This window comes from Cuculus canorus, chromosome 3 (genome assembly GCF_017976375.1).
Source record: "Cuculus canorus isolate bCucCan1 chromosome 3, bCucCan1.pri, whole genome shotgun sequence".
Lineage (NCBI taxonomy): Eukaryota > Metazoa > Chordata > Aves > Cuculiformes > Cuculidae > Cuculus > Cuculus canorus.
The window spans coordinates 66,632,693-67,193,529 of NC_071403.1; the positions used below are offsets into that span (position 1 = coordinate 66,632,693).

The window sequence follows — 560,837 nt, forward strand, 5'->3', positions numbered from 1 at the left end:
CCCATGCAGGCCCCAGCCCTGCGCCCCTTGGTACCTGACGGAGAGGCAGGAGATTGCCTCGGTGCCGCAGGGTCGCGTCAGCAGCGGCAGGAAGCTCTTCCCGTCCCACTTAGTGAGGTAGCATGGTGGTGGGCGGCGTTCCCGCTTGTGCGGCACCTGCACTGTGTAGAGGCGCAGCGCACTGGCGTCGTCCTCCACCGCTCCAAACCTGCGCTGGCAGAGCACAGGCTGCGCCGGAGCCTGCAGCCAGCACCTCAGCCCAACACCCAGCACCCTCCCCTGCTCACCGCCCTGCTCCCACACCTCAATCCAGACCCGGATCCATCACACCGGAAGGCTCCGTGCACTCCAGACCATGGTGAAGCTCAATCCCCAGCCACAGCGCTCACCGGCATGCCTGGTAGCGGTACGCCTTGTCAGGAATGCTGGGCAGGTTCTCGTTCCAGCGCAGCCCTGTCACTAGCTGGTCCCGCTGCCACACACAGCACTGGAAGTCACGTCCCGCCGTCACCACCTGCACATGGAGAGAGAGCGCCAGCGTCCAAGGGCAGCTCGGCCCGCAGGGCCATGGAACCACCTGGTGCTCACTTTGTTGTCAGGGCCCAGGGCGATGTCCTCGATCTCCCCGGCGTGGGCCTGGAACTCCAGTGTCTTCTTCATGCTGGGGAACTGGAGAGAATGGGGAGAAGTCAGGGAGAGTGATGGCATCATGAAGGGCACGGTGTCAGGAAAAGGGAACATTGTGATGGGAGATGGGGCAGCGTCGCAGAAGGAGAGGGGGGAACAGCATTGCTGATGTGGTACTGCCACAGCCTGGCCTTCCCTACTGGATGCACGCCGCCACCACCAACACGGCGACGCTCGGTGCAGCTGTTGCCATGCTCACCTCCCAGAGGCGCAGGAAGCCATCAGCACCACCGGTGACAAGCAGGGAGCCGTCAGCGTTAAATCGCACTGCCTTCTGCAGAGCATCGGGGCTGAAGTCAGTGCGCACGCTGTGCAGGCTCTCCACATTCACCTCACTCGCCTGGCTCTGTGTACCGGCCTGCCCCGCTGTGCTGGCGCCCTTCCGCTTCCGCAACCCCTTCTCCCCGCTGCCTGCAGCACAGGAAACAGAGCGCTGATGCAGCACCACGATGCCAAGCAGGCAGGAGATCCCACAGCCCTGCTGTGTCCTCTCAGGGTCCATGCTGTCCCCCCAGCTCCTGGGAGCATGGGGCTCACCATTGTGTCCGGCTGTGTTGCCACTGGTGTCAGGCGTCTGCAGGCTGAAGCGGAGGATGTGGCAGCTGGCATCTTGCCCCGCGGCAATGAAGTCGTCAGACAGAGCCATGGTCATAGTGGCGCGGGTCTCAGTGTCATGGGAGTGGAGCAGGGAGGCACTGAGACGTCCCCCAATCCGCTCCAGCTGCAGGAAGTGCTGCAGGACAGGTAACGGCCTGAGTACCCACTTGTGCTGCCACAGAGTCCCAACCAGGGACCACCCAGCCCCACAGTGGCCAGGCCCCCTCCATCCACAGCCTTGGCACACAGCTGCAGCCCCCAGAGCCCCTTCCTCCCCGACCCTCCATCTGTGGCTTAGGACCCCTCCACCCCCAGCCACCCAGCCCCTCATCCCCTGCCCCAGAGCAGCTAGGTCCTCCTTGGCCCTCAGACCCCCTGCACCCAGACCTGCAGCGCCTGGACCCCCAGCCCCCTCATCCACCACCCCACAGCAGCCGAGTCGCTCCTGATCCTGTCACCCTGGCCCTACAGCAGCCAACCCCCCCGCCCACCCCAATCCATGCCTGTAGTCTGGGCCATCCTGTACCCAGCTCTGCAGCCCCCGACCTCCAATTACAGGGCAGCTGGTCACCCCTTGGCCCACTTATTCACTGCCCAACAGCCCCCCTTTGGCCCCCAGCCCCCCTACATCCCCAGCCTCACAGCAGCCGGGCACCTCTTGGATCCTGGCACCTCCTGCAACCGGCCCTGCAGCCCCCGACCTCCCCGCACCCCTGTCCCCCCCCAGCCTTCTCTGCACCCCGAGCCCTCTCACTTCCCGCCCCGCAGCAGCCCGGTCCCCCTTGCCCCCAGTCCCCCGCACTCGGTCCTGCAGCCCCGGCTCCCCAAGCTTCTCGTCCCCTTCCCCGCAGCAGCCAGGACACCCGGCCCCCCCCGCACCATGCCGTTGCGGATGCCGGTCTTGGCGGCACCCCCGCCGCCGGCGGTGATGGCGATCGGGCGCTGCGGGTGCAGGCGGACGGTGTAGAGCGGGAACGGCGCCCTGTACAGCTCAGCCGGCCGCGGCGCCATGATTGCCTGCGTCACCACGCAGGGCAAGCCCCGCCCACCGTGCTGCGCCTGAGCCACGGACCACACCCACCTTTTTTAAAGGCACGCCCCTCTATAGAAGCCCCTCCATCTCAGCCACAGACCCGCTCGCTATCGGAGCCCCGCCCCTGGGCCCCAGGCCCCGCCCTGTTCTATAGACCCCGCGCACTGCTATCTAAGCCCCGCCCCAGCGCTTCCCGCCGCTTTCACAACCCCGCTCAATAGGCCCCGCCTATCGCGCTATGAGCCAGACTTCCGCACTCGGAGCCCCGCCCCCGCGCTCTAGGCCCCGCCCCATCCATCAGACGCTGTCCACCGCACTCGGAGGCCATGCCCCTTTCCCACAGGCCACGCCCCCGGTCCCTGCTGAGGGGGCGGTCGTTCACGCGTCCTGCGGTCCAAACCCATTTATTGGAGGACACCGAAGACAGAGATGATGAACTGCGGTGGGGGCCGCGCCCAGTCCGGGAGCAGCTTGTAAGGCACATGGCCGGAGGAGGGGGCACCGCGCTCGATCGCCCCCCTCCCCGCACAGTTGTGGTCCCAGAGATCCCCCGGGCGGCAGCAGCGACCCGAAAGATGGGGGGTGATGGAGAGCTGGGGGGCGCCTGGCCAACCCCCCACCAAGGGGGCCAGGACACCTCCCAGGGACCCAGATCCTCTCCCCCCAAGAGGGACCCAGACCCTTCTCAAATTCCCACCCCTGGCAGGAACCAAGATCCCTCAATCACAGGCATCCAGGATGCTCCTGTCCCAGGGACCCAGATCCCCCCCTAGCAGGGACCCTGCACCCCCACGAGGATGCAGATCTCCCTCCCCACCCCCCAGGAATCCAGCCCCCCCGGTGCTTTGGTGCTGCTGGGGGGCGCAGGGGCCAGACCCCCATTGCAATGGGGAGGGGGTTAGAAGGAGGTCTCCTGCAGGGCGTACACGGGGGGCCCCGCTGTGCGGATGTAGCCCTGGCCTTCCCCCTCCTGCTCCTCCTCCTGCCCGGGGCGGGGCAGGCCGTTGGGAATCCCCCCCTTGGGCTTCACCGCTGAGTCCGAGTGGTTGGTGTCCTGGGGGGACACGGGGGGGCACTGGGAACATGAGGAGACAGGAGTCGGGGGGGCAGAGGCGGTAATGGGGGCCAGGATTGGAGGAGGGGCAGCGGGATGGGGGGGGGCAGAGGGAGAACGAGAGGCACAGGGGGGCAGTTGGAACAAGGGGCAGGATTGGAGGGGCGACAGGAGTGGGGGGGAGCAAAAGGTGCAATGGTGGGCACGGGGGGGGCATTGGGAATGAGGGGAAGCAGGAACATAAGGGGGTAGGATTGAGGGGCGCAGGAGTGGGGGGAGAGTAGGAGCAATGGGCGGACAGGAGCATGGGGGGCAGAGAAATGTGGGGGCAGCAGGAGTCAGGGGAAAGAGGGAAGGAAGGGTGTGGGGGGCAGGGGGAGGGGGGGCAGTGGTGGTGGTGGGAATTGGGGGGGTAGAGGGGACAAAAGCGTAGGGGTGACAGAGGGAGCAAGGTGGGGCAGGCAGAGCATTGTGGGGGGAACAAGAAGAATGAGGGGGGCAGGAGCATGGGGTGGGGGCAGAGCTAATGTAGAGGGGGGGCAGCAGGAGCTGGGAGGGGTGACTGATGCTGCCCCCTGCCACTGGTCCCAGCCCCCTTACCTGGGGGGGGTCGCACCCCTCGGGGCAGAGACGCTGCCGGTACTTGTGGGGCAGGCAGCACAGCAGGCGGGGCAGCAGTGGGGAGATGGTGCGGGGGTCCACGGTGTGGGGCGGCGTGGGGCCTGGGGGACAGAAAAGGGGGGTGAGGAGATGGGGGTGGAGGTAACCCCATGTTTTCTCCGCACGCCATGGCACTGACCGGTGAGCAGGCTGACCAAGACCCCCACCAGGATGACGGTGGTGGAGTTGTGGGCGCTGTACCACATGTAGGAGAGGCTGTAGAAGCGCTGAAGCCCCCTGGGGGTCGAAGGGGGGCATCAGGGGGGGTATCGGGGGGGGGCGGGCACGACTGACCCTCTTCCCCCCTCCACAACACCCCCAGTTCCACAGCTCCAAGGGGCTGGAGAGGGAGCTCAAGAGGGTGGGGAGCACCAGAGGGCATCCCTGCACCCCCATTTTGCACCCCCATCCCACAGCCCCCCCCAGTGCCCACAGTCACCTCAGTCCCCACAGACTCCTCAGTGCCCCCAGCCCCCCACAGTACCCCCAGACTATAGCAGCCCCCATCCATCCTCTCACCTCAGGGGGGCAGCTGTGGGGGTCAGCAGAGGGGTGGCCAGCGCAGTGGTGAGGTTGCCCATGGGGGGCAGCAGGGTGGTGGCCAGCTCGGTGGTAAGGTTGCCCATGGCGGGCAGCACAGTGCTGTTGGATTGGAGGGGGGCCCCAGTCCCCCCCATGCCTTGCAGCAATCCCCCGATGCCCACCCAGAATGCCATGGCCAGCCCGGCCAGCAGTCCTGCCACCGCGCCCTGGGGAGACAGAGGTGAGAGAGACCCCCAGCACCGCCCCCCCCACAAGGCTTGGGAGTCCCCAGCCCACCCAACTGCCCAATCTGGTCTGGGGGCACCCAGCCACCCAGGCATTGCCCTTGTCTGGGTTCGGAGTGCTCCAGACCCCCAACACTGCCTGCCCCCTTGGATGCATGCCCTCCTTCCCCTGGCACTGCCCCCCTATTGCTAACAGCCCCCCATCCCACAGTGTGCCCAGTCACCCCAGATCCTCCCACACCCCAGGTTTAGGGGCACTCTGGCCCCCCCAGCACTGCTCCCCACCCCCATATGTGCCCTCTCTGGGATCTGTGCCCCCCCTCAGGTCAGTGCCCCCAGATGCCCCAACACTGTCCCCTACCTAGAGTCTACACCCCTCACCGTTCCCCACCCCGGCATTGACCCCACCAGCACTGACTCCCTGGCATTGCCCCCCCCCGAGGTCTGTGCCCCCCACCCCCAGGTCTGTACTCTCTCCAGGGTCTGTGCCCCCGGCTCCTGGGGTCCATGCCCTCCTCCATCACTGTTCCCCACTCTAGATCTGTGTACCCCTCAGATGTGCACCCCCCCCTGCCTCGGATATGCTCCCCCCCACTCCAGGGTCCATGCCCCCCGTCTCAACCACTGCCCCCACCCCTGTCAGTGCCCTCCCTGGGGTCTGTGCTCCCCTGCACCAGGGTCCTTCGCCCCCAGTCTGTGTCTCCCATCCCCGGCACTGGCCTCTTCCCTGGGTCTTTGCCCCCCATCCCCAACCACTGCCCCCCCAGTCTGTGCACTCCCCCTCACCGTGGAGTTGGCGCAGGGGAAGAACATGCCGAGACAGAAGAGCCCAAGCAGTGGCCCCCCCACCATCCCGAAGATGCTGATGGCAGCCTGGAGGAGAGCAATGGGGCGTGCTCAGCACCAGGATCCCCCCCCAAAGCATAAGGGGGGGCCCATACCCTCCCTTACCTGCAGCACTGGGCCCAGCATGGAGGAGATGTACGCCATGCCCAAGCAGAGCAGTCCGTAACACAGGGCTGCGGGGTGACGGGGGTGTGTGTCACAGGGGCATGGAGGACCCCTCTTGACCCCCCCATTCAACCAGCAGTGTGGGGAGAGCAGGGGAGTTCACAGAGGCTTAGGGGATTCCCCTGCCCCCCTATTCACCCAGAAGCGTGGGGGGATTACAGTGGCACTGCAGGTCCCCTGCCACCATCCTAAGATGCCGCCCCCCCCCCCCAACCCAGCAGCATGGGGAGAAGAGAGGGGAAAGGTGGGAGGGGTCATGGTGGTTCTGGGGGTCCCCTGATGCTAGTCATGCAGCATAGAGAGAAGGGGGGAGTGTCACAGTGGCTGGGGGGGGGTGACAGCGGCTCTGGGGGTGCCCTGTCCCCTCCCCATCCATCCTCTCCCCACTCACCCAGCAGCTTTGAGAGATGTGGGGTAGTCACGGTGGCTCTGGAGGTCTCCTGATGCCAGCCCCCCCCCCACCCCCAGCAGCATGGAGAAGGTGGTGGTGGGGGTCGTCACAGCAGCTCTGGGGGTCCCGTTCTCCCCCCATTGCCCCCTCTCCACTCACCCAGCAGCTTGGAGAGCATGGTGGCCCTTGACTCTGAGAGCCCAGGGCAGCGTGGCCGCACCAGGTCCTCCATGGTGACGGTGGCCAGCGAGTTGAAGGCAGAGGAGATGGTGCTGGGGAGTGGGCGGGGGGGCTCAGTTGAGACCCCCTCCAGCACCCCAAACCCTCCCCAGGACCCCCCCCCTCACCTGAGGGAGCCGCTGAAGAGGCAGGCGACGAAGAGCCCGGGTAGCCCAGGGAGGTCACGCAGCACGTCCATCACGAAGTGCAGCACCAGCTGTGGGGCAGGGGGGCAGCGTGTGGGTCTGGGTGGAGCAGGAGGGGACCCCATGGGTTTTTGGCATGCCAGCACCCACCTGGTCATAGGAGCTGGGGCGCTGGTTGGGCACCAGTGGGTGCTGCCGGTCGTACACAAACATGACGAGACCGGTGAGGCAGCTGAGGCAGAGCACGAGCTGCTGGCACGGGAACACAGCGTAGCAGGAGCTGGAGGGTCAATGGGATTTGGGGAGGGGGCTCAGCCCCACGGCGGGACTCCCTGCCCCACAGTTGGATCCCCAGCCCCACGGCGGGATCCCCAGCCCCACAAGCAGAAGCTGAGGCAAAGGAGGAGCTGCAGGCATCAAGAGGGTGTGAGGAGGGGGCTCTGGAGGGCCCAGCCCCACTGTGAGGCCCCCCAGAGCCACCACAGGACCCCTATCCCCACTGTGGGACCCCACCGCGGGACTCCCAGCCCCACGCACAGCTTGTCCCACTCACTCTGGGACCCCAGTACCATCACAGATCCCTGTCTCCATGGTGGGACCCCAAGCCCCACTCATAGCTTGGCCTCCTGTTCACTGCAGGACCCCCAGCCCCACTGCTACACCCCTGTCCCCACTACAAGACCCCTAGTCCCATGTCAGGACCCCAACCCCAGCTCAGCCTCGTGCTCACCGTGGGACCCCCAGTCACAGCACAGACCCCTGCCCCCACCACAGACCCGACAGCCCCACCGTGGGACCTTCACCCACCATGGGACTGCCTGCCCCACTGCTGACCCCCAGTCCCACCGCGGGACCCCTCCTGCACTCACAGCTTGGCCTCGCGCTCGCTGCGGGCGCTCAGGTAGCGCTGCACCTGCGCCTGGTTCACCCCGTACAGCGACAGCATCATGAAGATCCCCCCAACCGCCAGCGTCCAGAACGTGTGCCGCTGGAAAGGGTCGGGGTCCAGGCTGCCAAGGGGGGGCGGGATTGGGGTCACACATCAGCATCCCATGGCACATGGAAGGGGGCTGCACAGGGAGGGGGCAGCAAGGATGGACCCCTCACATGGTGCTGGGGCTCTTCTCCCCAGACCCAGGCTCTTCTCCCCCATCCAACATGTGCGACTGGAGAGGGGCCGGAATTGGGGTCACCAACTGGCACCCCGCAACACAAGAATGGGGTGGCATGGGAAGGGGGCAGCAAGAACGGCCCTCTGGCACCATTCCAGTGCTCCTCTCCCCTATCTCAGGCTCTTCTCGGCCTCCCAGCCTGCCCCAAAGTTGTGCCACTGGAAAGGGTCGGGGTCCAGGCTGCAGAGGGGGGGCCAGAACTGGGGACACACACCAACACTCCATGGCATGGGAATGGGACAGCAGGAATTGGGTGGCACAAACAGCCCCCTCACACTATTCCAAGGCTCCTCTCCCTGATCCCAGGCTCTCCCCATCCATCTCACCTTCCCCCAAGGTGTGCCACTCAAAGGGTTTGGGGTCCAGGCTGTGGAGAGGGGATGGGAACATGGGAACAAGGTCGCGTGGGAAGAGGGGTGGCAAGAATAGACCCCTCACACTGTTCTGGGGCTCATCTCCCCATCCTGGGCTCTTCCCAGCCTGCCCCAAGTTGTGCCACTGGAAAGGAGTGGGATCCGGGCTGTGGAGAGGCTGGGATCACAGCTCCGCACTGGCACCCACGGCATGGGAACAGAGTGGCACAAACAGCCCCCCTCACACCATTCCCGGGCTCCTGTCTCCCATCTTGGGCTCTTAGCAGCTGTCTATGCCATAAGGCGCGGGTGCTCAGCCCCGGGCAGGTGACAATACCCGGTGCGGCTGAGCCACTCACTCGATGCCAGAGATCTTGCCCTCACGCTCAGCCAGGTGCCAGACGTGAGCCATGCCACCCACGCGCCCGGCGCCCACCACGATGACAGCCAGCTGCCCCGCCAGCATCACCAGCGTCTGGAACACGTCGGTCCAGATGACAGCCTTCAGCCCGCCCTGCAGAGACACCGCACCGACACCGCGGCTAAGGCACAGCGTGGAATCAGTCTTAGAATGACGGAATCAGGGAACGGGTTGGGTTGAACGGGACCTTGAAGTCCATCCACTTCCAACCCATGGGCAAGGACACCGCAGCAGCACTGCAGCACAGCGCGGCCGCTACACCCTGCAGAGGCACAGGGCTTGCCACCATCACCACGGTGGAGGCACAGCACTGTCACTGCAGCCAGCTGAGGCACAGCACCGTCACCGTGGCCCAGCAGAGGCATAGCACCAGCACCACAGCCTGGAAGAGGCACAGCACCATCACTGTGGCCAGCCCAGCTGCAGCCCAGCTGGCAGGGACTCACCAGCGTGGTGTAGAGTGTGCAGACCAGTCCCATGGTGAGCACCGCACTCCAGAGGTCAAAGCCAGTCACTGGAAGTGACAGAGACCATGAAGGAACCAGGCAGTGGCAGCTGCCCCTGCACAGGATAGGGTCCAGCACCACAGCCCTGTGCTCGCCCCGTCGTACCTGCGTTTAGTGCCAGTGCTGGCGCGTACAGCACCACCCCCATGTAGATCACCTGCGGCGAGAGTGGTGCTGCAGTCGGCATGGACCCCGTCCCTATGTCCTCCAGACCCCTGTGATCTCCCCAGCACCCTGCAACCCCTCTGTGTCTCCTCTTCTACTCCCTGCATACCCCCAGCACCCTGTGTCACACCCAACCCCTCAGAGACCCCCTGCACCCACTCTCTACCTCTGTGATCCCCCCAGATCCTGTGCCCCCCCTGCATCTCTCTCAGCGCTCTGCATCCCCTCCATGTCCCCTTTTGTCCCTCGCATCCCCCTCCAGGCCCATGCATCCCTTCTTGCATCTCCCCTGTCCCTCTGTGTCCCCCCAGCATCCCATATCCCATCCATGTCCCGTGTCCCTACCAACCCTGCATCCTTACATCCCACGCCACACCCTCATGTACCCCCAGCCCCACCGTTCCACCCAGTCATGCATCCCCGGGTTCTCCCTAGCCTCCTGTATCTCTCCTTGCATCCCCTGTCCCCCACATGTCCCCCCAATGTCCCTCAAGTCCTTCCCACCCCCTGCATCCCTATGCCCCCACCACCCATCCCCCCTGCCTGCATGTCCCCCCTTGCATCACCCCTGTGTCCCCTCCCAGATCCCCCATGTTCCCCCTGAACCTCCCCCCGACACCTCCCTTGCCCCCCAAATACCCCCCAAATCTTGACCCCCTATGTCCCCCCTCACATCCCCATGTCTTCCCCCATTCCCACTCACCATCTGGAAGATGAAGGTGATGGTGCCGAAGATCCGCACTGTCTTGTTGAAGCGCAGCTCCAGGTACTGTAGGAGAGAGGGGTCAGGGCACCATCCTGCCCAGACGTGAGGTCCTGAGATGGGGGGGCGGGGGGTGTCCACATGTCTCCCATACAGCAGTGGAGCGGGACAGGGGATGAGGTGGGCTCTGGACAAACTGGGTGGGAGCCCCATCTGCAGGGCATGGCTGGCTAGGCACCAGGAAAGGGGCAGAGGGCAGCGAGGGACTGGGAGATGGAGCCCTGTTAGGTGCCACCAACTCAGTTGCAAGGCCCTGGGCTCCATCTGTGTCCCCCATGTCCCCCTCATGGCAGTGCAGTGGGGCAGGGGATGGAATGAACGCTGAATAAGATGGATGGGAGCCCCGTCCGTGGGACACAGCCAGCTGGGCACTGGGAAAAGGGCACAGGGTGGTGAGGGACTGGGAACCGGAGCCCTGCCAGGTGCCACGAGCTCTATCTGTGTCCCCTCTGTCCCCATGGAGCTGATGCAACTCACCTCATAGGTGCTGGTGATACGCAGACGGTAGAAGACGGGGATGAAGACGTGAGCGGGGATGAGCAGCCCCAGGAAGTAGGAGCAGCCGAGAAACCAGTACTCGGTGCCAAAGCGGTAGATCTCAGAGGGCACACCCAGGATGGCCACGGCCGACTGGAAGGTGGCCAGCAGGGAGAGGGCAACAGGCAAGCAGCCCATATTGCGGTTGGCCAGGAGGAACTCCTGTACAGTGCGCTGCCGGTTGCCACTCAGTGCGTAGAAGAGCCCGATGGCAGAGGAGAGCACCAGCAGTAGTGCAAAGATGCTGTAGTCGAGCACTGTGAACGTCATGGTCAGCGATTCCAGTGGCTGCTGTCCCGCCGCAGCCGCCGCTGCCCCGGCCGCACCTCGACGGCTTCATGGGCACACTCAGCACTGAGTCCTGGATGGCATTTCCTCCTGCGCCGAGCTGCAGGAGGAGAAATGGGTGTCAGCAGCAGGCAGGGAACACCAGGAGCTGTGCTGGACACGGCAGGGACCTTCGCTCTCTCTGCTTCAAGGACCTGGGAAGGGCCAGGAGGGATTAGGACCATCCCTTAACCCTTCTCCTCCCTCTGGGCTGGGCTCAGCACCGCGGTGGCCACTCCTGGCTCCTGCCAAGGAAAACCGGCGTTGCTTCCAAGAGCACCAAGGCCATGGGTGCAAAAACAAACGCACCCAGGGCTCCAGCAGAACCGGCCTCATGCAGCCAAACCCAACACAGCCGCCCCCAGTGCAGGACAGCCCCACCAAACCCGCAGGACCGGTGCAGCGCAGCCAAACCCAACACTGCCGCCCCCAGTGCAGGACAGCCCCACCAAACCCACGGCACTGGCCCAGCTCCAGCATAATCCAGCCCAGCCAAACTCAACACGGCTGCCCTCGGAGCAGGACAGCCCTGCTGAGCCTGCAGCACCGGCTCAGCTCCAGAATTGTCAGGCCCAGTCAAACCCAACACGGCCGCTCCCGGTGCAGGACAGCCCCACCAAGCCCACAGCACTGGTCCCACTAAAGCATCTCCTGGCCCAGCCAACTTCAACCCAACCCAATTACCTCAGCACCAATCCTGCTCTGTTATCACTCATCCCAGCCAAACCCAACAGGGCCATCCCCAGTGCAGGACAACCCCAGCCAGCCCATAGGCCTGCATCGCCTGGCCCAACCAAACCCAACCCAACCACCCTGACTCTTTGCAGCCCTGCCAAGCCCACAGCAGGGGTTCAGCTCCAGCATTGCCTGGCCCAGCCAACCCAACATGACCCGAAGGAGATCCTGCTTCTTCCCTTCCCAATGGCCACTCAACACATCCTTGACTGACAAAGAATCACAGAACCAGGGGATGGTTTGAGTTGGAAGGGACCTCAAAGCCTATCCAGTTCCAATCCCCTGCCATAGGCAGGGACACCTCCCACTGGATCAGGCTGATCAAAGCCCCATCCAATCTGCCCTTCAACACCTCCAGGGATGGGGCAACCATGGATTCTCTGGGCAACCTGGGCCAGGGCCTCCCCACCTTCACAGAAAAACATTTCTTCCTAAGATCTCATCTCAATCTGCCCTCTTGCAGTTGAAAACTGTTCCCCCTCGTCCTAGCACTGCACTCCCCGATAAAGAGCCACTTCCCAGCTTTCCTGGAGCCCCTTTCAGTACTGGAAGCCACTCTAAGGTCTCCCTGCAGCCTTCTCTTCTCCAGGCTGAACAACCCCAACTCTTTCAGCCTGTCCTCATACGCAAGGTGCTCCAGCCCTTGGATTGTCTCCATGGCCCTCAATTCCAAAATGGTTTTAATCTGTCACTTGAATTAAATTACTTATTGCCTCCTGCATTGCAAAATCGCCCCTTCTGGCAGAGGTTCCAAACCTCCAGCAGCTGCTGTGCTCACAGGCAGTGAGTATTAACCCTGTGTTCGCCACTTTCTGGGGAGACTCATCACTAACTGAATTGTTATTGGTCTTGGGACCTTTAACACCTCTGTTGCAGACAAGGATAGTGAGGGATTGAGGGCACCCTCAGCCGGTTTGGCGATGACACCAAGCTGCATGATGCCATCCAGAGGGAAGGGAAGCCATCCAGAGGGGACAGGGACCTGGACAGGCTGGAGAGGTGGGGCTGTGAGAACCTCATGGATTTCAACAAGGCCAAGGGCAAGATCCTGCACCTGGGTCATGGCAATCCCAAGTACAAATCCAAGCTGGAAGGAAAATGGATTTGGAGCAGCCCCAAGAAGAAGGACTTGGGGTGCTGGGGGATGACAAGCTCAACATGAGCCAAACCACACCCTGGGCTGTATCCAGAGCAGTAGGACCAGCAGGACGAGGGAGGGGATGGGGCCCCTCTGCTCTGTTCTGTTCTGGCCCAGCCAAACCCAATCCAACCCAACCGTACCAGCACTGCTGAGCCCGCAGCATCGCCCAGCGCCAGCACTGCCTGGTGCAGCCAAACCCAGCCCAACTGCCCCGGCACCACCAAGCCTGCAGCAGTGTGCCAGTTCCGGCATTGCCTGGCTCAGCAAACAGAACCAGACCCAACCGCCCTGGCATTGCATAGCCCTTCCAATCCTGGCAGAGCCACCCCAGGTGTGAGAGTCCAGCCAAGCGTGGCATATCCACCCCAGAGCCGGCACAGTGCCATCAGCACCAGGGCAGCCGATCACTCTGAAAGATCGGCCCCACCAGCAGGCCCCAGCCTCACAGGACACATGGACAGGGCTAGGACAGGCAGACAGATGCACAGACAGAGCCCTGGCCATGATGGCGAGGAAGTGCCAGAGCCCCAGTGCCTGAAGCAGAGGGCGGGCAGGATGAGCCCCACGGCGCACCCCACACAGCCAGGAATGGACAGACACGCAGAGATGGATGGACAGAAGAACAGAGAGGCACTGCTGGCCTGAGGGATCCAGACAGATGGAGCAGACACCAGAGTCACCACCGGCTCTGGCTCCCCCTGCTCTACTCACAGGCCCCACTGAGCCCCTGCCCCCCTCCTCAGCTCCAGCACTGGCAGGGGACATAGGCAGAGCCCCTCTCTGCTCTGCCTGCGGGCAGGGGCTGTGGGGAGCAGGGGGGCACTGGCAGAGCCCCCCTTTCTGCTCTGCTAGCTGGCAGGGGCTGTGGGGAGCAGGGGGACACTGGCAGAGCCCCCCTCTCTGCTCTGCTAGTGGGCAGAGGGCTGTGGGGAGCAGCGGGGGCAGTGCTGGGGGGGCAGGGTTGTGGGATGCAGAGGATCTCTGCATTGTGGTGCCGGGGGGCAGCATGGGGCACAGGGCTGCTGTGGCAGGGGGCTGGCACTGTGCCTGCCATGATCCCCGGTGGAATGCCACTGCAGGGCATTCTCAGGCGGATTAGGCCGGCCCCCCCTCGCCCCCCCCCGCTGCCGTGGGGCAGGGGGAGCGGGGGCGATGGTGCTGGCATGGCCCTCCAGCTGGGAAAGCGTGTGAGAGGGCAGCGGCATCCATCTGGCAGCTCCGACTCTGCCTGGGATACGGCACGCACGGCACCCGGGCAGGGTCCAAGGTCACCCCGACATGGAGACAAAACACAGGACGTTGGCTCCAAGGCCCAAGGCTTCCTGCAGGAGCCCCCAGGTCCCTGAGCTCCTCTGTGTCCCTGAGCCCTCCCTCAGTGCCCCTGAGCCTCCCCTGGCATCCCCGGACCAAGGCCCCTCTCCTTGTCCCTGTGTGACTCCCTTGAAGTCCCACTGAGGTCCCCATGTCCCCAGCCCCAGGGTCTGTGTGAACCCCCCGAGGTCCCACTCCCCCAGCCCCAGGGTCCCATGTCCCCAGCTCCCAGGGTCTGTGTGACACCGCTGAGGCACCAATTCCCACTCCCCAGGGTCTCGGTGTCCCCAGTCCCTGTCCTACGCTTCCCCATCTCCCAGTGTCCCCAGTGACCCCACCTGAGGCCCAGCCCTTCTGTCCCCGCTGTCCCATCTTACACTTCCTTGTCTCCTAGTGTCCTCGCTTGAGGCCACCCAGCCCTGGTGTCCCCGGTGTCCCCTGCACCGCCCCGCTCCCCTGCCGGTGTCGCCGGTGCTCCCAAACCCCGCTCCCCTCCCAGTGTCCCCAGTCCCTGCCCCGCTCCCCTCGCGGTGTCCCCGGTGTCCCCTGCCCTGTCCCGCCCCGCTCCCTTCCCGGTGCTCCCAGCCCGAGGGAGCCGCTCCCGGCTGTGACCTTGAGGCCCGTTCGGTGCCGGTTTGTCACTGACCGGCGGCGGCAACAGCGCGGAGCGCGGCACTCACGTGCGGTGCAGACAGCGCACCGGCGCGCACTGATGACGTCTGGCCGGGCAGCGCCGCCTTCACCTCCCCTTCCGCCCGGCCTCCGCGCGCTCCGATGGCGTCACTGGCGACAGCGTGCGGATGGCGCTGTCGATCCGACACGGTCACCGCGCCCCGAGGAGCGGCGGGAGGGACCGGGGGCAGCGAGGGGGTCGGGGTCCAGTCACCGGGACCCGAAGGAGGGAGTGGGGTCCGGTCACTGGGACCGGGACCTGAGGGGGGCAATAGGGTCCGATCACCGGTGCTAGGCGGGTCCGAGGGGGGTGCGGTGTCCGGTCACCGGGACCTGAGGAGCGGCGGGAGGGACGGGGGCGACGGGAGCAGGATGGGGCCCGGGCACCGCGCCCCGAGGGGAGGAATGGTATCGAGTCACCGGGACCGGGGGCTCCGAGGGGGAGAGTGGGATCCGGTCACCGGGACCCGAAGGAGGGAATGGGGTGCAAAGGGATCTGAACAGGCTGGACCGCTGGGCCGAGACCAATGGCATGAGGTTCAACAAGGCCAAATGCCGGGTCCTGCACTTGGGACACAACAACCCTATGCAGTGCTACAGACTGGGGGAAGAATGGCTGGAGAGCTGCACGGAAGAGAAGGACCTGGGGGTGCTGGTTGACAGCCGACTGAACATGAGCCAGCAGTGTGCCCAGGTGGCCAAGAAGGCCAATGGCATCTTGGCTTGTATCAGAAATGGGGTCACCAGCAGGTCCAGGGAGGTTATTCTCCCTCTGTACTCGGCACTGGTGAGACCGCACCTTGAGTACTGTGTTCAGTTCTGGACCCCTCACCACAAGAAGGATGTTGAGGCTCTGGAGTGTGTCCAGAGAAGAGCAACGAAGCTGGTGAAGGGGCTGGAGAACAAGTCTTACGAGGAGCGGCTGAGAGAGCTGGGGTTGTTTATCCTGGAGAAGAGGAGGCTGAGGGGAGACCTTATTACTCTCTACAACTACCTAAAAGGAGGTTGTGGAGAGGAGGGAGCTGGCCTCTTCTCCCAAGTGACAGGGGACAGGACAAGAGGGAATGGACTGAAGCTCCGTCAGGGGAGGTTCAGGTTGGATATCAGAAAAAAATTCTTCACAGAAAGAGTCATTGGGTACTGGCAGAGGCTGCCCAGGGAGTGGTCGAGTCGCCTTCCCTGGAGGTGTTTAAGGAACGGGTGGATGAAGTGCTGAGGGACATGGTTTAGGGAGTGTTAGGAATGGTTGGACTCGATGATCCAGTGGGTCCTTTCCAACTTTGTGATTCTGTGATTCTGTGGGTGTGGTTACCGGGACCGGGACCCGAGGGGGGTAATAGGGTCTGGTCACCAGGACTGGGGGGCTATGAGGGGGAAAATGGGATCCGGTCTCCGGGATCCTAGGAGTGGAATGGGGTCCGGTCACTGGGACCCAGAGGCAGCGAGGGAGAGAATGGGGTCCGGTCACTGCAATCCAAGGAGGAGAACGGGGTCCGGTCACCGGGACTGGGGGGCAATTAGGGAGCAGGGAATGGGGTCCAGTCACTGGGATCCAAGGGAGCCCGAGGGGGCAGCCTGGTCCCCAGCAGTGGGTCGGTAACGGTGTGGTTCGTCAGTGACTTTTGAACGAGGAGCTGGGAGCTCCATGGAATGAAGCCATTCCCTGACAGAGGTTTAGAGATGCCGCTCAGAACTGGGAGGTGGCCTTTGGGGTGACCCTAACAAGCCTCAGAGCACGTGCGTCGGGTACCAGGAATGGCCTGGCAGTTACTGTAATTCCATGTAAATCTCTGATTACAGGCTTGATGAGGAATGTACGGCTTTGTGTAGCTTTGTGTGTGTGAGCGCAGGAGTCCCTGTCCCTGGAGGGGTTCAACACCGTGTGGCCGTGGCACTTGGGGACATGCTTTGGTCAGCACGGTGAGGTTGGGCTGACAACGGTTGGACTGGATGAGCTTGGGGGGCTTTTCCAACCTCAGCGATTCCATGAGAAATAAAGGTCCTGAACCCCTTGTGTTGGGCTGGATCTGGGGAACCCCCAGCCCCCAGGCTTTTCCAACCCTGGATAAGACGTCCCTCCTGAGTGGTTGGCACGTTGTGCACTGGGGAAAGGGTCTGTGGTTTGGGCAACACCAGCGTCTCCGGCCCCGCATCCCCCTCTCCTGAGCCATTGTCCCCATTCCCACCAGGTTCCCATCCCCTGGGACATGGACATGGGCCCCAGCACCAGGTGGCACAAAACGGTATGGTACAGCACAGCAGTGGGTTTCACAGCTCAATACAGCACCAGGTGGCATGGCACAGCACCAAGTGGCAGAGCATGGCACCGGGTGGCACAGCACCAGGTAGTGCAGCACAGCACCAGATGACACGACACGGCACTGGGTGTCACACCATAGCACTGGGTGTCATGATACAGCAGTGGGTGGCACAGCACGGCAGTGGGTGGCACAGCACAGCATTTGTTGTCCCAGCATGGCACTGGGTGTCACAGCACAGCATGACACTAGGGTGGCATGGCATGGCAGTGGGTGTCACCACACAGCATGGGGTGTCCCAGCACAGGTGTCCCAGTAGTGTCATAGAATCATAGAATAGTTAGGGTTGGAAAGGACCTTAAAGATCATCTAGTCCCCACTCCTGCCATGGGTAGGACACCTCCGACTGGATCAGGTTGCTCCAAGGCCCATCCAACCTGGCCTTAAACACCTCCAGGGATGGGGCAGCCACAACATCCCTTGGCAATCTGTGCCAGTATCTCACCACTCTCATGGTGAAGAAATTCTTCCTTATATCAAGCCTAAATCTGCCCCTCTCCAGTTTATAGCAATTCCCCTTTGTCCTATCCCCACAAGCCTTTAAGAATAACCCCTCTCCAGCTTTCCTGGAGCCCCCTTCAGGTACTGGAAGGTCACTATAAGTTCTCCTTGGAGCCTACAGGCTGAACAACCCCAACTCTCTCAGCCTGTCCTCATATGGGAGGTTTTCCAGCCCTCAGATCATCTCTGTAGCTTCCTTTGGACCCACTCCAACAACTCTATATCCTTCTTATGTTGAAGATTCCAGAACTGGACGCAGTACTCCAGATGAGCTCTCACGGGAGAGGAACAGAGGGGCAGAATCCCCTCCCTCACCCTGCTGGCCACGCTGCTTTTGATGCAGCCCAGGATGTGTTTGGCTTTCTGGGCTGTGAGCACACATTGCCGGCTCATGTCAAGCTTCTCATTGACCGGCACCCCCAAGCCCTTCTCCTCAGGGCTGCTCTCACATCATCCTCCATCCTGTATTGGAACCGCGGATTGCCCTGACCCATGTGTAGGACCTTGCACTTGGCCTTGACGAACCTCATGAGATTCACGCAGCCCCGCTTCTCCAGCCTGTCTCCAGGTCGCTTTGGATGACATCCCGTCCTTCTGGTCTGGCAACTACACCCCTCAGCGTGGTGTCATCCGCAAATCGCTGAGGGTGCCCTCGATCTCCCTGTCTGTATTATTGATGAAGATATTGCCGGGTGTCCCCGCACGGGTGTCGCGGTGCCCGGCAGGGGGCGCTGCCGGAAGGGGCGGGGCTCGGAGGGGCCATGGGCGCCTTCATCGCCCTCCTCATCCTCACCCTGGGGCTGCCCGGGGCCGCCAGCGCCGCCGCCGTGAGGGCACCGGGGAGCTCGGGCGGGGGGTGCCCGGGGTTCTGAGGGTGTCTGGGTTAGGGGATGTCTGGCTTAGGGTTCGCTGGGGGTGCCCGGTTTGGGGATGCCCGGGTTTGGGTTCCCTGGGGGTCTGGGAGTGCCTGCGTTGGGGGTACATGGGTTGGGGCGCTCTGGGGGTGCTCAGATTAAAGTTCCCCGGGGGTATGGGGGTGTCTGGGTTGGGAGGTACCCAGGTGGGGCGCTCTGGGGGTCTGGGGATGCCTGGGTTGGGGTTGCCGAGGAGTTTGTGGTTGCCCGGGTTGAGGGGTGTCCAGGTTGGGGTTCTCTGGTGTCAAGGGGTCTGGGGGTGCCCAGGTTGGGATTCCTCAGGGGTCTTGGGGTGCCTGGGTTGGGGGGTGCCCAGCATCAGGGTTCTCCAGGGGTCTGGGGGTGCCCGGCTTGGGGGGTGCCCAGATTGGGGATTGCCCAGGTTGGGGTTCCCTGGGGGTCTGGAGGTGCCCGAGACACGAGTGCCAGGATTCTGGGGCTGCTTGGGTCAAGGATGCTGGTGGTCAGGGGGTGCAGGGTTCCAGGGGTCCCAGTGCCGCCCCTGTTCTCCCCCACCACAGGTTTGTGGGCACTGCCCGGGCCCCCCACAGAACAGCTCCATCGTGGCCCAGTTCTGCGCCTCGCGGGGCGACACTGAGAGCGAGGGGCGCTGCTGCCGGGAACGGGGCACCCACCCGGAGCATGTCCTGGGGTATGTGGGGGGTGCCAGGCACAAGGGGGGACACGGGGGACATAGGGTGGGGGGTGCCTGGCAGAGGGTGTGGGGGGACATAGGGGGTGACAGGCAGGTGCAGGGGAGGGGGACACACACAGGGGGGCACACAGGTTGGGGGTGCAGGAAATGCCAGGGGAGTGTGTGGGACATGGAGCGGCACACAGGATGGGGGTGCAGGGTTGCTAGGCAGAGGGGGTGACAGAGGAGGTGGGGGGGGAGTTGGGGGAACGCACAGGATGGGGGTGCAGAGCTCCCTCCCCTACTCTCCAACCACTGCCTCCCCTCCCAAGGCTGGACCTGAGCAACTGCTCCCTGCACACCCTTCCCCCAGGGCTGAATGAGGCTGCGGCTGCCATCGTCCTGTGAGTCCCCGTACACGCCCCCCTCCAAGTCCCTCCAAGTCCTCTTCTGTCTCCAACCTGAGGGGACACCATCCCTGGGACCCTAGCCTCCCCCCCTTCCCCAGCACTCCAATATCCCCACCCCCCCAACATCCCCTGTCCCCACAGTAACCCCTCCATCCTGGACCCTGCAGCCCCCTCACTGTCCCTATCCCCCCAGCACCCCCAACATCCCCTGGGCCCCCAAGCACCCTTCCTGTCCTGAACCCCTCCAGCACCCCGCCATCTCCAGACCCACAGCAACCCCACTGTCTCTGGACCCCCCAGCATCCCATCGTTCCCAGGCCAAACTGGAAGGTGTCCCTGCCCTTGGCATGGGGCTTTGAACTGGATGGGCTTTAAAGGTCCCCTGCCTCCCAAACCGTCCCTGTGACTTCTGCCTCACACTAGGGTACTAGGGGTACCCTGTCCCTTCCTGGGGTCCCTGCTGGGGTACAGCTGATGTGGCACGGAGAGGGGACCCTCGCCGCGTCCCACAGCCCTCGCCATCCCGGCACAGGGGACCCCCAGGGCTGGTGCTTTTCCAGTGCTGGGGGGTCCATGGCTCCTGGTGGGTGGTTTTAGGGACCTGACAGAGAACCCCCTGACGGACCTTCCTGACGGCTCCTTCAGGGGCTTCACCCGCCTGCAGCGCCTGTGAGTCCCGGGGTGGGGGCTGTGGGGGCAGCACGGTGCCAGGGTGGGGGCTGCGGGCTCCAATGTGGTGCCGGTGCTGAGTTCTGCTCCCCAGCACCATGCCACTGGATCTGGAACATCCTGGCAGGAGCAGCACCTGGGAGAACCGGCATGGGTGCAGGATCTGATGCTGTGCTGGGGTGGGGGCTCAGGGTCCAATGCAGTGCTGGGGAGGGGGCTGTGGGGTCCGGTGCAGTGCTGGAGAGGGTCTGCAGGGTCTGATGTGGTGCTGGTGCTAAGCTCTTCTCCGCAGTGCTCTGCCACTGGATCTGGACTGTCCAGGCGGGAGCAGCGCATGGGAAGTGGTGACAATACTCAAGAGCAGCCGACTCTGCCAGGGCCAACAGAACCCCTGCAACGGCTCCAGGGAGCTTGGTATGGCGGGAGCTCGGGGTTCGCTGGCACTGCGAGGGCTGGTGCTGTGCTGACTCCCAGCTCTACCCCCAGTCTGGCCATGCCCTGAGAATTCCGTCTGCGCGCCGGATGGCCCCGGCATGGTGCAGTGCCTCTGCCAGAGCCCCTTCCATGGGTACAAGTGCCTGCGTGAGGTGAGGATGGAGCCCCCTCTCCAAGCACCTCCAGGAGCAGCAGGGGCTGCAAGGGGAGCTCGGGGGGGTCGTGCCCCTCACTGCTGCTCCCTTGCAGGGTGCCTTCCCTACATTCCTCTTCTGTGGGGTCCTGGGAGCCGTCACCCTGTGCCTGGCCCTCCTGCTGTGGGGCACCCAGCGCCGCAAAGCCAAGACCCTCTGAGCAGGGACAGGGGGCAGCGCCTCTGCTGGGTGGGTGGGGGTCCTGGGTGCGTGGGTGCTCTGGGTGTCAGGGTCCCAGTGTGAGGGGGTCCCTGGGTGCTGGGTGCTCTGGGTGTGTGGGTGCTCGAGTATCGGGGTCCCAGCGTGAGGGGGTACCTGGGTGCTCTGGGAGCCAGTGCCCTGGGTGTGTGGGTGCTCTGGGTGTTGGGGTCCCAGCATGAGGGGGTCCCTGGGGGTGTGGGTGCTCTGGGTATCAGGGTCCCAGCGTGAGGGGGTACCTGGGTGCTCTGGGTGCCAGTGCCCTGGGTGTGTGGGTGCTCTGGGTGTTGGGGTCCCAGCATGAGGGGGTCCCTGGGTGTGTGGGTGCTCTGGGTATCAGGGTCCCAGCGTGAGGGGGTCCCTGGGTGCTGGGGGCTCAGTGTGTAAAGGGCTCAGGGCATGGGAGTCTCAGGGCGTGGGGGTCCCTGAGTGCAGGGATTTGTGCCTGCAGAGGTCCCTGAGTGCAGGGGCCCTGGGTATGGGGGGCCCTGGGTGCGGGGGGGCACCCTGGCCACAGAGGGTCTCTGGGTGCAGGGTTGATATGAAAAATGCTGGCAAATAAAACTCTCTTAAAACTCGTTTTGGAGTTTTGGAAAGCGAACATCCTTTATTAGGGCTGGGCAATGTGAAGGAGTGATCTCCATCCATCATGTGCAGCGAGACAAAGGCTGGTTACAGAAATTATTTCCCACTTACAGGCACATGGATAAATTCTCCCAGAAATCTTATGCATCTTCTTTACTTTTCAAGGTCTAATTTTAACGCTATGAATCATGGAATCATAGACTCATAGAATAGTTAAGGTTGGAAGGAACCTTAAAGATCATATAGTTCCAGCCTTCCAGCTCCCCTGCCATGGGCAGGGACACCTCCCACTGGATCAGACTACCCAAGGCCCATCCAACCTGGCCTTGAACACTTCCAGGGATGGGGCAGCCACAGCCTTCTTGGGCAACCTGTTCCAGAGCCTCAGCATCCTTATATCGAGCCTAAATCTGCCCCTCTCCAGTTTATACCCATTCCCCCTCATCCTGTCCCCACAAGCCTTTGTGAATAGCCCCTCTCCAGCTTTCCTGTAAGCCCCTTTCGGGTACTGGAAGGTCACTATAAGATCTCCCTGGAGCCTTCTCTTCTCCAGGCTGAACAACCCCAACTCTCTCAGCCTGTCCTCGTAGGGAAGGTGCTCCAGTCCTCTGATCATCCTTGTAGCCCCCTCTGCACCCATTCCAACAGCTCCATCTCCTTCCCATGTTAAGCATTCCAGAACTGGACACAATACTCCAGATAAAACTGCTGATTTGCAGCTGGCTCCAGCTCTCTGCTTGGCTTTGGCTTTAAGGTAGATGAAAACTCCAGACAGAGGTGATTGCAGAGACGCTTGTTCAGCACAGGTCATAGTTCACACAAAACATTATCATTTACAAAGAAAGAATAGTGTCTGGAAAACACCGTTTTAAGGAAAAGATGCTCTTAGAGAAAGAAAACATGCTCTCAGAGGGACATTCTGTCTAACTTTCAAAAACCACAACTGCTTAGGCAAAACTTAACTGTACTTTAGCTTAAATCAAACTATTCCACATTGAAATATTCCACATATTGTGTTGGTGTCCCTGGGTGGGAGCCAGCCCGCAGCCCCACCCCGTGTGCCTCCTGACTCCTTTCCGGGGCAGCGCGGCCGCTGCGGGGAGCCAATACCCGAGGAGGGGTACCTCGGTAGGGCGTAGGGCCGGGGCGGCACTAGGACCCGGCTGGGCGACCCAAGGGGCGGGGCCACCCAAGGAGCGGGGCCATGCAAATCAGATCGCTGTCGGCAGACCTGTCGGGGCGTGGTCTACTCAGAAAGAGGCGTGTCCATGCACATGAGACAGCGCCCGCGGCACCACGGGACACATCCGCCGCAAAACAACGGCGGCCACGAGCGCAAAGCGCTGCGGAGGCGCCCGGGCCGGCACAGCGCCGGGCGGATAGACTGCGTGCGAACGGAGGCGTGCGGCGTGGGCGCGGCTGCGGGTCGCCGTGTGTTCGAAGGGAGTGCGGCGGCGTGGGGCGGGGCGGGGCGGAGAAACAACTCATACTTACCTGGCAGGGGAGACACCATGATCAAGCAGGTGGTTTTCCCAGGGCGAGGCTCATCCTTTGCACTCCGGGTGTGCTGACCCCTGCGATTTCCCCAAATGCGGGAAACTCGACTGCATAATTTGTGGTAGTGGGGGACTGCGTTCGCGCTCTCCCCTGACTTTGTGGTGGAAAGATAGAGCTTGGAACAGCTGTTTATGAAGGTGGGGTTTATATTGGAAGTAGTAGCTCTTTGGGGCCTTGGTGTTTGGTTAATGCTCGCACCTGGGAGGTTTGGGTTTTCTGAGCTCCTCCGGTCACTCCGGGCCGCGCTTTACAGTTCCCGGCACGGGAGGAAAAGACGTCGGAAGGCCGGAAAAACCACAGCTGCGAAAGAACAACGGGATCCCGGGAACTATCCTGAGCGGAGACGAGAAACGGGAGAAGCTGGGCAGGAGCAGCGCTGCCAGCCGAGGGGCAAGGAGGGAGCGCTGGGCACTGCGTTTAGTTACTGCGAGCATCGCGATCCCAGAGGTGCTGGTACTCGATGGCTCCTACACACACCCCAACATCTGCCCAGAGGTGCAGGAACTCGGTCTGTCCTACACACACCCCAACATCTGCCCAGAGGTGCAGGCACCTCGGCACTGACTCGACTCGGGGCTGAGTGCGCGGGACAAGGCCCGGCTGTCACCTGGACACCCTCATCGTCACTGAGGATGTGGAAAGGAAATGTGCGATTTGGTGTCCCAGCAGCGTCGCGTGACCACACAGATCCCTGTGTCCCACCCGTAATGACAGCAGTAGCCGAGCAGGGTTTGCGTCTCAGGTTTGCATCCCTGGGCCCCGGGCGAGGTTCAACAAAGGCAAGGGCGAGGCCCTGCCCCGGGTGAGGGCAACTCGAGCACAAATCCAGCCCGGGTGGAGAATGGGTTGGGAGCAGCCCCAAGGAGAAGGACTTGGGGTGCTGGGGGATGACAAGCTCAACATGAGCTGGCAACGGTCATTTGCAGCGCAGAAACCAACCGTGTCCTGGGCTGCATCCAAAGCAGTGGGACCGGCAGGGCCAGGGAGGGGATTCTGTCCCTCTGCTCTGGTGAGATCCCAGCTGGAGCCCCGCATCCAGGTCTGGAGTCCTCAGCACAGGAAGGACATGGATCTGTTGGGTCCGTGGTGATAGGACAAGAGGGAATAGCTTTAAATTGGAAGGGGGAAGATTGGTCATTGGGAAACCTTCGCTATGTGGATGGTCCAGGCTGCCCAGAGCAGTGGTGGCTGCGCTATCCCTGGGTGTGTTGGGAGGCCAGGCTGGATGGGGCTTGGAGCAACCTGACCCGGTGGAAGGTGTCCCTGCCCATGGCAGCGGGTGGAACTGGATGGGCTTTGTGGTCCTCTCCCACCCAAACCATTCTATGATTCCATGCTGATCTCTCCCGCCTCACCCAGCTTGGAACACGCGGTGCCTTCTCTACACAAAACCCTTCATGGCCATCAGAGTTTCCCGTGACTTGAGCCGATAACCAGAACTCAGAGTACAAGCCGAGCAACCGCGAGTGCGCGCTCAGCCTCCCATCGAGGAAAAAAGTACTCTCCGGGGTCTTAAACGCCCTTACCAGCTGTTCTGCTTTTAAACGCAAAAGTCAGGGGAGAGCGCGAACGCAGTCCCCCACTACCACGTCTTTTCCTCCTGTGCCGGGAACTGTAAAGCGCGGCCCGGAGCGACCGGAGGAGCTCAGAAAACCCAAACCTCCCAGGTGCGAGCATTAACCAAACACCAAGGCCCCAAAGAGCTACTACTTCCAATATAAACCCCACCTTCATAAACAGCTGTTCCAAGCTCTATCTTTCCACCACAAAGTCAGGGGAGAGCGCGAACGCAGTCCCCCACTACCACAAATTATGCAGTCGAGTTTCCCGCATTTGGGGAAATCGCAGGGGTCAGCACACCCGGAGTGCAAAGGATGAGCCTCGCCCTGGGAAAACCACCTGCTTGATCATGGTGTCTCCCCTGCCAGGTAAGTATGAGTTGCTCTTCCGCCCCGCCCCGCCCCACGCCGCCGCACGCCCTTCGAACACACGGCGACCCGCAGCCGCGCCCATGCCGCACCGCCTCCGTTCCCACGCCGTCCTATTCGTCCGGTGCTGTGCCGGCCCGGGCGTCTCCGCAGCGCTTTGCCGCCCATGGCCGCCGTTGTTTTGCGGCGGATGTGTCCCGTGGTGCCGCGGGCGCTGTCTCATGTGCATGGACACGCCTCTTTCTGAGTAGACCACGCCCCGACAGGTCTGCCGACAGCGATCTGATTTGCATGGACCCGCCCCTCTCTCAAGGCCCCGCCCCCGCACTGTCCCTGTGTGGCAAAATAACCCCCGCCCGGAGCCCTTTCGGAGCTCGGGTGAGCGGGCGGCGCTCGAACCGTGGCTTCGATTTGGGCCCTTCACTCCGAGAAAGACCTCGAGGGGCTGAGGCAGGTCTGGATAAAGGGAACGGAGCTGGGGAAGGGGCTGGAGTCCAGGGGTTCTGGGAACAGCTGAGGTACTTGAGGCTGTTTAGCGTGGAGAAGAAGAGGCTGAGGGGAGACCTCATCGCTCTCTGCAGCTCCTGGAAAGGAGGTTGGAGCCAGGTGGGTGCCGGTGTCTTCTCCCAAGTAACAAGTGCTAGGATGAGAGGAAATGGCCTCAAGCTGCACCAGGGGAGGTTTAGATTGGATATTGGGAACAATTCCTTCACTGACAGAGTGGTTCATGCCTGGCAGAGTCTGCCCAGGGAGGTGGTGGAGCCCCCATTCCTGGAGGGGTTCTAAAGCCGAGCAGACAAGGTGCTCATGGATGGTTCAGGACAAGGATTGCTGGACTCAATGATCCCAAAGCTCTTTCCCAACCAAGCGATTCTATGATTCATCCAGCACAGGGAATGGCTTCTCCCAAGGTGCACATGCCCAGACTCTGGTGTTGGAGCTTTGTATCTCCTCATGTCGTGCCAATGCCTCTCATCGACCCCTACACCTGTGTTGGAGCAATCCCCAGTTTCAGTACAGGATGGAGGATGATGTGAGTGAGAGCAGCCCTGAGGAGAAGGACCAGGGGGTGCTGGGGGATGAGAAACTTGACATGAGCCAAAATGTGCGCTCGCAGCCCAGAAGGCCAAACCATGTCCTGGGCTGCACCAAAAGCAGCGTGGCCAGCAGGGTGAGGGACGGGATTCTGCCCTTCTGTTCCTCTCTTGTGTGACCTCTCCTGGACTGTTGTGTCCAGTTCTGGAACCTTCAACCTAGGAAGGAAATGGAACTGTTGGAATGGGTCCAGAGGAGGCTACAGAAAAGATGTGAGGACTGGAGAACCTCCCATAAGAGAACAGGCTGAGAGAGTTGGGCTTCTTCAGCCTAGAGAAGAGAAGGCTCCGAGGAGACCTTTATAGCGACCTTCCAGTACCTGAAGGGGCTACAAGAAAGCTGGGGAGGGACTGTTTAGAGGCTGGTAGTGATGGGATGAGGGGCAATGGGTATAAACTGGAGAGGGGCAGATTTAGGCTAGACATACGGAAAAATTTCTTCACCATGAGAGTGGTGAGGCCCTGGAACAGGTTGCCCAGGGAAGTGGTGTCTGCCCCATCCCTGCTGTTCAAGGCCTCGGACAGCTTGATCTAGTGGGAGGTGTCTCTGTCCATGGCAGGGGTTGGAACTGGATGAGCTTTAAGGTCTCTTTCCACCCAAACCATTCCATGATTCTATGATCTCTTGGAAAATCTCCATATGCCCCATCTCACCCCATACTTGCTGCGTTCAGCTGCACAGAAGAGAAGGACCTGGGGGTGCTGGTTGACAGCCGACTGAACATGAGCCAGCAGTGTGCCCAGGTGGCCAAGAAGGCCAATGGCATCTTGGCTTGTATCAGAAATGGGGTCACCAGCAGGTCCAGGGAGGTTATTCTCCCTCTGTACTCGGCACTGGTGAGACCGCACCTCGAATACTGTGTTCAGTTCTGGGCCCCTCACCACAAGAAGGATGTTGAGGCTCTGGAGCGTGTCCAGAGAAGAGCAACAAAGCTGGTGAGGGGGCTGGAGAACAAGTCTTATGAGGAGCGGCTGAGAGAGCTGGGGTTGTTTAGCCTTGAGAAGAGGAGGCTGAGGGGAGACCTTATTACTCTCTACAACTACCTGAAAGGAGGTTGTGGAGAGGAGGGAGCTGGCCTCTTCTCCCAAGTGACAGGGGACAGGACTAGAGGGAATGGCCTGAAGCTCCGTCAGGGGAGGTTCAGGTTGGATATCAGAAAAAAATTCTTCACAGTAAGAGTCATTGGGTACTGGAACAGGCTGCCCAGGGAGGTGGTCGAGTCGCCTTCCCTGGAGGTGTTTAAGGAACGGGTGGATGAAGTACTTAGGGACATGGTTTAGGGAGTGTTAGGAACGGTTGGACTCGATGATCCAATGGGTCCTTTCCAACCTTGTGTGATTCTGTGATTCTGTGATTCTGCCGGCTGGGCCCAGTGGTGCTGATGCCGTGCAGCACGTCCCCTCCCCGGGCTGATCCGCCCGCAATGGGCGAGCAGGGTTTCCAGCCTCCAAGCGCTCCTGCCTTCAATTCGAAGGACAGCGCTTCCCCACCCCTCGCGCTCCAGCCCCACTCACAGCAGCGGGCGGCCATGTGCGGCTGGGCGAGGATCCCGAGGTCAGGGCTCGGTAACAACCGGATGGGCGTTATGAAGTGGGTGCTCTTCCCTCCCAGTGCTGGGCCGCGGGCATCGCTCCTCCCCACATGTGCCCTGAACGAGAAACCGCGTGTGGTTGATGTTCCGGATCCCTATTCATTTCATATCCGGAGAATGTATCCCATATTCCTTCTTTCCCATGCCTGGTTCCAACGCATAGTTGGTCCTTTGAGGGGTGGTGACGGCCCCTCCCGCTGGGGCAGGGAGGAAGGTTTGACCCGTTCCTCGTCGTGAACTTTCGACCTTAAGGAGAGGCGCAGCCCAAGTGGGTTCGAACTGTTCCTTTTCTGCCCGCGCAGCGACGCGGCCTCCGCTCCCCGCTCTTACCCGACAGGACGCGCTGCTGTGTGTCACAGCCCCCGCTTAGAGAAACGGTGCAAGTGCTTATCCCTGTGCGGCATCCACCGATAGGGAGCGCCCGAACCTCAGGGCAACCGTTGTTGGCAGCAAAACCCCGAGCACCACAACCAACGCCCACGGTTACCCCACTCCACCCTCTGCCGGTTGTTCATCTATTTTAGGACAACGATTATCAGGGGAGAGCGCGAACGCAGTCCCCCACTACCACAAATTATGCAGTCGAGTTTCCCGCATTTGGGGAAATCGCAGGGGTCAGCACACCCGGAGTGCAAAGGATGAGCCTCGCCCTGGGAAAACCACCTGCTTGATCATGGTGTCTCCCCTGCCAGGTAAGTATGAGTTGTCTTTTTAGCCCGACACACGCAATCCCGCCTCACTCCCCTCGATCACACGGCGACTGCGCGCCCGCCCCATGCTCCCACGCTCCCGCTCCGATCCCGCCTGCCCCATGTTGTGCCGCCCCGCAGCGGCGCCCCCACAGCGCCTTTGCCGCCCGCGGACGCCGTTGTTTCGGGGGGATGTGTCCCGTGGCGCCGCGCGCACTGCTTCTTTTGCATGGGCCAGCCCACTCCCTTACCGGACTACTGCCCGCAAAGGCGTTATTTGCATGGCCACGCCTCATCACACGAGACCACGCCCCCGACCACCGAAAGGGCTCTGCCAGCAGCGGCGTTATTTGCATATCCCGCCCCCTCCCGCCAGGCCCCGCCGCCGCAGGCTCCATCCCTGGGGGTGCGGTCAGCGCCCCCTTGCGGCGCGGCGACTCTGTTCCCACGCCCCTGCTCTTGCGTGATTTGTCGCGACAGCGCTCGGGAATCGCCCTTCCATCCCGGGACTCGGCGCCGGGAGCCCCGGGCCAAGCTCGGGCACCGCAGAGAGCGGGCGGAGGTGCATGCGGGGCAGCCCCGCTGGAGCCGCGTGTCCGGGGCGGGTGACACTGAGTGGCACTGGGCACTGCAACCAACACTGATGGGGTTCCACAGGACCGAGTGCCAGGTCCCACACTTGGGACACGACAACCCTGTGCAGGGCTCCAGGCTGGGGGAAGCGGCGTCCCCAGGGCTCAGAGTGGGTCCAGTTGAACAGAACATTCCACGCCTTCACCCATGATCTGGACGCTGCTCTAAGTTCTCCCTGGTTCCTTCTCTTCTCCAGACTGAACAACCCCAACTCTCTGCCTTTGGCTGAAGACACCCTCACTCACCAACACACGGGACAAGAGCACCGTGCTGGCCTGGTCACTCTGCTTAACAGCCAAACAATGAGCATTTCTGTTCTTTGAGCATCTCCAAATGCCATTTGGATGACGTACGGCCAATGACATAGCCTTGCCATGCAGTTCACCTCTACTGGTATCAACGGGACACAAATCCAGAGCAAAGCAGTACATAAAGTTAATGGCTATAAACTGGAGAGATGCAGATTTAGACTAGACGTAAGGAGGAATTTCTTCACAATGAGGGTGGGGAGGCCCTGGCCCAGGTTGCCCAGGGAAGTGGTGGCTGCCCCATCCCTGGAGGTGTTCAAGGCCAGGGTGGATGGGGCTTGGAGCAGCCTGATCTGGTGGGAGGTGTCCCTGCCCAGGGCAGGGGGTTGGAACTGGATGGGCTTTATGGTCCCTTCCAACCCAAACTATTCTGTGGTACTGTGATTCTGATTCTGTAATTATGCTTCTATGAAATAAAGGTATTTGCTGTGTTTAGTGCTGCTCGCCGCCCTCTGCAGTGCTGGGAATATTTGTGTGAGCAGGTCCAGGTGCCGATAGACGTGGGATGCGATTCAAGGGTGCAAGCACCCACGCAGGCAGGCAGGTCCCCATCCTGCAGCCCAAGGCAGACAGCAGAGCTCAGCACCCACACATTGCCCCCACAACGTCCAGTGTTCAGGTATCCCTCTGCAGCGCGGCTGCAGTTTGCTGTTTGCCAGAGCAGCTGAAGAGGAGGAAAAGAGAAATTTGGCAGCAAATCCACTTCAGGGTTAAAGCAGGGAGAGACTTCAGATGTGAATTGCAAGCGGGTGGTCAAGCAGAGCACTGGATGGCTGAAAATGATGCCCTCAAAAGACCAGAGGAAAAAAAAAAAAGATATATAGATATTTCCTGAAAGTATAGCCCTGTTTGCAAGGGAGAAATGGACTCCAGCAGCTTGGAGAGCAGCAGTGAGAGGGATGGATGCCAACGATGCACGTAACTCTACCAGCGAGGAGCCCGTGGGTGCAGGTGCACCTCCTGAGTGCCTGGGACATTCAGCCTTGGCACCTGGGTTGGCTTTATACCAGGGGAAAGCTGCCAGGGACAGGCACTGCCCGCCCAGGGCAAGGGCATTCCCAGGCAGTTTGGACCAGTCCTGGTGGCAGCACAAAGTCTTTGCTTATATGAAATAAAAGGAGATATGAAAGAAAACAAGAGAAGGGGGTTGAAAGTGGGTGATGATGGGAAGGGCGGGGGAGGACAAGCTGAAATTTGGTGCGGCACACTTGGCCGAAAGAGGCATTTGGGGTCTGTCAGGGAAAGGAAAAGACCTCCAAGTCCTTTCTGGACCAGGCAGGCCTTTTAGCAGGGTGCAGTGGAGAAATCTGTCTCTCTAAAGGCTGCAGGGATCATTCACTGGATTTAGTTAAAGTCAGTCCTACTAGACTGGCTGGATCACTTTCTTTGAAAACAGCCGATCTTCTGGCTGGGGGAGGGGACCGGACATTCTCCAGCTGTGGTTAATGCCACCAGAGCCAGGGAGCTGGGCTGCTGGGGCAACTGGAGGAGACAAGAATGAATGGGAGACTTCAAGGGGCTGAAGAAGATGCCAAGGGAAAGGCCATGGGAAAGGTGCCAGGATAGAGGCAGCTCAAGGAGGAAAGTTCTTGGGGAGTCACACGTGGGACCTGCTGAGTTCAGCTAGGGAGAGGGGATAAACCAGCTAATCACACGCTGGGACCTAGGGTGGGATCACTGCACAGAAATCACTCATGGGCTGGAGTGCAAAATGCATTAGACACCAAGGAAAAGGATCTGAGCGTGTTTGTGAGGCCCTGACCTGTATGGTGACCAAGAAGGCTAACAGCATCCTGGCTTGGATCAGCCATGGGGTGGCCAGCAGGAGCAGGGAAGGAATCGTCCTCCTGGATTCAGCATTGGTGAGACCGCACCTTGAATCCTGGGTTCACTTTTGGACCCCTCATTCCAAGAAAGACATTAAGGGCTGGAGTGCGTCCAGAGAAGGGGAACAGAGCTGGGGAAGGGGCTGAAGCCCAGGGGTTCTGGGAACAGCTGAGGGTCCTGGGGCTGTTTAGTGTGGAGAAGAGGAGGCTGAGGGGAGACCTCATCGCTCTCTGCAGCTCCTGGAAAGGAGGTTGGAGCGAGGTGGGTGCTGGTCTCTTCTCTCAAGTACCAAGGGATGGGATGAGAAGAAATGGCCTTGAGTTGTGCCATGGGAGGTTTAGACTGGACATCAGGAAAAATTTATTTACTGAAAAAGTGTTTTCCCCCTTTTTTCAGAGACAGACGCACATGAAAATCCGCCCACTGCAGCACTCAAAATTATAGATGATGCTACAATGCAGCTTTATCCTGCAAATCCTCATTCCTGGAGCCCGGCATCCAGCCCTGGAGTCCTCAGCAGAGGAAGGACATGGATCTGGTGGAGCAAGTCTAGATGAGGCTGTGAAGATGATCTGAGGGCTGGAGCACCTCTTGTACAAGGACAGGCTGAGAGAGCTGGGGGTTGTCAAGCCTGGAGAGGAGAGGGCTGCAGGGAGACCTTCGAGCAGCCTCCCAATACTGAAAGGGGCTCCAGGAAAGCTGGGGAGGGGCTCTTGATCAGGGAGGGCAGGAGTGGGACAAGGGGGAATGGTTTTCAGCTTCAAGAGGGGAGGTTGAGATGAGATCTTGGGAAGAAATGTTTTGCTGTGAAGGTTGGTGAGGCCCTTGCCCAGGCTGCCCAGAGAAGTGGTGGCTGCCCCATCCCTGGAGGTGTTCAAGGCCAGGTTGGATGGGGCTTGGAGCAACCTGATCCAGTGGGAGGTGTCTCTGCCCATAGCAGGGAGTTGGAACTGTATGTACTTTAAGGCCCCTTCCCACTCAAACCAGTTTGTGATTCTATGAAAGGAGTTGAGATCAGCCCCCAAGTGTGACACCATTATTTGACTGTCAGGGTAACACAAAAGAGTGGGAAAAGAAAACCACAACAAGTTTCTGTAATGAATAGAAAGGACTTCAGTGGTTTGACAAATGGGGAGGCTGATGTGATTTTTCACAGCGTGGGAAGAGTTTAGCTGGGAAAAAAATAGAGAAAAATATTTAAGAAGTGAAAATTTCATTAATTTTGGACTTAACATTCTGTAGGAGCATCATAAAATTATTGCTTCCAACTTGTCCAATCGGATTTATTTTAATGGGATCCTAGTGCTGTGGAAGGAGAATGTGGAGGGACCAGTTAGGGCCTGATTCTGCCACATCAAGCAGCCCTTTCCCCCTTGCCTGTGGTGTAAACCCATAGTAAATAAGAGCAATCAGTGGTGATTCAGAGGTGGGTGTGTAATTCTATTCACATGCAGCGATGTGAAAATTGCAGAGACACGGTGAAAAAATGAAATTAACGTTTCAAAACAGCATTTTCTCATCTCACGCTGCTGATCACAGGCTCTCAAGCTGGGGAGAATGATTTTAACACACCACGCTTTGGTATTCCCTGTGTTTTGTTGACTTCCTTGCAGTTAGGTTCCTATGCTGTTCCTGCACATCTTCATTATCCAATTTATGGATGTTAAAGGTGGATAAATTGCCAGGGGGGCAAATGTGGATCTTCCACCAGTCAGAAGAGCATTGGGATCTAGAGGTATCCTCAGCTATGAGCAGACAGACTTTGCTGGGTTGTGGCATCCTAACAGGAAGCTTAAGTCCAGCAGCCAGTTTCTTGCACTGCTTTGAGCGACTACAGTTGCCTGATCACAGTCAAGATTTAATGCATCAGACCAAAGACCCATGTGTACATCAACATCTGCCTTCATTTCTTCTTTCGTGCTTTGCTGTGTCCCTTTATTCAAGTCTGGGAGTAAAACTCTGGGTGACCACTCCCCAAGAAGAACACTGGCACTAGCCCAGGTTGCCCAGAGAAGTCATGGATGCCCTGGAGGAGTTCAAGGCCAGGTTGGATGGAGGATTTAGCAACCTGATCCAGTGGAAGATGTCCCTTGCCCAAGGCAGGGCGTTGGAACTGGATGATCTTTAAGGTCCCTTCCAACCCAAACCATTCTATGATTCTATTCTATGAAGAACTCTGCACCTGCGCTTTTACAGTAGAACAGTTAAATCGTGTCTAGGATTTCGTAGGAAGTAAAATCGGGGAAAAAATGATGTCATGATTCTTAGCAGGTTCCTTCAGGCTGGTGTTTTCATCGTGGCCAGTGGTAACACTCGGGTTGACATTCACACAGCTGCACACGGACAACAGGGGAGAGCCAAGGACCCGAAAGAGGCCAAGCTCAGTTAAAACATAGAATCACAGAACTGTTTAGGTTGGAAAAAGACCTCGAAGATTATGAACTCCATTCCTTAACTTCACTGCCAACTCCACCACTAAAACATGTTCCTGAGCACCACATCCACATGGATTTTAAATCCCTCCAGGGATGGGGACTCCAACACTGCCCTGGGCAGCCTCTGCCAAGCTTCACCACTCTTTCCAAGAAGGAATCGTTCCCGATATCCAATCTAAACGTCCCCTGGTGCAACTTAAGGCCATTTCCTCTCATCCTACCCCTTGTTCCTTGGGAGCAGATCCTGACCCCTCCCTGGCTCCGACCTCCTTTCCAGGAGCTGCAGAGTGATGAGGTCCCCCCTCAGCCTCCTCTTCTCCAGAGTAAACAGCCCCAGATCCCTCAGCCGCTCCCAGAACACCTGGGCTCCAGCCCCTTCCCCAGCTCCGTTCCCCTTCTCTGCACACGCTCCAGCCCCAAGTGAGAGGAGTGAGGGGCCCAAATCTGAAGCCAGGACTTAAGGTGTGGCCTCACCAGCGCCGAGCCCATGGGGACAATCCCACCCCTACTCCTGCTGGCCACACCATTTTGGATACATGTTGAAAAACCCATGAGAGCTTTTCAGGATAAAACCCAGAGAAACCCTCATTTCCTCTAAACTCCAGCTTTTGAGCGAGACTGCAGGCAGGAGGGTGTAAGAGTTGCAAAAGCAGCACCAGACTGGGCGGCTCGGCTGAGAAAGAACAACTGGAGACTGGAATTGCATGTTTAGCATGGACCCATGGCTCATGCATGCTCTCACCTCCTGAGGTCTGATCTCAGAGGCTCCAGCTTGCAGATGCAGAGCACCCAACCCTGCCAGGAGGAGCCCTGCCTCAGTTTCCCCACTCGCATACCTCCTACAACTGGAGTTAGAAGCTCCCTGCAGCTCCCCCAGCCCCACAACCACCCCGGCGAGGGAACGGAAAGGAAGGGGAGGGAAGGAGAGGAGGGAAAGGAGGGCGGGCGGTGCCACTGCTGAATAATTCAGCGTTGGGGTGGGCTGGGGGCAGCGCAACGCGCCGCGGGGCGCAGCGAGGAGAGCGGCAGCGCGCACCGCTCCGCGCATCGCACCTGGGAGAGCGGCACCGCGCATCCCACCGCGCATCGGAGTGCAGCTGGGAGAGCAGCACCGCGCATCGCCCCGCGCACGGCTCCGCGCATCGGAGCGCAGCTGGGAGAGCAGCTGGGAGCGCGGCACCGCGCATCGCCCTGCGCAAGGCACCGCACCTCGGGGCGCAGTTAGGATCGCGGCACCGGGCACCCCGCATCGCATTGCACCGCGCATCGGAGAGCAGCCCCGCGCACAGCCCCGCGCATCGCTCCGCGCCTCGGGGCGCAGCTGGGAGAGCAGCACCGCGCATCGCACCGCACCGTGTCCCGCAGATCCCACCAGGTGCTGCCCCACGCATCGCACCGCGCTCCAAAGATCTGTACCGGGCACCGCACCCCGCATCGCACCGCACCTCAGATCATACCATAGACGCCACAGATTGTGCTGAGAACCGCACCGCACAGCACCGCACGTTACACCGCACAGCACCGCAGATCGCACCGGGCACCACAGATCGTACTGAGCATCGCACTGTCCTGCACACCGCACTGCTCACCCCGCTGCTCATCGCACCGTCCTGCACACCGCAGATCGTACCGGGCACCGCACCGCATCGCACCTGACTGCATCCCATGGCTCTGCTGCTGCATCTCCGCACCGTCTCCGGCCTCCGCGGCAAAGCTGACCGCATCGCCAAAGCAGCTTTTCGAGGTAGCGGGGAGGGTATTGCGGGGTGTGCGTGGGAGTTGTCCCAGCACAGGCTCCTGCCTCAGTTTCCCCACTGCAGGCATGCTCAGGTTGGGAGGAGGGGATGCAAACCTGCCAGCTTTAAGAGCTGCCCACTAGTCCCTGTCTGAGGTACGGGCACCACCACCAGAGGTGCTTCTCTGGGGTCCCTGCCCACCTGCACCCAGCACGGGACACTGCAGCCCGCCAGTGCATCCCCCATGGGCAGCCTGTGAGGAGGGGGATTCATCCAGGGGAAAGCAGGTGATGTCCTAGGATGACAATTCCCCCCCTGGGAGCAGGATCGTGCCCCAGCTGGGGGGAGCCGGGCTCCTGCTTTTGCCTAAAGGGCTCGGTCGTGAAGCTGTGCCACCGAGAAGGTGTCACTGGAAGGGCCAGAGAGGGAACTTGCCTTGTGCCGGGACCGGGCGTGTGCTTGGATTTCTTCTAAGGATGCCGCAGCTTTGTTTTTTTTCTGCTCGGATGCACACCAGCTCCAAAGCTTTCCAAGGAAAGCTGCAAAAGGAGCAAAAACTCTCTAGGGGTTCATACCCTCGGCAGCAGCCAAACCTTTCCCAAGCCCCTCAGGGCTTGAGGCAGGCTCAGTGTGAGCTCGCTGCGTGGTGCTGGATACGTTCTCCAGTGTGTCGGACCCACCGACGGGCAGAGGCGGGTGTGGGATGGTTTGACAGCGCCGGGAGTCAGGAACAGCTGTCCCTTCTCTCTGCAAACACACCGCGGGAGGGAGAGCAGGGGAGCAGGTATTTTCATCGCCTCCAAGCCAGGCCAGCCAGCGCTGCCTCAAACAGCCTTCCCTTTAATGACCCCACTGTCATTAAAAAGGCAGAATTACCCCCTTTTTCCCTTGTTCCTGCCTCCCAGCATCAGCTCAGGGGCAATTCAGTAACGTCGCTGGAAGCTGGGAATGGGTCATACTTCAGTCAGCTTGAAGCCTAGAGCAGGAATAAGGATTATCATGCTGTAAGGATACATAAACAGTACAATCTTTATGTGAGGTTGATCTTTATGACACACCATGGAATTCAACAGTTGTAGTAATAGTGAAGTAGGAATACTTAGGTGCTTTCAGCCTTTTCTTGATGTACTTGGTGGTACTTGTGAGGATTGGTTCACGATGGATTGCTCATTGCTTTGGATGAGCCAGGGGTGGGTCCTGCAGGTGCCTGGGCTTGACCCCATCCTGCACCGGTGGGTCCCAGTGCCAGGTTTCATCAAATGGCTCCTGACACCCATCTCTGAGGATGCACAGCACTGCGTTGCATTGCTTTCCTGCCTCTGCCGTGTTTAGGGCACGGCCATGGTGCTGTTGTACAAAGCACATCCTGGAGCTGGGAATGGAGTCTGCTCCTCACCAGGTCCCACACCGGAGGTGGCCGTGAAGTGTCCCAGCACTCTGTGTGCTCCGTACATTGGTGGGGAAGGGCTCCTCCAGTGTTTAGTGTCTCTGTGGCTCAGGCAGTGCTTTGCTGTCCCCTCGCTCCATAAGAATTTGGAAATGATGGGCAGCAGAATCATGCCATGGCAAGTTTAGCACTGCTGTGAAGCTGCATCATTTGTCCTGTTGGCTGCCTCATCTGCTCTGATCAACTCTTTACATCTCTAGCTGTATTTTTGCTGTTTGATTAAAATGATGGTGCACCATCCCTGCCCTGATCCCCATCCAGGCTGGCCAAGGTTTTTTCCCTCCAACCAGGGTCCATCCAAACTTCCCCAGGATGAGGCCCATCCTCACCCTTGCCCTGGGATGGATCCTCAGTGCCAGACCGAGGGGAACATCCCAGTGTGCATGGTTGGGTTTTGATTCCAAGGTCTCCAGAGAAGAGTTTCTTGCCTTTCTCCCCGACTAGAGGGAGCTTTAGACCCCGTGGAGTGAGGTGCCCTCCACCAGCCTGGCATCCCTCAGAGCACCTTGTAAGGTTTGCACAGGCAGTGTTGTGCTGATAGTATCCTGGTTTCCTGGAGCTACTGAGCATTGAGGAGATGGATGTTCTTAACTAGTCAAGCTGCCATCCAGCCTTCTCCGTCTTTTCACCCACCAGCAGCACAGCCTGGGGGTTTGGGCAGAAATCCCCAAGTGGGTGTTTGCTCATTCACCCAAAAGCATCTGTTATTGGACAAAAAGAAGGTAAAGAAGGGGTCCAGCTCCGGTGTGAGAGGCTGGCATGTGCATTTCTGCATGTGGGCAGCGCTCTGAAATGCTGTTCAACTTCAGCTCAAGTGAGAGATGAATACATCACAACCTTGATAAAAGTGTTTTTGAGAAAGGGCTGAGACTGACAGCCATGTGGGATGGCGATGGAATAACACTGCTCCTCTTCTCCCAGGGATCCCTGTATTTCTGGCAGCCCCTCTCTGCCATAGCTGCACTGTTTGCGTTTTGCAAGTAGGAGAAACTGAGGCATGGACAGGAGCTCCCAGTTCTGGAGCCATGGGAGCAGCCAGGGAGAGGTGCCAGGTTGTCCTGCTGGAAGTGTGTGTGGGGGGTGGTGGTGAGCTGGGCTCTACCCCAACAGGGTGGCCAAAATCCCATCCCATCCCTGAGTATCACATCAGGGACTCGTTTCCCACCATGGCATTGGATTTGATTCACCAAACTCCCACAGGATGCTTGTACGCTGGGAGGTTGTAGTGTGCTAGCTGACAAGGTCCCTCACCTTTATGACCCTCCCAGTTGTTCATAGGAGGTTTGGGGCTGGTTTTGAACTTCAGTAACTTGTAAGACATGCATCACTCCCCTGCAGGTGCCCTGTGCATGCTCTGGGCTGGCTGAAAGGGCTCCAATGCCCCAAATTAGGACAAGAGGGAATTGGCCTCAAGCTGCGCTAGGGGAGGTTCAGATTGGACATTAGAAAAAACTTCTGCACCTAAAATGTTCCTAGGCACTGGCAGAGGCTGCCCAGGGAGGTGGTGGAGTCCCCATCCCTGGAGGTGTTTAAAAGATGGATAGATGAGGTGCTCAGGGGTATGATTTAATATTGGACAGGTACAGTTGGACTTGATCTCAAAGGTCTTCTCCAACCTAGGGATTCTCTGATTCTGTGAAATCCATTGGTGTTACATCTCTCCAGCTCTGCAGGTGAAACTCAGCTAGGGGTGAATACAAGAATTTCTGCAAATACTTGCTATTCAGGCTGGCTGCAGGTGAAGAGCAGAAAAATGGTGAAACTTCTTCACCCTGTCTATTTTGGGGTGCCTGCTCCTGTCCCCCGGCAGGGTCTGAGCTTGTACAGAGTTGCTTGCCCATAGCAGAGCTGTTACTTTTAGACTGTCCGAATACATAGAATGATGGCATGGTTTGGTGGGAAGAGACCTCAAATCTCATCCAGTTCCAAATCCCCAATATGGGCAGGGACACCTCCCACTGGATGAGGTTGATCAAAGCCCCATCCAGCCTCCCCTTGCACATCTCCAGGGATGGGGCAGCCTCTCTGTGCAACCTGGGCTGGGGACTCCCCACTCTCACAGAAAAACATTTCTTCCTCAGATCTTGTCTCCATCTCCCTTCTTTCCGTTTCAAACCATTCCCTCTTGTCCTGTCCCTGCATTCCCTGATCAAGAGCCCCATCCCAGCTTTTCTGGAGCCCCTTTCAGTATTGGAGGCTGCTTTCTGGTCTCCCCACAGGCTTCTCTTCTCCAGGCTTAACAACCCCAACTCCCTCAGCCTGTCCTCATAGGTGAGGTACTCCAGCCCTCAGACCATTTCTGTGGCCCTATTTCCGGTGGCTCCGTCTCAGAAGAGGAGTGGTCCCATTCCAGTCCAAGTTCCCTGACCTTGGGTGAAGGGGACAGGGGCAGACTGCATCCCACTACAGCTTCCATCCCACCCCATGGAGAGCAACTAGATCCCGTTCCACTGGGGTGCAGCCAGTGTGCATGGGATGAGTGTGGGCAGCCGTCCTGTAGCCCAGGAGGCTCCTCGGTCTCCTCCACCCTCCCTGGAGTCACTTGGAATGAGACAAATACAGTCCTCTGCTTGTATCCCCGAGAAGCTCGTGCATGCATGGGTGACATCATTCATGGCAGGGAACCTGGAGTCTGGGTTGGGATACAGGATGCACCTTCTGGGTTTCCCTTACCCAGGCTGGATGCTGCAGACAGCAGAAAGTCTAACAAAATGATTTTCTGGCTCTTTTTGTGCAATTGCTACCTTAGACAAAGAGCCGTGTCATTGGGATAGCTCAGTCTTCAGTAAAATAAAGGAACAGTTGACCCCACAGCAGTAAGGGTCACCCTGGCATCCACTTACCCTGACCACAGGTTGTCTGTGCAGTACTGGCCCCAGACCAGACTCATGCACAGAGATGGTTTTAATTACCCAGGAGACAGTTTTCCTTTCTGGAAGGGAAAGCCTTAATGTGATTCAATGATTAAATATTAGCATTTTTATAAGTTCTCCTCTGCAGTGTTATGAAGTGGGTATTAACTAGGAATATTGACTCAGGGCCCTGTGGGTGGGTGAGGTTATTCTGCTGAGAGCAGTTGAAAGCACAGGGCGACTCTGAGCTGGGTCTTCTTGGGAAAACCTGGTTATTTCAATAACTAACACCTGGCTGCTCTGCCTGGGCTTTCCCTCCGCAGCAGAAACTCCCCCCCTTTTGTCCGGGCTCTCAGCTGGCGGAGGGCTTTTGAGGCTCACCTGCCTGTGCAGGCAGAGCATCCCGAGCTCCTCATCCTCCCCAGATCCTTGCCCTGATGTGTTGCCTGGCAGATCCAGGGGTGCCGGTGGTGGAGGGATACTGCCATCAGGGTGGGGGCACATGTAGCTACGTTCATGCGGTTGGACTCATAAGTGGAGAACTGCTGCTCTGTGCAGGACCTAGGGTGGTTCTCTTGGGGCAATCAGTCCTAAATCTCATTCGTTTGCCTCAGGCACACTTCTGGGGTTTCCTGCGCCCCAATACCCCAAAGCCTGAGAAGCCCCTGTTGAACCAATGTAAAGCCCCTACAGAAGCAGCCACAATCTCCATCCAGGAGCTTGCTCTGTGTCCTCTGTTCTGCGACAGATGGGACAAGACTCGAACACACCAGTTAAACTTCTGAATTAGCTCTTAAAGCAGGTTAATGTGGTGTTTGGTGCTGGTGCAGAGGAGCTGAGCTGGATTCACCCTCGTGTGTGGGCTGTGTCCCTCTGCGCACACCCACTGCACACCTCCCCCTCACCTGCAGTGCTCTTACACCTTCACAGCCACAATTCCCCATCCCAGGTGATGCTGCACCTGTGTTTCCCACTCTGTCTGCCCCTCACCTCACTGTAATCAATCTGTTTTTCCCCTCCAGGGCTCTCCTTCTACACCCGGGTGCTTGAAAACTGCGAGGACGAGGCCAAGTTTGATGAGGTAAGAGCAGATGTGTTTTCCTCCTAGTCTGTCTCCCACATCTGGTTTGCTTTGCTGTGACTCCCTGTCCAGATAAATATATCCTGTTCCCCAATTAAAGCATATCAGCATCTTCATTTTCCGCTCCAGGGTTTCTCATGGCAGGTACCAGCTGGATCCCTTGGCCATAGTCTGACTGGGGCTGAGGACATGGGGTATCCCTTAATGTGGGAACAGCTGTACAGCATTTCCTCGTTGGGGAATTAATTAAAAAAAATATAATAACCCACGTTGTTTGCGCTGAAACTTCAGGAAAAATTGCTTGTCACCACTGTGAATCTCCCTGGGCTTTTGGTTTGGAGGGAAAAACTCCTCCTTGTTTTAAATGTGCCTCAGTTGTTGATGCTCAGCCTGCCAGCATCCCCATCCGTATGCATCCCTGGCTCACACCGAGTAACCAGCCAATTCTGCTTTGGATGCTGACTGGATGCTGTATCGGCCTTCAGCGCTCAGCTTTGGGCTTGGAAAGGGAGAGAGAAGGAATCAAAACCTGAGTTCTGTGTGGTTCTAAAATATAGCCTCTTCTTAAGCAGTTACCAAGAAAATATTAGAGTTACAGACTCATGGAATGGTTTGAGTGGGAAGGGACCTCAAAGCCCATCCAGTTCCATCCCACTGCCATGGGCAGGAACTGGATAAGGTTGCTCCAAGCCCTATCCAACCTGACCTTGAACACCTCCAGGGATGGGGCAGCCACCACTTCTCTGGGCAACCTGGGCCAGAGCCTCACCACCCTCACAGGAAAATGTTTCTTCCCAAGATCTCATCTCAATCTCCCTTCTTTCATCTATTCTGAGCTGACTGAAATAAGATCACCCACACAAGCAGGGAACTCAGGTGCTGCTAAGAAGTTACATTCAGAATGGAAATATGCTTTCAAAAGAGAATGGATTTTTTCCTCTGATTGCCTGGTGTTTCTCATAGAAGACAACTTGTTCCCAGGGGCTGGAGAATAGAAGAGGCTATGGGGAATGTTAAAATCTTTAAATTGTTTATCACCTTCTAAAGCTTTTTCTGTCTTTAAAAAATAGGTTTTCATCCTGATTCCAGGCATGGGATGTGTCTGTGGGGTGATTTTTCCTGTGATGTTCCCAGCTGAAGCAACCCTGGCTCTTCCCTGCCCCTCTGTGTCCCTGGCACCAGTTAGTCCTTGCTCCAGGCTTTAGGGAAAGAATCATAGAATCATTAAGGGTGGATAAGCCCTCTAAGCTCATTCACTACAACCAACAGTCCAACCCCACTGTGTCGACTAAACCATGTCCCGAAGTGCCATGGCCACACAGTTTTAACCCCTCCAGGGGTGGGGACTCCACCACTGCCCTGGGCAGCCTCTGCCAGGGCTTCAGCACTCTTTCTGTGAAGGAATATTTCCTGATATCCAATCTATATCTCCCCTGGCACAACTTGAGGCCATTTCTTCTTGTCCTATTCCTTGTTATGGGAAGAAAAGACCAGCATCCACCTTGCTCCAACCTCCTTTCTGGGAGCTGCAGAGAGCGATGAGGTCTCCCCTCAGCCTCCTCTTCTCCAGACTAAACAGCCCCAGGGCCCTCAGTCACTCCTCATAAGACTTGTGCTCCAGAACCTTTGGTAGCCTTGTTCCTCTCCTCTGGACATCCTCCAGCAGCTCAATATCTTTCTTGTACTGAGAGGCCCAAGATGGAACATAGTATTTAAGGTGCAACCTCCCCAGCGCCGAATGTAAGGGCATGAAAGAGCTTGATCTCCAGTTCCTGTATAGTACCAGGGAGGATTAAGAGGCAGGAGAAGCTCATGGCATGGGCAGTATGGGATCTGCCACCAGTACCCCCAAAGCTGCATGGGACTGGTGAGGCATATTGAGAAGCTGGCTGGAAATTTGGCTCCAGCCATGTTCCTACTAAGCCGAGGCAGATGTGGGGAAGCGGCTGATGTTAATGGGATGCAGTGTTCTATAGATCTGCACACAGCAATTTGTTAGTCTAATAACTGATTTGAATAACAACCGCGGAGGTGTGCAGTGGTGGAGCTGCACTTAAAACTCTTTGTGATCTGAATAAGGACATCCTTCCCTGCTGGGGCTGAAGAGCTAGAGGCTCCACTTGCTGCCTCAGGATTGGTGGGATGCCAGACACTGGATGCTCCGAGTGCTTGGTGCTGCACAGCATCCCTGCCAAGCTCAGAGCATCCCAGCCAAGCTCTGAGCCTGCTGTGGTCCCAGGAAGCACGTGGGAGAGGATGGGCTCTGGAGCTTGCCAGGACAAGGACTATAGCGCTTAAAAGACAGCAGGTAAAGAGAGCCCTGAGCCACAGATGTATATTTGTGTGCATCATATTTTCTTCTAGTGCCTCTTGTTGCATCGGAGCCTCAGGCTGTCTCTGTTTCTCTGGTTAGACCATGTTTATTGCAGTTCCTGCTGTGAGAGCCTCTGGTTAAAGTCAGCCTGGTAGTGCCTACAGGGTGAATTGCAGCAAGGTGAGGCAAGTTGGTCAGGAGCAACCTTGCGTGCCTGGACCAGGCTTTGGGCTCTTCTTGTCTCCTTGTTCTGGGTGACAGGCGATGCAGCCAGGCTGTACCCAGCTCCCTGCTCTCCCTCCCATTGCAAATCCCTTGATTTTCCTCATTAACCACCTGGATGCAGCCAGAGAAGACTCCAGTGTGAATCAGAGATACAGGAGAGGTTTAAATTGGATATTAGGGAACATTTATTTACTGAAATAGTGGTGAAGCCCTGGCAGAGGCTGCCCAGGGCAGTGGTGAAGTGCCCATCCCTGAAGGGGCTCAAAAAATGTGTAGATGTGGCACTTTGGGACATGATTTAGTCATCACAGTGGGGTTGGGCTGATGGTTGGACTGAATGAACTTAGAGGTCTTTTCCAACCTTAATAATTCCCTGATTCTAAGGTCATGGGTGAACACAATGAAGAGTAGACATTAAGTGCAGCTCCTTGCAAAGGTCAGACTCTCCCAGCATGAGCCAGGTTTGAGAGGACAGATGGGTCACCTCCATGTACACCACATCTGGGGAGCACTTTAGGGTTGGGGGTGCATCGTAGCCCCTGGTGCTGCTATTTTCTAGCGGTTTGGTGGAAAGCATCTTGGGAAAGCAGGTGTAGGACTCACTGCAGGTACTGCAGCCCCTGCCAGTGAATAACTCCATGGCATGGTTTGTGTTTTCTTCCCAGCTGGCATGACCTGCCACACAGTATTGACCTTCAGCGCAGGTAGTCTGAATTGATGAGTGCAAACAGTGCCTCAGGGTCTGTTATAAATTAACCAAGAAAACTCCAGCTCCAAAACAAACCACCCTCGTTCATCACTTACATGAAGGGCAGCTCCCTGCGAGGGTGTTGAGGGGAGAAAAACCTGTCTGCAAAGAGTGGAAGCTGAGCAAATGCAGTGCAGCTCCTGGGTGACCTCCTGCTGGCTCAGTGCTGGTGGGAGCAGCAGGGATTATTACAATTGGGAGAAAAGGAAAGCTGGGGAGGGGCTCTTGATCAGGGAGTACAAGGATAGGACAAGGGAGAAGGGTTTGAAGCTGAAAGAGGGGAGATTGAGATGAGATTTTTAGGCAGAAATGTTTTCCTGGGAGGGTGATGAGACCCTGGTCCAGGCTGCCCAGAGAAGTGGTGGCTGTCCCATCCCTGGAAGTGTTCAAGGCCAGATTGGATGAGGCTTGGAGCAACCTGATCCAGTGCAAGGTGTCCCTGCCCGTGGCAGTGAGTTGGAACTGGATGGGCTTTGCTGTTCCTTCCAACACAAACCATTCCATGATTTTATGATTCCATGATTTGCCCTCGTTCATTGCCTATATGAAAGGGCAGCTTCCTGTGGAGGTGCAGAGGGAAGGAAAACCTGCTGCCAAGAGTGAAGGCTGAGTGAGTACAATGCAGCTCCTGGGTGATGTCCCATTAACTAGGTGACAATGGGAGTGGGACGAATTTGCAACAGGAGGATTCCTGTCCTGGCAGATCCTGCGCTAGGTGTTAAGTTTAGATTGGATTTTGGGAACAATGTCTTTGCTGTAAGAGTGGTGAAGCCCTGGCAGAGGCTGCCCAGGGCAGTGGTGGAGTGCCCATCCCTGGAGGGGTTCAAAAGCCATGTCACTGTGGCACTTGGGGACATGGTTTGGTTGGCACGGTGGGGCATGGTGGGGCTGGGCTGACGGTTGGACTGGATGAGCTTAGAGGGCTTGTCCAGCCTTAATGATTCTGTGATTTTACTGCTTTTAGCAAGGTGCCCAGCTCCAGTCTCCTTTCTGGAGGTTCATGGACTGGGATGGGGCATTGCTTTGCCTCTCTGTGTTGCAAAGGGAATGCTGGCTTCAGCAGCCCAAGGGCAATTCCCTCGGTTCAAGGAACAACAATTAAAAAGCAAAATTAAAGAGTTTAGGTAGCACCTTAGCTTGGTGGGCAAGCACAGGGAAAGGCTGGGGACCTGAAGACTGCAAATGCAAAGCAGAAATATGTGCAAATATTTCTTGTCAGAAGCTGTGGAAACCACTTATCTGAGAGTGTAATTAAATTTGTTGCTTAAATTCTGGGATGTCTTTTTTTCCTCTTTTTTTTTTTTTTTTTCCTGTTAAAAATATGTTCTGACTGAGCTACAAGGCATTATCTGTGTTCAATTTAGGAGCCTCTGAATGAAACACAAAAATCTCCGGACTAGGTTGTTTAAGAGGTCAGGCTGAGCGACTGTAAGAAACCTTCCCAGGCTTAAAAGATGATAATAAATATAAAAAAATACCAGTCTTAGAAGGGAAACTCTATCGCCCAGTTTCTTTGAGCTGTTTCTTTTCCGCTGCGGTGTCTGTTGATCAGAGAGATAAGCACAGAGACTTGTATTTTCGTTTTGCAGCTGAGCTGACTTGCCTCTGTTAGACCTGCAGCCACAAGGTGCTAAACGTGGTCTGGGTGCTCCAGATCCACCTCCTGCCTCTCCAAAATCCTCAGAATCATAGAATCATAGAAGTTTGGGTTGGAAGGGACATCAAAGCCCATCCAGTTCCACCCCTGTCATGGGCAGGGACACCTCCCACTGAATCAGGTTGCTCCAAGCCCAATCCAACCTGTCCTTGAACACCTCCAGGGATGGGGCAGCCATCACTTCTCTGGGAAACCTGGGCCAGGGCCTCCCCACCCTCCCAGGAAAACATTCCTTCTGAAGATCTCATCTCAATCTCCCCTCTTTCAGCTCAAAACTGATCTCCCTCATCCTGTCCCTGCACTCCCTGATCAAGAGTTCCTCCCCAGCTTTCCTGGAGCCCCTTTCAGTACTGGAGGCTGCTCGAAGGTCTCCTCAGAGCCTTCTCCAGGCTGAACAACTCCAACTCTCTCAGCTGGTCAAACAGCAGTCAGAGGAGCAGAGAGCAGCCTCGATGCGGGGTGGAGCAATGCCCACAAGGATTCACTAATGCACAGGACTTGTGGCTGGATGCCACAAGTCAGTTTGAGTGATGTTCCACACGGTGGGATAAAAACAGGAGGAGACTGAGTATGACTGGGCAGACTGATAGAACATGGATTATGGGCTGGGGAATGTGGTGCAGAAGTTTGTATATCGCCTGGAAGTCTGGGGGGTTCATTCGTTGTCCTGTTAGTGGTTTGAGGAAGGTGTTTTGAACAGCTTCCAGAGCAAGGTGCCCTCCTTCCATCTCAGGCATATAGTCATGGCTGGAAAGTCTGCCTAGAAAGGATAGAAAGAGTGACCCTCTCCCAAAGGTGGCCCAGGGCTCAGTTTGTATGTAGGATGTGCCAGAGTTTCTCCAGTGATGGTGAGCCCAGATGAACGGTTATGGATTTAGGCAGGTAACCTCTAAGCATCTAACTCAAGGTGGAGGAATCCCAGCCCTGATTTTTTTAAGCCACAAACTGTGAGCATCTGCATTCTGTCTTAAGTGATTAAGCCAAATGCAGAAGATCTGCAGCAGGAATGAGATGTGAGCCCCATTGTGAAGCCCAGTCCCAAGAAATCAGAGACTGCACTATGAAGGGTTGATTTCTGATGGTGGAAAATGGTACCCTGCCTTTAATTTCCTAGAATTTTGAGTAAAAAGCCAAATGTTTTAAGCAAATTGTGTTAGTGGCTCTAGACAGGTGGGTCCCTCTGGAACTGGAAATGTGCAGGGGTGCTCCCAGAACCATACGGAACGTTGCAGAGCACAGAGGATGGGAGCACGCTCCTCCACACTGTGCATCACTTGCTGGCTCCCTGGAGTCTGCTGCAGCATGAACATCCCTGGATGAGCTTCTTGGTGCGGAAAGCTGTGAGCAAGGCTGTTCAGCAGGGATCCCAGGACCCTTTACAGGCCATTGCACTTTCCAAATGACCTTATTTGGTACTGCTGGATGAGAAGCTCAACTTAGAGCCAGCAATGTGTGCTTTTAGCCCAGAAAGCCAACCGTGTCCTGGGCTGCATCCAAAGCAGTGGGACCAGCAGGGCCAGGGAGGGGATTCTGCCCCTCTGCTCCACTCTGGTAAGATCCCACCTGGAGCTTTCGTCTAGTTGTGGAGTCCTCAGCACAGGGAGGACATGGTTCTGTTGGAGCAAGTCCAGAGGAGGCCATGGAGATGATCCAAGGGCTGGTTGAGAGAGTTGGGATTGTTCAGCCTGGAGAATAGAAGGCTGTGGGGAGACCTTAGAGCAGCCTCCCAGTATTGAAAAGGGGCTCCAGGAAAGCTGGGGAGGGGCTCTTGATCAGGGAGTGCAGGGACAGGACGAGGGGAACAGTTTTCATCTGAAAGAGCGGAGATTGAGATGAGATCTTGGGAAGAAATGTTTTCCTGGGAGGGTGGGGAGGCCCTGGCCCAGGTTGCCCAGAGAAGTGGTGGCTGCTCCATTCCAGGAGGTGTTGAAGGCCAGGTTGGATGGGGCTTTGAGCAACCTGGTGCAGTGGGAGGTGTCTCTGCTCATGGCAGGGGGTTGGACCTGGATGGGCTTTGATGTCCTTTCCAACACAAACCATTCTGTGATAAGCAGAATGACATCACTGCCATGGGGCCATTTCTAATTTTCTTCTGTATTTCAGGATGATTTTCATTTGCTTCCTTGACTCGCTGCGGAAAACCTAAAAGGGGGAAATAATATCTTAAAACTGAGCGTTGGCATATTTCTGAAAAGTCACTGATTTCTTCCTGTGAAGTTGCTTGCTAAGCACTTTCCTTTAAAGACTTTGAATGTCATCCTGCTGCTCCTGCATGGGCTCAGCTCTGCTGCCTCCGCATCAGGGTGTCACATTCCCATCCCAAGATGCTCTGAGAGCAGCTTGGCAATGGGGGGTGGTCTGTTTTGGGAGGTCACCAGAGACCCTTGGTTTTGAAAACTGAAGGCAGCTCAGGTGGTTTAGATGGACAGACAAACTTCTTGGCTTGGGAAGCCAAAAACCCCCAAAGCCAAAAACCCCCAAATCAAAGTGAATTATATATATATATATATAAATACATACATGTATAGATTTATAAAAGTAAAATGTGTGTTTATATATATTAAAAATGTATATACTCATTTGTACAATGTGTATTAATATTCAGACTATATATATAAAATATTTGGTATGTTCTTCATGAGACCCTGTAAAACAGCCCTGCCTACATTTTTGCTGTGAAAAAGAGGTAGTTTGCCTTTTTCCATGGTTATCTCGGTTCCATACTCATCACCTCTGCAGCAGCTCCCTGAAAGAAGCCTGACATCTTCCTCCCATCCTTTCTCTGCAGACTTTCCGCTGGCCGGTGGCAAGCAGTATAGATGGGAATGAGATCCTGGAGATCCAGGTGTTTAACTACAGTAAAGTCTTCACCAACAGGTGAGAGTGTGGTCGGTCCTTCCCTCCCACTTACCCACCAGATCCTCTCCAATGGGAAGAAAGAGCTTTTGCTTGAGCTGGAGTCACATCCCTGTTCAATGTGCAGACTAGAGGGTGAGGAAGACGTTGGTGATGTCTCCTGGGAAGGGCAAGGAAGTTCAGACGCAATGTGTACAGCTCAGTGAGGGAGAATGCCAACCAGCACACAGATGGAGGTTGGTGCCCTGTCTTTGCCATGTTTTTCCCAAGGTGCTGCCATTTGGTTCAATACAATATTCATATTTTTAAGAGCAACTGAAATATTTTGGTTGATTATCAAAGTGGAAGTAGATGGAAGATTGGGGAAGAGTGGCTGGAAAGCAGCCCAGAGGAAAAGGACCTGGGGGTGCTGGTTGACAGCGACAGAACATGAGCCAGCAGTGGCCCAGGCGGCCAAGGCAGTCAGCGGCATCCTGGCTTGGATCAGCCATGGCGTGGCCAGCAGGAGTAGGAAAGGGATCGTCCCCTTGCACTCGGCACTGGGGAAACCACACCTCGAATCCTGGGTTCAGTTTTGGGCAGCGCACTCCAAGAAAGACCTTGAGGGGCTGGAGCACATCCAGAGAACGTGAATGAAGCTGGGGAAGGGTCTGGAGAACAAATCTTAATGAGGAGTGGCTGAAGGACCTGGTATTGTTTAGCCTGGAGAAGAGGAGGCTGAGGGGAGACCTTATTGCTTTCTGCAGCTCCCAGTGAGGAGACTAGAGCCAGCCTGAGGTGCTGCTTCTTGGTAGAGATTTTAGCACATGAGTGTCCTGTTTGTTTGGCTTGGGCACATCCGATGGTGCTGCCTTCACTCTCTCCTGGTTGACTGCTTTGCCAATCTTCACATGATTTAAAAATTTGATTTTAAGTTATTTTTCCATCCCAGTCACTGATGTAGTAGTCATGAGCTTAATAGCAAAATTGCACTGTAAATCGAAAATGATTTTCAGCTGATGTCCTATTTTTAGAGTTTCTCTGTTAACCCGCTGTAGTTAGTGCGCTGCACCGAGAGCAGGCAGCGTTAAACCAAACATCTTGCAAGAATGTGCTCCTTTCATAAAATGAATCATAGAATGGTTTGGGTTGGAAAGGACCTCAAAGCCCATGCAGTTCCACCCCCTGCCATGGGCAGGGACACCTCCAAAGGGATCAGGTTGCTCCAAGCCCCATCCAACCTGGCCTTCAACACCTCCAGGGATGGGGCAACCACCATTTCTCTGGGCAGCCTGGGCCCTTTCATCTTATCCCTGTCCCCCCCCAGAATGAAGAGCCCCTCCCCAGCTTTCCTGGAGCCCCTTTTCAATACTGGGAGGCTGCTCTAAGGTCTCCCCACAGCCTTCTCTTCTCCAGGCTGAACAATCCCAACTCTCTCAGCCTGTCCTCACATGGGAGGTGCTCCAGCCCCTTGGATCATCTCCATGGACTCCTCTGGACCCACTCCAACAGATCCATGTCCTTCCCATGCAGAGGACTCCAGAGCTGGACATAGGGCTCCAGGTGGGATCTTACCAGAGTGGAGCAGAGGGGCAGAATCCCCTCCCTGGCCCTGCTGGTCCCACTGCTTTGGATGCAGCCCAGGACACGGTTGGTTTCTGGGCTGTGAGCGCCCATTGCCGGCTCATGTTGAGTTTCTCATTCTCTGGTGCCTCAGGTCCCTTTCCTCAGGGCTGCTCTCAGTCTGTTCTCCACCCAGCCTGTAATTTAATACAATTACCAAACAAACCTATTCCAAAGAATGAAACCAAGCTTGGTTTGATAGGCTCTATCTCCTCGTAAAACTACCTTTAATGTCATTGATTATACTCTAGTTTTTAATTGCTTATTCATTGAATTCTGTACAAGCTTTCCTATTCCTTCCCTAGGACTGTTGCCAGGTTAGCTCAGGTCTCTTCATTCACCCCATATGAACTCTTTGCTGTGCTGGGATTTCTTTATTATTGCAGCTTCATTACAATTTGGTATCAGTGGATCAGAGGCTGCTGATTCTTTTGTGATGATCTCTCACAAATTACCCCTGGCCTGCAACAACCAACAGAAATATTTATTCAGCATGTTGGCCTGCTTTTCATCGTTACAGGCTGGAACAGGAGTCGCTGCTGTGCATTTACTTTGAAATCATAGAATCATTGAATCGCAAGTTTGGGTTGGAAGGGCCTATTAAATCCCATCTAGTCTAACCCCCTGCACTGAGTGGAGACATCTTCAATGGGATCAGGTTGCTCAGAGACCCATCCAACTTGGCCTTGAGTGTTTGAAGGGATGGGGCATCCACCGCTTCTCTGGGCGACCTGGGCCAGTGCCGCACTGCCTTTAGCAAAAAGAATTTCTTCCTTATATCCAGTCTGAATCTCCCTTCTTTCAGTTTAAAACCATTCCCCCTTGTCCTCTCTCTACAGGCCTTGCTAAAAAGTCTGTCCCCATCTTTCTTATCAGCCCCCTTTAAGTATTGAAATGTAGAGCTTGTCCTCCCCATCAGCTGGACCTCAGTTAGAGCCTTCTCTTGACCTGCTGTGGGATACAGTTGGATGAGCCCTGCTGCAGACCAGCATCTAATCATCTGCCTAGTGGAGTATCCAGCACCTCCCTGCAGAGGTTTTTGCAGTTAATTAGCTGTTCTGTGTATTTCTGCTAAATTAAAAAACCCTTCAGGTTAGAAACAAGTTTCCTCATGCTGGCATTTAGACAGTGGCAAAATGACCCCCCAAGCATGCCTGTGGCAGTATGTGTTCAACCTGCCTTCAGCAATTAAGAAACACAGCACAGTGCGCTTTCCTTGCTCCCTGTCTTTGGTTTGGGCCACAGGAGCAGCCCAGGCCAGCAGTCCAGCCCAGGAAAGGAGATGAGATCAGAGAATCACTTCGGTGAACACCAAAGACATCTCGCATGGCTTTGCCTTTACAGCAGTGGGAAGCAGGATCCTAGAAGGGGTTTCGCTACCTGGAGCCCTGCATTCAGCTCTGGAGTCCTCTGCACAGGAAGGACATGGAGCTGTTGGAGTGAGTCCAGAGCAGACCATGGAGATGATCGAACGTCCAGAGCACCTCCCGTGTGAGGACAGGCTGAGAGAGTAGGAGCTGCTCAGCCTGGAGAAGAGAAGGCTGCAGGGAGACCTTAGAGCAGCCTCCCAGTAGTGAAAGGGGCTCCGGGAAAGCTGGGAGAGGCCCTTGATCAGGGAGTGCAGGGAGAGGATAAGGAGGAATGTTTTTTTGGCTGAAAGAGGAGAGACTGAGATGAGATCTTGGGAAGAAATGTTTTCCTGTGAGGGTGGGGAGGCCCTGGCCCAAGTTGCCCAGAGAGGTGGTGGCTGCCCCATCCCTGGAGATGTTGAAGGCTGGGTTGGATGGGGCTTTGAGCAACCTGATCCCCATGGCAGGGGTTTGGAATTGGATGGGCTTTGAGGTCCCTTCCGACCTAAACCACTGTATGATGCTATGATTGATCTCCTGTCACCACAGTATGGGTATCCATGGGAAGATAGGGCTCAGTGCAGGTCCGCTTTGAGTAGACAGCTTCTGGAGGGACCTGTGTCTCCTGTAGATCCAACGCTGTATCTGCCCTGTGTTTGTCTCGGACACCTCAGGATATCTGCCTGGCATCAGGTATTCATGTTTAGGTGATGGAGCTGAGCCCTCGATAGATGGAGAGGAAGTTGGGGGAGCCAGGAACAGCAAAGTATGTCCTGCTCTAAGGCAATAGACTTTGGGCACAAGCAACTGAGAACTGGCTGTGGCTGAAGGACAGGCTGAAAAGGCTGATGTTCTCTGTAGAAGAAGACAACCAGGAGCCCAAAAAGATGCAATGGCACAGAGCCTTATTCCAGACCTATAAGCTGCCTGCTGATGGAGGAAGGAATATGTTTCAAGCCTGAGCATCTATAGCAGGTATCAACCTGCAGAATAGACTACTCCAAGACATAAATGTAAAGGGGCTATCCAAGGATTTCTGTTCAGACTCCCAGCACAAATGATAGAACAAGAGGAAATGGCCTCAAGTTGCACCAGGGGAGTTTTAGACTGGAAAGTAGGAAAAATTCCTTCACAGGAATGGATATTAAGCCCTAGCAGAGGCTGCCCAGGGCAATGGTGGAGTCCTCATCCCTGGAGTGGTTAAAAACCGTGTGGCTGTGGCACTTTGGGACTTGGTTTAGTAGGCATGGTGGAGTTGGGCTGGTGGTTGGACTGGATGAACCTAGAAGTCTTTTCCAACCTTAATGATTCTATGATTCTATGACTTCTCCTGCTTGCTAAGAAGTGTCTACACCAGCATGTAAGTGCCAAGGCACAGCCAGTGAACTTATAGAATAGAACTTGGCTCCATCCCACCCAGAGCAGCTGGTGCCTCACTCAAGGGAACCCAGGGAACTAGTGATATAAAAAAAAGTTAAAGCCCAGCTCCTCACAACTTGGTGCTGTAACATCCCATGCTTCTTGCACGGAAATCAGTTGGACGAGAACAGACAAACATAAAGGTTGGAGAGGAAGAAGAGGAGTGAGGAGAAGGAGAGAGCCCTGGCACTGAGGTTTGGAAAGGTGAGCTGTGGTTTCTGTGAATAATTCACATGCAGCTGATTAGCACTGTTTATCAAAGCCCCAGATAAAGGCAGGACACCTGATGCGGGTCCACCCTGAATAATGGAGGGGGCCAGTCTGGAGACATGACTGTGTGGCTCATTGAGTTGCTTTTGTTTCCTGCCTCAGTGGTCATCAGCATGCGGATAATTAGGTGATCAGAGAGTCCTTTCCTGGCCAGGCTGAGTGCCTCAGCCTCCTTAAGGCAGCTGGTTGTGTGCTGACTCCTTGGAGGGGCTGTGGGCTCTAACGGGTCTCAGATGACCCTCCCTGGAAGCCGTATCCTGGAGCTTTGCATGTCTGACTGTCCAAAGAGCATAGAAGTGGAGGGTGCTGGGGGATGAGAAGCTCAACATGAGCCGGCAACGTGTGCTTCCACCCTAGAAAGCCAAACTGTGTCCTGGGCTGCATCCAAAGCAGTGGGACCAGCAGGGCCAGGGAGGGGATTCTGCCTCTGTTCTGGTGAGATCCCACCTGAAGCCCTACATCCAGTTCTGGAGTCCTCAGCACAGGAAGGACATGGATCTGTTGGAGCGAGTTCAGAGGAGTCCATGGAGATGATCCAAGGGGCTGCAGCACCTCCCATGTGAGGACAGGCTGAGAGAGTTGGGGTTGTTCAGCCTGGAGAAGAGAAGGCTGCGGGGAGACCTTTGAGCAGTCTCCCAGTACTGAAAGGGACTCCAGGAAAGCTGGGGAGGGGCTCTTGATCAGGGAGTGCAGGGAGAGGGTGAGAGGACAAAGCTGCAAGAGGGGAGCTTGAGATGAGATCTTAGGGAGGAATATTTTACTGTGAAGGTGGTAAGACCCTGTCCCAGAGAAGTGGTGGCTGTTCCATTCCAGGGGGTGTTCAAGGCCAGGCTGGTGAGACTTTGAGCAGCCTGATCCCTTGGGAGGTGTCCCTGCCCATGGCAGGAGGGTTGGAACTGGATGGGCTTTGAGATCCCTTCCAAACTGAACCATTCCATGATTCTATGATAGTTCATGATGACAACCCAAATGGACTAGACCAGTGGTGTCACCAGTCAAGAAATCTGTCTGTAATCCCTTACCAGGCAGGAGATGCCCGGACTGGGAAGCTCTCCTCTCCAGCCATAACCCATCCAAAGCATGCCAGGGATGCCCTGTCCCAGTGCTGGTGGATGAGGGCCAGTGCCCTGTCCTGCCTGTTATTAATTTACTAGTGTAGATGCAGGCTGACAACGCTCCAGCAGGAGAAGCACTGATAATAAAGGGTCCTATGTACCCATCCTCCAGATGTTAGGTCCTTCATCTGATGCCACGTATCTCATCCTGGAAAGTCGATGGTGAAACCAAATAATTGCTGTGTGGTGGGATGACCTGAGTAAAAATACTAACTTCCTACTGGAAATCAGTTCATCTCAGTCCTTTCTCTTCTGGTTCTCTGGGGAGACCTACAAAATACCTTCAAGATGGGTGAAAATTCATAGCATATGGTCTCACAGTGAAGGGCCCTGGGAGAGGACATATGCAGGAGGTGGGTACGTGATGTGAAGTTCCAGATGTGAATTTGAGTGTTTCTGAGCAGGGGAAGACACAGTGGGACACGTATGAGTGATGTGGGGTGGAGAACTTTATGCACGGGAGAGGCAAAGATGCGAGAAGCAAGTGGAGGCAGCAGTCAGGGCAGCACATTGTGTTGGTGAGACATCACAAAGGATGGGGCTGTGTGGTCTTGAAGCTCCAGAGCATCATCTCTGAGGTGGGAGGTCTGGTCCCTGCTGCAGCTCCCATTCCTGACCTGCTGGGATAACCTGGACAATCCTCTTCTAGACCACACATTTTCCTTATGCATAAAACAACCACATCCCTTAAGGCTGAGGCAGGCTGAACGAGAACAAAGGCCTTTTGCTTTGAGGTCATTTGTTTTCCTCTATGTCACTGTTTTCCTCTCTGAGGCGAAGAAGCAGTAACTGGATCTGGCCAAAGACCAAAAGTCGGGTTACAAACCCGTTAGCTCCCTGCTGGCCTGATGGTGATGCAGGAGTGGAGGCACAGATAACATCCCCCTGCAGAAAACTGATACCCACAGGCAAGAGGCAGGAGCTGGCTCTCCTTACCAGACAAAGAGACAAAGAGACTAATATCAAAGGCTTTTAATGCAGCACTGTGCTCTCCAGGATGAAAATAGAGCTTTGTTTGGTCCTTTATACTTTGGCTTCTCCGACAATCAAGATCTTTTGTGTCAAGCTGCCTCCAGCCTGGAGAAACCAGGGGCTCACCATTTCATCTGCAGAAAATAATGGCTGCAGAATCACTGTAGAAAGAGTATAATGGAAAAAATATTAACTCTAGTGCAGTAGTTTTCCTTTCTTGTCTGGTGCCCCTCCCCACACAGAGCATCACTTACACTCTGGGCAGGTAAGACATTGCAAGAGCTGTGTTTTACAAGCCAGAAGATGTGAGGATTTCCTTGAGATGGGACTTGGACCTCAGCTGGACAAGCCTTTCTACTGCCCCACTTGCTTAAACATTGCAGAGGTCTGAGCTGCAGACCTTGGGGTGTTGTCAGCGATGCAGGAGATTCGGTTCTCCTCAGCTTCATAGAAGCATAGAATCATTGAGGTTGGAAAAGACCTCTAAGCTCGTGCAGTCCAACTGTCAACTCAACCCCACCATGCCTGCTAAATCTTGTCTCAAAGTGCCATAGCCACAAGGTTTCTGAACCTCTCCACGGGTGGGGACTCCACCACTGCACTGGGCAGACTCTGCCAGGGCTTCACCACTCTTTCAGTAAATCAGTTGTTCCCAATATCCAATCTAAACCTCCTCTGGTGCAACTTGAGGCCACTTCCTCTCATCTTAAACCTTGTTATTTGTTAGAAGAGACCAGCTCCAACCTCCTTTGAGGGACCTATAGAGGGTGATGAGGTCCTCCCCTCCCCTGATTTAATTTATAGTTCCTCATATGAAAGCCATGGGATTATTCCCCTCAGAAGACGGTGCTAGTCCAGCTTCTTTTCCGTGTGATGCAGAATGGGTATGGTGGGGATCAGCCAAGTGAACAGTCTCTCCCCTCATATACCCCTCCACAAAGTAGAGTGGGTGGCAAGTGCTCCAGAGCCTAGGGTTCAAATAATTCAGCTCATCTTCCCAGCCCTAAGGACTGGTGTTTGTAGGACACCTACAGCTGCCTGGTCCACAGCCAGATATATCATCTACCTGAAACCTTTCTCCTGCACAAAGTCCCTTGCAATGGGGTGGCTGCAGCAAGCTAGTCCGAAGTCTCATTAAGGTTTTATAACATCATCTTCTATGGAAGGTAAAAGACAGATGGACAGGGTGCTTGGTTATGACCTGAGAGGACTAATGTCACCAGGGGCAGGAACCTGGAAAGGTAGAAGTTTCCATACCATGTCAGAGATGCAAGCTAATCAGCCGAGATGTCTATGGAGGTATCACCTCAGCCTTTCTGCAAGTGATACCATGTTATACAACTTGTCCGGTTTTGCAGGCAAGGCTGGCACGTGAAAAAAGAGCTGCAATGCTGAGCCCCACGGAGGATGGAAGCCGCAGAGACAGAGAAGAGTCCAGGCTTCCCTGGGGGGCGGCTGCAAATCATCTTGGCTCACCAAGAGCCAGATTAAAGCGAGCAGGGGAGAAGGCAGCAGGGACAGCTGACTCAGCTCAAGTTGGACATGTCCAACAAGTAATGATGTGGCTTGTATAACGCAGGCTGTGCAGATGAAGAGGTTTTAGCCCTTGCTTTTGCTTGTTATTACCTCCTGAGGCAGACTGGATGTTTAGCTTCTAAGGGGAGTGATACTTTGCTGGCTTTCAAACTGCTTGTTTTATTTAACACTAGGAATTCAGGTCCTCAGCTTGGAGGTCTGAAGGGGTTTGTGTTTAGGTGCTTTTGAGAGGAGACCTTCCTTCTCTGGACAGATCCCCACTAAACTCGTTTTGCATCACCCAGAAAACACATTGCATTGAGAAGTCCTGCAGCAACAGGACAATTCCCACCACGCAGCTTTGCCAGCCTGTAACCCAGGCATTGGGTTTAGGTCCAATACTCAGCAGAAAAAGACCATAACCTCCCACAAGCATTTTCTCCCCAACATAGATCCATCTAAGGCATCTGGGACTGATTTATTTTGAGGGTGAGGTTTCACAGAGAAGTGGTGACTGCCCCATCCCTGGAGGTGTTCAAGGCCAGGTTGGATGGGGCTTGGAGCAACCTGATTCAGTGGGAGGTGTCCCTGCAAATGGCAGGGGATGGAACTGGATGGGCTTTGAGGTCACTTCCCACCCAAACCATCTATGATTCTGTGATTGATTCTACGATAGTTCATGATGACAACTCAAATGGACTAGACCAGTGTTGCCACCAGCCCAGAAATCTGTCTCTAGTCTCTGACTGTGAGAGGGTTTTGTTATTGTTTGGATAACCTGGTGAATTGTAGCCTACAACAGCAGTTCCAGCTCAGCACCTCCAGATATTAAAAGCTGCTTCAGCAAATTAACTCTTTTTTTTCAGCAAACTCTTGCAAAAATTCTCATTAAATATAAATGAATTTTCTTTTCACCCTGGAAGACAAGTGGAATAGAATAATGAATACTGTTCAGCACTGTCACATTGAAATATATCCTGTCAGATAAGTAAGTTGGAATGAGATTACAGATCTGGTTGCTAAAGTGGTAATTTGGGTATAGTTAGACTTTGGCACGGTATTTGACTTGGTGTCACGCAATATTTTGATTAAGAAATGAAAATTCCACAGAAATTTGACATGGCGGGTGCCAAAAGGTGTTACGCACATGAACAGTGCTCAGGAGTGACTGCAGACAGGGATTCATCACTGAGGATGCTGGCAGCCGGCAGAGCCCTGTGGGGACCAGACCTTGTCGTAGAATCATCTAATCACAAACTGGTTTGAGTTGGAAGGAACTATTAAAGCCCATCCAGTCCAACCCCTGCCATGGGCAGGGACACCTCCCACTGTATCAGGTTGCTCAAAGCCCCATCCAACCTGGCCTTGAACACCTCCAGGGATGGGGCAGCCACCACTTTTCTGGGCAACCTGGGCCAGGGCCACCCCACCCTCTGCGTGAATTATTTCTGCCTTATGTCTCATCTCAATCTCCCCTCTTTCATCTTAAAACCATTTCCCTCATCCTATTCCTGCACTCCCTAATAAAGAGCCCCTCCATAGCTTTCCTGGAACCCCCTCTGAGTATTATTTAATTCCTGGTTTTCTCTCAGACATTCTGGACTATGATGAACATTGAAAGTTTGTTTGGATAGGGAGCAGGCAGGGCTGTAGGGGATGGCTGTATAATCAGCATGGTTACTCTTTTTTTTTTGTTTGATATGAGATTGCAATCCTAATTTCACTTTCACAGTTTTGATTTGGGTCTGACTCAGTTTCTAGCGCCCCGTGCAGACTACACGAGGGCCTTTTTCTGTCCCAAACACCTAGCTAGGGTTGTCCATGGTCAGGCAGGGAAGCTTTCCCTTCCATAGCACCCTTGGGTCATCTTGCCCAGCCCCAGCCTGACCCCTGTTCCTGCATCCCTGTGATGAATTGGGGTTAGTGCATTTGCCTGGCCAAGCCTGGCAGGCAGTGTCCCAATGTGGATGGCTGAAGTACAGTGCCCAGGAAGCACTTAATTCACTGATTTAGATGGAGCCAACAGCTGCAAGTGATTCAGGAACAGAAGACTGGTTCTCCTTGAGGATTTAAGTGCGAGGTGGATCCTCGCTTGGGCAGCTGAACATTCATTCCTATCACCTGGGCTCTTGCAAGCCTGGTAGTGGGTTAAAAGCAGTGGCATTTCCCCACCATGGGGACCAAACCAAGACACAGATGCTCTGATTTGCCTCTGATTACTTCCTAAGATCTGGTGATGGATGGATGGATGGATGGATGGATGGATGGATGGATGGATGGATGGATGGAGATGCTGCCCCCCCCCACTGGCTGAGACTAGCAGCAAAAAGGGGCCAGAATGTCATTGGCTAGAGGATGCTCTTAGCAAAGCCAGATGCACACCTTGGCCTCAGAGCCCTTGCTTGGACAGAGTGGAAGCTTCAGTGCTGGTTATGCCTGATAGAGCTCAGCCTCACTCCAGCCACTGCCTCTCCTGAACGGCACCAGACACACAGGTGGCTTCACTGAAGAGTGGTACGGGGCAAAGAGCAAAGTGTGTTGTGGGATGTGCAGTCATCCCAGACTGCCCTGATGCAAGGCTCTGAGCAAGCCTTAAACACTGAACCAACCAGGCTGGGCTTGAAATGAGAGATGTTCCTACAGTCTGATAAAATTACGAGTGACCCAGAAAAACTCCCTCTCTTTCCATCAGCAGAAATGCCAGGGAGGCGAGCAGGGGCGCTTGATGAATTATGAAACACTTGGAAATGAAAGGCTGTGTAGACAAGCGCTGAATATTGCATTTCCTCTTGCTTGGCTCTTGCCTGCCAGAGGAAGTGAGTTGGGAGAGGTCCTGGGAAGGAGCACATTATCCCAAGCCTGGTGCAGAGCTGGGGAGAGCAGAAGCATGTAAGTCAGGCTGAAAGGATTGCAAAGACATGCTAAGAGAATGGTGAAAGGATCTACATCTCACCACCTCGAGCTGAACCTGAGCCAACAGTGAGCCCTGGCAGCCAAGGGTGTAAACCTTGTCCTGGGGTGCACCAGCACTGCATTCCCAGCCAGGCGAGGGAGGGGACTCTCCTGCTCTGCTCCATACTGGGGTGGCCCCACCATGAGTGCTGGGTGCAGTTTTGGGTGCCATAGGATAAAAAGGATCTAAAGCTTCTGGAGAACGTCCAGAGGAGGGCACAGAGCTGGGGAAGGGTTTAGAGGAGAAGCTGTATGAGGAGTGGCTGAAGTCACTGGATCTGCTCAGCCTGGAGGAGACGGAGGGGAAACCTCATCGTGGTCTGCAGCTTCCTCACATGGGGAATAGGAGGAAGAGGAGTTGATCTCTTCTCTTTGGTGACCAATGACAGGACCTGAGGGAATGGCAGGAGGACATGCCGGGGAGCAGGTTGCTCAGAGCCCCATCCAACCTGACCTTGAGTGTTTCTAGGGATGGGGCGTTGGCCACTTCTCTGGGAAACGTGGGCTGGTGCCTCACCACCCTGAGCATAAACAAATCCTTCCATCCAGTGCATTTCAGAGCGCGCTTCGAAGTATCAGTGGGTGGTTTGAGAGCTGGGAAAGACAAACCCCATCATCAGTTCTGCCACAGTCTGATCTCCTAATGCTGCTTTCACCTGGGGTCTCCAGGCTGCTGGTGTGGGCACAGCATCGAATGCTTGGGTCACACAGGGGCAAAGGCAGGAGAGGACCCCTCACTATCCCACTGTACAGCGTGGAGAGTTCTTGTCTCCCTCTCTGAAATCACATCACAATAAATCAGCATCGCAGGAAACAATGCCTTAAGGTTTGCAAGGAAGTTGTTTAATCATCAGCAGCTTTCTTGCCGGCCTCCGCCAGCACTGCAGGCATATTCCTGGTGTGCCATGTAATGTCTTCCCTGTCATCTGGGGTCGCAGCATGGGAGATGACGTGCAAGGCAAGAGGGGTAAGGCAGCTCCGTATTCACTGTTTCAGGTTTTTTTCCATGTCAGGAATCACTTGTTGATTCATAGTTGGATCTTCTCAGGCTGGGAAGGTCCCTCTGGTGCCACAGCAGCACACAAAGAACATAAACCCAAAGTTTCTTGACAAGCCATGAGCTGGCAAATAAGTAATGACTTCTATTAGAGCATGCCAGGCTTCTCTGCTCTCTGTGGTATTGGTTTGGACCTGTAATTTAACAAATGGGGCTGCTTCTAGTGCGTGCAGTGCTGCACTCCCTGGCTGTGAGCACAGCAGGCTGCAGCGAGAACTAAGAGCAAGTAGACACCATCAGCCTGCTCATCCTGAGGAAGTTTAGGAGGTCATCAGATCCTCAGGGGAGAAACAGCCATGGTGGTTGGGAGGTGTTAGACGTCCTCACCTCAGCACTCTCTTCTCCCAAGCAAAACCAACCACGTGAGCTCTGGTGACTTCGCCAGTGAAGCCCACTCAATTGAAATTGAACGGTGGTGGATACTCAAGGAGAGCTCCACTGACTTTTCTCTCCTTTGCTCCGTAGGCTCATTGGCACTTTCCGGATGGTCCTGCAAAAGGTGGTGGAGGAAGGGCAGGTAGAGGTGACGGACACTCTCATAGACGACAATAATTCAGCCATTCAGGTAGGTCACAAAGACTACGCAGCCACTGCTGCCTGGTTGTTGGTCCATATGTCTGTATTTCTGCTGACTCTCTGGAACATATAAGTCTGTGTTCTGCACCTGAATCCTCAAATCCTTAGTCTTTTCTTCATCCTGTTATTCTTGGTCTGAAGGAGAAAGGCAACTGGGACTGTCCTGAGGATGAACATCAAAGGCTGGACATCCTGCATGCTGTGAGAAGTTTAAGATGGGGCTAAAGCAGGAAGTGATCAGGTTTAACCTGCACACACACAGGGTGCAATTCATAGAATCATTAAGGTTGGAAAAGACCACTAAGCTCATCCAGTCCAACCATCAGTCCAACCCCACCGTGCCGACTAAACCATGTCACAAAAAGCCATGACCACACACTTTTGAATCCCTTCACGAATGGGGACTCCACCCCTGCCCTGGGCAGCCTCTGCCAGTGCTGGACAACCCTTTCCCTGAAGAAATTTTTCCTAATATCCAATCTAAATCTCCCCTGGCACAACCTGAGGCCATTTCCTTTCATCCTATCCCTTGTTCCTTGGGGGCAGAGCCCAACTGCTGCCTGGCTCCTTCCTCCTTTCCAGGAGCTGCGGACAGTGATGAGGTCTCCCCTCAGCCTCCTCTTCTGGTGCCTGCCCAGCTAGACACCCACAAGTTTATGGGGCTGGATGGGATCTACCCAAGAGTATTGAAGGAGCTGGCAGATGTCCTTTCCAAACCCCTTTCCATCATCTTCCAGCGGCCCTGGCTGTCTGGGGAAGTTCCACTGGACTGGAGGCTGGCTAGTGTTGTGCCCATTTACAAGAAAGGTTGCAGGGAGGATCTACAGGCCTGTCAGTCTCACCTCAGTGCCAGGGAAAGTCATGGAACAGGTAATCTTGAGTGCTATCATGAAGCACGTGCAAGAGAACCGGGTGATCAGGCCCAGTCAACATGGGTTTAGGAAAGGCAGATCTTGCCAAACTAACCTGATCTCCTTCTATGACAAAATGACTCGACTACTGGATGGGGGAAAGGCTGTGGATGTAGTCTTCTTGGACTTCTGCAAAGCCTTTGACACAGTTTCTCACAGCATTCTGCTTCAGAAACTGTCAGCCTCTGGCCTGGACAGGCGCACACTCTCCTGGGTCGAAAACTGGTTGGATGGTCGGGCCCAGAGAGTGGTGGTAAATGGAGTTAACTCCAGCTGGAGGCCAGTGACAAGTGGGGTTCCTCAGGGCTCAGTACTGGGTCCAGCTCTGTTCAATGTCTTTATCAATGACCTGGATGAAGGCATTGAGTGCACCCTCAGCAAGTTTGCAGATGACACTAAGCTGGGTGGAAGTGTGGATCTGCTGGAGGGTAGGGAGGCTCTGCAAAGGGATCTGAACAGGCTGGACCGCTGGGCCGAGACCAATGGCATGAGGTTTAACAAGGCCAAATGCCGGGTCCTGCACTTGGGGCACAACAACCCTATGCAGCGCTACAGACTGGGGGAAGGGTGGCTGGAGACCTGCACAGAGGAGAAGGACCTGGGGGTAATGGTTGACAGCCAACTGAACATGAGCCAGCAGTGTGCCCAGATGGCCAAGAAGGCTGATGGCATCTTGGCTTGTATCAGAAAAAGTGTGACCAGCAGGTCCAGGGAGGTTATTCTCTCTCTGTACTCGGCACTGGTGAGACCGCACCTTGAGTACTGTGTTCAGTTCTCTGGAGCGTGTCCAGAGAAGAGCAATGAAGCTGGTGAGGGGGCTGGAGAACAAGTCTTATGAGGAGTGGCTGAGAGGGCTGGGGTTGTTTAGCCTTGAGAAGAGGAGGCTGAGGGGAGACCTTATTACTCTCTACAAGTACCTAAAAGGAGGTTGTGGAGAGGAGGGAGCTGGCCTCTTCTCCCAAGTGACAGGGGACAGGACAAGGGGGAATGGCCTCAAGCTCTGCAACGGAGGTTCAGGCTGGATATCAGAAAAAAATTCTTCACGGAAAGAGTCATTGGGCACTGAACAGGCTGCCCAGGGAGGTGGTCGAGTCGCCTTCCCTGGAGGTGTTTAAGGACCAGGTGGATAAAGTGCTTAGGGACATGGTTTAAGGGATGTTAGGAATGGTTGGACTCGATGATCCATTGGGTCCTTTCCAAGCTGGTGATTTTATGATTCTCCAGACTGAACATCTGCAGGTCCGTCAGCCACTCCTAGAACCCCTGGGCTCCGGACCCTTCCCCAGCTCCATTGCCCTGCTTGTACCCAGCTCAGAAATAGCATGGAAATGTCCTGCTTCTGGAGTCCTGTGTCAGCTCAGAGCACGTTGTGGTCCTCAGATCCTCGCAGAGATGCTGAGTGGCTGCTTTGACCACAGTCCCATGCTGAGCTCGGTTCCCAGTGCTCTCCTGCACCTGAGCATTCCATGCTGGCTCTGCCCCAGCCATCAGTGCATCAGCTTCAATCCACACCAGTAGCACTGGCGTTTGAGATACCCTGAATTAACTATACTTGTCTCTAACCTCAGCACTGCTTTCATCTGACCCACGTAGCACATGAAGAACAACTCATGCAGCACCTTGCCTGAAGTCTTGCTCTTTATATGCCTCTGGGGAGAATCAGGATAAGAATACCACACAGTCTGGGTCTGCACCCCTCATCCAGAGCTCCCAGTGGTCAGGAAAAGCTCCCTGCCTGCAGAGCAGCTGCTGTGCAATGCGGTGCACTTCCATCTGGTTAATGCATCTCATGGGAGCTGTTTCCCATGGAGACCGAGTTTTATAACACACTTGGAAATGCAGCGACTTCTGATTTTCTTGGGTATCAAAGCTCTGGTGTTTTAATTAAAAGACAAAAACTCAGCTGTCCCTTTCCCCTATTCCGTATAAGCTGCTTCCTACACTCAGCATGAAGGAAAACTGCAGTTACTTGTAACCCTCTGTGCTAACAACAAGCAATTAGCACTGAAAAGATGAGTGGTTTCAGTAGCAGGAGGCAGGACGTGACTTCTCTTGCAGGGCTAGAGGGAATAAAACCAATAAAAGTACAATGAATATAGTCCTGAGGAGAGAGAGAAAATAAAGGAGATGCAGACCTTGGAGCCAACAGTAATATCAGGGCTGAAAAAAATAACTCCTGCTGTCCTCTTAGTTTGTCAGAGTGAGAAGCTGCCTGACTAAAGTCCATGGGATCCACCAAAGAAGGAAACTCCCATATTATTAAGACCCTTCAGTGTCACAAAGGGAGACAAGAAAATCAATGGATGAAAGAGGGGAGAGTGAGATGAGATCTTAGGGAGAAATTATTTTCTTGTGAGGGTGGTGAGGCCCTGGCACAGGTTGCCCAGAGAAGTGGTGGCTGCCCCATCCCTGGAGGTGCTCAAGGCCAGGTTGGATGAGGCTTGGAGCAACCTGATCCAGTGGGAGGTGTCCCTCGCCATGGCGGGGGACAGGAACTGGATGGGCTTTGAGGTCCCTTCTGACCCAACCATTCCATGATTCTGTGTGCCAACGTTGCAAATATCATCTCCAAAACTAGGAAAGAAAGCAATCTCCTTCTCTCCCCTCTCTGCGAACCTTGCCTCTCTCAGCTACTTGTGCTTTTAAAGGTGTTTCCTCTGCAAAGGCACCTGAGCAAATTCTGGCATCACATTTACTCCAGAAGGGCTCCAAGCACGGTAAAGATGCTGAACGTGATGTAACGCAGCTCCATTTCTGCAGGACGGTGGGATGTCCCAGGGGTCCCTCCTGCAGATGGTGCTCATCACGGTCCTACCTCACCTCCAAACCCATGCTGCCAACATGCTGGTCTGAAGCAGGGCCAGCTCCAGCCATCAGTCCCCATCTCTGGATGAAGTGATTGGTGCATCTTCACTACCTACATTTCTTGGAAGGCACTTTCCAGGCATAACTTCGTCTTCCTATAATCAAGCACAAAAGGAAGGGTTGAAAATCTCTGGAGGTGTTCAAGGCCAGGTTGGATGGGGCTTTGGGCAACCTGATTCAGTGGAGGGTGTCCATTCAGTGGAGGGGTTGGAACTGGGTGGGCTTTGAGGTCCCTTCCCACCTAAACCATTCCATGATTCTATGATTCTATGATTCTATGAAAACTGGTTTCCTTTTTCTGAGCTGACTGCAAAACATCGCTGGCAGCTTCCAGCCAGCCCTAAGAATGTTATTGCCTTGCAAAGAGACTAAAAGAGTCAACAGTTGTAAATCCCGGAGGGATATTACGATCATGTCATCTGGCCTCCTACAAGAGAGGTTCTGAGATGGCTCAGAATGCATTATTACCTCAAATGGTGAAAAAAAACCCAGGTAAAAATGATTTTAAGATGCCCAGTGACAGCGCAGTCCCAGCCTTCAGTGAATCATTCCATTCAATGATTTTCTTACTGTTAAATTGATAGTTTTGTTTCCAGTGTGAATTTCTCTTGGTTTTAGCTGCTAATTTCCATTCAAACAAGGGATAATTTTATTCAGCCTGAAACCAATATCTTGCAGTTTGTTACACACATAATTTTTCATTTCCTTGAAAGGATTTTTAAACCTTTAAATCTAGCTTAAAAATGAGATTTTTGAAGTCAAACAGTGTTGAGGTGGTTTGAAAATGTGAAAAATTAACATTTCAATGTGGATCTTTGTCTCTCCTCTGCATTTGCTTTTTTAAGCAATCTGAAACAGCCTGGTGAGATTGGCACAGTCTGGCAAGTCATTTGGATTAACTTCGATTTATATTTTGCCAAATGAAGAATAAAATCAGTTAAAACCTGCCACAAATAATAGTATCAGAATTACAGAATGGTTTGGGTTGGAAGGGATCTCAAAGCCCATCCAGTTCCAGCCCCCTGCCATGGGCAGGGACATCTCCCACTGGATCAGGTTGCTCCAAGCCCCATCCAACCTGGCCTTGAACAACTCCAGGGATGGGGCAGCCACCACTTCTCTGGGCAACCTGGGCCAGGGCCTCACTGCCCTCACAGGAAAATATTTTTCACTAAGACCTCATCTCTATCTCCCCTCTTTCAACTGAAAACCATTCCCTCTCATCCTATCCCTGCCCTCCCTGATCAACAGCCCCTCCCCAGCTTTCCTGGAGCCCCTTTCAGTACTGGAAGCTGCTCTAAGGTCTCCCCAGAGACCTCGTGTCTAGGAGGAGACACAGCACCCTGACCTGCTCCAACCATAGCTTGTCAACGGGATGGTGAAAGGTTGGAAAATACAAGATATGGCCTAGAAGGATTCTGTGTATTCAGCAAATGACAGCTAAGGGATGACTCAAACTCAGCTGGAAAGAGAGCTTTGCCTATAGGAAAGCTGGGGCTAAACAGCCCCAGTATCCATAGGGCTTGGCAGCCCAACACTTAGCAGCAGGGCACAATTCTTAGCAAGGTGATGCACCATTTAAAAAACCCACGAACGTGACGTGGCTTCTTCTGCTTGTGATGTCTTCAGCTGCTCAAATGGTTTGTCTGCTGTTCATGGCTTTTTGTGTATCTCATTTCTGATGTAGCTGGTCTGATATGTACCAGCAACTCCAACCGAATCAGGTCCTTGAGCAGGAGAGAGACTGCAGCACCATTCTTGACCTTAGTTGGACCAGCTCCTGAAGCCAAGGTCCTGCACACTAACTGTCTCATGCAGTAGGAAAGAAGAGACTTTGGGGTCAGTAAGGCTCAGATATCAATCCACATGATGCAACAGCTCTTCCTACCTTTCAGATTTTGCAGGATCTTCCTTTCTTTCTGTGCTGCCCCGCTGATTGTGTCTTCCTTGTGTATTTCAGACCAGCATCTCCATAGAGATCAGGTACCAGGCTTTGGATGGGACAGTGGGCACATGGAATGACAAGGAATTCCTGGAGACCCCCAGCGTCCACTCAGAAGGGGATGGCAGGTATCCCTTAGAGACCGACAGCCTCCTGTCTGGCCATCGGCAGGGTTTGGACACATCTCCAGGCAAATCCAACCAGCAGTCCATAGAGAGGAGCTTCAGAAGGTAATGTGGTGTTCAGCACTTCAAGATGTGTGATGGCATCAGGGATGGGAAGGGCTTGGTGTGTCATGAAAGGGCTGCATTGCCTCAGTGCTCCTCTAAGGTGCATCAAATCTCCTGACAGCCAGGAGACCCATTATCACAGCTTGAGGTAAGGATGGGCTGCAGGTGTCTAGTGCTAAGAGGTCCCTGGTGCTCCACTATGCCTGGCCAACATGAGCTGAGTCTTCCAGCAGGCACTGATGTTTGTAGCAAGTGGCAGATGCTGGCGAGCTAATGTGGTTAAGTACAGATTCAGAGAGGGCTGAGGGTCTGGCTGTTGATCACACCTCATATTGGATGGGATTAGAGCCATGTGTGGGGTGTAGAGCCACACATGGAGATGTGTGGGGTCTTGCATCTTGATGGAGCTTGTGGTGTCCCCAGGACTGAGCTGCTTTCAGGGCAGGAGGTGGAGGTGTGTCAAGGGGCAAGTGCAGCTGCAGCCGGGCACAGTAAGGGCATGTTGGCCACAAAACCAACTTCTGTGGTAGGAGGTGAGAGTTATGGTGCCTCTGAGCTGCGTCCATGTGCTGGGGGCTATCCTGAGTGTGCACATCCCATGGCAAGGTGGGTGGCCTAGCAGAGGCTGGAGGAGAAAGCAGGGATGCTGTGGAATTGGTGGAGGGAATAGGCTCTGGCACCTCCCTTGCAGCATTAACCCTCGAACAGACAAGCACTTAGCTTCTCACAGACATTGTCCATGCTACCTCCATGGTCTGTCAGGACCACGTTATCTCAACAGGCTTAAATGAAATCCTTGCCAAAGGCAGTGCCTGGGCAGAGGACCCCAGTTTGGATTGTCTGAGGGACCTGCACCCTATGATGGCATGTGGAAACACCTCCAGTTCCTCTAGGTGTTGTTACTGGCTTTCTGTTCATTCAAGGGTCCTTAGCATCCCCCTTGTGTCGTTCTAAGCTCATGGGACCCTGATGCTGGATGAAAATCAGCCCAGCGACTACATCCTTCTGTTTCTTGACACAAAGCTGCAAGCCCATCCTGGTGACAGGGATGGGTGGAGAGGTCTCAGGGCTGTGGAGCCCGCAGCTGGCTGTCCATTGGGATGACGTGTAAGCTGGGACCAGTTCTGCCATGAGCGGTAGCTTATGGAAGCTCAGGGCTCAGTCCTTGCTGGGAAGAACAGCCCCTTTACCATCTCATGTGCAGCTAGAAGGCCAAGGCTTGGATGGATGCTGAGGTGGCAGTGATGCTGCATCAGATTCAGCCCAGCCCATCATGGATGCTTTGAACCCTGTGCTCAAATCCACACCAATTTAGGAGAGCTTTCAAGTGTGGAACTACTTCTGTACAAAGGGTTCATGTGCTGTTAAGCCAGATTTCAATCCATTTTCTGGAGCCCTGTGTTCAGTTCTGGGGTCCCCAGCACAGGAAGGACGTGGATCTGTTGGAGCAAGTCCAGAGGAAGCCATGGAGATAATCCAAGGGCTGGAGCACCTCCCTACAAGGACAGGCTGAGAGAGCTGGGGTTGTTCAGCCCGGAAAAGAGAAGGCTGCGGGGAGATCTTAGAGCAGCCTCTCAGCACTGAAAGGAGCTTCAGGAAAGCTGGGGAGGGGCTCTTGATCAGGGAATGCAGGGATAGGATGAGGGGGAATGGTTTTCAGCTGAAAGAGGAGAGATTGAGGTGAGATCTTAGGAAAAAATATTTTGTTGTGTGGGTGAGGAGGCCCTGGCCCAGGTTGCCCAGAGAAGCTGTGGCTACCTCATCCCTGGAGGTGTTGAAGGCCAGATTGGATGGGGCTTGGAGCAATCTGATCCAGTGGGAGGTGTCCCTACCCATGTCAGGCGGTTGGAACTGGATGAGCTTTGAGGTCTCTTCCAACCCAAACCATTCTGTAATTCTGTGATTTTCAGGCACTTTTACATAGTTTATGTAGTTCTGTTGTCCACGGCAGTGACTTTGTTCATGTCTGCTGCAGTAGTTTTTGAACCTCTTTCAGTTGGGAAAGTGGAGACGTTAAAGTCCTGAACTTGCTAAAAGTCTTGTGGAAAGAGATAAACTGGTGGAGGAGACTTTGTAAGCGGGTTGGGCAGACAATGCAGGCAGCCCAGGCAGAGCTGGGTCCTCAGGTCACCCACCCCTCCCTGGGGTGAGCACAGCCCTTGTCCAAGCGCTACAGCCCCAAATGTGGACAGCCTGTGTTCTCAGATCCACATGGAAGCCTGGAGATGGGAATCCAAACATACCTGCGTGCTCCAGCAGCATTTGCTTTCTGTCTGAGTTTACCACTTTATTGTGCCCATATAGGGCAAAATTTCTTTTCCCTCATGATGCAGGGTTTGAGGGACGATATCTCCATTTGCTCACATCACTCCTAGGCAGTTAATTAACTGTGTGGATTGGGCTGAAACCAGTGAAATTTCAAGTAAAATTGAAAGCACATATTCGTTTCCCAGCTCAGTAGACCATGATGCTGCTGAGCAGGGAAGATACTGAAGGATTTAAAAGCGGGATGGCAGGGCAGTGTAGCAGGCACAGCCTGGCTCGCAGAGCCCTCCCATCACAGGGTCAGATCCCTGGAATCGTGTAATGGTTTGAGTGGAAAGGACCTCAAAGCCCATCCAGTTCCAACTCCCTGCCATGGGATCAGGTTGCTCCAAGCTCCATCCAACCTGGCCTTGAACATCTCCAACGATAGAACAGCCACTACTTCTCTGGGCAACCTGGGCCAGGGCCTCCCCACCCTCACAAGAAAACATTTCTTCCCAAGATCTCATCTCAATCTCCCCTCCTGCAGCTGAAAACCATTCCCCCTCATCCTGTCCCTGTATCCCCTGATCAAGCCCCTCCCCAGCTTTCCTGGTGCCTCTTTCAGTACTGGAGGCTGCTCTCAGGTGTCCCTACAGCCTTCTCTTCTCCAGGCTGAACAACCTCATCTCTCTCAGCCTGTCCTTGTATGGGAGGTGCTTCCCACTTTTCTGCAGGCCATTTTGAGCTCGAGAGGCTGTCAGGCTCGGCTGTGTCTTGCACTCACCTCTGCCAACTCCATGGAACGTGGTCATTAATGTCAACACCACTACTGTTAGATATATCAAGGAAGGAAAGGCATGATGTTTTCCATGTCACCGCCCTCACAGGATGGAAGAGGATGACATGTATTACCACAGTGAAGATGAACTTCTGGGAGAGGGGGACACCCTTAGCCAGGGATCCCTCAACACGAGGTAGGGAACCAGTCAGCACTAGCTGGTGCTGGTGCCAGTGGGGTGTGCAGTGCTGTGTTGCTTTTGCTTTGTCCCTATGGATTCCTATTTCTTGGCTGCAGGTGAACTGATGGGGAGAAACGATGGAGCAGCTGGAAAAGCATCCTTGGAAAGGATGCTCAGGATGGGTGCTGGGGTGGAGAAAGGGGCTTGGGGTGAGGTTGCAGCTGGGGTGCTGCCTCACATTTGAGGCCCCTTTCCTCCTCCAGGTCCCACCACATATCAATCACAGTTATACTGTGTCCACCACGTGGGGAAGAGCTCCTATCGATGTGCATGAGGATCTGATTCCTGTTTGCAGTGGCTTTTGTTGCAGTGCTGTGCTGTGAGTTGTTTCCCAGCGTGTGCCAGAAAGAGTTTGGGGAGGAACTCTGAAAAAGAGAAGTTCAGGTAAAACCCAGGGACCAAACCAATGAATCTGAGAGCAGCTCAGCCAAAGGACAGAGCATTTGGGAAGCAGGGAAGATGACTCAACTCATCCAGGAATGGAAGAAAGCACGTGAAGGTAGTTGTTCCTACACACAGCTTTTCCGGGGAGCTCATTTCTCATAGCAGCTCCTCATGCAGCCTGTCACTGAGTGCCTCAGGCTTCAGTAGCATCTTCAGAAGATCTTGACTCCCTGTTATGAGAATTTATGGCCACATCTATACTGGTAAACACCTCTGTCAAGTCTCATTAATTAAACAGTGCCAGGCCAAGCACTTGAAGTGCCCATAACCTTAATAAATCCTTACGACAGTCTTGGATATTTTTTGTCCTAAACCATTCCCAAGCAGAGTTAGGAGGTACAACAGCCATGGGCCAGTCCCAAAGGGCAGGATAGGCATTGCCCACCCAAACCCTTTCTTTAGATGGGAAGCATTAGCGTGGGTGCGTGCGTGTCAGTGCAGTGAGTGTGTCCGTGAATACTTCATTTTGTAGCATAGAGGTGCATGGCTATAGCACCGGCTGGATGAGCAGGATGCTCCAGAGGCACGTCTGCTGCTGCACGTGCCCTGGGCTGTAGATCTATCTGGGATGCCTGGGTGACTGGAGGTGGAGAGACAGTCCAAGTGCACTGACGAGGCTGCTTGATTCCTGGCAATCATAAAATCATGGAATGGTTAGGGCTCGAAGGGACCTCAAAGATTATCTAGTTCCAAACTTCTGCTAAAAGCTCGAATACTACTCTGGCCAAGCCCAGATGTGAGAGGCATCACTCCATGTGTTGGATGGGCATTGGTGTGCAATGCTTTCAACCTGCCCTGGGTAACACTGCCCAGTGTGGGGACTGAGAAGGGCTACACCAACCTGTGGACTTGCCCACACTGAGGAAGCCAGGTTCAAAGCCAAGACCAGCTCCTGCCTCGCCTTCGAGAGCTGGGTCAGGTTTGGGATGAGCTGCTCATCATTTTGGCACGAGCTGCTCATCATTTTGGCACAGGACAGCTAAAAATCAAATCTTTGCAAGGCAGCATTGAGATACGCTGTGTGTGCTGAGAGAAAGCCAGATCTGACTGGGAGGGAGTTCAGCTCCCATCCCGGGAGATGCTGAAGTATAGGCTGGATGCATGTCTGAGAAACAGCTTGAGGCAAGCTGATCCCCCTTTGGGAAGAAGTTGGACTTGAAATCTTCTTGGCAGCCCCTTTGCCTGTAATTCTGTGTGTCTTCACAGTCTGTTTCCATCCTCTGTGTCCCCCTGGGGGGATTTGAATCCAAATGAAGGCAGTGGAAAGATCTCTCAGGGGTTCCACAAGCTTTCTGTCAGTGTAGTCTCCATCACGAAGCTGTTTACCGCCTCCCCTGGCTCATTAGGGACATTATTTTGTTATTCAGCTGATTCCCTTTCCTAAGGAGATGCAGAAGAGAGGGAAACAAACAGACCTTGAAATGGGAAAAGCAGTAGCAACAAGCACTTCTCAGCTGCTTGCGTGCAGCTTAATAGATGCTGGTGAGATAAGCATTGAAAATTTGTGCCGGCAGTGGGAATTGTATCAGCTATTTGCAGCTGAGCTCAGTCCCTGTACTGTCAGGAGAAGAGACACACCTTGCAGGGAGATATCATATTTGCTCTTGAAACTCCTCCATGTCCAGAGCAGTGACTTCAATTTATAGGAAAAGTTTGCACAAGGTGAATTCTTGTATTTTCTGGGCAAAATCATAGAACCACAACGTGGTTTGGGTCAGAAGGGACCTTAAAGCCCACCCAGTTCCAACCCTCCTGCCATGGGCAGGGACACCTCCCACTGCATCTGGTTGCTCGTAGCAATGTTGGGTGAAGGAATGAGATGGGGAGACACGAGTCGGTGTGAGGTTAATAAATGGTCCAAGTGGAAGCATGGATCAGAGTTGGGCTCTGAGACAGTAAAAGGCAGAAAACCCTGTAAGTACAGGCATGGTTTGCTGTTTCAGTCAAAGAGGTGCCCAAATCCCTCAGGTCTGCTGGGCAGGGGTTGAGGAGTGGCCCCCTGAGCATCACTGCAGCTGGCTGCTGTGGAGCAGAGAGGTCAAGTGTGGTCCTTCTGCTGCCAGCATCCCTCCTTGCTCCCACCACCCCTTTGCCTGGACAAGCCAACACCAGGTCAGGGCATGGATCTGTCTGGCAAAAAGTAGTCAAGCAGTAAATAAATAACTTCTCTGGGGTTTTATTTGTTTTTCACGGCTGGATCACTTCCAGCTCACAGTGCGGCCACACGCTGACCACCAAAGGAGCTGGCTCCAAACCTGGCACCACCTTTGTTGTTGACCTATAGCCTGGAACTCGCTGAGCCTGGGCTCAGGCATTGCAGTTTTGCACAGAAGCTGAGACCTGCCTGCAGGCAGATGTCACTGTCTGGCCAGGGTCTCCTCCCTCCAGTGGCTTAGATGTAGGGAGGTCCTTATGCCCAAGGTCTGCACAGGCTGCCCAAGGAGGCATCAAGGGAAGGCTGGTGGGGGGTGTTTGGGATGTTACAGCACTGCAGTGTTATGCAGTGGTAGGAAAAGGATGCCAGATTTGTCCTCTCTTTGCCTTTCTGTGCTTTATCTCCCTTAGCAAAGCGAGATCTGCCCCAGTGCGTGCTGCGCAGGGACCACCCTGCCCTCAGCGGTAGGAAGAAAGCCTTCGGGGATGACCATTTGCTCCCTATGAAGTCCCAGCAGGATTCCTGGCAAAGCAGTGCAGATGCAAAGCTATTTTTACTGTTTTTCCTCCCTGACAAGGAAAAGTACCCAAGGGTCTGGAGCACTTCCCTGGTTCCCGCTAATTATTCAGGCAGAGAAAAACAGCACACCGGGAAACAAAGCTGCAGTCAATAGACCTGCAGGAAGAAGCTTGTTGGAGGCTGCTGCCTAGCTTGAAATATTAGCTCAGTATGATGGGTTGGGAGCAGCCCTGAGGAGAAGGGCTTGGGGTGCTGGGGCATGAGAAGCTCAAAATGAGCCGGCAATGGGTGTTCACAACGCAGAAAGTCAAACCGTGTCCTGGGCTGCATCCAAAGCAATGGGACCAGCAGGGCCAGGAAGGGGATTCTGCCCCTCTGGTGAGATCCCACCTGGAGCCCTGCATCCAGTTCTGGAGTCCTCAGCACAGGAGGGACATGGACCTGTTGGAGTGAGTCCAGAGGAGGCTGTGGAGATGATCTGAGGGCTGAAGCACCTTCTGTATAAGGACAGGTTGTGAGAGTTTGGGTTCAGCCTGGAGAACAGAAGGCTGCGGGGAGATCTTAGAGGACTGAAAGGGGCTCCAGGAAAGCTGGGGAGGGGCTCTTAATCAAGGAGTACGGGGGTAGGACTAGGGGAAACAGTTTTAAACTAAGGGAGGAGAGACTCAGACTGGATGTAAGGAAGAATTTCTGCAGGTGCCACCAGGAGTGGTGTGGATGGCAGAGGGAGGATCAGCCTAGTGCTTGGGGGCTGTAGATTCTCAGACATGCATGGAGTGGTTTTCTGTGTTGGCATGTTCCAAAATTCTACCTGTACTGAAGCAAATTGTTCTGCTTTTAACACACTGACACAATGGAAGAGTTCTCTATTTTCATATCACAGTGTTTTTTTGCCCTCTTTCTCTGTAAATGCTCCAGCCTTGGAGATGATGCAGAAGAAGAGCAACACTCTAGGTAAATACCCATCCCAGACCTGTTCAGATGCTGGCCCTGAAATTCTGCCTCTGCAGTGCTGAGACACGTTCAAAGCCTTGCTCTCCAGAGAGTGCTTCCTTCCCTCCAGGCTTAAATGTCAGAACTTGGAGGCCTAGATCTGTTAAGTCAAGATTTATGTGTTTCACTGGGGCTCACAGGCTAGGAACTTGCTTGCCCTATGCAGCATCCATAGGATGAAGCAAGCCAGGGCACAGGGGAGAGCATCTTCCCATCTGTTAAGTCATCAGTATGGTCCCTGGTGGGGCTTTGGCTCTTTATGTCTGGGATGGTTTATGTCAGCAGAGGGACTGTGGTATTTCTTAAGCTGAAAGAGGAGAGATTGAGATGAGATCTTGGGAAGAAATGCTGTGAGGGTGGGGAGGCCCTGGCCCAGGTTGCCTGGAGAAGTGGCGGCTCCTCCATCCCTGGAGGTGTTCAAGGCCAGATTGGATGGAGCTTGGAGCAACCTGATCCAGTGTCCCTACCCATGGCAGGGGGTTGGAACTGGATGGGCTTTGAGGTCCCTTCCCACCCAAACCATTCTATGATTCTATGATGTGATAGACCAGGAACTACCCCCAACAACCACCTGGATGCAGGTGGTTTTGTGGAGAAAAGGGACTTTATTTGTACAGACACAACTGTGTCACAGCCAGGGAATGACCCCTGGTCCATTTATTTAGCAATATAGGTTTATCCTGAGATCCCCAGTAAAGAGAGGTGGGCACTTCCAGAGATGGTTCACAGAGAGCTTAAACCATGCAGGACTGCTGAAATTTGGTTGGGATGGGGCTGTACATGTACTCCCGACCACCTTGAAACTGAGATCCCAGGAAGCATCACCTGATAGCCCTTGGCCTTGAAATATTCATGGGCAGGGCAGAGCTCTGCAGCTGAATGCAATCTGGTCATGGTGAATTATTGATCCTTTCTTTTCTTGTGAATGCTGAGCGGATCCAAGAGACTGGGCTCAACTCTCCGCCTGCCACTAATTAGCCCCGTGCAACACTCGCTCCAAAGCTGGGGTCAGTGCCAAGCGCTGGAGTTGAACTTGGTGATGGAAAGGATGGCAGGAAGCTGGGAGAGGCAAGACTCCCTTCTTCTGACTGGCTGGTCAGCTTGGACTGGTCAGTGGTGCAAACATGTTTGCTTGACACTACTGCTGCTCATGAAGTGGCTTTCCAGAACTTCTGTGTCTGTAGAGAGGTAGAAATTATGTAGCGCAGTGAGGTGCATGCCAGCACCATCCTGAGTGATCCTAGGAAGCTCAGGAGGGATCTTACTATGATCCCAGTCTTTGTGGGTTGTCCCAATAGTCAAAAGAAAGAGGATGTTCACCCATACAGGATCTAATTCAGCCTTTGAATAAGTCTGTCTCCATCCTTGGCTGTTGTGGAAGACTGGTGTAGACAGATTCATAACCTCTGTGTCCAAGTAGATAAGGAGAGTCCAAAATTGCTAAATCAAGTATGGCATCTGAGCACACATCCTAGGGATGTCACACACTGGATCGTCCTCTCCATCAGCATAACCAGGCAAGTCCATGGTCCTTTTCATCCTGAGCAAGGAAAAGTGAGATGGTGTCTCAAAGACTTTCAGCCTCTATAAATTTTCCCCCTCCTTTTTGCAACACTTCAATTGCTAGGAAAAAAATGCATCCTGAGGACTCTGAAAAGCAGGAAAGTTCAAACCAATGGTCTGGGTGCTGCAGTGAAGCCAAGGCAGAGCCTCCAGCAGCTTGAAATAGTTCCTGGAAGCTCCACCTGTGATCTGGATTGACCCCAAACTGTTCCAGCGCAGGACATCTGCCAGATCTGTCAGGAGCAGTGGATGATACCGGCTGCCTGGATGGCAATGGCTTTTGTGCCCTGTGCCAGAAGTACAGATCCTGTCAGAAGCTAGGTTTTCTCTGGGGACAGTGTGAGCGGAATACCCTAGGCTGGGTGTACACAGCTGGGGTTATGACCCTCAGAGCATCCTGTGGCAGGGATCTGTGGCTTGGACACCACCTCTTCTTGAAAGGGATGTCCCTGCACTCACCAGGCCCATGTTTCCCTTGCTGCTGCTGGGCTGCTTCAAGAAGCCTGACATTGCTATTATTTGTTTTCTCTCTCTTTCTCTTTGGTGCCTCACTCAGGATTAAGTTTAACGATGGATATCAGTCAGTAGCAAGGTACTAAAATATCATGACTGGTGGGATCTTGGCTTTGGTGGGGGGGTTGCTTTCATCCCAGTCACCTCACATCCCACAAATATGTGACTACTGTCCAGGCATAAATATACCTAGGATTTGGGATACAGGGCAACCTAGTTTACACTCCAAATCTTCCTTAATTCATATTAATTCGCAAATCTTAATCTGGAAGAGCAGGTTACGTGGGTCCAGACCAGGGTGAAGCCAATGCTTCATGCACCAGCATCACAGCACTGCATCTCTGCAAGTGTGGGACAGCAGCATATGAGCCCTGTGCTCCAGGAGCTTTCTGTGGGACCCAGCCACACCTAAAAACCTCCTCCATGTCATAGGAGAGGCAGGTCCTGTGGTCTCTCTACAGCCAAATCCCACAAAATATGACGATCACCCCATCTGTAGGGTTAGTGGACTCTAAAGGCACCATGAATAAGAATACATCTGTATAAATGGATTTATCTGGCATGGGCGAATCCAGGACAGTGATCCCAGCCCTGAACCCATCCCTGAAAGTCTGTCCTTCATTACTGCTGATCCATATTTGAGGGAATGTGGAGAGGATGCAGAAGGAACCTGCAGGAGAGTGCTGGCCTGCCTCTGGCAAGCAGGGCCTGGGTGGTTTCAGAGCTGTGGGACAGTATCTCCCCAGTACCTTGCCACCAGACAAGGCCAGAGTGGGACCTCGCATTGCACTGGGTTCACCTTCTCAGTATCAGTCCATGAGGATCCTTCTAGGGGCTGGTGGCAGCTGCCAGCCCTTTCCCCTGTCCTGGCTGACTCCTGTGGGCTGTGGGAGGGGTATTTCTGGTTGAAAGGTTTTGTTTCTTTCTCATGTTCATCCTCCTGGCTATGTTTCTTCCAAACAGTGAAGATCCTGAAGATCCCAGGTACTGGGCATGGTATCTCTGCTCTGATCAGACCCTTTGGGCATGGCGTGTGCATGCATGTGACATGCATGTTGGCATACCAATCCCTGCATGGCATCTGGACCCAGGGAAAGGTCCTGCCTCCTGCCCTCTTCTTTATGGGGAGCAGAACTTGCCTGTATTTACCCCATCCCCTCCTCCTGAAAGAGTAGGGCTTCTTTGTATTTGGTCTGTCCTCCCCTATGCCCAGCATGGACATATTTTCTTCTATTCAATGACCTTCCAAGGACCTTCAAGGATAATATTTTCCAGTCTGCCTAGCTACCTACCATGCATCCCAATGTAGTTCTCACCATCCACCGATCTGTCCATCTGTCCATCAGTTCATCTCAGTTCAATCCTATACATCCATCCATCTCATTGCATTTAATTCCATCATCCATCGCTGCAGTTCTCACCATCCATCCATCTCTCCATCCACCCACCCACCCATCCATCCCTCCATTGCAGTACTTGGGACTGGTGTTATTTAACACCTTTGTTGCTAACATGGGCAGTGATGACACCAAGCTATGTGGTGCAGTCAACACGCTGGAGGGAAAGGATGAATCCAGAGGGACCTGGGCAGGCTGAGCAGAGAATGGATTTGGAACAGCCCTGAGGAGAAGGGCTTGGGGTGGTGGGGGATGAGAAGCTCAACATGACCTGGCAATGGGCACTTGCAGCCCAGAAAGCCAAACCGTGTCCTGGGCTGCATCCAAAGCAGTGGAACCAGCAGGGCCAGGGAGGGGATTCTGCCCCTCTGCTCCGCTCTGGTGAGATCCCAGCTGGAGACCTGTATCCAGCTCTGGAGTCCTCAGCACAGGAAGGACATGGATCTGTTGAGGCGAGTCCAGAGGCTGGGGTTGTTCAGTCTGGAGAAGAGAAAGCTATGGGGACACCATAGAGCAGCCTCTAGTACTGAAAGGGGCTCCAGGAAAGCTGGGGAGGGGCTCTTGATCAAGGAATGCAGGGATAGGATGGGCGGAAATGGTTTTCAATTGCAAGAGGGGAGATTGAGGTGAGATCTTAGGAAGAAATGTTTTCGTGTGAGGGTGGGGAGGCACTGGCCCAGGTTGCCCAGAGAAGTGGTGGCTGCCCCATCCCTGGAGGTGTTCAAGGCCAGGTTGTATGGGGCTTAGAGCAATCTGATCCAGTGGGAGGTGTCCCTGCCCATGGCAGGGGCTTAGAGCTGGATGGGCTTTGAAGTCCCTTTCAGGCCAAACCACTTTTTGAATCTATGATTTATCCCAATGCTGTTCCGACCATCCATCCATCCATGCATATCACCAGCCAGCCCAGGCCTATGCTATTTACCCATACATCCTGAAGCAATGCTCTTTTCCTGACAGCTCTTCTATCTTTGTGCCCTCTCTCTTCTCCCTGCTCCTTCTAGCACCATCAGTACTGTTACTATCTCCGTACCAGTTCCCTGGGTGCCAGTGCCAGTGGGTTAGGAATTCCTGTTGCAGCAAGATCTCTGGCATGCTGGAGAACTGGGTTTGGTTGACTGCTTGGTGCATGTTGCTGATGGGGTTTTGAGGGGAGAAGGCGGGCAAGGGTCTGTCACTGCAGCAGGATGAACCATGTCCAAATGAATTGCTCTTTGTGATTACAGAGCTAAGGCTAAGGGGAAAGAGAAAAGACACCTCGTGTTACCATTCAGGTACCCTGAATCCCCTCATCCCTGCTTGTGCCCAGACTCACTTTCCAGCTATAGCCCTTCGCAGCAGCGGTATTGCATCCTTCTGTTGTGCAGGACCACATCCTTCTGTTGTTGGGCTGAGAGTGCTCGAGACCAAGTTGCTTGAAGGCATAAAATGATAATTCTCTGGTGGTGCCACTAATTTGTGGCCTTTTCAGTCATCCAGAGCTCAAACCGTGGCTGTCTGAAGTCAGAGACACACCTTTTATAGTGAGGGTTGGTGTGGAAGGGACAAGGGGCAAAGGAAGGGAGGGAGGAAGAGTCATCTAATGTTAGCTGCTCCACCAAGCCCTTGGAGAACAATCTCTGGGCCTCTCATGTAGTGCAGTCAGCTCGTTCACCCAGGTGACGATCCAAGTGCCCAGCATCAGCGGCACCATGTATTGCTGCATACAGGGGAGAGCAGAGAGTCCTGAGGGTTGGCAGGAAGATGAGCGAGGGGAGGGTTAGGTTGGACATCAGGAAAAGGTTCTTCACCCAAGAGGGTGTTGGAGCACTGGAAGGGCTCCCTGGGGAAGCAGTCACAGCACCAAACCTGAAAATATTCCAGAAGTGTTTGGTCAATGCCCTCAGACCCAGGGTGTGAATGTTGGGGTTGTCCTGTGCAGGGACAGGAGTTGGACTTGATGCTCCTTGTGGGTCTCTTCCAGCTCAGAATGTCCTATGATTCTATGAGTCGCAGGGAGACACTCACAGCAAGAGGGCAGCCACAGAGATGTTCCTGCATCCCTCATCCAGGCCACGTTTACACCATTGTCACAAACAGGGGAAGGATGCCAGCTCAGGCACTGCCTTGTCCCACTCACCTGAGGATGTTGCTCCCCATCCTGGCATGGGGGGGAACCAGATACTCTGAACTCCCCAGGCAGGTTCAATGGGTACTGGTGGGGAAGGAGAGTTTCCCAGCTTGACTGTGGCAAGGAAGGGTCTTGCACCACTGAGTTTCTTGGGAAGATGCAGCTGCAGGTCCCTGCAGTGATCCAAAGGGCTTGTGTGTTATTCAGATCCAGCCAAACCAGCCATGCTCTGGGTGAGGTGGTGATGAGCTGTGGCTTTCCAGGGAGCTCGGGCTGCACCCATGAGCTGCAGGAGAAAGGATGGAATGATTTAAATCCTCCCCTGGCCCTTGGCAGGGGCACTAGGGCAGCTTTTACAATGCAGATGAACCAGCTGAGCTGCTGGCATCGATGTTTGCTTGCTTCCCTGACAAGCTCAGCTGGCAAGGGAGTAATTTCTGCTCTCAGAGCAAGCATTGATGAAGGGAGAGAGCAGGACTACTTGCTTCAGAAGCAGCTTCTGAATGGGTTTCCTTGGCTCTTTTCCAGCCCAGGCTCTGGGCTGAACGGGAGGACCCTGCTCTTCCCAGATTCCGTCCAGCACTGGGCTCTGCCCTCTGTCTTCTGCTGGAGCTGGAGTCATGGAGGCCCCATCTCTGGTGGTGTTCAAGGCCAGGTTGGATGGGACTTTCGGCAACCTGATCCAGTGGAAAGGGTTCCTGCCCATGGCAGGGGAGTGAAGCTGGATGAGCTTTGAGGTCCCTTCCAACCCAAACCAATCCATGATTCTATGATTCTGAGCGCCACCTCTCTAAAACCCATCCAACAACACCTCGAACAACAATGCTTTTTTCTACATGGTTTTCCAGGAGCTCAGTGCACAGGGAGCCAGAGGTCCATGCTCTGAAGCCACCCTGCTGCCCCTTGTGCCCAGCACAGACCATGGGGTGAAGTGAAGTAACAAGCTGTGATTAAAAACCAGCCCTCCTAATTATGTTCTAGAGCTGGTTAATTGCTTTATCCTCCCCACTTTGCTGATGAGATTAGCCAGGGGAGAAGGGGTGAGAGGGGAGGGAAACGGGCAGGCAGGACCCAAAGGGAGAAATGTAGAAGCCATGAGAGAAGGAGAACAGGTTTGAAAAGCCAGAATGCAGAGGCAGAGCAGGAGTCTGCAAAGCGAAACAGGGAGGTGAGGAGTCAGTACTCCCTGCATGGTGTCAGGGCAGGAGGTTGCAGGATCTGTCAGGGATGAGGACCCCAGCTCCAGCCCATCTCTTCTAGCTGAGCGCTCTCTGGAGGGAGGATTTGAGGAAGAATAAGGAAGACCACTCCATTCCACCAAGAAGGAGAATCAGCCTTCGCTCCTGCCCTGGCAGCGTCCCCAATCCACATAACCTTCTCATGTTTGCATGCACAGCTGTAGCTGCTTTACTAGCCCCATACATGTATCCAGTGAATACCACCACCTCTGGCTCCTTGTGCTGGGAGTTACAGCTTTCCTAGCCTAGCAGAGGGTAACACAGAGACATTATCCACCTAAATTACAGATGTGGGCAGGACAGGGGTGTTTAGGGTGAGCCCTCGTGAGGAAGGTTGCCTGCGACCTGGTGATGGAGCACTTGTGAGGAGCAGGGAAGCTGCAAAAAGAGGAGCAGCCCCTTCTGTTTTGAAGCACTTGAAGTGCACTGAAGCTTGTTTGCCTTTTGTTCCCTTGATGCGTGGCCACCGGTTCCAGCAAAGGCAAAGAGAAGACGAAGGAGCACAAGTAGGTTTGCTTTCCCTGCTCCTTCTCCTCCTTCCTGTTTCCAGCTTTCCTAGCTTGTATTGTGGCTGATCTGATTCCTGGTGTGCTCTCCCTTTCTCTAAAGCTGAGTCTGTCAGGCCTGGAGAAGCTTGGGTCTCTTGGATGTGTGGCCTGGGGCCTTGGAGTATGCAGGGAATATTTATCTATAGCAAATGTAAAAGGCTTGGAGCAGTCCCTGGCAGCACTGAAAGGGAACTGTGAGGTCTTGAGAGAACCCTGGCTCCTGTCAGGTTTGGATGAGTCCTGGCTGGAGGGAGAGTTTCCCAGCTTGGGCATGGACAGCCTGGCCAGGGCTCAGGGCAGGAGGCCTGTGCCCACAGGTCCGGCTGCCATGTCATCCTCATAGACAAGTTTCTTCAGCTCCTGCCTTCCTTTCCTTCCCAGCTGCTTGTATTGATGCCAGACCAGGCAGTGTCTGAGCTTTCTCCCAACAGCAGTGTCCTCCAGCTCTCTGGCTTAGCTGAAATTAAAGCTCGAGTCTCCTGCTGTCCTGGGGATGCACTTCCCAATCAGTGAGGTATCTTCTGGCTTGTATTTATTGCACTGCAGCTTAAGGACCAACTTATGGCAATTTCTTACTGCTGGACCTTTGTAATTAGTGGGATAAAGTGAGGGGGCAGAGGTGAAGTGGAGAAAGGAGAGAAATGTCTTCAAGCAGCCAGCAAGGAGAGCACCACCTCAAGAAAAGACAGGAAGAGATCTCTGCATTGAGCAGCCTGGTCCTTGCCGGCTCCTCTCTCCAGTCTGGCTGTGCAGGAAAACAGGGAGGCAAACTGGATTTGAGGGCTGGGGCCTTCCCTGGGCTTGAGGTGTGCGTGGGATGACCCTGTGGGGTCTGTCCTGGGTACAGGTGGGAGAGTTGGGAGTCTTGCATAATTCCTGCAGAGAAATGAGCCATGGAAACCCTGTTCCCTGCTCCCAACTCTCCAGTAAAAAGCAATGATTAAAATGTCTTTTTCAGCCATAAATAATTAACCAGTAACCTGCAACCTTATCTTTAACTAGAAGCTGGCCAGGAAAGGGCCTGCTTCCACCTCCCTGCCTGGGTCTCAAAATCTGTCTGTCCCTCCATGTGCCCCTCCTGGAGAGTCACATGGGTGAGACCCTAAAGGGCAAAGCCAAGTAGACTCCAGAGCACAGGATGGATGTGGATCTGTTGGATCAAGTCCAGAGGAGGCCATGAAGATGATCTGAGGGCTGGAGCACCTTATGTACAAGGACAGACTCAGAGAGTTGGAGTTGTCCAACCTGGAGAAGGGAAGGTTGCTGGGAGACCTTAGAGCAGCCTCCAGTACTGAAAGGGGCTCCAGGAAACTGGGAAGGGGCTCTTGATCAGGGAGTGCAGGGGTAGGATGAGGAGGAATGGTTTTCTGCTGCAAGAGGGGAGATTGAGATGAGATATCAAGAAGAAAGATTTTGCTGTGAGGGTGGGGAGGCCCTGGCTCAGGTTTCCCAGAGAAGTGGTGGCTGCCCCATCCCTGGAGGTGTTCAAGGCCAGGTTGGATGGGGCTTTGAGCAACCTGATTCAGTGGGAGGTGTCCCTGCCTGTAGCAGGGGTGGAACTAGATATGCTTTGAGGTCTCTTCCAACCCAAACCACTTTTTGATTCTGTAAGTGTTTCTGAGAGCAAAAAAATAAATGCTTCACTCTACTCAGTTCTATATTAGTCACCAGAAAATCTGGGAGGAGCATGCTGTGGGAGGCTAGGGGGATGCTCTGGTATCTAACATGGGTTTAAGCTTGCTTGGAGGCTTTTCCCTATTTGGGGACAGAGGCAAGGTGTTCACTCCTCCACCTCTAAAATGGAGGACTCAAGTCTTGACCCTACTGTCAAACTATGTTGCAATGGGCCAGCAGCATGCAGTGTTTTGGAGGGGAGTGAGCAAGCAGCCGCATCCTCTCTGGCACCACATATTTTTAGGAAACCAGGCTAAACCCAGGCTTTGGCAAAGGGGGGGCTCTCGGTGCTGCTGCACGGCCTGTGTCAGCATCTCAGGTTCATGGGTCCTCATGTAATATTCATGTGGGGACGGTGTCAGCTCTCTACCAGCACCGGCTTCCCATCCGTGCCGTTGGATGCCTGGCAGGAGCTGCGAAGGGGTTGGCACGGCATTTGTTTAATGCTGCAAAGACCCTGCTGTGCCTGGACAGGAGGCTTGGCTGGGATCCCCATCCCTGTTTGGTCCTGACCTGGACGTGGGCACAGCTCTGCCTTTGGCACCAGGATGGCCTCTCCACCCTAGATGTGCCACTGGCCGCTGGTCTCGGCTGAGCTCTTCCAGCATCTCTTCCTTTGGCAAGCCAAGTCCTGGACGGACAGCAGGTGAAGGTAGTATACCCAGGGGATGGGAAGGGTGAGGTGTGTGGGATGTGTCAGTGCTCATCTGGCTTGGAAAAGCTGACAGATGGAGCTTAGGAAGGGGCTGGGGGACAAGATTGAGCCACTGGGCATCTGCCTTCAAAGCATCTCAAATGTCTCCTACTCGTACTTCACTTGCTTCTTCCTTTATCCTCAGTATGCACCAAGTATGCTGCCAGAATCCACCGAAATCCACCTTTTTTTCCCCTTTGTGACCTCCAGACTGCATTGTTTCCTAGATATTTGCCTACCTGGGACTCCAGTCCACTGCAGTGATACCAGTAAGGGTGTTGGGGAAGGGAGAAGGCAGTGCCAGGTGTTGTAGGGAGAGTAGCAGCAGGGAGATGTGGCCAGGGTGTGGGCATGGTTTTGTGACAGCTGAGAGACCTTGTGCCCTCTGGACTCTGCTCTCTGTACAAGCTACAGCTGAGGTTTGTCTAACAGGTATTCTAGAGGCTGTCAGGCTGTTTCCCGTTTCTGGGACCTCTTCTGCAATAAAACTACCTTTGGGGACACAGGAGAGGCTCCTGCAGCCAGTGTCCCCAGCACATTTACTGAGGCTCAGCTGGCAGCGAGGGGTCATTGGTCCAGGAGAGGAGGGGAGGTGACACCAGCTCCCACAGGCATCCCTGTGGAAGGAGCTGGGTTGGGCTGGTGCTGCTGGGATGGGTCTCAGTGCATGCTTCTCACAGCAGGTACTTAATCCCAGTCTTGTTCCACACAGCCCCAAACCAGCTTTATCATTTTACTGATAGAGGCATCAAGTGCTGTGCTAAACAGGACCTAACACATCCTCAGTGCCCATGCGAGGACCGTGTTATTCTGCCTCCTGGTAGAGGACCAGCCCTGCTGGGATCTTACCTGCAGAGTCCTCCTGGGTCCATCACCAGTTGCTCTTCTGCTTTTTGTTACTCAAGGAACCTTAGAGCAGACTCCCAGTACTGAAAGGGACTCCAGGAAAGCTGGGGAGGGGCTCTTGATCAGCGAGTGCAGGGATAGGATGAGAGGGAATGGTTTTCAGCTAAAAGAGGGGATATTGAGATGAGACCTTAGGAAGAAATGTTTCCTGTGAGGGTGGGGAGGCCCTGGCCCAGGTTGCCCAGAGAAGTGGTGGCTGCCCCATCCCTGGAGGTGTTGAAGGCCAGGTTGGATGGGGCTTGGAGCAAACTGATCCAGTGGGGGGTGTCCCTGCCCATGGGAAGGAGTTGGAACTGGATGGGCTTTGAGGTCCCTTCCTACCCAAACCGTTCCATGATTCTGTGATTCTATGAACCATCTGTGAGCAGATTGCCAGCTCTGAGGCTGCTGGGATTGTTTTTTCCCCTCCATTTTTAAGAAATTAATTGGAAAGAGGGGAGTGTGATGTCACCAGCCCTGGAGGTGCTTCGTCTTATGGAAGGGCCATGTCTCTTCTGAGTTTCCTGCAGCTGCTGGGAGGAAGCTCAGTGGAGGAGAGTGGTCTCAGAGCAAAGTCTCACAGTCTGAGCTGTTATGACAGCATTTCTCATAATAAAAATGAGTTTGCAAGGAGCTTGGAAGCATTGTTTTCCCTGAAGCACCTCAAGGCAGATGTTCCCTGGCAGGCTTACAGATAAGTAAACCTAGCCCTCATCTTTCCTCCCTTCTAGAAATTATTGAGAAGATGCCCTTTTGCTGAGGACCTGATGAATTAATCACAGCTACCAGAGCCTGTCCTAAGGCCTGAGCATTGCTTTAGTCCCAAGTAAACCTCAGCTATAAGTAGTTCCTGTATCTGATGCTGGCCTTCTGCCTCAACTGAATTCCTCCTCCCTTGGCGAATAAGTTATCCTCCTATTCTCCTTAATTTTCTTCTTGTATGCTCTGGCTCTGTCAGCAGCCTGCAAGCTTCCAGTTGTTTTTTAAGACTATGAATGCATCAGGCTGGCTGCAGTGCCAGGTATTCTTTGTGTTGCAGGTAAAAAAGGTGCAACTTCATCCTTTCGCCCCAGGCAGATGCAATCAAAGCTGACAGTGGAAGATCCCACTATTTCAATGCTGTTGTCTGGCTCATGGGCAGCACATCCCAATCCTGCTGCATCCAGGCCTGGTGCTGAGCCTTGGCTCCCCTGACCTGGCATCCAGCTTGGGGGAGAGGTTTAGCTTGGGTGGCGGGGTCCAGGCTGGAGGTGAGGTTCCCCCTTATATCCAAGTTGGCCCAAGGACGTGTCCATCAAACCCACAAGATTTCTGCAAAGAGCAACCCTTCCAGTGAAAGGGAATTTTCCAATTTAAAAAAATCCCCTTTGGCTTTACCACCTTCTGCTTTTGGGATGGTCACAGGCCATTGACGCCAAGTCTCTCCAGCTTTTTGCTCTTTAACATTAAAACAGGGTTATCGCACGGTCTGACTTGTGCTTCTTGCTGGTTTCAGCTTTACAGACACCATGGAGGCTTTCTCCTACTCAGGTTTTCAGCTCAATCCTCATGCTAAAATCCACATTACAGCCAGACTCCCAAACTTACATGGAATCATGGAATCATTAAGGTTGGAAAAGCCCTCCAAACTCATCCAGTCCAACTGTCAGCCCAACCCCACTGTGCTGACACCATGTCTACATGGCTTTTGAGCACCTCCAGGGATGGGGACTCCACCACCATTCTGCACAGCCTCTGCCAGGGCTGGACAACCCTTTCTCTGAAGGAATCTTTCCCAATATCCACTCTAGTTCTCTCCTGGTGCAACTTAAGGCCATTTTCTCTCATCCTGTCACTTGGGAGAAGAGACCAGCACCCGCATGACTCCAAACTCCTTTCCTAGAACTGTAGAGAGTGATGAGGTCTGCCGTCAGCCTCCTCTTCTCCAGGCTAAACAGCCCCATGTCCCTAAGCTGCTCCCAGAACCCCTGGGCTCAGACCTTTTCCAGCCCCATTTTCCTTCTCCAGACATGCTCCAGCCCCTCAATGTGTTTCTTGGACTGAGGGACCCAGGGTAACTCAGAACCTCCCACCCCTTTGCCAAGTCAGCATGTATTTTCCTCCAAAGAACAGGGAACTGTGTCCTGAAAATATCTGCAAGGCTTTTATTGTCTCTGACAATCTCTGCCTGTTTTCTAGCTCTGCATTTGAGAGCAATCCGGTGCAGGAACCCCATCACGTGCTGTATAATATATATTTATACCCATACATACAGGCTGTATTTGTATATATTTGCTGTACGCATATGTAGAAGACACCAAGTAGTGTAGGAGTCCAGGCTGTCAATGCCCTTGAGGTTGCATGGGCTACCTGCTGAGCAGGAACAACAATCCTAGCCCCACCAAAGCATATGGAGCTAGGAGTTATACATGAAACGATGGGTGTTTTGCAGAAATCAGCCAGCTAGCCATTTCCAACCCATTATTTCATCAGCCAATCCAGCTCAAACTGCCCTGGGTGAATTTGACCCCAGCTGGATTTGAGACATGGAGCTCGGACTGACCCAGTGCTGGTGTTTCTCATGCTGTAAGGGGAAAAATCACATTGCTGAGATGGACTGCTGGAAAGCTTTAGAAGCTGCACAACTTTCTTGTTGCTCTGGCCAAAGCGGTTATCAGGCTGAGAGAGTTGAGGTTGTTCAGCCTGGAGAAGAGAAGGCTGCAGGGAGACCTTATAGACCAGTTTCCCAAAACTGGAAGCGGCTATGGGAAAGCCAGGCTGGATGGGGCTTTGAGCACCATGCTCCAGTGGGAGGTGTCCCTGCTCATGGCAGGGGGTTGGAACTGGATGGGCTTTAAGGTTCCTTGCAACCCAAACCGTTCCATGAGTCTATGATTTTTTCACAACCAGATGGTGAGGGAAGTGGATGGATGTTTTAGTTAATGTTTTTAGGTTACTGGGGAGCAGTTGTGCAAGCAGGGCAGGAGAGATGAGCAGTTGGTGTGCAGTGAGGCCAGCAGCAGAGACGAGAGGCGTGGGTCAGGGGAAAGAGTTCATTGGCTCCTAACTCTGTGCTGCAGCCTTGTAATTTATCCCAAACTGAGGCATTCCCTGAGAAAAATAATGAGACCCAAGGCTCAAAGACAATATATTTCACTGTGATCTTGACTCTGCCCTGTGGCATGTTTGCAGCAGCCCCTGCTTAGTCTTTCAGCTGATATTTCTTCTCTTGCTTTTGAGCTGTGAAAGGCTGCTGTTCCACCCCCAAGTCTCAGAAAATAGCACTAAAAATACTAGAAATGGTCATTGTTTTTTTCTCCCTCTCTTCTTCCAGAGCTGGGAAAGGAGTTTTTTCAGCCATGAAGCTTGGCAAGGCACGTCCATCGAAGGATGACCATCGGAGACAAGGTACATTTTTCCTGGGAACAGGTTGTTCCCTGCTCCAGTGCTGCTTTTTGGTCATCCTCCATATCCCAGGAAAGCACAGTCAAGAGACTCCATGGAGTCACAGAACTATCTGAGTGTTGTGTCTCTTTCTGCTGGTGGGAACTGGGGTCTTGACCCTCCCTGTAACAATTCTTCTTCTTAGGAAATGAGCCCTTTCTCCTGGTTATTCTGACCTCTCTACCCCAAAGCTAGACAGTTGGTTGTCTTTGCAACTGCTCTTCTGGTAGGTAGAGCTTCAACACTTGCTCGAGTGCTCTTTCAACCCTTGAAGTCTGGGGGCTTTGTCATTTTAGTCTTCACAAAGCCACATAAAGGCATGTTGCCCAGGCGGAATAATGTGTCCTGGGAGACAATACCTCTTTTTTAATTCCTTTTTAGACCAGGTTGTCTGTGACCTGACCTGGTGACCATTGTTCTTTGTATTATCTGACGAGGTTGTTGGGACATATTGGTTACCTTTCTCTTTGCCTTTAATTATTCACTGAGTGGAAACAACAATAGACATTCTTTTGTCTCCTTTATGCAGATGAACCTGCTGTTTTGGAGGCAGAAGACCTGGACCGAAAAGCTCTGAGACAGGCAGGTGGACTGGAGCCAGACACCATCTCCTTGGCCTCTGTCACAGCTGTCACCACCAATGTCTCAAATAAGAGGTGAGGACCAGATAGGAGCTTGTGCAAGGCAAGAGCTGATGGACATCCCACAACCATATGTAACCTGAGATGGGGAATGTTGGAAATCACATTGCCCCGCGCAGCCTGTTTGGAAATACCTGACCTGCTACAAAGAGCAGCCATGATCTGTGGTGTTTCACAGTCCCCAGGGTTTGTATTTCTCAGGTTCAAATAGGGCAGGGACTTCAAGGGGTGACCCTGCAAGTGCTCTGTCCATTTGTGGTTTAACTGAGCGTTTCTTCTGCTGCTTCAAAGGTCCAAGCCTGACATCAAAATGGAGCCGAGTGCTGGGAGGCCAATGGATTACCAGGTAGGTGACAATGTTGTGCCCCCAACGTCAGCTCACAGGGATCACAACTGGGGGCAGAGGAAGCTGTTCTACAGGGAACAAGTTCATGAGTTTCAACGCACTGCAGTCACAAAGTGTGACTTCCCAAGAGCTGGCATTTAAATGGTTGAGCAATAAGCTCGAGATAAGTAATTAACTGGGTTTGCTCTCCATCATTTGAAGCCCAGAAGGCCCAAATTAATCTGTGATTTAAACAGGCTGTCTCCAACATATTTCTCTTACTTCCCAAGAGCTTTCAGTATGCTCTTTAGCCCTGGCCTGCAATAGGCTGCTCGAAGGGTTTCCTTGGATAGGCTGGTACATGGCTGCTGTTCATAGAATCATAGAATGCCTTGAGTTGGAAGGGACCCACAAGGATCATTGAGTCCAACTCTTGTCTCGTAGGATGACCGGAACAGTCACAGTATGTGAGTGAGGGCGTTGGACAAACGCTTCTGGAATATTGTTAGGCCTGGGGCTGTGACTGCTTCCCTGGGGAGCTGTTCCAGTGCTCCACCACCCTCTGGGGGAAGAACCTTTTCCTAATGTCCAATCTAACCCTCCCCTGGCATGTCTTCCTGCCATTCCCTCGGGTCCTGTCACTGGTGCCCAGAGAGAAGAGATCAGTGCCTGCTCCTCCTCCTCCTCTTGTGAGGAACCTGTAGACCATGTTGAGGTCTCCCCTATTTGCTCATGATCAACTTGCCTTCAACCAGGACCCCCAGATCCCTCTCTGCAGGGCTGCTCTCCAGCCTCTTGCTCCCCAGTCTGTCTGCCTGTTCAGGGTTGCCGTGTCCCAGGTGCAAAATCTAGCACTTGCCCTTGCTAAACTTCATGCAGTTGGTGATTGCCCAGCTCTCTAATTGTCCTGTTCACCAATGCTTTATTCTTTCCACTTCATCCGGAGTGAGAACCAGGCATTTAGCTCTGCAAGCCTCAGATGATCCATGTTGCTCCATTTTTTTTTACTAGTGGTCCCAGCACGATTCATAAATTGGCTCCTCTCTCATTTTGGCCAAATCACACTGATTCAGCAGCAATTTAGCTTTAAGTCCTCGCTTCTTAGCACAGCAACGCATTCCTGGGGGTATCTCAGAACAAAGCAAATAATGATTTTCGTTAGAGATTCATGGCAGAACATTTACAGCATCCACTGCAGACCAGACTGTGAGGCTTACAGGGAAAGAGTGTGCCTGGTTCAGCAACGGGGAACATAAAGAGGAGGGGAAGGTGCAAATTACAACTGAGAGACAGAAGGATCACGAGGTCCAATTATTTGGCCACTGCAGACAGGATCACAAGATCTGTGTTCATGTGGAATGGCTCATTTCCAGAGCCTCACAGGCTTTGCAGTGCTAGGCTGGTTCATGGACAAGGTGCACGCCTGGCTGACCTCTGAGTGTCCGCTGTTTGACAACTGGCTTTTGTGGACAATTAAGAGCAAAGGACTCAAATCTTCCAGATCTGATCCCCGGGGAACCTCAAGGCACTGCCTTGGTTTTTGACAGCAGAGGAGGTGAGACAGTGGAACAATGTGTTAGTGGAGGACAGTGCCCAGCAAAATCGCCTCCAGGAGCTGTTGTGGGTTGTAGAATCACAAACCAGTTTGGATGGGAAGGGACCTCAAAGACCATCCAGTTCCAACCCCTTGCCATAGGCAGCGACACCTTCTACTCGATCAAGTTGCTCAAAGTTCCATCCAGCCTGGCCTTGAACACCTCCAGGGATGGGGCAGCCATGTCTTCTCTGGAACAATTCCTTCACAGAAGGGGGCTGACAAGCCCTGGCAGAAGCTGCCCAGGGTAATGATGGAGTCCCTATCCCTGAAGGGATTTAAAAGATTTGTGGCAGTGGCACGAGGGGATCATGGTTCAGTAATGGGGTCGGCAGTGTGAGGTTTATGGTTGGACTCAATGATCTTAAAGGTCTTTTCCAACCTAAACAATTCTGTGATGCTGTGATCTGATGCTGCTCTCAGGAGGTGAAGGTGCACAAATCCCTCTCCCCAGGTCAGCATCACCATCATCGAGGCCCGGCAGCTGGTTGGGCTCAACATGGACCCTGTGGTCTGCGTGGAGGTTGGAGAGGAAAAGAAATACACGTCCATGAAGGAATCGACCAATTGCCCTTACTACAATGAGGTGAGTCTGTCCTCTGGTGATGCTCACAGCTACCTACTCCTTGGTGTCTACATTGCTGTCAGTCAATTAAATGTAATTTCTTGTCATTTGGGTTTTTACCTTTTTTTTTTCCTTCTGTCCTCTCTTGTTGGAATAAGATGAGATCTTTGCCCTCTGGTATTTTTCAAAATTAGAATTAAATGTAATTTCTTGTCATTTGGGTTTTTATCTTTTTTTCTCTTCTGTCCCCTCTTGTTGGAATAAGATGAGATCTCAAACTATGCAGAAGGAGAAATGAAGCCTCTGCCCTCTGGTATTTTTCAGAATTATAAAACAGCTCTCACTTGATCTCAGTTTTTCCGAGAAGTTTGTGCTTCCTTCTAGCTCCCCAGACTGCAGAGGCTGTAAGTGTTGGGGCTCACATGGATGCATCCCTGCTGTGATGTGAGCCGCACAATACTTCTCCAGGCAGTCACAGCTTCTCCAGCTGGAGCATCCACCATAATACTGTCTTTCAAAAGGAGCCCACCCCAGCCATCCTGCCTTCACAACTGCTCTTTTCCTTTCAGTACTTCGTCTTCGATTTCCACGTCTCCCCAGATGTCATGTTCGACAAGATCATCAAACTGTCTGTAAGTGAGCATGGTTGTGTTGTCCTTTTTGAGGGGCTTTGGAAGAAACCGGTCTGTTTTGTGTCTGCACTGGGGATGGATTTAAAGTTCTTGATGTGAGACCTACAACAGGAGCTGAGGTGTTCAGTCCTACGAGCCCCACCTCTTCTGCAGACCCCCAGTCCCTCTTTCTGTTGCTGACCTTCATTGCTGGGTCCACACAACTCCACTCCTGCAGTCACTATCTCCCTCCATGGATGAACTCTGGTATTTCAGAACTGGGCAGAACTAAACCTCTCCTGGGATGAGTTTAGGCTTGGTGAGAAGGAAGACCTTTCTGAGCTTGCCAGAGGGTCTCCTGGGATGCGAGACTGGCAGAGCTCTTGTGGAAACTGAGCACTGCAGATGCTGAGAGCAGAGCAGAAGCTGCAGCCCTCACCACAATGCAGAGGAAGGGAATGAGTAAGATCTGCACATTCAGTGACCAAAGCATGCTAATTAGGCGTATCCTTATCTATCTCATGCACCAACCAGCTGTACAATTTCTTCCACAAAGGAAGTCAGACCATAGATTTTGAGCAGCCTGAAGACCCTCCCATTGGGTGAATATCCCAGTATTTGTTGCTATAGTGGCTGGAAAACTGCATCTTATTTCGAAGATTTTTTTTTAATTAATATTATTCAATCCAAGTATTAACTTGCTTGCAAGAGCTGCCAACTCCACTGTCCCTTTTAGTGTCTTAGCATCAACCAGGGGAAATGCATCAACTCCTTTCCCATCTGACACCTCTGAAAAAAGGCTTGTGGCTTCCTGGGCATGGAAAAAATCTGACTTCTTTTCCCCTCTTGATTTCCAGGTGATCCACTCAAAAAACCTCTTGCGCAGTGGGACTTTGGTAGGCTCCTTCAAGATGGATGTTGGAACTGTTTATACCCAACCTGGTATGTAAATACTGTTGGGAACTTATCCTCTATGCCTACTTACTCTATGGAATAAATGTCCTTGCAAGGTAGCTGGGCAAGTGCTGGTTCCCTTGGATGATGCTTATCTAACTTAATGTTGGCATCTTAGACGTCAGGTTCCCTCTGCATTCAGGAAAGAGTGCTGTACCTCCAGGGAAGGTTGTAATGTCCCACCCTGAGATAAGGTATTCTGCCAGATGCCGTCTGGGTGTACTGGGCTGTATTCACAGCCTGCTGAGGCAAGGTGTCCACCTTCCAAGTAGCTGAAGTCCATGGGCTGGATCTTGCTCCCTGTGGCTGGCATTTAAACCAAGAAAGGAAGATGCCTGGAAAAGGGAGGTTGATTTGAGTTGCTGTGGTGCTGCTCACTGATGATAAGCAGAACAGCAATGCCCCTTTGAGGGCTCGGCGCTTGCAGTATGCGAGAGCTCAACATATGAACATCCCCTCCAGAAGCTTTTTCCTTGCTCCCGTGTCGCGCTTGTTGCAGCCCTCTGCCTCTATAAATAAGAGCTAAGATGTAAATGAAGATTCCAGAGTCTGCACTTCAGAGGTGGTCAGCAAATGATGAGGGAGGCCTTAAAGGAGCATATAGCCTGGGTCCCTGCTCTGCATAAGGTTGAAGTCTTTCTAACACCATCCAAAAGGCACCTGAGACCTTAAAGACCTGCAGTGATGGAGACTGCACCCTTCTCCCATAGCTTCTCTGCCTCCAATGTGAAATATGTCTCCCAAATGAATTTTTCAGGAGTTTCAGTCTGAGTTCCTCACACCTGAAGATGTCTCTCACATTTCCAGTCCTCGTGACAGTTGCTCTGTCTCAGTCTGATAAATGACTGTCTTGTCCTCTGGCTTCCAGAACACCAGTTCTACCACAAATGGGCCATCCTTTCTGACCCCGAGGACCTCACCGCTGGGCTGAAAGGTTACCTGAAGTGTGACATCGCTGTGGTAGGGAAAGGGGACAACATCAAGACTCCACACAAAGCTAATGAGACGGACGAGGATGATATTGAAGGGTAAGGATCTGCAGAGCCAGCTTCCCGCAGACATGCTCAGGAGTGCCTTTCGTGTCTCTTTGCCTTGAGTTGTAGAACAAGCAGAACATTTCTACTACATCAGCTACAAGGCTGACAGGTCTTCTGGTGTTCTTGCCTGCCTTGTGTAATGAAACCACAGGGACCAATAAGTTGCTTTTCAGAGAGAACACGTGGCAGATTGCTGTTCCAAATCTAAGCCAAATCAGTTACAAACCAGTCATCTCTATGAGGTCAGACCATCTGGTGGTTATGGAGCTCTCTCTACCATTACCTGCCTGATGTCAACCAACCTGATGTCCCTACTGTTTACCTAATGGTCCCGTTGGCCCTTGGATGGGGTGGGGTCTCATCACTCGCTGCCAGGGCAGAGCAGGGATGTCTGGATGAGGTTTCATGGGCTGCTTGGGTGGGCGAGGCTCTTTGACTCCCTAGAGTGTCTTAAAAGCAGTAGAAGAAAAATCAGGAGAGTTTAAAACTTAGTTCCAGCCCACAAACATTCCAGGCTGATTAGATAACTCCAAGTGCAACCACAAGCTTTCAAATCATAGAATGATAGAATCATAGAAGAGTTTGGGTTGGAAGGGACCTTAAGGCCCATCCAGTTCCACCCCCTGCCCTGGGCAGGGACACCTCCTACTAGATCAGGCTGCCCAAGGCCCCATCCAAACTGGCCTTGAACACCTCCAGGGATGGGACAGCTGCAACTTCTCTGGGCAACTGTTCCAGGGCCTCATCACTCTCATAGTGAAGAAATTCCTCCTTACGTCTAGTCTAAATCTGCCCCTCTCCAATCTACCTCTCAGCCTCTCACCATGTACTCTGAAACCCAGACCAGTAGCAAAATACCAGTGCAGCTCTCTTGACCTCGTGGACCCACCTGAACTCTTTCAGGTTATCATTCCATGATGTAGTGATGATATTATCCCAGTTTTTCATGGACAACTCCAGCTATTCATCTAGAAATTGTTTTGTTCACATCATTCCCCATGTCTCTCATTTCTTCCCCCAGAAAAGGAAAGCCAAAGATGCCAAGAAAACCAATTTGGTGGAGCTTCTCTTGTATCCTGATAAAGCAAAAAGGCCCTTCTAACATCCTGTTCATCTGGCTTGGTTTAGATGTCCAAGTTACCCTGAGTTTAGCTGTCCCCTGGACTCCACTAACAATAATAATGTGATCCCTTTAGTAGCATGAACTTTGTCCCTGCCTCAGAGGGCTCCTCTGTGATTTTGCTTATGAAACCACCACTCCCCACCCCAAAAGAGGACGAAGAGCAGAAACAGGGCAGCAGTACAATGTATGGCTGCAGAAATGGTTGTCTTTCCACCTCCACAGAGCCTGTGCTCAGAAACCGAGGCAGATTCTCTCTTTTGGTAAGGTTCTCTTGACAAACCTGCCAGCCCTAATGTTCCAACCCTTTCTGCTGATGCTGCAGGAACCTTCTCCTTCCGGATGGGGTCCCTCCGGAGAGGCAGTGGGCTCGTTTCTACATCAAGATCTACCGAGCAGAGGGGCTGCCCCGTATGAACACCAGCATCATGGCCAATGTGAAGAAGGCTCTCATTGGGGAGAACAAGGACTTGGTAGACCCCTACGTGCAGGTGGCTTTTGCAGGGCAGAAGGTGAGCAAAATGTGTGTGGTACCAGGGTGACCCTGGGAGGTAACATGAGCAGGAACAGCCATTGGGAGGGCAATGAAGCTTGGGAAGGGTCTGAAAAACAAGTCTTATGAGGAGTGACTGGGGGAATTGGGATTGTTTAGTCTGTAAAAGAGGAGGCTGAGGGGAGACCTCATTGCTCTCTACAGCCACCTGAAAGGAGGATGTAGTGAGGTGGATGTTGGTCTTTTCTCCCACGTTAACAAGGAGTGGCATGAGAGAAAATGACTTCAGGTTGTGCCAGAGGAGGTTTAGAGTGGATATTGTGAACAATTTCTTTCCCAAAAGAATGGTGAAGCCTTGGCAGAGGCTGCCCAAGGCAGTGGTGGAGTTCCAATCCCTGGAACGGTTAAAAACCATGTAGATGTGGCACTTCGGGACATGATTTAGTAGGCATGGTGGGCTTGGGCTGATGGTTGAACTGAATGAGCTTAGAGGTCCTTTTCCAACCTTAATGATTCCATGATTCTGTGATTGCATAGGTGGTCAGAGGTGGTTTCAGTTGTCCTGGCATGCAGATACTGAAATGCATGGCAAAGCCACCTTGTTTTGCCATCTGTCTCCTCTCTTGTGCAGACTGTAACACCCTGTTTGTAACACTCTGCAGTTGAAGAAAGGATCTTGTTACTTGGGAGAGTTGCAAGGCAGGATGCGTGTTTCAGTCATCATTAACAAGGGAGCAGTTCAGGCAGTGAGGGGAGGCTTGGGACCTTGAATCCTTGTCAAACATCTGTCTTCTCCTACTTGGCAGGGGAAGACATCCATACAGAAAAGCAGCTATGAACCTCTCTGGAATGAGCAAATAGTCTTCACAGAAATGTTCCCCCCATTGTGCAAGCGTATAAAGATCCAGATCCGAGACTCAGACAAAGTCAACGATGTGGCCATTGGTACCCATTTCATTGATTTGCGGAAGATCTCTAATGAAGGAGACAAAGGTAAAGCTGAGACAGGGTGCAAACTGAGTTGCCCTCTTCACAGTAGAGAAATATCCCTTTGATAAAGAGCTAGCAAAGTAGCCTAGGCTTCTTCCCTATCCCTGGAGGAAGCTGCTTGATCTAAAGACTTTGATTCTGAGGTCACTGGACATGTGTTCCTTGAAAACTAAGCCCCATCACAAGCTCCCAACCTGCCAATTGGAAGTAAAGATGCTTAGGAACAAAAAATTCATTGCCACGAGTGGATGAATATCTGCCAAGTTCCCCTGTTCACACACATGTGAACACACCAGCCTCCACAGGCAGGAGCAACGTGAAACCAAAGCTGGCCCTAGAAAGGGGATTAATGTGGTCTTCTTACTGGGTGACTCGCCACTAGGAGACTCGCCTCTGTTTTCGAGCTAGTGGACCACACATCCCCATCACCACCTTCACTCCAAAACTGTCTCTGTGTATGGTTGCAATCACGTATTTCCATGCACTCACACATGCCCCTTCAAGCCTGCAACACCAGTGCCAATCCATGAGTGAGCTCATGCCCTGAAGCAAAGACATGCCCTCCTCCTTGCACATCCCCTTCCGTATGTGCATCTCTGATCTACTGCAGGCTTCCTACCCACCTTTGGCCCTGCATGGGTGAATATGTATGGCTCCACTCGGAACTACACCCTGATGGATGAGCACCAAGAGCTGAACGAGGGTCTGGGTGAAGGTGTCTCCTTCCGGGCCAGGCTTTTGATGAGTCTTGCTGTAGAGATTTTGGACACCAGCAACCCAGAGATCAACAGCTCCACCGAGGTGCAAGTCGAGCAGGCCACATCAGTTGCTGATGTAAGTCACCCCTAACCTTACAGCTGCCAGTGGGGAGTCTTGGCTCTCAGACCTCTTGGTTGATTATCTTTGGTCTCACCAACCAAGGTTTTCATTTGGAATTAACCTAAATGTTCTGGATCCCCCAGCACAATGAGAGCAGATATTGCAAGGATTTCAGATTTGTGATCATTCAAATGCTCACTTCTCAGTAATGCTGAGCAGAGGGAATGTTTGAGGGAGGGAAGATCCTAAACTTGGAGTTGCTTCTCCAGTTGGGAGGTAGAAAAGGACAAAGAGAGCCATCTCCTAATGCTGGCTGTCTCACTCCTCTTCTGAAGATGTATTTCAGACAGAAGCTAAGAATGTAATCTGTTTCCCAACCAGTTCTGGCAGGGTGGAACTGGTCAGAGGAACTGAATGGCTGTTTTCTGACCAGAGGAGCCCCACAACTTTAGTCCTGATGTGTAGAGCCCTCAAGGTTGCTGCCTGTGTGTTGCATAAACAGACACATCCAGGCTTGTCCTGCTTGTAGATGCCCACGTATGTGAATCCGTATGAGCCAGAGATGTGAAGTAGGAATGGAGAAGTCTATTGGCAGCGCACCCTCTTCGTGAAGGCTATCCTTCAGAAGTGGCCTTACTTCCAGGGGAAATGAAGCCACCTGGAAATAAAGCCATTTGAGTTCTGGAAGAGTTTGAGGCAGATGATTTGGAGTGGTTTGAGTATTTCAATTTGCGAATAAACTCAGGCTCATATTCCTGAATGGCCCTTGCACGGACCTTCATGTGCACGGGGTGACTGATCTCAGCACATTTAAGTTAGGCTAAAATCTTTAATTAAACTCTCTGCAGTGAGCTTAGAGATGACTCAGGCTGCAGGGAGAGACCCCTTGTGGTGCCCTCAAAAGCCCAAGTAGTGGCACCTCACCTTCACAGAGCCCGTAAGGGTTCTAAGGGGTGCCAGGTGATGCACCCTTCTGCCCAAGGGTGTCTGCTTTCCTAGATGTCCCTCTGGCTGACCTCAACCCTGATCCCTGTGATTTCTCCTGCAGAACTGCACTGGGAAGATGGAGGAGTTCTTTCTCTTTGGAGCCTTCTTGGAAGCTACGATGATTGATAGGAAGATTGGTGACAAACCCATCAACTTCGAGGTCACAATAGGTTGGCTGGGTTTTGGGGAGGGTGGTTGTGAAGCGTGCTTGGCAGGGAATATGAGATATGAGGCTAAAATCAAGGTTCGTTCCCCGTTTTCCATGCTAACACATGCTAGAGCATGCATGGCTCTCAGTTTAGGGAGAAGGTGATTGCTTCTTTACCAACAAAAGCCACATTGGTCCCCAGATCATCTGTTTTGGCCATGCTGTGCTGTGGCCAGTGGAGCTGCTCCCTCTCTCATCCTGGCTTTGTGCCGCCTGAGCTGACCACCAAAGGGAGGATATGATTCCTACTGGCTCAGGAGGGGACACAAGGAGAGGACAGACACCCATGACTAATTAATGGTTCCTGGGCATGGTTTCAGAGTCGAACTTCACTGTCGCCCTTGGTTCTTGCAGAAAAAAAACCTCTCCCGAGCCTGAATTAAAGCCAAGAGTTTGAGCCTGACTAGATTTACAACCCTATGACTGTATTTCACCTTTTTTTCTTGAGGTAACTATGGGAACCAGATTGATGGCATGACCAAACCCATCCGACGGAGAAAGAAAGAGGGAGGGGATGGGGATGAGGAGGAATCTGAACTACTCCATAACTCAAGTGAGGATGAAGGCGATGAGGATGGAGAGCTAGTCTCCGTTTCTTCATCTCCACCCATGAAGCCCCTGGTCACAGATAGGTAAGCATGCCTGCCTGGCCACTGAAGTGCCCCTGTGCAGAGACGTGTCTCTCAACTCAGACATGGCCTGGTTCTCATGTGTGCTGGGAGTCTGAGCTCCCACCTAGAATCAGAGAGTCATGGAATATTCCAAGTTGGAAGGGACCCGCAAGGATCATCAAGAGCAGCTCCTGTCCCTGCACAGGACAACCCCAACATTCATGCCATGTGTCTGAGGATGTTGGCCAAATGCTTCTTGAGTGAAGACAGTGTCATCACAAAGCCATTCGTCCAAAACAGACCTGGGAGCAGCAGTGCCCTGTAAAGGCAGATCAGATACCATGTGTGTGTGCTGGATCCTGACAGCCAAATCCCATAACTCATTCCCTGCAGTCCTGAGCACTCCTGGGGATTCTTGAAGATCAATTAGGGCTGAATTCACTTCCCAGGCTACCTTACGAAGGACATCCTTCATCCATGTGATGAGACATGCACTTGAAACTCATGGCTGTCTTCTCCCAAGCAACAAGTGATAGGGTGAGAGGAAACAGCCTAGGGGGGGATTAGATTGAGTATTGGGAACAATTGTTGTAGGAGGGGATTAGATTGAGTATTGGGAACAATTCCTTCATAGAAAGAATCGTGAGGACCTGGCAAAGGCTGCCCAGGACAGTGGTGGAGTCACCACCCCTGGAGGTACTTAAAAAATGGGTAGACAAGGTGCTCAGGGACATGGTTTGGTAGTGAACAAGTACGGTTGGACTCAATGATCTCAAAGGTCTTTTCCAATCAAACAATTCTGTGATTCTCAATCACTTCTGTTGTCTCTGCTTCACTTTCTCCAGCCATAAATTAAGTCAAGATTTTATGAGTTGCTTTGTGTTGTGCAGGTAGCAGTTGCCCTAAATTACAGATGAAATCCTGGCAAATGTGATTCAGGTAGATGCTTTCCCACCCCAAGCAGCTGGATCCGAAAGCCTCAAACTGATTGGGATGTCTTGGGATGTCTGGTCTGGCCTTTAGCACAGCCTGGATTTGAATACAAAGGACTAAAGAAAGCTCTTTGGTATCTCATGAGATACCTTTAAAGTGGATTTTAACCACATTATACCAGTAGATGTTATTAGAATTAAGTGACCAACTTAATTCATTTGGGAGGTGAAACAAACCACCCTGAATTGAGGCTATTTGAGCTCCAGATCAACGTTTACCTGGGGTTCCCTGACTTGTTCGTGATCTCCTTGTCAAGGTGAAGCGGAATGGAGGTGAGAAGCAGGATGTGTTTTGAGACTGTCTTCTAGGCTCTGCCTCTCATGTGTTGACCCAGATGTCCTGGGGTTAATGAGGAGCTGAGGTGTCCAGCCATGGGGCTCTGCTGACATCTTCTGGCTGGAAGCATCCCAATGGCATCATTGCTTCTCTGGGAAAAGCGTGGGACAACGGCTGTTCCTGGCTGGGTGTGTTGCCACCACAGAACATCTCTTCTGCCGCCTCTTGCAGGAACTACTTCCACTTGCCATATTTTGAGAAGAAGCCCTGCATCTACATCAAGAGCTGGTGGCAGGACCAGCGCCGCAGATTGTATAATGCCAACATCATGGACAAGATTGCAGACAAGCTGGTCAGTACGTGCTGGGGAGGGAGTGGGACAGCTTGGGCGTGGGGCAGATGTGAGGAATATCCAGGCTCGCTGTGCAGCTCTGCATCTGGTCACAAAGCAGAGGCAGGCAGTGCAAGGAACTACTAGCAAACCTGTGCCAGAAAGGGAGAGGTTTCCTGGTGCTAAATGCTCTACAGTTTGGATATCCAAGTCCTCAGAGCTGATTGAATTTTCTGTGGGTCAGACACAGGTGTCCACACCAAAGGCAGGAGGAGTGACGAGAATTTGCCTGCCTGGGCTTGGGGATCCCATCAGTGCTGATCCATATCCAATGGCCAGGGGGCAAGAGGAGGTAGCCGGACTCTTTTCAGTGCTGCCCAGTGACAGGACAGGGGGCACCGGGCACCAGCTGGAGCACAGGAAGTTCCACCTGAACATAAGGAAAAACTTCTTTCCTGTGAGGGTCCTGGAATGCTGGAAAGGCTGCCCGGGCAGGGTACAGGGTCTCCTTCTCTGATGATATCCAAACTCACCTGGATGCGCTCCTGTGCAACTACTGGAGATGAATCTGCTTTAGTAGTGGGATTGGACTGAATGAGCTCCAGAGGGCCCTGCCAACCCCACTATTCTGTGATTCTCTGACTGCAGGGGTCTATGCCGCTTGTGTGGCATAGCCCCCTTAACAGTCTCAGCTAATTCCCAAGGAGCCTTTGTGACAGCTCCATTTCGGCAGGGTCGCAGCAGGATCTGCAGAGGGAAAGCCTGGCAGATCCAGCCACGGTGGCCAGTTAGTTTCATGAGGTGGTGTTGCCAATCCCATCACTCGGATCCCTGCAGCCAGACGTGTGCCAGACCTGCCCTGAGGCCAGCTGGTCTGGAGAAGCAGTGGATGTTTCTCGCTCAGTCCCCATAGGGCTGCTCTATGCAGGGTTCAACCTTGAGGGACCTTGTCCCACCATGGATCTCTGCCCAACCACCACCACTTCCCTCATCACCTCTGCAGGAGGAAGGGCTCAACGACGTGCAGGAAATGATCAAGACAGAGAAGCCACACCCGGAGCGCCGGCTCCGAGGGGTCCTGGAGGAGCTGAGCAGTGGGTGCTTGTGAGTAAAAGATGGGAAAAGGTGGCACACTGCAGGCTTTCTGCAGGCCTACGGGCAAGGTAGTGAGTGTAAGCCTACCTTGCCTTGTCCCTGATGGGGGAGCGTTTCATTGCCTTAGCACATCAGTGTTTCAGCTGCATTCTGGCTTGGAGCATGGGTGAGGTTGTTTACATCTACACCCCAAAGACTCCAAAGCAATGGTGAAAGCCTCACTCTTGTGGCCTCCACAAGCTGATACCTGATCACCACCACCTACTGTCCATGTGTGACACTCAGCACTGGGTGCAAACAGGCCACTTGGCTGTGATTGCATTGCAGATTTGGGGGAAAGGAGGGTATTGCCCTCCAGTGACATGCTCTGCCACTGGCAGAGATCTATCCATCCACAGTTCCTTGTGGAGAGCCTGTAGACTCCCGTGGGATTCATGCTACTGAACTTTTCCACCAGGCGCTTCGTGACATTAGCTGACAAGGACCAGCACCACTCTTCCCGCACGAGGCTGGACCGGGAGAGGCTCAAGTCCTGCATGCGGGAGCTGGTAAGCAGGATTCAGCCTGGCAGGCAGAAGGATTCATGAATGGGGGCTGGACCTTGCCAATGCAATGAAGAGCTTTGGTGCTGATTTCTAGTCTCTGTAGAATGAGGGTTTGTGGTTTGTTTCTGAAAAGAGGAGCTCAAGAGCACTTGGATCTAGCCTGAGTCCCAGGTGGCACTTGGGTCCCTGCTGCTGCCTCCCCTCCACTGCATCATACTTTGCCTTGGAAAGGAATCAGGAGCACAGAGGAGAGCACATTACTGCCAAACAGCTGAGGAAACTGGGAAGGAGTAATTTAGTGGAACTCTGCAGAGCACGTCTTCTCCAGGAGTAGATGGAATCTAGATGTTCAGGGCTAGTAGCCCAGCTCCTTCCAAGGGAGTTGGAGGTGCAGAAGAGATGTACAAACAGGGCTGGCTTATCCAGCTTCAATAGACAGCTACATCCTACAGAGCGATGAATTTAGCACATGAAGGCCTCCACGTCACTTTTTCTGACCTGTCAGGTGCTGAATTACAGCAGGGTGAGCAGAGAGGGAGGGACTATCCTTAACACCAGTCTTGAAGCCACTCCAAAATACCCTAAGCACAGGTGACACCTCTCTGTTCTGTGCATCTTCTCCTGGAACAGACACCTGCACTGTTAGATGCCTTCCCTGCATCATGCCAAGGTTAACAAGCAGATGTCCAAAGTGCCATTACCAGGATGCATGTGGTGGGGTTGAGGCGTCTGCCTCCTCACCACCCCTTCCCAAATGCCAGGGACCTGGCTGGTGCTGCTCTCATTTCTGTACTCCGTTCTGCTCTTGCTCATGTGCTGTCCTGGGTTCCCCTTTAACTGCAGGAGAGCATGGGACAGCAAGCCGCGACTCTGCGATCACAGGTGAAGAAGAACACCATGAAAGACAAGCTGAAGCTGGTGCAAAATTTCCTGCAGAAACTCCGGTTCTTAGCTGACGAGGTGAGTCCTTCTGCATGTAGAGACAGAGTTAGATGGGTCAGTGCATGACAGCAGCAGCCTAGGATGGATGGGGACCTCTGCAAACACTGTAGGTGGGAGAGGTCCCCAGTAGCATGTGTCTTGTACAAGGAGCCACTCCAAGTCTACACACTGCCCTGTGTCTCACAAACGAGCCCTTGCACTGCTGGGTTGGAACAAGTCAGTGCTAAAATGGATTTAAGAGCCCTTCCCAGCCAGTAACAGAGCCAAGTCCTCTTGCAGCTGAGCGGAAGGTGGTTTTGCCAGACTCAACGATGGTGTGGCCATGCAGTTCCCTGGGAGATCAGTCATCACAAGGTGACACGTGCCCACGCAGCATTAAAATCAGCACCAGGGAGCCAGTTCTGATCTTGGTGAGGTAAAGGGTTGGTAAAATAAGTGGCTTCAGAGGAGGCTGTGGGATAAAGCCTGTCCCCTTGAAGAACTCAAATTGTCTGATGTTTATCAGTACGCTGTGTTCTTGCTTCGTTCCAGCTTATGGGTAAGAGAAAATAATCCAATACATTACAGTTGCTCACACCATTAGCAAAGGGATCTGTGTCTGCCAAATATTTTTTCCTTTCTTTAGAAAAATTACACTTTCTCTCTGTTATTTTTGCACTTCCAGGGTGCGTCAGCTGTTGGGGGTTGCTGGCCCTTATGGGAGCTCTTGTTCTCATCTCCCATGGCAGGCTCCCAGCCTCAACCACATATCCCTTGTTACAGCAAGGCCTTCCTTAGCTCTGACTCACCACAGCCTTTAAAGTGTGACAGGGCATGTCGTAGAATCATAGAAATCGTAGAATCATGGAATTGTTGAGGTTGGAAAAGACCTGTAAGATCAAGTCCAACTGTCAGCCTAACTGCACCGTGCCAACTAAACTATGCCCCAAAGTGCCATGGCCACATGGTTTTTGAACCCCTCCAGGAATGAGGACTCCACCACTGCCCTGAGCGGCCTCTGCCAGGGCTTGACATCTGTTTCCATGAAGGAATTTTTCCTAGTATTCAGTCTAAACCTCCCCTGGCTCAACTTGAGGCCATTTCCTCTTGTCCTATCAATTGTTCCTTGGAAGCAGAGACCAGCATTCACCTGGCTCCAACCTCCTTTGCAGGAGCTGCAGAGAGCAATGAGGTCTCCCCTCAGCCTCCTCTCCTCCACACTAAACAGCCCCAGGGCCCTCAACTTCTCCCAGAACCCGTGGGCTCCAGACCCTTCCCCTTCTCTGTATGCACTCCAACCCTTCAAGGTCTTTCTTGGAGTGAAGGGCCGGACACTTAACCCAGGATTTGAGGTGCAGCCTCAGCAGTCCAAGGACACGAACTCTTCCCTTCTCCTGCTGGCCACACCGTGGCTGATCCAAGTCAGGATGCTGTTGGCCTTTGTGGCCACTTGGATGCACTTATGTTCATCTAGGGAACCTCTTCCATAGTAAGGAATGAAAGTTCAGCTCCTGCCCTACAGTCTCCGTGGCCTCTGAAAGAACAGAAGAGGAAACTCTTCAGTCTTCTAATCCAAAATTAATATTTATTTTTTTGAAGAGAGAACAAATGTAAATCCCAGTTTCTTTCTGGGCTTCATCCTGCTGAGCTTAGCTCTGAGCAGCTTTCCTTAAACAGACAAGCTTCCTCAATGGAAGGTTCAAAACCATTTCAGTGGCCCTAATGTGGCAATAGGTACATCTGTCTCCTGTGGCATCTCTTGAATTTGCCTTCAGAAATTGTCGGGCTCCACTGGTGCCTCAGTAGTCAGAAAGGGCTGAGACACTGAGAGGGCTCTGCACTGATGTTCACAGCCTCAGCACACTATTCCTGACGTCTTCATCTGGATGATGAGCAACAACAAGCGCATTGCCTATGCCCGCGTCCCTTCCAAGGATATCCTCTACTCCATTGTGGATGAGGAGATGGGCAAGGACTGCGCCAAAGTGAAGACCATCTTTCTCAAGGTGCTGGTCTGTCTTCCTTGGGGGAAGAGAGGGAGGTGAAGGAAGGACAGACCGGGAGGGGGAGGATGGGAGATAGAGTTGAGAGCACTGGGTATCCAGTTTTGCTGGGGCTTGAATACGAGGCAAAACAGACCCATACTCTGTTGGTGTAGGTGTAAGTTTGCTGCTAGGCTGTGGGAACAACTGATCTTGCCCAGTCTCCCAAGTCAGAAATGTTGAAAGGAGGGAGATGTTTGATCCAGCTGGCCACAAAAAGGAACGTTGGCTTAGAACAGAGGAAGCCAACAAGGTGGGAAGATAATGCATGAGACAGAGTAGTGTTAGGATCCCAGATGATGAGGGCTGAGTCCCTGGTTTTAAGGGGCAGCAGGTACAAGCGATGCACCAGAAGGAGCTGAATGCCGTCAGAGGTGGTCTAAGGCCTTTCCTATATCCATGTAAACTCTAATGTCCTTTGTGCCCAGTTACCTGGAAAGAGGGGATTTGGACCTGCTGGCTGGACAGTTCAGGCCAAGATGGAGATGTACTTGTGGCTGGGCCTCAACAAACAGCGCAAAGACTTCTTGGGTGGCCTGCCCTGTGGCTTTGAGGAGAAGAAGACTGCCAGAGGCCAAAACCTGCCATCCTTCCCACCCATCAGCCTCCTTTACACCAGTAAGAACTTCCTGCTTGCAGTGGCTCTCGGGACAGGACATGGAGAGTGCAGGAGGGAGCCTGGTTGAACACCACTGGAACCAATGGCTTCTAGTAGCTAAAGGAGAAATAATTCCAGTTGTCCCAGTCTGAGGTTTCCCACTTCTCCCATGGGGAGCTGGGATGTGGGCACTGTGCTCCCTCTTCCCTCCCCTGTTCATAGCTGCCATTCTGCACATGGCAAGCAAGATGTTGAGGAAGTCCCTATCTATTAAGGGCTCATGCTTTGAACCTATATCTATCGGTGCTGTCCCTGAGCAAAAGCATTGCCCCTGAGTCCTTGCTCTGCAGGCTGAGCCCCACAGCTGAGCTCCAGGGTTGTCTTATAAGCTGTCTCCTTTCCCTTTTCTCTTGCAGAGAAGCAGGTCTTCCAGCTGCGAGCCCACATGTACCAAGCCAGGAGTTTATTTGCAGCTGACAGCAGTGGCCTTTCAGACCCCTTTGCACGAGTCTTCTTCATCTCTCAGAGCCAATGCACTGAGGTAAACATCATCTCCTGACCTGGAGGGCTGGGCTGGGCTCTGGCGTTGCATGTCCCATCAGCTGTCCATCCTGCTCCCTTGCCACAGGGCTTGTGACTGCAAATGAATCCAGGATTAGGTTGATCATGGGGTCCTGGGATGGGAAAATAGTTGTGGCACTGGGGCTTAGGAGCCCCTTGCCCAGAAGCACCTTCGTGACATGTTCCCCCACCCCAGCACACAGCTATCCCACGTCCCTGTGCCTGTGATTCACCTGCCTGGTTAGAAGAAACTGGAGCATGTTGAAGACACAAAACCCACTTCAACCTCATCTCAGGTCTGTCATCTTTAGCAAGCCTGATGGACACTGGGAATAATTTGTGTCTGCTTGCCTGCTGTTGTTTTTTTGTCCTCAGAAGAGTCCTTGGGAGAGACCCAGTGTGTTGCTGGTCAGAAGAACCATGCAGCAAGCCCATTAGTGATGCCAGACCAACGCAGCTGAGACCAATGTCCAGTCTGCTGTCCTGGCACAGGGCCTTAGCCCCTCTCTGGAGCAGTTAAGTCTCTCTCCTGTTCTTCCAGGTTCTCAATGAGACCCTTTGCCCGACCTGGGACCAGCTGCTTGTCTTTGACAATGTGGAGCTGTATGGGGAAGCACATGAGATGCGGGATGACCCTCCCATAATTGTCATTGAAATCTACGACCAGGACACTGTGGTAAGATGAATTCTAGCAAAGGAAAGTGTTTATGATTAAGGTGCTGCAATGGCTCCTGAGTTGGAGGCCGGGCAGGTAGTGCAGTGGATATGAAAAGTAGCTTTTCTCCTGACCCATGGCATGAGTAGCCTCTGCTGCTCATTAGACCTCAGATTCAACTTAATGATATCTTATTTTTGGAGAGTGAAGCATGGGCTTTCATGAGGTTGGAGGCAAGGAGATGTTACCTGAATCTTTCACTATAGAAGAATTGCTCAGCCCTGGTCTCCTCACTGCCCCAGCCCTAGGCCACCTCCTTCACTTTATGTGAAGAAACCAGGAGTGAAAGCTGTCACTGAGCTTTGGTGTCCCAGGCCCACTGGGCTGGTACCGTCATGACCACAGTGGGGGGAGCCGCGGGGCTAATATGGGAAACCTCACACTAGGCCAGCAAACCCAAGAGTTCTCTTCACATTCCCAGGGCAAAGCTGACTTCATGGGGCGCACCTTTGCCAAACCGGTGGTGAAGATGTCTGATGAGCAGTACTGTCCCCCCCGCTTCCCCCCACAGCTGGAGTACTACCAGATCTACCGGGGCAACTCCACAGCAGGTGACCTGCTGGCTGCCTTCGAGCTGCTCCAGGTACCGGCTGGCCAAAGCCACCCCAGATCAAGGGAGGGAAAAGATGGGGTGGAGCGTTGCAACGGAGTGGGTTTTAACCCATGCTTATATATCGTAGGTGCTGCAAAGAGCAGGTAATTTATTCATCCTAGAGAAGCTAGAATGGTTTACCAGAGCTGCTAACCCAGTAAGAGGGCAGCTTCTGCCTGGTCATGCTGGTCAAGATGATGTGTCGTGCGTCCCAGGCATTCTGCCGGACAGGACACCCCACTGAAGTATAACGTTAGCCCAGACTCTGCCTTATCACTGTGATATGGGAGCTGCCAATGGGAGCCCTGATGTTCCTGGAAATTCCAGTTTGAAGGCCTTAGGGAAAAAAAGGGTGTGAATTCATAGCAGCTTCCCAAGAATATGGTGAAATTTTAGCTTTGTGATCTGTCAGGGCAGCAGAGTTAAACCCTCCTCCTTTCATGCCTCCTTTCTCATTCATTGACACTTGTATTTCCATGGATATGTCTCAGTGATCTGCTGATGTGCAGGGGCCATGAGATGTCCCAGCTGAAAAGAGAGAGGCCCCAGCAAATTCAGTGTGGTGCTGGTGGGTTGTGATGTGCAAGGACCAACCTGCAGCTGGCACCTCTAATGCAGCTGAGCACCAGGGCAGTGGTCCCAAGGCCTCACATCTGTGTGCGCTGGGAGCAGCCGGTTTGGCGAGGTGAACCCCCAACATGATCCCTCCGCCTCTGCATCCCCTTTTACTTCAAAGGAGACTTTGCTTTACACGCCTGTGCCTGCAATGTTCTCGGATGCCCTATGACAGTGGTGACATCAGGGCAGCCTTGCAGGCTGCTGCTGACCTTGGTGTCCCACAGATGCTTGTCCTGTCTCCTTTGCCTGCCAGGGCAGGTGCTTGTCCAAGCCCTACTTTTCCCTCAAGCTTTCCTTGTGGTGGGGTGGTTTCCATAGGGACTGGCTCACATGGGATTTTTGATCTCCCTCATGCCCTGGGTTGGAAACGGTACCTGAAACCTGCTCCTGGGCTGAGCTCTCGGACCATTTCTGCATCTCACCATTTCTGCATCTCTTCATGCCCCCCTCAGGCAAATGCAACTTCTTGCAGGAGGAAAAGGAACTGCCCTGGGCTGGGGTGTATTGGTGGGCTGAGAAGTCTGCTTTGCTGCTGGGTCTGTCCTGTGTGGAGGCACAGCACTGCCCAGCACCTCATGCTCACACGTATGCTTTTTCCCAAAGTACCCAGCACAGCAGAGTCAGCTGGACGCTCAGCAACCCTTGTTGGAGCACCCTCTGACACAACACAGACCTGACAAATGAGACCAGGCAGTGCCAATTATAGCTAAGAATGATAAAAAACTCCTTCCCAAGCAGGAACAGATCTTAATCCATGCTGCATCTCTTCCAGATTGGCCCTGGTGGCAAGTCAGACCTGCCCCCAATCGATGGCCCCACGGACATAGACCGGGGTCCCATCCTGCCGGTGCCACTGGGGATTCGGCCAGTGCTGAGTAAATACAGAGTGGAGGTAATTGCCCTGGAGCACCAAATTTTGATATTCAGCATTGTGTGGGGCAGGAGAGCCAGTGGGTGGTTGAAGGTTTGAGGCTCTGATGACCAGCACTAAGACCAAATATCTGCACTGCAAAGACTTGTCTGTAACGGCCACACAAGGAGGATATGGAACTGTTGGAATGGGTCCAGAGCACGCCACAGAGCACCACTGCTATGAGAACAGGCTGAGAGAGTTGAGGTTGTTCAGCCTGGAGAAGAGAAAGCTCTGGGAGGCCTTAGAGGAGCCTCCCAGTACTGAAAGGGACTTCAGGAAAGCGGGGCAAGGGCTCTTGATCAGGGAGTGCAGGGATAGGATGAGGGGGAACAGTTTGAAGCTGAAAGAGGGGAGATTGAGATGAGATATGGGGAATAAATGTTTTCCTGGGAGGGTGGGGAGGCCCTCACCCAGGTTGCCCAGAGAAGTGGTGGCTACCCTATCCCTGGAGGTTTTCAAGGCCTGATTGGATGAGCTTTGATCAACCTGATCCAGTGGGAGGTGTCCTTTCCCATGGTAGGGGTTGGAACTGGATAGGCTTTAAAGTCCCTTCCAATCCAAACCATTCCATGATTCTGTGATTCTATGAATACATCACCTGAAGCCACCACATAAGTCAGATGAACTGCATCCCAACAGTCTTGGCCACCAAGGGTGGGATGCCTCTCATGTATCTGTAGATATCTAAAGGCTGATGCGTCCAGTCAGCATCTCTCTCCCTTGGCTGTTTTGGTAGACAGTGGTGATCCAGGCAACACAGCCAATGACATTCAGCACACAATTCATCCATGGTTGTAGGTATCTCTGCTCAGGTGAAATGCTGCTGGTTCATCTCCAGGTCTCTAAAACAGTCCTGGCTCCTGCTTTTCCATGCCTTTGCAGCTGGTTAATTAAATTGTATTCCTCTGATGTGCGAGGTGAATACAGCCACAGGAAACCAGGAGGTGGAAAAATCTCAGTTTAGGGGAACTTTTGGCCATGGTGGCAGTCTGTTGCCCTAAGAAGGGAGAAACAGGTCTCCCCAGCAATACAGATATTGTTTTCACAGAGTGATTCCAGCTCTCAATTAAGAACCACTGTGGGTGGACAAAGCTGATCTGGTTCTGCTCTCTAGAATCCCATGGCAGAAGAAGGGAGTGTCGAGGGCAGCGGGTTGGATATCTCAGGCTGCTGCAGATCAAGCATGAGGTGAATTATGTGGGATGTCAGAGAGCGACTGTGCTGCAGCCCTAAGGCATGTGGAAGAGAAGATAACTTAGGGATCCACTACTACTTGGGTGATGACATTTGCAATAGGGTTCCTATCCTTGGGTGTTATGGAGAACCGACTCCTTTGACTCCAGCCAGGGGCAGTTCCCTCTCACATTCATGCTCTTCTGCTTCCTCCTCCTGCCCTAGATCTTGTTTTGGGGGCTGAGGGACCTGAAGAGAGTGAACCTGGCCCAGGTGGACCGGCCCCGTGTGGACATCGAGTGTGCTGGGAGGGGTGTCCAGTCAGCCCTCATCCAGAACTACAAGAAAAACCCCAACTTCAGCACTTTGGTCAAGTGGTTTGAGGTGGTGAGTGTTTCCTCTTGCCCCTGAAGCCAAGACTTTCTGGAGGCCAAACCATGGCCTTAGCCCCTTGCTTCAGTTTCCTGACAGCAATGGAGGATGTGAGCTCCACCCCAGTTGGTAATGGCCTTTCTCTGAAGCCTCCCAAGCCATGCTATGCTGGAGCTGCTCTAGACATCTTCCTCCAACACATTCCCTGCTTTAGTCCCTACTGGTCTTTCCAGCCACCAAAGAAGACCTCCCACAGCTCACACTCAACCTTTGATAGCCAGCACACCTTTGTTTCCCAGGATCTGCCGGAGAATGAGCTTCTCCACCCACCTCTCAACATCCGGGTGGTGGACTGCCGGGCTTTTGGGCGTTACACCCTGGTGGGGTCCCACGCTGTCAGCTCCCTCCGGAAGTTCATCTATCGCCCACCAGATAAGAAAGCCCAGCACTGGAATATGACAGGTACCAGGCTTGAGTCATCAGTGGGGCACTGTGCGTGGAGAAGAGGGAGATGATTAGAGGATTGTAAAGACTGTGGGATGGATATTGCCTACTTGTTGGTTCAGCAAGCGGCCTTCCTGGGTTTGAGTCAAGGAGATTAAAAGCCATATGGTGTGAGGCCATGGTTCCCTTTGATTTTTTGATCTGTGAATTTCACTGTGATAACTGTATTCCCTCTGATGCCTGTAAGACAAGAAAGGCTGGTTCACCTCTAACATCTCTGTGGCTACATGACTCTACACTCCCTTGATGTTCCTCAACACTGGGAGGTGAATTTGCCATGCTTAATGCCTGCTGCTGCTACTATTTGAGTAAAGACCAGAAACCCAGTTTAGGGCTGGGGGTGGCTGCCCTTTCAGTCCCAACCACCACCCACAGCAAAACCATCACAAACCCACTTTCCCTGCACCCAGCACAGCAGCCAGGAGCTTGGTGAGCCCTAGGAATCGCTCATCTCTTCCCAGTCCTTGGTGAAAGTAGAAGCACTCTTGGCTGGGCAGGAGGTCTGTGGGGGAACTGTCAAGGGCCATCTCTGATGGAGATGATTGCAGCCAGAGATCTGGACCTGTGGTTGTGTATATCCCAACTGATACTTTCAGAGTGATCCACCTCCCTGTGTCTTCTCCTCTGGAGGATGGTGCACGTGAAAAAAACAAATCTTTTTTTTTCATCATCTACTTTCTTTTGCTGTGGTTTTAATCATGCTGTAATGGCCTGTGCTCATTTCCACCTCACCTCATCTCTGAACAAGGTGGTGGCACATCACGCCTGCATGAATCCTGTAGGATGTTGCCTCAGCTCTTGGTTTCTCCTCTACACTATCCTTCTCTCTTGTTCTTTCTCTTTCTCTGTCCTCTGTCCAGCTAAACACCTCAACGGCTATCTGGCAATGGCCAATGGGGCCCATCGCTCTCGCCTCACAGGGGAGATCGTTGTCAACATGGAACCTGAGGTTCCCATCAAGAAGATGGAGACGATGGTGAAGCTGGAAGCTGTGAGTATCCGTACGTCAGCACCACTTTAGCATCTCTCTCCTCACTGAATTGTCAGTCTCTTAGGGATTGCACCCAAACAGAAGTCACATTGTCGTGCTGAATATGGGGTTGGGCTGATGTCTGAGATGAAGAGCCTATGAAAAGTCATCGTCTCTCCTACAAACTGGCCTCTGTCTGTCCTGGCTGAAATTAGCTGGTGCTTGCTCCCCAGGAAAGGACTGTTTTGGGTTGTGCAAATTAAGCAGCTTTATGTTTTCCTTCAAAACCCATCAGATGGGAATGAGCACCCATGAACACAACTCTGTCCTTGTCTGTGACTGTCACAGGCACAACTGACCCATCAGAAATATTCCATCTGCACAGCTGCAGTGATTCTGCTCTTTCAAAGCACTGCACCCTGCAAAGCCTTTGCAAGCAGACAGGGTTGCACGGATTTTCCTGCTACTTTTTGCTTCCTGCAGTAGTTTTGAGACATTCAGGTGGCTCCATCAGCTTTTTGAACTGCCCAGTCAGAAGCCCAGATGGGTGGTCAGCGCGGTGCTGCTGCACAACCACTGTACAACAAGCCTGAGCTGTACAGGACGCAGCAGCTGCTCATCATGTAGAGCTGATCTGTACACACAGAGTCAGTCTGAGGCAACCAAAGCTCTTTAGACCTATTGTGCTTGCCCTGAAAATGTAGCAGTGGATGCACTGCACAGGCAACCTATCCCAGAAGCATCAGGCTTTATTCACACGCTGAATGTGCCTGTGCCTGTTTTCTTGCCTAGGACAGGGATTTCAAATCCTCCTCATACCCTTCTGCCCCAGAGCTTCCTCCACAGCATGAAATGGATTTGTTTTCACAGGAGGCCCTTTGTAGCAACGTGCACATATGGTGACCCAGATGAGCAGCACGTGTGCATACATGTACCTCCTGGCTCCAGATATACATGGTCCCTCATGTGTGCACATTTAGAATCATGGAATGGTTTGGGTTGGAAGGGACCTCAAAGCCCATCCAGTTCCACCCCCCTGCCATCGGCAGGGACACCTCCCACTGGATCAGGTTGATCCAAGCCCCATCCAACCTGGCCTTGAACACCTCCAGGGAGTAGCCACCACTTCTCTGGGCTACCTGGGGCAGGGCCTCACTGCCCTCACAGGAAAACATTTCTTCCTAAGATCTCATCTCGGTCTCCCCTCTTGCAGCTTCAAACAGTTCTCCCTTGTCCCATCCCTGCATTCCTTGATCAAGAGCCCCTCCCCAGCTTTTCTGGAGCCCCTTTCAGTACTGGGAAGCTGCTCTAAGGTCTCCCCACAGCCTTCTCATCTGTAGGCTACGGAAAGGCTGCCCTATTTCCAGAAAGACTGTGGTACATACAGAGCCTCATAAGCACATGTGCGCACAAGCACACATTCCCACACCCTACAAGGTCCCTGGTGCATTCACATATGCACCCATATGTAGAGTTCTTCATATGTGTACAAGAAGCTGTACTGTGTACACCTGCTCACACAGCTTCTTGCAACAGGAGGTGTGTGCGTAGGTGTGCCTGGATGTCCCAGCAATTGCATGCTTCTTGAAGTCCACCACAGCACCTTGCAGACCTTTCTAGACAGACAGGAAGAGCTCTAGGAGACTGGAGATGTGTTATCCATGTTGAAAGACAAAACATCTTCCTGGAGCCAATCCCTTAGCAGAATGGTTCTCCCTTAGTAGAGTGCAAGAGAGATGTCTCCCACATAGAGATGGATTTGATGTGTCGTGGCAGACATCTCCCTTGTGGAGAGCTTTCCCAGCTAGGGCTCATCATTCAAGGCGTTCGGTTCCTTCATCCTTGAGAAGCTGTCTATGGCTTCTAATGCCTGTGTGTGCCAGTGTGTGTTTGTATGCGGCTGAGGCTGTGCTGCTAACCTGCTCTCCCTGTTCCCTTCCACCCTGGGCGGCAGAACTCGGATGCAGTGGTGAAGGTGGATGTGGTAAGTGATGGATGTGCTCTGCATCCCTGCTCCCAACCCTCCACTCCCTATCCAACCCTTCTGTGTGGCTTTCAATGGACCATGCATCCTCACCAACCCCAAGATAGGCAGAGACCAGCACCCCTTCATCCTGGAGCAGAGACAGAGCAGATTTATCTCGTCTATAGAAAAGGCACTGACCTGATCCTTGCAGACTGGGAAGCTCTTCTGGGGCAGCACTTCTCAGCCCAGCTGCCCCAGGAGGAGCAGGGCAGACAGCATGCGGCAGGAGAGATGCTGGTCATTCCCACCACAACCAGATACCATCTGGAAAGGGCTTTATTGCACCACTAAGTGGGCCCAGAGCACTTTGCCGGACAGAGAGGGGATTGCTGCCATGGGATATTCAGGTGCTGTAGCCTGGGATGATGGAAAAGAGGGGATGTTCTGGAGCTCTGACACCGCATCTCTCTGAAGCCTTGGGCACCTTCCTTTGCTGCTCTGTGTCTCCTTATCTGTGGTGCTAAATGGGGGACAGTGCTAATGAAACCACCCAGTTCTGCCATCTCAGGGGCTTCACCCACCACCTTTGCATTTCAAGAGATATTTCACTCCATCTGATCCCTGTTCTCCTCTGTCTTTGCTTCCCTTGTCCCTGCAGTCTGAGGAAGAAAAGGAGAAAAAGAAAAAGAAGAAGAAAGGAGGAGGAGGAGAGGAAGTTGAAGAGGAGGAGCCAGATGAAAGCATGCTTGACTGGTGGTCCAAGTATTTTGCTTCAATTGAGACTATGAAGGAGGTGGGTGCAAAGCAGCGGAGGCGTGTGTGTAGGGTGGGGAGAGAAAAATGTTGCCTGTCTGTGAAGCCTCACCTATTTCCAGCTATTCCCAAAGGCTGGAGGCTGGGCTGATTTCCTTGCTAACCTTGCTCGACTGTTGGCAAGGCTTTTTACCTGTCGGAGCTGAGCAAGTTTCCTCTTCCTTGAGTGCGCTCTGGGTGGGCTTTGTGACTGGTTTGTACTCAGACACAGGTATTGAGCAGCATCTGTGCTCAAGGCTGCACTGAGCAACTCCGATTCCTCCAGCACTGCCAGAACCTCGTTCGCGGCTCACACGGGAAGAGCAAGCCATGACCCTGAGTTAGGCATTTCCAGTGAGCACCGAGACCCACAAACACCTACTCTCTGTTTGCTTCCTTTCTCCCTCAGCAACTCCGGCAGCAGGAAGCAGCCGCGGCAGAAGCGGAGGAGAAGGAAGAAATGGAGATTGCGGAGGGTAAGCAGGTTGCGAATGGCAGAGGGAGTGTGGTAGAACCAGGACTTCTATGGGGCTTGGGCACCTCTTTCAGAGCCTGCCACTGCTCTTCTACCAAACCAAGTGTTGTGTATCCCTGTGCAGGATCAATGTTTGTGAGTGCAAGCCTGATGTGGCTGTGATGGGCCAGCACACTAATGCCAGGTGAATCCAGATCAGAGCCTGGTATTGTATGGTGTTTACGCTGAAGGAGAGGAGATTGAGATGAGATCTTAGGCAGAAATGTTTTCTTGTGAGGGTGGGGAGGCCCTGGCCCAGGTTGCCCAGAGAAGTGGTGGCTGCCCCATCCCTGGAGGTGTTCAAGGCCAGGTTGGATGGAGCTTGGAGCAATCTGATTCAGTGGGAGGTGTCTCTAGGGCAGGGGATTGGAACTGGATGGGCTTTGAGGTTCCTTCCAACCCAAACCATTCCATGATTCTATGACTTTAGCCGATAATTTGCAGCCTGGGAGCTCCTTGCAAGTCCCACCAGTGGGTCCTGGAGAATTTTCCCTGAGGACTTTCACCCATAGTCTCCATACATCCTGTGTCTCCATGAAAGCAGGTTATTGTCATGCCTGGGCAATCCAAAATCCATTAGCTGAGAAAAATACAGAGCCTGGCTTCTTTTGGAAGACGAGTCTTGATATCATGAGAAGGATGAGGCCAGATCTTGCTGAGCTTGGAGTCAGCTCTGATCAGCTGCTTCCTGGGCTTGCTGTCATGGCAGGCTTCTGAGGGTGTCTTGTGTTCCTTTTGTTTTTTCTGTCTTCTGACAAGGACCCATTTCTCTTTAGCACTCCCATTCCTTCCTCCTTTCCTCTTCCACATTAATTCTTCATTTGTCTGTCCCCATCTGCATTGCCCAGCAGTCATGAAAGCTGGCAGAGGCAGTGAGGGACAGAGGTTGTAGAGGGGTAGGAGTTTTCTTTGGGTGTGTCTTTCCAGGCAGCCTGTTCCCAGTGTAGCTGATGTCCCTGGCCAGTGGTTGCTCTGAGTGGAGACCCTAACAACTGTTGTTGCAGCTGATCATGGGCAACACTTCTTAAAGGGCAGCAGCCTGTGCTCTGGTGCTGAGCATCAAGCACTGTCCCCTCGCTGACACCTAGGCTGGGGTTCTATTCTTCAGGCTGGATACAGCAGGAAATGTCTCCAGCAGACGGAACAAAAGGAGGTGCTATGCCAGAATAAGGTCTCACAGCTGTTGAAGTTAGCCAGCACCTAGCACTCTATCCATGTTTTGTAGTCCTCCAAATGACTTCTGCTAAGGTCAGCTTGGGAAGTTCCTTGTGCAGAGATCTCTGGGCTCTTGGAGATGCTGTGACCAGCAGCAGCAGCTAGAGTCAAGGAAAGACTGGAGAGGGCTGGGATGGGAGTTGCAGGCAGTACTAGCTCTCAGCTTTCATGCTTCTTGTGTTTGAAGGACTTTGATCAAGTCCCCCCTCCCTGTCACCTCCACCCCTTCTCATCCTCATTTCCATCTCCTCCCTCCCTACTGCTTCCATTTGGACTCAGAAAACAAACTTGACTCTCCCATGAAAGGCTCCAGGGGTCTGGTGAAGAACAAGGAAAAGTCCAAGGCACCCAAAGATGATAAGAAAAAGAAGCAACAGTCTGCCCCAGAGCTTCCCGAGAAGAAGAACAAGCAGAAGATTGAAGAACTGAAGGTGTGTGTGTGTGTATTTGCAGGGGAGGAGGAGACCGTGCCTACTCAGTGGCAAGGCTGGAACTCTGTTGGGATGGCAGTCCCAGCCATCTGGAGCTCAGAGTGGGATGGATCAGCCCTGTATGACGGCTTGCCTATCTGAGGGGTATCTCACCCTAGGAGAGATGTCCCTTGGGACTGCCAGCTTCTTTCTGTAGTTTGAAGGAGTCTAAGGAAACAAGCTTTACAGAAAAGGGGTTGCCCTGTAACAGGATCATCCTTGGCCAGCTTGGGTGTGTCCTGGCTGGAGGAGAGAGATTTCCAGCCTGACTGTGGTTGACCCAACCAGGTCAGGACAAGGGCAAGGATGGGTTCTAGTACAATGGACTGGCCCATGGTGTTTGTTAAGAATGATGTAGTCTGTCCATAGTGAGTACAGGAAGGACGTGCATCTGTTGGAGCAAGTCCAGAGGAGGCCACTGAGATGATCCAAGGGCTGGAGCATCGCCCGTACAAGGACAGGCTGAAAGAGTTGAGGTCGTTCAGGCTGGAGAAGAGAAGGCTGCGGAGAGACCTTAGAGCAGCCTCCAAGTAAGGAAAGGGGCTGCAGGAAAGCTGGGGAGGGGCTCTAGATCAGGGAGTGCAGGGATAGGATGAGAGGTATGGTTTTAAGCTGCAAGAGGGGAAATTGAGATGAGATCTTGGAAAGAAATGTTTTGCTGTGAGTGTGGGGAGGCCCTGGCCCAGGTTGCCCAGAGAAGTGGTGGCTGCCCCATCCCTGGAGGTGTTCAAGGCCAGGCTGGATGCGGCTTGGAGCAACCTGATCCAGTGGGAGGTGTCTCTGCCCATGGCAGGGATTGAAACTGCATGGGCTTTGAGGTCACTTCCAACCCAACCCATTATAGTATTCTATGATCCTGAGCTTGGGAGTGGTTTGAACCTGCATCATGCACAGGAGGAGGATAGTCACCTCACCTGTTCGGCCAAGCTCTTCTCTTGTATCTTATCAGTTCAGGGAGATGCTTGTGGCATCAAGGTCCAATCCAATGACACTGGAGAACCTTTCTTTTGCTATAGACCTGGGCATTGGGAGCTGAGGTGTCCTTGTCTCTCACTTGACTCAGGTAGTCACCGTGGCTTTTCATCACATTATTATTTTTTTTTCTAATACCTGATTCCTCTCCTTTAACTTTCTGTCATCTCAGGTCTTCAACAAAGAGCTGGAAACGGAGTTCGATAACTTTGAGGACTGGCTGCACACCTTCAACCTGCTCCGTGGGAAGATTGGGGACAATGATGACAACGCAACAGAAGAAGAACGGGTAGTGGGGAGGTTCAAAGTGAGTTTGATTGCTGAGTTGGGTCAGGGCAGGGTCAGCTTGGGGAGCCCTTGCCAACTGGTTTTTCTGCTGAGGCTGGTTTATCAGGAAGGAGTTGCATGCGATCGGAACCAACATGGATTGACCCAGCTGCAGTGCTTTGCAGGGAGGGAAAGCCTGCAAGGAGAGCCCCAGAAATGAGATAGCTTCAAAGAGCACATCTGTAGAAGTGGTGATCTGCAGGAAAATAGATCCTTGATGGCTCTTACAAGGGAAGACCACCTCCTTTTTCTCCCCTGCTGTGGAAATAAGTCATGCCCTGGGTTGTCTCTGTGAACCATTTTTCACCAATACCAATCATCACCTGGACTCATGGCCATGTTGCAGTGTTGCCAGTCCCCAGGTGATGTAGGAGCACATCTGTTACCTGTAAGATTCTTGAACCTTTTTGAGGGTTCAGATGAAGCCTGTTGATGCAGTGGAGGGTTTTTCCAGATCTGGCCTGTCTGTGTAGCACATGGCTACAAACAAGAGTATTGATTGGGACCTCAGAAAGGGTGGTTTGGGATGGCTCTGCTTACCCTGAGCCTTTGGGCAGCAGTACTCTCATCAGGCTGTGCACTCCTTTGCACCAGGGCTCCATATGTGTCTACAAAGTGCCGCTCCCTGATGATATTGCCAAGGAGGCAGGATACGAGCCCAGCTTTGGCATGTTCCAGGGAATCCCCACCAATGACCCCATCAATGTGCTGGTCCGTGTCTATATTGTGCGGGTGAGTATAACTGTGGTGTAACAAGATGTGATCCTGCACTCTGTGGCACACCGAGGAGCTGGTCCCAAAGCTCCCAAAGGGATGTTGATTTGTAGTGCTTAGGGCATTGGGACCAAGAACACAGCACAATGGGTGAAGCAACTGATTGATGGGGACCTGAATATTGTCTCCATAGCTGTGTGCCCCAAGGACGGGCAGCAAGCCAGGTCCAAGCTCCTGCCAGATCCTTCCTGTAGGAAAGACCAGTGTGTCTATCCTAGTGCTTAGCTCAAGTAAATAACATGGATCAGCCCAGACTGCAAGGTGCTGGATCCTTATGGAGCCATGATACTTCAGTGATGCTTCCCTGCAGAGCAGAATGGGAGCTGGCCGGGGCTGGTAGACTGGGTTGAAGGGCATAGCACCTCCTTGAACGTGCACTGAGTGATTATTGAACTGTTCCAGGTAATACATGTTTCTTTGTACAGTGTGTGCTCTGGAAAAATCCTGATCTGCTTGAAGATGTCCCTGCTCACTGCATGGGGGTTGGACTGGATGATCTGTAAAGGTCCCTTCCAAGCCAAACCATTCTATGATTCTAATACAGTGAGTGTAGAGAAAAATAGGGGAAAGGAGAAGTCTTCCTGACAACTTGGTCAGGTTGTTACTCTGGGTCTTTCTTTAGAGGGACCTGTTTCTTCCCACTGATGAGAGAGATCGTAGAACCATAGAATGGTTTGGGCCAGAAGGGTCTTCAAAGCCCTTCTAGTTCCATTCCCTTACCACGGGCAGCGACACCTCCCACTGGAGCAGGTTGAAGGTTGAGATGCCAAAGGAGGCTGTAGTTATGTTTCTCTGAGGAAACACAGCCAACATCAACCTCTCCCCAAATCAGGACAGGTGTTGATACAAGGCAAAGCTTATCCCTAATTTGAGCCAAGCCACTCTGTTTAGGAGGATCAAAGAGCTTAGCCACATGTTGGTGGCTAGGCAGGGCCAGATGGTCTCAAGGGTGGAGGATAGGACAAGAGGGAGGAGAGACCTTATCATTCTTTACAAGTACTTGAAAGGAGATTGGAATGAGGCTGGTGCTGGTCTCTTCAACCAAAGAACAAGTGATAGGATGAGAGAAAATGGCCTCAAGTTGTGCCAGAGGAGGTTTAGATTGGATACTAGGAAAAATTCCTTCATGGAAACAGATGTCAAGCCCTGGCAGAGGCTGCTCAGAGTAGTGGCACAGTCTCCATCCCTGGAGGGATTAAAAGAACCTGTAAACGTGGCACTTCCAGACATGGTTTGGTTGGCATGGTGGTGTTGGACCGACAGTTGGACTGGATGAGCTTAGAGGACTTTTCCAGTCTCAGTTTCTATGGTTCTATCGCTGAATTATTCACTACCATAGATGGCACTGATGTATCTCACCTGTTCTCTATAGGCCACAGACCTTCACCCAGCTGACATCAATGGGAAAGCCGACCCTTACATTGCCATCAAGCTAGGGAAGACAGACATCAAAGATAAGGAGAACTACATCTCCAAGCAGCTGAACCCTGTCTTTGGAAAGTGAGTAGCCCCAGCCCTGTTACCTGTACGTGCCTGGAAGTTGTGAACTAAGCCTGAGCAAAGCTTTCCAACCCTCAGACCTGCACCCTAGCCATCCCATCACTACTGTTTGGGCTCAGAATATGGGACTCATCACACAGAACTTTCCTTGCAAGCAATGTAAGCGTCATCATTTCAGCCATCTGTCCTTTGCTGAGCAGTATAGTCAATATAGTGTTCAAAGGATGTCCATATCTGCTCAAGATTAAGTACCTGCTTTGGAAATCATTGGGAATCCAGCGAGAGTACGGTCTAGGTCTTCAGTGATGCACAAACTTGGTTTCAGATCTGTTGAGACATCCAGGTCGAGCAGTTACCCTGTGCCACCTCCTGTCTAGGACTACTGGATCTGAAACGACCATGCAGAGATTTACTGAAACTCCTGCCTTGAATGTCCTGCAGTATCCATGGCAGGGTGTTGGAACTGGATGATCTTTAAGGTCCCTTCCAACCCAAACCATCCCATGATTCTGTGATTATGTGGTAGATGCAAATTAAACGCTGTTCACAGACTGGAGAAGACCCCACTTCATCCCTGTGTCTGTCTTGTGCAGCAGCCAAACCCTTCAACAGCATTTCTTTTTCCTCTCACCTGCTTTTCCTCTCCTAGATCCTTTGACATTGAGGCCACTTTCCCCATGGAGTCCATGCTGACAGTGGCGGTGTACGATTGGGACTTAGTGGGGACCGACGACCTCATAGGAGAGACCAAGATTGACCTGGAGAACCGCTACTACAGCAAGCACCGAGCTACTTGTGGGGTGTCACAGACTTACTCCATGTATGAGCAAAGCTTTCCCTGCCCAGCCTTCCTCCTGGACCCATGCCTGTCTTATCTTCCACACCAAGCCTAGCTCTCCTGCAGGAATCTCCCTCATTTATTGTCTGCTAGTGGAGGAGTTTATGCTGTTCCCTCACTTTTAGGAGAGGTTTTTTGACCAGCACAGCAGCAAAATGGGCTGAAAGGAGCCCAGGAAGAAGAGAACGAGAAGCACTGGTGGAACTTCATTCCAGTACAGAAAGAGGCTCCAGGAAAGCTCAGGAGGGGTTCTTGATCAGGGAGTGCAGGAATAAGACGAGGGGGAACAGTTTTAAGCTGCAAGAGGGGACATTAATATGAGATCTTAGGAAGAAATATTTTGCTGAGGATGGGAAGGCCCTGGCCCAGGTAGCCCAGAGAAGTGGTGGCTGCCCCATCCCTGGAGGTGTTGAAAGACAGGTTGGATTGGGCTTTGATCAACCTGATCAAGTGGGAGGTTGATTCTATGACTGGATAGAGGGGTGAGGCCAGAGCTGAAGTAGCAGCAGGGCCAAAGGAACAATGTGGAGCATCAGGAGTTGAGTGGGATGTGCTGGGAATTTCGGGTCTGAGTCAACATAGAGCAAAGTGGCCAGGGTGGAAGGGTGTTGGCATAGTGTAGAGAGGGGGCACAGATGGTCCTCTTCCACTCTTACATTTCATGTTTGCTGCCTCAGCTCCTTTCCCTGTGAATCCCGGGCCCTTCATAGCAGTAGCATTTGATTTGCTGGCAGAGGGGAATGTTTTTTCCTGCAAATCTTGCTACTATGTCACTGACCTTCCCATCCTGTCCACAGACATGGTTATAACACCTGGCGTGACCCCATGAAGCCCTCCCAAATCCTGTCCAAGCTGTGCAAAGAGGGCAAGGTGGATGGGCCGCACTTTGGGCCAGGAGGAAGAGTGAAAGTTGCCAACAGGGTCTTCACTGGCCCCACGGAGATTGAAGATGAAAATGGTACCTGCCCCATGGGATGGAGGTTGTGGGAGGGCAGCAGGGGTCTGGGGTGGCCCCTCACCATCCAGGATTATAGGCAGGCGTAGTGGTCTCATCACCCTAAAGCAGCACTGTAGTCGCTCTTCATCCATCACCTTAAATGGACCTTCCAGTATGTGACCAGTTAGCGTCTTTCAGACCATCTAGGCCAACGGGTTGCTCTCAGAATTGATCATGGGCATCCATGGTATGGAGTGCAGGGACAGGAAGAGGGGGAATGGTTTTCAGCTGGAAGAGGGGAGATTGACATGAGACCTCAGGCAGAAATGTTTTCCTGTGAGGGTGGGGAGGTCTTGGCCCAGGTTGCCCAGAGCAGTGGTGGCTGCCCCATCCCTGGAGGTGTTCAAGGCCAGGTTGGATCCGGCTTGGATCAACCTGATCCAGTGGGAGGTGTCCCTGCCCATGGCAGGGGGTTGGAACTGGATGGGCTTTGGTGTCCCTTCCAACCCAAACCATTCCATGATTCTATGATTCTATGGCATAGCATCACCTAAACTGCCTTTGGAAACTTCCTCCTGGAAGCGTATGCCCAAGTTGCAATCAAGACAGCCCATCCTGGCCTTTCCATGTAACTGCATCCCTAAATAATGGTGATGTCCCAAAGCACTCACATATGCTCAAGAAAGATGAAGGTAGGCCAGGAAGGGTGCAGAAGAGGAGGAGAACATGGGCAATGGATATGGAGCTTGTTCAGCCTCAGAGAATTCAGACTGGCAGGATATCTGGACCTTCTGTATGTGACTGGGAGAGAGGAGAAAGAGAGGAGTTTGGAAGTGTTGGCTGAAGGACAAAGTGTATGCAAGGAAATGGAGAGGAGTAGCTAGTGGGCAGTTCTTTTCCCTTGGAGGAGGGGTAGAACAACAGAGTTGTTTGCTGTCCCAGCCCAGTTGTCCAAGCTCAGTCCTTCCTTTCCCCTCACAGGTCAGAAGAAGCAGACGGATGAACACCTAGCCCTGGCTGTGCTGCGCCACTGGGAAGACATCCCTCGGGCAGGCTGCAAGCTGGTCCCTGAGCATGTGGAGACACGTCCACTGCTGAACCCTGACAAGCCAGGCATCGAGCAGGTCCTCAAAGTCCCAGAGAAGAGGTGGAGGCAGCCTATGCTGCAGGACCTGCAGAGCCTCCAAGCAGGGAGTGGAGATGTCAGCTGGGCAGAGCAGCCATAACCCACCTTGTTGTGGGCAGGGGAGGCAACCTGCAAAGCACGGCACCTGGGCATCAACAGCCCTAACAGTTGCCTGCTGAACCTAGCAGATTAAATCTTCAGTGCCTCTCCTGCTCCGTCCTGCATCTGTTTCATACCCCCAAGTCCCTTGGTCCCCTGACTCCCCCATGCCTGTGCATCTCGGCACCGTACCATGCTCTGAGATGCTTCTGCAGGGGGTGGAAAAGGACTCATGACATGGGGAAACCCTGCCCTGCTCCACATCTGGCAGGGTTCAGTGCTGCAGACCCTGCCCCACATCTAGCATGGCCAGACCGATGTTGAAGGGCAAGAGAAGCTGGGGGGAAGAAAGTACTAGGTGGGTAAGGGACCAGGAGGGTACAAGGGAAACTGACTGCATGTTTTCAACCTTGCAGGGTCGTCTGGAGATGTGGGTGGACATGTTCCCCATGGACATGCCAGCGCCTGGCCCTGCCATTGATATTTCTCCCAGGAAACCAAAGAAGTAAGGAACCTCCCAGCCAACCAGTCCTAGGGCAAAGGACATGGATCTGTTAGAGCGAGTCCAGAGGAGGTCACAAAGATGATCCGAGGGCTGAAGCATCTCCCATCCAAGGACAAGCTGAGGGAGTTGGGATTGTTCATCCTGGAGAAAAGAAGGCTGCAGGGAGACCTTAAAGCAGCTTCCAGTACTAAAACAGGCTCCAGGAAAGATGAGGAGGGGCTCTTGAACAGAGAATGCAGCGACAGGATGAGGGGGAATGGTTTTCTGCTGCAAGAGTGAAGAATGAGATGAGATGAGATCTTAGGAAGAAGTGTTTTCCTGTGATGGTGGGGAGGCCCAGGTTGCCCAGAAAAGTGGTGGCTGCCCCATCCCTGGAGGTATTCAGGGCTTTAAGCAACCTGATCCAGTAGGAGGTGTCCCTGCCCATGGCAAGGGCGTGGAACTGGATGGGCTTTGAGGTCTCTTCCTGCCCAAACCATTCCATGATTCTACGAAGACTCAAGCCTGGGGATGGAGCTCTGCTTCTCCCCTCTCCTGCTGCTGCCCCAGAGGCCTGGGCTCCTCAACCATCCTGGCATTTCCAGATACACCAAGACTGGAAGCATCAAGAGATGTGTTCCCCTTCCAGAGTTCCTCCTGAAGGGTGTTATCTTGCCTATTCTGTCTAAAGAAGGAAATTAATCTGTTCCCAGCACAGGGCAGGGGAAAACCAGTGTGCCCAGTCCTGTCCTTCTCCAAGGCAGGGGCAGAGTTAGCCCAGGGCAAAGCATCCCCAGGTAGTTTAGAGGTTCCATGTGGGGTTCTGTTCCTGCCCCCAAAAAGGGGTGCTTATCAGAGATCACATGCAGAGAAGGGAGACAGAAAGCACTAGGAAAGTCTATCTGCTGTCGAGGAGACAGGATGATGGGTGATGGGTGTGGACATTTTGGAAGTCATGGCTGGAGCCCGAGGTGGGAAAGGCTATTGGGACAGAGTTAGTCAACCCAAGCAGGACAGAGCAGGCAACAGGCAGTGTGATAGATTTTCTTCCCTGCCCACCCTGCCTTCTCCCAGCCCATTTAGAAAGAAGACAGACATTTCTTCCCTTGACATCCCTCCTAGCCCAGCCTTACCCTGCTAGACTGTGCCCTTGGACCTCTTTTCCTACTTGCAAAGCTGGGATGCAGGGATAGCACTGGGGATCTTGGTGGGAGCCTTGCACTGTGTCCAACGAACAACCTTTTGGATGGAGAGAATGCCCCTTGATCCCAGTGGGGTCTGAACGGCAAGGCAGGCAGCTGCAAGATAGCTGAGGCCAAGGGCAAGGTCCAGACACCAGAATGGATGGGAAGAGCAGAGGGCTGTCTACAACACAGTCCAGGATCAACTGTGACCCATGAGCTGGAGCTGAGATGGTCCCATAGATGGACTGGCGAGAGGGTTTGAAGGTTGATAAGCTGTTTCAAACAAGGTTACTCCTGGCTATCATCCTAGGGAATTAATCCATCTCCCTGTCATTGCTGGGAGTATCAGGTGTCAGCTGTAGGTGCTGGAGTGGCACAGCATTGGACAAGCTCCTCCTCTCCCCTAGGAGAAGCCCCAGGGAGCTGGGGCTGGAGTCCCACAGCTGGGCTCAGCCAGAGGGAGGAGGTGGGCTAAGCAAGGTGTAAATCCACCTCCCGTCACGTGTAGGACTTGTAGGGATGCGCTGTGACCCCATGGCTGCGTTTCTCTGTGAGCCCCCTCCAGCCTTTCCATGATACAGCTGTATCCTGTGAGGGATCTGGCTTCTGCTCTTCCTCCACCTGCTCCCAACGGAGCTGCTTTCTCCATCACCAAAATTCCCAACCAAGTAGAATGTTTGGGAAACCCCAGGTTACTGCACACAAAAGGTGGTGCTGGGAATATCTTGGAGTTTCTGGACCTGCTGCAGTCCTAGGAAGGACTGTGGTGCCCAGCGGGCTGCCCTGGATGTGGGAGCAAGGTTCACTCCTGAAGGCAGCAACAAATGTCCTACCATTTCCAGGGTGGGACAGCCCTGGTGAGTAAGGGGAAAGCCAGGAAGAGACCTGGACTCTGTTTTGCAGGTCCCATTTTATCCCCCAATCTACAAAAGACCAAGCCTGAGCTGTCCCCCCCTTGCGCTTTTGGCTTGCAGAAGGTTAGGACAAGTGGAAATGACCTCAAGTTCACCAGGGGAGGTTTAGATCCGATGTTAGGAAATATTCCTTCATGGAAAGGGTTGCAAGCCCTGGCAGAGGCTTCTCAGGGTAGTGGTGGAGTCCCCATCCCTGGAGGGATTTAAAAGCCATGTGGATGTGGTGCTCAGAGACAAGGGATTCTATTATTCAAAGCAGAGGGAGGTGAAGCTCTCCTTGCTGCTCTGCTCACCCCACTGAGGCTGATCTGTGCTCATGTGGAGATCCCCCTCCTCTTGGTACCCTCATGATATCTCAGACGAGATCCCTGTGAGCAGTTCCCTGCCATCGCAGTTCCTGGTCCTGGTTCCTGGCAGCATTCCCACCTTCCCCATTCCCACCTTCCCTTTTTCCTCCCACTGTGCCTTACCTCCTCATCTCCCTTCCTCCTGCCAGATATGAGCTTAGAGTGATAGTGTGGAACACAGACGAGGTCATCCTGGAGGACGATGACTACTTCACTGGCGAGAAATCCAGTGACATTTTTGTCAGGGGGTAGGTACAGCACGGTGTGAAGTGCCACCTCCTTTGCTTCTTGCTGGGGTTCCCGGGGTGGGTTTGGAATGGGGCAGAGGGTACGACATCGGGTCAGATAGCACCAACACTGCTGTTGTTTTCTGTGCTGTGTTTCTTGCCTCTCCATCCCTCTCTCTTGGCTGCACAACCTGCTCTGTGTGCCTGGCCTGGCTGCCCAGCTTTGAGCTGCGGGTTATTATCTGGAACACCAATGAGGTGGTTTTAGAAGATGATGCTTTCCTGGTGGGAGAGAAGATGTCTGACATCTATGTCAGGGGGTAATGGCTGAAGCCTTGCTGCTTGGTCCCATCTGCTCCTCTTCCCTTTTTGACCTTGTCTTGGTGCCCCTGCTTGGTGTTTCAACCCTGCAACCTCCAATCCCAGCATCTGGAGCCAAGTTGTGGTTAGTTCCCATTTCTACCTAACTCTCACCCAGCAGGAGGGGAAAGCCTCTTCCAGAACTCACCCTTACAGAGATGAGGGGACCCACAGCCCCGTTCTTTACAGGACCTCAAACCAATGCAACCATGTTTCAGGCTGGTGGCTGACTATGCAGTGACTTCCCACCAGGCTGTTAAACTGCTCAGTGCTTCCTCTGTGGCCTCACCAGCTCAGCCCAGATCTCCTCTGCTTCCACTGGATCTCTTTTGGCATCTCGAGTCCTATCAGCCTGGTGGGTTTTCTGCAGTGGCTCTGAATCTGAAATGCTCCAGCCTTTCCCCATCTGCATGGTGGGGGGACACTTCACCCTTGCATTTTACGGGGCAGAGCAGGGCATCGGCACACTCGGAGTGGACAAACCTGCACTGAGCATGGAGTTGTGTCCCTGCTGGCTGCAGGCTCTCGGGACAAACACAAAAACCTGAGAGCACCCTGGGGAACAGAGATGCCCTGACCCATTGGAGAAGGGAGCTAGGGGGGCACTCACAGTCTCTAAAACAAGGCTGTGTCCTCTTGAGGCCTGGAGCATCCTCCCTGTCCCTGTTGCCCTGGGAATCCTGCTCGCTGGAGCTAGAAAACTGAGGGTATGAGTGCATGTAATGGCAAGGTGGACACATCCACCCTGTCTCCCAGGGTGGCAGGACTGGGACCCCACTGTCTCCAGTGATGTGGTGCCCATCTCAGCCGGGCATTTCAGTTCCCTTTGTTGGAGATCGGGTCAGCAGAGAGAACCTCATCCTCAAGCAGAGCCTGCAGCAGGCCATGAGCAGCTCTGGTGGACTTGGATAGATGTGCCTTGACATTGGGAGCTTCTGGAGACCAGCACAGACCCCACTGCTTCGGTGTGAAGACCTTCTGTTAGGGGAGGCCAAACTACCTCGTGGTGGAGTGAAAAGGTCTCTACAGAGACTACAGGTCTCTAGAATCTACAGGTCTCTCCCCCAGGCGTGTCTGCTTCACCAGTGTGGGATGGAGACATCCTTCCAGCATGCTCTGCTCCAGACTCCCTAGTGGTGCTCCTTGCTCTGGTCCACCTCTTCAACATCTCCCTGTCCACAGAAAGATGCCTTACAACCCGCTTGCATTTCTTGCTCTCCAACCCTTCTGTTTGCCCATGCCACCCCTTCGAGATGCTGCTGCTGTGATTTGAGGAACCCCAGCCTGTTGCTCACACCTTTTAAGTCCTCCAGTCTGTCATGGAGACATCCTGGCTGCATGCACAGGATGGTCCTGTGCCTTCCCCTCCCTCCTGTAACATATGCCACCCCTCTCACCCCTCTGGGCCCTGCAGGTGGCTGAAGGGTCAGCAGGAGGACAAGCAAGACACAGATGTCCATTACCACTCACTCACTGGTGAAGGCAACTTCAACTGGCGCTACATCTTCCCCTTTGACTACCTGATGGCAGAAGAGAAGATTGTCATCTCCAAGAAGGAGTCCATGTTCTCCTGGGATGAGACAGAGTACAAGATCCCAGCTCGCCTCACCCTGCAGGTCTGGGATGCTGACCACTTCTCGGCTGACGATTTCCTTGGTGAGTAGGGGGACCGTTGAGCTGGAGCAGCCAGGAGGGAGCCCAAGGCTGGAGAATTAGGGAGCAGTGTGGGATGAGGTGAAGCCTATACAGGAACAGAACCTGGAAGAGCAGTCCTGCTCCTCATGTCCACAACATCCTACAAACCCCTTTAGATGCTGCTGGTAAGAGCAGGTAGGATGAGAGCCCTTGTCTCAGCTGCTGCTGCTCCTGAGGCAAAGATGGGAGCTTTTTAGTTCCCACAGGGAGGTCAAAGTTGCCCTCCAAGAGAGGACATGCTGCCCTAGCCCACCTCCAGCCAAGGACTCAGCATTTTGAGGGTGCTAACATCTGTGCTCCCTTTTCTCCTGCCAGGGGCCATTGAGCTGGACCTGAACCGCTTCCCCCGGGGAGCCAAGACATCGAAACAGTGCAGCCTGGAGATGGTGACGAACGAGGCAGATCTGCCCATGATCTCCATCTTCAAGCAGAAGCGGGTGAAGGGCTGGTGGCCATTCGTGGCCAGAGATGAGAACGATGAGCTGGAGATCACTGTAAGGAAGGGGAAAAGGGAGAGATTTTGCATTCTGGGGACTGCACTCTTTGCAGACACTGTCCACCCCCTCCCACCCCCCACTTGCCTCTGTCCCCTCTGGTCCCCTCTGTCACCATGTCTTGAGGGGCTCAGGTGAGAAGCATTGCCTGGGTCTCAGCAACTCTCTCTTGTCAGGGGAAAGTTGAGGCTGAACTGCACCTTCTGACAGCAGAGGAGGCAGAGAAATCCCCTGCTGGGCTGGCTCGCAACGAGCCTGATCCGCTGGAGAAGCCCAAGTAAGTAGGAAACCCCACTCCTCAGCTGGCACTTGGGCTTCTGGGAGGAGCTATGGGGTGAACCCTGGGGAGGGAGCCAGGCATGGGGATCTGAGGAGGAGGGATTGCACTGGGGGATGCAGGAATGAGGCTTAAGGGCAGAGCCATCTCTACTGGTTTACCCCATTGGCTGCTATTCACTGCCCTGCTGCTTTTCCTTACTCCTCTACCTCTCTTCTTGGCCCCATCCCCTTTCCTTAGCCTCCCACCACCTCCTCCTTTCCTCTGGTCTTCACCACCAGATTCCAGCTCCGACTGGAATCCCCACACTCTCTCATGAACCTGCATTACTCCAGCTGGCACAGGGCATTCTGGCTCCTGTTGATCACCTTTCTGATCCTCCTGTTTCACTCTGCGAAGGCTCAGAAAATCCTGCCCCTCCGTTTTCCCACCATGGCCATTGTTGCCCTGCCAGCTGTGCATCACTTCTCCATGATGTTGGCATTAACTGTGGGTATTTGCTTCCCCTGCAGCCGCCCGGACACATCCTTCATCTGGTTCCTGAACCCACTCAAGTCCATCAAATACCTCATCTGCACACGCTACAAGTGGCTCATCATCAAAATCGTACTGGCCCTGCTGCTCCTCTTCATGGTCGCCCTTTTCCTCTACAGCATGCCAGGCTACATGGTCAAGAAGCTGCTGGGAGCATGAAGTGTGGGAGTCTCCTGCTCGTCCCCAGCCCCACATTGCAGCCATCCCCAGCCCCAAGCCCTTCTCCTCCCTGCAGCCTCTCAGCAGCTTCAGGGGACATCTCCTCCCTGCTGCTGGGCCTCCTCTTTTGCACTTCTCCTCTGTGGGTCCCATTCGTGGCTTTAATCTCAGAGAAATGGGGCTAGAGGATGGCATCGATCCCAAAGCTGTGCATCCTTCACCAGGGCTGGTGGAGGTGCCCAGCTGGCTACTGCAGGGCAACTAGGCTTGGGGGTCTCGGAGCCCTTTGCCTACTGGGGCCATGGCTGGTGCCCTCCTGGAGAGCTCAGCCCCCAGCCCCAGGGGAAGGGGAGGGAGAACTGGGAGAACTGGCTCCATCGCTGCAGCCATGGGAGCATTCCGGAAAGGTTCATGGGAGGGATATTCAGAAACAAGGATGAAGCACGAACCTGGAAAACCTGGGAAACCTCTCTCCCCCTGCCAGCACTCTCCCTGCTCCACTCATGGCTTTGAAAGTCACTGTCCCTGGTGAAGGAGACCTTCCCACCATGGAGACACCAGGCATCATGCCCAACAGCCACCCTGGTCCTGCAGAGCGCCCCCGGGGCTGTGCAAGGGGCTGCCCCTTCCTTGCTCTCCCCAGAGGCAGTCGTGGCCTCCAGCAGCTCAAACAGCTTCCTAAGGTTACCAGGCTGAAGATGGTGGTGGTTGGACATCCCCAGGGGCTCACAGGGAGCTGGGGTCTCTGACACAGTGTGAGGTCCCTGTGGCCTTCTTGATTCTCAGTTTAATTCACTTGGGTTGATAGGCATTGCGGCTGGAGTCTTCCTTGCCGTGTATATAAGGGAAGGGCTCTTTTCTCAGCTCCTTGCAACATTCAGCTGTTGAAAAGCCACCTCCCTCAGTGTGCGAGACCCTCATGGAATAAATGAGGAGATCTCGGGAAGGGTTTCAGGATCCTACTGGTTTAATCAGTTAATAAAAATTGGCTTTCACTTGCGGGTTCTCTGCTGAGTCCTTGCATTCCTGGGGTGCATGAGTAGAAGCCAGTGGACATCTCCTGGGCATCCCTTGCTCTCTGCAAGCCCTGCAGGATACCCACCTGCCTTGGCCTCTTCCACACATCAGGGTCCTGTGCCACTGGCTCTGTGCCAGATCCTGCCTCTCCGTGCGCTTTCCTTCTGTGCCCCAAGCAAAAGTCAATGAGAGGCCATCACATCTGGAAGGGATCCCCTGCACATTTGCAAGGGATGCGAAGAATAACAGGGGCTTCTACAGGTCGGTCAGCTGGAGGTGCTGGTGGATGAGAAGCTCAACAGGAGCTGACAACCTGGCTTACAGCCCAGAAAACCAAACCGTGCCCTGGGCTGCATCCAAAGCAGTGCGACCAGCAGGGCCAGGGATGGGATTCTGTCCCTCTGCTCTGCTCTGGTGAGACCTCAGCTGGAGCCATGTGTCCATTTCTGAAGTGCTTAGCACAGGAACGACATGGAGCTGTTGGAGCAAGTCCAAAGGAGGCCACGGAGATGATCTGAGGGCTGGAGCACATCCTGTACGAGGACAGGCTGAGAGAGTTGGGGTTATTCAGCCTGGCAAGGGGTTGGAACCGGATGGACTTTAAGGTCCCTTCCCACCAAAACCATTCCATGATTCTATTCTAATTCTATGGATTACTTAGTGCCACGTGCAGCGTTCCTGCAGCCCCAGGTCTTATCAGAACTTGGATGTGCTGTGCTGGATGCACCCCAGTGAGTCCAAAGGTGGGCAAATGTGCCACGTGGCTGGCTCCTGTGCCACGGGCACCTGGCACCACGGGCACCATTACAGGTGCCTTGGGAGGGGTGGTTGCCTTGCCAGGGGACTCTGGGGAGGGTGCAAGAGCACCCCGTTTTGTGAGAGTGAGCAGAAATATGTGTGACGAGCCGCCAAGCAGGACTGTACTCATCCCTGCAGCGTTGGAGCACCGTGCAGCGGCACGGGGGGATGGAGAGGACCATGGCTGGGTAAATACAGGAGGGCAATCCGCCGTGGTGCCAACAGCAGGTACAGCCCTCCCCCCCTCCACTGCAATTAAGTGATGAATTAGTGAACTCTTGAGTTAGCCCAGTCTGTACAAAGGGGATCAAGCCTTGGTTTGTTTGTTTTCTTTCCCAATAAGCTCATAAAGTTTGATTCAGAGTACATTGTACTGTAAAGCCGAGATCCAAACAGCCCGTGAGAGCAGCCTGCACCGCTGGCACGCGGTGAGCTCCTGAAACGCTATTGTTATTAACAATCCCTTAAGTATATTACACCTACCACAACAATCCTCTTAAAGGAAGCCGTCAAGATGGCTGATAAAGGACAGGCATCACTTAAATACACCTAGGCTTTAGCCCAGAGGGAAAGCTGTGGCACAGGGCATGGGAAGAGACCACGGGGTTCCAGGGTTCTGCTCAAGGCTTTGCTTCCGGCCAGTAGCCTCCTCCTCCGCTCCCAGGACAGCATCAGCCCTGGAGCTGCCCTCTCTGCCCTCACCTGGTGTCCCGTGTGGTGCTCTGAGGTTCCCCAGCCCAGCACCACAGCGGCTGCTCACTCATGTCCTGTAAACCTCCAGGTTCCTCAGGAGTCCATACTGGGACCAGTGCTGTTCAATATCTTCATCAATGACAAGGGCATTGCGATCGAGTGCAGACTCAGCAAGTTTGCAGATGACACCGAGCTGAGTGGTGCCCTTGACACTCCTGAGGTTCAGGATGGCATCCAGAGGGACCTGGAAAGGCTGGAGAACTGAGACCATGTGAACATCATGAAGTTCAACAAGGTCAGGTGCAAGGTCCTGCACCAGGGTTGGGGCAATCCCTGGTATCAGCACAGGCTGGGGGATGGAGAGTGGCCCCACAAAGTCTTAGGGTGCTGGGGGGTGAAAAACTGGACATAAGCCTGGCAGCCCAGAAAGCCAACTGTGTCCTGGGCTGCATCCAAAGCAGTGGGACCGGCAGGGCAAGAGAATTCTGTCCCTCTGCTTTGGAGAGACCCCACCTAGAGCCCTGCATCCAGTTCTGGAGTCATCAGCACAGGAAGGACATGGATTGGTTAGAGCAGGTCCAGAGGAGGCCACAAATATGATCCGAGACCTGGAGCACTTCCCATCCAAGGACAGGCTGAAAGAGTAGAGGTTGCTCAGCCTGGAGAAGAGAACGCTGTGGGGAGACCTTAAAGCCACCTCCCAGTACTGAAAGGGGCTCCAGGAAAGCTGAGGAGAGGCTCTTGATCAGGGAGTGCAGGGATAGGACGAGAGGGAATGGTTTTGAGCTGAAAGAGGGGAGAGGGAGATGAGATATAGAGCAGAAATATTTTATGCTGAGGGTGGGGAGGCACCAGCCCAGGTTGCCCAGAGAAGTGGTGGCTGCCCCATCCCTGGAAACACTCAAGGCTAGGTTGGATGAGGCTCTGAGCGACCCGATTTGGTTGGGCATGTCCCTGCTCACTGCAGTGATCGGACTAGATGGGCTTTAAAGGTCCATTTCTACACAAACTCCTCTATAAGATTCTAAAGGCAGGTTAAAGTTGGTCTGGCCAAAGTTGAGCTCCGTGAAAGTTTGGGGATCCTGTTTCAGTGCCCTCAGATCCAGTCCAGGTAGGTCTGCAGTGAGGCAGAGCCCATCTCCACAGCAATGTCTCTGGCTGGACAAAGATCCATGCCCCACGTGGTCCTGTCCTCCCTATCCAGCTTCCTTCCCTGTGGCCTCACCAAGCACCACAACCCCGGCCTGGCGCAGTGGATGAGCAAAATTAATCGCTCCAGGAACCTTCCCACCCATGTCATGGCAAGCACAGTTGCTCCCAGGAAGGCTGCAGCTCCAGCCTGGGCTCCACTGCCCAAACCTGCACCCCTGCGCTGGGCTGCCTGCACAAAAAAAAAAAAAAAAACCCAAACAAATTTCATTAAAAGGCTTGGAAAAATTTATTCTTTACTGAGCTTTAATAGTTTTTTTTTTGTTTGGTTTCAACACAATAAATATTTCAGTAATAGCATTTAACATATGGGAACTCACACACACTGCAGTACCTCAACTCCCAGCGACAGGGCTCCAGGGAAGTGATTGGGGTCCCTGGACCACGGCAGTGCCGGGACCACTGCTCACGGCCAGGCTGATTCATCTGATCTCTAGTTAGGGGCCACCCTGCGCGGAGGCACTGAGCTTGCTTGGCTCCAGTGGGGAGCCTGGCAGAGCCCCCCAGGCTCCAGGGGAGCCCAGTTCCCACTGCAGAGGCACGGAGCTTGCTCAGCTCCTGTGGGAAGCGCAGCAGAGCCCTCCGAGCTCCAGGGGAACATGGTTCCCACCGCAGAGGCACAGAGCTTGCTCAGCTCCGGTGGGGAGCGTGGCAGAGCCCTCTAAGCCCCAGGGGAGCCCGGTTCCCACTGCAGAGGCACCAAGCTTGCCTGGCTCTGGGGAGGAGCCTGGCAGAGCACCCCATGACCCAGAGAAGCCCAGCTCCTGCTGAGTGTGGCTCCTCAGGAAGGCGCAACAGGGAAGGGACAGAACCAAACCACAACAGCAGCACAAGCACAGCTCCCCCTGCATCGTTCCACAGCCCCCACGGCACCGGGCACCAGGAGCTCGGTGATATAAGACTGATCTGCAGAATTCAGTTAAAGCCTCCCTACTTGTTTCCAGAAGGACAAGGCAGCATCAACAAATCCTTCCCCACTCTGTACAGCCACACAGGCACAGGTCTTGGAAAACGCTCCACAGGGTTGCAGAGACACTCCCTGCCCTGCAGGAATACCAGTAGGAGCCCAGGGGGCCGGGTCTGTTTGCAAAACCACTCGGAGGCAAGTGTTGAGTCTGAAATGCCCTGGCTCACCCCATCTCTGTGGGCTGGGTTTGACGCTGCTGCCTTCCTTTGCCTCTGTGTGCAGGGTTATAGCTGGAAGAGACAGTGTTTCAGCACTCTCTCAGAAGACCAGAAGGGTGGGGAGGCCCTGGCCCAGGTTGCCTAGAGAAATCATGGCTGCCCCATCCCTGGGATTGTTCAAGGCCAGGTTGGATGGGGCTTGGAGTAACTGGTTCCCATGGGAGGTGTCCCTGCCCATGGCAAGGGGGTGGAACTGGGTGGGCTTTGAGGTCTCTTCCAACCCAAACCATTCCATGATTCTATGGCCAAATCGAGGACTCCCACCCTCCTCTTCCAGAGAGGCTGGTACCCACACAACATGAACCACTACCAAAACCAGGCTCCACCTCAGCTGAAAGCTTGAGGGATGGGAGCAGGTCAGCCTGAAACACTGCCTGGTAGGAGTCAGGCAGAAGATTCTGGTTAGTGAGGTCTAGAACCTGAAGCACCAGCACCAGCTCCTCCCAAGCAGCCATCACCGATACCACTGGCTGAAATGAACAGTGGCCAATTTCACCAGGAGCCCCTGCTCTGGGGGCAGTGATGCCCTGCTTCCTCAGAGCCCAGTCTAGAGACCTCGCAAGCCAGGTTTGACCAAGGATGGGCCAAAGGGTCTTCTACAAATCAACAGAGATCTTTCCCAGAAACAAAGAGGTCAGCGTAGCATCTCATTCTCATGTCCCACCAAGAGCAGCCTCCGCGTCCTCTTGGCCGCTGCTTTGGCAGTGCAGCGAGGTAGAATAGGTGGGTAAAAGCAGGAGGCCTCAAGTTTGGAACCCCACACAAGGACCGCAGGTCCACGATAGAACAGCAAAGAGTAAAGGAATGTTTGGCTGACCCAGCTCTGTCTCCACCACTGGCCATGGCACCGCAGCATGCCTGACCCACTGCTCTCACAGATTTTGGGGTGGGGTGTGGAAGGGGGAACACTGTTGGGCTGAAGGGTCGAGGGACAACTGGAAACGAGACTCAGCTTCAGCAAGGTTCCTGCAGTTTTTGGAAGGATACAGAAAGCCCACGCAGAGTTTTGCCATCAAACTGACCAGAGCTCTGCTACACAGGCTGTGTTTGCACAAGAATAAACTGTTCCCCTGGATCTGTATATGCAAAAACAGAGATCTGAGCTAATTTCCCAACAGTGTTGCTTCTCTAAAGACTTTCCAGATCTACCACAAGAAGGCACTGACGCTGTCAGGGGAGAAGAATTGAGGGATTCTGCTGGAACTGATCTGACCAAGATCAAAACAGCTCTCAGACTAGGAACTGCAGGTCCTCATTGCACCCGGGAAGTGACATCAGGCCACCTCTATTTAAGGAGCTTAAATATACATTTCCAGAGCCTTAGAAGCTCACAATATGCTGCTCCCCCGGCTCAGGCAAAGCCACCTGTATCAGATGGGTGATGTTTGTGAGATGGGAGCCTGTTGGGAGTCCTTGCAGTGACCAGTCACAGAAGAGTTCATTGTGGCACAGACACAGTGGGCAATGAACGAGTCAGAACCACAGCGTGCAGGCGCTTGGTGTTTGTAGCCTCACACAGTAGTGTTTGTACTTGTAAAACATTGCTTTTAGTGCAAAGGCTGCTTTTACCCAAATCCCAGGAGATCCCAAAACTTGTGCATCACCCTCACCTTCTGAATCCCTGCACGAAGCTCCTGGATCTGCACAGAGGGAGGAGCTGTGATAGAAATCACAAGACTGAGATGAAAATGGCTGCAAGCGAGGCTGCCTCTGCACCTCTGCTATGTGGGTCCTGTGCTGCCGCACTGGTGTACCCCAAGCTCCCACCAAAACCCACTTCAGAGCAAAGGCTGACCAGCCACCGTGCAGCGAGCACCAGGAAGAGCTGGTCACCTCTTCCCACAGCACAAGGACCTGTCTGGAGTCAGAGGCCACAGACCAGCATCCCAGTGGGTCTTGCAGGACCGCACCCCTCCCTGGAGAGGATTTTTCCTGGTAATACTCTGTATCGAGACAAAAGGTGCAAAATCGATTTAAGAAAGAGTAAGACAGTCCTGTTATCAACTCAGGAGGGCCGTCAGTAATTAGGAAAAGATGATTAACACTATCCCTGGAAGAAGAGACAACACAGATCAGCTCTCTCAGACAGGAGGAGTTGAAAAGCGAGCGCACATCCTGCATGGTCCTGTCCCACTCCAGGACCACATACCATGGCAAGGAGAGAGTGAAGCCAAGGCAACCAGCCACTACAGGAACACAAGTACCCTCGGATGCTGCTAGCAAGGAAGGAATACATTTATTCTTAAGACTTAAACCCATTATTATTAATAAACAGTTTGTTTCTCAGGATCTCACACCCCACCATGGCAAGACGGTTTGGTGTTTCTGTTCATTTTCATTACCCCCCTGGATCTAGTAGCAGAAACGAACACCCCTGAGTTAGGAACAGAGTTCTATGTGTGCTGAGGTCAGGTCAGCTCTCTCCTGGCTCTGCCACAAGCTGGCTGGCACAGCAACAGGTGAGGCTGTTTGCCAGCGCTGATTTAAGGAGATATATTTCTAGCTTCATGGTGCAGTAAATTAAGGCACCAAAAATCTAGGACTCTCCAAAGACAAAGCCTGTGCAGATAGGAAGTGGTTCCAGTTTTTAAGAGACGTTTCTCCTACAGCACAAGTATTGGCAGAATTTGAGAGAGGAAGCCCCGCTTCCATGTTAACTTCCCAAAGGGGTTTTTCAGGGTACATTAAGTGCTGCAAAGCATGGCAGCTCACAGACAACAGACATGCAGTGCATTACGGAGACAAAGCAACATCCCAAGATTTAATATCAGACACCTCACAGCATTAGCCCTGGCCCAGTAATGCAAGTGGGAGGACACTGGAAAAGGCGAGCTCCAGACTGGGATCTCCAGCCCTCAAGCTGGAAGTCCGAGGGAGCAGCTCGGTTATTCCCCAGTCCTGCAAACACAATGCTAGGAATTAAATCATCCGACCTCCACTTTTTGCAGTGCTGCTAGCGCAATTTTGCTATCTGAACACAGCCCATAAACTTTGCATCCCGTTTTAAGACTTCCTGTAATTCTTGCGTGAGAGTGACTTAAACTTATCTCCCTTCATAATTATATCTCATTAAATAGCAAAGAGTCAAAAATTCAAGCGCAGTTCAATTCATTTGTACACTTAGGGTTTTGTTTCTGTACAATGTCAGGAAATTATATATAGAGGTAAGCTGTTTTATTAAATAAACTCTGAATTTGCCCCCTTTCTGGACGAGGCAGTCTTCCCAGAGACATCGCAACCGTATGGACACACAGACGTTCAGCCGGGCCCTCCATGATGTCAGCCTGGCTGAATGCGCCAGCTCGTTCTTCGCAGGGCGTACCATGACTGAGCAACCCTGAAAGCGTGAGCTCGCCTCAGGATTTCAAGTCTCAGTCTGCATGACAAAGATTCCAATTTACAAAAGAAAAAGCATTAAATAGTTAGGGTTGGAAGGTTTCCTAAAGCAGGAGTCTTCACCTGCAAAAGGAAAATGCTGTGACCGAGCTTCTGCAAGCCACGTTGCCCAATAATCAGTGTATAAGCAACCTTGTTCCCACGATAGATTACATATGCACAATCGGCTGTGCTTGTTCGCTTCCGGATGCAGCCTTTCCAGAGCCTGGGTTTAAGCTACACTCTTCATTCAAGCACAAGTCTTCATTAAATAAAGTGAAAAGAAAATCAGCATTCAGTCTTCACCACCCCACTCTAACTCAATGGCAAAAACAAGTTTAAATGAAAAACTAGATTGATGCAAACCTGTCGTTCACAAATGGACAGTAAACAAATGTATCCCTGGATGAGACGTGCAGCCGCCAGGGACAATAGTTTAGAAAATCGAGTGATATTTGGAAAGGACACACCACACACACATGCCTGTGAGCTTTCTGAAAGTGCACACACAACTGACACAACACTTATTTCCAGAAGGATGAGGCAGCATCACCAACTCCTTCCCCTGTGTGCCCAAGCAAACTGAACAGCCACACAGACACAGGCCTTGGAAGATGCTCTGAAGGGTGACAGTGAAGCTCCCTGTGCTGCACAAATTCTTCTCTTCCAAGGAACCCTGCTGCCAGCCCCGGGAAGGTCAGAGGTGCCACCAACTGGCACTCTGCACAGGCAGGAACAGGTTGGGATGTGCTGCTCCCTTGTTCCATCTCCCACCTTCCATCTCCATCCCCTGCTGCTTCATCTTTCTGCAATAGCCATACCTTAAGAAACCGTCTTAAGCTGCCCTGGAGTCCATACCCTGCTTCACCCAACCTTCTTCCCCTCCACGCACGCCCACCACACTTGGAGAAGTGGTGGATTTGTGGCCGTTGATGGTCCGGTGGGAAAGGTGATGGGCAAAGCTGTGCTGCTGTGGAAGAAGAGGCTGTGGCAGTGTGCAAGGACCCCACAGAGCCCACCTGCAACAGCAAGTTTGTTCCAGTAGGATGAGAGGGGAGTTAGGCCAGTGTAAGCCACTTTCTGCTGCCAATCAGAGCCCAAACGTCACTCCCAGGTGGAAAACTCCCAGGTGGATATACAGGAACACAGTCAAGATGTGGTCCTAGGTACCCACGGCTCAAACAGGAGAGGTGGAAGCCGCCTTCCCACTTTTACAGGAAAGCGAGCCCTGATTTCTAAGCCCCCACAAGTAGAAATTACAGAAGTTTTGTGAGTTGTTCTCTTTTTTCCTCTTAGAAAAATAAACATGCAAGTATTTACCCAAATCGGTGAGTGCAGGACAGAACGTGGAACAACTGTCACCACCTGCTCCCCAAGTAGCAGCCCAAGCCAAGGGCTGTCCAGAAGGATTAGGGACAGATAGGAACACCTCCAACCACCAGGATGTTCCCCTGACCTTGCAGAAATCAGCTGTTACACTGGGTTTGGTGTCAGGTGAAGATGTTTTGCTCAGAAAAAGCCATCTGCGTCCCTAACCGGCTTCACCCGAGCGAGAGCTGGAGTTGGAGGTTTCACTGGGAACATTCAGCTGGTCTAATATACAGTAACAGTGACCTGAAAGGCGACCCTCCTCCTCCAGTGTCACCCAAAACTCAAAGCATGAGTGCATCAAACAGCAGTGGAGGCTGCCCCGTACCAGTTCTGCCCTGGCTGCACCGGATACCGTGCGTACTTTGCCCTGATGTCCGTCCAGAGGAAAGGTTTAGATCTGTGGTGATGGTTGAAGTATTTACAGGTATTTGCAGCAGTTATTTACAGTACTTCTGCAGACTGCAAGCCGATTTTCTCTTCCTCCACTCCTAGTCAATCTGGTGTGGGCTTTTTTAATGAGAAGGGCCGTATGTTGAAGTGCCTGCTCAGCTGGCTCACCTGTGGACACAGCAGACAACAGGACTGGGTTAGTGAGGCTCAGAGGGAGGAGGAGGAAATAGGGCAGAGCACCAGACCTGTGCAGCTGACAAAGCAGGTGCCACGTCCATGCACCTGCTTTCCCCACTACTGCCCACCCTAGATGCTCCCCAGACCTGGGCCACAGTCTCTGGCTTGGGCTGCAGGGCCAGCCAGGCTGCCCTGTTCCAGAGCCGAGCCAAGCCCTAGCCCTGCAAGCTGCAGCCTCGCTCCCTTCCCATATCTTCCCAAGCAGCCTGGCGTGTGTGGGAGCAGACACCTTCATTTCTGCCCTCCTGAGGGGTCAGAAACACCTGCCCTGAGCTCAGGCGTGCAGGATTTCACCCTGCGGTTCTGCTCCCTCTCTGCTCTTCCCAGCAATATTTCTATTATTTTGCTTAAGTTAATTTGTTTTTCTCAGACAATTATATGAAAAATTGCTCCTTGGATCCATTTGCAATTCCAGGTGGGATCGGGTACTTTGCACAGACCATGAAGACACACACAGGAGGGGTACAGAGAGGAGGGGAACCTGCCACCAGGGTTTGGATAATGTGGCTCCTTTGGAAGCAGCTTTCACCACCTCTTTTGAGGATGTGGGAAAACCACAGAGGACTGAGAGCTGGATGAGGAAACAAGTTTTCAGGCACAGTTCAAAGACTTGCAGACAGGATAAAACAGATGGTGTGGCACCAGCATCTGGTGACCACAACTTAACAGTTGCTGCAGAACCAAGAGCAAGGAGCGCTGCACCGCACCAGAGGCCAAGCTGGGCACAGAGGCAGGGCAGAAGGTTTATTCCTAATCATTACTTCCCAGTTCAGAGCAGTTTGGGATTATGTCCCAGCCTTAAAAGGCTCTTCAGCTCCAAGTTTCTTTTATCCTGCACAGCTGGCCCCTTGGGAAGCTGGAGGGGGGGAGTGAGAGGAACACAAACTCAGGGAAGCAGAGCCCTGAGCAGCTCACTGCAGGGGATGGGCGAGGAGGATTACACCATCCCATCAGTCCCCATCTCTGGCTGTGATTCCAAGACCAATTTTATTTAAGCTGCTAAGCTATTCAAATCCTTCTTGCACAGAAGCCTCATTACACTAATTGGAGAGGCAAGACAACCTGGCTGGCACTTCTTTGCTGTAATTACAGCTCAAACTTGACTCTGGAGGCTCTGCATTAGAGCTGGGGTTCCCAGGGGACAGGACTTCCCCAAGGAGGGTCTACAAATGTGGCAGAAGCCAGCTCTGCAGGGAATACCAGGGCCCTTGCCCTAGTTCCTCAGCAGCTTCCTGGGGCATTTCTAACAGGACTTGGTCTCCTCAGAGTTTGTTTTCTCTCTTAATGAAAATTCAGGGAGTCAGGCAGAGCTGGCTCAGAGCCAGGGAAGCAAATTGCCCCCTGTATCTCTTCACAGCCCTTGCAGCAGCGAAGAAGGCAAACCAGCTGCCGTGAAGCCATGTTCTCCAAGCAAGGATGTCCCCTCTCCATTCTGGCTCTCCCAGTGACTCCAGGGCATGGGAGTGAGGTCACAGACTGAAGTTGCCAGTCACAGTAACACCCACAGGAGTTTAACTCCCAGTTAAGCACTCCTGCTTTATGTGCAGACACCACATCCGCCGTTGCAAATATCTGTTGGATCCGCCCTTCCCACCGCCATGGGTGCGGATCACCCATGCTGGCTTACATCCCAGCTTCCCCCTATGCTGCAGCCACAGCCACGAGGAGTTAAACACAGCAGCATGGATGCAAGTACTTGTTTCAAACTCATCTCCAGTACGACAGCCTCCATCACATTGTGTGAAGTTCCCTTCAAACCCATGCGACAGTCACACATGCCGCTCCCCAGAAAGCCAGTTCAGGGTTCAAATGGTCACAGCATGACAGAGAGCCATTCTCACTGACATTTCCATTTTCAAGCGCAGTATTCTCTGTGGCAAAGAGCAGCAGCAGCACCCAAGCCAAGCCTATAGTCAGAGCAGGGCAACCAGACCCAGCCGAGTTCACCTACCACCACCACTCCGTAGTGGATGTGCGCCAGGGTGAGGAAGGTGGTTAACATGTAGAGGAGAAGCGTTTCACTGTTTGGCACGAACCCGAACATCACCACGAAAAGCACCACCGCTATGGGGAGCAGCATCCAGTTCAGAGGCTGGCAGCGTGTGCTGCTCATCTGACAGACGATCAGTTGGCACTGCGAGAGGAGAAAGCTGTCAGAGTTCGCACCCAGCATCAACTCTGCAAGCCCAAGCTGCCCACAGCACAGAGAAGGTGGTCACACAGATACCAGTCGTCTGTGCTGACAACAACCACCATGCAGTTTCCTTGAGTTTCTAACTCAGGATCATTCTTTGCATTAGAATTCCTGTGGGGCACACAGGGCAAAGACTCATGGGGCAGGAAGGGAAGGAATTGTCTCCCTGTATTTGGTGCTGGTGAGGCTGCACCTCGAAACCTGGGTTTAGTTCTGGGACCCTCACTCCACGACAGACTTTGAGGGGCTGGAACACATCCAGAGAAAGAGAACAGAGCTAGGGAAGGGTCTGGAGGCCAGGGGTTCTGGGAGTGACTGAGGGCCCTGGGGCTGTTTAGTGTAAAGAGGAAGCCAAGGGGTGTCTTCATTGCTCTGCAGCTCCTGGAAAGGAGGTTGGAGCCAGGTGGGGGTCGGGCTCTACTCCCAAGTAACAAGGGATGGGAAGAGAGGAAAGTGCCTCAAGTTGTGCCAGGGGAGGTTTAGACTGGATATTAGGAATAACTTCTTTACTGACAGAGTGGTGAAACCCTGGCAGAAGCCGCCTAGGGCAATGGTGGAGTCCTCATCCCCGGAGGGGTTCAAAAGCCATGCGGATACAGTGTTCAGGGAAGGGATCAGTGGTGGAGTTGGCAGTGTGAGGTTTATGGTAGGACTTGATGAGCTTAAAGGTCTTCTCTAGTCTAAATGATTCTGTGAAACAGGCCTCAAGGGCATCTTTGAAAGAAGGAGTTCCTTTGAGCTGACCTAGGCTACCAGCGTTCTCTGCAGATCAGCAGACAATCCTGCCACACAGCCCCAGCTGCTGCCCCCGGGGCACGGTTGCGCAGAGCTGCTCAATGAGGAGCACAAGTGCATTTGCTGGAGTTTCAAGCAAGCACAGATGCTGCAACGTGCAGCCAAATCAGATTTTGACAATTTTTTTTGTAGCACAAAATTCGCAGACCCCAAACCTTGTCTTCTATCCTGTTCTTTCAATCACAGCAAACCAGAAAAGCTGTTAAGTTGCATCTTTGCGTCTCCCTCCTCATATCTGAGCTGGTCTTTGAATTCTTGCCTCCCAAGCGTCCTGGCAGGCTTTGCACTTCCCAGGGAATAAACTGGAGCATAAAGCAAAGGGCACTTACAGAAATATTAGCAAAGGCTGTTCCAACCATGAAATAGAAGAGCCTGGGATGGACCTCCAGGATATCTGTTGGGGACACGAAGATCCATGTGGTGCAGAGCAGGAAGAGCAACACTGGGGATACCAGTGGCAGCATGATTTCATACGCAGAGTGGTGCTTTAAGGTTTTGTTCTTATAGGCCCTGAAATGCAAGCAAAGAAATGAAAATACATGGAACCACAGCTGAGAAACACCCAGACCCTCCCTTCAGCAGAGGGCTGCAAAACCCAACTGGCCACTCTGCCACGCAAACCTGCTGGTACTAGGGATAACCACAGACAGGTTCTCTGGGTTGTGACTAACAAGACAAGCGCAGAAAAGCTGAGGGTCTTTCTACCAGGGCCTGCTGAGCAGGCTGCCAGCCCATCCCTCCCAGTGCATCACACAAACTGGGACCTTCCGTTGTGCCAGATCCATTCTGCTGCACTGAAAACAGAGCTTATGAAGGAAATCAAGCTCTGTGAGGCTTTGGGTCTCTTGCAGAAGCACTAGTGCAAGGGGGGAGACTTGAGGACAGAGAAACTCACTTGTAGAAGTTGTAGAGGCTCATTGGCAGCGTCACAGTGACTGCGCAAGCTAGAAAAGAAAGAGCTGTGTTACTGTCCCATGATAGGGAGACCATCACGTGCAGCCCATGAAAGGACAGGGGCTTCTGTTCTGGTTTCAGTGGCCAGCAACAAAAATAGCTCCGAGGTGCACCGAAAATAGCTCGGCACGTTTAAAAGTAGGTGCAAAGACATTTCCATATTAAGAAGCCACATTAATGAGCAGAGTGTTCTGCTTTAAACAGTTACAAAGTTTAATTACAATATTGTCTTTAATGACATGAACCCTACAGGTGACATGGCTGTGCACAAGAGTTTTCATTTTCACAATAAAGCCAGTTTGCTGTTTCTCCCACTGCAAACAAGCAGTTTCAGTTCTCATTGTGCAAAAAAGCTCTTGTCATTTCACTTGACAAATGATAAAAAGGGCCCAAATAACACAGAAAAAAAATAGATCTCAATAGGGAACATCATTCACCGCGCTCAAACCTGTCAGTCTATCACAACTCCTTCCATGTTTACATAGCACCAGGCATTTTAATGGAGCTGTAAATATTCACACTTTTAATAACCCAGCTCCTACACAAATGCACAAATCCAGCCAATGCGCTGTTTTTCACACAGGAAAAGGGCATTGATTATTCATATATTAAGTCACACAGCTGCCAAAGGCAAGCTCAGAATATCCACTTGAGTAAGGAAAGGGCAAGCATTTGATTTAACATAACAATTCAAGACATCTTGCTTTTAAATTAAGTTGTTACAATTAACTTACATGCAGACTAAGAAAAATTAAACTGAGAGCTTCTGACTAAGCTGAACTTCACTAGGCAAGGAGAGCTCTGTCTTGCTGAGCTTCACCTGCAGTTCTCCCTGCTTCGCAGCAGCCAGTTCTGACCATGGGAGAGTGAGTCTCGACTTTTATCTCATTTTAGTTTTTAATTTCATTTTTAGACAGTGGATGGAGAGCAGGATCCCCAAACAGCACAGTGCTTTCCCCCAGCTCTGTGTCCGTGAGCTCCCTGCTGCAGCAGCTCCAGGCTCCTGTGCAGCATTTGGGCTCTGGGTCCAGACACCCACAGGTCCCGGGCACGAGAGAGACTCCTGTTCAACATTCTGGGGCTGGTGCTCGGCTCCAGCCGCCCGCCAGCACCCTGACGCACCTGGACACTGTGCACCAGCCCCAACCCTTGGCTGCTCCAGTCTGCCTGCTGTGCTGCTCCAGGCCAAGAATCACTTTGTCTCTCCACACAAACCCTTGGCAGCACTAGGGCTGATCCCCCAAGTAGCAGCGGGCACTCATACCCTCAGGATTGGGACAAATGTAGCCGAGGCACGAGTACAGTGCTCCACTTCCTTGCTCTTTTGGTCACCACAGACTGAGGCAGAGCCGTGTTAACCTCTCCAAACTAACTATTAAGAAGAAAACAATACTTTGAAACCCTGGGAAAGTGCAGGCTGCAAGAACACCCTCACCTTAATAACAGCCCACAGGAGCTTTCATTACAGCAAACAGAACAGTGTTATCATATAATTAAGACATTGGGTTTCATTACAAGGCGTTGTTTAAAAGACAGGCTTCAACATGGAGTTTCTTACCAATAATCATTGCAGTGAATAGGTCTCTATATAAGAAATTAAACAGGAAAGGTGCATACCAGGCCTCTACTCCCACAATGGCTGTCACTATGTAGACAATTGAAATCGTCTGGAAGAAAGCAGAGGAGAAGCAGGAATGAGACACTGGAGAGATGAGTCTGGCAGTGCCTGACCCAGCAGCACCCAATCTGGCAGCTTGACGCATGTGCCAGGCACCTTCAGGGAAGGTACTCTCTAAGCTATACCACATCCAGTTCTCCTCACCAGCAGGAAGGGGACAAACAATACACAAGCACCGCGTGTGACAAGGATAGGTCTAAGTGTAGGAGCTGGTAAGGACAAACCAGAAGCTGCTCATATAGCGGGAGCACAGATGCCCTCACACAGGTCCAACTCAGGATGCGTGAAGCACCAGAGAGGTTTGATACCCCACATTGCAGTGACCAACTCAGGGGCGCTTTCTATCCAACAGGCGAAACAATCCTAGGAAAAGATCTAACGAGGGATGTTCCAGTTTTAATAGCAGCCCAGAACCTGGGTGATAGATGCTGCAGGGCAGCTTAGCCCTCCACCGCCCCACCCTTCTGTACCATGCAGAGAGTGGAGAGCACTGAGGTTAAGCAACGCTTTTGGAGACAAGAGTCAGAGGAGACAAGCTATGGTGTCCTTTTAGTAGCAGAGATAATTACTGCAATTAACATGGCTGCACTAATTGCACTCTTCTTCCAGCTTGTTGCATTTCCAACCCAGCCTCTAGGGCAGAAGATAAAGGAGTGCTGGGTGCTGTGAGACCAGACAGGCCAGGAAAGGCAGCTGCCAGCAGTAAACTCTGTCATCCAGAGCTCATCATCCCAGCTCCTGGGAATGAGCTTCCTGCAAAGAAGTCCACAGAGATGGACAAGCTTACATGCTAAAGAGTCCAGCACTGCTGGTCTTGGCACTGACTGCCAGTCAGAGGGGCACCTCCCCAGGAACCTTTACTCCAGGCACAGTGATCAGCACGCTAATTAGCTGCTCTGCTACATGTTGGCACACACCCTGCTAGCGCCAGAAGGCACCCCAAACTCACAAACATCAATGTTCTCCCATTGCTGTAATACAGGGAACAAATCAATGCAACAATTTAGGTGGCCAAAACATGCACCTGAGGACACTAGAAATCAGGCAGAGGAAAAGCAACACAATATCCATCCTTCAAGCCTTGTTTCTTGTGGAGAGTCCATCTAGAAAAGCTACTTGAAACAACAAAAAAACTGCACCGCACAAACCACCTTGGATTTAAAGGGTTTGAGCAGTCAAACTCTAGTGCCATGTGAGCCCACCTCATTAAAGCAGTGATAGTGCAAAGTCATAGAATCACAGAATAGTTTTGGTTGGAAGAAACGTTAAAGCCCATCCAGTTCCAACCCCCTGCTATGGGCAGGGACACCTCCCACTGGATCAGGTTGCTCCAAGCCCCATCCAATCTGGCCTTCAACACCTCCAGGGATGAGGCAGCCTCCACTTCTCTGGGCAACCTGGGCCAGGGCCTCACCACCTTCACAGGAAAACATTTCTTCCCAAGATCTCATCTCAATCTCCCCTCTTTCAGCTTATAGCCATTCCCACTCATCCCATCCCATCCCTTCACTCCCTGATCAAGAGCCCCTCCCCAGCTTTCCTGGAGCCCCTTTCAGTACTGGGGAGCTGCTCTAAGGTCTCCCCAGAGCCTTCTCTTCTCCAGGCTGAACAACCCCAACTCCCTCAGCCTCCCCTTGGATGGGAGGTGCTCCACTCCTTGGAACACCTTTGTGACCTGCTCTGGACTCGCTCCAACACATCCATGTCCTTCCTGAGCTGTCAGCCAATTATAGCGCCAAGTCTTGGTAAGCCCTCCTCCACCACAATGCTGGATACTCCCACCTCCAGAGCGTGTTGCAGTGACCGATGTACAAAGCTCTGGACACATAGCAGAGCTGCATGCACCCCTTGGTGGGCACTACCGTGCCCCACACATGGCAGCAGGTTATTGAGCCACTGCTGAAGCCAAGCAGTGGCTGCAGCGGGTACTTACCACCTGGCTGATGTCATATCCCCAGGGCAGGAAGAGAATCCCTGTGTTATACTTCTCCCAGTGGGAAAGGATGAATGAAAACAAAACCACCCATAAGAGGAGGTAGAGAACAAAGACGCTGACGCCTGTGGAGCCCCGTCCAAAGGTGGAGTATACCGTCACGACAAAGTACACGCACGCCCAGCTGTCCAGGCCATGATCAAAGAGCTCTCCCAGAGGCGTGCTGGAGTTGGTCCGGCGAGCCTGCTTCCCATCAACACCATCTGAGAAGAGAAGGAGAAATAGGGAGTTTTGCAGGGCCAGTTTGTAGCTGACAAAGCGCGCATGGATGCTAACAGCACCTTCATCCTCTTATCTGGAACGTGCTTCCCACGCCCTGCTCCATTTGAGACTGAAAAATTGAACAGTCTGACAAGATTGTGTTTATTTAAAGCAGACCAAAGACAGAATTTCACAATTCGTCTAAAAGTCAGTCCCAGTGTCCTCCTTTCACATCAGCTGCTCTGGGATAATTTCCTTCTATCCAATTTGCAAAGCAGCTCCTAGAAGCTGCTCAAGCAGACCAAGCAGCAGTTGGATTGATGCGTGGCAGAAGCTCAGGATCAAAAATTCCTTAACAGGCTCAGAGATAAGACAACACAGCCGCAGCCTGAACAGACGACAGCCGCAACCCCACCCCCAATCCGCAAGATAAAGTCTTACCTAATGTATAGGCAACGAAGTTGAGGATACCCACAACAACCCACACTCCGTTTGGAACATGCTGGTGATCAGGAGCTGCAGAGATCAGAAAGACACAAGTCAGGACAGCTAGGTGGGATGTTCAACAGGTTCCTTTTGGCACAAGAGGCACAGTGACACGGACTGGCAGCTCACCAAGACAAAGGACCTAGAGAACTCAAACAGGGAAACTGAGACACTGGCTTTCAAGATATGATGGCAGAGCTGTCCCACAATAGTAAATGAAACTGGGTCACCTAAGACTCTGCTTTTCAGGATGTACTTGTCCCCTGTCCCCACTCTCCAAAGTCATGGGATCTAAGAACCGGTGATGGCAGAGAGCTACTGCAGCCCAAACACATGACATGGAAGCGTGTGCAGACCAGACTCTCTGGGTGGGTGCTGGTTTCTTCTCCTAAGGAACAAAATGGATGGGATAGAGAGGAAATGACCTCAAGTTGTGCCAGGGGAGGTTTAGATTGAACATCGGGAAACATTTCTGTATTGAAAGGGTTGTCAAGCCCTGTCAGAGGCTGCCCAGGTGGAGACTCCAGCCCTGGAAGGGTTCAAACACCATGTGGCCGTGGCACTTTGGGATATGGTTTAGTCGGCACAGTGAGGTCAGGCTGATGGTTGGACTAGATGAACTTAGAGGTCTTTTCCAACCTTAATAACTCTATGATTCAATGCTGGATCACAGGGCACTGAGTAGAGCCTCTTTGACCTGTGGAAACACCCTGCCTCTGCAGACACACGTGAGGATTCCCCTCCCAGTTTGCAGTCTGCGTCCTGCCCATTGAAACCTCGCTCCTCCTCACTGACCTCTCCACCTCCTCCAGTGCTGCTCTGGCAGGAAGCCAGCCGAGCTGTCTGCCACTTGGGCAGCCCAAAGGGGCATGCGAAAAAAGCATGGCAGAGGCACGGTGTCTTGGCCTCACAGGAGGGCATGTGGAGGTCTCCTCCAGGGAACGATGACTCCGTCAAATGTCACCTCCTGTTTCCATCATGGTGACTTGCCAGCAGCAAGTGGAAGGCATCACATCTACAAAAACATCCAATGAGGAGGAAAGACACAAGCTTTGGGAAGCCTCACCAGCAGAACAAAGAGTTCTCTTTCCAAGCAGGACATGCATTATGTATGTAAAAGGATCCCAAAGCATGAGCTTTGCCATCCCTTTGGCACAGCCCAAGTTTCTGGATGTTCGATGGCTTGGGGATTCTGACACTGAACTTCTACAGCTCCTGGACTGAAACATAATCTAAATCTTAGCTAACAGCCACTGATGCCACCCAAGCTTTGGAAAGCTACGCTTACTGATAACAGCACTCACAGGAAAACATTTCTTTCTAAGATCTTACCTTAATCTCCCTTCTTGCAGCTTCAAACCATTCCACTCACCCCATCCCTGCACTCCCTGATCAAGAGCCCCTTCCCAGCTTTCCTGGAGCCCCTTTCAGTACTGGGAGGCTGCTCTAAAGTCTCCCCAGAGCCTTCTCTTCTCCAGGCTGAACAACCCCAACTCAACCTGTCCTCATGCTCCAGCCCTCGGATCATCTCCGCAGCCTCCTCCCCACTCCAACAGATTCATGTCCTTCCTGTACTGAGGACTATAGAACTGGATGCAGATCCAGGTGAGGTCTCATGGGTACTGTTAAAAAGCTTAAAGCCGTGCGTATCCTTGCCTTGTGCAGAACGGTGAAAGTGAGAAAGAAGATTTTGCCTTTGTTAGTCTGAAGGCAGTGCTGGCATGTTTTCACATGAGGGCAATTAGCTGGGATGCAGGGAAGCAGAGTTTCCCACACTGGATTCTAAAATAAGGGCCCTGGGTTCTTGTCTGCTCTGTAGGCAGAGCCAGTTCCTATCCACAATTTCCTCACTGCCAGTCAGGCACACGTCTGCCTAGCAGCCAGAGGAAATATGTTGCATCTGGATAAGTCCTCATAAAGCCCAGTGAGTTCAGCCCCTCAACTCTGTCCCTGCCTCTGGGAATGCCCACACTAAGGGCCATTATCAAGGAGCACCCGAAGTCGTGGCAGAGGAGGTGACAGCTTTCATCACTCCGATGCTTCGCATCCAAACAGGAACGTGCAGCCTTACCAGAAGCATAAAAGTCAGGGTCGAAGTATGCCATGAGGAAGAAGTTGAAGACAAGCAGCAGGAAGCCAGAAAACGTTATCAAATTTGGAGCCAGCCAGGTAGGGAAGATCTATGGAAAAGCAGCAAAAGAACACAGGAACTCATTAAAACATGTAGGAAGGACCATGTGCTGCTCCTGGTCATGGTGGAGACAACACTGCTTAGTTGCATCCAGCATATCCTGAGGCAGCAGGAAGCTTCAGGCTGCGATTCAGTGTGCTCCAGGCAGGCTACGGGCTGGAAGACAGCCCCCTTTGCAATTAGTCGCACCACAAACAAAGCAGGGTTTCAGCTGGCAGTTTCACAGAGGTGACTGAAGTTTTGCTGTCCCACTTGAAGCAGGACATGGCCTCACCTTGACTATCGTGTTCCAGAAGGGGTGCATGACGTACAGAGACAGGGGGTTGCTGTCTACAGCGCTGTACTGTGAACGACAAAGGAAAACCAAAAAAAAAAAACCAAGAGTTAGCGTTCCAGTAATACTTGTGAAAAGCCAAAGATCCTGAATATTGAGCTTTCCATGAGGACACCTGCTATCAGAGCCTTGGCACTGCAGGAACACTTCAGTCAGGGATGGTGCTAAACGACCCAAAAAACACCCAGGAGCTCCCAGGTGCTCACCCAGACCCACCGAGGCAGCTCTCAGGTACATGTCTCACGCCCACAACCCCTCCCTCCCCTCTGAAAGGAGCAGCCACAGAACAGGAGAGGGCAGCAGGCCCACTGCAGCGGGTTTTGGAAGGCAGGAAGAAACATGAGGACACAGGACCTCTTTTGCAGCCAATGACTCCATTGCAACCTGCACCCCAGCACCACCAGGCTGGGAGCACTCTTTGCAAGCCACAGTGACAGTCCCACAGCCCTGAGCACTCACATGGTCGGATCAACCAATTGAGGACAGCTTGGTGCAGTTCTGCTCTAGCAATCCCATAGAGTCCTGCCCTGAGTTCTCAAAGCCATGCAGTCCTGGCCCACAAGATACGCAGGACCAGGGATCTTCTTGGTTCAGCATCCAAAGGTGCTGTGCAAAACGGCAAGAGGAGACATCCCCACCGACCACATGAGCTGGGGCTGCTCCTGTAGCCCTTGCTGCTCTCCAGGCCCCTCAGCTCTCACATCCCAGCACTCCTTTTGCCAAGCACTACAGGATGATAGCAAAGAGCCTCCCTGGGGGGGGTCTCCAAAACAGGAGACCATTCTCTGATGGACAGGATACCAACATGGAGCTAAAGGACACACCTCTGTGCTGACAGCTCTAAGTGACCCAGATACAAGGGGCTGACCCCAGACGTCATGCACAAGAGCTGGTGTACTTCCATCAAGGATCAAGCCCATCAAGATGGCAGCTATCACTGTCTCACCCAGCTCCAGTCACTTGGAAGAGACTATATCATTCCAGAAAGGCAGCAGATACTTGTAAGTAAGGCCTTCAAATCCCTCCCTTCTCCTGCAGATACTCCAAAACACCACACATCTGCAAGTATTGTGCACATCCCATCACAGCTTAAGGCACAGAGGATCATCTGGCACTAAAGAGAAGTGTAGAGGCATCAGCTTCCCTGTGTGGCCACGAGGGTAACCTGGGCTGGTTTGCAGGCACCAAAGGACATGGGGCTCCCAGTTGAGCTCCCAACACAGGAGATCGGGGTGGGGATCAGGACCAGCAAGGGAACAAAGCAATCATAGCAGAACAGGCAATAGATTCTACCAGCTGGAGCTAGGACTCGTGGCATTTGTCCTTTTCCATTTAGGGAAGAGCAGTTTGAAGCAGGTGCCCACTGACCTAGTGAAGGATCAACTTCTTGCCTGAGTCCAGCTCAGTGAGCTGGAGTCCGTGTTTCCAAAGTGGGAGGGATCAGTGGGTGAACACCTAGAGGCCTGTGGGTACCCCACACAGGAGGGGTCTCAGAGGGTTCCTCTCATGAAGGAGCTGAGATTTCTGCAGCGGCAGCAGCTGCTGCTGCCCTTAGGAAATGGGGTGGAGGAGCCCATGGCTTTTGAGGTGGCTGGGATGGATATGTGGTGACTGGGGGAAGAAATAAAATAAAATCAAAGCCATAGACACAGAACAGTTTCCAGTTAGCAAGTTAAAATTTGACATCATTTGGCTCCCAAAGCACCACGAGCTGTTATCTGCTCTCCAGCTCACAGCCCTTTCCTAGGCAAGATTGCCCTGGCTAAAGTCCTCTTCTCTAGGTAAGGATTTGATAAGATCCCCAAGAAACATTTATTTCACAGGCTACAAAACTCTTTGCCTTGCATGCTCAGCACTGAGCAGGACAGCTTCCAGCGCCCACCCAGCCTGGGTGATGAACCCATGGCTGCGACAACAGCTTCCCAGTATCAGTGTTCACTGCCATCCCACGCAAGTCTAATCCCAAGTTTACAAGTCGTGTTCTGGAAAGCAATCAAAGCCTTCAACCCTCCTGCAGCACAATGGTCGTAACCTATGCGCTCCTTGAGATAAGGGGAGTTAGGCTGGTAGGAGGAAAGCCATCAGGTCTAGGTCCTCACTCTCCCCATAGCCTTGAACCAGCCACAGTCTCTGCATCCATGGCTTGTTTTTCCCTTTGCATTCCTCTCCTTGGCTGGAAAGCCTGGAAGCAAAGGGGACAGTCTGTCCCTTTCAAAGCCTGGGGAAAAAAGCAGTGGGAAAGGAGAAAGCAAGACCCCACAAGACAGACGCTGTCGACAGGCTCGGAGCACACGGGCTGACAGCATCTGTTCTTCACTGGGTGAATCCCATTCCTTGGCAAGTGTTTCTGTGCCCATCTGCTCTTCCCCGCTCTCCCTGGTTACCCCCAGCACTGTATTGAGGTGAAGTTTAACCCGCAAGGGATTTCCACCCCAGCTTAATGCAATTTTGGAGGCCAGAATTCCAGACGCTTTACAAGATAATAGGATTTGAACCACCGGTTAGGGGAGGAGGAGAGCTGGTGACTGATTAAAGTTCATTATCCCCAAAACAGCCTTGAATGAGAAAAGAGGGACAATGCTTGGAGCAAGGCAGGAGAAAGGCTCTGGAGTTGCTGTGCTTGTATTTGTAAGATACCTCAGAGAAGTTCCCACAGACTCACATCCCAAGAAACCTTACCCTCTCGCCCCACATTTGGGGGGTGGGAATAACATCAATAAGCTGCTTTCCCCCATTGTCATACATATTCCCACCTTGCTTCCAGTGCTTGCAGACCTTGAATAACCCGTTTCTCAAGGGAAAGGGCAGCCATTTCGCAGAGGTTTGCAATGCAACCACCCTGGCTTCAACTGCTCTCCTGGAGGGACCCTGTAGACCACGGGAACAGAAATGGGCTGGCTTTGGTGCCAGGCTGCCTGCCGCTCTAAGGGGCAGTGCTTCCAGAAAGCCAAGACAAGGCTGCCTGCACAGCAGGCACACACCGGGATAGCACTGACCTGCCAGGCATCTTTAGCTCCAAAGCTCAAACATCCACCATAGTCAACCTCATCACAAATGGTTTTGTCATCCACTTTCCTTCCTACAGACATTTCACCTTTTTATCTTTCTGCACTAGTGAGAAGAAGTTCTTGATCCACATGGCACACAAGGTCTCTGCTCCATAGAGGACAACGAGCCAGCAGCACTGTTGGGGATGCTGGTGGTGGGCAAAGGAGGAGGGACAGGAATGCAGCACATGCATGGTCATCACCTCCACCAAGTGTGGGGCCTCTGCGTGGCCAGAGCTGGAAGTAAAGCAAGCTGGGGAAAGGCTTCACTTCCAGCTCACCCCTCCAGCTGCTCACCTTCCAGCTGTGGGAAGAAAGCAGGTCACACCATGCAGGGGATGGAAGTCCCTGAAGGAAGCCTTCAGCCAGACTCCTCATTCCTAACTCAGCCCTCCAGGGCCAGCATCTTTGGGGACTGACCAGGCTCAAGATATGTCACAACCTGTCTGTACTTGCCTGGAGCGAAGCTGGGGAAGGGGCCCAAGAGCACTGCGCTAAGCATGGAGCTCACGCTTCCCCAAAGCTCCACTCACACTCAGCCACTGCAGTCACTCTGGTGAAACTCTCAAGGCTACAAACCCTGTGGTGTTTCAGCTCCTCATGGAACAGCTCCAGCTCTGTCTTTCACCTACCTCATCCTCACTGCAAATCAGCAGCCCCTTTTCCATTTTCAAGCTGTACACGCTGGTCTAGTGACTCACACATGTGACTTATCCTTCTCCACATCTTTGTTCTGTTGCCAGTCAGGGCCCTGCCACCAGCTAGGACTCTGATTTCTCCCTCTTTTTCAGGGATAAAGGGTGAAAGGAAAAGTGTGACTGCACAGAAGGAATTTCCTATGCCTCAGAGCCACCTCCTCAAAGCAGACAAGTGTTTGTTATAGGCTCTGCTCCAAATCAGCACCATGCACGCGGACAATGTTTCTCCTTATGATTGCAGGAAGGAGCCAACCCAGCCCAGAGAGTTCCGTTGGGATTTGGTTTCGCACTTCTTAAGAAAAGAGCAGAGCCAACTTCATTGCAACCATCTCCTCAGAGATCCTGTCCATGACAAGATGGCCACGGAATCGCTCAGCCCCCTGCCTGCTTCAGCCAGTCACCCCACACCCCAACAGCCCACAGATTGTCTCAGCTATCACAGTGCCATTGCGGGTGCAGCAGTGAGCCGACTACCATCATGATGGGATTGAGAGACATGAATGGCTCACACAGCTTAAAAACAACATTAATCATGCAACCGGGATGTTTCTGGAAGATACAATTATGCATCTAAGGAGGAAAAAATACAGATTTATAGCCCAGATTCTACTAATAGCCTTCCTGTCCAGAAAAAACAATGCTGCTTTTAAGTAATCTGGTTACCAGGAGCCAGCTGCAAACCAAAGGCTGTCACACGGATGCCCTGGGCACCCCAGAGTCAGACACTGGAACAGATCCGAGGTGGGCTGGGCTATCCTGCTTGCAGACACTGGGACCAGGTCAACAATAGCCTGTGCTGTCAGCCACAAGCCTGTGTTCTACTGCTTGTAGCGGGAGCAGGGCAGAGAGAGCAGCAGCAGAGCTGCTCCAGCAAGCCCAGAAGGCTGTTTCCTACAAATCTCCTTAAGTATGAAGATGGCACAAGGCTAAGAACCCTCTCCCATCAGGCTCCAGATAAGCTGGGAGGCAACAAACCCAACAATCCCTGGCAAACATAACTGAGCAAGCAGAGCCGTGACAAAGCAAACAAGTCACGTTTCCACTGTGCCCACACTCTGCTGAGGCATCAGAAGCCACATTGTGCTTTCGTGGTACTTATTAACTCAAGCCCTGTTTATCTTTTCTAAGGTCATTTCTCAACCGGCGTAAGAATGGAACATACCGGCAGTGGGAAGCCCACAACTGTCCCGTGAGACAACACGTTTGGCTCCCATGGTGAGCAGCAGCAGAGAACAGTGGGAAGGATGCCCTGTCTGCCTGCTTCGCAGTTGGAGGGACTCCGAGCAGCCAGCAGATGTTGCCCAGCAGCACAAGCTTCAGCTCCAGCATTGCTTCCTACCTGCTTTTCACCACATGGGTTTCAGACATCTTGCAATTAAAGACACTTCAAAGCACAGCACGCAGGGTCCCAGCAAGCTCATAGCTCTTTCCCTCCAAGGGGAAACACCTTACGGACCAGCAGCCTCTTTCCTACTTCCCAGGCCCACAGAGTGTGCAAATTCCTTGGGAAAAATCAGATTCCTGCCCTGTCAGCACTCTCATTCAGCTCTTGCTGGCACTAGCCCGGAGCTTGTCCCTGCCTTCTGCAGACACGATGCGGGACCACTCCTCCAGCAAAGCTGAAGGTGATGACCACTGAGGAAAAGCTTGCTCTTCCCTGCAGTTCCTAGGGCAGAAGAGGTATTTGGGAGGTGGGGAGGGACTCTTTATCAGAGAGCACAGGGAGAGGACAAGGAGGAACAGTTTGAAGCTGAAAGAAGGGAGACTGAGATGAGATCTTCAGAAGGAATGTTTTCCTGTGAGGGTGGGGAGACCTTGGCCCAGGTTTCCCAGAGAAATCATGGCTGTCTCATCCCTGAAGGTGTTCAAGTCCAGGTCAGGTGGGGCTTCGAGCAACCTGATCCAGTGGAAGGTGTCCCTGCCCATGGCAGGGGTTGGAACTGGATGGGCTTGGATGTCCATTGCAACTCAAATGATTTCATGATTCTATGACCACAGTGCTGTGGCTGGGGAACATGCAGCAATGGCCCTGTGCCAGCAGGAGGAATTGGCCGTGGCAAGAGCAAATCTCATAGTAATAACAGCTCTACCTCAGAGCAGAAGTTCTGCAGAGGTATAAAACAAGCATGCCTGGATGCAAAGCATCAGCAAGCAGTCCCAGCAGAGCTGATACATAACTTATCCCAATCCCTCCTAACCCAGATCCAGTCCCTCCAAGGGCCAGACACTCTCCAGCTCATGAAGGGATCTGTCTGGGGTGACTCCAGGAGCTCACCTGGCAAAGATCCACTCGGATAGGGAGCCCACACACGAGTCAGTTCTTGGCTATCTGAGCTCCAGCCAGCACCAGGGTTACTCCACAGTGGGACAGAGCAGGCAGAGAGTCCCTCCACCGCACCTCTGAGTCCCTACCCCATCCCACCATCACATTGGTGGAGAGGAGAAATCCTTTCCCTGTGAATACATAACGCAGAGCAATACTTGATGTCGATGGCAGGCTACAGCGAGAAGCCTGCCAATTTCGGCTGCAGCCAGGAGCTCTTGCTGTTTGGGAGCATTAAATATCCATGAATATGGGTCACCACCACTTCTGCTACAGTTCAAGGTGATCAGCTGCAGAAAGGAAGCACAGATGGTAAGCAAAGGAGTGGGAAAGACAAACCCTCAGGGACTTGATGCAGGGATGCAGCGAGAGGAGAATCAGTCAGTGACAAACCTCCGGAGTGGGAATCAAGGGACTCCAGGGAGGAAGAAAGGGGAAAAGCAAAAATGTGCCAACAGGAAAACTGTTACAATAACACTGTGACAGCTGAAAGACTCTCCTACTGTTGCCAGATCTGGTTTGGACTTACAAAGAGAGGGCTGAAGCACCAGAGAGGGAGATCAGACTGGTTTTGGAAGCCTGCTCCTGGTACCCAAGGGGAAGAGAAGGGTCGGAAGTGAGCAGCAGCTGCCCTCCATCCCCACCCGTTCCCCATCACCATCTCAGGCACACTCCAGCTTCCACTCTGTGTTTTCCAGAGGGCATTCAGCCCCAGCAGACCATCCCAAAACCCATTTCTCGCTGCATCAGTGAGGTGAATCGGCCCCTCCAGGCTGGGCGGCCCCTCACAGAGGCCCTGAGCAACTAGTGAGGTGTGGATGCTTTCAAGACCCCAGCCCCACCCTCCTCTCTGGAGGGCAACAAGAACTGGGCTGAGTCCAGTACAGACCTGGGTATGATACCAACCAGGAGAATACACAAGTCAGTGTGAGAAAACAGAATTCTTTACGATCCCTAGAAAAAGAAATCGAGTTGAACTTTTAAGTAGACCTATCAAGGAAAAACACAAGCCTACGCACATACAGGATGCTTACAGATGGAGCAAGGCACTGCAGACAGGAGGGGGAAGACAACCTTCACATCTCAACAGAGCCTCCGTGGAAGGCACAAACAAAACATTCTTTCCAAAGCATGTAACACTGTTTCCTTATCCCTCATCCCGCTTCTCTGCAAAGAGGACATCCACAATTAACAACCCAAACTCTCTCAGCCTCTCCTCACATGCAAAGTGCTCCAGCCCTCAGATCATTTTCATGGCCTCCTCTGGACTCGCTCCAACACATACATGTTCTTCCTGTGCCGAGGACTCGAGAGCTGGACACAGCACTCCAGGTGGGATCTCATCAGAGCAGAGTAGAGGGGGAGAATCCCCTCCCTGGCCCTGCATGGTCACATTTCTTCTAATGTAGCCCAGGCTAACGTTGGCTTTCTGGACTGCAAGATCTTGCAGGTCTTCCAGACTTAATGACTCTAAGGCAGGTCAATTATACCAGCCTTAATAACGCAGCCATTTTCTGAGCCAGTTAGCGGCAAGTGATACTTCCATTTCCACAATGCTCTCCGGTTCTCTTCCAAACTGTCTCAACAGCCAAATACCTGCTGCTAACTAGCAGAGCATGACTTTAATGATGGAGTTCAATGCTGCCAGGATTCAATACCAATGAACACCACAGGACACTTCCAACTGCAATTAAAGCAACCCAGAATGAGATAACACGCAGCCTACATGAGTTTTAAGTGAATGCTTCGCACATCTTGCCACACCAAGCAAACACTCAAGGCAGAGCTGCGATTGGTTCTCCTCCACATGCCACCTCCTCGTCTCTCCAACAGGGAGGCTGCTCCAGCAGGAGGAAAGGGTCAAACAGTCAAAGGCAGCAGCACACTTATGAGTGTTTGTACCGAGTGTGCGGGCAAGGGTTTGGTAGCAGGGTAGCTGCAGGGGTGGCTGCTGGAAGCTTCCCCCATGTCCGATAGAGCCAATGCCAGCTGGCTCCAAGGTGGACCCGCTGCTGGCCAAGGCTGAGCCCATCAGCGACGGTGGTAGTGCCTCTGGGATAACATATCCCAGAAGTGGAGCAAACCTGTGCAATGGCAACTGCAGCCAGAGAGAGGAGAGGGACTACGTGAAAGCAACAGCCCCACAGAAACCAAGGCTGGTGGAGAAGGAGGGAGAGAAGGTGCTCCAGGCGCCAAAGCGCCTACGTGGAGGTGGAGCAGATATCCCTCTGCAGCCCAGGGAGGTCTAAAGTGGAGCAGATAATCCCCTACAGCCCATGGAGGACATCACACCAGAACAGCTGGATGCCTGAAGGAGGCTGTGACCCTGAAGGAAGCCCACACCTTAGCAGGCTCCTGGCAGAACCTGTGGAACCATGGAGAGAGGAGCCCACATTGGAGCACATTTGCTAGCAGGACTTGTGATCCTGGAGGACCCATGCTGGAGCGTTCCTATCTGCCGGCAGCAACTTTGGGATTGTTAAGCTTGAAGAGATGTAAACACACACAGACCAGGTCCCATGAGCGGAATGAGCTCATCGCTCGTCAAAACCTTACCGCACATATCAGAAATGTGTCTGGTAAGCAGGAGAAATCCCTTATCCCCATCTCATAGAATTGTTAAGGTTAGAAAAGCCCTCTCAGGCTCATCTAGTCCAACCCCCAGCCCAACCCCACCTACTAAACAATGTCCTGAAGCTCCACATCTACATATTTTGAATTCCTCCAGGAATGGAAACTCCACCACTGCCCTGGGCAGCCTCTGCCAGTGCTTCACCACTCTTTCAAGTAAAGAGATTTTTCCCAATACCCACTCTAAACCTGCCCTGGTGCAACTACAGGCCACTTCCTTTCCTGTCACTTGTTACTTGGGAGAGATCTCACTGCTCAGCACAGAGCAGATGTTTAGGAAAGGCTGTCAGCCAGGCCGTTTCCAGTTCACCGACAGGTGCTGCTACTGCCTCCTCCACCCACAGCAGCCAGGCAGCGTTCAGACCACAAGAGCTGCAAGAGACAAACTTAGCTGGGCAAGGGCTCAAATCCTGAATTTAACCACAGAGCATGAGAAGAAAGAAATAAAACACCTCTCACTTTTACAGCTGTTCATCTTAATTCAGGGAGTCTAGTACTCCTGGACGTCCTTACAGCATCCTCCACAACACAGCGCAGGCGAGCAGCAGCCTGGCAAGCTGTCATTCATTTAAAGGCAGGCACAGACACGCACAAGCTCAGAGCAATCAAATGAGCCCTGGGGAAGGAGTTAAGTGATTCAAGAACAGAGCTCAAGGCTTCCCTCCTCCACACCCTTCCTGCAGGAGAAGACAAGTAGAGAAGACTGGCTGCTCATCATCATGGCCTCAAGCCTCACATCCCCATCACTAGCATCAAGAAGTAGTTCCACTGGTCTGAACTGCCTCTTGCACACACTGGGCTGTCCGCTCAGCAGAGATCTCTCTGGGGCTCATATTTCCAGGGCAGTCTCCAAAAGCTGCCAGGGACAGCTTCCAGCCATCTGTTTCCTGCGGCACAGCATCTGCAGTCGTGTTCTCTGTGGCACTGGAGGTCTGAAGGCAAGAGGATTTCCTGAGGCTGGTTGAGGGCAAGGGCTCCCTCTTCTTCAGGGCAGAGAGGACATCAGCAATACTGCTTCATGTTGTTTGCTTTAGGGACATATAGAAACTGTTCCATCAAGAGCCAAAGCCTGAGACACGCACAGCTCGTGGATCTGCAGCACCTGGCATGACTGCTGCCAATGCTGGCTCGGGCTGGTGACAGCCCAGGAGGCCAGGGATTCCCACTTGGAAGAAGGCTGCAGAAAAGCAAGAAGAGCATCCAGAAGGATATACAATAAAACCAAATCCTTTAAGCTAGATGTCTGGCACATTTAGCACAGCAGATTGCCCAAGCCTATGTCTCGCCTGACAAACTCCACATGCTACTGCAAACCCTCAGGTATCCAGCCCAGGAGCCCACTGTCAGCCCAGGCATGTCCGAGCCCATGTCATGTGGCACAAATCCCTCAGCTGCAGGATAAACCCGGCCAGTTCATCACAGTGGGCAGCTCCCACTCAGTATCAGTGACAGGGCCACCTGCGTGTCCTTGCCTTTATCTAGCAGTACAGCATGAACATTCTTTCTGTACGACACTGGAAACGAGGAACAGAGTTGTTTTCCTGTAAGAAAATCCTATAACAGCTTGAACGATCAACATGAGGGGAATATTTTCTACATATGGGATCTGCCCAGCATGCTTTGCATGGGTCAGAGGCCCTTTTGATGCTATCCACCTGGGGTTCCTCCATCTAAAAGAGTGTAAGATTATCCAGGCTATCCTCTCCTTCCTCAATAACAGCATTTTAAATAGCACCTTATGGAGTTTGAGTGCCTTTTGTATTGGGATAAGAGACTAGCACCTCCCGGTGCAAAATCTCTGCTACATGTGAACCCACCACAGGGCCTGCGTGCCCTCAATCACACAGGTCAGTACAAGATGCCTTCTCCACCCTCTGGAACATGCAGTTCCTCCTTTCCCAAGGCAAGGCATGCCACCCCTCACTGCTGCAGTTGTCCCGCAGCAGCTGCTCTAGGCAGCTCTAAGATGCCTCAGGAGAAGAGCCAGGCTGGGACCTGCCGAGGTGTTCCCATGGGAGAACAGACCCAGGTTGCAGCAGATCACCGGGCAAACACACAGTGAAGCACAGGTCACTGCAGAGGGAACCTGGGATGAGCAGCAGATCAGGACACTTTCTAGCACCTGAGCACTGCCAACAGCTCCCAAGTCTCATCCCAGCAGACACCAAGATGACTTCATTTCACTGCCCATGCAGGTAAGAAGAGAAGGCGCCTCTTCCTCAGAGAATCACAGAATCTGTTAAGGTTGAAAAGACCTCTAAGATCATCAAGTCCAAGATAATCAAGAGTCTCTTTGCTGCTGCTGCTTGTTCCCTGCTCCCCATGGGCTGCCATCACTGGTGGCTCCTCTGAAGCAAGGAGACAGGAATAGAAGGATTTTAGGTTGCAGTGGTTTTGCTATGGAAGTCACTTCCCAAGTGCCAATTTACACCCTTCTTATGGAACTCAATCCTGATGCCTCTGGGGCAAGACACCCGCCTATCCCACTTTTGGGCCCAAATGCAACATGTGTCCCTGACTTCCTCCTGTGGGACAGCTCCATCCCACTGTAAGGAACAGCACTGCCTTGTCCTCCTTTGCTGGCGCTTCCCTTGAACCAGCACTCCCGAGGATAACACACATCCGTAAGGAAAGGCCAAGATGCAGCCAGCCTCATGACAAACATCCTTCTCCGCTTCCACCCAGCTCACAAGGTGAGGGAAACACACAAGCAGAGACCTCTTACACCCAACCAGAGTCCCATACACAGCACTCATCCCTGGAGCGCTTTCCCTGCTCCTACATGAACTGGATGAAAGAGCCAGACAGTGACTACGCATCCGGCTGTAAGACGTGCCCAGGAACAGCCATCTGTGACTCTGCACACCAGAAGACACCAGGACAGCACAGGACTCCACACAGCAGAGCTGAATAAAGCAGAATCACACACAGCTCAGGCAACACAAGGCAGGAAAGGCTACAGAAAACAGGGAGCTCATGACCAGAATACAGAAAGACAGTGACGAACCATCAAAACTATCTGTAACTGACAGGAGATATGAAGTTGCAGCACTCTGCCCTCGCTTGCAGTCAGTCTCCTGACTTCCCAAAACAAGCCACAAGAGTGATAGTGCTGCAGAAAGTGGCATGCAGCTCACAGACGCATGAGCAGAAGCAACACAAGTGCTGTATGCAATGCACAATGCCATCCTTCCCCTCTCTGCTGTGCAGGCGAGGCTCCAGCTTGCACACTGCATCCAGCTCTGGGCACCGCACTTGGGAGAGGCAGAGACAACTCGCACAAGGGAAAGTTGTTGGGGTTGCTATGTGAAATCAGGGCTTGGAGGAGAGAAAAGGGAAGGTCCCAAGTAGCAATGCCTGGCTGCGCCTGTCTTGGCAGAGGACATTCAATGCTTGACAACAGCAGGGCATCTGGTTTGCTTCTCCTCGGAAAGTGGACACATGCATCCTGCTCCACAGCCTCACAACAAAAGTTTTAATTCTTGCTATCAAGACCTCTGCCCTGCCAGAAGCATCGACCTTTGGCTCTAGGCTGAGAAGTCAGAGGCAGTGCTGGAGCAGGGGCACTCAGGATTTGTCCAGCTCTCTGACTGCCACATACAGCTTCTCAGAACCACAGAACCATTTAGGCTGAAAGACCTAAAGACTTCACTTCTTAAAAGACTTCAAGACCTTTAGGATCAACCTCAGAATGCTGCTGTCAGGCAGGGCTGTAATGCACTAGGTACAAAGGGTGTATTTGTTCCTCAGAGAAACCCATCCTTCCCATTTTAGCTTAACCAAAATCATCTTCAATGATACATATGCTACACCCAAATCCCACAGTCTCCCACCAAAGAAGTGTTGAAGGTACAATTAAAAACTCTCCAATAATGCTGCTCTTGCTATACAGCTTCCTCCAGCGGAGGAGCCCCTCAGCATCCCTCCGAGAGCAGACAGAAGACGGTTCCCTCTGCTCTCCTACCACCTGTGGCACCCAGCCAGCCCGCGACAGAAGGAGTGCACACCTACTTCTCCCCCAGCCAGGAGAAATGTTCACACTGCAAAGCTAAAACCATCTGGACTTCTGACTCGCCACTTCCCATATGTGCTCCTGGCAGCAACAGGAGAAGCTAAACAGTCAGGGCTGGGGAAAGCCATGGAGCATCTTGCACAAAGCTCTTCTCCTCCTGCCATATCGACTCCAGGAACACCAGCTCCTCTTCAAGAGCAGGGACATGTTCCTTTCCTTGGACACATGTTGCCTGCTCCGTATTTCCACAAATCTACTTGCTGTTCTCTCAATCTATCTCATGTGGGCTGGAGAGGTTCTGCCAGGCACAGCTCCAAAGCAGAGGCTGCAGAGCTGTCTGCAGGAAAAACTAGTGGGGTCTTCAACTATGCACATCCCATACTGCTCCTTCCTTGCTCTGCCCACCTGCGATGGCAGTTTAGGCTGTTGCAGAAGTTTTCTGGGCAAGAAGAGGTGCACCCAGAAGATCAAGTAGCTTTCCATCAGCAGTATAGTAGAGCAGTGCTGGATCTATAGTCATACCTTCAAGGCAAGGAAAGGGCAGAGCAGGACAAGCCTCAGCAAGCCCGGAATACGTGACCTGGTGTCAGAAACTTATGTCTGGATCAGATGCTATCTCAAGGCTAAAAGAGTAAAGGAAGAAAAGCTCCCTAAGCAAACAAGACACCTAGAACCATAGAATCACAGAATCATTAAGGCTGGTAAAGACCTCTAAGCTCATTCAGTCTAATCATCAGCTCAACCCCATCATACCTACTCAACCATATCCTGAAGCTCCACATTTACACATTTTTTGAACCCTTCCAGAAATGAAAGGGAACTCCACCACTGCCCTGGGCAGCCTCTGCCAGAGCTTCATCACTCTTTCCATGAAGGAATTGTTCCTAATGTCCAGTCTGAACCTCCTCAGCACAACTTGAGGCCATTTCCTCTCATCCCATCCCTTGTTCCTTGGGTGAACAGACCAGCACCTGCCTGGCTCCAACCTCGTTTCTGGGAGCTGCAGACAGCAATGTGGTTGCCCCTCAGCCTCCCCTTCTCTAGCCTCAACAGCAGCAGGGCCCTCAGCTGCTCCCAGAATCCCTGGACTCCAGTCCGTCATTGTCCTTCTTTGAGTGAGGGGCCCAAAACTGAACCCAGGATTCGAGGTGAGCCGCATCAGGAAGGGAGCACTGCAGAGACTTACTGGGGCTTCATGACCCGCCACAACAGGCTGGTGCATCAGCGCAGATTGCTATTGTTAACACCCTTTATTGCCGTCTCCAGCTCAGCTCTTTCACCCTCACACTGACAGCACTGCATAGCCCTGACAAGCTCCCAAAGACGAGCAGAAGTAATGCTCTTTGAGTGCTACATTTGAGCCCGCCAACTCTTATCAAAGTCCCTATTGACTCAATAAAACCACAATCTCTCACGCAAAGCTGTTTCTGGCACCAAGACCACACTCCTGCCCTTAGGGCATGCGCATTGTTATTGGCCTCTGCCTGTCAGTTTGGCCATGCCAGGCTGGAAGCAATGCCTCCACCGATGACCCGCTTACACATTTCAACCTTATGCCATCCAAATCAAGGCCAGTAAGCACAGCACCAGCATGTAACTGGTGACAGCAAGTGGTAGATGATGCCCATGCTCTGCTTTACGTGCTAGATGGGACTTTTCAGCTCTGGTCTGCGTTCACGGTCCTGTTCATCCATTTAACTGCAACGGCGTTTCCATCAGAGGCTTCTCCAGAAAGACCACAACCTGGTGTCCACCCCAATGGAGAAGATTGCTGCAGTTGTGGAGATCCCCTCATTACTGCACAGGCACTGGGAGGGAAGGCAGTACCTCCACAAAGCCCTTCAGGCACTCCTGGAGAGAGGTCTGACACAGGACAGCCTCCCTCTTCAACCAAATGCATTGCAGGAGCAAAATAAGTCACTTTGTGAGGCCTGAGTGCATTTTGCTTGCCTTTTGCCATCAGTCACCCAAACCCGCTATCTTCGACTGCCTTTATAAACGCAAAGTTTGCTGATGAATCCCCACATGATCTGCCTTTCATGGGACACCTCATGCAACCTGTCACATCAGTCCAACCCACTCTACCAAGTCCATTTATCTCCAGCTCATCAGCTCCTAGTGTGCCAAAGGAGAGTGTGAGCAAGCCCTGACCACTGCTGCCCTGTCAGACCACTCCAGGAGGACAGATCCACACAGGAGCCTCGAGTCTATTTATCTCCAGCTCATCAGCTCCCAGGGTGCAAAAGAAGAGTGAGCAAACCCTGACCATTGCTACCTCGACAGACCGCTCCAGGAGGGCACCAGACACACACCAGCCTCACCCAGGCTTACAGGACAGTATGTCGTCTGCTTTTCTCCCTGAACATATCACAGAATCCCAGTTGGAAGCGACCTCAAGGATCTCCTGTTCCAACCTTTCTTGGCAAAAGCACAGTCTAGCACTTCACACATTGTGAAGTGTCACCTGTTGGGGAATCCACCGCTTCCCTGGGGACATTATCCCAGTGGCTGATTGTTCTCATTTTGAACAGCCTTCCTCTTGTATCAAATCGGAATGTCCCCAGCAGTAACTTGTACCCACTACCCTCCCTCTTTTCCATGTGACTCCCTGTAAAAAGGGAGTCTCCACCTCCTTAGTACCCACCCTTTGGACCATGGTGACAAGGTCTGCCCTGAGCCTTCTTTTCTCAAGGCTGAACCAACCCAGCTCTGTCAGCCTTTTCTCATGTGGCCAGTTTCCTAGTCCTTGAATTATCCTGTGGCACTTCTCTGGACTTCCTCCAGCCTGGCCACATCTTTTTTGTACAGTGGGGACTAAAACAGACTTGTCCAAACTGTCCTGCACACTTAAATGACACCCCATGAACCATGAATGCAATGTGGCCCAACGTGATGGATTCTAGAACAAAAGCAAAAAAGAGAAGAAGGCAAGGTGAGCCCTCTGAACTTCACTCCTGGTATGGGAGAACTAAAAAACACGGCAAACATCCCCTCCATCCACATAAAAAGCCACAACCCAGCTGCCACAGCAAAGCCCATTCATACTTCAGGCAGCTTCCTTCAAAGGGTTCCAGTGCTTTGAACACAACACAAACCACCACGCTCTCGCACAAGGAGCTGGGGCTGACGTCTGGCACATTCCTGTGGGTCTGACTGTGCACAGAGCAGCCACAGGGCAGGAGCAACCTCATCCTGAGCTACACGTGATGGGAGTCTCCGGGCTGGGTGAGCTCCCACCAAGATGTGGACCTGCCCGCACCCACAGCTTCCTCCTCTGTGGCCCTGTCACAGCCGGAGTGGCCACACCACAACCCAGCCACTCTCTTGACCACCTACGTCACTGCCAGCCCAGGAAGGGGTGGGGGAACGGGCAAGTGGCCAGAGCACTGCTCCCAATCACACCCAGATATGCTCAGCAATGCCCCTCACTCCCAGGAACAGCCTAGGGGACACACACAAATACATTCAGTGTGGTTGCAACCCACAAAGTGATGCTGTGCTGCACTGCAGGATGTGAAGGTGTGTTCCCTGCCAGGAAACAGGCTGAGGGAGGCCACACTGCAGGCAGAGCTGCTGGACTTGATGTGGGGCACACAGCAGTTCCCCGATTCCATCTATCGAGGAGGGGAGCCCATGCCTCACATGGTTGCACCATCACTGCTTTGGTCCTCAATGCACCCAGCACCCCAATGCAGAGAGAAGAGAAGAGAAGGAGAAAGCATTTTATTACACTGCATTGTGCTGGCTCCATGGCCCTGCCCACACTGGGAGGAACTGGGAAGACTGGAGGGGGGCACTGCCCTGGCAACCTGGGGAACTGGGGGCTGTCCATGGGCCTGCCCACCCGGGAAACTGGAGGGAACCCTGGAGCAGAAAGGTAGCCGCAGTTCAGCCTGCCCAAGGAACTGGGGTGGGGGGTGTCCACGACCCTGCCCACCTGGAGAATCAAGGAGGGGGGTCCCACAGTTTGGCCCACGTGAGGAAAGATGCCTGAGAGGGGGGTGGGGGTGGGTGTCCCTTCAGGGAGCCAAGCACCTACTATGCTGCCCCAAAGCCCACCGCACTCCATGGGGTGTGGGACACATGCTTCATGCAGCCACCTTTCCACCCCTCCTCCCCCTCCATCGCTGCCCCCACCCCACAGCCCCCCTGCCACGGGGCCAGGACCTACAGCAGCCCCTGCCTCCTCACCACTGCACTCCCTGCCCCCTTCCAAACAGCCCCCCTGATACTCCCTTCACGGCACCGGCTCGCATTGCACCTCCACTTCCAAATGGATTCCCCTGCACCAGGCCCCACTGCACAGCCCCCAACTCCCAAAGAGCCGCCTCCAAATGGAGCCAGGACTCGACCCCCCACTCACAGCCCCCAACTCCCAAAGAGCCACCTCCAAATGGAGCCAGGACTCGACCCCCCACTCACAGCCCCCTCCTAGACGACCCCCTCATGGGGCCGGGCCCCACTGCTCACTCCCCTCAATCCCTTCCAAACAGCCCCCTCGAACCCTCCTCTCATGGAGCCGGACCCCACTGCAGCCCCCCACATCCCTTCCCAATGCTCCCCCCTAGAGCCAGGCACCGACCCTCCCCACCATGGCCCCTCCAGACGCCCGCTCCCTGCAGCACCAGGACCCACTGCAGCCCCTCCCTTCCAAACAGACCCTTCCGACCCCTGTTCCCCCTGGCACCGGGTCCCACTGCAGCTACCCTGCTTTCAAACAGCCCCTGCCCGGCCCCAAGCCTCTTGCCCCCCAATGGAGCCGGGACCCCACTGCAGCCCCCCCATCCCTTCTAAATGCCCCCTCCTCCTTCCAAATGCTCCCCCTCACGCAGCCGAGCCCCGACCGCCCCCCTCACGGCCCCTCCAGACACCCCCTCCCCTAGCACCGGTTCCCACTGCAGCATCCCCTTCTTCCCAACTGCCTCTCCGCCGCCCTCAATGGAGCCCAGCGCCCGCCATGGTCCTTCCTCACCCCCCACTCCTCGGCACCGCGTCCCACCTCAGCTCCCCCTCCGGTTCCAAACAGCCTCCCCGAACCCAAGCCCCTCGCCCCCCAGCACCAGGTCCCACTGCAGCCCCCTCCCCTTCCAAACTGCCCCTACGACACCCTCAATAGAGCCCAGTCCCCACCATGGTCCCTCCAGACGCCCCCTCCCCCGGCACCGGCACGCCCCCGCAAGCAGCCCCCTTTCCCTCAATGGCGCCGGCCTCCCCCTCACGCCCCCCCTCCTCCCTCACGACACTGCGCCGCTCCCCCAACCCCACTGCGACCCCCCCACCCCTCGCTGCCCCCCCGTACCTTGTACTTGCTGAACCCGGCCAGCTGCTCAGCGCTGACGTACTCCATGGCTGACCCAGTGCCGGTACCAGTGCCGCCGCTCCTCTCCACGCGCGCGCGCTCCCCCGCCCCTGGGCCCTCGCCGGCTACCGTAGCCCGCCCCGCCGCATCAGCCCACCGGGACGTCACCGCGCCCCGCCCGCCGCGCGGATCGGTGGGGAAGAGAGTGGTGGGCGCCCCCTGGCGGTGGGAGGAGCGCAGTACGCTGGGATGGGGGTTGTGATTAAAAGAGGGGGTTTTAGGTAAAAATAGAGGTGTGGAGGTCCTGCAGGCGAGTAGCCGGCTGTGGGGAGGTGGTCGGTTAAATAGGAGATCTTCGGGGCACAGGGAAGGAGCAGGGGCTGCTGGGGACATGAAGACACGGGAGAGTCACGCTGGAGCTCAGCAGGGTTGAAAGTCTCCAGCCTCAGGGACTCCATGGTTTATGGAGAAATATTGTTCTGTGAGGGTGGTGAGGCCCTGACCCAGGCTGCCCAGAGAAGTGGTGGCTGTCCCATTCAGGTGTTCAAGGCCAGGTTGGATGGGGCTTTGAGCAATTTGATCCAGTGGGAGGTGTCCCTGCCCATGGCAGGGGGTTGGAACTGGATGGGCTTTGAGGTCCCTAACAAACCATTCCATGATTCTACAATTCCATGTATCCTCTCCCCCATACCTCATCCCCCACTGCTGTTCAAGGGGCAATTCTTGGGTTTCAAGACTTTCTGCCCTAGAATCACAGAATCACCGAGGTAGGAAATGACCTTTAAGATCAACACTTAACCTCACACTGCCAAGCTCACCACTAAGCCATGTCTAAGCACCACATCTACATGATTTTTAAATCCCTCCAGGGATGGACACACAACTTTCTTCTGATGAGAACCGTTTCCCCTCGTCCTATCCCTGCACTCCCTGACCAAGAGCCCCTGCCCGGCTTTCCTGGAGCCCCTTTCAGTACTGGGAGGCTGCTCTAAGGTCTCCTCACAGCCTTCTCCAGACTGAACAACCCCAACTCTCTCAGACTGTCGGTTTATGGGAGGTGCTCCAGCCCTCAGGTCATCTTAAAGGTCTCCAACCTCCAACAGATCCATGTCCTTCCTGTGCTGAGGACTCCAGAGCTGGACACAGTAATGATGTTGAGACTGCTTCCTTGTTAATTGCCGATGGGGGAGGCTGTGGGTCTGCAGCCTTGACCTGAGGGCAGGCAAACAGCACTTTCCCCTCTGTTGTCCTGGGCTGCTGCTCCTTGCTTAGACTCCAGGCAGCTTCAAAAATGATTCCCTTTTGTTCTCCTGGCTTGTGCTTGGCCCGACTGCCTCTGTTTCTTAGAAGTCCGAGCCTTTTTTGGAGTGGGCTCAGGCAACTCCTGAAACTGAAACTGCTCCGCAGGCTGCTGCGCTATCAGGCAAAAAGCCTCACTTCTCTCTTCTCAGGGCAGGACTTCATCCTCCATGAAGCACAGAATTGTTGAGGTTGGAAAAGATCTTTAAGATCATGGATTTCAACCCTTGACCTCTGACTGCCAACCCCACTAAGCCTGTCCTTCAGCACCACATCCACGTGGCCTTTAAATCTCTCCAGGGATGGGAACTCCAACACTGCCCTGGGCAGCCTCTGCCAGTGCCTGACGGCTCTTTCCCTGAAGGAATATTTCCCAATATCCAATCTAAACCTCCCTTGGTTGCAACTTGAGGCTGGTCCCTCTCACCCTGTCATTTGAGATCAGAGCCCAACACCCACCTGGCTCCAACCTCCTTTCTGGGAGCTGCAGAGAGCGATGAGGTCTCCCCTCAGCCTTCTCCACGCTAAACAGCCCCAGGTCCCTCAGCTGCTTCCAGAACCCCTGAGCTCCAGACCCTTCCCCAGCTCTGTTCCCCTTCTCCAGATGCATTCCAGCCCCCCAGTGCCTTTCCTGAGGGGCCCAAAATTGAACCCAGGATTCGAGGTGTGGCCTCACCAGTACTGAGAGCACTTCTTATGAGGAGTGTCAGGGACACCCACACCCCCAGTCTGACTCTGGTAGCTGAACCCAGGTCCCCTCACACACACACAGGTTTCACCAGTAACTGGCACCTAGTCCTTGCAGCACACACTCCCACTGGCAAGGTTGCTTTTGTATCATTGTGTCTGTTTTGTCAGGTCTATGTCTTGGTATATTTTGGGTTTGGCCCTTACTTTCCCATCTGACCAACTCTCCAATCAGATAACATCACTGGAATAAACTTTCTCACCCTCTAACTCATCAGTTGGTGTGATTGACCAGGCCTGGTTGCCACCACTGCCTCCTTCATCATTGTCAGTCAGATTGGTTTAACTGGGTGTTCTGGTTCGAGGCTTCCTCCTCTTCTCGTTGTCCACTTAAGATGGTGAAGGTCCTTGACCAGATGCCCTGAAAGGAGCAGACACTCTCCTTCCACACACTCTTACACAGATCATCACCCAATTCCCACCTGCCTGTCTTTACAGCATGAGTGCTGAAGTGACACACAACTGTGGTTCACCTGAAAATGAAGGATACAGAGACCAGTCCAGCCCAGCTTGGTTAGTTTATTAGCAAAGTCTATAAAGGGCTACACTGAATTACCACTTTGGCCAACTCTCCAGGAGGGCACAGTCCTTGGTTTTCCAGCGGCATTGCAGGAGCTGCACAGCAGCGACCACCAACCACGTCCCTCGTGCAGTCCCAGCTGGCTACATCTTCTCCAGATCATCAGCCTGTTGCTACCTGCCTGTCTGGACAGCACAAACACTAATGTCACACACTGCCAACGGCTGCTGAGGAAGCTGCAACAATACGAAATTCTCCACAGTGGTCATGCAAAGGCTTTTGCTCAACAGCTAAGCAAATGGCAAATTGCTATTAGGGCTGAGAAGAAGTTCACCAGGTCCAGGCGCTTGCATAAGGATAGCTCACCTTAACATACAGAGTCATAGAATCGTCTGGCTGGAAAAGACCTTTGAGATCATTGAGTCCAACCATACCTGTCCGCTTCTAAACCACATCCCTAAGCACCTCATCCACCCCTCTTTTAAATCCCTCCAGGGATGGTGACTCTACCACTGCCCTGGGCAGCCTCTGCCAGTGCTTGACAACCCTTTCAGTGAAGGAATTTTTCCCAATATCTAATCTGAACCTCCCTGGCACAACTTGAGGCTATTTCCTCTCATCAATAAAGGAACAATCAACACAAAAAGCAAAACCCACAGCTTCCAGCCAACACTGAGCTGCTCTTAGATCCTGCAGCCCTTTCTTTAAGTACTTGTAGTACTTTAAGTACTGTAAGTGCAAGTACTTGCTACAAGAAAACGTGGTTTTGCCAGTTTTGTCACTTATTTTCTCATAGCGGCTGATAAAATTGGTACTTCTGATGGTGCTTTTGCTCTTCATCTGGCACTTGGTCCTGATCTTGGCCACGACTGCTCACTGCAGAGGTGTTTTTTGCACTGAGACAAAGTGAAGGTAAATGTTTATGACAAGAACGGAAGAGGATTCTGACTTTATCATGAAGCAAAGGAATTTCTGAGCTGTGGCAGGAGTAGCACGCTGTGTTCCACCCGACTTTGTGAACGGTTAGATACTGTTTTCTTCATGTGGGTTAAGGTTGTAGTCATTGTAACAATATTTTGTGAGTGGACTTGTACTATGTTCTTCTAAAATGCAAAGCAGTTGTGTTTCTTCCTTCATATCAACTTGGCCATACCTGGCTTCTCCAGTTCTTTAAGTGCTTCCTGCTTTGTCATTTCATGCCACAAAGCAGGGATCTCTCCTTTGCCATGAAATTTCCCATTGTACCTTTTTTCTAGCTCTGTCCTGAAATGAGACACAAACCATTTCCAGTACGCCTGTGTGGATGGATCTGCAGGAATGTTCCAAGTGGAATAAGGAGGTCCTGCTTCCCAGTATCTCTTGTAGGGGATCCACTTGTCTTCACCAATTCTGAAGAGACAGTCACTTGCAACACTGCTGGAACAAATATCAATGACCAGATTATCTGTTTTATACCACTTGTACCCTGTCAAGACTTGTGGACGATGGAAGACAAGCTGATGCTGCCCATCGTGTTTTGACATAGTGTTTGTGCAAACAGCCCCACAAAAGGGACACTGCTCCCAGCACCCTGCAAACTGCTCAGCCAGGATTGTGTGAGGCTGCGTTTCAAAAGAGCTCATATCAGCATCAGCAAACTTGCCCTTGAGCTGATTCTTCAGAGGAGCCAGTGCTTCTGTCATGGCATTATTTAGGAACTCTATGTCTGTTATCTCCTGATGCTCAATGCCCTTCAGGTCACTCCTGGGCAAGCTTAGCACCTCTTTAAGCGTGTTGCAAAATTCATCCAGCCAAAGAGAGATTTTATCATTTCTGTCTTTTCTGTCTTTGATGATGTTGGTTGATGTGAAAACAGCGGACTGGATGTTCTCATAGTAGTGAATAAGGGAGTCATCTAAAAACTTCTCCAATCTCCTGTTGCGATCTAAACAGTACATCTCCACGCGCATCTTAATGTAGTTCTGTAAAAAGCGTTCTGGAGAACTAAGGTACTCATTGAATTTCTCAAAGTTTTCCTCTTCTGCCAGGTATCTCAGTATGCAGACTTCCAGAGAGGATCTATTGCCAGTGAAATCAGGGATTTTAACCTTCATATCTTGAGCTATGGCAAGAGCCGTCCTCTCGTAGACTGCCTGGTGAAGAGCTGGGGCAATCTTGTCACACAGGAAACTAGCAAACGTGGTGATAGAAGTAGCTCCTTGGCAGGAAATCTGGAAGCATTTAAAGAAATCTTCTCTCTTGCTCTCCAGGTAGACAGCTGGATCGTTTGCTTTTCTGAATGCTGCCTGCATGGCTTTAAACCTCTCTGATGCCATTTTGCACAGAAACAGTGATAAATCTATTCTGTAATCTTTATTAAAACTATATTTTGCATTGCTAGGGACAGAGTTCATACCTTTCTCTACTTCATTTAGTATTTCATGAATAAAACTTCGACTGTAATCCCTTTTCTCTGTTTCCTTCTTGTCAATGTTTGCCTTCACACGCTCTATGATGTTGTCTGTAATGCAATGTATATTGTTCACATCAACATCATCAACACTCTTAGAGAAGAGGGCCCAACTTCTTTTCTTAGCGATATGTTTCTCCAAATTAACAGAAAATACTCTGCTCCTGGGAAATGTCCTGATCCGTGTATGTAAATTAGGCTCCTTAAAGCGGTCTAGAAGAACATCTTCTATTTCCACATCAATGTTAGCCTGTTCCAAAGGGGGAGCAGCAGAGGAGACTTCAGTGACCCAGTGTGCCCAGAGAGACATGAAGTGGGCTTTGAGTTCCCTTTCACTTAGGCTCTGGCCTTTTAGAGTGAGAGCCAACTGCCTACTCCTTTTCAAGAGCTTGTTTTCATATTCTGACTTCCTTTCATCCAGCTTACACTGGTTCTTCTTCAGTTCAATGAGATTCTGACACTTCTTTTCAGTTTCTTTAAGAAGAGATTCTTTTAGATCTTTCAGCTTCATTTCTGTGCTGTTTCGCCACTGGATCAGTATCTCACAGTCCTTGTCTTCACTGAAATACTTTTCCATGTCTTTCATAATGGCATCATTTGTCCCTTGCACTTGATTTTCAAGGTATTCTATAGTGACTCTCTGCAAGTCCCCATTCCGAACTTTATTCTCCACTTTCATTTGCAAGTCTAAAATGTGACTCCTCAGCTGCCAGGTCCACTGACTGAATGCAGTTTCCAGTTGCTTGTAGGCAGCAATCTCCACTGAATTCTTGAAGCTGAAAACGAAGTTTTCATTCAGCAAAGCATTCCAGAGGTCGCGAATGCGAGCATTCAAGCCCGAGAACCTCAAAATGCTGCCCTGTGACTTCTTGGCAGCTTGGAGGATTTTGCACTTTAATTCCTGGACATTCTGGCTGTAGGTGGGATTGGGTGGTGCCATTGGGGGGTTTCCTTCCCACAGGTGAGCAAAGTAATGAATGTGGGTGTTCACATCAAAGTGGATGACGTCACTGAAGCAGGAGACATCACAGAACTCCTGCTGGGCAGCCGTCACGGTCATGTCATCCAGTTTTTCCTGCAGACGTCTTTGTCCTTCCATGTTCTGTTCCTTGGCAGTTATTTCTCCCACATTTTGATGCACAAAGAGGCAGCTTGGAGAAAGCTTTACTTGCTTCATCCTCAAAAAAGCCTGCACAGCAATCTGAAGGACGTCTTGCATTTCTGAAGGATTCTCTCCAAAGATATTGATCAAAGTCATGTTGCCGATGCCAATGACAAAGGTGGCTAGCTCGTTGTCATGATTAAGGGACTGTTTATTGGCCAACTCCATGGCACGAAGTCCCTCTGTGTCAACAACCAGCATGTAATCAAAGTCCAAGTCTTGTTGCAGCTTCTCATCCACTTTAATTAGCTGCATGAAGGCACCCCGGGTGCACCGGCCTGCGCTGACATTAAACTGAAGACCAAACATGGCATTCAACAGGGTCGACTTCCCTGTGCTCTGGATGCCAAGCACTGAAAGAACAAATACTCGTTTATTCCCTAGCTTCTCAATTAATCTGTCAAAGATTGCTCCGACCCAGTGTAATGGCACATAAGAAGCATCGCCATCCATCAGCTCGAGGGGATACCCTGAAATCATCAGATCAGCTGCAATTTCAGGTAGTCTGACAAAACATTTATCTTCTGAATTCATTGATTGCAGAGCTTCGTAAATCTGCCCTACCTCTCTCAAAATATGCTCAAGGCCAATGGATGAATCATTGATTTCATTGGAGAGGGCATCTAACTCACTCAGCAGCAGAGGTTTCAGATTCTTTTTCTCATTGCTTTGCTTCATTGCCAGGATTTTAGACCACAGCTCGTGATATTTTCTCTTCAGTTCGTCAAGGCGATCGGAGGACAGGTCATCCATGAAGACCTTCATCCACTGCAGGAAGTATTTCTTGGTATCTGCTGGCTGTGACTGGAGAAAGGTAAGGACTGATTTCATCAGCTTATTGAGGGGGAATGCTTTCTCTAGTTGCTTTCTTCTTATTGCTACCTTCTCTGATTCAATTTGGCTCCGATGATGCTCTATGCTCTTGTTCCTCTTTTCCTGCAAGCGAGTGAGTTCTTTGTCCTTTTTGCACCACTTGTACCACAGTTTTCCTTGAAGAGGCAGTAGCTGGGATTTGATCTCAAACAATTTCTTTCTCTTTAGAAGCATCACCAGCGCTTTTGCCTTTTCTTTGGCTGTCACACATGCGTCTGTATCTTCATCAACTAAGAATCCATGCTTGTGAGCTCTGTCCAGGCAGGCATCCAGGCTGAAAAGCGTGTTAGACCCTTCCAGAAGATCTCTGATAGTTTTTGTCAGCTCACCCATTAATTCTGCTTCATTCTTGTTCTTGATACCTATTCTTATGTTTTGGCTCGATCGGCCAGCTGCAACATTCTCTTTTTCAGTGAAAAGACAAATCAAAGGCTTTTGTGACTGCCACAGGTCACGTAAAATCTTCATTCCTTTCTTGTCACTCTGATCAGACTCGGATATGAAAGCCACGTTCACAGCAGATATCTCGTGTAAGAACTGTAGTTGTGCCTCGTGATCCCTGGCATCTCCATGCAGGTTGCAGAAAGCAACACAGCAGTCAAAGCTGTCATCATCACTGCCACGGGGACAGTACCAGTAGATCTCCACAACTCCTTTCATCAGCAAACAGTCTTTGGTGCTGCCTTTGCAATGTCGGTGGAAAAAAGTGTCATGCTTTTGTTTGCTCAACAGAGCATTCAGGATCTGTGACTTGGAAGAGGAGGGAGAACGGCCAATTCGTATGAAGGACACGATGGGTGTCTCTGCCTGATAAATGAGTTTGTTTTTGTAACTGTTAATTCTTCCTGACTTCTCAGCCCCTTTCCAGCTCCTTTTGATTTGGCTGAGGGACCAGAGGGGGAATTCTATCTGTGAAGTGCATGGGTTTGGTACCAGGAGAGGTAGTGCAAATTGGCAGAAAGCAAGCTTTGTTGAAATGTACTGTCTCATGAAGTCATCAGCGCAATGAAAAATTGCCATCTGGAGGTCCATGGGGTGCACACGACTGTCCCTGGTGGCAGATTCAGGCGCTTCTTCCTCTAAATCAGTGAAAAAATCATCAAAGGAATCCAAGGCTTCGTGCTCTTGCTCTGTGGGTTTTGGCACGGAGCCGAGTCCTGGGTTGCTCTCATCCTTGCAAGTCAGGTACCTCACCCGATAATCCACAGTTAATAGCTTTTGCAAGAAGTAAAATGGTAGTTCACTGTCCTTGCTGGGCTGGCTGTCATGTAAAGACATGTGTATGATGTGGAAATCTTCTGTCCTCATTTTTCTTGGATAGTGATTTTCTAGTCCAAGGCGCTTAAGCAAGTGGAGGAACTCTTGGTTTGCATTGGCTTGATTCGCTGTGGATTCGCTGCATTCTGATTTGGATTCGGACTGGCTGGAAGGCTCTATCCTTTGAAAAGTGTCTTCCATGTCTTTGATTATACTGTGTTTCTTCATTTCATCACATGTCTCATCCAAGCGCCCACTGATGAAGGAACGCAAGTCGCTTTCCAGCGTCTCCCAGTCTTTGAATCCGCTGTGTTTTTTGAGGAGAGTTTTTATCTCTGCGGACCATAAGTTTTTCATTTGATCTTCCATGAAAACTAAACGCTCATTCTTCTTCTCAAAGGACATCTCCTTATGTTCAGGTGTTACTGTGAGACCTGTCAGCAGCAGAAAAGCTTGGGCTCTGTAATCATCTTGCTCCTTCAGATCCAGATAATCCTTATGTCCCATTTCAATTTCATTTATCATTAAGTTAATTTCTGGACACCCAAGGAGGTACTGAAATGTGTTCCTTTCCACCTGGTATCCCATGCTGGTTGTAATTAAGAGCACCAGCAGTTCTATATCTTTCTGTGCCCTTTCCTGGAGAAACTGAAGTAAGGAGTAAACAGCTAGGCTTGCAGTCAAGGTGGCTTTTATCTTTGCTTCATGAATGGCAGATGCAGAGGTTTCTGGTGCATAGGTGACTTCCTGGATGTGCTCCTTCATTTGCTGCAGTGTCTTGAGGAGATCTTTAAGCTCAGAAACACTGGGAGTTTCAGGAAGTGTGTCCTCGGTCTGAAAGATCCATTGCATAATGAAGGAAGACCTGGGGAAGTCCTTGACAGAATACACATGAGGCTCCAGGAGGCACCTCAACAGAGACTTGATATAGATGATGTTTTCTGGAGGTGTCTCCTTGAAAAACTGAGCAGTATTCACCAGGAACTCCTGCAGTGCTTTGTCTGACAGGCATACATTGATCCAGACACTATGGTTTTTGGTTTTTTCATTCAGGTTCTGTTTGAAATCTATCAGTGCAAGCAGTTTCCTTTCATCCACCGTCACCTCCCAGGACTTCACACACTCCATGAAAGCTCTGGCCTCTTCCACTGCACTCACCAGTTCCTCCCCAAACATGAAGCTAATGCTGTGATTCGTTAGCACCTCATACTCAGTCCTGAGGCAGCTGCTCATTTGATAGACGGACTTAAAGTCGCCGCTGTGATTGAACAGGATTATATCCCACACGGGGATCAGCTGAAAGCCTCGGTCAATAACACACCAGGTTGTGTTATTAGTTACAAGTCCTGATTTCCACTGAGGAAGAAAATCAGTCTCTGAGGGCCCCCCTGTGTTGGTCACGTAGACCTGAGCCTCTGTTTGGGCGCTCCTTTCATCTTTTCCCTGAAAAGAAGCCTGTGAGCTGGATTTTGAAAAATCCACTGTTGTGTTGATACCGAAGTGGCTGAAGCTGGCCCCGATGTAGCTGTTCAGAGCTTCAGATGTTTGCCGTTTCATCTCTTCCCGCTGCTCAGCTCTGAACCCTTCCATGGACGCTTTCCACCAGAATATCCCCCCAAAGTGGAGGGGACCCTGGTTTACATGGGACCCAAACCTGCGGAAGAAGCTCGCGCACCTGCTTTTCAGCATGTTGGGTCTGTCCGCTTCCTGAGTGATGCTCAAGACATGCTCGATGTCTTGCAGCTCCCGCAGAGCTGCATCTGAGAGGAGAAGCTGATGCTTTTGGAAGTAGCAGGAGGCCAGAGGGATGTACTGGTACTTGGTGGTGCAAATGTAGCTGTGCTCAAAGTGGGACTGGCAGGTATCTTCCGACTGCGTGGAGCTCCTGTAATCCACACCAGCTTCACCATGAAACCCCCAAAACCCAACTTTGGCAGAAACGCTGATGCTGAACCCCAGCTGCTCCATGGACTTGGTGAAAGTGGCTTCTGCTGCAGAGGAGAAGAACTCCTTCTTCTCAAGCAGCGACCCTTGCTCTGGACCAGCGAGTTTGAATCCATCAGGAATGCGGATGAGCTGATCTCGCTTTTCCAGTGCATCCGCAAGGCTGCTGGTTCTGTAAATGCCCTGCAGGGCCAGTCCCCCTGATGCCCGCCTTAGGACCTCCACATCAGAGACATTCTCACCCTTGCGCACTGACAACTCCTGCTGGTCCAACTGCTTCTGGATTTTCTCCAGCACATTCAACAATGACTTCTCTGGTGATAACCAGTACTCTTTGGGAATCTCTAAAGCTTGCCACAGAGCCTCCTCTTTCTTTCTTATAGCATCCTTGCTGTGGCTGTGGCTGGCATGCATTTCTTTCAGTTCCTTCAGAGCTAGCTTGGCCTCTTCTTGTCTCTGCTTTGCCATCTCCAAGCGCTCCTTCTGCTGCTCTTCAAAAGTTGCTTTTTTGTCCATTATTTCCAGGAGTTTTTGGAGTGCCTTTGCTTCCCAAGGCTGCCGTACGTGGCACTCCAGCTTAAGGTAGTCTTCATATTGCAGATGCTTCAGGGCTTCTACAGACTTGACTCCCAGTATTTCCGACAGTTTGAGGACCCAGTATCTATCATCCAGTCCTTCTTTCTCACATGCCTTGGCTAGTAGTTTTTTAGCATGAAACGCCTTGTCATCCTCTGGAACATCATCCTGTGAACCCATGGCTGTGGAAGAAGAAAACAGACTTTCTTTAAGGCACTTTGTAAGAGGCCCCAGACTCTCGTAAGAGGGTTCTCCAGCAGATGCAGGTAGAGGGGACTCTTCCTACCTGGCTGTTGGAGGTCAGCCTGGGCTGCTTCAAGACCCATGGGGTTTTGTCCTCAGACAAAATGCACCTGCTGCTTTCCCATTTGCAGGTTCAGCCCTGAAGCTAAGTATGTATCCCAGAGAAAGCACGCACACACGCATACGCACACATGTGGACTTTGCCACACAACCTGCCATGGACAAGGTGGTCCCTTCAACAGGGCTCATGTATACCAAACAGGACTCATAAATACACAGTTCTGCACTTCGGCTCACAACAACCCCAGGCAGCACTCCAGGCTTGGGGAGGAGTGGCTATAAAGCTGCCTGGTGGAAAAGAACCTGGGGTTGCTGGTCAACAGCAGCTGAATATCAGCCAGCAGTGGCCCAGGTGGCCAAGAAGGCTGCCAGCATCCTGGCATGGATCAGCCATGGTGTGGCCAGCAGGAGTAGGGAAGAGATCATCCCCCTGCACTCAGTGCTGATAAGGCTACACTTTGAATCCTGGGTTCAGTTTTGGGCCCCTCACTCCAAGACCTTGCGGGGCTGGAGCATGTCTGGAGAAGGGGAATGGAGCTGGGGAAGCATCTGGAGCCCAGGGGTTCTGGGAGTGGCCTGGCCTGAAGAAGAGGAGGCTGAGGGAGACCTCATTGCTCTCCACGGGTCCAAGAAAAGTGGTTGGAGCCAGGTGGATGTTGATCTCCTCAACCAAGTAATAAGTGAGAGGATGAGAGGAAATGGCCTCAAGTTGCACCAGGGGAGGTTTAGACTGGATGTTGGGAAAAATCTCTGTACTGAAAGAGTGGTGAAGCCCTGGCAGAGGCTGCCCAGGCCAGTGGTGGAGTCTCCATCCCTGGAGGGGTTAAAAAACTGTGTGGCTGTGGCATACAGTGGGGTTAGACTGATGGTTGGACTGGATGAGCTTGCAAGTCTTTTCCCACCTTAGTGATTCTATGATTCTGTAAGTACAGACAGTTGCAGGTGTTCTTGGATCCCTCAAGCACCAGCACAGTCCCTCTGTCTATCCAACCCCCCTGCCTGCATCCTGCACCCTCCATCCTGCACTGGTCTCCTCCCTGCTGGCTGGTCCAGCTTGCTGCTCACCAGCAGAAGCACACACACACACACTCACCTCATGGGCACCCTGCCCTCACAGGATGCCTCACCCCAAATACTCAGCACCAGGCACACAGGCTGTGACCCCACTCCAAATGCCAGCACAGAATCCCTTACTCATGCCCATTCCCTTCAGGAGGTGGTTCTCGGGACACACATCATTCCTACCCCAATGGATGGGAAAAATCCAAGGTGTTCCTCTCCAGAGCTGTTCTGGAGCTTCCTGTTGGCCATTTGTTAGTGACTGGAGAATTTGGGTCTGTGTTACTGTCTCTAGGACTTCCTGTCTAAACTGTTTGTGTCGTTTATTGTTTCCCCCTTCAATTCTTATCCCCAACCATTGGGAAGTCCTTGGTTGCTGACCTTGAGGGAGCTGACTCTCACTGTCCCTGTGCGTGTACATCTGTATTTTCCACACTGCCATGTAAACCTGACAGCTGTCTCAGTCTCAGTTCCATTGGATATTGAAGAGATTTATTCAGTGCAAAAAACCTTCCTGTGCGTTCAGTTCTCATCCCACAAACCACACAGGTATTGATCCATGGTGCTTGGGACGGGGCCCTTGAACCCTTCTAGGGCCTTTAGTGTCAGCTTTTCCTTTACAGACACCGAAGATTGAGACAATATTCTCAGTGGATGTGGGCTCTGATTCGTCTCACCTCACAGCAGATGTTCCTTTTGTTCACACTTGGCTTTCCAGATGACAAAGGCAGCCAAGGTCCCCAGCTCAGCTGTGGCAAGCCTGATAGACAAGGTTGGAAAGGTCCAAAATCCTAAAGGAAAAGATTGGATATCAGGAGATGCAACCCATCAATGTGGAGGATTCATTCCAGGGAGAAGCGGAGCCCATTATTTCTCCACCAGTGATGATAGCCCAGCCAGCAAAGATTCATCAGGGCCTTTTCTGGGGTGGTGACCAGACTGGGGTTTCGTCTGGGACCTAGACCCACCTACCCATTGTGTATGTGAGCCCAGGGATAGTTTGCAAAGTATATATCTCCAGCTTTCAGAGTGTCTTATGTACATGGCAAAAGGTGCCCAGAAGGTGCCTCAGGCCAGGACAGTAATGCCTGCACACCATAACAACATCACAGGGAGGAAGACCAAGCTGGGCCATGAATCATAGCATCATAGCATAGTTTGAGTGGGAATGGACTTTAAAACCCATCCAGTTCCAAACCCGTGCCATGAAGGAAGGAGGTGTAGGAGAAGGCCATGAAGATGATCCAAGGGCAGGGGCACCTCCCATCCAAGGGGAGGCTGAGAGAGTTGGAGTTGTTCAGTCTGGAGAAGAGAAGGCTGCAGGAAGACCTTAGAGCAGCCTCCCAGTACTGAAAGGGTCTCCAGGAAAGCTGGGGAGGGTCTCTTGATCAGCGAGTGCAGGGACAGGGCGAGGGGGAAATGGTTTTCGGCTGCAAGATGGGAGATTGAGATGAGAGCTTAGGAAGGAATGTTTTCCTGTGAGGGTGGAGAGGCCCTGGCCCAGGTTGCCCAGAGAAGTGGTGGCTGCCCCATCCCTGGAGATGATGAAGGCCAGGCTGGATGGGGCTTTGAGCAACCTGATCCAGTGGGGGGTGTTCTTGCCCATGTCAGGGGGTTGGAACTGGATGGGCTCTAAGGTCCCTCCCACCCAAAACATTCCATGATTCTATGATTAATCTACTTCCCACCAGTGGGCAATGTCCAGACATTCCCTGGGAGACAGAGTCTCAATATGTGTGACGGCTGCTCGGGAAGGTAAATGTTGCAGGCACCTATTCCTCCTCCTTCCCTTTGATAGCACAACACTGTGCCACAGTCCACTCAGGTCACTTTTCCCAGCTCTGTCCTCTTCTAGCTCCTTGCCCTTGGCCCATTACCAGCGCTCTGGCAGTCTCCGATTCCCACACCAGCACCATATGGCTGCGATAGAGAGCATTAACTCCAGCCCAGCTAGACCCTAAGCCAGCACCCAGGACACTTTGAAGTCGAGCATGGCTTCATCTTTCTTCACAAATAAGGAAAAAGCTCCATGCAATTGTGTTAGCACATGTGGAGAACCACTAAGCGCATCTATTATAGAATCATAGAATCACTTGTTTGGAAAACACCTTTGAGATCATCGAGTCCAACCGTATCTGTCCACTACTAAACCAGATCCCTGAGCACCTCATCTGCCCAGCTTTATAACACCTCCAGGGATGGTGACTCTACCTCTGCCCTGGGCAGACTCTGCCAGTGCCTAAGAACCCTTTCCATGCAGAATTTTTTCCTGTTACCATCACTGATGTTCTCCGAGTTATCCATTGCAGCTTCCTAGGCCATGGGAGCCCTCGCAGGGCTACATTCCCTCCTCACCTTTCACCCTCCATTCTCGCTTGGATGTGTCTCAGACAGGTTCTGGCACAGCCCTGTCCTCAGACCAGAGAACCAAATGGAATCAGGGTGCAGGAGTACACACAGCTCCACAGCTGCCCCAGCTCCCGGCCCCACTGGGCTTCATCCTGACCCTCCACAGACTGGGTCGTACCCTGGATCAGTCCTGGCCAGGGAAGTGGTTCCCAGCCCAGGCATGGGCTCCAGCAGGGAAGCCTCCCCACCTGACCCTGCTGCCAGCTCTCGAAACCAGGCTTTGCAGATCTGCAGGCACCAGTCTGCCCTTCAGTCCCCCTCCATCCTTCCTCCTGCAGGATCTGCTCCTGCTCTGAGCCCCCTTCCTCCTTCCCACCTTCCCGGCTCAACCCTTGCAGCACACGCCGGTGCCCCCAGCTTCATCAAACAGAAACCAAACCAAGGCTGCTTCCTCCAGTTCATGGTCAGAAAGGAGACCGTTTACCTGCTGCCCTAAAACCCCTTTTTTTCCTTCTCTGGCATTGCTCAAGTGATGGGAAAACACACAAAATAGGAAGCAGAAGACAAACAAGCTCCCTGCTCCGTGCTGACCCCCATCCAGCTCCCAGCCCTAGAGCTCCTCAGCAAGGTCCTACCTGGTGGTGCGCAGCAGCTCCAGGCTGGTGTCAGCCCAGCCCAAAACCTCTCTTTATAGAGTCCCCGTTGCTTGGGTGGGCTGCTGCTTTCTGATGATAGCGGAGGTCCTTCCTTTCTTGGAAATCAGGCCATTGTCTTGCAGCAGTGTGAAAGTGAAACTTAGGAGCTGCTGCCTGTGCTGGAGCTGAGCCAGGTAGCTCAGAAAGCAGCAACAGCGCCCCAGGCACCAGCTCCAGGCATCTAAATCACATTCTCCGCTCTGCACAGGGGTGCCTGGGATGGCCATCCAGCAAAAGTGAGTTTGGGAGCAGGGACACATTGTCATCACTGGGAAGGTATTTATTCAGGCTGGCCAGCTCTGCTCTGCATTCGTCCCTGACCATCCTGGGCACCGAGGCAAAGGATTTCCCCAGTACAGCAATTTGGGAACTCACCACCCCACACCAGCCCCTCTGCCCCATGGACAGACAGATGGACAGTGCTGTGCCTTGAGAGTCTCTTGGAGCAGGGCTGCACCTGGATTGCAGCAGGACCTGGGGACGCTGCAGGTTCAGTAGGGTTCCCCCCAGCTGGCCAGAGACGGTGGGACCCGTCGGGAGCTGGCAGCAGTGTGAGGGGCAGCCACTCTCAGTTTGTACCTGGTGGCCACCTCTGCTGACCAGCACCAGTCAGTTCTGGGCTTCCTTGGGGGGACCTTCCTTGGTGACCTTCTGGCTTCCTCTGGCAGATCACCTGCATCCAGTGCTCAGTTCCAGTCACTGCTTTGTCCTCCTTTGGCGTCACCTCTCCTCCCGCAGGCTCCGGGACACACACAGAGACATCATCTTCACTCTGGAGACACAGGGGATGGTGACTCCCTGGGGGGACCAGCCCATGCATCCCCCTAGCATCACAGAATCCCAGCATCATTTAGGTTGGAATAGACCTTTAAGATTATCCAGTGCACCCGTAAACCTCACACTGCCAACCCCACGACTGAACCCTGCCCCTAGGCACCACATCCACATGGATTTAAATCTCTCCACGGATGGGGACTCCACCATTGCCCTGGGCAGCCTCAGCCCACAGTCCCAGCCTAGGGAATGCTCACCGCCAGCGATGCTCAGCAACTCCTCAAGCTCCTGCTGCAGCCACAGCTGAAGTAGCTCCCTCAGCAGCTCCCGGCACCGGCTCCGTGGTGTCACCCCCATGCGCCGCAGGCTCCCCTCTGTCAGCCGCAGCAGGGCCCGGCCAGACACCGCGTGCTCCCAGGCCAGATCCGCCAGCTCCTCAGCTCCACTCCGCGCTGCCAGCCAGGTGCCCACCTCCGCCACTGTCCACTGCCCTGCGGGGCGCTGGTCCCACAAGGCCCTCTCCACCACCCACACCAGGAGGAGAGGGGTGAGCTGGGATGTCCCCGTGTCCCCCAGTCTGCAGTCTGCTCTACAGGGTCAGGCTGGCTCCTCCATGCCACAGCATCCCCTGCCCAGCCTAAAAGTGACCCTCAGTCCCACCTCCATGCTGATGCTGGTGGCTGCACCCACGTCCCCATCCTCCTCACATGGCGATTCCCATCCTCCATCCATGGGCATGCCCCATCCTTCTCCTATGGAGATTCCCACCCTCCACTCATTGGGGATCCCCATCCTCTACCCATGGAGATCTGTATCCTCTTCCCATCAGGTATCTCCCTCCTCCTCCTGTGGGATTCTCCATCCTCCACTCAACAGAGTCCCCCAAACCCAGGGGCCCAGCCACAGTTATCTCTGGGGTGTCTCCAGACCCAAGATCCTGCCCATGCACACTGCTGGACATCCCTCCGGTGGTGCCTCTGCCAATGGGCATCCCTCTGGCGGTGCTTCAGCTCCATCCTGCCCTGGGGTGTCCATGCAGGGCTGGGCAAGGGGGACAGCTCAGATTCCCTACAAACAGGGCTTCATCATCTTGGGGTCCTGCCACTTGCCCCCCGGCCAGCTGTCCATGCCCTGCCAACCAAATAAGCCCTGAGCCCCCTCCATCTCACGGTCCCTATCTGTGCCCTTCCAGAGGGGGCTGCTCGCCAGGGCCATGGTGAGCCCTGCTGCCCGTCCCACCATGTGGGCGTGCAGACTATGGCACATCCAGGAAATGGGATCAGCCCAGGCTCGCCTGTGAGCCCCTGGTGGGACGATGGCACTGCCCGGCTCCGCCAGCACAGCCCAGTGCCCTTTCCTGCCTGACCCCCTCCTCCGCCCCCATGCCAAACACCAGGAAAGCAAACGAATCATGGAATCAATTCACATTGGAAAAGACCTTTAAGATCATCAAGTCCAACCATAAACCTTTGCCCTGGCGCTGCCTCTGTGGGCACAGCCCTCCATACACCCTGCCAGCCTGGCTTTTCCCAGCTAACAGCCCCGCTGGGCTGTGAGGCACCCCTGTCGTTCTGGGGAGCTGAGGGTCAGACTCCGGCCAGGGTGCAGGAGAGCAGAGCCAGGCTCCATCCACAGCAAGACCCGGCGAGGGGCTCTGCAAAAGCTTCTCCATCCTCCCTCCCAGATTGCTGCAGCCAGCCCACTCAGTTCACCACAAGCACCTTTCCCCTACGGATGGGTGTGGGATGCACTGGAGCATTCTGCCGATAGCGAGGAGGTCCTTCCTTTCTTGGAAATCAGGCCATTGTCTTGCAGCAGTGTGAAAGAGAAACTTAGGGGCTGCTGCCTATGCTGGAGCTGAGCCAGGTAGCTCAGAAAGCAGCAACAGCGTCCCAGACACCCGCTCAAGGCCCCAAAATCACATCCTGCACTCTGCACAGGGGTGCTTGGGGTGGCCGTCCAGCACCAGTGAGGTGCCTGAGCCCAGGGTGAAGGGCAGCAGAGGCTGGGCAGCACATGGGGCTTGGGGCTGGAAACCTCCCTGTCCTGCTCCTCTTGCCTTCCAGATCATCAAGTCAGAGACTGGTTTGGGTGAGAAAGGAACATTAAGCCCATCCAGTCCAACCCCTGCAGTGGGCAGAGATATCATCAGCCAGATCCAGTTGCTCAAAGCCTCATCCAACTTGGCCTTGAGTGTTTCCAGGGGTGAGGCAGCCATGACTTCTCTGGGCAACCTGGGCCAGGGCCTCACCACCCTCTGCATAAACAATCTCTGCTTTATGTCATGTCTCAATCTCCCCTCATTTAGTTTAAAACTGTTCCCTCTTGTCCTTTCACTCCAGATCCCACTAAAAAGTCCTTCCCCATCTTTCTAATCAGCCCTCTTTAAGCACTGGGAGGCTGCTCTAAGGTCTCCCCAGAGCCTTCTCTTCTCCACGCTGAACAACTCCAGCTCTCTCAGCCTGTCCTAGTACAGGAGGTTCTCCAGCCCTTGGATCATCTCCGTGACCTCCTCTGGACCCTTTCCAACAGTTTCATATCCTTCTTATGTAGGGGATTCCAGAACCGGACACAGGGCTCCAGGTGAGGTCTCACCAGAGCAGAGCAGAGCAGAGGGGCAGAATCCCCTGCCTGGTCCTGCTGGTCTCATTGCTTTAGATGCAGCCCAGGACACAGTTGTTTTCTGGGCTGCGAGCGCCCGTTGCCGGCTCATGTTGAGCTTCTTATCCCCCAGCACCCCAAGCCCTTCTCCTCAGGGCTGCTCCCAATCGCAATCCATCCCCCAGCCTGTACTGATGTTGCGGATTGCCCCAACCCAGGTGCAGGACCTTGCACTTGGCCTTGTTGAACCTCATGAGGTTCACACACCCTCACGTCTCCAGACTGCCCAGGTCCCTACGGAGATCCTCCTGTCCCTCAGACCTGTCAAAAGCACCACTCAGCTTGGTGTTGTCTACAGACTTGCTGAGGGTACACATGATCCCACTATCCATGTCATTAATGAAGATATGGTGCCCTCCTGGACCTGCTGTTTGTGATCAGAAAAGGCCTTGTGGGGCATGTGATGGTTGGAGGATGCCTGGGACAAAGCGATTGTGAGATGATAGGGTTTTCAGTTCTAGGTGAGATGAAGAAGGGGATTAGCAAAACAGTCACATTAAACTTCCAGAGGGGACCAAAACTGGGCATGGGTATGGAGCCCAGGGGTTCTGGGAGCAGCCGAGGGACCTGGGGATGTTTAGCCTGGAGAAAAGGAGGCTGAAGGGGGACCCCATTGCTCTCTGCAGCTCCCAGAAAGGAGGTTGGAGCCAGGCAGATGTTTATCTCTTCTCCCAAGTAACAAATGATAGGATGAGAGGAAATGGCCTCAAGTTGCACCAGGGGAGGTTTAGATTGGATATTGGGAAATATTCCTTCAGGGAAAGGGTTGTCAAGCCCTGGCAGAGGCTGCCCAGGGCAGTGTTGGAGTCCCCATGACTCGAGGGTTTTAAAGGCCGTGTAGATGTGATGCTTAAGGACAGGCTTTAGTGGTGGGGTTGGCAGTCTGAGGTTAATGGTTGGACTCGATGATCTTAAAGATCTTTTCCAACCTCAACAATTCTGTGCTTCATGGAGGATGAAGTCCTGCCCTGAGAAGAGAGAAGTGAGGCGTTTTGCTTGATAGCGCAGCAGCCTGAAGAGCAGTTTCAGTTTCAGGAGTTGCCTGAGCCCACTCCAAGAAAGGCTCTGACTTCTAAGAAACAGAGGCAGTCGGGCCAAGCACAAGCCAGGAGAACAAAAGGGAATCATTTTTGAAGCTGCCTGGAGTCTAAGCAAGGAGCAGCAGCCCAGGACAACAGAGAGGAAAGTGCTGTTTGCCTGCCCTCAGGTCAAGGCTGCAGACCCACAGTCTCCCCCATCAGCAATTAACAAGGAAGCAGTCTCAACATCATTACTGTGTCCAGCTCTGGAGTCCTCAGCACAGGAAGGACATGGATCTGTTGGAGCGAGTCCAGAGGAGGCCACAGAGATGATCCGAAAGCTGGAGCACCTCCCATCCAAGGGCAGCCTGAAAGAGTTGGGGTTGTTCAGCCTGGAGAAGAGAAGGCTGCAGGGAGACCTTAGAGCAGCCTCACAGTACTGAAAGCAGCCTACAGGAAAGCCGGGGAGGGGCTCTTGGTTAGGGAGTGCAGGAATAGGATGAGGGGGGATGGTTTTCAGCTGCAAGAGGGAAGATTGAGATGAGATCTTAGGAAGAAATGTTTTCCTGTGACGGTAGAAGGCCCAGGTTGTCCAGAGAAGTGGTGGATACCCCAACCCTGGAGGTGTTCAAGGCTTTAAGCAACCTGATCCAGTGGGAGGTGTCCCTGCCCGTGGCAGGAGGTTGGAACCGGATGGGCTTCAAGGTCCCTTGGCATCCAAACCATTGTGATCCATGAGGGAGCTCCTACGCATGTGCATTGCCCTTTTTCCCTGGCCCAGGGGAGATGTCAGCCCCCTGTTATTGGGATGGAATTGCACAAGGGAGCCCTATCGGCACAGCACCCTGAAGCAGGAGGTGGATATAGGGGAGCTTGAGGCTGCAGCAAGGAGCAGGGAAATGAGCAGCCAGCAGGTTCTGCAGAGGGGAGGGAGATGCCCAGTGCCTTTTCCTGCCTCTGCGGGGAAGAGTGGAGGGCAGCCAGACCTACAGGAGATGCAAGGGATGGGGATAGCTGCTCATCATTCATTCTCAAGTCAGCAAGGTCCCTTGAACAAACCAGGGAAGTAGGAGACAGTCTCCAAAACCATTAGCCAGCATCCTCAAGAGCTTGCAGCCTGCACAGGGCAGCAGGGAAGGGGCCAGACGTGACTGGTTTTAATGGAAAAGTGCACAAAAAAAAGTGTGCAGATCTTGCAGCTCCTTAGTCTCGATTTGATCTTTTTGGCTGCTCCTTTAATCCTCCCTGGGGTGGGCAGAGCAGGGGTAGTTGGGGCTCATTTAGAGAATGGATGTCACCCAGAAGGCCACCATTGGCTGGTGTAGCCACAGGACAGCAGCACTGCTCTCCTGAAAGTTTGGGAGCAGGGACACATTGTCATCACTGGGAAGGTATTTATTCAGGCTGGCCAACTCTGCTCTGCATTCGTCCCGACCATCCTGGGCACCAAGGCAAAGGATTTCCCCAGTACAGCAATTTGGGAACTCACCACCCCACACCAGCCCCTCTGCCCCACGGACAGACAGACGGACAGTGCTGTGCCTTGAGAGTCTCTTGGAGCAGGGCTGCACCTGGATTGCAGCAGGACCTGGGGACGCTGCAGGTTCAGTAGGGTTCCCCCCAGCTGGCCAGAGACGGTGGGACCCGTCGGGAGCTGGCAGCAGTGTGAGGGGCAGCCACTCTCAGTTTGTACCTGGTGGCCACCTCTGCTGACCAGCACCAGTCAGTTCTGGGCTTCCTTGGGGGAACCTTCCTTGGTGACTTCTGGCTTCCTCTGGCAGATCACCTGCATTCAGTGCTCAGTTCCAGTCACTGCTTTGTCCTCCTTTGGCGTCACCTCTCCTCCCGCAGGCTCCGGGACACACACAGAGACATCATCTTCACTCTGGAGACACAGGGGATGGTGACTCCCTGGGGGGACCAGCCCATGCATCCCCCTAGCATCACAGAATCCCAGCATCATTTAGGTTGGAATAGACCTTTAAGATTATCCAGTGCACCCGTAAACCTCACACTGCCAACCCCACGACTGAACCCTGCCCCTAGGCACCACATCCACATGGATTTAAATCTCTCCACGGATGGGGACTCCACCATTGCCCTGGGCAGCCTCAGCCCACAGTCCCAGCCTAGGGAATGCTCACCGCCAGCGATGCTCAGCAACTCCTCAAGCTCCTGCTGCAGCCGCAGCTGCAGTAGCTCCCTCAGCAGCTCCCGGCGCCGGCTCCGTGGTGTCACCCCCATGCGCCGCAGGCTCCCCTCCGTCAGCCGCAGCAGGGCCCGGCCAGACACCGCGTGCTCCCAGGCCAGATCCGCCAGCTCCTCAGCTCCACTCCGCGCTGCCAGCCAGGTGCCCACCTCCGCCACTGTCCACTGCCCTGCGGGGCGCTGGTCCCACAAGGCCCTCTCCACCACCCACACCAGGAGGAGAGGGGTGAGCTGGGATGTCCCCGTGTCCCCCAGTCTGCAGTCTGCTCTACAGGGTCAGGCTGGCTCCTCCATGCCACAGCATCCCCTGCCCAGCCTAAAAGTGACCCTCAGTCCCACCTCCATGCTGATGCTGGTGGCTGCACCCACAGCGATTCCCATCCTCCATCCAAGGGCATGCCCCGTCCTCCTCCTATGGAGATCCCCACCCATTGGAGATCCCCATCCTCTACCCATGGAGATCTGTATCCTTTTCCCATCAGGTATCTCCCTCCTCCTGCTGTGGGGTTCTCCATCCTCCACTCAACAGAGTCCCCCAAACTCAGGGGCCCAGTCACAGTTATCCCTGGGGTGTCTCCAGCCCCGAGCTTCTGCCCACGCACACCTCAGCTGCTGGACATCCCTCCGGTGGTGCCTCTGCCAATGGGCATCCCTCTGGCGGTGCTTCAGCTCCATCCTGCCCTGGGGTGTCCATGCAGGGCTAGGCAAGGGGGACAGCTCAGATTCCCTACAAACAGGGCTTCATCATCTTGGGGTCCTGCCACTTGCCGCCCGGCCAGCTGTCCATGCCCTGCCAACCAAATAAGCCCTGAGCCCCCTCCATCCCACAGTCCCTATCTGTGCCCTTCCAGAGGGGGCTGCTCGCCAGGGCCATGGTGAGCCCCGCTGCCCGTCCCACCATGTGGGCGTGCAGACTATGGCACATCCAGGAAATGGGATCAGCCCAGGCTCGCCTGTGAGCCCCTGGTGGGACGATGGCACTGCCCGGCTCCGCCAGCACAGCCCAGCACCCTTTCCTGCCTGACCCCCTCCTCTGCCCCCATGCCAAACACCGGGAAAGCAAATGAATCATGGAATCAATTCACATTGGAAAAGACCTTTAAGATCATCAAGTCCAACCATAAACCTTTGCCCTGGCGCTGCCTCTGTGGGCACAGCCCTCCATACACCCTGCCAGCCTGGCTTTTCCCAGCTAACAGCCCCGCTGGGCTGTGAGGCACCCCTGTCGTTCTGGGGAGCTGAGGGTCAGACTCCGGCCAGGGTGCAGGAGAGCAGAGCCAGGCTCCATCCACAGCAAGACCCGGCGAGGGGCTCTGCAAAAGCTTCTCCATCCTCCCTCCCAGATTGCTGCAGCCAGCCCACCCAGTTCACCACAAGCACCTTTCCCCTCGGATGGGTGTGGGATGCACTGGAGCGGCTTCACCTCGATGGCGATGGTGGAAAAGTCCTGGTGGGAAGCTGGGATGAGGGAGGAGGCACAAGCAGAGCAGGCGGGAGGAGCAGAATAAGCTTGGAGAATGAGTCACATCCGAAGGGCGGCAGCCCTGCCCCGCCAAGCATGTAGGAACCTGCAGCAGCCCATGGCATTGCTCTGCCTCTGAGACCAATTTAACTCCCTGCATAACCAGGAAAGCAGTCCACCACAGAGCAGACGGGCCAGAACAGTCCAACAGGGCTGCAAGGGCTGCCCAGGACACCAGCCAACGCTTGGGCCACAGAAAAATTTCATGCTGTTACCAGCCCACCTCCCAGCACAGAGAAGCTGCTGGAGCACAACCAGCATTGCCCAAGTTCCAAACACGCCAGCACCAAGCGGGGCACAAGCCCCAGCTCCTGCAGCAAGCTCCATCCATGGTTTTTCCACCAGCACAGCCACAACAGCCACCTCTGACTTGCAGTGGGGTTCTTGTGCCCCCCACATCCATCCATTGAGAGACACCAAAGAGTCCGTGCCCACACAGCAAGCAGTAATGTGTTCTCATTGCGTGGTGCAACGTTATTGTTAAGGATTGTCTAACTTGACACATCCTGCAAAGCTGGATCACTCAGTCACCAGGTCAACACAGATGTGGGAACAGGCTCTGGCACACACAGGTGGGCAATGGGAAGCAGAACACATCCCTGGGTGTGTTTGAGCAGGAAATGGGTGTTCGCACAAAAAACAAGCAGACCCCTTGTCCCCTCTGCACCTGAAGCCATATCCCTGCAGGAGATTCGCAACTGGGAATAAACAAGACCCACGCACTGCCACACCCATCCTGTATCTTGGCTTTGCCTCTGCAATTGCAGAGTTGTACGGCAGCTGGTGGGCAGAAGTGGATTCTTGCAGGCTAGTTTAGAGGAATCTCTATTCCCTGGCCAGTAACAGCAGCCATTCCCCACATGACAAAACCAGAAACAAGCAAGGAAAATAACTCAGAGCATTAAAAAAAGTTCAAGAACAACCATCCCTTCTTTCCAAAATCAAGGAAGAATAATCACAAGCCTGCACACCTGAAGTTTATCAAGGACTTCATTCAGCGTAGGCATCCCCTGCCTCCACTTCTGAAGCTCAGTGTGTGATCAGAGTGCCACAGTGCAGCAGGAACAACCAACAATGTCTCCAAAGCCTGTATGATGCTGAGGATTCCTTCAGGCTCTGGAGCTGAAAGTGGATTCCGGGCCGATTCCAGAGCTGCCATGCCCCATTTCAGAAAGCAGAGCCCTGGTGACGCCCCAGACCACACAGCCACCACAGAATCCAGTCCCAGACGCCACGGAGATCAGCCCCGTGTTCTTCAGGGGAAAAGTGAGAAAGGAAATGACAGACTTTGTTTTTCTGTTTTATTGTGGCTCCCAGCAGGGACAGTCATTGTCAGCAGCAATTTGGGAGTTCCAATGCTGTTTGGACACCGTGCAGCAGAATTCCTTACCAGCCAGCTCAGCATAAACCCATTTCCAAGAACGGTTGTTCCTCCCTACACTTCAACTTGCATCTCAGCCCACCAACCTCCAGTGCTTTACATTCTCTTTGTCTCCAAACTTAACCCTCTGTACACATCTTTGGAATTGTTCTGCTCCAGGAGAAATCCTGCTTACTGAGGATAGAAGTCTGATCAGTTACAAACAGAGACCAAGGACCATATTAACTTTATTGTCCCCTGGCAGTGGAATATTTCTTGAGTGCATTCATTAATTAAAAATTAGCAGTTGACTAGCTAAAAGGTATTTACAAAGGCCACCAAAAATCCTTTCCAAGAAGGATCGTGTGTGTTTTTATTAGTGCATTGAAATGGCATTGCCAGGCACAGGACACAGGAACCTCCACTCCACAGCCCCATCTCTGTTACTGAGGGTAAAGCTCCACCAGCATCGCGTGTCCCTGGAGGGAGAGAGAGGGAATGGTCACAGGAAGGACTAATTCTTACAGACATGCACTCGCAACAGGAGATTCCCATCTGATTGTCTTAAAGTAAAAGGGGAGATGAAAATCCAGAGTGATTCACTAAGGGGATCTTGCAGACAAAGGGACTGACAGCTTCAGGTCAGCACGGATGTGCTCCAGGCTGGCCCAGGCAGCAGATTCCACCCTAACCAAGGCATCAGGCTGTCTTGAGTGCCAAACCTGGAATTCGGAGAAGATGGAACACCAGGCCCAGTACCTGAAGGCTGGAGAAGGTCAGGACCCCACAGAACTGCCAGCAGCCACTGCCACTGGAACCAAGCTCCCAACCACAACCACAAGAGCTGTGGGAAGAGCCTCACTCCCATTTTTCTTGTAAAGATCTTTCTTCCCGAGATTAGGAGGATGCTCACGAATCACAGTTTGGGATATCCTCGAGAGTTACCAAATGCAACCCTCAGAACATGGCAGAAATCCCTCCTTCCCTTCTGTACTGTATGGGCAGCGGTTGCCACTACCCAGGGATGATTCTGAGGGGCTGGAGAGTCTCACTGAACTGAGCCGTGACAAGGAGGTAGCCAGCTAAGCTGTCTTTACCAACACCTGTGCCACAGGACTTCTGAGATGCCCCTCTCCAGAGAGAGCAGCACAAGGATAAAGCATCATTACCTGCCCTCCTGCAGCACAGGCAGCAACCAGGCCATATTGTCCTCCCTCCTTCTTCAATCTATGGGCAGCAGTGATGACTAGGCGGCAGCCAGTGGCACCGAAAGGATGTCCCAGTGAGAGGGAGCCACCCCAGGTATTGAACTTCTCCAGAGGAGGGGCTCCAACCTGCAAGAAACACCCAGAGGGACATATGCAATCCTCTATCTGGAAGGAGCCTGGCCTCACAACAACACCCCAAACCCAGCTGGCCAGCCTGAACACTGTGAAGTGTTCTTTGGCACATACACTGGCCTGATGACAGCACAAAACTGCACCGAGGCTTTGCTGCTTCCCTTAGAGCCACACAGGGATCCCCTGTACTGTCCAAAAGCATGTGGAAGGACTGAGCCCCTCATGCTGTTTTTCAGAGAATCATGGAATGGGGTTTGGGTGGTAAGGGACCTCAAAGCCCATCCAGTTCCAATGCCTGTCACACACAGGGACACCTCCCACTGGATCAGGCTGCTCAAAGCCCCATCCAACCTGGCCTTGAACAGCCCCAGGGATGGGGCAGCCACCACTTCTCTGGGCAACCTGGGCCAGGGCCTCCCCACCCTCATGGGAAAACAGTTCTTCCCAGAAGCTCATCTCAATCTCCCCTCTGGAGCTGAAAATCATTTCCCCTTGTCCCATCCCTGCACTCCCTGATCAAGAGCCCCTCCCCAGCTTTCCTAGAGCTTCTTCCAGTACTGGAGGCTGCTCTAAGGTCTCCCCACAGCCTTCTCTTCTCCTGGCTGAACAACCCCAACTCCCTCAGACTGTCCTTGTACAGGAAGTGCTCCCACCCTTGGATCATCTTCGTGGCCTCTTATGGACTCACTCCAACAGATCCACCTCTTTCCTATGCTGAGGACTCCAGAGCTGAACACAGGGCTCCAGCTGAGGTCTCACCAAAACAGAATGGAGGGGGAGAATCCCCTCCCCCAACTTCACTCCCTCCTCTCCAACAATTACTGTTACGGCCCTAGATGTCCACCTCCTGCTGACAATGGGAATGCCATTGTTCCCATCACGCCAATGTTGGGATTTGCTAATCCTGAGTTCAAGGAACAGTGCTTCTCCTCACAGAACGCAAAAAAACCCCTGCTTTGCAGCACTAGCATGCACTGCTAAAATAAGGAATTAATTAGCCCTAAAGTTAAACTGAAGATAAAAGTGCTCCAACTGTGTCTTACCTTTGACTTTCTGCCCATGTAGTTTTGTGCAAACCAGTCCGAATCCATGGCTTTCAGGTTAGCCAGGATCTGTCCCTGAAGGGAAGGGGAGGGCAACATAGAGTCACTGAATCATAAAAGGTTGGAAAAGCCCTCTAAGCTCATCCACTCCAACTGTCAGCCCAACCCCACCGTGCCTGCTAAACCATATCCCCCAGTGCCACAGCCACATGGATTTTAAACCCCTCCAGGGATGGGAATTCCACTGCTGCCCTAGGCAGCCTCTGCCAAGGCTTCACCAGTCTTTCCATAAAGAAATATTCAATCTAAACCTCCCCTAGTGCAACTTGAAGCCATTTCTTCTCATCCTATCACTTGTTTCTTGGGAGACCAGCACGCACCTCTCCACAACTATCTAGGTTGTTTTCTCCAACATGAATGAGGAAACAGCAGGCTTCAAGGAAAGCCTACAGACAGTGCTAACAAACAGGAGACACGTTGAGCCATAAAAAGAACCACAGCCCTTTACAGGACCTGTCCTGTTAATCCATGCTAGCTCAGCCTCAACTAGAAAAAGATGTTGCTCAATTAACAGGCCACAGTAATCCACATCCCCAATTCAATTAGTGGATGACATGCGGAAGTGGTTTCAATACAAGGGTCTTGGGGAAGTAAGGAATTTTTTTTACCTATTATTTTCATACAATCATAGAATCGCTCGGTTGGAAAAGACCTTCAAGATCATTGAGTCCAACTGTACCAGTCCACTGCCAAACCAGATCCCTGAGCACCTCACCTGCCCGTCTGATTTCAAACACCTCCAGGGGCAGTCATTCAACCACCTCCCTGGGCAGCCTCTGGCAGTGTCTGAGAACCCTTTCAGTGAAGGAATTGTTCCTAATGTCTAATCTGAACCTGACCTGGCACAACGTGAGGCCATTTCCTCTTATCCTATCACCATCACTTGGGAGAAGAGACCAACACTCACCTTGCTACAACCTCCTTTCGGGCAGTTGTAGACAGTGATGAGGTCCCCCCTCAGCCTCCTCTTCTCTAAGCTAAACAACTCCAGGTTTTAGAAGAATCTGTATTTCCTAGCTGACTTCCAGCAACATAAGTCGCTCTTTGTATGGAGTGTGTCAATGTATAAATGCTATCTATTTAAAATATATACAGTGTTTATTTAGACATAAGTGAAGAATCACACCCAGTTATGTTTCGTGAAGTTCTGTAGAAGAGCTTTCACCCACAGGAAGGCAAACGCCTGCAGAATAGCATTTTACAGTCAGAGGACTTCCTAGTGCTGAGAGTACTTACAGCAAAAGCTTCATGGAATTCAAACACGTCGATATCAGCCATGGTCAGACCAGCCCTCTCCAGCACTTTGGGAGTAGCGTACGTCGGACTGAAGAAGAGGTAAGAAACAGAAGTCTTGCATGAATAGGCTTCCTCACATCATTGTTCCTTTTTTCCACAGTGACCCACACTACACTCCTCCTCCTCTCTAGGGCAGGTGGCTCAACTCTCTGCCTGCCCCACTCCAATGGAAACACCACCCCAAGTAACTATTGCTAGTGCCAATGCCAGTAAATCCGAATGGATATTCCTGCCGCAGCTACTTTCCCACTTTAACCACCTTCCCCTACTGAGTCACACCTTGCACACCGGCTCTTGCGAGAAAGCCTGCAGAGATGTAATACATCATGAGATACTTCCCAAAAACCAAACATGTCATGGCAAGTCAAGGCTGTCAGGGAATGCTCTCGATCACCAGCACCTACCCCAGCAGCAGCTGGTCCTTTGGATCCTGGGACACGTACACAAAGTCCCTGCACAGGAGAAATGCTGTTAGTGTCCAGAAGAGGAGCAGAAGGAAGGAGCAGACTTTGAAGGCCACAAACAGCAGTCTCTTTTTACCTTAGGTAAGCTTTTGGTTTGTATCCCATCGCCAGTGCCTTCTCCTCAGACATGAGTAGAATTGCCGAAGCACCATCTGTCTGAAACACGCAGAGAAACCCTATGAGGCCTCACCTTAAGAGCAAGCACAACCTGCGTATGCATTGAACCCGACCACCTCCTGCAAAGCAGCTGTAAAGAGAGGACTTGGACACAATGGAGCTTCCAGGACATCACCCTGTGGTACAGGACAAAGAACAAGTCTGCATAAAGATAGATGGACAGATGGATGGATGATCTCTGAATGATGCAAGCATATATACTGCTGAAGTGCTTCCTTACAGTCCAGACCCACAACTACCCTGGTTTCAAACAGGACACAGATACTTAAAACCTTGCCAGTCCTGAGGACAAGCTGGTTAGCCCAAACACTCACCTGTCCACTCAGCTCCATGACAAAACCAGAGTGTAATTCTTGGACGACACAAGCCACAGGCTCACCACATTGCCAAAACACCACAGCTTTGGCACATGACCACTCATTTTGCAGAAATCCCAGAATGGTCAGGGTTGGAAGGAACCTCTGGAGCTCATCCAGCAGTTGCCCAGGAGTGCATCCAGGTGGGTTTGAATATCTCTAGAGAAGTAGACTCCACACTGTCCTTGGGCAGCCTGGTCCAGTGCTTCATCACCCTTACAGGAAAGCGGGTACACAGAGCACACCAACAGCGTTTCAGCTGTTCCTAACACCAAGGCTGTGGCATCACAAGGCTTCTGAAAGTCCTGAAGAATGCTAAACAGCACTGGAGCCGAAAAGGCCTCAGAGGAGTTACTTGCTTCCTTTGAAGCACTCATCCCAAACTGTGCCTGCTTAAGCACACAAAACTCTGTCCAGGCTGCATGCAGGAACAAGACAGTCACCTGCGGGAGACTCCCAGTGGCAACTGCCTTGTACCACGTGTGAGGAACTGGGGCCCAGATACACCTCACCTCATTTACACAGCTACCTCAGACTTCAGCATCTAAAAAAGCTTCCTTCACAGTGCTATAGAGAGAAAAAGGAGCATATGCAAACGAGAGCATCGCAGATGCACAAGACAGTCTTTCCTTCCCCTCTGTGGAAGGCAGGGAAGCCTTAAAGTGACAAGTTTAGACTAAAACTACTGACTTCTGGACTTACAATGTGATCAACCGCACTCCAGGACAGAATTTCTAGGAGTGCCTCTGAATGATCAATGCCCTGTGCTTTTCTGCAGCTGCCTCTTGGAGAGCAAACAGGTAAGACAAACCAAAACTTCAATTCTTGATTTTAAAACTAAAGAGTCCAGTGCTAGGTTCACCAGACTATGCTACAGTTCAAAACTGCCCTTGAGAAATTCAAAAGCAGGCACTATCACAACAGAGACAACCCATTCCCACAGGTTATACCAGCTGGATTTATGTGCCTGTGGGAGAAAGAGAGTCAGCCAAACAGTTTTCCCCTCTGGCTCACACAGTGATGGGAAGGCGCATTACCAGGAAGGAGGAATTGGCAGCTGTGACAGTTCCGTAGGGCTTGACAAAAGCCGGCTTCAGCTTGCCCATCTGCTCCATTGAGGAAGGACGGATCCCGTTATCTTTGGTAACCGTGTCTTTGCCTATTGATGAAAAAAGCATATTTAAACTAAGAAAGTCAACAACATACATGAATTTGCACATCAGGAGTTCAGGGCAAAAAAAGAAATCAGAAAACTGTCCTTTTTATGACAAGTGGGTGGAGGGAAAAAGGGGAAAATCCATTCACAGCATCAGGATATTAACATGGCTAAAAAATAGCACTTAAAATAGAACCTACATACAAAATGAAGGGCTGCAGTTTATTTACTGTAAGAAAAAAACACCACACAGAAAAACCAGTTGATAAAACACGCACACTTCTACCTGGCACTTTGAAGGGTACCACATCAAGCAGTAAGCCTCCATCCTGCGCTTTCTTGGCCAGCGTGTGTGAGCGGAGGGCATACTCGTCTTGCTCCAAACGGGAGATGGCAAAGGCAGCAGCCAGACGATCGGCAGAGTGCCCCATGGTCTCGCTGGTAGAGAACTCCGCCACAGCTGGGAGCTGCAAAGCAGGAAAATGAAGTCAGCCCACACAAAGCTCTGTCCCTGGGCAGTTCCAGGAAGTTCAGGAGGTGGTCAAGCCCTGCACAGGCAAGCGCGATTCCCCTGTTGATGAAGCAGAGCAGTTAACAATAGAGCTCTGCAATTAACACACGGTAATCAAACCAGAAGTGACTTGGTCAAACATATCAGACAAAGCAACACTTGCAAGGATTCTAGAAAGAAATGGATAAAAATGAGGTCCAGACTGCTGCTTGCTTGAGGAGTCCGAGACAAAGAGCAGCTGCTTTGTGCATTTAATGAGGAATCCCCTACGAAAGGTGAACAGACTTTTAGGCTAAGGTGAAACAACACATCCTGGGACCTTAGGCTCCCTGCCAAATGCTTCCTCAGTCTCTTATTTGGACTTTGGATCTCATCTCTGCTGCACATATGCCATGCTTCTCTGCACTCAACGCTAAAGGCAGCCAGCAGCAGCACAGATGCACAGAGTTTTCTTGGGAAGAGCTGGGTGCCAGTAAAGGGCAGGGCTCTTCCTTCTTGTCTCCACCATGTTTGCATTCACCTCTCTTATGATCTCCAAGATGGAACAGTGACTCCCTCTCCAGCAAATGCCTGACTTTGACCAGCAGACTGCCAGTTCTCATCATGGGAGCTGAGCATGTTCAGCACCAGGCAGGATTTGCCCAGCAGCATAATCACAAGGCATATTTAAGATGCATTAATCAAGCAACAACTACGTTAATATACTGAGAATACCCATCTCTGATATTGTGTTCTTCTGTTATTTAAGAAACAAAACTTCTGACCCTTCAGATCCTTGCACAGGTTTTACATTGACCAGAAAAGCTTCTGGTTTATAGCTCCCAGCAGAGTTTGTCCAGGAGTTGTAGAAGGAGAGGAAGAATTTGAAATGAGTTAGGTTTGCAGAAAATGAACATGTAAGAAAACAAAGCAGAGTCAAAAATGCTATGAGACCCATTCGTCAACTGCAGTGTTAACTGAAAGCACAGGACAGAGATCTAATAAAGATTAGCCACGGGCAGACAGTCCTCTCATTTTAAATTATTTCCATTAAGGCTAAAAGTTCCGTGAGCCAACTTGGTTTACACCTCCTTATGTAACATTTTAGCTTAAATATCTAAATGCCCCCAAAAAATTACCTCAGGAGCAAAGTAGTCAGGGCGAATTTTGGAAATCAGGGAGAGTTTTTGGCCCAAGGTCTTGGCTCGGTTAAGAGTCAGCATAGTCTTCCTCATCTTCCTGCTGTGACGAATGGGAACATCAGACATGAGCTCCACGCCTCCTGCTACGACAACATCGCACTGCCCAGCCGCAATCATGCCCACACCTGCAGAAAAAGACAGAGCTTCATGTGAGAGCTGCAGGGAGAAGGGAACTGACCCCATTAGCACTTTGGATGAGACTACATTTTTCTTCTCCAGACTCTGCCTTTGCCCAAGTTATATAATGTGAAACGGAGGCCGAACAGGTTAAATAAACTTTTCTGAATCACATGCGTTTTGTAACTTTGCTTCCACTCCTTTTTGCCACACATAGCATCTGGGAAAATATCCCCTGCCATTCAGAACAGTAACTGGGTCTCAATTTTTTTCGTACTGTTTAAGCTACGAGATCAAAGTAGCGTGGAAAGCGGCAACTTCCTTATCAAGATAGGAGTCCTCAGCACAGGAAGGACATGGATCTGTTGGAGCAAGCGAGAGAGGGCCACAGAGAAGATCCCACGGCTGGAGCACCTCCTGTATGAGGACAGGCTGAGAGTTGGGGTTGTACAGCCTGGAGAAGGCTGCAGGGAGACCTAAAAGCAGCCTCCCACTACTGAAAGGAGCTCCAGGAGAACTTAGGGAAGGGCTCTTGACCAGGGAGGGCAGGGATAGGACGAGGGGCAACAATTTTATGCTGTACAAAGGGCAATTGAGATGAGATCTCAGGAAGAAATGCTTTCCCGGGAGGGTGGTGAGGCCCTGGTCCAGGCTGCCCAGAGAAGGGGTGGCTGCCCCATCCCTGGAGGTGTTCAAGGCCAGGTTGGATGGGGCTTTGATCAACCTGATCCAGTGGGAGATGTCCCTGCCAATGGCAGGGGGTTGAAACTGGATGGGCTTTGAGATCCCTTCCAGCCTAAACCATTCCATGATTCTATGATATGGCCTCTACCTCCTGAGCTAACAGGGACACTGAGCAGAGACTCTGGCTGAATGCAAAGGGTGTCACGCAGCTGGCAGGAGTACAGCAGACATTCCATTTGTATTACACTGGTTCAAAGAGTTGCCTTTCATTCCAGAATGCCTTCAGACACTTACTTGTGTTCACTTAGCAGTGAGAGGTAGATGAAGAGTGTCAGGGAGTTGCTAAACTCGGACTGAAACCCACAGCTGGTTCTGCCAGCCAACATACCTGTGGTCATAGCCTGGTTTGAAGAAATGCAAGCCATAGTGACTGTATGGGCTGGAGTCTTGTCAGAGAAACCCGCTCCCAAAGCGGCCTGCAAGGAACACAGAATGACTGTCAAATCCCACAGTGTTTGTTTCACTGGGTTGGAGCAACCTCCTGCCCAGCAACACACCTACGCTGGCACATCAAGTTCTTATTCCAGCAACTACTACAGCAGCTCTTCCTCTCCCCAGACTCTGGGAATGGAAGAAGCTGGAAGTTGCCTGGCTTTTCAATCACATTATGCAGACAATTGCTGCCCCCCATTAATAAAAGGGCAAACTAATCAGATTTCCCTATTTTGAACAAACATACAACCACCTGCCATCATCTTTGCTTCACCTTAATAACAAACGAGGAACATGAGAGGAATTATTTGGACCTTTCAGTACAAGGCACCATGATTTGTTTTACACAGAACAAAAAGTTCCTGCGGTTTCATAAAGCCGCATCTCATTTAGCCCTGCTAAGAGCACAGTCTCTCATCATGGGAGAATTGCTCACAGGACCTTCCCTATTTGAGACGTGGCCAAGTAGTTGAAAGTTCAACAGTTGTTCCCGAGTTAAAATTACAGCACAGCCTTGTGACTGGCAGGTGACCAAAGCAAGTATTTGCATACACATGGCTAAACTGCTGGTGGAATGGGAGAACTTCGTAAGCTCCCACATCTTTCCAGCCCAGGTTATGTCATGGTTTTGCTTGGATGCAGAGAACAACAGCTAAGGCTTCAGGTTACAGAAAATCACACGCTGCCTCTGTAACACTGCTTCAGTGGATCAGTTTATTTCTATGTATATGTGAATTGTGTTTTCTGACTGCCAGAAAAAGGGCAGGTGAGTTACTCCATTTCAGATCCTTTGCGAGCTGCAGCTGATTAGCCAGCCAAAATAAATGAATATCATAGTAAAGTGATCTATCACAGCATGTCCTAGTCCTCGCAAGCGCTTCAGACAAGCCAGCTTGTGAGTCTAAGTGGTATTAAGAACTAAGTGATCAGCAATTGTTAACAAAAGAATCAAGCAGAGGCTTTATAGCATTAAAATGCACTTGTTCAATGCAGATTTCAACAGGAAGCAGAGTCCCATACAGTTATTTGACAGACAATACGGCACAAGTAGTGCATTTACCCAAATCCCATTTAAATGAACCATAATACTGCAATTTCTTTTTTGTGTTTTTCATGCTCGTACAATCTGCAGAATTCAGACTCACAGGGGAAACACTGCACGTAACGTACCTCTCTGGCAACATTGCTGGTTTTCACCTCCTGGATAACAGTGCCATAAACGATGTAATCGACAACATCCCTCGGGACGCTGGTCCGGTTCAGCAGCCCCCTAAGAAGACCAAAACAAACAGAATTTGTACTGTGTAAACAATAAACTTGTCAAGAGTCCACGAACATCCTCTCTCCACCAGCTTGGCTGGAGAACAAGGCAACAACAGAACCACACGTCCCAACCCTAGTTCAGAACAAGTTTTGTACGCAGATGTACCTAACGAAAAGTGTGCTTGCCTACAGACTCCAAATAATCATGGTGACAACATCACTACAAATGATTACACAATTTAAAGAAACCAACAACTCCACACCCTTCCTACACCTCAAAGTGGCTGTATCATCCCCAATTCGGAGTATCCTGGCATGAAAATGAAAGGAAGAAGGCCTTAAGGGGTAACAAAGCCTCCTTTGGTGTAGGAACACAGAAACCAAGCAGAGCATTTTCAGTTTGTTAGAAAACACACTGCACAATTTGCCAGAACACCTTGACAAGCAAGGCAACATAACAAATGCCCCTGTCGGCAGCAATCAAGGCAAATTAAAATGGAATTGAAGGCACCTCAGTCAATAACTTATTGCCCACAGCAATTCAATGTGCACTATGTCCAGGACACAGTCCTCACACACAACTGACATGCTGCCCATCAACCAAATCCGCCTGTCTTGGCTAAACATGGCACTGGGATTTGCTATGACCATCCTCAACCTCATGGTCTTTCCCTGGGCTTTGGTATCTCCTTTTCTCCCAGGAAAAGCCTTCTCTTTTCTACAGCCCTTTGCCCTGTTTCTCAAAAAAACACCCCCCCTAATGACCTAGAGCTTTCTCAAACCCCTGAAGAATGGAAGGGACTGGCAACATGATGGGATTAGCTTCTTACTCTTGCTGCCACTTAAGTTTTCTCTGTGTTGCCCAGATTGTTTTTCCCATGAACTGTAAGCACACCTCAACAGTAGCTGTGATCTATAAAACTACAGCCAGAACTGGATTATTGGCATGGGAGTTTGAGGAGCCAATGGGAGGTGTCCCTGCCCATGGCAAGGGGTTGGAACTGGGTTGGAACTTGGGTTGGAACTTTAAGGTCCCTTCCCACCCAAACCATTCTATGATTCTACGAATTCAAATTAACTACAATTTGTCAAGCAGAACAGCACCATCTTTTTGTAACAATGCACCATCACGAGCCCATTCAAACCCTACTGTTCAAGCCACCCACCAAGGCAAAAGCAGTTGCTGAAAAATGAAGCCCCTGGATTGTATCACTCAGAGACAAAGCTGGAGCCCTGGCTTCCACACCAGCTGAAGCCATTGTCCCAACAATGGGACCCCAGTAGCTCAATAACGGTTCTGGGCCCCTCGAGCATCAGATTTACTTACTGCAGTGCTGCTCTTGCCAAGTCATGTGGCATAAGATCTGCATACCTGGAAGTTAAAGAACAGAGGCAGAAACTTAGGGGGGTCAGAAATGATATGAACATCTGCTTCACCACCACAAGTGCAGAGCATCAGCAAGGAACCGGTGAGGTACCAGATGCTCCACTGTATTCACAAGCAAACACCTCACACCCCAAGCTGCGCATAGGTCAGAATGCAATCACTGTACTAAAAACATTTCAAAGTAGCAATAACAGAGTAAAGAAATCCCCTATGCATCCAAACAATCAGGTCTGGCCTAAATTCAGCTGTGAATTTGGTGCTAGCAAGAGTCCACAGCAGATTCTCTGCCCTTGTTCTGTTAGTTTTGTGGAACTCACAGCTTTATCCACTATAGATTCACCAACAGAGGCATAGCATGAATCCTCTTTCTCCTTAGAACTCACAGACATAGGCAACACTCTTATTATTGAATTGTTAAGGTTGGAAAAGACTCCTAACATCATCCAGTCCAACCATCTTCAAATCATGCTTTTTCATAAGGTATGCGGGGATAACTCTAACAGTAAATTCATTGCCATTTCAGTACTTACAGACGCAAGATTAACTGCATTAAAAGAAACAAATAAAGAAAGATTCTGCTGTTAATGAAGTTCACACATATTTTCTGGTTACTTACGAGGTGCCAGACTGCAGAAATGGGATACGGACACCCTCTACCACAACGATATTCTTCACACCGCTTTTGGCTAAGGTCTTCTTACTCTTTGGCTGAACTGCTGAGAGAGAACTGATGATTAACAAGAATAGCAGCAAGCTCGGAGCGAGAGCCAGTTAAAACTACTGGAAAATTAGGGAAATCAGTCTCTTTTGGTGCACAAGTCAAAAGAGCAGGTAGGACAGCTGAGCTGTAAACCTGTCTGCATGATCAAGGTGTCCAAACACCTCAGGTTCAAGACAAAGCACGTCACGACACAGTGTCATTCAGCAGGCCACTGCCAGAGTGCTTCTGGATAAGAATTTTCTAACGTAATAAGGCTTGCAAATCCTAACGAGTACACACAGCAGCGTGGAGCAGTGCCTTGTACAAGCAGGAAAAGGATAAAGAAATGTAAAAGCAGATTAAGTCCAGGATGAAACCCCAGCTCTGTTCCAGGGTTATACAAGGCTCCCTGCGCAAAGCTGCGGAGATGACAGGGAGCTGGTGTCCAGGCCAGTTTCCAAAACTCCATCGGCTTAAAGCATTCCAGTCATCACTGCAATCCCTGCAGCAAATCCCAGGGCACTAGTTCCCCCCAGGCACTCCATAAGGGCCTCAGCTAAAACCCTATGTAACTGTGTGCTCAGTGGCTGCATCAAGACCTGAGCCTGTGCCTGGGCTCACTGCACTTCAAAGCTTCTCCCACCAGGAACAGCCCCTTCCTCTCTGGGGAAGTGATCTGGTTACGCCTGGACAGTTTACAGACCCCAAGCTCAGCCTCTCCATTCAGATTCCAGAAGAGCAATCCCCAAGGTGAGGCTGGGGCATGAGCTCAGGACTGGGCAGAGCCACTGCGTGTGAGGGGCGTGCAGAGGTTGAGGGAGCTCTGGAGTTGTATTGGCTTGCAGCTTCTGAGAAGGACTCAGACTAAGGCAGTCTGCACCAAGTTCCTGAAGTTTAAGCAGAACAAGACTGTGGGAAAGCAAGGCAGCTTCAAAAACAGTCTTAAACACCACCGACCCACTGAGATTCCTGGTGGTTTCACTTTACCTGCGGCTTGTAACTGTAAAGAGCAACTGAGCGATCGCACAACTGGAAAAGAAGAAAAAGAAATAGCGTCTATCAGACCTGAATCGTTAAAAGTATTTCCAGTTTCTTTAAGAACTGCTAAAAAAGTAAGATAATGTCACAGTAAGGCAACTGCACCTAAACAGCTAAAAGCTCTTTTTCAGTTTATTTTGTTTATAAAACCACAGTTCAAATTACATCTGATATGGGAAGGGACAAACTCAGCCCAAATGGAATCAGTTATTTTAAAACCAACATTGTCACCTTTTTTTAAATGACAATGGAACAGAGATTCAGATTCAAGCTTCCATTCCAAACCCAACATGTAAACCAGAACTTTATGACCTACCAATTCCAGCTTTTAATAAATGCAGAGATACTTACAGCCGCGGGCAGCCCATGCCGAGGAAGCAGGGAGGTTTCGGATAATGTGGGTCAGCATGGAACTCATTTTGTTATCTAGAGAGGACGAGAAAGATAGATATTAGTCCAATCTGTTCTTTTGGAGACAATTTTGAGGAAAGAAATCAGCCTGCTTCACACAGAGCCAAAAAAGCACAGAAAGAGAAGTCATTCCAAGGGCAGCAGTATGAAGAATCACCTCCAATTACACTTTTTGAACAGGATCTCACATGCAGAGAGCCGGGCTGCTGACTGTGGCCCACAAATGTTCCTGTAAACAAATACTCACCTCCCCTATGACCCAGCACTGTAGTACAGCAGTCTGTGTGCTTTTTGATTCCCCTCCCTCTTCCCTGCTGGAAAATTGTCTCAGCGCCCAACAGCATCGCTGCCAGCGTGACTCTCCTGACAGTCTCCTTGGCACAACTTCACATCACTACCACCCCTCCTTTTTACTGTTGGCGCTAACCTTAGTACCCTCCGTTGCACATCCCATCCCCAGATGCCAGCTGCTATCCCAAAACCTCCTCTGTAGCTTTCCCAAAGCTTGCTACAAAGCAGGGTTTCCCTACAAACACCCACCAGGAGTTTTTATTGCCCAAGGCAAACAGCTCTCCCGGCAGCTCCATCTCTTTGGCTGCTTCACAGCAACGCTCATGTGATCCTGCCATGCTGCCAGCATTCCAGTTAATAACCCCTCTCCCCAGCACATACACTTTCCCTGAGATGCTGTGGGAGCAGCCGAGGCTCAGACCCAGCCTGCCCGGTTACCACAGCTCGCTACTGCTTCTAAAACTTTGCCATATGTTGCTGGCCACCTCTTCCAGGTTTGCACCTCACGCCCTGCCTCCAAGGTGCCAGGCAGCACGCCTCATCCCCAGCCTACTCAGCTACACTGGCACCCCACAAACCAAACCCAGGCTCCTCACATCAATAGAGATCCAGAAATCACACAGACCTCCTCCTTCCCCGTGTCTCTTCCCCCTCTCTGTACCACCTCTCTACAAGGGTGTTCTTCCTTCCTTTCTGCAAACCCCCTCCACACACCCAACTGAAGCTTTTCCCCTCCCATTCCCTGCCCAAACCTGGTGAAGCAGATCTTCTCCAAGTCCCCAAACAGCCCCCACACCCTGCAAAGGCACAGTGCTCCCCTCCCCATGGACCCTCTGACCTCCTCCCCCACAACACATCCTGTCCTTCGTATTTCCAGAAGCCAGCTGCTGCCCCAATGAGTAACCCTACACAAACAATAATCACAGAATTGTTGAGGTCAGAAAATACCTTTAAGATCATTGAGTCCAACTGTAATCCTCACACTGCCCATCCCACCACTAAACCTTGACGCTAAGCACAACGTCCACATGGGTTTTGAACCCCTCCAGGGATGGGGACTCCACCACTACCCTGGGCAGCCTCTGCCAGGATTCAACTACTCAATTAAAAAATAGTTCCTGATATCCAATCTAAATCTTCCCAGCACAACTTGAGGCCATTTCCTCTCATCCCATCATTTGTTCCTTAGGAGAAGAGCCCAGCCTCTGCCTGGCTCCAACCTCCTTTCTGGAAAATGCAGAAAGCGATGAGGTTTCCCTCAGCCTCTTCTTGTCCAGACTAATCATCCCCAGGGCCCTCATCCGCTCCCAGAACCCCTGGGCTCCAGACCCTTCCCCAGCTCTGTTCCCCTTCTCTGGACACGCTCCAGCCTCTCAAGGTCTTTTTGGGGGCGAGGGACCCAAAACCGAACCCAGAATTCGAGATGTAGCCTCATTCACGCAACTTTTAAATCCTTCCTGGGATGGAGAACTTAACCATTGCCCTGGGCAGCCTCTGCCAGCGTCCGACAACCCTTTCTATAAAGGAATATTCCGTAATATCCAAGCTAAACCTCCCCTAGGACAACTCGAGGACATTTCCTCCCATTCTATCGCTTGATACCGACCTGGCCAACGCTCGTTCCACACCCTGCGCCACCGGGAACGCGCACACTGGGCCGCACGCAACCCCCAGACCCCCTAAAACCAAGCCATCCCCCACCAATTCGTGGAAAGATGGACGGACAGGCTGACCCCTCCTCACTTCACTTCACCTCGCCCCGCAGCGCCACCACCACCGCCCACAGCACCACCGCCACAGCGCCGCCGCTCAGGAAGGACCCCGCCTGCCAGGCTGCCTCACGCACCGCTACTCACGAAGGACCCCGCCTTCCGGGGTGCCCTATTCTCGCCTGAGAGAAAATAACCGCACTCTACAGCCCCTACCAGCGCTCTCCCGCTTCTTCCTGCCCCTCCATTCACCGGAATGGAACAAGAACTATTCGAGACCCAGAACAGTGCGAGAGATGCGAGAGTGGTTGGAGGCGGATCTGACAGGCAGAGCTGCGGCCAGACCCCAGCGGGGTGGGGCGGGGCGGAGGGGGGGGCGCGGGCAAAGCCCCGACGCGGGCTCTCCCCCATTCGACCTCGCGCGCAGCGAAGATGGCGGCGGCGGTGCGTGCGATCGGCAGCCTCGGGCGCTTCGCGGCCGCTGCCAAGTATGGCCCAGGCCGACAGCCGCCGCCTGCCGGTGAGACACAGCCCCCGTAGGGGCAAGGCAGCCACCTGGGAGGGAAGTCCGGGTGGGGCACCCCCCCGGGAGGGGCAGGAGGGGCTCGCGGGAGGGGCTCCTGGGAGGAGATCCCGGGAGGATGAGGGGGGCTCCGGGAGAGGGGGTCCGGGAACGATGATGGGGGAACCCGGGAGAGGCAGGAGGGAATCCCGGGCAGGGGAGGCTCCTAGGAGATGGTTTCCGGTGAAGGGGGATCCTGGGTGGAGGTCTGGGAGGAGAAGAGGCTCCCGAGAGGGGATCCCGGATAGAGGAGCTCTCCGTAAGGGCGAGAGGAGAGGGTTCCGTGTCGGGGCCTACACGTGAAGGGCGCTCTGGGAAGCTGTGGGAGCAGTTGTTATCGGGAAGGGTTTCTGAGAAGCAGAGAGGACTGTTCCCATCGGCCTATCTCTGTGTTTCTGTGTGTCCCATATGAGAGTATTGTCCCTGTGTGTTTGTGTCCTGTTGGTCCTATATGTCTTGTTCTCAAGTGTCCCATACGAGGGTGCTGTTCCTGCGTGTCCATGTGTCCTATGCGAGGGTCTTGTGCACGTGACAGTGGTGATCCTGCATATCTGTGTGCCCTGTGCAAGGTCCATCCACGTCTGGCAGTCCCACATATCTTGTCTCTGTGTGATTGTGTGAGGTCCCTGCTTGTCCATTTGTCCTGTGTGAGGGTCTTGTTTACATGACAGTATTGGACCTGTGTGTCTGTGTGGCCTAGGTGAGGTCCCTGCATGTCTGTGTGCCCTGTATGAGGTCCCTGTGTGTCTATTTGTCCCCTGTGAGGATATTGTCCCCATGGGTGCAGAAGGATCCCCTGTGTGTCTCTACAGACTCCTTCCTCCTCCCACCCCCGCAAAGGTTTACCCAGGGCAGAGGTGTTGGGGGCCCAAGAGGGGGTGTGTGGAGGTGTCCCCACAGGGAAAACACTCTGTGCTAGTTCCTGAAGCTGACTGGGTCCCCGTGTCCTCACATGGGGAATCACGCTTTATTCCGGGGGTCCATATGACCCTGTGAGAGCAGAGGAGGGTTTTCCATGCACGATCATCCTCAGCACGTGAGCTGATCCACAGGCAGGTCGCGTCCTTGTGCCCCTTCACGCCTGCTCGTGTGTGCATACCAATGGGTGTCCCTATGCCCTTGGATGTCTGGATTTTGGGCTGTGCCCCAGGCATGCAGGTGTGTTGGTGGGAGGGGATGTCCTCACGTCCTCTGTCAGTGGAGACAACACCCACAGGCGTACGTGCATCTCCAGGTGCCCACGGTCTGCCTTTACGTGGGCATTCAGATGTCTTCAGCCCTGGTCTAACGCTTCTTTGAGATCTGCTGACCTGGGCAGGGCTGTGGCACTCTCCTGCCTGTTCAAGTGCTGGGTTGTTTCTTCCTGATGGAGCTACCAAAGCAAGGAATCACATAGTACCCTGGGAATGCTGAAGGCTGTCAGAAACCTGTTCTTATCTCTGTGCTTTGGAGGACTTCAGAGTCTGGCATCGATATTGAGCCAAAAGCAAGCAGCGTTGTGTTTAATTCAACCTCACAACTGTCGTAGGTGTGGTGTTGGAGCAAGCTTGTGCAAGAGAAGGGTGCTGTGAGTGCAGAGCACTGCTGTCGATACCCCAGAACTGTGGCACCTCCGGTGGGTGCTCAGGCTCCTTGTTATAAGTGGCAAAATCCCTCATCACAAACAGTCCTGGAGCTGCTCCAAGGACGCTGTCACTTGCTGTGATTAATAGTGTTATTCTGATGTTACAACATGCTTGTTGAAGTGGATGCATTGCTGGGGCGGGCCAAAAAGCATGCAGGAGGCAGCGTAAATCCAAGAGCCAGCCCTGCCTGCTCAAGAGCTGCTTGCTGTGTGCTGTCAGGTTCCCAGCGGCCATGGGAAAGCTCAGTTTGTGAGGGTTTCCCAGTTCTCAGTTTGTGCAGTTGGATGGTCTGTGCCAGCAGCTTCCAGGTGAGGACTGAAAGCATTGGCAGTTGTCTTTCTGAGCTCAGCGCATTCGCTCTGCTGCTTGGCTTGGTCCGGGACCGCAGATGGGCTCTTCTGACCCATCCGTGGATGCTGTTGCCACTTCCCGTGGCAGTCTGTGTCCGGTGAGTGGCAGAGCAGGAAGGGAAAGTGCTGGGCAGGAAAGCCACAGGGGAAATGACACTGAAAATAGAAAGTGGGAAGAAACAGGTCCCAGTTAGACTGTGTGAAAGGAGAATTCTCCACTCTCCAAGTTCTTGGCAAAGTCCTGAGAGCAACGTTCTGAGATGTGGGCGTCCCTGCTCTAGAGGGTCTTTTAATTGGAGTGAGTGAAGTAATGAAAATGGAATCGATATTCAGGGCTTTTAATTCCAGCGTGAACATCAGTGGAATGACGGAAGCGTGTATCTAGCTGGCTGCTGCTGCTTCCTCCAGCATTTTGAAGGAGGGTTTTCCTGGCTCCAGTCCTGACCAGTTGCCATGGCACCGCTGAATGAACTGACGCCTTACACATGTGCTGTGGCTGCAACTGAGTAACGAGGCTTTTAGCTTAGACAGGGACAATGTTTTCCACATTTTTCTGGGCTCTAAAATGAAATGCTGCCAGGCTGAAGAGCCTCACTTCAATGTGAGGAGCTTTTGCTGGGATGATGGAACCTCTTACAAAAGTTTATGTTAAAATGGGGTGAGATTTGTTCACTAGTGCCCTTGACTTTATTTTTCCTACTTCATATCTTTTGTTTTGCTAGAGCTGAAAGGCAGAGAAATTCAAGGTCTAAGGTATTCATGGAAACACCGTGTTTGGGAACTGATGTGTAGGAGGAAAGTGTGTTAGATTGCAGCGAAAGTTAATTAATCTGTTCACTTTGTATTTTTAGCTGAGATCATTTTGCATGCAGTGTAGTTTTACAGCCTAGTGGGTGGTTTGATTTTGGCAGACGTTGGGGAGCGATGGATATTAGGAAGGAATTCTTCACTAAGAACGTGGTGAGGCCCTGGCCCAGGTTGCTCAGAGAAGTGCTGGCTGCCCCATCCCTGGGGCTGTTCAAGGCCGGGTTGGATGGGGCTTTGAGCAACCTGATGCAGTGGGAGATGTACTGGCCAGGGCAGAATGTTGGAACTGGATGGGCTTTGGGGTACCTCCCAACCCAAACCATTCTGTGATTCAATATTTCTGAGTAGTTTTGGAGTGGAAACAGCTTTACTCTTGGTTCATAAAATGGTGTTGTGGGCACATGACGTGCACAGACAGACAGAACCCCCTGCAGTGGGACTGACTGACTCTGAATTTCCATCCCTGCAGCCTCGCTTAATGTATACTGGGCCCAAGGAATGGAGCACAAAGGTCATTCCCTGCTGCCAGCACTGACGCGAAGTGGAAGATGGGCCAAAGTGCAGCAGAGCTTCAGCCCTGGGGCTGTGAGGAGGGAAGTGCCTGGGGCTGAGGTGCAGGCTGAGCTTCTGAGCTTATACTGGATTTTCTGCTTTCTTGCTGCTGGGAATGGGATTGTTTCATTCCCGAACACTTTATCAGCATTGAGCAGTAAGACCTGCCAGCTGCCTGGCTGTGTTCCAGTCGGTAGAGGTGCTTGTGTTGCCTAAGTAGTAATGCTTTTACTGCATTCCAGACTTAAAGCAGCTTTGGCAGGGACTCAGCCTGGATCAGTGTTAGAGGATCCTCCTGGTCAAGTTCAAGGTCGCGGGAATGGCTCTGAGCTTCATTCATGTAGTGAGATCATCAGGTCAAATAGAACTTCTCAGGCCTGGGATTTTTGAGTCTAAACAGCGGCATTTTGCTTTTGGGCAGGACTTGTTCATGATGTGATCTGAGTTTTCTGAGCATATTCAAACAAGACACGTTTGTCTGGCTGCTTCCTTGTGTAATTAGAGATTGATTGGGTATTGCATTAACAGATGGAAGTGAGAATAAATATTTTGTACGCTCTTTCTGGGGCTTCCTGTACATATGCCCAGAGATCTGTGAAGTAAGACTTGGGGTGGCACAAGAGTGTGTTTCTGCACAAATGTTCTAGGGCAGTTATGTTCAATTTGCAGGTAACTTAACTTGCGGGCTTGAAACTCTCCAAAGCACAGCCAGGGCTTGGTTTCAGGGCGTGAAGAAGCATTGAACTGTACATACTAAAAGCAGAACACCCTTGTGTGCTGCCTGCTTCATGCCTTTTCTGCTCTTTGGAAAGAAAGCTTTGATTATTCTTGTGCCCTCTGTTTGGCATTGCCCGTGTTGGAAACTCAGGGTGGAATCTGCAGTGTGAAGGTCGCTTCGGTAGCATGGAGTCTGCTGAACTCTGGCGGTGGCATGGGTCAATGTAAGAGAAGGAGCTGGCTCATAATTGGTTTTTTCCAAAACCCTGTACTTGGCCGCTCTGGGGAGGTGAGAGGATGCACAGATAAAGGAGAGCTAGTCTGAGAGTTCCTGTAACATCTGCAACTTCTTTTCTTTAGGTTATGCTTGCCGGAACATCTCCACCTCCACTGCTCTTCACAGTAAGTGGGAAGCTTTTCTATGCAAGTTCATTTTCTGTCGTAAATCCACTGAGCATAAGCTGATAACCCGTCTCTGTTTCCAGACAGAACCCACGTTAGCTATGATATCAAAGGAGATGTTGCTGTCATACGCTTCCACACACCCAATTCAAAGGTACTGGTTTAGCTGTCCATTAATACCTGTGGCATAGCCATGGAAATGGCAGTTGTACGGAGAAGGATTCAAAATTCTAGTGTTAGACCTTCCTGACCTGCAGCCTTTCAAAGTTGTGAGCAAAGTAGAAATAGGAAAGCGAGCATTTGGGCATTTAATGAGATATTGGAATGTACCTCATGGAAATACTTTGTGTGTACTCTGCTAACTTGTCTCTCACTGGCACAAGGTACTACTAAATCTTCCTGTGCTTGGGTAATCCCAAGCACAACTACAGATTGGGCAGAGAATGGATTTGGGACAGCCAAAGAAGGGCTGGGGGTGCTGGGAGATGAGAACCTCAACATGAGCTGGCAATGGGCACTCACAGCTTAAAGCCAAACCGTGTCCAGGGCTGCATCCAAAGTAGTGGAACCAGCAAGGCAAGGAAGAGGATTCTGCCCCTCTGCTCCGCTCTGGTGAGATCCCACCTGGAGCCCTACGTCCAGTTCTGGAGTCCTCAGCACAGGAAAGACATGGATCTGTTTGAGTGAGTCCAGAGTAGGCCATGGAGATAATCCAAGAGCTGGAACACCTCCTATACAAGGCCAGGCTGAGAGAATTGTGGTTGTTCAGCCTGGAGAAGAGAAGGCTCTGGGGAGACCTTAGAGCAGCCTTGCAGTATGGAAAGGGCTCCAGGAAAGCTGGAGGGCCTCTTGATCAGGGAGTGCGGGGACAGGATGAGAAGGAACAGTTTTCAGCTCTAGGAGGCGAGACTGAGATGAGATCTTAGAAAAATGTTTTCCTGGGAGGATGGTGATGCCCTAGCCTAGGTTGCCCAGAGAAGTGGTGGCTGCCCCATCGCTGGAGGTGTTTAAGGCCAGGCTGGATAGAGCTTTGAGCAACTTGATGCAGTGGGAGGTGTCCCTGCCCATTGCAGGGGCTTGGAACTGGATGGGGTTTAAGGTCCCTTCCAACTCGAACCATTTTATGATGCTGTGATTTAAGTTCTTGGTTTCAAGGTGGTTAAGGAGACTGTCTGTTACAGGAAAAAAACGCTTAGAAACTCATAAAAATCTTTGTTTGAGGTCACAAACCCACTGCTGGTGACGTTAAGGTGGAACTTCTTAACAGGTTACTTGATGACCTGCTGCAGGGCTTCATCTGGAGTTTTGTTTTTTTTTCTCTCTGTGTCAGGACACGGGATGAACTTCTATAGCAAATCAGGGCTCGATTTGAGTGTCCAGAGTGTTAGAATTGTGCAGAGCAATATTCTGGCTGTTGGGTGAATTCCTGCATGTTCCAGTCCTCTTTTCCCACAAGGCAAATCTTGAAAGGCTGTAGAGTTGCTGCTGCTGCTGCCTTGTAAATTCCACTCAGACCCACTTTGGCTTTTTGCTGCCAGTCTGTGCACGTTTTCTGGTGGTGTGATGATTGAGCCCACTATTTAATCAGAGGCTGAATTCTGCTGTCTCGTGGGCTCCCTGTTTACAGTGCTTATTTGCTGCTTTCAGGTGAACACTTTATCCAAACAACTGAACTCGGAGTTTAGCGAAGTAATGAATGAGGTATGGGCCAACGAAGCTGTGAAAAGTGCCGTCCTCATCTCTTCAAAGCCAGGCACCTTCATTGCTGGAGCAGATATTGAGTAAGTACACAGAAAGTCACGCTGATGGAGATTTCTCTGAAGCCCAGCATTCAGGTCTGTGTGCTATGAAGTCCTAGTTTCACTGATATCTCCCCAGGGGTGAGACAGGATGAAATCCATGTGCTCAGGATGCCCCAAGTTGCTCAAATGCTGTTAGGACCTTGATAAAGGGGAACGTGGCAGGTCATTAAACCCCATTTGGCTGTAACCCTTGGTCACTGCTTCCTGCATGCTGGGGTGAAGCCAAGGAAACCCTTCCTGGCTCCAGGGTGAGCATTGTCTTTCGGTCTGGGACACAATGACTGCAGATCATTTACATGCAGGACTTCGTTTCAGCTGGATTTGAGTGCCTAGCTGCCTGCCAGTGTGGCCCCTTTGTTAGGCAGGGCTTGTCGCTCTGCTGCAGGGAGCATCTAAGCAGCCTTCCAAGTGATCCGGCATGGGTAATGCTTGTGCGAGGACCCTGCGTGCTCTCACTGGTACCTGGAGTGCCATTGACTCCTCGTCCTGCCATCAGGCAGGACAGAACAGTTGTTTAAAGATAACAAAAGGCAGAAAAGCACTTAGGAGAAAAAGTGAATTACAAATGGGTCCTTCAAAACCTTATTACCTTTTTCGCTGGCTTTATTGAGAGACTGTGTAGTGGGGGAAAGGAGGCAGGACCTAGGTCTGGTAAGCAGAGCTGAAGGAAAGGCTGTATTTGAGGTGTCTGCTGGCCTCAATGCTATGAGCTTCCCAAATTGTGCCTGCCTGGCGAACGCTGCCAGCCTCCATGAGAGTAATTGGCACAAAGAGTCTCTAATTGGCCGAGTACAGCGTTGGAGCACTGGCCATCTGCTCCTCTGGAAAGCGATCCCGGGCTCTCCCCTCCACCCTTCTTGGCAAGGGCTGTGAGGCTTCCTATGACCCTTCCTCCTCTCTCATGAAGGCTTTCAGAGCTCTGACACAAGGAAAGTCATTCACTGCCTGCCGGCACAGCCCAGTGTCAGCATACCGTGGCTTAACCCACAGAGTTTAGTAGTCTTCCTGCGTTGCCTGTTAATTTAAGACTGGGGGACTAAATAGCTCGTGCCTGTCTGTTGAGTTTTGTGGGAAAAGAGGAACAAACTCGTTGAAGTCCTCTCATTTTACTGCTGTTTTCTCAGTGCTTTTCCAATTCTGATCATTCTTTTTGCCTTGCTGCAGCATGATTAATGCCTGCAAGACTTCTCAGGAAGTGACTCATCTCTCTCAGGAAGGACAGAAGATGCTAGAAAAACTTGAGCAGTCTCCAAAGCCCATCGTTGCTGCCATCAGTGGCTCCTGCCTGGGAGGAGGACTGGAGGTATCAAACAGTTCTGGGTCTGACAAGAAGCAGTGGGAACTGATAGTACCAGTTCTCTAAACAATCCAAATGATGTCTGCAGGATTCCTTGGTGTGAGAAGGATTTAAGGCCTGACATGGGTTCATTACATCCATTCAGATGAGTCTGTGTCAGGTTAATGGTTTGGTTGTGCTTCTTTAAGGCTCTGCCATGCTGATTTTCCTGCTTCTATTGAAAAAGCACTAATCAAATATGAATCTATGTGGGTCAGGCTAATATTCACATGAGAGCACCCCAAGGAAAAACGGCTGTTTCCAGCAGGCATTGGATCTGGATAAATGCTGCTGGCAGAGTCCAGGATGGAAATCACTGCTTTTCAGATGAACTGGGTCTCGTATCCCAGCAACTTCTGCTCTTTTGAGAGTTGTTGTGAGAGGGACAAGTGTGGGGAACCTGGCTGGGCTCCACCCTCTCCACGCTCGTGCTCTGCTTTATTGCTTGTCACTTCAGCGGCATGCAGTGTTTGCTTCCTAATCTTCATTTAGGATTCTGTAAACTCAAACACTGTGATAATTCATACAAGGATAGGCTGAGAGAATTGTGATTGTTCGGCCTGGAGAAGAGAAAGCTGTGGGGAAACCTTAGAGCAGCCTCCAGTACTGAAAGGGGCTCCAGGAGAGCTGGGGAGGGGCTCTTGATCAGAGAGTGCGGGAGTAGGACAAGGGAGAATAGTTTGAAGCTGAAATAGGGAAGATTGAAATCACGTATTAGGAAGAAGTGTTTTACTGTGAGGTCCTGGCCCAGGCTGCCCAGAGAAGTGGTGGCTGCCCCATCCTTGGAAGTATTCAAGGGCAGGCTGGATGGGGCTTTGAGCAACCTGATCCAGTGGGACGTGTCCCTGACCATGGCAGGGGTTGGAACTGGATGGGCTTTGAGGTCCCTTGACACCCAAACCATTCTGTGATTCTATGTTTCTATGAATTCCCAGAGCAAAGCTATTACTAAAACAGAGTATGTCTGTAGGAGTGAAGTCTCTTCAGTTGTGTACTGATTTCTCAGGCAGTTGCAGGTTTTTACAAGTACTGTGATGACAGATCTGGGCTTGGTCATCCAGCGATCAACCAGGTATCATGGCTGATCTGTAGATGGGACTGTGCTCTCAGGGTAGCAAAGGAATTTAGCCCTTCATGGTCTAGAGGAGATTTAAAAGTTGCTTGACTCAGTTTGGTGGTTCCATCTACAGGTCATATCGCTTGCTGTCCTCCTCTGTGTGTGTCCTCCTCTGTGTGTGTTCTCCACAGCTCCTCTTGCTGGAAGAAGCCATCAGTGAGCACAGAGGGAATTTGGAGCCAGCTGAGTTAGGGAATTGGAGTAGGGTTGAGAGGAAAGCCAAGGCAGCATGTAGAAGAGACCGCTGTGATGGATGTCCAGTTCTCTGTGGTCTTTCAGAGGGAGACCTTTAATTTTCTTTTCCTTTTTAAGCTTGCCATCGCCTGTCACTACAGAATAGCGACAAAGGACAGGAAAACGATCTTGGGAGTACCTGAAGTGTTACTGGGTCTCTTGCCTGGGGCTGGAGGCAGTCAGAGGCTGCCAAAACTAGTAAGTAGGAGAGAAACTTGGCTTGGTAGCCTGACCCTTCTGCTGCGTGGCCTGCTCCCATTCTCAAATCCCCTTTCTGCTCTTCCAGGTGGGACTTCCTACTGCCTTTGATATGATGCTGACCGGAAGGAGTATCCGTGCTGACAAAGCGAAGAAGATGGGTCTCGTTGACCAGCTGGTGGACCCACTAGGTCAGACACGATGCCTCCCACTTTCTGGATCCACTGCCTCTCAGTTAACCTCTCCACCAAACTGAAATGAGTGGAGAAGCCTTTGATGCAGCCCTCGGTCTTATTCGGGTAGAGCGTACAGGCTGCGAATTCCTTGCCAGGCTCTGCAGTGCCATCTCTATTTCCACCTTAGAAGCATGTGCACAAGGACCTTGAAATGTCAGGCTCCTGCTAAAGCTGAGTGAGTAGGGAAAGGTTAACGGAGAGGGCAGGCCTACAGGCGCTCTTGCACAAGCTAATTGTACAGATAAGAACCTGCATTCCTCATTTATCATGTCACAGGGATGGATTACAACCCATAATGAGAGGAGAAGAGATGACCAGTGCCTACATCTATGCAGCCTGCAGATGTTTATCTCTGTGACAAGATCTTGAGAAGCAGCCACCCCCCTTCCGGCTTAGGCACTTGGAATCGCCAACTGACTTTCAGTTGGGTACAGAAATTCCTTGCAAACTGCAGACCATGTTGCAATTCCAACTGCCGAGTGGGTCAGTGAGTAATTAGTGGGCTGCATCCAAAGTAGTGGGACCAGCAGGGCCAGGGAGGGGGTTCTGCCTCTCTGTTCTGCTCTGGCAAGATTCCGCCTGGAGCCCTGTGTCCAGCTCTAGAGTCCGCAGCACAGGAAAGACATGTATCTGTTGGAGCAAGTCCAGAGGAGGCCACAGAGATGATCCAAGGGCAGGAGAACCTCCCATATAAGGACAGGCTGAGAGAGTAGGGGTTGTTCAGCCTGGAGAAGAGAATGCTGCAGGGAGACCTTAGAGCAGCCTTTCAGTACTGAAAGGGGCTCCGGGAAAGCTGGGGAGGGGCTCTTGACCAGGGAGTGCAGGGACAGGATGAAGAGAATGGTTTAAAACTGAAAGAGGGGAGATTGAGATGAGATCTTAGAAATAAATGTTTTCCTGTGAGGGCGGTGAGGCCCTGGCCCAGGTTGCCCAGAGAAGTAGTGGCTGCCCCATCCCTGGAGGTGTTGAAGGCCAGGTTGGATGTGACTTTGAGCAACCTGATCCACTGGGAGGTGTCCCTTCCCATGGCAGGAGGTGGAGCTGGATGGGCTTTAAAGTCCTTTCCAGCCCAAACCATTCCATGATTCTATTATCCTTTACCTGCTTCTTGCTGGGTAACGTTCGTTCCAGCAGGCAGCAGTGTTTGGGGTCTGCCAAATACGTGCTCTTAGTTGTTTATGAGGAGATAGGTGAACGTGAAAGTTGAAGACCTCAGCTTTTGGTAGAGTGAGGAGTGACAGGAGGTGAAAGACAAGTGGGTTTCTGTTTTATTTTTAGTTTTTACCTGCTGTGTGGGGAAGCAGTCATCTGCTGTGGTATTTCCTTAGCTCTGAAGACCCGTGCAGCATCTGTGTGTGGTTGGAGCAGTTCGTAGCGAAGGTGAATAAGGCTGCTCAGCTGTGAGCCTGCAGAGCTGTAGCCTCCTGTAGTTTGTTCTTCTGGCTCAGAGGCAGCCCAAGGCTGCACATTTAGCCACAGGCTCCTTATGGTGGCCCTGTACAGAATTGCTGGGCATTGCTCTTTCAATAATGACTCGTAGTATTTTCCTCCAGCAGCTTTACACAGCTGCCTTATGTCTCCTCCAGTACTCATGATACAAGTCCTGTGCTTGCAAATTGTACAACCCACCCTCAGAGGCTGCTGAAACTCGTTTGGTGATGGCTTGCTTCATTGTTTGTGTGGCAGCATTAGTCTGGGGTAGGCATCACAATATGCTCTAGCTAAAGCAAGGGAGAGATTTCCTGCACCTGAAGGTAAAGGTTGAGATTTCATTGGACATCAGCTCAAGTATGGGTAGTTTTCAGGAGCTCAGTGCTTTGAAACTGTTGTCTGTGTATTTAATAGCAGCGTAGTTGTGCAGACTTACTATACCACACAAGGAGGGAGAGTTGCAGCAAGAGGGAGTGGAGGAAGCCCACTTAAGTCCTGTTGAGATACAGGGGTGCCTGCAGTTCTGCATAGTAAAAGGTTGAAGGATAGAGGGCACAGTCTACAAAAAAAAAATTGTCAGGTGCTGAAACAATGGTTCAGAGAGGTGCTGGGACCTCCGTCCTTGAAGGTGTTCAGAGTCTGGGAGGACACATCCCTGAGCAGCCTGATCTAATTGTCAGGCAAGTGTCCTTGCTAATGGCAAGGGGGTTGGAAGTGGATGATCTTTAAGGTCCCTTCCAACTCAAACCATTCTATAATTCCAGCGTTGGATTTCACTTTGAACTTGGCCCTGCTTTGAGCAGCAGGTCAGGCCAGGTGGTCTGCCATGTCCCATTCCAACCAAAACTATTCTGTGGCTTCATGAAAGCAGTGTTGATGGTGAAGTGGCACACTGCTCTCTGCTCCATTGGGAGTTGGCATTTCTGTGTAACGCCATGGATATTTGCCTGTTGAGCCTTTCCATCATTCACAATCAAGGAAAGTCAAATAGGCAGGAGGAAGAAAGTGGTAGTAAGTAATACAAAGAAACATGATGCTGCTGCCTCATCCTTGCTTCTCTGCATCACCATCCAGCAGCAAGGATTTCTGCTTCCTTCCTTCAAGGCTTCTCTGTTGTTCACAGGGCCAGGTGTGAAGACTCCAGAAGAACGGACGATTGAGTACTTGGAGGAGGTAGCAATCGGCTTTGCCAGGGGACTAGCCAACAGGACCGTGTCTGCCAAAAGATCAAAGGGGCTAGTTCAGAGTAAGTCTGTGGGCATCATAGCTTAATCCCAAGGGGCTAGAGTGAGTGTAATCAAGCTTTGCTTCTCAGGGATATGTTGCTGCTCCTTCTTAATTCCATATTCCAAATAGTTAATTTCACATTGTAATCGTCTCTTGAGATGAGTGAGTTTGTAGAGAAAACATTGATCTGCAGGTCTGACCTGGACACCTTTGTCACTGAAGGTGTTCAAGACTGGGTTGGATGGGCCTTTGGGCAACTTGATCCAGTGGGAGGTGTCCCTGCCCATGGCAAGGGATTGGAACTGGATGGGCTTTGAGGTCCCTTCCTATCCAAACCATTCCACGTGAGTGGAATGTGACTTCCAAGTGGCGTTGCCAGAGCTGCACGTGGTGGCTCCTGAAGTGCGTTCAAAGGGAGCCAGGCTTAATGGAATGAGCAGCAGCTGCTTCCATAGACTATCCGCCTTCAAAGTTCTGTACCAAGCTTGTGTAATCAAGTGGGAAGAGGCACTTGGGTCCGCTCTGCAGTAATCCTCCTTTGCAGCACCCTCATGCAGTCAAGCAGAGCTCAGAAATAGTGACATCTCTGCGAGTTCTACTCCACAGGGCTCAGTCTGTTGCCAGTTGTATTAGGGAGATTTCTTAGCCCCAAATGAGCCTTGTCTGTGGAATGAGCCATGGAAACCCTTCTGAGCAGACCACACTGCCTGTGGCTGAGTTTCAGGTGCGTGGTTTCTATTGCAGATACACAACATTCACATCTAAACCCTTAGTTTTCAGGTTAATCATTTAAAGGCTGATGGTGCATATAGCGCTGTGCTGAGACATGTTTTGTCCCGTCTTGCAGAGCTAACAGACTATGCCATGGCTCTTCCCTTCGTAAGGCGGCAAGTCTACAAGACAGTGGAGAGCAAAGTTCAGAAGCAAACCAAAGGACTCTACCCTGCGCCGCTGAAGATCATTGAGGTAACTCCCGCTGTGAGGCCTGAGAAACTATGGTGAAGGTGGGTCTGTGGGATAACATGGCAGCAGACACAGAGGGAAGGTGGTTCCTTCCTCTCAGCCAAGCCATGCATCATGATCTTCACAGATCAGTCTTGCTGACTGCTGGCTGTGTTATCTTGAACAAGCACAGTGAAACTCAGAATAGCTTCCCAGAACATAATCTCCCATTTGCTCACTGGATCATTCCCTGGAGGCGTTCAAGGCCAGGTTGGATGGGCATTGAGCAACCTGATCCAGTGGAAGGTGTCCCTGCCCATGGCAGGGTGTTAGAACTGGATGGGCTTTGAGGTCCCTTCCAACCCAGACCATTCCATGATTCTGTGGTACCAGTACTACATAAATCAGTAAGGAGAAGATCAAGAATCCCAGTGAAGGAAAGGCTGAGCTGGAATACTTTGTCCATGAAGCTTCCAGCTGCACTTTTTCCCGATTTTCTGTGCAGTTTCTAAACAGTCTGGAGAATTGGAGACTGAGGAAGATTTCATCACTCTCTACAACTCTCTGAAAGGAGTTTGGAGTGAGGTGAGGGTTGGTCTCAACTCCTTGGTAGCCAAGTGACAGGACAAGGGTAGGTGGCCTCAAGGTGCTCCAGGTGAGATTTAGGTTGAGTAACAGGAGGAATTTCTTCACAGAAAGAGTTGTCAAGCATTGGAAGAGACTGCCCAGGGAGGTGATTGAGTCCCCATCCCTGGAAGTGTTTAAAAGATGAGTAGATGATGTACAGAGCAGTGAGCACAGAAAACAACTCCCAAAGCCACAAGATGTGTGTAAAAAATAACCAGGTAGAAAATCCCTTGCCATTGTAACTGTTCTCTGCTAATAGGACAAGATGATTCCTAGCTCCACTTTGAACAGCATTCACAGAACCCAGGGAGTCTGAAGTGTGCTCTGAATATTGGGGGGAGGGGTCACTGGGGACAATAGGAGATGCAGCTACACAAGCAATCTCAGTAAAGTGTTGCTGTTGGCAGATGTGGCTTAGCAGCAATGTATCTTTGTTGTTCTTTGCCTAGACTGTAAAGACTGGTCTTGATCAGGGGCGTGACTTTGGATACCTTGCTGAGTCCCAGGTAAGGAGACGAAAGCCCTGGTGATAATTGGTAAGTGATGGAGTTGAGGGGGATTTGTGTTTAACCATGCACAAAGGTCAGCTGAAAGCTGTATGTTCAGCTTTTAAGCTGAAAGAGGGAAGATTTAGATCAGATGTTAGAAGAAATTCTTCACTTTGAGGGCGGGGAGGCCCTGCTCCAGGTTGTCTAGAGAAGTTGCTGCTGCCCCATTCCCTGGAGGTGTTCAAGGCCAGGCTGGATGGAGCTTTGAGCAACCTGGTCCAGTGGGATGTGTCCCTGCCCATGGTAGAGGAGTAGGCTTTGAGGTCCCTTCCAACCTAAACCATCCCATAGTTCTTAGTGCCAAGTGGTGTCTCTGGGGAGGAACAACCACACGTACCAGTACTGGCTGGGGACCAGCTGGCTGGAGAGTTTGGTGAAGGGCTCCAAGGATGATTAAAGGCCTGGAGCATCTGGCACACATGGAGAGGCCGGGAATTCTGGGACTCTTCAGTCTGGAGAAGTGGAGGCTTGAGGGGTTCTTAGTAATGTGTGTAAATACCTGGTAGGAAGCAGTAAGGAAAGCGCAGCTGCACTCTTCTTGGTGGTATCCAGCATCAGAATGAGGTATTGAGCACAAACTGAAATGGGGAATTCCACTTAAATACACAAACCATCTTTTCTGCTATAAAGGGGATCGAATGCTGGAACAGGTTACCCAGAGAGGCTGTGGAGCCTCCCTCCATGGTGGTATTCAAAACCCAACTAAGAACAAACCAAAGCAGTTTGCTCTAGTTAACTGTGCTTTGAGTGATGGAGTGGGACAGGATGATCTCCACAGGTTTCTTCCGATGTCTCCCATTCCATGGTTCTGTCATTCTCTGAAATAAGCCTCTATCTTATTCTTCCTTTCCCTTCAATCCTTTAGTTCCCTGGCATCAGTTGAGTTTAGCACCACTGATAACTGCTAAGGGAAGTCGAGTCTTTTGCATCTGTAAAGCCCAGAAGGTTTCACCTCTTACTCTGCTCGCTGCTTTCCCCTTTGTAGCTCCAGCCAGGGGCGAGGCTGAGCAGGTATGAGCATCACAGGAACGGTGCCCTGTTGCAGAGGTGTAGGCATACGCACACATGTGTTCACAACAGTAAGTCCTAGCAGCCAAGAGGGCCAACTGTGTCCTGGGCTGCATCCAGCACGGCATTGCCAGGCCGTCAGGGAAGGGGACTCTCCTGCACGGCTCCACACTGGAGCGGCCTCACCTTGAGTACTGGGTGCAATTTTGGGCACCACAGGGTGAAAAGGATCTAAAGCTACTGGAGAGCGTCCAGAGGAGGGCATAGAGCTGGGGAAGAGTTTAGAGAGGAAGCGTGTGAGGAGCAGCTGAAGTCGCTTGGTCTTTTCAGCATGGAGAAGAGAAGACTAGTGGGAGGCCTCATCATGCTCTACAGCTTCTTCACACGGCGAGGAGGTGGAGTAGGAGCTGAGCTCTTCTCTCTGGGCACCAGTGACAGGACAGGAGGAATGTGCCAGGGGAGGGTTAGGTTGGACGTCAGGAAAAGATTCTTCACCCAGAGGGTGGGTAGAGCACTGGAACAGCTCCTCAGGGAAGCAGTGATGGTGCCAAGCCTGACAGTTTTCCATAAGTGTTTGGCCAATGCCCTCAGATCCATGTTGTGAATGTTGGGGTTGTCCTGTGCAGGGACAGGAGTTGGACTTAATGAGCATTGTGGGGCCCTTCCAACTCAGGGCATCCTATGACTCTATGAAACATGGAGTACATGTGTGACTGGCTGTGCAGACAGCTCAGCGCCTTTACTGCTGACTTCCACATAAACTCAAATGGCTTGTAGGCATGGCCAGCGTGGATGCTGTTCCTCCTGGTGGACTGATCGGAATTGTAGCTCACATGTGGCAGTATTTGCACGCATACACACATACCCCTTTTGTAGCTGGCTGTAGATGTATCATCTGTCAATTAGTTGGCCACAGGAACCTCATGTCCTAAATGCTGTCCCGTCCTACTCAAGATTTGCAGTGACACTGGAAAACAGTAGTAGAATTTAATATGGAGATAGCACAGACTGCAGCAGGTCCAGGGCTTCAGCAGGCAAGTGTACTCACCCTGGCTTGTGCATGTGCACGCACTCACTCACACACACTCTCTCTCACTTTGTTTTCCCACGCATGCTCATCCCTCCCTTTCTGTGCCTTAAAAACCAACCTACCTCTAATTAGTTTTTCCACACTGGTCCCAGTTTTGCTACATCTGTGCTCACATTCGTTATTTTTGATACCGAAGAGGTGATTCTGGCAGTGCACAACGTCACTGGTATGGTTACCTGGGCCCTGCTGGCTCTGCAAGTCGTCACTCATCACAAGACCCATGATGTTCCCGTCTGATTCTCTCTGCATTTGGGTCATCTCATGCTGCCGCTCAGCTGCTGGTAAAATCCCTCCATCCCCCACTGTCTTATCAGTAACTTTCAGCAGCTTCCCACACTGCTTTCTGTCACATTGTGCCATCTTTCCTGCCGTGCTAAGTAGCTCCTTTTGTTCTCTTGGTCAGGGATGTAGCAGTCTGCCTCGTACCTTAACAGTGACCTCCTGGGCCTGTCTGTGCTGGTTATGCATTCCACCCACGTTTGGTCTGGTGCTGAATAAAAGGCTCGGAATACTCTGTTCCTTACAGAAAAGAATGGATGTGTTTTCCTGAGAACAGCAGCAGGATGGAGATCTTCCCAGAAGAAGATTCTTATTATTCTCTAAAGAATAATAAGTGTCAGTGCCCTGTCTCTTTTAATGCCTCCCTCTCACCCCTAGGGTAGGAGATTTGCAGATTCTGTTCCAGCCTTTGTGTTTCTGATGTTTTAACAAGCTTCTAGCTCACAGGACACTGGTGAGGGAGGATACAGCCTTGCATTGGCAGCTTTCCTTAGCTGCCTTGGCTCCGGCAACATTAGTTTTCTGTCGCCTTACGCTGTCTTTGTCTTCATAACTGCTTTCCTGTGTCATGCTGAGTGCTGGGAGGTAATGCAGGCCTCTGATTTTTTTTGTTGCCTGCCCATGATCCTCTGAAAACAGTATCGGGCTGCTGCTTTTAGTGAGAATTGAGCTGCTTAAAGATTGTTCTCAAAGTCTGAGTGCAGGGCTGTTCCACATCGAAACCCCTGAGGCAACAGCCTTGGCTTAGTGCAGGATACACACGTCAATGCAATACAGTCCTGCCTCTGAAGAAGTGGCTCCTGTGTTGATCCCATGGGACCCGCAGCTGCTGGCTGTGACCCCAGAGTTGCTTTTGGTTTACCAGTGAGCTGCCAAGGAATGTTACTCCCAAAGCTGGGATCTGAGGGTGAAAAAAAGCTGTGAATGTTTCAGTGGATAGTAAGGAGATGGACATGAAAATACTGTGACTGCTGTTGCTCCCCAGCAGAACCCCTGTCCCTCCAGGCAGGAGCGTTAGAGGTGCACGCTCTTTTAGGTGCTTTAAATTATTTGTAGGAAAGAAGATGGAAGAAGCAGTATCCTGCTCTTCTCTGGCAATGCACGTGGGAGGCAGTGGTGTGAAGTGGTCTGTGCTTAGCACAGGAGTTGTCTCTCTGCAGAGGTGCATGTGCCATGGTTTTGATGAGTGCATGCTGGAAGAGAGACGGCTGTTAAATACCAGACTCTCTGCTTCCCTTTTCCCTGTCTTACAGAACTTTGGCCAACTTGCAATGACCAACGAATCCAAGGCACTGATGGGACTTTACCACGGGCAAGTGCACTGCAAGAAGAACAAGTTTGGAGCACCTCAGCGAGAGGTCAAGTAAGTGCAAGTGTGAGTGCAGTTGGAGGAGTGATGCTAAAAGGCTCTGGTGACTGTGTGGCCTGGAGTCCTGTGCAGGCAGAGCACAGCAGAGATCTTTCCAGCCTCCAGAAGGCAGCTGATCCTCTGCAGTCTGGATTTCTTACCCACAAGTGAGATCTTGCACAACCTCACTATAAATAGTGCGTGGGTGGACAGTATGTATGTGAGTCTGACAGCAGCAATGAAAATCCAGCTGTTTCTAGCCTTGAATGTGTCCCTTGGTCCTTTTCTGCACAGGACTCTGGCAGTGCTGGGAGCAGGGCTCATGGGAGCCGGAATTGCCCAGGTTTCAGTGGATAAGGGACTGAAGACCATTCTGAAGGACACAACACAGCAAGGCTTGGACAGAGGACAGCAGCAGGTCTTCAAGGGGTATGTGTGTTAAGAGGAGTTTCTGCAGGATGGGGCTGCCTTTAGTCAAAACACTCCTCTGCTGTCAGGCAGTCAGAAACTCCTGACACCCTTCTTCCAGCAGAAGTCACAGAAATGCTTTCTTTTAAGGTTGCCCTATGCAGTGCGCTGGGATATTACTACGAAATAGGCTCAGTGTATTCAGCCTTAGCTCCTTAGGTAGGTAGACAACCTGACAGATGATTGCTTTAGCTTTTAGATTTAGCATTAGCTTAGAGCTAACGGGGAGGGAGTAATCCTGGCGGCCTTGAGGCCCTTGTCAGGGGAGGCATCATGTCAGACTTCTGAAAAACTGGATTTCTTTCCCCTGTCCTCCTGGCTCAGCTGTGCATTGGCAGGAATGTCAGCAAGTGACCTTCAGACTAATGCACCTGCTGAGCTGCGTGAGCGTGATTCTCCTTTTTCCAGATGGAAGGAGGGGACAATACTCAGAGTGACAGTCCTGCTGGATTGCGATGGTGGTTTGGTCTCAGCTTCAGTGGGGAGGGAGAGATGCCCTTGGAGTCGGGGCGCACCAAAAGCGGTCCAGGCTGGCCTGCCCAGCAGCTGACAGAGCTGTCCTTCCCTAGGCTGAACGGCAAGGTGAAGAAGAAGAATCTGACATCGTTTGAGAGGGACTTCATTCTCAGCAACTTGACAGGCCAGCTGGACTACAAGGGCTTCGAGAAAGCAGACATGGTGATCGAGGCTGTGTTCGAGGACATTAACATCAAGCACAAAGTACTGAAGGAAGTGGAAGCCGTGAGTATCAGTTCTGAGTAGCTCATGCTACCTGTGGCCCTTGTGTGGTGGAGAGTCATGCTGTCCTGCCCTGCCAAGCTTTGTCCCGTCTCCTTCATGCTGCCATTTGGTGGTTGGTGCAAGTTAATTATGTCAGAACATGGGCGAGTGTCAAGGACAACCCTCCTGTTCACTAAGGACATTTACTGTTCCATAAGGAATTGCTCATTCCTAGTTGAATGGGACAACTGGGACTTTCCCTGCCTTCTGGGAGCCGCTCCAGAAAACCTTCCAGAAGATCCAGGGTCGGAGGTGTGACCTCGCCAGCACCAAGTAGAGGATATATATCACACCTAGACCTGACTCTGGACAGCCTGTGTGTTTACACAGTCTCTTCCACCCCTGCTATAGGTGATCCCTGCTCACTGTGTCTTTGCCAGTAACACATCTGCCCTCCCAATCAGCCAAATCGCTTCCGTTAGCAAGAGGCCGGAGAAGGTGAGTACCTGGTGCTGTGTTACTGCTATAAGTCTGTTCTGTGCTGAGCTGCGCATTAATGGCAAACTGGCTTTGCTGTAGGTGAGTGCTGGGCTCTTCTTCCTCAGAACGAGAAATGGCTCAGCCTTTGTCCCCAGTGTGAGGTTTGAACAAAGAGCTTATGATCTTTGGACAGGTAGGAGAGGGTTGAAGGTAAACTCATCCCAAGTGTCCCGTTGGCGAGGCAGGGTGCAGGAGGGAGGTCAGCATGCTTCAGGAAGCGGTAATGCACGTGGGGGCAGAGAAGCTGTGGAAGCACTCGAGCTGAGAGCATTCCAGCCAGGAAGGCTTCAGTCATTTTGATAAACCAATGAGAGACACAGGAGTGACTTGCCATGATGGGAAGATGCATTCTGAGGGAGAAGGCACTAACCTAACAGCAAAAATGGAAGAGAAGTTGGTGGCTGGAAGCTGAACTTAGAGGTGCTTAGACTGAAGCCCATGGGATCAGCTCCTGAGAGGGTAGTGGTTTTTGTCTCTGGCTCCAAATGATCCATATGAACAGGATACCAAGTGCAACGTAGCAGTTTGGGCCAGAGGTTTGGAGCAGAGGACATATTCATACTATTGCTTAAGGTCTAAACCGCAAATAGAGCAACTGCATCCTCATCCCTTAGCCCAGACAAGCAGAGGTGAGTAGGAATGCTGCATGAAGAGCGGGCTGCCCTGAGGGACGTGCTTGGTGGAGGTACCATCTGAGGGATGTGAGTGTGCTGGACTGGGAAGAGCCAGGGGCTGCCCAAGGTTCCTGTGGCACCTGCTAACGTGAGGCTGACAGAGCTGGCACAGTTCCTATGGGTGACCTGCACCTTCAGGGAGCAGCAGCAGGAGACCAGATGTGACACTGAGGGGTCTGAGTGACCACATTGAGTCACATCAAGGGCTCGGCATCAGTCTAGGGTGGCTATGATATAAAGAGAGGGAAATTTTTGCCCCCCTCATTTGAGGAATCTGCTTTGCCTACCTAGGGCTGCAGAAAATACAGGGAAGAGGGAGTAGTTGCCTGTGAGATAATCCCATTCTCCTCTAAAACAGGTGGGACAGGGTGTCCATAGGAGCTTGGGCAGAAGGAGGGGGAAGCTCTAGAACTCAGTTGGAGGGTGTTAGGCAAATACAAAAGCACAGGTACCCTGGGCTGGTTCCCTAAATTCCTGCAAGGGTCTCAAGCTTGCCCAGGGCAGTGCATTGCCTGTGCTGCTTGTCTCACTGCAGAAGTTCTGTGGGCATCTGAAAAGGTGGAGTAGAAGTTTGTTGTAGGTCACTTCCAGCTGGAATATTCCATTCCATTCTGTCCCAGCTGATTGAGGTGCCTGTGACCTTCCTCTGCCTCTTCCTGCTTTGCTGTCAGATCTCATTTGCATTGGAAAAGCAAACTGAGTCTTATTATTTGTTCAGACTTGCAAATAACATCCTCTTGCTGTATAAATTACCTGTGTAGTAGCTCTTTATGGGGACACTAATAGGGGATCAGTTAACTAATTAGTGTATTTTCTTTAATTAGTCTGCAGTCATCAGCTTTCCTACAAGGTGTCTCTGACTTATACAGGTCTGGGTGCATAGTGTAGCTTCCAGGAGGACAAAGGTGACACACTGATTACATGGTGGTGTTAAAAAGGTGAGGCACTCAGCCAAATCATCCTCACTTAAATGCTGTTCCTGGAGGAAGGCTGTTCTCGCCTCTGTAATTTGTTGCTGGAAACCTGCTGCCTTGGCCTTGGATTCACTTCGTCACTGAAAAAAAACCCAAACCAAACCATTAGCAAGCAGAACACAAGAACTCTGCTCAACATCTGTCTCAAACTGCTGTTCCACTCTGACAGTCCCAAGCATGTGGCTGCTCTGCCAGCTCAGATCATACCTGCGGATCATGCAGTGCCTGTGATTCCGAGGACAGACCTCAGCTAAGATTCCCATGCAGGTTTTCCTGCCAGACTATTCCCAAGAACAGAGGGAGCTGAGCAGCGCTCTCGGTCGTGTAAGCATTGTGCCTAAATTCTCACTGAGGCAAGAGCTGGGAAAGCCAAGGAGAGAAAGGGACTTGGAGACCACTCCTGTCAGAGTTGGGCACTTGACTTGCCCAGCAGATGCTTCTGGAAGCCAAAGTCTCTTAACTGTGCTTGACCCAGAGCTCTTCCTTCTGCCTAGGTGATTGGGATGCACTACTTCTCCCCTGTGGACAAAATGCAGCTGCTGGAAATCATCACCACAGACAAAACATCCAAGGATACGGCTGCTTCTGCTGTTGCTGTTGGCCTCAAACAGGGCAAGATTGTCATCGTGGTAAAGGTGAGTGAACACTGCAAAATACGAGCTGAGGTAGTCAATAAAAGGGCAGGCTTGTGCGCCAAGAGGAGGCTGAAATGTGGCTTTGAAAGCATCGGCATTAGCCACTTACACTAAGAAGTGAAAACAGAGTTTGGAAGGTGGCAAGTGCCAAGATGGTCTCTCAGTTGTCCTTGAGAGCAGCTGTGGAAGGCCAGAAGGCGCAGGAGCAGTTGGATCGTCCAGCACGAGATGCTGGCAGTCCTTCTTCACGCAGCTTCCAGGAGGCTGAAGTCTTAATGGCATCCATGATGGAGCAGAGTCTGGGCTGGACTCTCACTGCCTCTTCTCCCTGGCCTTCTTCAAGGGCAGAGAGGCCTATGAGCAGTAACCCTCCTGTTTCTGGATTTAAATCTTGTGTGAGAGGGGGCAGAAATACACGTACAAGAGTAGGAGAAGAGCTGGGCCAAGCACATGGAGGAGAAGGCTGAGTGCAGCACAGCGAGGCAGCACAACTGCTATGGGCTCGGGGAGGAGGCAGCAGAGCCTCGGAAGGCTATGGGCTTGGAGTGGCGTGTTGGGCTGAATCTGCTGTTGAGCGCACAGCCCTCCAAACAGAGCTGCTCGCATGCTCCGTGGTGGAAAGCGTCAGTGACGCTGTCTCAGCTGTGTAGGAGTTCAGCCAGTAGGCTCAGGGCAGTTTGAGTATAGTTTTGGATTGGTCTTTTCACTGACACATGAGGTTGCCCGCAGTGCTGAGCAGGTCTCTCCTGTGGTGCTGGGAGAACTGGCTTGTCTGAAAGTGCTCGAGGCATCCCTAAAGGCCAGCGGAGATAGTGCTGCTTCTTAAACCCTCATCCCCACTTCAGAGGCTTCCCTGAGTGCCCCTTCAGAGCTAATCTGTTACTTCCGGCCTTCGTGAGCAGTATTAGAGGTGAAATAGTCAGTTTATGCCTTTTTCACTAGTGCTGAGCACCCATTCCCCCATCAGCCTTAGGGCCTGGTGAAGCATGGGAACATGCACAGCTGGTGTATTTTAAATAAAAGCTATTTCAAATAAAAACACGCCATTGGGAGCTTCCAGGGAGTTCATTGAAGCCTTTAAACACTACAGGAAAAATCTACCCTAGCAGTTGATAGCATCCTGTTAGAAATGGAGCCGAGTGTCTGCCCTGCATGGCAGTACCTGGGCTGTGCAACACAGTTCCTGTGCTGCCGAGAGAGGCCGTGTTGTGCAGTTTGTCCTCACCTGCCTTCCTGCTGCACTCCTCTTTCCTAGGATGGACCAGGATTCTACACCACCAGGTGCCTGGGGCCGATGCTGTCAGAAGTCGTCAGGGTTCTCCAGGTGTGTATCCTGTCAGGTACTGAGCATCTGCCAAATAGTTGTGTAAACTCTGCTTCTCTCTTGCCCCCACTTGGGCTGACCCCAGCCCTGGCTGAGAAAGGAGGTGGGCAACCATCCCTGGTGCTCGTGGTTGCCCCCAGACCACCTTTGGTGGTCTGATAAGACCTGGTGCAGGCAGTGGTGAGACTCTTTCCTCCTCACCTAGCTCGAGGCAGAGCAGGGAGTGGTGCAAACATTGTTATGCGCCTCCTGTCTGTAATCAGAGAGCTAACGGGGCTGGTTGTGGTCTGCAGCCCTGGATGCACGAGGGCTTTGTGCCCACACACTGGGTTTCCAGGACGCTCACCCATGGATACCACTGCTTCTCTGTCTCTTCCTGCAGGAAGGCATTGACCCCAAGAAAATAGATGCCATCTCTACAGCATTTGGCTTTCCTGTGGGTGCTGCCACGCTGATTGATGAGGTGGGCGTGGATGTGGCCACACACGTGGCTGAGGACCTTGGCAAGGCCTTTGGCGAGCGCTTTGGAGGAGGCAGCATCGAGTTGTTCAAGCTCATGGTTCAAAAAGGCTTCTTAGGTGAGGCACTTAGCTGTCTTAATTCAACACATTTCCCATTTGTTCAAAGGAAAGTGCCAGCATCCAGCAGGCTCTTCTGTCTCAGGTGAGGACAGTTGGAGAACAGTTCTGGGAATGGATTGGGAATCCCAGCTGTACCCTGGGCAGGCCTTTGACTGCAGCCAGACATTCCTTTGAAACAGACAAAGATGCTGCCTGGAGGAAGGGCACCAGACAAGGTCCCGTGAAGCTCTGGCTGGCCTCTGCATTACATCTGTGCTCTGGGATGTGGGGAACAAGTGACTGGAAATAGATGTACTCCAGAGAAACAAGCCCTGACCTGAGCTTTAGAAGCTCTGTGCAAGGAAAAGTTATGTCTTTGACCATATGGCTGGAGCTGTGCCCTGGTGGCACAGGGTACCAAGAGGCAGCGGTGCCTCTGAGTGCACCAGGACAGAGCAGCGTCCATCAGTGGGACCTGTGCTTGGGCCGTGATGGCTCTTGCCTTCTGATGGCCCTTGCTGTGACCAGGCCCCTGGCAGGGAAGATTGCTCAAGACATCTTGTCATCTCTGTCCCTTGTCTGTTTGTTGTAGCCATGGAAATGGTTATGTGGTTGTCCTCTGGACCTAATGAAGGCAGTGGGACCAGCAGGTCAAGGGAGGGAATTCTGCCCCTCCGCTCTGTCGAGATCCCACCTGGAGCCCTCTGTCCAGCTCTGGAGTCCTCAGCACAGGAAGGACATGGAGCTGTTGGAGCGAGTCCAGAAGAGGCCATGAAGATGATCCGAGGGCTAGAGCACCTCCCACACGAGGACAGGCTGAGAGAGTTGGGGTTGTTCAGCCTGGAGAAGAGGAGGCTCTGAGGAGACCTTAGAGCAGCCTCTTAGTACTCTCCAGGAGAGCTGGGGAGGGGCTCTTGATCAGGGAGTGCAGGGATAGGATGAGGGGAACAATTTGAAACTGAAAGAGGGGAGGTGGAGATGAGAAATTAAGGAAGAAATTCTTCCCTGTGAGGGTGGAGGCCCTGGCCCCGGTTGCCCAGAGAAGTGGTGGCTGCCTCATCCCTGGAGGTGTTCAAGGCCAGGTTGGATGGAGCTTTGAGCAACCTGATCCAGTGGGAGGTGTCCCTGTCTGTGGCAGGGGTTGGAACTGGATAGGCTTTGAGGTCCTTTCCAAGCCAAACCATTCCATGATTCCGTGTTCAGGGCCTGGCACAGTCACCTTGCCAAGGACGTGGTCCCTTTCCCTCTGCCCTTGGTGGGGCAGCAAACAGGCTCACTCTGAGGTACAGAGGCACTGCCTGTGCTGGGAGGTCCTCATGTGAACATCAGCAGGAACAACAAGATGATATGAGGTGAGAGTGTCATGAGCAAATGGAACACGTGGCAGGATGCAACCATCTCTTTATCCCCCACAGGTCGCAAGGCAGGGAAAGGATTTTATATTTACCAGGAGGGGGTGAAAAACAGGAGCGTGAATTCTGGCATGGATGAGATCTTGGAACGGTTCAAAGTGACAGCCAAACCTGAAGTGTAAGTAGCTGTGCATGCTGAGCGGTGGTGTGGGCTGGCTCCCGCTCCTTCCTCTGCCTTTTAGCAGGGGCATTGCTGAACACGGCATCACTCCAGATGGCATTTAGCTATTCCCAGCTGGGGGCAGGTTGTCGGCTCTGGAGAGCCTGTGCTAGCAGCAATGGGACATCCTCGAATTTACCAGCATTTGCTTGGGCAGCTTAGCAGAAAGCTTTTCTATGGTGAGCCTTGTCTGGGGTTGGTGCAAGCCCTGCTGTGATCTTCTTGGTGTTGGACCTGTACAGTCTGGTGCTGAAATATCTTCTGGAGCCATTCCCATCTGCCTTGATCGAGCCTTTGCTGTTCTTGCATGCCTGCTTCAGGACTTAGTCCGTATCCTCATGCAGATAGGGACAGTCCCAGTGAGAAACTATTCTCCCCTACCCCAGGCCTGGCTCCGTCCCCAGTCTGTGCTCCCCCATCCAGCTCCTGTGTTACCCGCACAGCCCTCACAGACACTTTCCTTGCAGCTGCACTGATGAGGACATCCAGATGCGCTTGGTGACGAGGTTTGTGAACGAGGCAGCCATGTGCCTGCAGGAAGGGATCCTCAGCAACCCCGTGGAGGGAGATATTGGTGCCGTGTTTGGCTTGGGCTTCCCGCCGTGCCTGGGAGGTAAGATATTCAGCTGGGGTTTGGGCTCAGCTGCATGGCTTGGCTGGAAAGCTTTGTAGTGGGCTTGCCTAGTGGGCTCCAGCCACCAGAGGCGACTCGGCTGCCAACGCCAGGTTTGAGCTGCAGTCTGACAAGCCTAAGTGTCTGTATCCCACATAAAGCCCAAGTCAGAGAAGTTGCTCCAGCATTCCCACCCCATGAGAGGTGGCCGTGAGCCTGAGAGCTGTAAGACATTTCTGCCAGGACCCTGTGGAGTTCCTCTGCTGGTATGGCTGTGTCTCAGGATCAGGGGCCTCCAACCAGGCCATTTGCTCTGTCTTTGGGTTTGAATAAGAAGGCAGAGCAGTGCTGACCCTAGCCTCACCAGTGCTTCCCATGAGAAATTGAAAGGAGGAGCCTTTACTGTGCCTGGCAGTCATGGGGGCATAGCTGGGCTGGGAGACCTGCAAAGACCTTTCTTTTCTTAAGGAATCCCAGGCTTTTTACAGCTATGTGGTGCTCCATGAAAAATGAGGCTCTGGTATCCCACCTTGTACCACTGCTAGTGCCTGGGCGGGCAGGCATCTTGCAGCACTTCTAGAAACCTGGCCTGGTGCTGCACTCGGAGCTGAGAAATGGTACCCAAGGATGCAATGGATAAAGCTGAGCCGATGGCCTCAGCTGTGGTGCATGGTACTTATTGGGCCTGGCCAAGAGCACAGGCAAAGTTCTCCTGGATCTGTCTCCAGCCCGGCTGGGCAGCAGTGGCCGTGGCATGGACAGTGGACGAAGCATTAGCTGAGCTTTGGGTCTGAAGGATAGACCCAAACTAAAGGATACTAAGGGCTCTCAAGTAAGAGGTAGGGCTTCTGCTGAGTAACTGGGACTTTCCTTCCTTGAGACATACTGAGACTTGGGGAGAATTTCCTGTTACCTGCATCCTAGCTTGTCCACAGCAGTCCAGTCTGCTCCCTGCCTGCACTGAGCAGAGACAGAGTCCTCCATCACCCTGCCCAGAGACCAGGAGTCTTTTCTGGAGGATAGGTTGGCTGAATCCAGCGCTCTTGCCTTGCCAGGCACCTTGGTGCCTCTTGCTTCTGTGGCACAGCTGTGTCTCGCTCTTCCCGGCAGGTCCTTTCAGGTACGCCGACTCTTATGGAGCCAAGCAGTTGGTGGACAAGCTGCGGAAGTATGAGGCCGTCTATGGCAGCCAGTTCACACCGTGCCAGCTCCTGCTGGACTATGCCAACAGCCCAAGCAAGAAATTCCACCAGTGAGCATGGCCCAACACCACCCGCCCAGACGCACCGACTGCTTGAACCAGGGCCGCCGGCTCTCCAGCAACACCCCCATTACTAGGCTCATCTGCAAAGCCCCCAGGGAGTCAGGGAGGGAAAGAAGGAGGCAGTGGATTGCCTCGTGGCTTGTAGTCATTTCAAGTGCCTTATCAGCTGCTGTGTGTTGGGCACATCCGTCCTGTGGCTCCTCGCTGGGAGAGAGAATTCCTTCTGCGGTCACATCTGTGCTACGACCTCCGGAGCTCCCATCCTGGCAGGCAGCTTCCAGCGCACCAGCTGCCCCTGAGGCCTTGCCTTTCCATAAACCTCCAACAGAATAAATACCCATCTTCTGGGTTTGGACTCCGTGCTTGCTTCTCCTCCCTTGCTGGGGCAGCAGCCGCTCAGCACCGAGAAAGGGAACCACTCGAGTCGGAAATAAAGCGTTCAGGCAATCCTCTGGGGTCCTCTACGTGCTTGTTGGCTTCAAGACCCATAAAGGAGCTGCCAGAGGGTGGGGAAATGCAGAGGCTGGCGGCAATGCAGAACAAAGACGGGCTCTGTCACCTCTGCCATCAATCAGGAGCTGTGAGGAGCCTCCAGCTCTTTTGTCTGGCCCTAAGGCTGCCGCCGGGGTTATCCTGGCAGATGGACCAGTCTGTAATTGCAAATCAAGCAGCCAAAGGCCAGAAGGGTCCCCCGTGGGGAGAGCTCGGTTTAAACTAAAAGGCTTTAAATCTCTGTGCACCTGTCACGGATTTCAGAGCTGGAATGGCCTCTGCATCCCTGGCTCCCTGTGCTGCCGTCCCTTCCTGGGCTCCAGCCTGTCTCTTGTGCCCTGGTGTGGCTGGGAGATGCTGCTCTTTTCATGTCACGTTTGTGCTCTTTCCTCAAAGCCACTGGTACAAAATGAGGCTGAGATCGATCACCAGGCTGCCTGTGGAGTTTGCACCCAGCCTTTACGCCCTCCCTGGGGTGCGGCAGCAACACTGGGACCTGCTCCTGGCTCTGGCTCCACCTTGTCTGGGATCTGAGCCTTGACTGGGCAGTCTCAGTCTGTGTCCAAGGGGCTGGAGTTGTGGCTGGGGAGGTCCAAGCCTGGAGCTTCCCAGTGCTGAGGATCCATCAAGCTGGGTGCAGGGGGGCTTGAGGAGCTCAGGGGCCTGTGGAGTGCTTTGCGGGGGATGTGCAGCCCTGAGGAAGGGGCTCAACTTCCCTTCCCCAGGCTCAGCTGTGTCGGTCAGGCATGGGAGCTTCCTACCAGGGCCCCAAAATCACCCTGGGCTGCAGGCAGCCTGAAGCAGGTCCAAGGGCGATGCTTTCCCTTGTGGGGAGGGCACAGGTACCTGGCTCCATGCTGGGGACGGGACACCTCTGCCCCATTCTGACAGCCCTCCCCTGGTGAGGTGGGAAGGGTGCATAATGATGGCAGAAACCCCCCAAGACTCTTTCCCTCCCAAGAGCCCTTTTCCCCCTCCTCCCTGAGCAAGGGTCTTCCTCTGTGGCTCATTTTTCTCCCGTATGTTTATTACACTAATCCACAAGGATTAAGTTAAACCAGTCAACACAAACTCCAGTATTTTCCAGCCCATTTGGGCCAAAATTACCGTCCAGTGTTAAAAAGGAAAGAGGGGAGGACTGGGCAATAAGGCTGAGCTTCCAAGGAGGAGGTAACCCCCCAGACAGCGGGGCAGAGGCACTGCTGCATCAGGGTGCCCCAGAGCAGGGCAGGTCCCGGTGGGCTGGAGACCCCCAACGGTTCAGGAGAATCCCAGCGTGCAGTCAGATCTTGGGGCGCCAGCCCTTGATGAACTGCATGATCTTCTTCACCTGGAGCTTGGTGAGGCGGAAGTCGTCAGCCAGGATCTCCTCACTGAGCTGGACGAAGATGCTGCCATCAATGCGTTCACGGGCGAAGAAGCTGACCACGTCCTCGGAGAGGCCGATGAAGCGCAGGCACTTGGAGACCTCCTCCAGTGAGAGGGCTGAGAGGTCGGCAGGTGGCAGCCAGGGCGAGCCATCCCCACTGGGTCTGGGGGCAGCTGGCGGGGCCCCCCCATCGCCCCTCACCGCTGGTGGCACCTCGATAACACCCTGTGCCAGGTAGACACGGGTGACGCCACCCTCGGCCCCGTGCAGCACAGCGGGCGAAAGTGGGGCTGCCCCACGGATGACGATGCTCTCGCCCTCAAATCCCTTTGGTGGGCGAGGCGGAGGGGGCGACTCTAGCACCTCAACAGAGGCGAAAGGCTCTGGCGAGGAAGAGGAGGGGGGAGCGGCTGGGGCTGAAGGTGGTTTGGACCACTCCGGGCTCTCTGGCCACTCGGCTGGGCCAGCGAAGGGGTTGAGAGCCCCGAAGGGGGCAAAGCGTTTTTGGGGGTGGGGGGGCTTGAGGCGGGGGCAGCTGTGGTAGGGCTTCAAGGGGGGCTCGGCACCCGACAGCGGCGTCGAGCAGCTGCTGCCTGCCCCGCCACCCGCCTCGCCGTATGCCCAGGGGTCCGACCAGGAGGTGGGGACGGGCTGGGTGCTGGGGGGCAGCGGGCGCCCAGAGGCCTCCCCGGCTTTGCAGTCACCCCAAGTGCAGGGGTAGCAGTAGAGGCTGTAGGCATCAGGCGAGGGCGAGCCGCTGCCACTCCGCGGGACCGACCTGTTGGAGGAAGGGCAGCATCACCATCACCCTGGGGCTCCGTTACCCCCACCCCGCAGGGACATCCCACCCTGGGGTGTCAACCCGTCACCCCGTCCCCATCGCAGTGTCCCCGTGCCGCAGCCACTCACCCATCGTGGAGGCCTGAGGAGTAGTAGGAGAGGCTGGGGCTGGGTGAGGGAGTGGGTGCCAGCTTCGGGCAGCGCAGGGGGGCTGGGGGGCTGCAGGACGGCGGGGGGCGGCTGCCCCGGGGCGGCACGGGGGGTGCATTCAGCAGCCGGCACTCCTCCTTCACCTGGAAGTGGGGAGAGCACCATCAGCCCCCAGGACCCTGCGGCCAGAGGAGGGTGATGGGGACTGGAGGCAGCCGGTACCCATGGAGCCACAATGTTCTGGGTGTCAACAGGGAACCAGGTTCCCCATGGTGTAGGGAGCCCCAGAAATTCGGGTGTCCTGTGGTGAGGGGGAACCTGAAAGGTTTGAGTACCCACAGTGTAAGGGAGCCCCAAGGACTTTGCAAGCCTGGTGCAGGGGGGCTCAGAGGGTGGGTACCCCACAATTCCAGGGAACCGAAGAAGCTGAGGTGCCCCATGGTGCAGAGAGCCCTGGGGAACCAGGGACCCTGTGGTACAAGGGTGCCCTGAGGGCTCAGGTACCCCCAGTACCTGATAAGACCCAGGGACCTCCATGGTGCCAGGGAGCCCAGAGGATTTGGGTGAGCAAACGGAGCTGAGCAGGGACCCCGGAGCCAGGGAACAGGGGCTCCAGCCTAAAGCCCCACAGCACTGGGGGGGCTTTGGCTGACTGGGCCATGGGGCTGCCAGCACGGGCCCGAGCTGTGACTCACCACCGGCCATCCTGGTGCATCATGCACAGCCATCCCAGTGCGTCACCCCCGGCAAGGACACCAGGCGAGACCCCAGGGCGCTATTCCCCATTCCCAGGGACAGGCTGATGGCTCTTACCGCCTCCGACTTGGGTGGCACAGGAGGTGGGGTGTCCCCACGGGGCTCATCCCCAGGCACACCGGGGAGATGCGGGGAGCCCAGTGGGGTGATGGCCCCCAAGGTGATGAGATCCGGTCGGCTGGCACCACTGCCTGCCTCGCAGCAACCCTCCAGCCCAGGATTGCTCCAGAGCTCCTCGTAGGGAATCTCCAGTGGCTCCTGAGTCCTGAACTCGGGCTCGGCCCAGTCAGGCGTCATGTACTCGCGGTCGGGGTCGGGGAAGTCGGGCAGCGGCGGGCGCGGGGTGCCACCCCACGGTCCCTGGCAGCGAGTGGGGGGTTCCCAGGGACTGGTGGAGGTGCAGGCACAGAGGGAAAGGCGCTGGAGGGGCTGGCTGAGCTCCTCGCGGGCGCAGGCGGGCAGGCAGAGGCGCAAGCGTCGCGGGCTGGCGCACTCCTCTGAAAAGTCCGGTTTGGCCTCGCGCACAGCCCGCGAGTACTCATCGGGGTTGAAGCGGTCCTGGCAGTACGCAGCGCTGTCCCGCAGCAGCTTCTCCAGCTGGGGGTCCCCGGCCAGCAGCCCCTCAGGCAGCTGGAAGCGGGGCATGTCGGTCAGTAGGAGGAAATGGAAAGGGACCAGCTCGTCCCGGCGGAGGATGCAGCACAACACCACCGTCTTGGAGATGATGCTGACCAACTTGTAGCAGTGGCCCTCGCGGATGGCGTGCAGGTCGTAGGGGTTGCGCGCGGGGCGGCTGGGCACGGCCACGTTGACGGGCAGCCGCACCTTCTCGATGATGCTGCGGATGGTGTGCTCGCCCTCCTGCAGGCGCAGCTCCAGGGGGCTGCGGGTGCTGAAGCGGCCCTTGCACTGGAAGGGCAGGCTGAGGCTCTCGTTGGTGCGGTGGTTCATGCAGATCAGGCAGGGCATCTTGCCCTTCACCTGCCTGGCCCCCGCCGCTGGTGCCGCCTTGCCCAGCTTCCGCAGGATCGTGTTGAAGCGCGACTTCTCCTTCACTGTCTTGGCGCACAGGATCTCCGCTTGGCCCATCAGCGTCAGCTCGTCCCCCGCGTGCAGAGTGAAGTTGTAGACCTCGCTGTCCTCGCTGAACTCCCCTGATACCACCTGGCCCGGGACAGCCCCACTGTGGGACCTGCGGCCCTGTCACTGTCCCCTGACGTCCCACCACTAACTCCTGATGTCCCACCACTACCCCAATTCCCAGCACCGTACCCTAATGTCCCACAATCTAACCCTGATGTCCTATCACCATCCTTTGATGTCCCACCATCCTCTCCTGATGTCCCACCACAATCCTCTGCTGTCCCACTGTCTTCTTCTGATGTCTCACCACTCAATGCTCCATCACCAACCTTTGATTAATGACCCACCATGACCCTAATTCCCACCACCATAGCTTGATGCCCCACCACTACCCCTGATGTCCCATGACCATCTCCTAACGTCCCACCATTATACCCTGCTGTCTCACCACCATCCCATGCTGGCCCACTGTCTTCTCTTCATATCCTACCACTGACCCCAAATGTCCCATCACCAATCCCTGATAACCCACCACCACTTCCCACCATTCACCTCCTGTCCCACCACTCTGTCATCATACCGACCTTCACGCTGAAGGTGATGGCCTCCATGACAAAGACACGGTCTGGGAAGATGCTGGCCACCTCCTCCACGCTGTTGAAGTACTGCACGGGCTCACGGATGTCCCGGTCCTGGTCCAGCAGCTTGAACTTCCCTGCATGGGACAGACAGATCCAGGACAGTGAGAGGAGCCCATCTCCATGCCCCGGCCATGGGGACCTGCTGTGACCAACTTTGGAGCCAGCACAGCCCTTCCTGTGGGGCAGCCACGCTTGAGGCTGCCCTGGAGTCCCATCACACTGAGGTGGGCATCTCTGTGGGTAAGGGGTTCACCCCATGTGTCCAACTGCTGCAAGGGGACACCAGAGCATCCCCATCGCTGTATCCTCCCCACATGCAGCATCAAGGGGGGCTTTTGGGTGGGACAAAGCACATGGGGTGTCTTGGAGATGCTGCTTCAGCTGCAGGGACCACCCCAAACAGGCTGCGGAAATGCCCCATGGGTAGAGGAACCCACCTGGAGCAGGTCCAGCGGAGCAGCCAAAATTTCAGGGAGCCCCCGTTGCTCCCCAAAACCCAACACCACAACCTCCCTCTGCACCACACCTTGGATGAGAGGGGACCGGAGGGGACCTTTCGAGGGGACAGAGGGCTTAGCAGTGGGGACGGCAGCGGGGATGCAGGCAGGAGCGGGGGGAAGAGCAGCCGGCAGTGAAACCGCCGTCGTTGGCATTGGCTCGGCGAGGCCAGACCTGAGGGGAATATTAATCCCATGCCAGCCAGCTTCGCCACTGCCAGCCCTGTGCTGAGCGGTGCTGGGGTCATGGCTGCTCCTCGCCGGGCAGGATTCTGGCTGGGGCTGTGGCTCCGGGAATCATTCCTGAGCCGAGGGCAGCCCCACACAGCAGGGTGGCTGGCTCGGGCACAGCCGAGCCCCCGAAGCCGGTTAACACGCTCCCCTCCTGGCCCTTTGGGATGGGCGAGGAGCCCCTCCCCCCCGCCGCTTCCATGATTTATTTATTAGCAGGACTCATTACTGCCATGGAGAGCACTTAGAGGGGGCTTCAAGGCTCTTGCGAGGGCAGCCGCCAGCATCTCTGCACCTTCAGCTGCGTCGACAGCCCCAACACTGTTCCCATCCCTGTCCCATCCTCATCTCCATCCCTGTCTTTGTCCCATACCATCCTCATCCCTCTCCCCATCCCATTTCATCCCTGTCCCCATACCATCCTCATCCCTCTTCCATCCCAACCCCCATCCTATTCTCATCCTCGTCTGCATCCCATCCCATTCCTACCCATGTCCCTGTCCCATCCTTATCCCCATCCCATCCAATCTGATCCCAGGCCCTGTCCCCATCCAGTCCTCATTCCTCTCCCATCCCCACCCTCATTCCATCCCATCCTATCCACTCTCCCTGGCCCTACCTTAACCCTCCTTCATCTCACCTCACCCCTGTCCCCATCAAATCCTCATCTCTCTCCCATCCCCAAACTTATCCCTGTTGCTATCCCTGTCCCATCCCCATCCTCCTCTCAGCCCATCCCCACCCCCATCCAATCCCATTGCATCCTGTCCCTTCCCCATCCCAGTCACCATTTCTTCCTCATCCCTCTCCCATCCCCAACCCCATCTCATCCCTGTCCCATCATCATCTCAGCCCACCCCATCTCATTTTCCTCTCTGTCCCATCCCATCCTCATTCTTCTCCCATCCCCACCCCCATCCTATCCCTTCCTCATCCCATCTCATCCCTATCCCACCCCATCCCATCCCATCCCATCCCATCCCATCCCATCCCATCCCATCCCATCCCATCCCATCCCATCCCATCCCTGCTCCATCCCCATCCTTGTCTACATCCCACCCCCACCTGTGTCCTTGTCACTCTCATCCCCTCCTTGTCCCCACCCCATGGAGCCCCCAGTCCAGCAGCCAGAGCAGGTGATCCCAGAGGACCCCCGAGGCCCGTGTCCTCGCCCCGGCCATCCCACCTGGATACTGGAGCGGGATGTCGATCTTGGGGCCGATGACGTAGTGTCCCTCCTCCAGGCTGTGAGCTGTCACCGTGGTCCACTGCCGGCAGGAGTGGATCAGCAGCACGTCCTGCGCGCTCACCCCCTCCACGCGCTCACCTGCCGGGGGACGGGGCTGTCACCACCCCAGGACCCCGCTCCAAGGGCACCGGCGGTGGCCGGAGGGATGAGCAGGTGCCGCTGCCAAGAGCTGCCAGTTGCCTGGGAAACAATTTCTTTGTCCCCCCTGGAAAGCTGCAGCCGCGCAAACAACAACTTTATTGAGCTGAGGCCGCGCTGGGGCCCCCACGGCGGCTGCACCCTAGGACGGGCACCCACCCTCCCTCCGCCACAGGGATGGATTCTGCTGCACTGGGATGGATCCTGCTCTGGAAAGGATGGATCTGGCTCTGGAGGAGATGGATCCTGCTCTGGAGTTAGGGGCACCCTGCTCTGGAGGGGATGTATCCTGGTCCAGAGGGGACGGATTTCCCTCTGGAGGGGATGTATCCTACTCTGGAGAGGATGGATCCTGCTCGAAAGAGGATCGATCTTGCTCTGGAGAGGGACCATCCAGATCTGGAGGTGGGGGCACGCTGGATCCTGCACTGGAGCGGGGGACACCCTGATCTTGAGGGGTGAATCTTGCTCTGAGGGATGGACCTTGCTCACGGGAGATGGAACCCTGCTCCAGGGAGAGGGATCCTGCTCCAGAGGAGATCGATCTTGCTCTGGAGAGATGGATCCTGCTCCAGAGAGGTCGATCTTGCTCTGGAGGAGGGGGCACCCTGATCTGGAGCAGCGGGATGCTGCACCAGAGGGATGGATCCTGCTTCAGAGAGATGGATCCTGTTCCAGAGGGGACGTAGCCTTCTCCAGAGGGTTGGATCCCACTCTGGGGGACAGCACCACCTGCCTGTCTACTCAGGCCACCCTGTGCTGGCGCCTGTGCACCCCAAAGCACCCACTGCTCCCCACTCAGGTCACACACAGGGGTCCCAGCCGGGACCCCTCAATCCATGGAGGGCAGTGGGGGGGACAAGGTGGCTCTGAGCCCCTGCCAGCCTGGTGTCACCCCCTGCAGTGTGTCACCCGCAAAGGCTGATGAGGACAACCAGCACCTGGCCCCATGGCTGGGGTTGCCTGCTCCCCTCCCCCCCCCCCCCATGAGTGCTGGCTCAGCTCCTCACCCCCAGACCCGGGACCCCATGGGAGATGGAACTGAGCAGCAGCAGCCCTGGATGGGGGACAGCAGCTTGATCATGGCTCACCTGGCCCTCCAGCCTTCCTTCTCCACCTCCCTCCTCATACCCCAGCCTTCTTCCCTTCTCCTGGTCCCTCTAGTCTTCCTCCTTCATTGTCCTCCTCCCTCCAGTCTTCCTCCCTCCTCTTCACCTCCCCAGCCCTCCTCTCTCCCTTCTACTCCTCACCCATCCAGCCTTCTGCCTCACCACCCCTCTAGCCTCCCTCCCTCTTCCTCCTCACCTCTCCAAGCTTTTTACAGCCTTTCTCATCTCTCTATCCTCAACCATTCCCTCCCTCCCTCCTCTCTCCCTCCTCACTCTCAAGCCTTCCTCCCCATCCTTCTGCCCTCTGCCCCTCCCTCCTCATCATCACTCCAGCCTTCCTCCCTCCTCCTAGTCTCTCCATCCTCCCTCTCTCCTCCTGATCAATCCATCCTCCCTCCTTCCTCCTCTCCATCATTCCAGCCTTCCTCCATACCATCACTCCAGACTCCCTCCTTCCTCTTTATCCCTCCAGCCTTCATCCCTCGTTTGCCTCATCACTCCAGCCTTCCTCCTCTTCCGCACACCAGACTTTCTCCCTCTTCATACCCCTCCAGCCAGCCTGCCTTCCTTCCTTCCTTCCTTCCTTCCTTCCTTCCTTCCTTCCTTCCTTCCTTCCTTCCTTCCTTCCTCCCTCCTCCATCTCACTCTCACCTCTCCATCAATCCATCCTTCCTCCTCCTCACTACAGAGTCTCTTCCTCCTCTTCATCTTTCCTCTCTCCTCCTGCTTCCTCCCCATCACTCCATACTTTCTCCTCACTCCAGACTCTCTCCTTCCTCTTCATCCCTCCAGCCTTGCTCCCTTCTCCTCCCCTTCACTCCAGCCCTTCTCCTCCTCCTCCAGCCAGACTCCCTCCCTCCGCTTCATCCCTCCAGCCTTCCTTACTCCTCCTCCCTATCACTCCAGCCTTCCTTCTCACTCCAGGCTCTATTCCTCCTCTTCACCCCTCCAGTTTCTCCTCCCTTCTTCCTCTCTCCTCCTCCCAATCCCTCCAGCCTTCCTCCCTCCTTCTTCTTCATCTTCCCTCCCTCCTCTTCAGCCTCCCTCCCTCCTCCCCACCTCTCCAGTCTTCCTCCCTCCTCTTCATCCTTCGTCTTCTTCACTCCCTCTTTCTCCTCCCCATCACTCCAACCTTCCTCCCTCCCCACTCCAGCCTCTCTCCCTCCTCTTCGTCCTCCCTCCCTCTTACCCACCTCTCCAGCCTTCCTCCCTCCTCTTCATCCTTCCAGCCTTCTTCCTGCCCGCTTTCTCCTCCCCATCATTTCAGTGTTCCTCCTCACTCCAGCCTCTCTCCCTCTTCATCCCTCCAGCCTTCCTCATCCTTCCTCCCTCCCTCCTCTTCAACCCTCCAGCCTTCCTCCCTCCTCCTCCTCATATCGCCTTCCTCCCTCATCCTCAGCCTTCTTCCCTCTCTTCATCCTTCCAGCCTTCTTCCCGCCCTCTTTCTCCTCCCCATCATTCCAGCGTTCCTCCTCACTCCAGCCTCCCTCCCCCCTCTTCATCCCTCCAGCCCTCATCCCTTCTCCGTTCTTCCCTCCTCATCATCCCTCCTTCCTCTTCATCTCTCCAGCCTTCCTCTCTCCCTCCTCTTCATCCTTCCAGCCTTCTTCCTGCCCGCTTTCTCCTCCCTGTCATTCCAGCCTCCCTCCTCTTCCATCTCTCCAGCCTTCAGCTCTCCCATTTCTTCATCCCTCTAGCCTTCATCCCTCCTCTTTCTCATCCCTCCCTTCATCTCTCCAGCCTTCCTCCCTCCTCCTCCTCCGCATCTCTCCTCTTCAACTCTCCAGCCTTCCTCTCTCCTTCATCCTCCCAGCCTCCCTCCTCCTCCTCCTCCCTCCCTGCTCCTCCTCATCCCTCCTTCCTTCCTCCTTCCCTCCTCCTCATCCCCCCACCCTTCCTCCTCCTCCGCATCCCTCCTCTTCATCCCTCCAGCCTTCCTCCCTCCTCCCTCCCTCCTCTCCAACTCTCCAGCCTTCCTCTCCGCTTCATCCTCCCGGCCTCCCTCCTCCTCCTCCCGCCTCTCACCGTGCCCCAGGCACACCAGCGTGGGCAGCCGGCACTGGCTGACGATGGCGTCGAGGGGCAGCGCCGCGGGGCTCCAGCGGAGCCGGGCCAGCCCCGCCGCCAGCTTCTCCATGGCATCGCGGCTCAGCCGGGCGCGGGGACGGCCTCCATCGCCGCCGGGGCAGCGGCGGAGGGGGGGGCAGGAGGAGCCGCCCCCGACCGCCCCCGGCCCCTCCTGCCGCCCGCCCGGCACCCGCGCCCCCCCGCGGGACCCCCGGGGACACCCCGGGCATCGGCGGGGACACCCCCCCTCGGCAGAGCATCCCTAGCGGGGACCCCCCACGCCCTCGCATGGGCATCCCCGGCAGGGACCCCCAGACGTCGGCCGGGACCGCGATCCTCCGGCGGGGACCATCTCTCGGCCGAGCATTCCTAGCGGGGACCCCCATCCCCCGGCAGGGACCCCCAGCGACCGATAGGACACCACGGCGTGGACCTCCGTACATCGGCAGGGACCCCCATCCCCTGGTCAAGAGCCCCGTCCCCTTGGCCGAGCATCCCTAGCTGGGACCCCTGTACCCAGGCCAGGACCCCCAGAAACCGATGGGAGCCCCCCTTTGGCTGAGTGTCTGTAGCGGGGACCTCGTCCCCTCAGTCCAGAATCCTCTGCTGGGAACCCCTCCACCAGGACCTCGATCCCACGGCGGGGACCCCCCACCCTCACCTGGGCATCGCCAGCAGGGACCACCAGTCTCATTCCCTGGCTGGGACTCATCCCCCCTCGGCTGAGCATCCCTAGTGGGGACCCCCATATCCCAACAGGGACCCACAGCCACCGACAGGATCTCCTCGCTCTTCGGCTGAGCGTCCCTAGTGCGGACCTTGTCCCCTCTGCCCAGCATCTTCGGCTGGGACCCCTTCGATCAGGTCCCCAATTCCCGGCAGGTATCACCCTTCTGCCAAGCATCCCAGACATCGTCCAGGACCTCCATCCCCCAGCCAAGACCCCCCCACCCTCACCTGGGCATCCTCAACAGGGACCCCCAGACATCAGCTGGGACCCCAGTCCTCCATCAGGGACCACCCCTCAGTTAAGCATCCCTAGAGAAGACCCCCATCCAACAGCTGGGACTCTCATCCCCTGGCTGGGACCCCTCTCCCTTGGCCAAGCATCCGTAGTGGGGACCCCCATACCCCAACAGGGACCCCCAGCCACTGACAAGGCACCCCCTTCGCCCAAGAACCCCTGGTGGGGAACCACCACTTCCCCAACTCTGTCCAGCCCCCTCAGCCGGGAGCCCCCTCAGCCGGGACACCCATGTCCCAACAGGGACCACCCCCTTGGCCGGGACCCCCATCCCTCGGCCAGGACCCCACTCGTCCAAGATCCCCAATCCCTAGCGGAGACCCCCCCACCCCGTCGGGCATCCCTATCTAGGACCCTCGTCCCCCCCCGGGGACTCCTATTTCCAAGTCCCACCTGGGAGGGGTGGGGGTTCAGTGACATAGCCCCTTTAGGGGTACCAGGGGGGCTCAGCCTCACCGACCTGGGTCCCTCTGGGGGTACCGACGGGTCCTCCCTGCTGGGATATCATCATCATGGGGTCTCCTGTGCAGGGACATCGTGATCATAGGGGACCTCCCCACAGGGACATCATCCTGGGGATGTGCCACCATGCGCCAACCACCTGTCACCCACTCCCAAGTCCCTCCGGGCAAAGCACAGGGGCTGCTGCCAGAGCCTCTCGGGGGTGAAGACCCCCAACCCCTCCTCGAGGGTCTGCCTGGGCGCAGGTCTGGGGTCCTGATGCCGGTGGAGGGGACACACACGCAAAGGGGACATCAGAGCAGCAGCGGGGCTGAGCAGAGCCCAAATGCGCTGGGACACACAGGAATAATGGACAGAACAAGCAGGGACAGGGAAGGAGCTGGAATGGGGACAGAGCAGAAACAAGGATGGAGCAGGGATGGGGATGGAGCAGGCATGGCACAGGGACAGACATAGAATAGGGATGGAGATGGAGCAGGGCCAGGGACGGAGGAGGGATGGGGACAGAGCAGGGACAGCAATGGAGCAGGGATAGGGATGAAGCAGGGACAGTACAGTGGCAGGAGGACAAGGGAAGACTCAGGATTCAGTGACAAGTGGCACACTGAGAGCCACTGCACGGTGCCCATGAGGGAGTCCCCCAGTTCCCCCTGGGTTCCCGACTCCCTGAGCCCCCAGGAACGCTATGCACAATCCCAGGATGGTGATGGCTGCGCACAGCCACCCCCAGCCTGGACACTGTGCACGGACCCCACTCCTCATGCTGACTCAGCTGGGGACGAACTCCTCCCTCCTCACTGCAGAACTCCGTTGGGTCCCCAGCGATGGGGAGGACGTGGGACGGCCGAGCTGCTCCCCACGGCCTCGTCCCCCGTGAAGAGCATCCAGGAGTGACCACTTGCTGCCTCAGCAATGGCTTTAGTGCCAACAGCAGCACAAACCCACTCTCTCCCAGCTACTGACACCATAGCAGCGGTATCATTCCCACCCGGCCATCCCATGCCACAGCGGATGGGGACAAGCTTCTGCAGGGGGTGACATCCCTGGAGGCTGCGGGAAATGCTGGTGTCCCCACAGGCAGGGGAGCTTTGGAGAGAGGACTTGTGAGTGCAATGGATCTCAAGTGTTGGGGAAGGACTTGGATGTGGGTTCCCTCTCAATGGAGAAGGACTTGGCTGTAAATACAGCCAGATGCTGGCATAGCACCTCTCAAAGAGCTGGAAAATCTGCCCGTAGTCCACATCCACGCTGGGGTCTATGGGTGTAGAAACGGAAGGGCTGGAGAGGCCACTGCCCTTCAAGGTGTTTGCAAAGGGAATTGCTGGGGCACGGCCAAGAGCCAGGGGCACCCCCACGCTGGAGGCTCCAGGTTTGGACACAGCCAGACACGTTGTGGTGCTCAGCATCGTCTGGTCTTTGAAAAACAGCCCAGGGTTTTGCTATAGGAGACAGAAATTACAGCTCTCCCCTCTCCACAAATGACTTCCAAGAAGTGGAAACCAGCTTCAGCTTTCCAGGTTTAACCGGAGCAGCGACAACCCAAAGATGAAGCTGGGGGGGTTTTACCCAGCCCCATCGCTCCGTCTTGGGCACCGCACATGGGGCCGGTGCTCAGCCTCTCCCCTCGGCACACCGGAAGCCCGGGATCAGCAAGATGGGAATTTCACGGGGCCCAGGAAATAAGCAATGCAAGTTTATAAAAGCTTTTATTTGCTCTTGGTCGGACCAAGATGGGACAGTGATCTTTATACAATTTGATACAGTCAGTGGTACAAAAGAATGTGTTTTAAATAAAAAGCCAGAGTGGAGTAGCAAAAATATTAAAAGATTAAGTAAAAAACTGTAGGCATGGGAGTTAATCCTAGACCTTAGGTTGATGTTGTTTTGCCACCATCCCAGTCCCAGAGCTGGAAGCGCCGCTCTGCCCCGGCCGGCTCCACGGAAAGTGGGAACACGCCTGTGGGAAAGATTCCACCCTGGATTTGAGTTTGTCATCATCAATTGAATCAATTTTGCCATAACCAAAAGGCAGCGCTGAGGTTCCTCTGCTGGCTGGGGCGAGTGAAGTCGGCACGGGGCAAGGCTGGCGCAGGGAAGTGGCTCTCCGTCCTTCCCTATTCCAGGCAGGGGCTGGAGATTCGGAGCAGAGGTTTAGGAGCCGTTAAGTGTGCCAGCTCGCAGGAGTTTAGGTAACATTACTGCCAATTCCTCCACGAGGGTTATTATCACTTGGGGTTTGTTTCTTTTAGCATCTCTGGGTGCTCGCTCCTCCTCGGCTGGGCCGTGCGCTCCACAAGCCACTGCCACGCCGAGCCACGCGGATACAACGCATGGGGTTATAGGAACAGAAGTAGACGGGCTAGAAACACTCGAGTTTATTCACTGGGTTAAGGACAGGAACCGGAGGCGACGACTGGTTGGGCTGGTGAGTGGCCGGATCTCTACCTGTGGGCTTGCAACAGACACAGCGTCTACACAGGATCCCGAGGGAATTACAGAGGGGGCCGAGCCCCAGGAAGCAAATCAAAAGCTCATGTTTAAAACAAGGATTATACAAAAAAAAAAAAAAAAACCTTGATGACTTTTTCTCTGTTTTTCCCTTTTTGATAACATCAGAAAGTGCAGGTTGAACCGAGGGAGCTGGACTCTATTTACAATGCTGAACGGCAGGTGAGGGACGGAGCCGATTCCTTCCAATCCCAGCGTCCTGCCCGACCCTGACAGCCACTCGACTGGGAAGGGTTAACACACACGGAGACAAAATGCCGGGATACAGAGGAAAAGAGAGACCCCTCGGTCAGGTTACTACAGGGGAAGCCGTTCAAAACAAGGAGTTCCATGTTAAAACACTGTCATTTCATTAAAATTCAATCAGCGTTATTGGCTATTTTAATTATTTACCAGAGACAGTCCGAAACACCAGTGGACAAGAGTGAGGCACAGCTTGTCCAGCCGGAAAGGAGAACGGGAGGCCTGGGAGGAAGGAGCATCCATGTGAAATGTCCCTGTCCATGGCAGAGCAGCTTTCCTACGCTGTGGTTTAAATGTGCAGGAAGTGGCATTACGGCCGCTCCTGCAGTGGGAACGCCTGGATCAAGCCAGGCTGGCAGTCCCTAACCCCCTGCCTTTCCATGGAGCTGTGCCATCGGTGACACTGGAGCCCGGCAACGCCCAGAGCTGCGGGCAGAGAGAGCTGGGAAAGCACAGGAATCCCAGGGGGGCTAGACAGCCCTGCCAGGATCACCCGCGGTCCCGCAGCCCAGGAGCGAGCCCAGGGCTGACCCAAGGACTCAGCTTTCCACACTGGGAAATGGAAAGTTTTTCAAGGAGGTAATAAATTAAACTGCCAACTTCTCTTTTTCTCCTTTCTTTTGTTTAAGATCCCGTCTCACTCGGCCTTTGCCAGGCTCCCGAACAACTCGCTAGAGTAAGAGAGAACGGAAAAGCTCGTGTTAACTGCTGTCAGTTTGGGAACTGTGGGTTATATTCATACACATAAAGTAGACAACCACATCACCCTCCATAGAAAACTAGTGCATGCAAGGACTCTTCCATGTCATAAACCCAACGGCTATGCAGGAGGAGAGGAGATTACTAGGGAACCGACAATGCCTAGAGGGAGTTAGTAGGTATCCTCAACAGTTTTACCTTGGAAGCTAAGTCAGTGCTTTGTATTAAAGTTTTGGCAAACATACCGCGTTGCCGTCCTTTTAATTAACACATCACACGATGAAGAAATGCAAATAAAAGCAGCATGCAGGCAAAAGGAAAGAGCTGCAAGTGAGAAAAGAAACGGGCAGCGGGAACAGTTCCGAATGGCTACATCACCGAAATGGAGACACAGCAGAATAAATGTCGCTTGGTTTTTGCACCACCCTTTGTCCTCGATGCGTGACACCGACGGTTACAGAAAGCAAACAGGAAGGAGGTGGGGATTTGGGAAGGGTCAGGGATGGATGGTCTGTCTCCTGCACATGCTTCCACCAGAACAGAACAGAAAAGAAAGTAAAAACAAAAGTTCCTTTCCACATAAGGCACAGGACAAAAGAAACCCCGTTCACAGACTCAAGGCGAAAATGAGTTTGCCTGGCTCTTTCTAGAGAATGCGGTGACTCAAGCACATTATCCGTGACAGAAAATTCCACTGTCGTACAAAATAAATTGTTAATTCTAACTTTTATTCTTATACAGTTTGCAGAATCGAGTTGAATATGATTGCTGTATGTTTTAATGTCGGGAGGAACGGGACTATAATACAACCAAAACGTAGTGGTAAGTTGAGCAGGTAACATGAAAAGATGAAGTCACGGAGATGGTTTTCCTATACATGTTGTTGAGAAAATTAGAGTACGCAAGCTGTCCTAATCGGAAAAACAGAAGGGAGACAGGAGCTTGTTAAGATGAGGAACAAAAACATTGGTTTCAGGTTAAAAACGGGCAGAGTGGTTTGTTTTGCAGCGAGAAAAAAGGGGCGGTGGATGGCGATTGGTGAGATAGGAGAGGGTTCAGCAACACTTGCTCTTCCAGCCCGTCACCCCACCGCCGCTGCTGATATCTACATTTTCACTGTTGGGCTCTTTTACAGGGGTCTGCAAGGAAAGAAGTGGGAAAAAAAAATTAGGTGACTCTGGAGACATCCTGGAACAAGGTATTCAGAGTGAAGAGGCAGCAGCTCAGAAGGACTTAATCACCAAATAACATCAAGGATAAACGAGGGCCAGAGCTCCAGAGGAATGTCAGGAACCCTCCTCCCCACGCCAACAGAAGGATGCAGACCCAGCTAAAGAGGGGAGGTTGTTTGTTTTGCTTTAAATAAACAACAATCGGAAAGCTGGGAGAAACCTTTTTGAACTTGGACCACGCCAAACTGAAGGAAAACCATTCCTGGATCCTGCTCTTGGAGCCAAGGCTCGGACCTTGGCGCAGCGAGTAAATCATAGCACACGACCAACACAGGCTGAGGCTAAATTCTGTGAACTAACGACCTTTAAAACTCACAGAGTCATTTATGGATAAAGAGGGGGTTTTCAAAGCCTCTCCTTCCAGACGGCCAGGACACCAGCTTCCGAGGGAGAGGACAAAACAGGCCCGCCTGCGTCATGGGATGTCAGCCTGGTTTGGCTGAAGCAAAGATCAAAGTCAAGTGGGTTTGCCCAAATGCTAACATCTACTTTTGGCTGTTTAGCAACTAACCCAAACACCAGCGGAATGCCGCCGTCTCTATTCCTGTTCTTATTCTCTTTGGCATGGCCTTGCACAAGCAAAACGCCCAGATAAATATACCGAGGGCCAAAATGAAAATTTAAAGGTCAGAAGATCACTAGGATGCGCAGGCTTGACGTCCTCATTACCAGAGGCCAGGGATTCCCATCCAGCCTCTCACAGAAGGTCTGTCAAAACCTGGTTAAGAAACAGCTCAGAACTACAGCAGCAAACCAGACACCCCCAAGCACAGGGGGATTTAAAACGGTTGGGAAAAGGTTCGGCATCGCCCTTGCACTGAAGTTCTAACCAGCTAACTCTGATGCCACTCTCTACCCACGGAGCGGTGGGAGACACTGACGGAGGCAGCCTCAGTACCGGGCAGCTCCTACTGCTAGGCTCAAGCAAAGACACACCACGCAGGGTCATCGTTCAGGAGTGGAACACACACTCAAGCTGGCCAATCTATAGCTTGAGCTTCACGGGGTGTCAGTGCTGGAGAGGCACGGCTTGATCATAAGCAGGAATCATTGAATCACTGAGGTCAGAAAAGACCTTTAAGATCATCAAGTAGAACTCTTAACTTCGTATTGACAACCCCAACACTAAATCCTGTCCCCAAACACCACATCCACACAAACCCTCCAGGGACAGAGACTCCACCACTGCCTCAGGCAGCCTTTGCCAGGGCTCGACAGCCCTTTCCATGAAGGAACTTTTCATAGAATCATTTGGCTGGAAAGACCTTTGACATCATCAGCTCCAACCATACCTGTCCACTACTAAATCACATCCCCAGGCACCTCATCTACCAGCCTTTTAAACACCTCCAGGGATGGGGACCCAACCACCTCCCTGGACAGCCCGTTCCCACTATATAATCAAAAATTTCTGTGGGGCAACTTGAGGCCATTTTCTTTCACCCCATCCCTTGTTCCTTGGGAGCAGAGCCTGACCCTTGCCTGGCTCTAACCTCCTTCCAGAAGCTGCAGAGATTGATGAGGTCTCTTCTCAGCCTCTTCTTCTCCAGAAGAATGTCCCAGCCTACAGCTTCTGTGCACATGGAGCCCTCCTGTGAGAGCACAACTCGCCAGAGCTCGCCCTGAGTCACCCACATACCCAGCCCTGCTCAATCCTGCAACAAAGCAGTGGCAGCTGTTGGAATTTGATGCGTTTTCTACTTGTGAAAGCTGTCAGGGACAGAACTACAGGAACATCCTGCAGCTCTGGGCATCCGAAGATTCAGGAAAGGCAGCCAACTCTCAGTACACTGTGCGTTTCAGGAGGGGAAGCCAGCCTGCAGGAAGAACCGGTGATCCACGTTCTCTTCTCAGTTGCAATACAACCTTACAATAAAATCTGCAACATGGAGGCCAAAAGGGCCAATCATTGGAAACAAGGCAGGAAGCAACAGATCCTGTTTGTCTTTTCTAGCATCTAAACTCTTTCCAACAGGCGCTGCATGGGTTTTAGACTCTGTTGTGCATCAATGGAAACGGTGACACAGAAAGGACGCATCTCCTCCAAAGGAACTGAAATGTTTTAACTGCAAGGACATGTATGACACAACCATGAGTGGATGGGCTGGACAATGAGGAATTCTTTGGCTCTGCAACGTACACCATTCCTTTCTCTTATACCAATGAAACATCAAACAAGCTCTGGAAGCTTAGAACATTCAGATGTACCACATTCCTGATTCAGGGACTGTTCTGTGATAGCATCTCAGAATCACTGAGGTCAGAAAAAACCTCTGAGCTCATCCAGTCCTACCATCAGTCCAACCTCACTGTGACAACTAAACCATGTCCCAAAGTGCCTTGGCCACATGGTTTTTGAACCCCTCCAGTGATGGGGACTCCACCACTGCCGTGAGCAGCCTCTGCCAGGGCTTCACCACTCTTTCCGTAAAGAAATATTTCCTAATATCCAATCTAAAGCTTTCCTGGCATGACTTTACGCCATTTCCTCTCAGCCCCTGCCTGGCTCCAACCTCCTTTCCAAGTGCTGCAGAGCAATGAGGTCTCTCCTCAGCCTCCTCTTCTCCAGATTAAACAGTCCCAGGTCCCTCAGCTGCTCCTCATAAGACTTGTGCTCCAGAGCATGTCCTAGCATGCCAAAGTTAAAAGTTCAACAGCTCAGGTAAACCCCAAAGGCAACAGGAGCTGAAATTTTGGGATACTGTTTCCAAATGAAGCCTGTGAGCACCCACCTTTCGAAGAATGTCTTCTGCTAATGTGAGGAATGCCTTCTCGATGTTTATATTTGCTTTCGCACTAGTTTCAAAAAACCTAATTCCGTGCTCTCTAGCAATCTAAATGAAAACAGAGAGAAGGAGGTGGTTAGTGGTACTGCGGTCATTCAGTCGGTGCTGACACAGCTTCAGTGTCAGTGACGTTCATGAGCATGGAAGATTCTTTCAGCTGCAGCAGGCATCAGAAGCACTAGATAGACAGTGTTACAAAAGATGTGGAACTTAATGATTCAGAAACAGCAATTAAAGTGTATTAAATCACAATCACTACCTAAGATGACAGACACCATGCAAGCCTGTTGCATAAGGAACTCATCAAAGGATGACTGAACAATTGCAGCTATCAGAGAGAGCAGAAACTGCACCTGAACTCATTCCATTCAATGCAGTTTCTTGGAAAGCATTCCCTGGGCTTACAAGCCATTAGCAAACCTAGGCCCCCTGCTCATTCCCAGGCACATCCCACTGTGGCACCTCAAACACCCGGAGAGAGTGGCAATGTTTGGCATGGATGTACTTATTCTGCTAAGCAAGCTTCTGCCCAAACCTTACCTGTTCACCTTTTGCTTTGGGCACAACTCTTTTGTCTTCCATGTCACACTTGTTTCCTAACAGCATCCTCTCCACATCTTCATTGGCGTGCTGGAACAAGACAAAAGAGAAGTTCACAGCAATCAGCCGAAATCCCCTTCCCTTCTGTATAGCAGGCTGTTTGGAAGCTAACATTCACAGGCCTTCGAGTCCTGCACATCCCCAAGTCATAACAGAGACTGCTGAAAATTGCTCCTCAGCCCATGCCTTCAGACTGAATTGCTCACACACCCTGGGACTGGAATGAGATGGCAGCCCAGGGCTGACACAGCTCCGTCTCCATCCCAATGTCAGTCATCTTTCTACTGCTTTTTTATTCCCATAGCTTAAGTGTGAAGTCTTCCCTTCTGAAAAGGACCGAAGAGCTGTTCCAAAACCCAGATTCTCCACACTCATGCATCAGACTATCTAATCTTTGTTAGCTTGTTAATATGCTTCAATTAGATGTGCCCGGTGTTATGTGTGCCACGCAAGCTCGTTCACAGATGTGATGCTGTGGAACACTGAGGGACAAGAACCACCCCACTCTATCACATCTACAGCTGCCATTGACGTTGATGCACTGGGATGGCTCCAACCACACTGCTACTTCTCTGGTGTTTGAAGGGTCCGTCACAGTTTCACCACAGACAGGTAAATTTGAACAACTGCAACTGTGCTTCACCCAGCCAAATAACCAGGGAGCTGGTAAAACCCCTTTGGTCTGAGCTAACGAAGAAAGGGAAATGGCAACTCTCTAGCCTCACGCTGTTCCACTGATGTCGCAATCATCAGAACAAGACTGTGCATCAGCTTTGGGCTTCAGCTTCACCCCAGCACTCCACACGGAAGTGAGAGACTCCTGCAGTGAAGTGGCACATGGACAATACACCAAGTGGACATAAAATAGGACACTGCAAAGGGAAACCTGAAGTGAGCACCACGCTAATGCTCAGGATCCAAGGAAAAGTAGGCCCACATACAAGTACTTCCCATCTAAGGACAGGCTGAGAGAGTTGGGCTTGTTTAGCCTGGAGAAGAAAAGGCTGCGGGGAGACCTTAGAGCAGCCTCCCAGCACTGAAAGGAGCTCCAGGAAAGCTGGGGAGGGGCTCTTGATCAGGGAGTGCAAGAATAGGATGAGGAGGGAAATGGTTTTAAGCTAAAAGAGGGGAGATTGAGATGAGAGCTCAGGAAAAAAAAATGTTTTCCTTTGAGGGTGGTGAGGCCCGGTCCCAGGTGGCCCAGAGAACTGGCGGCTGCCCCATGCTGGACGTGTTCAAGGTCAGGTTGGATCGGGCTTGGAGCAACCTGAAGCAGTGTGAGGTGTCTCTGCCCATGGCAGGGGGTTGTAACTGGATGGGCTTGGAGATCCTTTCCCCCTCAAACCATTCCAGGATTTATCCTTTCCCCCTCAAACCATTCCAGGATTTACCAATTCAGTGACACACAGGGAATCACTTCTGTTATGCAGAAGTGAGTGCCAAGGCTTTGTCAAGGAATGCTGGAGGAGCAAAACCACCTTGGCTCTTCAGTTATTGAAGTATTGCCAACATCTATCACAGTAAGAGGAGAACATGCTGAAGATGCTCACTGGACCAGCAGAAACTCTCTAGCAGGCACAGCACAGCGCACTGCTTAAGTGGATAACTGAAGGACTTTGAAACCAGCCACGAGAAGCTTCTTGGAAAGCCTAATCTGAATTTACTTTCACCCAACAGTCTTAACACTGCTTTACGGTAGAATTAGCAATAGAACTGCCAAGAGAAAGAGATCCACACACCCAGTGCTCCTCCTTACAGTGCCAACCCATTTCTCTTTCCCCAGGAGAATCACCTCCAGCTTTTTCCTTCGGGACATGACGAGGAAGAACAACCAGACGGCAGAGGCAGATTAAGATATTATGTAGAATAAGGCCCTGAAAATGATCCCTATTCATGCACAGACACAAACTGCTCACACAGTAGTAGACATCTTTCAAACAGAGCCAGCCTCTCAGCTAATTCCTGCCAGTGGAACAGAAGCGCATGGCACAGCACACCTCTGCAGAACGTGTGAAACTCGAATAACGAAGCATTTGGCAAGGATGAAGGTGTAACAGCTCTAGGCTCCCTGGCTTTTTCTAAATCAAGGCCTGGAGAGGAGTGTCCTTGCACGTAATTCAGAATGGCAGCTTGCTTACTGAAAGATCTCCTCCTCGAAAGGATATCCTTGGCAATGTGAACTTCATGGAAAAGCAAAGCTCGAGGTTCCTCCTTTCACAATTTACATGAGCGGATAACACCAGCCACACATTTTAGCAAGAAGCCTCAACACTGCACCTGGAGCTTCAGAGGATGATAGGATGCCTTCTCCCATCATTTCTGCTAATGCACTCGGTTAGTGAGCTTCTTCCATCATAAAAAAAAGCTTCCTAAGGCATCAAACAACCCACTTAAAAAACAGCAGTAGCCACACACCCTCCTCAATGCACCTGGAATCAGCTGCAGAGGTTTCTGTGGCACAGCCTGGAAAACACAAGGTCGGTAAAGCCGCTTGCTTCTCAGACACATGGTACAAGCCACATCTACTGCTCACCTTCCTGTATAATACTATGATTTTAAACAAAGCCATAGCACAATCCACAGGCCTTGGTTTCCAGCTTATACTCAGCTCGCTGCAGAGCTCCTTTGGGCGCTGCCTTGCTCCCCCCCGACTCCTGTGCCCACCAAAATGAACACCTTTCCACAAGCGTGTTCCTGCAAGGAAATTCAAGACCCAGTATTGCATTTCTGCTTTCTAAGAGCCTCTCACCAGTCTCAATGCTTGTACCAGCAATGCCTGGCAGCAGTTCTGCCGATGCTCGGTTCTACAGGGCCATCTTCATGCTTTCTAGGAAAACAACAGAGCTGGAAAATCCAAGCATTTGTTCCATTTAGGAACAGCATAACAAAAGCATGAACTAATAGCATCACTGCTTTAACATCTCAGGACTCCCGGAGAGTGAACTCTTGAGGATCCAGCCATTGCATATTTCCACATCAGTTTCTTCTGCTTCACCTGACCTCACACCAGCCTCCTCTAACACAGACACCAGCCACCAGGTCTGAGCACTTTGTGATATTCAACAAGCATGGTTTGCCACGCTGGCCCTAACAGCCATGAGAAACCTGCAAATACTTCCTAACACCAGTTCTGAGGGAGTGAAGGTGATCTTACTCATTATCTTCAAGATTTACGAAGTCATGTTTATAAAATAGGTCAGTACTAGGAATGACATATTCATAGCTCCTCTGCCGCCTCTGGCTGAGTGCGGCTCCTCTACACACCACCTTGTGGCGGCAGCTCCTCCTGGACACTGCAACTCCCAGCTACCAGAATCACTGAGTTGTTTGGGTTTGAAGGGCCCTTAAAGACCATTCAGTTCCAATCCTCTGCCACGGGCAGGGACACCTCCCACTGGATCAGGTTGATCCAAACCCCATTAGACCTGGCCTTGACACCTCCAGGGATGGGGCAGCCACCACTTCTCTGGGCAACCTGGGCCAGAGCCTCACCGCCCCTGCAGGAAAACATTTCTTCCTAAGATCTCATCTCAATCTCCCTTCTTGCAGCTTCAAACCATTCTCTCTTGTCCCATCCCTGCACTCCCTGATCAAGAGCCCCTCCCCAGCTTTCCTGGAGCCCCTTTCAGTACTCTAATTGCTCTAAGGTCTCCCCACAGCCTTCTCTTCCCCGGGATGAACAACCCCAACTCTCTCAACCCATCCTCAAATGACTGAAGATGTATTCCTTACTTCTACACATTCTCCAGCACAGAAACAAAGTTTGCTTCTAGATGAATCCAACATTTTAGGACACCGTTAGCTCGGTGTTGCAACCCTTCACGCCATTATGGAAGGGAGATTTGAGGCGGGGCAGGCGGGACACAGACCAGCCTAAGAGCAACATCCAAAAAGCAGCCTCCAGGAAAGCTGGGGAGGGGCTCTTGAGGTGCTGAAGGCCAGGTTGGATGAGGCTTTGAGCAACCTGGTCCAGTGGGTGGTGTCTCTGCCCATGGCAGGGGTTGAAACTATCTGAGCTTTAAGGGCCTTTCCAACCCAAACCATTCCTATGATTCCATGAAGTGCCAGGGTTCACTTACAGCTCCTGCCAGGGCAGAAGCAGAAGCTGCAACCTGGAAGCTGAGTTCCTTGGGGCTCACCACATGTTCTATCAGTCACCACAAGCAGCTCAGCTTTGAGATCTCACAAACATCACTCACCTCATCTATGTTTCTGAGCCACTTGCTGATGTTCTCAAAGCTCTTGGCGTTAGTGATGTCGTACACTAGCATGATCCCCATGGCACCTCTGTAATAGGAGGTGGTGATGGTGTGAAATCGTTCCTGCCCCGCCGTGTCCCTGCAGAAAACGGACAAGAGCACATATCAGAGGCGAGACCAAAAGACACTAGCATGACATAGCTCTTAGACAAGCATGTACAGCCCGGTTTGTGCTCTCCTGCACCGCTACTGAAGATGTGCAGCATTGCAGAAGACCAGGACACACTCCGATGTGCATCTGCAGTGGCTTCCAGGAAGACCTGCTCCCTCCCAGATCCAGCTGACCACTCAGAGAACATCAAGCTTCAGTAAGCCAGCCGCATGAGTGTATGGAAACCCAGAGATGGAGGTTTCTCTTTCAGATTTCACTTAAAAGGGGATTAGTTTTTAAAAAACACATTTTGGAGTCAGTGAGCTAAGACAGATGGCGCTGGACTGCTCAGCTGGGCCTACGTGATGAAGGAGGCAGCAGATGAAGCCACCCATGGAACAGCAAAGTGGCAGGTGGCAGTGGGTCCTCTGGTAACATACCACAATGAACTAAACCAGTATCAAGCCATCGTAGAAATCTGTTAAGGTTAAATTTTGTTTTTTTATTGACAACTCAATACTTGCACCCAAACAACAAAACTTTCATTGCCAAGTCCTAGATCCCAGGGAAACATCTCAAAGGCTTCTGAGCCTCAGTGGGAGCAGCAGTGGACAGTGTGAATACAGGAGCAAGGAATGCTCCACCAGCACTTCCACAGGACTGGGAGCTCCAGCAGTGGAGCATATGAACAACCCAGAGACATCACTGCCTCACATGCCCTCCTCTCTTGTTCCTGACCAGTTTCTCCAAAATAAAAGACACTTCAAAGCTCCATCTAGAGCTTTTAAGTCAAAGACCATATGCACCGACCAGCCTGATCAGACACTGGTGAAACCCAGCACTCCGGTTTCCACAGAATCACAGAATGATTTCCCTTCCAAGTGAAACCAAAGCCCATCCAGTTTCAACCCCCTGCCATGGGCAGGGACACCTCCCACTGGATCATATTGCTCAAAGCCTCATTCAACGTGGCCTTGAACACCTTCAGCAATGGGGCAGCCACCACTTCTCTGGGCAACCTGGGCCAGGGCCTCACCACCCTCATTGCAAAGAATTTCTTACTAATGTCTAGCCTAAATCTTCCCCTTTCCAATTTAAAGCCATTCTTCCTTGTCCTATCACTACAGGCTCTTGTAAAAGGTTCCTCCCCAGCTTTCCTGGAGCCCCTTTCTGTACTGGAAGGCTGCTCTAAGGTCTCCACACAGACTTCTCTTCTCCAGGCTGGACAACCCCAATTCTCTCAGCCTGCCCTCAGATGGGAGGTGCTCCAGCCCTCAGATCATCTCTGTGGCCTCCTACAGACCTGCTCCAACAGATCCATGTCCTTCTTATGCTAGGGAATCCAGAGCTGAATGCAGGGCTCCAGGTGGGGTCTCACCAGAGTGGAGCAGAGGGGGAGGATCCTGTCCCTTATCCTGCTGGTCCCACTGCTTTAGATGCAGCCCAGGACACAGTTTGGCTTTCTGGGCTGCAAGTTCCCATTCCCAGCTCCTGTTGAGATTCTTATTCCCAGCACCCCAAGTCCTTTTCCTCAGGTCTGCTCCCAATCCATTCTCTGCCCAGTCAGGATTTGTGCTCAGGATTGCCCCAACCCAGGTGTATTGACCTTGCACTTGGCCTTGCTGGCCCTCAGAATATTCACGTGGTCCCACTTCTTCAGCCTGTCCAGGTCCCTCTGGATGATGTCCCAGCCTTCTTGTGTGTCAACTACATCACACAGCTTGGTGTCATCTGCAGACTTTATGAGGGTGCACTCAATCTCACTGTCCATGTTGTTGATAGCATCCTCATCCCAGTCACTTGCTCCCCAACTTGCCTATATGAAGCAGGACAGCGCCAGCTAAAACTCACCAAGGCCATCAAGACCTATGGCATGTGCAATTCCTCCCCACCCCCAAAAAGGCTGGGAGCTGTTGCAGTAAGGATTCAGATGGATTTTACACAACTTGGCAGTGGCCACACTGAGCTGTTACTCATCACTTATCACATCCTCTACACCTACAACTTAACTTGATTCTTTAACTCCTCTATGTTTTTTTTCTGGCACCTGGAGCTACGCTGATGGGGGAAAACACTTGGGGGTGTTCAAGGCCAGGTTGGAAGGGGTTTTGAGCAACCTGATCCAGTGGGAGGTGACCATGGCAAGGGTTGGCACTGGATGGGCTTTAAGGTCCTTTCCAACCCAAGCCATTCCACGATTCTAAGAAAGCTGGGGAGGGAAACAGCAGAGAACCTGGAGTGTTCCCCTCCTCCCTCTGTTTTTTTTAGATAAGTTCTATACTTGCCCTTTCCCCTCCTTAATGGATTCTCCATTCATTATTCAGAGATAACTCCTAATGGATGTGAGATTGGAGACCTGACTGCAGCAATCAGAAGAAATGAGTTACGGCTTTCCAACCGCCCACAACTGACGAATCCACCCTGAGCAAACAGCACACAAGACAATCAGAGACCACGTGCCCTGGTCACTGCCCTGGCTTCTCACTCTTTTGCTCAGACTTCTAGGATGTAAGAATACGCTCCAGAGCCACTGGTGTGCAATAAATCCTTTATGTCAGCACATCTGTGGACCAAGCTAAAATACACATAGACAAGGACTATTACCAGAGCCAAGGAAAAGGAAGCCCTGTTGCACAGGAGGAAATGGAGACCTTGGATTATTCAGCTGCAAAATGAAGATGAAATCGTCCCGTGGGACTGGGGAAAGAAGCAGCGCAAGGAAAGTCAAAAATCTATTTAAATCATCCTGATGCCAACATTAAAATATGCATAAGCTATAGCACATTAGAGGTTTAACGAACGGAGAGCAGAATTTCTGGGACAGCTTTCCAGCTGACCTAGCAGAGACTAAAGGAACCTTAAAATGCACCCTGATGTGTTTATGAAAGATTTACATGGCTGCAACAAGAAGAGATCGTAGCCTATGCTTGGTGAAGATCCTTCCAGCCCACACTGCTCAAAATAAAGGTCTTCAACACATTAAACCACATAATTCCTAGCAAAACAATGCTTGGAATTTTATTACTGTCCTACTGGTTCTTCTGATGATGTTTTTAAATCCATGCAGCAGAACACTGCACGGAAGGAACCATTGTTGACAGCAGGCAGGCACTGGCAGCCTTAGTGGCCGAGTCCAAGACTTCCCTCTGCAAAGGAACATCTATGAGATACCTCCTGGATGGCAAATTTCAGCTTTGCTGAAAAAGTATTCAGTCAGGAAAACACCTCTATAAAGAGTGCCATACTGATTGTTTTCTAGGCAGGGAGACCTGTCAAGAAAGCCTCTGCCTCTCGAGTCACACACACGGTAAGCGGTCCAAAAGGCTCTCAGCATGAAGGAACTTTTAGATGCTCCTAGGGTCTTCTGCAAAAATTAATGAGACTGATCATAGAATCATAGAATAGAATCATGGAACCATTTGGGTGGGAAGGGAACTCAAAGCCCATCCACTTCTAACACCTGGCCATGGGCAGGGACACCTCCCACTGCGTTAGGTTGATCCAAGCCCCATCCAATCTGGCCTTGAACACCTCCAGGGATGCGGCAGTCACCACTTCTCTGGGCAACCTGGGCCAGGGCCTCCCCACCCTCACATTTCTCCCTAAAATCTCATCTCCATCTCCCCTCTTGCAGCTGAAAACCGTTCCCCCTCATCCTATCCCTGCACTCCCTGATCAAGAGCCTCTCTCCAGCTTTCCTGGAGCCCCTTTCAGTACTGGGAGGCTGCTCTGAAGTCTCCCAGCAGCATTCTCCTCTCCACGCTGAACAACTCCAACTCTCAGCCTGTCCTTGTTCAAGAGGTGCTCCAGCCCTCAGATCATCCCCGTGGCCTCCTCTGGACCCGCTCCAACAGATCCATGTCCTTCCTGTGCTGAGGACTGCAGAACTGGACACAGGGCTCCAGGTGGGATCTCACCAGAGTGGAGCAAAGGGTCAGAATCCACTCCCTCACCACACTGGCGCGTACAATATTACACTCTTCATGGCTGAATTTTCAGCTCTACTACTCTTGTTCCTCCAAAGCGTTCCACTGCTTTCACACCGATAATACCACCTTTTTCTGGAGCAGCTCTCTCTCACTTTATTTTTTGTTCTCCCTTCCTTCTAAGTAATATGAGCACTGCTATTTTTCGAGACATTCATCAATGTCAACCCTCCCAGATTCCACCCTTCAGAAGTGCTTCTGCTCCCAAATCTTTAATTCCTTTGTCCCAGATCCTGCTCTAAGCCCACCACGGGTGATTTTCCATACAGCATTGCATCATACACCATCACATCAACAATTTTTCTAAAGAGACCGCTTGTACAATAACCTCACCAAGAAGCTACTCGCTACTTCTACGTGCTTTCACCCAGAATGTGACTCTTCCTGAGGGATCTGCCCTGAGCAAGCTCACTCCTTCAGCAGGCTCAGGTCCCAAGAGCTGCACCCTGGCCTCCTCCACACATGCAGCCCACACCATGTTGAGGCTCCTCCAGAAGCTTCCTGCACACAGACACAGCCTCACATCCTTCCCCTCCACTTGTCTTACCTGCCATCTCCCTGTTACAACACCGTTTTGTACCAGGCACATTTACATTTGGAGCAAGAGGAAAATGCTTTAATCCTGGCTTGATCCTTACTGAACCGCAATTGTCCTTTTCAATAGCAGTGAGGTATCAAGTTGCTTATCACCCCTGGAGAGCTTTATCTCAGCCAGACCCTTCTTTTCTTTACTCCTATATATTATATATAGGAGTATATATATATATATCTCTATATATTTTAGAGGTCAAGGTGTGACTGAGACACTGCCATGTCTGTTCGTTTTCCGTGCCCAGGAAGAGGCAGCAGCTCTTGCCCTGTGCAGGCAAGGAGCAGAGCTTTGATAGCGCTGGTTTATCTGTTCTCTGTAGAACTCATTGCCCAGCAAGACCCAGCATGCAAAAGCCACAGCAAAATACACCAGCATGGCTTTGCTGGCAGTCAGAGAGCAACTCCTACACCAGAGCAGCAGCAGGAGGAAGACTCAATGTGGGTGAGGGAGGATCATGGAATTATTTCCTAATACTCTATCCCACGTTCCTTCAGAGCCCCCTGCCTTGTTGGGGTAGAAGATTCAGCACAACACAAGTGTTGGAAGGAATGGTTCGATTCAGGCTGAACATCCAAGTGTAACCAGTCTGGAGAACCCACAGCCCAAGAGCTGCCCACGCGTCAATCACTGCTGCCCACGCGTCAATCAATTCCTGATGGCCTCTATGCCCAATCCTCTCTGTTCCTCTCTCTCCATTGCTTTCAGTTCTCCGTGGATCTGTACCCACCCTTCCGCAGCCAGCTCCACCTGCCCTAATGATGATGGTTATCATTTGTGCTCCCTGCTGGACCATCCCAGCATGCCAAACTCCTTCACCAACCCAGTGCTTCCTCATTGACTGGCTACACATTTTATACAACACCAACACCGACGGCTCCTCCCCTTGCAGGCACAAAAACACTAAGCCAGCCAACTTCTGTTTGCAGGACTGGGATACGAGGAACAACTGAGACAGCTCGGAGTGGTGGTAATGAGGAGGACTCCAAGTACATTAATTAGGAAGGATAATCATTCACCCAGCTTTCCTCAGGCAGCGGAAGACCAGTACTTCCTTCTAACTGGAACCCACCCATCTGCGTCTACAAACTCCAACATTATCGAGCCATAGAAGATTTTTATTAGGTTGCAGGGGGAGGGGGTAGATCTGAGTTCTCAGCAAAGTTCCGAATGCTCGGTAAAGCTGGAGAACGTACCAGTAATGTCTGCTTGTGGCTGAGGAGGGAGTCTAAACAAACAGTTTGGATAAAAAATCCACACGTTTTCCTGATCTGACATGTTACCAGGCTGTTAGCACATAAAAATCTCTTGTTAGATGCACACAGCAAGCTAAAAAGAGAGAGTTTAACTTCTGCCTCGTGTTAGACTTTCCTACAGGAAAGCAGCCGTGTTTCCAGTCAGCTGAGAAACTCTGCAGCTGAGCATGGAAAACATAAAACAAGTGCAGACGTGGATGACAACCACAAGGTTGGGAGGCAATCTACAGCCACAGAGCAAAAGCAACTACTAATTAAAGAATCCCAATTTTAAAACACTTCCCACTAAATCACAGCCTGTGAGGATCCTGTCCTCCCCAGCAGGAGGTTTGCCAACAGCCCGCCCCAGGGAGCAGGCAGTGACAGTGGTGACAAACCCAATGCAGAGCTCTTCCCAAGTGTTTCAGGGATGCATACGGAGCTTTGTCACTGCTGAAAGCCCCAAACACGGCCACTGATCAGATACCTGAATGGAATCCCAGGAAGTGTGAACTCTTCTGACGAAAACCTGCTTCTGAGAGGAGCCACCCCACCGACAAATGTGTGTTACTCACCATATCTGCAGCTTGATCTTCTTTCCTTGTAATTCAACGGTTTTAATCTTGAAGTCTATCCCTAAAATAAACAAACACAGAAATCAGTAATTAGTATTTAACAACAAAAGCAATTCCACATCAACTCCATTGCTGCAGAATGAACAGCTTTCTTCTTCTTTTACTGAAGTGCCCGATAAACCCAGGCTGTCCAAGTAAGGCAGAACGTGAGAGGAGCACGAGGACCATCACACCTAAAGTGTCTCCTGAACTGAACACACATGTGGTTTATAGCGAGTCAGCCTCTAGCTTCAATAACACAATCAGAAGGGTTTAAGCAATGCAAAGCTTCGGCCAGCAATAAAAAGACAAGTTACCAAGCTAAGCTGGTACCCAACTGCCACAACTCTCCATCCAGGCCCACTCCAGCTCCAGCCCTGGAGCAAGCAGGGTGAGCAACACCACAACCTGACAAGAGTGAGCAACCACAACTCTCAGCGTGAGTAAGCAAGACCATCCTGACAGATTAGATGGTATCTAAGGAAGCTGGTTAACTACAGGATTTGCAAGGACTGGAGATGAAGGAGAGCTGTCCCAAGAAGACTTTGGAAAGGAGAAACTATCAAACTGCGGATGGATCGTGAGCAGAGATCAATGCTGCAACCAGTATTGATATTTTCATTACTAATGTTGCTATTATGAACTGTCCCACTTGAAGTCCACTGCTCACAGGAGTGTGAGGTGCTGCATAAAGGAAATTAAAATATGAAGCCGCTAAATGCAAAGATGGAATAAAAGCAAGGGAGAGGTGTCAGCCATACAAGATCACAGAATCATAGAATCATAATGGTTGGAAAAGACCTCTAAGATCATCCAGTCCAACCACTGATGCAGTGTTACCCACCTGTTACCCAAGAACAACTTCTGTGATCCAGACAACTGACAGAAGGCTGGGAGATCACTGTTCTACTTCCCTGGAGCACCTACAGTTCAACAGAGAGCCTGGTCTCCAAAAGGGAAATACTGTCTTGCCAGCATCTGGTGAGAACTTCCATAGCACCACTGCTGAAGGCCCTGACGAAACCTCATCTGTGCACCACGTATGAACTCATCGCTCCTCCCCAGAAGAGATGGGCTCACACCACAATGGATGCCATGCACATCAACCCAGGATGAAAAACAGCCCACCAGCTCTTCCAGCAGATGAGATTTGACAACCATGTCTTGTTCCAGCTTTCTCCTCCTGAAATTGCCTACAGGAACCACGAGCATCGACTGTGGCCAGTGGAGCAGAAGCACCACAAGCCATCTCCTCGCAATGCTCTGACAGCAACGAGACGCCCGAGTTCCAATTTTCATTCCAATCACAGAAACACTACAGAAGATACTTCATGCTTCCCAAAAATCTGTTTATATTTAGACACTTTAAAAGGCAGCAGCTGCAACCACAAACTTCCCTACTCAATCTACAAGGTCGTTTTATACCAAGATTAAACAGAATTTATGGAACACGTTCTTATGTAAGGAATCAACAGGGAAAGTCGGCTTTAAACTCCAAGTCCTGCTCCTTTCTGCTCTATACTGCACACACCACCTCATTTTAACACTGAAATGCTAAATTAGTAAAATGTTTTCAGATAGAACCCAGGAAACCAGAGCCTTTCTGGGAAGGGCACCTAGTTTTACAAAGGGGTGGAGAGAATCCCTCTCCCACAGCTCTGTGTCCTCCACGGGCAGGAGGAGGAATGGACACTGACTACCTGTGCAGCCAAGAAGGCAGATGGAGAAGAACCCTTAAATCAATACCAAAAGCAGCTCTTCATGAAGCCTCTGATAGTCACCACGTAACCATGAACTGGAGCATAAAGGGGCAAAATTCTCCATTTCTGAGGATTCAGAGCAGTACCGTGACAAAAGGACGAGGTTGTCATAGCATCATAGAATGGTTTGGGTGGGAAGGGACCTTAAAGCCCACCCAGTTCCAAAACCCTACCATGGGCAGGGACACCTCCCATTGGATCAGGTGCCCAAAGCTTCATCCAACCTGGCCTTGAACACCTCCAGGGATGGGGCAGCCACCACTTCTCTGGGCAACCTGGGCCAGGGCCTCCCCACCCTCACAGGAAAATATTTCTTCCCAAGATCTCATCTCAATCTCCCCTCTTGCAGCTGAAAGCAATCCCACCTCATCCTATCTCTGAACTCCCTGATCAAGAGCCCCTTCACAGCTTTCCTGAAGCCCCTTTCAGTACTGGAGGCTGCTATAAGGTCTCCTCAGAGCCTTTTCTTCTCCAGGCTGAACAACCATAGCTCTCTTAGCCTGCCCCCATATAGGAGGTGCTCCAGCCCTCAGATCATCTCCACGGTCTCCTCTGAACTCGCTGCAAAAGATCTATAACCTTCCTGTGCTGAAGGTCCACTGATTTCAGGGCATCAGCATGGGACCTCCAGAGCTCAGCTTCAGGTCAGTGTTTCAATGCTTTCCAATTTGCCAAAGAAGAGCTTCCTTCCTCATGTTAGGTTAAATCTATGAACAGATATTGGCTGGTATCACATGGACGTGGTGTGGACAATAAAATCGCTGAACGGTTAACAGTCAACACATAAAATCACCCCAACCATCCCCACATTTCACAGCGTTCCACCAAACTGTTTGCTGGGATGCAGAGCTCCCCAGCAACGCTATCGAACAAACGAACACAACGTTTGCCAAGAGATCATAAATAAGGGTATTTTATCCAGCGACACTTTAGTTTAAGGTTCTGCCCAGATAACACAGGATGTTTGACAGCCACTTTTTACGCGTTAAGATAAAGTGAGCTATTAACCCAGCCAAAGAAATCAACTCTTCTCTGCGCTGGGAGGGATTTAGCCAGCTCTGGTATTTGGGGATAAAATAAATCTCTAATTCCATGTTATACGCGGCTTTCATCCCAATTACAATATAATACCGGTTCAGCCTTCAGAACAGAACGATGGTTATAAATAGCAGTGACGGTTTGCTCTAAATACTTCCAAAGGAGTTTTAACAGCCTGGAAAAACGAGAGATCTGCATCGCTGCAGGACCCACTCAGTTCCAGGCCTTCTCCAAAGAAGCTGCTGGTGACACCAGACTGACAGAAAGACTAAGGCTTCAGAGAGAGGAGATTGCAGGTACAGGGAGCTTCCCGGAACACTGAGTTCAGGAGAGTTTAAGAGGGTAGCAGATATAAAAGTTGAATGACAGGCAAAATGGACCTATTGCTATCACAGGAGGATAATGACAGCACTAATGAATTAAAGATGAGCATGAAATTACTCCCTCATTAAGTGTCAATTAGATATCCATCAGCTTCAACAGGGCAAGCTGGACTTTGCAAAGAAACGAGGAAGCACGCTGCCAGCTACTGAACACTGACTGTAACTCCACACTTCCAAATAAACCCTTGGAAACATTTGTTCTGCCACAGCTCACACAGTTTAACAGTGACATCTCCTTATGGGCAGGTCAGCCCAGGTTTCTGGCTCCCTTCTGGGTCTCCTTCCAGTTACAAGTCATAGAATCAGAGAATTGTTAAGGTGAAGTCCAACCAACAGCCCAACTCGACTGTGACAATTAAACCATGTCCCCAAGTGCCACGGCCACATGGTGTTTGAACCCCTCCTGGGATGGGGACTCCACCGCTGCCCTGGGCAGCCTCTGCCAGGGCTTCACCTCTCTTTCAGTAAAGAAATTGTTCCTAACATCCAATCTTAACCTCCTGTGGTGCAACTTGAGGCCATAAACTCACAAACCAACTGTTCCTGAATGCCATCGGTACCAGAGGGAGGGAGAAAAAGCCATTTTCCAGCCTGTGTCAGCGCTAGGACGGATGAGCCAGCCCTTTGCAGACAGCACCAATTGTGTTTGCATTCTTCCCAAACAAAGACCTCATTGAGCACAGGGAGAATGCTGGGCGGTGGGAAGCGTAATGTAGGGCAAGAGAGGGGCAGCGCCAGGAGCCCAACAGTCAACCTTCGCGGCAAAGCACCACCTAACACAGAGCGTAGGCAGCACACCATGTATTCCATTTGTCAGTCATTCCTTTGCAAATGCACTTTAACATCACTATGCAAGGCAATAAAAGCACATCTGAACAAATCCTGCAGCTCTTGGCTCTCAACTGAACCCAGCAGAACTCGAGCGGCTTTCAGATACCCTGATGAGCCATAAACAAGTCCCTCTCACCACACCCTCCCCAAGGAGGTGCAGGCTGCAGTGCCTCCAAGGGTTTAAGGTGTGCCTGGACACCCCACACTAATCCCTATCACACCGGTCAAGCATGGTGGAGCTCTTACAAGTGCTGTAATAGGAGAACGCTTCATCCTTACTGCTAACTTAGAAACTACAGCATTGGGTGAAGAAAGTGGCTGACCAGGAAGAAAGAAACCCATCTGCTATGCCCCAGCCCTGGAGGTGTTTGGTTGGAAGAAGCTTTGAGGAACCTGATCCACTGGAAGGTGCCCCTGCCCACAGGATGGGCTTTACGGTCCCTTCCAATCCAAACCAGTCTATGATTCTACGATCTGCTATCCTTCTTTGAATTAATGACTTCCCAACTGGCATAGTAAGAGGGAACACTGCTCCACAGTCACCTCCACACATACAGTCCAAGCCATAACACTCCATGGGCAGCACACTCCACCACTGCAGAAAAACCCGTATCCTTCAGGAACGGTTTGTACTCTACAGCAGGGCCCCAACAACGGCCCCAAAATATTTTTATTTAAACAGCAAAAACAAAGTAAAAGAAAATTTCCCAAGAGCAAAAATTACAGCAATAACTATGTCTGTAAGCTTTTAAAATTACGGAAACCTCTGCCTAATCCTCTTCCACAGAACTATTTGTTCAGGTGAGCTTAGACAAGCCTCTACAGTCACGACAACTCTTTCTGAAATACAGATTTGTTAACTTTGGCAAAAAACATTCCACTACATAGGAGAGAAAACCTTAATAACCAATCTCTAAGAGGAGCTGGAAGCCACAGGATCCTCCCCTACTGCTTATGGTCTGCACTTGCACAAACCTCTCCAACAGGTGGATCTCTGCAACCATTAATTCCCTGTGAAGTCATCTCTCTCAGAAGAAAATTGCAATAAACCAATGAATGAGTCACTAGACAAAGCATCAAAACTCTTGCTCAACTGAAGCAAGTCTGAATGCAATTATCAGAGACTGAGACATGGAAAACCTGGGCTACCTGGATTCTATTATGCAGAGAAATTACAGAACCAAGTAAGGAACTGATAATTCAGAGCATGATTGCTTTCTCTTGCAGGACATCTATTCATCAGGCGTGACTGGCTACCACCCGTTTGAACTTTTCTTTCTCTTTACCCTGATCCTGTGTAACATGGTCAGCTACTTACGGTATCAAAGAATCATTAAGGTTGGAAAAGACCTCTCAGCTAATCCAGTTGAACCGCCAGCTCAACCCCACTGTGATGATTAAACATGTCCCCAGGTGCCACAGCCACAGAGTATTTGAACCTTTCCAGGGTTGGGGGCTCCACCACTGCCCTGAGCAGCCTCTGCCAGGGCTTCACTACTCTTTCCATAAAAAAGTATTTCCTAATATCCAATCTAAATCTCACCTGGCACAACTTGAGGCCACTTCCTCTCATCCCATCACTTGTTTCTTGGGAGCCGAGACCGTCCCTTGCCTGGTTTCAACCACCTTTCCGGGAGCTGCAGAGAGCTCATGAGGTCTCCTTTTCTCCAGAGCAAAGAGCCCCAGGTTCCTCAGACGCTCCCAGAACCCCTGGGCTCCAGACCCTTCCCTAGCTCCGTTCCGCTTCTCTGGATGTGCTCCAGCCCCTCAATGTCTTTCTTGCAGTGAGGGGCCCAAAACTGAACCCAAGATTCGAGGTGCGGCCTCTATAGCGCCAGGTGCAGAGGGACGATCCCTTCCCCTACTCCTGCTGGCCACACCATGGCTGATTGAAGCCAGATTGCTGGTAGCCTTCCACTATTAGCTCATGTTCAGCCACTGTCAACTAGCAGCCCCAACTCCTTTTCCTATAGGCACTTCTCCAGCCACTCTTTTCCAAGCCTGGAGCTTTCCCTACGTGGAAAGGAACAGAGAGGGAAGAGGGAAAGGCAATGTGACCAGGAACAAAACAGAGGAGAAGCCTATGGATGCCGAGAGCCTGACAAGATGCAGACACACACCGCTCCCAGTTTAAACCTCGCAGGCAATACCAGTGCTGCTCAACCCTTTGTAGGAGGACAGTCAGTTATCATGGCAGGAACACATTTCTGGTCTTGGGGTCCCACCAACCCTCCGCATCAGCTGTCAAACACAGTTAATCTCATGAGCAAACAAAACAGTAACTAAGTCCATAAGACAGCTGGTCCTCTTCCTTCAGGAGAAAGCGCACTCCACAGGCACGCTTGTCTGCTGATGTTCTTCTGTGCATGTGTACAGACACACATGGACAATGCTGACAGATCCCAGTCTCCCACACATACAGACCTGTATGCATATCAGCACTAATATCCACCTTTCTATGCTCATGTGTGGCAATGGATTCTTGGGAGAAACAGATTAAATGTGGTATTGTTTAACGCAAACCTCCATGTGAACTAAGCAATTCCCCTCTCACTGCAGAAAGGTGCAAACCAAGACAACAGAACGCAAGTTCTGTGAAGTCACGCAGGTTCTCAGGTGTCCCAAGGGTCTGAGCGCTACCAACTTCTTCCAAAGTTCTCTGGGAGATCTGTCGGTCACGAATCACTACCACTACAGGATACACATGGGGTCTGACAGCCTGCATGGGCTACCGAGGCCTCAAGTCCAGACTCAGAACTTTGTACTCCAGTTCTACCCCAGTGCTGGCCCACGCCGTGTCATCCCCCTGAAGATAGCAGCAGGGCAAACTGGGGTAGGAGGACAGAGCTGTGTGACCAGAAACAAAGCCCTGTGGAGAGGCATGAGTTCTGGTGAGTATGATTACAGCTGTGATTCGGTGATCCAGCAGCCTGGATGTTGGAATCAAGTTTTCAGATGATGCCAATTTGAGTGGGGAGGTTGACACTCTAGAGGAAAGAGCTACCCTCCAGGAAGACTTGGACAGGCTGGAAGAGCAGGCTAGCAGGAACCTTATGAAGTTCAATGGAGGTAAGTGTAAGGTCTTACATCTGGGAATACATAACCCTGGTGTGCAGCTCAGACTGGGTTGCACCTGGCTGGAAAGCAGCTCTGTGGAGAAGGACCTGGGGGTCTTGGTGGACAACAGACTCAATGTGAATGGAGAGTGCACTGCAGCAGCAAAGGCCAACAAGATGCTGGGGTACATCAAGAAGGGCATCATCACCAGAGATGAGGAAGTCATTATCCCACTCTACTCAGCACTTGGAGTGCTGTGTTCAGTTTTGGTTCCCGCTATGCACAAAAGATGTGGACAGGCTAGAGGGGGTCCAGAGAAGGGACACGAAGATGGTGAGAAGACTGGGAAAGCTTCCATAGAAATTAAGGCTGAGAGAATGAGGTTTGTTCAGCCTTGAGAAGAGAAGGCTTAGGAGGGACCTTATTTCTATGTACATAAAGGGTGTCAGCCAAGAGGATGGAGACTCCCTTTTTATGAGGAGTCACATGGAAAAGATGAGGGGTAATAGGTACAAGTTGCTCCTGGGGAGATTCCTACTGGACTCCAGAAGACAGTTTCTTACCATGAGAACAGTTAAACATTAGAATTATCTCCCCAGGGAAGTGGTGGGTTCCTCTACACCAGACACTTCTAGGGCTAAGCTCAGCAGGGTGCTGCGCCATCTTATCTAAACTACAGATCACCTCAAAGGTTGGATCAGATGATCCCTGGGGTCCCTTCCAGACTGGCATTCTGTGATCCCATGAGTTGCCGCCCCAGCACCAGCTCCACCCTGCACAAACACTGCAGGTGTTTCCTTACGTGTCTCCAGTCCATTTCACCCCAGTCATGTCAATAAAAGCAGCTGAACAACAGCTTCAGGCTCTCCAGCGAGGTTCTCCCTTTTGTCTTAGTTCTATCAACCTCGCACTATAACCTGCAAGGGCACCAACCACTCCAGGCGACTCCAGCAGCTGACGGGACGTTATCCACACAAGGGAACGCTGCTGTGAGATGAAGCAAAAATGAGGCACGTACATGAAAGAAAAGTAATAATGAATTTCATAACCCATCAAATTTTTATTCCAAAATTAACCCGATGTTTCTGACCCTGCCTGTTCTGGTTAGCGGAGGTGAAATCCAAAAGGAGAAGAAAGCCATGCCAGGTAGCAGCCATCAGTCAGCAACTGAGTTACAGTTCTGCCCTGAAGTGATCGCAGCTTCTCCGCAAAATCAGAATTCTACGTCACTGAATCACAGAATCATTAAGGTCAGAAAAGCCTTCTAGGCTCATCCAGTCCAATCATCAGTCCAACCTCACCATGACGACTAAACCATGTCCCAAAGTGCCACAGCCACATGTTCTTTGAACCACTTCAGGAATGGGCAATCCACCACTGCCCTGGGCAGTCTCTGCCAGGGCTTCACCATTCTTTCTGTAAAGAAATGTTTCCCACTATCAAGTCTAAACCTCTCCTGGCACAACTTGAGACCATTTTGCTGGAGAACAAAGTGAGCTGTAAATAACACAGGGTGCTCACCACACACACAGGACAGACCACGCTCAGTGGTTATGCTGGACCACGTAATAAAGGTACCACCACAGCAATCAGACCTGAAATAAAAGACCAAGTCACTCCTGCTACAAATGTACAGTTTCCTTCCGCTCTGCAGAGTTCCAATGACTCAGGACCCATTCACTGCAGGGTAGGGAGCATCAACATAACTGGTTAAGAGCCCACAGGTGAGCCAAGCAGCCTCAGCAGTCCAAGCAATGGGGCCCCAGACACGGAGTTGGCTCCCAGAACCACCCCCTGCAGAAGGGGACAGGGAGAACCAACAACAGCACCAGAACCAACACTGATGGCACCAGGAATCACAGAGCAGGGACACTGAAATGGCCTCTTGGCTGCCTTTGCTGTCCTCTTCTCACCTTTAATTCCATCACTGTCAGCACTCAGTGACCAGGGGTGTAACAAAGTACTTGAGATGTGAGCAGACTATGGATTTATGTGGTAGAAACACAGAAATTCATTGGATTCCAGCATTTCAGTGTTTTACGCAGTTGAGTTTTCCCTAGTGCAGAGGGTGCAAACCAGAGCAGCAACATGAACTTGCTCTGCCTGCTCTGCAAGGTTGCAAGTCATGACAATTCGGCACTCAGGGGCACCAGGAGCTGCATCTAAATAAAGAAACACACATCTTCCACGGGACCTTAGGAAACACACGCTTACAGAGTCACAGACTCCTTTAGGTCGGAGAAGACCTTTAAGATTGAGTACCACCATAAACGTCAGACTGCCAGCCCCACCACTCAAACAGGTCCCTAAGCACCACATCCACACTGATTTTAAACCCCTGCAGGGATGGGGACTCCACCACTGTCCAGGGCAGCTTTTGACAGGGCTTGACAACCCCTTCCATGGAGGAATTGTTTCTAATATCCAACCTAAACCTTCCCTGGCACAACTTAAGGCCATTTCCTCTCATCCCATCACTTGTTCCTTAGGAGAAGAGCCTGACCCCTGCCTGGCTCCAACCTCCTTTCTGGAACCGCACAGAGCAATGAAGTCTCCCCTCAGTCTCCTCCACACTAAGCAGCCTCATGGCCCAAAGCTGCTTCCAGAACCCCTGGACTCCAGACCCTTCCGCATCTCTGGATCCACTCCAGCCCCTCAAGGTCTTTCAGTGAGGGGCCCAAAACTGAACCCAGGATTTGAGATGTGGCCTCACCAGCACTGAGCCCAGGGGACGAGCCCTTCCCTACTCCTGCTGGCCACACCATGGCTGATCCAAGCCAGGATGTTGTTGGCCTTCTTGACCACCTGGGCACACCTAGTTAACTCTCTGGTGGTCTAAGAGGGTTTCACACCACTGGGTCAGGGAAAACACCCACGAAGGCAAGTGTCCTGTTTAAGAGACTGGTTTGGATGAGCTCAGCATGGGAGGACAATAGGAAAAGAAACACATGATTTAATTACTTTAACTCCACCATCCACAAATGATGATGTTATTAGCATTACGTTTTTAGCCCTTACTCATCTGTCCCACACCTCCAGCCCCCGACATTGATGCCCCTGCTCTCATTCTATCCCCTGGAGGCCCCTCCCTTCCCAAAGGCTCTTCCCCATGAGATCTATGCCTCACCCATTCACCACACAGCCCATCTCGCGCTGTGCTTGAGCACCCTCTCAAATCATCACCTGAATGAACGTCCACCTATTTATTCCAAGGTCACGGGACTCAATCAACACCACCCTGACAACAATGGCCACACAGAACTGCTTTTCTTAACACCAGCAGAGAGCCCACAGGGGGAACAGCGGCATCTCTGACTGTCAAGGATACCTAAAGCATCCTGAAAATGGATATTTTTGTAGAGGAGGAATTAAGAAAAGTCATTATGACCACACCTTTCTCTTTGTAAATTTAAGACTTCAGTTCTGGATTCCTCAGCACAGGAAGGACATCAAGCTGTTGGAGAGGGTCCAGAGGAGGCCACAGAGATGATCTGAGGGCTGGAGCACCTCCCATACGAGGACAGGCGGAGAGAGTTGGGGTTGTTCAGCCTGGAGAAGAGAAGGCTGCAGGAAGACCTTAGAGCAGCCTTCCAGTACTGAAAGGGACTCCAGGAAAGCTGGGGAGGGGCTCTTGGTCAGGGAGTGCAGGGACAGGATGAGGAAGAATGGTTTAAAGCTGGAAGAGGGAAGATTGAGATGAGATCTTAGGAAGAAATGTTTTCCTGTGAGTGTGGGGAGGCCCTGGCCCAGGTTGCCCAGAGAAGTGGTGGCTGCCCCATCCCTGGAGGTATTCAAGGCCAGGTTGGATGGGGCTTTGAATAACCTGATCCAGTGGGAGGTGTCTGTGCCCATGACAGGGTATTAAACCAGATGGGCTTTGTGTTCCCTTCCCACCCAAACTATTCTGTGTGATTCTACAGTTCAATGAAGATACATGAGTTGTGGTGAGTAGGGTTACGGTTAAGAGTCTTAGCCACAGGTTTGTTTGCTCATGAGATGTCATGCATTTCAATAACCCACTCATAGTGTTAGTGTTCCTAAAATCCAATCAATCAATCAATCAATCAATTAATCAACCAACCTTTGGCTTTTAACACCTCATTTGCTAAACCAGAGATCCTCTTCTTTTTCAACAGGCGGATTAAGTCCTACCAGCCCCTCCTGGTGACCCCAGGGCTTCTTCCTTCCCCTTTTTCCAGTCAGATTTTATATTCCCTCTATAGAACTGTCCTTACAGTCCAGGTTTCACTGGTACTGGATCAATACAGATAATTACAGAGCTGGTCACATTAAGGGAGAACACGGGACATGAGCAGCAGTACTGCTGCCAGATCATCTCCTACCAATTAATCTATTCTTAACGAAGCAGATGACAACCCTGCTAGACAGAAGCTCCTCAGTGTGACCTACATTCTTCCGTTCAAGATGCCCATGTTTCTGGTGCTTTCAGATACTGTGGCACATCGTGAGCAAACAACCAACCGAAACAAGAGCCGGTGTTGCAGGGAGATTTGATTTATGCAATCCAATACTGACTGATACGGGGGAATCAGCGGAATATTCATTTCGGTGACAAATCCAGCCCTCTGGCTTACATTCCCCCAAATATCTGGCTTAATCCCGCAGCACAATAGAAGGCTGCTGTTATCCAGCCTGACCTCTTATCTGGGAGAGGCCACACGCTGTGCATTCATAGAATCACGGAATTGTTAAGGTTGGAAGAGCCCTCTAAGCTCATCCAGTCCAACGGTCAGCGCAACCTCCCCGTGCCAACTAACCCATGTCCCCAAGTGCTACAGCCACACAGTTTTTGAACTCCTCCAGGGATGGGGACTCCACCACTGCCCTGGTCAGCCTCTGAAAGGGCTTGACCACTTTTGCAGTAAAGAAATTGTTCCCAATATCCAATCTAAACCTCTCTGTTGCAACTTGAGGCCATTTCCCCTCATCCTGTCACTTGCTCCTTGGGAGCAGAGCCTGACCCCTGCCTGGCTCCAACCTTCTTTCTGGGAGCTGCAGAGAGCATTAACGAAGTCTACTCCCAGCCTTCTCTTCTCCAGATTAAATGGCCCCAAGTCCCTCATCTGCTCCCAGAACCCCTGGGTTCCAGACCCTTCTCCAGCTCCATTCCCCTTCTCTGAATGCACTTTAGCCTCTCAATATCTTTCTTGGAGTGGAGGGCCCAAAACCGAACCCAGGATTCAAGGTGCAGCCTCACGAGCACCAAGTGCACAGGAACGATTCTTTCCCTACTCCTGCTGGCCACACCATGGCTGATCCAAGCCAGGATGCTGGTGGTCTTCTTGGCCACCTGGGCCACTGCTGGCTCGTGTTCGGCCACTGTCAACCAGCACCTCCAGATTCATTCACGTCCTCACTGTCTGCAGTGACATGGATCCTCCTGCTGCACCACTGCCTGCACATCCCAGTGCCTCACCAGGGCTATCCAAGCAGCCTGCTTCACTCACTGCCAGACAGTGGAGAGGGGAGCAACCACCTTCAGAAGGACAAGGCAGAACCACAAGAGTGAAGGGCACTTTCCAAACTTGAAATTCTGTTTGAAGCGTTCCCGTTTCCCTTCAAAGCGGCAGATGAGTCGTAAGCATGCAGGCTCCCTTTGTGCATCAATTCCTTTCAAGGATGCGTATTAAATCTAGGTCAAGCCTACAGCAGCCAGCGCACCAAAAATCTCTCACCGCCAGCCTCACCTGAAACCGCCTCAATGCATTCTTCTGAGAGTTTCATTAAAATCACAAGTGAACACCTTTACTGTAATTCATGAGTAAGTCACTACAAGTCAATATTGCTACCAGAAACTCTCTAAGAGCTTGCAGAGCCATAGACCAAGTGCCAGATCCTGCACTTGACACACAACCGCCCCATGCAGCGTTACAGGCTTGGGGAGGAGTGGCTGCAAAGTTGCCCAGCAGAGAAGGACCTGGTGGTGCTGGTCAAAAGCATCTTATTATGAGCCAGCAGTGGTCCAGGTGGCCAAGAAGGGCAACAGCATCCTGGCTTGCATCAGCCACAGTGTGGCCAGCAGTAGCAGGGAAGGGATCATCCCCCTGCTCTTGGCCCTGGTGAGGCCACACCTCGAATCCTGGGTTCAGTTCTAGGCCCCTCACTCCAAGAAAGACCTTGAGGGGCTAGAGCGCATCCAGAGAAGGGGAGTGGAGCTGGGGAAGGGTCTGCAGCCCAGAGGTTCTGGGAGCAGCTGAGGGCCCTGGGGCTGTTTAGTCTGCAGAAGACAGGGCTGAGGGGAAACCTCATTGCTCTCTACAGCTCTGAAAAAGGAGGCTGAAGCCAGGTTGGGGTCAAGCTCTTCTGGGAAGTTCAGAATTCCTTCACTGAAAGTGTTCTCAGGAACTGGCAGAGGCTGCCCAGGGAGGGGGTTGAGTCCCCGTCCCTGGAGGGATTTAAAAGACAGGTAGATGAGCTACTCAAGGATCTGGTTTAGTAGTGGACAGGTCTGGCTAGACTTGATGATCTCAAAGGTCTTGTCCAACAAAACGATTCTATGATTCTATATTAATCAATAAATATAAAATCAAATTGTCAATGAAACAGAGGTGGTGTGAAGTGTCTGCTCTCCACACACCGGGATGCTACACCCACATAGCCCCTGATCTCCAGCCCCTCTACTGTTCTCCTCATCTATATTTAAACAATTAAACATCTTCAGAAACCAATCCCAATGTTTCTTTCCTTCCACTCAGCTCCCCTCCAACAGAAAGAAGTCCTTTACCGTAATGTTATGCCCTGGATGCCTGTAGACATAAACCTTTTTATTAGCTGGAATGCAAGCAGTAAGACTTTTATTTCATTTGAAGTACAGACTGCATCCACACATTTCAGTTTCAGAAGCCACAAGGCCATAAGGAAGCAAATCGTGTTAACAAGTCAAGAATTCCATGGAGCTGCTTCTCTTCGAGGGGCACGGTTCAGAGGTTTAACAGATCGATGACAATGTGTGTTGTTCACCCCCAAACCTGCCATTAGAAGAGCAAATCCCAATAATCGGAAGCTGAGGAAGGCACCAGTACCGTTCAGCACGGTCAGAACTAAGGTCCCATCACAAGTACCTGCTTGGAATGCATTTTAAAACAGCGCTGCCTCATGCAACAATGACAGGGACAGTGATTCACTAGGACTTTTACACGGATCCCCAGTTCCAGCTACCTCACTCCATCCGCTGCATGCACTGAAGCACTGACCCTCCAGCTACAGAGCCTGTAATAACATTTCTTTGCAAGTATTAGCAGAAAATACATCTTTCCTGTAAAGTAAACATAAAGGAAGAACTAAGAGGAGCTTAAATACATTAACTGGAGGGGCCTGACTGGAGGCCACAGGGAAAGATTTTGTGAGGGACCAAAGCCACATCTACAGGAGCTCAAAGTGACCCAGTCTCTACCTTTCCTGGGAGGCATCGTCCTCCACGTCCACAGGGAGTGACAGGCCGAGGCGTCCATGCCTCAGCAGTTCCAGCTGCACTTTCAGTGATAACAAATGCATCGCTGGCGATTTAAGCTGAGAGAAATGGCTGAGGCAGCACAAAATCACCCCAGGGTATTCTGCCTCCAGCAGAGCCTCAAGGCAGAGGACTCTGGGCGAACTCTGACTGCCAAAGCCGTGCCTGGGAACCCCTCACGGTGTTACACGCTGAACAGCTCACTGTGGCCACAGCCAGCTGCAACTCTACTGATGAAAAGGGAAGCTTCCAGGAGCTTCTATCAGTAAGCAATGTGTTTGTGGCACTGATTTATCTGTGAACTAGCACTCTCTGTATCAGGGTCTGGGAAAAGTTTAGGAGACAACAAGAGCATGGACCACTTCCCAGTAAAATAGGTGGAGGGACCAGGCTCTGGGCATAAGTGACAGCCATTTCCAGCAATTAAGCATCTGGCACATTCACCTCGGCATCAACCCAGTTTATGTATTCAAAGCACGGCTGCCACAAGTTTTGGGTGCACAGAGTCTTCCTGACATTCACACTGAGGAGACCTAAACTGAGATCTCAGACGATGACATAGCATCAGAGTCGGACCGTGCAGCAAGTAACCTTCCTGTACGATTGGGACAGAATCACAGAATCACCAGGTTGGAAAGGACCCACTGGATCATCGAGTCCAACCATTCCTAACACTCCCTTAAACCATGTCCCCAGGCACTTCATCAAACCGTTCCTTAAACACGTTCAGAGAAGGTGACTCAACCACCTCCCTGGGCAGCCTGTTCCAGTGCCCAATGACTCTTTCTGGGAAGGATTTTTTTCTGATATCCAGCCTGAACCTCCCGTGGCGGAGCTTCAGGCCATTCCGCCTTGTCCTGTCCTCAGTCACTTGGGAGAAGAGGCCAGCTCCCTCCACTCTACAACCTCCTTTCAGGTAGCTGTAGAGAGCAATAAGGTCTTCCCCTCAGCCTCCTCTTCTCCAGGATAAACAACCCCAGCTCTCTCAGCCACTCCTCGTAAGACTTGTTCTCCAGCCCCCTCACCAGCTTCATTGCTCTTCTCTGGACATGCTCCAGAGCCTCAACATCCTTCTTGTGGTGAGGGGCCCAGAAATGAACACAGTACTCAAGGTGCGGTCTCACCAGTGCCGAGTACAGAGAGATAATAACCTCTCTGGACCTGCTGGTCACACCATTTCTGATACAAGCCAAGATACCATTGGCCTTCTTGGCCACCTGGGCACACTGCTGGCTCATGTTCAGTTGGCTGTAAACCATTACCCCCAGGTCCTTCTCCTCTGTGCAGCTCTCCAGCCACTATTCCCTGAGTCTGTAGCACTGCATAGGGTTGTTATGCCCCAAGTGCAGGACCCGGCATTTGGCCTTGTTGAACCTCATGCCATTGGCCTCAGCCCAGCGGTCCAGCCTGTTCAGATCCCTTTGCAGAGCCTCCCTACCCTCCAGCAGATCCACACTTCCACCCAGCTTAGTGTCATCTGCAAACTTGCTGAGGGTGCACTCAATGCCTTCATCCATGTCATTAATAAAGACATTGAACAGGGCTGGACCCAGTACCGAGCCCTGAGAAACCCACTTGTGACTGGCCTCCAGCTGGAGTTAACTCCATTGACCACCACTCTCTGGGCCCAGCCATCCAACCAGTTTTCAACCCAGGAGAGTGTGCGCCTGTCCAGGCCAGAGGCTGACAGTTTCTGAAGCAGAATGCTGTGAGAAACTGTGTCAAAGGCTTTACTGAAGTCCAAGAAGACTACATCCACAGCCTTTCCCCCATCCAGTAGTCGAGTCATTTTGTCATAGAAGGTGATCAGGTTAGTTTGGCAAGATCTGCCCTTCGTAAACCCATGTTGACTGGGCCTGATCACCCGATTCTCTTGCATGTGCTTCATGATAGCACTCAAGATTACCTGTTCCATGACTTTCCCTGGCACTGAGGTTAGACTGACAGGCCTATAGTTCCCTGGATCCTCCCTGCAACCCTTCTTGTAGATGGGCACAACATCAGCCAGCCTCCAGTCCAGTGGAACTTGCCCAGTCAGCCAGGACCGTTGGAAGATGATGGAAAGCGGTTTGGAAAGGACATCCGCCAGCTCCTTCAATACTCTTGGGTGGATCCCATCCAGCCCCATAGACTTGTGGGTGTCTAGGTGGGCAAGCAAGTCTCTAACCTCCTCCTCTTGGATCATGGGAGCCTCATTCTGCTCCTCTAACTCCTGGGTTAAGCCACTTCTCAGGCTAGAACCAGTTCTATACCCATCCCACCAGGAAGGCTGCTCACCCTCTCCTCCCAGTTGCCTTCAGCTAATTTACAAGCATTAGAACAGCAAACGTCTAATAAAGTTCAACCACGTTCAGCCTACAATGCTCAGGGTTAGGCAGTTCCCAACAGAAGACACAGAGTGGAAAGATGGGAGGTGGCTACAGAGAGCAAGCAGCAAGGGTCCTATAGGATCTCTCTTCCCTCAACCATATTTCAGTCAGGCGAGTTCAGATTTACACGTAACATCTCTGCTCAGACAGAAACTGAAAGCTCCCTGCGGACACCACCTACACTGCCACTGAAGTCCGGAACCACGTGGAGTTCCTACACAAGCAGTTACTTCTTCCAGAAAAAAAGGAACTTTATCTGTTTGTTATCCCAGCAGCTAAACCTTACACAAGGCTCCCACAAACTAGACAAAAGAGCAGGAACAAAGGAACTATTTCAGTGATGTTTTATGCATACCAAGAGACAGGAGAGACAATACGGGTTTTATTTGCAAGGTAGTAAGGCAAAATAAAAGAAGGAAATGAAGCTCTAGCAAGAAACAGTCTGGACTTCAGAGCTGTTCCCAGGCAGCAACAATCCCTGCTTGGTGTCATCTCATTCCAGGACTAAGGAATGATTCAATTCTCCACCATTACAGCTTTCAGTTCCTGACAGATTCAAACATGTTGCCTGGGTAGCAGAGCTCTGCCAGCAGCCAACTTTACCAGAGGGCATCATATGGAGTGGCCACATCTCCCTGTGAATCCCTTTGCCAGGGGCCTCACCAGGTCACAGCATGGAAAGATTCAGACTCCAGAAAGCGACGGTCCACACTCAAATCCACATCTGATTGGAATTCTACTCCAAACCATCAAGGATGGGTGCTGAGTATGTTCAAGTTCAATTACCGTAGATTAAATCACTTTTCATGCATGTCTTGGCCTATAACTGTTAGCTGGAAAATAAATACGGTACAGGAACCTGCTATCACATAAACTGCTTCTATTTATGAAACACAATTTGTCACCGCTTGCTGTGACAGTAATCATGTCCTCAAATCATATAAAAACCAAATTCAAGTCAACACTTACCCTGACTAATTTATGCTCAGCATACTGACAAGAAGGATCATACATAAATGAAAGAAAGCAGAGTCCTTCAGGAAAGCCCTGGCATTACCAAAGGAGCAGGCACTGTGTCCTTGGGGTCACAGAGCCAGCCAACTGACAGAAGCAGTGATGCTCAAGGAAAGCCCAGCAGCTCCCTGCCCTCACAGCTTCCATAACAGTGCCTTCCTACAGTGCAGACACTCACACCAGTAACTTCTTCTTTTAATAATTAAAACTCCTTGCTGATAAAACTACTGGAGAGAGGAGGGCAAGGCCATTGCTTACGTGTTCAGGCCATGGAACTTTCACGAGAGCGTGGTATCGGTGCACAGCACCTTGAGTGCTGAATTCAGTTTAGGGCCCCTCACTGCAAGAAAGATCTTGAGGGGCTGGAGCACGCTCAGACAAGGGGAACAAAGCTGGGGAGAGGTCTGGAGAAGAAGGGTTCTGGGAGAGGCTGAGGGCCCTGGGGCTGTTTAGTGTGGAGGAGGCTGAGGGGAGACCTCATCGCTCTCTGCAGCTCCCGGAAAGGAGGTTGGAATGAGGCAGGGGTCAGGCTCTGCTCCCAAGGAACAAGTGATAGGAGGTGGGGAAATGGCCTCAAGTTGTGCCAGAGGAGGTTTAGATTGGATATTGGGAACAATTTCTGTACTGAAAGAGTGGTAAAGCCCTGGCAGAGGCTCCCTGGGCAGTGGTGGAGTCCCCATCCCTTGAGGGGTTCAAAAACCATGTGGCCATAGCATCTGGGGACATGGTTTAGTAGGCATGGCGGGGTTCAGCTGATGGTGGGACTGGATGAGCTTAGAGGTCTTTTCAAACCTCAATGTTTCTGTGATTCTATGAACCCATGGAACTGCATTTTATGGGCTTCAGCCCTGCCTGTGGACGGGAGACACCAAATACCCTGAAACATCCCACAGGTACTGCCCAAACAGCAAAGCTGAGGAGCCAGAGATCCTCCAGCTGTTTCCAAACACATTCTGACATTTGTTTGCACAATGCATTCGCTATCAATATCTGAGAAACAAAAGCTCGCCACATTTTTTACGCTTCCCAGCATGCCTGCAGTTAGCCAAAGTCCATGCAGCTTTATGAGGCCCAGGCAGTTCCTGCAGTGGGGCTTTTACATGTTTTCTCCAGTGGAACAGTCTGCCAGCTGCCTTCTCCAGCTCACCGAAAAGAGCATACAAGCTCGTAAGAGACTCCTTGTTGCTAGAAAAACAGGTTTCTATCCCTATAAACAGGAAATACACCCATTATTTGTGGAAGTATCCTAAGTCAGGCTACCTAGAGTATACCACAACAGGAAAGTGCATTATTGCTGGCGTTAGACATGCAGTGACATCAATAAAGCACCAACCAGAGCCGTCTAAGATGCTATCCGAGCATCACTCCCATTTACAAGGGGATGGCGATAAGGCGTGGCCCAGCCCTTTCCCTGTAAAGTTTCCAGTAAGGAATTGCTGGTTTAGGACACACCTAGCATTCCCTACACAGACGGTCAAGAACAGCATTGTGTCTGTTGTTAAATACAGTGTGTTTGACTTCAAACCTCCACTGCTTGCGCTACACAAGCGCAACACAACACAAACAGAATTGAAGCAGTCACCACAGGATTTAGGATGTATTCAGTGACTGAATACCAACTTATACTCCTATGTTTCAGAAAAAGCTTTATTAACCTTCAGCATCCAGAAACACAGAGACTTCACACAGCCAGGCACCTCTCTCTGGTTTACACCAAGGTCTAGGAATCTGTAAGACCATTTCCACACCTCGAGCTGCACAGCACAGCGTGACCATGACAGTTCCTCCAACTCCCTGTTCTCAGAAGAGATCAAGTACTGTAACACTGGAGTCCCTCAGCACAGGAGGGACATGCATCTGTTGGAGTAAGCCCAGAGGAGCCCATAGAGATAATTCGAGGGCTGGAGCACCTCCCGTCTGAGGGCAGGCTGAGAGATCTGGGATTGTTCAGCCTGGAGAAGAGAAGGCTGTGGGGAGACCTTAGAACAGACTCCAGTACTGAAAGGAGTTCCAGGAAAGCTGGGGAGGAGGCAGTGCAGGGACAGGATGAGGAGGGGAAAGGTTTGAAGCTGAAAGAGGGGACACTGAGATGAGATGAGACCTTAGGAAGACAAGTTTCCATGTGAGGGTGGAGAGGCTCTGGCCCAGTGGTGGGCCAGAGAAGTGGTGGCTGCCCCATCCCTGGAGGTGTTCAAGGCCAGACTGGATGGGGCTTTGAGCAATTTGATCCAGCGGGAGGTGTCCCTGCCCATGGCAGGGGGTGGAACTGGATGGGCTTTGAGGTGCCTTCTAACCTAAACCATTCTACATTTCTGTGATACGAACACCAGATGTTTCTATCCAACCTCTAAGTTCTCCAGTGAGTGAGAAGATGAATGGCAGTGCTGTCAAACTAATTAGCAGGGTAAAAGACTCAAAGTAAAAATAAAAGGCCAATTGCTGGAATACTGCCCAGAAGGATCAACATTTATCACTAAGTTTGATCACTTCTTTTTAGCTATTACTGATACTGCAACACTCAAATTGAATTTGTAGAAAGAGCCTGAGAAACAGGAGTTTGGAAAAGGTGGAAAAATGTGAAGGATTGTCACCAGACACACCTAGAATCAGAAGTTACTGCTACCTCAAAGCCCTGGCCTCTCCCACAGCAGTGCTGGAGGCTGTAAGACTCATTCGGATTCTTTCATTTGTTGTGCACAACAGCAAGGCAGCTAAACCTTGCCTGGAAGAGAGAAAAGGCTTGAGGTAGCACCTCACCAGCTCTCATTCCGGTGAAAAGGCACTGTGCCTCAAGACACTTCAGGACATAGTTTATTCTGACGGGGTTGGACTGACAGTTGGGCTGGATGAGCTTAGAAATCTTTTCCAACCTTAATGATTCCATGAGTCTGTGATTCTAAGACAACGAGAACAGATGGTCACTTGCACAGTACCATGGAGACTCCAGGGTTCAGTTCTCAGCACACAAACCCATTTCCCTTCGCACTGAAGGGAAAGTTGCACAGTCAGCTACCCCACCTCAGCAAAGGACCTGCCCTGGCTCCCTGTATCCCACATTTATTCTGTAACTAAGTGTCCAACCTCGATATTGAAAGGGACTGTGCTAGAAAAAGAAGAGCTTTACCAGTAGCTGGAGCAGCAGCACCCTGAGCTGCAGGCTGAGAAACTCCAACACTGACAGCAACTCTGACCACAGCTGCAGCTGCTCCGAGCTCAGCACTACCTCCAGTGCTCCCACAAAAGCCAGCTGAGAACACTCGAGCCTGCTCTGAGCAAGCCATCACTTGCCTTCCTTAAGAAATGGCTTTTCTTGGAGCTCTTCACAAACCTGGTGGCCATTATCTGATGCTCTGAAGATCCAAAGACAACTTCCAGAAACAATCTCTCCAGACTGTAGCACTTTAGATGGGATACAACAGCAACTTTGTCACACTGGGAATTCTGACCCCCAACCCAGGTACTGTCTTGGCAGCCAGGGAGATGGAGGTGGGCTGCAGAGCATGGAGCATGCGCTCTTGCAACCCCAGCAGGACCACGGTAACTAGGAGGTCTTTCCTAGGAGCGTTTCCATCACCCCAAGAGCAGCAATCTGACCAGCTCTCCACATTGCTGTTCCAGTTGCAGATCATCATCACAATTTTCTCCCAGTACCCAGGTGGAGTCTTCCCAGTTGGGACACGGTTCCACTGCTTCTCATTCTTAGCAGCAGTCTCAGGCAGTGAACACCTGGGAATGGGACCTGGCAGCTCCATTCTCCTGCTTCTCCAGCTGGATGGAGGCCTTATGCACACTGGGACACAAGCCCTGTGGCACATGGCCACCAGGATGAAGCAGACAGTAGCCTAACGCTTGTCACAGGCAGAGTTTCTGAGCCCACTTCCACACAAACCACCAACCCCGCTCAACAAAGCAACAACAAGAAGTACCAGGCTTCCCAGAGAACTCGCTCTTCTGGTCCATGCTGTCCCACAAAAACCAAAGAACTCGCTGGTTCTTTGGCTTTGCTACTTCAGTAACTAAAAGAAAATAAATTGTTTACTTGCAAGATCAAAAAATTAGGTTGAGATGAAAACGTTTCACAGTGGGACTCACATAACCAAAAATTAGACAGCTATATTTACGCTGGACATTTGAGCTTCCTCTGCAGTTGACAGGGGTGTGTGTGGCATCCCTCTGCCATGCTCAGAGGGATGGAATTTCTCCTTTCCCCTTGCCCTGGGTACAGACAAAGCCCAGAGAGAGCCTGTGTTGATGGCTTCGCTTGTAGCAGGCTTGCTATGACAGAAGAATCCCGTTTCAGAAGAGAACAGAAGAGGGCAAGACACTGACTGCAGCAAAGTGTGAAATTAAGATTGCTGCCTGAGGAGCTGGAAATATCGAGATACTACAACCAGCACACTCAACTTACTTTTATTATTGAGGTTTGGATGTTTATATCTGCAATGGTAAAACAGTTCTAGAAGTGCAACCAAGACAGTTACCTATGGGAAAGTCAGTTGGTGGTGAGAAGGAACAGGGAATGTGCCCATGGCTGGAAGGGCAGAGAGGTGACAGTTGGCTCATGGACATGTCAGACATCAGTAGTTAATTCATACATCCAGGAGCGTGAAGTTAACCTGTAAAATCATCTTCACTCCCACAGACTGTAACGCTGGTGAGGCCAGCTGAGGACAGAGCCATCGCAGGGGGCGGAACAACTTGTTATCTGGACCTGGCACTGTTCAGTGGATGTTAAATGAAATAAGAGTTTGATCCTAAGCCACAGAAAAGACATAGTGACAATACTGGCTTTACCAAACCTTCTGAGCCTCCTGAATCAAAGGACAGGCCAGTAAGCAGTACCCTACCTGGGTAAACACCCGCAGTTATCACAGTACATCCAGCTTCACAACCATGACTTGTAAGGATCCTACATCTCAGACCTTGTGCTGAAGACTATGCTGATCACAGCCCTGTCCAATTGTGATACCATAGGTGCTCCCAGCAGCACAACGCTCCTGACCCACATTATCAGGAAGAGTCTGTTCCGAGCACCACTTTAATCCAACAAACGCTTCACCATCTTCGCTACCTGTCAAGCTAATTGTTAGTGTGCACATGAATCACAGAATCATGGAATGGTTTGGTTCAGAAGGGACTTTAAAGCCCATCCAGTTCCAACTGCCCAGCCATAGGCAGGGACACCTCCCACTGGATCAGGCTGCTCAAAGCCCCATCCAATCTAGCCTTCAACATCTCTAGGGATGGAGCATCCATGACTTCTCTGGGCAATCTGGGCCACTGCATCCCCACAGGAAAACATTTCTTCCAAAATCTTGATCTCCCCTCTTTAGGTTTAAAACAGTCCCCCCAATCACATCCTATCCCTGCACTCCCTGATCAAGAGCCCCTCTCCAGCTTTCCTGGCATGAAAATATGCCATTTGGAAAAGCATCCCCGAGGAAAATCCATACAGGTATGGCTGTCAGGGGAGGTATTTTGTACTCAATGGCAATAAAGCAAGCAGGCCTCTCTCAGGGAACGTTCAGTCAGGTTTTGGAAATGCAAGACACAAATGAGTGTTTCTCCAGGTTACGCAGTATAAACCAGCCACAATCCCAGCAGAAACGAAAGCTTGGGGTTGTTTGAGCTACAGAAAAGAACAAAAACATGCAGAGACTTCCAGTTAAACCCACACAAGACTTTAGTTAAACCCACACAGAAAAGAAAAACCCACACAGTTCAGTTGTACCGAAACACCAAACATTCAAGACTTGCTGCAGCAGTTATGGTCTCCTTCCCATCTTCCCTGGGTCAGACAGGGAATTCCCATAGCATCAGGAATTTGACAAGCTCGTTTTCACAAAGCCTTTCTGAAGCGCCTTAACCCCTTGCAAGGGTTACACAAAAATTTCTCCACGAGCCATCAGAAGGCCTTGTAGCAAAACAGGCATTGGCTGCCACTGCCAGGAGACTCCATGCACCCTACTCTCATCCAATGTCCTTCCCAGGCATTTCTGAGCTTCAGGTGGGATGAGGTTTCCTGGCAGCCACCACCCTTCCTGATATTCTCCTCTCTTCCCTCTACCACGCTGCAAACAAGCAGAAACACGCTGCCTTTCCACAGCTCCAGAGAGGAGGACAGGAGCAAGCTGTTGCCACTGGCTCAGAGCAGGCAGCCCACACCCTGCTCCTGAGGGCTGCCAGGAGCAGGTAAGGCAAGCATGGCCTGCCCAGACAGAGCCCCACGCGTGGCACCACTCGGCTACCAGTGGCAACCTCTGCTCAGCATGAGCTGAACTTCCTCCGTGACATCAGATTATTTGATTCCTATCGCCTCATTGGGTATTTATCAATGGGCTCTGAACCAATTCTCTAATTAAATACCAATATTAACTTTAAGGGTAGAAAATATTCAGTATTTTCTCAGGATAAAGAGAGGGCAATAACTCATTTTTCTTTTGAATAAGGTAAATTGAGAACAGGAAATCTCTGAACTCCCTGCTGTGCTTATCACTCCCCAAGGCACTAAAACCAGTCCTTGGGTTCTGAAACAGACTGCATCCCTCCTTACCAGCTCCTGAGCAAATTTTCTACCAACGTCAACAGACAATTCCTTAGGTCTTGTAAAACTCAGCCGAGGAGTGGGGATTATCTGGACAGCCTGTTATAAGAAGCTATGGGCCTGCACTACAGATTCCAAACGCTTCATCCAAGAAAACATTACTGGCTTCACTCACTCTATACTTGCTGAACCGTCAGTTCATACAATCACGGAAAGGTTTGTGTCATGAGAAACTTCAAAGCCCATCCAGTTCCAACCCCCTGCCATGGGCAGGGACACCTCCTACGGGATCAAGCTGCTCAAAGCCTCATCCAACCTGGCCTTGAACACCTCCAGGGATGGGGCAGCCACCACCTCTCTGGGCAACCTGGGCCAGGGCCTCCTCACCCTCACAGCAAAACATTTTTTCCCCAAGATCACATCTCAATCTCTCCCCTCTTTCAACTTTAAACCATTCCCCCTTTCCCTGCGCTTCCTGATCAAGAGCCCCTCTCCCCAGCTTTCCTGGAGCCCCTTTCAGTACTGGAAGACTGCTATAAGCTCTCACTTAACTGAAGCCACCAGTAACCACATGCTCCTTCCCATTCCTGTCCACATCTTCCAATCACATTCAGCCCATGAAGCCAACTAGCACCTATCAGTTTCGGGTGAACATAAATAGCGCATTCGTCCAAGGACAGCAGTGCTGCATGTCCTGTGCTGCCACCGCACAGGTATGTGCTCCAGGAAGGAGTTCAGCAGCGTTACCATCTGCTTCTGACCCGAGGCAGTGACAGCAGCAGCGCAGGGCAAGGAGGGAACGCCAGGCACTGGCACTGCTGCCAAGGGCTTTGTTAGCCCGAAACAGCAATCCTAAAGTGACTTTTCACAAGTAAACTCTCAGGCCGAGGACCACCTATTCCAGTGGCTCCATGTCCCCAGATGATCTATGCAGTCAGGACAGATTTATACAGAAACACAAGGAGTCACACCAGGGAACTGATCCAGCCCAGCTGAAAAATAGCCATGTTTAAAAAAAGAAGTTTCCAGCAAGCTGAGTTCTTCAGCTCTTCATGCACTGCACAGCCATCCACGCACTTCTGATCAGCACCACAGGACAGGCACAACCAGAACTGCTGCTCAGCACAGAATCATTAAGGTTGGAAAAGACCTCCAAGCTCATCCAGCTCAACCCCAACGTGCCCATCAAACCATTTCCCCAAGTGCCTCAGCCGTATGGATTTTGAACTCCTCTGGGAACTGGGACTCCACCACTGCCTTGAGGAGCCTCTACCAGTGCTGAACCACCCTTTGTGTGAAGCAATCTTTCCCACTATCCAATCTAAACCTCCCTAGCACAACTTGAGGCCATTTCCTCTCATCCCATCACTTGTTACTTGGGAGCAGAGTCTGACTCCTGCCTCCTTTTGGGGAGCTGCAGAACGCAATGAGGGCTCCCCTCAGCCTCCTCTTCTCCAGACTGAACAGCCCAGGTCCCTCAGGCACTCCCAGAACCCCTGGGCTCCAGACTCTTCACCACATCCTGGATTAAAAACAACAGAAAACCCTACACCAAACACTCTCAATCCCACCATTTCACACCAGAGTCCAATCCACCCTGCAACCTTTCTGGGCAGCCTGGCAGGCAGAGGCGAGGAGAACCACTCTCTTCCCAGCCAAAGAACTATTGTTCCAACTCCAAGAACTGAGGGATTCCCAATCTGGAGACCACAGCCAAAGCATCATGGCCAACAGACACTGAAGGATCCACACCGAAGTTCCGCTTTCAAGTCCTAACCCATTTATATTTTCCCCTCCACATCTTCCCAAGACAGCAAGATTTACACCTCAATTACCTGTGTGTAAAAAGTGGGGTTTGCTGCCTGATGATTTCTGGACTCCATACAGTGGAAGTGACACATCAAGAAGTAGGATGGGGGCTCTGCTGGGGGGCAGGCTTGTTGTTTTCAGTTCGTTTGGGGCTTTTTACCTAACTCACCTGTCTGGAAACAGACAGGAACTGAACCCACAGCCTGGGCACTGTACAAACAGAACTCAAAGCTGGCTGCTGCTCCTGCAAGCCGACAAGCTACTGATACGAGACAAAAAAGGAATACAAAGGAAAAAAAAGCCACTACTTTCAGCTGCTGTAGAACGCCAGGAACTTGTTTTTCAACTTCATTGCAGCCACCACACAGAAAAAAGCATATTCACAATTCAAAACAGCTTCCCCTTAGTTTGGTCTCTCACAATCTACTGAGATTTCCCCACTTTCTATAAGGGACTCCTTTCTTCACAATATTAATATACCACAATCACGGGCCTACAAATCCTCACAGGATGCACAGAGACACTTGTTATATTATTGATACAGAATCATGGAATGGTTTGGAGTAGAAAGGACTTTAAAGTTCATCCAGGTCCAACTCCCTGCCATGGGCAGGGACAGCTTCCACTGTATCAGGCTGCTCCAAGCCCCATCCAACCTGCCCTTCAGCACCTCCAGGGATGGTGCAGCCACCACTTCTCTGGGTAACCTGGGCCAGGGCCTCACCGCCCTCTGTTGAAATAATTTCTTCACAAGATCTCACCTCAATAATCCCTCTTGCAGCTTAAAACCGTTCCCCCTCATCCTATTCCTACCCTTCCTGATCAAGAGCCCCGCCTCTTCCTGGAGCTCCTTTCAGTACTGGGAGGCTGCTCTAAGGTCTCCCTGCAGCCTTCTCTTTTCCAGGCTGAACAACCCCAACTCTCTCAGTTCGTCCTCATACAGGAGGTACTCCAACCTTTGGATCATCTCTGTGGCTACCTCTGGACTTCCTCCAACACATCCATGTCCTTCCGGTGCTGAGGACAGATTTTAAAGAATTTCACTGTGTAAATACACCAGTATGCAATGACTCCAAAGCATGTGCTGAGCAACTCAAAATCACTTCTAATAAAGGCCAAAGAACCAAAAAAAAAAAAAAAAATTGAGAGCAAGAATCAGAAAATAGTTCTCACATACCTTTGCTTTTAAAATGACACCACTTTACAGGCTCCTAGTAGACTTTTGGCATCAAGACCTTCCCGTGTTCAGAATAAAGCACAGGGTGATCACACCTCAACATTAGACTGCATTTTCTCGCTCCCTCTGGGTTTGCACAGTTGCAGTAAGCACGAGTGTGAACCAGGAATACAGAACACAACCACTTCTTCCATACAGATGGAGATCCAGTACAACTACCAGTAGCCTTTCCAGGGGATCTCACCATGATCACACGATCTGTTCTCTCCAGCACATTACCAAAGGTAGTCAGATTTCAAGGGAGAACATTTTTGGTGACTCATCTGAATTTGCATTTTACCTAGTCAAACAACAGCAACCAATATGCTTGAGGTTAGCTCTGACATTCACATTCTGAGGTAATCCGAACAGTAAATCCAGCCTGGGTGGGAAATGGATTGAAAGCAGCCCTGAGGAGAAGGACTTGGGGTGTTGGGGGATGAGAAGCACAACATGAGCCAGCCATGGGAACTCGCAGCCCAGAAAGTCAATTGAATCCTGGGCTGCATCCAAAGCAGTGGGACCAGCAGGGCCAGGGAGGGGATCCCCCTCTCTGCTCCACTCTGGTGAGATCCCACCTGGAGCCCTGTATCTAATTCTGGAGTCGTCAGCACAAGAAGGCCACGGATCTGTTGGAGCGAGTCCAGAGGAGGCTGTAAAGATGATCCAAGGGCTGGAGCACCTCCATTCAGAGGACAGGCAGAGAGCGCTGGGGTTGTTCAGCCTGGAGAAGGCTGTGGGAAGACCTTGGAGCAGCCTCCCAGTACTGAAAGGGGCTCCAGGAAAGCTGGGGAGGGGCTCTTGATCAGGGAGTGCAGGGATGGGACAAGCAGAATGGCTTGAAGCTAAAAAAGGGGAGATTGAGGTGAGATCTTAGGAAGGAATGTTTTCCCATGAGGGTGAGGAGGCCCTGGCCCAGATTGCCCAGAGAAGTGGTGGCTTCTAGTGAACACCCATCCCTAGAGGTGTTCAAGACCAGGTTGGATGGGGCTTTGAGCGACCTGATGCAGTGGAAGGTGTCCCTGCCTATAGCAGAGTGCTGCAACCAGATGGGCTTTGAGGTCTCTTCCAGTCCAGCCCATTCCATAACTCTTCAACTCTCTGACAGACGCCCTGGCCAGCACAGCTCTCTTCACCTGCTCACACCCCAGCAATGATGGCTGGTGCTTTGGCTGCTGACCTCAACAGCTCTGTAGAGTGTGCCTGCAGAGCTCCCATGGATAATTTTTCAGTAATTCACTTTGAACTGCCATCGACTCAGCACACTGAATGCCAATGAAAGAAATATTGCTAACAAAAATTAAGATCTCGCACATACATTGGCTGGAAAGTGATTTATATTGACTTTTTAACATAAATACAGAAGATCCGCTGGTAGCAAAAGTGGCAGCAGAGAAAGGGCTAAAATTAATAGCTTGGGAAGAGCAGGTAGCAGTGTGTTTGAGGAGCCTCCAGTGCTTCAGAGCCCCAGGGAACCACACCAGTGCCCAGAGGAAGAGCTGACACTGACCGACCTGACCTGGCTGCAGAGAATCTTCAGACCACAACTGAAAATTCACCACAATTTCACAAGAAAAGAGGTCATAAAAATGACTTTTGCACCAGAGAATTAAGGAAGAGCTATTAAAAACAAGAATAGTCTGTGACAGACTAAGTATTCTACAGTTTATTCCCTTTATACTGTGTTTGAGGACAAGGCCCCTGCTCTCTCCAGGGAGGTTACGATGACTTAGGGATTCTTGCAGAACAGCCACCCAGATTATTTATAGCACCTCTAGACAGGGTAATGAAATCATTTGCCTCATACCATCCAAAAGCTTAACTGCTGTTTTAGGAGGAAACATTAGATTGAAGTGATTCAAATGTCAAAGACAGCACACCAAGACTAGATTACAGCCCAAGTGCCATCATGGGTCACACTTAAAATGAGTAAAGATGAAAAATAAGTGAATACAAGTTCCTAACATGACGTAGAAACGTATTATTATTGTATCTTCACTTACACAGTCAGACAAGCCTTTGGTTTGATGGAATTAAACCACTCCTACCACTCATACTTTATAGACATGGGCTGGTGTCAATGTTCTTTGAGACTCTTCTTTTCCTATGAAGACCTGAAAGATGGAACCAGTCCCTGCTTGCAGCCGCCAGTACGTTTTCCATGCTTGGCAATCTCTGGTTCCTGGTGGAGCTCAATGCACACACAGGACCATGAATCAGGGCTAACAAGCTGCTGAGCGCTATCGTTTTTTAAATATAAGGAGAGTTCCAGCCAGTAATCCAGTCACCTTCACCTAATGTGCCCACAGGTCCTTTGGGAATTTACTTCCTTGTTGCTACAGGTCAAAGACTCCATCCGAGGGTTTTCCTGGAACTCTCCTCTTCCGGCTGCAAAACGAGTCCATGCTGTGCAGCTACAGTGGTGGGATTTCTCACAGCAGGTACCCCCAGGCACAGCACCTTCTCAGGCTCTGTGTTCGCTTCCTGTATTGCCACTGCTGCCCTCACCACTGGGAGAAAGCCTGAACACTTTCTGGAAATTCAAGATTACAGATTTTCAGATGGATTCCTCAACTGCTTTGTTGTAATGCAGACGAGAACAGAGCAGGCAGGTGTTTTAAGCCACTTCAGGATTTTCCCTTCATGGATGGGCTGCTTTTTAACGGTGCTAAGGAGCAAACTGTCTCTCAGCTGACCCTGCTGGTACCGAATGCTTTCCCAGCAGGTTGCCTCGTGAAAGGATTATGGACAGAAGAGCTAAGGAAACAATACGTCTAAGCCATTTGCTGAGGCCCTGGCCCAGGCCGCCCAGAGAAGTGGTAGCTGCCCCATCCCTAGAGGTGTCGAAGGCCAGATTGGATGGGGCTTGGAGGAACCTGATCCAGTGGGAGGTGTCCCTGCCCATGGCAGGGGGTGGAACTGGATGGGCTTTGAGGATCCTTTAACCCAAGCCATTCTGTGATTCTTAGGCAGTTAAGCACCCGGAATTCAGCCCCACACAGAAAACTTATTTGTACCCCCAAAGTCTGCTAAATCCCCCCATGAAGATACAAGTCCAACACACCAACCAGTGCCCAGTGGTGTCCATGGCTGCCATAACCAGACACCTTGCTCAGAACCTGGGACATAAATGCAGTATGTGCCCCACAAACAGTTTCTGTGATGACTCCAGCAACAAATACCTACTGTTACAAATAGGTTTGACCACCCAGAACCTCTGTCCATGCATACTTGCTGCTAAACTTGATGATAATTCTGCTTCAACATTCAAAACCTGCAGTGACAGACAGCAAGAACTAATTACCAAACTCATTAATTGCCTAAAAAGCCAGTGTTCTGGAGCAGGAGACACCATGCTTCTGCTGACTTCTTAACTAAGACGCTGACTATTTTTAACTGAGAAACGAAATAAACCTGCCCAGCAAACTCTGAAAGCATCAAATGCCATGTGATCCAGGCGAGAACTTGCCAAGCAGCACAGAATTACACTATGGCCACGGCAGCAAAACAAACACGGCCTTCCATAGGCAAGGAATGCAATGGCAGGGGATAAGATCAACTGAATGTCAGACACCTCAAAACAGCTAAGCCAAACCCCGAGTTCAGGCCCAAAGAGCTTTGAGGCAACAACCATGTCTTGACACTTCCTTGTCCCAAATATACTTCCATTCCTTCTAAATTACCCATGGTTAAAGAGCAGCTTTTGACATCTTGCAGCCCAAACTGTGATTTTTGGGGTTATGTTTCAACACTGGTGAGGAAGGACACAGGAGTGAAATGACACCTAGCACTGATTTACACCAATACCCTCTTCTCCTCCTCTCAGTGAAAAGCCATACAGCCAATCACTTCAGGTGCTTGTATCAAGCACCAAAAGCCAGAGCCAATTTATAGAATCATGGAATCATTAAGGTTGGAAAAGCCCTCTAAACTCCTCCAGTCCAACTGTCAGCCCAAACCCACCATGACAACTAAACCACGTCCCCAAGTGCTACAACCACGCAGTTTTTTAATACTTTCTTCTTCCATCTCTGCCTTGGGCAGCCTCTGCCAGTGCTTCACCACTCTTTCAGTAAAGGAATTGTTCCTAATAACCAATCTAATCCTGACACAACTTAGGTCATTTCCTCTCATCTCATCACTTGTTGCTTGGGAGAAAAGACCAGCACCAGTCTGGCTTCAACCTCCTTTCAAGGAGCTGTAGAGAGTGATGAGGCTTCCCATCAGCCTCCTCTTCTCAGCCCTCCCCCAAAAGATTTTCCTTCTCCAGGTGTAGGCATCCACACATCTTACACCAGTGGGTTCTGCGGAAAAGAGAGGAGGCAGGAATTCTCTTAAATTGCCAGCTTCAGCCACCAAGAGGATCAAAAGCTGCTGAATTGAACTCGTCACACAACATGACTGTGCTCAGAAGAGGAAAAACAGAACTCTGAGGGAGAAAGGATGTCTGTCCCACAGCACGGACTGAAGGAAATGACAATGGCAACCCCACTGTGACACTGGCAAGGAGATGTTGTGGAGACAGCAACTCCACCTCGACAGGGATGAGAGGAAGGCACAGGGATGGCAACCTCACCTCGACAGTAGCATGTGGGGTTAGAGATCCCAGGAGGGCAAGTGCCAGGTGAGGAGGAGACAGGTGGGATAGGCTAGTGCAGGGTCACCTACAATGATGAAAGCTTCGAGGCTTGGCTGTGGGGATTAACTGAACGGTTCCTCCCTGCAGCATAGGCGGTGCTGGGCGTGCCTGGGATCCCAGAGTGAGGAGGGGTGGGGTTGGGAGGTCCCTGGGGCTGCCACGGGGAGGAGAGCAGTGCCCAAAACTGGCGGGGACAGCCCTGGACTGAGGATGGGGGTGCTAGGGAGGGGGAGCACAGCCTGACGATGCGAGGACAGGCCAGGATGTCGCCGGGGCTGGGAAAGGGGGTCCTCGCGACCGCCACAGAGGGGGGAGCAGGGCCTGAAATCCCAGGCTAGGGGGGACAGTCCCTGGCTCTGTCTAGGAGGGCGGGATGGAGAGCAGGGGATCCCTGGGGCTGCCTGGGAGGCGGTGGGGAAAGCACGTCCCGAAGCTGCGAGGCCGGGCCGGGATGAGGATGGCCCGGAGCGGGGCTCACTGACCGATAGTGGAGATGAAGGTGGTGTTGAAGGCATCGTCGGAGAAGCGGAAGAGCACGCAGGTCTTGCCGACCCCCGAATCCCCGATGAGGAGCAGCTTGAAGAGCAGGTCGTAGGTTTTCTTCGCCATGGGGAGGCGCGGCCGCCGGGGCCCCACCCCCGCTCACCCACCCCCCCCGGGCTCCCCCGCCTCTCACCAGGCTCCCCTCGCCCACCCCTGCCCGGCAGCACCGGCCGCGCCGCTCCTGAGGGCGGAGAAGGAGGAGGAGGAGGGGGCCGCACAAAATGGCTTCCCTGCCGCGGGGCGGCTCCCGCACTGCCCGCGCCGCCACGGGCCCGCTGCTCGCTGCTCAGGGTGCGGCTCCCGCGCTCATAACCCCCTCGGTTCGGCCCGGTTCGGCGCGGCGCGGCGCGGCGCGGCCCGGCCCCGGCTCCTCCTGCCCCTCGCGGAGCCCGCTTCGCACCAGGCGCTGCCCCGGCTGCGCGCGCCACCGCCCCCCCCCGCACCGCGCAGGCGCACGCGGTGACGTCACCACGCACAGCACGCACTGCGTCCTGCCCAGGCCTCAGGGAAGGCGCGTCCCGACGCAGAGAGCCCTCTCCCACCCTCCGTGCGTGGTGACGTCACCGCAAGGCTAGTCCCACTCCCCGCCGCGCTGGCCGAGCTCTTATTGGCTGCTATTGGCTGGCCCGCTGCCAACCACGCGCCTGCCCCGCCCACCGCCCTCGAGGGGTTCCTATTGGCTGCGCCCGCTGCCGCTCCCTCCCCCCCATTTCCCAAGAGCGCCCCCCCAAGGCCCCCTTATGTTCACCCCCTAGACCCCCCACACCTATGCGGCACCTTCCCCAGTCCCTCCTCCACCCCCCAATCGCCTGACCCCCCATTTCCCCGTGTCCCTCCCGATCCCTACCATAGTACCCCGCAGTCCACCCCCCATGGGTGCTGACTGCAGCCGCTCCCTCCCCAGGCCCCCCACCCCCCCATGCCTTCCCAACTCTCCCATAGCCCCCCCAGTCCCCCACCCATGGGCCACTGCGGCCCCCTCCCTAGAACCCCAGCCCTCTACATGCCCCTCCACCTCCTTATGGCCCCCCAGCTCTCCCCCACCTCCCCCACCCATGGGTGCTGACCACAGCAGCCCCCTCCTCAGTCCCCCAGCCCCAAATCCATTGGCACTGACTGCAGCAACCCCCTCTCCAGTCCCCCAGCACCCCCCACCTCTCCATGCCCCCCCAATCCCCCACCCATGGGCACTAACCACAGCAGCCCCCTCCTCAGTCCTCCAGCTGTCTCATCTCCCTATGCCCCCCAGCCCCAAATCCATGGGCACTGACTGCAGCGGCCCCCTCCCCCACCCTCCAGCCCCCCCACCTCTCTATGCTCCCCCAGGCCCCTGACCCCCCATACCCCCTGCAGTCCTCCCATAGCGCACACCCAGGGGCTCTGTCCTGAGTGGCTCCATTTCCCCCTGCCCCAACTTTCACAACCCTGTGTCCCAACCCACAGTCGCCTGACCCCTATTTCCCCATGCCCTCCTCCGCAGGCCACCCCAGCCCCCCACCCATGGGCATTGACCACAGCAGGCCCCACCCTAGCCCCCCATGCTCCACTCCATGCCCCCCCACCTATGGATGCTGACCCAAGCAGTGCAGTATGGGCCCCTCCTCAGCCCTTCATGCCACTCTCAGATCCCCCATTTCCCTATGCCTCCCCATAGCTCACCTCCACGGGTGCTGACCTCAGCAGCAAAGCACGGGTCCCTCCGCAGCCCACCATGACCCACCTGCCCTCCTCCAGCGCCCCACCCACAGGTGCTGACCTGAGCAGCACAATGTGGGCCCTTCCTCCTAGCCCCCAGTCCCCCCCCAGACCCTTTTACCCCTCCATTTCTCCCACTCCCCCTCCCCCCCAGCCCTCCCAATGGTCCCCCCATGGTCCAACTGCCCCACCCCAGACTCCCACCCACCCATGGGTGTCCCCAGCCCCTCTGCCCTTCCACACCATTCCCAGGTCCTGCCTGCCCCCCAGCCCCCTTAGGACCCTCCACTTCCACTGGCAGCGCCTTCAGCCCGGGACCTGGCCCAGGCTGCAGCCACCAGCCCTGAACCCCCTGGGAAGGCAAGGGGCAGCCAGCCCAGCCCCACATCCACCACCTAGCAGCCAGGAGCTGGCCTGAGCCCAGGGCTCCGTCACAGCATCGCCACTGGGGACCGAGTGTGCCAGGGCCCTGTGCCCATGCAGCCCAGCATGTCCTCAGGCCACCAGAGCCGACCCCAGTACAAGGGCATCCCTGGCTGCCTTGTAGGCTGAGAATAGGGAGCAAAAGCCAGGCAAAGCAAGGAGTGGGAAGAGGGTGGGTTAGAGACTCAGCCGCTGCTGGGAGCCTCGGTTTCCTATGGACCCAGGCGCTGGGCCACATTTCCAGCAGAAATGAAGATCATTGCCAGCTGCTACATGGGCGTTCAGGGCATTTGTTCACCACTCCCACTCAGAATGGCTAGGAGAGTGAACTCTTGGCAAGACTCAAGCTCCAGAGTCACCACTGAAGCCACTTGAAGCCACTTTTCATCATGGGGACCTACCAGACACCTCATCACTAAAACGTGTGTTTGTATTTTGTATTAGTTTCCTTTATATTTAGATTTCCTCCTCCCATGTGCAGGAGCGCTTGCCCCTCAGTGAGTGGGGAACAACCCGCTGCCTCTGGAAACCTTCAACTCTCACAGCAGGTTCTCTCCAGGAGCTGACACAGCAGATAGGGCAGCAGTGTGCAGCTTCACAGAGAAGGTTTATTTTTAGCGCTTTGCTGGATCAGTTTAAGGGCACCATATGAAACGCTTCTGTCTATGGCTGAGCAGATAAGGAGAGAAACGTCCTCATCCATGGAGAGCCCTGCAGTGAAGGCAGGGACACAGATATCAACAGGGAATGCGCAGGCAGGCAGCTCCCAGTCATCCCCAAAGGGTTTATCAGCAGAAGCACAGTGCTAGGTGTTTACACCGATGTTTGCAATAACCTTTTGTCCTAGGGAGTTTGCTAATGGACTTAAAAGAAGTTTATCTTTCAGGATACTGTGGAGGAAGTAATAAGTAGTCACACGCATCCCACTGCAAGGGATATCCAAGGGCGAGGGAGGGGATTCTGCCCCTCTGCTCCGCTCTGGTGAGATCCCACCTGGAGCTCTGCATTCAAATCTGGAGCCCTCACCACAGGAACGACATGGATCTGTTGGAGTGAGTCCAGAGGAGGCCACGGAGATGATCTGAGGGCTGGAGCACCTCTTGAACGAGGACAGGCTTGCCCCTTCAGCTCCCCTGCTTTCGGTATGAGATGAATCTTAGAATCATAGAATCATGGAATCGTTCAGGTTGGAAAAGAGAGAAAGTTGCCCAGAGGTTGCCCAGAGAAGTGGTGGCTGCCCCATCCCTAGAGGTGTTCAAGGCCAGTTTGGATGGGGCTTTGATGGACCTGATCCAGTGGAAGGTGTCCCTACCGATGGCATGGGGTTGGAACTGGATGGGCTTTGAAGTCCCTTTCTAACCCAAACTACTCCATGGTTCTACGAATAGAACCATATTCTACGAGTAGAACCATACGAGTAGAAGGGGGGAGCCAGCAGGACCCAGGAGGACCCAGGAGCCTTTTCCTGGCTGTCAGAGCCTGCTTGCCAGGAACAGTGGGGGTTGCGACACTGCACCACAGATGCCTGCCCTCCGGATCTCACCATGGGGAGGAGAAAAGTGAATCACAAGCAAATTGTGCAACAGTATTTGAGTTTGAGGAGGTTTGCTTGAGAAGAGCAGCGGCGACACACTGGTTGGTCAAACCCTCTGACAAAGCAGGGCCCAGCCCTTAATGTGCACAGCGAGGAAGACAGCTTTGTCATCCAGGAGGCATCCACAGCCCCACCACTGCAGTGAACAAGCGGCTTTGTTTTCTCCAACTCCTCCTCCAGCCACAGCAGACACAGGGGCTCCAATGCTTAACCATGGGCATAGGTCGGGCCAGCTGAGGAAAGGGTGGTCCCACCATTTCTGGTTCCTCACCTGGAGGGGTGAGCTCCCATGGAGCCCTCCAACATAATCTGCCCAGTCACAGAATCATAGCATCATAGACAAGTTTGGGCTGGAAGGGACTCTAAAGCCCATCCAGTTCCAACCCCCTGCTATGGGCAGGGACACCTCCCACTGGATCAGGTTGCTCAAAGCCCCATCCAACCTGGCCTTGAACACCTCCAGGGATGGGGCAGCCACCACTTCTCTGGGCAACCTGGGCCAGGGCCTCTGCACCCTCACAGAAAAACATTTCTGCCTAAGATCTCATCTCAATCTCCCCTCTTGCAGCTTTAAACCGTTCCCCCTCATCCTATCCCTGCACTCCCTGATCAAAAGCATCTCTCCAGCTTTCCCAGAGCCCTTTTCAGTACTGGGAGGCTGCTCTATGGTGTCCCCGCAGCCTTCTCTTCTCCAGGCTGAACAACCCCAACTCTCTCGGCCTGTCCTCTGAATGGAAGGTGCTCCATCCTCAGGTTATCTTCATGGCCTACTCTCGACTTGCTCCAACAGCTTCATGTCCTTCCTGTGCTGAGGACTCCAGAACTGGACACAGGGCTCCAGGTGGGTTCTCACCAGAGTGGAGCAGAGGGGCAGAATCCCTTCCCTCATGCTGCTGGTCCCACTGCTTTGGATGCAGCCCAGGACACAGTTTGACTTTCTGGGCTGTGAGAACCCATTGCCGACTCATGTTGAGCTTCTCATCCCCCAGCAACCCAAGAAGTAAAAACCTCTGGGAATGAGAAGTAAAAACCATACAAGGAGAGTCCCCTATGCTAGTTTTTCTTTTCTTTTGTGGTGTTGGGTCTCACCAGGCTTCCCAGCCACCCTCCACACAGCCAGACTGAGAAGCTTCCAAAAAGGCCACAAGCTGGTGTTTGCAGCTGCTCCAACCACTGCTGCCTGGGCTTTCACCACCTCGGATTGCATGTCCCTGCCTCTTCCCCCATCTGTCTCCCAGGCAGGGCTGTAGTGAGCAGCCAGAGAAGAAGAGGAACAAGAAAGGCAGCTCCTGGAAATGAGGACCCTCTCCTGTGCTTTCTATTCCAGCTGGCACAACCTCGTCGAGAGCAAAAGGACTTGGTTAGCACTTCCGCGGCAGGGAGGATGCAAAGGTCACACAGAGCCCAGTGGCCCCTTGGCAGAGGGCTCACTGTGCCGGGCACGGCTCTGATTTCTGCACCGTCACCTCGGCTCAGCTTCTGGTGAGGGAGGGCCAGCACGGGCAGCTTGGCAGGGCTCTGCCCAGGGGTGGGCAGCATGCTGGGACACGTTGAGGAGCTTTCTGCCCTTGTCACGCCCTGTCCGGCTCTGCGCAATGGGTCAGACCTTGGCCATGCACGCACAGTGATACCGAAAATGCCAGCAAATAAACTCTCTGAGACTTGTTTTGGAGTTCTAGAAAGTGAGCATCCTTTATCAGGCCTGGGTAACATGACGGAGTGGTCTCCATCCATCGTGTGCAGTGAAACAAGAGCTGGGACACTCTGGGACACAAGAGCATTGCCACTTACAGGCATATGGATAAATTTCCCCAGAAATCTTATGCATCTTCTCTTACTTTCAAAGGTCTAATTCTAATGTTATTGTGAAACTTCACAAGAGTCAAACCTCTTGCTAATTTGGAGCCGGCTCCAGCTCTCTGCTTGACCTTGCCTTTGCGGTAAGAAGGGATTCTAAACAGAGATGGTTACAGAAAAAGAGACATCTGTTCAGCACAGATCATACTTCACACAGGGTGTTATCATCTTCAAAGAATAAAGAATGTCAGGGAAAGAAACTGTCTAAAAGAAAACATGCTCTCAGAGAAAGAAAACGTGATCGGGGGACATTCTGTCTAACCTTCAAAGAAACCAATTGCTTAGAGGAAACTTAATTCTACTACTTAACTCTTAACTACTACTTGTATCACCAGGGGCTCCTTCTCCAGGTTTAATGCATAAGGACCTCAGTCACAGAACCTTTGGAATGGTTGGGGTGGGAGGGGATCTCAAAGCCCATTCAGTTCCAACAGCTTGCCACGGGCAGGGACACCTCCCACTGGATCAGGTTGCTCCAAGCCCCATCCAACCTGGCCTTGAACACCTCCAGGGATGGGGCAGCCACTACTTCTCTGGGCAACCTGGGCCAGGGCCTCCCTACCCTCATAGGAACACATTCCTTTCCAATATCTCATTAAATCCTCCTGTGCCTCTGCCGCCCCAGGACAGCCACTCCCTTCCAAGAGGTCCAGCCCCTCTGTCTGCTGCCAGAAGCTTCTGCCCTCCAGTTGTAGCATTGATTGCTTCTGCTGGGTCATGATCCCACGCTGCCAGCGAGCAGGGGAAGAAGCTCCGCATTGTTGTCGTCAGTGCTTTGCAGAGCCAGTCACTGCCTTGTTTGCTAAGGGTTTTCACCAGGGAGTGGAGCAGCGATCAGAACAAGGGACTGAGATGCAGCAATCGCTGACTCGCCGTCACCGCTAAATGATGCTTGGACCTCTGCAAGTGGCACCACCGCTTCCCCCCCCCGGCACCCAGGAACTCACTGTGAACCCAGCACAGAGGCAGAGTCACCTTCAATTCCTTATTCTTTGCGAAGCTGCTCACGGTCACTGAGTGAAGGGCTCTGCAGAAGCACCTTAGCCGTAAATAAGCAGCTACCTGCAAAGGAAGATGAAGCGTCAGTCCCTGGATCAGTGTAGGAAGGGGCCCACCCCATGCTCACTGAGGATTTATTCTCCTCAGAGGAGGGTCTGGAGGGATCTCAAGGGAGTGTGGGAACACCCCAGTGCTTTTACTGAGTGCTGGGCAACCAGAGCTCTGCCTCTTTCAATTTCATCTTGCCAGCAGATTATGAAATCCTTTAATCTCCAAGCAATGATGCTGATCAAGTCGCCTTACACACATTGCTCACTCCATATCAGTCGGAAACCCGGATCCAAGATAATAGCCTGGAGCCTCCCATGTGGATGCCAGCCATCCTTTTTTCCCCTCTTCGGCTTGTGTGGGGTGGAAAGAGGGATGGTGGGGAACAGCCTGGGGCTGCGGGACCTTGTAAGTGGCTGCAGAGCTCCCTTGGGGAATGCAGGAGTCAGCATAGACCTGGGAGATGGCTCAAGGGTGCAGACAAGGGGCATTGGGCATGTGTAGGCTCCCAGCCTGCAGTCCCCAAAGCCAGGCAGGGCTGCATCTCCTTCCAACCCTGACCCAGTAATCAGAAAAGTGGCATAAGCTAAACCATGCAACCCCACATTCCAATGGGATTCATTCTCTGGGGCCAAGCCAGAGGGTCTTCTCCTCGAGGGCAGCCCCAGGGACGTGCAGCAGAGGCAGCCCTTTGCAGCAGCTTATATTCCTCATCTCTCATACATCAGGAGGTGCAGCTCATCACTCTCCTGGCTGTTTTAAACATATGGAGGTCATTTGGAAAAGGCGCAGTTTCCTTTAACAACCCACGTGTGGATGGGATGAGGTTGGAGCTCCACACCCTGAGCTGGCTCCCATACCGCTGCTGACATCTAATTGTAGAGGAGTCAGCTGCCGGCAAACTGATCCATCCTAAATCCTGGCTTAGTATGAGCTGCGCTTGCCCCTTCAGCTCCCCTGCTTTCGGTATGAGACGAATCTTAGAATCATAGAATCGTGGAATCGTTCAGGTTGGAAAAGACCTCTAATCTAATCCAGCCCATCGTGGAGACCAAGTGGCACCAGCCCCATTCTGCATCCCAACCCTGAGTTGAGGCCACAACTAGAACAGCTTTGAGATAATCTTGGGTGGGCTGATAGAGTTGGGGTTGTTCAGCCTGGAGAAGAGAAGGCTCCAGAGAGATCTTAGAGCAGCCTTCCAGTACTGAAAAGGTCTCCAGGAAAGCTGGAGAGGGGCTCTTGATCAGAGAGGGCAGGGACAGGATGAGGGGAAACAGTTTAAAGCTGAAGAGAGGAGATTGAGATGAGATCTTAGAAAGAAATGTTTTCGTGTGAGGGTGGTGAGGCCCTGGCCCAGGTTGCCCAGAGAAGTGGTGGCTGCCCCATCCCTGGAGGTGTTCAAGGCCAGGCTGAATGAGGCTTGGAGCAACCTGATCCAGTGGGAGGTGTCCCTGGCTATGGCAGGGGATTGGAACTGGATGGGCTTCGAGGTCCCTTCCAATGCAAATCATTCCATGATTCTGTGATTCGATGAAGGGTTTGGGAAGGAGGGATCTGGCAGCACCATCCAGCCCCTCTCTGGGTGCTGAGCGCCATCTACCTATGGGGAGACAAGGCTGTTGGTGGCTCAGGGAGTTGCTGCCCAAGGACAGAGGCTACAGGTCCCAGTGCATCCCTGCACCTTTTCCTCTTCCTCATGGCTCCCTTGGAGAGCCCAGGGTGATCCAACTGCCCTGGGGGCTGCAGTGCTGAAGGAGATAGGACTACAACCACAGGGTCCAGAGAGTGGCAGGGTGTCACTGCCAGCACTGGGTGTCCTCTCTCTCCCACATCTGCCTGTCTCAGGCTGATGCTGCTGCCCGGGTCAGCAGCTGGGAAACCCAAGAAGCTTGGGCAGACACTGGGAAGGGCATCACAAGGTCTCCTGGCACCCCACTGCCAGCACCCAATGCTCATTCCGTGTCACCGTGCCATGGGTGTCAAGGTGGAGGGCTCTCCATCACTGCCACGTGCATCAGTGCAGCCTTTGTCCTCGCTGCCAGAGGCACTGGAGCCACTGCCAGAATTCTACCCAGCTTGGCAGGATTCCCTCCCACTCCCCATTAATTCCTTAACAACTCTGGCCCCAGCTTTGCCAATTCCTGGCAGCCCCAGACCCACAATTCCAGGAGATGCCTCACCTTGGGGGTTGCCCCCCGACAGATGGTGCTGGGTGTCCCAGACGCCGGGGACATGTGGGGCCACAGCCCCTCCAGCTCCTCCTGGCCACCCACAAGGGCTGGGAATTGGCTTATTTTGCATTTTCAAGCATTTTTCCCAGTGTGGAGCATCACACTGGAGCAGAGGTTAGCTGTGTGTCCATGGGAGCGGGGGAAGCTCAGGGGGTGTAGCTCTATCCCACGCCCACAGCCACCACAGCCCCCCAAGGTGAGGGCAAGTGCTCACGTCCCTGCTGCCGGGGCCCCAGCACAGGAAGCATCGAGATCCCTGCCCCATGGCATGGGCAGAGCCAGGCAGCACCAGGGTCCCTGCCCCATGTCACAGGCAGCACTGAAGTCCCCACCCCATGGCAATGGGCAGACACTTCTCCAGACAGGGCAGGAGAGGGGAGGTGGCCCTGGTGAAGACCCCTGTCCCATGTGTTGTCCTCCTAGTCAAGGTGAGGGGGAGCATGGAGCCAGGGACATGGCTGCTCCGAGTGCCCATGTGGAGAGGTGGCCTCATAACCTTGTGAGATCCCCTGGGCTCAGATGTGGGGTGTGGTGGTGCCCAGTCCCACATGCAGCATGGTGTGTGGTAAGTCTCCGTCCTGCGGTGCCCTGGCCCTATGCTTCAGCACTGGGATTGGGGCAGCCCAGGCTCCAGCAGGCACCCCCCCATAGCCCCCACATCCCAGCCTCTCCTTCCATTCTCTACCGCCTCCACTTCTCCATAGCCCCCTCCATCTCTTCTCCATCCCCTCTCCATAGTCCACCTCCCCCTTGCCTCTTCATCTTCCTCCATCCTCTCCACCCCCTTGCACCCATCCTCCACCACTTCCATCTCCCCCCATCCCTTCTCCATCCCTACTCCATAGTCCTTCCACCCACTCCACTGCCTCTTCAACCCTCCTCCACCCTTCCACCCCCTCCATTTCCCCATCTCCCCTCCATCCTCTGTCCATCCTACTGTCCCTCCATTCCCATCTACCTTCCCCACCATCTCCTTCATCCCCCCTGCATCCCCGTCACATTGCCCCTCTCATCCCACTACCATCCTGCTGCATCCCGCTTCGACCTCCTCACCACACCCTCCACTGTTGCTGCCACCCCCTCCATCCCTCTCTACCCTCCTCATCTCCTCCACCCTTCTGCATCCCTTCTCCATTCCCCCTCCCGATCCCACTTCCCCCTCCCTCCATCCCGTTCCATCCTCCTCCATCACCCCATCCCCCCCTCATCCCATTCCATCCTCCTCCATCTCTCCATCCTCCATCCCCCTCCATCCCCTTCCCCACCTGCCCCATCATCTCCTCCACCTCCCCTGTATCTCCCTCATTGTCTCTCCTCATCCCAATTCTCCCTCCTTCCACCCCCTTTCACCCTCCCCCCCCATGCCCTCCTTTGTCACCACCACCCCCTCCATCGCTGGGGCTGTGCCTTGGGGAGAGGACCTTCACCCCTTCCCCACAAAGCTCCCTCTGGAGCCAGAGCCCTTGGATCGCACCAGGCAGCAAATACCCTAATTAATTAATTAATTATGGGCTAATCTCTGGCTGCAGGGAGAGGGCAGCTGCTGGGACCCCATTAACGGCGTGGGTGGTTGATCTCCCCCTGCAGCCCTCTGCTGCCTCTCCCGTACAGCACTGGGGATTATTCCCACTGAGATGCATGTGATGCTGTGCAGGGATGCACCAGCCGTCCCGGAGCTGGCGGAGAGACAGGGAGCCCGGGATTTGCTGTCATTGGGGACACACAGAGCTCGAGCCAGTGCAGCCACCCACAAACACCATAGGACGGCTGCCCTGGCCCCGTGGGAGATGGAAGTGGGGAGATGACCCTGTCTCAGCTGCCAGGCCCGGGATGGGCACCTTCCCTGTCCTATCCCACAATCCCGCAGCCCATGTCCTTTATCACACATTGTGTGCTGTGCACCCCACAACGTTACCCTGCATCCCACACCCTAGTTCTAAACCCGTATACCACATCCAGTGCCTTCCATTGTGCATCCTAGTCCTGCTTCCAATACCCTGCACTCCCGCATCTCACAAAACTACCCTGCATCCCACACATGATTTGTGCATCCTGCATCCCAATCCTGCATCCCTCATCTTATGCAACTTGCATCCCAATCCTGAACTCATATCCCACGTCCTGCACCCTCCATCACACATCCCAGCCGCTCATCCTAGCTCTCAGTCCTGCATCCTCATTCCACATCCCAATCGCTTCCTGTATCTCACATCCTGCATTCTGTATCCCGCATCTTGCACTCTGTATCCCAGCCCTGCAGCTACATCTCACATCCCAGCCCTGCATTCCACATCCCAATCCTGCAACTCATGTTCCAATTCTGTGTTCTTTATCCCACATCCTGCATCCCAGACCTGCATCCTTCATCCTGCATCTCATTCCTTCCTTCTGTACCCTGCATCCCAATCCTTCATCCCACGCCCTGCATTCCAATCCTGTATCCCGCATTCTGTATCCCACATCCTGAATCCCCGTTCTGCATCCTGCATCCCAGTCCTTCAGCCTTTATCCTGCATCCCAGCCCCGCCCCGCCCCCGCACACAGACCGGACTACAACTCCCGGCATGCCCCGCGCCCTCCGCTGCACATAGCCAGGACTACAATTGCCGGCGTGCCCCGCGCCGGTGCTCACCCCCCCCACCCCACCCCACCCCCACCCCCCCCGTGGTCAGAGGCGCCGGAGCCAATCACCACTCACTGCTCCTGTCGGGCCCCGCCCCTCCCCTCGGCCGCAGCCAATCACAGCTCACCCCCCCCTTAGGCCCCCGCTCTCCCGCGGCCGTAGCGATGATTGCCTCACCCCTCCCTCCACTCACACAGACGTGGTGAGGCCGCTGTCAATCACTGCTCACTCCCCATTTAGGCCCCGCCCCTCACCCCTGTCTCAGTCAATCACCGCTCACCCTTCCCTTAGGTCCCGCCCCTCTCCGCGGCCCTGGCAATCGTCGCTCAATCCCCATTCAGGCCCCGCCCCTCCCCGTGGCCGCAGCCAATCATGGCTCCCCATTCCCCTCAGGCCCAGCCTCTACCCCCTGCTTCAGCCAATCACGTCGCGTCTACGCCAAGCCCCGCCCCTCACTGCCGTCCCCGCACCCTCGTGCGGCCGCTGCCAATCACCCCTCCCCTCAGGCCCCGCCCCTCCCCTCAGCCGCAGCCAATCACCGCTCACTCCCTATGCAGACCCCGCCCCTCACCTCTGCTTCAGCCAATCATATCTAGCCGACTCCAAGCCCCGCCCCTCCTGCCGTCCCCGCCCCGGGCGCGGCGGCCGCGCTGCCCTGAGGGGCCGCTCGGCTCCCGCCCGGCCGTTGGCGCCGGGCCGTTGGCGCCGAGCGCTGATCCCCCCGAGCCCCGCCATGGCCGGGCGCTCGCGCTGCGAGGCGCTGAAGGTGGTGGCGCGGTGCCGGCCGCTGAGCCAGCGGGAGGAGGCGGCGGGCTGCGAGCGCGTGGTGCAGCTGGACGTGCGGCTGGGCCAGGTCAGCATCCGCAGCCCCCGCGCCGCGCCAGGCGAGCTGCCCAAGACCTTCACCTTCGACGCCGTCTACGACGCCGACTCCAAGCAAGCCGACCTCTACGACGAGACCGTGCGGCCGCTCATCGATTCTGTGCTCCAAGGCTTCAACGGGACCGTTTTCGCCTATGGCCAAACCGGCACCGGTAAAACCTACACCATGCAGGGCGTCTGGGCCGAGCCCGAGAAGAAGGGCATCATCCCCAGCTCCTTCGAGCACATCTTCACCCACATCTCGCGCTCGCAGAACCAGCAGTACCTGGTAAGGGCCTCCTACCTGGAGATCTACCAGGAGGAGATCCGGGACCTCCTCGCTAAGGACCAGAGCAAGAAGCTGGAGCTGAAGGAGAACCCTGAGACGGGAGTCTATGTCAAGGACCTCTCCTCCTTCGTCACCAAGAATGTCAAGGAGATCGAGCACGTCATGAACCTGGGCAACCAGACGCGCTCAGTGGGCAGCACCAACATGAACGAGCGCAGCTCCCGCTCCCATGCCATCTTCCTCATCACTGTCGAGTGCAGTGAGACGGGGCCCGATGGTGAGGAGCACATCCGTGTTGGCAAGCTCAACCTGGTCGACCTGGCTGGCAGCGAGCGACAGAGCAAAATGGGGGCCCAGGGAGAGCGCCCCAAGGAAGCGTCCAAGATCAACCTCTCCCTCTCCGCCCTGGGCAACGTCATCTCTGCACTTGTGGGTGGCAAGAGCACGTACATTCCCTACCGGGACTCCAAGCTGACCCGCCTGCTGCAGGACTCCCTTGGGGGTAACGCCAAGACAATCATGGTGGCCACCTTGGGCCCAGCCTCTCACAGCTACGAGGAGAGCCTCTCCACTCTCAGGTTCGCCAACAGGGCCAAGAAGATAAGGAACAAGCCCCGGGTGAACGAGGACCCTAAGGACACCTTGCTGCGGAAGTTCCAGGAGGAGATTGTCCGGCTGAAAGCGCAGCTGGAGAAACGTGGGATGCTGGGGAAGAAGAAGAGAAGAAGCAGCCGGAGGAAGAAAGTGGTGGATGGGGAAAATGCCACTGAGAACGAAGGGGAGGACGATAATGAGGATGGGCTGGAGAAGAACATGAAGAATTACTTGAAGGAGCAGAAGGAGAGACTGGAAGAGGAGAAAGCTGCTATCCAGGATGACCACAGCCTGGTGAGTGAGGAGAAGCAGAAGCTGCTGCAGGAGAAGGAGAAGATGATTGAGGATCTGCGGAAGGAGCAGGAGGCCACGGAGCTGCTGGCCACCAAGTACAAGGTAGGTGTCAACATGAACTGCATTGGAGGACAACCTGCTTTGCCTCCAGCCCCTTGTGGGCTGCTTGAATGGGTCCCAAAGAGTGTGTCCAAGCAGGATGGACAAGCAGGGTGTCCAAGCTGGATATCTGAGCCAGATGTCCAAGCAAGGTGCCCAAGGGCAGCCCTGTGCTCCTGCATGACGGTGGGCTGGGGTTGCCTTCAGACATGGTCTTGCCTGGGGACCTGATGTGGGAGCTCCTGGGGGTGTGGGGTGGGAGAGGCCACGAGGGAGAGGACCACTGATGACACGAGTTTGCTGTGCTCAGCTGCAGTCCCCTCTCTGCACAACAAAGCACTTTGGAGTGGGAGCGATGCAGCTCTGCAGGGACCCCCCTGTCCCTCCTTCCTGCCTCAAATCCTTCCTGGCAGCTGGGAGCCGGAGCAGGGTTGGCTCCAGGTGTTGCACCCCACCAGCTCAGGGATGCTCAGGGATGTGGGGCTGAGTGTGAGCAGGACCGTGGCAGTGCCAGCCTATCTCCAGGTGGCCATGCCAGGCTCAGGTGTCACCACTGCCTTCCCTGGTGAGGCTGGGGGGTCTTGAACCCCTCCCACCCGCCCAGCATCAACACGGAGCTGGGGCAGCAGCCACAGTGATGGGGAAGGAGCCCCAGCACCCTGCCCTGCCGCGTCACGCTCAGACATAGCCCCTCCGTCACCGCGGTGGCCCGGATGCAGTGGAGACCTGGCATGGAGCCCTCCAGGCGAGGACGAGCCAGGGCATTGGTCCTCACCGGGGAATTCAAGGGCTGAGCAGAGGGATGCGCTCATCCCCTCCTCCGTGGCAGCTGCTGTGTTTGTGCAGCCCCAGGGACGCGCGATGATGCCCAGGGATGCGTGATGATGCCTGGATGCCTGCACAGAGCCCCGCGGGCTCACAGTGGGCTGTGCAGCCAGGCAGAGCCATGGCGCTGGCATGACTGGTGTCCCACAGTGGGTGTCCTGGCAGAGCAGGATGCTCGGCGCGGAGATGGGCTCCTCACACGCCACTTTGGAGCGCAGGTTGTCACTGGCAGCCATCCCACATGGACTCCTTGTCTGGCACCAGGCTGGCTCGGGGCCACCGGCTGCCCTGGAACTGCTGAGTAACACAGCAGGGCTGGAGGCGAGATGACTCCGCATCCCTGTTGGTGGCCTTTGGAGCTGCTCTGTGTGCTGGACTGTACGAGACAGTCACACTAGTGACGCGTGGCCAGGGGGACATTGCCAGGGACTCTGGGGGCTGCACTGAGCCCATGGGCAGCTCTGCTACGCAGCTGAGCCAGGCAAGGAGGCGCCCAGGTGAGCACCTTGGCACCCAGATGTGCACTGTGGCACACAGATGTGCACCATGATGTTCAGATGAGCACCTTGGCCACCTGATGAGCACCGTGGCATGCAGATGTGCCTGGTGATGCCCAGATGAGTACCATAGTGCCCAGATGTGCACCGTGATGCCCACGTGAGCACTTTGGTGCCCAGATGTGCACTGGGATGCCCAGATGTGCACCGTGGTGTTCAGATGAGCACCTTGGCAACCATCTGAGCACCGTGGCACACAGTTGTGTGTCTTGGTTCCCTGATGAGCATCATGGCATGCAGGTGAGTACCATGGTGCCCAGGTGTGCACCACGATGCTCAGATGAACACCTTGGCATACAGATGTGTACTGTGATGCCCAGAAGTGCAATGTGGCACCCAGCTGTGAGCAAGGGTCTGCCCCAGGTTGGTGTGAGTGCTCAGGGCCCCTCACCCGTGGGCTCTGCTGGCTTGCCAAGGCCTGGGTCAGCAGGTGGGAAAGTGTTGGCAAAAAGTTCTTTGGGAGCCGGGAATGAGTTCCCATAAGAAGCTTAATGTTCAATCTGTCCCCCATGCTAAAGAAGATTGGAAGTCATCTTTGTTAGAGGGAGGGAGAAAACGACAGCTCTATGAAACCCCTTAATCGTGCAGTGAAGCTGGCAGCGGGTGGTGAACCCTGTGGGGAGAACTGGGAAGAAAATAGAGGAAAAGTAGTGGGGAAATAAGGGAGAAAACAGGGGAAAAATGGAGCAGGAATGGAGGAAAAATAGGGGAGACATAGGGGAGGAAATAAAGGAAAAATAGAGGAGACATAGGGGAAAAAATAGTGGAAAAATAGAGGGAAAATGGGGGAATAATAGGGCAATAATGGGGGAAAGAAGGGGGAAATGGGGAGAAAATACGGGAAAGTAGTGGAGACATAGAGAAGAAGAGGTGAACTGTGGGAAATAGGGAAATAATAGGGGAAAGAATAGAAGAGAAGTAAGGGAAAAATAGAGGGGAAATACGGGAATAATAGGGGAAAGATAGATGGAAAATAAGGGAATAATAGGTGAAGAATAGGGGGGAAATGGAAAAATAGGGGAATAGTAGGGGAAATATAGAGGAAATGGGAAAATAGAGGAATAATAGGGGAAAATGGGGGAAAAATATGGTTAAAATAGAGGAATATATGAGAAAAATAGGGGGAGATGGGAAATAATGGGGCAATAATGTGGCAAATAGAGGGAAAATGGGGCAAAATATGGAAAAATGGGGGAAATATGGGGGAAAATAGAATTAAAATGGGAACAGTAGGGGAAAAATAGGGAGAAAATAGGAGAGTAGTAGGGGGAAAACGGGGAGGCAAAATAGGGGTTATAACAGGGGTAAAATAAGGGCAAATATTGCCCCAGCACTGCCTGGTGATCCTTGTGCCCTCAGTACCAGTGTCCCCCTGTGTGGCATCACAGCCCTTGGCTGTGGCAGCAGGGAGTGCGGGGAGGGAGCTTTGATTTCGGAGCTCTTGTTCCAGGGGTGCAGAGGGACCCCAAGTCATAGAATCATAGAATCATAGGTTGGAAAAGACCAGTTAGATCATTGAGTCCAAGTGCACACGCCTGTGGTGAGGGCAGAGCCATGCCGGTGTGGTGGCAGACGGTGGCTTGCAGGGACACCAGGGAATAGCTGTGGATGCTGTCTGGGAGATGAATATTTAACGCCGTGCGCAGGGCTGTGGTGGCATGGGGACGTCTGGATCCATCCCTGCTTCTAAGCGGCAGCTGTGGGAGCACAGGTTGCCAGCTACACTGACACCCTGACACCGGTGCGGGTGACACATACCCTGGGCATGGCAGCACACCGAGCCTGTGTGGGTGTGCAGATGTGCACCGGCACCTGGTGCTTGTATGCACAGAAGCACATGTGTAGGTGTGTATTTGGCATGTGTGCATGCAGCCGGCACGTGTGTGCACACCCCTGAGCCTGTGCACACGTGTGGACATGTGTTTGTGTGTGCGCATGTGTGTATGTGTGTGCGTATGTGTGAATGCATTTATGTACAAGTATGAGTGCACGTGTGTGTGTGTGAGTACATGGATGCACGTGTGTATGTGTGTTTGAGTGTATGTATGTACATGTGTGTCCGTGTGTGAGTGCCTGTAGGCACGTGTGTGTCTGTGTCCATGTGTGTCTGTGTCCATGTGTGTGTCTCTGCGTGCATGTGTATATGGGTGTCTGCACGTGTGTTTATGTGTGTGTGCATGCATCCAAAGAAGCGTGGCCAGGAGGTCAAGGGAGGGGATTCTGCCCTTCTATTTCTGTCTTGTGAGACCTCATCTCAAGTATTGTGTCCAGTTCTGGGATCCTCAATATAAGAAGGAGATGGAGCTTTTGGAATGGGTGCAGAGGAGGCCACAAAGATGGTCTGAGGGCTGGAGCACCTCTCATATGAGAACACGCTGAGAGAGTTGGGGTTGTTCAGCCTGGAGAAGAGAAGGCTCCGAGGAGATCTTATAGTGACCTTCCGGTACCTGAAGAGGCTACAAGAAAGCTGGGGAGGGACTTCTCACAAAGGCTTGGAGTGATAGGATGAGGTGGAATGGCTTTACATTGGATAGGGGGAGATTTAGACTAGACATAAGGAGGAAATTCTTCACTGTGAGGGTGGTAAGGCCCTGTAATAGGTTGCCCAGGGAAATTGTGGCTGCTCCATCCCTGGAGGTGTTCAAGGCCAGGTTGGATGGGGCCTTGAGCAGCCTGATCTGGTGGGAGGTGTCCCTGCCCATGGCAGGGAGATAGAATTAGATGATCTTTAAGGTCCTTTGCAAACTAAACCATTCTATATGTGTGTGTATGGGTGTCTGCACATGTGTCTGCATGTGCACGTGTCTGTGCATATGTGTGTGTGTGTGTGTGTGTGAGTGCAGCCCTGGGCTTGGGGAGCCCCGTTCCCGCAGGAGGCAAAGGGAGTTGCTTCTGGGCTGGGGGTGATGGGTGGGATAAGGGGGTCCGGACAGGGCGGGTTGGGGTGGGCACACACACTTACAGAGCCTGACTGAGCTGCAGGAAGCGCTGCTGCAGCATCGCCCTGGCAGGTCCCAGGGGCTCCTCAGGGCAGAGACCCCCACCCAGCTTGGCACAGCACAGCTTGGCGTGGCTTGGCATGGCTTGGCCCAGCAGAGCTCGGCGTGGCTTGGCTGGGGGTGGGCAGCCAGGACTGGGTCTCCGCTGTCGGCAGCTGCTGCATATCCGCCGCATCCCATGGGCTCGCAGCTGTGCGGAAGGAAGCGGGAGCCACTACAGCCTGGGCTCAGTGCCAGCAGCTTCCACCAGGTCCCTAGGGAGGGGACATGTCACTCAGACCCCCTGCTCCTGGCCTGTGATGCTGAACCAGTCCCCAGCTCATCAGTGTCTGTGCGCAGCCCCCTCCCCATAAGCCAGAGACCAAAGCATGTGTGGCACCAAAAGCTCCCACCTCTCTGAACCCAGGGGTGAGGACAAGGACCCCAGGATGGGGACCAGGTACGAGGGGGACCACCCAGCAAGGGTGGCCAGGGCAAACCAGGGGTGGGTGTGACCACTCAGCAAGGGTGGCCAGGGTAAACGACTTGGGGCCATGCTGACCCTGACCCTGCTCTGCCCCCCAGGAGATGGAGAGCAAGCTGCTCATTGGCGGCAGGACCATTGTGGACCACACCAACGAGCAGCAGAAGATGCTGGAGCTGAAGCGGCAGGAGATAGCTGAGCAGGTAATGGTGTAGGGGTCAGACCTGGATGGGGGTGTCCTGTGGGGCTGGTTCCCACTCCTAGCTCTGAGTGTTTCCTCCTGCACTGCAGAAACGCCGGGAGCGGGAGATGCAGCAGGAGATGTTGCTGCGGGACGAGGAGACCATGGAGCTGCGGGAGACGTACACCTCCCTCCAGCAGGAAGTGGAGATCAAAACCAAGAAACTGAAGAAGGTGAGAGTGTGGCAGGCAAGGATGAGCGTTCCTGTGGACGCTGGGGATCACCAGAGCTCCCAGAGCCACAGGACTGAGACTCTACTCTCTCCTCAGCTCTATGCCAAGCTGCAGGCTGTGAAGGGGGAGATCCAGGACCAGCATGATGAGTACATCCGCGTGCGGCAGGAACTGGAGGAGGCTCAGAACGAGCAGACGAGGGAGCTGAAGCTCAAGTAGGTGGTCATGAATCCCTCATGCTTGGGCATAGTCGTGTGGGGTGTGCAGAGCAGAGCTGGGTGTGCAGGGTAGAGCTGGGGAACTGGCAGCAGACGCTGCAGTTGAGTTTGGGGACATGTTGGCAGCTGGAGCTGAGTGTCCCTAAAGTACATGGAGACCAGCTCTGGCCCAGTGTGGTCACCAGAGAGGGAGCTGCTTTAATGGGACCGAGAGTGAGCCCCCAGCCCTGCGGGAGAGCCCAGCAGCATGGTGGCAGCCGGCAAAGCTGGGCGATGTTTTCCTACCAGGAACCACCAAATAGGAAATGGAGCTGCTGGTCCATGACCTTGAGTGGGTTTGTTTTCACTTCAAGCAATAATCTTATCAATAGCTTTAAAAAATCCCATCCAGACACAAATATATTTTAGCATTTTCCAGCTAAAATATTTATACTTCTCATAGAAACAAAATTTCACTTCAAGTTTTGTTTCTTTTCCTTTCAAACATGAGTTAAACTTTTTAAAAGTTGGCAGCTCAATGTAGCAACTCATGGGCTCAAAACAATTTTCTGCACCTGCTCAATTTTCCTCCTAAAAAGGTGGAACTAAAGATTCCTTTCGGGGTCCATTTTGCATTGTTGAGCTTTCTGTTGTTTTCTGGTCAGGGTGGGGCAGTGGACAGGTCCAGAGAGGAGACAGGGCTTCCTGCCTGCACGGAACCCCCAGAGCTGCCTGGTGTCTGCGCCCCTCTCTGATGATCGTCCTCCTCTGTGCTCCTTCTCCTGCTGCACTTGTCTCTCTGGTGGCCGAATCTGTTGCATGTCGGGAGAAAGGGAACGTAGCTGGGGAAGGGTCTGGAGCCCAGGGGTTCTGGGAGAGGCTGAGGGCCCTGGGGCTGTTTAGTGTGGAGAAGAGGAGGCTGAGGGGAGACCTCATCGCTCTCTGCAGCTCTCAGAAAGGAGGTTGGAGCCAGGGGAGGTTAGGCTCTGCTCCCAAGGGACAAGGTATGGGATGAGAGGAAACAGCCTCAAGTTGTGCCAGGAGAGGTTTAGATTGTATATTAGGGAATATCTGTTCATGGAAAGGGCTGTCAGGCTCTGGCAGAGGCTGACCAGGGCAGTGTTGGAGTCCGCATCCCTCGAGAGGTTTAAAAGCCATGTGGATGTGGTGCTCAGAGACAGGGTTCAGTGGTGGGGTTGGCAGTGTGAGGTTAAGGATTGGACTTGACGATCTTAAAGGTCTTCTCCAACCTAAACGACTCTGGGATTCTATGATTATATGATCTGTTGCTTCAGCCTCTCCATTTCCGTCTTCTGGATGTTTTCCCGTTTCCCTGTGTCTCACTCTCTTCCTCCCTTTCCTCCCCCTTTCCAACCTGTTTCCTGTCACTCATCACCCTAACTCCTTCCTCTCTTGCTTCTTCCCACCCTATTGCTCCTGCTCTGTCTCTCCCTTGGCCGGTCGCTTGCTCAGGTACCTGATCATCGAGAACTTCATCCCACCAGAAGAGAAGAACAAGATCATGAACCGCCTGTACTTCGATGGCGAGGAGGACCACTGGAAGCTGGTGCCCACCGGAGGGTACGTCCCCAACTCTGCCCCGGTGCTGCCAACCCCCAGGCATGAAACCTCTGCCTGCGGGGCAGGGATGTCCCCTGGGCTGGGGGGGGACAGCAGGGACACAGGGATGCTTGCAGGTACCTAGTGTGGAAATCATCTCCAAGCCAAGCCTCACAAGGAAGGGCCTTCACTCAGTGTAGATGAGCTCCATTCGTTACTGTTTAGACACATTTTTAGCCGGTATTTAGCCTGGAGAAGAGGAGGCTGGGGGGGGACCTCATCGCTCCCTGCAGCTCCCAGAAAGGAGGGTGGAGCCTGGCCAGGGTCAGGCTCTGCTCCCAAGAAACAAGTGATAGGACAAGAGGAAATGGCCTCAAGTTGTGCCAGAGGAGGTTTAGATTGGGTATTGGGAACAATTTCTGTACCAAAAGAGTGGTGAAGCCCTGGCAGAGGCTGCCCAGGGCAGTGGTAGAGTCCTCATCCCTGGAGGGGTTAAAAAACCATGTGGCCGTGGCACTCTGGGACATGGTTTAGTTGGCATGGTGGGGTTGGGCTGTTGGTTGGACTAGATGAGCTTAGAAGGCTTTTCTGACCTTAATGATTCTGTGATTCTATGTTCCCTAATGCATGATCCTCTCTTAATTCATCCTTTAGAAACAGCAACCAAATGAAGAGGCGGCCTATCTCTGCGGTGGGGTACAAAAGACCCATCAGCCAGTACGCCCGCATGGCCATGGGATCTCATCCTCGGTACCGGGTGCGTCCAAGGGCACTGGTGCATGCCGAGACGACAAGAAGTCATTGGTTAAATGGGATGGGTGGGTTGGTGGATGGATGCATGGATGGATGCACGAATGGATGCATGGATGGATGGATGGATGAATAATGAGAAAGAATATGGAGTAAACAAGCTCATGATGATTTGAGATAGGTCAGGTCAAGCTCCCAACTTTGTCCTCCCACCTGGCAGCGTTGGTGGCTGTGCTTTTAGGTGTTGAGCTGCTGGCTGTGGCAGTTCCTGCTGTTTGAAAGAATGGGACATTCAGCCTTGCCTGCTGACTCAGACCAGAAGAGCCTGAGCACAGCAGGTAGCCTGGGCTCCAGTTTCAAGCTTGTCCTGAGACTGTGTCAGCCAGAGGAGGGTCCCTCTCCCTGGTGTGCTCATCAGCTTCTCTTGGCAGTTGGGACTTGCAAAAGCTGGTGCTGTGTTTTGCCATGCGATGATTCCCGGTGTTGGCTTTCTCTTTGCTCTGTCCTGCTGCAGGCTGAGAACATCATGATGTTGGACCTGGACGTCTCCCCTCCAGCCATCTTCGAGTTTGAGCGGAGCAGGAACCCAGCAGAGCAGGACCCCCGGGCTCTCCACCTGGAGAGGCTGATGCACCTGGACAGCCTCCTGGAGCGGCCAACAGGCTCCCGGCTGAGGAAGTCCCACTCCTGGTGAGTACTGGTGGGCAAGGGGACATGGTGGGGCTGTGGTGTGACCAGGATGCTCTGTGCAGGCAGCATGTGGGTGGAGGCAGGAGGAGGGGTCACAGTGGAGCTACCCATCCCATTTGGGGTTGAAGCTGGCCATAAGTAGCTGGGGTGTATTTTAAAATACACACAATATGGCTTTGGTAAGAGCCGATGGATGAGTATGAAAAATGGGGTTATGGTTTCGTATATCATTATATACATCTCAGCATGGGAAAGACATGGAGCTGTTGGAGCGAGCCCAGAGGAGGCCATGGAGATGATCTGAGGGCTGGAGCACCTCCCATTCAGAGGACAAGATGAGAGAGTTGGGCTTGTTCAGCCTGGAGAAGAGAAGGCTGGGGGAGAACTTAGAGAAACCTCCCAGTATTGAAAGGGGTTCCAGGAAAGCTGAGAAGGGGCTTTTGATCAGGGAGCGCAGGGACAGGATGAGGGAAACGGTTTTCAGCAGCAAGAGGGAAGATTGGAATAGTATGTTAGGCAGAAATGTTTTCCTGCGAGGGCAGTGAGGCCCTGGCCCAGGTTGCCCAGAGAAGTGGTGGCTGCCCCATCCCTGGAGGTGTCCAGGGCCAGGCTGGATGGGGCTTTGAGCAACCTGATCCAGTGGGAGATGTCATTGCCCATGGCAGGGGATTGGAACTGGAAGTCCCTTCCCACCTAAACTGTTCCGTGATTTGATGATATACATCTATCCAAGGAGTAGGACAAAAGGTATTGTCCTTCCCAATGCCAGGTGTCCTTTGGGGCTGCCTGCACCTAAGATTGAGGATAAGGCTGGATTCTGGGGAAAGTGGGAGACAGAGAAGAGGGAAGGAGAAAAGGGAAGGAGAAGGAAACAAAGAGCAATGAAGCTGGTGAGGATATGGAGGATGCGTCTTACAAGGATTGACTGAGGGCCCTGAGGCTGTTTAGTCTGGAGAAGGGAAGGCTGAGGGAAGACATCATCGCTCTGCAGCTCCTGGAAATGAGGCTGGAGCCAGGTGGGGGTTGAGCTCTGTTCCCAAGGAAAAGGTGATGGGATGAGAGGAAATGGCCTCAAGTTGTGCCGGGGAGGTTTAGATTGGATATTGGGAAAAACATATTAATTGTGAAGAGACGTCATTCATGGTGAAGCCCTGGCAGAGGCTGCCCAGGGCAGTGGTAGTTTCCATCCCTGGAAGGGTTGAAAAACTGTGTGGCCATGGCACTTTGGAACATGGTTTGAGGGGCACGTTGGGGTTGGGCTGATGCTTGGACTTGGTCTTAGAGGTCCTTTGCGACCTTAATGATTCTATCAAACCAAGTTTTCCTTATTCATCTCCCCCTCCAGGTGCCAGACGCCTCGGTCACTGCCATCCTCCACCACGCATGTCTCCCTTGCCCCCAGCTCTCCATGCGCCACCACGCTGCCAGCTCAGGAGTGACGTCCTGGACGCCCTCGTCGCGTGCACCGCCTCACAGTGAGGACTGTGCCCTGTCGGTGACCAAGGAAGGGCCCTGGCCGGCAGCATCTCCACCGGTCCCAGTTCGTCTTTGTCTTCAGCTACTTTGTGTGCGTGTGTGTTTGTGTGAGACGCTCACAAGGGCAAGGGGAGCTGCCCCCTCCTTCCTTCTGCCCCCCCTCCCCAATCCAGATCTGTCACTTTATTTATTTAACATATTTATTTATGGAGTGGTTGATGCGCAGAGTCAAGAGGTGCCTTCAGACTGGAGGCCACCTAAGGCTGGCAGTAGGCACCATGCTGACCAGCGGAGCACCCATTCTGCCACCGCAGCCCCTGCGCAGGGCTGGGACATGGGGACACTGTCAGGGTGGGCACCTTCAGGTGCTACCCACCATTGTGCTCCGCAGAGCAGGCAGGAGAGTGCATGTGCCCCTCTCCGGTGGTTTTGGCAGAAGGTGAGGCAACTCTGGACTCGGGTGCTGCATTTGCTTTGCTGGATCCCAGGGATTTTGGTGATTTCTACAAGGACTTGGAGACATTGTGGTGGCACCTCCATGCGCTGGGCTTGTCAAGAGGTCCAGAGGAACTCTCCAGTCTGCATCGACACTGGTGGCAACAGTGACATCTCATTGAGTTCTGGGCATGACTGTCATTCCAGGAATGCCGGCTCCATCCACAGAGCTTGGAGATTAACCAAACCAAGTCAGTCCTGGTGGTGCTGGGGCTTTGTTCCCCTCTGCTGTGCTCTGGAGATGCTGGCACTGTCCTCTTCAGCTGCCTGACACTGGGAATGCTCTCGTCCCTGACTACATGGGTGTTTAACTCCTTAAGGAGATGTAAGTCTCCAGCCCCTTCCACCCACCCTCCCAAAGGTACATGTAGTCTGGGGAGCGATGCTGCTGAAGTGAAACCGAGGGGGATGGGAACACCTCCAGGGATGGGGTGATGTCTAGAGGAGTGATGTCAACATTGCTCTTCTCCTGGCTGGGTAAGACCACATGGAGGTCGCCTCATAGTTGGGAGAAGTTTCCTGGTGGTTGTTGGGTTCACAGAGGGATGGACCTGAAACAGGTAATGGATAAGAGGGGACAAGCTGTGAGGCCACTCTGGCAATCTGAAACCCATTCCAGGGAGCAGCACATGTAGGTTCCAGGACATTGCTCGGTGTTCCTGAGAAATTCAGCAATCCAATGGGGAAGATGGGTCCCTGTTGAAGACCATCCATTCAAGATGGCCAGCAGCTGTGGCTTCCCTGGGATAGCTTCCAGATATGTGGAGATGGAGGAGATCCGTTTGTTTGACAAAGATCCTAATGAATGAGGGAGCAACACCCAGGTTCAGATGGGAGGATTCTGGTCTTCAGAGGAGTGAATGCTGAGACTGGTCCCTGGGAAGGCATATCTGTGAAGATTACAGGTAGGGACCATATCTTAGAATCGTGGAATGGTTTGAGTTGGAAGGGACCTCAAATCCCATCCAGTTCCAACCCCCTGCCATGGGCAGGGACACCTTCCACGGGATCAGGTTGTTCCAAGCCCCATCCAACTTGGCCTTCAACACCTCCAGGCATGGGGCATCCATGATTGCTCTGGGCAGCCAGGGCCTCCCACTGTCTTGTGGTGATGAAGAGAGTTTCTTCTACCGGAGGCCTGGTCATCACTCACCCCAACAGCTCCTGCATTTGGGAGCCAGGGTGAGGGTGGGAGAGGGAACAGCAGTTTCTTCTACTTCAGAGGAGTGCACAATCCACACACACAGAGTGGTCCTGCCTCCTGTTCTTGATCATTGCCCTCTGCCACCATCTGCCCTTTCCCATTTGTGCTCTGTGGCACCTTCTTCCTCCAAAATCCTTGTCCCCTTCCCACCCCAGCAGCTAGCTTGTAGGTGATTTGGGAAGCTGTGGTTGCTCCCAGAACCGAGCTCAGGTCCATGTTCAGCGTGAGAAGGAGTGTGCAGGAGAAAGGGCATTTTAGGAATGGGAGAAGGGTCTCTTCCACGGCTTGGGCTGCGCTCCTGTCTGTACGTGTTGCCCGCAGCCATGGATTTATGTGCACATCTCCAGAGCAAGCTGGCTCTGGCCCCAGGAATCCTGGTGGATGAGAGACCCAGTTCTTTATTTTAGTTTATTAGGGTCGGAAGCACAGACCTGGGAGAGGGCAGAAGCTGGCTGCAGGGAGTCCTGTAGGAATATATTTTCCTCCCTTCCTTGTTTTCTCATTGCCCCAAGTTCATGTACAGCTAGATCAGCAGCTCATGGAGCCCTGAGGTGGTGAAGCAGGGACAGGGTCTCTTAGGTCCATTTTCTACCTGGGGTGTGGAGATGAAGTTCAGGAGCTGATGGTGTCTTCTCTTGCCCCCTTGCTTGCCCCAGGCCATGGAGTGTCATGTTGACGGGTGGATGTGCTCCACACTGCTCTGCCATGGCACACTTTGGTCCTCATCTGTGTCACAGCAAAGGACAGGTCCAGCTCCTTCATGATGGGCTCTGCTTGGAAGCCCTTCCAGCTCAGCCCAGGTTGGACACGTGTTTACCTGGCACAGGGCACAGGCTGAGCTGCTTCCAATACCCAAGCACCGCCTGTGTCGCATTTGTTGTGCGCGTGGGTCTGGCAATGTCCCATGCGCTCACTCTGTCTCTCTCCACGCTGCTGATGACCTCCCAGCCTCCTCAGCGCAACCCCGAAGAAGGCTGTGAGCAGCTGCTGGTGCTTCGAGCTGAGAGTGGGTGAGCTGGCAGTGTTGTCAGGGGTGGCTCCGCAGTCTCTGCATCATGGCAGCAGCCTCTGATGTACATTTGTACTGTTCTCTGGTCTCTGTTGGTGTGTGTGTATCAACATAGGAATGTGTGTGAGTGTGTATGTGTCCCAAGGGATTTGTTCTCCATCAGCGTGAGTGACTGTACAGGGGCGAATCCCAGAGGGGGGACGGGGCTGGGGCTTCTTTTTGTTGTTTAATTGTTCGGTTATTTGGGGTTTCTGAGTTTTTTTTCGGGAGGGGGGTGGGTTTGGGTTGATTGGCAAGGGGAGGGCCTGGATTAGGACCAAATTTTTGTGCCTGTTGCTCTGGTGATTTATTTAGAACTCAAAAGTTTACTGTACGGTGGCCCATCCTCGTCACTATACATAGGAATATACAGGACATATATAAATATATATATATTATACATACGGACGGAGAGAGGGCATTAATCTCACCCCCCTGGCTTTGGATGGACACCTCAATATGCTGTAACGTAGCTTTGTCCTGGTGCTGGGAATGGCCAGAAAGTGCCAGCACTCTTCGGAAAACTGGCGATGGCACCAATAAAGGAATGAACATTGCAAAGAGCGTCTGCAGCCTCCTTCATCCATGGTGCAGGGCAGCTGGAACCCAACGGTGTCACGGTGCCGCGGCTGATGGTTGATGTGAGTAAGAGCCTCTCCGCATTGTGTTCCCTGCTTGGTGGGACCTCATGGATTGTGTGTGTTTGGAGACAGGGATTTGGGATTAGCATTCCTGCTGCTGTGAGAACAGGGGCATCGGTGCCTGCCGACCTGGATTTCTCCAGGAATTTCACCTTTTCAGTGTGAGATGGAGTGTTTGTAGTAACACAACTGTCATTTGTGGGAAGCTTCACTAGGAAAAGGTCACAAAATCATGGAATAGTGGGGTTGGAAGGGCTCTCTGGAGCTCAACCAGTCCAACCCCCCTGCTAAAGCAGGGTCACCTCCAGCAGTTGCACGGGAGAGTGTCCAGGTGGGTTTGGATCTCTCTGGAGAAAGAAACTCCACACCCTCGCTATGCAGCCTGTGCCAGCCTTTATCTCATCTCAGTCTCCCCTCTTTCAGCTTCGAACCATTCTCCCTCATCCTGACCCTGCACTCCCTGTTCAAGAGCCCCTCCTCAGCTTTGCTTTAGGCCCTTTCAGTACTGGAAGGACTTATTCCAAAGTACTTATTCCAAGGATTTCAGAAATCCTACATGAAGGGTGCAGAGAAGGTCAAAGGGTTTTTCCATGTCAAGTGTAACTGCTCAAACCATTCTGAAATGCCAGCTTTGCAGCTTTGGCAGCACACAGGGTATCCCATGGGACAAAAAGGCGACTTCAGGCAGGGAAAGCTGCTCCAGTCCCCCACAATGCCCCTTGGGAATTCAGCAGTGTCTGGTTTATGATGGAACATCTTGGGACTGTTTGGTTGTCCCTGCCCCAGAGGCAGAGCATCAGCCAGGAGAGCAGCTGCTGGTTTGCCTTCAGGAACACGACCCTCTCCTCTTTCTTTGTTTCCCTTTTCCATCCCACATCTTCCAATGCTGAGAGGGCTGGAGCGCCCGGAGAGCGCACTGGAGGTTTGTGCAGCTCTCAGATGCCTTCAGCTGCTGCGTTTCATGAATACTGATGATCCGAGTTCATCACATTTGCAATGCAGACAATACCCGAGAGTGTCTGTGTTTTCTAGCTCAGATGGATTTGGGTTTGTGATCGTGTGCTTGGTCTTCGGGGTTGGTTTACAAATGTTGTCCTTTTACAAATGTCTGCTGTGATTCCTTTGATGCAAACATCAGTGGCTTTAGCAGTGCGGGGAGTCTCTCTTCAGATTCAAGATCTCTCCGCTTCCCTGGAACAACCACCCTTTACAGGATCAAACAGAACCTGCAGGTTTTATGGGAATATTGAATGAGGTTACAGAAACATGATTTTTAAAGAGCTGTCCTACAGTAAAAGATTCAACAAGGCCAAGTGCCGGGTGCTGCACTTGGGTCACAACAACCCCATGCAGTGCTCCAGGCTTGGGGAAGAGTGGCTGGAAAGCTGCTCTATGAAAAAGGTCCTGGGGGTGCTGGTCAACAATGGCTGAACATGAGCCAGCAGTGGCCCAGGTGACCAAGAGGGCCAACAGCATCCTGGCTTGGATCAGCCATGGGGTGGCCAGCAGGAGCATCGGAGGCATAGTCCCCCTGCAGTCGGCACTGGTGAGGCCGCACTCAAATCCTGGGTTCAGTTTTGGGCCCCTCACTCCAAGAAAGACATTGAGCTGGAGTGCATCTGGAGAAGGGGAATGGAGCTGGGGAAGAGTCTGTATAGCCCAGGGGTTCTGGGAGCAGCTGAGGGACCCGGGACTGTTTAGTGTGGAGAAGAGGAGGCTGAGGGGAGACCTCATCATTCTCTGCAGCAACCAGAAAGGAGGCTGTGGTGAGGTGCTGGTCTCTTCTCGTGAGGAAGAAGGGAAGGGATGAGAGGAAATGGCCTCAAGTTGCATCAGGGGAGGTTTAAATTGGATATTGGGAAAAATTTCTTCATTGAAAGGGTTGTCAAGCCCTGGCAGAGGCTCCCCTGGAAACTGGTGGAGTCCCCATCCCTGGAGGTGTTTAAGAGACGGGTAGATGAGGTGCTCAGGGGTCTGGTTTAGTAGTGGACAGGTATGGTTGGACTCAAAGACCTCAAAGATCTTTTCCAACCAAATGATTCCATGATCTACTAACAGTTTTAAAAAGACTGTAAGTTTTTACTGACATCTAGAAAATTTAGGATAAATTCACTATTATGATTTTTGTTTCTTTCTTACTGTAATTCATACAACTTAGTTTCTGCCATAATTATGAAATTTATTCCTATTATTTGTAGGGCTCTCTATGCCAATATTTACATTTTCAATGATGAACACGTGAAATTTTTAAAAGGGTCAAACAGGGGAGACTGAGATGAGATCTTAGGCAGAAATGTTTTCCTGGGAGGATGGGGAGGCCCTGGTCCAGGCTGCCCAGAGAAGTGGTGGCTGCCCCATCCAAGGAGGTGTTCAAGGCCAGGTTGGATGGGGCTTTGATTAACCTGATCCAGTGGGAGGTGTCCCTGCGCATGGCAGAGAGTTGAAACTGGATGGGCTTTGAGGTTCCTTCCCACCCAAACCATTCTATGATTCTATGACACTGACTGTAGTCACTTTTGTGATGAAATACATTAAAATCTATCTCCAGCCCTCAAGTCATGTTTGTGGCCTCCTCTGGAGTCGTTCCAAGAGATTCACGACAGAAGCCGTGCAGTAAGTCTTTATACTGACAAGGTTGTTTGGGTTTAGGGTTGTTGATGCTGTGATGACACCCTGTGGACTTTCCCTGTACTACTGCAGCTGTGCAGAGACCCAAGAATTTAATTCTTTCCCCACCCCAATAGCCCTTGTACTCCATTTCCCTGCGTTTTCCTCCAGTGCCTTTTTTTTCCCCAGGCTGCTCACTCAGTCTCTAATGGCTTTCAGCAAGGGAGCTGTGTCACTGATGTTACGTCACACACACTTTTCTTGTGCATTGCTGTCTTGCTGACATTTCTTGTTTTGCAATTAGACAGAGTGACCTTGATGTCTCTCCGTGACCAAACACACTCCACCGTGCCATAGAATCATTAAGGTTGGAAAAGACCTCTAAGATCATCGAGTCCAAGTGTACCTGTCCACTACTAAACCAGGTCCCTGACCACCTCATCTACCCATCTTTTAAATACCTTCAAGGATGAGGACTGCACCACTGCCCTGGGCAGCCTCTGCCAGTGCTCAACAACCCCTTCTGTGAATAGATTGTTCCTAATATCCAATTCGAACCTCCCCTGGTGCAACTGGATGCCGTTGTGCCAACACCCACCTGGCTCCAATCTCCATGCCTGGAACTTCAGAGAGCAATGAGGTCTCCCCTCAGCCTCCTCTTCTCCAGACTAAACAGCCTCAGGTCCCTCAGCCACTCCCAGAACCCCTGGGCTCCAGATCCTTCCCCAAATCCGTTCCCCTTCTCTGTACATGCTCCAGTCCCAGTGGTAATTAACAATGTTAGGTGGAATAAATTGAATAGAGGCCACTGGGGCAGATGTTCATTGGTAAATAAATCTATCCACTTGGGTTAGATGTCCACTGGAATGTTTTCTGCTCAAAAAAGCATTCAGCATCCTGCTGTGAGCTGCATCCATGCAGCTGAACCAAGACTGATGAGATGAGCAGCCAGTCAGCAGAGTCATGGTACAGGGATGATTTCAGCCCAACAGAGACCCAAATGATTGGTCACATTGCTCCCTGCCTCATAGAATCACTAGGTTGGAAAAGACCACTAGGATCATTGAGTCCAACCATTCCTATCAACTACTAAACAACGTTCCTGAGCACCTCATCTACCTGCCTTTTAAATACCTCCAGGCATGGGGACTCAACCACCTCCCTGGGCACCCTCTGCCAGTACCCCATAAGCCTTTCTGTGAAAAATTTTTTTCTGATGTCCAACCTGAACCTTCCCTCTTGCAGCTTGAGGCCATTCCCCCTTGTCCTGTCCCCTGTCACTTGGGAGAAGAGACCAACATCCTCCTCTCTTCAACTTCCTTTCAATTAGTTGTAGAGAGCAATAAGGTCTTCCCTCAGCCTCCTCTTCTCCAGGATAAACAACCTCAGTTCCCTCAGCTGCTCCTTATAAGACTTGTTCTCCAGCCCCTTTGCCAGCATTGTTGCTCTTCTCTGGACACTTTCCAAAGCCTCAACATCCTTCTTGCAGCAAGGGGCCCCAGAACTGAACACAGTATTCGAGGTGTGGTCTCACCGCTGCCGAGTACAGGGGCAGAATCACCTCCCTGGTCCTGGTGGTCATGCCATTTCTGATACAAGCCAAGATGCCATTGGCCTTCTTGGCCACCTGTGCCACTGCTGGCTCATGTTCAGACAGTTGGCAATCAGCATCCCTGGGTCCTCCTCCTGTGGGCAGCTTTCCAGCTGCTCTTACCCCAGTCTGTAGCACTTCAAAGGGTGGTTGTGCCCCAAGTGCAGGACCCGGCATTTAGCCTTGTTAAACCTCATGCCATTGGTCTCAGCCCAGCAGTCCAGCCTGTTCAGATCCCTTTGAAGAGCCTCCCTACCCTCCAGCATATCAACACTTCCTCCCAGCTCAGCGTCATCTGCAAACTTGCTTAGGATGCATTTGATCCCTTCATCCAGGTCATTGGTAAAGACATTGAAGAGGACTGGACCCAGCACTGAGCCCTGGGGGACACCACTTGTGACCTTCAGTTCAGTCTGAACAGAAGAGAAAAGCAGCCCATCCACTTCCCCTGCAAGTGAGAAACAACACCCCCGGCAGGCTTGAGGAGCCTGGCCCTGAAGGCTGCCCTTCTTCCTTCCACTCACAGCATGGAAAAGCAGGCAGACTCCAGGTGGAGAAGACAGGCCATGTAACCCAGGCGCACAAAGCAACACATCCACTAACGTCCCCCACTTCCAGACTGCAGAAGGTTGCACCTGGTGCTTAGCGCATCACTCCCCAAGGAAAGGAAATGAAACTTGCATCTTTTTTTGTGGAAACAACAAAGGGGTCTTACTGTTTGTCAACCTGGATGAGCATCTCGTGCATTAGTGCAACGCCAGACCTGCTTTCATTGCTCCCGTACTTCAAAGATGCTGATGCAGCTGGTTTTATAGGTGAGATCTCTGTTCTCTTAGTTCTTATGCTGTTGGGAATGATCTCATTTTGGATTGTGGAAGCACACTGGAAGCCATTCTGCAGCATATCTTGTGCCAGACCTGCCAGCAGCAAAGAGTTGGGATTGTCCGGAGGGACACAGGTCACTAAATGACATTTAGACAATTATCACAGAATGACAGAATGGTTTGGGTGGGAAGGAACCTCAAAGCCCATCCAGTTCCAATGCCCTGCAGGGACACCTCCCTCTGGATTGATAGAAGAAGTGGTTACTATTACAAAAAGTGGAATATCTTTTATTTAAGCTAAAGTAGAGTTAAGTTTCATCTAACTTTTTTCAAGGTTAGACAGAATGTCTTCCTGATAATGTTCTCGTTCTCTGAGCACACGTTTTCTTTCAAGCAGCATTTTTCCAGATCCTGTTCATTCTTTGGAGATGACAATGCCTTGTGCTCAGTGTGATCTGTGCTGAGCAGATGCGGCTCCTGCAATCCCCTCTGTTTAGAGCCTTTTCCCTTCTCCAATGCCAGGTCAGAGCTGGCTCCAAAGGTCCAAATTAGCAAGAGTTTTGGCTGTTGTGAAGTTCATAATGACATTAAAATGAGCCATTGGAAAGTCATGGAATATGCATAAGATTTCTTGGAAAATTTATCCATATGCCTGTAACTGGGAAATACATTCTGTAACCAGTTCTTGTCTCATTGAACATGATGGATGGAGAACACTCCTGTGTGTGCCCAGGCCTGATGAAAGTATGCTCACTTTCTGAAACTCCAAAATGAGTCTTAGCGAGTTTTATTATCAGGATTAGGTTGCTCCAAGCCCCATCCAACCTGGCCTTGAAGCAGGGATGAGGTAGCCACCGCTTCTCTGGGCAACCTGAGCCAGGGCCTCCCCACCCTCCCAGGAAAACATTTCTGCCCAAGATCTCATCTCAATCTCCCCTTTCAGAGAAAAACCATTCCCCCTTGTCCTGTCGCTGCTCTCCCTGATCAAGAGCCTTGCTCCAGCTCTCCTGGAGCCTCCTTCAGTGCTGGGAGGCTGCTCTAAGGCCTCGAGGCAGCCTCATCCAGGATGGAGGAGACCAAGGCCAGGTACGATTCGGCTTGGAGAAACCTCACCCAGTGGTCGGGGTCACATGACCTCAGTACGAGTGGGCGGGACTTTGCGCCGTGGACGAGGTCACATGACCGCGCTCCGGGTTGGGCGTGGCTTTGTGCGACTGTGTGGGGTCACATGACCTCGACCAGGGATGGGCGTGGCTTTTCACGCTGGGCGGGGTCAGATGACAAGGGCTCTGGGATGGGCGGGGCCCTTGCTCGGTGGGCGGGGTCAAGCGGCAGGGTCACATGACCGCGGCCCGGCCCGGCAGGACCCAACATGGCGGCGGCGGCGGCGGGCGCTGGGGTCGCGGCGGTCGGGGCTGCCCGCCCTTAGGGCCTCTCCTCTTCGGGCCGCACGGCAACCCCAGCACACTTCGGAGTCAGTTGCGCCCCGCCGCATCCGACATGAGGGAAAAGGGCCGTAGGAAGAAGGGCAGGACCTGGGCTGAGGCCGCCCGAACGGTACGCGCGGCCTGCGGCGGGGCCGGGGCCTCGGGCCTCAGTGCGGGGTCAGGGGGGCTCTCCCGGTGCTGGGATGAGAGGACTCCGCCTCCCCGTTGCGGGGGTCAAGGAGGCGATGTCCACCGTCTTGGGGGCCGGGGAGCGGGTCTGTCCTGTCCCGGTTTCGGGGGTCAGTGAGGGGGTGTCCCCCGTTTTGGGGACCGGGGAGGAGGGGGTCTTTCCCGTCCCTGTTTCGGGGCTTGGGGGGGGCCTCCTGGTCTTGCGCGCTCCTTCCTGCAGGGACCGGTGGCGTCTGGCCCTGGCTGGGGCAGCAGGGAAGGGGTTTCGGTGCGGCCTTGGCCTCCGGTTTCCCCCGGTTAGGGGTGAGAAGGTCCGGGCTGCAGGCGCTGCGCTGACTGCTGGCCGGTCTCTGCAGCTTTGCTCCAACGCCGCGCAGGCATCTTGGTTTAAACAATTCTCCGGTTTGCTGAATGTTTCCGGGCACCAATGCGAAGCTTCCTGGGGGAGGGATTGCCACTTCGTGTTTGCAAAATGCTGTCATTAACGAGGATATGTAAACAATATTAGTAAACAAGTGGTGTGCACGCTATTTTTATCATTCTCAGTGTATCGGTGTCTCTCGTGCAGCAGAACTCATTGCAGCGGGTGTTGCTGGACTGCCCCAGCTCAGGTAGTGAGTTGTGAAACTTAAAAGGAGAGTTTTTATCTTCCCATTTCCTAGTCTGGCCGTGTTTGTTATTACCCTGTTTTCTGTGTGGGGCAGGGATGTTGGCGGGTGGATAAAAGTAAGGGGAAGTTGAGCAGTGGGACAGGCGTGAGAGAGGAAGCTCTGATGAGCGCAGCCCGCAGGAGCAGCACAGCCATGTGGAACTGTGAAAGACCAACACGCTGTGGGATGTTGGGGTTTGCAGAGTGGATTAGAATCTGGCTGATGGAAATGGGGCAGAAGGGCAGGTGCTGTCAGGCATTTTTTGAAAGAGGCATCTGTGAGAACAGAACTTGAAAAGTCTGACTGGAAAGTGAATGTACATCAGCATCTGTGGCTGAGGGTTGCAAGCTCTGTTTTAATAAATAATAACTTACTTGGACCTTGCACAGTTTGAAAGGCATCAAAATAGCTGCTATCCCTTCAGATGTGATGCAGTCAACTGTTTTAGGAATGTAAGGCACTATCCTGCAAGTGAACACTTAACAGCTTCTCTGTATAGGCGTTTATGTGCCAGTTTGTAACAATTTGCTCTGAAAGAAGAGTAGAAGACTCTCCAGTGCAGAGCATAGAATAAAAGAATCGTTTGGAAGGGAGCTCGAAGGCCATCCAGTTCTACCCACCCTGGCATGGGCAGGGACACCTTCTACTAGATCAGGTTGCTCCAAGCCCGATCCAATCTGACCTTGAACACACCGTGGCCAGCGGGGTGAGGGGATTCTGCCTCTTTGCTCTGGTCTCGTAAGACCTTACCAGGAGTCCTGTGTCCAGTTGTAGAATCCCAACGTAGCAAGGATACGAAAATATTGGGAGAGAGCCAGAGAGGGCCATGGAGATGATCCAAGGGCTGGAGCACCTTCCATCTGAGGACAGTCTGAGAGAGTTGAGATTGTTGAGCCTGGAGAAGAGAAAGCTCCGAGGAGGCCTTAGAGCAGCCTCCGGTACTGAAAGAGGCTCCAGGAAAGCTGGGGAGGGGCTTTTTTCAAGGGGCTGTAGAGATAGGTTGAGGGGGAATGGTTTTATTGGAAGGGGGAAGATTTAGATTTGACATGAGGAAGAAATTCTTCACACTGAGGGTGATGAGGCCCTGGCCCAGATTGCCCAGAGAAGTTGTGGCTTCCCTGTCCCTGGAGTTGTTCAAAGCCAGGTTGGATGGGGCTTTTGAGCGACCTGATCCGATGGGAGGTGTCCCTGCCCATGGCAGGGGCTTGAGACTGCATGGGCTTTAAGGTGCCTTCCTCCCCAAACCATTCTGTGATTCTAGGATTCTGTGATCTCCAGGGATGGGGCAGCCACCACTTCTCTGGGCAGCCTGGGCCAGGGCCTTGCCACGCTCACAGGAAAACATTTCTGCCTAAGATCTCATCTCGGTCTTGCCTCTTTCAGCTGAAAACTGTTCCCCGTTGTACTGTCCCTGCACTCACTGATTGAGAGCCCCTCCCCAGCTTTTCTGGAGCCCCTTTCAGTACTGGGAGGCTGCTCTAAGTTGTCCCCGCAGCCTTGTCTTCTCCAGGCTGAACAACCCCAACTCTCTCAGACTGTCTTTGTGTGGGAGGTGCTCCAGCCCTCAGATCATCTCCATGGCTGCCTCTGAACTCCAACAGCTCCATGTCCTGCCTGTGCTGAGGACTCCAGACAGAAGTGGGACCAGATCTTTTCCAGCCTGTGCGCACTGCTTTTCATTTGCTGATCTCTTTCAGAATCCACTTAAAGGCTAAAACACGTCTATAGAAAAGCTGCACTGAAAGCTATCAGAGCTGAAGGCTGGACATTACCCTGGGTGCATACCAAGATCCATGGCAGAGGCAGCCATAAGTAAGAAAAGATGAGTAAATGCTTGCCAAACCTGAGTTTAGGCAAATGTTTCTGTTTATGTATTCAGCGGGAATGTTAAATATTCTGGTCAGGTTCCAACTCCAATCTTCAAAAAGTTTCGCTGCGGTTTTGGTTTGAGATTGTCTTTTGTTTTTTTGTTGTAGTTTGTGCGCTACTGTCGACTTCTCGGCTGCAGTGGCTAGAGTTCCTGGGGTGTAATATAAAACTGTTTTATAACATATTTTAAGAGATGTGGCACTCTTGGATACCCTGTTCCTCTGCTCCTGAAAGGTAACAGAAAACTTGCCCTGAGCTTGAGAAACCTTCCGCTTTGTCTTCAGCGCCATTTTGCATCTCTGCACTGTTTTTGCGGTGTTGGTTCATTCGCTGATGGTTCTCAGCTGGCTCATGGTGAGCCCTGACAGTAGCAGGTCAGTGTGGAGCTGCAGGGGAAGGGCCGTGGGGCGGCGGGCTGTGATGGCCCCTGAACAGCAGCGTAAGTGCTTCACAGCTGCTGTTTGTGGCAATTCTGTCTCCTCTCTGCTTTCTGCCACTCTGTCACATCACCACAGGTGATTCAGGGAGCTCAACCAGCAAAAATGGAGGGCTCCAGGAAAGCTGAGGAAGGGCTCTTTGGCAGGGAGTGCAGGGACAGGATGAGGGAAATGGTTTCAAGCTGCAAGAGGGGAGATTGAGATGAGATCTGAGGAAGAAATGTTTTCCTGTGAGGGTGGGGAGGCCCTGGCCCAGGTTGCCCAGGGAAGTGGTGTCTGCCTCATCCCTGGAGGTGTTCAAGGCCAGGCTGGATGGGGCTTTGAGCAACCTGATCCCCCATGACAGGGGTTGGAACTGGATGGGCTTTGAGGTACCTTCCCACATGGTTTGTTTGGAATGGTTTATTCCATTATTCTATAAAATGTTTGAGGGAAGGACTTGAGGTAGGTGCATGGATGAGGTGGGTTCTGTAGGACCGAAGCTATGCTTGCGCCTAGATGGTGGAGCACTAGAACAACTCCCCAGGGAAGCAGTCATGGCGCCAGGCCTGGCATTATCCCAGAAGCATTTGGCCAATGGCCTCAGACCCACAGTGTGACTGTTGGGGTTGTCCTGTGCAGAGACAGGAGTTGGACTCGATCCTTGCGAGTCCTTCTCAACTAAGGGCGTTTTATCGTTCTACGTACAGGACTCAGTTGGAGCAGAGTTGCAGCATGAAGGAAGGAAAGGGTGCCCCATGCGGGCAGCCTGGAGCGGAAGTTTCTGTTGATAAACAACCTTCTTCATACTTCCTGGCCCATTCATCTGCAGCTGCCACGTTACTGCCTGTTGACTTGTGACTTTTCTTGGGACAATGGCTGGGTGTCTTTGCAGCTAAAGTGAAAAGCATTATTACAGCAAGAGTCTGGTACTTTCTAGGAGACAAGTTTAAGAGAACAGTAATACGGTTTAAGATCAATGCAGTGTGTGTGTCTCTAACATGGAGTATCCTCCTCAGACATTGTCCTGTGGTGGAGCAGCCACACTGCAGAGAGGCACCAGTGAGACAGGGTGTCAGAGAAAATAGATGGTCAGTTCTGCTGCAAACCAGAAGAGGCAGAACACACCTGTGCTGGTAACACACTCTGGCTGAACCCAGAGACTTGCAGTGAATGGAGTTCAATCCAGTTGGCAGCCGATCACAAGCGATGTCCCCAGGGCTCAGTGTTGGGGTCGGTGCTGTTCAATGCCATTATCCGTGATGCAGACAAGGGGATCGAGTGCTCCCTCAGTCAGTTTCCAGATGGCACCAAGATTGGCGTAAGTGTTGATCTGCTCGAGGGCAGGAAGATGGTGCAGAGGGATCTGGACCAGCTGGATCCATGGGCTGAGGCCAACAGGGGTGGAATTCAACTAGACCAAGTGCTGCACAGTCTGGAGCGCAGAGGTTCTTGGAGTGGCTGAGGGCCCTGGGGCTGTTTAGTCTAGAGGAGGCTGAGGGGAGAACTTGTCACTCTCTGCAGCTCCTGGAAAGGAGGTTGGAGCCAGGCAGGGTTTGGGCTCTGCTGCCAAGGAACAAGGGATAGGATGAGAGGCAATGGCCTCTAGTTACCCCAGGGGAGGTTTAAATTGGATATTGGGAACAATTTCTTTATGGAAAGAGTGGTGAAGCCCTGGCAGAGGCTGCCCAGGGCAGTGGTGGAGTCCCCATCTGGGAGAAGTTCAAAACTCATGTGGCTGTGGCACCTGGGGATGTGATTTAGTCATCACGGTGGGGTTGGTCTGATGGTTGGACTGGGTGAGCTGAAAGGTCTTTTCCAACCTTAATGATCCTGTGATCTCTATGAAACTTGAGCCTTAGGAGTTGTTTTGTGGTGCCACAGCTGCCCTGCAGAATCTGTCCCACTGATGCTCCATGCTCCAGATGGGATGACCGTGTTCAGGCTGCCTTTGACTGGCCTGGGTCCATCCCTGCTCCATAAAACGGTATCTGGGCTCAGTGTGTAATCTTGCAGGTGGATCTGGGCCAGGGACATTGTATGGTGCAGACAGGCAGGCTGGTGGCTGAGCTCAAACACGTGGCTGTGGCCATCCTGTGTTATTGGTAAGCTGTCACTGACGACGGTTATGCTGGTGCAGGCAGAGGAGAACAGACATGCAGTGCTACTGGTGTGATTTGGGTAAGTGTTGTCATTACAGTAATGAATGGATACTCAAAGGGACTGGTATTAGTGAGCAAAGGCACCATGTTGCACGTGGTGATGGGCTCTGGTTGTGGAGCAGCAAAGTTCAAGTAGCATTCCTCAGGGATCAGTGGCGGGACAAGTGGTGTTTATCATGTGTTGCGGACATGGACAGTGGAATTGAGGGCACCCTCAACAAGTTTGCTGATGACACCAAGCTGAGTGGTGCAGTTGACGCGCTGGAGGGAAGGGATGGCTTCCAGAGGGACCTGGACAGGCTGGAGAGGTGGGACTGTGAGAACCTTACGAAGGTCAACAAGACCAAGGGCAAGGTTGTGCACCTGGGTTGGAGCAGTTGCAAGCACAAATCCAGACTGGGCAGGGAATGGACTGGGAACAGCCCTGAGGAGAAGGACTTGGGGTGCTGGGAGCTGAGAAGCTCAACGTGAGCTGGCAGTGGGCGCTCACAGCCCAGATTCTGCCCCTTTGTTCTGGTGAGATCCGACCTGGAGCCCTGTGTCCAGTTCTGGAGTCCTCAGCACAGGAAGGATGTTGTTCTGTTGGAGCGAGTCCAGAGGAAGCCATGTAGAGATCTGAGGGCTGGAGCACTTCCTATATGAAGACAGGCTGAGAGAGTTGGGGTTGTTCAGCCTGGAGAAGAGAAGGCCGCGGGGAGAACTTGGAGCAGCCTCCAGTACTGAAAAGGGCTCCAGGAAAGCTGGGGAGGGGCCCTTGATCTATGATTCTGTGCTTTGATGATGGCTTAGGTCTCAGTTCTTGCTATTACTCTTCCTTGTCTTTAACCCAGTCCTTGGGATGGAGATTTCCAAAATGAGGAGGGAAGCTGAGCAGCGCCGAATGCTCTGTGCATCTCTGCTGCGTGATGAATCTGTCAGCAAACGGGCTGTTGTGGTGTGTCAGTGGCCTGTTTGGATCCAGATAAGAAGTCCTGTTGTTGGATAGAAGCCACCAGCAGGCTGGCTTTGTGCTTTGTTTGCATGGAGGAAAGAGTATGCTGTCATGTGCCAAGTCTGAAGAAATTTGTGTTTGTTTTTGTGGGAAATCCCCATGTGTGACCAGACCAAATGGTTTTCTGCTGCGTAGCCTCTGTGTACTGCGTTGTAGGGGCTGGGTGATGGTGGACTAGAGGTGGTTTTTGTAAGTCATAAAGTCATGGATGGTTTGGGTTGGAAGGTACCTCAAAGCCCCTCCAGGTCCAACCCCCTGCCGTGGGCAGGGACACCTCCCACTGGATCAGATTGCTCAAAGCCCCATCCAACCTGTCCCTGAACACCTCAAGGGATGGGGCAGCCACCAGTTCTCTGGTCAACCCAGGACCCTCACAGTGAAGAATCGCTTCCTTAATATTTCATTTCAATCTCCCCTCTTCCAGTTTCAAACTGTTTCCCCTTGTCATATCCCTGCACTCCCTGATCAAGAGCTCCTCCCCAGCTTTCCTGGAGCTCTTTTGAGTACTGGGAGGCTGCTCGAAGATCTCCCCAAAGCCTTCTCTTCTCCAGGCTGAACAACCCCAACTCTCTCAGCCTCTCCTCTGAATGGGAGGTACTCCAGCCTTTGGTTAATCTCCATGGCCTCCTGTGTACCCGCTCCAACAGATCCACGTTCTTCCTGTGCTGAGGACTTTGGACCTGGATGCAGGGCCCAGACTGGATCTCGCCAGAGCAGAGGGGCAGAATGCCCTCCCTGGCCCTGCTGGTCCCACTGCTTTGAATGCAGCTCAGGACACTGTTGGTTTCTGGGCTGCAAATGCCCACAGCTCCACCTCTCCAGCCTGTCCAGGTCCCTCTGGATGCCATCTTTTTCCTCCAGCGTGTTGATTGCACCACACAGCTTGTTGTCGTTGGCAAACTTGCTGAGGGAGTCTCTTAAGAGAGCTTAAAGCAGTTTTCACTTGGAAGCGCCAGCATTCAGAAAAGCAGCTATGAGCTACCATTCTATGAATCTATGGGCTTTAAGGTCTTGTCCTGAACCATCCCTGGAGGTGTTTAAATGGCAGGTAAGATGAAGTCCTTGGGGGCATGATTTAGTAGTAGACAAGTATGGTCGGAGTGGTGATCTCTAAGGTCTTTTCCAATCTAATTATTCTGTGATTCCATGATTCTATGAATTTTGCTCTTGGTATGTACCTTTGCAAATTTTCAAGTACTTGTAGGCAAGTGGGCAACTTCTACAGTTTGGAACCTTCCACCCTCTCTTATGCACGAGGCTTTGTACTAAGCAGGGAAATATGACATCCCTCAGATTCCTTACTTCATCACCTCCCATCATCTTCACTTTTGTAAGAAGGTCAATCTGAATAAAGTCATCTCACAAAAAAAAGCATGTTATTCATTCCTGTAACAAACAAGTTTTCTACTTGACCTCATCTTCTGACCTGACTGCATTATCTGCCATTTCCCGCAGCAGATAAACCCGCGAACACCAGATCAGATTGTGTGTTCTGTGCTGTCAGTTGCAGAGACACATCTTTCCATTTTAATTCTTCAGTTCACCCAAGTGATGCAAACAAACAGCAAGAGAGAAGCTGGGTTCACACTGCAAAAGCCGCACAACTACTGCCAGCATCATGACAGCACTCACACTTGGACATCTGCACCTCCAGAGATGTCTGCTGCAACATGTTTAGGCTCTGTCTGTGTTCCCAAGGGCATTCTCACCCTGGATTTTGGCCCTCCAAAGCCAATGGGAAACCAGCACACAGGAAAACACAGCTGCAACAGCTCCCTCTTGCAAACAAGTAGCATTTTGTGCTCCTAGAGCACCTGGCCAAGGAACAGTATTTATCAAGGACTCTACTTCTGGAGTCCTCAGCACAGGAAGGACGTGTAGCTGTTGAAGCAAGTCCAGAGGAGGCCACAGAGATGATCCAAGGCCTGGAGAACCTCCCATCCAAGGACAGGTGGAAAGAGTTGGTCTTGTTCTGCCTTGAGAAGAGAAGGCTCCAGGAAGTCCTTAGAGCAGCCTCCCAGTACTGAAAGGGCCTCTAGGAAAGCTGGGGAGGTGCTCTTGATCAGGGAGTGCAGGGATAGGAAAAGGGGGAACAGTTTGAAGCTGAAAGAGGGGAGAGTGAAATGAGATCTTGGGATCAAATATTTTTCTGTGAGGCTGGTGAGGTGGGGAGGTCCTGGCCCAGGTTGCCCAGAGAAGTGGTGGCTGACCCATCTGTGGAGGTGTTTAAGGCCAGGTTGGATGGGGCTTGGAGCAACCTGGTCCAGTGGGAGGTGTCCCTGCCCATGTTGGTGGGTTGGAACTGGATGGGTTTAAGGTCCCTTCCCACACAAACCATTCCGTGATTCTGTAAAATGAAGAACTCTGAAATGGAGACTTAAAAATATCCCTTTTGATAGGGCAACAGAATTCATCAAGGGGGAGGTGAAGAGTGATCGGCTTTAATAGATGTAGCAAACTGACAGACTGCAAAATCTGCCCTCCTTCCAATCGCAGTAATCCAATTATTTCTTCCATTCTAAAAACTATTTTCCAAGGTGTAGGCTGTGTTCCGGCTGGGAATGTTAATCTCTTAAGGATTAACCGAAATCCCTGTGAGTTATGACACACAGACCTGCTGCTTCGCTTGTGTGGAGCTGAGTGGGCTTTGTTGCTAGTGCTGTAGCTGGTTCACAGGGCTGGCGATGCAATGCTGTGCCAAGGTGGGGTTAGTGCTGTGATTCTTAGCACAACCTTTTTTAGGAGATACCTTATGGTGTGGCTCTTGGCTTGAGGGCAGTGGAGTCCCGAAGCATCAATGTGCTTGGTAATATATGATAGAATCATGGAATCATTGAGATTGGAGAAGACCTCTTAAGATCTGGAAGTCCCACCATCAGCCTAACCCTGCCCCAAACCATGTCCTGAAGTATGACAGCCACATGGTTTTTGAAGCCCTCCAGTGATGGGGACTCCACCACTGCCCTGGGCAGCCTCTGCCAGGGCTTCACCACTCTTTCCATAAAGAAATTGTTCCCAGTATCCCATCTAAACCTCCCGTGATGCAACCTGAGACCATTTCCTCTCATCCCATCCCTTCTTCCTTGGGAGCAGAGACCAGCACCTCACCACAGCCTCCTTTCCAGGAGCTGCAGAGAGTGATGAGGTCTCCCATCAGCCTCCTCTTCTCCAGGCTAAACAGCCCCAGGGCCTTCAGCTGGTCCCAGAACCCTTGGGCTCCAGACCTTTCCCCGTCAACGTTCCCCTTCTCTGGACACGCTTCAGCCCCTCAGTGTCTTTCTTGGAGTGAGGGACCCAGAACTGAACCCGGGATTCAAAGTGCGGCCTCACCGGGACCAAGTGCTTCTGGACGATCCCTTCCCTGCTCCTGCTGGCCACCTCATGGCTGATCCAAGGCAGGGTGCTGTTGGCCTTCTTGGCTACCTGGACCACTGCTGGCACCTTGGAGTGTTAGTTCCTGCAAAGTAGGGTAGGGGCTGATTTGCAAGTACCCGTTGCAGCACGGAGGAGGAAATGGAGAGAGCAGTGGTGCCAGGTGGGGAATCCCCACCAGCTGCAGAGTGAAGTGCCTCATGTGACACACTTGGAGGTTTTGGCAGATCTGCACCCTGTCCTCTGTTCCTGCAAGGAACCTCAGTGGTACTGAAGGATCTTGAATGTGTTTTCTTCATTTCTGTTCCTATGCAACTTGCATTTATTGTTTCAGTATTAATTTTAACCTGGAGCTTTTGCTTGGTCTCTTTCCTTGGCATAATTTTAGCAAGGAAGGGTTTGAAGGCACTTTGCTTTGCAGCTGCAGGACCAGAGAGGCTGCATTTCTGCAAAAGCTGTGGTCTCCTTTTGAACCAGCTGAGAAACACAGACATGTGAGCATCTCTGGTGCTTTTTGTGCAAGACTTTTCCAAGCAAGAAGGCTTCAGAGTGAAAACCAGTTTTGGTTCCTGGATGCAGGCTTTGCAGCCTCTTTGCAGAGGGTGGTTAACGTGAACCTGAAGGGCGTGCAGGAGCCAGCACACCATCTAGGGCCCTAAAGAAATGAGAAATTCATCTCGTATTGAAGTGTAGCTGTATTCTGGGTATCATGCATTCTTTGTTCTGCAAAAAGAAGGAAATTAAAATACTTTGTGCTTGGACTCATGCTTCACAGTCTGTGTTGTTGTTCACTTGCATTAGCGAGTGACACGGAGCGATCAGATCACCCCACGGAGGAGTTGGTTACCTCTGTGTCTGCTGCTGGGTTTTGCTTTGAGGTAGCTCTGGTCTGAGCTGCAGGGCTGAGTTCTCGCTGCTGCCTGGTGCTTGCTGGCCGTGTTTTGCGCTCTGCTGCCTTTGTCCAAAGCGAATCCATTGCCTACTCCTCTTGCCACTCCGGAAAGCGAGCTGAGCACAGAGACTGGCTGAGAGCTGGCATTGCGAGAGCTCTCTTGGTCACAGCTGTACAACCTGAATCCTGTAAGTATGCTTGATGGGTGTTACTGCCCCAGCGTGCCAGTAGAGAAGATCTTGCAGTCTTGTAATGATTTGGTTTGGAAATAACCTTAAAGCCCATCCAGTTCCATCCTGCTACTGGGCAGGGCAGGGACACCTCCCAATGGATCAGGTTGCTCAAAGCCCCATCCAACCTGGCCTTGAACACCTCCAGGGATGGGGCAGCCACTGCTTCTCTGGGCAGCCTGATGCCTCGTCACTCTCACAGGAAAAATTTTTTCCCAAGATCTTACCTCAATCTCCTCTCTTTCAGCTTCAAACACTTCCCCCTTCTCCTGTCCCCGCACTCTGTGATCAAAAGCCCTCCCTCTCCCAGCTTTCCTGGAGGCCCTTTTAGTACTGGGAGGCTGCTCTAAGGTCTAAGAGTGCTCTAAGAGCATTCTTGTAGTTACACTTGGGCTTCTCCTTGGGAATGGAAGTCAAACGTCTTAACGGCTAGGAATCCACAGCAATTTGAGAGTTGTTAGCTCAACCCCTGCTGAACAGCAACACTTCCTCCTGAGGTTACATCCTAACCTCCTGCCTAATGCAGAGCTCTTCCCTCCTGGCCATTCCTCTCCAGATTTCCAGCTGCAGCTACAGAAGCCAGTGAGAGCTGCACACTTCCTTAAGTGCTCCTTCGGCAAGGAATGATCTTCATGCAATGCAAACTTCCCCTGGGAAGTGGGTCAGCTATAAAAAACCCAACGTGTATGTGAAATTCCCGCTCAGTCATTGCTGAAGAGTGGGCTGGGCAGAGGCTGCCTGCAAAATTCTGCTTCCTTCTGGCAGTAACGAGAGGAGTGAAGAGAGGGACAGAAGGACTTGACCTAGATTGCAGCATCTTTTCTACTCATCCAATTAGCCAAATGCTATCTGAGGTTTTAATCAGAAATGAGGTCAAGAAGGAATGGACAATTCCATGTTGTTAGAAACCAAGTGCCACTAAATCCCAGGGCATGTTGTCATGTTATAGAATCATGGAATGGTTTGGGTTTGAAGGGCCCTTAAAACCAATCCAATTCTAATCCCCCTGCCATGGGCAGGGACACCTCCCACTGGATCAGGTTGCTCAAGGTCCCATCCAACCTGGCCTTCAACACCTCCAGTGATGGGGCAGCCATCACTTGTCTGGGAACCTCCCCACCCTCACAGGAAAACATTTCTTCCTAGGATCTCATCTCAATCTCCTCTCTTTCAGCTTCAAACTGTTCTCCCTTGTCCTGTGCCTGGAAGAACCCCTGCAGGGCTTTCCTGGAGACCCTTTCAATGCTGGGAGGCTGCTCTAAGGTCTTCCCCACAGCCTTCTCTTCTTCAGACAGAACAACCCCAGCTCTTTCAGTCTGTCCTCTGAATAGGAGGTGCTCCAGCCCTTGGATCATTTTCAGGGACCTGATCTTATGCTTAAACCTTGGTGGATGAGTTGGTGTAAAAAACCTAACAAACCCAACCTAGCGAAAACAGCCAAACAAAAAACCCAACCACTTATAACACAAGTTTCCATGGGGCTTTTATCTTGTGTGAGGTTGAATACTGATGTGATGTACTGCCTTAGTTGCTTACTCTGATCAGTTGGAGCTTTCTTAAGTGGAAAAGTACGGCCAACTCTCTGTCTTGGCAGAGGACAAACTATGAGAGAGCTGAACAGCAGCCCTAGTGAGGGTCGCTTTGTGCAGGGCAGCTCTGGGGGAGGGAGTGTCTCTCCTTAATTCCCTCCACAAGGGTTTCGGCTCCTGTGTTCATGAATGATTCATTGCAGCCCTCGAAGGAGCTGCTTGCCTGTGCTGTGGCTGCGTTTCAGTGTGGTACATGCTAATGTGGTGCCCAGGGAAGGCTCTGAAGCTGTTAACTGGCCTTGAACCCTGCTACATTGGAACGAAAGGGTTGATTCGTTTCATAGGATACATGGAATGGATTCTCTGTCCTAATGTTCATCCTGCTTTGCCCAGTAATCGACACTAAACATTTGGTTTTGCTCCAAATGCAAAATTGCCAGGTTTCCTGAAGTCTGAAGTTGAAACTAGTTGGAAGGAGCTCATTCCTGATGTAATCTGCTGGAAGACAGAGCAGTGGAAGCGTTCAGACCCTTGTTTGTACTTTTAGCAGTATATGTGAGGTCTCTGTCTGCCTTTTTCATGTTGGTGTTTAAAGGTGGAAAGATAGACACAGATAACTTGGTGGTGGGGGAAAATGTCATGTGCTGCTTCCCCCAAAGTGACTGACTGGATGCTGTCAGTCCTTGGAAAACATCCTGTTCCTGTTCTGTCGGTGAAACACCAGACCGGAATGAGAGCTGTATGGCATCTTCATACAGAAGTGTTGGAAGCTGACGTGAGAAAAGCCCCTTTTTCCAGCTTTGGAGAGCCACGAATGGCAGAGCAAGGCAGGGAGGACATGGAAAGGCGAGGGGCAGACTTACTGAAGGTTGAGACAGAAATGGCTTTGTGGAACTGCTTTCTCTGTGCCAGCAGATGGTTGGATTCTCAGGCGCTGCAGCTTTCTTCTCAGTAGAACCCAGAGGCTTGCAGTGTGAAACCAGTGATGGGTAATTGGGAATCATAGATTGCTTCTGCACCAAGTTCAGTCTAATTACAGCCCGATGGCTTTAGAGAAGAGTGAATGGGCAGTTAGCATCAAGAATGCTTGACCTCTGGCAAGTTCCCTGTGCCTTGGGAGTGGAGGTGCTGGGGCACTCTGGAGAACTGATGGTTTACATGGAGAGCAGAGTTTTAGTGGCTACCTGATGGTCCAGCTCTGTGGATGGAAATCTCCACTAACCAAATGTTGTTCATATGGAGCAGGAGGAGCCATGATGGTCTCCCAATCTCTTGCTGACATCAGAGGGTTCACTGCAATGTCTATATACTCTGTAAAGGAAGAGATTTTTCACTTTTTGTAGTGAGAAGCTGTAGGAAAAGATGGAACGTAAGGAGCTATAAATTTAGTCTGCATCTTTTTAGGAGGAATCTTAATGAAATAACGTCTGTGGAAGTCTCTCCTCAGATAGGCCTGGATCTCCAAGTGAACACCCTTGCTCCTATTGACAGCCATAGGCTGAGCGCAGAGGTGTAGGAGTTGAGGTTCTCATGGCTTTCTTCCTGGGCTGTTTTCAGTTCACCATCAGTATAAACCTAGCCCTTGGTCTTGCTCTTGTACAAGTATAAATTGTCTGCTTTAAGATTGTCATGTGGTTTTCCTCCTCTTCTGTTGGAGGACTGAAGGAACTGATTCGAGGGCTGGAGCACCTCCCATTCAGAGGACAGGCTGAGAGAGTTGAGGTTGTTCAGCCTGGAGAAGAGAAAGCTGTGCTGAGAACTTAGAGCAGCCTCCCAGTACTGAAAGGGGCTCCAGAAGAGCTGGGTAGGGGCTCTTGATCAGGAAGTGCAGGGATGGGATGAGTGGAATGGTTTGAAGCTGCAAGAGGGGAGGTTGAGATGACATTTTAGGGTTAAATGTTTTCCTGGGAGGGTGGTGAGGCATTGGCCCAGGTTGCCCAGAGAAGTGGTGGCTGCCTCATCCCTGGAGGTGTTGAAGGCCAGGTTGCTTTGATCAACCTGATCCAATGGGAGGTGTCCCTGCCCATGGCAGAGAGTTGAAACTGGATGAGCTTTGAGGTTCCTTCCCACCCAAACCATTTCGTGATTTTGTGATTAAAATATAAACTGGGGAGATACCTGCTCTGTCTGGTATTGTGTGAGCAGAGAGCATAACAGGTTTAACTGTTAAACCAAATTTCTGTCTCTGTGTATCCAAGGGTTTTTGCTCACTGGGAAGAATGGGAGTGCAAGTTCAGAGGAGGTAAATGTCCCAAGTTTTGGAGATAGAGTGGCCTAAGACCCTTAAACTTCTTCACTGAATTCATTGTTGGACTGGATGGTCTTTGAGGGCTTTTCCAACCTTAATGATTCTATGGCTCATTTAAATAGTATGGTGACACTGGTCAGTTTTATTCTAGGACATCTGTGTCAGTGTTTGGTGTGTGGTCAGGACAAAACTATAGCTGTACCAGCATCCAGCACCAAAAATGTCATTGTGTAGACAGTCATCCCACTGGTTCATAGAATCATTTGGTTGGGTAAGACCCTTGAGATCATCAAGTCCAACCGCATCAGTCCACTACTGAACTGTATCCCTGAGCACCTCATCTGCCTGACTTTCAAACACCTCCAGGGATGGTGACTCCACCACCTCCATAGACAGCCTCTGCCAGTGCCTGAGAACCCTTTCTGTGAAGGAATTGTTCCCAATATGCAGTCTAAACCTCCCCTAGCACTTGAGGCCATTTACTCTCATTCTAACACTTTTTCCTTGGGAGAAGAGACCGGCACCCACCTCGCTCCAGCCTCCTTTCTGGGAGCTGCGGATTGTGATGAGGTCTCCCCTCAGCCTCCTCTTCTCCACACTAAACAGCCCCAGGGCCCTCAGCCACTCCCAGAACCCCTGGGCTCCAGACCCTTTCCCAGGTCTGTTCCCCTCCTCCAGATGCACTCCAGCCCCTCAATGTCTTTCTTGGAGTGAGGGGCCCAGAACTGAACACAGCATTCAAGGCGCGTCCTCACCAGCATGGAGTCCAGTGGCCTTGTCTTTCTGGGTACCAGTGTGTGTGGGCTTGCAGCTCCTCTGTTGCAGCACGTGGGAATCACTGTTGCTTTGGGAGCTCCCATGGAGAACAGGCAGCTGTTATCTGGGGTTGAGAGTGAGAAGGGGTGGTGATTTCATTTCAGAAGATCTCTAAAAATGAGAGGGAAGCTTTGATGTAGAGGTGGGATCGTTTTGGGGTTGGAGTTAACAATGCTTGAAAATGCATGCCAAGCTACTCCCAAAGCAGCCAGCCCCATATAGTCGGGTTTAAAGTTTGGGTTGTTTGTTTTTAACTTTCAAACCCATCCTGTTTACACTTAAAGCTGAGATATCTGTACACGGATTCTCGTAAACTTTAGTTACACGAGCTCTTTGATTTTGGGGGATTCTGCTCTGTAGCTCCCTGCCACCTCCCTCTCCAGCTCTGTTCCCCTTTTCTGGACATGCTCTAGCCCTTCAATGTCTTTCTTGGAGTGAGGGGCCCAAAACTGAACCCAGGATTTGAGGTGTGGCCTCACCAGCACCGAGTGCAGGGAAATGATCCCTTCCCTAGTCCTGCTGGCCATCCGATGGCTGATCCAAGCCAGGATGCTGTTGGCCCTGTTGGCCACGTGGGCCACTCCAGGTTTGTGTTCAGCCATTGTCGACCACCACTCCCGGGACCCTTTCCACTATGCAGTGGTAACACGCTCTCGTTCTGCACTTCCAAGCTCGTCCTGCTCCTTGCCTCCATGCTTCCTCCACCCATGTCCTGCAGGTTGGGATCGGGATGTCCTCGCAAAGAGTTCAGATTCACAGTAGAAATATTTTCCTTTACAGTTCTTGCTTATGGGCAAATCTTTGTCCAGGGAGAGGCTGGAAATACAGTCCTGGCATTTTGTTCTGGAAGTTGAGAAGACTGGTTGGCATCAGAGCTGGAGCTGAAAGCTCTTCTGGGTTGTGTAATATTGTAACCTAGGGCATGGAAACAGAGTATGGACTTTGAGCTGGAGTTCTGCGACACCGAAAGAAGAGATACGAGCCTTGGAGTGATTTCTATTGGCAAATTTGCTGTTCTTTTATATTATCTCCTGCCTTGAAACATCTCGAGTCTTTCCCTTTTTTCATCACACGTTAGACAATTGCCCCTGTGTTTAAAGGGATGCTGCAATGACAAGGATCCCATAGAATCATAGAACTGTGAAGTGGTTTGGGTTGGAAGGGATGTTAAAGCCTGTCTGGTTCCAACCCCTGCCATAAGCAAGGGCACCTCCCACTGGTTCAGGTTGCTCAAAGCCCTATCCAACCTGGCCTTCAACGCCTCCAGGGATGGGGCAGCCACCACTTCTCTGGGTAACCTGAGCCAGGGTACCCCCCCCACCCTCACAGGAAAACGTTTCTCCCCAAGGGCTCATCTCAGTCTGCCCTCTTTCAGCTTCACATCATTCCCCCTCGCCATGTGCCTGCACTTTCTGATCAAGAGCTCCTCCCCAGCCCTCCTGTAGCCCCGTTCCATACTGGAGACTGCTCTAAGGTCTCCCTGCAGCCTTCTGTTCTGCAGGCTGAACAACCCCAGCTCTCTCAGCCTGTCTTCATACAGGAGGTGCTCCAGTCTCTTGATGCAGCCCAGCCCCAGCTCTTACTGTATTGCTTGTGTTTTGCCTCGAGTACAATGAAACTGCCCCTTGGTTCTCCCCGGAGCTGAAGGAACACGTCGGGTGTGTGCTTTCAGCAGTTTGGTTGGAACCACAAACATGCTGTTATTCAAACAGCCCATCTAGAAGGTGGTTTGCTTATTCAGCTCCAGAGTTGAGGTGGGACACAGTCTTCTTCTCTTGCCAGTGCCTTTAAACCAGTGATATCTGGGAAATGTGGAAAACTGGAGCTGCTCTGAAGAGCGAAGATTTCAGCGTGATTTGCTGGAGGTTCTGAACTGCTGGGATAGCTGCTGCTCGCAGGGGACTCTCCTGCATTTCTGGGTCTGCTCTATCCCGCTGTTGGCTGTTGTGCTCTGAATTTAATTGCCAGTGATGTGAATACATTTTTTCACACCATAAATACTGTGAGAATTAGAAAGCTACCTTTCTCTTGAGGTGTGAAATTAGGAAAGAGCTGTTCTGATGATGATGCTGTTTTCTTGGAAATCTTTGCAGGAAGCAGGGCAGCTTCAGGGTGCAAAACAACGTTGCTATAAAACAGATAACTCTGTGGATGTGTTGTGCTAATGACCCAGCTGGAATACTGCAGCACCTAAGGGGACATATTTTAGCATCAGTTGACACCACCTCAAGTGTACGACTTCATCTGTATTGGAGGCTGATGCTTCTCAGCATTCATAGCCAGGCTCAGGTAGTGAGGCTTTGCAGCACCCAGTGTTGCGACTTGCTGCTTTGACGTTTGGATTCGTCTTGGCTAATGCAGAGCCTGGTACGAAGGTGATTTAAAAATCCTGACTCTTAATGGTAAAACACCTTTCAAGTTCAGTTCTGCAGGAGGTGGTGGTGGTAGTGTTTGTTTATTTACACACAGTGTCTGAAAAAGGATTCGAGTGAATGATCTGATAGGGGATTAAAAGGCAGAAGTGAGGAGAAGGTTTTAAAGTGTATCTGTTTTTTTTAAGAGTCTCTTTAATCCTCATACCTGGTTCTTCCAGATCAGCTTGTATAGCAGCACAGTTATTGCTGAATCTGGAGGAACTGCTTTGCTGCTCCAAGGAGGCTAAGAATGACGGAGAAACAAGTTTCTTTATAGAGCCATAGAACGGTTTAGGTTGGAAGGGACCTCAAAGTCCATCCAGTTCCAACCTCCTTCTAGGGTCAGGGACACCTTCCACTGGATCAGGTTAGAATCATAGAATCACTAGGTTGGAAGGGACCCACTGGATCATCGAGTCCAACCATTCCTAACACTCCCTAAACCATGCCCCTCAGCACCTCATCCACCCGTCTCTTAAACACATCCAGGGAGACTCAACCACCTCCCTGGGCAGCCTATTCCAGTGCCCAGTGACCCTATCCGTGGAAAATTTTTTCCTGATGTCCAGCCTGAACCTCCCCTGGCAGAGCTTGAGGACATTCCCTCTTCTCCTGTCCCCTGTCACTTGGGAGAAAAGGCCAGCTCCCTCCTCTCCACAACCTCCTCTCAGGTAGCTGTAGAGAGCAATAAGGTCTCTCCTCAGCCTCCTCTTCTGCAGGCTAAACAACCCCAGCCCTCTCAGCCGCTACTCATAAAACTTGTTCTCCAGACCCCTTACCAGCTTCATTGCAGGTTCATGTGGATTCAACGTTCATCATCCCTGCTTGGGATCTCTGCAGAGCTTGGAGTCCTGATTGGAGTTGTTTAATGAGTCTGCCTTTGGAAAAGATGGAACTGGTGACTTGGAGACTCCTTACTGCTCTTTGGGTGGGTTGACTGACCCCTTCTTTTCAGGTTTGTCCTTGCATCTGGTCAGGAGCCGGCTGCACGGGAGACATATGTGCTTTGAGGTTTCAGGGAGTGTTGGACCACCATAAACATATCTCTCATTTCTCGTGCAGACTCTGCTGTTAGAAGCAGCCATGGCTGCTAAGCCAGAGAAGCTGTTTTTCCAGCTGAGCTTGTCTAGACTGAGTTTAAGTATCGTGCACATTTCCTTCTTGTGATTATTTTCTATTTAAACCATACCTAAGTGCTTCATCTTTATGGAGTGAAATGTTCTCGGTGATCCAAAGCCTTTTGGCCATAAATTGTTCTTGTTTGTGCTTGGGCAGTAGTCGCAGTGGATTGTTTTCTCTTGTGAGATGCCTTCTTGAACTGGTGAAGGATGAAAGGGTTTTCAAAGCCCATTTTGTGGGGAAGGAACAGTGACTGAGGATCCGTTTCTGCAGTCTGTAGAATCATGGAATGGTTTGGGTGGGAAAGGACCTTGAAGCCCACTCAGTCCTAGCCCTCTGCCGTGGGCAGGGACACCTCCCACTGGATCAGGTTGCTCAAGGCCCCATCCAACCTGGCCTTCAACACCTCCAGCGATGGGGCAGGCACCACTTGTCTGGGAACCCTGGGCCAGGGCCTCCCCACCCTTACAGGAAAACATTTCTTCCTGACATCTCATCTCAATCTCCTCTCTTAAAGCTGAAAACTGTTCCCCTCGTACTCTCTCTGCCCTCCCTGACCAAGAGCGGCTCCCCAGCTTTCCTGGAGCCACCTTTAAGAGGATCAGTCTGGCCTCCTGCCACACCTGCTTGGCTTCCTGCAGATTGTGGTTATCAGGTCACAGTTACTGGCTTGTGTTGTGGCTGTGCCTAGTGAAGAATTAATGAAACATGTGGTTGCTGCTCAAGGTATGAGCGAGATGGGACTTGCCAGAAGCACACCTGTGTAGTGGGAGTCAAGAGGAGAGTGCAGTGCCCAGGAAGGAAAATGCACATGTGTATTTATGTGTGAGAACTGGTGAATGCCCTGAGTGCTGTGTTAATGGAATCAACATTACTTCATTTTCTCCTGATTTATTCTGCTCACTGCATGAAGACTGCAGATGGAAACTGAGATGGCCTTAACTCTTTCTGCCCTCCATGGACCCTCCTGTGCAAAACAAGCTTTCAGCTCTTGTTCTGAGTTACTGGTATGAAGGTGTGCTGACTTCCTAGCAATTCCAAGTGAGTGTGAATTGAGCTGATATCAGTCTAGGAAACTGCAGGGGCCTGACTGACGTCACCCTCCAACCACCTTAATTTTGTATCCTGGTCCTGTGGGCATCCTTAGTCTTGTTACAGCTGGATATGGAGTGGAGTGAGGCTGATCCAGAGTGCACACAAATCCTGTTTAAATCTGGTTTAAACTCACTTTTTTATATGTGTGCTGCTCTGCTGTTCAAGAAGTCCCTAAAGGTGAAGTGCTCTGCTGGTGTCGGTGCTAGGATTCAGAATGTGCATCACTGCAGCCAGCCAAAAGTCATCTACTGGGTTTGGAAAGAGCCGTAGTTTCTGTGAAAGCCAGGCTTTAACGTAACCGAACAAGAAACTTCAGTGTGATGAGGATACCAGCAAGGGCTTCTGGAGCTAGAGATGGGGCTGAATGTGGGCCTCTGTTTCTCTGAGCAGTGAGGTGCTGTGGTTCAGCAAGGTCTGTTCAAAGTGCTTTCCCAAGAGAGCTAAACCTGCAGCCATCAAGAGAACTTAGAATCATGGAATCATTAAGGTTGTTTCCAACCCTCTGACCTCATCCACTCCAACCACCAGGCCAACCCTGCCATGCACTAAACCATGTCCTGGGGTGCCACAGCCACACAGGTTTTGAACCCCTCCAGGGATGGGAACTCCATCAGTGCCTTGGGCAGCCTCTGCCAGGGCTTCACCACTCTTTCAGTGAAGAACTGTTTCCTAATATCCAATCTAAACCTCGCCTGTCACAACTTGAGGCCATGTCCTCTCATCCCTTATGTGTTCCTGGAGGGAGTATAGTCAATGAGTTTAGGAGAAGCTGTGTGTTCTGCACAGCTGTTGAGCAGAGAAATTCAAACCAATCATTCTCTTCAGCAAAGTCTCTTGTAGGTTTTCATATTTAATGTCCTGGTGGTTTGTGTTCTGGCTGAAGACCAGAACTCCAGCGTCTGTGCTGGGCAGGGGTCAAAGTTTGAGAAGGAAGTGAGGCCTTTCCTGCCCATCCTCTCAGCATAAATATTGTTTAAAATATGTGAGTGCCGCGTAGTTACTGGTCTGCCTGCAGGAGCCTTCAGCATCCCTGTCCGGGGCTGGGAATTGTGCTTGTACATCTTGACAAATCTTGTCATCCTGACAGGGAGACGAGCGATGCTCAGGCATCAAGGTGTGCGGACACAGCGTAGTGTGGGAAGCTTTGTCATGGACTATATTTATGAACTTCAAGCCTGAATTATGTGCAGAGATTTTCAGACAACTCTAACAGTATTAAACATCAAAGTTCTTAACGCTTGTACAACCAAACTGATCAGTAGTTGTCAGGGCTTTGCAGACCTTAAGGATTTGGGGTTGGGAAGTTGTGTATCTAAGATACCTCGACAGTTCCTGAAGCATTCCCGAGTGAAGCAGATGGCTGAGAAACCTCCCTGTTACTGTGCAGCATTTAATCTCTTCAAGAAGTGTTCCCTGAGGGCTGTGTGCTTGAGAATAATGCAGGGATCGCACTAAAATCAGTCCTTTAGACAGGCCAATACAGTCTGTCTGCTGCATTTGTTCCTTGTGTGGATGGGGTGGTCAAGAAATGTTAGAACGCTGGAAGTTTTTCCTTGGTTCTGTCCTTGGAGATATCCAAAGCATGATATGTAGTTTTCTTTGCAGTCAAACAAAGTGAAAATGCAGACGAGTAACTTCCTCTTGATCTCTTTTTGTTTGCCAGGTCCTGGAGAAATACCCAAATACACCAATGAGCCATAAAGAGATCCTGCAAGTTATCCAGAAGGAAGGACTCAAAGAGATCAGGTGAGTTAAGTAGTAAAACACATCCATGCTTTGGTTCCAGCTCGGTTTATTTTACTGTTAACCCCATCTCATCAGTATTTTGGGAATGAAGTGTGAAATGTCGGTGGAATTGGTGTCTGGGTCCTGTTTGCAAACAGGCTCTCAAGGCACTGGTACTTCTCACCAAGGAAGCTGTGTAAGGATCACACCTAACTTCCAGGTGTGAGCTACGTGCCTCTGCTCTGCAGCTCGTGTATGAGATAAACTGACCTCATCAGGCAGCTTGGGCTCCACGCACTGAAGTAACTCAACTACTTTGTGTTTCACCTTAAATAGTGAATAATCAGTTTAATAGAAATGTCTAAACCCAAAACTTAAAAGCTATACACAAAATAAAAAAGCAGCTTCCCTTACAAATCCTTGTTTAGAAAGCTTTATCTTCAGGCTCTTTTCTTTTAGTGTTACCTGGAGCAAAGTGTGGCTCTGCTTTAGACCTCCCCATTGCCCTGGGGAGCTGCTGGAACGTGGGTGTGCTGGGTAGCAAAGGGCACTGACTTGGGTTGTACCAATTCGCTTTAGGAAAATGCAGCAGCTCCAATGATGGCTCTTGAACTGCTGTTGCCATAGCTTCATTCCGTACGTGCTTCCCAGGGATGGACAGGTTTCTTTGCTGAGAGAGAAAGCAACTACTCAAGGATATGGTTTGGTAGTGGACAGGTATGGTTGCACTTGATGATCTCAAAGGTCTTTTCCAACCAAATGGTTCTATGATTCTACTTTATGAACTGGCTGTATGAGATAGAAAGTATCTGTATAAGGAAGATACTTCTGTTTTCTAAGAGCAAAGAAAAGATGGAGCGAGATGTTTGGATGTGCCAGTTCCTCTATCTTAGAATGAAAGAACCATCCTAAGTTTGACTTAGATTCTCCATTCCGTTTTGCCAGTGGAATGCAACGATCCATCTGCTTGGGCCCAACTGGAGGAATTCTGCTATCAATATGATCTTCCACTCAAGTTGTGGACAGCACAAGAGTGGTTTGCTGTTTGGAAATGTTGCTTTATCTAAAAGTAGGGAAACCAAACACTCGTTTCGCTCTTAGGGAGGTGACAGAAGTGGGGCTCAGTCTCTTCCATGAGGCTTTGGGGCAGTGCTGCATTTGGCCAGGAAGGTTTACCAGCTTTGGAGTAGCTTCAATGATGTATTACACACTGTTAATCTATGTCTGCAACCAGCAACCACGCTGGTCAGCCCCTTGTGCCCTCCCGAGGATGGAAATGCATTTGTCTGTGCTGGTGATCACTGATGGCAAAGCACAAGCCCAGCAAAGCTCCAGGCACTTATGTGTGGTGAGCCTTTTGAGCAGTTCTGAGTGCTCTTCTAGGGCCAGAGCCTTAGCCAGGAGATGAGCTGTACCATGAAAGATCTCCAGTCTCCGACTGGCCAGGCCAAGTTTTAGACTGAACAGCTGAAACCAAGCAGAACAGAAATGCTGTGGTGTCGTAGAACCCTTCTCAAACTCAAGTCCTTCTTCTAGAATCAGTTTGGGGATTTAGCCTGAGGTGATAGCAAGGACTTTTCCTCTCTAAAAGAGCTTCTTAGTATCAGGACAGTGCAAACTCCTCAACATCTCAAATCCTCAGAAATGTTTGTGGGAGCACTTGGGTGTGAAACTCATTTTCTCTAGTTCAGCGCTCCACCTTACTGACTTGACCTCACTTGGATGCTGTGGAGTCGTCTTTCCCCTAAGTGTCAGATTGATGTCATAAGATTTTATTTGGATGAAGAGCGGAAAGATTCTGATTCCGTTCCAGGCAGTCCCAGTAGTTCTTGTGGCTGGGTTGTGCTTCTGCTAAGTCATGGCCTGTGACAAGACAGCCTTAACACAAACTGGTGTTCATCAGAGGGAAGATGGTGATGGGGGAGGTATCAGAGCTGTCAGATGAGCATGCAGAGGTCACCAAATTGAGTCCTTTTCTGCAAAGGCTCTGTGAGGAGCCCACGGCCAAGGCTCTGATGACCAATGACAGCGATTTCCCTGTGCATGGCTGCATGGAACAGCGAGTGGCTTCAAGACTCCTGGTCTGGTGGGATGGTGTCAGGGTTTGCAGGCAGGACAGGCTCTCTGTTAGCGTGTGCGTCAAGGCATTGGAGCATTTTGATTTGTTTCTCAACCGCAAAATTGCAAATTTCTTTGGTAGTAAACTACTTCCGCAGACCACGTTATCTTTAACCTTGGTCAGTTTTGACTGCAGTGTTTGTGTGTTTAAATTCAGTATGCCCCATCCTGGAGGTGTTCAAGGCCAGGTTGGATGGAGCTTTAAGCAACCTCATCCAGTGGGAGGTTTCCCTGCACTGGCAGGGGCTTGGAACTAGATGGGCTTTAAGGTCCCTTCTCACCCAAACCATTCTGCAATTCTATGAAATCCTTAGATATATCTACCTTTTAAACCTTTTTAACTTGTTAAAATCTCTGATTTCCGGAAAGAAAACAGTTTTAGAAGTGACAAATGACTTTCCTAATGAGGCAGAGGGAATGAGAAGCCCAGCTCGTGTCCAGCAGTCACTTCTCTGGCCGTTCAGCCAGCACATCTCACTTTCGCTCTGATGATTCCTGGCATGTGCTGCCGCTTGGGAGGAAGCTTCAGGGCATGGTTAGATGAGTTCAGAGGATGTGAAGTGTTAGTACTGTTGTTGAGACTTTGGAATTGCAGGGAAGAAGGGTGGCTGAGATGAGGGTGGTTGGGATGAGCGTGGCACAAAAGGAATGGTGGTTTCTGCTGTGTGCATCACAGCTGGAGTGATACTGGCTGATTATCTTACCTGTACTTATAACTTCATTCTTGACTCTAGTGATTTTAACCATGAGGTTTTTAAAGGTCAGCCCAGGCTCAGTCCTCCAAAGTGTTGGTTTTGGAGACCTAGGGCATCCTGGAGCCAGAATTTTGCTTTTCGTGTTATCTGTCATCCTAATTGTCTCAATTTGCCTGTGCTGACAGGCTGCCCTGGTCTGATGAGACCCTTCCCTGCCTACAGATCCACTTGCAGGCTGAGAAAATACAGTACATGCATAGCTAAACACTCGGTGAATTGGCAGCATAACCATTTCTGGCTCCTTATTGCCTTGTCTCTATTGGCCACGTAGCTCGATGAAACCTGAGCACATTCCAACACTCACACTTTCAAATGAGGCTTGGAAGATGCATGGGATGATGTGTTAACCTAAGCAACGCCAGCTATGAAAGTTTCCCAAACCTGAATCCATGGGATTGGTGGGCACTAAGAGTTAGCAGTGTTTGAGAAGTTGCTTTTTAAATCAAAATTGTTAACTTTTTTTGGATTTCATTTATTTCCTTGGGTATGTTAAGATCAGGGTTAGGGTCTCTGAAGAGTTAGGGTCTCTGAAAGATGCTTTTGGTCACCTTTTCCCTTAATGACCATGAATGTTTGGGTTTTCTTGGCTGTTATAGGGGACACTGTGTAAAATGAACTCATGAACCTCTGTCCAAACACAGACTTTTTTTCCTCAGTACTGATTAAGGGAGGAAGTAGGTCTCAGTGCAGCTCAATCTTGGCGAGAAATGTAACCAGACACAGTTCTTGGGCTGCTTTTATTTCAAGTATTCATGGAATTTCTAACATAGAGAAACCAAAACAAACTCTTTAACCACTTTTAGGGGAAAAAAATAAGTGTAGAAGCCCAAGTCCTCTTCTCAGCAGTCATATTTGGACTGGAGATCAGTGTATCATGGCCAGGTTGGGTTCCAGCTTTACCTCCCTCCAGGCAGTGGCTAGTTTCTGCTTCTCATTGGCAAGTAGATCCTTCCAAATCCCTTGCCAGATGCTCTGCTAGTGCAGCTCGGAGCATCCTTTAGGAGGTGGCTTCCTTCCAGACAAGAAGGTGGTAATGTGAACAGGCTGGAGCTGGTATAAATGAGCTCCCTGCACTGTAACTTTAGGTTTCCATACTCTTTCTCAACCAGTTTCTTGTGTTTCTCCTCTCTTGCTGGCTGAAAACCAGTAGCCTGCTGTGTTTCTATGGGCAGCTTGTCCTCCATGGAGCTGGCAATGCAAATGGTGTCTGCCGGAGTGATGGGGAGAGCTGTGTGATGCTGATCGCCCGAAGCAAAAGGGGCCTTTATCTCTTGAGTAGTTCAGGGCAGAGCAGCGTTGGTAGTGCTCCTCCAGCAGCTCATGTGCTGTGAAATTGGGATCTGGCCTAGGTGGGAGAAACTCTGTGTTTGGTCACGCTGGCAGGAGGAGAGAAGATGAACTTTAGAGGGAAAAGGCTTCCTCGCTGCCTTGGCTCAGGAATGCGAGCACAGGTCAGGCAGCGGGCTGCGCCTGGGTGGTGGCTGTAGGAGGAGGGAAGTTGCTGGCAGCTGGAGGATAGTCTTGCCTCTTGGATTGAGTTAAGGACCAGCAAGATGATCTCCTCCCCAGCTTTCCTGTAACCCCTTTCAGTACTGGAGGCTGCTCTAAGATCTCCTTGGATCCTTCTCTTCTCCAGGCTCAACAACCCCAACTCTCTCAGAATGTCTTTGTACAGGAGGTGCTCCAGCTCTCACATCATCTCTGTGGCCTCCTCTGGGCTCACTCCAACCGACCTGGCTGGGGCCTGTTGTATAGAACCTAGTCTAACCTGGTATCACTGCTGATCTGCCCAGAGAAGTGGTGGCTGCCTCATCCGTGGAGGTGTTGAGGGCCAGGTTGGATGGGGCTTGGAGCAACCTGATTCAGTGGGAGGTGTCCCTGCCCATGGCAGGGGTTGGAACTGGAGGGGCTTTGAGGTGCTTTCCAACGCAGACCATTCTAGGATTCTATGATCTACCCAAAACTTATTAAGTGTTGTTGTGGTGGAGGGGGGAGGGTTCGTATTAATGCTCAGAGAACTGTTTTGCTCAAGTTTTTAAAGGGGTGTTTCTCTCCTTTTTTTGGGTTGCACTCCAACTCCAGAAGGTAAGAACCACTGCTGCTTGTTCTAAAGCTGCTCCTCTCTGCTAACGCAAGCTGCAATGACCTTAATTAAAGCGCAACCCCTTGTTTCACAGACCTAGACACCGAGTACTGATGGTAGATGTAGTGTAACTGCTTCTGTTCCCCTCTCTCTGTGCCCTGCATGCTGTTTGCATTCTCGCTACGGAGCGATGCAAACCCAAAACTGCAGTCTGTGTGTGAAGTCTGTGGAGAATGTCAGGCTGATCGCATGTGGATGCTTGGAGTCTCCTGAGTTAACCCTGCTACCTGCAGCTTTATGGGGAGGGGGACTCGAGCTGCATGCTGTGTTTTGGTGTGTCCTTTGGCTTGGTGGTCACCTGCTGCTGCATCTGGGGTGAAAGAAGGTTTAACTCCTCCACTAAGCTACTTTTCCAAATCATGAATGTGTTTAACAAGCTTGGAGTGGTGTCTGCTTGTAATATCTCTGCTCTGATGCTTCTGTGGATACAGAACTATTGTTTTTTTTAAAAGCATCACATCTTAATATACTAATAAAAAAAAAGCTGTTTGTGTGAATGTCTGATTTAAAGGGAAAGAAAGGGATGCTGGAAAGGACAGATTGGGAAAACTCCTCACCCGTATGCCCCATCCAGTCATTTGGGCATTTCATCCAGCTACGGCTACATACAGAGATGGTGTGAAATGAAGGCAGTCGCTACTGGATGCACTTTGTATTGAGTTTCTGTTTAGAGCAGAAGGCAATTAACTCTACCCTGGTGTTGAAGCTGCCAATGTGAGGCTTGTGGGTTCTGTGTGGTGTTTTTGTGTCTCTCTGTCTGTGGGAGACCCTGGAGCCCTGAGGTGGGGATCCTGTAGTGGGAGATCTGCAGCCTCACTGCAGAGATATTGTAAAACCTGCTGACACAGTAGAAATGGTGCTGTAAGAGAAAGTAACTTTTCGGTAGGTAAATGCACCTTGTGTGATGCTCTGAGGGCAAGGCTTTAAGGTTCAGATAAAGCATCACTGAAAAATTTCAGCCCAGTGACCTATCCACACTCAAATCACTTTTTTCTCAGGGAGTGCAGTGATAGGACGAGAGAGAAGAGTTTGAAGCTTAAAGAGGGGGATCAAGATGAGATATTAGGAATAAATGTTTTCCTGTGAGGGTGGGAAGGCCCTGGCCCCGGGTTGCCCAGAGAAGTGGTGGCTGCTCCATCCCTGGAGGTGTTCAAGGCCGGGCTTGATGGGGCTTGGAGAAACCTGATGCAGTGGGAGGTGTCCCTTCCCATGGCAGGGATTGGAACTGAATGGGCTTTGAGGTCCCTTCCAACCCAAACTGTTCTGTGGTTCTATGAAATGGAGCAAGCTGTCTGTGTCCCTGCTGTCAAGAGCCAGGCAAATGGGAAGGGGTGCTGCAGTTGGGGTTGGGAGTGTGAGAAAAAATGCTTCACCTCCCTCCTCCCCATCAGCAGGCAGCTGCTTATAGTCCTCACCTTAACCTTATATACATTCACTGCTCTCAAACCCGTTTTCTCTGCTCAGTCTTAAGCAGTTTGGAATTTAATAGGGAGTTTAAAATGCCATGATTTAAGGATGGCTTAAATTTGGCAATTCTCAGAAGGAGTGTTTGATCTGTACGTGTCTGTTTGAAATGTCAAGTAGCTTAGAGAAATGCCCAGAGCAATGAAAGCTCGGAACGTGTATTTCTTATGCCATTGATTGACCTTGCAACTCCCTCTTAGCTACAAAACCAAGCATTATACTGGTGTAGCTCTTTCAGCAGTCCCGTAAAATGAGTAAAGGATCATAGAGTCATAGAATCATAGATTGTCCCGAGTTGGAAGGAAACTACAAGGATCAGAGTCCAACTCCTGTCCCATAGAACAACCCCAACATTCACACCCTGGGTCTGAGGGCACAGGCCAAACACTTCTGGAATATTGTCAGGCTTGGCACCCTGACTGCTTCCCTGGGGAGCTGTTCCAGTGCTCCACTACCCTCTGGGGGAAGAACCTTTTCCTGATGTCCAACCTAACCCTCCCCTGGCGCGTCCTCCTGCAATTCCCTTGAGTCCGAGAGAAGACCTCAGTGCCTGCTCCTCCTCCTCCCTATATGAGGAAGCTGTAGAGTGCAATGAGTCTTCCCTCAGCCTCCACTTCTCCAGGCTGAGCAGACCCAGTGACTTCAGCTTCTCTTTACATGCTTCTCCTCCAAATCCTTCCCCAGCTCCGTGCCCTCCTCTGGATGCTCTCTAGCGGCTTTAGATCCTTTTTATCCTGGGGCACCCAGAACTTCCCCCGGTGCTCAAGGTGGGGCCACACCAGTGCAGAGCAGAGCAGGACAGTCCTCTCCCTCCACTGACGAGCGATGCCATGCTGGATGCGCCCCAGGACACGTGCCCGTTTTGCAAGCTGTCCCTTCCTGTTGGTCACTTTGAGATCAACTTTCTGATTTATTAATGAAATGAGAGAGTGCAGATATGGAGAATATTAATTTTAAAATTAGAGTAGCTGACCAAAGGCCCTTGTTTGGTCAACAGTGTAAAAATACAGTTTATGTGATAGGCACAGGTTTGGAAGCATGAAGAGATTTATAAGTTCCAGTAAATCTGTTAAATTGGTTTTTATTTACCTTGGAAGTCAGTGTCAAAAGGAAATACCTGCCAACACCCCATTTTCAGTGGGAAGCAGCGCTGCTGAGTACAGCAGTCGTAGCAGGAGGGCTGGGAGCCAAACCTGCAGTCACCACTCACAGGCACGCGGTGCTCGCCCCTACTCAGCGCTTGAAACAGGTCAGGCAGGGGCTCACAAAGTGCCCTGCTCTGGGCTGACAAACACAGTTATTGAAGGCCCTGCTGTGTACCTAAAGAGTTGCTGCCTGCTCTGATAATGCTGAAGTTTGCGGATGTGTGTTTGCTCAGCCTGTTGACTGTGTGGTTGCTTGGTAAGTACGGATGGGAACGGGCTCAGACAGCATCTGAAAATGGAAATGTCCTTGGTGTTCTGGTTGAACACCTCTGTCAGCACTGAAACCATTGCTCTTGCCTTTGGTCGAGGTGGTTTTGAATGGATGGGGGTGTTACGGTCCAGTTTTTCTCAAGCTGGAATACACTGTCAGGCAAACAGGCTGAGAGAGTTCGGGTTTTTCAGCCTGGCTGTGAGGAGACCTTAGAGCAGCCTCCCAATGCTGAAAGGGGCTCCAGGATAGCTGAGGAGGGGCTCTTGATCCGGGAGTGCAGGGATGGGGTGAGTGGAAAGGTTTTCAGCTGCAAGAGGGGAGATTGAGATGAGATTTTAGGAAGAAATGGGTAGGGAGACCGTGGCCCAGGTTGCCCAGAGCAGTAGTGGCTGCCTGATCCCTCAAGGTGTTTGAGGCCGGGTTGGATGGGACTTTGGGCAACCTGATCCAGTGGGAGGTGTCCGTGCCTATGGCAAAGGATTGGATCTAGATGGGCTCTGTGGTGCCTTCGAACCCAAATCATTCTATGATTCCATAGTCTAGAATGTATGGGAAATTGAAATGATTTAGAACTTCAGACAGTGAACAATCAACGCTTCCCACTTTTCTTGAAGAAGATCCTAGGTCTGTGTGTGAGAGCTTGGCCGATGGCCCCGGCGCTGGCCCTGCTCAGTTTGCAGCCTGTAGTTTGGTGGATTTACAGAGGGTAGTGCTATTTTTAGCTTTTTGTGAAGTGAAAACCAGGAAGCTTCGGTCTGCCCTTGGAATACCATAGAAACCCAATTAATCCTGGCAGATGTCAACACAGTCACCTTTGGATCTTTTGAACTGTTGCAAATACAGTTTTTACTTTCATTTGAGCTCATTGTAAAGAACACAGGCCCTAGTGGGCTGTTTGCATCAGCTGAGTTTGCCACTCTGTTCTGCGGGGAGCCCTCTCGGGAAGCATTGTTGGGCTGTGATGTTAACGGCCCAAACAGAGGGACCTTTGTCTTGGTGTTGCCAAGGGTGCTGTTTATTTGTCAGTGGGTGGCACTGAGTACTGGGTAATTGATAAAGGTGAGCATCCCATTTATTGTGACCATAGCTTTTCTGCTCTAGCTGTCAGCTAACGTGCCATTCCCTACTGGAATAAAATGCTTCGATAATACATAGAATCATGTAATTGTTAAGGTTGGAAAAGCCCTCTAAGCTCATCCAGTCCAACTGTCAGCCCAACCCCACCCATGCCTGCTAAACCATGTCCCCGAGTGCCACAGCCGCATGGTGTTTGAACTCTCCAGGGATGGAGACTCCACCACTGCCCTAGTCAGCCTCTGCCAGGGCTTCACCGCTCTTAAATAAAGACCTTTTTCCTCATGTAATCCCACAGCAGCAGCTGCTCTCCTGTTCTTCTGCAGCTGCCATGGGGGAATCTGCACACAAGGGCGAGCTACCACCCTGTGCCCATGGCAGTGTTGAGCAGTGGTCATGAAAATAAGGCAGCTGTATCAGAAGGGTAAAGTGCTTGTATATACTCACTTGTAAAGGCAGGAAGGACAATGTGACGTGAAGACCATATGTCTTATATCCAAATTGAACCTCTGGGTTTTTTGAAAGTTAGATGGGACTTGTCAACTCATGTTTAGCTTCTAAAATTTTCACAGTAGGCTTTACAGCAGCCTAGAATGGTGTTACGTTTGTGCCAGCTTTCTAGGAGGGGCTGGTAGAGAAAGACACATGCAACCCCATGCAGCGCCCCAGGCTTGAGGAAGAGTGGCTGGAAAGCTGCCCAGCAGAGGACCTGGGAGTGCTGTTTGAAAGCAGCTTAAAATGAGCCAGCAGTGGCCCAGGTGGCCAAGAAGGCCAACGGTATCCTGGCTTGGATCAGTCAGGGTGTGGCCAGCAGGAGTAGGGAAGGGATCGTCCACCTGCACTCAGAGGCCGCACCTTGAATCCTGGGTTTAGTTTTGGGCTCCTCAATCCAAGAAAGATCTTGAGGGGCTGAAGTGTGTCCAGAGAAGGGAAACAGAGCTGGGGAAGGTTCTGGAGCCCAGAGGTTCTTGGAGCAGTTGAGGGCCCTGGGGCTGTTTAGTGAGGAGAGGAGGAGGCTGAGGGAAGACCTTATTGCTCTGTACAGCTCCCGGAAAGGAGGTTAGAACCAGGTGAGGGTTGGTCTCTGCTCCCAAGGAACGGGTGGTGGGTAACAGGAAATGGCCTCAAGTTGTACCAGAGGAAGTTTAGATTGGATATTGGGAACAATTTCTTCCCTGACAGAGTGGTGAAGCCCTGGCAGAGGCTGCCTATGGCAGTGGTGGAGTCCCCATCCCTGGAGGGTTCAAAAGCCATGTGGATGTGTTGCTTAGGGACAAGGTTTAGTGATGGGGTTGGCAGTGTGAGGTTAAGGATCGGACTAGATGATCTTAAAGATCTTCTCCAACCTGAATGACTGTGATTCTGTAACTATAGATGAGTAAACAGGATAAAAACGTAAAGCGAAAATCACAGATAGGTTGTTAAACAATGGAATTAATTCATTTGGAGCAGTGTAGAGGCCAGATCAGTACAGCTTTTGTAAAGATTGGTCATGCCAAGGCTTTATTCCTTTGGGAGCTTCCAAAGCACAGCTCTGCCCAGGCCTTGTTAGGTGCTTGGCTGAACATTGATGTTCTGCTTCGATACAGCTTGTAAGAATATGCTGTGTCTGAAGCAGATGTGAATTTGGGGCAGGGACCAAGGTAAGGTGCTCGTGTCACTGGTTTCTCTGCTGTGTCGCAGTTGGCTGTCTCTCCAGAAGACATTTGTCAGCCAGTGGAGTTGCAGGGCCGGATGAAATGGAGTTTTGCCATGTAAGAACCAAACACAAGAGATGGTCCCTGGTGTGTCTGAGGCTCAGCTGCCTTCTCCAGCACCACTGTTGTTTCTCTGAGCATCAGGCTGAGCCGTCTGCTGGGGTAGTGGGGTGAGCCTAGGATGTAGAACATGCCCTCCTCATCACCTTTTTGTCCAGTATTTATGAATAAATGATGCTGGTGAAAACTCAGGAAGCACAAGGTCCTGCAGAGTGGAGCTGTATGAGTGCGGTCTGATGACTGTGTGGCTTGGACAGGATCTGTCACATCCATTTTGGCACTCACCAGAGGGAATTGCAGCCAGCAGTGTCTGTCAATGTGCAGCGTGCACTGAGGCGCTGATTTGGAGAGCAAAACCTCAGGACACCCGCACTGCTGCATTCATTGACACCATAGAGGCTGTTCTCTGACCCTTTGCATGTTGGTCTGAAGGAAATCATCTGATCAGTCTGTGGGCTGCGACCCCAGAGAGATCTCTGCTGGTGGGGACACCAGCACGTCCCTGCCCAAGCCCTGGGGGACCTCAGTGCAACCACAGAGCTCCCACAGAACTCTGAGTGTTCCCCGAAGCCTGTTTCTTAACTGGAGGAGAAGCAGTGGAAAGGACGCTCGGTTTGTGGTGCCACAGGTGGATGGGACCTTGACAGTGCTTCCAGCTCCCCTCCAGCCACTGGTAGGATGGGACCTTGACAGTGCTTCCAGCTCCCCTCCAGCCACTGGTACTGGTGTTCCCACTGACAGGGACTAGGGTCTCATTTATGTCTGCATAGCACTCAGCGCAGATGGGATTTGGTCTAGCAACATAAACACCAGTCCACCTCTGATAGAGGTGTTTCTCCTGTGGTTCATGAGCTGCCATATCTGGCTGGTATTCCTGGTGATGTCTTCAACCTGTAGACTTGTCCCTTGTGGGTCTTCAACCTGTTGGCTTGGGCCTTGTGGAGTCTCCAACCCGTTGGCTTGGCCCTTGTGGGGTCTCTGACCTGCTGGCTTGCCCCTTGTGAGGTCTCTGACCTGTTGGCCCACCCCCTGTTGATCCCTGACCTATTGGCTCGTACACACTGGGATGAAGGAGGCCAGACCTGTAGCAAGATGTTGACTTCTCATACCAGACATCTATAGTTCAGCTGAGCTGTTTTGCTGCTCTGGCACAACTTGGGGTGCCTGTGCCCCACCGGAATCACTGAGGGTTGTGCCCCTTCTCACTGTTATTCCCCTCTCCTCCCAGGGCTTAAATCCAGCTGTTGATGCAGGTGTGTGTCAGTGTTCATAGCAAAACCTGCTGCAGACAAACAGCTGTGTCTCCTGCTCAGAATTTGGGCTAATCCATTACAAATTGTGGATTTCAGTCAGTTTGATGGTTCTGGTTCCAGGTGTTGTGACAGGGTGTTGGAAAAAGGTAAATTCCTCTCGTATTTGCCATGCAGGGTTTGTAGCGAATATCACTGTGCCTTACAAGGAAGGAAGCCTGTTCAGTTGAGGGTGGGATTAGCAGTGGGAATGCCCAGCTCCTCTCTCACCTGATTTTTCATCTTTCTGCAATGGGATGGGTTTAAAAAAAAAACAAACAAAGAAAACCCCACTAGCTCCGATGAAAAGATGGATCTTCTGTCTCAGTTCTCCTGGTTGGGACCAAATATATCCACTCTTCCCAGAGGAAATTGCATAACTGTATTCCATTCTATCCCACAACCCTCATCTCACTATGATGAGAGTTTTTGCAGGGAAAAACCCCCACAACGCAGCTTTACAGATCCCTGCAGTCAGTCATCGTAGAATCATGGAATGGTTTGGGTTGGAAGGGACCTCAAAGCCCATCCAGTTCCAGCCGTGGGCAGGGACACCTCCCACTGGATCAGGGTGCTGGCTCACAATGAGTCTGCTCCAAGGTTCAGGTGAGCAGCACGGAGCTTCTGAAGCTCTGAAAACACGTGAACATTTGATGTTCTGCAGCAAAGTGTTGGGGAGCAAGAGCTTGGGGGTTTTTTTGTTTGATTTTTGCCGGGAATGGGAGCATGGATACAAGGATGGGTTCCACTGTTGCTTGTTATGGCAGCTTGTATTCTGCTTGGGAATAGAAGTTGGATCTGGAATCTCTCTGCTGCTGCATGTGTGATGGTTGGGTGAAGGGTGATTGTCTCTCAGTAGAAGATGAACGCTGACCCAGTGTCTCCAAACATTAACCTGTGGTTTTGTTTGCAGTGGGACCTCCCCTCTCGCCTGCCTGAATGCGATGTTACACACCAACTCCCGGGGGGAAGAGGGCATCTTCTACAAGGTGCCGGGCCGCATGGGAGTCTACACACTGAAGGTGAGTTTCTTGCCTAGGGGATCTTGTTTGAATGACTTGAATGCATGTAAAAGCACTCTGGGTTACAATAGACTGAAGAGGTGACTGTTCCTCAGTAGCATGAGCATAAACTGTCCGTCCAAACACAAACCCGAAGTTGTTGTTCTTGCAGGTGAGTACCTGAGTGCTGGGAGTTCAATGGAAGGTGGTGGTTTTATTCACAGTGTAGGAGTTGGCTGATATTAATTCCAGAAATGAAAGAGTAATTAAAAGTGTAATGAAATTTAGACCTAAAAGGATAACTTCATCTCCACTGATCTCAACTTGTATTTAGAATGAAAAATTGCTGTGTCCACAGTCTGTTAACAGTAGGCAAAGAGCACCTGGCTCGGCACAAGCCTAAGCGCAAATCCAGGCTGGGTGGAGAGTGGGTTGGGAGCAGCCCTGAGGAGAAGGACGTGGGGTGCTAGGGGTTGAGAAGCTCAACATGAGCTGCCAATGGGCATTTGCAGCCCAGAAACCAACTGTGTCCTGGGCTGCATCCAAAGCAGTGGGACCGGCAGGGCCAGGAGGGGGTTCTGCCCCTCTGCTGTGGTGAGATCCCAGCTGGAGCCCTGTGTCCAGCTCTGGAGTTCTCAGCACAGGCCTTAGAGCAGCCTCCAGTTACTGAAAGGGGCTCTAGGAAAGCTGAGGAGGGGCTCTTGATCCGGGAGGGCAGGAATAGGACAAGGGGGAATGGTTTTCTGCTGCAAGAGAGGCGATTGAGATAAGATCTTAGACAGAGATGTTTTCCTGTGAGGGTGGGGAGGCCCTGGCCCATTGGAGTTGGAACTGGACAATCTTTGATGTCCCTTCCAACCCAAACCATTCTGTGATTCTGTGGTTTGAGGTGTGGTGGGACTTGGCTGAGGTGATGGGGCAGAAGCAGAGGAGCGGGATGGGGATGCTGGTGTCTGGTGGGAATGAGCTGGTACTTCCTGCTGCTGTCCTGCCCTCTCAGCTCTGTGCCTCTGCAGGGTGTCCAGGGTGGGTTTGGGTGCTAGGGCAGTGGTGACCTGCTCAAGGGCATGGGTCAGTGTTGGCATCCCCATGCCTGGAGGGACTTAAAAGTAGTGATTAATGACCACAACTGAAGATGTCATCAGCAGGAAAGAGTTTTTTGTCACCAGTTAACATTGATGTCCAGTGTCGGTTAAAATCTGAATCTGACAGGCTAATCACTAGAGGGCAGCCTGGGTTTAGGTGTGGACTGAGTGAAATTGCTGCCAGTTGCCTCTAAAATCTTGGTGGTAACTGCACAGGAGTGCAGCATCGCAGCATGTGCCAGCTCATAGCTTCTCCCGCACAGGATCACCAGCCAGGTCCGTCTTAGCAAGGATCCGTACCGGCAGGAGTGGGGTTACTGAGGACTCAGCTGGAAAAATAATTAAGCCGGGGTTGTGGGACACTGAGCCATCGAACTGTTCTTCTGTTATGACGTTAAAAAATTGAGCGGATTTCTTTAAAGCAAGAGTGTGTTGGGTTGGCAATGAGGGATGGAGAGGACAACCACAGTGAGGGCATATGAAAGGCATGCTGCGAAGTGATGCCGTGGGCGGTGTAGCAGCTGTGCCAGCTGTGCCTTATTTCATATGGGCTCAGAAAGGCAGCATGGGGGTTTGAGGCCAGAGGCCAAGCAGTTCTGATGTTGCCCTGCAGCGTAAAATAATCCAGAAGCAGTGCTTGGTAAAAAACCTGATGCTTTTAGGTGGTTTTTATTAATTGGGTGAGTTGAGGGTGGAGTAAGTATCGACATCTGTTTCTTCTATTGCAGAAGGATGTTCCAGATGGGTTGAAGGAGCTCTCCGATGGCTCGGAAGAGAGCAGCGATGCCCAGTCCGACTCACAGAGCTCTGAGAACAGCAGCAGCAGCAGCAGTGATGGGTGCAGTAACAAGGACGGGAGGAAAAGCAGATGGAAAAGGAAAGGTAATTTTTCTTTTCAGGAGCGATAATTTGAGCATGATCCATAAGAAGGACTTAGAGGGTTTCATCCGTCACATCTGTTGCCAGACATGGCACAAAGGTGGCCTGAGACCTTCCCATACCATTTGTGCTCATGGATTGAGCTGGTGATGCAAGTGCTGAGCTGCTGTTGCAGGAGCTGTTGTCTGTAGTTAAGTGTCTGTGTTTAAGGCCTTGACCTGAGCCACAGCCCAGCACTCCGTGCTTTCCACCCAAGAACAGTGATTGCTTTTTTCCCAGGTTTTTCTGACGCTTCCCTGCTTTCCCACGATTGCACCATGTACTCCTGGTGTCTTTTGATGGTTTTGGAGACAGCTCTGACTTGGAATATGCACAGAATCAGATTAAAGCACAGAATGAGGTTAAAGCCTGTTGGTGACCTGATGGGTCCCTCGGCTGGAGCCACTGTGCTCTTTTCTGTCCTCCTTTGAGGACAGAAGATGGATTTAGGTGTTTGGCACTGTGAAATATTAAACCATTTCCAACCTCGGCCAATACAGGGAAGAGCCAATACAGGTTTTGCCCCCCTGCTGTGTCTGGGTGGCTGATGGAGCTGGATGCATCAGCAGTGTTTGTAGGGTCTCCAGATTCTGGGCTTTCTATAGAAGAATGGGTTTTGGCAGTGCATGAGCACCAAGCAGAGGACACGGTAGATTTCGCTCTGGTTTGAATCCTGCTGTCTTTGCCACTCTGTGGACACAGCGTGTGTTATCGGGTGCTGCTATCCCATACTGCCTTACTGCTCCAGGAGCAGCTTTTTATGATGTTGAGTGTTGCTGTGACACCATTTTAGATGCATTTTAGAAATTTTCTTGTAGATATAAATGTTTTCTTTATTTAAAAAACAAGTCCGCAAATGAAAGCCACGCAGTTCAGTTACAAATCATAAGCTTCATGCAAGAATAAAATTGTCTCAGTTATATTATACAGAAGAACATTCAGAGGTATAAAGAAATTGCTGGTACTGTACTTTTTAGAAGATTTTGATAAGAGGGGGTTGGTTTTTAGGCAATTTGGTGAGAAAGAAGTCGCAGGTACATTGTGCTGGTGCATTCGCAGGGGAGGTGAGCAGCCTTTTGCTTTAAGCAGTATCATAGGGCAGTGACAGTTTGCTGTCCTACTGAAACCTGTGTGCAGCTTCTGGCATTGCCTCCAGATGTGTCTGAACATTGAGATTGTGCTGGGAGTGGGGACGACTGAGATACGTGCGTGCATCTCTCCTATCAAGAGGAGCAGCTTGCAGCTAAAATACAGTCTCTGGTTTCACTTAACCTATGGGTGGCTGGTTTTGCACTGCACACACGCAGAGCTGTGATTCTGGCTTGGAACATCACCAAGAAAGGGTGCAGTCCTGCCAGATTCAGGCATCCCTCCTGCTGCTGCAAGTGGGAGCCCAGCAGGGCAGGGGGAGCAGGCAGGGGAGCTGTGATGGAGGTGAGGGCACGGGCAGGACCTGCAGCTGGCAATGCCCCCGAAGCTGCACAGGTTCATTGAATCACAGAATGGTTTGGGTTGGAAGGAACATCAAAGCCCATCCAGTTCCAAGCCCCTGCCATGGGCAGGGACACCTCCCACTGGATCAGGCTGCTCAAAGCCCCATCCAACCCAGCCTTCAATGCCTCCAGGGATGGGGCAGCCACCACTTCTCTGGGCAGCCTGGGCCAGGGCTTACCCACCCTCACAGGAAAACATTTCTTAAGATCTCATCTCAATCTCTCCTCTTTAAGCTGAAAACTGTTCCCCCTCATCCTGTCCCTGCACTCCCTGATGAAGAGCCTCTCCCCAGCTTTCCTGGAGCCCCTCTTCTTGGAAACTGCTCTAAGGTCTCCCTGCAGACTTCTCTTCTTCAGACTGAAAAAGCCCAACTCTCTCAGCCTGTCCCCATACAGGAGGTGCTCCAAGCCCTCGGATCATCTCTGTGGCCTTCTCTGGACTCAACTCCGACAGATCCAGTTCAGCTGAGAACTCCAGAACTGCACACAGGGCCCTACCAGAGTGGAGCAGAGGGGCAGAATCCCTCCCCTGGCCCTGCTGGTTGCACTGCTCTGGATGCAGCCCAGGACACGGTTGGTTTCTGGACTGTGATCGCACAGTTAGCTTGGTTCCGGACCCTGCTGTGGTTAGTGCTGTCCCCTGGTTGGCTCCCTCTTACAGCATGATAAGAAAATGAACTCGTGCACCGTGGCTGTGCATTGTCCCTCTGCCCAGGAGCAGATTCACCCGCACAGCAGATCTGCCCTGCTCAGTGCCTGCTGATGATAATGTCAGTCATTCGCTGCAGGAAAGCATTGACTGCGCTGGAGCTTTCCCCATGGGCTTTTTGCTGTGCTGGCCATTTCTTGAGGTTTCGTTGTGCAGTGCCTATTTCCCTTCTCTGTTGTTCTCCCCTGTCTTGCTCCGCTGTCTGTGGCGGTGAGGATAGGGAGCAGCAGTTCTGTGCTGCTTTGGCTGTCCCTGAGGCCACCTTTGCCACCAACTTGCCATGACGCTCTCAATTGCCTGATTTTCCCAGTGGTCGGTGGATGGAAGGAGACAGGAGGTGCCACTGTAGCCATTTCCATGGTGCAAAGGCTGCAGCAAGAACCTGGGCTTGGGCAGAGTTGTGGGAGCCCATGAGGGCAATGGGACTGTCCCACTTGTGGGAGAAAACAGCTTCGGAAACTTGCCATGCACAGACATTCAAACCAGTCAGTGCCAGGACATCACTGCACAGCAAACTGGACCCTGCTGGTTCCAGGTCTCATCACTTAATTCGCTGGGATAGCTCTCGGTCTTCTGACAGGAAATACGATGGCTGGGTTATCTTCCCAGCTCTGACTCTTGGCTGAAACGTAACTTTGGACCCAAAGTAAATGACTCAAAATTGTTTAATGGAACAAAATAAGGTACTGGGATGGTACAGAGATTTTCACTGAGTGGACCCCATGCTCCCATTAGTTTAACCTTCCAAGGTGCAGCCCAGTCATGCTCTGAAAGCCAGTGGTCTCGAGAGACCTGTGCAAAACACAGCTGTGCCATGGAGCACAGAGAATAAATGTTTCTTTCAGTTTTAATATTTAATTACTTTTTGCATCTGAAAAGATTCTTTTGGTTTCCTCCAGCAAACCCCAAATTTTTGTAGTCGTGCTGTGTATATGAACTAACTTGCATTTAGCCAAGGAGTTGCTGCAAAAAGCACAATGAGAGTAGGAAGTGCAGAGGGCTTCAACTCAGTTCATCGCTGAGTTCTGCAGCCAGTAACATTTGAAAGTGGAAGTGGCGGAATCTGCTTCCTGCAGTACCTCCTGGCGGGGCTGGTGCGGGCAGAGCCTCTGTGCACTGGTTTCTGCTATGAGAGCAGGGACTGTCTACTTCAAAGCAAGTGTTTCTGTGGTCGGTACATTTGCTGCTCTTTAAAACAACTAGAAAGGCATGACATTCCAATTAGAAAGATTCCTTCAGCGCTGAGCTGTGAAACATCAGCTATGGAATGCAGTACTCCTCCGCAGCTGCTTCCTGAGCTGTCTGTGCAGGCATGGAACACAGAAGCCTCCTTCCCCATTAGATAAAACCCATCTACTCAGTCAAGTTCACTCACAACTATCCCAAACTCCAGCCAGAACCATCTTGTGGCATTGCTTGGCCACATTTCTACCTGCCTGACGTTGGAGACAGCATTGTCTGCAACCCTGTAACAGGAGCCCTCTGTAACACGGCCAATCCAGGTTGGAAGCAGTGCTGATCCTGAGTGCAGCCACTTTTCCTTTTACAGGGATTGGGGAGGAGAGATTCTTTTGTGAGGATGCAGGATTCTAATAAAAATTGGTGAAGTGAATGCAAACTGAGGCAGACAGCGAAGAGATGAGCTGTGCTGGTATTGTTTTGCTGAGAGGCTTTGACTTGAGCTCTCAGATCCTGCAACTCAGCCTAACGTGACATTAGTTTTGCTCATATACATATAAAACAGGAAGTGCATTCAGATAACATCAACAGCCGCTTCCTTATATGTACAAAAATAAAGTGCTCTGACAGCAGCAAACCTGACACTTTGATTTGAGAGAGAAGAGAGCCCTTGGTGCACTTGCAAACCCACATGGGCTTCACGTGGGGCCGATCAGGAGCACAGGGGAGAAGGGTTAAACTCCAGCCCTGTGCATCATTGCCTGCACCCCTCTGTGTGAGCAGAGGGCAGAGGAAGCTGGGAGCGGTGCTGATTGCAGAGCTTGGGAAACAGCAACAACGATGTTCCCGGAGCAGCTTTGTGCCGTTCCCCTCCAAGGTAAGGTGCGGTGGCAGGAGCAGGCAGCTGTGGCAGGGTTTCGCTTTCAGGACAGGAGCAGGTGTGTTTCTGGCCAGGGTCCCCCTGTGCTGCTCCGAGGTGAGGCATGTACCTTTTCCGTGGTCTTGGAGCAGCTCCTTGGCCATCGTCTTGAGAGTCTGATGGTAAACACCTAGTGTTTTTTGGATATAGTGCTTGTAAAAGGATACTGCCAAGAGTCCTTGTGTTCTATTTTGTTTATAATCATCCTGAAAGTGTAAAAGCCTCAATTCTGCATGCTTTTATTAGCGTTTTGTTATAATATTTTTTCATGGAATCACAGAACAGTTTGAGTTGGAAGGGACCTTAAAGCCCATCCAGTTCCAATCCCTGACGTGGACAGGGACACCTCCTACTGGATCAGGTTGCTCTGAGCCCCATCCAAACTGGCCTTCAACACCTCCAGGGATGAGGCAGCCACCACTTCTCTGGGCAACCTGGGACAGGGCCTCCCCACCCTCGCAGAAGACATTTCTTCCTAAGATCTCATCTCAGTCTCCCCTCTTTCAGCTTCAAACTGCTCCCCTCGTCCTGTCCCTGCACTCCCTGATCGAGAGCCCCTCTGCAGCTTTCCCAGGGCATCCCCTATAAGCACTGGGAGGCTGCTCTAAGGTCTCCCCAGAGAGACAGCTCTGTTTTGTGGGACAACTTGCCCATGGTTTGTAATGCGCTCTGTGAACACGAGATGCAGCTGCTCAGCATTGCTGTCTGTGCGTGCACCTCATTCGCACACCTCAGGTTGGTTCTGTGCTCAGGGTGACCAATGCAGCCAGTCCCGGTGTCTGGAAATAAAACCTGTACCTACATCATGCGTCCGTGATCTGCTGCAAAGCTGTGGTTGACTGAGTGGAGCCCAAGCACTGCACAGACCTGGCTGTGCAAGCTGGTGCAAATCAATAAAAGGCGTTTGGTTCCAGAGTTTTGTGGCTTCTGACAAGGAAAATTGCTGTCAAAATTGGATTTTCCTGTAATCTCTGCCATATTCCTGATTTATTCTTTCCAATTAGAGCCATCCTGAAGGAGAAGGATCTCATTTTGCTTCTGTAATTGGCACCTTCTGTGAGCCATCACCATAACAGGTCTCCTCTAGCACAACCCAGACTGCATTTCCTGTATTAAACTGACAAAAAATGGGGAAAAAGTCAGCTGGTAAAGTGAACTCCAAGGGGAAAGAGGGAAACAGACTGGGCAAGGTTGTCAGTAACCCTTCTTCATTAGTCAGGCATCTGCTTGGCTTGTGTTTTTTATATGAGACATGCACTAGTGGGGCCTTCCTGGCTCCCAGGCTGTCGCAATTGTGTTCAGCCAGGTTAGTGTTCATGTGAAAAGTCACTATATTGCGTAGAATCACAGAATTGTTAAGCTTGGAAAAGACTTCTAGGGTCATCAAATCCAACCATCAACACCGACCATCAACACTACTATACCATGTCCCAAAGTGCCACGGCCACATGTTTTTTGAACCCCTCCAGGGATGGGGACTCCACCGCTGCCGTGAGCAGCCTCTGACAGGGCTTGACAGCTCTTTCTGTGAGGGCATTTTTCCCAATATCAAATATAAACCTCCCCTGGCGTAACTTGAGGCTATTTCCTCTCATCCCATCATTTGTTACTTTGTTGGAGAGACAAGCACCCACCTCCTTCCACTCTTCTTTCAGGCAGATGTAGAGAGCGATGGGATCTCCCCTCAGCCTCCTCTTCTACAGGCTAAACAATATTTGACAAAATGTCATTTTCTGACACTAGGTCAGAAGATTTTAGTGAGGTTAAAATGAGTTAAACTTCTGCACTGTGTTCACTGCCCATGGCCCAGAAATAGAAATTAAAACACTGTTCTATACCTGAAATTGTCTTTTAGTGTAGAGGAAAACCTTGGTGTCCAGGCACCCAGCATTACGAGTTCAGGGTGAGAGGGTGCAACCTGCTGGTACTGTAAGAGCATTGTGGTGACAGTGGCTTCCTCCACTCACACCCCTGGCCTGACAGCGGCGCTGCCATCAGGAGCGCTTTGCTGCCCGGTGCCCAGAACAGCTGCCAGTAAAAACAGTTAAAAAAAGAGTTCTGTTTGGGTTATATCATTCTGTTTCTTCCTGCTAAAGATTAGGTGGATATAACAGCTTTTCTAAATAGAGCCGGTTCCTGCTCGTGCTCATGACTCATGGGGAAGCTGTTTCCCACGTCTCACATTGTGCAATTTACTGAGGAATTTGCAGACACGAAGGCAAAAATGTTCCTTTTTTCTTTATTTAGGTTAGTGTATCTTTGGTTTGGGCCAGTTTTTCATGGCCTCAGATTTGGAGAGAGCAGTAGTTTGCATTCTGGCTGTACAGCCGCCCAGATCTTACTCTCTCCCAGCCAAGGAGTTGTGTTTCCATCGGATGTCACTGTAAGCACTGTGTTTTAAAAGTTGCTTGAGGAACAGTTGTTAGCCTGTGGTCGCAGGCACCTACATGTGGTTCTGTCTTCAGTAGGCGTGACAGCCACGTGAAACAATAGGTGATAAACTTAACAGAATCATAGGATCATGGAATGGTTTGGGTGGGAAGGGATCTTAAAGCCATTTCAACACCCTGCCATGGGCAGGGACACCTTCCACTGAATCAGGTTGCTCCAAGCCCCATCCAACCTGGCCTTGAACACCTCCAGGGATGGGGCAGCCACCACGTCTCTGGGCAGCCCGGGTCAGAGCCTCACCGCCCTCGCAGGAAAACATTTCTTCCTCAGATCTCATCTCAATCTCCCCTCTTACAGCTGAAAACTCTTCCCCCTCATCCTATCCCTGCACTACCTGATCAAGAGCCCCTCCCCAGCTTTCCTGGAGCCCCTTTCAGTACTGGGAGGCTGCCCTAAGATCTCCTTGCAACCTTCTCTTCTCCAGGCTGAACAACCCCAACTCTTGCATATAAAAACTATACATGTGATAAGATTTTTACCTTGTGGGGTGATGCCACCTCCTCCCTCTCCATTTCAAGGCCACATGGGCAGCTGATATCAAGGGCAGCAGTCTCTCTGTGGTCTGCCCACCAGCCTCCCACAGGAATCCTCTGGCTGCTTTGGTCATCAGGTGGGTGGCTGGGAAGAAGACAGCTCTGCCGCTGTGCCTGGGTCACTCTGCTTCATTAGTGTCATTATTCACAGCCTGCGTTTCCATCTTGTAGTCTTACCATTAGTGGTGCAAGTTTTGTTTACCAGCTTGGGATGGGCTTTCTCCACTGCTTTTGTGCTGACCTGCAGGGAGAGGCCTAAAGTATGTGTGTGCTGTCACCCTAGACCCCTGTACCTGAATGTTCTGTGGCTCTAAATGTTGCTGGATGGACCATGAGATTCAATCCTTGGGCTTACACAGCTGGATTCGACCTGAATAACTTCACTTCTGCTTCTCAGTGTCCAAGAGGAGAGAAGTTGAGGTGAACTGCTGAGCTCTTTGAGCTGTAAAGGTATTTTTTTAGAGAAGAGTTCTTGATGTGGAAGCTTGTATTTTAGCTAAAATAAAAAGCAAACATGTCTGACAGACAGAATTGGGGTTGTTTAGCCTGGAGATGAGAAGGCTGTAGGGAGACCTTAGAACAGCTTCCAGTGCTAAAAGGGGCTCCAGGAAAGCTGAGGAGGGGCTCTTGATTGGTGAATGCAGGGACAGGGTGATGGGTATGGTTTTCAGCTGCAAGAGGGGAGATTGAGATGAGATCTTAGGCAGAAATGTTTTCCTGTGAGGGTGGGCAGGCCCTGGCCCAGGTTGCCCAGAGAAGTGGTGGCTGCCCCATTCCTGATAACACTCAAGGTCAGGTTGGATGGGGCTCTGAGCAACCTGATCCAGTTGAAGGTCTTAGAAGGGTCATCTTCAACCAGATCAGGTTGCTCAGAGCAACCAGAGGGATGTCCCTGCTCCTGCAGGAGGGTTGGACTGGATGACCAGTAAAGGTCCCTTCCAACCCAAAGCATTCTATGATTCTAAACCTTTGTATGTATTGAGACCAGACAGCTCCACTGCCGAGGTCAGTTGTCGAATGACTGCCAGCCGGGAATGAATGGTTGCCTCCATCGACTCCCTGGGCTATTGTAGTGCATATCCTGACAAAGACGGGTTTATCGCTTGTCCTTGCAGTCTTGGCTTGTCCTAAAGGTACCCATCTGCTATGCTGTTAAGTTCTTAATTAAAGCCCCAAATGACAGAACCACTCGGTGATGTTGGCTAATTCGATGTCAGCTGGGGTCATTGGCACTTATAGCTGTAGTTTTTTAATGACTTTATGTAAAATAACTTTTTTCTCTTCTTCCTTCCAGTACAATAGCTGGAAAAATGTCTGGATCAGTAAGATATCTCTAAATTCAGGACACTGATCGTGATTTGAGTCCCTAAACACCCCAGGAGCTGTGCCTTTGCTTTCGTCATTGCCAAGTGTCCTCCAGAAAACCTGGAAATAACTTAAGCTTAGGGAATGGCAAGGGTACAAATTACCCAGTGTTTCTTGTTAGTGTTTCATTTTAGCTTCATGTGTTTTGATTCTGAGCACGCTGGGGATTTCTCATTCCTTTGGCACCCATACTGCCTGCAGCAGCAATGCTCCCAGCTGTGCTGCGCGCTACCGGTAATAAACGTTGCTGTGTGCCCTGGGCTGAAACCGGAACTGCTCTGTGTCGCTTGGGTGAGCCTGGGGTTTGTTAACGGGAGATCTCTGTAGCTGACAGGGCTTTCTGACAGAGATGTTGTCTGGAATCTTTATGGTCACAAAATCACAGAGTTGTTGAGGTCGGAGAAGAACTCAAAGATCATTGAGTTCAACCATAAATCTCACCCTGCCCACCCCACCACTGAAACCTGTCCCTAAGCACCACATCCATACGGCCTTTAAACCCCTCCAGGGACTCCACCAGTGCCCTGGGCAGCCTCTGCCAGTGCCTGAGAACCTTTGCCATAAAGGAATATTTCCTGCTATCCAATCTAAACCTCCCCTTGCGCAACTTGAGGCTTTTTCCTCTTGGGCCATCACGTATTCTGTGGGAGCAGAGTCTGACCCCCACTTGGCTCCATCCTTCTTTCCAGGAGCTGCAGAGAGTGATGAGGTCTCCCCTCATGGCTGAACAAGACCAACTCTCTCAGCCTGTCCTCATAAAGGAGGTGCTCCAGCCCTTGCATCATTTTCATGGCTTGTCTGGACTCACTCCAACAGATGTATATCCATCCTGTGCTGAGGACTCCAGAACTGGATCAGAGGTCCAGGTGGGATCTCACCAGAGCAGAGGGGCAGAATCCCCTCCCTGGCCCTGCTGGTCCCACTGCTTTGAATGCAGCCCAGGACATGATTGGATTCTGGGCTGTGAGCGCCCATTGCCAGTTCATGTTGAGCTTTTCATCCCCCAGCACCCCAAGTCTTTCTCCTCAGGGCTGCTCCCAATCCAGCCCAGATTTCTGTTTGGGATTGTCTCCACCCAGGTGCAGGAGCTTGCCCTTGCTGGATGTCCTTTCCTAGAGCAGAGGAATTGCGCCATGTAATGAAGGAAACAGATATATGAATAAATTTACTTTACAAAAGCTTTCAATTTGGAGATCAAGAGAGTAGGGAGTTGAGATGGGATCCAGAGCATGGAGAGGTAGGAGTGGTTGGACTTGTTGAGTCCTTCTGTTTGTCCTCAGTGAGCTGCCAGTGCGAGGCACGTGCCAACCTCTCTGTACAGAGCTCACATCTGAGCTTTGTTCTCCTTATAAAACTGTGATCAATGACAGGGACGTGGAACCTGCAGAGCAGGGCACATTCAGGTTTTACACAAGGCAGGGGCAGGAGGGGAAGTTGTCATTGGACAATATTTTTTGGCATTATTTCTTCCGTCATTTCAGCAAGGAACAGTTGTGGGGGAGAGCTCTTGACATGGTCATCTGACTTGTACATTTGATGTTGCTCTGATGTGAATTCAGGGTCGAGTTCCCGTTCTCCCTCTGGTAACACTGTACCTGTAGAAGAGAGTAGTGTCCGATTAACAGGAAACATTGATGTGCTTCTCAAAGCGTGTTTTAATGGCTTTCACAGGGAGTTTTTATGGGATACATCTGGATCCCATTAGCTATTTAAAATTAAGCATATGACTGCACAGAGTTGAAGGGGGTCTATTGTATTTTTAGTTCAACCTGACTGTACTTGCATTCCATATGAGTAAAGTGCAGCCTTTTCTTCCCAGATTTGAGGCAGATGGTGCCATGAAACGCAGGCAGCCCCTTGATTGGGGGCTCTGGATCCACTAGTTTAATTTCTTTTGCTATGATACACTTCTAAGCCCAAACAAAATCAGAGACAACACCCCTGTAGAGCTGCTGCTTCTGAGCTCCAGCCAGGACACAGAGGTGAGTACTTTCTGCATGGCTTCACACCCAGCTCCTCTACTGGAGTGTTGAGAGCAGGAGCAGGGCTGTGGCAGTGCCGGCTGGTGGGACCCGTCTTGTGCCTGGGTCGCGCAGAGTTTTGGTGCTTGTAAAGGCAAAGGGGAAATATCTGATGCCTGAAGGCTGCACGGGAGAGCAGGGTTATAGATTTCAGACTCCAAATAGGAGGACTGAATTATCAGGATTTGTTGCCCATTCATAAGAGTGCATCGATTTCTGCAGGGTGTGCAGCCAGAGCGGTTTGGTAGAGGATGCTTCCGAAGCAGATATCCCACAAAAGGCTTTTTATCCTTGGTAGGCGTTTTGTCCAGTGCTCTGAGCGTAAATACAACAGAAGGATTTCATTGCTCCAAAATAGCTTGACTCCGCTTATCCAAAGATGAGAGTTTCTTTTATTGCGTTGTATATTTGAAACTCCGGTTAGTTCTGATCTTTACAAGATAAAGGATGCGAGATGCAGTAAAGCTCCGCAGCCCCAGGAGCTGCCATGCAAGCGGTTCAGCAGGCTGTGTCCTTTGAAACAGTGTCCAAACCCAGGCTCCACGCACTGGTTTTACACCACCAGTCTTTGGGTAGGTTGTGTTTGGTTACCTCAGCCACAGCTGACAAAAAACACTTCTTGTCAGATTAGTTTGAGTTTCATGAATACTTCTATCTTCTTTTCTTCTGATTTGAAAGTAATTTCACTCTCAGATTCTCCCAGAAATTGCAGCTGTGCTTTTCCTTTACTTCTACTGCATCTTTAATGGCTTTACTTTGTTTTGGGCTGTTGAACAGTTTGCATGTGAGTCAAGATACTCATATGCCGATACTCTGGCAACTGGATCAGGTTGCTCCAAGCCCCATCCAAGCTGGCCTTCAACACCTCCACAGATGGGGCCTCCCCACCACTTCTCTGGGCAACCTGGGCCAGGGCCTCCCCACCCTCGCAGGAAAACTTTTCTGCCTAAGATCTCATCTCAATATCTCCTCTTGCAGCTTTAAAACGTTCCCCCTCATCCCATCCCTGCACTTCCTGATCAAGAGCCCCTCCGCAGCTTTCCTGGAGCCCCTTTCAGTACTAGAGGCTGCTCTAAGGTCTCCCTGCAGCCTTCTCTTCTCCAGGCTGAACAACCTCAACTCTCTCAGTCTGGCCTCAGATGGGAGGTGCTCCATCCCTTGGAACATCTTTGTGGCCTGCTTTGGAGTTGCTCCAGCAGATCCATGTTCTTCCTGTGCTGAGGACTCCAGAACTGGACGCAGAGCTCCAGGTGAAATCTCACCAGAGCAGAGCATAGGGGAAGAATCTCCTCCCTGGCCCTGCTGGTTCCACTGCTTTGGATGCAGCCCAGGATGCAGTTTGGCTTTCTGGGCTGCAGGTGCCTAGTGCTGGCTGGTGTCCAGCCTTTTGTTCATTAGTACCCCGAGTTACGTGGCCATCTGCTATTTCATTGCCACCTCAGGTTCATTGATTGCAAGGAGACATTGAAAAGCCTCAGTCACCTGGCAGTGGAAGACTTGCTTTAGGACTCTGTATAGTTGGGACTGGATTCCTTGAAAGGCACAGGCTCATCCACTAGGAATATGTGTTAATTTACTGGGATATTCTGTGTGTTCACATATTTCGTTTTAGAAAGGAGCAGTGATGTTTCACTTCATTTGCCTATTATTTATCTTCCCATTCTTGCCCGGAATGCAGATTTAATCTGATTAGAACCTGCTGTCAAAGAGGTCTGACCACAGGGCATTCCAGACGAAGGCAGCAGTCGCCTGTATTCTGGTTTGGGTTTGAATCCTCTAAACCTATGAGAACTCGAAGCTTTCTTCTCCAGCTGCAGTGTTATTCAATAGCAGCTCTTGATGAGATCAATGAAAAAAAGAGATGGAGAAGTGAGGAAAAGTCTCAGGTTGGTCGTAGGAATTGGTGTTGGCTTTTGGAGGAAAACAGCTGCCTTGGTGATAGGGAGGGAACAGAAATGATCCTTTGTGCAAGAAGTAATGGTGCAGTTTTCAGGATCCTCCAGAGATGCTCGAAAGCGGTGAGGGCTGGCTGATGCGCTGCAGGTGAACATATCGAGGTTGGGTTATGTATATCTATGTGGTTTTTCTCCACAGTGTCATCCAGACTGTCGCAGACGTCGTCCCCACAGGCACCCTGCCCCTCGCCCTCCATCCAAACTGGCAAAGTTATCTCCTCCTCGCAGAAGCACAGTAAAAAGGCGCTCAAACAGGTAAGCAGTGTGAGCTGGAGCCTGCGCAAGGGATCACCACGGTCGCTTTATCCCACTGGGAAATCCCCTCTGTCAGTGAATCCAGGAGTTCTGGTGTCTGAGAGTGAGAAGGGTTTGCTGAAACATCCCTCTCTTAAAGGCAATTCAAATATTGTGCCATTTATATTCCCTAAATAGACATCTGAATACTTTTTTTATTATTATTTTAAGGAATGGATTAAGATGGTGTTTCTTTTCACCCAGCCTTTTAATGGGCATGCCTGGCTTTCCTGGTTATCAGAGAGTGCAGGGGTAGGGTGAGGGAGGAATGGTTTTAAACTAAGAGAGGGGAGATTTAAACTGGATTTAAGGAAGAAATTGTTTACAATGAGGGTGGGGAGGCCCTGGCCCAGGCTGCCCAGAGGAGTGGTGGCTTCCGGATCCGTGGAGGTGTTGAAGGCCAGGCTGAATGGGGCTTTGAGCAACCTGATCCAGTGGGAGGTGTCCCTGCCCATGGCAGGGGCTGGAGCTGGGTGGGCTTTGAGGTCCCGTGCCAACCAAACTGTTCAAGATTCTCTGATTCTAATGCAAGGCCTTTTAGGGAAAAGCATCCAATCCGGAGACTTCTTCCCCTGCTCAGTGGTGTGCTTTCCCTCCCGGGAATTCTATGGGTGCAATGTGTCTACATGTATGGAGGGAGGAAGGGTAGCACAGTGACTTGGCGTTGCGCTCTCAGGGTGTTGTGAGGGAAAGAAGAGGCCTGATGATTTTCCATGCTGGGGGAATGACATTTTCCTTGCTGGGTAGGTAGTGTTGATTGTATGCAGGCAGGATGGAAGGGGTAAGTGCTTGCACTTCACATGGTTTGTGTCTCCAAATGAAAAATGCAAGATGATGGCTTCTTTGCAGGTGTTCCCCCAGCTGCATTGTTTAGTTTTCCATGATCCTCACAAGGGAAATGCTTTACTGGGATCGGATTTAATCTTTGGTAAAGGAAAATCTGTCAGGAGTTATGAATCTGAGGAGGTGCTGGTTCCGGGATTACAGAAGCTTGTCCCAGATGCATGGAATCATGATGTCTTCCCGATAGGATTTACCTTTTCTGGCCCAGCCTGTTTTCCTGTCTTTTTCCAGCTGAGCAGCAGCACTCGGAGTGCATTCACTGAACGGCGATGCCTGTGGCCTCAGGAACAGGATCTGCAGTTAGAGAAGGATCTAGTTAGGTTGTATCATTGGGGAGAACATGCAAGGTGAGGATAGGGCAACTGGATAAACTGGAGTGTTGTTTCCAGCAAGAGAAAGCTGAGTTGATGTCAAAATCAGATGCCTGCTTTAGGGAATGTTCTCTCTTCTTTCCTTTCCCCTTTGGCTGGTTCTTCATGGGAGCATCAGGTACTGTGGTGCTGCTGGTAGCCACCAAACAGAGGTGAAAAGGTAGGAAATCTGCCCACCTGTAGCAGCATATTTGCATATTTAAGTAGATAGAATCACTGTTCTGTGTGGACTGAATGTGTTGCAGAAGCTGTTTTGAACTCTTGACCTGGTTACGATCAGAATCCAACCACCGATTGCGGTGAAACAAGTGATTTGCACTGTGTACGAGTAATTCCTAAGAGCATTTTGAGTTTCTCTTTGGTCATATTCCTCTGTCCCTTCCCCAGGCCCTGAAGCAGCAGCAGCACAAGCAGCAGCAGCAGCAGCAATGCAGAGCAGGGATGCCTGTGTCATCAAACCAGCATGTCCTCCTGAAGGCCGTCAAGGCAGCCGGCGAGGCCACGCCTGCCAAGTCTGGTACGTGGTGGTGCTCTTCCATGGGTTCTGTCCCCATCATGTCTCCAGCTCACCTTTTATTGTTCTTAGGGGGAGAGAGAGGAAAGCACTCTTCTCATATGGCGTTTGTCTTGTTTCTGAAATCATCTGCCTTCTATTTTATTAAGAATCAGAGAATCATGGAATGGTTTGGGTGTGAAGGGACATCAAAGCCCATCCAGTTCCACCCCCCTGCCATGGGCAGGGACACCTCCCACTGGATCAGGTTGCTCAAAACCCCATCCAACCTGGCCTTCAACACCTCCACAGATGAGGCAGCCACCACTTCTCTGGGCAACCTGGGCCAGGGCCTCCCCACCCTCACAGGAAAACATTTCTTCCTAAGATCTCTTCTCAATCTCCCCTCTTGCAGCTTCAAGCAGTTCCTCTCATCCTGTCCCTGCCCTCCCTGATCAAGAGCCCCTCCTCAGCTTTCCTGGAGCCCCTCTTATTATGGGAAGGCTGTTCTAAGGCCTATTTTAACAGGATCATTGCTGGGTTGGATATAGATGGGAAATAAGATGGAACTAAGCGGGTGATAGGCTTGGAGCAGAGGTGAAACGGCTGTCTGTCCCTGTGTTGTCTGGCAGTTGGACAGCTGGATAGCGGCAGAGGGGTCCTCTGTTGTCAGCCTGGCGGGAATTCAGTGCTACAAAAAGAAAGGACATAAGTATCCTGGAAGTCCTTCTCACAGTGCTGCTGGGATTGGAGTACGCATGGAGTACTCTACTTCAGTCCAAACAGATGTCTGGTGTAATATTTCCTTGTACACCCCTGTGTTGAAATGCTTCACTTTCCCATGCAGCTTGGGAAGGAAAGCAGTCAGACGGACGGTCGAACAGCCCTCAGAACTCCACCTCCAGTTCTTCTCCCTCTGTGAAGCTTGATAACTCCTTGCCAGGGCTGGGGAAGAAACCTTTCCAGAGATCTGACCGGCTCCATGCAAGTAAGACATTGATTTTTCTGCTTACAGAGGTTTGATTACTCTGATGACAGAACAAAAGCCTAAATAGCAGAAGTGCCCTCTGGGCATCTGGAAGGTGCTGCTATGTGCATTAGGGTAAATCATTCAAATCCTACATGTGCAAATATTCCTGTTCTCAGTCCTTACCCTCAGGGGTTTCTCCCTGTGAGTTGGCAGTTTGCTGTTTGGGAAGCAGAAAGGGAGTCACAATATTCCGCAGGATTTTCAGTGGACTTAAGACACTGTGATAAAATTAAAAAGGAAAAAACAATTCATTCCCAGATCTCTGCACTTCCCACCCTGCTGTTCCTTCTCCTTCATGGAAGTAGGCTCTCTCTCAGCCCTCCTGCCCTTTCCTGGTTCCTTTCGTTGTACCAGTGATGGGATTGACCGCAGCAGGCTTGGGGATGTGCTGACCTCTCTGTCAGTGCCACTCGTCCCAGAATTCCTCTGTCATTGGTGAGAGCAAGCGCTTCCTGGGGCAGTTTTGTCCCCTGTAATTAGGAAATTCTGCTATTTCAGTAGCTGCTAAACCTGCAGAGCTGTTTTCTGAGTGACTTCTAATGAACCAAGCCTCCATGGCACTGATTTTGTTAGGGACTGTTACCTGCTGTCATCCCTGATGTCAGGGGGAGCGGGATCTGTCTCAGTATTACCCAGTTTGCTAGTAATGTGTTTTAATCAAAGCTCCAAATCAGTGGTGTTTTGCCAGCAATGGGCAGTGGGTGGATCCAAAAGAAACAGAACGCACGGCACAAATGCATCCTTCATTATTCCCTGAGTTCACAGCACAGACACAAAGCTGGCAGTAGCATAAGGGTTAATGCTGGGCGTGCTGGTGTTCAAACACTGAAAGAGAAGAGTTTCATTTTCATGGCTGTGTCAGCTGCTGTGGTTTCTGAGACGGCATGATGAGCTGATGAGTTTATCTGAGATGCTTTTGCTGAGAACAAAGTAGGGAAGCCCAGGAAAGAATCCTGAGGAGCAAGCTGACCTTAATTAGAGCCTTAAAATAGAAAATAGATGTGGGTAAAAGCAGTTCTAGAAACCCTCCTGGAAAAGACTCCTTCCCTGTCCCCAGGCAGCCAGGATCCCTACAAAAGCCAGGCGAACTACTCGGCCTGCAGTATATTAGAGGTGGAATTCTTCTGTGCTGGAAGGTACCTCCCATGTTTTAGTTTTAGCTGCACATGAAAGGTAAAACATGTGTTCCAAGTACCTGATATGGATCACTGAGGTGGTATCTTGAAAATCTGAGGAAGGGTGAACTCCGAAGGAGGTTTAATCCTCCTGCAAGTTCCATGTTCCTGACAGCTTTGTGGTTCATTGCAGGGCAGCTGAAGAGAACCAAGTGTGCCGAGATCGATGTGGAAACTCCTGACTCCATCCTGGTGAACACAAACCTGCGGGCGCTGATCAACAAGCACACGTTCTCCGTTCTGCCGACAGAGTGCCAGCAGCGCCTGCTGCTGCTGCTCCCCGAGGTCGACAGGCAGGTATGTCCCCATTTTCTTTGCCATTTCTGTCTCATAAAGAAGTTGGGCTCTCAGGTGTTAGTACACCTACAGGAGTGATTCCAATGAGACATCCAAATCCCAGGTTTCTGTCTAATGGGATGGGCTTTTTCTTCTGTGCACAGCGTAGAACATGTGGAGAATTCTTCAGTGATTCATTTCGGTGTTTGTTGTGAACAGAAAAAAAGAATTCAGTTTTGATAAACAGTGGCTTGGTTCTATTTGATCAAGTCTATGTTCCTGGCTACAGCGAGAGCCAGTAGTTCAAGTCCAGTGTTCCTATTACATTGGACTTGAACAGGGCCAAGAGTGATGGGAATGCAGCAGTTTCAGCATCTTCCCCTCTCCTGCCCTCTTGGGACTTTTCATTATAGGATTTCAAGCTGAGGGTTGGGGTTGTTCAGCCTGGAGAAGAGAAGGCTGCAGGGAGACCTTAGAGCAGCCTCCAGTACTGAAAGGGGCTCCAGGAAGGCCAGAGAGGGGGTTCTTGATCAGGGAGTGCAGGGACAGGAGGAGAAGAACTGTTTGAAGCTCTACCTGTACCATCTCCTGCTCATGTACACGTGTGCCGCAGCAGCAGGACCTTAGAGGATTGGGCTAAAGTAAAGATGAGGAAAACTTATTCCCAGCCTTGGCCTGGCACAGCCCTGAGAACAATCATTGGTTAAATCTAAGCAAGTCCAAGGCAGATTCCGGGAAGATTTGTGGCAATGTTTTTCTCACAGGAGCACAAATCTTATGAGGAGCAGCTGAGGGACCTGGGGCTGTTTAGTCTGGAGGAGAAAGAAGACTTCATCGCTCTCTGCAGCTCCTGGAAAGGGGGATGGAGCCAGGCAGCTACTGGTCTCTTCTCCTACAGAACAAACGATGAGAGCAAATGGGCTCAAGTTGCATCAGAGGAGGTTTAGACTGGATTCTGGGAAGAATGTCTTCACAGAAAGAGTGGTGAAGGCAGGGGCTGCCCAAAGCAGTGGTGGAGTCCCCATCCCTGGAGAGGTTCATAAACCGTGTGGCCATGGCACGTGGGGACGTGGTTTAGTTGTCACAGTGGGGCTGGGCTGTCAGTTGGACTGGATGAGCTTAGAGATCTTTTCCAACTTTAATGATTCCATCATTCTGTGTTTCTAATGTTGGGGCTCTTGCTCTGTTTACAGATCCTGTGTGGCAACACGTGACATCCATCTTACCAGCTGGCTAATCCTCTTGCTTTGTCGTGCGTTCCAGGTCGGGGCAGATGGATTGATGAAGCTGAGTGGTTCTGCGCTCAACAATGAGTTCTTTACATCGGCTGCCCAAGGCTGGAAGGAGCGGCTGTCAGAAGGTGAGACTTCCCTAACAAACCAAATGCTAGAAGGCTCACAGCCAGTGAACGTTGTGAGGAATGTGTAAGGGATGTTTTGTGGAGAAGTTGGAGCAGTGAAGTGACTTTGTAAGTCGAGAACTGTACAGTTCCAAGGGCTGGAGCACTTCCCATCTGAGGAGAGGTTGAGAGAGTTGGGGTTGTTCAGCCTGGAGAAAAGAAGGCTCTGGGGAGACCTTCGAGCAGCCTCCAGTACTGAAAGGGGCTCCAGGAAAGCTGAGGAGGGGCTCTTGATCAGGGAGTGTGGGGAAAGGATGAGGGGGAGTGGTTTTCAGCTGCAAGAGGGGAGACTGAAATGAGATCTGAGGAAGAAATGTTTTCCTGTGAGGGTGGGGAGGCCCTGGCCCAGGTTGCCCAGAGAAGTAGTGGCTGCTCCATCCCTGGAGCTGTTCAAGGCCAGCTTGGATGGGGCTTGAAGCAACCTGATTCAGTGGGAGGTGTCCCTGCCCATGGCAGGGGATTGGAACTGGATGGGTTTTGAGGTCCCTTCCCACCCAAACCATTTCATGATTCAGAAAACAGCACTTAGGCCAGGCATGCATGCACGCAACATACATTTGGGTAGAGACTTGTATTCATTTAACGAGCATTTTTTCACACAAAGCATCTATTGACAGCCAGAGGGGACGCTGACAAGGACAGGAGTTGTAGCTGTCAAGCCCTTGCCCATTCATGGCGAGGAGTGGGCAGCTGTGCCACAGCTCAGGAGAAATGCCGGAGCCCCCAGGCAGGGCTGTAGGATTGCAGCTGGACAGGGCAGTCCTGAGCCAGCATCCTTCCCTCAGATGGGAAGGCTCCTGGGATTGTCCTGATTTGTGTTATCCGCAGCTGTCTCTGAAGCGATGCTTTCTTGCCTTTTGCAGGTGAGTTTACACCAGAAATGCAGTTAAGAATACGTCAAGAGATAGAAAAGGAGAAGAAGGTCGAGCTGTGGAAGGAACGCTTTTTTGAGAGCTACTATGGTCAGAGGTAAGATGTTCAGCTGCTGCCTTTACTCTGGCCTTGCCCATCCTGATACCCCTGTGGCTGTGTTTGTAGCCTGCTCTCTATCAGTAAACTGTTACTGAAGGAAGCCTGGGAATGGTCTCCAGCTTCATGGAGCTGCCCCAGAACTCAGAGTGACCCAGGTCAGGAGTGCTATGTTTGCTGTTGTGGTTTCTGGTGCTTTGAGCAGCATAGGCCTGTTTTCCATGGGCAAGGACGTCTTGTAGTGTTCACATCTGCACCTTTCCTGCTCCTCATTGTGATACTTTGGGCGCTTCCCCCTCAGGTCTGTCAGAATCCTGGAGGTCCCCAGGTGCTCGGTGGCTGAGCGAACTCAGTTACTGGCTGCATAGAATCCTGGATGTTTCCCCACTTCCTCGGTCAGGCACAGGTTTGGTTCAGCTCCCAACTCTGCCAGTCCTGCCTTCTTTTGGCTCCAGGCTTTTCTCATCCTGATGGGCCACAGAGAGGATTTCAGGTCTCTGTCCCAATAACTGTGCCAAGAAACCTGGAAACAGACACACGGAAAGAATCTCCTCTCCTGCCCTCTGACAGGCAGCTTTTACATCTCTCCTCCGACTGTTAGCCAGTTCCCTCCCACCCACCTTGGATATTTCCACCCTCCGCAGCATTCAGATTGTTGCGGGCCCTGGTTTTATCATTCCATGGGCTGATAGTCCAGTTGAGCAGAGCAGGAACACCACAAGGTGGGAATGCAAGTGATCCAGCAGCATTAGCAAAGAGCTTTACTCAGTGACCTCACTCTTCTCCCAGAACTAAATCAGGATGTAATCATGCATGGAGCTCTGTGCTCTAAGATAAAAGCGGCAGCCGTGTTCTGCAGGCATTAGGGGACAGGGAATGACAGGACAGCACGGAGCTGATGCATGTAGTAGCGGGGCTGCGGTTCTCTCCAGCTCTGGAGAGCTTGGCTGGTGGGAATCGATCCCGTAGCTGTCTCCATCAGGCTGGCTTCACCAGATTTTATGGGTTCCTCTTTAAGGAAAACAGGTTTGATCTTAGGTGAAGAGGGGTGGCTGATGCTAATCTTGGATCAAGCATCACTCCTAGCTTGTTCATTTCTCTTACAAATAGACAGAAGAACAGTGCAGGGAAATACTCCCAGCTTGTGGGTGATGGACAAAGCAGCAGTGCTGGCTCTGAGCTGAGGGCACATGGTGGCACTGGCACTGGCCCTGTTCCTCTGGGAAAAACAATGGGACCCTTTTTAGTGTCCCCTTCTGCAAATATTGCAGTAGGAGCTTTAGCCAGGCGGAAGCTGTGTGGGGCTGTTCACGTGCTGTCTGTGACAGCCAGTAGAGGAAATATCTGCCATTAGTCAAATCCTTCTGGTTCACAGAATCCTAGAATTGTTTGGTTAGAAAAGACCAACATACGACTTTCAAGCAGTTGTAGCCAGTGATAAGGTCTCCCCTCAGCCTCCTCTTCTCCAGACTAAACAGCCCCAGGTCCCTCAGCTGCTCCTTGTAAGACTTGTTCTCCAGCCCCTTCACCAGCTTCGCAGCTGGAAAGTCTATCTCTGCTCAGAGGACTAGATCAAACCCGTGTTCTGGGTAGGTCACTCCACTGTTCAGTTCTGTCTCACACGGAAGGACTACTGACACTGCAGGCTTCCAGAGACTCCTGCATGGAGTTGGGCGCACAAGAGGTGTCTGTGCAGGGTGTAGGATGTGGAGAATCTTTTTAGGTTCTGCTTTTTGTGAGGATGTTTTACAAACTGAAGCTTCTGTTTCTGTTGGCAGCTCTGGCCTGAGTCCCGAGGAGTCCAGGAGGCTGACCACAAACACCAGCCCTGCCGAGGTGGTGGATCTGGCAGCTGAGCAGCCGAAGCGCACACCGGCCTCCCTGGCACCACTGAAAGAGGAGGTTGCTCCTCCGTTAGAGCCCAAAGCACAAGTGGTCCAGGAGGCACCCGCGCCGAGAAAGGGAGGAGAGGAAAGGAGAGAGGCCATGCAGCCCAAACCAGCCCGACCTGCGGAGGCCTCGGGTTCCCCGAGTGGGTGTGTGATGAAGCCCAGCGAGTGTTCTCTCCCTGTGAAAGAGAAAGTCCAAGGAGAATCCATTCAGGAGAAACCACAAGCTGCCGCTAGCCAGAAGGCAGAAGAAGAGAGGAGGCCTGCTGTGTCCAAGGAAGCGGCAGCAAAGGAGACCGTCAGTACCTCAGCTTTGGCCCTGAGCAAACCAAAGAGCCCCGAGGCAGGCGAAGTCAGAGCAAGTGTGAAAAGTCCAGTGACAACTCCAGAAACACCAGAAAAGAAGCCTCCTGTAAGTGAAGACATGGAAGTCAGTGTTGAAGCTCATAAGAGGAAGTCAGAGAGTCGCGAAGAAGCTGCAACCACTCCCGAGAAGAAGCTGCGCCTGATGGAGAGCTGTCAGCACCACCAGACATTTCAGGCCCAACCTTCGTCCTTTCCTGCTGCTGGGACCCCGGTGCCACGAGTGCCCCCACTCAAGGTAAGGCGGAATGGAGGTGGAGCCCCAGAGCAGCCCTGCCCAGGGCAGTGCAGCTGGTGGCTCTCACAGAAAGGCTTCCCCAGGTCTCTTTCTGTGTGTAAATTGTGTCACTGGCACATTTCAGTGAGGGAAATGCTTGATCCAAAACCATAACAGCTGTTTGCTCAGGGGAATCGCTGGCTGGTGATCACCTAACTGCAGTTATAAATACCTCCAGTAAATGTGGTTCTGGTGAAAGATCTCCTGGGCAGGACTCAAACAACTGAGCCGAAGCCCAAGACTGAGTGTAATGGGGAGTTAAGCTGGGGAGAGCTGTGGAGAAGTGGCGGGGCTGTAACAACAGATCCGGCTGTAGCCCAGGAGTGCGCAGAGCTTTGCAGCCATGGGAGCATCCCCAGCAGGGATGCTGTTGGCAGCTTCTTCTATTGTATCAACCAGAAACTGAATTCTTTACCTGTGGTTAAAGACAGATCACCTAGAAACTATGTGGTTCTCCCTCATGCCAGCTGAACGCGTACAGCAGCACCTCTGCCTTTGTACCAGGACTTGCTGTGGTTTAGGTTCAATCCCCAGTTCAGGGCTACAGGCAGAAGGTGTACATGGAGAACTGTCCACTGACCATATTCCTGAGTGTCCTGGGAATTCCTTGTTCCTAGTATAATTCTTTTCTACTAGGAAGTGTGCAAACTTGGAGTTTTAAACATAGTTCATTATTCATAGAATCATAGAATGGTTTGTGTGGGAAGGAACATCAAAGCCCATCCAGTTCCAACCCTCTGTCATGGCAGGGACACCTTCCACTGGATCAGGTTGCTCAAAGCCCCATCCAGTCTGGCCTTCAACACCTCCAGGGATGGGGCAGCCACCACATCTCTGGGCAACCTGGGCCACGGCCTCCCCACCCCCACAAGAAAAAAATGACGCATGCTGTGTTTTGTAAGTGTAGCCTGAATGGGAGTGACATGAACAAAATTTGTTAGTGACACAAAATTGGGGAAAGTCATAACAAGAGAAGTTTGAAACAGCATCCTGGAAGCATGGCCAACCTTCCAGTGTCATGAACACAGGGATTAATTTAATAATAGGGGGAATTTAAGGGCAATGGAAGATTGTTCCCCCTATAAGGCAGAAGATGTCATTCTGCAGAAGGAGAGAAGTGGTGAGCTGGTCAAAGGGAAAGGGGGGCAGTGAGGTGCTGTAGGTACAACAAATTAAAACAAATGGAACTTGCAAATATACTCGATAAATCTTAGCAATGGAGAGAGAATGGCGTTCACACTGGTGCACAGCTCTCGCCACCGACCTGACAGTGAGAGCAAACATAGGGAGAGTGAACTGGAGTGCAGAGGAGAGAACCTGCTTTAGGGGAAAAAGGACTCAAATCTCTGTGTTCTGGCTACAGCCCCACAGCAGAGAAGAATCATAGAATCATGGAACCATTAAGGTTGGAAAAGCCCTCTAAGCTCATCCAGTCCAACCATGAGCCCAGCCACACCGTACTGACTAAACCATGTCCCCAAGTGCCATGGCCACACAGTGTTTGAACCCGTTCCAGGGATGGGGACTCCACCACTGCCCTGGGCAGCCTCTGTCAGTGAAGAAATTATTGCCAATATCCAATCTAAACCTCCCTGGCACAACTTGAGGCCATTGCCTCTCATCTTGTCCCTTGTTCTTGGGGAGCAAAGCCCGACTCCTGTCTGGCACCAGCCTCCTTTCTGGGAGCTGCGGAGAGCAATGAGGTCTCCCCTCAGCCTTCTCTTCTCCAGACTAAACGGCCCTAGAGCCCTCATCTGCTCCCAGAACCCCTGGGCTCCAGACCCTACCCCAGCTCTGTTTCTCTTCTCTGGATGCGCTCCAGCCCCTCAAGGTTTTTCTTGCAGTGACCGGCCCAGAACTGAACGCAGGATTCGAAGTGCAGCCTCACCAGGGCCAAGTGCAGGGGAATGATTCCTTCCCTTCTGCTGGCCACACCGCGGCTGATCCAAGCCAGGATGCTGTTGCCCTTCTTAGCCACCTGGGCCACTGCTGGCTTGTGTTCAGCTGTTGTTAATGCACAGGGGGAGAGGAGCAATGCAAAACCATGCAGAATGTTGACACAGACCTTTAAATGGATATAAATTATGCGTGAATAAGGTGTGGAACTTGGAATAAGGGGCGATAGATGTGGAGTTCTGGAGGAACCTTACAGATTTTCTGGAGCTCAGCAGATGTTTGAGTAGCATTGTACAACGTGCTGCAGGGGCTGAGTGTCTGGATGGGTGCACCTAGTTGACCATAGACTAGAGCAGGCGCACCAGGCAGCACGAGATCATGTACATCTGTCATTGTTTTCCTCAAATGAGGGATGTAAGGCATTTCTCCAAAGCGATTTCTCCAAAATTACAGCTGTTTCTCCAAGTCTAGAATGGTAAAGACAAGTTCTTCAGTCTGAGGGTGAAATCACTTTGAAACGTGATTTAGCAGGCACAGTGCATTTGGGCTGACAGTTGGGCTGGATGAGCTTAGAGTTCTTCTCCAAACTCAATGATTCCATGAAATGTTTCTCATGTCTCAGCTGTGCTTCTCTTCTCCTCTGTTCCAGATTCCCGTTTCCAGGATCTCCCAGCTGCCATTTCCTGCAGGCCAGGTCTCTCCCAGGGCTCGCCTCCCGCTCTCACTCACCAGTCCAGGAAGAACAGGGGCCAGAACCCTGGCGGACATCAAGGCCAAGGCCCAGCAAGCCAAGGCTCAGAGGGCAGCGGCCGCTGCTGCTGCTGCCGCCGCTGCTGCTGCCGCCTCAGCAGGAGGAGCCGTCCCAGGGCCCGGCCCGGGTGGTGGTGGAGGCCTACCGGGTGGTGGGGGAGGCAAGAGTGACGCAGTCACCAGCGGAACTGGAACTGGAGGGAATGCACTGGAACTGGCAGGAACTGGAAGCGGGGGAGGTTCGAGAAGGTTTCTTCCCCATTCCCAAATGGGGAGCCAGGCCACAGACCGGGCACCACCGCACAATCCTTCTGGAGCACAATTACAGCAAACATCCGTAATGCAGCCCACAACTCCAGCCAGCAATGCCAGCACCAGCTCCTCCTCTCCAGCAGCATCGGCATTAGGGAAAGCCAGCCAGCTGAACCCGAGCCTCCCCAGTGTGGCTGCACACTGGGATTCGGGCTTCATGAACACCGGCAGCAGTGCCAAACGAGAGGAAGCACCTTCTGCTCCAGCAGGTCCCTATCAGGCCTGTGGAGCATCAGCTGCCAGGGAGGGAGCAGCCTGTCCCACGACATCTGCAGCAGATCCCAACGCAGACCTAACCAAGGGAGCCCCTGCAGCCTTCAGAGGCACCAGCTCTGATGTTCCGACGAGCACATCTCCTTCCCCTCCGATGTCCTCACTGACACCTGCCAGCTCAGAAGCCCAGGCCCAGGTCACATCCACTCCGTCCGTTCCACCCTCCAACGCGCCATCCGGGGTGCCCGGCCTCAAGTCTCTCACAGGTCTGAGCTGTGCAGCCTTCCCAAAGCCAAGCTCCAGCATTCCTGCTAACAACCCTTTGGTCACCCAGCTTCTTCAGGGCAAAAATGTCCCTTTAGATCAAATCCTGCCGAAGCCTCTCACCAAAGCCGAGGTGAAGACTGTCCCGTTAGCTTCTCCTGAAGAAAAAGGGGCAGCTGCAGCGCCCAGTGCTGTGAGCAGCACAGGGAACAGAGCCGAGGGTGGGGAAAGACAATCGAGTTTACCCACACAGCAGCTCGGGAAGATCTTTTGCCAGAACAGGCCCCTGCCTCACATTCCAAGGACCTTTCCGCTCCCCTCGGGAAAGGACCCCAGTCTTGACCGGCAGCAGTGCCACGAGACACTCAGCAAAACAACCCAGGAGCAGATCCTCCAGACTCTCATCAAGAGGATCCAGAAGCAGGATATGTTGCCAGTCCTTCAGCCTTCACAGCTGAACCTCACACACTCGGGTTTCCAGTTGGAAAACAGCTCCACCAGCCAGCGATTCATGCTAGGTTTCATGGGCAGGAGGACATCCAAGCCTGCCATGTCTGGTCATTATCTGCTCAACATCTCCACCTATGGCCGTGGCTCGGAGAGTTTGAGGAGAAGCTTCTTGAACCCTGAAAGTCGCACATGCCTGAACAGCCCTGTGGATGCTGTGAGACCAGAATACGGGGAATGTGAGGAGATGCCTGGCGATGGCAACAGCAGTGAGGAAGGAGAGGCAGATGATGAGAGCATCAGTGATGAACGCGAATGTGTCAGCGTCAAAGAGGAGCCCCTGGCAGCTCAGGCTTCCAGTCAGTGTGAAAAGGAGCAGGTATTGCATCGCATAAATTCTTCGGATTACAGCACTCTCACTAAAAAGGGGGTAAAGATGGAAGCAGCCACGTCCCAGCAAGCATCAGCCAACAAGGAGAATGTTCAGATGTTGGATGGAACCACGCTAGCGCGAGGTTTCATTCAAGCTGCTCAAGAGCAAATGGCACATGCAATGAGAGGGAAAACGCCCAGCAATCCGGAGCTTTTCAGTACTTCCGTCCAGTCCTCAGACTCTGCGCAGCAGCAGCCTCCGTTGCTTTCTCCTCCACACCCTCCAAAGCTCTCGGGTAGTGCTGCAGCACAGCTCCTCGGGCCCAGTTACAGCGGCATGATAAATGTCTCCACCTCCCCGGATGTGAACCAAGGGTCCCTCATGACCGGGCTGTCAGAATGCAATCAGTTGTCCAGCAGCATGGGGAACGTCATGTCCTTCTCCGTGACTGTAACCACCATTCCCACCAGCCAAGCTATGAACTCTGGCACCCATGGTCAGTCCATCCCTGTTCAAGCCTTTGCGGAAGACAACAGCATGGAGGATTCCCCCTCCAAGTGCTACTGCAGGTTGAAAGCCATGATCATGTGCAAGGGCTGCGGTGCCTTCTGCCATGACGACTGCATCGGCCCCTCTAAGCTCTGTGTCTCCTGCCTCGTCGTGCGGTAACCGGCATGGGAAGGGGGGGAAGAGGATGGCTTGGTTTGGGGGTTGCTTTCGGAAGTACGTTGGGAAGAAACAGGAATTTACTGCCTTGCACAAGAGACACGTTACTGAATCAGGAACACAGAGTAGCGTTCTTCTTTCATTAAAGAAAGAGCACCTTGTACAGTGAGTCGAAATCGAGCTCAACTGCGTGAATTGTGACAAGAGTTTGCACTTAAGGAATTCTGTAAATATCTCACATTATTTTGTTTAAAAGTATTTTTTCAGTCTTTTAGGAGTTTGCATTGGGCCGGCGCTGCCGCTCACTGCCCCCAGCCTGCTGTTCGGCGCATTTGCCGAGCTCTGCTCCCAATGGGGGAACGAACCCCGGCAAACCTTGGCCTTTGGTCTTCTCTAAGCAAAGAGGAGAACTGGATAACCAAGAACTGAAGCGCTTGTGCTCCCTGATCCCAGAGCACCAGAGTAGGAGCCCTGCAGCGCTCCCTTCGCTGCTCTCCCTTTCAGCTGGACTTTCTCCGTGCTGGAAGGCGTTAGCGTTGCGTCAGCCGTTCTGGCAGCTGCCTTTCATTTGTGCCGGGCTGATAACAGAGGCGTGCTGGGTTGTGCAATACTGGCCGGTGGCTTTGATGTGCAGGTCCTCTCCTCTTCGAGGAGTTGATTGCAGTATTTAAGGAAGGCGATGACTCGATTTGCCACTGGTAAATACTGAAAAAAAGCAACTGCACTAACCATAGGATCCCAGAAATTCCCTAAAGCAACTCAGTAGCCGTGATTCCCGGTGATGCCAGGAATCATTTATAGCAGAGATCACAAGTGTGTGCTGAACTGCATCTCATTTCCAACTGCCAGGACTCGGCAGACGCTTGCATCTGTAGGTGTTTTGCAGGAGCGGGAAGGTGCCATCCCATGGACCCACCCGCTGTTAGAGCACATGGCGCAAGTGAAGCACGCTGCGCACGTCCTTGGGCGTGCTCTTCCTGAGGAAGCTTCCCATGATCATCCCAACCTCCACCACAGTCAGGCATCTCTGGTTTCCATAGATTTTATATTTAGCTAAGTGTAGAAAGCAGAAAACCAGTGTCCTGCTGGGCCTTGCCGTTAGCCCACTGGGGTGTCTGTGTTCCTAAATGCCAAATCAGGCTGGACTCTGTGTGGGTTTTCTCGGCCGAGGCCCAGGGCTGTGCTGGGGCTGGGGAAGGCACGGCTCCACTCCCTGTGCCCAATCAGGAGATCCTGACGGTGATGCTCATCCTCGCTTCTGCTGTGCACAGATTTGTTCACTGGGGTTAACTGAAATTAAAGCAGTTACAGACTGGCTCTCAGCCAAAGCTGACAGCGGGCTGGCTAATGAAGCACACACCAGTCTGGATTGTGATGTGTCACATCACCGCCAGGATCCGAGTGCTCTTTCTCTTCTGAAACGATGTTGGGTTCGCTCATCGCATCCAGTTGTGTCGCTGTTGGGGCGGGTGGGGCCATGCTGCATCCCAGTCAGGGAACAGATCTGCGTATCTTTGTGATGGAAAAGCACTGAATTCACTTTTAATCCAAAGGCCTTTTTAAGATGAAGCAATATTAGCAGGTGGGACAGCGGTTGCTTGAGCTGAGTCCTCAGCCTTTCTTCCTTCTTCCTTTCCAGCTGTCCTCCTGCTTCCCCCCTTGCCCTCTCCCTCGCCACTGGTAGCGATCAAGAGTGACTGCCCATGAAGCCGTGTGTTTCTCCAGGGAGCAGGCAGTGATTTATTGGTATTGATAAGAGAGTTGCAAACCCGGTCATGTCCTTGCAGAACTGTTTCCTCCCCAGCTGGCAGAGGCCGGCATCCTCTGGAGCAGGGTTGGTGTGCAGGGGGCAGCCAAAGCTGCGCCGCATCTTGGTCTTTGTGTTGCTCATCTCAAACTCTTTAGGAAGCAGTGACCCAGTGGTGGAAAGGATTTGAGTACTAGAAATAAAGGCCACTTTCCTAATCGATAACTGAAATCTCAAAGAAAAACCCTACACAAAGTTCCCCCGAGTTTTTCCATCACATTTCTGTGTGCTGGCGGTGATCAGAGCCCAGGAACAGCCCTGCTCTGTGCATGGTCCTCTGTCAGGGCAGAGCAGCAGAAGTGGGTTGGCTGCTCCCAGGCACGATGACAAGGATAACCTGGATTCCTGGGCTGAGGTGCGCAGCGGCACGGCTCAGGGCAGTATCCCATCACTGCCTCCATCCATCTCCTGTTCTGTACAAGGGGTTTCCACCATCTCCTGTTCTGTACAGGGAGTTTTCACCATTTTCTTAGGTCTTGGGGTACAGTGTAAAGTGGTTCAGAGCCGCGTGCCTGGGGGAGCTGAGCACAGAGGGCAGGGCTGGTCCATTCCTCGTTCACTCCAGCCTTGTCTGGGCATGGAAGAAGTTACAGCAGCGAGATCCTTATAGAGATGCACTTATTCCCATCTGAGACAGCTTCCCTGGAATAATCCCATTTAAAGGTTGTTGGAGTTATAAACTGGACTGAAGAAGTCATCTTTCCCTCAGATAAGAGGTTTTGCTGATGTAGCTGGATCCATTTGGCTCCCACCTTGGCTTCTGTCTGGGCATTTTTAGAATCATAGAATCACCAGGTTGGAAAGGACCCACTGGATCATCGAGTCCAACCATTCCTAACACTCCCTTAAACCATGTCCCTAAGCACTTCATCAACCCGTTCCTTAACACCTCCAGGGAAGATGACTCGACCACCTCCTTGGGCAGCCTGTTCCAGTAATGATGAGGCTGATGAGGCTGTTTGGGACAGAGAAGGAGCTGAGGAGGGAGCAGCAGGCTGGGAGCTGCCAGCTTGCTCGTAGCGCTCACGGGCTTTTCTGCCAGCTGCCGCTTGCCAGGGCTGTTCCATTGCTCCAGGCAGCATTTTCCAAACCATCACTTGCTGTGGTTCCAGCTTGTTCCTCCCTTTGGATTTTGCAAGCATCCCCTGTCATGCGTGGGCTGTTTCCTGTGCCACAGGCACCTCCGAAGTGCAGGGAGCTGCTGTTTCCCAAGCTGCACACAACCACACCGATCTCTGTGGCTCCCGCCCTGTACAGGACAGTGCAGGCACCTTGCATGGAACTTGGAAGTTTACAGCTCCGTTCAGTGCCTTAGTTCTATTTTAATGGATCAGCACTTTCCTCAGGCTACTTTTATCCCATTTCTTTTTAAGAGAATAACTTCTTTTAGCTGCACGTCTTTGATTTTGACACACGCTGCGAGCTTCTAGGGGCAGCTCGATGGAGCGGTCTCCAGGGGTTGCAGGAGGGCATTATGTAGTTTGGAGTGACTGGAAACACTGGGGCTCCGTATAATAATTGCTGTAAGCCCAGGCCAACATAAAACCTCGGGAGTCGGTGTGTTCCGCAGTGCTGGGTAGAGAGGGAAATGTTTTAGACAGGGGAAATGCTGCAGCCCATGTGGGAGCGATCCCTGTGTGGCTCAGCCCGCTGCTGCCTCACTGCTGAGGCTCTGCCGGCAGTTGCCACTCTTCTCATCAGCCGGCCTTCCTGCTGTTCCTTCCAGCAGGATAATAACCCACCTTCACACTGGATTTATCAATAGAAGCGGTGTCATGGCATTGTTTGAAGCATTAGACTGGTTCTAAGCGCTACAGTAAATGCTTCCATAAAGCCTTGAGATGAAAGGTTCTCAGTGTTTGTGGCAGCAAAAGCAATTTGAGTTGGAGAAGATTCTTGAATTTAAACCTTCCCTTCTAGGCCACATCCAGGTCCTGCAGCACAGGAGCCAGAAGTACAGCCTGATCCATGGAATTCAACTTCCCAGTGCAAACCTCAGTGCGAGTTGTGGTAGTGGAACAGCGAGCATGACTGTCTGAGGGAGCTGAGGTTTGGAGACTGGCAGCATAGGGAGGGAACGTTAGGTGCAGTTTTAATGTCCCTTCTTAAATCAAAAGCAAAGAGCAGGGTGCGCCGTTAACACCAGGCAGCAGAGCTGGGTCTTTGCTGCGGTGTAAGAAATAGTGGAAGAGGTGGCACATTCCCGGTCAAGTCGTTTTTCACTCTGGAGCTTTGCGTGGGCTCAGTTGTTGGAAGCCACCACAGCCGTCAGCTTCTGGCTGTGCCGTGGTGGCTCCACCGGCTTCAGGAGGTGGCGGAAGGTGCGGGAGGTGGTGGATGGTGCTCAGCTCTCCCAGCCAGGGTTGGCAGGGTTGTCACTGGCCTGAGCTTCCTGAATCCCACGGCTGAAATCATGGCTGCGGGAGGGAAGTGATGGCACAGGCGCTGAGCAGGGATGAGCTGCTGCGCTGGGGAGAAGAGCATTCCCAGGATCCTGCTGGGGGCAGCAAACCAGGGGCCAGGCCTCTGCAGCAGCTCCCAGCAGGATCTCTGGGGGGAACAGCTGGAGCACCTCTGGGATGGTCTCTCCAGAACTGTCTTTGTTACCTAGGATGTTTTTTAATGCTATACGTTTGATAGAAGCGAAGAGCAATTTTAAGAGCTTACAGTAATATATTTTAAGTAATATATATTTTAGTACCTGTAAAAAGCAACGGACAAAGGCTGGGGGGCGGCCTCGAAACAGGGTACTGGGAGCATGGGGTTCTCAGCCAGGATGAGAACAGCTCTGCGAGCCGGAGAGTGGGAATGATGCTGTTTGTTCCATTAATGCAATAAAAATGGGAATTCTTAGCAAGAAGAAACCCAGTGCTGTTCACCAGGGACTTTTCTGGTTGTAACAACCAGCCTGGAAACAGCTTTGAAAATTCTAAACCTTTGTCTGTCTTTTGCCTTTTTAAAAGGGACTTAAATTGGAATAGAGGGTATGTACAGAAAAATCAAGTTGACACCATTTTAAAATGTATTTTTACACAAATAATATAGAAAAATCATATTTTACCTAAGAATTTTAAGTATTTGAAATGTATATATATACTGTATGTATTTCATATATTCTTTATTTTACATTTTCGATGTATTAAAAGTATTTGCGCTGGCTGGGTTTGAGCATGTGATGATGTTTAAAGAAAGGAAAAGCAAAGGAGAGGGAGAGAGGAGGGGAGACTTGCATGGCTGCAGGGGAGCAGAGCCAGCAATTTGGGAGCAAATGGATTGTGGGAGAGTTTAGAGGATTTAGAGGATACAGAACATTCTTCAGCCCTGTTTGTGATTCTGTTAATAACTGTTCATGTAGCTGCATAACCCCCTGAATAACCCATTGGGAGAGGAGAAGTGGAGGGGGACTGTGTCTACAGGCACCACACCCGGCATTGCCAGAGATGGGCTGGAACTGGTGCTGCTCACCCACACCACCACCAGAAGCTGCTCAGTTCTGCTGTGCCACTGGAATTCTAATAAATAGCTGTATTTCTGGTGTGAACATCTTACAGTGCATATAGGGAATTCCAGCGGTGCACCAAAAGTCAACGATTGCCAGGAAACACTATCAAGGCAGGGGTTTTTGTTCTTTAAATTGTAGGAGTTTGAGTGAAAATCTCCCTATAAAGGATGCTGCGTCTTTGCAGCTATCGGGGATTCTCACCAGGAACGGGATCCTAGCGATGCTCCTCTTGAGCAGCAGTTATCGGACATGTTGCCAGCCAAGGGGAGCAGATCGGGAGGGTGCAGTGCTGTAGGGTTCAGCCGCGATGTGCAGCGCTGTGTCCCATTTTCCGCTGCCTCCGGGCACTGCTCCGTGGAGCCGTATATTGGAATAAACAGCACCTACTGCTTGAGACGCGGGGAGCTGCAGCCTGGTGGTAATTGCTGGCTGAGGTTCCGCATTGGTAGAGAGAACACGGATCCCTGCTGCAAGGGGGGCAGCCCCACAGCGCAGCAGCCCTGTACTTCCCTCATCCCCTTTTCTATGCCCAGTTTGGCTTAGGTGAATCTCAAATGAGATTTACGCTGTTCCGCTTACTCCAGCCAGCAGCTGCAGGAATCCCGTACACAAACCAGGGGTGTTTGCAGCAGCTCTGGTGCTGGGACACAGCGGGAGGGGAACTGTGGGGAAAGAAGAGGCATTAACAAGTCAGGCTTTAAAAGAACAAACCCGCAACCTGGAAAGGGGCTGAGACTGTTCTACTGTCAGAATTATTATCAGAGTCCCTTGAAAAAGCAGAACACGTCCCCTGGTTCTTAGGCCAAAGCTGCCGTTGCCGGGGCGAGGGGGCTTCCACTCTGTAAAGTCTGCACTATAGGAAACACCACTGTTCAGGGGGTGCACATGGAATCCGTCCGCGGCTGTGCAGGTGTGTGTGCCCACAGCTGAGCATGAGCCCAGCTTCATCCCAGTCTCCTGTGATGGTACACCCTACAGTTACCACAGACCCGAGATGGAATTACAGCTTGGGTGTTTCTTTTCATATTTAAGATATATGAGTTGGACACAGCCCGCAATAGCGATGTGTTCTGAGCTGCTGCACTTTTTAAACAAGCATTCCTGTCCCCTGGTACTGCTGCATCTCCTGTTCCTCCCTGTCTCTGTTTCAAACTGAAACCCAGCTGGTCCCTCAAACCATTCAGTTCAGACTTCCTAGATGCTGCATTATAGATTTTATAGGGGAGAAGCTGGGCCAAGAGTGGAGCTTGCAGAGGCCAGACTGTGGGGATCCTCCGGAGCTGGAGGGGAATGCGCTGTGAATGCCACTTGACTGTGCCCAGCTGACAGGGTTGTGGCTGTGCCGTCTGTGCGGATGCTCAGCCCACCTGAGCCACGAGGGGACAGCGGCACCTGAGCCTCAGTGGCAAAGGAGTCGGCAACAACTCCTTTATCCCATATCCAGAGGGGTTCTAAGGATTCACCCACAAAGAGCAACAGCGCTCCTTCTGTTACCGCAGATCTCCTGGGCTGTTGTAAGCCCAGAGCCCATCACTGTCCACCTGCGAGGTCAAATTTAAATAAGAAATGTAGCGAAGTTTTACAGAAAAAGCAATTGTAGATCAGGAACGTAACTGCTGCGCATTTCAAACCTGCGGGGCTCGTCCCAGCCAGTCGCGATATGGCAGGGCTTGGCCGTGTGTTTGGCAAAGCGGCTTTGTCACCCAGCTTTTACTCGTTCTGCTGTACAAGATTCCACCTTGGCTCCTCACCAGCATCGCGAGGGAGCTGAGGCGAGCGGAAGCCAGCTTGTTCCTATCTGGTCACACGAGGATCCGTGTGCCCATAGGAAATAGCACTTTGACAAGCAAAGCCTGCCCTCTGGCTTCTGTCTTAGTGCAGATTCTGTTCCTCTGCCTCTCACCTATTTTTGTCATGTAAAACTACCTGCTTTATAAATGAATGTAAAATACAGTAGTTCAGCACATGGACAAATGTGTATTTTATCTCAATGTTTCCTTTTATGGTCAATAAAAAGCATATGATTTTATGATTGTCAGTGCTGATGTGGATTTTTCCATTACTGCCTTTGCTCTTTCAAGGGACTCTGAGATGACAGCGAACGGTGCTGCTCCGACTTCGTAAGCTATGGGCATCTGTAAAATTTCTTCCACATGCTTCAAAAGGAAAGCTTGCGTTTAATTCTAAGCCTCAATAAACATCCTGCAATTCACAGAATCATTAAGGTTGGAAAAGCCTTCTCAGCTCATCCAGTCCAATCATCAGCCCAACCTCACTGTGCTGACCAAACCATGTCCCCAGGTGTCACAGCCACACATAGAATCATTTGGAAAAGAGCTTTGAGATCATTGAGTCCAACTGTCCCTGTCCACTGCTAGACCAGATCCCTGAGCACCTCATCCACCTTCTTTTAAACCCCTCCAGTGATGGGGAGTCCTCCACTGCCCTGGGCAGCCTCTGCCAGTGCCCTGCTGGTCACAACACACTGGCGTGCAGAATTCCATGCAGGATGCCCAGAATTGCCCGAAGGATGCCAGGGAGAGCAGTGATGGGGCTGGAGCTTGCATTTATGCACTGAAATACTTTGGATGCCCAACTGTTTCAACAGTTAAACAGTTCCATCAAATCCCAGTGCCAATCCCTACATCCTGCTGCTATTTAATTTCCCGGTGTGGATGCAGCCAACAGAAACAACCCTCCACAGTGCTCTGGCGAATCCAATTCTGCTGCTGCCTGACTCTCAGATTCAGGAGAAAACCCCTGTACGATCATTTGCACACACATAGCTCAGAATAAACACTAAAGCAGCACTAGCCAGGAGATCTAAGTGGCACTTTCTTCACTCTCATTTTCCTTTTCCTTCATGACAAAGTGTCTCCCTCCCACGCACGCAGAATGTCAGCAGTCCTTCCTCTCCACATGCCCGGTAAGAAGCCTGTTCCTTTCCCGCAGGCACAGGAAACATTTTGCAGCAGGAACCATGTCATTACCACAGAGGGAGGCTGCCCGTGCAGCCTGGAACAGATGCCTGTCCTGTCCCATCTTCTCCAGGAAACACTCCTGAACCAGTCACCATTGCGGCTCTGTATGACGCTTGGTTACCAGCAAGCCAAGCTGTGCCGTAGCTGATTGCTATGCAGGAGCGTTATCCAGACGGACACAGATGGTCAGAGAATGGAGCAGGGAGATTGCTGTTTGAAGAATGCGTGGTTCCTGTGGTGGTGGAAGCTGTGAGACACAGCAGTGCCCTTAGAAGACTCCCCAAGTGTCCAAGTGACACGTCCTTGAGATGCACGTTTCCTTCCAAGGCAAAGCTGCCTCCTAGCACGCGAAGGCTGCGAAGGTACAACCACAGCGAGGCAAGACAGGGATAAGGTACGACACCAGGATCCAACTGCCAGCAAAGGGTCCTGCAGACTGCTCCAGCCATGGATGTGGAGGAGGCTGCAGGGAGACCTTAGAGCAGCCTCCCAGTACTGAAAGGGGCTCCAGGAGAGCTGGGGAGGGTTTTTTTTGTGAACAATGGCATGGAGTGAGATGCAAAGGCAGAGCAAGGTGGGTTTGAGGAACACCAGAGCTGCATTGTACTGATAATATCTCACATCTTTTGCATGTGCAACACAGGGTTTTGGTGGTGTCTGTCCATAACAGATCACTTTACCCAGTGGCAAGAAGTCAGTTTGTTCTGATGCTGTGAAAAGCCAGACTCAATAATCAATGCCAAATTGGTTATTAAGTAAGGTAGTCTTGAATGCGATGCTGGGCATGCAGGGGGCTGCTCCACCTAATGTGCATGCAACGTCCAGTACAATTCACAAAGGCGATATAGAGTCAAAACATACACATTCATCACTTTTCCTGGAACAGGGATGTCTACTATAATCAGTTCCTGGAGTTTATTTACATAAGTTTCCTTCCCTTGGTGCACATGTTCTGCCCTTTGAGGATCTTCTTCAGGGGTCTCTGGATGAAGGCGGTAGATCTTCCTCACAGTTGAACTTCTCAACTCTCCTTCTGGCGCTTGCTGTTTTGGGGCACCTCCTCTAGGTTGCATCTGGTCCGAGCTGTTTCTTCTTTCTCTTATCATTGTGCTAGTCTCCGTTATCTGGCTTAATGAGATATAGTCACATTCTTTCCCATTCTTTTTAACCGCAGCCTTGTTAAAATTCCTCATTTAAGCCTAAGTATCCCAGGCACAGGTGAGCTGGAAAGTTATTCAAGGTAATACTTATATTTTAGTTCCAAGATCACAAAACCTAGACATAATATTTAAATATATAAAAGGTTAGCAACTTAAATAATTTCTTCCTTCAGTCTCCACTGGTGACCGCGCCTCAGCCGCGCGTGTCTGCCTGGATCGAGGCATTCCAGGGGAATCTGGATCTCCCCATCCTGGAGGTGTTGAAGGCCAGGCTGGCTGGGGATTGGAGCAACCTGATCCAGTGGGAGGTGTCCCTGCCCATGGCAGAGGTTCGAACTGGATGAGCTTCGAGTCCCTTCCCACCCAGAAAGCTGAGGTGCTCGGGAGACTGCGCGCGACCCCCTCAGCGCCCGCCCGCTGCCAGAAGGCAGGAGCGCGCGAGGCGGCTCTGGCCGCTGATTGGCTGGAGTTGCGCGAGGGCTGCAGGCTCCGACCGGCGATTGGCTGAGAGCCGCGCGGCGGGCTCGCGGCCTCGGACACTGATTGGCTAGCTCGGCAACGGGGGCGGGCACACCGCCTCGGCCAGCGATTGGCTGAGCGTGCTAGGCGGGAGTTCGGTCCCGGCCTCTGATTGGCTGATTGGGAGATGCGGGGCGGAGACGCGGCCTCGGCCTCTGATCGGCTGAAGGGCAAAGGCGTGGGAGGGGGAAGTGAGAGCGCAGGGCTGAGCTCACGCACAGAGCAGCACCCGCCTCGTGATAGGTGGCCGGGCGCAGCGGAGGGGCGGAGCCTGTGCGGCTCTGCTCACTGATTGGCTGGAGAGGGTGGGGCCTGTGAGGCTCCACTCACTGACTGGCTGCCGGGGGGCGGGGCCTGCGCAGCTGTGCTCTCTGATTGGCTTGCGGGGAGCGGGGCCTGAGCAGCTGTCCTCGTTGATTGGATGCTGGGGCCGGGGCGGGCACGGGCTGGCGGGCGCGCGGCGATTGGCCGGGAGCGCGCGAGGCGGCCGGTCGCCCGGGGCTGCGGAGCCGGCGGGAGCGGCGGCCCCGGCCCGGAGGACGGCGGCCCCACGGAGGTGTGTGGCCGGCGGGGGCTGAGGGTACCGGTAGGCCTCGTCGTCGAAGAGGAGAGCGGAGCGGCCTCTGGCAGCGAGGCGGGGGCGGGAGCGGCGCTGCCGCCGCCGAACCGGCCCCGTGAAGCCGGGCGGGGCCACCGGGCCCGGGGGCTGCGGCCTCGGCGGGGCACGGGGTGTGCGGGCTGGTCAGGAGAGGGGATCTCCAGAGGAACCCGCGGGGATGATCTGGGCTGGAGCATCTCCTGTGTGAGGACAGGCTGAGAGGGTTGAGGTTGTTCATCCTGGAGAAGAGAAGGCTGCAGGGAGACCTTAGAGCAGCCTCCAAGTAAGGAAAGGGGCTCCGGGAAAGCTGTGGAGGGGCTCTTGATCGAGGAGGACAGGGATAGAATGAGGGGAACGGTTTTCAGCTGAAAGAAGGGAAATTGAGATGAGATCTCAGACAGAAATGTTTTCCTGGGAGGGTGGGGAGGCCCTGGCCCAGGTTGCCCAGAGAAGTGGTGGCTGCCCCATCCCTGAAGGTGTTGGTGGTCTCGGAGGTTGGATGAGGCTCTGAGCAACCTGATCCAGTGGGAGATATCGATGCCCATGGCAGGGGTTGGAGCTGGGTGGGCTTTAAGGTTTCTTTCAACCCGAACTATTCTATGATTCTCTAATTCTAGGTCATGGATGCTCCATCCCTGGATGTGTTGAAGGTGGTGGTGGAGGTTGGATGGGTGGTGTTGGAGGTTGGATGGGGCTTTGAGCAACCTGATCCAGTGGAAGGTGTCCCTGCCCATGGCAGGAGGTTGGAACTGGATGAGCTTTGAGATCCCTTCCAACCCAAACCATTCTGTGATTCTGTAGTCAGGGCAAGAGTAGCATAACTCTAACTGCAGAACAGAGAGGAGATGTTATTTCTCTGGGGAAAACCATGTCTGTCTTGGGAAAAAAACTCGTCTTTTCCCCCCCACATCTTTTCAGGTTGCTTTTAAGTGTTTGGAGAAGGAGCTGAACCCAAGAGAGCGGAAGTTGGTGTGAGAGACTTCTCAGCGTAATTCAGGTAACACGATTGGTTGTCACTGCCTGCAGTATTTGATTTAAAAACTTGTGTAATTGATTGTCATTGCCAGTTTTGTTCACTTTTGTAACTTAAATGGAAAATTTGCATTTATGGCAAACTTCAAGTATGAAGTAGTGATTTCTGCATTGTATGTGAGGTGTTGAATGTAAAAACTTTGTGTGAGATTCAATCCTGTATTTCCAAACCACACACTATTATGTTGTCATGCAACAGCTCTCTTGGCTGGGAGAGGTGAAATTAGTGGATATTCTTATGGAGCCCTCAGAGACCCTCACTGTTATGGAAGCGCCTTTGTTGGGGTGTCCCCTTTCAGAAGGGATTGTTGAGGCCTGAGAAATGGCTGGGGAGCACAAGGATACTTGGAAAGCTGTTTCTGTGCCGCTTGAAAATGTGTGTTTTGTAGAGTCTGAGTTATTAAAGTTAGAATTCGGTCAGTAGTGATGTGTTGGTGCCTGTTAAAAGTGCTTTCTACTTTCAGTTTTCTTTTCTTGTCCTGGTTCCCCAAACAGACAGCGTTGTCTATTCTCTGTCTGATATGCCTGCCTGGTGACAAAAGATTCCATGTGCCTGGACCAGGGGCTCAGAAAGTCTGAAGGCTCAGTTCCGGGCTGTAAAAGTTGGGAAATGCTGGACTGAAGAATTATTTTCTTCCCCCACCCTGCTTGTTTTCCCTGGTTGAGTGTGGATGACCGTGCACTGCTGGATGATGCCATGAGGTGTACCCCAAGGAATGGAGGTGACCCAGAAGCATTGGTCCGAGGCTGTTGCTTTTTGTGTTTCCTCTTCTCCAAAGGATATTTTGAGTCGAAGCAGGGTTTAGATAAGTGAGCAAACATGAAGACTTCCTTTTTGGGAAGCTGGAAAGGAGACTGAGCAGTAACCTCTTGTATCAGAACGTGTATGTTTTGCAAAGGCTGTCCACGGCCTACACTGTAGCCTTTCCTGAAGCTCTTCTCCAGACTGGCCGGTTCCTGCCGTGTTACCAGCAACCCCTTTCCTCTACCCCTTAAATTCTTGGCTTTCATCTGTCTTGGATGCTACTTCAGAGGCAGCTTGCTAAGGTCATTGCCTTGACCGTGGTCCTCTTTAAACCCTCTCTGGGTTTCTGCTCCTTACCATTACCACCCACAGGATTCCTGTCTTTGTTTTGTAGCTGGTTGAGGATGCATCCCCAGGAAGGGAGCTCCCCGTTCCAGTGTCTGGGATGCCAGAGTTTGTTGTCTTCTCATTTCATGACCTTATATTTAAGAAGGCACATCCAGCAGAACTCCTTGTACATGCATTATCACGCCCACGTGTTTTTGCCGTAAGGAATACAGAACCCATGCCAGCATTGTCCCAGACTTCTGGTATTGCTTCCATTCTTAGGCCATAGGTTCTTTAGAGCAGTAAGTTCCTTTGTGTTGTCTGCATTACAACTGACACATGCAGGCCTCTGGTTTATTGCAAAATGTTGCTTTTTTAAGATTTTAAGAAGTTAAGTGATGACTGGTACAGAAAGCTTAGGGAGAAGCTGTAAGGCAAGGGCAAGGGATTTTCTAATATCATAAAGGCATAATTTTCCTACCGGTTTAATTATACTGCATAATCCATGCCACAGGGCAGCAATGGGAAGTTGGAACTAGACGATCTTTAAGGTCCCTTCCAGTCCAAACCCTTCTGTGATTCTATTAGGAGTGGATCTTTGCAGTGCTTTGTAGCTACAGTCCTGTGTGATCTGCGGTGAAGAGTGCCAGCTGGCAGAGCTTGGAGAAGGAGAAACTCAAGTTGTGAAATTTAACCCAAAAGCTGGAAATTTGCTGGCGCATGTCCGCGTGCTTCTAAGTCTGGCTCCATGTGTCTGAGCTTTGATTGAACCTATGCAATGTGTTCAGAGCAGGCACTTTTGCAAATCACTTCCTAGGACTCCTTTTAAGGGGAAAAGTCAGGAATTCCCAGGGCTCAGAGTTGACGGCTGCAGTGATGCTGCTGCCGTTGTTGGTTGCAGGCAGCATCACCTGGTAGAAACGAAGACCATGCTGGTGCGAGGGTCTGGTGTTGAGCGTCCCCACAGGACGCTTTGGTCCTCTCACCGTTACCTGTCACTGCTGCTCTCTTTCACCGTGTGGTTTCAGGGTTTGTTATTGGGTGATAAGGGCTTGAATTCATCATATTTGTATTAAGTTAATATTTATTTTTTTTTTTTGTTTCCCCTTGAGCACCAGGGCGAAGAAATGATGATTGTATTGTGTGTTTGGGTTAGCGTTTAAATGGGCTTCCATTGGTAAACTGTGTCTCAACTTGAACACTTCCACAGGTCTTTTCCAGCCCTATGGGCTTCCAGGGACTACTGGAAGGAATGAAAGCCGTTTAACTTCTCAGCTGTGCTGAAGTAATACAGATACTTAACTGCAATGAAGATTTTTAGGCAACCTAAATCTAGAAGAGATGGCAGGAGATCTTACGATGTTATTTCTGCTGTGGCATTTCTTTTGGCCAGTTTGAAAATTAATGGAATTCTGATGGCAGGTACCCATTCATATCGAAATTTTAAAAAGCTGGGTGTATGAATTGTGTACTGTAGGTAAAAACCACTTAAAATCGCCATAACTGAAGTCATTACTGACTGCACCTGTGAGGTATTTTTAGTCTCTTATCAGTCTTGCTGCTTTCAGGTGCAGCTTTTTACTTGATTGACAAGGTGGAGGAATGGGGAGGGTGTTTTGTTTTAAAGGAAGCAGGGAGGGAGCAGAGTCCCTCATTTAAATTTTCTTAAAAACAGGAAAAGGGATAAAAGCTCTTCATTTTACTGAAGACAGTGGCAGGCATGATCAAGTAAAGTTTTACAGTTGGCATATTTTGTTTTTCCCCTTCTTAAAGCAAGAACTTTGTTTGTGCCCACAGTTGGTCAGATGTTTGGAATGCTGTTGGATCATGGCTTGTTAGGGAAGCAGCTGGCAGAGCTCTGGGTGTTACAGCTGTGTATGTGGGAGCAGCAGCAGCTGGAGGCCATGGATAGCTGGGTGTTAGGGTCTGAGTCTTCCAAAGGGAGTTTCGGAATCCAGCCCGCACAGAGAAGTGAGATAGGAGGCTGGTCAGGGTGGTTTCCCATTGTAACATTTTTGCTGTTTGCGTGCAGGTCAGGTTTTTGCAACAGCTGAGCAGGCTGTGAGAAGAAACTTATGGCATCATGAAAATGTGGCTGGTTACATGGCTGGAGTCATGCAGCAGAGTGGGCTGCAGGTGTGCTGTGATGTATGCACATCAAATTGGTCTTTGCCCTGGCTGCCTAGTGGGTGCAGCCACAACGGGGTCTGGGGTTTTTAATACCTTGCAATTCAAGCAAGTCAGCACGTCTGGAGAGGCTTGGCTGGGGTTGCCCAGTAGAGCAGTCCGTCTGTGGGAGCATGGGAGCGACATCCCAGGAGAGAGGCACTTTGGGGTGGGCAGAACGCCTTCTAAAAAGAACAGCGGTGTTCTTTGAGCTTGTTTATGTTACTGTTTTTTGCAGAGCTTGTGGAATCTTATCTTTTAATTATTGTGTGTTATTGTTTTATTTATGTATATTTTAAGGGAATGATCACATCAAAGGAAATGCTGAGGCGCAGGGAGGCACCGGTGGCTTTGACAACCAGTTTGGGAACAGCCAGGTTTTTGGAGGAGGGAGTGTCTGTTTCCAGCAGCTTGGGTGAAACCAAGAGTTTCTTGTGCCTAGGACTGTGCATTATAGGCGTTCACCGACTGGCAAATGGCGGAAAGACATATAAGTTTCAATTAGTGTAAATTCTTTATTCTCTACTCTAACCTTTCCAATAACTTAATACTTTTCAACAGAGTGACAACTTTGTAGACTTGTGAAGTTGCTGGGATGTTTTTACCTTTTAAATTGATAGAGGAGATAATTTCATCATTATGTAAAGAATTAAACTTGAGTGAGCTTCTTTACTGGTTCAGTTGTGACAGTGGAAGGAGCTGATGTCTCCAGGCGCGTGTCCCTGCCCTTTGACTGGGATTTACCCTCTGTGTGGGTGTGCTGAAGGAGCAGGTTGTGTGTGTGCTGTACCTTTATCCCGAGGTGATCACAGCTGAAGTGAGGTGGGGTGGGAGGGTCCTGCGTGGGTCGTGGTTGATGGATCAAGGTTGTAGTGGGTGGCAGAAGGAGAGAGGTGATGGCAGACACTGCAAATGGTGTTATTGCTGCTGACACGGGTGGGTAGGAGGAGAGGAAATGTTGGCCTCTGTGCTCTTCCCAGTGAGCTTGAGATTAGGGTTTATCTGTGTCCTGTCCATGTTGACATACATGGGATCTTGCCACTGATGTGAGCGAGTGGGAGGAGAGATGTCCTCTGTGCTCTCCACCAGCCTGAGATCAGCGTTTGTGTCCTCTCCGCATACGTGTGATCCTGCTGCTGGCATGAGTGGGTGTGGGAGGATGGGAGAGGCTGCGCTCTGTGCATTCTCCAGCCAGCCTGAGATCAGGGTTAGCCTGCGTACTGTCCACATTCATGTATGTGTGATCCTGCTGCTGGTGCATCCCTTGCTCTGCTCACACTCCCTCTCTTAATTCAGCTTACTAGAGAAAACAGCAAACATATAACTCAAAACATTTCCTAATGAATACTTGGTTTGGTGAAGAGGCCGGTTAAGCATTCTCTCTCATGCTCTGGAAAGCCACTCTATGAACCTGCGGATCAGAACAGCTAGGAAAGATTTGGTGAGGTTTGTGTTGGAAAGGCCAGGAAGCACAGATAGTGCAGGAATCCCCTCCAGTGCTGTGAAGATGAGCCCTCCTTTCCTAAGAGGGAGAGAGAAGCTATTGGCTAGGGTATGCCCAAGCTCTCATTGCTTGGAAATCATGGTGTGATGTTTCATTTACCGCATCTGTCATTAACGCTGTTTGGTTTTAAGGAAATGCTTTTAACAGCTAAATTTGCTCATTTGCAGGCCTTCTATACAGGCACTGCTTTTAACGTCAGCCTCAATCAACAGCGCAGGCTGTAAAAACCCATCTCTGTTCCTCAGGGGTTTGAGTAATAAAATAAAAACAGAGTTTGTTCATCAGTTCAAGGCAGAGTTGGATGAGGCTTTGAGCAACCTGATCTGCTTGAAGATGTCCCTGCTCACTGCAGGGATTTTGGACTGGATAGGCTTTAAGGTCCTTTCCCACCCAACCCATTCCATGAATGCCACCATTTCAGTTGATGGTCTGTGACTTGTCAGGAAGTTGATAGAGCAGCTGTTGGGGAAGAAGGGAAGCATGACTTCAGAGCTGGTGGCTGGAGCCGAGGCAGGAGGACAAAGGCTGCAGTTGATGACATGGGCTGTCTCCCTCCCTCCAGTGTGAGGAGGAAAAGCTGTTTGTCAGGGTGGTTACCTACAACTGATGAGCTCCAAGAAGAGCGAAACCTTTTAAGACGAGTCCTGTAGTATCGGCCTACCAACCTCCAGGGTGACTTCATTGGCGTTTGACATGTGCTTGAGCTACAAGAGGGAACCAAAGAATGTGGGGTATGGAATCATCAGTGGCTGGACCTGTCCATCCAGTCAAGGGGAAACAGGCACTGGGTTTTGCTTTTCATTTATGCTGTGGTTTCTGTTCAGCATGGTGTGCGTGTGTGATGCGTGCATGTGATGTGTGTCCAGGAGAGAGCTCTGAAAGGTGTGGAGAGAGAGAGATCTGGAAAGACAGAGGAAAAAGAGAGAAACACATGAGTTTATGATGCTGTGGAGGGTATTTTAAGTCTGGCTGTACCATTCTCCATATTTATTGGTATGAAATTTATAAATTAGGTCTTCTGTTAATTCTGTCATGGAGTGGTTTGAGTTGGAAAGGACCTTAAAGCCCGTCCAGTTCCAACCCTTGTGTGGGCAGGGACACCTCTCACTGGATCAGGTTGCTTAAAGCCTGGCCTTCAACACCTCTAGGGATGAGGCAGCCACCATTTCTCTGGGCAGCCTGGGACAGGGCCTCCCCACCCTCACAGGAAAACATTTCTTCCTAAGAGCTTGTCTCAGTCTCCCCTCTTTCAGCTTCAAACCGTTACTCCTTGTAGTGTTGTAGCTGTTGACAGGGTGAGGGTGAGTGGATAAGATGAAGTAGTAAATGTTTTGGAAGTTTGCATCAAGCTCACTCAGCTGTAGCTTTGTAAGGTATTACCTTATGCTGTTTTTGTCCTTTGAAGTAAATGTTACTTTGCAACAAGTACATACACACACTGTTAGCATTTAAGGATTTTTTTCCTGATATTGTTTAATAATAATTAAACTATGTTTCTTTAGTGACTATTGTGCTGCAGTACGTTAATTCTCTTTCAGTAAAAAATCCTTTTTATATGTGTATCAGGACACACAGATAGACAGACACATACACCCCCCGATAATTTATTTTTACTCATGCATTACAACATTACAAGGTCTCAGTAGTTCTCAGCAGCCTCAGCCTCTCATCCGAACGCTCAGGGAAGGGAGCCAGGCATATGTGTTCTGACAGCACTGACTGAAACTGGAGCAGGCTGTGGTTTAGTTTCTGTATCTGCAGTTAAATCACAAACGCCGTCTGCCCAGTGCTGGGTGCTAGTTGCGGCGGTGACTTCCAATTCCGATTTCAGCCTGACAGACTTGACTGCAGGCTCCTCGGCTGCAGTCAGAGTTAGCACCTGCACTGACTTTCCAGCATGTGACAGAGAAACTCTTTCCCAATGCTGGATTGTTGTTACTCGTTTCAAAACTTCTTCCTCAAAATTGCTGCCTCTTGACATAACGCAGAGCCATATTTGGCGAAACCAACACAGTTTTTTACATTCCAGCCCTGTTCTACCACTGCAGGAGGGAATTCTGTGTTTCACCAAGTCAGCCTTGAGCAGGGCACTGTACTCTCCTGAATCTTTTCTGTGCTTCTGCCTTGAGTGTCCAGTGTAAATTTAGCTCATGCTGTCGGATCAGGAGCTGGTGGGCCCATCAGAACCTGTAGAGCTCACATTTACTTCCAGCTCTCCATGCCTACCAGAATCCTTGAAACTCTGGGAGACATCCAGCCAGAAGAGACTGGCTCTGGCACGCAGCCCCTATGGCAGCTGGTTTAACAGCCCTTAAGGAAAAACACAGTGGGTGGAACCTGCTCACAGTCCTTGTTCTTAAGTGAAGCGTGAGCTGTTGTAACGCAGGTGTCCTCTCTGGGTTGCCAAAGGCTGCAGAAAGCTTTGTGAGGAAAAGATGCCTATGGGAATGATCCAGGACAGAGGATGTAGGTTCCCTGTCAGTCACCGGGTGTTATTTAATGGGGATGCTTTTGCCAGAACAGCAAAACAGGATGCTCGGTATAAGTCGCGGCTGGGTGTGAAGGTCACACCTCTGTCAGATCAGAGATTGAGATTGGTGGCAGCACAGAGGGTTTTTGTCCAGGTGTATTCCTTTAAGTACTAGAAGCTTCAGCCTCTGGTTGAATTGAGTGCTATCAAAGCTGAAGACGTTAAATCCCAGTGTCATTCTTTGGCTATTTATGTGCAGCAATTCTATGTATTTTGGAAACCTGCTGGTCTCCCTGAGCACTTGGAACAGTCTGTGCACCTCTGATTTTCCTTTTCATTCTGCTGTGAGTATAGTGTTTACTTTGACTGTGGCTTCTGTGTCTTTAGCAGGAGAGAAAATAGGTTTGGTTTCTGTTGCCCAATGTAGATTTCTCATTTCACAAACATGGGGATAGGGAAAGGGAATCAAACCCAAACAGGACTGACACATTATTTTACCACTAAGAAGTGCTCAGTATCGGGCAAGAAAAAAATGTCTGTCTGTCTCTAAGAGCAAGGTTATGTTTTTGGGTGGAAGACAAATACAGCTGAAGAGTCCAGTATGGGTTTTGGCACTGTCAGGAATGATGGTGTGCGATCCCAAGTGGGTGAGCAATGCAGCATCTGCAGGAGCAATCATCTGGAAATGAAAGATCATCATTAAGTTTAGAAGGGCTCTGTTAACAATGGAATTTCATCTCCTCTTGCGCTGTCCATTGTTGGGGCATGTGAAATTATACAACTAAGGGGTGAGGGAAGGGAAGGGATAAACAGAAAGTCCTGGATGTGTATGTCTACTCCTGGGCTCTGAACTGTCACTTGGGAATAATATCTTGACACTTCAGTATGGTTCTGTGCAGACTTCAGACCAACACTCAGCCATAATCCAAAAACCCCACGACTGAATAACAGAATCTTAAAAAATATTCTTAATGTTGTTTTCAGGATGTTAATAATCTCTGAAGACAACCAAGTTGTTGTTGCTGCTATGAAAAGCTGTGGTGCCTCCCTGTTGGCTACACCAGCCTGTTCCTCCTCCGTCTCTCAGAGCAGGTGATAGAACAAGAAGCGGGGTGGCAGGAGGTGATAGAGGGCAGTCATTAGGACAAGTGGTTTCTGTGCCAGAAACGGGGAATCTCCTGGTTCTTCTGCCTTAAAGGAGGGGGGTGCAGAGCATCTGTGTCTTGTCCGGTGAGGCAGGAGGGAGCAGATAGTGGAACGACCCAGCAGTGGGGTGCAGAAAAACAGCAGGGTGATGAGGAACTTGACTTCTGCTCTGAGGCAGCCATCCTTATGTTTCCACTTAAAATAAACAAACCCCACACCCTTGCCAGTTTCCACGGCTGCAGGATAGAATTGTATGGGTTTGTCGCTCCTACAAGGGAACTGCAGAGAAGACTTGGGGTTGCAATCTTAAGCTGCGCATTTAAAGCAAAATCCAGCCTTTCACAATAAGTAAGGCATAACGTCTCTGAACCTAATTAATTGTGGCTGCCCATTCCTGGAGGTGTTGGAGGCTGGGTTGGATGGGGCTTTGAGCAACCTGATGCAGTGGAAGGTGTCCCTGCCTGTAGCACGAGGGGTTGGAACTGAATGGGCTTTAAGGTCACTTCCAACCCAAGCCATTCTGTGGTTCTATGAAATTCAGAAGTTTTTTGTTTCTAGGTTTATACAAATGTCAAGAAGTATTGTCTGGATCTCACAGTGCTCAGCTTTGAAGAAGCTGAAGTGTCTCTGCTGGCAAAGCGAGACTTCTTTGCTGCAAGGAGCTGTTGGGGGACCTTGCTTTCTGTGTAATCATTATGCAGTTCAGTGGTGATTTAGAGTGGGGAAAGGCAACAGCAGATTCTTCGGTTAACCACTGCTGATCCTGAATCTTTGTATCTTGATGTGCAGGCTCCTTTTGATGAACTTTCCCTTTGAAGTATGGGGAGGGGGAGATGGCAGGAGGAAGAAGGGAAGAAGTCAGAAATCATTAGGCCCAGTCTGTGGAGAACAATTGTAGGGTCTAGATTTGGTGACGCTTGGAGCTGGGTGGAGGTCAGGCATATTGTAGTGAAGCCAAACCACAGACAGCTCTGGTATTCTGGGGTTTGACAGTGCAGCTTTAGACTGTGCCTAAAGAAACTCTGGAGTTAGGATTTAACATCTCCCTTGCAGCTTTGTCTGTTCTCTTCCAAATATGTGTACTACGATACAGTGTTTACTGTTGGTTTTATGAAAGTCTCATTAGTACTTGGGATAGTTTAATATTAAGGGAGGGTAGATTTAAATTAATATTAAAGGAGGGCAGGTTTAGACTGGATGTAAGGAAGAAATTGTTGGTGAGGCCCAGGGCCCCATCCTGGGAAATATTCAAGGTCAGGTTGGATGGGGCTCTGAGCAACCTGATCTGGTTGAAGATGTCTCTGCTCCGGCAGCAGGGTTTGACTGGATGACCTGTAAAGGTCATTTCTAGCCCAAACCATTCTATGATTAAAGCTCACTCGTGATTTCATCCTCTGAATCTGTATCGATTCCTGCATAGGTTCTTCACCTGCAGGGTCGAATGTTTATAGGCATTTGCACCTTCAGCTAGTGAGGAGCTGCAGGTACCAGAAGGTACAGGGAAATGAAATGTGTTTTATTAATATATTTCAGGGACAGAGGAAAATTTTGTTACTCTGCCGGGAAAGCTCTGTTCCTGGGGGTTTGGCCCTCACAGATGAGGGCAGGAAAGAATCGACTAGGAGAGCTGTGAATCCAGACAATGACAGTGGGTGGTTTTATGGTGAGCAGATATGGGATCATTGAGCTGTTCACATAATAAAAACATCAAATCTTGTGCTCCCTTCAGGAAGGGCCTTGGGGGAGGTCCTGAGTCAGCATTCCTTAGGACATCATTTTCCAGAGACAGTACCTGAGAAATCCATACAAGATACTTCCTAAGCTATGAGTTAATTGGGCTTTGTTGCCATGTCCCTGCAGTGCTCCATAACCATGTGGAGACCAGATTTATTATTAGGATCTCATTCCAAGGGTGCTGCTAGATGTATATTTCGCTCCCTGTCTGCATGGAGAGCGCGCAGGGTGATTCCAGCTTGTCTGACCAAGGTAGGCGCTTGTGAAGTCTTCATCTTGCCTATTTAGCTGTGCGTTCTGTATGATACTGTGCGACTGTGTTCCATGCATCTGGAATGGCCTCTTAAAAACCCACATCCCAGCACCTGTAAGGAACTTTGGTGTCTGTAAAGAAATTTGATGTCTGTAAGGAAGAGACAGATGTCATGATAGTATCACAATCTTGGATGTATGAGTTACCCACAGCAGCAACATCAATTGCAGCCCTCGCACACGGTGTGAGTCTTGTACTCCTGGGTTTAGCTGGAATTCATGGGCTCCAGTAGGGAACTACTGGGAGAAACAGTGGTTCTGGTATCTCTGGTATTGCTCTATCACGTCGCTCCAATGTGAGACCCATTCCCAGAGATTGGTTCCAGCGATGCAGAAAAATGAAACTGCCTTGGAAATGGCAGTGCGGGAGGTGGAACAAGGGACATGTGCACCCAAAGCGTAAGGAGCAGAGGATATATGTTGGCAGGATCATTCTTTTGGTGTTACTCTAGATTCAAGTAGTGTTGTCCCCCATGTCTTTCTAAAATAGCCTCTACTAAAAGCAATTTAGAACGTCAAATAACTCATGTATTTGGGGCAATCCCAAGCACAGATCCAGGTTGGATGGAGAATGGATTTGGAGCAGCACTGAGGAAAAGGACTTGGAGTGCTGAGGGATGAGAACCTAAATATGAGCCGGCAATGGGTGCTTACAGCCCAGAAAGCCAAATTGTGTCCTGGGCTACATCCAAAGCAGTGGGACCAGCAGGGCCAGGGAGGGGATTCTGTCCCTCTGCTCTGCTCTGGTAGATCCCACCTGAAACCCTGCATCCAGTTCTGGAGTCCTCAGCACAGGAAGGACATGGATCTGTTGGAGCAAGTCCAGAGGAGGCCATGGAGATGATCTGAGGGCTGGAGCATATCTCATCCGACGCCAGGCTGAGAGAGTTGGGGTGGTTCAGCTTGGAGAAGAGAAGGCTTTGGGGAGACCTTAGAGCAGCCTCCCAGTACTGAAAGGGGCTCCAGGAAAGCTGAGGAGGGGCTATTCATCAGGGAGTGCAGGGACAGGACAAGGGGAATGGTTTACAGCTGAAAAAGGGGAGATAGAGATGACATCTGAGGAAGAAATGTTTTCCTGTGAGAGTGGTGAGGCCCTAGCCTAGGTTGCCCAGAGAAGCAGTGGCTGCCCCATCGCTGGAGGTGTTCAAGGCCAGATTGGATGGGACTCTGAGGTTGTACACAGAGTCTGTCTGTTATGAAGTTTACAGAGGCAGTAGCACTTGAAATAAAGTGAATTACTGGTACAGCAGCTGGTGTTCTCCGAGACACCAGGCATGTTCTCTCTGATGAGGAAATAAAGAGAAAGGGTGAGTCCCCAAAGCCGTAGGCTTGGGGCGGTGAATGAGGAGAGTTGGAACTTGTGGGTGAACAAAAGGAATCGCTTGGACAAAGCTCCCCAGTGCCCAGCTCTTTGCTCGGCTGTTACAGATGCGCCGTTTGTGTGTGTGAATTTATTTTCAGAAGCTGGAAAAAAATTAAACCATTACAAGTATGCAAGAATGCAAGTGAGGTTTTATCCTTTAAAAACCCCAGAAGCGCATTGGTTCTGAGCCAGATTTTCTAAAGGGGGAAAAATAAGGAAATAAAGATACTTGCAGGTGACTTTATGCTACCATACACTTTATGGACAGGTAAAGAAAAGGCTTTGGTGGCTTCTGAGATAAAGATGTGTTGCGAGATCTTTCACAGAGAATAATTAACAGGCAGTTAGTGAGAGGGACTGTTAATCAGAGGGTGCACTGAGTGCCAAGACACGACTTGCATCTCTTTGGTTGACATTTATGCGTGATGAAATCTGTCCTGCGTGCGGTGTACGGGTGAGTTGACTTCCGTGGCATTAGATTTGGGGGGAATTGCAGAATAATTGCGTGGGGTTTTTGCCTTTCTTTAAGACATTTAAAACACATTTAATTTGTTGGTAAATCTGGTAACAGAACTTAATGTAATGTAGTAATTTCAAGTGAGATTTTACACTGATATTGAATTTAGTTGCTTTTCCTTGCTGGGATTGATGAAATTGAGCATCTGTATTAGGGCCACACAGTGAAGGCACTAAGTTGCCTCTGTGTCCTCATTGCAGGGTGTGAGTGCTGTCAATCCTTCACCGTGTGTCCTTGAGAAAGGGAGGCCCCTCTGACCAAGTCATACCTTCTGTTTCTTCCCACCTTCATTACATTTAAGAACTTTACTTCCCTGATAAAAGATTTGAACTCAGGCATTAGGTTTCCACAATGAATTCTCACAGGTTTTGTTTAAAGACAACACATTCTCCCCAACCCCACATCCCCACAAAGCCCAGGCAGGGCAAAGGAGCTTTAGTTATAGAATCCTGTATTCATGGAACTGTTTGGGTCGGAAGGGACCTCAAAGCTGATCCAGTTCCAATCCCTGCCATGGGCAGGGACACATCCCACTGGATCAGGTTGCTCTAAGCTCCATCCAACCTGGCCTTGAACACCTCCAGGGATGGGGCAGCCACCACTTCTCTAGGCAACCTGGGCCAGGGCCTCTCCACTCTCACAGGAAAAAAATTCTTCCTCAAATTTCATCTCAGTCTCTCCTTTTGTGGCTGAAAACCATTCCCCTTGTCCTATTCCTGCACTCTCTGATCAAGAGCCCCTCCCCAGCCTTCTTGGAGCCCCTTTCAGTACTGGGAGGCTGCTCGAAGGCCTCTGCAGAGCCTTCTCTTGTCTAGGCTGAACGTCTGTGATGGGAATGGGATGTGCTTTTCCCTTTTTGAAACACAGTTGTCTGACGTGCAGATCGAAAGGCTTGCTCACAGAGGGGTCTTGTCTGTGTTGTGTTTTGCAGGCAAGATCAATCTGAGCAGAAAGTAACTCTTTACAGGATAGTGCTCTCTGTGTGTATGTGGATCTGAGTTTTCCACACTTAAACAGCTAAAATGTTCAAATGAATTAATTAATGTTTGCTGCCCAGTGCCTCACTTCAAAAGGTGCTAACCAGTCTGAAGTGTAGCTCTGTTACAGAATACGATAATGGTGCACATATGTACGTCTCTCTGCTGGTCTTTTCATTTACCAAATAGAATCGAAGTGTTTCAGCTGATGGGTAAAACAATGTTGTTTGCAGTAAGTTCCTCTTGTAAAAGAAATTCCAGCACCAACAGTGTTTGCTGTTTCTGTCTCCAGAATGATTGAAGAGAGTGGGAAGAGGAGGAGGACGATGGCGGAGAAGAGGCAGCTGTTCATGGAGATGAGTAAGTAAGACATTTGAAGGCATCATGGCATTTGCTCTTCACTGAGCGCATCACTTCGGTAGTTGTAACAGATCATTTACATCCCATTTCTACAAAACCATTGCCTTGTCTGTGGAAAAGCATCCCAGGTGCCGGTGAGGAGGTGAATGCCAGACGTGAGGCACAGCTGCCGGGAAGGGTGTTCAGTCCTGGGTGTTGTGAGGCTCAGTTTTTAAGGAACATTTCCTACATTTGGCAGTATCTAAAGTTTGTGTACAACTCTTAAAATCAATAATGATAACAGACCGAGCAGCTTTTTTAAAACATCACAGCACGGTGCTTGCACGACTCAGAGAGAAGCAGTTTGGGTGTTTTTTGTATGGGACAGCTCTCTGAAAGAGAGGCTGTGATTGCTGCAATAAATTAAATGCCTGCCCAGAGATGTCATTTAAAGGAACAAGACGCAACCTTTTAAAGATACCTATAGTTAGAAGCAAAAGATAGTATGTTTGCATGTTATCCTGTTGTTTGCCTTTCCTATGGGAACACAGCTCGAGTGAAGCTCCTGGGCTAGGCGGCATGTCCTGTAATTCCAGTTATGGATTGATACAGGGCTGTCTTAAAGCAAATTGTGCATGGGTGCTGTTTTGTTGGAGCAATTCCGGAGGAATATTCTTACTGTGGTTGTGAGGAGGCATCTTATAATTTCGGAAACAGTTTAATTCCTGGCTAATTTAAATCTGCTTCCTCTCTGGAGGCTGGTCTGGGATAGTGTTTCTCCTCCTTCCCAGCTTACTTCGCCTTGGAGTCTATAGTCGTGTCTTTTAGCTTGTTCAATGCATGCCGCAAGCTGACTCCTGTAGTATACCTGCTGCACACCTCCTCTGCTGCTCTTGGAATCATAGAACCATCAAGGTTGGAAAAGCCCTCTAAGCTCATCCAGTCCAACCATCAACTCAACTCCACTGTGCCAATTAAACCATGTCTCAAAGTGCCATGGCCACGCAGTTTTTGAACCCCTCCAGGGATGGGGACTCCACCACTGCCCTGGGCAGCCTCTGCCAAGGCTTCACCACTCTTTCTTCTCTGCCTCCATGCAGTTTTACTTGAGTGAAGGCTGCTGAACTGCGTGAGATGGCCTGGATGGAATCTCACTGAACCTTGTTAAATGGCAACCATGCTTTTCTCCTGGAAACGCTTTGGCTGGCACATCAGGATTTTATGTTTGTCTGGTCACTTTCAAGTGCTATAGTTACCTTGTGACTGTCGAGCACAGAAATGGGCTTTGCTAGGGTTTAGCTTTGGCTAAATGGTTGAAAATATTCTGAATCCTTCCAATTATCTTTATCCAAGGCAGCTCTCTTCACAGCCATGGTTCTTGCTGCCCACTGTCAATGAAGGAGCTGGGGTGCAGACACTAACCCCCCTTCTGCGTAAGGCTTTTCAGCAGATCCAAGAAGAGATCCAAAGTCTTTGAGCTTCACCTCTCTGATGGTGGAAGGAGCAAATTGTAAAAGTGAATTCATAAATGATTTCCTTTCTAGGTGAGCTTCACACCCAGGGCAGATGTGCAGTGGGTAAAATCATAGAATGGTTTGAGTCGGAAGAGGTTTTAAAGACCATCCAGTTCCAAATCGATGCTTCTAATAGCTGTTTGTTGTTGGTCGCTGAATGGATTTGGAGTCATAGGATCCTTGAGGTTGGAAACACCTCAAAGATCAGACTTCCTGAAGTGTTCGGGTGGTTGCTAACATGAGATGGGCGTAGGTGTAGGCCTTGGCCTGATCTGCTCCGGTGACACTTCACCTGGAGCCCTCAGCACAGGAAGGACGTGGATCTGTTGGAGCGAGTCCAGAGGAGGCCATGGAAATGATCTGAGGGCTGGAGCACATCCCATCCGAGGTCAAGTCTAGAGATTTGGGTTTTTTCAGCCTGGAGAAGTCTACAGGGATACCTTAGAGCAGTTTCCGGTAGTGAAAGGGGCTCCAGGAAAGCTGTGAAGGGCTTTTTACAAGAGCCTGTAGTGCTAGGATGAGGGGGAATGGCTTTGATTTGGAAGAGGGAAGAATGAGATTAGACATTAGGAAGAAATTCTACACGGTGAGTGTAGGCCCAGGTTGCCCAGGGAAGTGGTGGCTGCCCCATCGCTGGAGGTGTTCAAGGCCAGGTTGGATGGGGCTTGGAGTGACCTGATCCAGTGGGATGTGGGCTGGAACTGGATGGGCTTTAAGGTCCCTTCCCACTCAAAGCATTCCATGATTCTATTATGCTGTAAGAAGCAGGTGCTTTGGTATTGTATTTGTGAAATCATAATGGAATATCCAAAAGCCAGGAATTCCTCCTGTCTGAAGTTTGCAACGGTGAGTCAGTGGGTGCCTGCAGAAAGGTAATTCAATTCACAAGTCAGTTCTGAATGCAGAATGTAGGAGGAAGTAAGTTCTCACCCTTGAGCAAGCCTTCCCAAGGTAACAATCAGATGCCTCTTCTGGAGCACATGGGTTTGGTATTTTGTTTTTAAGTATCTTCCAGAATTCTGGATTCTGTCCTTCACAGCTATCCCCGTTCCTCAGTTCTCCACCCATCCAGACTCTGGCTTTTGAAAGCAGTGTGAAGGCTGGAGCAGATCCCACTTTCATCCGCTCCCCTGGAATCCAAGAGGCACTGGAGCCATTTGCATCTCTGCTGTTGCCCATGTGAGGCTGGATAAACAATCCTCTACCTCAGGACTGTACTGGTTGTAGGACATAGCCAGTAGAGCTGTTGGAATGGGAGCCATTTAAAAGATGTTTGGGTTTATGATCGGTGGGGTTGTCAATACTTGGCTTGTTGGCTTCTTCCTAATTAGGAGTGATCAGTGCTGGCTTTTAAACCAGTGTAATTTATTGTCCCCACATCATTTATTGCCTGGTTTGATCAGTATAGGAGGTGCCCAGGTCTTTTGGCAGAGTTAACCTGGCTTTCGGAAGCTACTCGGGTTTGTAACATTCAGAGCCATTGCTGGGACTGGTGGCTGGCGTACAGACTGGGGACAGACAACAATGTTCAGCATTCTGAGGTGTGGGATTGGTTAGAGGTACAACACTTGCATGCCTGGAAGCAGGAGGCTGTTGATGAAGATATTTTTCTGTCTGTGCTTTTTCTTCTGTGCTTCCATGATGTGGATCTGTCTGGAGACCAAAGCACGCTCCTGGTGGGGCTGCAGGGCAGGTGGTACCAGTACCAACCCCCTTTCCTTCTCTTTTCCCTGTGATATGCATCTTCCAACATCGGTGTGGTCCTCTTCCTTACCCACTCATCACTCGCTTCCTGCTTCCCTTTGAGGTGCTCGTATCAGTCCCAAAATCTATGACTCTGCTGAGAATCACTTTACCACAAGATATCCAGTGAACATCTTTGTTGTTCTCCAGTGATAAAGGTGATGTGTGTGAAGAAACACCGATACCTTTTTTGAAGTAATTCTCTCAGATCAGCTGAATGTTCCGGTGGAAAGACAAACGCCTCCTTTTTTTTATTCGTAGGAGCACAGAATTTTGATGTCATCAGACTTTCAACGTATCGAACAGCCTGCAAACTGCGCTTTGTACAAAAACGGTGTAATCGTAAGTTACAATTACTCTTTATCTTCAGAAATTTCTTGTGCATGATTCTTTCTAATGTTTTGCCCATGTGAATCTGAAGTGTAGCAAGAGTGAGCAAATGTTTTATCAGACAATGGGAGTCATTACTTAAACTACACAGAGAGCAAATGGGTAATTAAAAAGAGGCAGCAGTCTTTGTCCAAAACTCTCTATTATCTTCAGGTTTATTATTTAGTGTTTCTAAAATCTAAAGTATATCAGCCAGCTTGACACATCTTGGTTGCCCAAAGTTGCATGCAGGCTGTCTTCAGCTCCTGTTCCAGCACATTGTCCTGCAAACCACCTGCAGCGAGGCACAGGTACCCATTGTGTGATGATATAGGCACAGGCATGGAAGTGGCCAGGTCCATTTATAGTGGCATTAACATATGTGGGATGTAGGAGCTGTAAAGAATTCTGTGAGTTCATGCCATGCTTGTCAGGGTAGGTTCTGCCATGCCACGCCAGTCGGGTAGGGTTTCCCATTCCCTTCCATGGTCCTTACACCTGGGATGGCTCATCAAGGCAAAGGTTGGTCCAATGGTGAGCAAGTGATTCTGCTTTGTGTTCTGCTGCTGGTATTGAATTGAACAAAGTAGAAAGCAAAGCAGAGTCACATATGCAGGAGCAGGTCCCTCCAGTGAGGTGGAATCCGTGTGTGCCCTGTAGGAGAGGACAGGAGAACAGCCAAGGAATCCTGTGGAGGTCCTGTGTGACCACCTGCTGCAAACAGTAGCTGGCCTTGGGGTGTGTTTGTGTCCCGGAGCTTTTGTGACAGCATCTGCAACACCTTTGTTCTGAGGGGTACCTGACAGCTTTTTAATTCCTGGGAAAAGTCTTCATTCCCATCTGTAATTCGTGCTTCTGAATTAAAAATTGTTCTTAATTAGCAGAGAGGTATTAAGAAATGCTGATGATAGCACCCTGCACGACTTGGACCTGGTTCCCTGGTGCCATGCACATGCCTTGAGTAGCCTTTCCCATACACATCCAGATAGATGAGGCTGCACATTTATGACCTTTGGAGCACTCTGTGATCCAGGGCCATGTGCCTAGTGGGAACAGGGGACTTGGATTGTACCGTTGTGTGGTTCTTAAGCAATATATACAAAAATGCGTTTCATGTAAGAGATGTTAAAGATCGCACTCTTACTTCAGACCCGGTTTTATAATTTAAGGAAGATAATAAAGAAGTTATCCATCGAGGCTGGATGGGACTTTGAGCAACCTGATCTAGTGGAAGGTGTTACTGCCCATGGCAGGGGGCTGGAACTGGTTGGACTTTAAGGTCCCTTCCAACCCGAACTGTTCCATGATTATATAAAGTTGTGAGGCTGGCACACAAGCCTGGTCTTTGTAACAGCTGGATCAAGTTTATTTTGGGTTGGGATAGACCGATTGCTGTTGGTCCATAGATGCCTTCTCCTGCTGTCCCACACACCTTGCAAGCTTTGAAGCTTGTTAAAATGTTATTTAACGTGGTTCTGCAGATCACTTGCTGCTGCTTTGGAAAACTTTGTCCGCATTGTTAACACTTCTTAGATGTGCACTAAGGTATGACAGTGCTTTAGGGAGACACTTTGGAGTTCTGGATCTATGTCTACACAGTAGCATGCCCTGGACTTGGCAACTGGATCAACTGGAAACGCTCTTAGTTAGCTGGAACATCAGATTCCTCCTTCACTACTGGACTGCTGGTCAGCATGAGGGTGTTCAAAACCATTGTAAACAATTTGTGGTGCGTTCGGAATGTGGTGGGTTTCTTTCCCAAAAGAAAATACCCTGCGAAACTGCACTGCCTTGTGATGCAGACAGTGTTTTCCCTTAGGTAGTTTTTCTGTCAGAGCACCCAGACCTTGAAGGGTGGAATAAGAGGCCCATGAGATGTCTGGGCATCACTCTGTCTCTTTTAACCAGCAGACACGAGCTGTGAGTATGGTTATCAGGAGTCTGTCACTTGCTCTGAATACCGATAAGTGCCTGTTCATTCCAAGTTCAAAGCTAAATCATAACATGGTTTGTTCAGCACTGTGGGGTTGGGCTGACGGGCTGGATGAGTTTGGAGAGCTTTTTCAACATTAATAGTTGTGTGATTCTAATGTACTGTTTGGGAACAACGCCGTAAAAGTAAGCTTCCATGTGCTACAGAACAGAAATTAATACTTTTTCCTTTGTTTTTAGTTCATCTCGTTGATATCTGGAATATGATTGAAGCCTTCCGAGACAATGGCCTTAACACTTTAGATCATAACACAGAGATTAACGTGTCTCGACTAGAAACAATCATTTCATCCATCTACTACCAGCTAAACAAACGCCTGCCTTCTACTCACCAGATCAGCGTAGAGCAATCCATAAGCCTCCTCCTCAACTTCATGATAGCAGCGTATGACAGGCCAGTACCTCCTCCCTTGTGTTCCTAAACTGATGTTCTCTTTTAGTTAGATGAATGCAGCCAACAACTGCTTTGATCTGGCAGACTGTCCGCATGCTGTTTCTCAGGTTCATGATGCTGTGTTTCACACATGCACGCACACACACATGTTTAATATTGTAGCAGTGCCCGCAGAGATGTGCAGTGCTGTAGCAGGAGCACTTTATCTTACAAATCTTCTCAAGGGCGAGTGGGTGCCTTCTGGAGTTTGTGGACTGATGTGAGCTGTGGGTCTGAGCTGAAGGAGTGAATCTCTTCTGCAAGCTGTGATAGAACACGAAGTTAACCTCATAGTGTAGCTCTGGTTTGAAAAGTGAAAGTGTTTTATTGAATTTCAGTTAACAAGACCGTTTTATAATGCTGTTGCGTTTGACAGTTGGCTTGGATCCTATTCCAGTGTGGCTTTGTAAAGGCTAATTCTTGTGTCCTGGCTGGAAGAAGCACAATTCCATGTGCAGGGTACTGCCTGGGTGTTTCTTTGTGTCTAGTTTGAGGAGTTCCTTGCACAGCCTTTGGAGGGTTAGGTCTCTGCTAATCTTCTCCAGTAGATGTGTCTGTGGGCTCTCTCTAAGTAGCAACTGCAAATCATTGTTGCTTAGGTTTGGGTGGGAAGGAACCTCAAAGCATATCCTGTTCCAGCCCCCTGATGTGGGCAGGGACACCTCCCACTGGATCAGGTTGTTCAAAGCCCCATCCACCTCCAGGGATGGGGCAGCCACCACTTCTCTGGGCAACCTGGGCCAGGGCCTCCCTGCCCTCCCAGGAAATATTTCTTCCCAAGATCTCATTTCAGTCTCCCCTCTTACTTGGCCTGGGAAAGTTTGGGAGCCTTTCCCTCACCATGAGAGTGTGTTACCAGAAGATATCGGTGTATTAAATTGAAAAACATTGTTTGGTGTCCTCGTGGTGTCTCCTCTGGTTGCTCGTCTGTCACTGATGCAGACCTTTTTGGTGCTTCAATACTGTATGCCAGCATTCACTTCAAATAATGCCAGGAACCCTTCCCAGGTGCTGGGCCTCCAAGTGCAGGTGGCAGATGTTAAATCCACATCTGCTTTCCCCTGAGGAGCATCCTAGAGTGCTTCTAGACACTCTAGGAGGGCCACAAAGTTGGTGAAGGGTTTTGAAGGGAAGCTGTATAGGGAGTGGCTGAAGTCACTGGGTCTGCTGAGCCTGGAGAAGGGAGACCTCATCATGGGCTGCAGTTTCCTCACATGGGGAGGTGGAGGAGCAGGTGTTGAGCTCTCTGAGCCAAGGGAATTGCAAGAAGATGTGCCAGGGAAGGGTTAGGTTGGATGTTAGGAAAAGGCCCTTTCCCCAGAGGGTGGTGGAGCACTGCACCTGCTCCCCCGGGAAACAGTCATGTTGACAAGCCTGACAATATTCCAGAAACGTTTGGCCAATGCCCTCAGACCCACAGGGTGAATGTTGGGGTTTTTCTGTGCAGGGACAGGAGTTGGGCTCAATGATCCTTGTTGGTCCCTCCCAACTCTGAGCATTCTACAAGTCTGTGATTCTAGATATCTTCCCACACTTGTCATGTGTCTTCCCCATCATCTTGTTTCCCATGATAGCACAAATTACCCATCAAAGACATTTAATTACAATTACCCGATTGGACTTTAATTCTTTTTCTCCTTTTATGCATGACTCTGACTTCCTCCATGGCCTGTTAGTCCACTCTTGTTGTTATAGGTAAGCGTAGTGGCTCAATGCATCTCTTTGGCAGCATGTTTCCCAGAGTTCCAGCAGCTTTTTCTCTATGTTTACGCACATTTCTTTTGCTCTCTGCACCACTAACCCAACATTCAGCCAGCTTCACGGTAACAGTAGAGGTAGCTCCTGTACTGGAGGTTCTCTGGTTCCTGACTTTATTGCTATGAGAGATGGAAATCCCAGAACTGGAAGTGGAATGCTTGCCTTCCAGCTCAGCACTATGCTGGGAGAAACCACTCCTGAGTGGAGCACTCCTGTGCTGGGCTGTAACCCAGTCTGGCTTGCTCTGTGGTTCTGATGATGTGGTTCCTGCTTCATCTTATCCTTGTTTGTCTTTCCGGTATGAGGAATAGCACACGTGGCTGTTCCTGTGTGTCGCACAGGGCTGACTGGGCTTCGTTATCCTCTCTGTAGAGACAAACTCATCTTTTCTTGCTGATATAAGAAAATGAATCCCAGAATGTGCCATCTGTTCTGACAGCACAGCAACTCTATTGGATGAGAATAAGACATTGCTGATGTTACTCCAGCTCCGTATGGTCCGTTTAGGCTGTCACAGCTTCTCGCTAGCTGCCAAGGGAATTATTTTTAGGATGCAACCTGTATTTAACGTCAGAGTTTAAATGGAGGAGGAAAAACTTAAAGCAACTGACAAGGGGTGGCAGAGGGAAAAATGGGATGTTTTGTATCTGCGAATGTATATTAATGGAAAAAAATAAATTAATACATTACTTCTTAATGGGATTATTATGGGATGAACAAATGGTAGTTGCTTTAGCTTTGCATTGTTCATAATTCTGCCAGAAAGTTTGATTTCTGGTTAGACACTTGTTAACTTTTCCTCTGTATTAAAAAAGCTGGTAGTATCCCTGGTTTAATGTTATGTTGAATAGCTTTGGCAGATCTTGGTAGGTAACAGAGGGCATTTATGCATCTTCCTAGGCCTCAGTTGTTTCTGTTGCTCACCCATCTCCGTAGTAATTGCTCTCCATATGTCTCTTTCCGCAGTGAGGGCCACGGGAAGTTGACGGTGTTTTCTGTGAAAGCCATGTTAGCGACGATGTGTGGTGGGAAAATACTGGATAAGCTCAGATGTAAGTGTCGTCAAGTGTTTCTGTTACTGGCCTCATATGATTTTTGTATTAAGTGCCGAAAGCTGAGCTTTGTGCCTGTTCAGAGATCTTTATACGAAGGTGGAGCTCGCTGCAGTTATGTCTGTGCCACGCAGGCCATCTGCTGGCCGCAGAACAAACCGACTTGGTTACTATACAGGCTTTACAAGTACCTCTGTTTAGTTTTAGATGCTTGGGCACATGTTTAAATCTAAAGCTTCAGTCTGATTTTTCTGACAGGAATACTTAATTTGTGACCATTTCTTCTGGTTTGAGGGTGTTGAGGGGCTCTTGTACATCTTCTGCTCCACCTGATGTGCTCTCTGCATCTCATCCATGTGACTTTGACCTATTTTGGACAGTGGCTCTTCTGTCTTTAGGCGATAAAACTCAGTTCCTCTCCTTGCCTTTGCAGCCTGTCGCTCAGACTGTCTTCTACCGCTTGGTGTTTCTGGGCTATTTCTTAGAACATTGTGAACTGCTGACTCCTCCTCATTCAAACTTGGGTTTGATGAGCAGGTTTTGTTGTCCTGTTGGGTACAATACCATAATATTTTACGAGTCAACTGAGACAGCAAAGGTTCTTTTTCTGTAACTGTAATGATAATGCTGATTTGCAGCTGTTCTGTGTGGTCATGGTGCCTTCTTCACGTGAAGCCTGGGACCTTTTCTCATGCCTGCTCTGCAGCATCTGTGGTGACAGTCATCGAGGAGCAGTAGTTTTGTGGTTTTGTACATATTTTGTCATTTCCTTATTAATAGTATTTTCATTATTATTATTATTATTATTATTATTATTAATAATAATAATATTTCATTAAAGCTGTTTTAGTTCTTTTTTCCCAACCCACAAGTCTTTCTCTCATTTCACTTTCCCTGGGCAGAGGGACGGGAATTTGGAGTTTAGCTGCTCAGTTTTAGCTGCAGTATCTCCGATATGAAATTAGATCAAGTTTCCTCCTCGACACCCACTTGACTGCACGGCCCACATGTTTATCCTTGGGGATGAGGGTCCTTGTGCCCTCGTTTCTGACCGCTGTCCTTCTGACACTCTCCTCTAACACTGTCTGACATCCAACATGCTGCTGGCTGGAACCAGGGTTACCAGGAGCTGGGGTGCTGTGACTCTCACAAGTTGTTTTCATTCCAAGGGGCTTCTCAAAGGATTGAATCTGGTTTTAGTTTGAACATGCAGCTGTGATGTCTCATAATGCCTCTTCTTGCCTTCTTCCTTCTTGCTCTTACAGCTACTGCACAGCAGAATCTCCTCTCAATACAGGGCGAGATGGGAGAAAACAGGAAGATTTATGTAATAACATGTTTGAATCTACTTGTTTCTAAATCTTACCACTTGCTATCAACATAAATTATGTAAAAGAAATTTCTGCCCTTTTTTTCCTAATGCTGGGGTTTGAATGGGTTGAAATAGTTTTCCCTTTTCTGGACCCAGCCTGTAGTCACTGTGAGATTTTTGTTATATTTCCTTGCAGATATTTTCTCTCAAATATCAGACTCAAATGGACTAATGATATTCACCAAGTTTGACCAGTTCTTGAAGGAAGTTCTGAAGCTCCCGACAGCGGTATTTGAGGGGCCTTCCTTCGGGTACACAGAGCATTCTGTACGCACCTGCTTCCCACAACAAGTAAGAGCCAGCCCCGGGAATGTGTGCTGCTCGCTCAGGGCATTCTGCTAATGGCCACCACTGCTGGGTTGGGGTTTGGGTAGGTTTGGAGTGCAAGGGGTGATAACGGGCACTGTGTAACCTCAGCGGGGTTAGAACCTGAATAATTTAGAGTATAATACCCAGGTCCTGGGTAATTAAAAGGTTTGCACAATTTTAGTTTGGCCCCCTCCGTGAAGGGGCATTTCCATGTCCTATCAGAACAGCCAGGGTGACTTACTGCTTCTCTAAAACACAGCATTTTTACAATTTTCTCTTGCTTTCTCCATACCAGCTTCAACAAATCATTGCATGGTTGGCTGGGTCTACATTAAACAAATGAGTGTTGTACACAGAGGTTGCTTTTAAATCTATTTCGTTGTTGTGCTTCTTGGTGCAGATGTTTTCTCCAAAGTATTTCCACTTCCTATCGTGTTTGGAGTAGATGTTGCAGTAATGATCTTAAAAGAGCTTTTGGTTATAAATTAATTGTTCTGAGATTTGTTTCTAATTTGAGATAATGTAAATAGTATAAATAGTCCTTAAATCAACTGTAAACAGGAACCCAGATAATATGGGCCTAAAATGAAATGTTTAGACTCTGATTCTGTGATAATCATAACCAGAATGGCTTGGGTTGGAAGGGAGCTCAAAGTTCATCCAGTTCCAGCCCCCTGCATGGGCACGGACTCCTTCCACTGGATCAGGTTGATCAAAGCCCCATCCAACCTGGTGTTGAACACCTCCAGGGATGGGGCAGCCACCACCTCTCTGGGCAACCTGGGCCAGGGCCTCCCCATCCTCACAGGAAAACATTTCTTCCTCAGCTCTCTTCTCAATCTCCCCTCTTTCATCTGAAAACCATTCCCCCTTGTCCTATCCCTGCATTCCCTGACCAAGAAGTACCCCCCCAGCTCTCCTGGAGCAGAGCTTCAGATGGGATCTCGCCCTGCAGAGCAGAGGGGCAGAATCCTGTCTGTGGCCCTGCCGGTCCCACTGCTTTGGATCCAGTCCAGGACACGGTTTGGCTTTCTGGGCTGAAAGTTCCCATTGCCAGCTCATGTTGAGCTTCTATCTCTGTGCTGGCTGAGGTGTTCATGTGCTACACTGATTCCCACAAACATTACCCTCTCTGTTACATTGGTGCAAGCCGTTTATATACATAGGGAAAACTATCTGATCAAATCCCACTTCATGGAATTGACTCTGCTGTTGTATGTAAATCCTCAGTCTCACTTCAGAGCTATAAAAATTAGGCACTGGATTGTAAGCTCTGTGTGCTCTTACCATCTTCTGCTCAGGCAATGAGGATGGGGTTTTATTTTGTCCAGAAGCTTGGGCTTGGGAAGTCCCTGTTTCTCTTGTACCCACACAGACAGGCTGGTGGAGCAGGACTGGCAGCTGGCTGAGATTTCTGAGGGACTCCATGCAAATCTTGGCACGGTAGCAAGTGAGGTGCAATAACTGCCTGGAAACATGAGCCAGCAGTGGCCCAGGTGGCCAGGAAGGCCAACAGCATCCTGACTTGGATCAGAAATAGTGTGACCAGCAGGAGCAGGGAAGTGATTCTTAATGTAGACTCAGTGCTGGTGAGGCCGCACCTTGAACCCTGGGTTCAGTTTTGGGCCCCTCACTCCAAGAACGACCTTGAGGGGCTGGAGCGCATCTGGAGGAGGGAAACGGAGCTGGGGAAGGGTCTGGAGCCCAGGGGTTCTGGGAGTGACTGAGGACTCTGGAGTTGTTTAGTGTGGAGAAGAGGAGGCTGAGGGGAGACCTTATCACTCTGCAGCTTCCGCAAAGGCAATTAGAACCAGGTGGGTGTTGTTCCTTAGGAGAAGAAACCAAGGGATGGGACAAGAGGAAATGGCCTCAAGTTGCACTAGGGAATGTTTAGCTTGGATATTGGGAATAATTTCTTCACAGAAAGAGTTCCCAGGCACTGGCAGAAGTTGCCCAGGGCAGTGGCAGACTCCCCGTCCCTGTAGGGTTCAGAAGCCACGTAGATGTGGTGCTCAGGCACAGGGTTTAGTGGTGGTGTTGGCAGTGTGAGGTTGAGGGTTGGACTCGATGATCTTGAAGGTCCTTTCCAACCTAAACAACTCTGATTCCATGATCTGCACGCAGCTTGCCTGTAGCGTTTTGTGGTGCTCTAACATTGGCTCCCAAGTAATAAGAAGGCTCATTCTTCATATTGATTCACTTTTAGAATTTACTTTTCTCTGATTTTATTCAGCAAAACAGAATCCCTAGTGTAAGGCCAGGTTTGTAGAGAGTGGCAGTGGTTTTAATTATTCCAGATATACTCTGTATCCCAGGCCAGTTTCCTCATTTATTTGAACAGTGAAACAAGCTGGTCCTGAGAATGAGAGGGATAGTCTGTCTTAGATTTAGTTTTATTTACTAATGCCTCGCCAATGTGAAAATCAGCTTCCCAGCAGTAATATTCTCCTGTTACACCTATCGTTGTGCTGAAAATCCCTCCAGGTGGCACTGGTTGAGCTGTGGGGTCAACGTTTATGTTCCATACGCGTAAGCCACATCTGTACCAGTGAAAGAAAACGTGCCTCGAGCTGTTCCGTGGTCTCAGGGGCGGCTGGAAGAGGCTAATCACATCCATGCTGTTCACCTCCCTTATCCCCTCAAGTAGGGTAGTTACATGGAAACTGGTTATTAAAAATGATTCCTAGCTGATACTAATACCTCATCTGGATGCTGGAATCATTTGGGAGAGTGAGTGGTCAAACCAGACATGGGTTTAATACCATAAAAGCACTCATGATTGAGTTTTAATGCCCTGATGTTTGTTAAACTGCCTAGAGGCAAATTGTTCCTGGCCAACTGTGGGCCCTGGTGGTTCAAAGAGGTCCTAGGTCTGGTGCTTTGTGCTGAGGTGCAAAGGGCTGACGAGTTCCTGCTATCCAAGTGTTGTAAGGGCAGAAGGCAAAGGGACGTCAGTGTTACATGCGCTCCACAACTCTGATTTGTTCTTGGGTCACAGCTGGAATAATTCAAACTTTTCCACGCAGAATGGAGTTTGTTGAGATACTTTTGGCAAGGGCTGCATTCCTTGTGATGGCTTCCAGATGTATGCTGTAAAGACGTCCCAGGGATAATCCTGTGTTCCAGGTCCAGCAGGGGCTCCCACAGATGTATGGGATCACGTCACACTTCTCTGAAGGCTTTTTTTTTTGCTTGGCTACAGACCATCAATTTGTCTCAGAGCTGTTGTGTCACTGTGACGTTCCCTGCCCGAGTCAGGATCCTTCCATGGCACAGCCTGCTCTGTCATTCCAGAGGGGAGGCCACTTTATCTTGCATTTACGGAGCCATGTAACTGTACTGTTTCTGCTGAGCTGAGTTCATGTTAGAGACTCTGGAGTGTGGCTGCTGCGGAGTCCAACTGTGCCTTGTTCTGTTTACTCAGCAGCACAACCTGCTTTGGGCAGACCTTGCTCCCGTAGAAGCTTCGCTAAAGCATTGCCTGACTTAGGCTTCATGGTTGGTGTGGCTGACAGCCAAACTGACTGCGCCAGCCCAACAGGTCAGGATGTGTGGCCTTGTTCAGGCAACATGAATGCGTTTAGTGAGGACAGGATAGTGTCTGTGTACTCTGACAGAGTTGCAGTTTAAGCTCAGGATGTGGGAGAGTTGCAGAATGAGAGGTGGGGTCTAACACAGCTACATACGTTGATAGGACTGGATTTGATCACTACAGAGTTAAAAAAACCAACAGCTTTGTGTTAGCACAGGGGATGTGATTTCATGGTAGTGTTTTGTGGGGAAATATATGCATTAACATCTCATCGGAAGAACCGTATAAGCAGATTAACAGTAAAATCAGCCAAGTTTTTGCTATTGAAGCAGCCATAGAATGAATCATAGAATGGTTTGGATTGGAAGTGACCTCAAAGTCCATCCAGTTCCACCCTTCTGCCATGGGCAGCGACACCTCCCACTGGATCAGGTTACTCAAAGCCCCATCCAACCTGGCCTTCAACACCTCCAGGGATGGAGCAGCCACCACTTCTCTGGGCAACCTGGGCCAGGACCTCCCCACCCTCCCAGGAAAACATTTCTTCCTAAGATCTTATCTCAATCTCCCCTTTTTCAGCTGAAAGCTGTTCCCCCTTGTCTTATCCCTGCAACTCCCTGATGAAGAGCCCCTCCCCAGCTTTCCTGGAGCCCCTTTCAGTACTGGGAGGCCGCTCTAAGGTCTCCCCACAGAGCCTTCTCTTCTTCTCAGCTGACTCAACAACTCCAGCTCTCTCAGCCTGTCCTCACAGGGAGGAGCTCCAGCCCTTGGATCATCTTTGTGGTCCTCAAGATCTCTGTGAATTCCTCTGAGAACAGCATTGGTATAACCTGGCACTGCACCTCCTGCAGGGAGATCCAAGACCCCTGATCTGTTCAGACAAGATGATGTGCTAACAGCAATGGGTGACAACTGTTATTACCATGGGATGGAGAGCGAGCAAGCAAGGGTTACAGACAGCATCTCTGCAGAGATGGGTCTGTTCTTCTGGGTGTATTTGCCCCTTGTGACTGGCTGTGCCTTCACATTTACTGGTTTTCAGTTAATGTTCTTTGAGTGTGGGTCCTGCAGACAGATTGTTTGATCGGTTTTACATCACAAATGGTGACTGTTTTTGTGGTTGCTTTTTGTTGGGTACTGAACTCGGTGGGAAGTGTTAGACCAGCTGCAAGAACAGGCTTTACCTCTGCTCCTTCTGACACCTCCATCGTTCCGGGAGGAGACGGCTGCCGTTTATTTTCCTATCAGCTCAGCTATTACTGAGAATACTTGTGCCTAGACAAGATGTAGTGCTGATAACCCTCCGTGAGCCTTTTTGGTCAATGGGTTGCAAAATATCCTACCTGTTTCTGTGAGAAAACCCATCTCGGTCCCTGCTGCCCTCTTGTGAATTACGTGGAGGTTGCATCGCTCAGCACGTGGCTTTGACAACTCATAAGGTTCTCACTGCCTAAAGGGACCAGTATTTGCCTTTGAGAAACATCGTGTCTACAGCAGAAAGAAGCTCTCCTGCTGGGTTTAGGTCCTTATGCCACCATGCTTATCATATATCACGCTCTGATCACTGGGTCACAGGGCAATTTGGCCTGGAAGGGATCTTAAAGCCCATCCAATTCCAAGCCCTGCCATAGGCAGTTGTTGGAAACCTTTGTGTCATTCTCCCTTTGCCTTTTTCTTCTTATTTTGCCTTTAAAAAAAAAAAAAGCCGTTTACTGTATAGACTGTGTGTAAATATTGTTGTAATTACTCTTTTGCAGTGTGTGCTTTTTCCAGTGCTGTCTGTATGTTTGAAATGCAGCTTGGGCACCAGTCCTGACCAAACAGCCCTCCATGTCTTTGTCTGTTAATCATTTATTTTTGTTTGATTATGTCATGTCTATACTAATCATTCTTGGTGTTACCATTTGCCTGACAGAAATTGAAACTCCCTGAGCAGAGAGGTTGTGGTTTTTATTTCTTTATAGCATATGAAATGTTCCTGGTACACAGATGTCAAGTCAGAGAGAGATTTAACAGAGTGAGCCCAGAGGAGGTTACAAAGATGAGCAGAGAGCTGGAGCACCTCGCATATTGTTGTTCAGCCCAGAGAAGAGAAGGCTGCATGGAGACCTTTGAGCAGCCTCCCAGCACTGAAAGGGGCTCCAGGAAAGCTGGGGAGGGACTTTTGATCAGGGAGTGCAGGAATAGGACAAGGGGAATCGTTTTCAGCTGCAAGAGGGGAGATTGAGATGAGATCTTAGGAAGAAATGTTTTCCTGGGAGGGTGGCAAGGCCCTGGCCCAGGTTGCCCAGAGAAGTGGTGGCTGCTCCATCCCTGGAGGTGTTGAAGGCCAGGTTGGATGGGGCTTGGAGCAACCTGATCCAGTGTGAGGTGTCCCTGCCCATGGCAGGGGGTTGGAACTAGATGTAGATGGGCTTTGATGTTCCTTCCAACCTATACCATTCTGTTATTCTATGATTCTGTTTTAAGGCTGAAGTTTTGGGCATATGAAATTGAAATTTTTCCTATAATTAAGTTCTATTTCTCTTTTCTTTGCAGAAAAAGATCATGCTAAACATGTTTTTAGACACATTGATGGCTGATCCACCTCCTCAGTGCCTTGTGTGGCTGCCTCTCATGCACAGACTTGCCCATGTTGAAAATGGTAAATGGAATGTTTTCTTATTTGAAACATCTGGTCTGAGCAGGGTTTCTGTTCCACATCTGTAAATGCTGTCCTTCCTCGTGTAAAGAAGCATTTAATGCTTTCATTGTTCCCACTGTAATGGTATCAGTCCCAAAGCATTTGTGTTGGAGTGAAGCAGGCTCTGTGCTCCTAGAATGAAAGCTCATGCTTTGTGAAATTGTCATCAGCAATGCAAAACAAGATTTTAGAGTTTTGTCATCTGTAGTAGTGAAAGCATCTGCAACTCTACAGGCTTGGAGAGGAGTGGCTGGAAAGCTGCCTGGAGGAGAAGGACCTGGGGGAGTTGATTAATAGTCAGCTGAACATGGACCAGCAGTGGTCCAGGTGGCCAGGAAGGCCAACAACATCCTAGCTTGGATCAGGAATAATGTGACCAGCAGGAGCAGGAAAGGCATTGTCCCCCTGGACTCGGCACTAGTGCGGCTGCACTTTGAATCCTGGGTTCAGTTCTGAGGTCAGTCCCTCACTCCAAGAATGACACTGAGGGTCTGGAGCACATCTGGAAGAGGTGAATGGAGCTGAGGAGGGGTCTGGAGCCCAGGGGTTCTGGGGGCAGCTGAGGGAGCTGGGGCTCTTTAGTCTGGAGGACGCTGAGGGGAGACCTCATCGTTCTCTGCAGCTCCTGGGAGAGAGGTTGTGGTGTGTTGGGTGTTGGTTTCTTCTCCCTAGTAGCCAGTGACAGGACAAGGGGAAATGGCCTCGAAGTGTGCCAGGGGAGAATTAGTTTGGATATGAGGACGAATTCCTTTATTGAAGGAAAGGGCTGCCAAGCATTGGAAGGGGCTGCCTAGGGCAGTGATGGAGTCCCCATCCCTGCAGGTGTTTAGAAGATGAATAGGTGTCATACTTGAGGACATGGTCTGGTGGCAGACTTAGAAGGGCAGGGTCAATGGTGGGACTCTATGATCTTAGAGCTCTTTTCCAACCTGAACCGTTCTGTGATTCTAAGATGAAAGAACAAGCAGCAGGACAACAATATTCTCTAAATGTTCATGTGTTTTGTGAAACTTTTTTAAAACTGCCACCTGAACCACGTGTTCATGCGCCTTCAAGTACTGACTCGCAAAGTTACTGGGACCCATTCAAATACTGTCTTGAGGAGCATTCAAGCATGAGTCCCTTCAATGTACACCGCAGAGGGAAATGCTGAGCTCCTTCCACTTCTACACCTTTCCTTAGGTACAATTCCTTGGGTTCACTGCCTGTGGAAAGAATTTCAGGAGCAATAAGGGGTGAGAAACTGAAGATTAGCAGTGAGAAGGAGCGGTGAGACAGTTGTCTGGCTGAGGGGGCTTTTTGGAGTGCAGGGAAGCAGAAGGTTGTGCAAGAGTGTCAGAAGTGTTGGTTGGGTTTAGTGGCCAGCAAGGTGTGCGTTTGACTTTGAGCAGCTACAGACAAGGGGTGGTGGTGTTTTGTATGTGAGAACTAGGAAGAAAACAACTTCTTTTTTTTCCTCTCCCATAAACTAAACTTCATCTTTTTCCTTTCCCAGAGTAAAATCGTGTTATCATCCTTCAAACCTGCTGCACTTTGTTACCTCTTCTTCTGCTTACTGCATTTTTAGCCAGTTTAAGGTGTATACACACATATACAACGTGTGTAGGCTTTGTACTTCTATGGTGTAGGTGGATCAGCTCTCAGCTCTGCTTTTTGCCTTGCTGTTCACAGGCACAGCTTGTTACGCTGTCCCCAGCTGAGTTCTCATGACTAGTATTTTATTCTCTATCTCCTGATGCTCATGCCTGCAACACGGTTAAGCGTTGCTGTGATCTTAAAATTCTGGGATTTGACATTTGTTTTTGTCCTCTCTTGATGCTCTTGCAAAGCATCTCTGGTTGTGACTTTAATCTGCATTTATCCAGCAATGAACAAAGTTGGGGTTGTGGTGCTCCTGGGGCCTTTTCTCTCACACAGCAGAAGAGCAGATGGGTTTCCCAATTGCTCTCTGTGCTTAGAGACATTCCCCGATAACTGTGGGTCTCATTAAAAAAGTGCTTTGTAAGAGAATCTTGAGGGGAGCAATTTCATGGAGACAAATCTTACAGGGAAACTTACCAAAAAGGTGGTAAAATATCAGATAAACAGCAGTGCTGCAGCATCCTTCCCATCTGTATGGGACAGGCTGCACTGACAGAAGGGCAGCAGGCACTCCTTGCTTTTGCCTCTTCCTTTATCCTCTTATCCCTATAAGCATGTACCTCAAGGAGAGCACGCAGAGTGGAATAAGTTGAGGGAACAGGCAGGAAAAATGTTGATGTGAATGACAGGTCAGGATAGAATTGCACAGACCTGAGGTGAGGGCAAGATGTTTAAACACTGTGTTTGGGCAGATGTGGGAAGATCGGGAGGTAATCCATAGAATCATGGAATGATTTAGATTGGAAGGGACCTTAAAGCCCATCCAGTTCCACCCCCTGCTGTGGGCAGGGACAACTCCCACTGGATCAGGTTGCTCCAAGCCCCATCCAACCTGGCCTTCCACACTTCCAGGGGTGGGGTGTTCCCATATGATGTTCCTGTAGCCTTATCTCTCTTTCTGTTTGAAAGTACCTGGAGGGGATGACTTGATACCTGGACTAATATCATCCTTATAGCCTGGTGCATGCATTCCTGCACCGTCTGATCACTGCTGCCACCCTCACTGTGCGGGACGGCTGTTCTGTGTGTGCAGATCCCACCTTCACCACCTTTACTGGGAGCAGCTGCAGAAGTGTCCTTTTTCCAACACTTTCTCCAGGGCACTGGAGACTCTCCCCATCCATCTCATCTGCCAGACCGTCCCTAGGTTTCCCAGCTGCTAGAATACCGTGGAGGATTCTTGTTACACCCAGGTTTGGCATTCCAATAACTTGATAGGATCACTTGTAATGCTCATGGCATTCACATTTCATTTCTAATTCCTGTCAGCTTCTTCCACAGCTGCCTCCCTGGCTGCTCGCTGTGTGATGCTCCCACCAATAATTCCTGTCAGTGTTCTCCCCTCTAAGTTTCTACAATATTGTTTTCTCAGACACTTTTATTCTGTTGTGAATGGTGTTTGTGCTCCAGACAGGCAGCAGCTCCTCTGTCTGTGCGGAAGCACTGATGAGAAACCATTGCAGCTGATGCTGTGAGGAATGGGGCACAGCACGGCAGGCTCAGTGGGGCGGAATGGAGGCTGGCTCCACCAGGCAGAGGAGTTCAGGGAGCCTCTGTGGGGCAGGTAAAACCAGCAAATTCAAAGGATAAGGATAGCAGAAGCATTAGAGGAAATGTTGAGGAGAGACTCAGACCTGATTACAGGTGTGTCCGCTAGGGAAAAAGCAAGCCAGGAGGTTTTATAGTTTAAAGTCTGTGACAGAGCAGCCAGACACCAGAGTTCATTGATCTGGATCGAATATCTCCTATTAAATGGTCATTTTTGATAGTTAAAAAGCAGAAGATGGAAGACGTGAAGCTTGTGCTGACAATGGTATTGCTGTGGATTCTGTGGCTAAATTACCATGAAGTCACTTGGCCAGGGGGGTTGTGTTTTGATATCTGCCTCTATTGCAAACCCATATGTGTTGAAATGGACGCGTGTAGGAGGTTACAGGAATTCTTGTCTCCTTTCAGTTGAAAAGTCATCCAGAGCATAGGCAAAGCCATAAAAGGAACAGGGATCCGTGCTGGTTTAAAACAGGATCACTCTCTCATTTGGGCACGGTGGTTTGTGGCACTAACTCCTTCAGCTGGACTTGTGTCAGCCCGATAAGCTGGCCAGAACCAACCTTCTGGTCTGGAGAAAGAATCTGGCCACAAAGATTCTCTGTCTTCATATGTTACTTGACCATGGGCTGCTAACCTGGGGATGAACTTCTTTGAGGCATCACCTCCGTCTCTCATCCCAAACAGCCGTTCTGTGCTGTGTGCAGAGCTGCTCTGCTTCAGGGCTGGCACGGTGGGAACTTCAGGGCAGGAATTGGCATCTCCCTGTGGCAACCTTGGAGCTGAAGTCTGAGACATTAGGTTCCCACACAAAATACTGGGATGGTTTCATTCACAGTTATTAAGTGGGCTTAAATTTCAGGCAGGGATTTGGACCCTTAATGAGTTTGGGATGACTGGTTTTTACTTTGTAAGCTCCAGCTGGCACCCATGTTTCAGCACTGTGCAATTTCTCAGTGACAGGTTCTCACATCCAGCATAGACTGAAACTGGCAGTGGTCACAGCAGGGAGAATCATAGAATCATTTGGTGGGAAGAGACCTTTGAGATCAAGTCCAAATGTACCTGCCCACTATTAAACCAGATCCCTGAGCACCTCATCCGCCTGTCTTTTAAATCCCCCCAGGGATGGGGACTCCACCGCCTCCCTGGGCAGCTTCTGCCAGTGCCCAAGAACCTTTTCAGTGACGAAATTCTTCCCGATGCCTAATCTGAACCTGCCCTGGTGCAATTTGAGGCCATTAAGAGTTAAGGGTGACTCCGATATCCACCTAGCTCTGTGCTGTAACTTGCTCTGCTGGGGTTACTGCTGAGAGCCTCTCTGGCTGTGAACCTCTGCTACGTTGTGATCTGACACTTGTGAGAGCAGTGAAATGCCAAATTTGGATGGAAGGGGCAGCCAGGACTTCTCTTCAGGCCCTGGGGTTTTACTTTCCCAGGGAAATACAGAGCAGAATACCTGGCTTTGAAACTCCCTTTGATTGTTTGCTGAAGCTTCTAGTAACATCTGTAGAGATGCTTTTTTCTAGCTTGTGGACTCTGCAGAGTGAAGATTGGGAATATGGCACTATGAAACTGCAGTGTGTGTGCTAGGGGAACGTGGTTCCTCTTTCAGAGTTCCCATTTAAAAAGTTTTCCATAACACAGCTTTAACTGTATCAAGTCATTATTCAGTCTGGTTTTATAACCCAAGCTTGGCCGCCTTCTATGATAATTAATCCTTACCTTTCCCAGAAGATCACAGTGAGGTCTGGCCTTGGCCCAGGTTGCTCAGAGAAGTCCTGGCTGCCCCATCCCTAGAAGTGTTCAAGACCAGGTTGGATGGGGCTGAGCATCCTGATGCAGTGGGAGGTGTCCCTGCCCATGGCAGGGAGTTGGAACTGGGTGGGCTTTGAGGTCCCTTCCCACCCACATCATTCTATGATTGGATTTATCAGTGTTGCTGTTGTTTTCCGAAACCACACGTATCAATGTTAGGGTTCTTCATTCTTTGGTTTAAGGCTCTGGAGTGCAATACTTGTGTCCTGTTTCCTTCACTAGGAATCTCTCTAAAGGCACAGAGCCAGGGAAGAGAAGAGACTGTTTGGAAAGGTGGGGCAGAGGAGGTCAGATGGAGTGGTAACCAGAGGTGGAACATCTCTGACTGATTGACACTGATGTATTTGCTTTTGTGGAGACACTGACCCAACAGTTGTCCTTAAAAGGAGAGCAGGAGCCAGCAGCCCTGCCACAGGCACGTTGTGGGACGGGACAAAGGAAAAAGCTTTGGGCACCTGTGCCTTCATCCATCTCTCCTTCCAAAGGGAAACTTGAACGGATGTAAACCTTGCTTGAGGAAGTAGTGAAGGCCCCATCCCTGGAAACATTCCAGGTCAGGTTGGATGGAACGCTGAGCAACCTGATCTGGTTAAAGATGTCCCTGCCTCTGCTGAACAGGATGACCTGTAAAGGTTCCTTTCAACCCAAAGCATTCTATGATTCTAAACGTTCTTGAAAAATTTGCCTCACTGTTTAAAAGTCCTCTGTCAAAAAGTTGCAGTGGAAGCTGGAGCAAGATCAGCATTTCAGTGTTCTTAGGGTGAGAAAGCTTTTTCCCAGTGCTCTTGCCAGAGTTTCTTCTTATCGCTGTTCAGACTCTGAAGTTCCTGGGTTTGGCCCTGGCTCTGGGGAACCTATTGCAGGTTTGTGTGGGCCTCTCACATGTTGGATGGTACCTTCTCAGCCTGATCCCAGCTAAGAGCTCTACTAGGTACTGTTCAGACACCGCTATTTCTCTCTTCTGGGTGTACAATTAACCCACATCTTTCCTGGGATGGGATACCCCAAATTGGACATTTTTGATGGTTGTTTGGTACGTTTATGAAAAATATTGACCAGTATGTGGCCTGGAATACAGCCCTTTGCTCATTAGGTCTTTCCATTTGACAGTTAGCTGTGCTCTGGACTTTTCCCAGTGAGATTCACATCCAAGTTACAGCCCTTCCATCTGTTGTGCCTTTCCCCCTCCCATGAGAATATTGTGGGAGACTGATTTTGTAGGAATTACTGAAGTAAAATGAAAAATTGCTGACGTTGATGCCTGTCTCCTGTTCTCAAGGTCAATGATTCAGTCATGGAAAGACAGCAAGTTGGTTTGGCAGATGTCCATGGTTCATTTCCCTGTTGTTCTTCAGGTCCTTACAGGACTCAGCTTTCTTATGTGTTCCACTCTGTGTTCCACAAGTGGAAATAACACGAGAAGTGAGGAATTACATGTACAATTTCACATTCTTTGAAGGATTGTAATCACAATTCTTGTGATGTCAGTTTTAAATCCCCTGCCAGCCATCTCTCATTCTGTTTTGTCTTTGTCTTTGAATATTTGAATTATTCTTTTAACCCTCATGAGTAATTTGTCCCAGTTTTTGTTCTGTAGGCTCCCTTTGGAATGCTGGGTTATAGACAAGCTCTCAGCCTTTCACTGCAGGCTGCCTTTGTCTCTTTAGCATCGTTTCTTTAAGGAACTGACAGTTCTTAACCTGGTTTTCCTGTTGAATTGTTTCTCCCTGTCACTTACCTGCCAGTTTGCATAAGTATACTGAGATGTGCTGCACTGGAGCTGTGTTCCCTCTCCTCTGCTTCTCCAAATTCACAGGGTTACTCTGTTGGCACGTTGATTTAAGGTCACTTGGCAGCTTGTTCTTCATTAATTTCTTTTCTACTCCTTAATACAAATCTAGAACTGTTTCTTTTCATTGCTTTCTCTACCTTTTCTATTGAAAGCAGTCACCAGTTCCCCTCCAGTCCTTTCCCATTGGGAGTTTGTGTGTTGAATCACCAGGCTGCATGGAGCCTTGAGCAACCTATTCCAGTGGAAGGTGTCCCTGCCCATGCCAGGGGGTTGGAACTGGATGATTTTAATGTCTCTTCCAACCCAAACCATTCCATGATTCTATGATTCTGCCAGTCTGGTCCTTTGCTTTATACAGTGCTGCTATGGGCCGCAATAAAGTATCATCTGTGTGATCATTTTGGCTTAATTATCGTGGCATTCCTGACTGACTTAATGCTCGAGTTGCCTTTGCTTTAATTGTTACTCATGTGCTTTCAACAGTGTTGGTGTGTGCATCCACTCTTGAAGTGACCAAACCTCCTGCAGAAGCTGTGCCTGGGGTAGTCTCACACCAAGTATCAGTCAGAACAGCTAAGTCTTGTTTTTATGGATCAAGACTTCAGACTCTTTCCAGTTCTTCTCTTGCATCTCTCAGTAGTTTGTAGCAGACAGAGCCAAGAATTTCAGGTGGCTGCCCAGCGAGCTGCTCGTTTTCCCTGTGGTCTTCTCCATAGTGTGGTTATTTGTACCTGTCTGTAACTGCTTGTGCTTCAGAGCCACAGTAATGCTAAGCCATTTGCTCCTGAATTCATTTCGTCCTTCCATTCCAGTGCCTTTGGCTCACCTCTCTATGACAAATGCATCCCAAAAGGTATCTCCCTTATTTCATTCTCACATTCCTCTCTTGCTTATTGTGAGGCTGTGGTTGGTTGTTCATGAGTGAAAGAATATAAAGAAGCATTATTGATTGTATTTCTAGCCTGTTCCTGACAATGACTGCGCATCATACCGAGCTGAATTTCCCAGTTCTGCAAGTGTTAAGATCTAGAAATGCAGTGGGGATTTCCTCAGTTGAAGCTGTAGAGGTACAGGAGGCAGCTTGCAGTTGGGGAGGTTCCTCAGTGAGGGGTGACTCAGAGCAGAGTCTATTGTGGTGCTCTGAATTTGCCTCTTCTGGGAAAAGCTCTCTCTAGAGCAAAGTGATCTTCTTGGGCAGAATTTAACCCTGGTAGATGTAGCCTTCCTGCTTTCCCTCTCCACTCACCTGTCTTCTTGGTGTTGTTGGACTTCGATGGAGAATTCAGGGTCTGAGAATATCCAAGGAGGGAAAATAAGAAAGAGAAATACTGATGTGGTGAGGTGGAGCTGCTGTGTTATCATCACCTTAAATTTACAGTTAATCTGATCGAAACAACCTGCTCTGTGCTCAAAATCCATGACCTGCCCAGCACAAGGTGGTTGGGTGGTTAAGGACCTGTGGGGTTGGAAGCTCCAATTATAATTGGTGGTTGAAGTTTTCCTAAAGTTCACTGATTACTTTTCTCTCTTTCCGCTACTCCAAGTCTTCCATCCCGTGGAATGCTCATACTGCCGTTGTGAGAGCATGATGGGATTCCGGTATCGATGCCAGCAGTGCCACAACTACCAGCTCTGTCAAAACTGCTTCTGGCGTGGTCATGCGAACGGTCCTCACAGCAACCAGCACCAGATGAAGGAGCACTCCTCTTGGGTAACTCCACTTTGTTTGTCATGCCCAAATATCTGCCTTGGAGCTGATTTGTCCTGGAAGTTAATGTTTTCACAGTAGACTCACATAGTAGAACTTTAAAGGATTTCAAAGACTGAAAGCCTATAGATAGTAAAGCTGTATTGGGTTTATTACAAAAGATATTAATTTGTTGATGTTGTCATTGTATTCAGAGCTGTTTAAGGCATACAATCATAGAATCACAGAATGGTTTAGGTTGGAAGAGACCTTAAAGCCCATGCAGTTCCACCTCCCTGCCATGGGCAGGGACACCTCCCACTGGATCAGGTTGCTCCAAGCCCCATCCAATCTGGCCTTCATCACCTCCAGGGATGGGGCAGCCACCACTTCTCTGGGCAACCTGGGCCAGGGCCTCCCCACCCTCAGGAAAACTTTTCTTCCTAAGACCTCATCTCAATCTCCCCTCTTTCATCTGAAAACCGTTCCACCTCATCCCATCCCTGCACTCCCTGATCAAGAGCCCCTCCCCAGCTCTCCTGAAGCTTCTTTCAGTACTAGAGGCTGCTCTAAGGTCTCCCCCACAGCCTTCTCTTCTCCAGGGTGAACAACCCCAACTCTCAACATGTCCTCAGGTGGGAGGTACTCCAGCCCTTGGATCATCTTCGTGGCCTCCTCTGGACTCGCTCCAGCAGATCCATGTCAAAGTGATGGTGTTAGTTTATTACTGTTATCATTGTATTCTGGGCTGTTTGAAGCACACAGGACAGCACAGTCCTCCTCAAGGCCTTAGTACTTCTGTTCTCTTCCCCTCTTCACCTCAGTCCTTACAGTTTCCTCTCTTCTAGTTTAAAAAACGCTGCAATACCTTACCTGCCTGGAAAGGTGAACAGGTTAGCATGAAGTCTGTGCTTAGAGAGGATCTTTATCCAAGTGGCATCTTCAAAGGTAGTATTTCTATACAAGAAAATCTAGTGTTTTCATTGTCCTGACTATTGTAAGTGTCTGAACTAGAGGACTTTAAAGAAGTTATAGGAGAAGTAGCATCATTAGATGACCCTGATAATCACATAATAGGCAATTTAATATACAAAAGCCTATTTTACAGCAAAAGATTAAGCCCAACCTTTTACTTATTCAAAGAGAAGTTCACACAATGATTGGATTATAATTAGTAATTATCTCCAGGAGGAAGAGTCATTATGGTATTACTGTTTAATTTAGAAAATTGGGGCTTTGTGCCGTTCAGGAGTTGGAAGGCAAAGACAGGAAAATTCAGACTTAAATATTGTTCCTATTTTTGAACTATGTGGTAATAAACTTCTGGAATGTTTAATCTGAACTGCCAGTCAATTATTACCCCTTGAAGTATCTGCAAATCCAGTCTGCATTTCTTAATACACAAAGGTATCTGAACAGCAGCTCTAGAACTCCCAACGTCGGGATTTCCGTCTGGAATCTCCTCTGTGTTAGCAGTGAGCCGGGTGAGTCAGGGCAGCCCAGCCTGATACGAGGGGCTGTGCATCATGCACCCTGTTTTGTCACAGTACTAACTTTGGAGGCACTTGGTTCTCACTGGGCTGTACAGAATCAGGCAATTTTAAGATGTGATGTGAGCTGGAGGAACGGGGAGCTGTATCAATGGAAAAGGAGGATCATAGAACTGTTTGGGTGGGAAGGGACCTTTAAAGCTCATCCAGTTCCGACCTTTTGCACTGAGCAGGGACACCTCCCACTGGATCAGGGAGCTCAGAGCCCCCTCCAACCTGGCCTTGAGTGTTTCTAGAGATAGGGCATCAACCACATCTCTGGACAACCTGGGCCAGTGCCTCCCCACCCTCACAGGAAAACATTTCTTCCTAAGATCTGGTCTAAACTATTCCTCTTTTGGTTAAAAACCATTCTCCCTTCTCCTGTTGCTACTGGCCCTGCTAAAATAATTTCCCTGTCTTTCTTATCAACCCCTTTTAAGTATTGAAAGGCTGCAATAAAGTCTTCTCAGAGTCTTCTCCAAGCTGAACAACCCCAACCCTCTCAACCTCTTTTCGTAAAGGGAGGTTTTCCAGGCCTTTGGTCACTTTGGTGGCCTCCTCTGGACCATCTCAAATAAGTCCATGTCCTTCTTGTGCTGATGTTTTTCCTGGACTGTCTGTCCTCTGATAAATGGACCAGTGCAGTTGTGTATCCTGAACTGCATGGCTGTGCGGACGATCCTCAGAGTTAGCAGGCAATGAGATGCTCTTTCCTAGGCAGCCCCAAGGTGTGAGGTTCAGGAGGTGGCAAAGGTGAGGAACTGAAGTGGTCCCTGGCATCTTGGTCTGTTCACGCAACAGAGGGGAGACCTCATCGCAGCCTGCAGCTTCCTCACAAGGGAAGGAGGAGGAGCAGGAGCTGAGCTCTCTGACCCAAGGAAATGGCAGGAAGACACACCAGGGGAGAGTTAGGTTGGTCATTAGGTACAGATTCTTCCCCGAGAGGGTGATGGACCACTGGAACAGCTCCCCACGGAAGAACAGTGCCAAACCCGGCAATATCCCAGAAACATTTGGCCAGTGCCCTCAGACCCATGACGTGAATGTTGGGGTTGTCCTGTGCAGGGACAGGAGTTGGACTCGATAATCCTTGTGGGTCCCTTCTAGCTCAGGATGTTCTGATTCTGTGATCTATAAATTCCAGGTGAGTTGTTAAAACAGCCAAGTTACCTTCGAGGCTGATACCCTAGGGTGTAAGGTTGATGCCTTATTACCAGCTGTAGCTGAGCTAGAATGCTGCTTCTGCTATGAATAAGGGAATATTTGTTGTTTATGACCATCCTAAGATGGTGGCTGTAGTGCTTGCATCAACAAACCAAACAAACGTTCGGTTGTTTCCATAGCGATATCATCCATTGCTTCCGCTGGGAAGTCGTTATCCAGGGCATTAATCGAATCAAAATTTAAAGGCAGCCCCTTTTATCTCTCTGAGTTAAGGTCTAGCGATGCTGTAAGTAGCTGTTAATAGGATTTTGCACTCACGATTACATCTCTCATATTTCACTTCATTTAATTTCCCCTTTAGATGACCTTAATGTCATTAAAATTTGGTTTTATTCAGCCCTGCAGAAGGAAGACGAAAGAGAACAGGGGAGGTTAGATAGGGCGCTCTGCATCCCAGTCACGTTGCTGTCTGCGTGGACGCCACCATCACATGGGCTCCTCTTTTCACGTGATGTGAACCCCCCTCCTTCCATAATTCCACGTTTCCCAGTAGAGGGCACGCTGCCCTCTCGCATGGGTGGAAAACAGGCCTTGGAAGTATTTGGGACCATGTTCCTTCTCTGCTGAGACCTGGAGGTGAAGCTGAAGGCTTCACCTTCTTCCTTGTAGCGTCACCTCTGTATGGGCATTAATCCCACTTTGCTTCCCATATTGGCCTCTTCCAACTGACTCTACCTGGCTGCTCAGCACAATTCCAGACCTGGGTTTCCAGGCCCTTTGCAGTATTTTCCTGATCTCCCAGGACAGGGAGCTGAGTCCCTGCTGTCAGAAAGCAGCTGCGGGGCAGGGTTTCCATCTGGGAGCAGTGTCCCTGTCTCGCCAGGCGAGCAGAGCCAAGCCATGCGGCTGCCTCTCGCCTCTGCGGCTCTGCAAAAATCAGCCAAAGATTTTGTAGTGTGTCAGGTGCCTTTTATTCACAGGGGAGTTGCACATGTATGCAAGCACCACTAGATAAGGTGTATTTTGGCCATGGTTTAATTATAGCTAAATTGGATAAAACATGGTTGCTTATTAAATAAAGATGTAGAACTCGGGATAGTCCCAGACCAATGATGATTTACTGAAATAACCGCACCCCAAGGGTTTGTTTGCATTTGGCTTTAACTGAGGGCAAGTGCAGCAGGGAGAGCGATTCAGTGGTTAACAGGGAAGGGGTTTTAGCCTCACCTCGTTGCTATGCAAGCAGGATGTGGAGTCACCTGGAATGAGTGCAGGAGCTGGAGTGCAGAGCCAGGATCTCTTATATTGCAAAGGAAAACAAACGTTTCAGCCCCTCACAAATATTTATGTAACTGGTTTTGAGTTTTCTCTGGAACCTGGAGGAGCCAGGTGACCTTGCTGCAGGTAGACATGAGTTTGGATCATGAAACTGTGTTTGGCTGCTGCTGCTTCTGAAGTCTGTTGAGGAGTGTGGGTTTGCAGCTTGCCACTGCAGCAGAGCGTGCGCACCAGGACATGCTGGGCTTGGGGAACAACAGCTTTTGTAACGCTCTCCCAGTCTGTTCTGACCTCAATTTCTTGTGCAATTCAAAAATTTATTCAGCTGTATCATCTCAAGAGTTGTGGTGGAAGTGAGGTTATAGAAACAACTCTGGCTGTCCGGATCCACACATGACGCAGTAGTCCACCTCCAGCAGAATTCCATAAGTCCCAGAACATGGAAAATCCACAAATGTCATAGAATCATAAAGTCATGGAATGATGTGGGTTGGAAGGGACCTTAAAGCCCATCCAGTTCCAGCCCCCTGACAGAGACAGGGGCACCACGCACTGGATCAGATTGTTCAAAGCCACATCCAGCCTGGTCCTGAATGTCCATATCTAGTAACCAAAGGATCCATGGAGATCTGTGCTAACTGCATATGGAATTGTAACTCTGTAGAAGATTCATTGATTCCTTACACACCAATGAAACTGGTGGCAAACAGCTCTTCCAAATTGTTGTATTCTGTGTGTGATGAGGTGAGTGATGGGGTGAGAGGAAATGTCCTCACGTTGTACCAAGGGAGTTTTAGACTGGATATTTGGAATTCCTTTACTGAAAGAGTGAAGAGTGCCCCTAGCAGAGGCTGCCCAGGGCAATAGTGGAGTCCCCATCCCTGGAAGGGTTCAAAAACATTGTGGCTGTGGCAACTGGGGACGTGGTTTGGTCAGCACAGTGGGGTTGGGCTGACGGCTGGAATAGATGACCTTAGAGGGATTTACCAATCTCAATGGTTCTGTGATTCTATGATGAAAAAGCAGCAGAAACTGTTTGTTTTGAATATTTATTGATAGACTTAGGGAAAGGTTAGCGTCTTCAACTGTGAAGCCTAGATAGATGAAGAGTTCACTGAAGAAGGAATCTCAGACTGTAAAATGAACAGGGATTTGTTGTGCCATGAGGCAGGGGATCTGCAGGAAGCACCCAAAGATCTATTGTGCCAGGAGGCAGGGGATCTGCAGGAAGCACACAAGGGTTTGTTGTGCCACAAGGCAGGGGATTGGCAGGAACCACCTCAGTTGTTGTGTGTGAAGGCACTTAGAGCTGCAGAACGTGACTGGTGCAGTGCTGGAGCCAACTGGCATCTGCGTCTTGTTTCAATGATGTGGAAAAGAAGCTTTTCCTGAATGCCTTGGTGATTGGGTGATCAGTAAAAGGGAAAAGGAAGCTGCTGTATGACTTCGCATTTTGGAGAAAACCCAAACCTATGAGTTACTGGGTCCGGGAATGTTGCTGAGATACTGTGTCCGCATAAGGAGCACGTATTTCCATTCTGTGCCAGGATCATTATCCCTGCTTGCTGTCAGACTGATATGATGGCCAGAGCAGTGCCGAGCCCATAGAGTCGTGTTCCGTGCCCATTTAGGACGCAAACAGAATGGATTGCCTGCACACAGTTCCCGGGAGAGCATGTGGATGAACTGAAGGTGGAGCAATGCGTTGCTGGCTGGTTTCTACAGCGACGCTGTTGTTGCAGAAGGAAATGGAAATGTTAAGTGGCTGGAAGCTACTGAGCTAACGGCACACCTGACTGTTTACCCTCTAAAGCTGAAGAGAAATAAGAACATGAAGTGGTTTTAAAGATGTGAGAAACTTTTTCAGCACTTGAAATTCATTATTAGTTTTAACTACTAATTTGGAGTGAAAATGTATTAATGGTGGGGATTTTACAGCAGTATCCAAGTTCCAAACTGAGAACCTGGTGCAACAAAAATTACAGATCCTTCAGGAAACACAGTTTGCCCCTAGCTGTTCACAAATATAGAGTCAAGGAGCAGCTGGAAGGACAGCTGGGGAGGGAGAAGAAGGTACCACTTTTAACTTCCAGTACTGAAAGGGGCTCCAGGAAAGCTGAGGAGGGGCTCTTGATCAAGGATTGCAGAGGCAGGATGGGGGGGGAATGGTTTTCAGCTGAAAGAGGGGAGATTGAGATGAAATCTTAGGAAGAAATGCATTCCTGTGAGGGTGGGGAGGCCCTTTCCCAGGTTGCCTGGAGAAGTGGTGGCTGCCCCCGTCGTTGGAGGTGTTTAAGACCAGGTTGGATGGGGCTTTGAGTAACCTGATCCAGTGGGAGGTGTCCCTGCCCATGACAGGGTTTCTTTAAAGGTTTCTTCCAACCCAAACCATTCCATGATTCTATGATATCCAAGAGGCAGGAGGTCAGGATTAGAGACAGTGATGAGAGTGAGGTGGGTTTTGTAATTTCTGTGGTAGAGCTCAGCTTAGTGAAGGAAAGACTGGCTGTTTCGGAGGGAGATGAGATGCCTGCAAGAGGCGCACTTGCCTGCGCAGCAGTGTGCCTGTTGAGCACGCTGAGCTCTTTTCACTGCCAGCTGCACTGAGAAGCCTTATCAAAAAGCTGGGATCAATGGAAATTATCTTCCCCCTATAATTCCAGAGGGTGAAGCTGCAGCTACAGCTGGTAGCTACAGCAGTGGCTCAGTTGTCAGTGTTCTAGATAGCACTGCATTTGTTTGACGAAATAACTGGGAGGGTAGCACGACAGGATACAATGTTTGTTACCAGAAGGCAAAAAGCCTTTAAAATAGCCTAAAAATGCTGCAAAGAGGAGATCACAGAGAAAGCATGCTGGGAATAGAATGATCTGTGCAGGAACCAAAGGATGAATGGGGTAGAGAGTAACATAGGAAATCTGTAAAAGGGGAAGCAACTTGAGAGAGAAAGAAACGAAAGAAAGAATGGTCACAGGTACAAGAGGTAATTTAGGAAAACTGGAATTTCGCTTTCAGTATCATCACATTTATTGTGTGATTTAAATTTTACTGTAGACCTAGCAAGAAGTAATGTCAAGATTGGATTGTGTTTTTCATAGGCTTTCAAAGTGATCAAAGGCTGATGATTGGACTGGAACTGGTTGCCCAGAGGAGTCATGACCGCCCCATCCCTGGAGATATTGAATGCCAGGTTGCATGGGGCTTTGAGCAAGCTGATCCAGTGGGAGGTCTCCCTGCCCATGGCAGGGACTTGGAACTGGATGAACATTAGGGTCCCTTTTCGGCCAAACCATTCTGTGGTTCTATGATAGAACCTTTCATAGTGAGGCTGTGCGCATCAGCTCCCTTGGCCAGGGCAGTCCATTGGGTGCAATCCACTAGGTATTTTCTTTGTTTACAAAGAAAAAGGAAAATAGAAACCCATCAGCTTCCCCTCAGCAAGTCCTTTTAGCACTTGCAGGTTAGTGATTAGTGAGATAAAGGGGCTCTGGGCATGCGTTGTACAGAGCTCCATGTGGGAGTCTCTCCTGCAGCTGTTTATTGCCCTGACATCCGTTGTACTGAAGCTGAGGGGAGACCTTTTCATTGTCTACAACTGCCTGAAAGGAGGCTGTAGTGAGGTGGGTGTTGATCTCTTCTCCCAAGTGACAGGCAATGGGGAAAGAGGAGATGGCCTCCAGCTACGCTAGGGCAGGTTCAGATTAGACATCAGGAACAATTTCTTCACAGACGGGGTTGTCGAGTCCTGGCAGAGGCTGCCCAGGGCAGTGGTGGAGTCCCCATCCCTGGAGGTGTTTAAGAGATGGGTGGATGAGGTGCTCAGGGATATGGTTTAGTAGTGGACAGGTACGGTTGTACTTGATGAGCTCAAAGGCCTTTTCCAACCAAATGATTCTATGAAGCCCTTCTGGGTGAGAGAAGACAAGAATCTTATACCCAGCATAAGTGTCTAGCGGTGGGGCTTTGGTAGGGTGAAGCCTTACTGTCTGCAGAAGCTGGAGATCAGATATTGGGCAGATCAGCTGCCCAGTTCGCTGGTGTTTGAATCCTAGAATCACAGAATGGGTTGGGTTGGGAGGGACCTCAAACCCCATCCAGTTCTATCCCCTGCCATGGGCAGGGAGACCTCCCACTGGATCAGGTTGATCAAAGCCCCATCCAACCTGGCCTTAAACACCTCCAGGGATGGAGCAGCCACCACTTCTCTGGGCAGCCTGGGCCAAGGCCTCCCCACCCTTGCAGGAAAACATTTCTTCCTAAAGTCTCATCTCAATCTCCCCTCTTGCTGCTCAAAACCATTAACAACTGTAAAGGTTTTTAAACGACTTGCTTTCCATGATCTTCTGCTGGTTCGGGGGCTGGATCTGTGGATGGATGAATGAAAATTCTGGTCTCTGAGAGGAATTAGGCTGCAACATATTGAGTAATTGGTTTACTTTTGAGCTAGTATGTTCTTAACGTGGTACCCAGGCTGGAGCAGGGTCTGTCAAGCAGCATTTGGTGGCGACAGAGGTGCGGGGCTGGAACTGAACTGTAACTGGCACTTGGGTCTTCTCTGACATATACTTCAGAGAAGAACCCTATCTGGTCTAATGGGGGGTGTCCCTGGCCATGGAGTGGAACTGGATGGGCTTTAAAGTCCTTTCCCACACAAGCAATTCCATGATTCTATGGTTGTATAGATCCTTTTTTCCCAAGATTCCATTCCTGTTTTTTATGGTTCTCAGTTAGCGCTGACTTTGAGGTGTAGGTTGAGAAGAGAAAATAATGAATGTTCCATTAAGAATCAGCTGTCTGAATGGATCCTTGCAGGCACCCAGCTCATCTTTCTTGTCAAATTTGAAAGGAATTTTCCTCTTTCTCCTCGTTTTCCTATTGATATTTTACATTAGAATTAAATGTAAATTAAATTAAACTCTGCTCAAGAAAACCTATGGGCGAGGAAGCTGTTCTCTCTCGATTTACATGTTTTGCAGTATGTTGGAACGATTTTAATTGCCTTTATTGCCTGTTCTGTAGTGCTAAAGGCAAGAGACCCAGGGCTGAAGTTTCTCACTGGTTTACTGATTAGTAATTGTGTATTTGTTAGTAACTGTTAGTAGTTATTAGTAATTGCTAGTTAGTTATTTGTATTAACTGTAACTGTAACTCCTGCCCTGGGTTTCCTTGCCTCCTGTTTAAATCTGTTAATCTGAACTTTAGTTTCAATTGCCTTGAGAACTGGTCCTAATTCCGCTTCAGAATGTCCTGCAGGAGTAGTAAAAGGATTATATAGGAGTAGTTAATCATTTGGTTATACGCCCAGAGGCTGTCGGTGAGTTAGTTCAGAAATAGAGGGCTGCCAGGCTTCTTCTGAGCTCTCCAGAAAGCATTCCCTGGCCTAGTGTTGTTAGTGTGATAGCATTTAAGACTTGATTTTCTAAGTCAACACTGGATTCAAACCCGTTTGGAGCACATGGCTTGAGCCAGCTCTCCGTCCTGCACTAGGGTCACAGCAACCCCATGCAGTGCTCCAGGCTTGGAGAGGAGTGGCTGGAAAGCTGCCTGGAGGAGAAAGACCTGGGGGGTGTTGATTGATAGTCAGATGAACACAAGCCAGCAGTGGCCCAGATGGCCTGGAAGACCAACAGCATCCTAGCTTGGATCAGGAATAGTGTGATCAGCAGGAGCGGGGAAATGATCCTTTCCCTAGACTCAGCGCTGGTGAGGCTGCACCCTGAATCTTGGGTTCAGTCCTGGGCCTCTTACTCCAAGAAATACATCGAGGGGCTGGAGCGTGTCTAGAGAAGGGGAATGGAGCTGGGCAAAGGTCTGGAGCCCAAGGGTTCTGGGAGTGGCTGAGGGAGCTAAGGCTGTTTAGTCTGAGGGAGACCTCATTGCACTCTACAATTGCCTGAAAGGAGTTTGCAGTGAGGTGGGGATTGGTCTCTTCTCCCTGGTAGCCAGCAACAGGACAAGGGTAGGTGGCCTCAGGATGTGCCAGGGGAGATTTAGGTTGGATATGAGGAGGAATTTCTTTACTGAAAGAAAGGGTTCTCAGGCACTGGCAGAGTCTGCCCAGGGAGGTGGTTGAGTCCCTATTCCTGGAGGTGTTTAAAAGACGAGTAGATGTCCTGCATGGGGACGTGATCTAGTGCCGGACTTAGCAGGGCTGGATCAGTGGTTGGATTCAATGATCTTAAAGGTCTTTTGCAACCAAACCCATTTTATGATTTCATTACTCCTGTGTGCCTGGCATCACGTGTCAGCCTGGCAATGCCGGAGATGATCCCAGTGGTTTCTCCTTGTGATGAGCGCAACTGAGTGAATTTGGGAAAGGAAATAGAGTCCAGTTGTTTGTGTCTGCCTTAACACCCTGTTCCACCTTGGCTTTGCCCTTACGAACAAAAAATGTGGTTGTTGTTTTAAACTGATCACCCTTGCAAAGGACAGAGTGGTGGCATCGCGCCAGCCTTCCCTTGATTCCAGTAGCTGGGAAGGGAAGATGGTGGAATGTCACTGGCTATTCCTGATTATTCTGGACTGTGCCTTTTCTTACTTGCTCTGTTCCTGACTGCTCTGCGCAACAAGGAACTCATTTTGTCATCCTTCTCCCAACAGAAATCACCAGCGAAGAAGCTGAGCCACGCCATTAGCAAATCGCTCGGCTGCGTACCCAGCAGAGAGCCGCCTCGGCCTGTGTTTCCCGAGCAGCCGGAAAAGCCCCTCGATCTGGCCCATATAGTGTGAGTACCTAGTTTAATCCGTTTTTCGCTTGATCAGTGATGCAGAGCAGCGTGTTTGCAGCTGTGTTTGACTTTGGGATAGGCCAGCTCAAAGGAGCCCTGAGGATGGAATTGTGAGGTTGCAGTGCTTTAATTATTGTGTTTCGCTGAAAAATGAAATGTGTTGTTCGGTTCAGAACACCTTGTTAACAAGAGAATAGTTGCAGAACATGCTTATGCGTGATAGACTGACTCTATGTTCTACCGGCACCTATGAGCTTTTCCGATCTCACCTTTTACATGTCACCGTGTTGGATCAGACTCTGTTTTCTCATTTATTATAGATTAAAATTATATAAAAAGAACATGTTAAGCATACTTACTTGCAAGTTGCTGTTGCCTGATGTTAGCAGTAGTGGGTTTTGGCAGTTGCTGCTGCCTCAGAGCACTCGCATTGTATTCGTGTTTATCTGGCAGAGAGGTTTGCAGTGTTCCTCTGCTCAGTGGTGTTACTGCTCCTGTTCATTCTGGTCTTGTCGAACCAATGGGATGGTTTTAATGAAATACCATTCCACTGGTGTTGGTTTGAACAGGATTGAATCCATGTGCTTCCTTAATTTGCCAATTTTCACAGCAAAAATGAAACCTGTGACAAAAACCCTCAAACCCGTTTTGTCACTGTGTGTGAATAATAACTCCAGTCTCCAAACAGAGCTGTCTTGGTGTTCTACAGAGGCTTGAGAAAACATCTCCGTCTCTTCATGTGTCTAAATTTGAGCACATGCTACAGAGAGGAGAGAAGCAAAGGGATGTAATTTATGGAAAACGAAGGATTCCCCCTTCCATGGGTGTAGATTCATGTGCAGTTCTGAGAGTGAGTTGAGTTGATGCTGTCCTGGTTTCCTATGGTATCATAAATAGCATATTTGAATCATGAATAACAGATTCTTGGCCTGGTTTCTCTCTCTCTCAATTTCCGAATGGAGAACCAAGGTACTCAAGCCTGACAGGTCGGTATCAGGGTGTGCTGCTCCAGCCTTCCCCAGTGCCATGTGATTCTGATTGCCCAGCTCTTCCATATGCTTCTTTAGCAGTTGTGGCCATCATTAAGAAAGAGCTGGAGGCAAGCTTGTCAAAATCTTGGAGAGGTGAGGGCTGTAAAGCTTGTGACAGTGTGGTAAAACCCGTGGCACTTTTTTCTGTGGAAGGCAGGAAAGGTCCAAGGCTTGGCTTGGAAGAGAACTCGCAATGTTGGGCTCAGTAAGAGCATCAGTTTGAGCGGTCCGAATTTCTGCTTGGATTTGTGGTTGGGTTTTGCAGTTTGTGTATCACTGAGTTTGCCAGCTGTGATCATGCTTGCATTAGTCCTGTGCGGGAGGTGAGCAGCTCTGGGCCATTGTTGGGATTTTCTCTGTGAATTTGCACTCAGATTTAAAGAAAAACAGCCTGCTACGCTGCTGGAGGCTGGGTTCTCCTCAGCAAACGCCTAGCAGAGCCTTAAGGACAAGGCTGTCACTGCCTGCAGTACTAACTCCATGCCTTGGCCAGGATGTGCTGTGGAACTTCTTCCTTAGCTTTAAATCTGGGTTTGATGTGGGAAGGGAGCTGCTCAGCCTCATAGGAAACAATTTTGTTTCATTGAATCGTGGAATCATGGAACAATTTGGCTGGGAAGGGATGTGAATGTCCATCCAGTTCCAACCCCCTGCCATGGGCAGGGACACCTCCCACTGGATCAGATTGCTCCAAGCCTCATCCAACCTGGCCTTCAACACCTCCAGGGATGGGGCAGCCACCACTTCTCTGGGCAATCTGGAACAGGGCCTCATCACTCTCACAGGAAAACATTTCTGCCTAAGACCTCATCTCCATCCTCCCCTCTTTCAGCCCAAAATCTTGTTCCTGCCCATGGCAGGGAGTTGAAACTGGTTGGGCTTTGAGATCCCTTTCAACCCAAACCATTCCTTGTTTCTGTGTGGGACATGGAGAAGTCTTGTTATCATCATTGATCAGATGCTGCACATAGTTGTTGGATTTGTCATCCTCTTGTTTTGCTCTTTTTGCAACTTTTTTGCAAATTGCTGAATTTTCCTGCCTGAACCTTTGCTGTGAATTCATTTTGCTGGAAAACGCTGGCTTATTTTCAGCTGTCCTGCTCATTCTGTCACTGCTGAGCCATGATGTCAGCTTCTTTCACATCACAGGCAGTTTTTACTGATATTCCATAAATACACATTTAAAACCGGTGAAGATGTTTACCAGAAGGCAGATGCTGTCTTGTTTATAAAAGGGCTATAGAGTTTAACATGTTTGAACTGCACATTTCCCTTGATTTTGGTATTCTGTTGGGGTTTGCATTTGAATACAGCACCTGCTCCACTGAATTCTCCTTCCTTTCCCGGCGAAGGAAGCATTTGAGAGGAAACGGCGGCAAGTTGTGCCAGTGGAAGTTTAGATTGGTTATCAGAAAAAATGTCTTTACTGAAAGGTTTCAGTACAGGCTGGGGGATGACATGATTGGGAGCATCCCTGCAAAGAAGGACTTGGGGTGCTGGGGAATGAGAAGCTCAATGTGAGCCGGCGATGGGCTCTCACAGCCCAGAACACAACTGTGTCCTGGGCTGCAACCAAACCAGTGGGACCAGCAGGGCAAGGGAGAGGATTCTGCCCCTCTGCTCAGCTCTGGTGACATCCCACCTGGAGCTCTGCATCTAGTTCTGGAGTCCTCAGCACAGGAAGGACATGGATCTGTTGGAGCGAGTCCAGAGGAGGCCACAAAGATGATGTTGGGGCTGGGGCACCCATACAAGGCCAGACTGAGAGAGTTGGGATTGTTCAGCCTGCAGAAGAGAAGGCTGTGGGGAGACCTTAGAGTGGCCTTCTAGTATGGAAAGGGGCTCCATGAAAGCTGGGGAGGGGCTTTTTACAATGGCCTGTGGTGACAGGCTGAGAGGGAATGGCTTTAAATTAGAAGGGGGAAGATTTAGATTAGACATTAGGAAGAAATTTTCCGCAATGAGGGTGGTGAGGCCCTGGCCCAGGTTGCTCAGAGAAGTGGTGGCTGCCCCATCCCTGGAGATGTTCAAAGCCAGGTTGGATGCAGCTTTGAGCAACCTGATCCAGTGGGAGGTGTCACTGGATGCAGTAGGGGGCCTGGAACTGGGTGGACTTTAAGGTCCTTTCCACCCAAACCATTCTATGAAAGAGTGGTGAGGTCCTGGCAGAGGCTGCCCAGGACAGTGATGGAGTCCCTATCCCTTCAAGGGGTTCATAAACTTTATGGCTGTGGCATTTCAGCCATGGTTTAGTCAGCATGGTGGGATTGGGCTGACGGTTGGGCTGAATGATCTTAGAGGGTTTTTCCAACTTTAACGATTCCATGATTCTATGAGCTGAACTTGCTGAAATTGTGCTTTGTGCAAGCTGGAATAATGGTCTCAGTGCTGGACTAAGGGGATGAGATTCAATTTTTAGGTTTGTGGGGAGTTTTTTGAGTTTTTTTGTGAGATTTCAGGGTTGAACAATCTCTGTTGTATTTTACTGTTGATGACTCAGGTATTAATCTTTCTTTCAGATCAAAACATGCAGGTGTTTGCATTTTGCCCTGTGTATATTGGCTCATATTCTCTCCAGTCTTTATTTCTCTTCCTTTGTCTCATCTGCTCTTTCTTTCCTTCCCTTTGAATCTCCGTAGCTGTTCAGTGGGGCAGGGAATGTGGTGCCAGTGGCTCCCCAGTTACCAGGCAGTTAGCAATTGGTAACCAAGGCTGCGGGCATTAAAGGCTTTGATCTCTGGATGTTCCTGAAGCCTGGGATCCTCTTGGAGAAGGCAGAAGCCTGATCCACTGAGGACTTAACATCAGAAATGTGTTAAGGCATATAATTGGGACCTGGAATGTTACAGAGGAGAGAAATGGGTTTGTGCTCTCTAATCCATGTGAGATGTGCTGGCACTGGCTGTGGGGGTCCATGTCCTCTGAAAGCCAGTGCAGATCATGGTGTGGTGCTTCCTTTGTTGTGTGTTTGTCCTTCTCCAGGGCAATATTGTGTTTTGGAGGGAGAGATTTGCACTTTGATATTAATTAATTCCAGGGGAAGAATGTAGTGAAATTCCACGCATTGGTAGTTAAGAACTTGACCTCTGCGTAAATGCGCTGCTCCAGGCAGACGGGGCAGAGGGCAGCTCCAGCATTTGCATCCGAACAGGGCACAAGGGCTTTGGGTTAAAAAAACAGGAAAAGATTCCCCAGTCCTTTTGTAGCTGGACAGTTCATCCCTGCCTGCTCTATCCAACCTGAACCTGTTCTGTGGGATAACATTCCGTGTGCCCAGGAGATGCTGGGTCACGTGTCGGCTCCGTTTCCTTAGAGACAGCGCCGTGCCGCGCATCGGGATGCCGCGCGTTGGGGTACCAGCTTGGTTGAGGAGCGGAGCAGCGGCTGCCGTCACCACAAAGGTTTGCTGTCTTTGCCTCCCTTGCCGGTCCCACCACTTGCGGATGAGAAACCTCCGTCAGGTCCTTGCGGGCGGCCAGGATGCGGGAGCGTGTGGGGAGGGCAGGGGTGACTTCTGAGTGGTGTTTACATCGCCCGGGGTGTGCGGGGAGCGGTGATGGAGCAGCGAGCGGGATGTCGTGAGGAGCGGCAGCGTGAGCCTGTGTTGGGGTTTCATTGTTCCTGGCTGTTGTGAGCAGCTTGGATGAACAACTCAGGGGGGGATGTGGCACGGGGATCTTCCCCAGCAGCCTGGAATGGGAATGAGGGCTTCACTGCTGTCCTTCCTCTGAGTCATTCCGAACAGGGCAAGAACAAAGTCCTTGTGGAGTGACAGCCCACTGGGTGCTGTGTTTGCCACAGGAATTGTCATTAACTGATCATTCCCACCATGTGGCATTCAGTGGAAACCAGAATTCACCGTGGTTTGGTCTTGATAAGGAATATGTAGATTGCAAACGAGGCATGATAATGAACTCTGTGTGTCTGTGTGTCAACGTCCCTGAGCAGCTCCTGCTCTTCTATTTCCAGCTGAATGGAAAAAAGCAGCTCTGTGCTGCTTTTGTCGGAGAGTCGGCACACAGATAAATGGGCTGTTATATAAAAAACAGTGACGGATCCACTCTAAAATAGCTCAGAACCAGTGCATTGTGTGCATCTGCACCAGGTGGTATTACAGAGCTCAGGGATTTATTTCTCCCCGTCCTCATCCTTTTGTGAATTCTCAGATATCTGTTTATATTTTCAGGTTTGTGATTGGGTTTTAACTCCTCAGCATCTTTTGGACCAGCAGCAAACACATAGAACTGGGTTTTAAATTAACACAAAATTAAAGCAGTCCCTTCCTCATTCTTCTGCTACTAAAATAACGAAAACTTGCCATTTCCAGAGGATAGAGCCAAAAGACAACGTCCTCTCCCGGGCTCAGGGCAATACGAAGCCAGGCTAAGAAGCTTTAATAATAGATCTGAGACTGAGACATTGTCATATCCAAACATGTTTAAAAGCTTTCCCCTCAGCAAATATTCTGGATGCTATTTTTGGATTATACATTTTTAACCACAATTGTTGTTGGATTATACCTTGTTAATTATTTTTCTGCTTCCCTGTGTATCCAGGCAGCTTGGGGCTGGTTTAGTGCTGAGGAAAATGAATCCCAGGTAAAAAACAGACATAAAAGCTCCTTAAGGCGGGAGAAAACTTAGCTGAACATTTTAAAGGGAAGCAGAGACCACGTTTTCTCATCCTATCCGCAAATAAAAACCTGCTCTGGCGTAGTATAAAAACGGGAATTGTTGGATTTTGGACTGTTTAGAGTAACAAAGAGAACAAAGGAGTTGGGAGTCTGTAACCTATATAGGCAGATTTTCTTGACAGTGGATCACAGGGGTTGCAGTGGCACGGGGTGGTGAGCTCCAGTGCAAAACCACAGTGGTTCTGGTCCCTTTTGTAGGGAAAGTGACCAGCAGGGCCAGGGATGAGATTCTGCGCCTCTACTCCACTCTCATAAGACCTTGCCTGAAGCCCTGTGTCCAGCTCTGGAGTCCTCAGTACAGGAAGGACATGGATCTGTTGGAGCGAGTCCAGAGGAGGCCCCAAAGATGATCTGGGGGCTGGAGCACCTCTCGTATGTGGACAGGCTGAGAGAGTTGGGGTTGTTCAGCCTGGAGAAGAGAAGGCTGCGGGTAGACCTTAGAGCAGCCTCCCAGTACTGAAAGGGGCTCCCGGAAAGCTGGGGAGGGGCTTTTTACAAGGGCCTGTAGTGATAGCCTGAGAGAGAATGGCTTTAAATTGGAAGGGGGAAGATTTAGATAAGACATTAGGAAGAAATTCTCCACAATGAGGGTGGTGAGGCCCTGGCCCAGGTTGCTCAGAGAAGTGGTGGCTGCCCCATCCCTGGAGGTGTTCAAAGCCAGGTTGGATGAGGCTTTGAGCAGCCTGATTCAGTGGGAGTTGTCCATGTCTACACTAGGGGAACTGGATGAGCTTTAAAGTCCCTTCCAACTCAAACCATTCTATGATTCCATGATTCTATGAATAAAATGCTGGCTCAGCACACCCAGGGCTGTGCCTGCCCTTGGAGCTCCCATTGCAGAAGGATTTGCAGCTATTTTCAAACATTTCCTACTTTTTTCTTATAAAAATGATGCCAGAAAGCACGGTGTTATGGTGAGGAGCTGCTTACCATCATCTCTGGGTTGGAATTCCAGGGGATTTTGTGCAGAGCGAGCATTCAGTGTCATCTTGCAGCTGCAGCCCCAGCCAGCCTTGTAATTCCAATGCAATGATCCAACAGAAATATTGACACAGTGCTATAATCCAGATTAGGGACAGGTAAAGGCTGCAGGAATCTTATATCTGGATCTCTGCCACTTGGGGACAGCCACAAATGTGTTTCGACTCTCTACTTTGTTTCATCTGCACAATTCACTGCTTTCTGTCTGCTGTGAATTCAGGTCATCCTTGCTTGGGAATTTTCGTTCACTGCTGAGAAAAGGAACTGAGGAAGCACCAGAAATTTCGCCTCCTGTACAAGGCCAGGCTGAGACAGTTGTGCTTGTTCAGCCTAGAGAAGAGAAGGCTGCAGGGAGACCCTAGAACAGCCTTTCATGTGTTAAGATCTTCCAAGGCTGACACAGCTGCATCCAGTCATTCCTCAAAAATCAGTGCTCGTAGTCCTTCACTCATGGTCTCTTGCTTTGGCGGAAGCGTGAGTCATGTTCCGGTGTGGCTCCTGCTGTGCTCGCAGCACAGCAGCCACACACACTCACTGGAGGGAACAGTTGTGCTGCTCTTGCTAAAATAGAATCTATCTCTGCAAACTGGACAGAACTGAGATGCTCCCAGTCCTACCTGCCCACACAACAGAACTCCCCTGGTGTTGTAAGTCAAGGAATCTCATCTCAAATAGTTTCAGAATAGAAGCAGAACTCGAACAACTCAGGCCTAACGCTTTCTCATTGTAGCAGCATATTTTAATTATCAGGGTTTCCTCATGTAAAGCAGAGGGAGGCTGTTAAAGTGTTTATAGAATGCCAGAATTGTTGAGGTTGGAGAAGACCTTTAAGATCATAAGATCCAACCTTTAACCTCACACTGCCCATTCCACCTTTAAAGCTTGTCCTTAACCACCACATCCACATGGCTTTTAAACCCTACGGTGATGGGGAGTCCACCACTGCCCTGGGCAGCCTCTGCTAGGGCTGGACAACCCTTTCTGTGAAGGAATTATTCCTGATATCCAATCTAAACCTTCCCTGGCACAACTTGAGGCCATTTCCTCCTGTCCTGTCACTTGCTGCTTTCCATCCTTCACCTCCTTTCATCCGTTATGAAGAGGAGGAGATAGTTTCTTGTTTCTTAACCCAAACTCCTACCCAAGACTGAAAAAACAACAAACCCACTAAGGAAAGATTTAATATGTTTCTCATTTGTGCCTCATATCTTTAAAAATGTATACATTGAATAATGTCAAATATTCTTTTGCAAAAGTAACCAGAATGCACCTCTGTTCTCTGGACGTGAGCAGTGTTCCAGCTTAGCTTTCAGCCTACAGCTCCGAGCAGTCCTCGTTTTTTAAGTCCTTCTGCCAAGAGAAATGAGAAACCGTGGGCTTGATCCTCCAGTCTAGCCAAGCCCTGCACGGTGCAGGATTGGCTGCCGAGGGGCTAAGTCTGGCTGCTTGGCTTTGGCCAGATCTGCTCTGTCAGAATGCTGTGGAGCAGCAAAGGCTGCTGCCAGCATGGCTGCAGACCTGGCCGTGAGCTTCTGATGTGTGGAACAGGTAGCCAGTGAAAATGGCCCTAAGATGTGCCAGCAGAAATCTAGGGTGGATTAGGAGGAATTTCTTTACCAAAAGGGTTGTCAAGCACTGGCAGAGGCTGCCCAGGGAGGTGGTTGAGTCCCCATCCCTGGATGTGTTTAGAAGACAACTAGGTGTCATACTTGGGGACACAGTCTAGTGGCAGACTTGATGATCTTAAAAGTTTTTTCCAACCGAAACCATTCTGTGATCCTATGAAAAGCCTGAAAGAAAAGCAAAGAGAGTTGGGGTCGTTCAGCTTGGAGAAGAGAAGGCTGTGGGGAGGCCTTAGAGCAGCCTCCCAGTACTGAAAGAGGCTTCAGGAAAGCTGAGGAGGGGCTCTTGATCAGGGAATGCAGGGATAGGATGAGGGGAATGGATTTCAGCTGCAAGAGGAGAGATGGAGATGAGCTCTTAGGAAGAAATGTTTTCCTGTGAGGGTGGGGAGGCACTGGCCTGGGTTGCCCAGAGAAGTGGTGGCTGCCCCATCCCTGGAGGTGTTGAAGGCCAGTTTGGATGGGGCTTTGATCAACCTGATGCAGTGGGAGGTGTTGCTCTCCATGGCAGGGGGTTGGAACTGGACGGGCTTTGAGACCCCTTCCAACACAAACCATTCCATGATTCTGTGACCTTACATTCTCTTTACACAGGCACATGGTCAGAGGAAAGGCAGCAGGAGATCATTATTTAGATTTGAATAATGAATAATGGGCCTTATTTATGGTTTTGATTATGTATAATATGCTGTAAAAAAAAAAAGAAGTCATTCTTTCATTTCCACTGATTTAATGATCAGTTTTGAGTAATTAGAGGATAAGAGTTCATCCAGCAAATAACAGTGCAAGGATTGCTGTCTTAAAGAGCAGAACAAACTTTTTCCATAGAGAGCATACTGGACAGAAAATTCACCCCTCTGGTGCTCACTGTGGTAAATATGTGGTGTGGTGTGACCTACTAATGTCGGAGCTGATGAGTTTCAAAGCAAGTCAGTATCTGACCCAGTTAACTTCCAGAGTTGTTTCAAGTAAGTTTGCAGATGACACCAAACTAGGCTGCAGTGTCGATTTGCTGGAGGGCAGGAATGTTCTACAGGTGGATCTGGACAAGCTGGATGCATGAGCCCAGATCAATTGCATGAGGTTCGAGTAGGCCGAGTGCTGGGTCCTGCACTTGGGACACAGCAACCCCATGCAGTGCTCCAGGCTTGGGGAAGAGTGACTGGAAAGCTGCCCAAAGCAAAAGGCCCTGGGGCTGCTGGTTGACAGCAGCTGAGCATGAGCCAGCAGTGGCCCAGGTGGCCAAGAAGGCCAACAGCATCCTGGCTTGGATCAGCCAGTGTGGTCGGCAGGAGTAGGGAAGGGATTGTCCCCCTGCACTGGTCCCTGGGGAGGTGCGCCTCAAATCCTGAATTCAGTTCTGGGCCCCTCACTCCAAGGAAGAACTTGATGAGCTGGAGCATATCCGGATAAGGGGAATGGAGCTGGGGAAGGGCCTGGAGCCCGGGATTCTTGGAGTGTCTGGGGTCCCTGGGTCTGTTTAGTCTGGAGAAGCGGAGGCTAAAGGGAGACCTAATCACTCTCTGCAGCTCTTGGAAAGGAGGTTTTGGGGATGGGGCTTTTCTCCCAAACAACAAAGGTTGGGACAAGAGGAAATAGCCTCAAGTTGCGCCGAGGCAAATTCAGATTGGATAATGGGAAATATTCCTTCATTGAAAGAGTAGTTCAGCCCTGGCAGAGGCTGCCTGGGGAAGTGATGGAGTCCCTGTCCCTGGAGGGGTTCAAAAACTGTGTGGCCGTGGAACTTGAGGACATGGTTTGGTCGGCACAGTGGGGATGGATTAGATCAGCTGAGAGGGCTTTTCCAACCTTAACGATTTCATAATTCTGTCATTCTAGTAATTGTTAAGCTTTTCAGACACATAGAGTGGAATAGCAAGGAAAATGTTTAAGTAAGAGTTCCACAACCATTTTCTTCTCATCTTATTTAAAGTAGCCCTGTGGGCCTGCTGCTGATGCTTCAGTATCCGCCAGAATTCGACAATGTCCCTTTCTGCTCCTTCCAGCCCTCCTCCTCTAACATAATGAATGTCTGTACTGCAAAGTTCCCCTGTGTTCTGTACATCATGGGCCCCAGAGTCCTTGTCATTTGCACACAAAGCTCTGGAGTACATACCCGTGTTCATGGAAACCATATTCTCTTGCCTTGATGTGGGTTAAAGCTTTCACTTTGAGACTTTTCTTTAAGTGGCACCTGTTTTGGATCAATAACAGCAAGTGCTTGTGCGAAGTCGGGCCTGAAAGGCCAATAGGAAGTGTGTGACCCTTGTATGCTCTGGTCTTTGCTGCTGCTTGCTCACCTCTTGCCTCCTGAGCATCTGTAGGAGTATAGTCATAGAACCATGGAATACCTCAAGTTGGAAGAAACCCACAAGGATCATCAAGTCCAGCTCCTTTGATGTTAGCAAGTACCTGGGTACAGACCACTCTGATTCTGCAGATCATCCCAGATCAGCCTGTTAAAACCTCTGGTGTAAAGAGGAAAGGCTGCTTGATTTTGGATGAAGGATGTGGGGGCAGTGGAACACTGGTGTAGGCTGCTCAGAGGGGTGGTGGAGTCTCCATCCTTGGAGATATTAGGAACCTGCTCTGGGTGGTCTGGCTTGAGCAGAAAGGTTGGACGTTGTGATCTCAAGAGGTCCCTTCCAGCCTCAACAATTCCATCATCTGAAAACACAGAGTCATAGAATCGTAGAATGGTTTGCGTTGGAAGGGACCATAATGATATCATCTCAAACACCCAACTGCAGGTGCCAGCTTCCAGATGCTGAGGGCAGCGAGATGGAGCAGTGCGAGAAACCATGGTTTGAGTTGTGATTGTCAGTTCCCTGTCTGCTGTTGCTGACAAGAGGGCCTTGCCTGGATCATCACTGCTGTTCAAACACAGCCTCTGGCAGGTTTCTCATTAATTGCTTGTGGCTTTCGTATCAGAGAAAGAACTGAAGAGGGAAAGTCAAAGGAATGAGCCCTCAATCAAGTCATGGTGCTGCATGTACTGTGATTTGAATGTGCCTGGGCTGTTCTTTGCCAGTGAAGCCAGCTGATTCTAAACTACCACATCCATGTTATTAATCTTCCTTACCTTCCTGCATCTGAACAGCTCACTGGGAGTCATTCCTGGCTCCTGCTCGCTTCCAAACTGCTCCCAGGAATCATTTTGGAGAGCGCTGTTTGACTTGGGCCAAAGCCATGTTAGGGTCTGCTAAAAACCTAACCATGCAGACCATCCTGTTTTGGGACACTGGAAGACTCCCTGGCTCTGTTTCATTTACCAATATCCATGGGGCCAAACTGTCTCGGGATCACACCAGCAAACTACGTTCTTGAAGATCTGAGGGACAGAAACTGTAGGAATGGTTTGAAAATGAGCCATGCTGGGGTAGGCTTTAAGCCTCCCCCTTGCTAAATGGGATCTCCTGGGTTTATTATCGTTTTTGAGAACTTGCAGTGCAAGGAGGGATGATTTCAGTTGTATTATCAATAGAGACTATTTTCCATATAATAAAATGGCTTTATCCTCCATCACTGAGGGAGGACATGAACCATTTCTTTGCTCCTTTGAACCTTCTACCCCCACTCCTCCCTTCCTTTTGGTCATTTAAACTCAATTATGTCTTTGCCAGAGTGGGTAGACTTGTACAGTTGCTGGCACCAGACCTCAGTGCCTGGATACGCTTGCTTTTCATGGTCATGTCTTGTGCCTCTTTGTCCTATTGCAGTGCCTGGCTTCGAGCCAGGTAAATGGAGTGACTCTCTTCTCCTCTGAGCAGCCTGGTGTCCTTGTACCACATTGAATGTCTGCCAAATCTTATTTGTGACACATGGGAAGGTTCTGAGCAGGAGACGTGGTGAGATACTTCAGCAAAGGGCATTTCAAGTGTTTGCTTTTGTCTGCCATTGCGTGGTAGGGTCTTCAGTCAAAGAGCAAAACAATCAGTCTCTTTTATATGCCAGCCTGGAAGGATGTGTCCTCCTCTTTTCCTACAGGAAAGCTGGGGAGGGGCTCTTTATCAAGGAATGCAGGAATAGGATGAGGGGGATGGTTTGAAGCTGCAAGAGGAGAGATTGAGATGAGATCTTAGGCAGAAATGTTTTCCTGTAAGGGTGGTGAGGCCATGGCCCAGGTTGCCCAGAGAAGTGGTGGCTGCCCCATCCCTGGAGGTGTTGAAGTCTGGGTTCGATGGGGCTTGGAGCATCCTGATCTAGTGGGAGGTGTCCCTGCCCATGGCAGGGAGATTGGAACTGGATGGGCTTTGAGGTCCCTTCCCACCCAAACCATTCCATGATTCTGTGACTCTGTGATTCCTTTGGCTTTTGGAATATGTCTTGGTTCTACCTGGGAAAGGGTTAATTTCCTGGATTTGGCAGGGAAAGAGTCAAATTTCTCATGAAGCTGGAAGGGGACATGGACTGACCAGGAGATTTCCCATGCCATAGACCACATTCAGAGTACAGAAGGGGGAGTAGGTGGCCAGGCAGGGCACCTCAGAGCGCAGCTGGGCTCATGGTTTGACAATGCCACGTTCACAGCATGGGAGCACGTGCAGGCATTGTTTTTCATCTGGACAGTGAGTGGTTGATTGCTCACTTTGTATATTCTGTTAGTGTTGTTATTTTCCTCCTCCTTTGCTCTTCTACTAAACTGTCTTTATCCCAACCCACGAGTCTTACCTTTTCTTGTCGATTCCCCTCCCCATCCCACCGGAGGGTGTAGGGATGAGCAAGCGGCTGCCTTGGTTCTTGGTTTGCCAGTCGAAGCTGAACCATGACAGTCATTTTTGGTGCTTAATGTGGAGCATGAAGGGTTGGGATAACTGCATGTCTTACCAGAGTGTGTTAAAATACATTTGTTATAGACATTCATTGTGTTAGTTTAACAGTCACTTGTTCCAGTGATGTTTTCTGTGGTTGTGTTACGCACATCATCACATGCAGGAGATATCCCTCACGGTGCTGTTTGTCACCTCAAAGAAATGGCCCTGGCCCAGGTTGCCTAGATAAGCCATGGCTGCCCCATCCCTGTAGGTGATGAAGGCCAGGTTGGATGGGTCTGGGAGCAACCGGATGCGGTGGGAGGTGTCCCTGCCAGTGGCAGGGAGGTGGAACTGGATGGGCTTTGAGGTCCCTTCCAACCCAAAGAATTCTGTGATTCTATGATTCTATGAATATAAGAACCAAACCAATGTTGTCTGTGGCTGCTCTATAAATGATTGCTTGTTGTAATAAATCTGTGCTTAACTTCTTTCAACATTTCTATAACCGCCCTCATTTGAGCAGTTCCTGCATCTGCTTGAACCACATTTGGCAATGCCAAAGGTCAGTGATGCAATCACAAATGTCAGTTTGCCCTTTGTTTCAGTGTAACCCATGAGCTGTGCAGAGCACTTGGACCAGAGCAGACGGAGCTCTTGCAGTGTCATCATGTGATGCAATTTCTGTTCTTTTTTGACCTGGTGTTGTCACAGAGCCAGCCATGTCCTTTTTTTCCTTAATGTTGATTTTGTTTCCTTTTGGTTTTCTAAATCACTAACTGGGATCAATCTTTTCATTTCAGTCCTCCGAGGCCACTGGCTAACATGAATGACACCATGGTGACCCACGTGTCCTCGGGAGCCCCTACACCTACCAAAAGGTACGCCTGCCTCACTGTGCCGGTTGTTTCTATCCAGGAGAGGTGAATTCCGCAAAGTATGAGTTGTGTGTCACTAAGACTCTTCCAACACTGCCACCTCACAACATGCGTGCAGCGTTCATAACATCAGGAATTGTCCACAGAGCTTCCTTTTTTCTCTCTGGAGAGCAGTTTTCTTTTATTGGAATAGGCATTACCACACGAGTGTGACTGAAGAAATTTCTGAAGAGTTGTGTTTTCCTTTTTAAATGGAGCACTACTTCCAAAGCTGTTCAGAGAAAGACTGGTCTTGTGTCACAGGCTCCTCTGTATCCCAAGGAGTTGTTCTGTGCTGCTGGAGACATTTCACCTAACAACTACACTGTGTTGCTGCTGTTAACGCTTGTTCTCCAAACACAGCTGAGCTGCTAAAGCTCTTTCAAGCTGCCCGTGTCTGCCAGAGCATTTGGGCTTGTGTTGAATTTGTGTTTGTGTTTATTTAGTGACGAATCTGTAAATCATTTTGTGGACATATGAATGCAAACATGCAAAATCCTAGATTAATTGTCTATTTACACTTTTCTTATTCTCCAAGGAGAATAGGAAGGTGCCTCACTGGAGATGTTGCTTGTCCAGAGCTGTGAATGAATGAATGTGCCCTGCAGGGACTGAGGAACTAAAGCTGAGGAAAGGTTTAGAGCACAAGCTTTATGAGGAGTGACTGGGGGAGCTGGGGCTGTTTAGTCTGGGTAAAAGGAGACTGAGGGGAGACCTCATTGCTCTACAGCTTGCTAAATGGAGATTGTAGCAAGGTGGATGTTGGTCTCTTCTCCCTGGTAGCCAGAAAAGGGAAAGCGGCCTCAAGATGTGCCAGGGGAGATTTAGGTTGGATATGAGAAGGAATTTCTTTACTTTCCTTCAAGCTTTGGAAGAGGCTGCCCAGGGAGATGGTTGAGTCCTTGTCCCTGGAGGTGTTTAAAAGACAAGTAGATGTCACATTTGGGGACATGGTCTGGCAGCAGCCTTAGCAGGGATGATTGATGGATAAACTTGATGATTTTAAAGGTCTTTTCCAACCAAAACCATCCTGTGATTCTGTCACTGCTTTAGTGACAAGGTGGCACTCCAGAGGGAAGCTGTATCCCTCATTTCCAGCAGCAATCCTTCACACAGCACTAAGCAAAGATCCGTGCACTTCCCTGCTACTTTGCAAGACAAAACCAATCAGTTGTGGATGTAGGTTTGAACTGGCTACATTAAAGCTATTTAAAACTCTGTCTGTACAGTCATCCCATGTGGCATCTACAAACACTGCACACATGCATCCCTGGAGGTGTTGAAGTCCAGGTTGGATGGGGCTTTGGGCAAACTGATGCAGTGGGATGTGCCCCTGCCCACGGCAGAGGATTGGAACTGGATGGGCTTTGAGGTCCGTTCCAACCCAAACCATTCCATGATTCTATGCAGTGCACTGCATGGCTTCAAATATGGGATGAGGTAGAGTCCCTGTCGCAAGAAGTTCTTGAGACACAATTGGGCAAGGTATCTGATAAGCTAATCTGGGCTCCGTTTCACACAAAAGATCACCAGATGATCTTGTGAGGTCCCTTCCAAGCTGGGCTGTTCGGGGATTCTATGAAATCCACCTTGTTCTGTGTAATTAGAAGCAAAGAGGCTGAGAAAGCAGACAATTCCCAAAGCCAGTGCTTTACAGAGCATTCATGTAGAAGTCCCTAAGCATATGACCCTAACATCTCCTCATTGATTGGGTTGCACACAACCTTGTGGGCAAGGTCTTTTGCTTTGTCTCTGCTTTCATCTTCTGCTTGGGGTCCAGGTTTGTTTGCTGCTGAGCAGGCACCGATTGTCTTCCAGTCTCTATTAGGCATGGAGTCCACTGTGCCGAGAAGTGTGAAGCATTGCGTGAGTAGCAGTGTCTGTGAGGTTCTCCTGCAGCCTTCTCATCATCTTGTGTAAAAAGTCTTCAAGAATGGAGTGGTACAACTGTTTGTCAGCTCTGACTCAGCAGCAACAGTTACCTTGGGTGATGATCACTTCATTCCTCGGTTTCTACTTCTTTGTTTTACCCATTTGTGTAATCTGAATTGGATAATTCATGTTTTAAAAAATCTCTGATTTCACATCATCAAGTCCATTTCACCTTCTTTGATTTTATAATTGACGTGTCTGGTAGGGAGAGTTCCTGATGCCACCCTGTTGTGTTCTGGCTCACCAGCATTTCACCTCTTTCCACTACAGGATTGGTTTCTGTGCTCATCAGTGGGCATGAGAGGGGCCTTTTCATCCCATGGAATAACGCAGTCCTGGGAACTTTATTCTTCTGCTCCTCTCCGCTCAGAGAGTTCTTCCTCTCTCAGATTGTCTCTGCTGGAGGGATTTAAAAGCCGTGTGGATGCGGTGCTTAGGGACAGGTTGGCAGTGTGAAGTTAAGGGTTGGACCGAATGATCCCAAAAGTCTTCTCCAGCCTCAGCAATGCTGGAGTTCTACTGTGATATCTATAAAAATCATGTCTGATCTGGAAGAAGAGCACAGAGTGAAATATCAGTCCATTTTACCCATAGCAATGGTCTCCATGGGAGACAGACTCATGAGGAATATAAGCTCAGTGCCGAATACTCTGCAGGATGGTCCCTGATGGAGGAGGTGAGAAATTCTCACAGATACGCTTTTCAGTTCCTGATGTATTTCAAGCTCATGGGAAGAAATACTTTATTACTAAGCGAGCAAATGAGATCTCTACATTGTCAGAGGTTTAAGGGTACAAGATTTTCATGCTGATACTGTGTGCTGTCAGCTGTGCTGATGAGTAGCAGGTGCTTAAAGGTGACTTTATAAGCAGCGAGTAAGTCAAATTCTGCTCTTGTTTTTTTTCCATGTGACCCCTTCGTGCAGCACTCACTCATCAGTTTACTTCCTGATTTGTAGTGCATGTGGAGACCACCGCTTCATACATCTTTCCAGAGTGGAGCAAAGGGACAGAATTCCCTCCCTGGCCCTGCTGGTCCCACTGCTTTGGATGAAACCCAGGATGCAGTTGGTTTCTGGGCTGCGAGAGCCCATTGCTGGCTCTTGTTGAGCTTCTCATGGCCCAGCACCCCAAATCCTTCTCAGGGCTGCTCCCAATCCATTCTCCACTCAGCCTGCATTGGTGCTTGGGGTTGCCCCGACGCAGGTGCAGGATCTTGCCCTTGGATTTGTTGAACTTGTGAAGTTTACACAGCCCCATGTCTCCAGCCTGTCCAGGTCCCTCTGGATGCCATCCCTACCCTCCAGCATGTCAACCATATGACGCAGCTTGGTGTCATTGGCAAACTTGTTCAGGGTGTCCTCAGTCCCACTGAAGTTGGTGTAGATTTGGAATAAATACGAAAGAAATGACACGATTCTGCAAAACGATCCTAGTTGTCATCCTTTGCCCACAGTTTACTCTTCCTGAGAGGTGAGACGTTCACAGAAGTGTGGAATGGCAGTAGACCAGACTAGAACGTATCTTTAGAAAGCTGAAATCGTCTTAGATTCAAATGTCATCTTTTGTCAGGCATTATGAGAACTCATAGGCAGCAAGTACATGGTAGATGCCATCATCTGTGATTACCATACACATATTAGTTTCTATCCCTTGCCCAGCTCCTGCCCATCCCTCTTCAAGGATCCCACTTTCAGCATCCTGTCACTAAAGATTACTTCATATAGCAGATTCTTCAAGAGTTCAAGGGAAGAGGCTGCTTCTCTCCATACTTGCTGGTTCCAAAGAAGGAACGGGGTATTTATCTCTTCCTGGACCTGGGGGGAATGGGTAGGCTGCTTTAGGCTCAGGTAGTAATGTTTGCCTCCATCCTTCCAGCTCCTCAGGCCCTCAGCTTGCAGAACTCATGCTTCTCCATAACAAGCCCCTGGGGATGTACGTGAGGCTCGCAGTGGGACCCAAACACTTCTCTGCAAAGGTATTGTCACTTGGACTCTGCTTAGTGCCTTTGTTCATTGCAAAACACCTACTTGTGGCAGCTATGTACGCCTGACTGAGTCTGATCAGAGTAGGCTTGATTTAAAACCTAGGCTGCATCCAAAGCAGTGGGAACAGCAGAGCCAGGGAGTGGATTCTTCCCCTCTGGTGAGATCTCAGTTGGAGCCCTGCATCCAGTTCTGGAGTCCTCAGCGCAGGAAGGACATAGATCTGCTGGAGTGAATCCAGAGGAGGCCATGGAAATGATTTCAAGGGCTGGAGCACCTCCCATACAGGGACAGGCTGAGAGAGTTGGGCTTGCTCAGCCTGGAGAAGAAAATGCTCTGGGGAGACCTTAGAGCAGTTTCTAGTACTGAAAGGGGCTCCAGGAGAGCTGTGGAGGGGCTCTTGATCAGGGAGTGCAGGGACAGGATGAGAGGGAATGGTATTCAGCTGCAAGAGAGCAGATTGAGATGAGGTCTTAGGAAGAAATGTTTTCCTGTGAAGGTGGGGAGGCCCTGGCCCAGGTTGCCCAGTGAAGTGGTGGCTGCCCCATCCCTGGAGGTGCTGAAGTCCAGGTTGGATGGGGCTTTGAGCAACCTGATCCATTGGGAGGTGTCCCTGCCCATGGCAGGGGGTCGGAACTGGATGAGCTTTAAGATCCTTTCCCACTCAAAACTAGTTTGTGATTCTAGGATTTTACAGCTGTGGTTGCATGTGCAGCAGAACTCCCTGAAGTGTCTGTGTCCCCCCGCCGACCACCCTTCCCTGGTATGGTCACTGCAAGCTGCAGACCTTGTCCTGCATAGTCAGGGAACAAACCTATTTTAATCAGGAAAAAAAAAAAAAAAAGAAAAGGGAGTGGCATTGTGGTATCGAGACTCAACATTGTGGTGTTTTTGGTCCCAGGCCGTATAAAGAAGTATTTTTACTGGAGTCATAGTAATCATGGAGCAGTTTGGGTTGGAAGAAACCTCAAAGCCCGTCCAGTTCCAACCCTCTGCCATGGGCAGGGACACCTTCCACTGGATCAGGTTGCTCTAGGCCTCAGGAACACGTCCAAAAGCAGAAGGGATACCTTCGGATTCCAAAGACATCGTAAAGTAATCAGTCCGTACCCACATAGAGGGGTAGGAAAGAAAATAGCTGACTTAACTGTGTTGAGAGCAAATATCATCCAAGAATGGGAACAGGATGGTCCTTCCCAGGTGGGTGGCCTAGTGATGGAGGGGGAAGCACTTATTTAAAATGCATCAACTCCTAAAGCCTCCAACACTCTCCCATATGGTGTTTTCATACATAAAGCAGGTAGACATGGACTGGTGGAGACTGCTGGTGTGTAGGTGCAGTGAGTGTTGAAAAATTGCAGTCAGAGAAAGCAAATATCAATATTTTCCTACAAAAGAGGGAGCCCACATCAGGTGGGATCCCACGAGGTCTGTTCCCAGCTCAGTGTTACTCCATTTATTCCTTGGCAGCTTGTATGATGAAGTAGGGAACACGTGTATGTGAATTCCATACCGATGCTATGCAAGGGAGGTCCTGGAGACTTCAGAGTGCAAGCCTCCAAGAACGCTTCTGTAGATCAGTTAGGTGAAATTAATAAAGACTGCTTGGAGAGACAGAAAATGGGCACCTCAGATACTTTGTTCAGTTTGGGGCCCCTTACTCCAAGAAGAACAGTGAGGGGCTGAAGTGTTTCCAGAGAAGGGGAATGGAGCTGGGGAAGGGTTCAAAGCACAAGGCTTGTGAGGAGCAGCTGAGGGAGCTGGGGCTGTTTAGTCTGGAGAAGATGAGGCTGAAGGGAGACCTCATTGCTGTCTGCAACTGCTTGAAAGGAGGTTCTAGCAAGGTAGGGTTTGGTCTCTTCTTCCTGGTAGCCAGTAATAGGATAAAGAGAAATGGACTCAAGATGCACCAAGGGGAGATTTAGGTTGGATTAGGAGGAATTTCTTTACTGAAAGGGTTGTGAAGCACTGGCAGAGGCTGCCCAGGGAGTCCCCATCCCTGGAGGTGTTTAAAAGATGAGTAGATGTCGTATTTGGGGACATGGTCTGGTAGCAGCCTTAGCAGGGCTGGATTGATGGTTGGACTTGATGATCTTAAAGGGATTTTCCAACTGAAACCATTCTGTGATTCTATGGAAATAAAAGAGAAGCAGAGAACAATTGGGATGCAAATCACCAAAATTCCCACACAAAATGGAGATGATGATGTGATCGGGGTTTGTAGTAAGAGGAGCACCATGCCTAGGATCATTCAGACGATGGCTCCATAGCAGTGACTGCCCCCTGACATCCTGTCTTGACTTTTGGACAGAGATGCTGGGATGGCTGTTGACACATGGCAAGTCCTGAAGCAGACAGTGGTGTTGACCTTTCATAGAAGGAGTCTTCTGCTTTGGCAGAGCTCTGCCCATGGTCCCTATGGGGAAGGGGCTGGTGAGAGGGCTCATTGTCCACTTGGGGAGCAGAGAGAAAAAGCACTAGGTTGTTCTCAGCAGTGGAGATTTCAGATGAGTGATGGGAACTGTAGGTCTAGAAGTTTGTTGAGTTCTGCAGATCCGTTTCAGAGCAGCTCCCACAGTGCAGCAGCACATCTTCTAGGAACAGCTTAGGAAAACACCTGCTATCTCATCTGTTTGATCCCTCTTTGAGGAGAAGGATGGACTAAAGACCTCCGGAAGTCATTGCCTTATCACAGTTCAGTAAAAGAAATTACCAACCCATAGAGTCATTCTGATTTTCTTTAAATTAAAGAGTATATTTAAGTGTGTTAGATGAAACAATTTCAACAGGAGATTAGACATCCACGCTGTGTTCACTACCAATACAGCTTGAGCGATGTGGAGAAGTGATAGCCAAGTTTTTGTTATGTTCATTTTGCTTAAAATTAATTAGCAGATTCTATCCCAATTCACAATTGGCTTGAGCTACTCTGCAATTGCCTCTGGACGTACAAGTGAGTACAGAAAAAAGAATGGAGCACAGAGGGTCAGAACTGTAATTACCGAGACCAGAGGGGAGAAATTCTTCTAATCCACGCACATGAGTGTTCTTGAGACCTGTAACTGGGTGGCCGGTGACCAAAAGCTGTGCCTTGGTTTTGTGGTGCAGCAGGGCTGGGGGAAGCTGAGTGAAGGACAAAGCTCTGGGAGAGGTTATAGCAGCCTTCCAGTTCTGAAAGGGGCTCCAGGAAGGCTGGAAAGTGGTGTTCTCGAGTGGACTGGGGCACCACCAGGCACCTGTGTTCCCAGATGGGAATCATACAATGGTTTGGCTTGGAAGAGATCTTAAAGCTTGTCCAGTTCCAGCCCCCTGACGTTGGCAGGGACACCTCCCACTGGATCAGGTTGTTCAAAGCCCCATCCAGCCTGGACTTCAATACCTCTAGGGATGGGGCAGCCACCACTTCTCTGGGCAACCTGGGCCAGGGCCTCCCCACCCTCACAGGAAAGCATTTCTTCCTGAGATCTCATCTCAGTCTCCCTTCTTTCAGCTTTAAACCCTTCCCCCTTGCCTGTGGCAGGGAGTTGGAACTGGATAATCTTTAAGGTCCTTTCCAATCCAAACAACCTTTCTATGATTCTATCCCTGATAGATATGCACTCCCTGATAAAGACTCCTCCAATGGCAAACTAGATATGTGCTAGGAAGGATGTCCAGGCACACATTAATTCAATCTAACTCTTATTTTTGTCCCAACCACAAGAGTGCTGATCACCATTAATGCTGTTCCCATGTTGAGTTAAAGATGGAGTCATTTTTGCTGGGCATTTCCTTTCCCAAAGGGCCTCCGTAATTGGTTACAGTGAAAAAGGACTTGGAATGTGCGTTTGTGCTTGTGATGTGCCCGCTACAAAGCGCATCTGAAATCAAGCTTTTCAGCACTTGCCAGCAGTCAGGCTCATGAAGTGCAGATCACTTAAAAACTCCCTGTGCAGTGGTTGGTGGGGAACTTTCTTTCTTAAAATAGACCCTCAGTTGCAAAGGTTGCTCTTTGCCTGGAGGGGCTACCGTGGGTAGTTCCTTTCTCCCTCTTTTTCATAGGTCTCACTCAGGTCCTGGCATGCGTTTCTGATGTGTTGCTGCACGTAACAGGGCAGAAAAGAGCTTGGCTGTCTCAAAAATGTGAATTCTCTTTTTGTGGGATCAGGAGATTGATGCTGAAAGCAATAAACGCCATGTTCGTAAGAGCTGCTGAAACAAATCCTTCCTGGACGTGCGCAGAAAGGAATTAACTGCACTTTAGAAACAAATAAAGCAGCTGGAATACCCAACATGGAAATGATAAATGGAATTTCTCTTACACTCATATTTCAGGAAGAAGTGCATTTAATGCTAAAATAATAATGATACCTGTTACAGATAGCGATAATAGCAGTGATACCTGTGCCTAGGTGGCCAAGGCGGCCAATGGCATCTTGGCCTCTATCAGAAACGGTGTGGCCAGCAAAAGCAGGGAAGGGATCGTCCCGCTGCACTTGGCATTGGTGGGGCCATACCTTGAATCAGTTTTGGGCCCCCTCACTCCAAGAAAGACCTTGAGGGGCTGGAGCGTGTGCGGAGAAGGGGAATGGAGCTGAAGGAGGAACTGGAGAACAAGCCTTATGAGGACCGGCTGAGGAAGCTGGGGTTCCATAGCCTGGAGAGGAGGAGGCTGAGGGAAGACCTCATCACTGTCTACAACAGCCTGAAAGGAGGTTGTAGCAAGGTGGGTGCTGGTCTCTTCTCCCAAGTGACAGCGATAAGATGAGATGAAATGGCCTCAAGTTGTGCCAGGACAGGTTCAGATTAGACATCAGGAACAATTTCTTCATGGAAAGGGTTCTGAGGCACTGGCAGAGGCTGCCCAGGGCAGTGGTGGAGTCCTCATCCCTGGAAGGGTTTAAAAGTTGGGTAGATTAGATGCTTAGAGATCTGGTTTATTAGTGGACAGGTACGGTTGGAGTTGATGATCTCAAAGGTCTTGTCCAACCAAGTGATTCTACGATCCTATGATTCTAAGAATAACTTTTTAGATAGCAATCTGATCTCCTGGCTGCACGGAACTGATTGTCCCCCCTGTAGAGAGTAGGGCTGTCAACACCAGAACAGTTCCATGTGGTGGGACAACAGCCAGGGTCCTGCAGGTGAAGCTGCACCACATTGGGAGGCAAACCCAGCAGAGCAGAACCGGTGTGGTGGAGAAGAAACGGCTGCCTTTTTGTGCAGTTCCTGGGATCATATGAGACCCAATTCGCACTATCTCTGAGGGATTCTGAGCAGCCGCTGTTGTGAGCATGGTAGGATCCAGTGTGATGTAACTACTTAAAGAGGGGCTACTTGTGACAAGTGTTGCATCAATCTCTGTTCATAGAAACGTTCAAGACAATCACGGCTTTATTGTTATGAGGCCTCAAAACAAAAAGACCCAACACCTATCCATGGTTCCCCGTTAGAGTGTGGTTCTGTTGACACCAGCCACTGATTCTACAGTTTTTTAAAACTTTCCTTAAATTTTGATTTATCATTACGAGAGAAAGAGAAGAGGCTGGATGCCTTCAGTTCTGGTTTTCAACATAGCGATACAACTGCAGCCCACACTTTGGAGGAGTTTGATGGCAGAGGAGTGGGTTCTGCTCCAGCCCCGAGCCCTACTGGCCCTGACTCTGCTCAGCTGGCTCTTTCCACTGGTTCCATGTAGCTCCCAGATCCTGTTGGGAATGGCACTGCCGCAGGCAGAGGCTGCCTGATGCTTTGGGCCACATTGCTCCAGGTGGTCCCACTCTGCTGGAGCGCAGGGAAGGGCCCCAGCTCTACTCATGCCATGGTTACGTACTCAGATGTTTCCCTAACCTGTGTTTTACGCTGTAGCTGCAGGAGGAATCCATTTCATCCCGCTGGCAGAAACTCATTTACATTTTAAATTTCTCATCTGTTTGCTTTAATTTGTACCTGTTAGTTTCGTTAACATCCATTCATTTTTTTGCTTTGTATTTAAGTTGTGTCTTGTTTGCTCTCTTTTGCCTCCATTGCTGCCAGGTCCCGGTGCCTCCCAGATCCGGCCAGCCGATTAGCTGACGAGCACGCTCTGATAGCAGCCTACGTGAGCCGGCTGCAGAACGGTGTGCGGTTAGCGTTAGGAAAGCCTTCCCGGAGCAGTGACGGGTATGGTTATGCTGCTTCCCGTGGGGAGGGATATTCCCATCAAACGCATTTGGCCTCTGTTGGCAAATCATAGACTCATGGAGTGGTTTGAGTGGGAAGGGATCTTAAAGCCCATCCAGTTCCAACCTCCTGCCATAGGCAGGGACACCTCCCACTGGATCAGGTTGCTCCAAGCCCCATCCAACCTGGACTTCAACACCTCCAGGGATGGGGCAGCCACTACTTCTCTGGAGAACCTGGGCCAGGGCCTCCCCACCCTCACAGGAAAACATTTCTTCCTCAGATCTCATCTCAATCTCCCCTCTTGCATCTGAAAACCATTCTGCTCATCCTGTCCCTGCACTGTCTGATCAAGAGCCCCTCCACAGCTCTCCTGGAGCCCCTTTCAGTACAGGAAGGCTGTTGTAAGATCTACTGTTAGAAGAAGCTAAAGACAAAGAACATCATTTCAGTCGTGGTTTCATTGTCCATGGTAGTGCCTGCCAAGTCAGCTCGAGAGACTGACAAAATCTGTGCTCCACTGTTGCCTCTTCTGATCTTCACCCCCACTTCTTGTATAATAACGGATCTGTCTGCTTTGGGCAGGCTGTGGGCAGATCCGCAGGGCTCACCAGCAAATGATCTGTGTTTTGAACTGATTAAGATAACAGCAGATCTCGTGCACTTACAGCATTCCCTGTAACAACCGTCACTGTTTTTCTATCTTCTGCTCTTCTGTGTGTGTCTGCTCCTGGCTGCTGTTGGAGACGAGGTACTGGATGCTGTTCTGGCCCAGGTGCTGTTCTTGTACTTCTCACGGCCCCTGTCCTGCCAGGGCAGAGCAGCCTTTGGAACCAGAAGAGACCATCAAAGCATCTTCTGTGTCATCTCACACCCGAGTTCAGGTGTTTGGACATCTAAGAGGTGTTTGGGCAATGCCCTTAATAACACGCTTTAGCTTTTGGTCTGCCCTGAAGTGGTCAGGCAGTTGGACCAGATCATCCCAAAAGAAGGGAGATTGAGATGAGATCTTAAGAAGAAAGATTTTCCTGTGAGGGTGGGGAGGCCCTGGCCCAGGTTGCCCAGAGAAGTAATGGCTGCCCCATCCCTGGAGGTGTTGAAGGCTAGGTTGGATGGGGCTTTGAGCAACCTTGATCCAGTGGGAGTTGTCCCTGCTCATGGCAGGGATTTGGAACCGGATGAGCTTTGAGGTCCCTTCCCACCTAAACCATTCCATCATTCTGTTATTCTATGATGCTTGTAGGTCCTTTCCTACTGAAATTAACCTACCCTTATTCTACCCTATCCAATCCCATTCCATCCTGGTGCTGAACCTAAGACCTCATTTCCTTAAAGATGTAGCTTTCAGAGAACACCTTGGTGGAGAAGCCCTCATTTCATTGAAGATATGTCCCAGTGATTAATTGCAATTGCTATTTAAGAAAGCACTAATTCCAATATGAACTTCTTCCACTTTCCATCCCTTACCTTTGTAATTTATCACCCAGCATCTTTTCACGTCTTTCAGCCAAACTCTGAGAACCTTTAAGCCATGGCACGCTGCATCCCTGAGATTTTTCAACATATTAAGAGTTATTTAATTCACTCATGTCCTCCAACCAAAAAGTCCATCAAAGCTACATAAGGAACACAGCAAACAGGGCTCAGGGGACTTCATTTATATTATAAGATACTGTTCTTTTCTTCCTACTGCATTATTGTGGTAGCAGGCCAAACGGGTAAGGGCTTTCCAAAGACGTAATAGGAAGTCCCCACCCTAAAGGCCATGCTCCAGGCACCGAGAGCTGCTGAGCACAGCGAGCTGTACCATGTACAGCTAGAAGGCTTAAGGAGCTGATGAGTTGTGCTTTATTACTTGGACAGCTGTGTGTTACCTATTTCTTAGGCTCAGCATTCCTAGCTTATGTTCCCCATCCGTCAGTAAGCCTGCTTGTCCCCAGCTCCCGGGAAGTCTCCATTTCAGCTTCACTTTTTGCTGGAAAAATTAAGTGCCCCTGCCTGGCATGTCATTATTTTTATGTATTGTGATTCTGGTTTACTACAGAAGACAGGAAGGACATGAATCTGTTAGAGCGAGTCCAGAGGAGGTCACGGAGATGACCTATACCATTCCAACCCATACCATTCTGTGATTCCATGACAGCTGGCCACAGGATTTGTGTAGTTTGCTTTTGGTTAGTGGATCTAGGTGAATGGGTGGGTGGTCAGCTGCTTGTCTGGGATGATTTGCTCTCCCTTAAATTCCTGACGCTGAAACTGCCACTGTCTGCAGAACTCCTGATTTTAAAGGAGAATGAAAGGAAAAAAAATCACTTTTGTTAAAGATGTTGTGTCCCTAAGATCCTTAATCTTGGCTCACTATCAGCTGACAGCCAGGCTATGTGTCCCTCCAGGACAGTGCTGCAGCAAGAATAGTCATAGAATCACAGAGTGGTTTGTGTTGGAAAGGACCTCAAAGCCATCCAGTTCCAACCTCCTGCTATGGGCAGGGACACCTCCCACTGGATCAGGTTGCTCCAAGCCTCTTCCAACCTGGCCTTGAACACCTCCAGGGATGGGGCAGTCACCACTTCTCTGGGCAGCCTGAGCCAGGGCCTCCTCACCCTCACAGGGAAACATTTTTGCCTCGGATCTCTTCTCAATCTCCCCTCTTGCATCTGAAAACCATCTCCCCTTGTCCTACCGCTGTGCTCCCTGAGAAAGCACCTATGTCAGTGCTATCAAGTTTCCAAAATTCTACTGCTATGAAAATCCCTGGCCTCTCCATCCGGCACTCTCCTCCTCCTGAACTCTGGGCTTATGCCAGACTTTATTCGTCTCCTTTCCTGCCTTTCCTGTTCTTCCTGAGCCACTGTCTGTGGTTTGTGCTGGCTGGCACTCGGGGACCTCTCTGCAGAGGCAGCTCTGGTGCTGATGGGACCCGTCCAGGCAGAGGCAGGTTCACAACCTGCAGAGCTGCTGTGGGCCCACAGGGCATGTGGCTCCACAAGGCTCCTGTAACGATGGGTTGTCAGGGGAGGAATCCTTTGCAATTAAATCTATGATGAAGTGAGTTTTCCTTCGTAGATAGTTTAGTGGTGGTTTGTAGGGTGTTGGATGCCCCTTTCATTGGTCCAAAGGACCTGAAGGCTGCAGTAGTAGTTCATTTGTTCAAACTAGTTTATGTGAAAGGACACACAGGAGGGGCAGGAGATGTGCTTGAGCTCCACTTCCTCCACACATGTAAAACGTTTCTAAAAGCAAACACAAAAGCTTTCTTTTTAATTACAAGGTTTCTTCAAGAAAGTAAGAAACTGTCAGTAACAGCACTGGCCAGGTTGCCCAGAGAAGTGGTGGCTGCCCCATCCCTGGAGGTGTTGAAGGCCAAGTTGGGGCTTGGAGCAACCTGATCCAGTGGGAGATGTCCCTGCCCATGGCAGGGGGTCAGAACTGGATGGGCTTTAAGGTCCCTTCCAACCCAAACCATCCCATGACACTATGATACTCTGAACTACATTCTAATTCACTTAGACAGGAAGAGGTGATGGTGCCAGCAGGTGGAGAGGTGTTAGGAAATACCAGCTTATGGAAAGAATGGAGGTGATGTAATGATCTGCATTCCTAGAAAGGCAGGAAAACCCTTGTACAGACCAAATTGTGGAGGAAAACTGAGCAAAACCAATACCAGCTTCAGCAAGGGGATGGGGAAGGTTATGCTCCCTCAACCAAAAACTAATCAGAGTGGATTCACGTGAAGGTGTGTGAGGAGTTCATCAAGCTTCATCTAAAGACTCCTTTTTTTTTTTCTCTTCCATCTGTTTTCCCTCTGGTTTAGCTCCCCTTGCTTCAACTCCCTCCTGTGCAGTTGTATGTCTTGGGATATTATCCTGCAGGCCAAACACGGAGATGTCATAGCATGTTTTACACCAGTCATGGCCCCATCTGGATAAATCAGAGGTGCTTAAATTCAGTCAAATGTTTCTGTGCCACCTCAGCCACATTCTCTGTCAGACTCAGAGTCATAAAAGAATTTAAGGTGTTAAATTCACTATAACAAAACAGAAATTAAATCTGCATTTTTAAATAAACATATACAATAGAGGTTTGATTCTTTAACCAGGATAAACATAAATCTGTGAAATTAAGCATAAAGAGATGTAAATTATCTTGTGAGGTGGTGACATGGACCACAGGTAGCTCTTGCCAGGCACTGGGCATGTGCTGTTGTCTGTGCCAGGCTCCTGCTCCCGAATCTTCTCTCACCTCCTGGTTCTGTCACTGTTGCTGATGGTCATGATAGCCCTTTCAGCAGCACTTCCAAGAGCCGCAGCCTCTGTGTGAGGCAGCCCGAGGCAGCCAGAGCTGTTTCACCCACTGCCAGCTGAGAGGTGAGGGACCAAGGCCAGCATTCCCATGGTTGGAACATTTGGGGCTCTCAGGCTGACTCACAATGGACTGTTATCTTTTCAGTTGATGTTGTTTTCTCAGGTCATGGTTCCCCCAGTTCTTCCTGCTGGAAATCATTCCGGCTAAGCCCAGGCAGAGGCTGCCCAGGGCATTGGTGAAGTCACCATTCCTTGGGGAATTAAAAAAACATGTGGCTGAGGCACTTTGGGACATGGTTTAGTCAGCACAGTGGGGTTGGACTGACAGTTGGACTGGGTGAGCTTAGAGGGCTTTTCCAACCTTAATGATTCCATGATTCTGTGACTTTGGCATTTGTCATCCTACATCTCCCGAGGACAAAGCTTTTCTCCTTCGTCATTCCCCAAATCCCTCTTGGATTTAGCCTAAGAAAACCAAAATGGTTTGCAGAAAAGCTCCTTAGAAACAAATGAATGTTTTTCTAATGATATGTGTATCTGAATTGTTGAAAATGAATTATTTTAATAATTTCAAAATAGAGTTTGTGGATCCTGGAGGAGATGCTACTGGGCAGAAAGTCTGGAGATCAACCTTTCCTTGCAAATGGAATGAAAAAGGGAATGATCTAGGTTATTTCCAGTGTGACTCATGTTTCACTTCACTGTCTCTTCGCATTAACGCACCCTTTTCTCTGCCATCCTCTGGTACGAGCAGTACCCCGAGGTGACAGGCACTGATCCGGTGTTTTGGCTTTTCCCCAGCAGTGTCCTGGACAGCCCTGGCCGACTGGATGAGGAGCACCGGCTGATCGCCCGCTACGCCGCCCGGCTGGCTGCCGAAGCTGGAAGTGCGGTAAGTGAACATCCACCCCTCTTCACCCACCGTGGAGTGTGGAAGGTGTTTATCAGCCTCTAATTAGTTGCTTTTAATAATAGCTATGGAAGGTGTCGGGTTCTATATATTCAACATTGGTGAGGCCGCAGCTCAAATCCTGGGTTCAGTTTGGGGCCTCTCATTGCAAGAAAGACATTGGGGGCCTGGAGCACGTCCAGAGAGGGGAATGGAGCTGGGGAAGGGTCTGGAGCCCAGGGGTTCTGGGAGCATCTGAGGGTCCTGGGGCTGTTTAGCCTGGGGAAGAGGAGGCTGAGGGGAGACCTCATTGCTCTCTGCAGCTCCCGGAAAGGAGATTGGAGCCAGGTGGGTGTTCTCTTCTCCCAAATGACAAGTGATAGGATGGGAGGAAATTGGATTGGATATCAGGAACAATTTCTTCACAGAAAGGGTTCTCAGCACTGGTGGAGGCTGCCCAGGGCAGTGCTGAAGTCTCCATCCCTTGAGGTATTTAAGAGACGGGTAGGTGAAGTGCTCAGGGATCTGGTTTAGTAGTGGGCAGGTACAATTGGACTCAATGATCTCAAATGTCTTTTCCAACTAAATGATTCTATGAGTCTATGATTATGCTGATGGAAGAGAGCAGGATGCATTCCTCGTTTTCAGCAGAAGTCCCGTGTGCTCCGGTGGCAGGGGAAGAGTGGGGAACAGGAAACAGCAATGTGAGTTATTAGAAATGAGGTCAGAGCAGAGGGGAGAGTAAGCAGATCAGTCCTACTGAGTCTGGAGAAGAGATAGGTAAGTAGATACTTGAGGAAAACAAATCCTGGAACAAATGTTACAGAGTGTATTTATTGCAGAGGGAAGGAGTCTGAGAGAAAGGCAGTAATCTTTATGTTTACAGCCTCTTTTAATAGGAGGAACTTAAAGAAACACCCAAGCCATTTTAAGTCGGTAAAAATAAACACCAAATAAACAGCAAATTGCTGTAGATCACGGCAATTGGGAATTCACTGAAATTCAGTGCAGTAATTGCAGTCTACCTGCATGGGGAGATGGTTTCTCCGTGTCAGAGAGCAGTGATTGCAGGAGGAGCTTTCCCCAGCTGCCAAGCGATGGCACATCTCCCTCTACTTGTGGCTGCCATTTTACAGCACCGTTTTCCACGCACAGACCCCAAAACTGGTCACACTGTCCATCTGTGGAAGATGCACATCCTCAGGGCTGCTGTAGCAGCTGTGAACAGAGCACGCCAGTGTCTCCCTCGTCGCTGCTCTGCATGATTGCTAATGCAAGACATTATTATCTATGCACCATTTCAGGTGGAGCCCTTGTCTTCCACAGCCTCCAGCAGCAGCAATACATCTCCCACGCTTCTTACCACAAGGGCGGAATGTGTGTCCTGCTGTGTGCTGGACATTGAGGGGCTGGAGCGTGTCCAGAGAAGTGGGAACGGAGCTGGGGAAGGGTCTGGAGCCTAGGGGCTCTGGGAGTGTCTGAAGGATGTGAGGCTGTTTAGTCTGGAGAAGAGGAGGCTGAGCTCTCCACAGCTCCCAGAGAAGGGGTTGGAGCCAGGCAGGGGTCAGGCTCTGATCCCAAGGAACAAATGATGGGATAAGAGGAGATTGCCTCAAGTTGTGCCAGGGGAGGTTTAGATTGGATATTGGGAAATATTCCTTCAGGGAAGAGCCACAGAGGCTGCCCAGGGCAGTGGTGGAGTCCCCATCCCTGGAGGCTCAAAGCCTTGTGGCTGTAGCACTTTGGGACATGGTTTGCTTGACACGGTGGGGTTGGGTGATGGTTGGACTGGATGAGCTGAGAGGGCTTTTCCAACCCTAAAGTTTCTGTGGTTCTATGTTGGCGTGGCTGGAGAAGCATCCTAACATCAGTGTCTTCCTTCACCTTTCTGTTACATATTTGTTCTGTAAATGCTTTCAACTCCTTCCCAGCAGGGTGGGCTCTTGCATCCTTGTAAATTTCTTCAGTGCATGTTCAACCAATAATCTGATTTTTTTCATAGGGATGTGACCAGATATTTTCCTTTTGTAGAACTTGAATAAAAAAAGAACCATGCTTTTGAAAGGTTTTAAACTGTCGCTTCCCGTTATTGCTGTCCAAGGGTAGATTTACATTTCCGAAGGCTTTCGGTTCACTACAACCACATTTGTGTTGAAATATTAAAGCAATACAGAGCAAACCTCCTTGTTTAGATGGAAATGGTGGGTATTTTGGTGTAATCTTCATGTCAAATTAAAGTTGTTGAAATGCAGAAATGCAGGAATCAGTTTCACTCCAGGAGATGCTGAAAGAATTCTTGCTCATCACTTGACTTCTTCTGGTAGTGATAAGTGTTATGAAAATGAGAGTCACAATATTGGTTCAGAAAGGACCTGATCATTTAACAATCTATAAATCAACTCAACCTGTTTGTATGTGCTTCCTGGAGCCCTGTGTCCAGTTCTCTGTGAGCCAGATGTTCCTGCCACTTCCTGATGACTTCTTCTGGAGTGTGACCCACCACAGCAGGCAGCAGCCTGTGGCGTTCAGCAGGAGCAGAGGTTCCCAAGGACGGTGCACTCTCAGCAGGATCTGCTGACCTCTGCAGCCTGGCTGCTGGGAAAAGCACGAGCGCCTAATAAATATGAGGCGATACTCAGTTATGGATGAGTGGATAATTAGGTTGAGTTATGGGGATGAGTTACGATTATTAGGTTCTTGCCTATGTTGCTCTTTTTTGAAAACAGTGCGGTCACTTTCCCTTAACATTGAGCACTGTTAAAAGCCCATCATCTTCTCTTCTAATCAAAGTTGCTGTACCTACGACCTAAATAACATTTATAATACTCCCTTCATGTATTTTTTCTTCTTGGCATTAGGATTTATTAAATAGGTATATTGTAGTTAAAATCTGTGTTGTACATCTTTGCAGGGTAGATCTGCAGCTTCATTCTTCCATTATTTCTTCTTCTGGATGCACCACTTCTATGAACAATATGTGTTATTTGTTCCCTCTGTTTCTTTTCCTGGTATAATAAAGACAACTGTGATGCCACAGCGATGGTCAGGTGAAATCCTGTGTCAGACTTTCAGTGACACCTTGAAGTCCAAGGAACCTGGAATCCGATGTCCACAAAAGACAAGCTTTACTGTTCTTTGACAGTTTCTGACAAGTCAGGGTGGTGGAGAGGGCACCAGCTTGCTAAACTGGCTTTTTGAGCATGACTAAACTATCAGTAAACACTCTGCTATCACTCAGAAGGAAGAATTCTGTAGGTGAGGTCTGAATGTTCCTCATTACAAATACAGACTGACTTGATGTTCTAGTGTGGTGTTCTCTCAAGTTCATAGTATCACAGGATGGTTTGGGTTGGAAGGGACCTCAAAGCACATCCAGTTCCAATCCTCTGCCATGGGCAGGGACACCTCCCACTGGATCAGGTTGCTCAAAGCCCCATCCAACCTGGCCTTGAACACCTCCAGGGATGAGGCAGCCACCACTTCTCTGGGCAGCCTGGGCCAGGGTCTCACCACCCTCCTAGGAAAACATTACTTCTTAATATCACATCTAAATTTTCTCTGTTTCAGCTTCAAAACTTCGTCTGAGGGTCTTTAAAAAAAAAGGCAAATCATAGAATTGTTAAGGTTGGAAAACGCCTCTCAGCTCATCCAGTCCAACCCTCAGCCCAACCTCACCGTGCTGACTATGTCCCAAGTGCCACAGCCACACAGTGTTCTAACCCTTGAGGGATGAGGGCTCCACCACCTCCCTGGACAGCCTCTGCCAGGGCTTCACCAGTCTTCTTGTGAAGGAATCATTCCCAATATCTAATCAAAACCTCTCCTGGGGCAGCTTAAGGCCATTTCTTCCTGTTGTATCCCTTGTTCCTTGGGAGAAGAGGTCGCCCTCTGTGCTGCTCTCAACTAGCCCTTTATGCACAGCTGTTGTCATCATTTTGCAGCCTGGGCTGTGAGTGTTGTATCCCAGCAGTCAGGAAACACAGGGCTGGATATAAAGTGTGCACATGTAAAAGGTAATGAATATTGTGTCTAATTTTGCTCTGTTTCTCCTCCCCCAGCCTCGCCCACCAACAGACCTGACTTTCAGCTTTGATGCCAATAAACAACAAAGACAGCTGATCGCAGAGCTGGAAAACAAAAACAGGTAAGATGCAACCATTGATCAGTTTTGCTTTGAGGAGAGAAAAGCTTTTAGTCCTTGCGCTTAGTGGATTTTTACCTTTTGCATCTAGGTTAATTTCCTAGAGCTTTTGTTGGACTGTGTAGCTGCCCCCTTAATCAGTTACTCAGGGCCGATGCAGCTGAGGTGCCCATGGTCCCCTGGGAGCAGGATGATCTTCTTCACTGATATTGTTAGAATCATCTTAACTGATGCTGAGCATCCAGAGCTGCGTTACTGTCTTGTATTGCTACCTGTACACCCAGCAAATGTCCTACCACATGGTGAGCCACTCAGGTGGCAGCAGGAAAATCAGTCATGGAATCATGGAATGGTTTGGGTGGGAAGAGACCATTAAAGCCCATCCAGTTCCAACCCCTGCCATGGGCAGGGACACCTCCCACTGGATCAGGTTGATCAAAGCCCCAGCCAACCTGGCCTTGAACACCTCCAGGGATGGGGCAGCCACTGCTTCCCTGGGCAACCTGGGCCAGGGCCTCCCCACCCTCACAGGAAAACATTTCTTTCTCTGATCTCATCTCAATCTCAATCTCCCCTCTTCTGGTTTAAAACCAAGAGTGAAATGAGATCTCAGGAAGAAATGCACCTGATGCAGTGGGAGGTGTCCCTGCCCATGGCAGGACGTTGGAACTGGATGTTCTTTAATGGTCTCTTCCCACCCAAATCATTCCATGATTTGATGATTCTTTTTGCTGCTGAGGGACTTAAGAAGAAATCACTCTATTTTAGCATAGTTCTGCATTTGCACTCACTGCTTCTGCACCCGTGGTTTGAGTTCGTGTTTCTCTGGTTGCAAGAAGCTCAGAAGGTACTGTAGTAAAGCTCAAGCCGCTGAGGGGTTGCAAACCCAGTGCTGGATATCCTAGGCTTCCCCCCTGCTTCAGCTATGGAGCCTCTCTCAGCACCCGATGAGCCACACTTAGGTCTCCCTGTGCTCCTGCTGCACCGAGCTGATGTGGTTCAGTTAGCTGCGTGCACAGCCCCCTACCAAGATGCCCTCAGCACCCCAGGTGAAAATGCTTCTTCAGATTCGTTTGGAGGAGAACCAGTTCCTGGAGATCACAGGAACAAGTCAATCTATGCAGTGTGGAAGCATAGCTGCTGCCGAGAGACCTCGCGGGTGTTTGGACTGGTTCTTCAAGATCGCAGATAAGGGAGATCTCAGTTGGTGCTGGTAGGGAGCTTCACAAGGAGAGCGGCTCAGCAGGTTTCAAACAGAGCAGGAGCGGGAGAATGAGAGATTAGAATCTTTAATAAGTGAGTCCTCGGTGCTTCATTCCCTTACTCCCCTGCTACACGGGGGTAATTGGGCTCCTTAATTGGGCTGCTGGCTGGCTGCTGGCTGATCACCTTCCCTGGTGGAAGGTGTCCCTGGATCTGGGTGATCGTTAAGGTGCTTTCCCACACAGACCGTGCTAAGGTTCATTTTGTGAGACTGCAAGTTTGTTACTCTGAGCTGTTTTTGTCCTTATTCCCACTGACCTGCCACAGCCCTTGTAAAGGTGAAGTTACCCGATGCCAGCATGGCTGCAGATGTGCCACTCCAGAGCCCTTCCTACGTGTGTGCAATGCCAACGATGCTGAAAATGGAACTTGTTTCATCTTGGAACAGTCCCTGAGCCTGTTACGCATGAAGGGTTTTGGGATACGTTGCCAGCATACGGCACAGAAGTGATTTCATACTTCTTATGAGTGAATTGTTGATGTGTATCACAGCAATTCTGGGGACTGCACTGACTTCCTTGTCTTGGGTTTGAGTCTGTGCCCATTGTACATGAACAAAATTTTCTGTTTAGGCTGGAGATTGGCAGGGTGAGCGCATGAAGGGCTGTTGGGAGCAGCACAGAGGGTGACCTTCTCTTCTCCCAAGCAACAAGTGATAGGACAAGAAGAAACAGCCTCAAGTTGCTCCAGGGGAGGTTTTGATTGGATATTGGAACGATTCCTTCACAGAAAGAGTGGTGAAGCCCTGGCAGAGGCTGCCCAGGGCAGTGGTGGAGTCCCCATCCCTGGAGGGGTTCAAACACTGTGTGGCCATGACACCTGGGGACATGGTTTAGTTGGCACGGTGGGGTTGGGTTGACGGTTGGACTGGATGAGCTGAGAGGGCTTTTCCAACCTTAATGATTCCATGATTCTCTTTCCTTTTCCCTCTGTCATTTCTATAGGGAGATACTCCAAGAAATCCAGCGTCTCCGGCTGGAACATGAGCAAGCCTCACAGCCCACCCCAGAGAAAGCCCAGCAGAACCCAACATTATTGGCTGAACTCAGGCTTCTACGGTAATGGAAATTCCTGAAATTTGTGCGCATCCAGGGCTGAGGCTGGGCAGGCATGGGGTCTGATCTGCGGCATGGCCAGCAGGGGGAAAGCAGGATATCAGCGTATGCTCAGCATTATCTTAAATGACTGAATTCTGAGGGCTCATAGCGTGTGATAATTTACCTTTTTTTCAAGAGGTTTTAGAAGTAAGTGAAAATGTCTCTTAAAATGAATCCTTTCAAGGGAGGGATTCTCATCCTCTACTCTGCTTTAATGAGAGCTCACATGGAGTCCTGGAATTCCCAGCATTAGAAGGACATGGAACTGTTCAAGCGAGTCCAGAGGAAGCCACGAGGATGATCCAATGGTTGGAACACTTCCCATATGAGGACAGACTGAAAGAGTTGGGGTTGTTCAGCCTGGAGAAGAGAAGGCTTCGAGGAGATCTTACAGCAGCCTCCCACTACTGAAAGGGGCTCCAAGAAAGCTGGGGAGGGACTCTTGATTTGGGAGAGCAGGGATAGGACGAGCGGAATGGTTTGAAGCTGCAAGAGGGGAGATGGAGATGAAATCCGAGGCAAAAATGTTTTCCTGTGAGGGTGGTGAGGCCCTGGCCCAGGTTGCCCAGAGGAATGGTGGCTGCCCCATCCCTGGAGGTGTTGAAGGCCAGATTGGATGCGGCTTTGATCAACCTGATCCAGTGGGAGGTGTTGAACAGGGGGTTAGAACTGGAAGGGCTTTGAGGTCTCTTCCCACCCAAGCTATTCCATGACTCTGTGATTCTATGATTTTTATTCCCTCCCTTCTTACCCTCATCTTGCAGTTGCCCCACAGTGGTGGTTTACCAGCTCTCTTGAGTGTGTGGTCAAAGTCTAAGTCCTCTGCATCTCTTCTGTTGGCAGGCAGCAAGGCTGGTAGCTCGTGCTGTAGATAGAGTTGGTGTCTGTGTTCTTACCCCTAAACAGCCCTCTTGAATACATTCATTGCTTTTCTGGAGTAAGAGCCTTACGCTGGCTATTCATGGTTAGCAGGTTGTCAGTAATGTGAGAGTCCTTCCCAAGGTCACAGCAAGTGTGATGATGTTCCCAGAACCTGTGAGCAGTGTGTGAACACCTTGCTGTGGAATATCTGTAGTCACTTCTTACCAAATGATCATTGCTGTGCAGGGCTTAGGCAGTGAAAGCAAGAAGAAATTAATGTGTGGAAAATCAACATGTCCCAGCTTTGAAAACCCTGAGATTTCAAGAGGTGAGTCAGCTCTGCCGCACTGCTGGCATGCGGCACCTTGGGTGAAGCCAGGCTGGAACCATCGTCCTTGCAGATCCTTGGAATGAAGATGTGCTTGGCTTATTCCGCATGCAAGCCCACAGGATGCTTATTCATACCAGACAGGTTTGCCCCAGGTGTTTACCACAGGCTGCATAGCTCTCTTTGTCTCAAGAAGCAAAAACTTTTGGTTTTTTAAACTATTTAACGCCCTTTGTCACTGACCAGCAGTGCCTCCTCCTTCCTTAGTGGAGGTCATTGAAAAACGAAGTGAATAACACCAACCAGGGCCAGACACACAATAATGTTGTTTCTTCATTAACACCTACAGAGCTGTACTAAGCTTATATGTGACTTTTTACCACTGTTAACCAGATTGTTCTATTAAATACCAATAGAATAAAAGCCACAGGCTCTGAACTGAGCTGGAGAGAGGACAAGGACTGTAGCTAATGCTGTGTCTGGGAGGGTTTAACACATTCCATGTGCAATCGTCTTCTTATTGCCTTATTTTTGTGATCTGTTCCAGCATTTAATAACTCCATTCTTCAAAAGACAAAATGATGTTGGCAGAAATGCCCAGGTTATTTCATACCTCAAAGCGCTCTGTCCTTTCAAGAACCAGTTTAGTAGCAGGCTAACACTGTTGTGCAGCACTAGATGTGTTCTGGTTGGGGTGCATCCTTAGGATGTGGGAGCCCTGCGTTTATTTCTGGGGTCCTCAGCACAGGAAGGACATGGATCTGTTGGAGTGAGTCCAGAGGAGGCCACAAAGAAGATCCAAGGGCTGGAGCACCTCCCATACGAGGACAAGCTGAGAGAGTTGGGATTGTTCAGTCTGGAGAAGAGAAGGCTGCAGGGAGACCTTAGAACAGCCTCACAGTACTGAAAGGGTCTCCAGGAAAGCTGGGGAGGGGCTCTTGATCAGGGGGTGCAGGGATAGGACAAAGGGCAATGTTTATGAGCTGCAAAAGGGGAGATTGAGATGAGGTCTTAGGAAGAAAGATTTTCTTGTGAGGGTGTTGAGGCCCTGGCCCAGGTTGCCCAGAGAAGTAGTGGCTGCCCCATCCATGGAGGTGTTGAAATCCAGGTTGGCTGGGGCGTTGATCAACCTGATCCAGTGGGAGGTGTCCCTGCCCATGGCAGGGGATTGGAACTGGATGGACTTTGATGTTCCTTCCAACCCAAAACCATTCCATGATTCTATGATTTACAGGGTGCCTGTACTGAGAGCCAGCCTGGGCCAGCAGATAAGTTCAGGCTCAGTAAATGACCATTTGTTTTCTGATTCTGATTTCCAGTTGGTGTTTCCAAAACTACTTGGTTGTTAAAATCCCCAGAAGGATTTGTCTGTAGTACATCACATGAGAATGGAGGGTTTGGAACTAGATGATCTTCAAGGTCCATTCCAACCTAAACTATTCTATGATTCTATGATGCTTACGTAGATATAATCTGAGACAGTTAAAAACTCAGTCTTTAATACGTGGTGCCTTTAACTTTAGCTTAAGACATTATTATGGCCACAGAAATCGCATTAGTGAATAAATTACCCTTTCTTATCTGGGGTTTGTGACGCTCAACATTTAATAAACCATGTAGGATGCTGGGCTTCTGACATCTTGACTCTTTGTTTCTGAATTTCTCCTTATGTGAATCACTTTATTTATTTCACATATAAAATAAATCTACACAGACGTATTTCCATACCCATCCCACAAGCTCTGCAGAGACACAGTGGTTCCTGATGCCCAGGGAAGGGGACGTCACTTCTTATATCCATCTTCTTGTCACCTGGGCTCTGACACAGCAGATACATCAAATATTATACATCAGGAACAGCTCTGCCGAGCCTCCCTCCAGCCAGGAGATGGCCTTTCCCTTCCAAACACCAGCAGCCTCTTCTCCTCTTTGTTTTCTCTCTGTCCTTCCTCTCTGTTCAGTGCAACTTGTCTGAAATCTCCACAGGATTCCTGGGTCTGGTTCTAAGAGAGTTCTTAAAAGGAAGAAAGAGCGTTTTTTTCTTTCGCAAAGTGTATGAAAAGGACTTTCTCCTGCCGAGGCACCAAGTAAGGATCTCTGGGGTTTCAGTGAAGAGTGTGGCTCTTATACAGAGGTTTCGTGGTTGTTGTACTGGGCTATTTGAAGTTGGAAGCAGAAGGAGTGATGCAGACCAAAAAAGCAGTTATAGGGGCAAATTTCCTTTTTGAAAGACCTAGAATTAATTTTCTGACTCTCTCTTTCATGTAACCTGAACAGGCAGAGAAAGGACGAGTTAGAACAGAGGATGTCTGCGCTGCAAGAAAGCAGAAGAGAACTGATGGTGCAGCTTGAAGGGCTGATGAAACTGCTCAAAGTAAGCCACCTCCTGTCAGAAGTAACAGTGTGTCCTCCTCTTCCCCGTGCGGTAATTCACTGTCACTGCCCTGCAATCCCTACTTTGCTGCCATTCCATTCTAAACACTGCATAAGGAATAGAAGGGATCTGCACAAAGTCCTAGCCATGCTGGCTCTGCCTGTTGGTGCCCATGGTTGATGGCTTCTCAGGTTCATATGCTGCTGCTTTGGTTGAAATATCAGTACAGGAAGGGCATGGATCTGTTGGAGTGAGCCCAGAGGAGGCCACGAAGATGATCCAAGGGCTGGAGCACCTCCCGTACGAGGACAGGCTGAGAGAGTTGGGGTTGTTCAGCCTGGAGAAGAGAAGGCTGCAGGCAGACCTTAGAGCAGCCTCCAGTACTGAAAGGGGCTCCAGGAAAGCTGGGGAGGGGCTCTTGATCAGGGAGTGTAGGGATAGGATGAATGGGAAGGGTTTTGAGGTGCAAGAGGGGAGATGGTGATGAGATCTTAGGGAGAAATGTTTTCCTGTGAGGGTGTTGAGGCCCTGACCCAGGCTGCCCAGAGAAGTGGTGGCTGCCCCATCGCTGGAGGTGTTGAAGGCCAGGTTGGCTGGGGCTTTGAACAACCTGATCCAGTGGGAGGTGTCCCTGCCCATGGCAGGGGGTTGGAACTGGATGGTCTTTGAGGTCCCTTCCAACTCAAACTTCAGTCATCCTACGATCCAGAGCCCCTACCATGTGTTATCCTTTAATGAAGCATTGAATGCGGTAATCAGCTCTGTGCTTTTCTGGGCACCAGTTTGGTTCTGCCAACTTTACCTGGTAAATATACTGGGAACTCTAGTCCCTATGATACAGAACTGGCCTCCCCAGCGGCACAGAGCTGTGCTTCTCCAGGAGGTATCCCAGTCACCTCTGGGAGCATGGTGGCATTGGGTCTGGTCTGTAGCACCCATTATTGTTGGGTTTCTAATGAGGGGCCATTATATTTTTGCAGAGTCCTGCTAGAGCTGAGCTTGTGGTTGATGACTGCCGTGTGACGTACGATTATGACTTTATTCTTTCTGTTCTTTGAGTTGGACAAGAGCCTCTCCCTAAAGTCCGTACTGAATGAGTCTTTGATCTAAGGCAGGGTGCAGCAAAGATGCTGTAGTAATGGAGGGAGTGGGAAGGCTTTTGCAGCAATGCTGCTGACAGCATCGGCACAGGTTGTAGAGATTTATATGATCATTCCAGAAACCTTCATAGCTTGACCACATTCGAGAGCGATAATGAATTCCCACCGTCTGTACATGCAGTGCAGTTGCTCTTCAGAACAGGCTTGTGCTCTGGATAGGGGTGTGCAGCCAGGAGCCTGCGAGCAAACACACGTCAGAGGTGCCTCGTTCATGTACTTCCCGTGGGCAGAGGAGCTCAGTTGGTATCAATAATTGGGAAGTCATTTCTCTTCCAGCCAGGGTTCTACATGCTCTCATTTTCCCATTTGTTTATTGTCTGTTTGATAAAATGTGAAGACAATCACTTGCTAAATTCCTGTTGTTTTCATCAGACCCTCAACCTTTATAAGCTGAGGTGTGAGATCTCTGAAAATGAGCATCTAAAACTGAATTATGGGTTTAGGAAAGAATAAAAAGTTGTTGCATCAGAAACCCTTGGGTTCTTCATGGTTCAGATGGCCACAGCCTCAGCATTTTCCTTGCAGGCATTTGAGGAGCCCCTTTGTAACAAAACCAGTGCAGACATCTGCTTTGACATGGGGAGAAGCTCTAGTGACAGTAGACCCTACTGTTTTCAAAGCACATGTAAGCCTTCACCAACTACTTCTCCCAAAGATGACCTGATGCAAATGCTGTCATCTCATTAGGGTGAATGGCTGTTCTGTTCACTGGCTTGACTTGCTGCTCTTCTACCTGGAAAATCTTGAAGGCAAGGTGGACTCTGTCTCCGATGCACTGCTTCAAACCTGTACAAGACATGGGCTTCAGAGAAACCTGTGGAGCTTTGCCCACTGGCCAGGCAGGACACAGACAGGCAGCGCATCTGCCTCCTCTGCCTGCTTGGCCATCAGACTCTCATCTCCCAGCTTCCCGGACAGTATGTTTCCTCTTGCTCAGATGGTTGGACACATGAAAGATGGTTGGACACCACTACTGTAAGAGTGGTGAAGCCCTGGCAGAGGCTGCCCAGGGCAGTGGTGGAGTCCCCATTCCTGGAGGAGCTCAAAAACCATGTGGCCATGGCATCTGGGGATATGGTTTGGTTAACACGTTGGGTTTGGTCTGACATTTGGACTGGATGAGGTTAGAGGGCTTTTCGAACATTAATGATTCCGTGATTCTGATTCTCTGAATGTGACACTATGTGGAGCAGCAGAGGTTGCAGGTGTCAGTGACACACAGAGGAGAAGAGTGAGGAGGTCACAGCGTGGTGTTGCAGAGAGGAGAGAGCATAGACACGGGCAGCAGGCACTGTGATCCAGAAGGCACAGGAGGGAGGATGGCAGCAGAGGGAAGGGAGCCATTACTTGCTCACGTGAGATAAAGGAATGGTTTAGGACCCATTCACTAAGTTGAACCGTGAATCAGTTCAGTTATGAGCTTGACAGAAACTTTAATGACATCTTCCAGGCTGTATTAGATGGTTAGCTTAGAAGCTGGCTTTTACTCAGCTTTTTGGGCTAGTGATTGGACTGGATGATCTTAGAGGTCTTTTCCAGCCTTAAGATTCTATGATTTTTTTAATTTATAGCTTTTAATTAACGCCCTCAGTGCCGACAATTGCTTAAAAATTGTAAAGGTAGGTAGGACTGGATGCAAGGAGAAGGTTCTTTCCCATGAGGATGCTGAAGCCATGGATCAGGCTTGAAGAGGCTGGGTTGCCTCTGTCTTTGGAGATGTTCAGCATCCAACGGGACAGGGCTCCAAGCAACCCTGTCTGAGGTTAACTTGACCCTATTAGTAGGAGGCTGGCCGTGAGGCCACCAGAGGTCTCTCCAACCTGAATTGTCTCAATTTGCATTTACCCTCCTTAGCTCTCTATGGAGCCTGGCGGCTCCTATTGGCTGGAAGCATCTTCCAGAAAGACATCTGTTCTTGAGCTGAAGAAATCAGAAATGGAGAATCCACTGCCAATGCAAATGTGTTCATGCAGTTGAAAATTTATGTCTCATTTCCAGTTTTAATGTGTTTCGTTCTGACACCACACATCAGCTTTGGCACACGTGGTTCTCACTCCATTACATTAAGGAGAACTTTAGCACCCTGGATTTTTCCTACGCGGATCCTTACTCATCTCTAGGAAGGCACTCCTCAATCTCCTTTTGTAACTCATTTAAACAGGTAGAGCTTCTCCCGAGCCTTTAAGCTGAAAGAGGGGAGATTGAGATGAGATCTTAGGAAGACATGTTTTCCTGGGAGGGTGGGGAAGTCCTGGCCCAGGTTGCTCAGAGAAGTGGTAGCGGCCCCATCCCTGGAGGTGTTGAAATCCAGGTTGGATGGAGCTTTGAGCAACCTGATCTGGTGGGAGGTGTCCATGGCAGGGGGCTGGAACTGGATAGGCTTTAAGGTCGCCTCCAACCCAAACCATTCCATGATTCTATGATTTTTTCTTTTTGTTGGTTTTAGCCCTGCCAGACATGATTTTTTCCCACAAGCTTTTAGCTTCTGTCATCATTTAGTGCACTTCAAAAATTGTCATTTATAATTTAAATTGGCTCTTAAGCTTTTATGGTTTTTTCCATTTTCTTCTGCAGTATTTTTATAGGTTTTTAATGCTGCCTTGTTTCACCGTTTGGGGCTAGACTCAGCTCACCTAACTCTGGGTCTCTGAACGCTTGGTACATTAGCTCCCTCTGTGAAAGGAGGAGAGAAAGGCAAGCTGGTGTTTGAAAGGATGGAAGTGTTCTCCAAGATTCATCCATTTTCCCATGGTGAGCCATGCTGGGATAGTTGGCCTCAGAGCAGAGAGAGGCCCTTGACTGTACTGGTTGCTTGTGCAGAAGTAATCAAACCCCATGTAGTGTCCTGCTTGAATGTTTCATAGAATAGTGGAATGGATTGGGTTGGAAGGGACCTCAAAGCCCACCCAGTTCCACGGATGTTTGCAGGAAACAGGCACTATTTTGTTTACCTTTGTGACTTCCTTGCCGCTCTGGACAGTCTTTAGTTCATCATCTCAAACCCTTGCATGTGAGAGGCGACCTGTCCATCTGGGTTATCGGTGGCCACAACCTGTCCGTACTGTCAGCAGTGAATTTCATCTAGTATTTCTCATCTCCTTTTCCTCATCCTGGTCAATGGCTTTGGCTTCCCCTTTTTCCTGAGGGCTCTGTGATGCACTCTGAGCAGACCCAGTGCTCATTGTCTGCCTTCTCACAGGGCTTTTGCTTTCACTCACACGGATATTCAGCAGACGTATCGCATTTCACTTTTTCCATTACCCTGATCGTAATCTTCTTGCCAGCCAATTTGATGATGTCTCTGATAACAACTCCATCCTTCTTGCAACGCTCCACGCCCCTTGAGATGTTTTTTCATGTCTGTAGCTGATGATAAAACCTTATTTTTCAAATGAACAACTTTTTTTGGTAAAGCGGAGATCATTTAAGCTCTTTTCCTTGACCTGGCTTTCCATCTGGTCCTGCGAGTCCCAGTGTGGGTGGGAGGAATGAGAGGGAACATCTGGGAGAGTGGGGAGTGCAGCCCTGGCCTCTGCAGCTGATGTTGGGCCATGTATCAGTAGAACCATACCCAACATCTGCTACATCAAAAGCAGGCTGGAGTGAGGTGGGTGCTGGTTTCTTCTCCCAAGGAACAAGTGGTAGGACAAGAGGAAATGGCCTCATGTTGCCCCAGGGGAGATTTAGGTTGGACATTGGGAAATATTCCTTCATTGGAAGAGTGGTGAAGCCCTGGCAGAGGCTGCCCGGGGCATTGATGGAGTCTCCATCCCTGCAAGGTTCAGAAACAGTATAGCCGTGGCACGTGGGGACATGTTTGGTTGGCACAGTGGGGTAGGGCTGATGGTTGGACTGGATGAGCTTAGAAGGCTTTTCCAACCTCTGTGGCTCTGCGATTCTAAGTTAAGGGACTAGTTCAGGTTAATCTTGCTCAGATGGGAAATAAATAAGGGGAGGTGGATAAATGAGTTCGTGGATTTCAAGGTCACAAGGAGCTTTTGTTCCATGTGTTGTATTTCCAGGGAGAGGAACTTCCCAGTGGTCCTGCTGCCCTCTGCAAAGCCCTTTGCTGTCTATGCCAAGCCACTGTTGAATGGAACACACACTGTTACCCCAAGCTGTCATTACTGTTTCTCCACATATGAGAGACACGAAACATGTTCTGGCAGCCATTCTTCGCATGTGGTGCCCGCACTGTGGCTGCCGTGCTCCTCCACACCCTCCAGCCCACAGACAGAACAGCCCTTCACAGTCACAATTGCTATTATGTATGTGAGGATAAAGTCCATGAAAATTTGTGAATCCTGAAAGAAACTCCCCACTACGGGATATTTTGCTCATTCCCAGGGATGCTCATGGAGTTGAAGTCAAGATGTGACCCCGCTGGCCCAGCCACATCACAGTGTGCATTTCCTTGCTTCACAAAAAGATGAATCCTGCCATATTTCACCTTTTTCGGTCTGTCAAATTAGTGCTGATCCACGCTGACTGATACTGCATTGCAGCAAAGGATTTGTTTCCTCTGCACCTTTGTCCTTATCCCACATCTTTGGTGTTTTGCCCTCCCAGTTCTCCCCTTCCAGTCCAGACCTGGTTGCCTGCTGCTCCTTGATTTGCCTCTTGAATCCCATCTGCGTGGTCATTGTGTGCCTGGTGGGAATGGCACCCTCTGACCAAACAGGATGTTTGGCCCTCAGGCTGTGGTGGTTCAGTTCCTTGTGATGGCAGATTTTTGCACAGAGGGAACCAAATCCCAGGCAGCAGTGGCCTCTCTGTATGATATTCCTGGACTTTAGAGGATGGTGGTCTGATATTTCTTGCTTTGAGGACAGCTCAAGGGGCATTTCTGAGTCTGAGGGAGGAAGAGAAGCCAGTAAAGGTTCTGTGTAAAAGGAAGGAGATCCATTGGATCCCCTACCCTATATCCAATCTCCTATCCTATCCAGCCTCCTACCCTATATGCAACCTCTTATTCTATCCGATCCCCTACCCTATATACAACCTCCTACCCAATCCTACACGCTGGAGGTGTTGAACTCGTGGTTGGATGAGGCTTTGAGCCACCTGATGCAGTGGGAGGTGTCCCTGCCTATGGCAGGATGTGGGAACTGGATGGGCTTTGAGGTCTCTTCCAACCCAAACCATTCTGTCATGGATCTATAGCCATCCTGTGACATCCATCCAACGTGTTCAGCTCTTGCTGACACCAAAGGGCATTTTAGACAAGAGTCTTTTTTTGAGCATGGAGCAGATGCCACCTTTGCTTCCTTGCCCTGGCTGTTATGTCCAGCGCCCTGGTTTCCTCTCACTGCCTGCAGTCACGTTCACCATTCATTGTGTCCTGTTCCCTCACAGGGTCTGTTGTGTATTTTGTGTGTATGTTCCCTTTCCATGTCATAATTAATCTCTCCTTTTGCTCTCTTCACCTTTTCCTTCTGCCAACGTTTCTAGGAAGAAGAGCAAAAGCAGGCAGTAAGTTAACGTCACTTTATAGATGATCTCTTTTCTTTCTGCATGCAAATACGATTTGCTGTTAATTGGCTTTTATGCAAATAAACCGTGGGAACATAGGGTCTCTCACTTGTAAATTTGAAAGCAGCCCTCATTGGTTTCCAGTAGAGCATGGGTTTGTGTGTGTCCTTAAAGCTGTCCCTCTCTTGCAAATGGAAATGATTGCCTTGGGTTCACAACTGGTGTTTGTGTTCATTAGGTTTTGATGGAATTCTGCATGATCATCCAGGGCTAGAAACATGGATTCTCAGCTGGCTTTCTAATATGTTGTGTTGGTGATCCTTTGGAGTATTTCACGTGCTAAGAAAGCTTTCTTGTCTCTTTAGGAATCCCTTAATTTGTCTCCTCGGCACATACAAGTCCATGCATGAAAACTAATTAATGACTTAATATTCTGGGCATGGATCCTTATCATCCAGACATGATATGGGCTCCTTGAATTACTCCCTGTGTGCTTGTTGCAAATGAGATGAGTAAACTAACGGGAGACAAGAATGCATTTGCTTTGTGGCTGATTTTCATTTCCTCTGCTCACATATTAAATCCTGAATCCGGTGTTGATTTTGGAATCCACTCCAGAGGGAGCCCTTTTGCTTTCCTTGGGAACAGCCAGCTGTTCGATGTCTTCTCCCCAGCAGAACAAATCCTGAGCATTTTCGAATGTGGTTTTCTTTATACACGAAGCTGTAATGCAGATTAATCCTGTGTTTCCCGTTGTTGGGGGTTTACGGGTTGTTTATCCGATACCCAAGGTGGATATCTGATACATGAATTGGAAATTCCAGTGACTTGGTTTTGGTAAGGAAATAGATATTTCTGGGTAACTTCTATTGCTGAGAATGGTTCAGTGCTACGTGTGCTGAACCAGGCTTTTGGGGGCTCCTGAGGGGCCTTTTATTCAAGTTCCATCATCAGGTTAACAAGAAGATGGTGGTAAGTGCACGTCTTCTGAACAGGCTGGATACATGGGCTGCGACCAACGGGATGAGGGTCAACAAGGCTGAGTGCCGGGTCCTGCACTTGGGTCACAACAACCCCGTGCAGCGCTCCAGGCTTGGGGAAGAGTGGCTGGAAAGATGCCCAGAGGAAAAGGGTGCTGCTCAACAGTGGCTGAACATGAGCCAGCAGTGGCCCAGGTGGCCAAAAGGGCCAACAGCATCCTGGCACGGATCTGCCATGGGGTAGCCAGCAGGAGTAGGGAAGGGATCGTCCCCCTGCACTCACTACTGGAGAGGCCACACCTCAAATCCTGGGTTCAGTTTTGGGCCCCTCACTCCAAGAAAGACCTTGAGGTGCTGGAGAACATCTGGAGGAGGGGAATGGAGCTGGGGAAGGGTCTAGAGCCCAGGGGTTCTGGGAACAGCTGAGGTCCCTGGGGCTGTTTAATCTGGAGAAGAGGAGGCTGATGGGAGACCCCATCACTCTCTGCAGCTCCTGGAAAGGAGGTTGGAGCCAGATGGATGCTGATCTCTTCTCCCAAGTTTCAGGAATAGGATGGGAGGAAATGGCCTCAAGTTGCACCAAGGCAGGTTCAGATTAGACATCAGGAAAAATTTCTTCATGGAAGGGGTTCTCAGGCGCTGGCAGAGGCTGCCCAGGGCAGTGCTGGAGTCCCCATCCCTGGAAGTGTTTAAAGGATGTGTAGATGAGGTGCTCAGGGATCTGTTTAGTAGTAAACTGGTACGGTTGGACTTGATGATCTCAAAAGTCTTTTCCAACGAGGCGATTCTATGATTCCGTGATCACATTGGAGCCCTTTTCACCCTTAGTTGATGCTGCTGGTGAAGATTTATCCCGGGGTTTCCTAAGGCACCTTGCAGAAATTCCTTGGCATAAGGAAGGGAGCAGATTGCAGCATGTGACAAGGAATTTCCTAAAGGAAGGGAAACCACCGAAACACCACCCTCCCTGTCCTCCCTTCCAGCTTCTGGCTGTGTGAGTGGAATGCTGTTTTGTATGTTGTTCTACGCATCACCATCACCGGAAATAACCATCTATGTGGAAATGCTGTGTTATTTGACCTTGTTTTCCTGTGCTGTCATGTCCAACTTGGTTATGGATAAAGAAGGGTAAATATGAGATTAGGGGAAGAATTTGCCCGGTTTTACCTTCCTTCTTTCCCTGGAACACTGTGTTAGTAGGAGGAGAAGACAACCAAAAATGACTGCTGAAATGATGTCAACACACTGACGTTCTGTCTTATCCCACTGGAATCTGTAATGAATGAGCCAAAAAGGATTCGAAACTCAAGAACGCAGATTCTGACCAACTAAAGGGCACGTTGCTGATCTGCAGGACTTGAACCTTCATATCCTTTGGACCTGTTCCCACAGTTCCATGTCCTTCTTATGTTTGGCATACCAGAACTGCAGTATTGTGTCCAGCTCTGGAATCTCCAAGCTAAGAAGGATATGGATATGTTGGAGTGAGTCCAGAGGAGGCTACAAAGATGACCTGAAGGCTGGAGCACCTCCTGTACAAGAACAGAGTTGGGATTGTTCAGCAAGGAGAAGAGGAGGCTGTGGGCCGACCTTAGAGCAGCTTCCAATACCTGAAGGAGCTCCAGGAAAGCTGTGGAGGGACTTTTTACAAGGGCCCATAGTGATAGGGCACAGGGGAATGGCTTTAAATTGGAAGGAGAAAAACTTAGATAAGACATTAGGAAGAAATTCTTTACAATGAGAGCGGGGAGGCCTTGGCCCAGGTTGCCCAGAGAAGTGGTGGCTGTCCCATCCCTGGAGATGTTAAAGGCCAGGCTGGATGGGGCTTTGAGCAACCTGATCCAGTGGGAGGTCTCCCTGCCCATGGCCAGCAGGTGGGACTGAATGGGCTTTGAGGTCCCTTCAAACCTAAACCATTCTATGATCTTCGTGTTTGCATGGATTGAAGCAGCCCTAAGTGCTCTCAACTATACTTATACTCCCTGTATATTCTTAGCTGTAAAGCTGGAAACCCCAGGATTCAGAATTCCAGGCTCCACTTGGCTGAGAAACACGCACAGATCACAATGTACCTGAGGTGGAAGGACTCCTCTGGAGATCATCTGGTCCATCTTGCTATGGTCAGAGCAGGGTCAGCTATGTCAGGCTGCTCAGGAATTTGTCCCTCCATGTTTTGAGGATTTCCAAGGATGGAGACTCCACAACCTCTCTGGGCAGCCAGTTCCAGTGATTCAGTGCCCTCACCATGAGAAAGTTTTTATTTGGTTTTTAAACAGAATTTCCTATATTTCTATTTCTACTTGTGTCTCTATTTCCATTTCATCGCCTCTGATCCTTTCACTGGATACTGCTGAGAAGGATCTAGCTCTGCTTTCATTACTTGCTTCTGTTTAGGATTTGTATGTGTTGATAAGATCCCCCCTGACCTTTGTCTTCTTGAAGCTAAGTGCTCCTTCAGCCTCTCCTCATATGGCAGATATGCTGGTTCCTTAACCATCTTTTTGTCTCTTCTTTGGACTTGCTCCAATCTTGCTTCAATCTTTCTTGTGCTGAGTTGTCAGAACTGGACCCAGCACTCCAGATGCAGCTGCACCAAGTGCTGAGTTGAGGGGTAGGATCACCTCCGTCAACATGCTGCCAGGATGCTGTTGACTTTCTTTGCTGGAAGGATCCATTGCTGGCTCATGTTCAGCTTCTCTGGAGGACCCCAAAGTCTTTTTCTGCCAAGCTGCCAGTCAGCCCCAGTTGTGCACTCGATGCACAGGGTTACTTCTTCTCAGGAGCAGGACTTTACACCCTCTTTTGAGCATGATAAGGTCCCTGTGTGCCTAGTTCTGCACTCTTTCCAGATCCCTCTGAATGGTAGCACAACTGTCTGGTCTATAAACCACACTTCCCAGTTTTGCATTGTCTGCAGACTTGTGGAAAGTGCATGATAGGATCACCTAGGTCATCACTGAAGGTGTTAAACAGTACTGGCTCTAGTATCAAAACTTGAGACGTGGGCAGTTGGCCTCCAACTAGATTTTGTGTGGCAGATAACAACCCTACACATCACAGACTGTGTTGGGATCTGCACTGTTCTAGAGTTGAGGTTGTTCTCTGAGCAACCTTGGCCAGGGTCTCCCCACCCTCACAGGAAAACATTTCTTCCTAAGATCTCATCTCGGTCTTCTGTCTTTCAGCTTCATTTCACCTTTGCTCACCATCTGATGTCCAAGCAGTAATCACATGTTGCGTATGGTGCACAGTGGTTTTTGACCTTTCCAGACACTCGCAGGGTTCCTGGGGGAACTGACGCAGTCTCATCTTGAAGTTATATCCTCCAAAACCATGCAGTTTCACTTCTGCGCTTTGCGAGAAGGTGCTTAAAGAAGAGCTCATTTTGCTCTCTTGTTTGCCTTGACACTTAAACCCATTAGACAGCATTTTGAAAGGTTTTGAAAGCTTCTGTCCTGTCTTTCCCTTTTTCTCTGCCCCTTGGAATCAGTGGGGCCAGTCCTGGCCAGACACTTGAGGAGCAACTCATTGTGGGGAGATACTATTCCAGAAACAGAGTATTGAGCCACGTGGTGTCCATAGTCCACCACGCCATTCTCTACTACTGATGAGATTGTTGTGTCCCAGCTAATAAAGATTCTTGCCAGCTTAGATCCTAATTTACAACAGGAGCTTTTTCATTTCACAGCTGGTGAGAGGCTGGAACAATCTGCTAAATATTAAACCTTCTTTGTTTCCTCGTCAAACGAGCAGCCGCTGGAGCTGTGCTGTTCAGTGTTCAGAAGAACGTTGAAGGAATTCAGAAAGTTGTACATTGCATGGATGATGTCTTTGGTGTGTCCTACAATCCATACAACAAATCCAGAAGAGCGTCAAGCGCTCATACGCCAACACAAGAGAACTTCTCTAATGCCAAACAGACCCAGAAACGGCTTCTTCACAGCAGAGGAGCTCACATGGGAGTGTTTAAACACTGGAATGGAAATCTCCTTTCAGAAGATGGTGGGAACTATAGGACATAGCAGAGCAGATTGGACTCATTAATTTTGAGGTTGTGTTGACAATTAGAAAAAGTGGACGTGCTCTCACCCAACAATCCTTGTGAAGTCATGGAAATTGTGGGAGAGTTGCCTCTGATCCCATGGAGGGGAGTCAGGAGTTGCCGTTTTCCTCCCATCGTTCAAATTCATCATTCAGATTCCGCTCTGCTCTGCACTGGGTGCTGGTTTTGGTGCCACAGGATAAAAAGGATCTAAAGCTACTGGAAAGCATCCGGAGGAGGGCATGGACCTGGGAGAGGATTTAGAGGGGAAGCTGTACGAGGAACAGATGAAGTCAGTTGGTCTGTTGAGCCTGGAGAAGAAGAGATGGAGAGGAGACCTCATCGCAGGCTGTAGCTTCCTCACACAGGGAGCAGGAGGAGCAGGAGCTGGACTTTCTGACCCGAGGGAATGGCAGGAAGATGCACCAGCGGAGGGTTAGGTGGAACATTAGGAACAGGTTCTTCTCCCAGAGGGTGGTGGAGCACTGGAACAGCTCCCCAGGGAAGCAGTCCCAGCACAAGCCTGACAATATTCCAGAATCATTTGGCCAACGACGTCAGACCCATGACGTGAATGTTGGGGTTGTCCTATGGGACAAAAGTCGGACTCTAATCTTTGTGGGTCCCTTCCAGCTCAGGATATTCTCTGATTCTATGTTTCAGTCGGCTTGAGGAGCGTGAGGGCAGCTATGCACGTATCTTTATTGAGGTGAACCTTCTTAACCAAAGGCTACGGCAAAGCTGAGCCTGGGCAACCAGCTAGGATGGTACCTGCGTCCTTTCCCAGAGGATGTAGAAACCTGTGAGTGGGAAATTCCTGCCCTGGAAGAGCCCCGTAACAGCTGGAGAAGTCTCAGTGTGTTGATATCCAAATCTGAGACTGCTGTTCGGTTCTGCATCTGTTTGTGCATCAGTCAGCGGTCCTGTGTGCCTCTCCAGAGCGGATTGCTGATGCACATCTGGGCGATTCCCACCATCACAACTGATGCGTCTTAACCGTGAGGAATTCCTCCTAGTGCCTCAACACTGCAAGTTAGCTGCACGGCCTTGTTCATCTGCAGGGCACATCTTTGTCTCTGTGGATGATGAGCAAGCTCTCAACATTGATGGATTATGTCTGCCAGGTATTTCACTGATGGAACCAACTTGCTTTGGATGACATTTGTTTATAGTCCTAACTGAAAAACTTCTCAGAAATAGTGGAAGACCATCTTCTGGCAGGTAGGAGTGAACAGCCTAAGACACAGCATGTAGGATAAGGCAAAACTGCCAATTTGGGATAAATTTAAGGCAAGTTCAGTTCTGGAGTCCTCAGCACAGGAAGGGCATGGAGCTGTTGGAGCAAGTCCAGAGGAGGCTACAGAGATGATCTGAGGACTGGAGCACCTCCCGTATGAGGACAGGCTGAGAGAATTGGGGTTGTTCAGCCTGGAGAAGGCTGTAGGGAGACCTTAGAACAGCCTCCCAGTGCTGAAAAGGCTCCAAGACAGCCCCTTTCAGTACTGGGAGGGGCTCTTGATTAGGGAGAGCAGCAATAGGACCAGTTCTGAGCTGCAAGGGGGGAGATTGAGATGAGATCTTAGAAAGAAATATTTTCCTGTGAGGATGGGGAGGCCTTGACCCAGGTTGCCCAGAGAAGTGGTGGCTGCCCCATCCCTGGAGGTGTTCAAGGCCAGGTTGGATGGGGCTTGGAGCAACCTGATCCAGTGGGAGATGTCCCAGCCTATGGCAGGGGCTTGGAACTGGATGGGCTTTGAGGTCCCTTCCAAACTCAAACTATTCCATGATTCTGTGAAAGGACCAAATCTGGTTACCCACCACACTGGCAGCCTTAAATCCCTTGTTTGGTGAAACTGACAAGTTTTGTAGTGTGCAGGCTCTGTCTGTGCTGGTAAATGCCCATGGAAAAGCTCTCTGATGCTCAAGGCAGCTCGTACGAAGATTCCTGCCTCCATGCTACCAGGTTTTCTTAGCCTCCAAGACCTTCTGCTGCCTGCAGAGTTGGGAACGGTGTGCTGGGAGCTGCTGGGGAATGTGCTGGCTGAAATGTGTCACAACTGTGCCAGAGAGCATTCTGACACCTAGATGCTGTAAGTTATCCTGTTCCAGTGCCAGAAACACTCCTGGGTATGATTCAACTCACTAATGTAGACTGGCACAGATTTAGGATAAGCTCGGAATTGGTGCCTCCTCACTGAGAGCCATCCGTGGGCCTCCTGGAGGATATCAAACCTAGGAAGGCTCCTGAAAGAGCCATGTAGATGTTCGTGTCATGAAGGGAGCCAGACCTCTGTGCCTATGGAGTTTATCTGTCAGTAGACATTTCAAAGAGGAAGGCTGGGTCTATGGTAACATCAGGTATGGGAGGTAAAGAAGACCTTGCCCTGCTCTTCACTTGGCAGCACTGCCCCTAAGAGATGACTTTTTGGGGCATGAGGGGGAAAGTAAGGAATACCCATGGATACACATCAGGATTGCTTTCTTGGAAGTCTCTTTGCTCTGATGGAACACTCTGTCCTCTGGTGGTTGAGTGTCAGGTAGGACAGGGACATCAGGGTTGGGACAACCCCAAGAACAAATCCAGGGTGGGTGGAGAATGGATTTGGAGCAGCCCTGAGGAGAAGGATTTGGGGCACTAGGGGATGAGAAGCTCAACATGAGCCAGCAATGGGTGCTCACAGCCCAGAAACCAACCATGTCCTGGGCTGCATCCAAAGCAGTGGAACCAGCCGGGCCAGGGAGGGGATTCTGTCTCTCTGCTCCACTCTGATGAGATCCCACCTAGAGCCCTGTGTCCAGTTCTCGAGTCCTCAGCACAGGAAGGACATGGATCTGTTGGAGTGAGTCTAGAGGAGGCCACAGAAATGATCCAAGGGCTGGAGAACGTGCCGTACAAGGACTGGCTGAGAGAGTTGGGCTTGTTCGACCTGGAGAAGGGAAGGCTCCAAGGAGACCTTAGAGCAGCTTCCAGTACTGAAAGGGGCTCCAGGAAAGCTGGGGAGGGGCTGTTGATGAAGGAGTGTAGGGACAGGATGAGGGGGACGGTTTTAGCCTGCAAGAGGGGAAATAGAGATGAGATCTTAGGGATCTTTTTCTGTGAGAGTGGGAGGCCCTATCCCAGGCTGCCCAGAGAAATGGTGGCTGCTCCATCCCTGGAGGTGTTGAAGGCCAGGTTGGATGGGAGGTGTCCCTGCCCATGTCAGGGGGTTGAAACTGAATGGGCTTTGAGGTCTCCTCCCACCAAACCATTCTGTGATTCTGTGATTCCACCCTACTTTGGAGGTCATGTAAACAGCACGAGTGAGCAAGGACTGTCCAATGCACAAGGAGAACTAAAACAGCAGAGAGCTCTTGGATATTTTTAATTCTGACTTGTAGTAACCAGAGATGTTTTCCAAAATAGCCATTGGGAAGCTGTCAGAGAGTAGCGTGGTTTTTCCGCTGTCCCACAAAGAGTAACAGCCACAAGGCAGAACGGTCCCTGCAGAGCACCCGCTCCATTCATGCCTTCCCTGAATTGCATTCCTCTGGATTTAATCACGTTTTGGATTGCACAGCTAAGAACAGGCAGGAGTTTGTTCGGTTTCTTGTCTTCCAAGTCCTGCCTTCGCTGAGAAAGACACGTCTGCCAAGTTCCAGCATTTAAGCTGCTGCCATTTTTAACAAAGCTCTGGGCAGAAGCATCACAACTACACTTGCTTTTGGGAAGAAAATGCACTTATTTGTCCTGATTTATTTCAAAACCAGCTGACAGGATTGAGTTTGTTTCCCAAACAGAACCTCTGGCAAGAAGCTGCCCAGCAGGAACAATTTTAGAATCATAGAATCATGGGATGTTTTGAATTGGAAGGGACTTCAAAGCCCATCCAGTTCCAACCCCCCTGCCATGGGCAAGGACACCTCCCACTGGATCAGGTTGCTCAAAGCCCCATCCAATCTGGCCTTGAACTCCTCCAGGGATGGGGTAGCCATCACTTCTCTGGGCAACCTGAGCCAGGGCCTCACCACCCTCATTGTGAAGAATTTCTCCCCAGTGTCCAGTCTAAATCTTCCCTCTTCCAATTTAAAGCATTTTCCCCTTGTTCCATTACTACAGGCCCTTGTAAGTTTAAGTGAGTGTGGGCAGTGTGTGCACACTCCTGCTGCAGGATACGATCCCATGTAACGTGTCCTTCTCTGCAGTTACTGATTCCTTCTCCTGTGCTGTACAGTAGGATTGAGGTCTCAATACAACTTCCTGGTGCCATAAATACTGGATATGCTTGCCTTTTCCTAGCATTTTAATCTTAACCATACTATGCGATGATACATCGTCCCATCTTTCCGTATTCTATTGAGTGCCTCCATTTCGGAGACAGGGAAACATGATCCTTCTGCAGACATTCAAGACTGTTACTTCTGTAGACATTCATTAGGTTGGATGGATCAGGGAGCAACCTGATCCAGTGGGAGGTGTCCTTGCCCATGGCAGGGGGTTGGAACTGGATGGGCTTTGATGTCCCTTCCAACCTAAACCATTCCACGATTCTATGATTCTAAGACTTCCCCCAAGCTGTTGATGAAATTCAAGTTAAGCTGTTGCCTATGTTGTGGCTGTTTGCAGAAACGATTGTTTCTTGTGCACAATCATGGTAAATGTGGGAGAATCCCATGTTGCTGTAACTTCTGAGGGTCTGCCCACTCCACGCCTTGCAGGAATGCCATCAGCACTGCTGACCTGCAGATTCTGGGAGGTGTACAATGTTGGTAATGCCCAGTAATTACATTGCAGAGAAATTAATGCTAAAGGCATTTCTCTGACAGCCTCAAAGATGGGATTTGAGCAACCTGATACAGTGGGAGGAGTCCTTGCCCATGGCATGGGCTTGGAACTGGATGAGTTTTGAGGTCCCTACCATCCCAAACCATTCCATGATTCTGTGATTCTGCATGAGCATCTGTAAGACTTTCTCTCCTACCCTTGCCCAAGCCTTGAAGAGTGATCAAAGCCACATGGAGGACATCTGGACCCAGAGTAGGTTTATATGGCACCTGGCCCTTATTAATAGCAAGAGGAAACGGCAATTTGGGATTTCTTGACCTCACACAAAATTCATTTCACTGGGCAAAGGTTGCAAACAGCTGGCAGTGATTTGGGGCTCGTCTCATCATCTGTTACACAGGCTTCACTGCTCTGGTTTGGCCCTTTCCTTTGTAAGAAGTTTCCCCTTTTTCCACCTTGTCTCTTTATAAGGGTTGTCTCTTTCAAAGGGAGCCCTGGAACATCTTGTTAAAGCATGTTCTGTGCAGCACAAGGCTTTAGGTATGGTCCGATACAACAAAATAATCCCTTTAGGTATAAATCACCCTTTTACTGACTGTGTTGTAAACTGTTCTCTTTTTGAAGTTGGTTGTTCCTTGGGGTATTGGCTTCTCTCCAATTTGTTCTTTCCCTAGCCCACAAACACACTTTTGCTCTCTGACTTTGAGCAGATGAAAGCACTATGAGAAGACACAACCTGTAACTGTCAACACAGTGCGCTGTCTCAAACCTGTGTTTGTGTCAGAGCTGAGGAAGGGTCTGGAGCCTAGGGGTTCTGGGAGCAGCTCAAGGGAGCTGGAGTTGTTTAGTCTGGAGAAGAGAAGGCTGAGGGGAGACCTCATGGCTCTCTGCAGCTCCTGGAAAGTAGGTTGAAGCCACATGGGTGTTGGTCTTCTCTCCCAAGGAACAAGGGATGGGATGAGAGGAAATGGCCTCAATTTGTTCCAAAGGAAGTTTAGATTGGATGTTGGGAAGAATTTCTGTATGGAAAGAGTTGTGAAGCCCTGGCAGAGGCTGCCCATGGCAGTGGTGGAGTCCCCATCCCTGGAGGGGTTCGAATAGCGTGTGGCCATGGTGCTTTGGCTCATGGCTTAGCAGGCACGGTGGTATTGGGCTGATGGTTGGACTGGATGAGCTTAGAGGTCCTTTTCTTTAAGGAAGATCCTTCCTTTGAGGTCCTTAATGGTTCCATGATTCTATGAAATCTCATTTAGTAATGTCTCCCCATGAGCTGCATGCCAGCGAACCTGGTTTTGAAGACAGCATTGCACCTTTAGAGAGGATTTGCATTTTGGTGTCTACCTCACTCTTATCCCATCGTTGTTGATTCAGTTTTTCTTTAAAAGTGTCCCAATTCCATCACCCCAGAGGAAATCTTTGCCCAGCTTGTGCTAGCTTGTCTGTAGGTTGGCTGGAAGGTGGCCAGACCTTCTCCCAGCTGCCCATGGAGGCTGGTGGGGAGGTGGCTGGGCGTCCTCCCACCTGGTCGTGGAGGCTGGCTGGAAGGTGACTGGGCATCCTCCTAGCTGATCATGGAGTTTGGCTGGAAAGTGGCTGGGTGTCCTCCTGGCTGGCCATGGAGGTTGACTGGAAGGTGGCTGGGTATCCTTCCAGCTGGCTATGGAGATTGGCTGGATGTTCTCCCAGTTGGCCATGGAAGTTGGCTGGAAGGTGGCTTGATGTCCTCCTGCATGGCCATGGAGGTTGTGGCCAGATGTCCTCCTGGCTGGCCATGGAGCTGGTTGCCAGATGGGATGGTGTGTGGTGCTCCTGACAGGGTAAAACCTTTGAGCCATGTGTTTGTCTTTACTTTTTTTTTGCTGGTTTTGTGATTTGAGCAGGTTTGAAGAACACTAGAAGATAAAGAACCTAGGAAATAGAGACACGGTGCTGTTTGCTGTTAAAGAAAGATCATGAACTCCAGACCCTGGAGACGCTGAGGTTCACTGTTTGCTACTCAGATGTTATGTTAGCCATTACCATGAACGCTTCCTCTTGCACAGTGGTGGCTGCTGCTCTGTGACAACACCTGTTTACACCCTAGCGATCAGAACACCTCACGTAGTCAAACACCAGTGCGAATATTGCACCATGCTGTAGGAACAGCAAAACCCTACCTGGAATCAATTTACCCTCAGGGCAAGATCAAAATGGTCTTACCCAGGAGTCTGATGGTACGAAATATCTGTTCCAGCTGTAGATTCGGCTTCCAGCGTGAAGCCTTGTAAGGGTTTTATTTATCAAAGTGAAATGAAAGTTGTTCTGACTCCTAAAGTCATTGTGTAATCCGGATTGGGTTTGTGCTTGAAGAAGCTTTATGGGGAGCAGTTGAGGGAGCTGTGGTTGTTTAGTCTGGAGAAAAAGAGACTGAGGGAGTCCTCATCACTGTCTACAACTGTCTGAAAGGAAGTTGGATCAAGGTGGGTGTTGGTCTCTTCTCCCTGGTAGCCAGTGGCAGGACAAGGGGAAATGGCCTCAAGATGCACCAGGGGAGATTTAGGTTGAATTAGGAGGAATTTCTTTACTGAAAGGGTTGTCAGGCACTGTCAGAGGCTGCCCAGCAAGGTGGTTGAGTCCCCATCCCTGGAGGTGTTTAAAAGTCGAATAGATATCATACCTGGGGACGTGGTCTAATGGTGGGCTTAGCAGGGCTGGATCGATGGCTGGACTCGATGATCTTAAAGGTCTTTTCCAGCCGAAACCATTCTGTGATTTTATTTGTGATTTAGTCCAACTCCTGTAAATCCCCCTATGATGCTGCAACCCTGGAGCAGATGGGCTTCAATCCACAAAGAATTAAAACAGTGGAGAACCAGAAAATCTGTGTTTGAACTAACGGAGTTTAGGAAAAGCTCTGCTAACGTGAAAATTAATCTTCTTCTCTCTGAACCTTTCTCTGTTGAAATAAATTCAGTGAGTGGAGGCAAGGGGAAAGCTTGCTGTGAGAAAGGCTTAAATCAGAGAATCATAGAAATGTTTGGTTGGAAAAGATCTTTGAGATCGTCAAGTCCAACTGTACTCGTCCACTACCAAACCACATCCCTGACCTCATCCATCTGTGTTTTAAATCCCTCCAGGGATGGAGACTACGCCACTGCTCTGGGCAGCCTCTGCCAGTGGCTGAGAACCCTTTTGGTTAAGAAATTGTTCTTGCTGCCCAATCTGAACCTATCCTGGTGCAACTAGAGGTCATTCCCTGTCATCCTATCACTAGTTACTATGATAAGAAGAAATGGCCTGAAGTTTTCCATGAAGTTTAAGTAAATTCCTGGAGCTGAAAATAGAAGCAAGAGTGCATCCTTGCTGGATGGGCTGGGTGGGCTTTGAGGTCCCTTCCAACTAAAATCGTTCCATGATTCTATGTTCCATGCTGGCCTTCAAGCCACCCACGTTCCAATGGGGCTGGAGATCAGAGCTAAGCCCATCTGCTTATGTATCTTATTCTGTCCCCATTCACACTCCCTGGTTCTGTCAATGCTGCAGGGAGACACATTTCCCAAAGGGCTGATGATTAGAGTGGCCCAAGGTCTTCCACATCCCTATCTGCAAGTGCCAGACCATGATAGCCAGGCCTGGCTTTTATTTAGAATCAGAGAATCATGGAATGGTTTGGTTTGGAAGGGACCTCAAAGCCCATCCAGTTCCACCCTACTGCCATGGGCAGGGACAACTCCCACTGGATCAGGTTGCTCAAAGCTCCATCCAACTGAGCCCTGAACACCTCCAGGGATGGAACAGCCACCACTTCTCTGGGCAACCTGGGCCAAGGCCTCACCACCCTGAGTGTGAAGAATTTCTGCCTTCTATCCAGTCTGAATCTGCCCTCCCTTAGATTAAAACCAGCGCAGGACAATTCTCTTCCTATTGAAACTCCCAGATATCAGGAAGGGGCGCTGGGGAGTCGGGTCAGATGGCAAGAGCCACTTTTGAAACTAAGGAGAGCACAGGATGATGATGTAGAATATCAGAACTGCAAGCACTAGGATTCCGAAGAAAGAGGAAGAAGAGGAGAAGCCTGGATCTTTAAGGAGCTGGTGTTGATGGGGTGGACTGTGTGCTGCTGCGTGCCGAGAGCTGCCTGACATCTTGTCTGCCCACCGCCAACCCCATGGGTCATCAGCTCAGCCAAGGCAGCAGGCGCTCTTGCTGCCGCGGCATCCAAGGCAACTGCTGCTCTGCCCACAGGGAGAACCCGAAGCCCAGCTGAGTTCATCAGTCTGTGTCAGCACCGCGGTGCGCGCTGCTCAGCTGGCAACACGATGCTGCTTTGGGAAACCATCTGCGTATGAGGGAGCATGGAACTGGAGAGATTTCACTGCTCTGCCCATGCATGGGGCACAAAGGGGCTGAAGGCACTGACAGTGCCTCCCGTATCCATTTCTGTGCCAGTCAGCCCTGCTCTGATCCTTTTCCTCTGGAGTGATGCTTCTTAGATGAACTTGTTACAAAACAGCATCTGCTTGGGGCTATAGATAGGAGCTCATGGCAAGTTTTATTCCCAGTGGGTTTTTTCTCTCAAAGAAGGAAACGAGCTTTTTTTCCTGATGCTTGACCCCAGACGATATAAAAAAAGGCGCCTCTGGCTCAGGTTTGGGATGGGAAAACTTGGTTCTTACTGTCATCCAACCCAGAGCATGCCCTGCTCTTACTTTCTGACAAAGGCTCCTGGAAAACATAAGGAATGGATCATATTGCCTACAGGAAAGCTGGGGAGGGGCTCTTGATTGGGGCGTGTAGGAATAGGATGAGAGAGAATGGTTTGAAGCTGCAAGAGGGGAGATTGAGATGAGATCTTAGGCAGAAAAGTTTTCCTGTGAGGATGGGGAGGCCCTGGCCCAGGTTGCCCAGAGAAGTGGTGGCTGCCCCATCCCTGGAGGTGTTGAAGGCCAGGTTGGATGGGCTTGGAGCAACCTGATCCAGTGGGAGGTGTCCCTGCCCATGACAGGGGGTTGGAACTGGATAGGCTTTAAGGTCCCTTCCAACCCAAACTACTCTGTGATGCTATGATTATATATTCATATCACAAGGAGCAAAATCCACAGGGACTTGCGTGCTCTCAAGCAACAAGAATTTTCCTATTGGAAGCACAACACATAAATCTGACCCTGGTCATCATTATGTGCTCTGTGCGTGGGACACAAGGTCACACATCATGCTCAGTTTAATCAGCAAAATGATCATAGAATCACACAGAGCCCCTCCCCAGCCTTCCTGGAGCCCCTTTCAGTACTAGAGGCTGCTCTAAGGTCTCTCCGCAGCCTTCTCGTCTCCAGGCTGAACAAGCCCAACTCTCTCAGCCAGTCCTCAGATGGGAGGTGCTCCAGCCCCCGGATCATCTTCGTGGCCTCCTCTGGACCTGCTCCAACAGATCCATGTCCTTCCCGTTCTGTGGATGTACTAGACCTAAGAGAAATCTGAGGAAGCGGAATCCACTCTGGATGGACAGGAGGAGCACCTGCTGCTGCAGGAATTTAAGCATGAAAACTTGCTCTCTCCAAGTTTGTCCAAGGCCCAGTGCAGGGACTGCACATTCGGCAAATGTGAGTGCGCTTCTCCATTGCCTGACAGCTGCAGGAGTTATGTCTTAAAAAGCGAGCTCCTCGTGTCCTGGCAAAGCTCTTTTGATCTTTGGAAGGAGTGGCTCATGAACTAATTTATAACACACAGACATGGACTATGATGCATGATGAGAGCCTCTGGTGTGAGGTCTCGCAGTGAGCTGCAAACAGCCCTGAAAGTGAGGGAGACAATCTAACAGGCTTAGTCCTCTCTCTGTGAGAGAGCGAGGCCCAAGGAAGAGCCCAAAGACCTTCTTTCCTCCCTCTCCAGACTGTTTTCTGAAGGAACGCTCACAGGTTGATTCCAAGCACAGGAAGGACGTGGATCTGTTGAAACAAGTCCAGAGGAGGCCACAGAGATGATCTGAGGGCTGGAGCACCTCCCGTACAAGGACAAGCTGAGACAGTTGGAGTTGTTCAGCTGGGAGAGGAGAAGTCTGCAGGGAGACCTTAGAGCAGCTACCAGTACTGAAAGGGGCTCCAGGAAACCTGCGGGGGGGCTCCTGATCAGGAAGTGCAGGGATAGGATGGAGGGGGAGCAGTTTTGAGCTGTTCGATCTGTATGAGATCTGAGGAAGAAATTGTTTACACTGAGGGTGGTGAGGCCCTGGCCCAGGTTGCCTGGAGAGGTGGTGGCTGCCCCATCCCTGGATTTGTTCAAGGCCAGGTTGGATGGGGCTTTGAGCAGCCTAATCCAGTGGGAGGTGTCCCTGCCCATGGAAGGGGATTGGAACTGGATGGGCTTTGAGGTCCCTTCCAACCCAAACCATTCTGTTATTCTATAATCTCTCACCTTTGGCTGAAGGCGAGTCCTGTTTCCCTTTTATTGCTCACAGAATTCATGCTGCTCCTGGCTCAGAAGAAAGGAGCCAGTGCTTACTTTGCCCTTGCAGGGGTTGCTGGACCAGCGTGCATCCCATCATCGTTCCTCCCATTGCTCCTATTCTAAACTCACCACCAACATGAGCATCTGCCCTGTGCCAGGAGAAGCTTCCTTCCATCTTTCTTCTTCAGGAGAGGTACCTAAATGCCTATGTCGAGAGCTGCCTCCAGCACTCACAGCAGGGAAGGAACCATAGTTTCTTCTGCATTTGTGACGCTGCCTGCGTGGCTGCATCCAGTCTTCAGAGCATCACTGTATCGTTGGGGAGGAGGAGGAGGCAGAGAAGGAGAAGGAGTGCTGAGGTTCATGCTGCAGATGCAGTCTGGGTGGCCTGAAGGGTCTTCCCTTGACCATCTCTGTAGGCTTCGCTACTCTTTGTGTGGGGCATCGCCTCGGAGGCACGTACTGAGGAGCAACCACACACGCGCATCATCCAGTTACTCACGGATGAGATTATTCATTTGTAAAGTGTGCACAGCATCCTTGCGCCTTGCGGACGACTCATCTGCATTCGTTAGTGCCTGTTTTGAGAGCCAAGGATGTCAAAAAAGGATGACAAATCCTTGAGAACTTCATAGGTAGCCCACTTCAGAACAGGAGGCAAAGTTGCTAAGTAACCGGCTGCTATTTTACTGCTGAGGATGTATAAGACCTCGGCTTCAAAGAGGGTGGAGATGACTGGTTAAGGGCTCTGCAAGCCTCCACTTTCTACATAAAGCATAGCTGTGTTTATCCAACGAACTAGAAATTTCATCACAGGGAGTTTTATCAGTCCCAAAACAAATATTTATTCATAATCGCAGCCTTCCTGAAATGGGTTTGAAAAGTGTACTTTGATCAGTCCCCACAGAAACTCATAACGATACATCAGCAATGAGTGGTGCTTTACTTCAGCTGTGTTCCTCGATGGATTGTACCCTCCTCATCAAACACTTCATTTGTCTTTTCATCTACTTTAAGTACTTTACAGCAGTTCAGAGGAACTGTTGAGATACAGAAACAAAACTCTCTATGTTTTAAAGTATTCAGGTATCAGAGTTAAGATTAGAATCATAGTATGGTTTGGGTTGGAAGGGACCATGAAGGTCATCCAGTCCAACCCCCTGCCATGGGCAGGGACATCTCCGGCCAGATCAGGTTGCTCAAAGCCCCATCCAACCTGGCCTTGAACACCTCCAGGGATGGGGCAGCCACCACTTCTCTGGGCAACCTGGGCCAGGGCTTCCCCACCCTCACAGGAAAACTTTTCTTCCTAATAGCTAGGCTAAACTTCTCTTTTAGTTTAAAACCATTCCCTCTTGTCCTGTTGCTCCAGACTCTGCTAAGAAGTTTTTCCCATCTTTCGTATCAGCCCCCTTTAAGTATTGAAAGCCTGCTCTAAGGTCTTCCTGCAGCCTTCTCTTCTCCAGGTTGAACAACCCCAACTCTTTCAGCCCATCCTCGTATGGGAGGTGCTCCAGCACTCGGATATTCTCCATAGCCTCTATGGACTCACTCCAACAGATCCACATCCTTCCTGTGCTGAGGACTCTAGCATTGAACACAGGGCTCCAGGTAGGATCTCATCAGAGCAGAGCAGAGGGGCAGAATCCCCTCCCTGGCCCTGCTGGTCCCACTGCTTTGGATGCAGCCCAGGATATGCTGGCCTTTACTGAGAGTAAAACATGCATTTCTGTTGAGACCAAATTTATTGTGCTGGTTTGCGGTCAGTGGAAGATGCATCTCTCTGATAATCCTTCTTTTGAGTGCTTTGGCTGTTTATCACGTATCACCACCGTTGCCAAATTTACCTTGTTTTGAAGGCGAAGGCTTGAGCAGTGTGCTGCTTGAAGAGTGACACCACTGGGATGGGCTCCTCTAGTGCTGCCCAGGATGCAAGCGCTTGGAGTTTTGCACTGGTTCAGTTTTTCTCATAGAGTTATAGAATCATGGAATGGTTTGGGTTGGAACGAACCTTAAAGATCATCCAGGTCCAACCCTCTGACGTAAGCAGGGAACCTACCAGTATGTAGGTCACTGTCTTCATAAAAGCCGAGAGAGGTTGTGGCCAGAGAGATTTCCGCATGGTTGTGTGGGATGTAAGCTCCACGTTTGACACTTGTCTTCTAGGAGGAGAGTTAAGAAATGGACAACAGAAAGACAAAGGACTAATCTTTCTGTAGGAACACAGCAGAATAAAAGAGCTTGGACAAGAGCTCCATGCCCTCAGCCACTGCCACGGCAGTGTCTGGGTGCTGTAGAGTCCTCTCTCTGCCAAGCTCCTTAGTGTCCAGGAGAGTCTAAAGGAGGCCATAAAGATGATCCAAGGGCCGGATCACCTCCCATACAAGGACAGGCTGAGAGTGTTGGGGTTGTTCAGCCTGGAGAAGAAGAGAAGGCTGTGAAGAGACCTTAGAGCAGCCTCCTAGTACTGAAAGGGGCTCCAGGAAGGGGAAGGGCTCTTTATCAGGAAGGGCAGGAATAGGATGAGGGGGAACAGTTTTAAGCTGCAAGAGATGAGATCTCAGGAAGAAATTGTTTACACTGAGGGTGGTGAGGCCCTGGCCCGGGTTGCCCAGAGAAGTGGTAGCTGCCCCATCCCTGGAAACTCTCACAGTTAGATTGGATGGGGCTTGAAGCAACCTGATCTGGTTGCAGCTGTCCCTGCTCACTGCAGGGTATTGGAACTGGATGGGCTTTAAGGTCCCTTGCCACCCAAACTTTTCCATGATGCAATGATTCTATGACTCAGAGTCCCTGCAGTCAGGGCTCCTCTGAAGAGCAAGTCAGAGGGTGACCCAGCCTCCTGCCTGAACCACCTTCCAGAGGATGCTGTCCCTCCCACTGTTGACTTCAGTGCGACCTCAGGCCACGCTAAGTGAGACAAGACCTGAAAAGCCCTGCCTCCCTCGGCTCTCAGCACGATTTCTATTCTGAGTCCACTGATGAGTCTCTCTTTTGATTTTTGGCACATAGAAGTTTTTCAAAGGAAAGGTGATGAAGCAACACAAACTTTGTGCACAGTTCTTGAGAACACTGAAGGAGCACAATGGTTTTCGTAGTCACCATCTGTGAACTTTGTAGAAGTCCTCTCCCTGATGTTGATGATGTGCTGCAGTTACACAGAGCAGCATGGACACAGTGCCAACTCCACCAGCATTAACTTCTTGCTGCTTTGATTGCTTAAAGCTTCCCATAAAGCCCAACAAGGTTGGGTTTGAGAACTCCCTAGAGGTGATCAAGGCCAGGTAGGATGAGGATTTGAGCAACCTGATCCAGTGGTAGGTGTCCCTGCCTGTGGCAGAGGGGGTTGGAACTGAATGGGCTTTGAGGTCCCTCCCAACTCAAACTATTCCGTGTTTCTACAATTCTATGAGCCGTTTGCAGATCAGCTGGGGACAGCCAGCCAAAGAGCGTCACCTTTATTTCATGTCTTGACTTTTTGAGACCAAGTAGATGTAGAAACCTTCCCAGTTCAGCTCCAGGAGAGCCTTTGCAATTGCAGACCAGGTGCTGCTCTGCCCTCTCTCCTGAATGATACATCATTTTTCCACATTCCAGGCAGCTCCCAGTCCCTGCTTTGCATAGCCACCATGTGCTCCATGCTCGTGCTGGCCCAGGTCCTTCTGTTCCAGGGCCAATGCTGGAACATGGATGTGTGGCTACAGCCTCTCTCTCTCTCTACATTACTCACCGCATTTCCATGGCACAGTGCAGCACTGAGCTCTTCTGGCAGCGGGTTGGGCTACAGCAACACCTGCATTGGCAGCATTTGTCCCCAATGCAGAACCTCCCCAGCACCGTCTCCAGTGTCCTTGAAGACTGCATAAAATGCTGGAAGAACATGCCAGGAAATGATGGAAGCCGTGAAGTATGTCAGTGTTTTCCTGAGTTTCTGCCCTCACCCACTTTCTGCCTTCAGTGCCTTCCTCTCCTTTTTGTCAACAAACTCAAACCTTGAGCCATCGTTTTTAGGTTCGGCAAAACCCTTGCATGCTCTCTTGCTTTTACACTTGCTCTGATGTGACAGCCATGGATTTAAACAACAGATGAACAATGTCATCTATCCAGTGTTTTCCCTTTTTCAGTGTCTGAAGCCGTATCATTAATTAATGATTCATTCTCAGATGCAGTTAGTAGTTGTTTCCATTACCACACCACATCAGTCCCCTCTGGGGACCGCTCTTTACCTTTTTCCCTCTGCATATGTCACTGAAGTCTCGTGGGCTCAATTTGGAAGCAGGAGTGTTCTCCTCCTTTGCCTGGTGGCTACCATGGGTCCCTTTATGAGCATTTACACCCCATGACTCAAGACAGTTGCAGAGTCCTCCTGTTCCAAATTGCTCATGGTCCTTCCTCCTCGCTCAGGAGTTGGCTCTGAAGATCTCCTGTGGATGATTCGCCTGTAGGTGGGAGGGATCCCTGGAGGTCCGCAGTCTAACCTCTTGCCCAGAGCAGGTCCAGCTGGAGCAGTTTGCTCAAGCCATGCATGCTGAGGAGATATGATGGCTCCTTTCCTTGGCTCTGCCAACTGCTAACACACCCCAGTAGGTGGTTGGCCTTGGCTGCTGGCTCTTCATCCATGGGCCTTGGCTTTCACATTCTCCAGCCAGGAGTGGCAGGAAGGCTGGGAGGCCAGCTTTGGAATTCTTTCTTTATGGCAAATACACACGTTGATTCAACGTAGTGTTACCCTGTAGTGAGTGATACGTGAAGTAAGTGCAGTGTAACGGATAGCCCAGCAGGAACAGCATCTTATGGTTGGGCACCATGCATGCGTCAAGAGGAACTTGCTTTCCTGGAGAGATGTATGACTCTCAAATATGGAGTACCTTACCCTGTTGTCAGGGTTTCACCTGGAGCCCTGCATCCAGCTCTGGAGTCCTCAACACAAGAAGAACATAGATCTGTTGGAACAAGTCCAGAGGAGGCCACAGAGATGATCAGAGCGCTGGAGCACCTGCTGTAAAGGGCAGGCTGAGAGAGGTGGGGCTGTTCAGCCTGAAGAAGAGAAGGCTCCGGGGAGACCTTAAGAGCAGCTCCCAGTATTGAAAGGGGCTCCAGGAAAGCTGGGAGGAGCTCTTGATCAGGGAGTGCAGGGACAGGACGAGGGGGAATGGTTTTCAGCTGAAAGAGGGAAGATTGAGATGAGACCTTAGGCAGAAATGTTTTCCTGTGAGAGTGGTGAGGCCCTGACCCAGGTTGCCCAGAGAAGCTGTTGCTGCCCCATTCCTGAAGGTGTTCAGGGCCAGGCTGAATGGGGATTTGAGCAACCTGATCCAGTGGGAGATGTCTCTGCTAATGTCAGGGAGTTGGGACTGGCTGGGCTTTGAGGTCCCTTCCCACCCAAACCATTCTGTGGTCCTATGATTCCATGACTGGTCAGATAAATTATGATCCAGAACATGAAGCAAATGTAGCTGTTTCTTGGGTCTGAAAGAAGAGTTTTGACTTGAGAAGTCTTTCTGGAAGGCTTCCTTCAAGCTTCGTTGAATAACAGGAGTTGCAATCTCAGTGAAACCAGATCTTTCAGTAATTCCATGATACTGTGGAAAACCTTTTCCTGTTTTGAAAGTACCAATATTCTGTTAATGCTTTTTTGTCATTTCTCTGTTCCATGAAGCAGATGGGGTTTGGTAAAACCAAAGTGACCAACATGTTTCCATTCTGTCTCCTTTTCCTGTATCACTGGTTTCATTCACTCCTCCAAGTTTGTGGTGTCTAAATGTAGAAAACCAAGAGGTTTTGTATAAACAAAGTCCCCAAGTCTGGGAGCTTTACTTCTCAGTGGGTGTGTTTGTGCTCAGAAGATATTTACATTTGCATAGGAAGGTTATCAAGTGTTCAGAAATGTCAAAATGGTGTGGAACGCACAGATTTCATGGTACTCTGTGGTTGATGAGCTACGATTGCTCCTGATAGTTGGCAACACATGACACAGGGAATGTGTGAGAGTGGAGTTTGCTTTTGTGTTGAGCTTTTCCCTTCCCAAGCCCTTGTTCACCAAGATGGGTGACCACCTGCAGGGCTGCAATGCTCCAGTGCTGGCCCTGAGCTGTGCAAAGTAACAGGTGGCTGAGGGCCCTGGGGCTGTTTAGTCTGGAGAAGAGGGGACTGAGGGGAGACCTCATCACCCTCTGCAGCTCCTGCAAAGGAGGTTGGAGCCAGGTGGTTGTTGGTCTCTCCTCCCAAATGACAGGCGATAGGACGAGAGAAAATGGCCTCAAATTGCACTAAGGGAGACTTAGGTTGGATATTGGGAACAATTCTTTCACAGAAAGAGTTCTCAGGCACTGGCAGAGGTTGCTCAGGGCACTGGTGGAGTCTCCATCCCTGGAGGGGTTTAAAAGCCATGTGGATGTGGTGCTTAGGAACAGCGTTCAGTGGTGGGATTGGCAGTGTGAGTTTTACGTTTGGTCTCCATGATCTTAAAGGTCTTTTCCAGCTTCAATGAGTCTGTGATTATGTGAAGGTCCCAGGGAGGTGGAGAACAGGCATGCCTTCTTGGTGTCCTGACAATCCTGTGCAGCAGACCCTTTTCACTCCCACTGTGCTATGTTTCAGTGCTCCTTAGGGAAGAGTTGGTGCTGTTACCTCCTGCCTTTCTTCTCTGACAAGGACTCTGACAGGCTCCCTCATGTCCATTCACTTTCTTGACCAGAAGTCCAGGTGCCATCTTGGAAACTCACCTGAGCAGGCCATGGACTTCTGAAGGCAAGTGACCATCTGACCAGCCAGTGGGACATCCTTGTTTTCACAGGACACTTCACCTGGTGAATTCAGGTTTTAAATCCCATTCTGTATTAAATTGTTGAACCATTGAGAATTGTCTTTATTGTTATTGAGAAAGCATGGTGAAACAAAGAATCTGAGGGTTGGCATTGCAAGTTATCCAACTGCTGCACCACACGTTGTCGAAAAACACGTTAAGCTGCAAGAGGGGAGACTGAGATGAGATCTTAGGAGGAAATGTTTTCCTCTGAGGATGGTGAGTCTCCTGCCCAGGTTGCCCAGAGAAGTGGTGGCTGCCCCATCCCTCGAGGTGTGAAGGCCAGGTTGGATGAAGCTTTGAGCAACCTGATCCCTTGGGAGGTGTTCCTGCCCATGGCAGGTGTATGAACTGGATGGGCTTTATATGGTCCCTTCCAACCCAAGCCATTTGGTGATTCTATGACTCTATTTTGTCCCAATCCCAGGATGCATAGATCAGGCTTCATCTGGATTTGATTTTCCCTTTCCTCGCTAGGCTGAGCATCTGTAGTGTTCTGTATTTTTGCCCTGTGATGTACCTAGGTAAAGTTAGCTCTGAATCACCTTTTAGATACCCTGAGAAGGTAGCTATCTCCTGGTCTTCCAGATCTTTAACTAATACCTCTAATTGGCTTTGTGTTCTTGTGAGCACCTTCTCCTCCTCCCTCTCTGCTTTGCAATGTGGTCTCTAAAAGTATTGTGCTCAGGTATTCCAGCACCATCACTGTTAGCACCCTTGATACTGGCTTCATGTCTCTTTTGCCGCAGCGGCCAACTGAGCAGTCCTGTTAATGGTCATAGAATCATGGAATGATTTGAGTTGGAAGGGAAATTAAAGTTCATCCAGTTCCAACCCCCTGCCATCAGCAGAGACACTTCCCACTGGATCAGGTTGCTCAAAGTCCCATCCAAACTGGCCTTGAACACCTCCAGGGATGGGGCAGCCACCACTTCTCTGGGCAACCTGGGCAAGGACCTCCCCATCCTCACAGGAATACATTTCTTCCTAAGCCCTCATCTCAATCTCCCCTCTTGCAGCCTAATTTCATCTTTGCTCACCATCCTGGCATCCGGTCTTGTGTTGGCCATGGTGCACGGTATAGAAGAAAGCTATGATTCTGACTTTTCTAGACACTCACAGAGTTCCTGAGGAAACTCTTACAGACCCATTTCGAATTTAAATCCTTCAAAACCATGCAGCTTCACTTGGGCGCTTTGTGTGGAGATGCTTGAAGAGCAGCTCATTCTGCTCCCTCGTTTACTTCATGCTTAGAAGTATTAGCTCTCTCATCCGTATCAGCGATCACATGGATCTGTTGCATTAAAGATCCTGGAGTTCTGGGTTAATGATATATCTAAAGGAAAAATATTTCAGAAGATGTGCCACCACCCCCACACATCTTGTTTTTGTCCTTAACATTTCCTAAACAGGAAAATTTGGATTGAAAATGCCAAGCACATGCATGTGATCAGTGTCAGCGCCATCCATTTCTACGGTCTTGTTAACCATGATTTTAGGGGGGGATTTGCTTCTTCTCTGGGCTTGTGGATACATGATGAGCTGTTCATGTTTTCTATCCAAGTGAGGGACCTGGGGCATTTTGTCTGGAGAAGAGAAGGCTGAGGGGAGACCTCATTGCTCTCTGCAGCTCCTGGAAAGGAGGTTGGAGCCAGGCAAGGGTTGGGCTCTGCTGCCAAGGAACAAGGGGTGGGATGAAACGGAATGGCCTCAAGTTGTGCCAGAGGAGGTTTAGATTGGATACTGGGAACAATTTCTTTCCTGAAAGAGTGGTGAAGCCCTGGCAGAGGCTGCCCATGGCAGTGGTGGAGTCTCCATCCCTGGAGGAGTTAAAAAAAACGCGTGCCTGTGGCATCTCAGGACATGGTTTGGTTGGCAAGGTGAGTTTGGGCTGACAGTTGGACTGGATGAGCTTAGAGGGGTTTTCCAACCTCAATTATTCCATCACTCTGTGAATATTTTAAGTTAGGAAAGCAGAGGTTTTGTCTCCCCCCGTGAATATTTTAAGTTAGGAAAGCAGAGGTTTTGTCTCCCCCCCCCTCCTCCCTTTTCTCCTTTTCCATTTCCTCTTTCTGGAACAGGACTGACCAGATTGTGTGTGTTGTTCAGCAGGGAATCTTGCCAGGATTTCAGATGTAAGAGTAGAGGTGAGGACATATTAATGGCAATACCTTCAGAGTGTGCCTTGGGGCTCCTTACATGAGTGCACTGTCTGGTAACAAGTACTAATCTTGGAATTAGTAACTAGGACCTTGTATTTGTCTGTTAACTAATCACTTGGTGCCATCCTGTGGGCATCAGTATGCCCAGGCAGCAGAAACCATAGAATCATGGAATCACACAATGTTTTGGGTTGGAAGGGACCTCAAAGCCCATCCAGTCCCACCCCACTGCCATGGCCAATTCCAATCCTCTGCCATGGGCAGGGACACCTCCCACTGGATCAGGTTGCTCCAAGCCCCATCCAACCTGGCCTTGAACACCTCCAGGGATGGGACAGCCACCACTTCTCTGGGCAGAAATTCTTGCTCTGCTGTTCATGTGTGTCCCCCACACCTTTTCTATTCTTCTAAGCCCCCCTTTGTGTGTAACATTCTGCTCTGCCTCTGTACTAATGATTCATCCTAACCTTTATGTCATCAGGAAGTGTCATTAGAGTGCGGTTATTTTTGTGCACATAATTAGAATATTAAATAGATGAACCCCTGAGGAATTCCTCTCGCAGCCTCCAGCCTGCAGGTTGTCTTTCAGCAGAACCCATTTTCTTCTCACTTCTACACATCCACAAATCACAACCCTGCCTGGCTCGTTGACCTGTGCTGACAGCTCTTTCCGAGAAGAAACCCAAACACCGGGTTTCTTTGCTGTCGCCTGTTATCACATGGCGCCTGGGGCAGATTCCTTGGTAGCTCATTTTCTGAGCATCATCAAATGACTCGGTGTTCTGGCTTGAAGATTTCATGCTTCTGTCTCGTGGTCACGAGTTGACAATCCATCTTTTTGGCTTCTCACACATGTTTCACTCATCTTTCTATTTGTCATGTGCTGGGCAACAGTTTTTCCATCAGGCCAACCTAAATGGCTTGATCCTTTGTATGGGGCAATGTACACCATGCAATGTACACTTGCAGCCCAGAAAGCCACCCATGTCCTGGGCAGTGGGGCCAGCAGGGCCAGGGAAGGGATTCTGCTCTGCCCTGGTGAGACCCCATCTGGAGCCCTGTGTCCAGTTCTGGGGTCCTCAGCACAGGAAGGACATGGGGCTGTTGAAATGCATCAAGAGGATACCATGGAGACGATCCAAGGGCTGGAGCACCTCCCATATGATGCCAGGCTGAGAGAGCTGAGGTTTTTCAGCCTGGGGAAGAGAAGGCTGCAGGGAGACAGCCTTCAGTACTGAAAGAAAACTTTATCAGGGAGTGCAGGGATAGAACGAGGAGGAAGGGTTTTCAGCTGCAAGAGGGGAGATTGAGATGAGATCTTAGGAAGAAATGTTTTCCTGTGAGGGTGGGGAGGCACTGGCCCAGGTTGCCTTTAGAAGTGGTGGCTGCCCCATCCCTGAAGGTGTTGAAGGCCATGTTGAATGGGGCTTGGATCAACCTGATGCAGTGGGAGGTGTCCCTGCCCATGGCAGGGGGTTGGAACTGGGTGACCTTTCTGGTCCCTTCCAACTCAAACCATTTTGTGAGTCTATGATTCTATGTTTAAGCATAGGCTTCTGCACTGGTATCTTTTTGTCTCGTGCAACTGCCAGAAGCTGTGAGCCCTGGAAGGGTTTTCCAGGTTGGTGAAAAGGGAGCGTAGCTCATCCAGGATTACTGTGGTAGTTCTTTGTTGTCAGTATCTGTCATGCATTTAGACAGAGCTGTGGTTCATGTCCAGCTTTCTTGCAAGTCGCATGCCCTTGCCTGCTTAGAAGTTCATGTGCAAACTTGTTTATATGCTGCCTGTTCTGCTTCGTGCTCGTATTACCAAGGAGGAATTTCATCAGTGACTTTAAAAGTGGGATCTGTTGAGAGATGTACACATTCTGGTTCTTATCCCATAAACTATTTAATTGGATGGCTTCCGTCCTTGTAGTCCCTGTGTTTTGCCCGAGAGCCCCCACAAGGTACTCACTCTGCACTTATAGAATCATAGAGTGTGTTGGATTGGAAGGGAGTATTAAAGTCCATCCAGTCCAACCCCCTTGCAGGAGCAGGGACACCTCCCACTGGTTCAGGTTGCTCCAAGCCCCATCCAAGCTGGCCTTCAACACCTCCAGGGATGGGGCAGCCACCACTTCTCTGGGCAACCTGGACCGTGGCCTCACCACACTCGTCATAAACAATTGGGCCCAAGACTTAATGTGCCTCCATTAAAGGCTGTAGAACAGGGTAATCCCAGACCCAGCACTGCAGGCCATGGCTCCAGCGGTTGGAGGCCCCCAGAATCGGGACGTTTCACCTTGACCCTGTGCAAGACCCAGAGCTGGAGCTGCAGGATGGGACCTGAGGAGGCTCCTCCACCCTCCCACATGGGAGCAACTCTGCTCACCACAGGAGGCACGAGGCAAAGCTTTCCAGCCACATCGGTGATGCTCTTGAGTTAACAGGATAAAAGTGCCAACTGAGAAGTCTGGAAACAAAACTCGGATCATTTTGAAAGATAACACTTGCTTTTAGGCTCTGTAATACAAGTCGATGAGGGAATCAGAGGGGAATTGAAACCGAAGGAGTCCTGGGAACCACTGCAAGTGGGTGCTTGGCGCAGCAGGGCGGGAGGCGGTGCTGCACGCCGAGGAGGGGAGCAATGTGGTCCATATTGAGTGCAGTGACGGGATCCCCACACGTGGCCCCGCGGGAAGGAGCAGCACATGCCCCAAACTGTGGAAACGGCGGATGAAAGCAAGAATGTCAGGCTTTGAACGGAGCGGGGGGAAAGGAGGCGTTCTGTGTGGTAACCAAGGTTTTATTGTTTCCTGATCCCTGCTCCTTATCCCACAGCTGGGGGGATCGAGGGGAATGAAAATAAACAGCAGTTCATGAATGGAGGGGTTGAAACAGTGCTCAATGGAGCCAGGGTCAGAGCAGACCTGTTGCTGGCAGGAGCTTGGAAGCCAGGCAGCAAAAGGAGCCTACAACAAAATTGGGGAGGAACTCTTTACAAGGGCCGGTAGTGACAGGATGAGGGGGAATGGCTTTAAATTGGAAGGAGGAAGATGTAGATTAGACATTGGGAAGGAATTCTTCATTTTAAGGGTCGAGAGACACTGATGCAGATTGCCCAGAGAAGTGGTAGCTGCCCTGTCCCTGGAGGTGTTCAAGGCCAGGCTGGATGGGGCTTCCAACCCAAGGTCCCTTCCAACGCAAACCATCCCATTATTCTATGATTTTCAGCAGTTGCTTCTTTTATTGGTACAATAAAGCAGAAAGTGTGATTGGGATTGGCCACTCCTGCCTTTTTCACCACATTGCCCTCCTGAGGACACCCTCCCCATGCTTTGCTATTGTTTGGCTTTTTCTGGGGAAAAAACCCTCAACAAAAAAGACCACATCCCCAAAACACCACCTTATAGAATAATAGAATCATGGAATGATTTAGGTTGGAAGGGACCTTAAAGCCCATCCAGTTCCAACCACCTGCCATGGGCAGGGGCACCTCCCGCTGCATCAGGTTTCTCCAAGCTCCATCCAACCTGGTCTTGAAAAAACTTGGTCTCGAAAACATGGATTCTGGCCTCAAGCTCCACCAGGGGAGGTTCAGGCTGGACATCAGGAAAAAAATTTTCACAGAAAGGGTCATTGGGCACTGGAACAGGCTGCCCAGGAAGGTGGTTGAGTCACCATCCCTGGAGGTGTTTAAGGGACGGGTGGATGAGGTGCTGAGGGGCATGGCTTAGGGATTGTTAGGAATGGTTGGACTCGATGATCCAGTGGGTCCTTTCCAAGCTAGTGATTCTATGATTCTAAATCTGACCAACAGAAAACTCAAGTGTAGCTTTCTCTTGTTCCTTCCCACTTTCTCTATCATAATCCAGGGAGGATCATCCTTAACATACTTCTTGTTTATAAGACTTGGTATTCATCTCAGCAACGTGACTCGCCCTGCCTGATGTGCTGGGGGAGAAAAGGCTGCCTGCATAGCCGTCAACATCAGCAGTGCTGCGGAAGCCCTCCCAAGGTGCAGTGGGCAAACGCTTCGACAATGCTCCCCTCCTGAGTGGAGCTGCATAAAATAGCTGTCCAGGAGCCATTGTTTATCCGGGTGTTGGAATTAAACCTGGAAAAGCAGATTGTAAAAAGAGCTGGGTAATACAAGGCGGCTGCCAGAATGGCAGTGGGAAGAATGCTGAGGCGAGCTGTTTCCCACAATGGCAGAAGGATGCACTACGTACTGCCTGGCTGCCACAGGATTCACTGCTCGCTCCATTGGGGGCTCTACCAGCTTCCAGGGTGCTGCCTGGGTGGAGGCAGTTGCCACCCTTGGAATGGGAACTGGGGACTCTGGCAAAGTGGTTTAATGTAGCACTGACAATGGTCGCTGTGTTGCAGCCGGGCCATGGCAGTCTCTGCATTTGAGGGCCCTTCCTGCAGCCCTGGTGCATGGCTCCTACCTGCAGTGATGGCTGGAGCTGCAGGCAGGAGGGCAGAGCCACCTTATTCCCAAACAGTTCCGGAGTCCTCAGCACGGGAAGGACATGGATCTGTTGGTGTGAGTCCAGAGGAGGCCATAGAGATGGTCCAAGGGCTGGAGGACCTCCCGTACAAAGACAGGCTAAGAGAATTGGGATTGTTCAGACTCAAGAAGAGAAGGCTCCGGAGAGACGTTAGAGGAGCTTCCATTACTGAAAGGGGCTCGAGGAGAGCTGGGGAGGGGCTCTTTCTCATGGATTGCAGAGATAGGATGAGGGGGAATGGTTTTCAGCTGAAAGAGGAGAGATCAAGATGAGATCTTAGGCAGAACTGTTTTCCTGTGAGGGTAGGGAGGCCCTAGCCCAGTTCGCCCAGAGAGGTGGTGGCTGCCCCATCCCTGGAAGTGTCCCTGTCCATGGCAGGAGGTGGCATGAGGTTGGAACTCAATGAGCTTTAAGGTCCCTTTCTTACCACACAAACCATTCCTTGATTTTATGATTTTATTAATGCTTCAGGAAGGTCGTTAGCCTACCCAACAAATGAGCGTTTGATGTATTCCTTGCCATGGTTGCTCAGGAGAAGGGCAGCCAACAGCGCGAGGCCCTGCCTGATGTGCCGCAGAGGACAGAAAAATTGAATTTCCCTACAAGAACAAGGTTAACCGGACCCATCAGTGGGGGCTCATGATTTACTGAGCTGATTTTCCCGTTTAAATATTTTCCTCAAAGAGTATTTGCGGAGAGGGGGATGAGTTATTTTTAGCACAGGCTTCGATCGAGCTGGAATTACTCAGGCAGAGGCAGCAGGAGTTTCATTCGCAGCGCTGAAAGGATGTTTCTCCTCCATTTCTGGTTAACAGAAACCATTTTTAAATTACTTTAAAAAGGAAAACAGAAAATGGTGTTGGAGACCCAAGCCCTGGTGAAATACCTTGTAGGGAATTGTAGCCCCAGTGAGCGTAATCAGGATATTCCATTGCCCAAGGGGCTGTGGAGTGGAAACGGGGAGGACAGTGCTGGTGGTGTCCCAGAAAATAGGATTTGTGCCCACTTGCACGGCCGTGCTTCCAGGACCAACCTGATCTCTGCGAAAGCTGCAAGGACAAGACCAAACGGTCTCACCCCAAACCAGCCGAGCAGCATTCCAGTTTTTATCACAGCTTAAAGCAACTCAAATAAATGTGAATTAGGGAAAAGCAGGGGAGTGTGAGCACAGTGAATGAGAACTGGTAGGTGAGAAACTCAACACAAGCTGGTAATGGGTGCTTGCAGCCCAGAAAGCCAAACCATGTCCTGGGCTGCATCCAAGGCAGTGGGACCAGCAGGGCCAGGGAGAGGATTCTGCCCCTCTGTTCCATGCTGGTGAGATCCCACCTGGAGCCCTGCATCCAGCTTTGGAGTTCTCAGCACAGGAAGGACATGGATGTGTTGGAGCGAGTGCAGAGAAGGCCATAAAGGCAATCCGAGGGCTGGAGCACCTCCCGTGAAAGGACAGGCTAAGAGAGTTGAGGTTGTTCTGTCTGGAGAAGAGAAGGCACCAGGGAGACCTTAGAGCAGCCTCCCAGTACTGAAAGAGGCTCCAGGAAATCTGAGGAGGGGCTCTTGATCAGGGAGTGCAGGGACAGGACAAGGGGGAAGGGTTTTCAGCTGCAAGAGGGGAGATGGAGATGAGATCTTAGGAAGAAATGTTTTCCTGTGAGGGTGGGGAGGCACTGGCCCAGATTACCCAGAGAAGCTGCCCCATTCCTGGAGATGTTCAAGGCCAGCTTGGATGGGGCTTGGATCAACCTGATCCAGTGTGAGGTGTCCCTGCCCATGACAGGGGGTTGGAACTGAATGGGCTTTGAGGTCCCTTCCCACTTGAACCATTATGTGATTCTATGGTCCCCTTTGGAATTCGCCTTTGCAGATCTGCTCTGGAGCCAGCTGCTGTTCTCTTCCCATGGAGCCGACACAGCGTAGGTTCCATGAGCCTCATGCAAAGCAGTTATAAATTTGGTTAGGAAAGTTTTCTCCCAGCTCAGTTGTCAAGGGTTTTCTATTAAAATAGAAAGAGGTGTAAATTGAAATTCCTCTCTAGTTCATTATTTCTGTCCTGAATTAATTACTATTCAGCCTTCCTGCAAGGGATTTGGATTTGCTCTTGGCATTAAGCAGGAGGAGATGGCTGGGCTTTAGGGAGGTGGATGAGGATCCAAAATTATCCTGAAAGGTTTCAGGACTATTTGAAAACATTTCTTCCTAAGATCTCATCTCAATCTCCCCTCTTGCAGCTGAAAGAGTTTCCCCTTGTCCCATTCCTGCACTCCCTGATCAAGAGCCCCTCCCCAGCTTTCCTGGAGCCTCTTTCAGTACTGGGAGGCTGCTCTAAGGTCTCCCCAGAGCCTTCTTTTCTTTAGGCTGCACAACCCCAACTCTCTGCCTGTCCTCATAGAGGATGTGCTCCAGCCCTCGGATCATCTTTACAGCCTTCTCTGGAGTTGCTCCAACAGATCCATGTCCTTCCTGTGCTGAGGACTCCAGAAGTTGATGCAGGGCTCTAGGTAGGATCTCACCAGAGTGGAGCAGAAGAGGCAGAATCCCCTCCCTGGCCCTGCTGATCCCACTGCTTTGGATGCAGCCCAGGACATGGTTGGTTTCTGGGCTGTGAGCACCCATTGCTGGCTCATGTTGAGCTTCTCATCCCCTAGTGCCCCAAATCCTTCTCCTCAGGGCTGCTCCAAATCCATTCTCCACCCGCCCTGGATTTGTTCTTGGGGTTGTCCTGGCCCAGGTGCAGGACCTGTGGTTTATTCCTTGCCATTAAACACTTCTGGGTTGTTGGTTTGGTTGAGCAGCCTTTGGCTGAGGATTGCTGCCTGCCCAACTCCGTAATATTCCATGTAGCAAAATATTTGGAGTCTTTGGGACTGCCCAGTGTTTCAAGGCATTTCTAAACAGAATTAACCTCAGCACAAGCAGCGTTTCAACGTGTCATTTTTCAGGCTACTTTTTGAGTTGGCTCAGTCCCAAAACGAGCAGAGGAATGCAAGGGCAATGAGGCTTTCGGGTTGTGTATGCCTGAAATTTCAAACACAGATGCTGTAGGCCAGACAGATCACCCATACATCCACGGAAGGAGTAACTTCATTTCCTTCTTGACTGGTTTTTGATGAAATATGCTGAAAGCGTATTTTTTTTCTCCCCAGCTACACAATCCTTTATGGTCACGGTAGACACAATAACGTCAGCAGAGGTTTCTCTGCCCACTTGAGTAGGGTGGTGTCATTGTTACTTGAAAACGTGAAGGTAGAGAGGGCCTCGGGGGCTGAACAAGAAGAGAACTGCCAAGAAATCTGTGAGCAGCGTCAGCTCTGGGGCTGGGTTCAGTGTGATCCCCCTCAGCCCTCCACATGGGGAGAACACCTGGGCGAGAAGAGAGGGTCTTTTGTTTCCCAGAAAGCCCCTGAAGCCTGGAGAAAAGCTCAAATTACTGACAGTGAGTCCTGTACAGGCTCTTCAGATCGAGCTCCACTGTACTTCACATGAGGAAGCCAGGCTCAGGAGACAGCTCAGGATTCTGGAATAAAGACAAAGGACAGCGTTTGTTGGTTAAACAAGACCAAGTACCGGGTCCTGCACTTGGGACACAACAACCCCATGGAGTGCTCCAGGCTTGCATAAGAGTGGCTGGAAAGCTGCCTAGCAGAGAAGGCCCTGTAGGTACTGGTTGAAAGCATCTTAAAATGTGCCAGCAGTGGCCAAGGTGGCCCAAAAGGCCAACAGCATCCTGGCTTGAATCAGCCATGGTGTGGGCAGCAGGAGCAGGGAAGGGATCATCCCCTGCTCTTGGCACTAGTGAGGCTGCACCTTGAAATCTGGGTTCAATTCTGGGCCCCTCACTCCAAGAAGGACATTGAGGGACTGGAGCACATCTGGAGAAGGGGAACAGAGCTGGGGAAGGGTCTGGAGAACAAGCCTTATGAGAGGTGGCTGAAGGCCCTGGGGCTGTTTAGTGTGGAGAAGAGGAGGCTGATGGGAGACCTTACCACTGTCTACAACTGCCTGAAAGGAGGTTGTAGCAAGGTGGATGCTTGTCTCTGTACTGAAGTGACAGTGATAGGACAAGAGGAAATGGCCTCAAGTTGCACCAGGGCAGGTTCAGATTAGACATCAGGAACAAGTTCTTCACAGAAAGGGTTGTTGAGCACTGGCAGAGGCTGCCCAGGGCAGTGGTAGAGTCACCATCCCTGGAGGGGTTTAAAAGATGTGTAGATGAGGTGCTCAGGGATCTGGTTTATTAGTGGACGGGTACAGTTGGACTTGATGAGCTCACAGGTCTTTTCCAACCAAGCCATTCTATGATTCTATGAAATGTGAGTCGAGCACTGAGTGCACGTGACACACAGATGGAAAACCCATTGCCTTTTTGTTTCCTAATGAAGACCTTTGCCTTTTCCTGGATGCCATTTGACGTCCTCAGGCTTTACCTCCTGCAGCAAGGATGCAGAACAGACAATGAGGGTTGTAAACTGTGTGTTCATATTCTCGGTTTTGTTGATTCTGCTTTATTTTCTGGAGTTATTTGGGGCATGAGGAGGTGTTTCCTTGTCCAAAGCACTTATCTAAACCGGTTTGTTTCTATAAGTAGACAAGATCCCCTTTATTTTAATCTATTCATAGGAATATGCTACATAATAAAACGCATTAAAATCAAGGCATGTTCCTTGAAAAGCAAGATTTCTTTGTTTCACAGTAAACATCTGTAGATTGTAGTAACGCAGAGCCTCCTGGGGATCTTTGGATTAACGTTCTGCTCAAAGCAGGACAACTGCTGGCACTAAGGCAAGTTTAGTTCTGGCTTCAAAGCATGGTGAAGCCCTGGCAGAGGCTGCCCAGGGCAGTGGTGGAGTCCCCATCCCTGGAGGGGTTCAAAAACCACATGGCTGTGACACCTGGGGACATGGTTCAGTCAGTACAGTGGGGTTGGGCTGATGGTTGGACTGGATGAGCTTAGAGGGCTTTTCCAACCTTAATGATTCTGTGATTCTATGATTCATGTAGGCAAGCTTTGAAAAACCTCTAAGGATGGAGGTCCCTTAACGTCTCTGGTAACCTCCTCATGAAGAAGCTTTTCCTAATGTCCATATCCTACAAAACCCTCTCCTCAGGGTAACATGAGCTGCCCGTGTGCAGCCTGGAGAAGATAAGGCAAAATGGAAATCCAATTTGCAGCCCAGAAAGCCAACCATATCATGGGCTGCATCCAAAGCAGTGGGACCAGAAGGACTGGAGAGGGGATTCCATGATTCTGTGATTCTATGACTGTAATCTGTCTCCTAACGGGTGACCGAGGAGAAGACAGAGCCTTCTTGGAGAAAGGAAGAGTTGATGATCCGACATTGACTGCGGGACGATTTGGCTGGATTCGGAAGGAGATTTCCATGAGCATGGTTCAGATCTGGAGCAGGCTTCCCAGAGAGATGGCCTCTGGGATTTTCAAAGGTCACCTGAACAAGACCCTGAGCAACATTTTGAAGTTGACCTCGCTCTATAGGGGAGGTTGGACTGCACACCATTTGAGGTTCCTTCCAATCTGAATTTTGCATAGAATCATGAAATGTCTTGGACGGGAAGGGGCCTCAAAGCCCATCCAATTCCAGCCCCTGCCATGGGCAGGGACACCTCCCACTGGATCAGGTTGCTCCAAGCCCCATCCAACCTGGCCTTGAACACCTCCAGGGATGGGGCAATCACCACTTCTCTGTGCAGCCTGGGCCAGAGCCTCCCCACTCTCACAGGAAAACATTTTTGCCTCGGATCTCATCTCTGTCTCCCCTCAAACCATTCCCCTCGTCCTATCCCTGCACTCCCTCATAGAGAGCCCCTCCCCAGCTTTCCTGGAGCCCCCTTCAGTACTGGAAGGCTGCTCTAAGGTCTCTCCACAGCCTTCTCTTCTCCAGGCTGAACAACCCCCACTCTCTCAGCCTGTCCTTGTATGGGACATGCTCCAGTCCTTGGATCGTCTCCGTGGCTGAGAGCTTCACGTCCTTCCTGTGCTGAGGACTCCAGAACTGGACACAGGGCTCCAAGTGAGGTCTCACCAGAGCAGAATGTTTCTTCCATCCCACTCTCCTTTAAAACTCTTTTCTGTCATGGAGATAGTAGGGCTTCTGACTGGAGGTCACCAGAGAGGTGGGAGACCTCCAGTTACGCTCTTGGCACAAGTGAGAGGATGGTGTGATGGTATTTTGTAGACCATTGCTTCCTCCACTGAGGTGGTTTTGATGCGCAGGGCAGAGCTCTGCCTTTCTTCAGGCAATATTAGGGTTTTTAGGTTAAACCTCAGAACTGTTGTGTACAAGTCTTGATAAATTACACCAATAACTCAAAATCAGCTTCCAAACATTTCAGGAGCTCGGTGAGAGGTTCCTTCATTGTTTTTCTAAATGGAAATTCATCTTCTGTGTCCTCTTTGGTGCCGTTTCCAGGAAGAACATGTAACAACCCCATTCCTGGGCTGTTGTAAGGCTGCAACTCCAGCAGAGCCAGCGAGGAGTTTACAAACCTGTCCAAATCTGCCTCTGCTCTGTTTACAAAGCACATCGCAGGGTTTCCCATGCTGTGAGCTCCACAGCGGTGGTCATGGAGGAGCAGAGCCATGTGCAGCTCTTTCGTTGATCTGGTTCCTTCTCGAGCAAAGCTGGAGAAGCACTTGCTGGGCTAGGGAACAGAGACACAGAAACATCAGCACCAGTGCAGATCAAAAACCCATGGGTGAGCCTCAACTGCAATATTTATTGAACCTTGCATTACTCCTTCCATCGCTCCCTTTGGAGAAGGAAGGTTGTGAGGGTGATTTATTGGCACCCCCTCAGCAATACCTTCTCGTTTAGTCTTGGGAGCCATCCCTGAGCGTTCCCATTAACGGTCCTGCTGCCTCTGGGCTGTTCCTCCTCACATCTCACGCCTGCAGTGGCACAGCTACATCCACCACATCCTCCTGCAGCTCCTTTAGCCCCGGCTCAGCCCCGGCACTGTGCCATAGCACCCCTGGGTGCTGTCTGTGCTGCCAGGGCTCTGTGCTGCTCCCAGGCTCAGCCCCAGGTGTCTGCCGGGCTTTCTCAGCAGCTGAAGAGCTTTCTAGGACAGGGCCGCTTTCACGCTACAAAGAGCGAGCCCAGCTGTGACCAAGGTGCGTTGTCACCATTGTTGTCATTGCTTTTTATTCTCAAGCATCCTCCTTCGGGTCCATCTCTGAGTTCCTTGGGGCTGCAAGATGCTGTTGGGTCCCACAGGCAGCCGCTGCCTGAGAGCTGTGGGCTGAGGGGTGCTGCAAATAATGCTAATGGTGAGGAAACACCAGCTCATGCGTTCCTATTTCTTTCTGTCTGTACATCACAGAATCGCAGAATGGTTTTGATTGGAAAACACTTAAGATCATCAAGTCCAACCAGCCCTGCTAAGTCCACCACTGGACCATGTCCCCAAATATGATATCTCGACTTTTAAACACCTCCAGGGATGGGGACTCAACCACCTCCTTGGGCAGTCTCTGCCAGTGCCTGACAACCCTTTCAGTAAAGAAATTCCTCCTCATATCCAACCTAAATCTCCCCTGGCACATCTTGAGAGCATTTACCCTTGTCCTCTCACTGGCTACCAGGGAGAAGAAAACAACTCCCACCTCGCTACGGCCTCCTTTCAGGCAGTTGTAGAGCAATGAGTTCTCTCCTCAGCCTCCTCTTCTCCAGACTAAACTGTCCCAGCTCCCTCAGCTGCTCCCAGAACCCTTGGGCTCCAGACCCTTCTCTGGATGCGTTCCAGCGCTTCAAGGTCTTTCTTGGAGTGAGGGCCCCAGAACTAAATGGCAGATTCGAGGTGCAGCCTCACCAGCACCGAGTGCAGGGGGATGACCCCTTCCCTACTCCTGCTGGCCACCCCATGGCTGATCCAAGCCAGGATGCTGTTGGCCTTGTTGGCCACCTGGGCCACTGCTGGCTCATGCATCACAATCACAGATCAGGTACCTTACTGCTTTCCTATGTGCATCGTTGTTCCACAGAACTCCTCATTTGGTGCAGAGGCAAAACCTGCAAGCATGTTAAGACTACATGTGCTATATAGAATACAAGAAGAGGGAGATCGATGTGGATGGGATGGATATGTAATACCGATGTTTTGTTTTGTTTTATTTTATTTTATTTTATTTTATCTGGAGTTAGACAAAACCAGACATTATTAGGTGCTCAATGGGTGTACATGCACCCATTCCTACAGGAAAGCTGTGAAGGGGCTCTTGATCAGCGAGTGCAGGGAACAGTTTTCAGCTGAAGGAGAGGAGATTGAGATGAGATCTTTGGAAGTGCAGTGACTGGGGCCAGTGGGGTCCCAGTGCAGTGACCAGAGACAGTTGGATCCCAGTACAGCTCTGGGAGCCCCAGCAGCCTGGGAACACAACCCTGAGGTCCCGTGATGCAGCTGCCTTACCAGCAGGCAGCCTGGCACAGATCACGCGTGGTTCCTTCGGAGGTGGTTTTCAAGTCGTCACTGAAGCGATCACTTTCAGATCCTCCTGTAGCCCCCTGAGTGCTGTGGAGTGCATTGCCGGGGTTGCATCACCCTGGTGTCCATCAAGGGTGCATTGCAGGAGTTCCATCACCATGGGGTGCATTTCTGTGGATTGCATCACTGTGGGATGCATCGCGAGACTTCCATCACTGTGGGTTCCATTGCTAGGGTTGATTGGCCAGTGTCCCATCACCATGAGTTGTATCACCATGAGGTGCATCGCCGAGGTGCATTACTGTGGGGTGTATCGCTGAGATGCATCACTGGGGTCCAGTCACTATGGGGTGCATCACTGGGGTTCCAGTACTATAGGGTACAATACTGGAGTTCTGTTGCTGTGCTTCCATTGACATGAGGTGCATCACTGGGGTTCCATCACTGGGGGTCCCATCACCTTGGCCGCTGAGTATGTCAGCGTGCCCATCCCCATCCCCGGAGATGGTTGCAGCAGGGACCTGTTTCTCTGCCCCATGCCTGTTTCCCATAGAAATCCCTTGTGTGTGGGACCTCCCCAGCCATTCTCAGTATCAACACCAATTCCAGAGACTGCGTCACCATGCTAGTGAGGGACATTCCCAGCCCCTCTGCTCTGGCAGCTGCCGTATGCAAATCAGCCTGGCCCAGCTGCATCCCCAGAGGTTAAAAAAAAACATTAAAACCCAAAAATCCAAGTCCTTAGGCGCTCACTCTAAGAACACAAATGCAGGCAGCATCTCTCAGATAAATGATGATGAGAAGAAGCTTTCCCTGCCCCCAGTGCTGCTGTCTCAGTGTGCGCACAAGGTGTCTGGGTGCTGCTACTCCGGCTTTCACCACCAGCCCAGCAGCATGGGCATTGCTGGGGTCCAAAGTCTCCCCTTGGGCCTAGAGCGAGCACATCTGCCAGAACCACCAGGGCCAGATGTGGAGGTGGGTGGAATGGGGTGAGTTCACTGCATGGGGGGAAATCCATCCCTTCACAGTGCAGGCAGATGTGTTTTGGGGAAAGGAGGGCAGTGGTAGGGTCTCGTCTTGTTGATTGTACTCCTGTTTTTCCAAACAACATCACTGAGCGGCTTTTCCATGTGATTCCTCACACGGCTCCCACCATCCATGGGCCTTGTGGGGGGGGGGTTAAAGGACCACAGCGTCGGGGCAACCTAGAAGCAGGCTTCCAGACATCAAATTTCCCCTCTTGCTCCGCCGGCTACCTCCTGTGGAAAGGGGAGCTCTGGCTTCTCGGCCTCTGCCTCCCATGGGGCTGTAGATGCTGGGTTCCCTCCTGGATTGAAGCTTTCGTTTGCACATGGGCCGGTTTTCGTCTTCAGAGTGGCTGATGCTCCGTGAGGGAGGAGGGAACGAGACGGCTCTTCTGCCAAAGCCACCGGATGCATGAACGCTGCTGATCTCACCATGCCGCATCCCATGTGCTGGACTAGGAGTACTGAGCAATGGGCACGCACCTTTTGCTGCAAACCTGTGCAAATTCGGCCACTCCTGACCATATTTTTGTGTGCTTTCAGGTCTTTTCTAAGGTTTTCTTTGAGGTTTGAGTGTGGGGAACTGAAGCTGCTGGTGTGGGATGTGCTTTTTCTAATGATTCTACCTTCGAACGATGTCATTTCCCTCCTGCCGCCCTCTCCTCAGCAGTAACCCACGTCATGAGAATGTTTTACTCACTTCGTTAAATCCCCCTGTTAGTAATACAGTTTCAAAATGATGATTTTACACCTAATGAGGTTTTTATGTTAATAAGAATATCACCTCTATGCTGGCAAGGAGATAGGGCGTAGATGGAGCTGCAGCCATCCCAAGCAGCATCCCATTCCCAGCTGATCCTGTGGGAAGCCAGACCTCGTGGCAGAGCAGCAGGTCCGATGTGCTGGGGTGAGAGATGAAAGAGGGGAGATTGAGATGAGATCTTAGGAAGAAATGTTTTCCTGGGAGGGTGGGGAGGCCCTGGACCAGGCTGCCCAGAGAAGTGGTGGCTGCCCCATCCCTGGGGGTGTTCAAGGCCAGGTTGGATGGGGCTTGGAGCAACCTGATCCAGTGGGAGGTGTCCCTGCTCATGGCAAGTTGGGGTTGGAGTGGATGAGCTTTGAGGTCCCTTCCCACCCAAACCATTCCATGATTCTATGATCTGTGACTTAGGGGACTCCTCTGCACCTCCTACAGGACAGAGCCTACTGTATCCAGGTTTCCAGATGTCCTGAGTCTTGTCATTGCATGTGACAGTGAAGCAGGGCACCGGGCGCAGCCATAGGCGCAGCCACCGTGAGCAGCATCCCATTCCCAACGGCTCCCATGAGAAGCCAGACACAGCAGCAGGGCAGCAGGTCCAATGTGCTGTGATGCTGCGCCCTGCAGTGCCAGCGCTGCGTGGGGCACTGGCGGTGTCACCGCGCAGCATCACCACTGTGCAGGCAGGGTTGCCCCGGTAACTGATGCACGTCAAACGATGAACAGGCTTAAAAAGAAAAGACAAGAAAGCAAAGGGCACAAACAAACCAGGTATTTGCTCAGAGGGGTTGTACGGTTTTAATGCCCTGAGTGTGTAATTATTTATGAGGAGCTTTCCTTTAATCAACAGCACCAGAGGGACCGTGCTTCAATATAAATAGAGTCACAGATCGTAACCCCTACGAGCAAAGCAGCCCAAACCCATCCCTGACGGCTCGGCAGCTGAGCAGGAGGGGGCAGAGGCTGCTGAAATGCGTGGGTGGCTGCAGAAAATAACCAGATTATTAACAATAAAGTAGTGCTGTGCTCACTCACAGCACTCGTAAATGATGGGTAATGCTCGGCGGAGGGGCGCTGAGGGTGGTTGCTGGGGGAGCCAGAAGCTTCCAGGCTTGCAGAGCCGGAGGAGGGAGATGGGGAGCCAAGCTCTCCACAAACATCCTTAGAGATCCAGCATGGTGCACCCCAGGGGAAGGGCAGCTTGCATGCTCTCCTGCTGGCTCCACAGACCTCTCATGGATTGGGAGCAGCCCTGAGAAGGGCTTGGATTGCTGGGGGATGAGAGGCTCCACATGAGCCGGCAATGGGCGCTCACAGCCCAGAAAGCCAAACTGTGTCCTAGGCTGCATCCAAAGCAATGGGACCAGCAGGGCCAGGGAGGGGATTCTGCTCTGCTCTGGTGAGATCCCACAGAAATGTTCTCCCGTGAGATGGGGAGACCCTGGCCCAGACTGCCCAGAGAATACCCCTTCCCACCCAAACCATTCTGTGATTCTGTGATTCTGATCAGCCTCAGGTTGTGCTCCAGGGGCTTCACTGGGGTAGCATGTCCTCTGAGCCCAGTGAGAGGTGAATATTCCAGCAGTTTTCTCTGAGCATTCAAACTGCAGGGAAAAAATATTCTCCATTTGTGATTTGCTATGAAATTCAGCACATTCTGAGGAGATTGGTGGTACCTTTAAGAACCTTGATACTATCACTTGCCATCCCTGGGGAGTTGTAGGGGAGCTCCGGAAGTTTCCTCTAGGAAGGCACTGGTATCCATGATGCAAAGCTGCTTATGAGGCTCTTGGAGCAGGGCTTGCTAGAAGGAAATGTGAAATAAAAGGTTTCAAATCACTGGTTTTTGTAAGAACGAAAAACATATAAAATATTTAAAAATAAATAAAATACATACATAACTTTTAGAAGGGATAGACCTTCTGCAGAGCCTCAGTGGCACCATGGAACTCTGAGGGGTTCCTCGCACTGGGTATAAGGAAGAAATGTTTTTCTGTGAGGGTGGGGAGGCCCTGGCCCAGGTTGCCCAGAGAAGTGGTGACTGCACCATCTCTGAAGGTGTTCAAGGCCATGTTGGCTGAGGCATTGAGCAACCCGATGCAGTGGGAGGTGTCCCTGCCCATGGCAGGGCATTGGAACTGGATAGGCTTCGAGGTCCCTCCAAACCATTCTATGATTCTATGCAAAGCAGTTGATAGGTCCTGCTGGAGCACATGGCTGGAAAAGTCCCTCCATGGCTTCCTGGGTTTTCTTTCCCGACTTGATGTTTGACTGGTGATGCAGGAAGCGTGTGGTTTGGAGGCCATGGGTCCGATCCTGCACTGGAGGCACCACATGTATCCCAGGCTTGGGTGCTGCAGCCCAAGGTGTGAAGCGCTGCACCCAGTGTTCTGCCACCGCGGGGTCCTCCCACAGTACCTACGAACCACACATCACGTTACTCAAATGGAGTGTTGGTGAAGCATCTTTCCTGATGCATTTGTTTTTCAGACTTATTTTTAGACAATGACCCAAAAACCAGTTAAAAATGTGGAAACTGTGTCTCGTGTCTCCCGTGCAGGCGCAAGCAGCAGGCTCAGCACACTCCTCGCCCACCCACGGAGCCAGCCACCCTATGCCCATGCCCATCAGATCCACCTCCGCTGGCTCAACCCCAACTCACGTCCCACAGGAGGGGCTTGCAGGCGTTGGGGGAGATGCGCAGGAAGCTTTCATACAAGGTAAGCATCGCACAAAGCAGAACTGCAGCTAGTGTTAACCCTGCTGTCGCCATGTAAGAGGGGGCTTTGGATGGGATATAAGGCAGAAATTGTTTACAACAGGGTTGGGGAGGCCCTGGCTCAGGTTGCCCAGAGAAGTGGTGGCTGCCCCATCCCTGCAGGTGTTGAAGGCCACATTGGATTGGGCTTTGAGCAACCTGATCCAATGGGAGGTGTCCCTCCCATGGCAGGGGGTTGGAACTGGATGGGTTTTAAGTTTCCTTCCAACCCAAACCCTACCATGATTCAATGATTCCATGTACAAAAGAAGCATAGCTCACCAATCTTGAGACAGTAATTACAAACCTCTTCCTTGTGCTCTCGACCAAAGAGATTGGGGGCACATTATTAATCTTTGCAACTTAATGAAATTATTTCTGTGATGATGATCTTCCCTCTGGAAAGAGATCTTACGTCTTCAAGTAATTTAACAGTTAGACATTAAAAACGGTTCATGTTTACAAATCTGGTGTTGAACTGTGGTTTCATAGAATCATGGTATTGTTAAGGTTGGAAAAACCCTCTAAGCTCATCCAGTCCAACTGTCAGCCAAACCGCACCGAGCCAACTAAGCCATGTCCCAAAGTGCCACGGCCACACGGTTTTGAAGCTCTCCAGGGATGGAGACTCCATCACTGCCCTGGGCAGCCTCTGCCAGGGTTTCATCACTCCTTCAGTAAAGAAATTATTCCCAGTATCCAGTCTAAAACTCCGCTGGCACAACTCATCCTATCCGTTGTTACATGGGAGAAGAGACCAGCACCCACCCCACTCCAACCTTCTTCCCGGGAGCTGAGGAGAGTGATGAGGTTTCCTGTCAGCCCCTGTTCTCCAGAGAGAAAAAGCAGCTCTCCTCTCCAGAGGATGTAGGTAACAGCTGTGCACCTCTCTGCTGGTTGTGAGGCAGAAAGGAAAACGAAATTTTGCAGCTCAGCTTGGTGAAGGCTGTTCCTAATGGAGTGTTTGGCTGGCGTGGACATCTGCGGAATGGCTTGGTCACTGTGCTGGAGCTGTGCAGCAGCCCTGTGAGGAGAAAAAAGTGCTAAACATGAGAAATGGGGGAGGAGAGGAGAGGAGAGGAGAGGAGAGGAGAGGAGAGGAGAGGAGAGGAGAGGAGAGGAGAGGAGAGGAGAGGAGAGGAGAGGAGAGGAGAGGAGAGGAGAGGAGAGGAGAGGAGAGGAGAGGAGAGGAGAGGAGATCATAATGAAGAAGCAGAAGGATATACAGGACAATTAAATTTTTCTTGCTCTAGAAGTTGAAGCTCCTTCTTTTGCCCCAATTGTATATGCTGCTCCCCTCTTCATATGACAAAAATAATAATTTCTGCCCCAAACCCATTGCTGCCAAGTGCTCCATAAGCGGAGACAGAATGTGCTGGATTCCTCTCTGTCCACCTTGTCCTCCACTTCTTTGGTAAAACTGGTGTGGTTGGACCAAATGGGTAAACCGTTTGTGAATAATACAGCGTCTCGTGCTTTGTGGAGAACCAGGGCAGCAGTTGACACACATATTTTTCCTCCCCAGCTCCTGTAGGCAGTGGGAGTTGATATTTGGCTGCTGTTGCTTTTTTAAAAAAACAAAGTTTTACAGTCATGCGTTTCAAAAACAGTCAAACTTTTCCATGTCAAAGCCATTTTGGGCTCAAGAGGGGCTCCAAAACTGGAAGACAACCAGATGAAACAGGAACTTGTTCAGCTCAAAGCAGACCACTGCCTCTTCCTTAAATACTGAGAAAGCTGGACTGTCTGGTGATGTTGGAAGTTAGCAAGCGAAGATACGACAGTCAGGTTGATGGCAAGACACGTGGCAAGTATTTTTTACCTTCAGGGACCATCTCAAGGGGAAATGAGTTCTTCATTATGTGCACTTGCAGCCCAGAAAGCCAACTGTATCCTGGGCTGCATCCAAAGCAGGGGCACCAGCAGGGCGAGGGAGGGGATTCTGACCATCTGCCCTGCTCTGATGAGACCTCACCTAGAGCCCTGCATCCAGTTCTGGGTCCTCAGCACAGAAAAGACATGGATCTGTTGGAGCGAGTCCAGAGGAGGCCACAAAGATGATCCGAGGGCTGGAGCACCTTACATACGAGGGCAGGCTAAGATAGTTGGGGTTGTTCAGCCTGGAGAAGAGAAGGCTGCGAGGATACCTTAGAGCAGCCTCTAGTGCTGAAAGGGGCTTCAGGAAAGCTGAGGAGGGGCTCTTGATCAGGGAGTGCAGGGATAGGACCAAGGAGGAACGGGTTTCAGCTGAAAGAGGGGAAATTGAGATGAGATCCTAGGGAGAAATGTTTTCCTGTGAGTGTGGGGAGGCTCTGGCCGAGGTTGCCCAGAGAAGTGGTGGCTGCCCCATCCCTGGGAGTGTTCAATGCCAGGCTGGATGGGCTTGGAGCAACCTGATCCAGTGGGAGGTGTCCCTGCCCATGGCAGGGAGTTGGAACTGGATAGGCTTTAAGGTGTCTTCCAGCCCAAACCATTTCATGGTTCTGTGAAAACTGGAAGCGTTCTTTTCCCATTCTGGGTAGAGAAGATCCTGGATATTGGTGTCAAATACCTTTGTCAGATGGACAATCTCCTTTTCAAAACAAAGAAAACACAAAAACAATCTTCCCAGAACTGATGTTTTTTCTCAAAACGGAACGGATTTTAAATAACAATTTGCATTTATCACCTGATCATTGGAAATCTCCTGCTAGAGCAATCTTACATACCTAAATAAAAGCTGCTGCCAGGAGAAAGTGTGGAAAGAGGCTAAAAAATGGTAGTGGAGGAGAGAGATGTGTCCGTGAATACTTGTAATTGGTATTTGATGCTTGGGCAGCTGCAGCAAGATCTGCAAGCCGTTAGCCCCAACACACTCAAGAGAGGTCAAGGCTGTTCCTTCTCCAGAACTTCAGCAATGAACAGATTAGGTGATGGAGTGTGGCTGTCCAGAACCACCCTGTGGCTACAACTCATCTGTGAGCAGGATGTGTCCTTTTCCGATCCCATCGGTAGGAACGAGTTCCTCATCTCTCTAAACACTTCCAGAACCGAGAGCAGCAGCAGGCATTTCCAGGGAGGCACGATGCCAAATACCAGAGGCGCAACGCTCCATCTGTTGCAGTGGGTGGTCCGGTCGCCTCCTCTTCATCTCTACAACAAGTTTGATGGTGCAGCCGAGAGCTCTTGATTGATTTCTTTGGCAGCTGCCTCTCCTTCCCCCTGTTGCAGATTGGCTCACTGTTTCCAGGCTGTGTGAAGAGGAACAGCAGCATGAGGAGTCCTACCAGACACTGGGAAGATCTGTTGCATCTGCCTCAGCATTTTCCTCTTTCCTTTCTTAATTAGGAAAGCACAAAGAGATTAAATGAACTCCTTTCTGCTGCTAGGAGTAACAAACACGTGATTACAGTAGTACATTAGGCATCTTACTTGGTTATTTTCATTTTACAGTGTTGCCTCAGCATCCAGATTTGCTCTCTACCCATCTACTAGCCTAGAGTTCCTCAGCAATTCTGCTCCTCCACTCCTAAGATCTTAGGAAGAAATGTTTTCCTGTGAGGCTGGAGAGGCCCTGGCCCAGGTTGCCCAGAGAAGTGGTGGCTGTCCCATCCCTCGAAACTGGGTTGGATGGGACTTTGAGCAACCTGATCCAGTGGGAAGTGTCCCTGCCATGGCAGGGGATTGGAACTGGATGGGCTTTGAGGTCCCTTCCAACCCAAACCATTCCATGATTCTGTGATCTGCTTTTCCCTTCAGAGACACAGACAAAAGCCATGACAAAGCAAACTTCTGTCTTTGTGGTTTACAGTCATCAGAGCTGCCTTCCGCAAGCTCCTGGCTCCAGTAGAAGCTGATGTCATTAATCTAGGGCTCATTTATGCCTTGTACCTAACTGACTGGTTCTTAAGGAACGGGCTTCGTCAGGGCCTGTTGCTATTGCCCAAAGTGAAAATAACATTTCTTCCTAAGATCTCATCTCAATCTCTCTTCATTCATCTTAAAATCGTTCTTCCTTGTCGTATCCCAGCACTCCATGATAAAGACCCTTAGGTTGGAAAAGACCTTTAAGTTCATTGAATCCAACCCTTAGCCTCACTTTACTAACCCCATTACTAAACCCTGTCCCTAAGCACCACATCCACATGGCTTTTAAATGCATCCAGTGGTGGGGACTCCACCAGTGCCTTGTGCAGCCTCTGCCAGGGCTTGACAATCTTATAGTCTTTAGATTTGCTATGTTTTGTCTAAAGGCAATCTCTTGATCTTCCCCTTGGCCAAAGGAGAAGGCAGTTATACAGTATTAGAATGAAATACCCTGATGGTATTCTGTTTGAAAATTCATGCAGGGATAGGCTGCCCCATCCCTGGAGGTGTTGAAGGCCAGGTTGGTTGGGGCCTTGAGCAACCTGATCCAGTGGGTACACTCCAGCGCTGCCAGGAGAAAGGTGGATGTTCCTCTCATGATAACCACAGTGATGGATTATTCAACTACTAGAAAAACTCTCACCAGAAAGAAATGGCCAGCAGACTCCATAATAAATTCCCTGGAATGATCCTTCCGGAAAGGCAATCTGCACAATTAATGCTATTTCATGTTAATGATGCAGAATCAGGCAAATGGAGAACACAGGAAATAGGATAAGATTTCTATGTTTGCACATAATAAAATAATTGAATGCCACCAGTCAGGAGGGCTTTGGTTGGCTTTTCCACGTAGATGTCCAGATGAGCTTGTTAGCGTTATGGCAGCGTTTCACAGGGCAGACAGACTGGGTTGGAACTGGATGGGCCTTAAGGACCCTTCCAATCCAAACCATTCTGTGATTGTATGAAATTCCTTCATGGAAAGTGTTGGAAACCTGGCAGAGGCTGCCCAGGGCAGTGGTGGAGTCCCCATACCTGGAGGGGTCCAAAATTCATATGGCCATGGCAGTTGGGGACATGGCTTAGTGGTCACTTTGGGGTTGGGCTGACAGTTGGACTGGATGAGCTTAAAGGGCTTTTCCAACTTCAATGATTCTGTGAGTCTACGAACACGTCAGCTCTGGTGTGCTCAAACAGCGCTAAAATCCATAGACAAAATGTAGGGACACCTCAGGCAAGGACGGAGTAAAAGCCAGCACAGCGTTTGGGCGACCAAAGCAGCACATCTGAAATGAGAGACACCCGACTTCAAACAGCAGCACACGTGTGCCGTGCAGTTGTTGCTGCTGCAGTTCAGTGCAGCTGTGAAATGTCACATCAGATGTCTCCTGTGATTCCACATGCATTGTCTTCACACCCTTGCTGGAGTAAATGACAGGATGGGATCCTAAACACCAAGATCTTAGAGCACCATTGGATACTCGGTATCAAAGCAGTGTTCCTGGAGGCTGTGGTGCCACTGACGTCTGGTGCCTGGGTGGGTTAACAGGCAGCCTGAAGCCATTTTCTGGGAGCAGTTAAAGCACGGGGATGGCTGAGGTGGGGCCAGTGAACTGTTACAGAATCCTGCTCCCAGAAAAGCTTCAACTCAGGGCCATCAGCTCTACAAGCTGAGAAACTGTGGCTACAGACCACCCGCTGAGGTGGAAAATGTGACGCTATGTCATCAAAGCCTCCAAATAAAACCAAAGCACTGCGGCACAGAAAGTTGTGAGAGGAATGGGAGCTTGGAGAGGACCAGGAGTCACATCCGTAGTGTCACTGGGTGCTGGGGTGCTGCAGAACTGAACTGTTGTCAGGATATTCTGCTGCAAGAACATGGCTGGCTCTGCCTCAGGGGCCAGCACAAGGAACCAGAATGGATGGTGAAGAAAAATGGTGTATTCCCAGCATCAGCAGGAGGCAGGGAGCATCCTCCCTGGCACACAGCAGCCTCTGCCACCCTCAGTCATCACATTTATAGGCAGCAACTGGGTTGGTGGCTCCTTTGCAGCTTGTGGCCTCTCAGTGGCTCTGGAGCCATTGGTGATAGGGTGAGAGGGTCCCTTGCATAGACACTTGCACAAGATGAGTGTCCAGACTGAACTGAGGCAGTGTCACCGTGCATGACAGCAAGGCACCGTGCACCTCACCATGTGACACAGCGAGGAAGGGCATCACTTCCCCCAGCAATGCGAGAGGAGAGCTCTGCAGAGGGCGAGGACTCAGTTATCCTTCACCCCACTCAAACCCCAGCGGTATCGATTGCAATGGAGCAGCTGGCAGCAATAACAACCGCACAAAGAGCATGGATCAGCTGCGCCATGGCCGGCACCCAGTGACTCCGGTCTCGGGGAGTGAAGCATCTGCCCTTGAGCTGCTGTACAAGTGCTGTCATTGTCAAGGAGAAGAGCAGCAGGATAGCTAATTAGCAAACTAGCAATTAGGCAGAACTTGGCTGTTGTGGAGCAAATCCCCCTCTCTCGCTTAGCTGCTTGGACGAGGCTCTGTCATACAATGGGGCATCCGAGCTCTGTCACGAGGTGGGCAACGTGGTGGGGACCAGTGTGGAACATGCTGCTAAGCATTGTGGTGCAAGGAGGATGGGTAGTGGCAGTGCGGCACATGCAATTCCTGCTGTTTGTATGTCTGCTCTGCTCCCAGGTACAAGGAGGAACCTCCGCAACGACCTGCTAGTAGCAGCCGATTCCATCACCAACACCATGTCCTCACTGGTGAAGGAGCTCCACTCAGGTAAGAGTTGATTTTTGTAGCTACCATTACTAAGAACTCCAGATCCGTTCCAAATGGATTCTGTCCCTGATGGTTAAGGCAGCGCTCTGTGAGTGCAAATTCCTGAGCAGACTCATCTGCTCCCACGCTCCTTCTCCTATCGATCCATGCCTGTACACAACACTAAGCTCTCCCAAAGGATCCTGCAGGCGTGTCCTGCACCGCTTGCTAGGCAAGAGAATGCCACTTCCCAGTCCCTCTCCTGGAAGTCAGAGCTCCTTAAAACCCGAGCCAGAGGTCAGACTTGGGAGAGAGTTTACCCAAACTATTGCCTGGTGGTGAGGATGCCTGAGCAGCCTCTGCAGTTAGATGCTGTAATCACAAACACAGAGTAAATGCAAGGCCAACTTCAACAAAGGATTAAACAGCAATGTGGAAAGAAGATAATTATTCCCTTTGTGCCTTTTTAACTGTGCAGTGGAGGTAAACACCCTGCTGGGGCTGGAGCAGCTTCTGCTGTCATCGAGGGGTGCATCCTCTGCTTCTTGAGCTTTGCTGGCGATGGAGGATAGGGTCCTTTAGGATTCCAGCAGCTTGGTGGGCTGCCTTCTCTTCTAAGGAAGAAGTAAAGCATTCTGCATTCCGGCTGAACCTCACGGTTCCTATTTCACCTCCCCCAGTCCCTCACTGTATCCGGTGGCTGCATCACATAATCCCCCCTATAAACTTATCAAGTTCCGTATTAAAACCTGTTTGGCTTTTTGTTCTCACTGCCCTTAAGGGAGAAGTCAGAGTTATAAACCAGGTTGATATTTTACTGCTGAGCAGTAAATCCACCCAGGCTAAACCCCATGTCTTAGCTGCAAAGTCAGCTATGAGTTAATAAAGTCTTTCGTATACAACAGCAGCATTGCTGGGGCCGTTGCAGCAGAGGACCCTCTGTTTCCTCAATAAATCACCATGCTCAGGACGCACAGCGCTCGTCCCTCTAGGCTGAAACCCGGTGAACAAACCCTCTGCCCAGACCAGATGTCTGCAGTAATTTCTTTTTCGCTTTTAATAGTAGAGCACATTTGCAGTAGTGAGGCTGAGCTCCGGGGTGACTGGTGATGGAGCTGGAATGTCGGCTAGACCTGCAGCTCTCGTGCCCTCCTCTGTGACCCCTGAGAGTCCAGCAAATGCCAACAGCCTGGGTTTGCACCACTGACAGCCCTGCAGGCTTGTCAAGCATCATGCAAAGCAGTTATGGCTCAGAAGGGAGTGAAAATGGAATTAATTAGAGTCTCCTACTTGAGGATACGGAGTTACTAAAGAAGGCTCCCTTGAAAGGATCTGAAATCATTTCATTTGTATAAATTAGGAAAAGCGTGAGTTATCCTCAGCTGATGAGAGGCAGTGGGATTTAACACATATTGTCCTGGAGGGAAGCTGTGAGCAGAGACACCTCCTCCAGCCCCTCGCTCATCCGATATAGCTGCAGGCTTTGTGTTCTGAGCAGTTTGTTAGACACTGGGGCGTGCACCACCCACGCCTCTATTTGCTGCTCTGCACCTTTGCACGAGCTCAGGAGACTGATTCCTTTGGACGGGAAACACTGTGCAGGGTTCCCTCTTCCTAGATGGGCTACCAGAGATGCTCTGGTTGTCTCCCCATCTGCCTTCTCCTGTGCCTATGGTCCCATGCTCCAGTGCCAATGGTCCTATGGTCCTGTGTTGCTGAGGGAACACAGGTAGCATTTTGACTCCAACTGAGCTCAAAAAGATACACATGGAGCAGTGGAAGAGGTGGCTCAGCCCCTGCCCTGAGATGCTGCCGAAGAGGAGACCAACTCAGCACCCAGAGTGGCTGCTGAGCTCCAGTCCCATCTCTTGTTATTAAAGATCCATTTGGTTTGCCTATCATCTTTATCCATGATCTGAATGAGGGGATCGAGTGCACCCTTAATAAGCTTGCAGATGACACTAAGCTGGACAGGAGCGTTGATCTGCTTGAGAGCAGGGAGGCTCTGCAGAGGGATCTGGACAGGCTGGATCCATGGGCCAAGGCCAGTGGTATGAGGTTCAACAAGGCTAAGTGCCGGGTCTTGCACGTGGGACACAACCCCATGCAGCGCTCCAGGAAAAGCTGCCCGACAGAGAAGGACCTGGGGGTGTTGGTTGACAGTGGCTGAACATGAGCCAAGTGGCCAAGAAGGCCAATGGCATCTTGGCCTGTATCAGAAACAGTGTGGCAAGCAGGAGGAAGGAAGTGATTGTGCCTCTGTACTTGGCATTGGTGAGGCCGCACCTCGAATCCTGGGTTCAGTGTTGGGCCCTTCACTCCAAGAAGGGCATTGAAGGGCTGGAGCGCAGCCAGAGAAGGGGTACGGAGCTGGGGTAGGATCTAGAGAACATGCCTTTGAGAGACGGCTGAGGGCCCTAGGGCTGTTTAATGTGGAGGAGGCTGAGGGAAGACCTGATCACTGTCTACAGCTGCCTGAAAGGAGGTTGTAGGCATGTGGGTGTTGGTCTCTTCTCCCAGTGACAGGTGGTAGGATGAGAGGAAAGGGCCTAGAGTTGCACCAGGACAGGTTCAGGTTAGACATCAGGAACAATTCCTTCACTGGAAGGGCTGTTGAGCACTGGCAGAGGCTGCCCAGGGCAGTGATGGAGTCCCCATCCCTGGAGGGGTTTAAAAGATGGGCAGATGAGGTGCTCAGGGATCTGGTTTATTAGTGGACAGGTACAGTTGGACTCAATGATCTCAAAGGTCTTTTCCAACCAAGTGATTCTATGATTCTGTGATTCTGATTGAGGGATCACCGGTACCATCACTGGGTAGGCAGAGCTGGTGTGACTCCCAAATGTCTCATCAGTCTCGCTGTCACAGCAACAAAGAGAACAAGTGTTTATTACATCCCCTTTGATCAGATCCATTCAGAATGCTTCAGTTTCTCCAATCGTACTATTTATTCCAGGGTTCTCTCACTTTCTGTGGTCTCGCAGCAGGTGGAGTAGGCAGGAGTGATATCACTGCTCATAACACCCATTACCTGTTTGCTTAGGTCTTGTTGAAAGGCTGTGCACAGAGATAGGAAGGAGCCACCATCTGCAGAAGAATGTGACCTCCTGCTCCCGCTCCCTGCTGCATAAATATGGGCCTGGCCGTAAATTCTCTTCAGCTTAACTGGAGTTGAATATCATAAACTGCCTGCTCGCAGACATGCGCCAAGCGCCCATCTCTGGGGGCACAGCCTGGCATCAGTTACGTGGCTTTGTCCCAGCACAAGCATTGGCATCATGAACGCCTTGGGTGGGAAAACTCCCAAGGAACAAGTGATAGGACAAGAAGAAATGCCCTGAAGTTGCACAAGATGAGGTTTAGATTGGATATTAGGAATAATTTCTTTGCAGAAAGGGGTGTTGATCACTGGCAGAGGCTGCCCAGGACAGTGGTGGAGTCCGCATCCCTGGAGTGTTTTAAAAGATGGGTAGATGCGATGCTTAGGGATCTGGTTTTGTAGTGGACAGGTACGGTTGGACTCAATCATCTCAAAGGTCTTTTCCAGCCAAATGATTCTATGAGTCTATAAACTGCAATGCCGTGAGGGACCCTCTGAGGTTTTTCCCCTCACCATAAACCATTTCAATTTTTTTTTCCTTAGGTTTGCCCTCAGCCTGAAAGTCCTGACCTCCTTCCCACTGTGTGTTTCGTGCAGTTCTTTGTTTCTTACAGTGCTAAAATAAGTGTGCATAAGGGACTTGGGTCCTAATTCTACCTGGGCCAGGTAGAGCTCTTCTGCACAATGTGGACACTGCTTCCAGCAGTCCCCTACACTCTCATCATCCCATCAGGATGGAGTGGAAGCTCTTCTCTTTTGCCACCACCAGAAATGAACAGGCACTGTGCTGTAGGAAGAAGGATGATGCTTCCATCCAGGTTCACCTTGGCAGCCTGAGCCCCACCTTGTCCTTGCCCTCCAGTGACAGCTGTTCCTGAAAAGCCAGTTCTTCCTTGCCCCAGAAGAGTTCCCCAACCATCTATTCTCTCATCTCCTTGTCTCATGTGTGCTTCTTTTCTTTTTTCTTTTGAAGCCGAGGAAGAAGATGAAGAGGAAACAGAAAAGCTGCAGAATGGAAAGGACCGAGGTAGGGGGACAAGTTGTGGCTTCTGAGCTGTAGAGCATTTTCTGTCCTGCTCCTCTGCAGGAGCCTAGTTTGTTATCTCCATGCGGAGCCCCAGGAGAGGGTTCTGAGCGCAGACGGCCCTGGGTGGAAGCAGCCCGCGTTGCTGCTGCTGCTCTTACACTACTGACAGACACCATACAGGTTTATCTGTCTGCTGTGGCCATTGCCATGCTGCGAGGTTGCTCTTCCCAACATCTGCCATGGCTTGAGGGGCCTACAGGAAAGCTGGGGAGGGGCTCTTGATCAGTAGTGCAAGGATAGGATGTGGGGGGAAGAGCTTTAGGCTGAAAGAGGGGAGATTGAGATGAGATCTTAGGGAGAAATGTTTCTGTATGTGGGTGGTGGGACCCTGGCCCAGGTTGCCCAGGGAAGATGGCTGCCCTGTCCCTGGAGGTATTGAAGGCCAGGCTGGATGGGGCTTGGAGCAACCTGATCCAGTGGGAGGTGTCCCTGCCCACAGCAGGGGAGTTGGAACTGCATGGGCTTTGAGGTTCCTTCCAACTCGAACCATTCCGTGATTCTGTGACGTCATGGCCAGGGTTTCTTCAGTGTGTGTATTCAGCTTTGGGGAATGCTTTTCTTTCAGCAAAGTTCATGCACACATCTTTGCAATGTGTAAGCAGAGGAGGAGTTGCTTTGAGCACGGTGAGAAACACAGTTCAGATGAATACGTTTGAAATAAACAAAGCGTGGGCCGGTGACGAGCGAAGATCCCAGCAGTGGGACCGTCATCTGCCTCCCGTGACCTTGGCTGGATGAATGGCTCTGCTGATGGTAATCCCACGTAGGCAGCTCCATCGTCTGAGTGGGGTTTCGCAGGAGCTCTCTTTCATCTCTGCTACCCTGGGACTGCAGAGCAAGATGTTAATCCTCCACAGACCACATCTTCCTTCTGTGTGAGTGCACCCATGACATGCGCTAGTAGAGTTATTCCGGTGCTGGAAGTGATCAGCACAGGCGGGAGCACAGCCCTGATACTTGCAAACAACTGTGCACCCTACAGCTGAGTTGGAGGGGTCTGGAGGAGATCCATTCCTTGTGTCATGCTCCACCAGCACCTCTAGACCATCCTTGGGAAGAGACCTTGCTCATGTGTCCCTTGACTTCTGCTTTCTGTATTTTAAACCAAAGTGCGAGAAGCAGCCTCAAGCAGGTTTGAATCAACTCAAGCTTTTTTGAGCCAAACCCAGTTCCAGCATCGACAAACTGGAACCTTTTATCCTTGTTTTGTTGCATGCACGTTTTTCTTCTGGCTAAGCTGTGCTGAGGCTCACATTTCTCCCCACAAGAG

At 51.2% G+C, this 560,837-nt stretch overlaps 14 protein-coding genes, 1 long non-coding RNA gene and 3 other non-coding genes across 63 annotated transcripts in view; 8 read left to right on the plus strand and 10 right to left on the minus strand.

Annotated features, from left to right (window-relative positions):
- The window catches only part of PREB (prolactin regulatory element binding), a 3,509-nt gene extending 1,174 nt beyond the window's left edge, over positions 1–2,335 (minus strand). The window contains exons 1-6 of one of the 2 annotated variants that reach the window (XM_054063169.1): positions 2,164–2,335; positions 1,225–1,420; positions 887–1,098; positions 589–669; positions 390–487; positions 35–208 (exon numbers count right to left, since the gene is read on the minus strand). In XM_054063169.1, the coding sequence (XP_053919144.1) occupies positions 35–208; positions 390–487; positions 589–669; positions 887–1,098; positions 1,225–1,420; positions 2,164–2,295 (893 nt within the window). In that variant the 5' untranslated portion in view covers positions 2,296–2,335. Of the gene's footprint in view, positions 1–34; positions 209–389; positions 515–588; positions 670–886; positions 1,099–1,224; positions 1,421–2,163 lie in introns of both variants that reach the window. The other variant, XM_054063168.1, reaches the window with a different exon arrangement.
- Positions 2,336–2,641: 306 nt separating this feature from the next.
- Positions 2,642–14,738, minus strand: SLC5A6 (solute carrier family 5 member 6). Of its 6 annotated transcripts, none has more exons than XM_054063164.1 (16): positions 14,677–14,738; positions 10,423–10,870; positions 9,886–9,951; positions 9,123–9,174; positions 8,958–9,025; positions 8,450–8,604; positions 7,435–7,575; positions 6,716–6,845; positions 6,548–6,636; positions 6,360–6,472; positions 5,750–5,817; positions 5,585–5,671; positions 4,551–4,780; positions 4,171–4,268; positions 3,972–4,093; positions 2,657–3,392 (listed from the first exon to the last, which is right to left on the minus strand). In XM_054063164.1, exons 2-16 carry the CDS (start codon positions 10,750–10,752, stop codon positions 3,216–3,218), a joined length of 1,926 nt encoding a protein of 641 aa, XP_053919139.1. In that variant the 5' UTR covers positions 10,753–10,870; positions 14,677–14,738; the 3' UTR covers positions 2,657–3,215. The 6 variants fall into 6 exon arrangements, with proteins under 6 accessions (XP_053919142.1, XP_053919139.1, XP_053919137.1 ...); XM_054063162.1 differs by having other exon boundaries at positions 14,609–14,734; XM_054063165.1 differs by having other exon boundaries at positions 14,643–14,701.
- Positions 14,739–18,191: 3,453 nt separating this feature from the next.
- Positions 18,192–21,520, plus strand: ATRAID (all-trans retinoic acid induced differentiation factor). Of its 3 annotated transcripts, XM_054064051.1 has the most exons (7): positions 18,192–18,314; positions 18,923–19,053; positions 19,368–19,439; positions 20,043–20,114; positions 20,407–20,528; positions 20,601–20,701; positions 20,799–21,520. In XM_054064051.1, exons 1-7 carry the CDS (start codon positions 18,249–18,251, stop codon positions 20,901–20,903), a joined length of 669 nt encoding a protein of 222 aa, XP_053920026.1. In that variant the 5' UTR covers positions 18,192–18,248; the 3' UTR covers positions 20,904–21,520. The 3 variants fall into 3 exon arrangements, with proteins under 3 accessions (XP_053920026.1, XP_053920024.1, XP_053920025.1); XM_054064049.1 differs by lacking the exon at positions 18,192–18,314 and having other exon boundaries at positions 18,564–19,053; XM_054064050.1 differs by lacking the exons at positions 18,192–18,314; positions 20,043–20,114 and having other exon boundaries at positions 18,564–19,053.
- Positions 21,521–23,012: 1,492 nt separating this feature from the next.
- LOC128851912 (U1 spliceosomal RNA) lies at positions 23,013–23,176 on the plus strand. The gene has a single exon (XR_008449444.1). It is a non-coding gene; the product is annotated as a U1 spliceosomal RNA (small nuclear RNA).
- A 1,679-nt stretch (positions 23,177–24,855) lies between these two features.
- Positions 24,856–25,019, minus strand: LOC128851913 (U1 spliceosomal RNA). The gene has a single exon (XR_008449445.1). It is a non-coding gene; the product is annotated as a U1 spliceosomal RNA (small nuclear RNA).
- A 3,214-nt stretch (positions 25,020–28,233) lies between these two features.
- On the minus strand, positions 28,234–28,397 carry LOC128851914 (U1 spliceosomal RNA). Its single transcript, XR_008449446.1, has one exon. It is a non-coding gene; the product is annotated as a U1 spliceosomal RNA (small nuclear RNA).
- A 6,444-nt stretch (positions 28,398–34,841) lies between these two features.
- Positions 34,842–132,062, plus strand: OTOF (otoferlin). Of its 13 annotated transcripts, none has more exons than XM_054063308.1 (47): positions 34,842–35,333; positions 40,647–40,705; positions 48,438–48,526; positions 61,222–61,321; positions 67,069–67,280; positions 70,415–70,501; positions 88,590–88,663; positions 89,229–89,355; positions 89,632–89,686; positions 91,714–91,845; positions 92,394–92,456; positions 93,293–93,377; positions 94,258–94,417; positions 95,872–96,058; positions 96,846–97,032; positions 97,640–97,863; positions 98,897–99,005; positions 99,492–99,675; positions 101,155–101,275; positions 102,258–102,358; positions 102,807–102,897; positions 103,738–103,854; positions 105,669–105,821; positions 106,286–106,475; positions 106,872–106,996; positions 107,558–107,692; positions 108,153–108,314; positions 109,714–109,833; positions 111,253–111,414; positions 111,699–111,861; positions 112,764–112,894; positions 114,828–114,857; positions 115,498–115,632; positions 116,041–116,107; positions 117,640–117,791; positions 118,975–119,109; positions 119,724–119,861; positions 121,276–121,403; positions 122,053–122,223; positions 123,039–123,199; positions 124,160–124,302; positions 124,820–124,908; positions 127,482–127,580; positions 129,334–129,575; positions 129,930–130,108; positions 130,285–130,385; positions 130,898–132,062. In XM_054063308.1, exons 1-47 carry the CDS (start codon positions 35,255–35,257, stop codon positions 131,076–131,078), a joined length of 6,135 nt encoding a protein of 2,044 aa, XP_053919283.1. In that variant the 5' UTR covers positions 34,842–35,254; the 3' UTR covers positions 131,079–132,062. The 13 variants fall into 13 exon arrangements, with proteins under 13 accessions (XP_053919283.1, XP_053919284.1, XP_053919286.1 ...); XM_054063309.1 differs by having other exon boundaries at positions 117,667–117,791; XM_054063311.1 differs by having other exon boundaries at positions 34,843–35,333; positions 112,824–112,894.
- A 2,962-nt stretch (positions 132,063–135,024) lies between these two features.
- Positions 135,025–170,328, minus strand: SELENOI (selenoprotein I). 2 transcript variants are annotated; one of them, XM_054062628.1, is made up of 10 exons: positions 170,190–170,328; positions 152,120–152,188; positions 151,726–151,834; positions 149,610–149,684; positions 148,908–149,170; positions 146,855–146,963; positions 145,238–145,286; positions 144,672–144,852; positions 143,305–143,487; positions 135,025–141,284 (listed from the first exon to the last, which is right to left on the minus strand). In XM_054062628.1, exons 1-10 carry the CDS (start codon positions 170,235–170,237, stop codon positions 141,168–141,170), a joined length of 1,203 nt encoding a protein of 400 aa, XP_053918603.1. In that variant the 5' UTR covers positions 170,238–170,328; the 3' UTR covers positions 135,025–141,167. The 2 variants fall into 2 exon arrangements, with proteins under 2 accessions (XP_053918603.1, XP_053918604.1); XM_054062629.1 differs by having other exon boundaries at positions 141,219–141,284.
- Positions 170,329–172,745: 2,417 nt separating this feature from the next.
- Positions 172,746–188,696, minus strand: LOC104061800 (interferon-induced very large GTPase 1). 2 transcript variants are annotated; one of them, XM_054063204.1, is made up of 3 exons: positions 187,962–188,696; positions 185,363–185,457; positions 172,746–181,198 (listed from the first exon to the last, which is right to left on the minus strand). In XM_054063204.1, exon 3 carries the CDS (start codon positions 181,194–181,196, stop codon positions 173,889–173,891), a length of 7,308 nt encoding a protein of 2,435 aa, XP_053919179.1. In that variant the 5' UTR covers positions 181,197–181,198; positions 185,363–185,457; positions 187,962–188,696; the 3' UTR covers positions 172,746–173,888. The 2 variants fall into 2 exon arrangements, with proteins under 2 accessions (XP_053919179.1, XP_053919178.1); XM_054063203.1 differs by lacking the exon at positions 187,962–188,696 and adding an exon at positions 183,056–183,169 and having other exon boundaries at positions 185,363–185,545.
- Positions 188,697–188,837: 141 nt separating this feature from the next.
- On the minus strand, positions 188,838–193,714 carry LOC128851782 (protein aveugle-like). Its single transcript, XM_054063205.1, has 4 exons — positions 193,465–193,714; positions 192,686–192,811; positions 192,021–192,288; positions 188,838–191,761 (listed from the first exon to the last, which is right to left on the minus strand). Exons 2-4 carry the CDS (start codon positions 192,776–192,778, stop codon positions 191,757–191,759), a joined length of 366 nt encoding a protein of 121 aa, XP_053919180.1. The 5' UTR covers positions 192,779–192,811; positions 193,465–193,714; the 3' UTR covers positions 188,838–191,756.
- Positions 193,715–194,593: 879 nt separating this feature from the next.
- Positions 194,594–210,771, minus strand: HADHB (hydroxyacyl-CoA dehydrogenase trifunctional multienzyme complex subunit beta). 6 transcript variants are annotated; one of them, XM_054063286.1, is made up of 16 exons: positions 208,800–208,923; positions 208,583–208,657; positions 208,181–208,222; positions 207,110–207,209; positions 206,434–206,478; positions 205,014–205,113; positions 203,740–203,827; positions 202,488–202,675; positions 201,145–201,325; positions 200,740–200,861; positions 199,246–199,325; positions 199,110–199,157; positions 198,646–198,733; positions 197,350–197,424; positions 196,136–196,300; positions 194,594–195,445 (listed from the first exon to the last, which is right to left on the minus strand). In XM_054063286.1, exons 2-16 carry the CDS (start codon positions 208,647–208,649, stop codon positions 195,410–195,412), a joined length of 1,425 nt encoding a protein of 474 aa, XP_053919261.1. In that variant the 5' UTR covers positions 208,650–208,657; positions 208,800–208,923; the 3' UTR covers positions 194,594–195,409. The 6 variants fall into 6 exon arrangements, with proteins under 6 accessions (XP_053919261.1, XP_053919265.1, XP_053919263.1 ...); XM_054063290.1 differs by lacking the exon at positions 208,800–208,923 and adding an exon at positions 210,540–210,679 and having other exon boundaries at positions 194,595–195,445; XM_054063288.1 differs by lacking the exon at positions 208,800–208,923 and adding an exon at positions 210,687–210,771 and having other exon boundaries at positions 194,602–195,445.
- A 249-nt stretch (positions 210,772–211,020) lies between these two features.
- HADHA (hydroxyacyl-CoA dehydrogenase trifunctional multienzyme complex subunit alpha) lies at positions 211,021–238,873 on the plus strand. Its single transcript, XM_054062915.1, has 20 exons — positions 211,021–211,162; positions 215,616–215,657; positions 215,741–215,811; positions 217,305–217,438; positions 218,624–218,762; positions 220,225–220,344; positions 220,433–220,535; positions 223,135–223,257; positions 224,086–224,204; positions 225,257–225,313; positions 228,986–229,095; positions 229,375–229,509; positions 230,118–230,289; positions 230,680–230,766; positions 232,951–233,091; positions 234,347–234,415; positions 234,798–234,993; positions 236,391–236,505; positions 237,015–237,160; positions 238,271–238,873. Exons 1-20 carry the CDS (start codon positions 211,075–211,077, stop codon positions 238,414–238,416), a joined length of 2,313 nt encoding a protein of 770 aa, XP_053918890.1. The 5' UTR covers positions 211,021–211,074; the 3' UTR covers positions 238,417–238,873.
- A 1,065-nt stretch (positions 238,874–239,938) lies between these two features.
- GAREM2 (GRB2 associated regulator of MAPK1 subtype 2) lies at positions 239,939–249,093 on the minus strand. Of its 4 annotated transcripts, none has more exons than XM_054062791.1 (6): positions 248,945–249,093; positions 245,610–245,750; positions 243,639–243,769; positions 242,029–243,135; positions 241,195–241,358; positions 239,939–241,063 (listed from the first exon to the last, which is right to left on the minus strand). In XM_054062791.1, exons 1-6 carry the CDS (start codon positions 249,054–249,056, stop codon positions 240,199–240,201), a joined length of 2,520 nt encoding a protein of 839 aa, XP_053918766.1. In that variant the 5' UTR covers positions 249,057–249,093; the 3' UTR covers positions 239,939–240,198. The 4 variants fall into 4 exon arrangements, with proteins under 4 accessions (XP_053918766.1, XP_053918769.1, XP_053918768.1 ...); XM_054062794.1 differs by lacking the exon at positions 248,945–249,093 and adding an exon at positions 246,902–247,034; XM_054062793.1 differs by lacking the exon at positions 245,610–245,750.
- A 3,069-nt stretch (positions 249,094–252,162) lies between these two features.
- On the minus strand, positions 252,163–302,091 carry RAB10 (RAB10, member RAS oncogene family). The gene is made up of 6 exons (XM_009563749.2): positions 301,928–302,091; positions 269,276–269,336; positions 262,740–262,878; positions 258,481–258,570; positions 257,887–257,988; positions 252,163–255,061 (listed from the first exon to the last, which is right to left on the minus strand). The coding sequence occupies exons 1-6, from the start codon at positions 302,052–302,054 to the stop codon at positions 254,978–254,980; spliced, it is 603 nt and encodes a 200-aa protein (XP_009562044.1). The 5' UTR covers positions 302,055–302,091; the 3' UTR covers positions 252,163–254,977.
- Positions 302,092–303,887: 1,796 nt separating this feature from the next.
- On the plus strand, positions 303,888–307,370 carry LOC128851621 (uncharacterized). The gene is made up of 2 exons (XR_008448970.1): positions 303,888–305,248; positions 306,328–307,370. It is a non-coding gene; the product is annotated as an uncharacterized LOC128851621 (long non-coding RNA).
- Positions 307,371–314,116: 6,746 nt separating this feature from the next.
- On the plus strand, positions 314,117–328,502 carry KIF3C (kinesin family member 3C). 2 transcript variants are annotated; one of them, XM_009563750.2, is made up of 8 exons: positions 314,117–315,598; positions 320,541–320,642; positions 320,731–320,853; positions 320,950–321,068; positions 322,524–322,631; positions 323,265–323,367; positions 323,875–324,050; positions 325,396–328,502. In XM_009563750.2, the coding sequence occupies exons 1-8, from the start codon at positions 314,192–314,194 to the stop codon at positions 325,487–325,489; spliced, it is 2,232 nt and encodes a 743-aa protein (XP_009562045.2). In that variant the 5' UTR covers positions 314,117–314,191; the 3' UTR covers positions 325,490–328,502. The 2 variants fall into 2 exon arrangements, with proteins under 2 accessions (XP_009562045.2, XP_053919340.1); XM_054063365.1 differs by lacking the exons at positions 322,524–322,631; positions 323,265–323,367; positions 323,875–324,050; positions 325,396–328,502 and adding an exon at positions 322,346–322,514.
- Positions 328,503–335,280: 6,778 nt separating this feature from the next.
- ASXL2 (ASXL transcriptional regulator 2) lies at positions 335,281–406,355 on the plus strand. 2 transcript variants are annotated; one of them, XM_054061753.1, is made up of 12 exons: positions 335,281–335,493; positions 357,019–357,101; positions 370,010–370,118; positions 371,911–372,064; positions 384,865–384,980; positions 386,621–386,750; positions 387,574–387,714; positions 389,065–389,228; positions 390,471–390,567; positions 391,470–391,575; positions 393,354–394,065; positions 396,650–406,355. In XM_054061753.1, the coding sequence occupies exons 1-12, from the start codon at positions 335,437–335,439 to the stop codon at positions 399,026–399,028; spliced, it is 4,248 nt and encodes a 1,415-aa protein (XP_053917728.1). In that variant the 5' UTR covers positions 335,281–335,436; the 3' UTR covers positions 399,029–406,355. The 2 variants fall into 2 exon arrangements, with proteins under 2 accessions (XP_053917728.1, XP_009562047.2); XM_009563752.2 differs by lacking the exons at positions 335,281–335,493; positions 357,019–357,101; positions 370,010–370,118; positions 371,911–372,064 and adding an exon at positions 376,123–376,358.
- Positions 406,356–409,445: 3,090 nt separating this feature from the next.
- The window catches only part of DTNB (dystrobrevin beta), a 161,548-nt gene continuing 10,156 nt past the window's right edge, over positions 409,446–560,837 (plus strand). For 4 of the 14 annotated variants that reach the window (XR_008449026.1, XM_054061653.1, XM_054061649.1 and 1 more), the window contains exons 1-20: positions 409,446–409,550; positions 410,511–410,589; positions 424,178–424,245; positions 427,743–427,823; positions 430,023–430,236; positions 433,000–433,085; positions 434,594–434,748; positions 440,837–440,942; positions 449,325–449,491; positions 460,042–460,166; positions 474,051–474,128; positions 484,096–484,221; positions 489,327–489,417; positions 493,473–493,558; positions 495,763–495,876; positions 499,382–499,478; positions 506,090–506,110; positions 548,565–548,724; positions 555,312–555,401; positions 559,454–559,507. Coding sequence is in view for 10 of the 14 variants with exons in the window: in XM_054061653.1 (XP_053917628.1) it covers positions 424,179–424,245; positions 427,743–427,823; positions 430,023–430,236; positions 433,000–433,085; positions 434,594–434,748; positions 440,837–440,942; positions 449,325–449,491; positions 460,042–460,166; positions 474,051–474,128; positions 484,096–484,221; positions 489,327–489,417; positions 493,473–493,558; positions 495,763–495,876; positions 499,382–499,478; positions 506,090–506,110; positions 548,565–548,724; positions 555,312–555,401; positions 559,454–559,507 (1,918 nt within the window). In the remaining 4 variants the exon portion in view is untranslated. Of the gene's footprint in view, positions 409,551–409,839; positions 409,876–410,510; positions 410,590–424,177; positions 424,246–427,607; positions 427,640–427,742; positions 427,824–430,022; positions 430,237–432,999; positions 433,086–434,593; positions 434,749–440,836; positions 440,943–449,324; positions 449,492–460,041; positions 460,167–474,050; positions 474,129–477,973; positions 478,074–484,095; positions 484,222–489,326; positions 489,418–493,472; positions 493,559–495,762; positions 495,877–499,381; positions 499,479–506,089; positions 506,111–548,564; positions 548,725–555,311; positions 555,402–559,453; positions 559,508–560,837 lie in introns of those variants that run through there. The other 10 variants (XM_054061651.1, XM_054061650.1, XM_054061652.1 and 7 more) reach the window with 10 other exon arrangements.

What these genes read in the sequence shown, in the direction of transcription:
- SLC5A6 (XM_054063164.1), bottom strand. Translation starts at nt 10,752, where the DNA reads ATGACGTTCACAGTGCTCGACTACAGCATCTTTGCACTACTGCTGGTG. An exon ending in GTATCACCAGCACCTATGAG is followed by an intron (nt 9,952 to 10,422) that starts GTGAGTTGCATC and finishes TCTCTCCTACAG; the next exon opens with TACCTGGAGCTGCGCTTCAA. An exon ending in TCCCCTGCGCCAACTCCACG is followed by an intron (nt 4,781 to 5,584) that starts GTGAGGGGGAGT and finishes CTGTCTCCCCAG; the next exon opens with GGCGCGGTGGCAGGACTGCT.
- SELENOI (XM_054062629.1), bottom strand. Translation starts at nt 170,237, where the DNA reads ATGGAGTACGTCAGCGCTGAGCAGCTGGCCGGGTTCAGCAAGTACAAG. An exon ending in ATTCACTGCAATGATTATTG is followed by an intron (nt 145,287 to 146,854) that starts GTAAGAAACTCC and finishes TTTCTTTTCTAG; the next exon opens with CTTGCGCAGTCACTGTGACG. An exon ending in TCCACTACGGAGTGGTGGTG is followed by an intron (nt 141,285 to 143,304) that starts GTAGGTGAACTC and finishes CTGTGTCCACAG; the next exon opens with GTGAGCCAGCTGAGCAGGCA.
- ASXL2 (XM_054061753.1), top strand. Translation starts at nt 335,437, where the DNA reads ATGAGGGAAAAGGGCCGTAGGAAGAAGGGCAGGACCTGGGCTGAGGCC. An exon ending in GGGCTGAGGCCGCCCGAACG is followed by an intron (nt 335,494 to 357,018) that starts GTACGCGCGGCC and finishes TTTGTTTGCCAG; the next exon opens with GTCCTGGAGAAATACCCAAA. An exon ending in TGGGAGTCTACACACTGAAG is followed by an intron (nt 370,119 to 371,910) that starts GTGAGTTTCTTG and finishes CTTCTATTGCAG; the next exon opens with AAGGATGTTCCAGATGGGTT.
- RAB10 (XM_009563749.2), bottom strand. Translation starts at nt 302,054, where the DNA reads ATGGCGAAGAAAACCTACGACCTGCTCTTCAAGCTGCTCCTCATCGGG. An exon ending in AAGATCAAGCTGCAGATATG is followed by an intron (nt 262,879 to 269,275) that starts GTGAGTAACACA and finishes CGTTTTCTGCAG; the next exon opens with GGACACGGCGGGGCAGGAAC. An exon ending in CCAAAGCAAAAGGTGAACAG is followed by an intron (nt 257,989 to 258,480) that starts GTAAGGTTTGGG and finishes GTTTTCATTTAG; the next exon opens with ATTGCTAGAGAGCACGGAAT.
- ATRAID (XM_054064049.1), top strand. Translation starts at nt 18,572, where the DNA reads ATGCCTGGGTTGGGGTTGCCGAGGAGTTTGTGGTTGCCCGGGTTGAGG. An exon ending in TTCACCCGCCTGCAGCGCCT is followed by an intron (nt 20,115 to 20,406) that starts GTGAGTCCCGGG and finishes TCTTCTCCGCAG; the next exon opens with TGCTCTGCCACTGGATCTGG. An exon ending in CAACGGCTCCAGGGAGCTTG is followed by an intron (nt 20,529 to 20,600) that starts GTATGGCGGGAG and finishes CTCTACCCCCAG; the next exon opens with TCTGGCCATGCCCTGAGAAT.
- KIF3C (XM_009563750.2), top strand. Translation starts at nt 314,192, where the DNA reads ATGGCCGGGCGCTCGCGCTGCGAGGCGCTGAAGGTGGTGGCGCGGTGC. An exon ending in ACGAGGGAGCTGAAGCTCAA is followed by an intron (nt 321,069 to 322,523) that starts GTAGGTGGTCAT and finishes TCGCTTGCTCAG; the next exon opens with GTACCTGATCATCGAGAACT. An exon ending in AAGCTGGTGCCCACCGGAGG is followed by an intron (nt 322,632 to 323,264) that starts GTACGTCCCCAA and finishes TTCATCCTTTAG; the next exon opens with AAACAGCAACCAAATGAAGA.
- LOC128851782 (XM_054063205.1), bottom strand. Translation starts at nt 192,778, where the DNA reads ATGGACACCCCAGGGCAGGATGGAGCTGAAGCACCGCCAGAGGGATGC. An exon ending in GATGTCCAGCAGCTGAGGTG is followed by an intron (nt 192,289 to 192,685) that starts TGCGTGGGCAGA and finishes CTGGTGTGGGTG; the next exon opens with GTGGAGAGGGCCTTGTGGGA.
- HADHA (XM_054062915.1), top strand. Translation starts at nt 211,075, where the DNA reads ATGGCGGCGGCGGTGCGTGCGATCGGCAGCCTCGGGCGCTTCGCGGCC. An exon ending in GATACCTTGCTGAGTCCCAG is followed by an intron (nt 225,314 to 228,985) that starts GTAAGGAGACGA and finishes CCTGTCTTACAG; the next exon opens with AACTTTGGCCAACTTGCAAT. An exon ending in GCACCTCAGCGAGAGGTCAA is followed by an intron (nt 229,096 to 229,374) that starts GTAAGTGCAAGT and finishes TTTTCTGCACAG; the next exon opens with GACTCTGGCAGTGCTGGGAG.
- GAREM2 (XM_054062791.1), bottom strand. Translation starts at nt 249,056, where the DNA reads ATGGAGAAGCTGGCGGCGGGGCTGGCCCGGCTCCGCTGGAGCCCCGCG. An exon ending in TGCCACCCAAGTCGGAGGCG is followed by an intron (nt 241,359 to 242,028) that starts GTAAGAGCCATC and finishes CCCCACTTCCAG; the next exon opens with GTGAAGGAGGAGTGCCGGCT. An exon ending in TCCTCAGGCCTCCACGATGG is followed by an intron (nt 241,064 to 241,194) that starts GTGAGTGGCTGC and finishes TTCCTCCAACAG; the next exon opens with GTCGGTCCCGCGGAGTGGCA.
- OTOF (XM_054063308.1), top strand. Translation starts at nt 35,255, where the DNA reads ATGGCTCTGCTGCTGCATCTCCGCACCGTCTCCGGCCTCCGCGGCAAA. An exon ending in ATTGCCCTTACTACAATGAG is followed by an intron (nt 91,846 to 92,393) that starts GTGAGTCTGTCC and finishes TTTTCCTTTCAG; the next exon opens with TACTTCGTCTTCGATTTCCA. An exon ending in AACTGTTTATACCCAACCTG is followed by an intron (nt 93,378 to 94,257) that starts GTATGTAAATAC and finishes TCTGGCTTCCAG; the next exon opens with AACACCAGTTCTACCACAAA.
- LOC104061800 (XM_054063204.1), bottom strand. Translation starts at nt 181,196, where the DNA reads ATGGGTTCACAGGATGATGTTCCAGAGGATGACAAGGCGTTTCATGCT.
- HADHB (XM_054063286.1), bottom strand. Translation starts at nt 208,649, where the DNA reads ATGAGTTCCATGCTGACCCACATTATCCGAAACCTCCCTGCTTCCTCG. An exon ending in CCAGCAATGTTGCCAGAGAG is followed by an intron (nt 203,828 to 205,013) that starts GTACGTTACGTG and finishes TGTTCCTTGCAG; the next exon opens with GCCGCTTTGGGAGCGGGTTT. An exon ending in GGTACCCTTCAAAGTGCCAG is followed by an intron (nt 200,862 to 201,144) that starts GTAGAAGTGTGC and finishes TTTCATCAATAG; the next exon opens with GCAAAGACACGGTTACCAAA.